At 46.5% G+C, this 576,716-nt stretch overlaps 1 protein-coding gene and 2 long non-coding RNA genes across 9 annotated transcripts; 1 reads left to right on the top strand and 2 right to left on the bottom strand.

Annotated features, from left to right (window-relative positions):
* Window positions 1-27,473: 27,473 nt before the first annotated feature.
* On the bottom strand, window positions 27,474-32,138 carry LOC125082670 (uncharacterized). The gene is made up of 3 exons (XR_007122036.1): window positions 32,027-32,138; window positions 28,604-29,190; window positions 27,474-27,566 (listed from the first exon to the last, which is right to left on the bottom strand). It is a non-coding gene; the product is annotated as an uncharacterized LOC125082670 (long non-coding RNA).
* Window positions 32,139-61,735: 29,597 nt separating this feature from the next.
* Window positions 61,736-400,278, bottom strand: NEDD4L (NEDD4 like E3 ubiquitin protein ligase). 7 transcript variants are annotated; one of them, XM_047698212.1, is made up of 31 exons: window positions 399,898-400,278; window positions 291,349-291,422; window positions 211,139-211,220; window positions 208,434-208,472; window positions 205,893-205,946; window positions 142,420-142,470; window positions 133,720-133,781; window positions 133,455-133,557; window positions 131,642-131,808; window positions 124,320-124,452; window positions 123,015-123,191; window positions 120,403-120,477; window positions 118,723-118,782; window positions 113,534-113,665; window positions 112,919-113,038; window positions 111,632-111,829; window positions 106,279-106,356; window positions 104,767-104,821; window positions 99,620-99,678; window positions 92,593-92,658; window positions 90,197-90,426; window positions 88,536-88,657; window positions 86,038-86,108; window positions 84,292-84,387; window positions 78,001-78,074; window positions 75,543-75,603; window positions 74,205-74,264; window positions 72,665-72,772; window positions 71,085-71,181; window positions 70,435-70,507; window positions 61,736-66,750 (listed from the first exon to the last, which is right to left on the bottom strand). In XM_047698212.1, the coding sequence occupies exons 1-31, from the start codon at window positions 399,943-399,945 to the stop codon at window positions 66,648-66,650; spliced, it is 2,928 nt and encodes a 975-aa protein (XP_047554168.1). In that variant the 5' UTR covers window positions 399,946-400,278; the 3' UTR covers window positions 61,736-66,647. The 7 variants fall into 7 exon arrangements, with proteins under 7 accessions (XP_047554168.1, XP_047554169.1, XP_047554171.1 ...); XM_047698213.1 differs by lacking the exon at window positions 118,723-118,782; XM_047698215.1 differs by lacking the exons at window positions 291,349-291,422; window positions 399,898-400,278 and adding an exon at window positions 237,422-237,711.
* LOC125082501 (uncharacterized) lies at window positions 234,561-235,151 on the top strand. The gene is made up of 2 exons (XR_007121989.1): window positions 234,561-234,776; window positions 234,916-235,151. It is a non-coding gene; the product is annotated as an uncharacterized LOC125082501 (long non-coding RNA).
* Window positions 400,279-576,716: the final 176,438 nt, after the last annotated feature.

Consider the following 576,716-nt stretch of genomic DNA (forward strand, 5'->3'; position numbering starts at 1 on the left):
CCTACCGGCCCCCTATGCTCCCCAATTCATCTTTCCTGTCCCCCCCGCCCCCAACTCCTGGTAGCCACTGGCCTTTGCCTGTCTCTGCAGGTTTGCTTTTTCCAGAATGTTCTATACAGTAGCTGGACTCCCACAGTAGACAGCCTTCTTGGATGGGTTTTGAGGACGATTTTAACCACTCCCTGACCTATCATTAGGTCACTTCTGAGCAGTGTGACCCACTCTTCTCAAACTGGAAGTGCACACGGGCCACCCGGGATACTGTGAAAATGGAGGTTCTCGTTCAACACGTGTAGGGAGGGACCTGAGATTCTGCATTTCTAGCACATTCCAGGGGCTCTCCATGCCGACCAGGGACCACAGGGCCCCAAAATGTTGAGGGGAGTGGCTAGACCTCCTAGAATTCACATAACAGCCCCCCCCAAGAAGCACCAGTGACTTCTCGGTGTGGGTGTGTGAAACCACAGGAGGCCCCCGCTCAAAGCCATGTGTACATCCCGATGGGTCGGTGTGGCCTCCCTGGAGGGGCAGTGTGCCTCCAAAGAAGACGCCTGGCTTCTGCTCTAAAATATTGTTCTCCTTGGGCACCAGCTTTGGATTAAAAAAAGAAGAACATACATGAGATTTTTGTCTTTGAAAAGGGATTTGGAGGAAACCCTTCAGTCAGTCACGTTTCATCTTTTCAGAAAATCTGCCACTTCCAGCCATCCTCCTGAAGTGATTCCCTGGCTGTAGATCACAAGATGCTCATTTTTCTATGAGGCAGCCTGCAGCCTGCTTTCCCCACAGAGATCCTACAAATGTATTTAGCCACAGAGTTCTAGAAAGTTCTGTTGAGCCCTCTCAACAGAGCAGAGTACTTTCTTTAGTTATCATTTATAATTATAAACATAATATCAACACAAGTATTAAAAATAAAAATATAGAAAGGTACAAAGTGAAAAGTCAAGTCACCCTGTAACCATCTTCCCCTCTGGCTGGCTTTGAAGTTTGATTTGGAGAGACGATTGAAGGAAAAGGCTTTTCTACTCCCAGATTTTGCATTTGACAGCGCACAGGGTAGTTCTCTTGGTTGGAGGTGTTTTTACCTCCTTTTATGGATGCTTAGATTTTTTTTTTCCCCCAAAAGTGCCTTTATTGTTTATTGTCATCTGATTTCATTTGTCTGAAAATACTGGGAGGACCAGGGCCACAAGGGGTGTCCATGGTGGGATTTGTCCCAGCCGGGGCTCCTATGGATGGCCTTCATGGGGCTGTGTGGCCATCTGTCCACCACCCACACCCGGACCTTCTATTCTGAGATGATCAGTCGTTTTCCTTGCACGAATAAAGTGAGTGTGCAGTGGGCTCCCTTACACCAAAGATAACGGTTCTGGGGTCTCAGTCGGAAATGCCCACACTGGTTGTCATTGTTTTTAGCTCAGTTTGTAACCCGGTCCGTTTCCACCGATTTTCCTGTTCATCTTCCTAAGTGGGCTGTGTTAGGTCTGTAGACCGAGGCACTGAGCTGGGCCAGGCTTGTGGGTCCAGCTGGGGATTTTGTACCCGAGGCCCCGGGGTAGCCGCGTACATTAAGCATCTGTTTCTTAAAGGGCTCAACCGTGGAGCTCTGTGATAGGCAGATGACAAAAATAAATGAATGTCTCATTAAAATGGGCTTCTGTTTTCAACAGCAGGTTTATCACTAACGACAACGGCAGAGAGCTGATGCCTCCTTGCCAATGGGCATCGGGTCCCGGAGAGGTCTCATTTCGGATGTGCCGATGGCTGGCTTGTGTTCATAGTTCATTTTCTCTGACGGTACTGGCGCCTCCCTGGCCAGGCTCTTGAGAAGCCCCGTATTAGCAAGGGGTTTCAATGGATTCATATTAAAAAGAATGCCAAAGAGGCAACGACTATTTTCTAATCATAAAGCACTCTCCTGTCTGAATATCCAAACTGTTTGGGGGGGGGGGCGCGTTCACCTGGATGCAGGTGGGAGGAGCCGGCCACTCCCCGCCCCATTTCCCCCCCACCCCACTGGCTTGCTCGCGGTGGGGATGATCCATGATCCGCTCCGCTGGACCACGTGTGCCAAAGTGAACAGATTGGCATTTCTCCCCCACTTGGATCTGCAGATGCCACTCGGGCTTAAATAGTTAAAAAAAAAAAAAAAAGAAAATCAAAGCGACAGCAAACCTCCTCTGCCTCCCCGCACAGAGTATGTTTTCCAACGCTTTGCTGTAGCGGCTTTGGAATCCTTTGAGGGCCTGCGGGCACTGAAACCGACTTGTGAAAGCCTTGGGCACGGTGGACGTCGCAGGGACTGCGCGGTCCCCGGAGGGCAGCCTTTGGCTTTGCGATACACTCAACAAATAGTAACAAGTACTCAGCGCAGCACCAGATCAAGAAGTTTTAAAGTTCTGCTTTCCACAGAAGCCCAAATGGTTCCAGAGAGAAATCAGCTCAGAGGTTTTCTCTCCCTCCTTTCTTTCCTTCCTTCCTTCCTTTCCCTCTTGCTCTCTCTTTCTTTCTTTCTTTCTTTCTAGAATTTATTTATTTTAGAGGGAAAGAGAATCTCAAGCCGACTCCATGCTGAGGGCAGCCCGACGCGGGGCTCCATCTCAGGACCCTGAGATCACGACCGGGGCCCAAACCAAGAATTGGATGCTTAACCGACTTTGCCACCCAGATGCCTTTGGAGGATTTGTTCGCCCTCAAAACCACATGTTCTAGATCGGATTTGACCTAGAAAAGCCATCTGTCTGCTTCTATTTTAGGGAAGGAAGTTCCACGTTCATATCAGAAGCAATTCTAATGACCCCTCCATCTTCCTCTTCATTCCATCATTTGTTCTTTCTCTGTCCGTGTCCGGGAGGAATGAGAAGACGGTGCTCTCTCTGGTGTCTGTGTCAGTGTCCTGGGGCTGCCCTAACACAGACCACGGACTGGGTGGCTTAAATAGCAAGAGTTTATTGTCTCCCAGTTCTGTGTCCTGAGTCCTAGATCACGGTGTTGGCAGGGCCACCATCCCAACTGGTGCCCAGGAAGGCTCTACCCCAGGCCTCTCTCCTGGCTTCGCCTGCGGCCGCGGGACCCTGGCCATCATGTGGCTCTCTCCCCACGTGCACATCTGTGTCTGAATTTCTCCCTTTTATAAGCTCACCAGTCATACTGGAGGAAGGCCTGCCCTGATGACCACATTGTAACTTGGTTCAGACCCTATCTCCAAATAAGGTCACGTTCTGAGGTCTTGTGGGTTAGGACTTCAGTGTATGAGTTTTGGGGGAGACAATTCAATCCATTCAGCGCCCCTGCCTTTCATACCCACGTTGCGGGCAGTTTGTTCAGGCTTGGAGGCCAGGCCAGAGAAAATCACCATGGTGCCTGCTGTGCCCCCCAGGGCCTCCCCTGACATCAGCCCACAGGAAGCGTCCCTGCTCACTGGGAGACCACCCGCACCTCCAGCCCTCGTCATTCCCAGAGGAAGATCTTCATTTGGGTTCCTCCGTTTCCTCTCCTAGAGTCTTAGAGAAATCTCCCCCCTTCTCAAAAGCTGGAGAAGTAGCCACAGCTGCCACTGAATCCCAGGGCCCAGGGCCTCCTCCTTGCCCCACCCTCCCATGGTGGGACGTGACTGAGCAAACCATCCTCGGTGCCCCCGGGCTGCTCACTCATTTCAAAGCACTGCCCCCCTTGCGGTTTTCATTCCCATCCCTTCTAGATGCCCCTGTGCCCACACACCAGCTTCTGAGACACTCCATGGTTGACTCATTCATTTTGTTCAGTGTTTATCTCACCCATTGCAGTGTAAGCTCTATGAGGATAGAGATCTTCATCTCCTTTGTTTACTGCTGGATCCCTAACACCCCAGAGTGCCTGGAACATAGCAGAGGCTCAATAAATACTTGGTGAAGCAATCGTCCCGTTCCTTTAATGCCTAGGTGTTTGCAGTGGCTACTGTCTCCAGACTGTGGTTTGGATTATGGCTGTTCTCTGGTTTCTCTCTGCATATCGGATATTCTTCCAAACACTTCGTTCTTTTTGTTCATTTCAGCAGATCGGAGGTTGAGGCCTAATGAAAGCCCTCGTCTCCCCTCTCCCATTTAAGAGTGTAGTAACACCTCTGCCCGCCCTCCACTGCCCTGCAGCGCCCTGAACCCCCTCCCCTCTCGGGTCTGCTCACAGCCTCTTCCAGCTCTCGTTCTCCCACTGCCCTTTTTTGGTGGGTCTGTAAGTAACCCGCAAAACCCCGCTCTTAATCCCATTTCCCTGTTTACCCGTGGATTCCAGAACTTCTAGGGAGTTGGGGCAGGAAGAGCTGGAATTAATGTGGGTGGTGGTGGGGGGTCTCTGTGCACAAGCCCAGGGGCTGCTACTCGCCCAGGAGAATCAGGAACATGACCCCTTGCACTGTGCCACAGGCTGGCTGTGAACCTCAGAGTGGTCACACGCAAGCAGACTCTATACTTTCTAGTCCAAAATTCCAGTCCAGAATTCCGGGCCCAGCTCTCCAATAGCCTATTCAACATCTCCACCTGCATTTCCAGCTGAAGTCTCAAACCTGGTCTCAAACTCTCAGACCTCCAGCCCTGAACACTTAGCTTGCTCCCGCATCTGCTGCTCCCAGTCTCCATCAGCTGGAACAATGGCAGCTCCATGCCTCCTGCTGCCAGACCCTGGGCCTGGCAGTAATTCCTGTCTCCTCTCCCCCTCGTGCACCATACCTCGTCCACTACCAAATGCCCCTCCTTTCCCTTTAATTGTATCCAATACTGCCTCGATCCCTATCTCCCCGGCCCAAGGCCTCATCATTGCCCATTTGGCTTTCAGCAGTGGCCTCCTAACCTGTGTCCTTGATCCTGTCCTTGTGCCCATTTCAGGCTGCCCCCCTGGAGAGCAGGCAGAGTGATCCCATTAAAACCAATATCCTAAGATGCTGTCTTAGGACCCTCTGCCACTCCTGCGGCTTCCCATCTCCTTCAGAAGAAAGGTCCAGGTTGTTACAGAGGCCAACAAGACCCCACAGGATCCCCCAGATCCTGTCTCACTTCCTCTCACCACTTGTTCATGCAAGTCCAGCAATCCTCCGGTCCTTTGCACTTATTGTCCCCTGTCTGGAATGTTCCTCTCCAGATATCCACCACCTTCTGCAGGTCTTTGCTCAAAAGTCAGCTTCTCGGGGAGTCCTTCCCTGACCACCTGAGTTTAAGTTGCTCCCCATCCCTGATTCCCTTATCCCCCTCCAGGGCTTTATTTCTACAGCCTTTATTACCATGTGACATAATATATGTTGTACTTGTTTTAAACTTGTCAATCTCCCTCGCACCAGAATACAAATTTCCAGATGGCAGCTTTTTTTTTTTTTTTCTGGTTTATTCATTGCTGCATCCCAGTACCTAGAGGAGAGCCGGCTCACAGAAGACCCTGTAATAAACATTTGTTCACAGCATGAATATCTCTGACCCATCCTCGCTGGTGTTCTACTCTGACACAGGCTGGGAATCCTTATTTATCTCAATTTGATATGACCCCAAACTCTAGCTTCCTTTGTTACCTTGGCATGAGGTCATCAGAGCTGAAACCCTTCCAAAGCAAGAAGGTCACATGATGGGCCATAAAGCATCTGGTCTCTGAATCAAATAGACCGGGGTCTAGTCGGAGTTCCAACGCTTAGCAGCTGTGGGAGTTTGGAGAATGACTTCATCTCGCTGAACCCCAACTTCCTCATCTGATAAATGACTATAAGGATACCTACCCTTTGGGGATGTGAAAATTAATTTATGTATAAAGATAACTGGCCTAGAATGGCATTCAGTAACTATGAATCATTATTATAACTACTAAGCTTTTATATCCATTTTAGCTTAGAACTATTAATCCATAGATATCTCTTAGTCACAAGAGAAAAATGAATTTTATAAATCATTTTGCTATTTGCTAGGGGAAAAAGGTATAACAAAAGATCACCTAAAATGACTTGCAACTGGAAAGGAAGTAAACTTTTCTCTATTATTGACATGAAGAGGAAAAACAAGAAATCTTGCCATAGGATGAATTTATGTCCTAGATTTTTTTCAGTGTTCAGTCTTCAAATGTCATTTCACACTGTTTTGTCAGTCCTGTGCTATGTGCCCCCTCCATTAACCTTAGCCACCCATCTCTCCAGGGGGGCTGGGCAGTCGAAGTTCTAATACCTTGGCCGCACATCTCTTTAGAACTCACTCTGATGCGTCGGGGAGCCCTGGCTCCCTGGAAACGGGCCAGGAGTCACCGACAAGCCCGTCTGTGTGACCCTCATGCTCCTTTTAGATGAGGAGCTTTGATTCACAGCTGCACCAGCTCCTACTTTCCCTTTCATCTTTCATCTTTTGGAAAGAGGGGAATTTTGAGCAGGGCATGAAAGGAGGTGGTGGGTGAGCAGAGAGGAGAAAGGAAGGTGGCCCCACGGGGACATTCTCAAGAGCCGAGGTTCAGAAGCAAGGACAATGCCGTCCGTGGGCGGTGACGAGCAGACCTGCCTGGAAAGGCAGGAGGAGTTGCACTGAGTAAGGAGAAAGCGGGAGCAGGCTGGGGCATGAATGGAGGCCAGGTCTTCGCAGACGGCTCAGGAATCTGGGCTGGTGTTTGCGGCTTCACAAAGTGCTGGAGGCTTAGCCAGGGGCACAGCCTGACCACCGGGGACTTGGAGCCTGTAGAGCTTGCCCAGGAAGGAGGCAGGAGAGGAGCAGGGAGGAGGACACCCTGGGACATCGGAAAGACACAGTGTCCAGAAGGGCTCAGAAGTAAGAGCGAGGCAGAAACCAGAGTAGGGTTATTAAGTTCCAGCATCTGGAAACTTCCTTCTCCAGGCGGCTTCCCCAGCCCTGCACATGGGTCCCCTGAGCCCTGAAGGAGAGCGGGAAGGGTAGCAAGTGGCAGAGGTGGGGACGCCTGGCAGTCTCTGCTGGGCAGACGAATTTCCGCAGCGGGGGCCACCGTTCGCAGGCAGTCCCAGCTACTTCTCGGAATCAACAGGCCCCAGGAAAGTTCAGCCCTGATAACTGATGCCCTGCGCGACGCTCTGGCTCCCAGGAGGCTGTCCTGTTTTGTCACGCTTTATTCTGTCCTTACATGTCTTGCGAACAGTGCCTCATGATCCGGTTCTGAAGGTCGGTACAGACTTCACTATTGTCTCCACATCTGCGTTGTGGAAAACCAACAACTCAAACCAGCCCCTCACTGCCCCAGACTGGGGGTTCCGATCAGACAAGGTTCGGTGCCTCTGAATCATCTCCCTGCCCACCGTCCTGCGACAGGCTTGATGTGGAAGGAAAACTACCCACCCTGGAGAAGGAAGGAGAGGACCCCGAGGGCCCCTGCTCTCCGGCCCTCTCCCCTCACCGTTTCTCCTCCTGGGGTGCCAGGTCCCAGACACCTACTGTATGTAGCAGGGGGAGTCCTGAAAACCTCATTCTAGCAAAATTATTTTCCATTGAGTCCCCTATTTTAATGATCCTGGGGGAAGTGGAGGACTCTGTCCTTATAAAAACTCTCCTGGGGCTCCTGGGTGGCTCGGTAGGTTGAGAGTCAGACTCTTGGTTTTAGCTCAGGTTGGGATCTCAGGGTTGTGGGATCGAGCCCCACATTGGGCTCCATGCTCAGCAGGGAGTCTGTTGGAGGTTCTCCCCCTCTCCGTCCGCCTCTCCCCCGATGCTCTCTCTCTCTAAGTAAATAAATAAACAAAATCTAAAATACACAAAAACAAACAAAAAAAACCCTCTCCTAGTTGGTTTGAATTTTGAGTCTCTGGCTGCCCTCAAAGTTACCTACAGAATAATCATTTTTTAAAAGGCAAACAAGTCATTTTTCTCTGAATTACTGGAATAATGCCTTCCATGTTTGCCTTTCATTGGATATTTTCCCCCAAACTTCTCTTGGCTCTCTCCTTATGTTTTAGATCTCTACTGAAAAGGCATTTTCTCAGGGGACCCTCCTTAACCCGCTCACCATGGTTCTCAGTCCCGGCTGGGCACTGCCACAGCAGGAAGGTTCATGGGTTCCGTGCCCCCCCCCCCCCCCCGAGCTGCTGATCGAACTGGTCTGGGGTGTAGCCTGCACAGTGGGATTTAGGGACTCACTTTTCATCACTTTGGGGGGTAGGATTGGATGCAAGCCTACACAGGAGATTGGCCCACATGCTTGCATTCAAGGTTCCAACAGGTTCTTCCAGTACCACCAAGCAATTCTGCAACCCCAGCTCTGTGCCCTACAATTTCACTACATGCTGACACTATCTCCATGGAGATAGCATCAGATCCCACAGGTTTGGGGCTCAGTCCCACAAGTCCGCCCCCGCCGCCCACTTCAGATGCCAATCACAAGTCCAGGTTATCACCTGTGCTTCTGACCCATGAACAGGCTATAGATCAGAGATTTCAAAGATCTCAGTCCCCTTAGGGTTCCATTAACTTGCTAGAGCAGCTCCCTGAACTCAGAGAAACATTTTACTTGCCGGATCATCGGCTGATTATGAAAGGATATAGCTCAGGAGCAGCCAGATGGAGGAGCTGCATATAGCCAGGTGGGGGGATATCGGCGTGCACCTCCCACGACCCCTCCAGGATGCCATTCTCCCACCACCTCCATAGGTTCGCTAACCTGGAAGTTCTCTGAACCCCATCATTTTGGTTTCTCTGAAGGATTTGTCCTATAGGCACAACTGATTACATCACTGACCCCTGGTGACTGATTTAACTTCCAGCCCCTTTTCCCTTCTGGAGGTTGAGGGGTGGAACCAAAAACCCCAAACCTTTAGTCACTTGGCTGGTCTCCCTGCAACCACACCTTCCTTAGATTAGGGAGGGGCTATCCATCATGTCATTAACATAACAAAAGACACCTCTATTACTCCCGTCACTTCACAGATTCCAGGGGTTTTAGGAGAGCTCTAAGCCAGAAAGGGCGACAAAGACCAGATCTATATTTCTTGTTATAAATCAAAGTGTCACACACACAAAATAAATAAAATAAAAAATAAAATAAAGACATAAAAAATAAAAATAAATCACAGCATCACAAAGTTACATATAGCTATGGACAAAGCTTAACAGTACTGTCCCCATTCCTGCGACTTTCCCTGAGATGGGGGGCATCAGTGACCAGTATGGCACACAAGAGGACACCTTTGAGTACTTATCTCCAGCCAAGTCATCGAGGAGGCACTCCTCCTCCATAAAAGGAAGGCAGTCACTTAGATGGAGAACTTTTTAGGAAGGAGCCTACACTCAAGCTTATTTTTCTGAAATTTCCAGTTCCACCAAATTACAAGTGGTACCAAGAAATTTAAGCACCATGTTCAGAAATCGAGAAAGCAGCCCATTCCATGCTTTTGAGCCCTACTGACTCCTGCTCAGTAAGTCGCTGCCTGTGTGACTGGAGATCAGGGGACCAAGTGCTCCCCTGTCACAAAATACTTTCTTCATCCTTTAGGCTCACACCCAGAAAGACAACCTTTTGGGTGAAAATATTGCGTCTCAAGAAATGATGCACATAGGCCATGTGAGAGGATCACTCTGGTCATCTCCTTCCGTGGGTTACCAGAAAGCTCAGCCCCACGGCTGGTGGTCGCAGAGACGTGGAGGAAAGATGGCAGCCTGGTAATGAAGCGGGATAATGCCAAGCTCCATTCTTATACAGCTGTCGGTTCTTGAAAACGTGGACGATGCCAGAAGCTTGATGACAGCTCAGGAGGATTAGTTAGGCATCTGAATGCCCCCTTTCTCAAGAGGGTAGCTGAGTGTGGAGTGTGCCTTCGAGGTAGGTGTTTTTGGTGATGTAGCCTAAAGCCCTAGCTTACCTTAGGCCTAAGAACCTCCAGGAGGAATATCAAAGCAAGGGGTAAAGCAGGTGTTTTGGGTGATGACCCCCAAGATAAGCCTGAAGCCCTAGTTTATCTTAGCCCTAGGAACTTCCAGGAAGAATATCAAAGCAAGGGCTGGGGGGGATTGGTTTGCAAAAAAGACCCGCCCCTCCCCCTGCCCCCAGACCATCTTAGTTGACCTCTCTGTTTTACTGGGGTTTCCCTGTCCCTACCTCGCCTTTGACATCACTGGCCTTACGGCTTTGGACATATTTATTCTCTTCATACTGAGGCGAGACAGAGAGACCTCCCTGTGTGGGTTACCCCATCTGTCAACATTACATTTTCCAGGCTGCTTATGAGATGTTTCACCAAATAACCTTCGTGTTCTATTTTTATCCTTTCATCTTTATTGCATAACAGCTCAAGAGAATTGCCACAGTTCATATAAATATATGTATATATTTATACCAACTAGAGACACACACAATGCGCAGTCGGTCCTAAATGCATGGTATGTGAGTGGGCGATTCAAAGGTCACTCTGCTTTCTTCCCACGATGGTGAGTCATCACTTCCCTCCTTTTGTATAAAGCTGCATGCTGGCTCTGACTACCCAACAGTCCTCATACTTAGCCTGTGTTGGGGTCTAGGTTGCGGCGGGGAGCTTTGCCTTTCATATCCTACCTCCAGCTCTGAGGGTCCACCCCCACCTATAGTTCTGACCAAGGAGATCTAATCAGAAGTCTCTAGGTGGGGCTTCCAGGAATGTTCTTTAAAGGGCATTGAACTAGACTTCTGGGGAAGATGGAGTAGGAGGACCCTAAGCTGTCCTAGATAACACCCGTACCAGTATAAGTCACCCAGAAAATGACCCAAGGCCTGGCAGAACAAACTCTCCCCAGATAAGTGTAGAGAAGAGGCCACATCAAAGAGGGTGGGAAGGGCAGAGAGTTATCTGCAGGAGGGAGGGATGTGGTGGGCACAGAGAGGGGAGAGGAGCAAACTCCCATGCTAGGCACCCCAGGAACCCACAAGGGGAAAGCAAATCCCCATAACATTTGGCTTTGGGAAAACCAGAGGGGCCTGATAAGCAGTGGGGCTCAATACCCAGAATTTTAAGAATCAGCAGCTCCAGGAGAGCTGGGGGGTGACAGGAAATAATCCTAGCCCTTAAAGAGACAGCACAACAGCCCCATGGAGATGGAGCATAGAAGCTGCAGTTTGAAAAACTGGGTATACAGGAGGAGACTGGCTTACTAAGGAGATTTATTTACTAATTTCTGAGCATGTGCTGGAGATGCAGGGACACTTCGGGAGACTTCTCCAAGAACAAAAGAGCTGGTGGTGCCATTGCCCTCCCCTGCCCCCCAGCCCAGACACACAGACACACAGAGGAACCAGATCAGCAGGAACATACTCCAACTCACTTGCTAACAGTGTGTGCCCTGTCTCTGAGTTCTCCTGCAGACCTGCTGCCTCCATTCCTGCCTGGGCAGGAGTTTTTCCAGGTGGCTGCAGGCCCCCTTCCACAGCAGACCAGTGCAGACCTTATGACCTGTCCCCCACCCCCAAGTTCTCCTGTGGACTCATCCCCTCCAATACACCCTTGGCCAGAGCCCATCCAAAGCAGTGTCACAAGCCTTGCAATGTGCAAGCAGCCCAGACAGGGGCCAGCTCCACTCTGAGATGACTCTTTCCCCAGGGAGAGGGGAAGATGACCACACATACCAGTCCAACTGAGGCCACAGCAGAGAGCTGGGGGCAGACATTGGGTCAGACAGCAGCCCCTGCCCACCAGTGCAAGCTTCTTAGGGGACAGCACAGGAACAGCACTTTGGTTCTACTGCATCTTGGGCAAACACCTGATCTGACTCAACTCAAACTGAAGGCAGCTCCAGACTGGCCCTCTAACAAGACAGGGACTAAACACTCCCCACAACAGGCAAAGAGAGCCATTGCCAATGACCGGAATGAAGGACATGGGGCTCAATCACAACAGGAGGGCACATACAACACATATAGGAGACACTCCTGAAGCGCCAGGTTCTGGGAACAGGGGATATTGTACTGCAGGGCACTACAGGACTTCTTCCTCACAAGGCCACTACTCTCAAGAGCAGGAGACATAGCTGACTTTCCTAATACATAGAAAGAGAAAGTCACAGAAAAAATGAGACAGAGGAATATGTCCTAAATGAAAGAACAAGACAAAATCATAGAAGTGACCTAAATGAAATAGAAACAAGTAATATTCCTGATAGAGAATATAAAGTAATGGTCATAAAAATACTTACTGGACTTCAGAAAATAGTGGAGAACCTCAGTAAGACCCTCAACAAAGAGACAGACAACATAAAAAAAAAAAAAAAAAAACCCAATCAGAGATGAAGAACTCAATAACTGAAATTAAATATATACTAGAGGGAATAAATAGTAGACCAGAGGAAGCAGAATGGATCAGCAACCTGGAGGACAGAGTAATGGAAAGCAATCAAGCTGAACAGGAAGGAGAGAAAAAAGAATAATTATTGAAAATAGACTGAAGGAACTCAGTGACACCGTCAAGTGTAATAACATTCACATTATAGGCATCTCAGAAGGAGAAGAGAGAAAAAAGGGTCAGAAAGAAGAAATAATAGCTGAAAACTTCCCAAATCTGGAGAAGGAATAGAAATCCAGATCCAAGGGGAAGAAAAGACCTCCAATAAAATCAACCCAAGGAGTTCCACACCAAGACACATAGTAATTAAAATGGCAAAAAGTAGTGAAGAGAGTTTCAAAAGCAGCAAGAGGAAAGGAAACACTCACATACAAAGGAAACCCCATAAGGCATTCAGCTGACTTTTCAGCAGAAACTTTGCAGGCCAGAAGAGAGTGGCATGTTATAGTCAAAGTGCTGAAAGAAAACAACCTGCAGTCAAGAATACTCTATCCAGCAAGGCTATCATTCAGAATAGAAGGAGAGGTAAAGAGTTTCCCAGACAAACAAAAGTTAAAGGAATTCATGACCATTAAATCAGCCCTACAAGAAATGTTAAAGGGGACTGTTTGAGTGGAAAGGAAAGACCATAAGCAGAAGTAAGAAAAGTAGGAAGCATAAAAGCAGTAAAATGAAGTTTTTCTATAAAAATCAGTCTAGGGATTCACAAAATAAAAAGATGTAAAGTAGGACACCATATACCTAAAAAGTGGGGTGAGAGGAGTAAAAAATGGGTTCAAGCTTAAGCAACCATCAACTTAATATAGACTGTTACATGCAGAAGATATTATATGTAAACCTAATGGCAGCTGCAAGTCAAAAACGAGTAACAGATATGCAAAAAATAAAAAGAAAGAAATCCAAGTATATCACTAAAGAAAGCCAGCAAACCATGAGAGGAGAGAGCAAGAGGAGAAAGGAACAGAGAAGAACTACAAAAACCAACCACAAAACAAGTAACAAAATGGCAATAAGTACATACCTATTAATAATTACTTTGAATGTAAATGGACTACGTGCTCCAGTCAAAAGACTAGGGTAACAGAATGGATAAAAAGCCAAGATCCATCTATATGCTGCCTATAGGAGACTCATTTTGGACCTAAAGACACATGCAGATTGAAAGTGAAGGAATGAGGGGCTCCTGGGTGGCTCAGCGGGTTAAACCTCTGTCTTCAGCTCAGGTCATGATCTCAGGATCCTGGGATGGAGCCCCGCATCGGGCTCTCTGCTCAGCAGGGAGCCTGCTTCCCCCTCTCTCTCTGCCTGCCTCTCTGCCTTCTTGTGATCTCTCTCTCTCTGTCAAATAAATAAATAAAATCTTTTTTTAAAAAAGAGAAAAAAAAAGAAAGTGAAGGAATGGAAAAGCATTTATCGTGCAAATGGAAGTGAAAAGAGAGCTGGGGTAGCAATACTTACATTGGACAAAGACTGTAACAAGAGATAAAGAAAGACACAAATGATAAAGGGAACAATCCAACAAGAAGATATAACAACTGTAAATATTTATGCACCAAACATGGGAGCACTGAAATACATAAAGCACCTAATAACAAACATAAAGAACCAATCAATAATAATAATACAATAATAGTAGGGGCTTTAACACACCCACTTACCACAATGGACAGATCATCCAAAGAGAAAATCAACAAGGTAACAGTGGCTTTGAATGACACATTGGCTCAGATGGACTGAATAGATATATTCAGAACATTCCATCCTAAAACAGCAGAATAAACATTCTTTTCAAGTGCACATGGGACATTCTCCAGAATAGAACACATATTAGGTCACAAAACAAGTCTCAACAAATTCAAAAAGATCGAAGGCATAACATCTATTTTTTTCTGATCTCCATACTACAAAACTAGAAATCAACCACAATGGCACCTGGATGGCTCAGTCATTAAACTGAGGTCATGGACCCCAGGGTCCTGGGACCAAGCCCTACATTAGGCTCCCTGCTTGGTGGGAAAACTGCTTCTCCCTCTCCTGCTTCCCCTGCTTGTATTCCCTTTCTCTCACTCTCTCTCTAAATAAATACAATATTAAAAAAAAAAAAAGAAAAAAGAAAAATCAACCACAAGAAAAAAAACGCAGAAAGACCACAAATACATGGAGGTTAAATAACCTGCTACTAAACAATGAAAGGGTCAACCAGGAAATCAGAGGAAATCAAAAAACACATGGAGACAAATGAAATTGAAAGTACAACAATTCAAAATCTTTGGGATGCAGCAAAAGCTGTCCTAAGAGGAAAGATTATAACAATACAGGCCTGCCCCAAGAAGCAAGAAAAATCTCAAATCTAACCTTACAACTAAAGGAGCTAGAGAGAGAAGAACAAGCAAAGCCTGAAACCAGTAGAAGGAAGGAAATAATAAAGATTAGAGGAGAAATAAACAAAAGAGAAACGAAAAAACCCCAATATAATAGATTAATGAAACCAAGAGCTGGATCTTTGAAAAGATCAATAAAATTGATAAACCTTTCATCAGACTCATCAGAGAGAGGGGGAGAGAGAGAAGACTCAAAATCAGAAATGAAAGAGTAGAAATAACAACTGACACCACAGACATACAGAGGATTGTAAGAGAATATTATGAAAACTTGTAATGTCAACAAATTGAATAACTAAAAGAAATGGATAAATTCCTAGAAACATACAACCTCCCAAAACTAAGCCAAGAAGAATTAGAAAATTTGAACAGGCTTAGTATCAGCAATGAAACTGAACCAGTAATCAAAAAACTCCCAACAGGGCGCCTGGGTGGCTCAGTGGGTTAAGCCGCTGCCTTCGGCTCAGGTCATGATCCCAGAGTCCTGGGATCGAGTCCCGCATCGGGCTCGCTGCTCAGCAGGAAGCCTGCTTCCCTTCCTCTTTCTCTGCCTGCCTCTCCAACCTGCTTGTGATCTCTCTGTCAAATAAATAAATAAAATCTTTAAAAAAAAAAAAAAAAACTCCCAACAAACAAAAATCTAGGACCAGATGGCTTCACAGGTGAATTCTACCAAACATTTAAAGAAGAATTATATACCTATTCTTTTCAAACCATTCCAAAAAATAAAAGAGTAAGGAAAGCTTCCAAATTTTATTCCACGATGCCAGCATTACCTTGATGACAAAACCAGATAAAAACCCTACCAAAAAAAGACAACTACAAACTAATATCTCTAATGAACATAGATGCAAAAATCTTCAACAATACTTAAAAAAAATCATTTACTATGATCAAGTGTGATTTATTCCTGAGATGAAAGTGTGGTTCAGTATTTGCAAAACAATCAACATGAGACATCCCATCAACAAGGGAAAGGATAAAATCCATAGAATCATTTCAATGCTGAAAAAGCATTTGAGGAAATATACAACAGTCAATCGTGATAAAAACCCTCAACAAAGGAGGTGTAGAGAGAAAACACTTCACACCTTTCAAAATGGCTACAACAAAAAAATACAAGAAACAACAAATATTGGTGAGGATGTAGAGGAAAAAAGAACCCTTGTGCACCATTGGCAGGAAGGCAAACTCATCCAGCCACTGTGGAAGACAGTATGGAGATTCCTCAAAAAGTTCAAAATAGAGCTATCCTATGATCCAGTAATTCCACTACTGGATATTTACCCAAAGAATATGAAACACTAATTTGAACAGACACACGCACCCCTCTGTTTATTGTAGCATTATCTACAATAGCCAAATCATGGAAGCAGCTCAAATGTCCAGTGGTAGATGAACGGCTAAAGAAGATATGGTATACATACACAATGGAAGATTACTGCATAAAAAAAAGAATGAAATCTTGTCATTTGCAACCACATGGATGGAGCTAGAGTATACTGCTAAGTGAAATAAGTCAGAGAACGATGAATACCATGTGATTTTACTTATATGTGGAATTTTTTTTTAGAATTTTATTTATTTATTTATTTGAGAGAGAGAGAATGTGAGAAAGAGCTCCAACAGGGGGTGGGGTAGAGGGAGCAGGAGAAGCAGACTCCCTGTTGAGCAGGGAGCCCAGCACAGGACTCAATCGCAGGACCCTGGGATCATGACCTGAGCCCAAGCCAGATGCTTAACTGACTCAGCCACCCAGGCACCATATATGTGGAATTTAAGAAAGAAAGCAAAGAAAAAAGGAGACAAGCCAAGAAATAGACTCTTGACTCTAGAGAACATACTGATGGGTACTGGAGGGGAAGTCGGTGGGAGGATGGATGAAGTAGGTAAAGAGGATTAAGAGTACACTTATGATGAGCACTGAGTAATATATAGAGTTATTGAATTCTATATCTATATATATATTGCTCACCTGAAACTAATATAACGCGGTCTGTTAACTATACTGGAATTAAAATTAAAAATAAAATAAATAGGGATTGATCTAGCAAGCAACTACCCTTTTTGCCCTTCAGCCTTTAAGTTTCCCTTCCTGGAGGATGAAGTTGATAGCTGGTGCTCTCGCAATCACACCGTGACCATGAGGACAGGACAGAGTGGCCATCTAGGACAGAGAACCCAAATTGCTGAGACATTGTAGAGCCACTGTCCCAGTCCTAGGCTCTTTGCTTCCTGACTTTTTTTTTTTTAATTAAAGGAGAGAAAAATAAAGTTCCAGTTTGTCTAAATCACTTGTTATTTGATACATACTGTTATATAAGTTGTTCCTGTTTAAAGAGAAATTCTCAAGTCATTCGAAGTAGAGGATCTTGTTGATACCTTCTCTTACAACAATGATGCTCACTTTGGGTAGCACATTTGAGTCCCTTAGTGTGATTTAAAAATGTCCATGGCTGGGTCCCCCTTAGAGACTCCCGAGTAATTGTTCTGGGGCATGGCCTGAGCAAGGGAGTTTTTAAAACCCTCAGGATGATTCTGATGTGCAGCTCCGGTTAAGAACATCTCTGTTCTCTTTTTCAAGGCAAGAGTAATTGGTTGATTGATTCTCTCCATTGCTCTCTCATTAAACACTAATAAGCACCACTGCGGGCTGCCCAGAGCTCAGGGACTCATTCCAGTGCGGGGGGGCGGGGGGGGGCGGATTTGTTAAATCACAGGCAGTTGGTCCTGCCTGCAGAGTTTCTGCTTTAAGGGGTCTGGAGCAGCCCAGAGAATTTGCATTTCTAGCAAACTCCCAGGTGAGGCCGATGCCACAGGTCAGGGGTCACAGGTGAGGTGTAGTTTCTTTCGTCCCTAAAGCCTCTTCCTTTTGTGACCTTTTCTGGTTCTGCCACCCCACCAGGCCCCAAGGGCTCTCTGGTTTGCTTTACTCTTCCTGCTCTATTGAAAGCAGAACAAAACCCTTTTCTCTTTTCCTTTTTTTTTTTTTTTTAATTTTACTTATTTATTTGACAGAGAACACAAGTAGGCAGAGACGCAGGCAGAGAGAGAGGGGGAAGCAGGTTCCCTGCTGAGCAGAGCCCCCCCCCCCATGCAGGACTTGATCCCAGGACCCTGGGATCATGACCTGAGCCGAGGGCAAAGGCTTTAACCCACTGAGCCACCCAGGCACCCCGCTTGTTCTCTTTTAAAAGGTGAACATTTTTTTAGGTGGTTACAGCGCTCTAGAAGCTTACGCCAATACTCTTCCCTCCCCTCATTTGTCTGAAAAAGTTCTACTTATCTTCCACGTTTCCATTTAGATGTCACTTCCTCCAGGAAGTCTTCCTTTGAGCCCCCAAGTCTATGCCCTCAGAGCCCCGGGCACTTCTATCTCCTTGTACTTGGGTGCAGTTGCTTCATTAACTCCCTGTTCTCCTGAAGATGGAAATGTGTTTTATTTCCATATACTCTCCTGTCATTCCTACCTCTTTCTTGTTCTGAGGTTCCCAGCCAAGGGGTAGCTGCTTCCTTTTGTGCCCTTTCATCCCCGTGGGATATTCGTCAACGTCTGGAGCTGTCTTGGGTTGTCACAACAGGGAGGATCCTCGTAGCATCTGGCAGGTAGAGGCGAGGGTTGTCGATGAAGGATTACAGGGCTGGGGACAGCTGCCTACAACAAAGAATTCTCCAGCCCCAAGGTCAGGAGCATTGGGTTTAAGAGAACACGAGGGCACACTTCCCTTCCAAGGCCTCGCTGACAGTGCAGGGGCCCCTGCTGTTTGCCCAACACGGATGGGTTAGCCAGCTCATGTCCGATGGCCTTAGGCAGTCTGAAACTGGGTTGGGCCCAGGAAGTCTGAGAACTCCCCACATGCTGCTGGTGGTGAGAGTCGCAAATGGCCACCCGAGTGCAGGCCAGAGGGACATGAGGAGAGCTGAGCCGAGCGGGGGCCTCCCTCCTTGCCTCAGAAAGAGACAGACAACAGCTGCTTTCGCAGGAGAGCTTCTTGGAAAGTTCCTCCTCCTCCTGGAAAGGGAAAGCCTCTGGAAGCTGGGGAAAGGGCAGAGACCGAGTGTCCTCCCTCCAGCTGCTCTCAGAAAGGACTGTGCTTTCCTGTCGTGCCTCCCATCAGGAACCCTGCGGCTGGGCTCCTGATTCCTCGGGGAAATGAGCAGGGAGCCTTGGAAGGAAACGTTCCCACAGCACAGAGACTTGACAGAAGACGTGAACGAGGCCCCAGAGGCCCCACACTCCAAGAAGCGCATCTTAAGCCAACCTGGCAGGGGCCCTTCCTGGGAGACTTTTGCTGTTTGAGGCCACTCAGGAGGCCTGGTCCAGCACTTTCTGTGGCCCTGAAGAAAACAGCTGCTGCAGATCAGTCCCTTGGGGGGACTTGGAGCTGCACAGAAGCCTGGTAATGTGTTCACCATGTTTCAGAATGTGGCAGAAGGGAGGAACCTTCCAGAGGCAGACAGCATCCCAGCGGAAGCAGCTTGAGCGCCAAGAACACGGGATACCGGAGGGTGGAGGGCACCCCATGGGAGGGCCAGTAACACACTAGAGAGCTTGGCACACGTTTAAGCAAATGGACTGCTGTTTCTTAAAATCATAGCTCTTCGCCTTTCTTCCTGACGATTGGATAACAGCTCTGGACCCTCATCCTGGAAAAGTGCATCTATGCATAAAATGCCATTGTCAGCTTCAGGTGTTGAAGAATCACCCCGATTCCACCCCTAGGTCCTAGGATTACTGGATCCATCCTTAGGACAAGAGAAATGGCAGCCTCCTGGGTTCGCATCTGGCACGAGATATCCACAGAGCAGATGTTCAGATGATTAAATACAAGGTGTTTGGCAGGAAAAGAGGCCAGTGGATGCCAGAGACAGGCAGCTACATAATTGTAACAGGACCAATATTAGCTAAAAGAAAATATTGATTAGTAGTAATATGTCCCAGTGAGTGGGTACATGACCCTGGAGACAAGCATAAGATTCTTAACTCCACCAACCACTTAGTTATCCAACAAATATTCATCACACACCCACCATGTGATCAGCACTGTTCTGGGAGCAAGGATACCGCAAGGTCCCTGTCGCCCCATGCCTGACCTTCTAGTACAGACACAGAACATAAATAAATAAGTCATGTCAGGAGGTGATGAGGGCTGTGCTGGAGGGAAAGGCTTCACTGAAAAGGTAACTTTGAATCGAAACAAGAATGAGGCGAAGGAGTGAAGTGTGCATAGATCTGGGAGACAGGGTCTTGAGAGACAGCAGGAAGTACAAAGGTCCTGAGGCAGGATTATATTTGGCATGTTTGAGGAACAGCAAGGGGTGGGAATGGTGTGGAGTGAGCAAGAGGAAGAAAAGGAAAAAGATGAGGTCTGTCTGAGACGGACGTAAGGGATCCTTGGATCTTATTGCCAGTGGGATGGGAAGCCATTGAAGGATCTTGAGCAGGAGAGTGGCATGCTCTAATTTAGGTTTTAAAAAGGAATCAAGCTTCTGATGGAGAAAATAAATAGGCATAGTTAACACTCTCATTAAGGTAACAATTGGTATTATTTCCTTATCAGAGAAGTTATTACTTTTCATTGGTCTTGGTCAGAGGTCAGCAAGCTTTTTCTATAAATGGCCAGATTCTAAAGCTTTTGGAGCCGTATGTCCTCTGCACTGACTACTCAACTTTGTCATGCGAGTGTGAAACAGCCATAGACAATATGCAAATGAAGTGAGCCTGGCTGCGTTCCAGGTGACAACCATCCCAACTTGCCTGGAACAGAGGGGGTTTCAGGGATCAAAGATGTTCAGGGCCAAACTGGGTTAGTCTGGGTGAAGGGGAATGATTGTAGGTTCCAATAAAACTTTATTTACGGACACTGAAACTTGACTTGCATATAAATTACACATATCATGAATTAGTATTTTTCTTTTGACTTTTTTCCCCCAGTAATTTAAAAATATAAAAGCCAAGCTTAGTTCCTATAAAAACATGCAGTCCGGGGCACCTGGGTGGCTCAGCCAGTTAGGGGTCTGACTTAGGCTGAGGTCATGACCACGCCCTGCGTCTGGCTCCACGCTCAGTGGGGAGTCTGCTTCATTCTCTTTCTCCCTCTCCTTCTGCCCCTCCTCCCTGCTCATGCTTTCTCTCTCTGTGAAATAAATAAATATAATCTTAAAGAAAAAAAAAGCAGGCAGTCATCTGAATTTGGCCCACAGGCTATAGGCTATCAACCCCTGGTCTTGATGACCCATCAGCAAAATTCATGACCACAAAATAATGGTGGCCATCATGCCTGCCCTCCTCATAGGTCCCTCTTCCATCCTGCGGCCGCGGAGGCCAACCCCCCCGCCCCCGCCCCTCCAGCCTCATCTTTTGCTTGCTCATCACGCTCCTACCACACCAGTCAGCTTAAAGTTTTTTGACTCTTCCAAACTCTGTCTTGCTTGGGCTTAAACTCATGCCAACTCTCTTCCCTGAGAATACATCCCCTGCCTTTTCATCTGGGGAATGGACAGCTCCTGCTCAGAGTAAAGCCTACATGCTAATTCCTGCACTCGACTTTCTCATCCATACCCCCGTTGTCCTTTCCTGCCACAACGGTCAACCAGCAGCCTGTGTCATGGCTTGGAGGGAAAGCTCTGCCCCAGCGGGAACTCACGGCTTCACTGAGACAATCAGTTCTGTGGCTCCGGGATCCAAACTGGAGAGACAGGGAAGGAGAAGTTACGCGGTAGCATGCGGAGAAACTGAAAAGACACCCAAAGGTGGCAAGCAGGGGAGGCCAGTAAGTAGCGGGGGCCACTGAGACCCCAGAATTAGCAGAAGACATGAGAAAACAGTTATAGGGAAGCAGAAACTGTGAGTATGGACACAGATAGGATAGCAGCAAGAGCAGAAAAAGGGAACAAAATGCATCACCATAATGACAGCAGCTTAATTTATGTCTGTAGCCTTGGGGTGACCAGATAGCCCAGTCTCTGGAGCACTCATGCCTCAGTCCAGACAATTTGCCACTTTCCACAGAGTCTTCCCTAGTGATTGGGAGCTTCAGTGTGATTCCTGTCCCTTCACTGCCATGTGGCCCCTTCCAAACACCTTTCCTCAGCTCACTGCCTTAGACATAGCAGATGCTAAAGAAAACATCGCTGTAGGATGAATTACTTGAGATAATCTAAGAAAAATTGCTTCTTGCATTCAGAATTTCCTAATACACCACCTACATTTTAGGGTGGTTATCTGTGGCTACCTGCTTTGGTTCACACAGAGTGACCCTGGTCGTGTTTTACCCAAGTCAGCATATCGCATTCTCTATTTGCTGAGCCACCGATCCTACTGGGATCACCCAAGCTCATGCAGAGATAAAGGAGAAACCGGGAAAATCTCTGGCATAGGGTGTTAGTGCTCATCGAGAGAGACTATAAACACAGCATCTGTCCTGTCCAAATAGTGGGCGATTCTCTGACTTCTTTGTATCCAGAGCCATTTGGAAGTCAAGTGGAAAAGCAAGACAAGGCATGCCGCACAGAAGACAGGAAGTCTTAAGAAATGGGGAGGCCTTTAATTAGCTCTTGTCTGGGTTAAGTGTGCCAGAAAAGTGAAAAGGAAGGGACTTGGACTTATTCTCTAGGTAGAACAAGATTAGTTCTTGTCTGATGTATTTAACAGGTCAACAGACAATAGAACAATGAGTTCCACTGCTCTCTCCCACCCCTTCAAGCCTTTGAAAACGTGCTTTATCAAAATTAAAGCTGAACGGTGCCACCAGGGAAGCTCTTGAACTCAATGGGTTTGGAATACTGAGCGAGCAAACGCGAAAGCCTGGTCAAGGACGTGCAGGGTGCATCCGACCACGAGGGGACAGTATCCCCAGTAGAGTGTGGCCCCGGGGCTCAGAGGGCGGGCAAACAGGGGGATGTCCACCTCAGCCCAAGTTTGAGATCAGAGCCCTGGCTTCTCCCTGATTTAACAAAATAAAATAAAGTAAAATTCCAGTTGAATGAGACTTTAAAGCCATTTTACGGGCTCCTTTGAGAAACTGAAATTCTTCACAAACATGTGTCCAACAAACATACCTACGAACACATGCACGTGCCCCAGTCCCCTGCCCAATAGTACAATGTGCTTCTTTTATTTAAAAGGTGATTGTTAGGGCACCTGGGTGGCTCAGTGGGTTAAGCCTCTGCCCTCCGCTCAGGTCATGATCTCAGGGTCCTGGTTTCGAGTCCCACATTGGGCTCTCTGCTCAGCAGGGAACCTGCTTCCCCCTCTCTCTCTGCCTGCCTCTCTGCCTACTTGCGATCTCTCTCAATCTGTCAAATAAATAAATAAATAAATCTTAAAAAAGAAAAGAAAAGAAAAGGGTGATTGTTTTCTGTGGATGTTTGGCTGCCTTTCTGAGAGGGGAAAATCCCCACCAAATGACTTCCAGGTTCATAGTTCAAATGCTGTCTGGAGGAGCTTCCTTGGGAATGATCTAGAAACCTGCGGGTAGCTCAAGGTGGAAACTTGACATGGTGAGCCCTCCTATCCTTCACTTCCCAAGGTCACAAATTTCTCTGTAACTGGACAGCTGTTCTGGAGCACCAGAGTGCTTCTGCCCTGGAGAGCGTGTCTCCTTCTCGCACCTACCTATCTCACCTGCCACCGATGGCACTTCCTTCTTAAAGGTCCCCATGACACCCCATATCTACTTCAGAGGCTCTGAGGCTCCGCACTGCCGTGACTCATTTGCCTGTCTGAACCCTCACTAGGTGGCCAACACTAGATGTTGGAGGAAGCATCTTACTGTTAAATCCGAGGTTAAATTCTAGCTTAACACTTGACCCATAGTAGGAACACACGGCTGAATGCTGGTTGAATGAATGACTGAGTCATCTTTGTATCCCGTGCAGTGTTTAAGTATTCTAAGTACACTATAATTTTGCGTCACACCAATCTTTTCATCAGGAGACAGAGGGTGACCGGGCTGTCTAAAGCAGGCTATCTTATGACCAAACCCTTGGGAATCTGCAGAGGCCATCTACTTTTTTTGGTAAACCTGGATGTTTTGGAACCTTTCCTTTTCCTTCCAAAGCTTGGACGGGAACTTGGATTTCAAATAGAAGAAATGGTGCATGTTGGGTGCATGGGTTCGTACCCAGCAGCTTCCTGGAGCCTGTCCCAAGGGAGGGGCAGCTAAGAGGCACTGAGGCATTCCACAGTCACCTGGGATGAGGCTTCCTGTGACAGGGAAGGGGGGAGCAGGGGAGGAATGGGCCTAGTGGCCCACTGGTGTGAGCACAAACGCAGACTGCAGAATGCATTGTGGCATTGTGATGCCAGCTCGCCTCTTCCCCAAGTCCTCCGAGAAATTGCAAATTCTTCACACACACACACACACACACACACGACGGAAAAGTGCTCTAGTCCATCCCCCAGCCCCTGCTGAGGCGCCTCGGTACATCGTGCGCTGCCCATTATGCTGCCAGATGGCAAAGGAAACGCAGCTAGATCTTCACAGACAGAATTGCTACCCAGTGCAACAAAATGTCCTTGACCTCGAGCCCGTGGGCAGTCGGACCATCAAAATAAAGACAAGCGATTATTTTCCCATAGTAACAAAAAAGATGATAATGTCAAAGATTCAGTGTTTCTTCATCTGAAAAGACAGGAAGGCCATAATGAAAGCCTTTGAATACCTTGTCCATGGCTCTGTGGGGCATCTAGGACCCTGAGGCTTAAGTGTCTTTGTTTAGACCTCTGTCCAAGTCCTGGACTGAGAGCAGCTCAGAGAAGGGACCCAGCCTCCTTCTCCTTTGTGTCCCCAGAGCTCAGTACAATACGAGGCACAAAGTAACCAGACCACCATGTCTTTCCAGTGAATGCCGCCTGATGCAAGGAACAGGGAGCCCCCACATGGACCCATCCACCAAATTCTAGAATACCGCCTTCGGGAGCATTCCTTTAAACCTGAACAAGACAGTTCTCAGAGGAATAAAAGGAAAGGGGACTCTGACAAGGCATCCAGTCCCTCATTCAGCAAGAGCTATTTGACCTCTGTGCCTACTCTTGGCAAGCAGTAACCTCAGAACACGGGGAAGAAGGAGCAAAACCTGAGTCCGGCTCGGCCCACAGGCCAGTTGAATGGCCTTGGGCATGTCCCTTAGCTTTTCTGGGCTTCAGTTTCTGTGCTGGAATAAAGCCTACACTGGCATACAATTTTAACATTCTAGTAGCTTCAGATTAAAAACACACACACACACCCAGTGGAAAATACAGATTTAAGAAAAGTTCAGGAAAAAAACGTGTGGAAGAGCCATCTGCATCTGGTCAGCTGCTATGCTATGTCACAAAACCTCCTCTGGGGATGGCTGGGACGCTGGACAGGCCCTAAGTGGCAGCTGTCACATTCGAGGTACACATTGTACTGAGATGAAAGGGTGCTGAGGGCCTCGCAGTCACGGCTCACAAAGCAGTGTAAGGCCTGTATCCTGGGGAGGAAAACCTCTCAAGGCGGCCACCTGGGTGCTCTGCTGCCTCCCAGCTCGAGTGTGATTTTTTTTTTTTAAGATTTTATTTATTCATTTGACAGACAGAGATCACAAGTAGGCAGAGAGGCAGGCAGAGAGGGAGAGAGGAGGAAGCAGGCTACCTGCTGAGCAGAGAGCCCAATGGGGGCTCAATCCCAGGACCCTGAGATCATGACCCGAGCCAAAGGCAGAGGCTTTAACCCACTGAGCCACCCAGGTGCCCTTGAGTGTGATCTTGACTGCACTTCCAAGTGGACCTATCCATCCTATAGCCTGTATTTGGAGTCTGCAGGGCTCCCCAGGAAGGCTTTATTAGAGAACGTGGGCAGGAATCATGCCAGGGGCAGCAGGAGAGATGGAAGCAAAACTTCCTTTGGCTTCTTGTCTGATTCTGTCTGAACAAAATCTCGGGGCAAGTGGGAATGAGGAAGAGGAATGCCTGAGGCCATCCTGGGATTGTCCCTGAGCCTGGGAACAGTTTGCAGCCTGAGGCTCTGAGTCCAAGAGCGCCACCGTAGGGGCTGGGTCACTGCAGACAGTCTGGCCATCCCCTTCCTAACCCGAACATGACCGTTGAGATGTCCCTTCCCTTCTACTTCATGGCAATGGTGTTTCAGTGTTTGACTTTCTCAGCATTGTGGGCACTCACAAGGAAAGATCGTCATAAGGAAGGAAAGAGGCCCTCCCTCAGAGTCCCTTGACAAAGGAGACGAGGACCAACTTGCCTCTAGCCACAGCTGTGAAGTAGGAGGTTCTGAGGAATAACCAAGCCAAGGAAGGTCACAGGCAGAGGACAGACCTTCAGCTTTAGGGGACCGCGGTGAGCTGTGCTTGCATTTCTAGACAACTCCAGGACCATACCCAGTCTCCCTTTGTCATCCGCGGAAGGACCCCCAAACCTGTCATCTTTGCCCTGTGTTGCATTGGTCGTACGCAATAGCATGCATGGGGGTCACTTGCACTACACGGAGTCCTCTGTCACTGCTCCTTCAGTTGGCGCTCTCTCTCCAGAAAACCACACAGAAGGACATCAGTGGGTTAATTATTTTGGTGGGGGGACTGGTTCTCCTCTTGACAGTGAACAATGCAAGGAGGGAAGAAGTGGGAGATGGAAGGAGACGCAGAGCAGGCAGGGATGGAGCTCCTCTTTGGACAGAAGCTTCTTGGGACCTCGGAGCCTTTACAGTGCATCATAGGTACGGGGACTGCCCTCACAGGGTGCTTTTCAGCCAGGGACTTGGAGTTACTTTGCGAAGTTCTGCTCCTTGAGCTTCCTAGTAAATATAACTGGAGCAATCATAATGGTACCAGACAGCACGTGAGCCCGGGAATGCCCTTTACCGGAAGTGACGTCAGACGCATTTAATTTAAAAGCCTCCCCGGTGCCTAGGGCTGAGCCCAACGCATGACAGCCTCTCCATATAGATTTGTTTGGCAAATGAATGGCTGAATGCTTGAATGAACTTTTTTCTGATGGTTGCTCCAAACCCTTCAATTTGATCAAACAGATCCCAGTTCACGTAGCCAAGTCACGGGAAAGAAGTTTCAGCCCCGCACAAACAGAAGCTACTCCTTACTTTAAACGCCTCTCAGAGGAAAAGATGTATTTCAAACGAGAACACCCGGGCTAGTCCAATTGTCCTGGAAACTGCTTGGGTTTAAAATGTTCAGATTTGCTATGGCAACTCACACATAGTTCGTATAACATTTCCTGATGATAATTCATTGAAATAGAAGGAAAAGGACTTACCACACAAATTCAGAAATCAGCCTCATAACCGGTTAACATCAGTAGAAATCAAATATATTCAAGACTTTCTGAAAGGTCGGTTAAGCCATGTGTAAGTTTACTAGAAGGTTGTTTTCCTACGATGGGAAGTGAGGACCCACACATCTTACTTAATTCTGTTCCTGTAAGCCTCTGGTTTGTACAACCTAGACTCAACCCACTTTTTGTTTTCCAGATCTGACCCTTGCCTAACTACTCATTTCAACTCAACAAGCCTGGGTTGAACAATTGTGCTGGGCGCTCCGGGGGACACGGAAATATTTTTTATTGACTCGGGAAAGCAAGAAAGTTCATCACTAGCTAAAGTATTTAAAAACAGCATGTGAGAGGCCCAGTTCAGATGACAGGTTGGTTATGAGCACCAGTGGGCCTGCATTTACTCAGTAATCACACAGGACCGGGAACTCTGCTGTAAGAGGAACCTTCTTGCCCAAACCACACAGATACCAAGGCATTTATTGAGCGGAAGGATTGCCTAACAGTAGCTATTTAGTGTGATAATGGCGTTTGATAGTTTGGACACAAACACCATTGTCACACTCCACAGCTCTGCTAAGGAAAATCTGTAACTTCACCTCCACACTCCGCCATGGCCACTGGTCACCATCAGGGAACCTTGCCAGCTCCACAGAGTGACCTGAGCAGAGAAAAGAGGGATCACGAGTGGGGGGAGCATCGTGAGCCACAGAAAGAGAGAAAAATATCAGGCTTCTGTGTCTGGAACAGTTGAGCTAACGAAGCAACCCATTGCCTTGTGTCTGCTGTTACCACCCCGCAGAAGGCCTCCCACTGATAGGAATGAAAGTTCCTATGGAAATGGATGGAAAATCTGTTTGCATCAATTATCTAAGAGCGTTAAGTGAGAAGGAATCCCTAAAGGGAATTGATTTTCGGAATCAAAGACCCAGGGAAAAGCTGCATTATAAACTGTAGTAGTATCACCAGATCCATGGGTCTGCCTCAGCTCCTACCTTCCCATCTATCCCAATCCACTGTGGGTAAATATGGTAAATCCTGCAGTCTAAGAAAATTAAAGTGATTTTGCATGGGGATAGCATTTTGATGTGCTGTAATTTACTCTCAGCAACATCTACTGTATACCAAAGTATCCGAGGGTGCTCAGATTTTAACTCTTACCCGCCTTGGTCATTTTCCACCAATGTAGAGGGTGGGAGATGAGGGGACATAAAGAAAAGAGAGAAAGGGAGAGAGGGGAACGGTTCAATTTTTTGCTTACAATACTCATTTTCTAGCAAAAGGGAGTCTCCTATGAGTAAATCCCTTCTGTTTTCCTGGCTTTCCTGTTAAAAATGGTTTCTAACTGATACACGAACTCCTGCCCACCATGGAGAATGGGAGGAAATAAATCATCTTACCTAATCCCTGACTTTCCCCCAAATGCTAGAAAAGGCAAAGGTTGGGGGCCAGTTTGTTTTTTCCCAGGATAACGGAGTTATTAACCTTTGACCAGAGCCTTGCTTTGGTCATAGAAATGACTCATTCTTATCAGCTGAATATGCACCCTCTGCATTTTTCAGTAAAAATAGCTTCTTATTCACATGCAGACCATGAAATCACCCTCTTCGACCTAGAATGTGCAGTTCTTAGCACATCACGAAAGTCTCTCAGTCTCCATGGGATGGGATGTTGAACCCTGCCTCTTTTCCCCCTTACCTTCTTGACTGGGTTCACTTGCTTATCCTCCTATGAGGCGCCTGACTTCCTTTGGCTCCAGTCTGTGACCCTCACTTGCCCTGACAGGCTGTGGTCATTTGCAAGGCAACAGGAATGGGCCACCTGGCCCACAGGTAGACCAGCTGTCTTCAGGGGGAGCTCTTCACCTGGGCAGTTTTGGTATGACTCACACCAAGTACAAATTCTAGAATTCCAGCTGGCCGCAGTCTGGCCAGCCCTCAGCATCTGGGCACAGCCATGGTGGGCACACTCTTGTGCTTCTCCCCAGAGCTAGGCTCATCTGCTTTGTCTTTGCCTGACGGACTTAGAAACCCCCACTTCGGGGTCACTCAGGGGATGTTGCTGACCCATGACAAGAGGCTCCAGAAATCTCTTGGCCTCAGTCGGGAAGAATCACTGGGTGGAGAATAATTCACTGGTTAGAAGGATCCCAGTAGGACATACTTGGAGAGCCGTCCATCGGGCAAGAGCTTGGGCCCATTCCACCTCTCAGGACGTTAGAGCAGGGTCTGAGCACGCCTGCACTTCTCCCGGTGGGCTCTGTATGCTGGGGGTGTCTTAATAATCTGCAAAAGACAGGAAAAGGAAGAAAGAGTGAAGAGCGAAGAAGAGAAGAGAAAGTTAAGGTGTTTCAGATAAGGCTTACAAAACTTCTGTTTCTATTTATTAAAACCTCTATTTCTTTGGTCCAAGAACTTTATCACAAGCCCTTGAATGTTAGAAAAGATTTTCTTTTCTACCAATCTGTATGCAGATTTACCTGTAAGGTTGTCCACGGAGCCCCTGTTCATAATAGCAAAAATTGCAAACTACCCATATGATAGGAAAAGGGTAATATATTTATAATATAACCTAGTCATTTGAGGTGACTTTGTAGAAAAATGATTGTTGACTTGGAAAGAGATTGAAGGTATGTGACTGAAGTCATTTACAGAACAGTATACACAGCATGAGCTCTTTTCTGTGACAAAGCGTATATGCCTGGGGCGAAAACATTAAATGTTAACCTCGTTATCTTTGAGTAGTGGAATTACAGTTTTGTTTTTTCTTCCTTTTGTTTCTCTGAATTTATTAATGTCTGCAATTAATGTAGTACTTTTGTAATGAGAAAAATAATTAGAATTCAAACAATTTTTAAAAACAGTGTCTTTCCTTCTTTCTTTGGTGGATCCTGTAATAAAAATTCCTTCCTGCAAAATGCTCTTCTGAAATTCAGAGGTTAGAGCTTACACGGCTTGCAAAGTGAGGGCTGTGCAGAGAGAGGAGCCTCAGGCTAACTTCCTAGCAAATTATTAGTGAAATACTTTATTATGCAGAACAACAATTTTATGGTCTTATTGCATCTGTCAATAAACCTATTGATTGAGTGCCTAGTATGCTCTCAGCCTTGTGAACAATTTTTTAAACGTGGTTATATCGGCCCTCGTCTCTCATTGCTTGTTTGTTTCTGTAGGAGTGGGTAAACTGTCGATTGGCAAAGCAGTTTACACGAGCAAGTAGAACGTTTTTGGTTTCTTCAAATACCAACCGATAATACGCCACTAATTAAAAAAAAAAAAATAGAAGTGGTTAATGCCAGGATCTCCTTGGAGAGATATATATATATTTAATTTCACAGTCATTTCTCATTCTGCAGCTTTACAAAAACATTTTGTTCTAGTATTTTCCAATTTAACAAGTGCACTTAAATAGTACCCATTAACAAAGAACAGAATGTTTATAAGCTGGTTGGGGATTAATTATACCTGTTACTTCCTGTGAGAAAAGTAATGCATCAGGCGAAGATGTCGGATGTTATTCAGGGTAATGGAGCAGAGGCCAGCTCCGTTTCCCACGGCTTAGAAAAGACAAGGATCCTCTGTAAGGACCTTCTGTCTTACTTCCTAAAAGAGGTCACCTGCTATGCATTTCTAAACGTCTAACTATCAAAACTCTGTTTCTGTAGAGTGTCCCCATCTCCCTTCCCTCAGCCTCGACTGAATCTCTAGACATTTCCAGTTGCCGTGGTCCATTCTGAATACTGTTTTCCCACTGAGCCTGTGGGTATGAAAAACGGGCTAACCTGGGTTTGCTCCCTTTTTTTATGACATGGGTTTCTTTCCCTAAGTGGGGAGGGAGATTTCATGAAGGAGGAAGCCTTTGCAAGCCTAACCTTCTAGCAAATTCTTCAGCCTGTAAGTATTGTGTGTGCCTCACAGCTCCTTGCAAGTTGTTGTAGATTGCAAAGTACAAGAAATATCACAAGACTCCCTATTCTTTCTCTTGTCAGATCTAAGCATGAGCAGCTTGTCTTTGCTTTCAGATTTTGTTTTCCCAGGGGCTGAGAATGTTCTAGGGCCAGCCCTGAGGACCGAGTGCTTCCACGGTCTGTGAAGTGTCACCTTTCTGCAAACCTAACCCATTAGCATTAAAAAAATTTCTTAAAAAGCAAAAGATAAATGGAAATGCTTTTCTTAATTCCAAATCCACATTTACTGTCATTTCAAACAGATGTGTTAGAGCATCAATTTGACTCTTTTAAGGTGTCACAGTCTAGATGAAGGCAAAGGAAGTCAGTATCATATGCCTGAGTCTTGTCATTTTGAAAGTACATGGAAATTTTAAAATAGAATGTTCTTGTCAACAGGGAGCAAAGGCACATTTCTTTTTTCCATTGAAATCCATCTACAAGGGGAAATCTGGAAAGCTCCTTAGGCCTGCAGTTACTAGCCACGCTATCACCAGCCAGGGGTGGGGGGCAGATGGGGAAAATTCTCAGGCAGGTTGGGGTCTCAACAGACTCTTCTCACAGAGTCGCTGAGGCTTGGGGATTCCTGGGAACCAGTTTTATTCCCGCGCAGGTGTCTGACTGTTTGCAGGGCTGCGAAGGGAACAAGGCTCCAGAGGAACAACGCCGGGGCTGGCTTTTCAGAAGCATCAGAGGGGAACACAGGGAGCCCTGCGGGGTGCTTGCCCCAACGCGTGGGGAAGCCCAGGGATTCCTGGCCAAACGACCCCCCTAATTCCAATTATCCTGCTGATGGGATCTTGTCTGAAGGCCTCGGGGTTACTGTTAAGTCAGACCATCCCTGGACAGGAAGTGGCTCCAGGGCACTCCGAGGGCACCGGTAAAAGTCGGGGCATCTCTGGGCCCTTAGGTCCTCCCTAGCTCCTCTCCTCGGTTGGGCTGAGAGGAACCTCCATGGAGGTCCCCGGGTTCCTCAGGCTCCCAGAAGAAAGTCATCGCGGCAGGCAAGTTCACACAGGCTGTGGCTAACACTCCTCATCGCGCAGGCGCTGGGCGGGCTTTCTGGAATCACCTGCGCGAAGGGCGCCCCTGCTTCTCTGAGTCGGCGGCCACCCCCAAGCACGGCCTGATTCAGCCCGGGGAGCCGGAGGGGACGCGGGGAGCGGGGTGCTTACCTTCCAGTCCGCGCTGGGCCCCGCCGGGCCTGGGCCCTCCTCGGACCCCGCCGGGCTGCGGGTCTGTGCGGGCTGCGCGGCGCGGCCGCGAGCCCTGAGCGGCTGTGGGGTGTAGGCCCTTCCCCTCTCCCTTTATGGGATCCAGCGTTTTAAAGTAAACAGTTCTTTCTGTCTCTGATAAGTCACATTAAATTATCGATTCGGAGGCTGGGAGGGCATGACCTTAGCCTGCTAAGCCATCGTCACCTTTGGTCAAGCACACTAAGCCGGGCGGGGAAGCCCAGCGCCCCCCCTCGGCCGGGTGGCGGCCTGCAGGCAGAAGGGGGGCGGCGGGGAAGGCAGGCCGCTGCACCTGCCCCACGGCCCTTCCCCCACCACCCCTCCTTGGAAACCTGCGTGGCTTTTACTCTTTCCTTACAGAAAGACTGCAGTTTGTGACATCGTCACCTCCTCCGACTTCAAGACCCGGAGAAGTCACTGGGTCATAGGAAGCTATGATATAAATTAAATATATCCTTGACTCATCCTACTTGGAGCTCGAAGAATATTTGGAAGCTGGTCTCATTCTTCTCTTGAGCTGATCATTTCTGACGTAGTTACCATCTATTTGTTCACACCAGTAATTATTTATTAAGCTCCTCCTTATCTGCTGAGCTCTCGTAATGCAAAGGTGAGCAAGACTGACGGAGTTTACAGACTGGTAGGAAGACAGATCCGTACAGAAGCAGGGAGCTCAACAACCATTGGGGGCTGCCGGCGCTCCTAAATGGGGTCTGTGAGCTGCCATTATTATTTTTTTTTTTTAAAAACTTGGGTTTTTTTTTTTTATTCCAGTAGAATTAACATACAGTGTTGTATTAGTTTCAGGTGTACGATCTAGTGATTTCAACAGTTCTTTACGTAACTGCTATTTTTAATGTATCTGATCATTTCTTTTCCTCCTCAGGCTGCTCTGTCATTTTGCTTTCTTAGAAAGGAAGCTACTTGTCCCCCTCCCTAGTGATAAATGCGATGTGAAATGAGGTCTGGTTATCCAGGCCTCAGTGCGTGGTGATGGGAGGCACTGGGCGGCCTTACCTAGCAGGTGCTGTCATTTTGCCCTACCCTTACTTGTAGTGATTCTGTTTCTTTTCAGATGCAAGTGGAAAGCAAAGTTTGCGGTGTTTTTTTCTGCCCCTCCTAGCCCCTGACCCCAAGAACTAATCTCAAGAAATGAGCCCAGGAGCTCCTGGGTGGCTCAGCGGGTTAAGCATCTGCTTTCAGCTGGGGTCATGATCCCACGGTCCTGGGATCGAGCCCCACATGGTGCTCCCTGCTCAGCGGGGAGTCTGCTTCTCTCTCTCCCTCTGCCTGCCGCTCCCCCTGCTTGTGCTCTCTCCTTCTCTCACTGACAAATAAGTAATAAAATCTTTAGGAGAAAAAGAAATGAGCCCAAATTGTTGCTCGCTATTTGACCCTGCTACTGCTCCCTCAGTGCCTGTAGGGAGCCCCCTTCCTGGGTTGCCTCAGAGCACCTGGGGTCCCCCTGTAAACTCACCCCTAGAAAAGACCAGAGTCTTAACCCAAGAGGCCTGAGGGATTGGCTGTGACCTTCCAAAAGCCCACACACACATTCCTATGGTACAAGCCCAAATATTCATCCCGACAGGGGAACATTCCAGAGCCCTGTGGAAGTCACCAGGGCCCCGTACGCCCCAGCTTTGTTCCACGGATGTGGTGGCAGCAGGATTTTTTTAAGTTTGTGTTACTGGCACTGCCTGTGGGTCACTTGCTTTGTAGTTTTCCAGATTGTTCTCCTGGTTACAACCACCTCAGTTCTTTTCAGAATCACTGTTGGTTTCTCTCCGTTGAAGCGAAATGGATTCCCCAGAGCCTCCCGAGTAGACATTCATTCAAAGGGCAGGGCAAATCCCTTACTGCCCAGCTTCAGGGTGTAAACATCCGGGTCATTTTCACCAGCTTCCCTGGGCTATGAATGCTGAATTTTTGCTGAGACAGTTTTCCCTTTGTTTGGAAAACCAAAATGAAGACAAACGTTCAGCTTTTAGATGATTTCCTTTAAATTCCCAGACATGGGATTCGCAAGGATTCTGGATTGCAAAGAAATGATAAATCATGGCCTACCTGTAATAGTTCCCAAACTTCTTCCAGCAAATCCCACAACCCCTACTTCAGCTGCCTTTAAAATTGAATTTTTTTTTTTTTTTTAAGATAAAAGGGGATGTATTCTTTTAAGATAAGATAGATTTGAATCCTGCCAGGCTGGAGTTCAGCTTGGAATGCCTGCATCTTTAGTGTTTGTACTCAGACTCGGCTACAAAACTGGGCTTCAGGAACAGGGAAGATCAAAATCAGGTAAGTCACTGGAGGCGGCTGGAAGCCGCACCGGCCTGGTGGGTGACTCTGTTTTCTCCTCTTTCTGCCCAGAGCCTCAGGCTCTTTGAAATGGAAAAAAGCCTTCTGTTCCGGTGAAGAATGTCGAATTTTGCCAGGAAGGAGGTGGAAGTTTGGGTATTGGGACTCCTGGGTCTCCTTTGAAATTCTTTGCCATTTGGATTTTTGCCTTTGGACAAGACACTATATTTCTGAGACTTCAGTTTCCTCTCTGGGTAGCAAAGCTGAGAATACTTGCTTGCCATTTGCTCTAAAACATTAGTTGAAACAGGAGATGACTGAGTTTTTATTAATGCGTAGAGAAAAACAAGGATGGACAGAGAGCGATGACAAGGGGCAGAAGCGGTATGGACTAATCGGTGGTGTACTGGACGAGGACAGAAAAAGGTGGAAGGAGTCAGACTCAGCACGTATGGGAGAGGGCCAAGCACAGAGGGACTGGAAGGACTCTGAACTGTCACAGCCTCAGATTTGCTCCCAAGAGAATCAAAGTCACCTTCAAACCAGTGTCACAATCCAGGGCCTCAGGGAAAACGCAGAAGGCTGGCACGCTGTACTGGTTTCATCACGGTAGTCCCACTAAAGGTCACGCTCTCGTGGTGGGAACAGGCTCAGAACACCAGTAGACATGAGGGGCAGGAGCCTGCCTGCCGTGGGGGCGGGGGATGCTAAATGAACAGTAATCCCCTAATAGCATCTCATTTTCAAATTTCCCAATTACCTCTGAAATCTTTTTTAGCGCTTTTCTTCTTTCTTTAAAAAAAAAAAAAAACAAAACTATATTACAGTCAAGATCCATGCCTCGCATTTGGCTTTTCTTTCCTCATTGGTTTTTTAAAAAAATTTTTTTAGAAGATTTTTTATTTTTAAGTAATCTGTACACCCAATATGAGGCTTGAGCTGACAACCCCAGACCAAGAGTCCCGCGCTTTCGACAGAGCCCCCATAGGGGCCCCACCCTCACTGTTTAAATGACAAAAGTAATTTAGATGCTCTCTAGCCACTGTCAAAATGTTATGTTTCCATCACAGGTTTTCCAGAGATTGGCCACTCCTCTGGGACTTCTAATGGGAAAGGCCCAGATGCAGGCCCTTTAAACCTTTATATCTTTAAACTTGTCTTTTCCCTCCCCCTCCTGAAAATGAGCAACACTTTCCTAAGTAAATCTTCCTTAAACATCAAACAAGAATCTCCAATGAGATCTCATTCATTCATTCATGGATGAAATATTTGTTGAAGGCCACAGTGTTTCCAGCACTATTCTAGATACTGGGTAGACAGTAGCAAAAAACAACCAACCAACCAATCAACCACCCACCCATCAACCTATCCTGTATGGCTTTCCCTTTTGGAGTTTACATCCAGGAAGCAAGCAATAAACAAGATAATTAAAGAAAGGCAGAGTAAGGTGTAGCAAGTTTGGGGGAAGGGCTCAGGTTAAAATAGCATGATATCTGAGGTGCAGTTTGAGCAGAGAGCTGGAAGTTAAAAGGTGAACCTTGAGGGTTCCCTGGGAGAAGAGCATTTCTAGGTAGAGGGGTCTGCATGCTTGGGTGTGTCTCAAACAGGAAGAAGTCCGGTACGGTCAGTGCGGTAGCGTGAGGGGAGAGTTCCACATCCCTCTGTCTCTGGATAGAGACTGTTAGGACTGAACTGTAGGACATCTGCCTGGTGTCTGAGGATTGCTTGATGGTGAGGAACTCCCCAGCCCCGCAGCACACACTCACACACATTGCAAATATATGGCCAGGATCTTAACCACATACTTTGGACAATCTCAAATGCACCCCAGGTTCTGAGTGTCTGCTATAATTTTCTGGAAGATCAAGGCCAGTTCACAAAGCAAATATATAGATATCTATATCTATATCTATATATCTATATCTATATCTATATATTTGCACGGTTTCCTTGAAATTGAAACTTGGCAGGAGATTCTGAGCCATTTGGTTACTCTATAACATTCCCTCTGTCTCCCTCTAGGTCCATGGTCCGACTGAGAAGGTTTTGTTTGTTTGTTTGTTTGTTTGGGGGGCGAGGGGGCAGTTGGAGAGGGAGAGAGAGAATCTTAAGCAGGCTCCATGCCCAGTGTGGTGCCTGACTTGGGGCAGGATCTCACAACCCTGAGATTATGACCTGAGCTGAAATCAAGAGTCTGATGTTCAGCTGACTGAGGCTGAGCAGTTTGGGTAAAAATCCTGAGTATGTATTCATGTTATGTCTAGTTTGTCTAGACCCCACTTTGATGGAGAGTTCTTTAAAGACCACCCCCCTCCACGCACACACACACACATATACATACAATTTTTGTGTAGGTGACGTTCTCCCTCTTCTCTCCTTGCTCCTCAGCCCCAGGGCCTTCCCCCTCTTGCTTGCACAGGGCAGCCTTCGTGAGCTTTGTTTGAGCTTTGACCTCCAACCCTGGGGGTTGGGCCTCCCCTGAGGTCTGTCCGCCAGCACCCCCCAACAAAACCTTCTCTACTCTCCTTATTTCCCCTTTAGCCCATCCCCGCCGTCCCCCACACCAGCACACACTTAGATTTTGATAGAATCAATCCAAGAATTACTCCGAATGAAAACAGATTAAAAAAAAACTAACAATTTTTTTTGGAAAAATTAAGCTGATTTATTTGCTTCTATCCTGGCTGCAGCTGTTTTCTGTGGCACCTTCACTTCAGAGTCGAGCGGAGAATCAGCGCGTAGTTTGAACCACAGAGCAGCAGATGCCAGAATTCGGAGCCAGGTGCCACACTAGTTCTCTGACCAACGGTCTCAATGTCACACCTGGACTCCTGAGAGAATGTCATTCTGTGCCCTTCATTCCTCTCCTGCTTTCCCCTGTCACTTCCTAAGGTATAAATGTCAGGCCAGGGGGCTCTGATGGTTACAATACAAGGTCAGTCCAGGAGTGTTTATGCAGAGCGCCCATCCTGGGCCTGGAGTGGACTTTCCAGCCAAGTAGATAGACCGCCGCTGACTGCTCACGTCAGAACGGGGGCCAGGCCTCGAGGAGCCCACAGGTGAATTGAAGAGACCGGGTTTTAGAACTGCTAAATAACTCTGTGTTGGAGGTAACATGCACACAAACCCGTCAGTGAATGGTAGAGAGGGGACGCAGGGGTCAGAGCGGTGGTCTCAGACCGAGGTGCAGCCAGCCCACCCTCGGGGAGGGCAATCATAAAGCCTGGTTCTGGGCTTAGGCCAGGCCCTGTGATCCACAAGCACAGGTCCAAGCGTTGCTCAGAGGTCAGGCTGAGGAGAAGGGCTTCATCCAGCCAGCCATGGTGACCTGCTGGACCCAATGTAGTACTTAGGAGACATTATCTGCTAATGGTGGGCACAGAGGATGATGGGAGGCACAAGGGATTGTGGGTGACACAGCGCCGAGATCCTGGCGGGGGAGGCACAGGGGATTATGGGAAGCACAGGGGACTGTGGGAGTTGCACAGGGGATTGTGGGAAGCACAGGGGACTGTGGGAGTTGCACAGGGGATTGTGGGAAGCACAGGGGACTGTGGGAGTTGCACAGGGGATTGTGGGAAGCACAGGGGACTGTGGGAGTTGCACAGGGGATTGTGGGAAGCACAGGGGACTGTGGGAGGCACAGGGCACGGTGGGAGTTGCACAGGGCTGAGCATTTGCTGTGGGCACAGGGCCCCATGCGAGGAATGAATGTAAGGCAGTTCTTTCATGATCTGCTTTGCATGTGGGCGGGAAGGGGAGAGGGGGCAGACCCAAGAAGCAGAGTGAGATGGAAGCGGTGGAATTGGAAAGGATCGACAGGGATCTTTGTTCTGAGAAGTGCAGTACAAGTACTGTTTCAGAGGGGGATTTGCAGCCAGAGAATCACAAGTTTGAATCCCGTTTCTGCCCTTTCTTTGCTGAGTGAACTGGAGCCTAAATTTCCTAATCTACCTACCTTCCCAGGCCGTGGTGAGGATTAAATGAGCTGATGTGCACAAAATACTTAGTACGGGAGCTGGCACGTAGTCAGCAGCTGATAAATATTATTACCAGTATTAAGCAGGTGATACAGAAGAAGACCTAAGAGGAGAGACACTCAGTTGGCTTTTGTGGGAGGGAGGCATGGAATGCTTTATCATCATGGGAGACGAGAGGTCCGTTCCTTAATGGCTTCTGCCTTCTCTGCAGCTGGGCCCCTAGACTCCAGCTGCTGCAAATTGCCTTCCTCACTTTGCTAAGGAAGAAGGACCCTTGGGTCTGAGGTTTGGAGCCAGCCTAGTGGGTAAATCTAGACATTGGCCTGAGACCCAAGGATTCCCCTCAGCCTGAATCTCCTGGGTGACCAGATGAAAGGCTAATCCAATGGGGGCACCTTACCTGTCTATTTATACCTTTTAACTACAACCATTCCTTCTCCTGTCCCTCACATAGCTCCTTTGGTCCTTGAGAGGGATGCGAGGGAGGCCCAGGCACCATGTGGAGTCTTCTCAGTCTCTCCCTGCCTTTTACTTTAGCGGCCTGGATCTCAGCCGGGACTGGATCAGAGCTCGACAGGACAGCCATGGCAGCCGCACTCCCCAGAGCCAGGCCTGGACTCTCCTCCCTAGCTCTGCCCCAGCCTCCCCTGTCCCTGGTTAACAGGTCCAGAAGCAAATTAATTGTCTTCAGTTGCTTTACTTGGCCTGTGATAGGCAATCTTTTCACACTTTTCTCAGTAACAAAATACAACACCCCTTCCTCTACTTGGGAGTGTCTTCATTTCTTGGGTTCAATAAAGCACTTGGTTATTTGCTGCTTTGCAGGAAAATATGTAACTGTGATGGTTTCTCCATGACAAAAAAAATGTTTTTTTAAGATTTTATTTATTTGAGAGAAACAGAGAGACAGAGACAGAGCATGAGCAATGGAGAGGAGGCAGAGGGACAGGAAGAAGTAGACTCCCCGCTGATCAGGGACCCCCCCCACCCCCGATGTGGGGCTCAATCCCAGGACCCTGAGATCATGACCTGAGCCGAAGGCAGACACTTAACCGACTGAGCCACCCAGGCGCTCCCAAAAAGAAATTTTTTATCACTAAAATCATATCGAGTCCCTTCTGCTTTGTTTTCATGCTTCTGCATAGAAATTAACTTTTCAATGCTGAATCATAGCGTAATCTTAGAAGACGTTTTAAATAGCAAACTCAAAATATTCTGTACCGACAGTGCAGATTACTCCACTGAGGTGATGCTGTGACCAGCAATGACTGAGGGCTCACATCCACATAGATGACAATTACATCATGTCTGCCGCCTGCCCAACGGCGATGATGACACCATTAATCCTAAAGGTATCCTAATTTTAGAGATGTTAAAACGTGAGTGGAAGAATTATGCCTTATTAGGCAAAACACAGTTGTTTTGAAAAAATGTGATAGCAACCTGTATTTCTCATTCACTGTTCTACCCTCAAAATACTTCATGTCAAGGATTATCTATATCACCATTCTTAAAAATAACCTTGGATTCCATTTTATTTCATTGTGTTTCATTGACTGAATTTATCATTCACTAAAACCCTACAGATGCTTCCTTTTTTTCCCAGAATTATTAACAATGATCCAAAGACCATCTTTCCATCTTTACAGATAAATAATTGCACACAGCTTTTGTAATTTTTAAAGGACTTTGACACATATTGCATCATTAATTTTTAGTTTGGTACCAAGAAAAATGGACAGAGATACTCTTCTCTAAGGTGACCTTGCTCATTTCTGTGGTGGGAATCCCAAATGTTATTATATCTATTGACCTACAATTTCGCCTCAATTAGAATTGCCAGATTTAGCTTAAAAAAAAAAAAAAGAACAAGACATGCATTTTAGAATTTAAAATTAAATTTTAATTTCAAATAAACAAATGTTTGGTATATGTATGTCCCATGCAGTATTTGGGGCATATGCTAAAAATTATCCATTGTTTATCTGAAATGCAAATTGAACTAGAAATGCTGTATTTTACATGGCAACCCTCTTTGGATGTACCCTGGGAGTCTGCGGGATCCTGTGCTGACTTGGCTCAGCTCCTTCTGGAAATTGAGGGCCAGCTTTCTTAGAGTTACTTTGTTCCTTGAGCACATGATTATTTTAATGAAAGTGTGCATTTAACCCTCGCTCTTCCATTCCATGAAAGTCACTATCAACCAGGCAGACCGGGAGACCTGGGGAAGGACCAGGAGACTCAGAATCCGAAGGCAGGGATTAGCAACCCAGCTCAGCCCTTCCTAACTGTGTTACCTTCATCTCCTGGAGCCCCTGTTTTCCTACATAAAAAATAGGGAACAACATCACAACTCTCGTTAGTATTGCTACATTAAAAAACAGCAGTGAGCTGATTTACATGAAAGTGTTTTTTGCTTTGTTTTGTTTTTTTTAATAAACTGCAAGGCTACAAACATGAGAATCTAAAAACTCATGGGGAAAAATCCCATGATGCCAGAGCTGTAGACATCCCGAATTTTCCCACGTATGTGCTGCTGTGATTTCCTCCGATAGTCACCCCTATTCATCCCTTTCCCTCCATGTAGAAAGCTACTCCGCAGGCTGTCAGAAAAACGCCCCCCACTCTTCGGAATGGTTCGGCCAAAGGGGCTGCCCGCAGAAGGCCAAAGACAGCTAGGGAAGTCATTTCCTCCAAAAGCTTTAGGACCAACATTCAAATAGGATTTTAATTAGACCTGTGTTTATAGGATGTCTCCTTCAATCCAGGTTGCATAAAGGGTAGCAGAAAGTAGAGTTTGGAAACAGGAAAAAAATCGATTGAATTAACCTCAAGTGTATTGGCTACTTAGGCAGAATTTGTGAGTGGGGGGGAAATCCCAGCTAGGGCTGTGAAAGGGAAGAGGAGCTGTCAGCATTGTGTTAAAGCTGTGATGTCCCAACAGGGGCCCAGGAGCGCTAGACACGAGGCTTGAATCTTTATAACAGCCTGCAGCAAGTGTCTGGCTCTCAAAAATTTCTAAGAATCCAATAATTTGGGGCCAGGGAATGCATTCTCAGCAGCACACAAAGCCTAAACTCAAGAATTTCGAACAGTACATGATTAAAATAATAAAGTCAGAAGGCAAAAAACAATATTAGCGATACAGAACACAGTCCCGTTTCTTTTGTTTCCAGAGCATTCCTCTCAATCAAGATTGAATAATTCAACATGAAAATCAGGAAAGGGTATGAACACGGAGTTTACAGAAAAATAAACACACAAACCCATGGTTGAGTTCACTCATAATTGTAGAACATAAATGAGATATCAATTCTCAGTGAGCAGACAAGTAAAAATGAAAAGGCTGGTCGATATCCAGTATTGGTCAGGCTGCGGGACACCGGCCACACTCAGACACTTGTTGCCAGAAGTGTTATATGGTCTACTTTTTAAAGGATGATTTTGACAGTATCTGCTAAAATTGGAAGTACATCCCTCCAGGTCTGATAATTCTGTGAGTGCAAACTTACTGTATAGACATATTCATAATAGGATACTAAGCCACGTATATAAAAATACTCATTGCAGCACTCTAAGAACAAAAAGTGAAGCAAATGAAATCTCTCTGGTCGAGTGGGTGGTAAATAACAGAGCTCTGTCACAGCGCGTTGACCCTATAGCTCCATCCTGCGTAGCGTGCAGACATTTAAACAGAAACAGAAGAAGCCTGGGACCTGGGGTAGGGATGATGACTAACGCCATGCTTCCCAAGTCCAAAATAGATCAGAATACATTTGGTATAAATAAAAATGATCTGAGGGGAGCCTGGGTGGCTCAGTGAGTTAAGCCACTGCCTTTGGCTCGGGTCATGATCCCGGAGTCCTTGGGGTCCTGCATCGGGCTCCCAGCTCCGCAGGGAGTCTGCTTCTCCCTCTGACCTTCTCCCCTCTCATGCTCTCTCTCACTCTCAATCTCTCTCTCTCAAATAAATAAATAAATAAATAAATAAATAAATAAATAAATCTTTTTAAAAATCCTTAAAAAAATAAAAAAGGATCTGAATAAATACTTATGTGTGTTTGTTACATGCATTTATTTGGTGGTAATAGTTAATTTTTTCTTTTTGTTCTTGAGAGACGCAAAGGACATAGTGGACAGTGGGCCTGGAGGGGAGTGGACTAGGGGTTGGGAGGTGGGGTAGGGGGCTTTTGCATTTTGGGCTTTACCTGGCTGTTTTTTAATTGCTTGGAAGATCAGAAGCAGAGTTCTGAGGCTTCTGAACCTGGCAACGGGTGAGGGGAGACATGGTCTCTTCTTCCAAAAGCTGAGAACAGACACAGCGTGACATCAAAGGACTAGAGCTTCTGTACAGAGGAAGGCCTGCGCCTCACAAATAGAGGTCACGGTCGGCTGCCTGCACTGTTTACAGAGATGCCTCCAATGGGCTGCAGAGGGCCTTGACGCTGAGCAGTCACGGGGCCAGTCAGGGTGGGAGTTAGGAGAGCTTTAACTCAATCCAAAAGGGAGGCAGATAGCCCCGAGTGTTTGCTAGTGGCAGGGGTGTCGGTGGGGAGATCCCGGGGGCCTGACCTAGGAGTGGGGTCATGAAACGCCTCCGCTAGGAAGCCATGTTTGGCCTGAGCACTGAAGGAGGCATAGGAATTGTCTAGGCACCAGAGGGGGCTGGAAAGATAGCAGGTACAGGGAACAGCATGTGCGAAAGCCTGAGGCCGAGGTCGGAAGGTGAGCCCACGTGGTTGGAGCAAATCCAACCAGTAGGAAATGGTGCACGGGGAGGACCCAAGGTAGGCAGGCAGGGTGCTCTCCTGTGGGGTTTCATCTTTATCCCAAGAGCACTGGGCTGCTCTCGTTCTGTTGTTTTGCTTCTATTTTTTCATTTTAAGCACTGGAAAGCTCTTGAAGGGTGTTGATTTTATCTAGACAGGATCACTTGGTGGGCAGGGAGGAATGTGGGGAAGGAAAAGAGAGGAAGTTTGGAGGCTCTGGGAAAGCCCATCTGAGGGATGAGATGCCCACAGTGGGGCCAGCAGAGCTGGTGCCGGAGTTGGAGAGAAGTTTCTGGGTATCTCTTGTGATCTCTGCCCCGCCAGCCAGCACACCTTCCGCTCCAAGCTGCCTTAGTGTGCTTGTGGGGGTGGGCACCAAAAGTGCAGAGAGATGGCAAAGCTGCACGATCTGAGGACCAGCCATGGGAGCCTGCAGACTCTCTGAGGCACCGATCTGCAGCCCACATTCCCATCTGTGCCCCCGGCCTCCCTCTGCTCCCAGCAGTCGGGGTACACAGAGACGCTGACTATTTCCATAGCGGCATTCGGCTTTCATGGTGACCAGCCATTAGAATTAGAACTGTTGTGCTCTGGGGCATGACCACCTTTTCAGCCTCTTTCTTGCTTTTCATCTAGGGACAAGACCTTCTGGCAAAACTATGAGTTAGGAGAACCCGAGGCCCTGGCTTTGGAAGGTTCTCTCCTGCCTTCAGGACCTCCTCCCTTCTAGGCTGCAGACATGAGAGGTAACGAAGCGGGTAAGCAGTATGGATGGAGATTAGGTGTTCTAGGCGTGCATGGTGCCTGCCACGCCTTCCTCAGGGATATGTGTGCTGAGAGAGGAGCCTTGAAGCGGGTGAACATTAATACAAAGGACCAATTTCTGCTGGTGGGATGTCAGGAAGTATTCTGGAGGACAGAAGGAAGCCATCTAAATAGCTTGATAGGAACATAATTATAACCTTTGCTAAAATCATAAGATAATTATTCAGCGTATATATGTTAATAACCAATATGATCAACATATTAACCATTTAGGGTCTGACATTGATTTATAGGCTGTGCCTGTGTGATGGACTCTGTTTTCCTATATTTAAAGACATATGTCTGATAATTGCCTCTGTAATGCTGTTAGAGTGTCAAAGTAATTCTTATGGGGTCTGGAACGGCGCTACTGTTCAGTGGCTATTAGCCAATTGTTGGAATTTGAGCCTGATCTGCACAGCAGGGAAAGCCCAGTGATAAAAGTACCAATAATAGAAATAGAAGACAAAACATTTTTTTAAATGAAAAAGAATTTGGGACCTAGCTGGCTGGTGAGAGACACCATGGGGATGTGAATTATCACACAGAGCTGGTGAGTAATACCTGGGATGAGTTTTCTTACTTAGACTATCAATGCCCTTTAAAAAAAAATTGAAATCATCCGGAAGGGTATTCTTCTTAATTAATACGACTTAAGTGTATTTTGGTGTTAGTGATTATTAGGTTGGAAGTTACTCACGAAGTCCCACTGGGACCTGTCTGCTCAGGGAACAGTCAAGGGGGGCTCATCCGAGTGTCCCCCTAGCTTGGCTTAACTGGTAAAAAGAAATGCATCCAGATCTTCCGGAAACCTTCGGTGCCTGTTTTCATCCGCTTGGGTTGGTGTCATGGCAAACTTCCAGGTGAAGGAGAATGTTTCAACCACTCAGCACTATGAGGCAGAAAGATCAATGTCTGTGAAACTTACAAACCTCCCTGTGAGGCATCGTAAATCAGATGGAGGCCAGCTCTGGACGGTGCGAACTTTGGTTTGGGATGAGTTGCCCCACCTGCCTAGCCTCCGTTTTCTCGGGCGGGGGGAGCACTCACTCAGAGACTGGGTGACAGAATCCCCTTGAAGCTCTGATATTGGGGCTTTCTGATTCAGTTATTCTGTGACAAATATATTCAGTTTCCTATCGTCTGCTCCTTACTTCCTTTGTTTCCCTTTTCCGCCCATGAATGTCTGTCGCATGGATGGCGTATATGCCTAGCCAGGCTGGGCAGGGAGGATTAGTCACAGAGAAGATCAAGATGCGTCAGGATCCCTTAGCTGTTTACAGATAAGGGTCTGTCGTTAGGTCATTTCCCGCTGGGGAGACAGGGCATGTCTCCACCTGTTCCTCAAGAGAGACAAGCAGCATCATGCCAGTAAAGGGGTCCGTTTAAGCCCTTGACATTTCACACTGGTATCTAAGTCCCAAAGAAGTAGAGTGAACATGGCCAGAAAATTGCCTGACACTGAACGAGGGTAGCAGCCAGCCTTGTCTTTAGAAAGCTGAAGAGAAGCCTGTCTTTGTTGAACAGAAAACCAGAAGATGGGGGTCAGAGGCCATCACTGCAGGCTCCAATTCCTCAAACCACCTTTCCAGAGTGTAGTGAGGGGAGGGGTAGGCAAAGATGGAGCCCTCCTCTCTCAGACCTCATGATCTTTTTGGAGAAACTAGAACCCTGCTGGTAGAGAGAGAACTCATTACTTCAGGTCACTCCTGCTCTGTATGTGACACAGTGAAGGAGCTAAGTGCCCGAAGATCTGCAAACCCGGGCAATCGCCTTCGAGCATTTGCCATTTCTTCACGTGCTTGGATTTTACTTCCCCTCAGCACGATGCAAACATGTGTCTTGACATCAGCCTCAGCGTGCTTGTGGACCATGGAACCCTTCTGTTGTCTTCACCCTGGCAGGACGGAGAGGTGGGTAGAGCTGGTCTCAGAGCTTCTAATGTCTTTTGTGGTGCCAGATTTCTTATCCTGGGCAACCCCCAGAACCTTTAAGCTTCTTTTCAAACACCAGAAGCTGCCACAGGACACCACACAGAACCTAACCATTCCACTCTGGCCACTGTCTTGCCTCTTGTCCCCTGTAGAAGTCTTCCAGCTCTCCATGGTGTTGGCAAAGGTGTGGGGAATGGGCACCTTCATCCACTGCTGGTGAGACTGCAAAGAAAATGATCAGAATTACAAATGACTACATCTTTTGACATACAATTCCATTTTTAGGAATTTCTCTTACAGATACGTGCAAAATTGCAGTATTGTTCATATAGCAAAGGATTAAAAACATAGCATATATCCATTAGAAAGGCATGGTCAAATAACATAAGGTGTATTCATAGAGAGAAATATTCTGGAGCCATTAAAATAATGAAAAGAAATAATAATAATAAAATAATAATAAAAGAAATGTTTTTTTTTTTTTTAACAAATCTGTGAATCAATCTCAAAGATCTATTGCTCTTTGGAAACTCTTAGAACACGGAGCACCTGGGTGACTTGATAGGTTAAGCATCTGAACTCTTGATCTTTTTTTTTTTTAATAATTTTTTTTATTTTTTATAAACATATATTTTTATCCCCAGGGGTACGGGTCTGCGAATCGCGAGGTTTACACACTTCACAGCACTCACCATAGCACATACCCTCCCCAATATCCATAACCCCACCCCCCTCTCCCAACCCCTTCCCCCCATCAACCCTTAGTTTGTTTTGTGAGATTAAGAGTCACTTATGGTTTGTCTCCCTCCCAATCCCATCTTGTTTCTGAACTCTTGATCTTGAATCAGGTCTTGATCCTGTGTTTGGGTCCCGGGTTGGGCGCCACAGTGGGTGTGGAGCTTATTTAAAAACAAACAAACAAAAAAACCCAAACTCTTAGAACACTCTCAAAGTTTTAGTAAGTAAGCTGTGTGTGTAACCTATTTCCATGCCAGTGAAAACAGGGAAAAGAGTAAGCTATGTCTTTGTCTGGCAGGACACCTGAGATGCTGCTCACAGAGGTGGCCATAAGAGGGACAAGGGGTGCCTGGGGTTTGGGGAGTGGGTAGAGACATCTCAGCTCAGTCTTCATCTCCAAAGGCCCCTGGTTAAGTTCCAGTATGTTGGCTGAGAGTACGACCCATTCATCCATTAACCCTTCAAAAATGGACTAATTGATCATAGTTCCAGCAATAAAACATATTGGAAAAGGATTGGAGAGCAAATCTGGTAAGATTTCTGATGTTTCTTGGTGTCAGTATTATATGAACATGGCTCAAAATTGGAATTCTAGGGGCGCCTGGGTGGCTCAGTGGGTTAAAGCCTCTGCCTTCGGCTCAGATCATGATCCCAGGGTCCTGGGATCGAGCCCCGCATCAGGCTCTCTGCTCGGCGGGGAGCCTGCTTCTCCCTCTCTCTCTGCACGCCTCTCTGCCTACGTGTGATCTCTCTTGGTCAAATAAATTAAAAAAATCTTTAAAAAAATTGGAATTCTAAAAGGCAGCATGCAGCTGCTGGTGGGAAGACAGATGGAAGAGAGGGCACGTGGTGGGGGTTACTGTGTATTTACGTGGCGTCCAGAGGCTCACCATTCCCTGCAGGGCACGTGACTTCCACAAAAGTGTGCGGAAGATAGAATCACACTCAGAATTAGAAAAAAAAAAAAAAACACAACTGAGTACAGTCCCCCACTCTGCCACGGACTGGCTGTGTGACATGACAATGGCAGCTCCCTGCCCCAAGTGTCCTCCTCTACAAAGTGGCTGTGATGTTTTAACAAGGCAGCATATACAGCCAATGCTTCATACGTGAGCCTCAGAGTGAAATCTGTACCCGCAGCTCCAGATACAAACATTTCTCTGCTTTCCCCTCTTCCAATAGCTCTCATTTCTTTTCCTCTGGTTTTAAGGATATGAACTCACTAGCACCTTTCATGGCAACCTGTCCTCTACAAGCAGGTGCCACACGGCCAGCAACAGTTTTTGAACCGAGTAACATGGTTTTCCTTGGCTGGCACCCGTGCCCCGTTTCTCTGCTATACACCAAGCCGGTGATGTCCACCCCCTTGCTCTTCTGTTCCTTGATTACTTTTGCTAAGTGCATGGAGAGGCCCATTTAGTTTGGCTTCCTGTCTCCTTTCCCAGCTTAGGGGAGGTGCTTACCTCTAACTGGGTGCCTGCTTTGAACCCTTCATTGAGGCCTTCAGTGAAAGTGGGACCCCACACCCCATCCCCAAGACAACCATTGTTAGTCCTTTCTTGTAGAGACTATGACCACAGACCCCTGTGTGTATATATAGCTCCCTTTTATTAAATTAAAAAAAAATTTTTTTTAAAGATTTTATTTATTTATTTGACAGAGATCACAAGTAGGCAGAGAGAGAGAGAGAAAGCAGGCTCCCCGCCGAGCAGAGAGCCCGATGCGGGGCTTGATCCAGGACTCTGGGATCATGATCCGAGCCGAAGGCAGAGGCCTAACCCACTGAGCCACCCAGGCGCCCCTATAGCTCCCTTTTAAATCCAGACTAGGGCTGTCCTACCCACTGTTCTGAACCTTGCTTTTTCATTTCACAATGTATCTTTGAGATCACTTTGTATCAGTGCACAGAGAAACTCTTTGGCTGAGTCATAGAATACTGTGAATTATTAAAGGAGTTGGAGTTTTACAGAGGACCGGACATATTTCAATAACAGAAATTTGCAAAAGCTGTCCAAGTTGGCCTTAGGGGAAAGTAAAGGGAGATGATATATAGACCAGCTGCAAGCAGTGATTCTCGGGGGACAGCATGCTTACACCCCGTGAGACTGCTCTGTGGGCGCTTCTGGCCACCATGCATTCCATTGTAAGGGAGGACCGTAATTTGTTTAACTGCGTCCCTGGATCCGTGAGTTCACCTGTTGCAAGTTCAGGTGACACCACCACGCAACTCCTTGCCCCAATCTGGAGCTGCGCATCTAGTTTAGTCAATCTGCAAGCAAATTCTCCAGAGAGCATCTCCGGCATTTTCTTAATCCAAATACAGGCCCTGCCTCTTAAAGGCCATTGTCTTGACAGAACTCAAACTCTTTTGGCAGCTATGAGCCCAGAGCTAGACTGCTCCCCCTTGCTGGTCACCTGAACTTGGCCATCTCGGTGGGGAATGTGGGCGGCAGGCTCTGCTCTGTCTAGGAGGGCTGGGAACAGTGGAGTCCTAGGTCCTCCTGATGGGCCATTTCTTCCAACTCCCTCGCTCTCATCCTTTTAGGGACTTCCTCCTCCCTCTGCATCTTTGGGGGCAGAAATCTAACTCTTGGTTCCCCTCAAGGTTGAACTCTGGCTCTCTGGCCCCGTGTTGCTCAGCAGCTCTTAGGACAGAGGGGGAGGGTCCGCGACGGCCTGGCCTTTGCTTGTGCAACAGACCAGAGTCAGACACATGACAGGGTTGATTTACAGAATGAGGGGCTCTGAGTTCCCTCATCTGTCCTGGGTGACGCCATCTGAGAAGCCACAGCCAAACCTGGCTCACCGTAAGCACCAAGGAGGAAACCTGACGCCTATCTAAGGAGGCACAAAGCAAAACCAGCTGCTGTCCAGAGCTCGGAATCCAGCTGCTCCGCTCCTGGCTCAGACAGCCGACACCTGGTCAGCTGGCACTCACCCCCACCCCGGGTCAGGCGAAGGGCAATGCCAGGCACTCTTCCAACTTTAGTAAAAATACTTGAATCTTACAGATGCTTCTAATACACCAACGAAGGACTTGGCTTGGTGCTGAGGCCCACTAAGCCCGTCGGAGCCTCTCCCACGCTGGGGTTCACTTTGAAGCCACAAATACCAAGCCGCAGACGCAGATCATTCCCAGTAACCTTCAGAAAACCCAGTCTCCAACGGTGTGCGACAGAACGACTATTTAATAGATGCAAATGTCATGCTTGAATATTTTTAGTCTATCTTGTCAGAGCGTGAGTCATTTGGAGTGACAGATTGCATTCTGGGGGAGAGCAAGGCTCTAACCAGAACCCCATTGCTTCGCTGATTTATTTCATGCTTTTGACTCTCGTGAACCCTCTCAGTGATTTTACAGGAAGCTGCCTGGTGCTTTCTGAACCACATCACGCACTTACCAGATCAGTCCAACACAACCGTGCCTCCATTCCCTTGAAGGAAAAACCGAGTCCCAAGAATGGGCCCCATTGTCTCCTCTGCACGTTTCAAACTCCAGCTACTTTTCCAGCTCACTTGTTTCTTTTCCTTTAGAGATGCGTATGGTCCAAAGTCTTTTACTTATTCATTTTATTTTATTATTTATTTAGTGGCCTCAGACCCCAGAGACTTGTTGGGAGGCTGCCTTGGCCTCCTTTTTGCACAGGTAACAGATGTGAAAATGCTGGCTCACTCTCACTCTTGCCCTCTGCAGTAGGAGAGAGGGTCCAAGGAGACAAATCAAGTAGAACTGGGCTCCGTGACTTCCTCAAAGCTGGACCTTCGAGCTTGATTGACCCAGGGAGAAGTTTAAGCTACCAATGCCTGGAGCCCAACCCCAGAGATTCTGTTTCTACTTAATAGAGGACACATGGCATCCAGCGCCATTTCTGAAGGGAAGGGGGGCGGAAGGAAGGAGAGAGCATGAAGGGTTCTCAAGGGAGCCCCTTGAAGGAAGGGGCGAATCTTGTTATGGGTTCATCCCCAGGTTCCAGTCCATCGTTTGGCACACCGAAAATATTTATTCCAGAAACAATAAAAGGCTGAATGGATGGTTGAGAATGTGAATTGGAAAGCTTTGAGGCCAATAAGAGGCTGAAGAGTGTGGGAGAAAATTCCAACCAGCTGGGGTTTGGGTGAGTGGGCTCTGATTTATTGCCACCATTTGTTAACTGGGTGCTTGGGGCAAGCAGCCCCCCACACCAACCCCACCCTCGACCCTTCATTTCTTCACCTGCAAAGCAAGGGGTTTGGAGCAAATAATTTCTAATGTTGCTTCTCTATTTTAAAAAATTCTCCAAGTAGATGGTTGCTATGCCTACCCATGGCATTTGGCCACTTTCATTACTACACGTGTGATTCCAGTCGGCTCTGAATTGGCTTAAGCTAGAGAGCAGTTGTCCTTGAACAAGAACTCTGGGGCCATCAAAAAGAGGTTGCTTGGTGATGGTTTGTGCAGCGATGGCAGCCACCCAGTGTAAGGGGAGAAGGCAGAGTGTTCCAGAACATTCTCTAATGCCCATGGTAATTCCACGGTGGGTGGATGGGGATGGGGAGGGAACACAGAAGCCTGGAGCATTTCTTTTTTGACGCGAGCCGTAGGTGTGCTGGTACAAACAAGGAAACCAAAGCCAGCTTCAGAGACTTAAAAGTCAAAGTTGACGTTTCTCCTGACCCAGCTCCCTTCGGCATTGCCCAACTCTCTCCAAACACTGGTGAACTGCTGTTTATGTGCAGATGAAGAAAAGCTCTCTGTTGACTTGATTTCCAAACGCTGCCTTTTGGAATTGACACAAGAGGAGGGCAAACTGCTCACCGGGCTTGACCGTCCAGTCAGCTGGCTCCGACCCCTCTCCCAGCTTCCTGGCTCGCATCTCCTCAAACAAACTCTGGAAACAGATTATCAATAACATAGATAAAAAGCAGGGCAACATGGGCTTTGAACCCGAAGGCAAAAGGTTGATTGCAAACTGGTCAGCTTCTTTCCGGGGTTGCAAGCCCCCAGGGGTGAAAGACCAGAGCCTGCATGGTCCGTTCCCCACGGGCAGGGGGACCAGGACGTGATCTGCAGTCCCCAGGATGCTTCCTCAGGACTCCAGGTGGCCGAAGTCTCAGGGTTCCAGCGGCAGCAGGTGGCGGGCGGCTCTAGCTTGGGACGGATGTCTGTATCCCATTCCGGTTAAAAGCACAAACTCTGGAGCCAGACGTCTTGGTCTGTCTCTCACAAGCTCTGTGACCTTGGACGAGATTTTCTTTACCCTCTGCTCACCTTCCTTTTCCCATCTGAAAAATGGGAATAATAACGCAGCTACCTAGATCGGCCGTTTGGAGGATTATCTGTGTTCTTATTTCTTTTTTTTTTTTTTTTAAAGATTTTATTTATTTATTTGACAGACAGAGATCACAAGTAGACAGAGAGGCAGGCAGAGAGAGAGAGGAGGAAGCAGGCTCCCTGCTGAGCAGAGAGCCCAATGCGGGTACTCGATCCCAGGACCCTGAGATCATGACCTGAGCCGAAGGCAGCGGCTTAACCCACTGAGCCACCCAGGCGCCCAGTGTGTTCTTATTTCTAAAGCAGCTTAGAATACGGCCTAGTCAATGGGGGATTTCAAATAAACTAGTGGTTCTTGAGCTAGGACACAAATCAGAATCCCCTGGGGGAGAGCGTGTGTAGTGGAGTATGCTGGGCTCCATTTCTGGGTGGCTCTGGGTGAGGGGTTCTTGGCTTTGGTCAGCACCACCCGGTCCCCGTTGTACCAGCAGGACCCGGCTTCCCCTATGGCTGCCCCGGGCTGCCCTGTGGCCTGCCTAAGACTTTGTAGATGACTGGCGGGTGTGCGTTGCCAAGTTCTTCCTCTCCACCAGCTGATGTTTTCAATTTCCGCTTAAGCAGTACTTGCCCCAAGAAAAATTCCTTAACCTGACTTTTTGACAGATCTCTGAGCAGGGGCACGATCCCTTCCATGTCATTCCAAAATTCAGCTTTTATAAATGTGAAAAGCAATCTTGGGGCGCCTGGCTAGCTCAGTCGGAAGAGTGTGCAACTCTTCCACTCGGGGTCGTGAGTTCGAGCTGCATGCTGGGTGTAGAGAGGACATAAATAAATAAATAAGCTTTAAAAGAAGAAGAAGAAGAAGAAGCAGAAGAAGCAGAAGAAGAAGAAATCAGTCTCACTGGGGGCCTTTGATGACAAAAACCTGACCTGAACTGACATAAGGCTATTTATAGTTTTTATTCACTTGGTGTAGGTATTGGAGCGCTTGGCTGTAGCAATATTAATGGGTGTGAGGAAAGCAGGCTGCCCCAGACTCTACCAGCACCTTACACGGGGCATAGAACACCATGCTTTTCTAAAATACAAAATAAATAAAAAATAAAAAAAATTTTAAACATCTGCCTTCCAAAGTACAGCTGGCCCCGAGAGTTTTGGGTTGTGGATCGATAGCATGTTTTGCTCCGATTATTGGCTTTCTCTTCTGCCTTGCCACTAAATGAAAATCTTAAGGGCAAATATTTGGTGTGAATAATGATCAGTTAGTATTACCCGAATGAATGAATGGATGGATGGATGGATGGATGAATGCTTCTTGTAGGGAACCTGTACATGTCTTTCTCAGTGTCTGTGACATTCCCCACCACGCCGTGACATCTTGGAAGGGTTTGTCAAACTAACTTCACGTGGCTCTTTGTTTGTTCCTCCTTGGGGCCGGGGCTGTAGCGTAGGCTGTCTCTGGATTTGGGATGGGCAGGGCCTGGGAAGATGGTGTTTTGAACAGCGAGGCTCTTCCACACTCCATTTCTTTGAGTGGGGTTTTGAAAAAAAAGAGGGAGCATTTCCGGGGCATTGGCATGTCTTTTAATAAAAGAACTTTCCGGGGCGCCTGGGTGGCTCAGTGGGTTAAAGCCTCTGCTTTCGGCTCGGGTCATGATCCCAGGGTCCTGGGATCGAGCCCCGCATCGGGCTCTCTGCTCGGCGGGGAGCCTGCTTCCTCCTCTCTCTCTCTGCCTGCCTCTCTGCCTACTTGTGATCTCTGTCTGTCAAATGAAATGAATAAAATATTAAAAAAAAAATAAAAAAAAAAATAAAAGAACTTTCCAAGACTGGGGGTGGGGAGGAGTTGAAGTCTTCACTCCTGAGATTTTCCTTTCCTTCTCCTTCCCCAAGATAAAGTTCTACCCGTAAGATATCACAGGAGGGGCTGCCCCACCTGACCCAGGCCTCCAGGCCCGACAGAGGCCAGAACTTCAGCACAGGACAGTGGGAAAGACACGTTGGCAGCCCCAAGCAAGCTCTTAGGAGAAGAGACGATGTGGAGGCCTGGAGACACTTAGGAGCGATCTGCTTCCCAGTGTACATGAGGTAAAACCCTTACGGGGGTTATATTGTGACAAGGTAGGAGAAGAGTCACATTCTAAGTAAAGAAAAATGGATAATTATTAGATAATTCAAGCCCAAATCTCACGTTGGTCCAAATCACCTATGGCTGCGAGCAGGGCTTGGTCAGCCCCCAGAGGACACCGCTGAGTGGCCACCAGAAGTCACTTGCCAGGTGCTTCTACACAGACAGCTGCGTGTGGCCGAGATGTGTGCAGGTCTCCAAGGAGACCGCTGTCCCTTGACGACTGAAATGTGGCTTATGCTCTGGGGTTTGAAGGTCACATCTGAAAGGAGCAAAAAGGCGACCCTGGCATTGCTGAGTGGCTATTGTCTGAGGCAACAAGGAATGTTGACAGCATCAAAACCCTCATGCCGAGGCCGCGTGACTGTCTTACTTAGCAGATCATTTTCGGGTTTCAATGTCTTTTCCTGACTCCTTGTTTTCTCTCTTGTTCTCTTGCCAGGGACCCCAAATGCCTTTTTTTACAGACAACTGGGTCCCTCTTCAGGGTCATGAGGTGAAGAGCTCAGCAGCCTGGCCAATGTTTGATTATTATTCGGGAGTGGACAGAGGCAGGAAACAGTGAGGATTCTCAAAACTGAAATCCACAGACAACCTCCAAGCTCACTGTGACCAGCAGCTGCACGCCATGCACGCCTGTCTGGTTCTGTTTAGACCAGCCTTCTCGAGCATCTGGGGGAGGGCGGGCACTGACGAAGCCCTGTGCCATCAGGTGTCTTGCGGTGATGGCAGGAAGGGGACCAGTACACAGATATCCCAACAAGGAAGGGGGAAGACCTTCAGGGACTGGGGGCACCAGGAGAGGCTTCGTTGGGTGAGGTGACATCTGGGAGGGACTCTGAATTTTGAGTAGAGTCGATGTGTGGGAAGGTCACTCCTAGTAGAGAGAACAGGGTGAACAAAGGCAAGAAGGCAGGAAAACAAGGTGTGTGTGGGGAGATGTCTATGGGAAGATGAAGATACAGGCAGGAAGGGGAAGTGAGTCTGAAGCCTGCCCGGGGCTTAGAGAGCTTGGCTGAGGAGTTCAGATTGTCACTGGTGGCCAGTGGCAGCCATTGAAGGCTTTCTGCAGGCGACAGTGCAGAAAGTAGAGCTGGGCTGTGTGTGCACTGGATTGGGAATGGGGCGAGGAGGAACGGGGTGTACAGTCAGGAGGTTACTGTCATAAGTTGGACAGATGTTTCTGAGGCCAGTCAGGGGGAGGGGAAGGTGCAGATCCTGAGCTGGTCAGGGTACTCCTGCTGTCCTCTGCCCCTCCTGCTTCTCCCTGAAGGGCCCACCCCATCTCTACAGAGATCACCAGTGTCGCCCTCCCGGCCAGTTCCAGTGGTCATGCCTCAGCCCTCATCTTATGGACCAACCACTGCACAGATCTGTCTCTGCTCACGATGGGGTTTCGTCCTGATAAACCCAGCAGGAGCTGAGGGTATCATTAAGTTGAAAATGCATTTACTACACTAACCTAACACTCAAACTGCTAAGTATGGTTTCTACTGAATGCGTATCACTTTGGCACCACCATAAGGTTGAAAAATCATTAAGTTAAACAGTTGGGACTGTCTGTAACTGACACACACACGGTCTCTCGCCTTCATAAATAAGCTCTCCTCTCCCTGTTTCTTGGGCCCCACTGGCTCTCGGCTTCCCGCCAGATTTCTGGGCCACTCCAATCCCAATGGTCTCATCTTCCAATCCTGGGACCCTCCTTTCCAATCTCAAAGCTTTAAATTCCATCGACATGCTGATGGTACTTACGTTGCTATCTCCAGCCTTGACCTCTCCCTGAACTTCTATGTTTAACTTTGTTTGACCTCTTCACTTGGATGTCTAACAGGTGTCTCACGTTAGCATATTCAAAAGGGCCTTGACCTTATTCCTCAATCCGGCTTAGAGCCTTTGTGTTTCTGTTCCCCCATCCCCAAGTGTGCTTTCCCAAGTAGCCACAGAGCTCATTCTCTTAGGCCCATGAGGTCTTCACCTTGAACCACTCCATCTAGATGTGGACCCTCCCATGCTACCTTAATCATTCCTCTGCTTGCTTTCCCTTTGTGACTTCATCAACATTTAATGTAACATACATCTTAGTTATGTATATGTTTCCTATTTGTTTGCCTCCACTAGAAAAGATATTTCCTTATGGAATGGTTTTTGGCTTTGTTTCGTTTGTAATTGCTGTATTCTTAACCACTACAAGTATGTGGTACATGGTAGCTGCTCAGAGCACGTTTGCTGAATGAATGGAAAACTGAACTTTGCCCTCTTTGGACTTGGGGAGCAAAGCCAAACAGAAAGGCAAAGATGAAGTTCGTGGACATCCTGTAGATGCCTGGAAGAAGGGAGAAGTTTGAGAGTAGTGAGTTTAGACTGGGATGTGCTGAGATTTTGAATAGGAGGGTGGCGGGCTCTAGGAAGGGTAAGAGGTAGATCTGGTGATTGGCTGCACAGACGTGACGACTTCAAGCCACAGGAAGAGGAGAAGAAAGAGAACAAGGAGGTGGACGGGGTGGTGGAGGGAGAGAAGGAGAGAGAACCAAGAGCAAATTCTGGGGGAACATCACTGAGGGGAGGAGAAAAACTAGCAGGACAAGTTGGGGAGGGAGAGAACCATCAGGAAGGTGAAATGTCCCGGAAACCAAAGGGCATTTCAAGAAAGAAGCAAGGGCTGTAGCACCGAACCCCTCACAATGAGGGGAGGATGAAGACTAGGAAAGGGCCAGAAGGGGCCATGCAGAGACCTGCTGTCCTACTGCCCGAACACCCCACGTGGCCTGAGCGCCCGGCAGGAGGACGATGGGAGCACGTGGAAGTTCTGCACATAGCAGAGTGAGACGCTCAGAGCTTTGCTGGAGGCAGCCTGACAAGAGTGCTGGTTGGCTGGGAAGAGGTGACCAAGGAGCCACACCCTTTGGGAGGGTTCTGCAGGCATCCTGAGTAAAGGGAGTTCTGGAAGCTAACGTAAGGGCTGGTGGCTTCAGTGTTCAACTCGTAGAGCAAGAAGATGACTGGCCCAAGGTCCCTGAGGCCCTTGGGCTTCCCAGACTCTCAAGAGGGGTATGGACACAGCTCTTTCCATGTCACCGGCAATGGGAATTTCCCAACGCCGTGGCTCTCTGGTCCCCACAGCTAATATTTGTCCCTTATTGATCCAGTCGCCAGCCTGTTACTTTTTAACTGGAGTCCAGGGTTCAAAGGCCTGACTTTGGTTTAAACACTCATTACATCGGGGAGGGCACGTCCCCCTGATAATCTCAACTGATGAACAAGCAAGGATCTTCTAAGTCAACACAGAGAGCGAAGAAGGCAAGAAAGGGTGGGGAGGGCGGGAGAGGAGGTGGAGGGTCGGGGGAGGGAGTGGCAAGACCCTACTGGTAGAGGAGCCCTTGAAATTTTCAAGAGAGCTGAGTAACTAGTACTGGAAAGACCAATCCCAAACCCAAACTTGCCGCCACAAGCAATATTAAATATGTTACACGTTAATACCGAAAATCCTTTATCAAACAGAATTTTTTTTTTTAAGATTTTATCTATTTGATAGAGAAAGAGACAGCAAGAGAGGGAACACAAGCAGGGGGAGTGGGAGAGGGAGAAGCAGGCTTCCTGCCAAGCAGGGAGCCCGATGCGGGGCTCGATCCCAGGATCCTGGGACCATGACCTGAGCCAAAGGCAGACACTTAACAACTGAGCCACCCAGGCGTCCCATTACCAAACAGAAACTCTTAAAAACACAGAGCAACATCCTGGTGCTCATTGGAATACTTCTTGGGGGCAGAGACACCAGCCCTGTCTCTGGTCCTTTCTGGCCCTTCGGCTGTGTTGCCCAAAGAGCCCTGGAAGGTCATCTGGAAAACATGCCCTTGCTTTCGAGGTGGAGACAGCTTAGTCCTGTGGTCAGGGGAGAGGTGGTGTGGCTTCCTTCGAGGGCCTGGGGAGGGGGCTGTTCCTGAGAGCAGGCTCATTTCTCAGAGGGGGTGTCTCTTAGACACAGTGAGTTCTATGTCCTGAAGCAGGGCCCCTGCCCTCAACACCCTCCGCCACTCAGTTTGTGGAAGCCCGAATGCCATCATTTTCGTCTTTATTCCTTTGGGTTTAAGCCGCCATCTTTGGAACTGGTTAAAATGAAAATCCTTCTGGAAGGGGCCATGCCTCTCTCTGGTCTGAGCAGTTACTTACATCTGAGCGTAACCCAGGGTATGGGCTCGTCCCTCAGAGAGGAGGTTGGTGGCGGGATGGTGGTGGGGCAGCAGTGCACAGGGGTTGCGTGGTGGCCTGTGGCTGGGCTTAGCTCACCACTCTGCAAGCCTCTGGGCCTCCCAGTCTGTCTGCCTCACGTGCCGCTTGCCTCCCAAGGCTGATGCAGAGATTTACGGTAAGTACCAGTAGTAGGATCCTAAGAGAGTGAACCGAGGACTCCAGGAGTTTGGCAAATGGCAGACGGCCACCAGCCCCTGGGGACATTCCCTCTGTAAAGGGATGCTGGAGGCTGGAGAGACCCTAGGGTCCAGAGTGAATGCTTGTGCCCAGACTCCTTCCCCTTGCATCTGGGCACCACCAGATTATCTCCCATGCTTCTCTGTGGTCAGAAAAGGCCATGTGGGGGCGCCTGGGTGGCTCAGTGGGTTAAGCCTCTGCCTTCGGCTCAGGTCATGATCCCAGGATCCTGGGATCGAGCCCCGCATCAGGCTCTCTGCTCGGCAGGGAACCTGCTTCCCCCCTCTCTCTTTCTGCCTCTCTGCCTACTTGTGATCTCTGTCTGTCAAAAAATAAATAAAATATTAAAAAAAAAAAAAAGAAAAGGCCATGTGAAGGACGTGTGGCCCGGGCGAGGTGGGCAGTGGGGCTATGCCCCCTCTGGACCTGGGCGTCCCGCCATTCTCCACAGGCTGCCTTCAGCCTCTGTCTGTGGGCCGCGGAGGACCCTGCCCCAGGGCGTGGTGCACCGGTGAGGGAGGGTGGCCGAGTTCCTGAGGGACTGCTGGAGCAGGGCGCCGCCTCTAACCTACACAGGCCCGTGAGGAATAAACCTTTCTCGTATTAAGCCACCGCTCGGGCTTCCTTGTGACACCATTAAGTTGCCCTGACAAACTCTTGCCTTCTTCCGTCCTCATGAAGAAGGGGGCCCGGGAGCTGGGGAGCGATCCAGGCCACACTCTCCGTCTTGAGGCACCGGTGATTGCCTACAGCAAAACGTGCCAGGATTTCAACCTGTTAAGTCCAAGATGATCGCTGTATATAAACAACAGGCTTCAACATCCTACACGGTGATTGTATTTGGGAAGTGGAGGTTTTTATGTTATATACGAAATGGGGGATACTACTCGGGCATCAAACTCTCCTCATTAGTGATGACCGGCGGCTTCCTACCCACTGACTTAATGGGTTTCCACGGGGTTCATGGCTCTACCAGTGCATACAGCAGCTACAATTTAAAAAGTCACTGTAACAAACCTCATGGTCCCATTTCTGTGAAATCTGAGAACAGGCAAAACTAATCTAGGGTGCGGGGGAAAAAAAAATTCAGAACAGCAGTGGCTGGGGCAGGGGTCGGGGGGCACTGGAATGAAGATGGGCCAGGAGAAGACACAAAGGAACTTTCTGGGCCAACGGGAATTTGGGTTACACAAATGCATGCATCTGTCAAAACTCTGGGAATGTACACTGAAGATTTACTTTTTTGTGAATTTTACGCCCATTTAAAAAGGGACAGTGAGTCCAAAATGGAATCACTCGTGCTAAGCAAAACGGAAATTAATACCTAACTGCGGTCTCTCTCCTCTCCCCACTGCCAGGAATGTGATCTTTAACCAGCTAACCTGAAACTTACTGTTCAGCTCTAGGGAGGTTAATTCACGGACAGACCCCTTCCCTTCCCTGTAGGAGGGTGACTTGCTTGACACAACACATTCTGTGCTAATAACGTCTTTCTCCCCACTCCCTCCCTGCCTTTAAAAACCTTCTATTTTTTGTTGCTCCTTAGAGCTCCTTTCTCTTGGCTAGACTGGATGCTGTCTGATTCATGAATCGTCTGGTAAAGTCAATTACATCTCCAAATTTACCCGGTTCAAATTTTATTTAATACCTCAAAAGAAAAAAAATCTAAATGATAAAATCTAGTTAGGGTTAGGCATGCTGTAGTATTTGGGGGAAGAGGAGGGTAACACAAGCAGAGTAAATCGTAACAGCAGAACTAGGGGTGGGTGTCCTAGTGTTCACCCCACTTTTCTTTCAGCTCTTCTGAATGTTTTCGTAACAAAATGTTGTGGGGAGCGGTGGGGGGCAGGAAGGTGTTCTTTGGGACTCAAAGTTGACCGTTTCGAGTACCAAGGGAAATGGCATTACCAGGTTCTCCCGAGAGGTGGTAAACAGAGAGAAACTTTTAAAAAAATTTTATTTGAGAGAGCAAGAGCGAGCACAAGTTGGGTGAGGGGCAGAGGGAGAAGCAAGCTTCTTGCTGGGCAGGGAGCCTGACGTGGGACTCGATCCTGCGACTCCAGGATCATGACCTGAACTGAAGGCAGACGCCCAAGCAACTGAGCCACCCAGGCGCCCCAGTAAAGAGAAGCTTTAAGAATGGACAAAAATCTCTCAAGAGCGAAGTCTAGAGGACTCGTAGCTTCTACCCTCAGCCTGTGTCATTATTTGTCTGGGCCAAGCCAAGTGGGCCTTCCTAGTCCTGGGAACTGTACCGCGCCCGCAGCAGGGGCTGCTTAAACGTTGCCCCAAAGCAGACTCTGCCTTTAGTCCCTCTCACCCGGCGCTCATCCTCGGGGCTCCGCGTGTCGGTCTTGGCCGTGCTCGCCGCACACGGCGCCCCATGCCCCTCCCAGGTCAGCTGTTCTCTCAGGGAGGAAGAAAAGGCTTTCCCCGAGCACGGGGGTGTGGTGAGGCAGAGAGCTTTGGGAGAAAACCAGTGCCCTCCCTCCTCACCATGCTGGCCCCAAGCCCTCGTCTCTGCCACCTGGGGCCCTGTTCCAACAGGGAGCGATGCGCCCGGGCCACAGAGCTGCTGGTGACAGGTGCCTCATGCATGCGTGGGGACAGCGTGTACGGAACAGCCAGTTTGCTGGGCACCTGGCTGAAGGGGGTTCAGTTCGAGGAGCCAGCTCAAGCTTCTCGAGTCTACTCGGTGGACACCGTGTCCTGTGCAGCTCTGCAGGGGTGATGGGCAGGAGGGGACAGGCTGGGGACAGGGAGGGTTCATCTTTTGCCTGAGCTCGGCCCCGTGGAGGAAACCTTCCTTCTCACTCAGTCCCCACCCGTGCCCCCTCTCCCCTGGTCGTGACAGGGTCCTGCGGTCTACTAATGAAGGAGTCTGTACCAGGTCTTAAGTCACCATCAATTTGTTTTCCTGTCCAATTCAAGTCCCATAAAGACTTTCTCCGGGAACCTACCGTGCTTTTCAAGAAGTGTTCCCTCTTCGGTGAGGGGGTCTGCCAGTGGCTTTTGTGTTCTCCCACACAGGGGCCATCTGGCCATGGCTCCTCAGACGCGAGCCATGGGATTGAGACTTGGATTCCCACGCAGGGGTGCCGCTGGCTTGACTGGGGGCTTTGAACTGACCGAGGTGAGGAGCTGGGATCACTCGGGGACTCTGGGGTCTGGGCAAACTTCGGTGATGTCCTAAAGGTGTGGGGCTCTGAGGGATACTAAGGAAAGGAGCGCTCTTCCATCAGTAGGCATTTAACCCCCCGCAACAATTAAGACAACGCATTAATGGAGAAGCTTGAAATCAAACAACCCATAATACTCGATGTAGAAAATGTTCCAGCTTCCATAATTCTTTATTAAATATTTGACAAGTTGTATCACTTCTTTACAATGACTTCATTTTGTCACATTACTCTTTTGCTGTCAGGAAAACAATCTACAATTTCTCTTTAGATCTCTCAAGAAAAATGAAGAGCAAAAAAAGGTTTGTTCTTAAACAAAACTTCCTGTGTGTATCAAATTCAACCGTATTTTAAAGCCATTCTGATTGTGAAAAGGAGCGTTATCCAGAAGTTGTCTTTAAAAAAATTTCAAAGTAGTTTGGTTTGTAATCACTGTATCAAATAGTACTTGGCTTTGTATTATTAGGAAGTGGGGTTTATAATAAAAAGTTATGAAACACTGAGAATTCATTTGGAATGCTTGAAACTCTTTTCACCTTAAGTCACTTTTTTTTTGTTTTTGTTTTTGTTTTTGTTTTTAATGTTTCATTTGGTAAAAGATCCCGAATTACGGAATGACAGCATGTTAGCATCATTTTCCTGGGGTCCCTCTCAGGCTCCGATGGTCAGACATCTCAGGACATAGCTTGGAGGAAACTGTAGAAGGACAAAGCTCTCTCACTCCCTTTCGAAACCAGATCACTCGAGAAAGGTGTAAAAATGCTATACAAATATATACATATATATTTGGACAGCATACATACGTATGTATGTATATACATCTCACGTAAGTAGTAGTAAAGGAAAAACAAAGTCACGCAAAGTTAACATGAAGGAAACCGTGACAATTTTGATGCAATCAGTCTGAATGAAAGGGCGAACTGGCTTATACAGGAACACAGGTGTCTGCGGACACAGGGTCATGGTCATTAGAAAGGCTTTCGATGCTCTGACATGAGGCTGAGATGCAGGACACAGAGGTCTGCAGCCAACGCTGTTAAGACTCCTACTGATGCTCCTTAGAAACACCAGCCCAACGAACAAGGAGACATGCATTTTAAACATGTGTTGCTATGTGCACAACACCTTTCACCAAGGACAGACGCCTAATGAGAAGTTTTCTTGGTAAATTTCATATAGACAGAAAGCTATCGTTTTCTGAAACAAAACACGACACCAGCTCACGTCCTGATGCTACAGCATTGTTTCTGACACTGAACACACACTGGGGCGGGCGTGTGCGTATGCGAGTGTACATACGCTGTTCATTAAGGCTTAGATAAATTAGAAAGTGGTCCAAAGTGTATCCCATTGTCTTCCCAGTTTTAAAATCTAAAGTACAAAGTGGAGTCTGTAAGGATTTTTAAAAACGCATCTCAGACCTGAAATTGGCAGTTTTGACGGGACTTCTCAGGATGTACCCCAAAGCCCAAAGGAGACAAGAGGTAGTGCCTGGGGGCCAGGAAGGGAGCAGACCAGGCAGTCACCCTGCGCCGCAGCACCCCCTACCGGACAAGGCAGGAAATGATACCAGACCTAAGTGCCCTCCTCTCTGTCAATAAGAGGGGTGCAGAGGAAAGAGGAAAAGAAGATGGCTAGCACAGCGGGGAGGGGGCTTGAGAACAGATTAACCCACGCTCTCCACAGACATTCAAGTTCAGAGGTGAGATACGAGACTTCGGAAAATGCTAGAGTCAAGTGTTGAACAATGAGTTAACTGTTAGAACAATTAGTAATTTGCTGCGTATGAACTTGGCTTTCAAGAGAGCCAGTCTGAACCTGGCAGGATCAAACAGCCATGGTACTTGTTGTCTATTTAACGTTGTGAGATGTGGAATGTGGTTCAAACATTTTGCCAACCACTTCTCAGAATCTTTCACTGCACCCTTACGTGGGAGAAAGAACCCACTTCGGCTGCTGGAGAGCATCTGCCATCTGACCAGAGGAGAAACCCGATGGTCGACCAGAGGGCCTTGTAAACAAAAATCAAAGGAGCATCTTACATTCTTGTGATTTGGTACAGGACTGGCTACAGAGAAGTACAGAACAGGAACGGCTTCAGAGCTGAATCCAACTTTAAAACAGATAAATGCCTCCTGATTTCCTGTTGCAGAGACGGCCAGCACAAAAGCAGCAGCGCGCCTTCTGAGGCTAATCCAGACATTCCAAATCCGACTGCAGGCCAACAAGGGACAGGGACAGAAACGCCCAGGACCTACAGGCGGGCGTGACAGCTCATGTCCACGATGCAGCTGTTAATTCTGGAACTAGCTGCTTAACCTCGGGGCAAAATGACCCATAAAAACTGCACCTTCTTCAGGCAACTAAAAAATAGCCAGATCCAGCCAGATCCGGGTTAATTTCTAAGGGAACAGAAGGTGCAGAGCCCCTGGACTCAGAAGTGCCAGAGAGGAGGGTAACCAGGATCAGCAGTCCATCCTGGACCCCGTCCCCGGGGGCGCCTGCTGACGGGACCACCGGCATTCTGCTGTCAACCACCACCAGGACTCTGTTGTGAAGACATCGGCGAGTGGTTGTCAGCACTTAGAGAAAACAAGATCTAGGACTATTTTAGACAAAGACTGAAACACTGAGAATTGCTGAGATGAGGGGATCTGACGTGGACCAAAAGCCAAACAAACGAACCTCGAACCCATTTGCTATTTGACCGTCACCGAATCCCGCATTTAGCGGCAGATAAACTGAACGTTCGGTCATCACAATCACGGTCTTTCGAGTACTCACAGGGGTGTATAGTTCGACAATTCCTATCTGCTCCTGGCACGGAAATGATCTTAGGATGGATTTTTCGTTCATATTTTTTAACACTGCCTAATTCGCATTTACATGGAATACTCTGATTTTTTGAATATTCAGTTTGCAAAATGACAGAACCCCCGTTCTTCAGCTAGAACCGCAGGCTTTCTCTGTGATGACACACCCACTCTCAGAATCCATCCGAGCATGGGCTTTGGTGCGAGTTCTAGAAAGAAAGCCCTCTGGACCAGGAGGGGCTACATGAAGTGGGTTTTTGCCAAGAGACATGTTATATATTGACTACAGGGAAAAAAAATCCCACAGATAGGAAAAAAAAAGTGTTATATTTTTTTCCAATCATTTAACATCTAAGTTCTCTGATCACTACTGGAGATTTTTAAGTCAATAGAAAAGGGAACTAATCCTCAGCTCCGTAGAAATCCACCTTCTCTCAGACTCCCCCAACGTCTGCACCTCTGAAGACAGCTCACTTACAACCATGAACGTTCACGGTTTTTGTTCACCAGCCACCGAGAGCTGGGTAACAATGAATTTCTTACACCAAAAGGTCCGTACATAACAAACAGGGAGGCCCCGAAACGCCAATTTTGTCTTATTGATGACTGGCAAGAAATCACATCTCTAGGGCCCCCTGTCACAACAGGGTTTAGGACAACACAGGTTAAAAGGGCAGCAGGGCTGCTGAACCCCTATGCAGCCCCGCAGGCATTCTCTCGAGACACCACGGAATTCTGCGATGAACACTCAAAGCGGCAAAGAATCCAAATGTGTTGGAACCCTCTGTCCCCGCCACCCGATCGGCCGACCGACCGTGGGGCTCACATCCAAGTTCCCGCTCACTTTTTAGTCCAGCACAGAACGGACACCACTCAGGCGGTACACAGTGTCGAAGCATGCAACACGTCCCAGGGGACAAAACCCGGTCGGATGAAGTGTGCATTCAATGAATCTTGGTAGTTGCAGAGAAATCGCGGAACAGCGGGTGAGGACGGGTCTGTAGGCTCAGCTTTCCAGCTAGGTTTTATATACCAGCAGCAAGAGTCACAATGGATACACACCGCACCGGAAAGATGTGTGCAGGGAGAAGAGAGCATCGTCACAATGACCGTCTCTGGTAAAAAAGAAAACATCAACAAAACCAGATAGGACCTCCATGTGGTCCATAAAGTGCCTTCAGAATTGGTGCAGTTAGAACAAAAATTGGTTATTTAGCGACCATTAGCCAACACATACAAGTAAGACATGAAACACATCTCTGGTTTCCGCAGTTTCAAATCAAGCGGTGCCAAGGTTCATTCAAATGTCTCTACTACAAACAGCAAAGAAGAAAAGGCGAGAAGGGAAGGACTGTACAGCATCAGAGAGGGTAGCTAAGGTCTCTTCCGAGAAAGGACAGTCCAACCCTGTCCCCAGATGTGTTCTGGCACACGTAATTACTTCTAAGGAATAATGGTATGATTCCTTCAAGTCAACACCGAGTTTGCCATGCTATGTTATAATTCTCTCAGCCTGCAGCTAGTATGCTAAATTTGTACCAAAAAAATGTAATATCCAGTTTGTTTGCATTCTGAGTATGGAGCAAATTATCAATATCATTATGCCTAATGTTGTAGTTTAAATGCTCTCAAAGTACTTGTCTGTAGAAGATTTTTGGAAAAAATCAGTCTTCCAATTCTAATAAAGCAGGGAGTGGGGAGGGTACTTAAACTTCAAAAATAAAAAATGTCACTGACATTAAACCTGGTATGAAATTCAAATACAAAAAAAATATGCTCACTTTTCCAAGTACACGAGACATCTTTAATTGTAATGAAATAAAATCTGAAAATCGGTCTAAATCATTTTAAAAAGTAAACATGAGTTGTAATACTATACCTGTAGAGTGATTAATTCCATTCATTGTCATTATAAAGTATGTAAAATATTTATTAAGGGCTTTGCCTACAGAGGCACAACATAAATAGAATTAAGTCCTCCTGAAATGTAATTAGTGTACACATCAACCAGTTGATAATTCGTGGTGGAAAATGAAGGAACGCGACCTGGGACCAGGCTCCCATGTCCGAACCTGGGCAAGTCATAGGCAAAGGCTCGCAAAGGCTCGGCTCCAGGAGCCATGCCTGCGGCTGCTCTTTCTGCCTGGTCTCTGCAAAGTCTGTTGTTAGGCAAATGCAAAAGTGCAAGCAGGACTTGCTGGACCAATAGCCACCCCGAGACCGGGGAGCGAGTGGGGGGCGCTTAATCCACCCCCTCAAATCCTTGAGCGTTTTCCACAGCCATGAGAAGCTTCTCTCGTAAATCTTCAAAGGTTTCATATGGAGGTAAGTCAAGGCGATTAAAGCTGCAGAAGTAACAGAAAAGTGTAAGTCAAAGGCCATCCTTATTACCCTGTGGTCACGACAGCGTTTCCTAGGCGGGCCGGAGGAGGCACGCGGTATTTGGGCAAGAGAATGTACAAGTCTTTGGCAACAGTCCTGAGTCATTAAAAATAAATGGGGCAATGAAACCGTCCACGCCGACGAGGTTATATAACCTCCAGAGCAGAGGCGAGAATTTTCTGAGAGGCCACGAAACCTCTCTACCACAGCTAGATGTGGGGCTGGGAAAGGCCCAGCTGGGGTGGAGGGAGCTCGAGAGGGGAGCGGTCCCTGACGTGTGGGCCGAGCTCCAGACCCTCGCCCACCAAGCACTTAAACACGATAGGAATGAACCAAGGTCGAGTCTATTTGGAATGCCTTCATGTCCTCTACACTAGATCCCACGCCAAGTGCTTTTCTGTGTAGTAACTTCCGGATGGTCACCTGGGATTCCACGTATGAACAGAGCAAGTCCCCACATTCCAAAAACTCAGTGCTGTCACCAGCAGGACGAAACAGATGCACGTCCTCCGGTGGGCCCTGCAGAAACCCTGTGCCTGGTTCACGAGACACACTGAGCACTGGGAGTGTTAAGTCACCAAGCACTAGGAGTTACAGTGGAGGAGTGCACAGTGCTTCTCAAACTGGAGTTCTCGGGAACCTGGGAATCCTGAAGGAGATGTCTGAAAGGGTTTTCAGTTTGATAATGCTCTCAAACACGCCCTTACCAGTTGTAAAGACAGAACCCCACTTCTGCAGGCTGAACTTAACAGGAGCCTGTCACAGAAGGTGGCTTTTCTGTCAACCGCAACAGGTCCTTTGGAGTCCAGGGCCGGGGATCCCTGGGGGCCTGCACTGTCCCCAGGACCTGTGACCACCTTCCTCTTGTGTGGGACCCTCTGCTCAGAATTATCGAGATGACCAAAGGAGCTAAAGTGTAGAGTGCTTCAGACCCTGTGAGGGACACAGGAAGTGCTTGCCAAGTGTACTCAGCTGGGGGCAGGGTCTGGCTCTGGCCTGGCACAGCTGAGTGGCCTCGGGAGGTCATTTTTCCTCCACTCCAATGAGCAGGTGGGTCTGTGATTCTTTGTAAAGTGTAATTTTAAATATCCAAGGACTGATCTTTGATAGATCTTTGAAGCCCTTTCCATCACATTAATAATCACATCTGCAAGGTTTATAAAAAGTATGTAGCACTCACTCTCCTGCTGAATCAGGTTTGGATTCTGAAGCTTAACTGTCCATTTTATCTTTTCATAAAACTCGGAAGAAATCAGGTTTATCTCCAGCTAAAGCTGGTGGAGGCCCTGTTGCTGTAAGCAGCCAGCAAAGCTCCCTTCCCTGGGGCTGGGCCGGGAGAGACTGGCTAGGCAGAGAGACATGCACGCATGCCCCCTCGAGGCCGCATCCCCGCCCCACCCGCAACCCTGCGCCCTTGCTCGGTGGACGGCAGTCACCTGTGGGGGGCATCAGCAGTCCAATGCTGTGACCCACAGGGAAGCCAAGAGGCTCCGGTAAGAGACCCCCAGGCTGGTTTCCTCCCGTGGGCAGAGCTTCGTCCCAGGGAAGGACAGGAATCTTTAACTCCAGCTGTCTGCCAGAGCCACCGGGACAGTTTGGAAAACCCGACAGCTCAGGCTACACACCAAGCCCACGAACTCCAAGTCTCTGGGGGCAGGACCCTGGCATCCATATTTAAAAAAGAAAAAAAAAAAAAAAAAACCAACAAAAAAATCTTACTAGGTGGTTTCAATGTGCAGCTGACGTTGGGAACCACTGAATTCAGAGGCCTTATCTGGGCACCACCATGTTTTAGCTGTGACCCAAGCATGTGGACTTGGAAACAGAGGGGGAAGTTCAACAGGAAGACATCTGTCCACAGGGGCACAGAGGGACAGCCCGTGCTGGACACTACATTACTTGGTTCTCTTCAATGAGCCTCCAAGGAAAGGGAACTGTAGCAGCAGAGGCAGCGGATCTTAGTGCAGCGGCCAGTGTGCAGACTCTGACTCGGGCAGAGCGGAGTTCCAATCCTGGGCTCTGGGACTCTGAGCTGTGTGATCACAGGGGAAGCTTCCCCACCACTTAAGGGAATGCCAGCACGCCAGAAGCCGTGGGAGAGATCCCACAGCGCCCAGTCCACAGAAGACGGCTGGGCCCAGGAATACAGCACTTACTCCTCCCATCATGAAGAGACCATGAGTTTGGGAGTTGTGCGTCAATCCCAGCAGTCCTGGGGCTTGGCCCCATGCTGCCTGCCTTCCAAACGAAGGCTATCATAACCCAGAAAATAACACGACTCAGATAGCGTTTGGAGTAAGAGCTCCAAAATACCACCACCTTCTCCCCCTGGAAGAAAATGAATGGCAGCAATCAGCGCTCTGGAGACACGCCAGTTTTAGCTGGAGTCCGCTTGCTTGCAAGGATCGGACGGGCAAGGACCATATTCATGCCATTCAGCGTCCCGTGAATGGTATAAATGGGGAACACTTTCTCTCTGGCAAGGCAAGGGAATCAAAAAGACCTCCCACAGCCAATTTTCCACAGTACACTCTCATGAGACTTCTTCCCTCGCTGGTACTTGGGAGGGCGGGGAGGCGTTTCCCGCAATGAGCACTGGGTGGCGCTGTGTAGCCCAGAGTGGGCTCTGGAGGGCTTCACTGCTGGTGACGAGAGGAGGGCTGGGGACTCGCCATCTTCCAGATGGCCCACCTCCACCTACTTCTAAGAGCAAGAAATAAAAGCCTGTGGGGGAAACCAGCCCAAGAACACATGTGCTCGGATCAGTGAGAGCTCCCCCAGGAGCTGCTGGGTTCAGGGGACCCTTCAGAGACATGGGAGGCCCCTCCTCCTGCCCTGGATCCTGGAGGCCTGAGGGCTGCCTTGCTCCACACCTGTCTCCCCTGCACCCCCTGACTCCAACCCCTGGGGACCAGGCCTGTCACACTTCTCATGCTCCTCTAGCCAGTCGAACTGTTGCTAAATTCAAGAGTCCTATGGGTTATTGGTGGCCGTGAGAAGCCTTTTATGTTTTTAAAAAATTTTTATGTATTTACTCATTTGAGAGAGAGAAAAAGTGAGAGAAGGGGAGTGGAGGAACAGAGAGATGGACAAGCAGACTCCCCTCTGAGTATGCAGCCCGATGCGGGGCTCGATCCCACGACCCTGGTATCATGACCAGAGCCTTTGAAATCAAGAGTCTGATGCTTAATGGACTGAGCCTCCCAGGGTCCCCCCATGAGAGACCTTTTAAAACAAGGTTTTTCCAGGGAATTTTATCCCAAGTTCTGGGGATAAGAACCAACTCATGGTTGGAGTAAAAATCCCATCTGTCTTACAGCGTTTGAGAACAGTCATTTCCATGTCGAGTGCATACACACTGCAGTATTGCTTCCAGGAATAAGGAGGGAAGGATGGGGTCAGGAGGAGGAACATCCCCCAGGACTGGGGGTGGTGGCGGCGGTTAACCCTTTCTGAGCTGAACACATCGGGTCCTTTCAGACCCTGGTTTGAGTTTTATCAGCATCACAACTTTCACTTCGTCACCATCACTGACACCTCGTACTGTGCTATTCGGGGGCAGGCAACACAGCCTCCTGTGACAGCAGCAGCCCCAGCTGAGTATTTAAAGCCCAATCTGCGGACAACTGTGTGTTTCTGTCACTCACCATGTGTGAGCTCTGGGCAGTTTTTCAGGACTCCCCCATTGCTCTATTGTAAACAGCTGAGGACCATTGGAACCTAGACAAAAACAGAGAAATAAATAAATGCCAGCGTCGGGGAAGCAGGCGGAGAACAAAGCTAAGTGTGGTGGGGCCTCAACGGGAAGCAGGTGGGCCGGCGTGCCTAGTGGGAGCTGGAGACACCCTCCCGGATCCAGGCGGTACCAAGGATCTGCTGTGGGGAGAAGCAAGAGGCCCGCACAGCCTCGGGACACGGACCCCACATCACTTGGGACTGGAGGGGCGCAGCGCTGCAGGGCACGCAGAGGTGCGGACAGGGGCAACCTCTCTGCCGAGCCCCGCAGGCTTACACCACAAGCTCCTTCGGGGGAGGGATGAAACGCGTCCTTTACTGTGCAGAGCAGCGTTGACTTTCTAACATCTCTGCAGTAAGCACGGGGTGATTCTGTCTCCCGAGGTCCTTCGAGACACACCACAAGACAAGACAAACAGAAAAGACCAACCTGTCTCTGGCTGGACACACCCCAAAGCACCCCCTGACCCCGATTCCCTGCACGGGACCTGCAGGGGACACACATGTCTGGGGGCCTGGCCACAGCGCCCCCTGGCCCTGCAGGAGCAGCAGTGAGTCTCACCATAAAGTTCAGCGAAGCCGTTCATAGGCACTCGGGACGTCCCCGTGACGAACTGCAGTAACCGGATCCGCTTCTCGGCGTCCATGAGCAGCACAGCCTGGGGATGGGGACAGACGGCGGTCACAGCACTGTGGGATGCCCAGCACACGACACACTAGCGCAGACATGCAAGACTCCACCGCCAAGGCCGTGGTGGCAGATCGGGACAGGGGACTGAGAATGGGGTTTTTTTTTTTTTAAACGGGCACCAGAATGCCACCTGCGTAATCTCAGAGAGCAAGAGATCCCAAGGTCTCTTCCTTACAAAGCAAACACTCTGCCGGCACCCAGCTCAGGGTCTCTGGGGGAGGCGTGCAGGACCCCCGGGGCCAATTACACACACCCAGAGTTGGAGAAGCGCCAACACCACGGGAACCCAGGCTAGGACACGAGATGTGAGACTCCAGACTGTAGACAAATTCTCTAAAGAGAACGTTTTATAGAAAGAAAACCAGATGCCAGGGTAGGCCTCTACAGTAGTGTGTGCCACACACCTGAATTAGGACAAAAATTGAGCAGACACGTGGACTGAGCTTTGAAGAGTCTGCTTGTAACGTCTTCTCTCTCTACACTACTGCTAGCACTTAAAATAGTATTAATAGGGGCGCCTGGGTGGCTCAGTGGGTTAAAGCCTCTGCCTTCAGCTCAGGTCATGATCTCACGGTCCTGGGATGGAGCCCACATCAGGCTCTCTGCTCAGTGGGGAGACTGCCCCCCCCCACTTGTGAGCTCTGTCAAATAAAGTCTTTAAAAAAATAGTATTAATAATACATACTTAGAAATGAAAACAAGTGGTAGTATTATTATGTTATACTATATAAAATAGTAATAATAATAGATATTTAGAAATTAAAACAAGTTACAGGAGTTATTACTTAAGTCATCAACCTTTTCTCCCCCCTGAATTTTTTTTTTTTAAGATTTTATTTATTTCAGAGAGAGAGAGAATGAGCACAGAGAGACAGGGAGAAGCAGGTTCCCCGCTCAGCAGGGAGCCCAAAGTAGTGCTCGATCTCAGGACCCCGAGATCATGACCTGAGCCGAAGGCAGATGCTTGGCAGTTTATAGTCTCTACCTTGGACTCAACTCACCATTTTGCTTCTCTCCTAAGCTCAAGAGAAAATAAACATTGGCCCTAAGACAGTAAATCAAATTTCATTTGCATCTCTGACTGAAGGATATAAAGATCAAAATATTTGTTGGAACTAACCAATAAAATGGGAAAAATGATTTTGTAAGCAAATATGGCATCTTGGAAAACTCAGCCCCAAGCACATTTCGCCCTGAGAAGCTTCCCATTCTTAGTCACACTTCGGCGGGCCCGTTCTAACTCCCGAACCCAAGGACCTACTTCATTCTACTCGTGGGCTCCGCCAATAGAGCTGCTGTAGCCGGGCTGCTAAGGAAGGACAAAGTGCTCTGATAAGGATCGAGCTGAGGCAGGGGCAGCTGTCCACCAAAAGCCATGGAAAAAGCTGGGTTTCCGCCCCCAGGGGTTTAATGCCGACTGGGGAGGAGCACGGGGGAGGCCATGGCCTTACCTTCCAGAACCACTGAATGACAGGGTGGTTTGGGCAGTAGCCGTTCTTGTAAATAGAATGTTGTCTCCAGTCGTTGACGTCCACGTCACCAAGGCCGCACATCAGCAGCTAGCGGGGAGAAGGAGCAGGTGTGAGCGGGCCCGTGTGAACGCCGCACAGACCCCCACGGAGGAATGGCCTTTTCTCAACACCAGCATTTTGTCCCGTGCAGAGCAGGTAAGCTGGTGGCTCTTAACGTGTGACGGGGACATCATTTTCCTGTCCCTTCACAACGCAGGGAAGGATGGGGACCCAGATCCAACACGTGCTCAGGCCACAGCCTCCCATGGTGGCAGTGCCACTCCATGTCTGTCTCTTGTCCGCCCCTCCCATCTGAGCCCGGGGCTCAGCCTTTCTTGTGCTCCGTTTACAGCTGCTTGTCACTCTAGCTGTTTCCCCTTCCAAAACCTTATGTGTCTCAGGACCTGAAATGTGTCTCAACTCCCAGGAGAATGTGTGCTCTGAGGTAGCCAGAGCTCCTCCCCGCCAGCCTGCCGACTGGACGTGCGCCGATGCCGACCCAAGCTCCTGCAGTGACCGGGTCTGTGATGGAGTCCAAGGGCTCCTCCTACTACCTAACCCCCCGAGCAGGGAAGGTGTCCTTGGGAAAAGCCAGCCTGCTATTCCCACAAAGGCACCAAAGAAAAATGGAAGGACAACCACGCCAGAAGCCTGAGACTAGATCCCAGGCCTGACTTGCTGGGTAAACCTGGGAGCAGTTTCCCTACTTATAAAACAAAGGACTCATACTACAGGATTTTGACATCATCTGTCTTGAAGTTTCTACTTCCAGAAGAACAGAAGGCTAGCGTGTGAGACACGCTTCATGGGAAACGTGGCCTGGACAAATAGGGTGACAGCTTCCCCAGACACAGCCTTCTTCCTCCTATTTCAACACAACACAGGGTGTGAGATCCCTGTGCTTTTTCGGCTGCTAAGTTTTCCTCTAGGTCCACAGAGAAACCGGAGCAATCTCATTCAAACTGCCTCCTGCCACGACGTCATAGTCTTCTGAGCTTCTTCCTTAATAAAACCAGGTCAAGTTCACAAAGACTTCTCTGTTCCACAGCCCCTAGTGCTCATTTCCCCACCAAGGTCGCAGTCAGCTACCACCATGTGGGGAGGGGAGCAGGATCTCAGCCAGCCCAGCCTCGTGAGCAGCACGCTGCCACCCCAACTGGTTGTCCCAACCGTGACTCTATCTAAAGCAACTTTCCTTACCCGGTGCACCTGGCCATGAAGCCAACCCAGCTCGGTAGGCCTCCGCTTGTCCGGTGTGTTCTGGAACTACCCTCTCCTGGGTGAGCTATCTACAGCTGGCTACTCCCTACTCCCTACTCCCTCCCTACACTATTCCCTACTGAAAAGACCGACACAGGCACCCCATGAGAGACACAGGATAAAATCCGTCTCAACTTACTTCCTAGAACATCATGGGCCAGAGAAGAGTAAAATGCCATTTAAAAATAGCTACTTTACAGAATATATTCAGAATACAAACCTCCAGCTCATTTTCATCAAAAATTTTAATCAAATCAATAGGAAGCAGTTCTGTGAATCCCTGAAAGAGAAAAAAAAAAAAAATCACCTCAACACCTTTTTCCTCGAAAGAGACAAATTTTACAGAGAAAATAAACAGCCAGGAAAAAACAACATTCTTTGCTGATGTATAGATTGGTGACAGTATCCTGTAACTGTAGTTCTAATAAAAACAGCACAGTCACGATGTAAAAATTCAGATAAGTAGGAGAATCTAGAAGGTTCGGGTGTCTGAGCAATTTCAGAAGCCCTTTGAAAATATGGGTTACTGTAGGCAGGCGAATTCCAAAAGCCATTTATGACATCGCTATGAGTCAGTGTGTCCTAGAACGCACGAGCCATGGATGTGCAAGAGAACATGTTTAAAAATAAGGTACTGAAAGTACAGAGATGAGCTGCATAGGAGGAGGCGTGATCCAGGAGAGCAGAGGGAGGAGCGCAGGGACCGTGCTCTAGCTCCCGGGTGAACACTGACCACCGGGGCGGTCCGGTGAGATGCTCCGCACAGCTGGGCCGTGCAGGTGTCCCGTTTCTGAATGTGGGATTGCCTGGGGCGGGGCCAGGACCGTGCCTCCTGGGTTTCTTAAGTAAATAAAGTATGAAACCCTCTGGTCTCTTGTGGGTCTAACACATTTTATGCCCTTAAGTCCCTGAATTTCTTGTGTTCTGCCAGGGTCAGGGTAAGTGCAAGTGGCAATTTGTAATAAGCACTTGGGGCTTATTCCTACGTTCTCCTTATAGAACTCTGTTGTCAGGACTTTAAAAGGAATTCTACTTTTGGTCAGAGTGAACCATTTTTCAAAGAAGATTTTATTCACTTATTTGAGAGACAGAATGAGCAGGGGCAGTGGGAGAGGGAGCCCAACAAGGGGCTCGATCCCAGGACCCTGGAATCATGACATGAGCCAAAGACAGATGCTTGATCGACTGAGCCACCCAGGTGCCCCCAAAATGAACCCTTTTTCAAAAACGATGAATCCCACCACCCTCTGCTAGGGGCCTGGGAGCATCAATGACATTAAATATTTGGATCTGAGAAGCAGCGGCTTCGCCCTCTAACAGGAGGAAGGTTGGCACAAAACGGCTCGGCGAGAGATTAAAAACCCAGCCAGAGACCGTGTGTTTTCCTCGTACCGGTGTGGAACTGAGTCTGCGCAGAGTAGGAGGACACTGAACGGAAAGGGTGGCCAGCTAAGTGCTCCAAGGCCGGGCCATGGTGTGCGTGGTGCAGGCCTGGCCTTCCTGCCCCAAGGACCAGAGCCCTCATCTCTCCACCCAGGACCGAGGGCGCATGACTTACCTCCAGGAAGGCGTTCATCTGCTTCTGGACCCTGTTCACAAACCTCCACTGGATGACCAAGCTGCGGGAGAGACGGAGGAGCAGTGAGCCCCCTTGTCACCACGAGCCCCACGCATTTCCTCACACACTCTCCCCGGGGGGAAGGAGGGGGGATGCCCCCCACCCCTGCCGCGGCGGGCCACAGGGAGGGTCTAGAGCCACGGCACTGCTGACTCAGTACCACTCTCAGAGTAGCTGGGAAACCTCAACTCTGAGTGTTTCTAACGTAACTTGTTCCCCCCGATCAAGCCTTAGTTTACCAAAGCTGCCTACAGACAGGACCACACGGACAGAGATAGAAAGGGCGGTGGATAGACAGGCGCGTCACGCATGTGTTCACACGCACACTCACATACACACACCCACCTGTGCATAAACATGTAGAGATTTTTCTTTTTTCCTTTTTTTTTTTAACCTAAAGATTTCATTTACTTATTTGAGAGAGAGAACAAGCAGAGGGGAGAGGCAGAGGGAGAAGCTTGTTCTCCATTTTGTCATTTTTAAAAAAAGATACTATTTATTTATCTGACAGAGACACAGTGAGAGAGGGAACACAAGCAGGGGGAGTGGGAGAGGGGGAAGCAGGCTTCCCGCCCAGCAGGAAGCCCGATTCGGAGCTCGATCCCAGGACCCTGGGATCATGACTTGAGCCAAAGGCAGATGCCCAACCGACTGAGCCACCGAGGCGCCCCTAAACATGCACATATGTCTTTAAAAGGAGTATCTGGTACATTTTGTGGTACACTGCACTTGTGTCCAGTGTACTGTTTTCAACAATGACACAAAACTTATCAGCAAAATGATTTAAGCTAAGCCTTTAACATCAAAATTTGGAGGACTGACGATAAGGCCTCTTAACAGAAAACATTTTCTCTGTGATGATGTTTAGCGCACAGGAGAGCTTAATGCCAGGAAAGTCCACGCTGGACGCCAGCTAAGGCATCTGGTCAGGAAGGAGCAGGCAGGGCGCTCCCCAGCGAGGTGGCCCCCAAGGCCCAGCCCCGCTGCACAGGCCCTGCTCAGCCACACGAGGCTTTGCCACACCGCTGCACCCGTTGGCCCGAGCGCCTTCTTGCACCCCAGGGGCACCCGGGAACCGGAGGGCGGGCGGAGATTTTCGCCCTCCTTTCTCTTCCAGGGAAGCCAGCTGCAATTCTGTCCACGCCCACCACCCACCAAATTTGAAACCCACAGCAAGTAACTGCAAAGGCCGCTGTACCACCTGTATCACCAGATCCAAACCCTCAGACTTTGGACCCCGAACACCCTCAGGGACGGTGCTTTCAAAATCCACACAACACCTGTGCTTTCAAATGGAGACCGTGGGATCTGCAAGGTGGCGTCCTGCCTGCTCTCAATTCAGAACCCAAGTGCCAATTAATGTGAACAGGTTAAGAACTGTGTTAGCTTATTCATAGATGTTGATGTTGTTGTTTTTTAAAGCACAGCAAGCTTTTACCTTGTGAGGATGGGGGAAAGAAGGGGAAGCCTGTGCTTTGTCAGGGTCTCTAAGTAGAGGGTCCAACACTCTCCATTTCTCCCTTATCAGGAAGGAGGTCTTTTTCTTTGTAGAGGACACTAAGATACCAAGATTCTTGGCCACTTCTCCAAATTCAAGTCCTCTGACCAGTTATGTTGAGGGGAGAGGAGGGAACCAGCTTGTTGAAACGAAAGGGCTGAAAGCAGACGCCGGTGCTCAGACCACTGCGGCAACCAGTGAGGGGCAGACACTGTGACGTGGCTGTGCCAACATCATCCCTGCACCAGGGCTAGCCAGGGAGCTCCCGCACCTGTGTGCTGGAAGCATATGTACATACCAAAGAGGAAAGTGTCATGTGCCCAACAGACAAAGGCCTTCTGGCTAACAGAAGTGCCCCGAGATGGCTTAACTGCTGGGTTCCCAAAGGACTAAACATTTTGTTCCACCAGCTGAGGCTGAGATTGGGTTAATCATTAAATATCAGAAATAATTCACTGTGTTTCGCGTATGTGGATTTTCCTACCCATTTTAATGATTTTCTTCTATTTTCATTATGGACAAGAAGTCAGGAGAGAGAGGAAATATTTTATTTCTGGTTGTTTCTAATTTTACCCCACTGGTTGTTGACACTATGTTCCAACACTGCAAATCTCAATTTTAGACTACATGTCACAGCCTCCAAAAGCAAGTTTGCTGTATTACTCAATACTGTACACTTTTTTTCTCCTTTCATGACTCCTTCATAAGGTGGCTCACTGAAGTCATGATACAAGTCAAACTTTCCATCTTGTAATTCACCTTCTATTAGCCCAAGCCAGAAAGGAACTCCTATTACTGAAGTACGCCCACAACTGGCAGGAGCTACGTTAGCAAGAGAGATCAACCAAACGGACTGTTAAATTTAATAAAAGAAAAGGTGGTGAATCTGTGTATACGTACTCAATATATTCCCTCTTGTTTTCATTTGTCACCATTATTTCTGACCCATTGGGCTTCAGATCCACTTGGTAGGTCTGTAATTGGAAAGATAACAACAATCACCATCATGCAGTTGCCGTGCACGTTACTGAGTAATAATGTCTTACTAAGCAAGATAAGCAGCATTCATTCAAGAAGAATTCCCAGGAGATGGGCTCAGAGTAAAAGAGAATATCTAACGAGCCTTTTAAACTGTTGAGATGTTACACACTGAAAGATGTTATCAAAGGTGAATTATTTTGTGGTTATTTATGAGTTTTAATTATTCTTCATACATTACCAACAATGAAGAGGAACAACATTTTGTAATCTCATTTATCGAGGAATTAATTAATTATGTATAACAGCAGAGACAGGGTACGCTCATCAAGACTACAGAGATCCAAATTCTAATGCACTCTGTTTCTGAAAATTAGATTTTACAGTCACACACACAAAAAGATGCATGGAATTTCTCTCAAGGCAAAACATGGGGACTTAAAAAAAAAAAAAGGCAGCTTACGAAGCCCGGCTGAGGAATGGGTTTACCTGCAGTTCTGAGAACCCCGGCTTTCTATGGGCATCTGCACACCTCCTCGCTCGCTGCCCAGACAAGCTCCTCCCACAGGGCCCCCCAAGACTGTTAAGAGCAAATTGGCCAAGAGGAAGCACGGCCTTCTGTGCTTCCCGCAAATATCATGCCACAGAAAGCAGAAACTAGCAGGAAGCAAGGGAGGAGGGACTTTTTAAATTTTTTAAATAAAGTTTTAATTTTTTAAAAAAATTAAGTTTACTCCTGTAGACATTTTAAATTTTAAATACCACCCCCATGTCTCCTAATCAAAGAGAGCCGTATCCATGATCCGTCAGGACCCCTTTCCCTCTTTTTTTTCTAAGCAGAACTGGCTACTTCAGAGAGTGAGCCAAGCCCGTGGAGAGGGTTTTCCCGGTAAGTTTGCGGGTCACCTGCCTCATGAGGGAGAAGATTTGGAGCACCGATGAAATCTGCTTGGGCATGGGGTCTACCAAGACCTGGAGACGCAGCCCCTGCTCGCCTCCCAGTGGTCTCCAGATTAGTCACGGGATCACTGCTCAGTTTCCATCTCCTGCCTTCTTCTCTTCCTCTTACTCGGGGAGAGATCTGGTGTTTCCACCCCATGGCCGAACTCCACTCTATGATGTCACTTCAGCTCTTTATCCGACCGCGAGGTGGATTTCAATTGTTTTCTTCAAGCCCCTCCTTCCAGCCCGCTTTCCTCTTCTCTGTGGCTGTCGTCCTTGCCTGGCTCTCCCTGTGACTGCCCGCCCAGTCTCGGGGGGCCCGGGCAATCCTCAAGGATGGTGGATACTTACACGCTTAGGGTGAGGTGGGGACGTTTCTTGGACTATAACCTCTTTGGAGGTTTGTGGACCATATTCATTTATACCACTGCATTTTTAAATAGCTCCTGATGCTTTTTCAAAATTTTTCAAAATTTTAATCGCAAATTTTCTCTAGGTGGTAAAGAGCGATGGATTGCAGTAGCTTTACATATATTACTTAAATTATTAGTATTTTGTAATCAGATAAACGAATACAATTGTTTTTGAAAGGAAAAAAAGGGGGGAATCATACTGTGTTATATAAGGAGGGCAAGCAAGCAGTCCAGTCCGTGGGCAGCCGTCCGGTTCTGTGGCTGACTCTGGCTGCGGGTCTCTCTGGCAGGCGGTGCTGGGAGGCAGGGAGGGCAGGGAGGGAAGGCTGGTTTCTAGGTCTTGCTCCCCGAGCCAGGCCAGCAGTGTCTCTCAGTTCAAGCTTTCTGTGGTCAGTCTCCCTTCTGCTCAGGCTCCTCACCGACAACACCTGAGTGGGCCATCCTGGCTGCGCTTCCAATTCCACACTTTAGACCGGCTGCGTAGGGCCAGACACAGGCCGCTTCCCGTGCTCTGGGTGCAGTGCTCATCACAGAAGTCACAGACCAGCCCCCACGAGGCAGGTGCCATTGCTGCCATTTTCTCATGGAGAGGGGAGACTCAGGAAGTGGAGAGTGGCCTCCTGCCACCCCACCATCTCCCCACCTCTCGTGAACACCTATTCTGGGCCAGGGTCAGCACTGTCGTGTCTGAACTCAAGGACCCGATATAAAGGACACTAGCCCAGTGCCTGCCCACAGGAGGTGCTCAGTATGTGCTTCTGAAAAAATCCCTATTTTTAAAAAAGTCTACTGGCCTGAGTACAAAGTCACCTCTCTTCTTCAGAAAGACTATAAATTAGATCAGAGATGGGACTCTCACAAATCTGGACCCTCTTCCTTGGCAGGTTAAAGCTCTGGATTCATCATACACATCCCCCAGATTTTCCCAAGGTGTCATATGTCGAATGTGCGGGGGATCTGCTGAGAAACTGCTTGGATCATTTCAAGTTAAGTGGGACTCGGGCAGAGAAAGGTGTACCTGCCTCTGGCCCCATCCTGGGCGCTGCTCACTGCTGGGCAAACACCCACCTGCTGACAGGACATGTGTCCCCCGTACCCTGCAGGATGAGCCTCAGGGGACCAAGCCACCTCACCCTCCCCAGCCTCTCTCCAAGCAGATATGAAAGCCAGCCATGAGGCATCCGAGTCAACCTCCTCTTCTACCCTCACATTTCCTACAGGTGTCATAGGTCTAGCTCCTTGACCTGGGCCTTTGAGGAGCCAGAGCCTCTACCCTTCCCAGTTTCAGCCAGGACCTTGCCCTGTCTGCTGCACACCCTTCCTCCTATATCCAGTGTCTGCCTTTCACTTGTTTCCTTCCCCTATGCAGAGTTTCTCGGCCTTTCTTTTTCATTCTGGCCCCTGAAGAGCCCTTTTAGAAGCCCTCCCCTCTCCCCACCCCTTTCTTCCCATTCAATCTTCATAAACGGATCCCTTTAATCCTGAAGTACATACTGTGGCCTTCTGGAGCACCACCAACCATGGAACAGCAGGGACTTTTTTGTTCTCCAAGGACAAGTTTTTGGCCCTGTGGGAGTGGGATCACCCCAGCTGAGGATGGATGCCTTCACCTAACTCATGTCTGGTCCTGAAGACTTCTGCTGCAGAATGCTGCCCCCTCTCTACCCCTCCTGCCCACGGGCTCCTGCGAGTCCACACTTCCCGCCTTCGAAACAAGCCGATCAGATGCTAACCCCTGCAGTGGCACTGAGCAGCTCCCTCCATTAGAGCCCCGAGGCGCGCCTCCTCCCCTGGGCGCAGGTGCACGTGTGCACGGGCGCAGATGTCCGCTTCCTGCTGGGCAGTAGGCCACAGTCCCGATGTTGAGATCTGTTCACCTGAGACTTCACAGGAGGTCCCAGAAGCCGGAGGTTCCCAGTTCTCACCAGCCAGGGAGCTGCTCGGAAATGACCACAGTGGGAGTTCCCTTCCGTGACATGGCCCAACGTGACGGCCTGACCCTCCCGGCAGCAATAACCCGCCAGAGCCCCGAGGGGGGCCGGCTGCAGGTGCACACCACGTGTGCGGTAACTGGACGCCACTGAAGAAACGACCACATTCTGGCCCCAGGGAGGCATGTGCTCCCTCTCGGGTTCAAGCAAAAGGCAACACACACTCAACAGTTTTGCAGAGGGCTGGCAGAGGGCAGAGGCTGGCCCACGCTGGTTCCACCGCTCTGCCGGGAGGGTCCCCCCAGTCCCAGGTGCTGTGCGGGTGAGTGCACTGTGGCCAGCAAGATGTGCACGCAGTGCGGCCACCGCCCGTCTGTGCTTAATGCCCAACACCTACTCTTAGAAATACATGCCCCGTCATCACGCTGAATGCCATGGGGAGACATGGACACACTCTCAAGTATTACGGCCTGGGGTCAGGCTCAGTTTCCTTGAGGAAATATGTCTGAACTATAGGTTGGAGGCAGTATGTTGCCAAGAGATGGGATGGCAGGATCAAGGGTCCTGCGGCAAGGTGGAGCTGGATGCATTCCAGAAGTCCAGTGAGACCAGGCCCAGAGAGCATGAGGGGCAAGGCCATGCGGGACCACCTGGGGCCAATCAATGATCTGGATCTTTATCAATGTTTCTGGCAGAGAGAAGACGACTTTTATGTCCTGAAAGGACCAGTCTGCCATTACAGGAGGACGAGGCAGATATAAAAGCCCAGCTGGGAGTCTGTGAGACAAGACGGTACCTCAGACCGGGTGTTGTTGGAGTGAGAAGGGAAGAGACGGATCTGAGATGTATCTGCAGGTTAAAATGAAAGGGCTTGGGGAGGGAGTGGAAATGCGAGAGGTGAGCTGTATGTGGCTACTTAATTCTCTCTCAGTTTCTTCCCAGGATGCAAAAGGGATAACACTAGTTCCCTGTTAATCAGTTTAGCTCTCTAAAAAGGGAAGGCAGCAGCTGAACAAACAGGGCAACTTATTGGTCTCTGACTTCGGTGAGTCCACTCTGATGACTGCCTTACTCCGCCCGATTTAGTCCGAAAGTCAGAAGAACCTACAGCATTAAGTGAGGCGGCCTGAGAACCGTTTCTAATGAATAATTGACATGAACTGTCATCAGAATCTTTACTAGACGTGTACTTAAGAGTCCACACATCATGTGTTTGGCTGTCCTTTATCAGATGGAAACAGTCCCATTTAACTGTGACTAAGGAAGCTTTCCCAGCGCATCTGCTTCTGGCTCTGGCATTGCTAATGTCTTCTGAACGGCGCTGAGTTAATCCTATGGTTTTTTAGAAATGGATATAAAGGGGTTTTTTTTGTTTGTTTCTGTAGTCGACACACAAAATCGATTTTGAGTCTTCCTCGGTTCTTTACTTCTACTCCTTCCTCTATGTGTTAAAAATGAAAGGAAGACAGAGTTCCAGGATGATTATCCGTGTGTTACCCTTTGAAAATTGGCAGTGAAGGCCCTTCCATGGATCCAGCTTACAAAACGAAGTCATAGCAATTTAAATTATTTCGTTTTCCCACACTTGGAGCTTGTTACTTACTACATGATTAACAGTTAAAATAAACCCAACTAGGTTACCACCATCATTCATTTGCTCAGTAAGCAGGTCTCAGGGGCCACCAAGCGCTGGAGACACCAAGGCGATTGAGGTCGGCTCACAGGAGACAGTGGGTTAGCAATGCTTAGGGGACAGCCTGAGCAGAGTTTTGAGAGAGGGGAGGACACGGTGCAGGAATGCAAAGGGTGCTGCACCGACAGGGAGCTGGCTCAGAAGTGTCTCTGGGGACAAGGTCATAGGCACACTATGGTTGTCAAGGTGAGCAAATGGAGGGGTCAAAAGACAAGGCTAAAGGTGAACAGTGTCAGGTCATAAGCTATGCTTTAAAAAAAAAAAAAGGTTTCAATTTACCCTGAAGGTCACAGAAGGGTCAACAAAGAATTTAAGTAGACAAACTGCATGGTTGTGTTTGCTCTCGAAGACAGGGGACCCGAGAGGGCAGGCACCTATTTCCTGGCTTCACCTACACCGCTGAGCACTGCAATGTATGAAAAGGGACAGGCAGTGTTTGACAGCAGAGTCCACTTTCAACCCCTGAAGCAGTAAGGAAGACTCGTTTCATTTCCCGTACGGCAACCCTTCAAACGGGTTCCTTGGACTCATTCATTTCAAGGTCATGTAGATCTGCTCCGGGAGATGGGAACGGTGTCTGGGCTTCCGAGAAAGGATAGGGACCAGGATCGGGTAAGACCTCCCAAGAAGCACTGTCATCACCAGGGACAAATGAATCGAAGGTTCTAGGTTTAAGACAAACTCATCCTATGGAACTTTATGATGGTAACGAGAATTCTCAGTAGGCAACTTTATCTTTTTGACATGGACATTTATGATGAATTTAGTCTAATGACACCGTGCATGCCAAAAAAGAAGGGAACGCTACAAAACTCCGTGCCTGCTGAGCCCCACAAGACAACTCCCATCATGACCACAGAACCATTAAAGGCCCCCGAAAAATCACCTCTCCTGGTCATGTACTTAAACCACGATATATACATACTATTTTTTGAAGTACTTAAACTCTAAAACCAAGGCCCAAACAGTCATATTCCGATTTGTGAGAAGGAGACGGACCTCACGCCCCAGAGGCCTCAGAATCTCTAACTTCCCGGGAAGGAGAGGTAGAGAGAAGGGGCTGTGATCGGAATTTAGTTTCTGGGCGGGACAGGAGATACCAACACAACGAGGTGCTAATTAACACCTGAAGTTCTCGGAGGTGACATGACTGCCCAGCGGAGGCCTAGCCCTTTTGTGAAGCAGCAAAGATTCTGAAAGTCAAAGAGGGAGTCCAGGGGAGGCCCACACGTACCTGTCCGAAGTTTTCTTCATCAATACAGAACATGAGGTCCAGTTCAGTAGGATCATTTTCCAAGATCCATTTCAAAGAGTTGTAGTATTCACTATCCTATAGGAAATGACATAGAAATTAAGTCTTCTTTCCCCAAAACTCACTTGACTTCTTCAAGCCATTAAGTCCTTGTTACGTAATCCCATTCAGAATGCTCAAGGCTTACTAGTCACTAACAGGTGTCTTGCTCTGCTCCAAACCTTCTCTTCTCCGGTAATTTAAAATATAAACCAAACCAAACCAAACCAATGTTTTGGTGGTAACAGGGGACTGGACTCGAATCCTGTCCTCCATGAAGCATAGAGAAAGCAACTTGCTCTGGCCCAGCAGAAGGAACATTACCAAGCTGACCATGGAGAGATCAATTTACTCCCCATCTTTTAACGATGAAAATATCAGAGGAAAACAAGACAGAGAATGTTCTACTTAAATACCAATGATTTTATACCACCTTCCTGTGCTTTTACTGTGCTCTGCAAGTCCTGTAAGCAAACAGGAAGGCTACTCTAGTGTCACAACTGGAACATAATGTCCAAGGGCCTGGGACTGGGGACACACCGGCCAGGCTCCAGGAAGGCAGAAAGGAATGTGTGCACCAACTGTCAGGAGATGGTATACAATTCAGACGTGAAGAGAAATTTCTACATTCCCAGCTATAAAAGCGCAAGTTAAAGGTGGAAGCTGAGAAGCCATCTCAGGCTGGTGCTCGGGCTCTGGGGAGCAACTCGCTCTTGGGAAGACCAGCTGAGTGGGTTCCGGTGCCCTGCGGGCGTCACCCGCTCCCTTCACATGGAGATGGTGAGCGGAGCCCCGACGGATGCTGGTGAGCGAGGAGAGCACGGCTCCCACGCCCAACCATCTAACAGACGCCATCAACACCACAGCAAGGTCAAGGGGATGCAGGTGCTTTCTCGTCAAGTAACAGGATATGAAAGCAGCGATGCAAATGTCCTAAGGGGACAGAGAACTTCCTGATGGCCCAGTAAGTGCGCTGGCACTTGGGCAAATACCCCTACGCTCAGCCAGAGCTGGATGGTGGGGGGATGTGTAAATTAAAAGAAAAAGAGAAGCAGGAAGTACATTATGAGAAGAGCGTCATTTTTGTTTTTATAGAAAAATCCTACGGCCCTACAATGGGGAGCCTAAACAAAATGGGTAAGTTGACTGCAATGTGAAAACTCAAATCCCGTTTCAGAAGGTCTCTCAGCATCCTCTTCTAACTGGGTTCATCCCATCCCTGGCACTGTACCGGTCACTGTCACATCTGGGGTGAGGGTACATGCTCGTCCCTTTATCTATGTTTTGGCCTCTGCTCCTGCTATGTGTTGAGATCAGAAAACGAAGGGATGGTCAACGAAATCTCTAAACGCTGGCATCAGCAGTCCTCGATGGAAAGCAAGAGCTGTAGCGGGACAGCCAGTGACCCCGTGGATTTAATCTGGTCCAACCAGTTCTGGGTAAGTGAGGGGGCTGAGACCGGAGTCTATACCCACCTCAAACACCACAATTCTAGGAAATGTGAACAACGATTTACTTACTAGAAAAATTAGGGAGCTCAATTAACTTCTTGAATAAGTCAACGTTCCCTGTTGGTTCAAACTGAACGACGACACCCACAAAAATCACTGCGACTACAACGTGGCCTCAACTACCCCTCTGTAAGGCACAGGGGCCCACGACTCGCGGGCGTGCTCTGTATTTACTCACCACAGACTCCATGTCATTCAGTGTTATCTGCTTGCCCAACATCATTTTGTAAAATGGTCTAATGAAGAAACCTAGGATGGGTGGAAAGATACGGTTGGTTTCAGAGCTTTGACAGTGCTGTGCATCAGAGCATGAAACAGAAGTGAGGCTGCCCTCAGGCTGAATGAGGGGCCAGGCCTGGCCTAGGGGAAGGCGGGGCTCAGGAAGGACACTATAGCAGGGAGGGGTCAAAAGGCTTCTGGGAGGAGGAAAAAGAGCTTCTTCAGGGCCACGCAGGAGTCTGCAGCTCAAACAAGGCACATGAACGGGAGGGCAAAGAGCAGTGGAAGCAGAGGGGACCAGAAGGAGACTTGCCAAGGTGGGCCACTGTGGAAGCACAGCGCCTCCTAGGAGGACAGGCCAGAGATGGGGCTGGAGAGTCAGGCCGCCGCCTGCAGGCATCAGCCATCAAGGAAAAGCCAGCTGAAAATTCTGCCTGCACTTGGGGACCACTGTTTGGGCAGTAATGGGGAGAAAACCAGGAAGGTGGCACGTGGCAAATGAGGGAGACCACTTAGAAGGCTGTGCAATCTTCCAGGGCGGGGGATGAAGGCCTCTGGCGATGGATCCCACCACCACAGGTGGCCCGCAGGGACCCCGACGTAAGCCGGCATCCCTGGACGCCGCCACCTCCCTCCCTCTAACCACCCGCCCCCCCAGCCCATCTGATCTATCACAGAGCTCTGCTACATATTCCCAATCCTGCTGGCTCAATTACCTTCGGGGTCTAGGGAGGTAAAAGGTGGTGAAAGGAGTAAACCAGCAGAAGGGAGGGGTGGGCTGACCTGCAGAGAACAGAGGCTGTGCCCACGGGGGCACTCACATTCTGACCACTCTGGCTCTTAACTCTGCAATTCCCGAGGGCAGTCTCCTCCACTCCTTGACACGTTCGTGCCCGTCCCTGCTACTTCCTCCAAAATCCCTGTCCTTAAGCCATACTAGCTTCTACCTGTGCAAATCCTACCCACCTCACCCCACCGAGGTCAAACACAGCATGGTCAAACGCTCCTGGCCAAGACACCCTCTCCTGGTGCTGTGATTCTTCTGCTCCCCCCAACCAAGAGAACAGAAGTTCACTGAGGTCAGGATCCTATCTTCTACTTTCTAGATTTTTCCAGAGCAACTAAGAATGCCTTCTCACTTGGCAGAAGGTTAGTAAACGGACCTCTAAGGCTGAAATGAATCTGCATAGGCTGAAGTAATCTATGGCATGACTCCAAAGTTGCAAAGTAAAATAGACTCTCTCACACACACTATATACGTATGTATTTTATATGTACATAAATACCGAGGGCAGTTTCCTTCTAACTGAGAAAAAAAATGTTTACTTTCTCAACCAAAAATATGAAATGAGAGGATCAAAAACCAGCTAGCAAGTACCAGCAAAAACAAATTAAAGAGGAAAAGGACAGAGGGGACATCAATTATTTATTGGAATATCTAAGGTTCCATAAACATAATTAATTCCCCATGAAACCTCATTTTCTATGGTAATTATAATTTGACCCCAAATTTTACTTTTGGCCTATCCTCAACTGTCTCAAGTCCAAACGTTTCAAAAATAGGTATTTCTGAAGCGTTTATTTATTTATGAGTGAGCGAGCGAGCTGGTGGGCTGGAGGGGTAGAGTGAAGACAAGCGAACTCCTTGCTGAGCGCAGAGCCCTTTGTGGGGCTTATCTCATGACCTGAGCTGAAATCCAGAGTCGGACGCTCAACCCGAGCCACCCAGGCTCCCCCTTCAAAGATATTTCTGACTCTATCTCCTCACGGATGATTTCTGCGAGGCCCTCTTATGGGCGCTGCTTCTGAAGTGTCAGAACCCAGCACAGGTCTCGTCTCTAACTAAGCCTATGCATCCAGCCAGGGAGGGAGTCTGACTTCTAACTGTGAGTGCGCCTTGAAATTCTTCCATGACTTATATGCTCTGAATAATAACGAGATTCTTCTGTGCCGTCTGTCTTAGCGGTGATCCCAGGGTCGAGGTCTTCATTGGTTATAGCATGGCTTTGAAATTATTTATAATCTCTTTGCATTCAAAAGTAATGATTCAGGGACAAATGGAACAATAGCAGGATATTGGATGGATTAGATCATTTAAATTAAACTTTTCAATTAGCTTTTCCATCTGTCACCAAATCTACCTCTTGCTTAAAAAAAAAAAGTTATTCTGGAAAACACAGAAAATGTGCAAATACAGAATGTTCTGTGCTTCACGCTGTAAGGTTAAAAAAATTTTTTTTTTTAAAAAATGTGCAGACACTGTTTTTGGTGCTCAAATTAGGATGACACCAGGGAAAAGCACCTCTTTCACGGCAAACCATAAAATGAATTTATCCAACTCCAGAGAATCAGTGAAACTTCTGCTTAAAATCGCAACGTGAAAGATACGACCCCTAGTAAGGAACCACAGACAGCCCCATCGTATCTCGGTTACGTCATGACATCTCAGTAACTTACCATCTAGAAGTTTCCCATGGAATACCGCCAGACCAGCAACTCTTCCGATAAAAGTGAAGTAGGACAAATGGTCTTCGTTACAGAGGCCAGAGTTGGGATTGATCTGAAGCGTGTAGTTGTCCCTTTGGGGAGGGAGAGAGAGGTAAAGCACAATCATACTTTTAAATAAGAAACTCAACAGTCTGAATTCTCCTTTGCCACCCGTCCTTAGACGTGCACAGCGCACCTGCGAACACTGTACCCAACGGGAAAGCTAGAGAACATGACTTACTGTCTAGTTAGCCCCTCTGTGACCGACTGAGGTCTAACAGAGCAGGCGCACATGCCCTATGTAAGTTACACTGCAAAAACTGTTGATATCTGACTACTTCTGCTCTACAAAAAATGTCAATTTCATACGGTTCAATCAAGTATCTTGGGAGGATGAGGAACACCATATCAGAGGGGCCATGTGTTGATTCCCAGTGACCTGAGTACTACGGGTTTTCTCTGTGAGGATGAGGGTTGATTCCTTTGAGAGACATTTGATTTGGAGATTCAAGTTTTTCTGATGGACCCAACCCTTGTCTGACCACCACTCTGCCCGGAAAGGCTCCAAGAACACTGGGAGCAGCACACGGCTGTCTCAACAACGCCAACCTCAAAATGTTCACACGTAGCTACTCATCTGTCTTTGGTCTCAAGATCTGGAGGATCAGTGGTTTTCAAACGGGGCTCCACAGAATCCCTGGGTGGCAGGGAAGGGGGGTGTCTCTCTGGGAATGTGGGAGAGAGATAAGGGTCTTGCCTCCCTACCCTGCCCTCCACTTCAATGGTTTTTATCAATTTCACATAGCAGGCTTTCTCATGGGACTTGGGAACAACAACAAACAAACAAACAAAAACCAAAATGAGAATTCCTGGCTAGAGCAACCGAGGAGGGCGCTGAGGCTGGCTTCCAAAAGAGCTCTCAGGTAGATGATGCAGGAGAACCCAGGTCCCCTTACAGCACAGGCTGCCCTTCAGCAAGGTCAAGGACTGTTCTACTGTGGCCTCAAGCCTAAACCTAGCCTAAGTCTCTGGAGACTCCACAGCCTGGAAGGAGCGCCTGGCTTTGTAAGTCATGGGTGTTTGATTCCTGAGAAAGCAACTAAGTCTGTCTCAGTTTCGTGTTTGGCTAAGATGAAATCCTAATACGAGGGAGAATCTGTTTCTTCCCTTACAGGACGGAGATGGTGCTCTGGATCCTGAAGAATGGGTCCTCGAAGTTCGCATCATTTGCCTTTGAATAGCAGAACTTCAGAAACTATCTTTGTTCCTGACGTGATGATGAGTTTCGGAATTCTGACACTGACAAATCCTCCCAATTTAGCACAGCATTACTAATGAAAATTGCCTCTTGTTCCTCACCAGAAGTACCCAGCACATTTTCCATTTCAATTACATGAACCCGAATGACAAGGGAAAAATCATTCTTAGGTGTTCACAGAGTGCATTACTTCACCATGTGGAGTGGGAACCCGTTCAAGACTTATGGGGGGTGGGGGGGGTTTCTGAAATCAGCAGTGTTAGTTCGTCCTGAATGACTGAGCCACTCATTCTCCCATTAAGTTTAAATCATTATAAATAAAACCCTTTTTGGTGGGGAGGGAGCACATCCTGAGTGCCCTCCGCATACTTACGTGGCAGAGTACTCAAAAAGCCCATAGTAGGGGTTGAACATCTCTTTGGACAGTAGGAAGAACCACTCTCGGGCCACACCCCCATAGTCAAGACCTTTCTCCGATTCAAATTCGATCCACAGTCTAGCTTTCAGAACATCTGGTCTTTTCACGGACATAATTCTCCGATAGGACTCTTCGAAGATGTTATTTCTGTGAAGTTTCATTTCAAACCTATTTGGAATATCAGCCTACACGAAAGAAGAAAACAAGCACGTAATCACACAGCAAATACGCATCCAACTTTTGAACAGAGAAAAACAACAAAGAGTAGAAATGACAGCGGTCTTCAAATAAGCAGAGACGAAGGGCTCCAATAGAGAGTCCCTCCTTCGTGGACTTTCCTCACACACGCAGCACGCCCCACTGTGTGCGGCCAAGATACACAGAGTGTGTCCTAGCAGCCATCAGACAGAGGCACAAGAAACTATACGGAGCAGAATCTGGACAGTCATCCTCTCCCCCTTTCATAAATAACTGTGAGGCACCCACCCACCCGCTGGCCACTGAAATATGGTCAACGCTCCATACTGCTTCTGCCGAAGAAAGGGACGGTAGTCCAGGTCCTCGTAACCCACAAAACCATCCCCATCCGGCCCAGCTGAGACCCTTCTCAACTCTGGCTGGGCCTCCAGCCGGTCGGTGTGACCCATGATGCCTACAGGCTAATTCTGCTGCCACCAGAGGTGGGCCCTCGAGGATCACGCCAGGTTGTGGGAAAGCATCACAAAGGTCACAGTTACAGAACGTGACCATGAACAGGCCCTCAGGGGAAGTGGTGAATCACTGCCTCCTGGGAAAAGGAGGACCAGGACCGGGGTGAGCCTTGCCCCGACAGAGGACACCCTGGTGGGAATGCCAGAGCAGGACACGCTCTTGTCCACAGAGTCATCCCCGGCCACTGGGGGACATGCAGGTAACTCACGAAGTAACACTGACGAATTTCCTGTGTGTGTTCCAGAGCCACTGCAAAAGCGGCTCTCCGAGGGCTACCTGCATCAGCACAATGGAGGGGAGAAGACCCAAAGCGGGAGCTCCCGACACAGAGACTGTGTCCCATGCACCCATGTGTCCCCAGTGCCTTGGCCATCATGGAGACCCAGAAGAGAGGCATCGACCGAGGCCATGGAGCAGGAGAGACCAAGACGACACCTGGGCAGACTGGGGTGAGGGGAGTTGTGCCTAATACTGCCTCTTACTGAGGGGAGGAAGCCAAGAAACAATGGCCGGTGCAGAAACCATGAGCGCACACACTGAGGGGAAACTGACGGAATCTGTACCAGAGAGGTGACATCAAACAGTAAGACAGAAGACACAGTGCTGAAGACCCAGGGCGGGGGGTGGGGGTGGGAACAATAGGAAGGGATGGACGACAGGATGGTGTCAGTAGAAGTATAATACTGTGATTTAAAATGTGGCCTGTAAACACCTCATAGGGTTTCCCACTGAGAATTTCAATCTGAAAATTATATTCGCTCCTAACATGCCAAATATTATAATTTAATATGGTAAACTGTATTTGTGTTGGGGTGCCTGGGTGGCTCAGTCGTTAAGTGTCTGCCTTTGGCTCAGGTCACAATCCCAGGGTCCGGGGATCAAGACCCACATCTGGCTCCCTGCTCAGCGGGGAGCTTGCTTCAGCCCTTTCCACTCCCCCTGCTTGTGTTCCCTCTCTCGCTGTCTCTGTCAAATAAATAAAATTTAAAAAAATTTTATTTATGTTATACATATAATTAAAACTATACTTTTGGGGCGCCTGGGTGGCTCAGTGGGTTAAGCCACTGCCTTCGGCTCAGGTCATGATCTCAGGGTCCTGGGATGGAGGCCCGCGTCGGGCTCTCTGCTCAGCAGGGAGCCTGCTTCCCTCTCTCTCTCTCTCTGCCTGCCTCTCCGTCTACTTGTGATCTCTCTCTGTCAAATAAATTAAAAAAAAAACAAAAAAAAAAAACAAAAAAAACAAAAAAAAAACCTATACTTTTGAATTGGGAGGGAAGGATGGGAACATTTTTCTGAGTAGGGTCAGGTTTAAAGACGATCACTGTAGGCTTCTCCGCATATTCCGAGTAGGTCCCAAATTATTTTATATCCCATTAAAATCATTTTTACCTTGCTATGTATTATGTAAGACATTACCCTTCAGGTTGATTTGATATGTAATAATAAGTCAGTCTTCACTTACCAGGTATCTTAAAAAGGAAATTCAGACTGAAGATCCAGGTGGATCCAAGTACAATGGGAAAAGGAAGGTCATTGTTTTTAGTGTACACATAACGGTAACACACAAGTTGTTCTCACTGAAGTCACTTTGGTCACTTACAAATGGCTAAAACAGCATTTTTGGAAGACATGTTACTCACAGGTTTCTTTAATTTCTTCCTAAAGTAGTCATATTTCTGCTTAAATTCTCTGGAGTAAGGAACAGCCTGGAAGATAAATTTATAAATATAGATAATGTAAACAAATACACTTGAAATTTTATGTATACTGAGCCAACATTCACAGAATTTCACAAATCATAAACCTTAAAGTTCTCACTCTCCATATTATCACTGAAATTTATATAATGTCTACATGGGAAAGTTCTAGAAACGATTGAGGCTAATCAGCACTGTATTGGGGGAGGCTTTCACCCCTGAAAACAACTGTACTGGTATTTAAGAAATCATTTTTGGGGATTTGTCACATAAAGCAAAGCACTGTCCATGTGACTTTGGTCTAAATGGGAGTCAGGGTGTAACCTTTTCGTTGTTGTAAGTTTAGGCAGAAGTTACTGGTTATGATTCTTTAACACAAAACCCAAAATGACCTATGTGATCATTTTGAAAAGACTAACCATGCTTTTAAAAACCACGGGGAGGAAATAAAATGACAAGGCCAGTGACTGGATACTCTTGTCCAGGGTTATAAAACCAGGTAGACAGCATTCCGGAAACATCTTCGGTTTAGGAATCAGAAATTTTGCCTCTTACTAGTTAGTGGTCTCGGGCAGGGATTTCTTTAAATCTGGAATAGCTTATCTAGGAAGCAGAGTGATGGTACCAAAGTTGGGGGGTTCAGTAACTAAGCGATCATTACTCAAAAGTTCTAGAATCTCTCCTGGCGAAGTAATAACATTTTAATGTAGTCATTTATATTCTTTACTTGCGATGTTGTAAAGTAGCTTACAGTATCTGAGAGCCAGAGCCCTTGACTTCAGGCTCCTGAAAAGGCTTCTAATTTTTTTTATGAAGCAGAAAAGATTGGCTTTTGCACACACATGGACATAACTGGGACAAGCTTCGTACTCAGAAAAACTCATTGCTTTTCCACAAATAGTATGAATTTGGGCAAGAACAGTTTTGCCAATATAATTTTGGGCTAAGTTAATAAAATATACTGATTCTTAGTAAGTGTCTCCAGACTCCAAGCCTAACACCACCTTACACTTTCAGAAAGAGGAAAAGTGAGGAACCAAAGCTTCCCTCCTTCATACTATTTTAAGACACAATCACACAAACAAGAAGCCAAAACAAAAATAACCACTCTTATAGAAAACAATAATCATGTCAGTGTTTTGCTTTGTAGTTCAAGACCAATAAAGACAATGTGTTTATGTATCCTAAGGACAGTCTAAGGACAACTTAGGGTACCTGGGGTCTGTTCTGAAGTTTTTAAGCCATTCTTCATTTGATTTTCCATTGAGCTCTAGATCTGACCACATTATCATATTTATTTTGGGCCCTGTTTAGTCTGATGATACCACATATGAATATCCTGATTCTGGAAATGGCAGAAATTTTCCCAGTATCTGGACAACCACCAACATAAGGGAAAGGACCCAATGTTCTGACATAAGCCAATGAAGACATTTTCATGTTTTTGGCTTTACAAACACTAAAGCCCATTATAAACTAAGATTTCCTGTATATTCACTATTTGGTGGTTCCTTTACTGAGTCACTCAACAGACATTTCTTGAGCACCTACTACGTGCTGGGCATTTGAGGTGCTTGGGAAGTAATGCTATCTCAACTAATGATTTCTTTCCCTGTTCCCTCCCCAGGCTTGCAAGCTACTATGTGCAACAGGCAGTAGGAAATACATGAAGAGTGGTGAATGTACTGAGGAAAAACAGAGAGAGAGCGCCCAGTAGGCTACTTGGTATAAGTGGTCAGGGAAGGCAGCTCTGAGGAAGGGACATCTGAGCAGAGTTACAGGAGGGACAAAAGCAGTGTGTGTAGTCTCGAGAAGGAAAGTGTTCAGTCGATGCTCTTAGCTACACTTAACAGTGACAGAGGGAAAGTAAAGCTGAACAAAGCCAGGCCCTTCCACTGCCTCAGGCCGGCTTTAGCGGACCTGACTTGTCAGGCAGAGCCCCATGCCAGCTCTCCGTGTGACAAACCCTCTTGACTACAGAATTTCTTCACAGTTAAAAAGAAATGGACCAGATGCACTTCAAGGCTCTTCCATTTCCAAAAATCTGTGATCCCCAGCTCTTACTTTTTGGTTTTGTGTGCTCCCTGAAAATGTTGAAGAAAGGCTTAAAATTCAAGTTCAAGAGTTTTAAATGACAGGGAGGGGGAGGAGATGTATTTTAAAATGTTGCCCCCAGCCTGAGCTCTCTCCTCTTCTGTCTGCCTTGTAACTGGGAGGTGCTGATTACACGTGGGAGGAAATAAAATGCTGAGGTATTTCTAGTCTTTCTTTCTGGGGAATGAGACATGAAAATTAAAAAATCATTATCTTCCTCCAATACTTCTCTCTTCTCTCTAGAGAGAGTTCTTATGAATAAAAAGAAGTAGAATAAGGAGGTTTTTATATTCTCAACAGATGCCAACAGCAGAGCAGGACAAAGACATCCATATTGTGGAGCCTCTGAAGACAATGACAAGGGTAGGTTGGCTATGTCTTGTACTGGACAGGCCAGACCGTTTACTCCTGCTCTTGAAAATGTGGCATCTTATTTTCTTATGTACAATCTAGCTTATAAAATAAAGCCTGCTTCAGAACTTAACGTGCCTGTTGATTCAAGCTCTTTGCTCTTTACTAAATAGGTTTCCTATTCTGAGCAAAGGCGACGTGCTGCCTTGTCGCAGAAGTTGGGCTTGAATATTTTCTGTCCATCCTAGCCCAGTTGGTGCCAAAGCCCCTTCAGGAGGAGGGCTCGTGTCCAACACGGAGATGGGGGAGAGGTCAGCACACCTGTCACTTGACTTCCACTTTTGGCATTTGCTGGAACTAAGGGCGACACAATTAATTTTCTGAGCTGCTGACAAACTGGGAACAGCATCGTCTTCCCTATCTTCCGGAGGGGACCTGCTCTGAATTGTCAAAGCAGCTGATTATAAAGTTCTCAGCAAAGTACAAAGCGTGACACAAACATGAGAGTATTCATAAGAGCAGCAAGCACGGACAGCACTTAACACTCGCACTGGTGATGCCTGGAACACGGAGAGCGTACTGACTTACAGTAATGCTGCGCTGGCTGCCACAGGAAGGCACCCCGCCCCCCGAAACTGGGTATTTTTTTTTTAAACTTGGGGGAAAAGAGAAACTTGAGGTTCCAGATAAGCAGAAAGACTTAAAATTAAAGAAGTGGGCATTGGACCTAGACTTGGTGCTTGGGCTGGGATTTTAATCCTCACGGGGTCGGGGGTGGGTGGGCACAGAAGTTGGCCTATAGTCTGCACGACCTAGGGAGTAAGAATAGAGTTCCCTGCTTAAAACCTCCATCTGACATGGGGACAAGAAAACTACCCGCCAGCCCAGGAAAGTTGTAAGGAAGCTTACCTTCTGTCCAGGACCACAAACGAGAGAAAAACAAAAAGAAACAGACCTGTAATACAGTCATACTCTAAGCCTACACCAAAGTGGGTATGAAGTCCACAGTTCTAGTAACTGGGTCTGCATGACCCCAAGCTAAGAAGTTCACGGTAAACACAGGCCAGGTCTTATAAGTGCCTCATGGGGGGCGGGAAAAAAAGGAAAAGAAAAAAAGAAAAAAAAAAAAAAAAAGATGAGCGCACACACACAAATTATAAACTGAAACTGGTTAGAAACCGAACTAAACTGTACTACCATGGAGGAGAGTCTACATACACGACATGTGGGAGGATTTCAGAGATAACAGAATAATCCGAAAGAGAATACGAAATAAGCATTTTTAGGAATGATTGGAGAGCTATGGATGAATTAAAAAAGAAAATAAAAAATGAAAGAGCATGACAGAACCGTAACTGAAAAGACCAAGCAAATTTAAGAAGACCCAATAGAATGATGAGTAATTAAACACAGTTAATGAAGAAATAGACACAATGAACTGGTAAAGGGTAGGTTATAAAAAGCTTAATAAGAAAGAATCAGCTGAGAACTGAGCCCACAATACAGCAATGAGATAGATACTAGGGGTGGAGGGGGAGAGGGAAAGAAGGAGAGAGAGAAAGGGAGAGAGATGGAAAACAGGAAAGCTAAGAGATTAGGAAGACAGAAGGTAAAGGTGAATCACATACCCAGGAGGAGTACTGGTGCAGATCACCAGGAAGAATGGCAAAGATACAGTATGTGAGAAATAACTGCTGAGAATCTTCTAGAATGGAGGGAAGACAGGGTCCTCATATTGAAGAATTACAGTGAGTCCAAAGCAGAATCAATATAAAGAAATCCACACACAGGTTCATGAGAGCAAAGCGATACAGTGCCAAAGTTGCAGAGAAAATTCAAAATTGCCAGAGAAAAGAGATTTACCCACCAAAAAAATGACAATCAACAAGCTTCTCAACAGTCGTGGAGGTCGGAAAACAAGAAAGAAAGTCTCCAAAGTTTTAGGAAAACAACTGTTAGCCAAGGCCTCTAGAGCTCAACTGCCGTTTAACAGAGAGGTCAGATAAGCCCTCCCTTCAGACGAAGAGCTTCCCACGCTCAGACAGTGCTGCCTCAGCGGCAAGGCCAATCGTGGGAGCGGGTGTTCACACACAGACCTCGCTGACTTTCAGCAGGCCTGTGCCGGGACACCCTTATTTGCACGGCTAAGAAGCTTCCAGATGATTCTGATGCTGCTGATCTGTAGACAACACTCTGAGAACCAGGAACCATATTCATTTGGAGGATAACCTGGTGTTTGAACAGCAGGTCTAAGAACCAATGTGGGCAAAGAAATCTGTCTACACACACCGGAAGGAAATAAGCACTTGTCTGTTGTGGAAATGGGTTATATATCAATGGCTCTTTGGAAAGTTTTAAAATGTTGCCGAACAATGGAGAGTGAGTGGGAAGAATGGCGTGAGAGTTCCCTCAAGTCCCACCTTGCTCAGCAGGCGAGTACAGAGCTATTACTTTTGACATGAAGTACGATGACTGAAAACTTTAATGTAAGCACCAGAAGCAGAGAAATAGGAAATATAACTTCGAAGCAAGTATAGAAAACGAAAGGAAATAAAGGGTACTTCATCAACCTAACAGAAGGTAAGGAAAGGGGAAAAATACAGGTAACTGAGTGGGAGAAAAGACATACCAAGGAAATATTAAGAGAAAGTGAATGTAATTGACTGATAAAAGCCATGCTTGCCATCAGAGAGTCCGACACTACTGTCTTGGTTAGACAGAACGCCCAGGAAAAAAAAACAGCAGTGATGGAAATGGATAATTTGAACACCGTATGCTTGATTTAATGGACATGTAAAGAACTCTATACCCAACAAAGACAGAATACACATTCTTTTCAAACACAAAAGGAACATTTAGAAAAAATGGCCAAGCTGCCAAGGAAGTTTCAAATATCTGGTAATCAATATTCCATAGATAATATTCTCTGACCACAATGCAGTAAAATTGGAAAATTAGTAAGAAATGGATAGGCCAAAAACCCTTCCATACTCTTAGAAATGAAAAGCACATTCTGAATAGCTTGTAAGTCAAGGAGAGAAAGAAATCATGGAAATTACCAAATATTCAGAACTGAATGACAACAAAAGCCAGCTGTCTGTATTAAGTTGATAATTACCTAAATATACATGCTCTTCCTGAAAGAAGTATCCCTATTACTAATAAAAGAGTAAAACAAGGCTCTTTTGTTAGTTTAAAAAAAAAAAAAAAAGGATCTTTCTCTGGGTCAAATTTACTTGGATATATGATGCTAAATAATTTTCAACACCAGTAAGAACTAACAGTGTTTGAGTAAAGGTAGATGACCAGTTAAGTGATAGAGATGTTTCCAAAGGCTTCAGAATTATGTCAGAAGTCCTCTGTCACTTGAAAACCACACTGATTCCTGAATACCTTGTTTGTCAGGATGTAGAAGAGAAAACAGGACTCTAACACCTTATCGTGACTGTGAATGTATCAAAAGGAAGCCATGGTAGTAAGCCAGGTGTTGAAGTCACATAAAAAGCAACTATTTTAACTGAGGTATGATTGGGCACTTGGCGTTACACAGTAGCAAAGGAGCTGAACAAAGCCAATAAACAAATCCAACAATTTAAACTAAGGGGATGTTAAATATCAAAGGTACGTTTGCATGGCATTACCTTTCACGTTTTCAAACGGACTTACCTTTGTTAACTGAGAACCTAATTTGAATGGAATCAGATTAAAGCCACAAAAGCAGTATTTTAAAAATACCTAACGGCCTCTTAGCACTCAATATGCTTTTTTCCTTTTGCTCCTCCTCCAGTTTTTAGCAGATTCCCAGGTCTGCAATGCTTTGCTGAGGCCACACGTTTCCTGTAATTCCAAATTAGCTCCCCGCACTCATATAAACACTGGCCAGAGATGCTGGTCCATTCCCTGCCGGTGACCGTGACCCACGTGGTGTTCGGTACCAAGTCCTTACAAACACAGCGTGTGACAGGACTTTAAGAGGGCGCTCTACCTAGCTTCCTTCTGCGCCCGGCGTCTACGTGGGGGCTGCGAGGAACTGAGTGGGTCAGCAGAGACAGGAATTCTTAACTCTGCCAGCTCCAGAGGTTGGCTACAACCTCACCCAAACTTTTCCAGATGTCCCACGCTGGAAGAGAGTCAGAATACAGCTTAAATTTGTTAGCACGCATTTACCACCCTTGGCCAAAAGAAAGGACAGAACGCTACAGATACAGGGCTTGGCTTTGTATAAAAAGAGAGAACATTTTAATTGTTGGACCTTTAATCCACCTTTTTACAAATGTGAAAAGAAAACGTTTAGTTTTGTTACCATTAGCCAAGCGCTTTCTTTTCTGTTCTAGTGAAAGCCCTTCGAAAAGGCAAATGCAGTTGGATCCCACCCGGGAATTCAAGTGAGGAGGAGATGAGGGCGATTCTGAACTAGCCAAACACACCAGGCCCCTGGCACTGGGTAAGTGGTAATATTCCAGAAATACGTGTTTAGATGCAACCCAAATCTTACACTGAAGAGTAAAAACTTGAGAATACTGACCGGACCAGTAATCGCTGGATTCTGCAGTCTTGGGTCTTCCCACTGAGTAATTTTGCTATCTGAAAATTAATGTTAAAAAAAAAAAAAAAATCAGCATTTCCAATCTATTCTGTGTCAAAAATGTTTTAAAAAGAATTATTTCTGGGTTTTTCAAAAGTTGTCCCCAAAATGAGTAACTCAGCATTTCAGGGTTAGAAGAGCACCTAGTCTATATGGCAGCCCCTCCCCCAATACTGTTTAGTTAACAACACTCCATCAAAAATGCACAACTAAAGCCAAACCATCTATTCACACTGTTTTTGGCAAGAAAACCTGCCAAAATTTCAATTATAAACCCCTGTTCTTTCAAGGGTTTATAACTTGATCTTGACCTCCCTTTAACTGAAAAAAGGCACAACAAATCTTAGTCCCTAAAAAGTTAACACACACAGACACACACACACGATTTTTCTCATTTCAAGTATTTTTTTCTTTGCTTACAGTGTTGGCAAACTGCTTTCAACTAAGAATCCTACATTGGACAAACGAGTAATCCATTACTCATGTCACTCATATGCACACAAAAATCAGAGCAGCTGAGGAGTCCAAAACCGTGAGCATCAGAGAGAGCCAGTGAAGAGGAGGAACGTTTCCCTTTTGGTCACGTTGGCAAGAAGTGGGTTTCTTTCTTATAAATGAGTCAGTGTCAGCAAGACTGTTCAACGGCACCTATGCAATTATTCCAGGGGTGCAGGTGACATGGTGCCCTGGGTGCCCCGAATCACGTGGGTTTTCTGACTATGCCATGGGATTGCGGTGTGTGTGGGAGGCAGGGACGGATTCGCATGAAATATACAGGGAGGGAAGACTGGGGGACAATGGGTTCTCTCTGGGACTTCAGGGAATCTAAGTTGGTTTAAAAAAAAAAAGGAAATTAAAAATATTGATTCTGCTCATTTCCTACATATCCTGTAAACAAATAAGAATAAGCAAAAAATTTGGTTTTAATGACCGTAGCAGGAATTTCTCCAAATCTGGTATTCTAATTATTTTAACGAAAGTAGAGGTCAAGTTTTAAAATCCACTGCTGAAGCACAGGATTCTAGATTGATGTTGGCAGGAAATGTACGTGAGACATTTCAATGGTTTTAGAGAACTTTGATGGAAGCAAAAGGCATTTTGAGTCCCTTACCTCATGCATAAGAAATCTGGAAAGTAAAAGTTGCCACTGTGATAGAGAACGAAAGAAAACAAAATAAAGAGACTACAGCTGAGTGACAGCTGCCTGGACCATAATCTTATCACCAAGCTACCCAGGTCAAAGCTGAAGTTAACTAATGACGACCTACACATGGCGCCTCCCACAGTCTATCCAGATCTACTCTTGACATATGTGCCCGCATTTCCCATGGCAACCTCAAATCCAACTTGACCAAAACCAAACTCATAATCCTCCAGAAACAAAACCCATTCCTCCCGTACTCCCAAATGCCAGCACCAGAGCACACTCACTGTTCAAACCCGTCACTGGCCCCATCCCTATCCTCCCTTGCCATTCTCCTCTAATGCTTGCCAAGCTGTGTCCTCCGTCTCACTGAGAAAGCTGCTTTCTGGAGGGCAGATCGCTTCCACGGACTCTGTCCTATGTTTCCCTGGCCTCGGGCTCACTCAGCCCAGTTCGAGCCTTCCTCTGTAGTTCTGCCATGAGGATCTTTCTAAAGAACAAATCTGACCGTTGTCAGGCCCCTCCAGAAAAACCCTTGGGGCCTCCCTCCTGCCAGTAGAAGGGACCCATGTTCCCACCACTGGTGGACACCCTTGGACTGGAGCCACGTGCCTCCACGGAGCCCCGGCCATTTGCTGCCCCACCACAGTGCTTGGACTGTGGCCCAGTCCACACACCTTCGTACACCTGCATTTTTCTCCCTCCGGGGCTCGCTCTCCACCGGGCTTTCCTGGATAAATCTGACTCATCACTTAGGATCCATCCGAAAACTCATCTGTTCCTAAGGCCCTCCTGCAGCCAGCCCCCAGCCCTGGCGCCGGGCCACGTGGCAAGTTAGTGTGGTCTTTACTTGTTCTGCTTTTTCAAAGCTGGTTCACTCCTCTACCCAACACTGCAAATGCTTCCTGGGGCTCCCAAGTTTCTATGTGGTGACCATGCAGATCGATTTACAGCTAAGTATTGTCAATATAGAACAGGAATGTGAAGTGGCCGTTTATCCATTTTCCAGAACTTCTGAATGTAAACTTGCTTTTTGCCGTCATTGTATTTGAAATAAAGGGACAAGAATGAAGAAGAATGATAAACTCAGTTCATTTAGCTACTGTTAACAGATCTGCTAAGACTGCTGGCAAGAAATATGAAAGTAAGATTTTACAGCCTTACTGGAATTCTCTTTTCTCTTCTAGTTTTGTGTCTCAGACACCTGTGGCCACGGACTGAGACCAAGGGCAGACGAAGGGCATCCCTGGTCTTTAAGATGAACCACATGACCCCTAAAGAGAGGCAGTGATTCGGTTCAAGATCTTCCCTTAACCTTTTACCCCAGGCTCGAGACAGGAGCTATCTGATAAACGGCAATACTTCAGCTCTTCTGAAATGACGTCTTTAAGATGGTTATTTCTAATCCTGAAAATGTCGGACTTCTCAAGAGTTTATGAAGCAAAAACAGACAGCCTCATTGTTTAAAGGACAAGGGTACTGATGTCTTTGTCCTTCGTGTGCAGTCCTGTGTGCTGGTGATGATGGAGACGGGACGACTCTGCATCTGTCCTGAGACAACAGGCCGCACAGGAAAATGCCACGCGCAGGGATGGCGTGGCTTCTGCCTTGCACGCGGCAGGACAGCAAAGGGAGATGCGGAATTTTTCAAGAAATCCGATGTGGGGAAACTGCTTGGATGGAAGGAGAGCTCATCTGGAAGGTAAAGGCATTCTTAAAACATCACCTACCAGGCGAGGAAAGGCATTCTGGAGAGCACCTGTCAGCCCCATAGAGCTTTTTAAAAAGACACGTATTCTGTGCTATTCACAGGCTGGGTTTTGGTGAAACAGCACACGAAGTTAACTGTTTCACTGACATGTACCCCTTTATGGGTTTCCATTGAGTAAACCTTAACAAAGGGGAGAAATGGCAGAAACGCTGCCTCAACAGCAAACGAGGTGATCCTAAACCGATCTTTCCTCTTTCGCAGTTTTTGCTAATTTCCACTATTCTCTGGTTCAGAGACCCTTTTAGAAGGGTGGAAAGCAAAGGCAAACTTTAATCTCCATGTAAAGGACTGAAAATACCACCTTTTGTAGCTCAGATCAACCAGGCACTGTATGTGGTTTATACCATCCCCGGGAGCAAAGAGGAGCCTCAGACAGGCGGTCTGTTCTGGCAAGGGGAGTGGGAAGGGAGCGCGCTGAGTGCTGGGAGGGACTGCTGGACTGATCAGGAAGAAGGAACAGCCCAGACACTTAGCAGAACTACCCTCTCCTGCCTCCTAATGAACAGAAGCAGGGGTAGCCTGGCTGCTGCTTCCCTGAGGTGAGTTCTCTCCACTTTCCGACCAAGGACTTCACCTGCCTCACGCCTTCACCACGGACCCTCCGTGAATTAGCTTCAAGTCACTGTTTATTAAGCATCTACTCTGCATTATACTAGTCTACGCATAGCACTAGGAAATAGTCTATGATCTTTATTATTTCTCATGTACACTAGGATGGACTTTTGCAATAGACTTTTTCTTGTTTGGGGGCCGTGGCATTAAGAACATTCATAAAATTCTTTTCAGGTTGACCTGAATGTCGGATCACCAGCCAGAACATGGCCATGATGCTATGAGAAATATTCTGTGTGTAGCAGACCAAGCAAGGTTAGGATACTGTTTAAGATTTTAAGAAAAAGATCATTATCATTCGTACCTACCTTTGAAAGCCGAAACTGCAAAGCATTATAACTAAAAGAGGATTTGTTTTTTGTTCTTTGTGGAAAAAAGAGTGTGTCCCTTCCCTTCTTTTAACAAATTATGTTAGGAGTAGAATTATAACAAACAGCATAATAGAGAAAAAAGTGGCAGTACACATGTTTTATAGCATTTATGGTAGCAATTTTAGGTTCACTGTAAAACTCTGGAAAGCAGGCAAACCCTTAGTACTTTTACTGGTCAAAGACAAAACTAAGCCTATGTACCTTGAATTACTGAATTTTAACCCAAGATAGCCCATTCTCTCAAGAGCCCTAGGAATTCTACTTCTGGTTTAATTCTCAACTGCTGGGCTCCTTAATTTATAAAAAGTCTGTCAAGCTCATGAGGACACCCGTGGTCCGACTCTGCAGCCACCGGCTCCCGGGGGGCGGGGGGGACTTTTGATGAGTTAAGAGAATGGGAGGCTGGAGAAACCTGGGGCCGACTCGCTAATCTTTAGGAACCAAATGAAAACAAAGGACAAAATCCGACCAGCTGCACATGCCTCTCAACAGAACTGAAGACTTCTCTTACATACACATTTTCTAGAAGTTCTGGGGGATATACAAGTATGTTACCATGGAGGACATGCTGCCTTAAAAACAAAAACAAAAAACAACACTGGCTAAAAGTGAAACCTTTATTATTTTAGCTTTTAGTTGAAATGAGAAACCGCACATTTATTCATAGGTGCTGGAGCAACTATAATTTCAAGATACGAACTACATATAGATTAGTGTGCTGGGTGCAAAGGAACATGCTATGAATAGAAAATAAGTCAGAATGGGCTTCTTGGCGTAAGACCTCTGATGGTAGTGTTGAGGACACATGCTGCTTTCAGCATGGCTCACACACAGATTTTTGACTCCATTGTTACTTCTAACCTTATTTTCTATTACTAGATTGTATTTATTAAAAGCGCAGAGATCAAGGGGTTATTGACCCAAAATTTTTTTTAATGGGACAAAAAAAAAAGTTAATAGGTCACAAGATCAAATCGGGTAAAAGCTTGATGGGCTCCTTTCAGGCAAACTTGGGAGGAATGCACAGTACCGTAAGAGGGCACTGACTCTCTGGGTTCATTCTCACCACAAAACACCTGGCTGCCTGGACAAAGAGTAAAATGACAAGCCTTTCACTATAATCTGAATGATTCCGTCTCCCCCGCCCTCCACCTGCCATGCCTGTGTACCCATGAAAGAGCCTACTTACTGTGGTCGATATAAAATGTTCGGCCATCCAAGTGAATTCTTTCTTCCCAACCAGGCTGGTAGTAGAGAAAAAAAGAGAGAGAGAAAGAAAATATACAACCATAAGCTAACAGTTCCAATAAATAAATAAGCACACAAATAAATACATATGTAAATCAATCAATCGATCTCAATGGCTAAATTTAAACACTCCAAGGACACTCTCTGGCTCTCCTCTTCCAGGGTTCTTGTCAGGTTAAGAACAAACCACAAACATCTCACGTTAACCCGACAACATCTATCAACACACTATATATCATGTGTCCACCAGCCTCTGGCGCCCTTACTCGCTGTGTGATGACCAGGAAGCAGGGCCTGCTCTGTCAAAAGCTTCCAAGAGCAACTCCGGGGTTCCACGGAACAGCTGAGTTTAGGACGGAGTAGCTCATACCAAGTACTGAAGGGAGAAGGGAGGTTGACTTAAACATGCCAGAGTCGGAGGCTTTAGTCCTGTCACCGCGTGGCCAAGGGACCTACCGCTGAGATTCTCTCTCTCTCTCTGGACTCAGGAAATAGATTTGGGTATTTTTTCCGATGGAAGGCCGGAATGCCCTCATTATCTGAACGGTGCCTACTTGCTATTGCAACTCAGGGATCCAACAAGGGACGACAACCCGCGATCTTTCGTATCTGATCTCGGTCTCTGGCTCTCTTCAGGCTCTTTCCGTCTCAACCCAGGAGCCAGACAGTTCTGGAGAGGGAGGGATCTTTGTGTAAAGCCTGAAGAACGAAGACTGACCTCTAACCTTTCTAGATTCAAGTTGTGCCACCACAGACCACAGACCAGGCAACGGAGAGGTTCTTCCGCTGTGAAAATCCCCTCGAGAACTCCCAGCACCCCCTGTTCTACAGGAGCCTCAAGTCTCCCCACCTTCTTGCCCTCGTACGGCTTTTTGACTGTGGATGGGGGGAGGCTGAGAAAGTAGTGAGTGAAGTTTCAATCCAGCCCAACATGGAGTAAACAGAGCTCAACGCCCACTTGGGCCCCCCAGAGACAAGAAACCATCAAAGAAATTAAATTTTAGACAGTCCTCAACAGGAGAGAAAAACTTAAAATACATCTGCAGGCTAATGATTTACAGAAACCGTCGGTGATTACTTCCTTTGTCTCCCACTGTTTTCAATATTTCTGTTCCAGTGACTGCATTAGCAGGACGGATGGAACCTAACGGTTGCAACGTTAGAAAATAAATGCAAGCGGCCTGTTACATGTAGAGACCGCCTCTTACATTCTAGTTACAGGGTCTACTTTCTCTGAGCCGCTAACATTCAGAAACCTCTTTTACAAGTACAGGGCATCGACTGAATGTGCTTTTGCAATCCAGCCATGCACCCAATTCTATGAAGCGGTTACTGACCAATGGAACTAAAAATGCCTGGAGAAAGAGAAGGCCCACGGGGTCTCTCCATCAACATGGTGCAGATAAATGGATAAATAATTTGAGACTAGTCCGCGTGTCTCCAGCGTACTCACAGGAAGAGGGCCGAGGTCATTGGGGTTTAAAGATGCCTTTGACCGCATGTGTACTGGAAATTTCAGGCGTGGATCTTCCTGCAAGAAAAAACGTCAAAGGCAGAGGACATTACGAGGGATTCTGTGTGTGATGTCACTGGCTCCTTCCCTTCTGGAGCAGGGCAGTCCAAGGGCATGGAGCTGCTCGCCTGCCTGCCCTGGGGAAGAGAGGTCTTCTCTTTGTATAGGAAGGCTGGTGGACCAGCTCTCAAGAACGATTTTATTCTTCTCCTTGTCCTTGGTGAAAGCAGAACAGTGAGGGTATTTCAATTAATGATGAAGTGTTTTCCCCCAGAGAGACTTCTAGCAGGTGAAGAGGAAGAGAGTCCCAGCAGGGGGGTTACTATGGAAACCAGAACAGAAGTGGCCGGTGCAGATGAGGCACTCTTGGACAGAGAGGGTGGGGATGGTGGTGTATACATCTCTCTTTGCTATGGAGCTGCGGAGCTGCGGATGAGGGCAGCCAGCCTTCCAATCGGTCCTGAGCTTCCTACTGTTCCCTTCTACTCCCTGATCTGTGACTCTGATCTGAGGATCAAGTCGTGTCCTGGCCAGAGTTCGGTGGCCTCATTACATAATACCTCCTACCCCTAACTAGAGAACTTTACTGAGATTCCTGATGCAGTCCTATAAATGAGATTCTCATTTATGTCTCAATACTTAAAAGTTTGCCAAAGATTTCTCTTGGGGGATATGGCTCATAAGATACTACAAAGAACCAACGAAAGAGAAAAAAAACAACAACACAACAAAGGAGAAATCTGTGCTCTGGCATCTTGGGTCATGTTTTATAACTGACAAAGAACAGGCAGGTGTCAATCAGGAGGCTGTGCACACATGATCTCTGCTCCTTTAGATGAGGACACCGAGCTGCTGAGATCAGGAGAACTTGCCCAAAAGCCCTCACCCAGAGTCTGGGAGGGCTCTGAACACAGCCCCAATGAAGTGCAATGAATTTCAGAGAATTCATGCTTTAAACTCAAAAGATTAGGAAACAAATGATAAAATTCAGAATAGCACACTGTCAATCAAATAAGCCTGAGATTAAAAAACAACAAAAGGAAACCTAAAAAAACTCCCTTTATTTCAATTACATGAAAGCCTTTGTTACTGGCAAATCACTAAAAGTTTTCTGCCTCACCACTTTCCCAAGGCAACAAGAAAATGAAATAACTGGTATAAACCTCGGAAAAAAATAAAAATCACTTTGTGACAGCTGATGGGTATGAAAATGCCCTCAAACTGATTATAGTGAGGGTCGCACATATTTAATGGTCTAAAAACCATTCACTTGCATATTTTAAACAGGTGAACTGTAGGGCACATAAGTTATACTCTGAGAGAGCTGTTAAAAAAATTTCCCAATTCAACAGTCTAAGCTGTTAGCATCACTGGATTATAACAAAGTGACAGATTTTTGGAACTGGCAAAGTTTATTAAAAAAACAAAAAACAAACCTCAAAAAAGCCAACCCTGACTTTCTATTCACTAGAGCAAACTACTAACTGAAGAAGTAAATTGTGTCAGGAGTTTACAATGGCTACTGACCCTGAACCTCACTGATGGCCTTTTTTTTTTTTTTTTAAGATTTTATTTATTTATTTGACAGACAGACATCACAAGTAGGCAGAGAGGCAGGCAGAGATCCTGATGTGGGGCTTGATCCCAGGACTCTGGGATCATGACCTGGGCTGAAGGTAGAGGCTTTAACCCACTGAGCCACCCAGGCGCCCCTCACTGACACCGCTTGTAAGGGTAATGAGAGGCATGAAATCGGTCCTGTATTCTGCTGTATACTGGAACACAAGCAGTACAATAAACAGACACAGTAAGGTTCTGGATTTGTAAGGTCCAAGAAGCTGGAAATTGGGCAAACGTTTTTGACAGGTTGACTGTGGAAGGAGGAAAAACTTGGGAGCACCCACTGAGAGCCAGCTCTGAGCTGGGGCCGGGGATGCCCACCACAAGGTCCCCTGGGCGCCCCCCTCCCAGCTGCTGAGCACGCTAGCTCCTGGATGCCGCACGCAACCCCAGCCATGCCGCTGGGCCACACACACAGGCTACTGTGAGAGACAGTCAGTAAAAAGCTGGTGATTTCAAGGACACTCAAACAGAAAGCAGCAGGTAAAGTTACAGAAAAGTGTGGGGGTGTGAGGATGAGGAGCATGAAGCAGAAAACTCATTATTATAGGTCTGCTAAAATGGCCTGGCATGGAAACCCGGAACTCGTAGACAGAGGGCTGGAGGCCCTTGGGGTTCTATTATTTTATTATACCACCGGAAGTCAGAACAATGGCAGCACCCGCCTTCCACCACGCTCTACAGGCTCAACCTAAAGGGCGCTCCTGAGCCCACCCCCACGGTGAATCCGTGAACCACTGGCCCCCAAGCTGGTGGAGCAGGTAAAGGCAGCCAAGGCCCCACAGGGCTGGCTGGGTCAAATCAACACTTGTGATTTTTCCTTCCTGGGAGAAGTCAACAACCATGCCTAGGCCAAACCATGAGGTTTATGAGGCTGGACCTGGGCAAAAAACAAACCTGCCACTTACTGAAGGTACATTCTCTCTTGCCACAAAAACCAGTCAACGCTTTATCCCCAGAAGACATAAATGCACTCTTACATACGCACACCTCCAGCTGCTTCCTTAGCAGGACGGGCAACCTGAGGGCCTTGTGTCATCTGCCTTCAGACACTTGGTGGCCTCCAGCACGCATTCGTGGCCCTGAGGACCCAGGCAGGGACAGAGTGATGCTCCCTGGATGTGGTCTAACCCTATCCCGGAGAGACTGCTGGCACCCGGCCTGGGTTACCCGGTGTGTGAAAGGCTGTGTTTTATAAATAGACTTCAAAAGGAATCTGCCCCTATCAGCGTATACAAGGGGACACTCGGCCTGTACCTTTTCATGCTGCTGGCTACATGCAGGAAGAAAGACATACAAGCAGGTCCCTGAGGCAGGACCAGTGCTCTCCTAATTCCCAACCTGTCCTACCAGCTTCTCTTCCTGTTTCCATTATAAAGCTCACCTTCCAAGAATAGCTATGCTGTTCTCTTAAAACACACACACACACACACTCTCTCTCTCTCTCTCTCTCTCTCTCCAAACAGATTCTAAGCTAAAAACCGTCTTTTACCCTTCCCTCCGTCTTTCATCGAAACAGAGAGGCAGGTGAGAAGGTGCCTTCCACGGAGGGCACTCTGTACCGGCCTTTTCTAGAATGGGTGACGTCGCTGGCCCAGCACCTCCAGGCTGAGTGGGGAAGGGGAGTCACTGGAGGACTTCCCAGTTGTCACCCTGAGGATTTTCAACAGCAGCAGCAACAAAACACTGGTTTAACACACTGAAATGTGAAATGAGTACATGAGTCAACAGCAAGGATCTGGGTGGAAAGGGGCAACAGGGAATTCAACCGGGGGTTCGTTCAGCAGCGATGCAGGCTACAGACAAAGCTGGTGTGGAGGTTACCAGAAACCCATGCCAGCTGTAATGCCACGGCACTTGTGGTGTGGACAATGGCGAGAAGGTTCGGAGACCCGACTGCTAAGCTCATTCGAATGCCTCCCCCTGCAGCTTGGGGGTGGGGGTGAGGGGCACAGCGGTCTGTACATTAGCTCATCCATCTCCTCCGACGACACCCACCCTGTGTCTGGAGCTCCCGTTTCTGGCTCTGGGCTGGAAAGCACAGCGTGACAGCCGCAGGTTCCATATCCACCAGGGAAAGAAAGGCCTAAAAACCTCTATGACTGTCTTTTCCAAAGAGCGGCCTATCTTTCATTCCCAACTTGCCCACAATCCTGTCATATCATCTCTGGGCGAAAAGGCACGTAGGACAGAGTGACACGCTAGCATGGGCCTTGGGAACAGTTGTGAATTTGTTAAATGAAATGTCACCAGATCTCCATGATGAATTCCCCTCACCTCCGAAGAGGAAGAACTCTGAGTGGGTCTCAGAACTGTTTAGAACATGTGGTGGCATTTTTGGTTGTCCCTGTGGCGGGGGGCGGGGGAGGAACGGTGGCTATTAGCCTTTAGCGGCAGGAGCCAAGCACACTGGATGCCCCGCCATGAAAGGCACAGTCCTGCCCCAAAGGCAGAGAACGTCTTTGTGGAGACATGCTGCGTCACGAGCCACCGGATGTTAGAGTGTGAACCCTTTAGGGACTTAGTGAATGGGACACCATGGGCCAAGTGGGAGTGACTGGTCTCTGTGGTCCAGGTCTCTTTCCTAACACAAGACTACTGTTCTATCAACTGTACACAACACCTGGTGCCTTCACTGGAAGTGGGAATTTACATGTGATCTCTGGAAGCGTAAGACCACGTGGCTGGGGCCAGCAACCATCACCCAAACTCAAGCAGTACAGATGACAGACAGGACAGACTTAAGCTCTGTACCCGGAGAGTTAGGCAGGGATACAAGGGACAGGAAGAAAAGCAACACTTCCTGTGGCATCAGAAATAGAAACAAGAAAACCAAGTGCAGTTTAATCATAGGTCTAGAGACCAACAGAGCAGAAACACACCACTGACTTCTAAAAAGGACCTACATGCTACGTTAAATAAGACACCACGAATTCAGCTCAGGAATGAAAGACGGACCAAGGCATACAGAGATATACATGGGCACTTCTGATTCATCTGATCGTGTTCGTTAATCCAACAGATTGTCTCTCCTGCAGGATTCAGGGGCACATGGGAGAGCAACAGCATCAGAAGAAATCAGTTTTGACAAAACGTTCACCAGAAAGATCTATCAAATTTACAACCGAAGTCCTCAGTACATCTCTTAACGCCCAATTAAAGGAATGAGACGGAGCACAGGAGTATAAAACATGAATGTGATGTGAACAGTGAAGACTAAAAGGACACATCAAATAAAGGTGATCGTGTCAACAGAAATGCAGAAAAAAACTGATGAGGAGAAATGATTAAAAAAAGATTAGAACGCCTAATAAAATTAGAGGATCATGGGAAATGAAGCCATGACATCAAATTCCTGGCCCTGGGGAGCACGACACCTTTCTCCCCACTATGGTAAATTGTCAGGACTAGAACCTTCCAGGAGTCCTATGAAGGACTGGCGCCAATCCCAGAGGCAGCCACAAACCTGTGCCCAGAGGCCCCCTCCTCACCGCCCCCCACCCCCACCGGCCCTGCCAAACCACGTCCAGATGTAGGCTGAGGAGGTCCCCTTGGGGCCATGTTTCAGGGTCAGGGAACCTTCCCTCCAAGAAACAGGGCTCCTGAGTAAGGAAATCGGACTCCATGGCAGACCTCGCGACGAAAACGGAACCAAACAAAAGCAGCGCCTTACCCACGTTGTAGTCTTTGTGTTGTGGTCAATGAAGAAGGGCCGGCCGCTGGGCGCTATCCTCATTTCCCAGCCGGGCGGCAGGAAGCTCTGCGTGACTTTGTGTTGTGGTTTGGGGGAGTTGTAAGGTGATGGCTGTGGGGACTGTGGGTTGGAAAGGGTATCTTTCACAGCCCGGCGTATGGGCGAGTCCTTGGCGCCCTAAGGAATAATAAGGAGCATTAGAACGCTTACCAGGGCTCTTCCGGAGGTCTCAAAACGGACCCGGGTACACAAGGAACGCTCCTCTTTGGAGGCACGACAGAGAAGCTCCTGAAACCTGTTTCTGTCATCCATTTACTTTTCAACCTATCTAACTTTCCAAGTTTCTCGGCTGGTTAAGCACACGACAATATTAAGTACTTACAACCAAGGTCATTGGACAGCTTCCTCAGTACACACCCAAAACATGGTTCTGTAGTGAACACGATGGAAATCTTACAGAGGGCGGAGGAATGGGTGCCCCTGCTCGTAACGAGCTCACAGTCTAATGAGGAAGGGGGAGGCAGTTACGAGAGCAGAGAGAGAAGACCCTGCACCCACGGAGACAGCCGTCAGACTAGCACAGGGGCCACCCACAGCACTTATACCCCAGCTGGGAAGCGATCACATCCACTCCCAGTCGTCAGCACCAGGAGCCCCGGGATGGGGTCCACGGCTAGCTCTAAGACACAGTCAAGGTCAGAACTTCACACATTCACTCTCTGGCTTCTCTAACTCGGACACTTGTGATGTGAAGGGAAGGCACCAGCACCAACACAAACAGGAGAGCACAAGCAGATGCCCAGCCGTGGCTTTGAGATGCGAGTGTGCATCAGAAACACGGATGCCTGTACGGCGACAGGCCCTACAGTTGAAAGGAAAAAAAGAGAAATGATCAAAGCAACAGCTGTGTTTGAAAACGCGATGGAGGCATCGGTCTCAGGGAGAGTTATTCACGCGGTCAAGAGCAAAACACAAGGAGAATGGAGCAAGTATGGAAGAGAGGCGTCCCCTTCCAGCACGAAGACCCGTGGCGGCCGCCGAATGAGAATGGGACTCAGGTGGCGGCCACGGGTGCGAGCCGGGCGGCACAGAGAAGCATGAAGGATGGACGAGGGAAGCCTGCACGAGGGCGTCCCGCACCACGGACACCACGACTGACCAGAGAGAGCACCGGGGCTGCAGAACTCAAACCCAGTGAGATGAGCAAGGAGCACAAGCAGTGCCGGGACAGAGTGACCCGGTGAGAGCACGAGGCAGCCTTCTCACCTCCAGCGGCGCGGATAAGGTTACGGTCGGCGAGCTGAGGCTACGGGGCCGGCGGATCTGAGGCTCGATTAGGTGGGTGTTACTGTTTGTGGCGGATCCGGACGCACCGTCTTCGGCGAGCTATTTCGGAGGCAAAAACAAGTTAGGTTCACGGGAGCGAGGGAGGCTCCTCCCCCCGGGCGAGGGATCGGGAGCGTGGACCCAAACAACCTGGCAGCCGGCACTAATAAGAGGTCTGGCCGATTTCCAGCGTGGAGGAAATGATTACACCTGATGATGGGGGCACGGATGGAGGAACACACTCAAAGGAAACAAATGAATCACCAGCCCAGCGTAAGAACCAGCCTGGGGAATACAGCGGGGCTGGGAGAGAAGCTACACACTGTGACAGGCTCTCACGCCCCACTTTAAAACCGGCTCTAGGGATGGACTGACTGATCTGCGGACCGAATTCTCCCTCAGGCAAGTATCAGGCTTAGAGTCACACATTTTCTTTGTGAGAACATCTTCCTAAACGTGGGTCCTTTAGAACAACACATTCACCATGGGAATAGTGAGCTTGTGGACATTTCGGCTTCTATGACCTGTGACTGCAGTTGTAGACGGTCTGCGTACCTGCACGATAGGTCGAGTCCAAGTTGTGGTTCGATTGTTATGATTGACATAGTATGTGCGTCCCTTAGCATCTTTTCTTTCTTCCCAGCCTGAAGGCAGGCCCGGTGTGGTGTGCGCATAGGCCACTGATGGCTGTTTGTGTAAGAAATCATCATTATTTAATATCCTGCATTTGCTTTCTCATCAGTTTAATAAAGTAACGTACACCCAGAGAATTACTTTTTCTAGACTAGGCAATTTAATTTCACTTGTACCAAAAACATTAGTGTCCAGAAAGAAGGCAACTGATTTCCGACAGCTTCCCATCTACTGTGAGATGAACCCCCACGTGGCCACAAGGCCCAAAGTCTTACTGAAGTCCACTGTAAAGGCCTGAACCCTTAAAGGACTGTTGCTCATATCGTAAGAGAAACTTACGATCTGTTTCCGTTACTAGATTTTACTATCAAACCACACAGAGCTTAAAAGTTATTTCAAACTGTCAAAGGTTACCAAGAGAAGGATGCTCAGAACACTTTTTCCCCTCAATATAGTTGCCACACAATGCTCTCCTAATTCCTAAAGTCTTCATCAGCTTAGAACTTGCCATGATAGCTTTCAGGGACAAAAATACAGTCTCCCCTCTAGCCACGCACACCAGGGCACGCAGTCATGAAGCCTCACCAGGACAGCTCAGCTGCCCCCGTCAGGAAGTCGGCAGGGCCAGCTGAGGCTAGAATTCCAGAGGATCCTGAGAACGGAGGCTCTACCCGTCCCTGTCCTCCCACACCGAGCTTGTCTGTCTTTAAAAGGGTGAAAGCAGCACACATAGTTTCTGGGTTCAGAGACTTGTCCGGTACAGAGTAATTGCACCAGCATCATCCAAATGAGACTGATTCCTGAGAATCAGGAGACACTTCTGCTTGCAGGAAGCAGTCTGAGAAATGCGGTCTGGGCAGAGGAACATGGGAATAGCAAGGATGTTTCAGATTCATGGAAAAGGACATGGACCCTGGAGGTCCGTGCTGTCCCGGGAAGTGCGGGGTGCATGGATGTGGGACAGAAGTTCTGGAAATGAGCGAGGGATGCTACCCCAAGGGTGGGGACTCAGAAACAAGCCAACCGCAGCCACCAAGGCTGCTGGGAGAACATCGAAGCCGCAGGAGGCCATACATCAAGAATCATCTGTCCCCGAGGTGAAAGAAACCGCTTCCTTTGGGAACCGTCTTCCCTCACCGGGATCTTGGAACCTCTGGGTGTTTTACCAGGTCGGGGTCAGGGTGAGAAGGTGAGTCTCTGAGCCCAACTCCGTGTGCGCATCCTGTCTTTCCAGTTCACTACCAACGCTGTGCCTTGACGAGGCGGGTCCCCGTCAGAGGGCCTGTGGGCCACTGCACAATCGTGAACTGGAAAGTGCACTCAACTTCACTGCCATGTACTTTGGGGAGTACAGTTCCTGAGCCTCAATTATTCTACTCTCTGAGCCTGACCGCACATCCCAGAGAAAAACTGAGCCACGAAACAGCTGCCTCAATGGTTATTTCTAAAACAAGTTTCCCATGTGACGCAAGATTATCTGTAAGAGGACTTTGGGCTCAAACTACAGTAACTATTTTCCTGACCTCTTCCCAGATGAAGTCCTGAAGGCCCCAAATGGTACTTTCTAGACCGTAAGACCGTATGGGTTGTGATCCAGGTGTGGGGCCGCAAGAGAGGAAGTGATGTCAACATGCAGACTCGAGCCTTCTGTGAAGACTGAAGACAGATGAATTCGTCTACAGCCTCAAGCTCTTATCTCCCCCTTTCCTTGCTGGGGCACCCATCCAAAAGAGCTATTTCTAGGCTACTTTTTCTCCAGGAACTACAAAAATCAGACTCTGCTGAACTGAGTCAGAACCCACGCTGTAACCTAAGTGGTCAATTCTTATTTTTGGCAAAGTATCCGCCATCCATCCCTGACCTACTGTTGCTTATATGATGGCCCAACGCGCTTGGGCTAAATGGAATCCTGCATGGAATGTGCAGATTTTCCTCCCCACTGAGTTAAGTTTGGGGAGAGGAAATCAGATCTGCACTCCGAAAGCTCTGTTCTGGAAACCATCAAGATAGTATTGAAGTGACAGAATCCCTGGAAGAGTTCTTATGGGGAGACACCATAAACTATATGAACTTGGACGTGCCATGGTTAATCTCAGAATCAAATTCGAAAGCGGTAAGACCTCCTGTACCGGGTTCCTCTCACAGATCCAGTTAATGGGACTAATCAGTTTCTGGGAACTAAGAGTGCAGGAGAGAACAGTGATTTTGATGAACAGGCTCATTTTACCTTGTACTGAGAATTGAATGGGCAACCTATAATCTAGCTCCATTTACATGAGATGGTGTTATTAAAATCCGTCTTTATGGGTTTCTTTCTACACGGCCATGGAGAACAATGTATTTGTGAGAACAACAACAGCATTTGTGACCCGTAACACTGCTCTCCCTGCACGCAACCGGGGACGAGCCAGGACTCAGCTTCTCTAGGCAGATTGTACGACAGACCCAGCTCTGGAGCCAAAATCCAGTTTCTGCTGCTGCTGAGTGTGTGTGTTCACATGTGCGTTCCAGAGGTCTTCAAGAAGGAAGTTAATTAATCAAGAGACAAGTTATAACGTGCTAGTGAGCAATTAAACAATTTCCAGCTTTTCATCTGAACAGACAATTGTGTCTGCACGGCCAACCAGCCTATCCTAGTGGCTCCGTTTATTTCATTAAGACGGAGAAATCTATTATGTGTAAACTGCAAAAGTTTCAATCTGCTTTTAAAGACAATCAACAGTTGATCACAGATTCAATCTGCTTTTAGAGACGATCAACAGTCTGGTATTATCACAGATTCCCCAAGATTTGCTCACACCCTACCATGCTGTTAACTCAGTGTATTTTTAGGTATATACAGCAAAGTCCAGAAGGACTGTACCATCCCTCTCCCTTTTATCTTAGAGCAGGCCAGCTTGCATGGCCCGCCGGAAAGCAACCCCAGTGTGTACTATATGTGCGTATACACCAGTGTGTGTTCGCAAAACAAAGGGCTGTGGGTCCGCAGATGGGAATCGGGCTGTTCATTAAGGCTGCAAGAGTCAAAGCACTTCCATGGGAAGAAATGTTCCCCAGGAGGGTTAACGCAACCCTACCCCAGGAGGATAGGGGTAAGTGAATGCTCCCCGGTGGGGGAAAATTCCATAAACTGAGGGACATTCACATCACTGAATAGTAGGTATTCAGTCCCAGAGGAAGGTCCCAGAGGAAGCACCACAAGTGAAAACTATCGAGGTGCTAAGTGACGTGTACATGACATCCCAGTTGCATGTGTGCACATGTGCCACGCGTGTTTGCGGGAGCACAGGGGGATGGAGGGAGAGGGTATGTTCCAGGGTAGCTCTGGCAGGAGACAGAACACGTGGGGCTGGCAAGCAGGGGCAGGAGAGGGTGTACAAGAGGGGAGATGGAATTGAAAAACATACTTTCATCAAACCTCAGTTTCTAATGCAGCCATCGGGTACGCTGGCGTAGGGCAACCGAAAGGTCACCAGATACATGGGAAACATGAGAGCAGAAAAGCATTTGGGAAGGCCTACTACCCAGTCTTTAAAAATAAACAAAACCAAACATCTATTTTTTTTAATTCAGGGCTGGGGGAGGGCACAGACCGGTAGTGGCAGGGGCCACAGGACCTCATTCAGATGGGTCACTCTGTCCCGCCAAGTACCTCTCACCATGGAGCCCAGGGCTCTTAAAATTCGATTTATCCTGTCGCTTAATATCCTTAGCTATCACAACACTCCAGTGCTAACAGCAGATTCCAAGGCTCCTATAAAATGCAAAAATGGGTGATAAAGAATGCCCAAGAGCCCTGAATTCTATTAGAATTCTTTAGTGACATGATCTTGTCCACCTAGAAATTTCTGCTTCTGGTAGAAGTTACTCGTGCACAGTAGGAAATACGCTAGTTCATTTAGAATTTCTTCAGTTCTACTGGAGGCTGAGCCTGGGCCCCCAACAGATGACGTGCACAGAAATCACTACAGTTCAATACCTCACACTGGGCTCGTTTCTGTTGCATGCCAATCTGATTTTCCTGTGTGCAATGCTGAGCATTAAAGTCTAACAATGTAACTGAATTATTCCTTTAGGTCCACGTCCGGCCAAAAATCAGCAACCGCAAGTGTATTTAAAGTATTCTCAAGTAATAGGCGTTATACCAAACCTAACAATGGTGACACAGTAAGGAAAATTATTCCAAGAGCTACAGGGGATCAAAGCTCAACTCCAGGCTGAGCCTGTCTGTAGGACTCAAGCAAAAACCAGGCAATTGAGGTCCACAGTCCTAGCCAAGCCACCCAAAACATGAATGCTAAAAATTACTTACAGTAGTAAGAGTAACGTATACTTGGCTCAGAGAAGCTGTTTTTTTTCTCTAGACCTTTCAAACTTTTTAAACATATTCCTTCGTCTCTGCCCCCAAATTATGTAACACTTGTTCATTCCTGTGAGTAGAGACCCTTGTGGCAGAGCAGGGTCACCAGTTCATGCTCAAGATACAGTAAATCTAGCACAGCATGGAAAATCTGGTACGGGAAATGGGCAAGAGAAGCGGGACGTGTACAAGACCATAATCCACAGCATAACTGCGTATGGTTCTTGTGGCTTCTCTATTCTCCTCCAAACCTATTATTTTACCCAAGTAGTCTAACAAACAAGAAAAACTGACCAGGAGGACAAATATTAAAGGGAGCAATATATTCTAGTAGATGTGCTGTCAAAGCAAGTGTGGCAGAAGTATTTTCTTTTCTATTCTTTTGTAAGTAGGCTTCACGCCCAGTGTAGAGCCCAATGCAGAGCTTAAAGTCAGGACACTGAGATCAAGACCTGAGCAGGGATCAAGAGTTGGATGCTTAACTGACTGAGCCACCCAGGTGTCCCAGAAATACATTTTAAATAGCATTAAATGCTCTTTATCGAAGTCTGACAACAGTATTCCTAATAAAACTATATGAGATGAAAAATCATAGTTTTACCCACTACCTTTGAACAATGTGAGAGGTTTACAGTATGTATAGCTCTGTAGCATGAAGAAGCTGAGCTTATCCAAAAAAGGTACAATCACCATTACGCAAAATGTTAAAACCCCCAGTTTTGCTATCATGTCTGATCAAGGGCATCATTACCGTTGGCTCCTCACCACCTGTGACAGTTGACGACCGCGCTCTCCTAGTTGGGGCACTGGGCTGTTGAATGACAATTCACATCAGTGAAATGCACTTATTAGGAAGACCACCCATTGCTTACTGAATCAGGAATCACTGCTGAGGCGTAAGGCAGGTGACATGAATCAGAATCCCTGAAATCCACTCTGTCCAAAGAAAGCTGGGCAACCAACTCACTGATGACCCGGAGAAAAACAGGGACACGATCACCCTCCCACCCAGAGAAGGCTCAGGCTGAAGCCATGATTTGGGGAAAAATGGACTGCAACCTCAGGAATGTGAGAGGTCTTACTCGAAACAACCACTCCGGTTTTGCCCCTATTGTTAAAAAATTAGGCAGATTCTTAAAATCCACCAAACTCATAATTTGAGTAAGAGGCCACCAGTGATCAGTGAGTTGACAGCTTTACAGAGTACAGGGAAAGAGGGAGGAATCAACAGTTTTCCAGGAGAGTGAGCTCTTTGATAGATAAAATTAACATTAATTTTTGAAAAGGAGGGAAAGTGCCATTAATTCATCCAGGAAAATCACAGAATCATCAGATTGAGCAGGATCCCCTCCCCAGGCTATCACAGCTGATTACTCTGGTCTTTGGGGAGGTCTGTACTAAACCATCCCAGAAAGGATGCTCTTGTCAAGCTTCTGACGATCCAGTCCATTCTATGTGCGCCACAACGGAATGTACTGTAATGACTACTCAGCTAACCAGCACACTCGTGAATTCATTCCGTCACCATAAAAAACACGGGCAACAACGTGCTTTGAAATAAAAATGTACGCAACAGGAAAGATACCATGATTGCAAAAACTTGTAAGTACTATCTTTTTTTCCTTTATCTTCATACACGATAAAGTATTAGTCCCCCCCAAATGAGCAAGGATTTGTACTAATAAAAAACAAAAACTGGTCAAGGTTAAACGAGCTGAACATGCTGAAACCACAAAATAGTTTCTCCTCCAAAAGAAACAAATTTACAAAAATCTTTCTACTGTGTACGCCAAACCTCTCCCAAGGCAGTCCTGGTCTGCCTTCCAATTTGAATATTCACTCTTATTTTTGTCCTATATTGTCAAACATTCCTCACTCTCCCATATTTACTGGTAGTTCTGGACATGGTGGGAGGGTGGGAAGAAATTACAGCCAATTCTCTAGTCAGTAGAGCTGCCTTTCCAGAGAAGGTACAGGTGCTTTGTGGGTTAAGAGTTTAGGCCATTAGTGATGGGAAAGAACCACTCCCTGCAAACCCAGAAGAGTTCTTCCTGTTCAAAGGGATTCAGAACGGTCTCGAGATACAGCTCACTGGAGCACAGTGTTAGTGACTAAATGAAGTTTAAAAAAAGAAAAGAATTATTAAAGCATGCTTTTGTTAAGTAGTTTAAGTCAGGTAAGCACATCAGAATCTGGTATTCATTTGGGTGGAAAAGCAAAGCAATGAAAAGTTTTTAGCATTTCAGAGCCTTTGTGGCAATAACTCTGAGTTATTAGAAATCCACTCTCCTTAGGCAATTTGCTAGGAAAGCCTAAAGTCTCATTCCGACAGAGAATGGATCTGCACAGGAAAAACTCTTCCTCCGTAGCCCAGATGATTTCAAATACAAGCCGTGTCAGCCAACCAGGGACCGGCGGGGGGTGTGGTTACCGGTGGTAGATGAGCCTGCTCGGCGACCGCGTCTGTGACACTGCAGGACCGCAACCTTGAGGACGGCTCTCTCTGCTGAAGGGAGGGAAGGACACGGAGCATTATGAAAACACAGGCACAGGAACAAGGTTCACTGGCTTAAGAAAAAGGTCCCTCAAGCCTCCCGAGTGCTCTTCGGTATCAGAAGGTAATTAAACAAAACACCAGCTTTCCTGAGCCACACAGTAAGTAATCCAGCAGTCGAGCAATCTTGCATTATCAAGCGCTTTGGGCAGACTGGGATTCTCACTGGTCCTTGGGAAGGAGGCACAGCAAAAATAGGAGGAAGAGGCCAAAACAAGAAAGGGGACTCAAGAGGCCAGTGTAAGGCTCCCGTACTGCTCTACAAATGGAAACGGGAAGCCGGCAGTCCTTGCTTTGCTTTGGGATGCGCCCGTGGGGTAAGCTCCCCTGAGCCGTGAACAGACGACCAAATACTGACACGCGGTCATCAGACATTTCTTGCACGTTTCTACAGACAGGGTCAGCTGGAGTCCAAGTCCAGAGAACTCAGACCCGTTCCTGTGCTACTTTTTTTTTTTTTTTTTAAAGATTATTTATTTATTTGACAGAGAGAGAGATCACAAGCAGGCAGAGAGGCAGGCAGAGAGAGAGAGAGGGAAGCAGGCTCCCTGCTGAGCAGAGAGCCCGATGCGGGACTCGATCCCAGGACCCTGAGATCATGACCTGAGCCGAAAGCAGCAGCTTAACCCACTGAGCCACCCAGGTGCCCTCCTGTGCTACTTTTAAGGCTCACACATTTATCATTTTGGATTCTAAATGGAGCTGAAGTCGTACAGAACAGGAGGAAGGGAAAATAGGGACGTTAAGCTAAAACATCGAGTGTGCGATGTATAATGTTCCTCCACTCGTTTGTATTAATCTGTATTCTGAGGGAAAAAGCCTCACAGATCCAATCAGGGAACAGCAGTAGGCCACACACACACACAGGCCACGTGTCTAATCAGCAACTGGTTCACCCATGGGAGAAGTACGTGCGTAGCACTCCCTGATTCATGGTATTCTGCAATGGTAAGTGAAGTGGGGTCAAGTCAGACAGACTCTGCCTCAGTGATGGGGCCCTATTCGTGTCCTTCCACAATGGTTAGCATGAAGGATTCCTTTGCTAGTAAAAGGGCATGCTACTGTCTTTGAATATGGAGTGACCCTGAGAAGCAAAATCCAGGAGTCCCGTATTCTTTTTTTTCCAAGACATTCTTAATCGCTGAATCAGACTCAAAACAATCTTAAAATAATACTGACTCTAGCACTTGGATCTTTGTTTGCACTTGGATGTTGAAAGTATTTTATGCACCTGGAATAATTAAATGCAGGCAGGTACCCATAAAAATAAGTGGAGATACTAACTTAATACTAATGCTGAAGAAAATGCTGATTATTTTACTTGGTAGACTAGAGGTGGACACCTGCTGTGGTTCTTGCATTACTTACTACCTTTTAAAGGTTTTAAATATGGCTTCGTTGCTTAGGTCGTTTCCATAGCAACAGTTTCACTAATGCAAATATCCCACACATAATTTCTTCCCCTGTCCTTTTAGCATTAAATTTTTTTAATCTCAGTGCTGTTTCTCTCTCTAAAAAACATTTATAGAATTTTAATATAAAGCCCCATTAGGTGAGTAATCACATCGACTCATACAATATAGGCCAATGGTGTCTTTAAATGAAAACACCGTAACTGAAGGAGTAACGACTCTGAACACTCACGTGCTTTTACAACTGACAAGGTCCTCCCATCCACTACCGTCTGCTATGGCTGTAATAACGACTATTTTTCTAGGATGCCATTTTCAGTGGAGTGACTACTATCATTTACTATAACACATCTTTACGTTCAATTTCTTGAGAAACATTCAGACTGCATTTGTTCTCAACTTTACATACAAGCAGGTGTTTTTCCTATGGACTTTTCTGCACGGTTTTGTGTTGGCAAACAGGGAGGACTTCATGCTGCTTCTTACTGGGGCTCAGCCCCATCCGAAGTTTCTAGAAAGAGGCTCCCCAATGGTGGAGAACCCAAGTTCAAATGTTACCCTGAGGTCCGTGCCGCAACTTCATAATCTTTCTTAAGGATTTGTTCTCTCGGACTCAGGGGTGGTCTTCTGTCTCCCATTCTAACTTTGTCTTGGATGGGTCCCTTCAACATCATGCCTCATCTGTGACATGAGAATGATGAAGGGTGCAGCAGAGTACACATTAGAGAACTCATTAAGAGGCCCAATGACTCTTAGGTCCCAGTGTGAACTACCACCTTTGTGATGAAGGTACTATTTATGAGCCTTTGGCTGGGAAAAGACATTCAGGGTCACAGCTGGTAAAAAAAAAGTCATGGACTCTTATTTACTTGAGTTCTTACAAATCAAAAAAGAGTCTCACCTGCTTGGACTAATTTTGGTATCATCCTCTTAGGAAAGGCAGAGCTTTGGAAAATGTAAGAGTTCTCTGGGAGCTGGCAGAATCTTGATCATAATTTGCACACAAGACTCTCTTAAGGCAGTAAGAAATGGTAAAACATTTGCTCAACTTCTCATTCAAACAGGACCATCACTTACAATCAAAGAACCAAACTGTTCCCCATTGGAGTCTGGAGTGATCTGAAGCCTTCTGCTCAGTTCCTCAGATAGCTCCTGAGGGCTGGTCCGAGACCCTGGAGAGGACGGCGGTGGGGGCAGTGACAGACTGAGGGAGTCTCCAGTGATGTTCACTTCTTCGGAAATGGTCTCCCAAGGCTATCAAGGAATGAGAGACGCAGGCGTAAATGGCAGGAACAAGGGATCCTCTCGTCACCTTGCCAACAACAATAACCATTATATTAGCTATAATTAACATTTACCCGGCACTAAGAAGACACACAACCTCCTCTATAACCACAAGGAAGATGTGACTACTACCCTAACTGACAGATGAGGAAACCGAGGCACAGAGTGTAACATGCCAAAGAGGACAGAGCGAGGAAGTGGCAGGGCCAGGCATGGATCCAAGGAAGCCTGGCTCGAGGGGCCGCATTCTTAACCACTGTGTACCACCACCCCTCCGAGCAGTGAATCACTTCTAGCAGGAGGGACTACATGCGTGGGTTAAAATGTTCTCAGGAATGTATTCACGATTTTCAGGGATTTTCTTTTACCGCCGAGGAGTCAAAATGAAAACAGCAGAGATGCTATAAGCTATAATTAAAAGTGCTGTTAAGTAACTTTTAGTGAATCAATCATCATTAATTTTGCTTTTCCAAATTTGAGCGCTGGAACATTTTGTGAATGATCCTCTTCCTAACACACGGGCTGGAAAGAATGGATTTTTAGTAAGGAAACCGAGTTGGTTAAGGCTGCATGAGGTTACAGCAATTGCTCATTTGTTGTTCAATTCCTAATTTTTCCTCTAGCGATTTACCATAAACATTTAAGAGGAAAAATAATAAACCTTCCTAAATTCACCCAAATTTCTATCTTCTTGGTAATAAATCTCTTTCATGATGTTGTCAACACCGCTCAGTGAAAGCTCGTGGCACCCACACAAGTTACAGAGCTCATTCAACCGCAGAAACAGGACAACCACGTTGTTATTCAGTAAGATCCGGTCAGACTCTGGGGAAAAGTAAATTATTCAGTGAAAGTATCAAGATTTCCACTACTAGAAACAATGTCACTCCCTTCTGTAATGCACAGACACATGTATTCATCAAACACAACTCCTGTAAGCACTTCCTAAATGAAGGAACACCCCAATGGTCGTCAGTGGGCCGGGAGACCCCGATCGCCCATTTTTAGACCTCATTTACCCAGAGCAAAACCAAGGACTCGGAAGCAACCTGGGGCACACGAAGATAAGCTGTGTGGAGGCCGCAGGGTCCAGCTTACCTCTGGGCCGTCTCCACCCTCGCCGGGCTCAGGCTCCAGGTCCTCGCTGATGTGCCTGCGGGAGCGGAAGCGCCGGTGTGCGGCCTCCTGGTTGATCTGCCTGATGTTGCTGTCCGACTCGGAGGACACGTCCCTGGGGATGTGGGGCAAGGGTAAGTGAGCCGGGAGAGCCCGCACTGGTCCCTGGCACCTGGGCCACAGTCCGGCGCTCTCCAGGGGCCTTCCCCTCACAGACATGTCAGGGTCATCCTGTGTGACACTGACAACCAGATGGCCGGTAAGTGGGAGAATTCTCCCCACAAAGCCAGGCTAAGTATAGTTGCAGGTTCATTTCAATCCAACAGATACAGTGTTGAAATGCATCAGGGGTGATGGCTCTGAGTATTTTTCAGGCATAAACTGCAAAAGGTACTTTAGTATTTAAGAATCACAACCCTGGGGCACCTGGGTGGCTCAGTCGGTTAAACATCTTGTCTTCAGCTCAGATCATGACCCCAGAGTCCTGGGATCAAGCCCCATGGGGCTTCCTTCTCGGCAAGGAGTCTGCTTCTCTCTCTCTCTCTCCCTCTGCCCTTCCCCACCGCTCATTCTCTAATAAATAAAATCTTAAAAAGAAAAAAAAAAAAAAAAAACAAGAGAAATCACAGCCCTTCATCCGTTTACTCTAGTGATAAGGCAGGTTTCTCAAAGGACAGATGACTGGTCTCAGACTTGGGGTCAGTCCGTCATGACCCTACGAAGAGACTTACCAATGCCAAGGCAGCAACTTTTGGTCTTTAACAACTGGCCAAAGAATAGAAATACGACAAACTCAAAGCTGAGATCTGGAGAGAAGTGCTCCTGGTCCAACATGAATTTCTTTGGTTGCCGTGGGTTACATTTTTTTTTTTTTTTAAGATTTTATTAATTTATTTGACAGACAGAGATCACAAGTAGGCAGAGAGGTAGGCGGCGGGGGGGGGGGGGGCGGGGAGGGGGCAGGCTCCCTGCTGAGCGGAGAGCCTGATGCGGGGTTCGATCCCAGGACCCTGAGATCATGACCCGAGCCAAAGGCAGAGGCTTAGCCCACTGAGCCACCCAAGCCCCCCCGTGGGTTACATTCTGACAGAATCTCTGAATCAGGACACTGTATTTTTCCCTCTTAAACCACTTTAAAAAATTTACACAAACATCAGGTGGTAACTTCCCAAATGAAGGGGAATTTGAACACTGTAACTTCATGTGCTGTTTTTTTTTTTTTTTTTTTCTTCTTTTTTTGGGTCATATATCTTAGTTCAGGCTCTGAAGGCATCAATTCAATCTTGAAAATTTTTGCAGTAAATTACAGGCAATCACCGTTTGGGAGAAATACTACTTGCTGGGCTTTTAGAGAAGTTTAAAGATCCAAATGTTTTTTGGAGAAAACTCAAAACTCTCTGAATAAGACACCCTATTCAGTTAAAAAAAAAATGATTAGGGCGCCTGGGTGGCTCAGTGGGTTGGAGCCTCTGCCTTCGGCTCGGGTCATGGTCTTAGGGTCCTGGGATCGAGCCTGGGATCGAGCCCCGCATCGGGCTCTCTGCTCGGCCGGGAGCCTGCTTCCCTCTCTCTCTCTGCCTGCCTCTCTGCCTACTTGTGATCTCTCTCTCTCTCTCTGTCAAATAAATAAAAAAAATCTTTAAAAAAAAATGATTATTGCAAGTTAACCTTTCAAAATATTTGAAAACATTATCTCAGACTAATTGGAAGAGAGTATTAATCAAGAACCCTCTTGATAGATTCGTCCTATGACACAGGTTTTAAAATATTCAAATATACTCTTTAACTTTTACTATATCCCAATAAAAACCCTGTTGGATCCCTGGAATAGTGAATACCACTGCCTACAAATAAATAGGTAACTCCTGGGGCGCCTGGGTGGCTCAGTGGGTTAAGCGTCTGCCTTCAGCTCAGGTCATGATCCCAGGGTCCTGGGATCGAGCCCCACGTTGGGCTTCCTGCTCTACGGGGAGCCTGCTTCTCCTTCTCCCCCACTTATGCTGACTCTCTCTCTCAAATAAATAAAACCTTATGAATGAGTAAACAAATAACCCTTCAAAGCCCATTTCAGAAATAGTGTATTTCCAACAAACATCTTTACATTAACTTCTGGTAAACATGGTAATATGGTCAGCTTCCATCTAATCAGCATTAGAATGACAATTCATTACTAAAATCTGAATCAGTTAAGTTCTCCTGTACCTGCATACACAATACATAAACTTTGGAACTCTAACAGAAATAAAAATCTCGCATATTTTCTAGTTATATTGAACTATAACTAGCCTAAAATAGAAAACTGAAACCTCTTTGGCTATAGAGAAAATAGTTAAAATCAAGGGACACAGAAGGATACAAATGTATTTCTGAAACTACCAAAACAAAATGATTATTAAAAAAAAGACACTTTGTTGGACAGGTTAGAAAAGGTAATATCTACATTTGTGATTTTATGTTGTCACAGTCCTTTTAACACAACATTCAATTCTTAAAACAAACAATGATTATAAAGAGTAGTAAGTTATTACAGAACAGAAAAATACTTAGAAAGGGAAATGACCAGAATGAAATTCTTTCCAAAATATGTAAAAAAATTTTAGTAGCAGGTAAGATGGCAAAGGAAACTTAACATTATCCTTTCCCTTTTTAATAAGCATGGAAGCAATTTCACTTTCTATGACTGGCCTTTTTTTTTTTAAAGATTTATTTGAGGGGCACCTGGGTGGCTCAGTGGGTTAGGCCGCTGCCTTCGGCTCAGGTCATGATCCCAGGTCCTGGGTTCGAGCCCCACATCGGGCTTTCTGCTCAGCAGGAAGCCTGCTTCCTCCTCTCCCTTTCTGCCTGCCTCTCTGCCTACTTGTGATTTCTCTCTGTCAAATAAATAAATAAAATCTTTAAAAAAAAATAAAAAAAAAAAGATTTATTTGAGAGAGAAGGGGGCGGTGGGTGGATGGACACAAGTTGGGGGGAAGGGCAGAGAGAGACAGAGAGCCAAGAATCTCAAGCAGACTCCCTCGTGACCTGAGCCGAAGGGTCTCACCAGCTTAACTGACTGAGCTACCCAAGTACCCTATGACTGGCCTATTTTAAAATATTCTATGTATATAAGAGTTTCATCAAAATTTTAAATCTTCACTTGCAAGGCCAATCAACACTTATTCAGTCAACAATGAGTGACTAAGGTGCATGTGCTTTGTGCCAGGTCCTAATGCATACTTGTAAGGCTACAGGGATTTCTGAGAAGTTGAGAAGAAATGAGCTTTTAATACCACGATGCCTGCATTTTCTGTCTCTCAGAAGTATATAAAATTCCATTGCTTTGGAAAGACTTACTTTTAAAAGGGGTGCACCTAAAATCAATTATGCAAATCTTTCTTATCCCACTGGCTCATACAATAGTAATCGGCGTGAACCAGAAACAATTAAATAGCACAGAGAAGATACCTCTGATTTTGAAATTCCAAACCTGGGTTTTTACCATCTTTAGTGATAAAGTGGAAATGTTCATACAAAGAAGGCCTTCGGTGTATCATTAAGCAACTGAATGTGAGGATTGTTGAAAGTGGAAATTTAGAGTCACTAATGGGAAGATGAACGTTTAAAACTATTTCTGAGCTGAAAGATTAAAACAAAAACGACTTTACTGGGGGCAAGCCAATATTTTATCAAACTTATTTCAATATTCTTCAGTCACTGACTTCATATACATATTCTTCATTTGACGTTCATGGGAAATATACAAGTGGATAAAGGCAAGATAAACCATCAGCTTATCAAGTTCAGTGCCAAGGAAGATCCGCGTGAGATCACTCCCGTACAGGAGTTACTGCGCGAGGATAACATTGTTGCTATGACAGAAGATGTACAAAGTATATCAGAAAGAGAGGAAATGGAATTGTTTCCGTCTCAAGTTCATCTTCATTTATAACCTTAATTTCATTCCTTCAGCATGTTTTTAAAATTGTATTTGTTAAAGATCCTGAGAGGAGAAAGAGAGAGAAAACACGAGTGGGAGGGGTAGAGAGCAAGAGAACCTCAAGCCCGTGAGGAGCCTGCTGTGGGGCTCAGTCCCAGGGACCCCGCGATCATGACCCAAACTGAAACCAGGAGTCTGGTGCTCAGATGGACTGTACCACCCAGGTGCCCCTAAAATTGTGGGTTTTTTTTTTTGTTTTTTTGTTTTGTTTTGTTTTTTTACAGTAAAGAGCTTACAGCTAACATTTTAAATAGGGTCAAGGAGAATTCTAACATTAGGGGTGTTTTAAAAGACACCCTCAGTCTGGAGAGAGCTGGGAGCATTCCGCCGTCAGCCTTCCATCCTGGAATTCTACATGCAGACCTAGACGGTTCACTAAACCGCATGCCTGGGATCACTTTCCGAAATGAGTCATCTGCGCTCATTCATTCAGTTACGAGGCACTTTGCTGAGCTCCTCCTTGGGGCCAGGCGCTTAAGGGGCGGATCTGTGAGAAGAAAACACCGCCCCAGCTCCAACTTGGCAAGGGGGAGCACTGTGTGCTCCATGCTATGCCGGGGGAAGCTGACCTCTAAGGCAGCCGGAAGAACAGGGGCCTTCCAGCTCTGTTCCGGTCTGGGGTGGGGGTGGGGGGCGCATTACCACGTCCACAGGGCGGAGAAGAAAGGGATCAGACGGCAGCTGTGTAAGGTCCAGCCACTCGACACACTGTGGGTTTATGGCTGTGGGTGGGGGATCTGGCAAGAGACAGGGTGCAGGAGCATCAAGAACAGCCGGAGGGCAACGAGCTGTCACCGCAGATTTTTCAGGCGGTTCAAGTTCGGAGTACAGGCCTCATGAACTGGGGAAGACCAGAGTCACTGAGATGGCCTTAACTCTGTGCTTTAGCATAGGGTTTTCAGGGTCTCACTTCCTCAGACAGAGCGAGCTTTTTAATGAAGACACTTGTAGGGGTGCCTAGGCGGCTCAGTCAGTGGAGCATGTGCCTTCGGCTCAGGTCATGACCCCAGGCTCCTGGGATCGAGCCCCCTGTTGGGCTCCCTGCTCAGCGGGGAGCCTGCTTCTCCCTCTGTCCCCATTCCAACCCCCCCACCTGCTCATGCTCTCAAATAAATAAAAATCTTAAAAAAAAAAATAAAATTAAAAAATAAAAACAAAGACACTTCTTAATATCAATTTTCTCCCCAAGAGTGTGGCAGTATTCTGTAAACACTGAATTATGAAAGTAGTTATTTTTAAATCAGAACAGTACTTTAAAATAATTCTGGAAGGCTTGAGGGTTTCTGGCCAAACCAAGTCAAGTTAAGGAGAAAGCACCTCAAATTCCTGAAACCGTTCAGACAGGATGAAGAGGTTACTGTGGAAACTAACTCTTCTCTTGTTTTCTAGAAGCAACGCCCACTGGAGAGGACACACGCCCTGGGCCCCACCTGGGCTCTGCTGATATCCTTCCTGGTTCACCCTCTTTGGCAGAGCTGCCGCAGGGATGGGGACAGTCACGCCACTGACCACTCCCTAAACTACATGTGAACCTGACCTTGGATGAGGAGCTGCATTTTTCCCATGTCCCTCTGGACAATGGATGAGCCCGCCCAGCAGAAATGATCTCTTCTGCTTTGGTTTAGTTCTCTGGGACATTGCCACCACAGTGGTATGCTTACAGAAACATCCGAAGTCTTTTCTCAGGAACTTCCTCATCAGAGTCTCAAAACTCTGGGAGGCAGAAAAAGCAAAGATTTCCACTTACCCCAAAATAACAGACTTCATTCAGTCTGCATGATTATAATGGTGAGTATTTTTTACACGTATGTATGGCCATTAGTTATTTCTTTGTGAGCTGCTAGTGGTCACTTTTCTACAGAGGTTATAGGACACTGTGGTCCACAGAATGGGATGTGTCCAGTGATGTTCAGCAAAGGAAGATAACGGCGCCTTCCTTAGGGTACGGCTACTGAGATTGATTCAAGATTCCCGATCACGACATGCAACCAAGCTGATGTGGGGGAGGGGTGTCCAATAGTCAAATGGCTTAAAACGGTTTCACAATAGCAACGGTGATTAAGCCAAGGGAAAACAGTAAAAAATAAAAAGGAAAGAATTAACTAAACCATTTCCACTTGTATTTCTATGGGAAAAAAAAATCACAACAGAAGAAGAGCTCATCATTTGGATTTCGGATGCTGACACTATCCTGTGAATGATGAGCTGGGTCTAGGGCTGACCAAAGACAGCTGATATGCACAGGAACCCACCCGGGGGCTCAGGAAGGACTGGATTCATCTACAACTTAAATAAAACCTGGACCAGACTTCTTGGCTACCTTCCCAACCCATGGTCATAAGCAGAATCTCTCTGGAACACCTAAAGATAAGAGGCTTACTGACACCACCACCCATCACACATTGCTAATAGATTTGTTTAAAAACCATCACTAGCAAATTTATTTCAGAGTCTGGGTTAAAGAGAGAATGATGTCACTTAATATACTTATTTTTATTATATATTGAAAATTATATAACTCATTGATAATTACCCTCCCTGTCTTGGCTGCTAGGGAGCTCAAATCTTCAAAGTTTTTACTTTTCCTTCTTTTAATATTTTGCTTTGCTTTTTATTGTATAGTAACAGTTTTGGTCTTGCTGTATACCATGATTTAAAAGGAAGCTGCTTCAAATCCTTTTTTAGTGCAGCTAAGGTTTAACTAGTGTTTATTTTCTACCTTCAAATACGAAATTGCTGTGTGAACAAAACAGTAATCAATTCACTATCCCAGAGGCTAGTGAGGGAACAGAATAAACAGTAATGACTAACTCTGAGCTAGCAACCCTCCCGAGAGTGTCTAGTGAGATCAAGGGGGTGATTTACAAATTTCCCAAAAAGGAAAAAAATAAGTTGTGTTCCCAAATCAAATAATTAAAGGGAGTAAAAATCCAAAAACTTCAGAGAAAATTGCACAGCCTATCTGCCTGCTGTTTTCCATTGTGGGTTAGTCAGGAGAGGAAGAGGAGTACGAGGGAAGTGACAGCACCACCACCTTTAAGATACACTTAGGAAAAATAACCTCTATTTCATGAGCCTACATAAAAAGACATACAAAATGAATTAGTTCATACTCAGAACAGGTGAACACGGAACAAAGGCAAGAGGTGCTTCTCTAGCACAAGTGAATTCTGATGGGCTCCTGTGCTCTTTAACTAAATGAAGAAGAAGGTGGTCTCCCCGTAAGACCACACACTTTCTCTGATCCAGGACTGACCACTCTATTTGCCCCCAGGAGCTACCCCGCTCCACCCTCTGACCCGGTTCCCGTCCATGGGACGGTACTCACATCAGGCTTGGTCGGTGCCACTGAGTGGTCCGGTTGTTGTGGTTGACGTAGTAGGTCCGACCGAGATTGTCCACCTTCTCTTCCCAGCCGGGGGGCAGTGGCGGGGGAGGGAGCTCCTCCTGGTGCTGAGAGGCCGAGTCATTGGAGTCCACGACCTCCCAGCCATGCTGTGGAATAAAAGCAAATTAAGATTATTGAGGTGGGCCCTGTGGACGTGAGGAGAAACAATCATGGGGTGCTCTGGGTCCTTCCTTGCTCCTTGGCACTCTGGCTCGTTCAGTGGCTTCATGAGCCACGTGTGAAGACCTTCCCAAAAGGGGGGGGTCAATTCTAGAAGAGTCTCAAAAAAAAATTCTGAGCAATGACCAATTAATTGTGCTGCCTTTGAATGTGACTGCACTGTACAGAGCAACACAGCTTTGAATACGTACACAGTGTGTTGATTCCCATATGTTCTTTCCGCAGATGGGTTTACTCTGACCTGAAGGCCTCCACAGGGCTGTGCAGAACCGTGCCAGAGACATGGGTCACGTTACCACTGCTGTCTTTTTGACGCCCCCAAAAGGTAAGAGGGAGCCGGGCTGATGAGCCGTACCACGTGTGTGCTCCACCAGAGATCACAGCACAAGGTGCCAGGCTCTATCACTCCCCAGGCAGGATGGCACCGTGGCCAACTCCAGAAGCCTGGAAGGCTCCCACTCTGCATCGAGTATGAGCATGAGAGCAGAAACCCAGGAGCGGCTTTCCACTGAGGCCTCCCCACTTGCTGCTTGCCCCATTGACAGGCTTCATGGTACCAGAGTCATGAGTTACATTTTTGCAACACATATTTTCGGCATTAAGTATTCCCTCCTAACATCCCCTAGTAAAGTCACTGGAAAATTAAACTCATTCATGGGTTAGTGCAGTTGGAAAGCTACAAGAGTGTAAAAAATTCCCCGGATTTGAGATAAAAATCGGCCGATGTGCTCATGAAATCTTAACGTTCATACATACATGCCTACCACCCGCTTCACTCCTCCCCATAGAGAGAATGTGCACAAGTCAAACATGGCCCGGAAATGTGACCACTTGGCCTGGAGAGGGTTCCGATAACAAGCCCATAACACATAATTCACGTATCATGTATATGTCACAGCTGCAAACAGATGTGCAAGTAAGCCCCAGAGAGGCCCCGTTTAATGCAGATTTTCAGAACAGGAAAATCTGTCTAATGCAACAGCACGGCCTGAAGCATGACGGGGAAGGTGGGCCCCGCGATCAAGGCATGGGACTAGGGAGTTACGAAAGGCAGCTAGCCACACCAGGAGGGAAGAAAAATTCCTCTGGACAGCCACTTCCAAAATGGCTTTTCTAGAGGAGAGCTTTCCTAATGCATCACCTGTGGGCCAAGTGCGTAAGAAACTTGGAAGAGCTTTTCTAAATCATTTCATCCGCTTTGAAGCAATTCCAAGCACTCTGAGGAAATTTACAACGAGCTCAGGTCCAAAGAAATAAGAGCATGAAATAGGGTGAGCCGAGTTTCACACAGGCAAGGGGCTGGCCACAAAATGCGGGTACAGCATTTTGTCAAGAGAAGCCTCCTCAATTATGAGTGCTGTAACATAAAATGAGAAGTTTATTTTTTTAATTTATTTATTTTTAAGCGAAGCCAATGACATCAGTAGAGGAACACAGATTCAAAGACCCAGGTACGTTTCTCTATAGTTAAGTTTTATCCACCTTTATTTCCTTAAATTATAAAGTCTTACATGAAATATTACACGATCTTGGGCAAAGAAAACAGACGAAGGCCTGCAGCTCTGCAACTTACCTCCATGTCATCCCTCTGCTCACTGTTTTCCTCATCCTGACCTCCGTTTTTCGGCATATAGGCCATTTTCAATCGCAAAAATCCCTTAACTCGAGATTTATGACTGCGTAATGGAAGAAAATTGGTTATAAAGGACATGACTTGGTTACATCTTTCATATTTATGATGACTTTTAAAAAAAGACACAAAAGGAAAAGAATGCAAAATCTTCCTCAGAGAAAACCAATGACAAAGCACGAAGGACACCTGTACCCCGAAGCCTCACCTTCTTGGTCTAAGGAGAAAATCCTTAAAGGTATAAGGTCGCTCCATGGTCGGATCTTCTGTCTATAGGAAGAAAGAGTAAGTTTCAAAACTCTTGATACTGTTGTATTTTAGATACACCAAACTGGGTCACAGAGAACACACGCCGGTGTTTTAGAACATGGGGAGGTAAAAACGGGGTTGGTTCTTCCTCACCCCGTAGTTGACAGTGAATTATTTTATAGGTCACAAAACCTTACCCAGGATCCACTAGATGTCACTATCAACACCCATTTTTAGGAGCCAACCCCAGCCTTAGACAAATGACAAAATTACAGTCATCACTGCCAAGTCTAATTTCTAACCACAGGGTGCAGGCCTCAATCTCAATGCTCGTTAATTCTGGAGAACCAGTGATCACTGGTGCCTTCCTGTCCCTGTGATCCAAGAAACCTAAAAATGGAGTTAACAGGAAAATATGCCTGTGAAGGAGATTTTGCTTTACAGTTAACATTGGAGTATCATATCATTAGCCCAAGATAATTGATTAAGACTATCCACTCCATGGAGACCATTCGAGATAGCACCATTGATCAGCCTCTTGCTGGTGCGTATTTCATGAAGCTAGGAAAGGTAACTCTGATATTTTTTAAAGAAATCAGTACTCATTGTGCCGAATTCACTGGTCAGAGTAAGAAGGAAGTTGGAAAAATAAATGTTATTATTTCATTAATTTTTATTTTTTTTAAAGATTTTATTTATTTATTTGACAGAGAGATCACAAGCAGGCAGAGAGGCAGGCAGAGAGAGAGGAGGAAGCAGGCTCCCTGATGAGCAGAGAGCCCGATGCAGGGCTCGATCCCAGGACTCTGAGATCATGACCTGAGCCGAAGGCAGGGCTTAACCCACTGAGCCACCCAGGCGCCCCTATTTCATTAATTTTTAAATACTGTAGGTAGCAAAGCCTCAAATGCCTAGGCTCTTTAAAATAAGGTAAAATATTTACTTTCGTAGTGAAAGAGACAAACGATGGTATCATGATGTACTGACTTGTATCAGAGGGATGCATGTATATATTTATACCTGAAATACCTCATGTCATTCCCTACATTGAACTCCAATCGCTTCCCACTCTGCTTACAATAAACTGAACATTCTCTCCTGTATGTCCTACGAGATTAAACATAACCTAGCTCTTAACTACTTGTAACGTCACTGTGAACCAGCCTTTCCATTCGGCCCTTGCTCCAAGGATCCTGGCCTCATCTCTCCTGGTGCACATCACGTCTGATCCTGCCTTAGCCGGTCCTTCTGCTGGACAGCTCTGCCTCCAAATGACCTCAGCGAGCTCCACTCTGGAACCCAGGTGTGAGATCCCAGGTCATATGCGCAGACACTGCATCCTAACTGCCACCACCTGCTTCCCCTTACCACCCTCTATCAGAGCATCCCGGTTATCCTCCCCTGCCTTATGCCATCTGAAATTATCTTATTCACTTATTTACTAATTTGTCATCTATCACTCTCAGAATTAAGCTCATGAGATCGGAGACCTGCATTTGCTCACCAGTAAATGCCTGGTGGCAGAAACACTGCCTGGCACGAAGCAGGCACTTGTACGAGCAGCTGATGGATTCATCTGATCAAGGTCATGAAAATTCACTGTTGCTGAAGGAAGTCAATTATACTCTCTGGGCGGTCCACTTTAAGGCAGTCCTGCTAGACATTCTGGAAACATTTTCTGAAGAAAAAGGTTTCCAAATATATACCACTTCTTATGGAAAACGTATTAATCAAGAATACTACTGCATTTCTTCCTTTTCTCATTTATTTAACCACAACTAGTTTTTAGAACAATACCCACGGGAAAGATGCGTGGCTACAACATGGTACCTTCCCTGAGAGTAACAAGGATGTGTAACAGGGACCGTGGTAGCAACGAGTAACTTTAACTTAAGGTGGAACAGATTCACCAATGTAGAGAGATCACATTCCGTGGGACCTGGGGTGGAGGGCAGAGGCTGATTCTCAACCTGGGGATCAAAATGGTCTGGGGATGTGTGGTCCACGGGAGATGAATGGGCAAGTCTGGACAGGTGGACTACTGGCAGGAAGGATAGTTCAAGCTGGGAAAATTGGCTACAAGATCCTGCATGAACCAAACTACAGGATCCTTAGCAGGCATGATGGGGGTCTGGGGTCAGCAGAGAGCACAAGAGCCAGTGAGCAGAGGAAACCACAGAGCTTGCACAGACTCCCCTGAAAGTGAACTTGTCCACACAACTCCAGTTCAAATGCCCAACACCACACAGATGAAGAGGCAGACTTCCCGGTCTGTGTCCTGGCCTCATTACTGGCACAGCCATGCGGCCAAGGACAAGTCCCTTACCTCTCTGTGCTTCAGTGACCTCATCTAAAAACTGGGGCCATAACAGGATCTCACAGAGTTGTTGTGAACCAATCAACTGAGTCGGTTTGATGAAGTCCTTGCAAGGGCGCCCAGCACACTTCACACACGCTGGCCATTTGTCCCCAGCAGCTAATTCTCATTCTCATGTCACTTGTGAATACTGCCACCTCTATGTTCTCCAATAAAAGGCAGGGCATTAGATAATGAAAATTCAGGGCGCCTGGGTGGCTCAGTGGGCTAAGCCGCTGCCTTGGGCTCAGGTCATGATACCGGAGTCCAGGGATCGAGCCCCGCACTGGGCTCCCAGCTCCGTGGGGAGTCTGCTTCTCCCTCTGACCTTCTCCCCTCTCATGCTCTCTTTCTCTCTACAATAAATAAATAAGATCTTTAAAAAAAAAATAATGAGAATTCACCTCCATGTAAATTCTTGCACGCGAACAAGATGGTGACCGCCTTAAGAGTGACAGGACTCTTTGTGGCATTACTCAGGGTCCTACCAGATCCTACTGGCTGGAAAAAAGCCCCGTGGAGATTCCCAGGATAGCACTGGTTAAAAACCATCTCCAACACACAGCTGCCTCCTGTTCCGGGGCACCACACGTTCCCAAGAAAACCTTGTGGACAGACAGCACTTCCACCTTGAAGAACCGCAGTCACTGTGAGAAGAACAGCTCTGTGGGCAAATGCAAGCGAGCAGACTTCCCAGGACCCTAGACGCCAAACCTGGATGCAACCAGCAACAGCACGCAAGCCTTACACAAGACCCCCGCTTCGCCCACCCCCAGAACCCTGACTACCTCACAGATCAAGGCTGGAGACGGGGGATGTGGCCGAGCACTGCCGCCAACCTACGATCACTGGGCGAGTCACCTCCCTGTCTGGGTGCAGGTAACCTCATCTGTCAAATGCAGGGCGTAGACAAATGGTGTCAGGCCCCTCTACGCTCTGGGACACTGAATTCTACACACATGAGAGGGAACCATTACCCTGCAACCAGCCGTAAAAAGAAAAGAGGTGCTCATCATCTGGCTTAGCTTCAAGTACGGCCAAGGCACCCGGAACAACGCCACCACTGTGACCATGCTTCGTTCCGGAGAACTGAAATCCAAACACTACCCTCAGTGCCCCGAGCAGCACCTGACGACAACAGGAGAAACTGATGTTCTTAGAAGAGCTCTATTCACCCCAGCGTGTTTCCCAGGGACACAGAGATTTCGTAGCTGAATGGGGTGGGGTGGTGGTGGGGGGCTGGGGGCTCCAAGGACGGGGTGACACTACGGAAGGAGGAGTCCAGGAAAATCGCAGAAGTGAAAGAGGGAAGCGCCTGCCAGAAGATGTCCATCTGCTGTTAGTACCAGCCTCGGAGTTATTTTGCCTCTAAGTAACAAGTAAAGGCAAGTCATAAAACATGAACATGAAAGTCATGAACTTTTTCAACACCATGATACCTGCGTTTCAGGAACAGATGGAAAAACGGTAGCTGAAGCACAGTCAGGCCTTGCAGCTGGGTTACAGCTGAGCTGACCCAAGCGCAAACCCCCCACCCCGTTCGGGAACAGAAAAGACGAGCAGGTCTGTCTTGGCTGCCATACAGGTGTGAGGCTGGGAGGGGAACCTTCCTAAATTACTGAGTCTCCCCTCCTCTGCACACCTCCAGCGAGCCCTGGGGCCTGAGTCTCCCAGGTGACACTCATGTTATCTTGGTGATCTGTGCCTCTGCTCACTGAGCCATGGGGCAGTGACGATGCGGCCCCCCAGAGCAGGATGGACACCCGGGGTCCTCTCTGCACCGCCCTCCTTTTACAGGTGACAACACAGAGGCCCAGAAAGGATTACTAGCTTATTAAGGTCACCAAGGCGACTTGCCCATCTCCCGGGTCTGGCCCAACAATTCTGGAGAGATCTTTTAAAACCTGACCTTCGGAGACTCCCGTGAACATGAACTGATGTTTTCTGAATGCTCAGATCTGCATCAAAGGTCGGACCACCAACCTTATCTACCCTCTCCTCTTCCTCACTCCTGTCCTCAGAAGAAGTAAAACGGACAAGAAGTATGGAAGATGAATGGCTCATCTAGAATGGGAGCAAAGGACATAGACGTCCCTCCAGTCCCGAGCTCGTGTCCTGTTTCCTTCCCATGTTTTCTTCCAGGAATAAAGCTGGACTCTGAGGGCCAAGGAAGGATGAAAAGTAAATCCCAGGTCCAAAAGGACTTGCTTCCCCCTCCAGAAGCATCTGAGGGGTATAAAGCACAGAGGGTTCCACCATCAGAAGAACGGGAAACAAGGTTACTTCCTTTCAGACGAACCACCCTTCCCCTTTCCTGGTTAGGGGACAAGGACAGAGCTGACACGGGCCTCCTCTGGCCACTGTGGTGGTGAACTGAGGTGGTGACACTGGCCCGCGGGGTGCACCTTGCCACCCTGCCTCTCCCAAGTGCCTCTGTCACTTGTCACCCTGGCAGAATGCCAACTCAGCCCCTCGCACCAGCCCACAGGGTCCAGCGAGGCCGCAGTCCAGGGACCCGATGCCGGGCAGGGGACCAGGGAGGACCCTCGTGCACCAGGTCCAAGATGCCGAGGCGTTTGTGACTTCCCACGGGCGCCAGTGGAAGGGTCGCTCTGTCCCTCCAGACTTCCGGCGAGGGCGGGGAGGGTCAGTCAAATGAGAGCTGCCTAGTATAGACAGCTTAGGCAAGCCACTGCTAAGATCCTAAAAGGTTTTACATGGCAACACCAATATCCCCTCGCCAGCGGAGCCAACACGCCTCTAGAATTTCAGCAAGGAACGAAAGTTCTTCAGCAGACTCACATCAATTGCTGGGCCTAAAATAAGTTATTTTTCAAACATACACGAAACACAAAATAGGATTTAAATTATCAAAAATAATGTAATAATCACAAGAGATTACACTGAGCTTAGTTCTGCTGTCCTGGATCTTCTCCATGAAGCTCCTGACTTAGAAAAGGGCTTCACTGAAATTAAGGCAATCTCTTAGACCACAATCAAGACAGAGAGGATTTTTTTTTTAAAAGAAATAAAAGTTCGTGGTATCTTGTGGCAATAAGATAATGCCTCATTCTTGGTTTAAAAGGTCATAAAATAAAATAAAATGCCTTAAAATAAGTGTGTCTGTCCGCACACATGCACATGAATGCAAATGCAATGAGGTATTTTGTTAATATGGATTTCAAAAAATAACAAAAAAATTTAATTTCTATAATTTCAAACATCTGGGCTTTTTATTATGACCTAAATTAAATTTTCTTAGTATATCTGACGTGTAGAATTAAAAAAAAAAAAGCCTCAGGTAGGGGGTAAAAAAACAAATGATAAATCACTATGTAAAACCGGTGGGGGTTTGGGAACCCCTCTAACAGCTGGAATTATTATCTGAGGAAAGGGGAATCCAGAATCATACTTTTTTTTACCCAAGCCAGGACACTCGGTCTCACCCTCCCATGTGCCATTCAATATGGTGCCATTTGCCACATGTGGCAAAGTTTTTAAATTTAAATTTTAATTAACCTGAAATAATGATAAATAAATGATAAACTGAAATAAATATGATAAACTCAGCTCCTTAGCCATATCGGCCTCATTTCAAAGGCTCAGCCAGCGCACATGGCTGCTGTTCACGAGTGACAATGCCGGGCTGCGGGAGGGGGGAAGCTGCTTGCCTGGACTCCTCCGCGGACCCTGGATCACGTCCGAGGGCAACATGATGGGCACATGCTCCATCAGCTAACAGGGCTGCATGAGGTTAATAATCAAAGCCCAGACACCTCCAACCTCGAAAAGGCTCGCCTGGCTCGGGAATGGCAAATTTACCACCACAGTACTACATTACTGCTCTCCCTGTCTTTTCTCACTGCTAAGGAGACAATTTTCCTAATCTCTTTAACCTAAACTTTGATGATGTTGACAAATACTGCCTCTCTGGGCCATATATAATCTGCCTCGACGATGGTCATGTAGCTATCAAGAGCGACCACCCCTGACTCCACAAAACACAATCAAATGCTGACATCCATTTCTCCCAGCCACACCTGTGTTCCCCAAAATATAAGGACACTGTGTGATTTTCCCATGAGCTCCCCTCACGTATGATCAACCTTCCACATGGCAGCCCCTCAAATCCCCAGCCCAAAAAGCTGCGTCCACTCAGAATACGCTCGCTGCGTCTCACCACCACGTGGAAGGTGAAGGATGCACCCTCGGTCCACTCCTGCTTCCTCTGTGGTCCACTTCCCGGATTTCGGTGGCTCAGAAAGCCAGCCCATCGTCAGTCGGGGGACTGCTGCACTCCACGCGAGGTCACCAGGTCACCGTTGCGCAGATGTGAAGCAGGGCGCTCCCTCGCGCCCCTGGCTCAGGTCACTGAGAAGTTCTCAGTTCCCTCCAGGCACTCGCCCGCTACTTCCTTTCACTGGCCACTTTCTACTCCAGCTTCCAGCCCCGTCACCGCTTCCTCCGCTGAAGGCTCACTCTTGCCTCCACCCAAACCCGAAGCTGCACTGTTCCCTCTACGGCCTCCGTCCCTGGAGAGCAACACTGCTCTGTCCTCTGTGAGTCCTGCCCAACCTTTCTTTTTTTTTAAAAAAGATTTTATTTATTTATTTATTTGACAGATAGATCACAAGCAGGCAGAGAGAGGAAGGGAAGCAGAGCTGAGCAGAGCCTGATGCGCGGCTCAATCCCAGGACCCTGAAAACATGACCTGAGCCTAAGGTAGAGGCTTTAAATCACTGAGCCACCCAGGCGCCCCTTCCACCCAACCTTTCAAAACCAACGTGCACTCACTCGCTCAAACCCGGGACTGTCGGAGCAGGCTGCCTGACAGATCCCACTCGCGCCTCTCAGAGACTATTAGTACATCATCTGCCTTGGCCAAGAGTCGGTTTTTATGTCAGGGAAAAGGGTGGCTGGTTAGGGATACCCACAAAAGAACTGGCCAACCCTCACTGCCTCAAAATGTGAGATGACAGCTTCGAACTGAAGAGCAGAAACAGAAGACCCCCAGACACGGAGGTGTGTGTCGCCAACACTGGGACTTCCATATCCGCTCAATGGGGCTCTAGAAGGATAACAAGGTTTCTGACGGCTCATGGAGCCGGTGTCACACACACACAGTCACCCTCCATGAGTGCCTTGGAGCTTCACCTTTTTAGACAGAAACAAAAATATTTTAATGGTATCAGTTTTGCTTCCGATTTTTTGGAAGGGAATGTGCTTGAAACCTTTCTTCCTTAACAGCTCCCCTGAGTAAGTAAGAATCCGCTGCTCGCTATCTCATGCCTTCATAACACATCTTCTGAGCTTCCTGGGAAAGACACAGTCTTTCTTGGTACTTAACATACGGCAAGAGCCATGATTTCAACACAGCGGCAGACTTCCCCTAGGTGGTTTAACTCATTTTAGTTTATAGACTACTTAAGCTATTCGCTCACATGAAGCATTAAAAAAATTAATAAAATGCCCTTGAAAGGCAGAAACGTTGGACTTACCCTCCCCTAGGTGATGCTACTTGAGTCACTTTGTGATGCCCAGAGGAAGAAGGGCCAGGATGGGGGATGGGACAAAGTAAAAACCCCGAGCTGATCCGCCTTCCACCAAGGCCTCTGGGTCCTGTCTCCCCTCCTCCCTATATTGCCTCTGGGGCACGCGGAAGACACCTTTCACCTCAGTTATAGGTCAAAAGCCCCCCAAACTCTGCTACTCATCTGAGCAGGTAGGAACAGTAGCAACACCTTGTCCGCTAACTCAGTGTAATTTCTCAAGTTGAATGGGTGCTTGCAGCTGACAAGTTCACTCAGGACAGTGAGTGAACTTGTCACTTGTGGCTCCATGCTGCCCTAGCAAAGCCACACACCCGAATCTGGGAAGCACTCGCTTGTACGGCTGTAACCCGAGAAACACACTTGTAATTCTAGACAATGGGAATGAATGTCTGATCAGACCCAAGGGATGAATCTGAAAGTAAAGACATTCCGTGACAAGGAGGAGGGTGTGACAGAGAAAGGGAGCTGCTCCATGATGTGACAAAAGGAAGGCCAGAAGAGGCGGTGGCTGGTGATGGAGACAGGGATACGTGGATGATTTAGAGACGCCTGATTTTCACAATTAAGCTCTCTCCTGTCCCCCCCGAAAGGACCACTTTCTAGAAAGGGACAGGGGCCTGAGCACACGCTCTTCGTTTCAGCCTGCTCTGAAGTTGCCTTGAGGAAATACTGCTCTGAAATACACCCAACTGGAAACAATCAGAAAGCACTGCTCCCAGCATGCCCCACGCAACAGGTTGACTGTCCTTACCGGGAGATGACTGAGAGGTATGTCCACCTGTCCCAGGAAGTCGTCCCGCGTCTGTGGAGAAGAAAGCGAAGAGTTAGTGTCCCCATCTCTCCACTGAGTATCAACAATCTTAAAAATGTTTAGTGTTTCTTTAATATGACGTTTCTGCGGTAAGTCGTGGATGAAAGACGCCAACTAAGTCCCTCGCGGGTATTGTCACAGTGTTGTGTGGTGACAGTCAGCAGCCCTGTAGGGCGGCTGCTACCCAACTGAATGGAAACAAATCAAGTCTTGGAACTGGGGAGCATGCCTTCAGTAAGCGAAGGGATACTCAGGACCACACAGGGTTTGGGGTCACAGGTGGCCCAGTTTATAGAGAAGACAGTAATGGAATGTTGGCAACACCCTAGTATTTATTAAGTGCTGTAAAGAGCTTCCTGAGAGCTGAGAGTCCAGGGAAAGTGAAGTAATCTAGTGATTAATAAATCATAGAAATTACTTCTCACCAAAAAAAAGTGGGGGGGGGGGCCTCAAGCTTTCAATCTTGTAAGTACGCTACTTTGGAATCCAAGTTCATGGATTAGTTTGCTGGTTAATTTCTGGGCGTAACATACTTCTTCCTACCTCTGTGCTACCACACAGCATAGATCTTTCTGACTTGAGACTTGGATGACATTCACTTGGAGGAGCTCACAAGCCCCCTTCCAGACTCTGGGAGTCCCGTGGGAAGTCATAACTCAGGTTTCTGGGGTCACCGGCCTGGACCACAGGGCATCCGACAGGTCTTGCTGCCTCTACGCCCTGCTGCAGGGTGCCTGCGTCAGAGCTTCTAACCTCCGGTGACCCCAGGGTGTAAGTCTGTTACCCTTATAAACACACGTAGTTGCTTCTACCACATTCAAATGCCTAAAAGCTCAGGAAGTTCTGTGATCCGACCTGTCCCACAGCCAGCCTGAAAGCCCAAGAGAGAATCCAGACCTCCTAACCCCAAATCCTGGCCTCTTATTTTCACTCTTCCCTGGTTTACTGAGGAATTCTCTAATTTACACAAACTACTTTTTAAATGTATTTGAAAAACCTCTCTTCTCGCATTTATAAAGCAGCATCTGGGAAATACGAATGAGATTCACTGGAATGATCTGCTGCAAGCTCAGGACTGCCTTTTAGGTAGTTAAAAAAATCCTATTAGCTAGAAAGCTACCTGCCTCCTCTCAGTGATGCACGGAGGACAGTGAAAAATCAGCTACCAATGGCCGGGTGTACAGGAAGCATGAGACTAGCCGCAATCCTCCCGACGGGATTCTCCTTCCTTTTATTTTCCTGGCCGCACCTGCTACAAGCCACCGTGGAGGTACCACATCTAACACGACGCTACAGGTGCCAATTAATGCTGTAGACCTGAAACAGCAGCCATCAGCGGAAGGTCCAGAAAAGGCAGACATCTTCACCAGCCAAAGTAATGGGGGCATTCCCACTCTCCATTTGACTGATTTAATGTAGCTAGTGGGGATGGTAGTTAACTCCATGATCAAAAACCAGAGGTGTGCTGACTACAAACAGTAAGTTGGACGTCTACGTAAGTAGTGGTACTGCCACCTGCCCCCGTCCCCTGCTGCCACCAATGAAGGAAAAGCATATCAGAAGAAGATGGGCTTATTACCTAAAGGAGTTCCATACCCTCCCATCTCTGAAATGCTACTCCTCAGTTATTAACCTCAATGCATCTTAATAAAAACTTACAAAACACCCACTACCCAAGTTCTGCTGCTGGGGAGAGGTTGTCAGAGTTCTAACCCGGGCAAGGGCCCACAGCTTGGCCCAGGCACCAGCCACTAAAGGGCTACAGGAGTGAAGCAGGTGCCGTGCTCGGGCCACTCTGAGTCTCACTTCAACTGTAGGAGGTGGGTGTTATGATGATGCTCATTTCATAGAACCTAGAGACCAGAGAGGTGTGGGACCTCTCCAAGGTAGCCCTGCTTGGGCGGGCTGGTTCTAGAGTCTGGGCTACAAATGAGTACTCCATCCTATGGCTCAGTAACCAGCCTGTGCACAGGCTCTGGGCTTCTCCCTGGGACACTGGCTCAGTACGACATGGATGGGAAGGGACTGTGATGAGAGCAGTGTGACAGGACTGGGGGGAAGTCCTATGAAAATGCCCGTGTGGGGCATTCTCTGTGACAGTGTCTCCTGTTCGGACTCTGCTTTCCTCAGATGGGCAGGAAACTGAACCCCTGGCACTCCTGAGGCCAGGTTCAGCAGCTGCACTTGGACATGAACAGGTCTTTGCACTCAACGGAACACACCGTTTCTCAAACAGCCGAAGATGAAGCAACCTCGCCCACAGAGCAGACCGAAGGGTCTCTCTGGTTTGCACCAAGGGTGACCGTAGAAAGTCCAGATTTTAAAGAAAACAGGCAGAACATAAAACAAAAGTACGGAACAGCACCAGGTTAAAAGAAACTGGCTTACACGAAGGTTTCACCAAACAGAATGTGTGGTGAGATCTACGTTTTCAAACCAGCCCACTGCTGTTAGAACCACAGAAACTTCAGGAAACGTAAAGCCTTTAGGTTAATGACAACACACCAATTTTATAACACATCTTCAGTTCCACAGAAGATAGCTAGGAAGGGGTTCAGAGAGCCTACTCGTGGTCTTTATGGCAAGATTTAGAAGCAGGGGCATGTCAAGGACACCCGGGTGGGGCTGCTGTGGCAGGACCCCCACCCATGGGCCCCCGCACAGACAACGTTAAGGCCAGCACAGCTTCCTGACGTCCCTGCTGCCACAGGATGACATCTTACACCAATGTTATGAAAATAATTAATCAATTTTCCTAATTTCTACACCGCAGGTATCTCCTGCAAGCAGCAAGTCACCTACGAGAGCCTACAAAGCCAAACCGGTTTCAGCGCGTACAGCGAACACGGGCATTCCTTGCGCTTACTGTTAAGTGTTGAGTCACTGCTGTCCATCCCAGCCTTAATTACCTGTCATGCTATTCTAGAGGCTGAAAATGTGCCGGTTACTAACACGGTTACAAATGTTCCCTTCTGACAAGCCACCAAATTATTTTCCAATGTAATGACAAGGCCAAATGGAGCCCCTGAAACATGTCCGATAAGGCGCAGCAAAGATCTATATTCCATTACTGGAAATGTGAAGTCACTACACCAGACGCTGTCCTGGAGCCTGCCCACTAGGCGACGATTAACTATCTTACACACTGTCCTCCCCCCCACCCTTAAAATAACTCTCCCCATTTAAATAAAAAGGAAAGGGACTAGTGTGTGCCATCGCCACGGAGAGGGAAGCTGCCACCCATGTGAATGCCACTGGAACCTGAAGCCTGGGGACCAGGACAACAGCTCTGGTGAAGCTCTAGGACGGCCCTCGGACGTCTCCCAAGCTTGCCCGCGCACACTGGCCTGGGCTGCTGGCCGTCAAGTGGACACCAGGCTATGTGGCCCTCACTAAAGAAATGAGACTCAACTTCTCAAAGAACACAAACAACAGAGACTTTCAGTCTTTAGGTTAGAAGCTAAAGGTCACATCGAAGGACGTGACATCAGGAGTACCACAGAGGTTGCAGTGAGAACAGGGCTGGGACTCTGCGTGTCACATGCAAGCGGAAGGGAGAGAAGATACTGTGTGGGGAGAAAAGCACCAGAAGAAAGAGAAGGGTGCACGCAGGTACCGCTGGGCAGTGATTTTTTTTTTTTTTTTTTTTAAGATTTACTTATTCACCAGAGAGAAAGCAAGAGCGACAATGAGAGAGAATCTCAAGCAGACTCCCTGCTGGGTGCAGAGTCCAACATGGAGCTCGAACTCATGACCTTGAGATCATGACCTGAGCCGACACCAGGAATCTGACGCTTAACTGACTGGGCCCGGGGCACAGGAGCTGCAACCCCACTGGCAGCCCAGGAGAAGCATTTTTTAGAAGTTCAGGAGAATGAGACAGAAAATAGGAGTGCCTCACATGAACACAGTGATTCAAGAAAACCGTTTCTGTTACATACATCTGAGAATGTGTACTAAGTTATGATCTAAATTTCCTTTTTCGGCCTCAGGATCAAAAAGTTTAAAAGCCTCTCAAACTACATTAAGCAGAAACCATTCGGTACTACACCAATTGCCTGGGGTTTTATCCTAGAAATTATTAAGCAGTGACTTCCAGGAAGATGATATTTAGAATTTCTCAGGACAAATGGAAGAGACATACAGAGGAATCGGAACACAAACTACAGAAAAAGAATTTGGGAGGAAAGATAGAGCATGACTAGATTTTTGCCTATTATGAGCTAAGGTACACATCACAGCTCTAACACCAAGCCAGAAAAAGAATCCTTGGCTTTAAAAAAAAAAAAAAGATTTATTTACTTGACAGAGAGAAAGAGGAAGAGAGAGAGAGCACAAGCAGGGCGAGTGGCAGGCAGAGAGCGGGAGAAGCAGGCTTCCCGCTGAGCAGGGAGCCCAGGGTGGAACTGGATCCCAGGACCCTGGGATCATGACCTGAGCCGAAGGCAGTCGCTTCACTGACTGAGCCACCCAGGAGCCCAACCCTCTGCTTTCCCACCGAACCATTACATACGACATCCCCATCTGCCCCTTCCTTCCAAAGCACATGGCCCGCACTCCGGCACCGGAACTCAGTCGATGGGGGAAACGGGTTCTATTTTTAGAGTGACTTGGGAAGTATGTGGTCTGAATGATCTAAATAATGAATGGCTTCAGAACCTTTTACAGACACTCTTAGACAAAATGTTATAAATATCTGAACTGGACAGCGTCGTGTCTGGAGAGTCACCTGAGTGCCGATCCGCACTGAGTGGCGGGTGCGGTCTACTCCTCCCCGAAGCATGAAGCCGGCTGTGCCACCGCACACAAGAGGAAGGGCAGACGGGCTTGCTTCTCCCTCTACTTGCCCCACACATCGGCCTTGGCCACGCAGACAGAATGGCTGTGGCTTCCGCAGAGGGCGTGAGTCCAGCCTCCACCTGCCCCACACACTGCAAAATCCATGTTTCAGCCCCAGGTGCCTCTGGCTGTCAAGGTAAATGGCTTCAAAAATAGGTCCCAGAAGTTCCTTCATCAAACGGTCGAGTGGCATCCCACTAAAAAGCCAAATGTGCCATCACGGGATGCTCCTTGAATGTACATGCTCTTGCCAGAACTCACCAGGCAGGCCCCAGAACACAAAAGCAAATCAAGTTCAGGTATTTTTTCAAAGAAACACATTCGACTTTCACATTGCCCGCCCCTCCGCCATTCAGTTTTCTGAGTTGAGGGACGAGACTGCCTTCACTGGGACAGCAACATGTGTCCTAGAGACACCGGCTCGAATTTACAACAGCAAACAAGACTTCTGTGTCAGGAAGAAGTCGGGGCAAACCCACGGGACCAGGACCGTTAGAGGCTCCTGTGACACCGCACTGGGACAGCAGGCAGAATTTAATCATGCTGGAGGAAAGCGTGATGGGGAAGATTACCCCCCCACTTTTTAAAGATTTTATTTATTTATCTGACAGACAAGTATGCAGAGAGGCAGGCAGAGAGAGAGGGGGAAACAGGCTCCCTGCTGAGCAGAGATCCTGACCAGGGGCTCGATCCCAGGACCCTGGGATCACGACCTGAGCCGAAGGCAGCGGCTTCACCCACTGAGCCACCCGGGCGCCCCGAGATTATCCCTTCTCAAGGACACTTTGGTCAACATTCAGAACATGAAATCGAAGGAGCGACGGCACAGCAGCACGGCACTGGCCGAGACTGAAGCCGGAGAGGCAGGGCCTTCATCGAGGCGCAGCCCTACCCCGTCCCAACGGCTGTGAGACGGCACTTGTGTGTGGACCCAAAGGGACTCCCAGCAGCTGCAGGTAGCTGCTGAGAAGGGGCTGAGAGGTGCACAGTGTCCTCTCCTTCCTCCGTGGGCGGCGGCAGCTCAACAACGTCCAGTCCTCTCCCTGCTCCACACGTAAGCAGACTTCAGGTCCTGGAAATCCCAGCTCCCTGCACGAGGAGCACTCGGCGATCTGAATTTCTGGTCTGATCAACTCTAGACATGGAAACTCTGGGGAAGAATTCTGGGGACTAGACACCCAGAATGGGACTCCTAAAGGTTCCAGAGACAAGGTGCCCCTGTTCCCTACACGGAGAAACTAACTAGCCCTGGGCAACAGAAACAGAATGGGAGCCACACGGAGAACTTGAAAAATTCTAATGGTCAGAGTTAAAAGTAAAAAATAGGAACAATTCTAATACTGTATCGTAGTTGTTCCAACACACCCAAAATATCATTCCGACGTGTAACTGAAGCATTTTTACATTCTTTTCACCATGTCTCTGAAACTGGTGCGCCTCTCTGGCTCGGGGCAAGCCTTGATGGGGACCGCATGGCCCACCTGCTGCTGCGTGCTGCAGGCACAGACGGACGGACGGACGGACGCCGCAGGAACACCACTCGGGGAGGGACGCGTCTGCCATGGGTCATCTCAGGCAGGGTCCCGAAGAAGAGTTCGCAGGGGGGCAGTAGGGGAGGGGTGTGTAGGCAGAGGCGCTGGGCTGAGGCTCATGGGAGAGTGTGGCAGGGGGAGGAAGAGAAGGTACAGGCTGGGGTGGGGTGTGACCGGTAGGGGCTGCATTTTAGAAAGGTCCCCTGAGTGCTGGAAGGGGAAGTGACTGGAGGAGAAGATGCCAGGGAAGGAGAGGGCTGACGGGGGTAAGCTGTCCGGATGAGGCAGCCCGAGGGGCTGGACCGTGCAGGTGCGTGGAAGGCTCAGCACTTGCTCGAAAGCATTCTGCCCCTGGACTCTCTGGGCCACTGTGCAATGAGGGATGAGTCACGGACACCATGTCCTTACCATAGTGTCCACCAGGATACTCAGGACCCAGTGTCACGGCAAACAAAGCAGCACCAGGGACAGTGACGACCTTGATTTCAGTGACAGAAGGCGAATGCACAAGATGGTGCAGGTGGCAGCCACACAAGGGGGAAGGTGTGGCCAGGCTACTGTCCCATCAAGGGCAGTGGGCTGCCTGGAGGGTGCAGTGTGTCATCACCCATACCGTGCGACACCCGGACACACAAGTCTCCTCCACACTCCTGTTTGCAGAGAGGTCTTCCCTTTCATACAGGACAAGCTTAGGGACACAGACTAAGGAGAACAGATAGGCCCCTACAATTGTTTCCATCTTCAGGAGAAGGAAGAGGCCAGAGGCCGTCACCTCCCATGGAACTGGGGCAGAGCCTGGCATTGCAGTGACCCGACACCTGCCACAAAGCTGCCCAGCCACACCACGGACACGGATGGTCTCTTAAAATGTTGTGTCATCCTGCAGCTGTCTGAATTTCTCAAGATTTTGGAATAATTTTTTCAAGATAAGTATCTCATTTCTCTGGAGAAGTTTTAAAATCAAAATTTTTTGCAAGCAATTTAAGAAACAGAGTATATGCATAAATGAAAAAAAAAAAAGTGAGGATACACTTGGATTCTCTCCCAACTCAGCTACTGAAGAACAGACCTCCATACCCTGAAGAAATTCACAACATACACCTTTAGCAGCCAGAACAGGGTCAGGGAATGATTGGGATACTGGGGAGAAGGGAAGCTAAGTACCCAGAAGCCCAATGTTTGATTTCATTAGCATGTGTCCTGCTGAGAGCTCTTCCTCCCACATCTCGGGGCATCTGAAGCTAGCAGTCCGTCTTCCTGCCTGGCTAGCCAATGGGACACTGTGCTCAAGCAAGCATCAAGACACTCCGTCAAACCCAATGTGGTGTCACTCTTGGAATTTCAATGAGTGGCGAGTCCGAACTAGAGGTTCTACAGGTTTACACCAGGACACCAACTAGCTTTTCATAAAGGTTCCATGAAAACGGCCCTGGCATGAGCTCTGGCACCCCAGGTAGATCCTGGTTGGTCTCCTTTCCTCACTGGCCATCCTCTGGCCGCCATCACATCTCTGGCCTGTAGACTCCAAGTCTGCTAGGGGAAGAGCTCCAGCCATAGTCTGGGAACGAACTTCAAGACTTGCAAAGACTAATAAGCTAATGTGTGGCTCACCTATCACGTGCCAGAAACCATCGGCTGCCACTTAAGAAACTTGCCCAAGGTCACGGAGCTGGTAAGCAGTGGCCACACAGTCTGGCTCTGGAGTCCCTGCTCTTTACCACCACAATATAGAGCCCCCAACTTCATACACCGGGTCTTATGGAAAACCCTGAACAGGCTCCCCTCCTTCTGATATGGAAATCTTTGTTAGCTCGGCTGTGTCCACTCCCACCTCTCCTAGGGGTTTCACCTGCCAGATTCAGTGCTTGCAACCTGCCAATTTCTAACATAATCTGGGCTTTGTCGTGTGTACACTCCTGTGTGTGTTTCTCTCTCATCTATATTCTAATAAATAAGTGAAATGAGCAAAGTGACAGGACATGAAATGACAGGGAGCGGAGTGATTTTTCTTCTTTCTACCCACCCTCTCACCCCCACCCCCGTTATCTTCCACAGTGGAGCTCCGTACACTGAAGAACACACACCTCTGGGACTATACGAAGACTTTCCGGAAACCTTGGCACAGGTGGCTTTAAGGAAATAATTTTCTACATCCTTCCTTCCACATGTTCCCTTCCCCAAACCTGATCTGAGAACAGTGTCTGTCTTCTGCTGCCTTTCCTTTCCTACCTGCTCTTACCTAAATCACAACCTGCCCCCTCCTGCTTTCCAAAGAAAGATGTGCTTCTCACCCATCCTGAGGCTCGCCAGCATGCACCTGGCTGGGTATAAAAGCACAGAGTGAAGGGAAGGCTTTGAAAAATGCACAGCCCCAGGGGGAGAAAAGAGAGTGGCGAGAACATGAGACAGATTATTTCACTACTGCCTGGGTGACAGGCTCATGGAGTGGAAAGTCTTGCTTATCTACCATTCATCCACCCAATTTTCTTATTTAATTTTTTAAAATAAAGTCAGATTTTTAGTGACAGGGAATAAGGTTCATATAGCTGTTTTAAAGAATAAGGAATGATTCTGTTAATTTTGTGGCAGGTATTTTCCATAAAATGAGCATGTCTGCAATTACAAAATGAAATTTCCAAATTTTTCAAGTACTCGCTACACGAGAAATTACATCTCTTGCAATTACTGGACTAATAACTTACTGAGCTGCTGACAAATTACAGGTGTCAAAAAATATATAAGAAAAAAATTTCTTATAAAATGTGTGACACACGGCTTTTTCAAATTTTTCACAAGGTTTGCTAAGCAAAAATGTTTGGAGACTACAGTTTCAAGTGTATCATCTATCAGGATGTCAAGCCATTAATTAGGTTTTTTTTTATTAAAAAGTTTCCCTCAAAGCTCATTAAATACTTAGAGCTTCCTCCTCTGGGGTACAGGATTTGTAGACAGCAATGAAAATGGAAACAAAAAGGAAAACTGGAAATGAAAATCACCTCCTTTCTATAAACAATGTTGGTGAGAGACATAGTCTGGAGAGGGAAACTTCCAAGCTTTGTGAAAAATTACCCAAATGATTACGTAACATGTAGCTTAAGAGTAAGCCATTTAAAATTAGAAATCTGAAGGAGGAGGAGAAATTTATGTCAATGTAAGGTTCTGGCAGAGGGGAATTTAAGACCGGACTGTGGCCCCTCTTCCATTCCCCACAAGCTACTGAGGCCACCCTGGGACACAGAACACAGAACCCAGCCCCCCGCCCCCACCCCTTCTAGTCTCCAGAGACAGAATGAGGTCAACAGGTTCCTGAGTCGGGTTTTCCTGAGCAAGACGGGCAGGACTGAAGCATGGAGTTAACCAAGGGTTCTCTAGGCCTGGCTGGACATTATAAACTCCTGAGAAGTCCAAAAAAAAAAAAAAAAAAGAGCCCAGGTACCCAGCCCTCTCCTAGACAACAAAATTTCTGGTAGAGAGGCTCCGACACAGGTGTCCTTCAAAAACACTCTAGCTGCGGGCTGCCTGGGGGGTGCAGTTGGTTAAGCATCAGACTCTTGCTTTCAGGCCAGGTCAAGATCTCAGGGTTGTGAGAATGAGCCCCATGTCACGATCCATGCTGGGGGTGGGGGGTAGCTGCTGCTTAAGATTCTCCCTTGGCCCCACCCACCCCCTAAAAAAAGCTCTCCAGCTCATTCTTACCTGTGGCCAGGGTTGACAGCTACTGATTGGACCTCTCTGGTCTCCTTTTCCAAGAGAAACTGATTACCTGTGAATTTCTACCTGAGAAACTAGCAGAATTTCGCTGATCAGCAAGCTGACATTAAGCTGCAATCTCTAAAAGTATGTGACAGCTTCCCCTGCCTCTCTCTGTCCCTTCTGTCCTCCTCTGTGCCTCTACGGACCTCCCAAAGGAAAATGAGCTGGACCCATTTACCCACGTTGGTTAAAGAACTGCCTGGGTCTAGAATGTGGCTGAGATGGGGGAGGGGGGTGCATTCTGGCTGCCCTCACTGGAACCCTAGCCCTTGGGCTGATAGTGCTGGGACAGGAACAGGGATAAGACTCACAGGTGCAGACAAGGCAGAGGGATTTCACTGGTTGTGGCCAAGGACTATGTGCCTGCCACTCTAATTCTGGGGCCAAGACGACAAACCGCCTTTCAGAAAAGAATCCGAGAATGAGATTCTCAGAAGACACCTCCAAAGTGCAAATCGGAGACCAGCATCTCTACCCGACGTCCCTCTCAAGCAGGTGCTCACCCTGCCTGGCTGTGACCATCCCTTGACAGAGCAGAGCGCTCACTGCGGGGGCCAGCAGAAAGGGCACAGGCTTTGGACGCATACGTGTCAACTCCAAAATGCCATGTCTGTCTAGAAGTAGCTGAATAACCAAAGGCAAATTTCTTAATCTCCACCAAAGGCCAATCTTCTCATCTGTAAAATGGGGATGAAAACAACTTCATCTTGCATAGTCACTGGATATTAAGTGGGACAATTAGAGTCAATAAATACTACTCCTAACTCAATCTCAGCACCACTGGCATCTGGTGCTAGATAATTCTTTGTTGGGGGCTATTTTATGTTTTGTAAAGTTTTTAGAAACACCCTCTGGCTTTTACCCACAACATATAGCAGCAATCCCTGTCCCCCAGCTGTGGTAACCAGATGATGTCTGTGAACACTGTCAGGCACAGAGGGTTGTGGTGGGGGAGGTGCTGAGGGGGGTTGGGGGGTGGGTGGGTCAGCTGAGAACCACTGTCCAATTCTGCTTCCTTACCCTATTCTTTGTAAGGTGTTCATGCCACCTTTGGGCAATTCTTTAAAGAATGTTCTAGTGATCTGTTGTTGATTTTTCAACTCCCACTTCCTTAAGTGCCAGGGAGCCTCTGTGTAACTAGAACTTTCTATAATGAGAAAGTGGCAAAGCAGAGATTTGAACCAAAGCCTCTTTGACTCCAACACTTAACATCTGTTTCCACAATATTGTGTCATTTCTTCGGGACTAATCACTCTACACGGTGAATGGGACAGCTCAGTCACTTACCTGAAGAAATTTATCTGGTTCTTATCCTTATCCTGGTTTCCCTTCTACCTCTGGGGTGTGTGTGTGTGTGTGTGTGTGTGTGTGTGTGTGTGATCGATCAATCGATTGACATATTTATTGATTTAAAGAGAGGTCTGCAAGCCAAGCGACATGCACCAGACTATTTCCTACCTAACGGAAGAGCACCAAGTGTGACAGTTCACTACATGGCTGCCAGGAAAATCCCGAGAAGCGGAGACAAGGCTGAGCTCCCGCCTGCCTGAGTTGTGTCTCAAAACAAGAGCAAAAGTTACGCAGTTCTCCATCAGGAAGGAACTGAAGCTCTGGCCAAAAACATTCCCAGGACAAGGAGCCGTGCTGCAGAGCCGGAACACGGAGTGTGCGGGGGCTGGTGTTGAAGCCAGGAGGACTAGGGACTCGGGAGAGAGAGTGTGTGAACGAACTTCAGAAAAAAATCACAGAGGAGAGGAGCGCCTGGGGGGCTCAGTCAATTGCCCGGCTGCCTTCGGCTCAGGTCGTGATCTTGGCGTCCCAGGACCGGAGCCCCGCATCGCGGTCCCTGCTCAGCAGAGTCTCCTTCTCTCTCTCCTCCTGCTTTCCGTCCTCACTCTCGCCGACCCATGCTCGCTCAATCTCTCTTGCTCACTCAAATAAATAAAAAATCATTAAAAAAAATTTCCAGGAGAAAAATCCCCCAGTACCCCTTTCAATATCACACCAGATCTTGAACAATCAAGCCACTGAACAAGCACTGTAGGTACCAAAGTTTAAGTCTTTACTGATGCCTCAACACACGTGGTAAACTTAGCAGAGGGAAGTTGTGACTTTCTCTTAGAATTACAGGGACTAGCATTCATTCAAGTGCCCGCACACAGTGCGAATGTCAGAGGCCTATCCACGTCGCCTGTAAAACCCATGGGCCTAGGATGCCCCCAGCAAGGCCGTCGGGGGGCAGGGCTGCCTAAGGCTGATGTACTACCAACCTGAATTCGGAGCCCGCAGTCCTCCCTGGCCCCGCCTTGGTCCTGACCTTGACACCCACCTGTGTGGCACTGTCTGCCCTGCACCCACAGCTCTAAGAACAGGGAGGCACGGTCTCTGAGAAGTCCAGCTTCCGCACTGCAGGTGTGGCTCTGATGCACCCGGGAGAGAACCCTCAGGGGTCGGGGGGACAGCCTGCTAGGGCTGAACTGGGGCAGGGACCAACTCGCTGGGTAACTTCAGGCTCTAAGCCTTTCCCAGACCAGGTTCCTCATCTGGAACGTGGGGCTCTGACCACCTGCACCTCCAAGTTCATAAACGGTTACACACCTCAAAGGTCAGCATACGTGGAAATCTCAGGCGAGTCACAACTGAACATTATGAAGCTTCTATTATTAGGGAGTATTTTAAATGCAGAGTTGAGGAATGGGAGGATGTGGGGTCCCTGCCAATCCCAGCCAACTGGAAAGCCAACAGCTATTTTCAGAAACTCGGTGGTTCCATTAGTCCGCTGTCCAGTCAAAACCCTTTTCTTGTATTGCCAAGAGTTTAGCGTGTACAGTTTGAGAATACCTTTGTTCTATCCTGTGAAGGCAAAACAGATGAAAGAACTCTAAAAACAGAATCGACGATTATAAAATTAATTATCCCTTAAAAAAAAAAACACATGGAAATGAAACGTCGTGTTAGGGACCAAGATGGAAGACCAAGGAAGACTACAAAACTTGTCTAAGCTTAGAAATGCCCCCGCCTTTTTTGTTGTTGTTGTTGTTGTTGTTGTTTTTTAAGTTGATCTGAGGGGTGCCTGGGTGGCTCTGTCGGTTAAGTGTCTGATTCTTGGTTTCGGCTCAGTCCGGTCACACAGTCATGAGATGGAGCCCCATGTCAGGCTCCAGAGCTCAGTGTGGAATCTGTTTCAGGTTTTCTCCCTCCCTTCACCCCTGCCCCACTGGCACAAACTTGCTCGCTCTCTGAAGTAAATGAATAAATAAAAAATCTTTTTAAAAAAGCTGATCTGTTGTGAGGTTATTCAACTTACAACTAAGTTATACCTGAGTGTCCATTTACGTATACACTGGGTGTGGGGAATATCAACCCTATAATCCTGAAGAAAACTGTCCCACAGGCAGGGATCCCAGGGCCGGATGGCAAGAGCCAACCACATCTATGCAGTGACCTGGCATGAAGCAGCACTGATCCCAGGTCGCCAGCCTCACCTGCCCAACGCACTGAGCTCTTTAGCTAATACTCCCCCTAAGCTATGACATCATCATACTGCCCGCCCCCACCCCAGGTGCACAATGGTGGGCTTCGAAGGTCAGGGAACAGCAGGGCATGGGGACAGTGACTGACCGCACAGGTGAATCACCTCCAGACCTGGGTTTGGGGTCAGGGCAAAATTGGGGGCATCCTGAATGTTCCCAAGAATTCTGCATTCAACTGCATGACACTTCCAAGGTTTAAGACAAGAGTGATGACTTTCCCATAAAAACCTCTAGGTAGAACTATGCAGTAAAATCTTCTATATAAGCTGGGGTGGTCCACCTCCTAAATGTTTGCATGACACAATTCATTTTTAGCCATAAATCAACAATGACAATTAGCATATTTGGGACACTAATTCCCTGTCCACATTCTAAGTGTTTCACAGAACTTGTCTCCCTTAGTCCTTCTAAAGATTTTTATTTTATTTATTTGACAGACAGAGATCACAAGTAGGCAGAGAGGCAGTCAGGAGAGAGGTGGGAAAGCAGGCTCCCTGCTGAGCAGAAAGCCCGATTCGGGGCTCGGTCCCAGGACCCTGGGACCATGACCTAAGCCAAAGGCAGAGGCTTTAACCCACTGAGCCACCCAGGCACCCCTCCCTTAGTCCTTCTATCATGCATGTTGCAGAGGAGTGAACTAAAGCAAAGAAAGGCTCAGGAATTTGTCCAACGTCAGAGAGGTGGGGTAAGAAGCAGAGCCAAGGTTTGAACTCCTACCCAACCTGTATGGATAGTCTAAAACTCCCATAGGCTTGGCTGCCTACATTCCCTAATTCTTAGATCTTTTGGGGGTGGGGGGGCTGGATAAAAATCTCACCCAGATACTAACATAATTTGTCTGTCCCTTCAGGAACAAGTATATAAGACATGGCAACAGATCATAAATGGACCAACTACATTTGGAGAATTACAAACTTAAGCCTCACTTGGGATACCATCTTGAAGAAGACTGGGAAGCGTTAACGATTGTGAGTCTTAGAGTTATAAACATCAGCATTTTTCCCAAACTCCCCGCTACTCTAATCCTGACCGACTCTCCCGTAGAAACCTCTAGGTAAAACTATGCTTTCATGGTACTAGCCCTGTTTTTTAACCTTGTGATTTGCAGTCATCAGCCAGTACAGGGGAGGAGACTGCTTATCTACTAATTCATGAAATACAACCCACTTACATCCGTTTCAGGACCCTAGCTGGAAAGCTGCCATGGGTGGTAAAGTGGGTCTACCCACCCACAGAAAATAATTTAGGGCATTTCAAAGCCACAGTGATGAAGACTAGCTTCAGAGTTAAGTTTTCAAAAGAAACTTAAAATACACTCAATTTATACAAAGGTCCTGAAAAAATTTCTTTTTGATTCATTAGCACATATTACATTTTTCTTTTTAGGCATCCATCAGAGTAAATGTGTGTATACGTAATATAGATCTTCACATAGATATCCACATACAGAATGCATCAACATATATGTATATATGTAACATATAATAAATGTATATATGCATACACACACACACACACACACACACACACACACACACACACACACACACACATATCTTAGTGTCTACCTAGCCAGGAAATCTACCAGTTATCATTTCAGTCAAACTTGGTCTCTGCCCCTCACCCAGCAAAGGGGCCATTACACACAAGATGGCAGCTGGACAAGGGAACTGGGGTGACACCTGCCCTAATCGCTTCTTCCTATGTGAGTGGCTGAGTGTGGAAGGAATCTTCTTTTTTCTTGAAATTCAAGTAATAATTTTAATGAGATAGAATCATGAACTCTAGAATAATTATTGTTCAAATTAGACCAAACGGAATTCAACCACATGCTTCCTTCAGCCCTCTCACATACAGAGATGTGTGTGCGCATGTGCGTGCCCGCACCCACACAACACAGATGAGAAACAAACGCAAATGCAAACATTCGAGAGCTCTGATTCAAGGAAGTATTTTGAAGGCAACTGTCACCATTAAATGTAACCGTCGTGTAATCCTCAGCCTTGGTACAAATCATTATTAGCTACAGTCGGCAACTTAACCATTTATTTATTTAATTTCACGTTCTACTGGAAGAAACATGCTATGCTGCAATTCAAGAAGCCCTGGAGATGAAAATTATGGGGACACATAGTCATATAAAATGTAATTTAGAAGACTGGCTTATATCCAAGTCGAAATGGTATCCTGAGAAATGCTGAATTTGTCATCATGTGCTTGTTGGGGGGGCCAGACAGGACAGTGTTTGATTACTTGGGACAGTGTGCTCAACAGAGCCAGTAAACTGACTCCCCCGGCCTTTTTTTTTTTTTTTTTTTTTTTTTAAAGAAACAAGGGGAGAGAGAAGGAAAAAGACAAACTTCAGTCAACACTGTATATGCATTAGCTCATTTTCATCCCAAAAAGCTTGAGAGAGGTACCATTAGCCCTATTTTGAGGATGAGAAGAGTATGGCTTAGGAAGGTTAAGCAGCCTGCTCCAGGCACCCACAAGCAGGGTGACCCCCAGGTAGCACAGACCCAGCATTCAGACTTGGGCTGGGCTCATGTTCCAAGCTGTCACTGCTCATTTAGATGACCAGGGTCCCTGAGATTCACCGCACACCAGGCATCCTTGAATTCTTATCAACATCATGCCATCGGTAACAAAGAGAAATTCGGGGGACCTCAAAATACATTCAGAAAATAACTGTTTTTCTTTTTACTGGGCTACTTCCACAACTTTCACTAAGGTAGAGAACATTTATGTAGATGGGCTGAGCTAGGATAAAGTCAATGAGCCCAAACAATAAAACAGGACACTGTAATAAGACTGATTCCAGGGCGCCTGGGTGGCTCAGTGGGTTAAGCCGCTGCCTTCGGCTCGGGTCATGATCTCAGGGTCCTGGGATCGAGTCCCGCATCGAGCTCTCTGCTCGGCAGGGAGCCTGCTTCCCTCCTTCTCTCTGCCTGCCTCTCTGTCTACTTGTGATCTCTCTCTGTCAAATAAATAAATAAAATCTTTAAAAAAAAAAAAAAAAGAGTGATTCCACCATAAATTTAAATTTCTTAGTCCCTAACATGGATTCACAGAGGTGATTCTACTCGTGCCTGTTCGTACAGAAGCATTATCTCTGAATTGCTGCTTCAAGAATCTGAAGTCCCACTGTTCTATCAGAGAAGAGAAACCAAACAAGAGACAATGCACCATCCAACCCAACAGGAAAGATGAGGACACACATGAAGGCAGGCTTGCTGGAGGCAGCTCTCGGGAAAGAACCCAGAGGCTAGAAAAACAATGGGGTGGGAAACATCAGGGCTGGGCTGGAGCCGATTATCTACTAAATTTCCCAGGGTCAGGTGTTCCCACATCTGTGCAGGCCAAGGGTGCAGCTCAGGGATTCCCAACAGTCGCTGTGGGTACCACGTTCTGGTTCTTAGGATCTGATGCGACCCTGTTCTTAGGACTTGCTGTACACGTCCATCGCTTGCATTAAAATCACAAACAACCTGGAGGGCAGGCCCCACTTTGTGTGTCTCCGTATCTTAGCAACAGCACCAACACATAGTATGTTCTCAATAATCACTCAGTTTAGTTTCAGAGTAAAATGACCCTTGGAGGATATAATCACAAATCTCCAGTTCTCTCTGCAAGCTGTCCCAGTTGGCAAAAATGGGGCATAGCAAGCTGAACATAACGGCCTGCGAACCTATCAGGTCCCCATCCCTGGAACCTGTATGGGTCACCTGCAGGTTTTTACAGGTGTGACTAAATGAAGGATCTTGGGGTGGAGAGAGGACCGCAGACTATCCAGGTAGGCCTAAATGGAATCACCAGCATCCTTACAGGAGAAATGCAGAGGGACATCTGACAAAGCAGAGAATACTGTCAACATGACCTCGGAGGGCAGAGACCAGAGCGACCCAGCCCACCCAGCCGCAAGGGAGTGGATGTTGGCAACCCGGGAGGCGGGAGGCAGCAAGGGAAGGATTCTCTCACAGAGCCTCCAGAGGGAGTACAGTCCTGCTGACAGCCTCCTGACAGCCCAGTAACACTGACTTTGAACTTCTGGCCTCCAGAATGGAGACAGAGTAAGTGCCTGTGTTTTGTTTTGTTTTTAGTTTTTAAGATTTTATTTATTTGACGGATAGAGATCACAAGTAGGCAGAGAGGCAGGCAGGCAGAGAGAGAGAGGAGGAAGCAGGCTCCCCGCTGAGCAGAGAGTCCAACGTGGGGCTCGATCCCAGGACCCTGAGATCATGACCTGAGCCGAAGGCAGCGGCTTTAACCCACTGAGCCACCCAGGCGCCCCAGCTCCTGCATTTTTGAGCCAGGTCTGTAGTAACTAGTTAGAGAGCAGCCACAGGAAATGCATACACAGGCAGACCACCAAACATGTCCGAAAACATGTTTAGGAGGAAAAGAACGGAAGCTCCAGGAGATGCCTCGCCCATCGATCACCTGAGCAGAACACTCCTGATGTGCATCCAGAAGACTGAAACCGCCAGGACATCCCGTTCTTACCCAGAGGGCTTCCTGACTAGTGGTGCTGCGAGGTTCAATGCAAAAAACTTTTATTCTGGGCAGGCCCCCAACATGAAAATGCTATCCACGGACCAAACTCAGATTCTGCAAGAGAGATCAGGAGACCGTCTGGAGGTCTGCCCCGACCTCACTTTCCGAGGCGCTCAGTAACAACGGTGGAGATGTGCCAATACATTTCCCATCCTGCCCAAAGCTTTTCCTCTGTGTTCACAGACCAGGAAGATGTTTCTTCCTGGAAATGCAAATAAGACATAAGCAAAAATGAAATCCCTTTTTCTACTCCAACCCCCTTCAAAAGTCTGTTTAAAACAACTATTTCCCCCTGCGCTCCCCCTGCATAAAACTCACAGGATTCTGAAGAGAACCCCTATTATGTGCCAGCTACATCCCTTCTCAACAACCAAAATTCTCCCCCTTTCTGTGTGCCTGCCCTCGGAGCCCAGGAACAGCCATCTGGTTGTACATCTACTTCCACACAAGTCTCTTACAACTGTCCTCCTTCACAGTGTTAGTGTTAGCACACGAGCCTGAAGCAAATGTTGTTAACACCCATCATGCTTTTGGGCTCCTCACACTGTTGCTCCTGAGGCCACGTGGCTACCTGCGAGTGTGGGGAGGGATTTAAATTTTATTTGAACCACAGTTTCTTTTAAAACCAAGCCCCACAGGCTGTTCAAAGACTTGAGGGCTTTGTTGTGGGAGCTGTTTAGGACTATTTAATAATGATGATCATTAGAACCAGAAGACACAATGTACAGTGTGAAATCACTCCAGTGCTTTCACTGGGAGCTCAAACATGGTATGTGTGTGTGGGGGGGGGTGGATCACCTACTCCAGCGGTTTCATCAAATATAGGACAGTGAGAATGTCGAAGAAAAACTAATACTTGCGGTGCAGAAATCAAGTCACATGCTGACGGCTGCTGGTTCTTGATAAAGCAACTATTGCGTTCATTTCAGAACTGCCGTATTTTTACTCAGCCCTTCCTAAGAAATCTGTAGGAACAGCTGCTGGGTTGAAAAATAAGACACTGAATTTGGAGCCATGCAGTCAAAGTGCTTCCCCTCAACCCCAGATGCAATTTATTCTAAAAAAAGGGAATCCCAAAATGAATCCAAGTCAGACCAAATTCAACAGACTCGGTAAGACACCCCACCACGGATCATGAAAGCCTTCTCATTATCTTGGTTATCTAAATTAAGTGAGAAAATATTACCAGAAGGTGGCAGGAAGGGGGATCCTTTAGTTTATTTTGAGAAAAAGCAGCAAGCCAAAAATGTGATGTGCATTTCCACAGCAGTGACTCATTACCAGATTTCTCCTGTGCTCACATGAGAAGTCAGTGTAAGGTTATGAAGGTCAGTAAAAATGGACCTTCAGGGGCGCCTGGTTGGCTCAGTCAGTGGAGTGTGTGGGTTCTCAGCTTGATCTCGGGGTTGTGACTTCAAGCCCCCCACACTGGGTGTGGAGATTACTTTTAAAAAGGGGGGGTGGGGCGCCTGGGTGGCTCAGTGGGTTAAGCCACTGCCTTTGGCTCAGGTCATGATCTCAGGGTCCTGGGATCGAGTCCCACATCGGGCTCTCTGCTCAGCGGGAGGCCTGCTTCCCTCTCTCTCTCTCTCTCTGCCTGCCTCTCCGTCTACTTGTGATCTCTCTGTCAAATAAATAAATAAAATCTTTAAAAAAAAAAGGGGGGGGGTCTTTCACATCACTAAAGACAACTGGTATATGCAAAATTTCCTAGGGGCCCCGGGTGGCTCAGTCAATAAATGTGTGACTCTTGATTTCGGCTCAGGTCATGATCTTAGGGTTGTGAGACTGAGTCCCCATTTCCGGCTCCGTGCTCAGTGAGGAGCTGCTTCTCTCCTTTATTTCTATTCTCCCTCTCCTCCCTCTACCTCCCCCTACATACACTGTCTCTCTCTCTCTCAAATAAATAAATAAATCTTTAAAAAGAAGAATGTTTCTTCTTTTTAAAAAAGAAGATTGTTTCTTCTTTTTAAAAAAGAAGATATTCCGAATATCAAGATTCCCTTACTTGGAGTAAACAGGAGATCTAAAACAAATCACAAGAATCCATTATTACACAGCAGAGGATATAAGAGTCAAAAGCAGTAAGATGTTTTGCAAAGACTAGGCTATGTTAATGCAAACTTTAAATAAATCAGAGCATAAATGAGAAGTTTATTATTACATGATCATAGCACATGGCTGATGTATTCTTAAGACGAGCTTTATTGCACACAACCTGGGTTATTAAAATTACTGTGCTTTTTAATGACATGATAATTATCCCATGTGCAAGAGTGGACATCTTCCTGCTATTCCAAAGTGGGATTTATTACTAGTTTAGAGGTAATTTGTTCTTTAAATTAAAACCCAGCTAGCCCGGCGGATTGACTACACCAGCACTGATTTTGCCAGGAACAGAACAAGCCGGTCTCAGCTTCATAAAGTAATTCTATTAAGAAACATGATCCAAGGGGCGCCTGGGTGGCTCAGTGGGTTAAGCCACTGCCTTCGGCTCAGGTCATGATCTCAGGGTCCTGGGATCGAGCCCCACGTCGGGCTCTCTGCTCAGCGGGGAGCCTGCTTTCCCCTCTCTCTCTGCCTGCCTCTCTGCCTCCTTGTGATCTCTCTCTGTCACATAAAAAAATAAAATTAAAAAAAAAAAAAAAAAAAAAAAAAAAAGAAACATGATCCAAGAGTTAATGAAGAATCCAAGGATGCAATTATCCCACAACCAAAAAACAAATCTGAGTACCAGGTAAACACCAATCCATTTTGCTCTGGTCAAGTACAAATGTCCCTGTCTTGTTTGACCGGTTTTTCCCTGAACCCCTAACTTACACTCCTGGACATCACCCAGCTGGAAAGGATAAAACAGCAAAAACGATTCAGGGGAATCGTATTACCTTAGACATATCCTAGCCCAAAGACAGGTCCTTTTATTTTTGGCTATCATAAGCTAAACTCATCCAAAAGAATAAAAAATTACATAGGTGGCAATTCATGTGTTTTTAAGATGAATATTCTATGGGTGAAACGATTTCACTTTCCAGACTGAATTCTATTTTGCAGACGTTCATTTTTTAAGTACACTGTAATCTAACCATCCAAAAAACGTTAAATACTGAGGAGCTAACATTCCCTATACTCACTCACGCTAGAAGAGTAATATGTAACAAACTTATTCATGTAACAGTTAACTGAGCATTTAGTCGCATTATAAAACATGACAACATGGAGTATGAGAAAATGCCTACAACTCTGAACCTTCCAGGAGCTTAGAGAAAAGGATGTAAGGGGGGATTTACACAGAAATACTGGTAACTACAGGGCAGAGTGTAACACCAGCCACGAGCAAGGCCAAAGTCAAGTACTATAGGCAGCAGAGAGGGGCAGAGAGGCGTGGGTGAGGGTGCCCACGGAGGGGCCAAGGGAGTGCTGCCAATGGAAGCAGGAGTGGGATGGGGCGGCAGGCTGAGGAGGAAGCAGAAAGGAGACCCCCTCCCAGGCAGGGCCAGGCAAGAGCTCCTCGGAAATGGAACACCCAGGAGAGCGGGAGGGAAAAGGCCTACCCACAACCTGGGAAACCTGGGCAAGGAAGGCCCAGAGCCCCGTGAGGCATCTGGATTCCCGCTGGAGGCCCCGGGAAGTCAGAGAGGCAGCAGCAGGGATGGAGGTGTAGAAACTTGCTCAAGGTCAGCTCGTCCTTGAGTCCCCACAGCCACGTGGCAATGGGAGGGAACGTACTGTTTAATTTCTTGGCATGCTTCCGCACCTGAGGCCGGCGGTACCCATGGGTTCCTCCTGTGTGCACTGGAAGGCCCGTAGCACCTGGGAGTCCAAGTTCTCACTGAGCCTCCTGTGAACCCCCAAGCCTGGGTTCGTTCATGCTGCTTCTCCCACTGGAGGCTTCCAGGTAACGGATGGCTGGATGGCCGCACAACTTGGGGGAGGGAGGGAGGGAGGGAGGGAGTGTGTGTGTGTGTCTGTGTGTGTGTACGTGAGTGCGTGCATGCACCACGTGCTGCGGTTTGGATAGGAGAAGCGAGAAAGGGAAAATCACCCCTAGTTGCTCTTTACTGTTATCCATGGGGGGAAATCCTTGGAAATTCCTGTTTATCAACAATTATCAATGGCACATTTTCTGTCCTGACTTACTTGTACCCAGCCACACTTTAGCTTTAAAAATGGATATATCAGATCAGTGTCTTGGAAAATACCAGACATGAAAACAAGTGCTGTCTTTCTCAGGCCAACAGTACACCAGAGGCAAAAACCCATTTGCTGTGTGCCAGTGAGCTGGTACAGTGGGAAATTAGCCATCATAGTTATTCTCAGGGCTCAGAAAGTAGCCAACGGACATGGAATTGGCTTCATTAAATCAGTCCGATTAAAACTGACCCTCTGGTGAAGGACATATCATACCACAATCTGATTCTAATATAAATAATACTGCTCATGAATTATAATCATTGCTTAGCACTTTTCAGTTCTCTCTTCTTCCTAGATGCAGAGAGGACAGTGTTTCCCAGCCCTCTGGCAGTCAGGCAGGGGCCGTATTTCTAGTGTGGGGCAATGTATTCAGAGGAGGGGGTGACAAGTGTCAGGCCAGAGTGGAAGCTGGGAAAAGCTCCTGTGCGAGCTTCCGTGGGTCTGGGTGACCACGTGGACTGGAATGCCCACTGACCTGGGCTGGCAGGTAGCAGGAAAAGAAATAAACCTCTGGCGTGTTCAGCTAAGATTCTGGCGGGGGAGGGGACAGGAGAGGCGGTGTGCTAACATACCTCTCTATTTTAATGACCACCACCAGCCAGCTTCCCACCGGACACCCAGCAGAAAAACAGGGTGGCTACTTTGTGGCCAAAGGACAAGTCTCTACAAGACAGACTGTTACATGTCAGCAGGAATCATCAGTTTCTTTTCATCAAAGGGAAACTGGCTACAGTTTCAGCCCCCATTCCAGCAGCACTAATCCTGTGCTTGAAAGTCATGCTAACATGTTTTCTCACTCCAAACTGTAGAAGACACTGCAGACATTCTTTTCTCACACGTCATTTCTAATCATGTTGCTTCATATAAACACTGTTTTCATATGCAACAAGATAAGGGATTACATATCTATTTTTAGATGCTCTACCAGCTCTGGGCCTGGCCCGTGTTGTTTATATACATTTGGAGTGACCTTCAAGGTTTTGTGCCCTCTACTGTTCCGCCTTTGCCAGGAGAGCGAGATTGCCTCAGCAAGGAGCAGGGCGTTGTGCGGGCGACAGGAAGTATGATCTATTTTGTCCTGCCATTAGGAAAGCCAAACAATTGGTTCGGATCTATTTTAGATCATCCAAACAATGAACGTGGACCTATTTTTATAATATTTTGCACTATTAAGATTAGCAGAAGAAATCTGGTCACTGCACATTCCTGCCGAACTTCCTGATGACTGAACTGCATCATCAACGGTTGGCCCATTAGTCATTTTCGGCTTATTCAGTCATGCAACGAAGTTTTATTGCACCCACTTTATGCTAAGCATGTTAACAGGCTCCAAGCATCCGCAGTCAAATGCCAATCTATGGGTTTGCAAATCAATTTATTAAAATATTGGTCTGACTGCTAGAGAGCTGGCAGTTATGAGTATTATGTTCTAATAACGAAAACAGATGGATATTGAATATCTCACTTCGCACTGTTACGGGGGTGCCTGAAAATTAAGGGATGAGGCTCCCCAAAGTCAACTCTATTAATTCTACCAAGGAAATCATGAGTATCAGTGGTATACGATGCTGGAGTAGGACTTCAGACTGATGAGAGCAGTTAAAGTAGAATTGAATTTAAGGCAGAATGTGAAGGGCGCCTGGCTGCCTCAATCGGTAGAGGACGCGAGTCCTGACCTTGTGGTCATGAGCTTGACCCCTACCCCGGGTGCAGAGAGGACATACACACACACATACATGATTTAAGGTATAATCAGAAACCTTGTAGAGAGCTGCAGAGATATTCCTACTCAGCACATACACATTTCATGGGGTTTTAGAACTCTGATAGCCCTAAAACATGTAAAACCCACAGACGACCTTCTCCTGCCTTGGACGCTAAAGATGCTTTATAAACACTTGGTGGTGAGGAGGTGTCAAGTGGACGCTTCCTTCCCTCATTCCTGAAGACTCCTCCCACTTCAGCTGCTCGCACCCCCAGCAGCTACTGTGCCTGGAGGAAAGGCCTGCGAGAGCGTGTGGATGACTCGTCTTACACCCTGAGAGGCGTGCTCTCCGCAGGCCGTGTGCAAAACACACTTCTGTTTGGAACCTTCCTTTAAAAGCTCTGTATAAAAGCAGATTCTAGTAATCAAAACATGAAGAATTCAGGAAGTGGGATGCTTCTGCTTGCTGGTTCTCAAACTTTCCTCCCACCCATACAGGACATTCATACTGGCCATGCACCCCAAGGCTGCCACCCGAGGGCACCCAGGGTCACCTGCAATCTCCTGTGAGAAACCTGCTGCCCCTCCACCCCTTCACTCAGCACCTTCCGAGACGCACCCAAGAGTGAAGCTATCAGAAAACAACCTTGACTGTGAGCCACTTTCTGCAAAGTGATCTTCAGTAGACATTAGCAATCTGTTGTCAAATTTACTTGGGGAAGCATTCACCCATGATCTAGCTCTCTTGTCAATGCAGCGATCTAGGTCATTTTTACAGCTAACTGAGATAAATGAATATGCAAATGAGCTTAATGGTACAGCAGAAATGTTTCAATTCTCAGAATAAAAGAGCAAAGACTTTACATTTTAACTATACTTAGGCCCAGAGATGGTACCTAATTATGGTAGGTCTTTTTCTCTGGTCCGTACACTTATTTTTATAGTTCTGGATGTGTGGCATAAGGAACCAAGCCGAATCCATACTGAGAACACGACATATCTGCTGCTACTTCTATCTTCTCACCGGAGAAAGAACACACCCTTCACCATCTGAGCCTTCCAGGGTTTTGGTAGCAAGTTAGCAGGATTTATCTAGACTACAGAAAAAGTTACATGACGAATGTTCAAGGTTTAAGGCACTTTCATTAGGACCTCAGTAAAATAAAATTTTAAAACCCTACCATGGTCTACTGGTACATATCTAGCCATCATCCACCAGAGTTCTAGAAATAAAGTCAACATTGAGTTGAAATTTCCTTTATTTTGCAAATAGCAAGCCAAAGGTCTCAGTGGACAACACAATGAACCTACAGAGAACAGTTAAGTCACTCTGACGACAGAACAAAATTCTATCATAAAACTATTACTAAATCATGTTAAAAGCCCACCTCACAGCTTTACACAGGCTGTCTGACGTTTATCTCTACAGTTTACTGCTTTTATATAATTTTATTTTACAATATGAAAATTTATGGTCCGTTTTCTTAAAAAAATCCTACGGTTAAAAATAAGAAAGACGACAGAACCCAGCCTTCAGCAGATGCTTTCTTTCCCTTCACAGTTTGCCAGACAGATTTGTGTTCTTTTTGTTTATGATACCTTAAGGTATAGCATTATATTTTTCACAATGAACCTTGAAAGAAAAAGGAACATGAGCCTTCCCCAGAAGCCTGTTATTACATTTTTCTCAAAGTCAGTAGAACAACACCAAGATTTCAGTAAGAACTACTTACTGGGTGGGCAAATTAGTCAGGCATGAATTGGCAAAGTTCTACTGTAATTTGATTTTTAAAGCTTATTTCCTTGTAATATTCAAGATCATGCTCAGCTGTAAATGAATCTAGAGGATGAACAGGCCACATGACTATCATTATTGCCTCATTTTTTTCTTTTTTGAAACAGTTCTAAGAAAATTCTTCCCACCATCTGTGTTAGAGCAGAAGAGCTCTGGCCATGGCTTACTCATTGTTCTTCCCAGCAAAACAAAGACGTGTGTGCACACATGACTTATGAAAGGCCACTCACCAGAATTAAAACCCTAGTACACTGACTTAACTGTCCATCAAGTTTGAGGTTTTCTATGTGACAAAATTTATGATGCAGAAGGAAGCAAGTGGAAATATGTACTACAAAACTCATGTAGACCTCAGTCTCAAAAATATTTACAGTGTTTTTAAGTAGGCTCCATGCCCAATGTGGGGCTCAACTCACAACCCTGAGACCGAGAGTCCCACGCTCCTCCACCCACTGGGCCAGCCAGGCACCCCTCAAAAATATTTATGTATCAAAATTCTACGAATAGCCTGGGAGCATGAAAAGCATTGTGAATTGGGAGTTTAGATTCTGCTATATAAAGTGGGAATCTAATTACTTTAATTTGTTCAGAAATGTCCTGTTATACAGGTGTGAACTCCTAATCAGGGGGACAAATGTCACCTACAGATTGAAGGCATCCTCTGAGATGCCTCCCACAATTCGACTCTATGGACTCCCCGGGCAGGAAGCCCATTCCAGAAGAGTAATAGTACGTTTTGCTCTCTTTTCTCTTGTGCATTTATTTTCCATAAACTGACCTCAGCTCCATCTTTTAGACTGAGTTACTGACCAAAGCTTGCCCTTTATGTGTCTGTAAGACAAGCATGCAGTTGTCTGTATTCTTTGGCAGTGGACAAACAGAAATAAATGAGAATGGAATTTCATGCTGGGTCATGAGCTGCCTTTGTGATCATATAGACCTTTATTAAGCCCCGTAGCATTTGTACAGGATAAAGTTAAATGAGGACAAAGGTAAATCTGAACAATGTCAAACTGTAAGGGTTCAGTGAAAAAACTTCAGGAAGCATTTTCAAATAGCTCTCCGAGCTCTTCAATTAAGCATCAGCACTAATTCCTTTGGTGTCGGTTTTAGGGTGCAGGAGCTCATTCTGCCCCAGTGAAAAGTTACTTGGTTATCGTCAAGGAACACTGAACGGTTCCCAGAGATCCCTGGCCTTCCGGGGAAGTCTCTCCACTGGTCCCCATATGTGAAAATCCCCAAATGCAAGTAACACATGAGGAAGAGCTCATGTATTCTTCACTGCGGCCCCAATGCCTGGCACAGCGGTGTTTACCACATGAAGGCTTATTCAAAAGGGACCCATCTCACTTCTCACTACTGTGTCCTGTGGATCAGCCATCAGTTTACATCCAGATCCACTGGGGTTACTGTGAAACTTCATGAGACCCTGGGTGTGCTGTGTTTCACTCTTCCCCCTACTGGAACACTTTGTTTTCTGCTGCTAGAGGCCATGGTATCAACAGGGTATTTTATTATTTTCACAAAATGCCTTTAAGAAACCACCACTGACACAGGCTTCTGACTAAACTGACAAGTTGGGGGGGGGGGAATGGAAAGAACGTGGTATTTTATATAAAATATTTAAGAACTACCTTAGGTAAAATTCTTTTTTCAGAGAAGGACGGCAAAGTTTCACAGATGTCAAGCAAATGTCTGGAAGATGGCACCTTTACAGGAGTGCTGGCAGCTCACCTCGAGTCTGAGGACGAGAGTGGGGTCCCCTCCGTTCTACAGAACTCAGTACCTCTGTAGGGACAAACTCAGAAAACGTATCTAGAGCTCATTTGATAATACTTAAATGAGCAAAAATAATTTAGGGTTGGCTATGTAAAGGTTTCCATGACCAAAATGTGTGTTCTTTACCACCTTAGACTTAAATACACTGACCCTGCAGAGATATGAAAGCATACCTATATGCAAAACGCTCCAGTATTTCCGAATGTATGCAAAAATATTTAAGAACTTAAAGATATGGAAATTGTACACTGCTACGGAGAAGTTAGGTTTTTTTTCAGAAGTGAGAAGACTATACTTAATAAATGTTCTACTTAGTGTGTCATCAAGATAACAGCTCATTAAACATACTGGTTGAATGAGATTTGTAAGGTAAAGTATTGAAAAAAAAAAAAAATAAGGGAACAACCCCCGAGAAATACAGCTCACCTAGTATTTACATTAATTTCCACATTCAGCTTTCATAAAATAGCCTGATGAAAAGTGTTTGCTTTTTGGAAAAGAATCATTTGAAAAAAAGAGGAGAGGTTTTAACATCTGTGATCTAGAGTGGTAAAGTCGGTTGTACAAACTGGACTAATCTAGAATTTCTCTCGGACAGGAGTTAGGAATACGCATCCAGTATGAATGAATGAGAGTTGACTATTTATTATACAGATTTCATAGGTGATCTCTATTATTGACTTCTTTTTTTGTTTGTTTAACTCACAACCCTGAGTTCAAGATCTGAGCTGAGATCAAGGGTCAGATGCTTAATGGAATGAGCCACCTGGGCTCCCCTCTTCAACTTCTTTGTTTTATTTTTTAGAGAGAGAAGAGCATATGAGTGGGGGATGGGGAGAAGAGGGGCAGAGAGGGAAAGAGAGAATCCCAAGCAGGCTCCACACCCAGTACAGAGCATGACGCAGGTCTGAACTCGTAACTGTGAGATCATGACCCGAGTGAGCCAAAATCAAGAGTTGGACGCTTGACAGACAGAGCAACCCCCACGCCACCCTTCGATTTCTATCTTAACTGAGTGGGACCAGAGCCTGGCTCAGGAGAAGACTGAAGGCGTGGGAAGTAACCCAAGGCTAGAAAATTCTGTAAGGTAAAAGATGTCCATTTGCCTGGTGGATTTCTGTGTATTTTCCAACAACACTCACAGACCACCTAGCATGGCAAACACCATTTACCTAAGCAGGTACCCCCAACCCCGACCCTCCTTATAACCAAATCAAAGTAACAACTCACAGTAACTCCTAAAACACTGGCAAAGTTTAGGCATTCGGGCCGAAAAACGTGATATAAAAGTCCATGTTCCCAGAAACTGACAAATAATAAAAGCTACATTTTCCAGGTAAAGGCTCCAGGCATATTTAATTCACGAGTTCAGGCCACCGGTACTTCCTGCGTCACCTTTGACACACAGCACTCGGTGGCAAGTGAGGTAGCGCTGAGCAAGTGAGTGGAAGGAGATGAAAGACAAGAAGGAACCAGCACGTAACCCAGCAGGTTCCGGGCATCTTCACCGACGTTCTTCCCATTTACAGATTTACTTCCTTCATGATGTGGGTCCGAATAATGAAAGCAGAAATAGGTCTATGGCTCCAACCAGGAGAAAGTTATCTAGAGTTCACCAGAATGATTGCAGCAGATCTTAGCACAATCATGTGAGCACACAGATGGGACTTTTTTTTTTTTTTTTTAAAGAATTATTTATTTGACAAAGAGAGAGAGATGGCGCAATCAGGCAGAATAGCAGGGAGACACAGAAGCGGTCTCCCTGCTAAGCAGGGAGCCTGACGAGGAGCTCGATCCCAGGACCTGAGCCTGGGACAGGATCATACTCTTAACAACTGAGCCACCCAGTCACGGCCCTAAAAAGACTTTATTTATTTGAGAGAGAGGGAGAGAGAGAACCAACAGGGGATAGGAGCAGAGAGACAAGGAGACTCTGCACTAAGAGCTGAGCCCAGCGTAGGGCTCAATCTCACCAGCCCAAGATCACGACCTTAGCCAAAGTCAGATGCTTAACTGACAGAGGTACCCAGGGGCCCCTGCACAGCTGGATTAGAAAGATTTAGAGGGGCACAGAATCAGAAGGAAAAAACAAACAGCACTATTAAGAATCATCATAAAATTAAGACAAATCTAAAGAAATTTTATGTACTTTAACCCTCAGTTATCTAGGGCAGTGAGGGAATAAGAACTGAAGTTGGTAAGAAATTCAGCTCACTGAAAATGACTTCTAGGAACCCCCCAAAACCACCCTCTTCTGACTTCCCTTAAACATCTTCTTAAGACCAAAAATGAATACTACTACTACAGGTGGGGATTTAATACATCAAGACTCACCATACAAGGGTATCACATCCTGAAGATAAATGCTATTATGATCAGATTGTAAGGAAATGTTCATATGCTCGCTGGAAAACAACACTAGATCAGTATAAACTCAAAACATCAAAACTTACAGCTGACAGGGTAACTGTATAAAGCTTTGGTCATTTATTGTAGTACGAACTAGGTTTTTCTTTTTCCACATTTAAGTAAACAAGAGGGTTGAGACTGGATTTAAGGGCAATAGTTACTCCCATAAGGCAAAACGCTTACAACAGGATAGGTCTTAACATACAGTCTTCCGACATGAATGTATAGTATACACACAGCCAGCCTTAATTTTGGCAGAATTCCATAAGCAAATACCTATTATCTAATGTTTGAGATGCTAGTCTTAGCTTCCTAGATAGCACGTCCACTTCTTGAGTGCAGGGACCACTCCTTCAATTCTGCAATAATGCTAGTGAGAAGTCATGGAGGAAGAGGAAGGTGATGACCACGGGTTCGGTACGCCTGCAAACGCCCCACCTGTGAGTACGTTCAGTGCTACTTGGGAGAGCTGCTTAGTAACAGGGAGACACAGCTCTACTGGCTGGTTACATAATGGGAACAAACAAAAAATAGAAACCCAAGGCAACAATAAAGCCAGGCAATATCTAGCTAAGGGAGAGGAAGATTCCACAACCCTTGGTACATAATAATCCTCTAGAGGTATATGAGGCAGAAGCCCAGCCTCTGTGGAGAAGAACACAAGGAGCAAAGTCCAAGGCTCCCCCCAACAAAGGGGAGGACTTCGTGCCCAGCGGCAGTCATTACATTGTACAGAAAGACATATGTGAGACTCTGGAAATAGAATTCCTAACGGCGCTGTAATATCCCAAGGAAATGCTGCAACAGTGTCAGAACAATCTGTTGTTTCTCAAAGAGATTTCAGCATCCCTGAATTAAATTCGCTCTTCCGCTTTCCCTGCCCTAAGTGACTCTGTTACAATTCCCCGGCTAACACAGTTCAGGAATGAGAAAGGGCCCATCAGAGCGCTCGCCAAGCCTCCGTGTTGAAAACCACCCAGTCACAGACCAAAGTGGGGATCGATCTTCGTTTTCGCCATCAAGTGACACTATATTTTTTTTTTTTAAGATTTTATTTATTTATCTGACAGAGAGAGATCACAAGCAGGCAGAGAGGCAGGCAGAGAGAGGAGGAAGCAGGCTCCCTGCTGAGCAGAGAGCCCGATGCGGGGCTCGATCCCAGGACTCCGAGATCAGGACCGGAGCCGAAGGCAGCGGCTTAACCCACTGAGCCACCGAGGCGCCCCTCAAGTGACACTATAAAAGATGATCTCTAACTACCAAGAAACGGCCCCTTGCTTCTTTCTGCCATTGTGTAGCCATGTAAAACCTCAAATGGAATCTTTAAGTCTGTTTCTACAACATGACAGCCAAGAGATGCTTTGAATTAAGTGTGAAAAGCAGGAAGGTTATGTTTGCCTGTAACGCTCTCTCCCCAGTGAGTCCAATCGGTTATTACCACTCCTTTAACACAAGAGGAACCAAGCTCTAGCATCCATTTCACCCCTGGGTAAGAAATTTTTCAGAAAATATATTCCTCTTTGGAGGCTATAAAGAAAGTCTAACATATTTAATGAGAACCAACAGAGTATTTCCCCAACAGTTTGGGCATATATTTCAGGATAGCGCATGTACCCACAAAACAGACCAGAATTCACTAACTTTAAGTTACTAACTCTAGAACAGTTAAAGAACCAACCAACAGAACAACATTTACTAACTTCAAAAAGCACTTATCACGATAATTATGCCAACATAATCAGATAGGATTGTCTTTAAAAACAAAACAAAACAAAATCAATAGTAAAGAAATACATACAAATCTTCACAAAAAAGCCACGCACCATCACAACACGTCTGGACTTGAGTAAGAACTCTACCAATCTGAAATGTTAAATTTCACACACATCCAATCAGTGGCTAAGAGAGCATCAAGAACACGGGTACGCGTGACTCTGTGTGCTTTGAAACACACCTGCACACACCGTTTCACTGCGGAGTTGGCTTCTCAGAGACCATCAGAATGGCCCACTTCCTAGAAACATGACCACCAGTCAGTACGGCTCAGCACTGGAAGCATCAGGTAAGGAGATGCACAAAATCTAGGGTTCACAAGTCATCAGAAGGGGAGAACTTTATTTGAAGAAAAAGGATAGCTCTGTCATCACCAAGCACCTCTTTCTCTAGCACTGATAGGTTAGCAAAGGGTTAACGTATCTACTCAGAATGTTTTATTATGTAGATCCTGAAAGATATAAGCCTGTATTCCAAGGACAGAGTGTGTGCATAGGTGATGTATGCAGAGAGTGGTGATAACACACACACACGTGAGCGCACGCACACACATGAGAGAGCACAGGTGACCAGCACCTGGAGTTCACAGCCTGGTACCCGGTCACACAGCAATCTGGTCACATATAACCTGCAGGGCCAACCACGGAACACTGGACAGCATCCCCAGCATCCCTCACTACAGCAGACGTAAAGAAATAGCTTTACAGGGTGCCTGGGTGGCGTTAAGTGGGTTAAGCCTCTGTCTTCGGCTCAGGTCATGATCCCAGGGTCCTGGGATCGAGTCCCGCATCGGGCTCTCTGCTCAACAGGGAGCCTGCTTCCTCCTCTCTCTCTCTGCCTGCCTCTCTGCCTACTTGTGATCTCTCTGTCAAATAAACAAACAAAATCTTTAAAAAGAAAGAAAAAAAAGAAAGAAATAGCTTTACAATTAAAATATCCAGACACACAGTTTAGCAAAGTAGTTTAATTTGTACACATCAATTACATAAAAGCTTCTCAAAGCAGTAGAATTTTTTTTTTTTAAAGATTTTATTTATTTGTCAGAGAGAGAGGGAGAGAGAGCAAGCACAGGCAGACAGAATGGCAGGCAGAGGCAGAGGGAGAAGCAGGCTCCTGCTGAGCAAGGAGCCCGATGCGGGACTCGATCCCAGGACGCTGGAATCATGACCTGAGCCGAAGGCAGCTGCTAAACCAACTGAGCCACCCAGGCGTCCCTCAAAGCAGTAGAATTAAGTATTTGACAAGGTTATCTTTACTGAGAGTCACAGGTGATGCAGAGTCAGCCTGCCCCAAAGACCGGACGCCGCCACAGCACGGAAGAGCATCAGGATGGCGGCCGCCAGCACGTGCACCTGTGTAAACGGCTCCCTTCCCCCACCACAGATAAAACCAACTCCTGCCCCCAAGGCTTTTTATCCCACAGAAACATTCTCTTTCTGGATAACCCCCACAAGAGCATAATAAAATAGCCTGTTCATGCGGCTACACTTCCCCTGAATTCCTCTTCTTGCTAATGCTGAGCACCCACTAACACATTTCACTTTTCATTTCCAGGGCTGTCATGTGAGATACACTTGCTAAAAGCTACTTCCGGGGGGAGGGGGTTGGAATCACGGAGATTTTTCCAACAGAGTTTCTCTGCGAGCAGCTTGAGACCTCACGGTGCCGAGGACTCACACTTCCCCGAGCTGGCTCCTGTTCCCATTTCCCCTGTAGCTGTCCCTGCCAGGACCGGCAAAAGTGATACGAAGTACACTGATGGGCGGATGAGTTTGCTAAGGCTCAAGTATCCCCCTTCAATCACAGAAGTAAGGGTCTCAGAGTCCTGGAGGCTGACGTCTGAGATCAAGTTGTCAGCAGGGCTGGGGCTCGCTGAGGGCTGTGAAGGAGAATGGGTTCCATGTCTGTCCCCTGGCGGCTGGAGGTTTGCCAGCAGTCTTGCCTGCAGTCTTAGGCAATCAGCTTCTGTTTCATCACCCTGATCTCTGCCCCTCACCATAACATGGTGTTCTCCCTACGTGCGTGCGTGTGTGTGTGTCCCGATTTCCCTATTTTTATAAAGACACCAGACATACTGAATTGAGGCCCACTCAGATGGCCTCACCTTCCCTTGCCTATGTCTGCAAAGGCCCTGTTCCCAAATAAGGTCACATTTTTATGCTTTTGGGGTTAGGACTTCAACCTATCTTCGACCCACAACAATTATTAATGATGAAGGGGCGAGGCAAGCTACTTTCTCAAGAGGGAAGTCTTGTGAATCCAGAGCATGGTGGGGGGAGGCGACACTGCCTGCCAGAACTCTGTAAGGGGAGGGACTTGTTACTGCCCCAGAGCCTCAGCACCATTACCCAGATGAATAGGGTGTGGTGTGGTCATCAAGAATGTTCTCAGGTATCCCATTTTTCTTCCTTCTGGGCAGTGACAGGGATTTGTTTCCCCAGTCTGGAGTTAGGCAGAAGCCTTCTAGAACAACGTGCAACATGTCATGTTTCTTTCCCCCATGCCAGTGATGGTGGAAGCACGCATCAGGGGGGACTCTTGGGAGCCACAAAGAGCACTGATCCCCAGCTGACAGACGCTGGACGTGTATCATGAACAAGGAAATACATCTTCGTCGTCTAATCCATGGAGATTTTGCTTCTGAGGCGCAACACAACCCCAAAGAGACGGGAATTCCCTCCGTTGTGTTCTAGCGCTCCGCATTCCCTCGGGCTTCTCTTCCTTCCGAAATCAGGAAAGGGAAGGCCATCACACGAGTTCTCAGACACTAACAGGCCTAACTGCAGAATGCTACAGCGGTCTGACCCACTCTGCCTTGCCCACCCAGCACATTCCCACTCTGTCAGGCTCCAGACCCGTGAGACAGCTCAACGCCTCAAGCCCAGGTAGGTCAGCTCACAGACAACAGCCATACAAACCAAAATGCATTTGTTCATTCAATCAACCATTCCATGGGTGTACATTTCTTATTTAAATCCATTAATCTTATCCAGAAGGTACTGAGTTACCTTACATTTTAGTCACTGTAAATAATTATTTCGCAAACCTTTTTTTTTCCCCCACCATTAAGGACATTCATTTAAATTTCTTGGGAGTGTTAAATTTTAGTGGCATTTAAAATCAAACAGATGGGGAAAAAAATGGCTCACTTAAGATCATGAGAAAGAGTTTTTAGAAAGAGCTGCTGGCCCTGCTCTGAGGTGGTAGAACCGGATTTACCAGCTGAAGGACAGCATTTTAACCAGCCTAGAAAACCTTCCTTGTTGCCCAGACGCAATGGATGCATGGAAAAATAAACGAGCAGAAACGAAGTACTGCTCACGTCGACATTTTGTTGGAATTGTAAAATAAAGACTTCGAACCACTTTACCTCTTACCCAAAAATTAGGTTTCTTAACTTTAAAATTGCTCCAACAGGTCCCTATAAAGTACCAAGGGGGAGACAGGCATTTTTTTTTTCTCCAACACAATTTTCCAAAGGCGAGGGGAAATTCTTGTGGACCTGTTCAGGAAACACCACTTATCTTAGCACCGTCTGTGAGCCTAGAGGGCCGGGAGGTGCAGGAGAGCGTGCTTGATGCCTGAAAGAAATCTGAAGGAGGAGGGAGGTATGAGGGCAAAGGGGAAGAGAAAACCATGATGAAAAGAAGGCAGAGAGTCACGGAACAGGAAACAAGTCACCTCCATGGATTTTAACATTCTGCACAGTGATGCCAACGGAGGCATTCTGCTGAAGTCTTGCCATTTCCTTGGGACTGACTAGTCCTTCCAGACTAAAGAAGAGGAGGGGGGAACAGAACTGAAAGGACAGCAGAGTTTAGGAAGTGTGACAGAAGTGGAAAGTAGTTAATGATGAAGTAAGTCATTCTGTGATTAATATTTCACTAAATTCCATCTTTTCAGTGCCTCTCTAATCGGCAGCCGAGAGGGGACACTGATTCTCTCTGGGCGACAGGAGCATGAGCCATGCTGGTTTTCCTCCTTTTGAATTTTTCTACGATGAGCATATATAAAGTGCGTATGGAGGCAGAAAAAAGAGAGTACTTAATTTAAAAGGACTATTTCTCAGATGCTGCCCTCATTTCCAATTCCCTCTGCTCCCTCCCTGCTGCCGTAATTTCCTACTGAAAACACAGGGGCAGCTTTCTGGAAAGGCTCCATGAGCCCGCATGTCCAAGTGGTACCACTATACAGCTCACCAGCACCCACAGACTGCATTTATGCCTACCCCCCACTGCCCAACCAGCCTCTGGAGTGCCCACCAGCTTTCCTTTATTTACTCAAAACAAACTAGGAACCCTGGTGCCAAGCTCATACCTTCCACTTTTCTCTGTGTTGCACCTGTTTGCGGTCCCGCCAAGCAAGCATACGTGACCAGGCCAGTAATCCCCCGCCCTCTCTTTGCTACATGTGACAACACGCAGACAACTGCAGAGTCAACAGATAGGCGGGCCCACCTCGAAGGCCACTGGGAGGCCTCTCCCAACTTAAACAAAACGACACCCACAGTGGCTCCTAGTACGCTGCAGATTCTAACTTGGACGGGAGTCCTGATGGCAGACTACGCTCCAGGTTGGAGGGGACGGAGTCCTGCCAAGAACACTTCGCCCAGCTTAGAGCAGCGAGACCAAGAAATTCAGAGGGGCTGCCTCTCCACTCACGGTCTGCGTATCTCACAACGAACAATGTATAACGTGGTCTGTTCTCAAAAGACTCTAAATGGAGGTCTGACAATATTTACTCTCCGGCCCTTTACAGAAAACATCTGGTAACTGCTGCTTTAGAATACAGAGCAAATTCTTGTCAAATCAAGTACAGTCGACCATGTCATGTATCCCCGACAACGATGCAAAACCCCAGCCCTCAAGGGGCCCAGTGCTTTCCCCTCGCACCAGCAAAAGATGCTGATGTACTAGCCAACAGCATCTCACACGCACCTGCTTCCACCTCAGTCTGAAGCCCTGCTTCCTCTCCCCCACACCTCATTTCCAACACTGGCCCACGCAGGTAAGAGTTCCTTGTCCCCAAGCCTCTTGCTAGAATGCACTCTCCAGGGCTCTAAACCCCATGTGTTCAAGACCCATTCGCACTGGTCTTTCTTTGCAGCCTTTTGGCTTCCCTTAGCTGTGAGAACCCACAGCTTCTCGTCCCGTCTTCCCCTGGGTTTGAACGCTCGCTACTGTTCTGAGTGCACACCGTCCTTCATCTTTCCTGTACCTACCTCTCCCCCTCAACTGTAAGCCCTTGGGGGTTGGGGGGGGAGGGGGATATCCCCTTGGACTCCCTCACCATTAGTTAGATGTTAACTAATAAACATCTAAGTAAAAGAAGCCAAACATATAGTCACTATGTGAATAATTTTTTTATTCTGAAACCTCCAAGTTCCTGTATTAAAAATTTTCAACCTCGTCTGAGAGAAGGCAGATCTGCGAACATACACGGGCTGGAAGGAGCTAGGAACAGAGCGCCCTGAGGGAACCAAAGTCTCGTGAGTGAGGGACCAAGTGAAAGAGGGGGAGGGCAGCTCGATCGAGCAGGGAGGCCGTGGGGACACACGCGGAGAGAAGGGCACTCTGTCAGAGAACGTTTGCGGGGACGGGTAGGAGCACAAGGCGGGAATCTCAAGCCGATCTATGGCATTGGTAGGAGACTGCCACTCTGGGGTTTGGGCAGAATGGAAGCAGGCATCTGTTGTCGAGAAGATGACACTCCTGGGCTACACTGTGCAAGACAGATGAAAGGAGTCAGTCTGGAGGTGGTGAGGATTCTCACCGGTTAGGGAACTACTGTCCTAGATAGCAAGCTGACCACGGCAGTGGTGGGGGGCCAAGGAGGAAGGGACCACCGCAAGGGGCAGAATGGGCAGGGCCTGGCCACCGGGTGGACGTGGAAAAAGAGTTAAGGTACCTCCAAAGTTTCTGTCTTCATATGGCTTTGGCTACCCTTACCCCAATCTCCAGAACTGGCTTCATTATAAGCTGTTCGTTGTGAAATTTCCAATGCAGAGAAAGCCTCCCTTAACTTTTTAGCTTTACCTGAGGTTCAGCGCTATCAAAGAACTATTCGGGATTACAGACACACTTCAACATTCAACATTAATGTTTTATTGGGTCATTTAAAAAAATAAAAAGCTTCTTTGTATTTCTGCAGCTGAAATAAAATCAAGGGAGAAAATTGGGCACCTGGGTGGCTCAGTGGGTCCTGGGATGGAGCCCCACATCGGGCTCTCTGCTCAGCAGGGAGCCTGCTTCCTCCCACCCCCACCCCCGCCTGCCTCTCTACTTGTGATCTCCCTGTCAAATAAATAAATAAAAATCTTAAAAAAAAAAAAAATCAAGGGAAAAAGTATTTCTGAGGCTAACAGTTTTTATGAGGCATCATTCAACATTTCTTAGGCCAAGGTTTCTCAAAGCAGACCATGGACCACCTCCAGTGCTTATAAAAATTGGAAGTTTTTTTTTTTTTTAAAGATTTTATTTATTTATTTGACACAGAGAGATCACAAGTAGGCAGAGAGGCAGGCAGAGAGAGAGAGAGGGAAGCAGGCTCCCCGCTGAGCAGAGAGCCCGATGCGGGCCTCGATCCCAGGACCCTGAGATCATGACCTGAGCCGAAGGCAGCGGCTCAACCCACTGAGCCACCCAGGCGCCCAAAATTGGAAGTTTTGAACCATAACCTGCCCAAGCTAATCTAACCAGGTAATGTTAAAATATTACAGTGATCCAGAGAGAGTTGAAAATAAGCTAGAAGAAAATACCAATGAATTTCTAACAGCATATGCAGAATCTTAAAATACAGAAAATACTCACAGGACATTTTATCATTACACACTTTATGTTTAAACATGTAATATCCATCTTCATCGTTGGTAAAGGTCAGAAATAATAAAAATGAAATTCAGGTGAATTTCTGCAAAATCTCAGAGCAGCCATGGGACCAAAATCTGAAAACCACAGGTCTTAATCACCCCATTCATGTGCACTCAAGAGCAGGCCACAAATGCGAATGTAACCAGTGACCTGGTCAGCAATTAACATCTAGCAACTACCTACTGGAAAAGGGCTAGCGGTCACAATGATAAGTCAAGATCTATCACATTGACAAGCTGCCTGGTCAACAGCCTTTCTTTTCACTGCTCCAGCCTTCTTCCAGCCAACCTGACACAGTCCCATCTGGGAGTACACCCCTCCACCCGCACGCCCCTTCCCACCTCCACCCCCAGCAAGCTAAAGCCTGCCTTTCTCTGCCACCTCGGGGATTCTTCTAGAATTACCACTCTCTATTTTATCTGTTGCTTCTATTTTCAAAGCTATTTCTTTCTTTGCTTTCCACTGGGAGGGACCCACTGGATCAGAGTGTTTGGATCAAAGCCCCCACGGGCAGAGTGGGCCCAGAGAAGCCAAGGCCAACATACTTCCCCTTTCAAGAGCCAAGTACCCTTTCTTCTCAACAAGTGTTCTCCTGAGACCTGCCGTGAAGTCCCCCTTCTGGCCCGGCTGCTTGACTGGCAAGTGGAAGCCTCGAGGAGCACAGCCAGCCCGGAGCCTGACACTGAGAAATAAACACTCCCCAGGGAAAAAACAGAGTCCTTCTACACAGAAATGTCTGAGCAACAGCAGGACAGGGTCTATGGGATCAAAAGGCCTCAGCACGACCGTATCCAAGTATCCGTATCCAAAAAACAAAGAAACCCTCGACATTTTCTAGCTTTTCTAGAAAGAAAAAAGAAAACAAAAAACCAACCTTGACATATCTAAGCTATTATTGATAATATAACCAACCACATCTGTAAAACAAAAGAACACGTATGTAACACTTACTTCTCAGAGACTCTTATGCAAGTGTGTCATTTCACACACACAGAAATGAACTCCGAAAACTGGTCATGACCAGGGGTCTCAGCAGTGGCAGAAAAAGGACCTTAAATCTAGTGCTTTATAAAGTCAGGCTATTTTTTACACTGCAAGCCGAACCCACATGTAAAGCCAATATTAATTTTTCTTCCTACTGACTTGACAAAGGCTCTTTAACAAAACATTAGTAGACGAAGTGGGAGATGAGACCAAAGACTTAAAATGACAAGATGCTGCTTCTGGCTCTGGTCCATAAAGCGCCAGAAAGAGGAGGGATGAGCTGGGACTTGGGTCACCACTGACATCAGCTGCCCACCGGTGAGCCTACTTAATGGCCAGGGCTGCAAGTCCCAGAGGTTCCAAGTCTTCCTGCTCTCATCTGTCTCATCCCTCTCCAGATCAGAGACCTGTGACCCACAAGTCTGGGCCAATTAAGAGGTGAGGGCTGGGGCTTACTGAGCCTGTAGGGACCGGCTGGCCAGCAGCAGCAGCCTCACTACATGCAGGTGAGTCAGGCCTTGCTGGGACCGGGCGGGGAGCTCACACAGCTGCCAGACCCTGACTCCCCAGGAATGAAGACTGAGCATCCAACTGGCCAAGGACCTTACAGACCTATTCATGCTCAGGATGGAGGACATGAGCTGTGTATCTTTTCAGATTACTCAAGAAACAGGAAATCCTTCACTTGTGCTCTGAAACTATGTAATTGTGTGTGTGTGGGGGGGGGTTAATCACATAACATGGAGAACATGTGTTCAAGTATGGAGGCATGGTCTGAAACTGATACTGTCTGCTGTGATTTTAAATGCAAGAGCAGATTTTGCTTTGCAGCAAATTTAATTAAATCATGTGTAATATGAATCTAATTATATAAAAACCAAACTGACCTCACTCACTGAGCACCAACTATGTACACAGCGTTTTACTAACCGCTATAGCTACAGAGGCCTACAGGATACAGTACCTCACAGTTGACTCAACACTGAAGTCCACTCACATCTGAGAAGGAAGCAAATCACCCCACAGGAGACGCTCACCCCACAGGAAGCCATTCTTTATTATTTGGAAGAAGCCCTTCATTACCCACCTACTAAACCAGATTTTAACAAGGAACTGGGTCTTGGTGCAGGCCTAGGTGAAGAACGTTTCTCCTCCTGCAGCTCCTAGGGATACGATGCATTTCTTTAAACTGTCTTTTCCCTTCAAGCTAAATAATTCCATTCCTGAGAGCGAAACACCCACCCTTCCCCGTCTGTGGGGCCCCTGCAGCTGTTTCTCAGCTGTGCACACCAAGTGTATCCCTGAACCGTCTGGTGTGCCCGCTGCGCACGCCGCTCCCCCGCTCCAGCCCCCGGGGAGACAGCTGTGCGAGCACTGGGCCACCCTACGCTCCCCCAAGCTCACCTACAGGAGGTGGGTCTGCTGAACCCACCTCGCTTCAATTCCCCAGGGCTGGATGTGAAGGACACTGTCCTTTTTGAGTTATCTGTTGCTAACAATCCACTCCAAAACTCTGGGGTTAAAACCCACAACAGCCATTCATGACTTCTACCGAGTCTGTGGACTGACCAGGCAGCCTGTGGTCAGGTATGACTGGGGCTGGAACGGCCTAGGTCTCGCTCCATCGGTCTGGCATTTTGGCGGGGAAGGTCAGAAAGCTGGAACTTCTCCGCAGCCAACTTGACAGCTCTGCATGGTAGCTGGATCCCAAAAGCACACATTCCCCAAAGACAGAGCCAAAGTGGCCTGCCCTGCACAGGCTAAGCGTAGACCAGCCCAGCTGCAGGGCCACTGCATTCACGGGGGAGGGGAAACACACCCTCCCCGTCCCCCCCCGCCGTGGAGGGCTGAAGCAGCTCTCCGCCACACCGTCTTCCATGCTCACTCTAAGAAGGGCAAATGGATATAAACTCGAACCATGGTCTGAGAGCAGGACCTACAATCTGACGGAAGGTCACACGGCCCACCACTCTGGTCCGAAGTAAAGCAGCTCACAGGTTCTCCCAGAGCTCACGGAGTGCCCAACGCTTACACCTGCTCATCACCTCGCCACGCAGTCACCAAGCCGGGTCTATAACACCGGACCGCCAGCCGGCACACGGTGTCTGCACGTGGGACACAACGAGCAGGGTCCAGAAAATGAACAGCAACCCAACAGAGACAACTTCAACTTCTCTCCCAAATGTTCCCAAAGGGAAGGTGGAGTCTCAGGACGTGGAAAGGATCTTCACAGCCTCGCACACGTTCCTGACTGCCCAGTCTTTACGGCAGCTCAGTAAAGGCAAAATACACAGCGCAGAATTTTGAAAAGGAAACAAAGAAGTGGCTTCCGATCATTTGTGGGAGGAACAATGGCAGGAAGCAACCCTCTGTAAATCTCAGAGATGACATCGGATATGGATTCTTCCTTCCCTCTGGAAACTCGAGGGCTTCTCCTTTAACAGCTCCTTTACTGTCCCAGGCTCCAGAGCTGCAGAGGTAATGCGAGTTATTTTTACCCATCCAGGTGCCTCTATGTCATTTACACTCAGACAAGAGGACAGTCTGTGACGTAAAGACCTACAGCTCTGCACTGTTCCCTGGACTCACCTTGGACCACTCTCTCCCTGTCCCTCCTTGGACACACTCGTGGCCCTATGATCCCTTCTGTCCCTCCGACGAGCAGGACCCCCAAGTGTGCTCAGTATTTCCGCTCGCGAGGCCTCCGCGTGCGATCAACTCAAGAGGGGTTTGTCCCAAGCACCTCTCTTCAAGGAGGCCTCCCTATGATTTTTCTCTGCCTCAGCTTCCTGTTTACTTCCTCCAGCATCCTTAGGAAAAGTATGTAAGTTACTTCACTTATTGGTAGCTTTTTACTGTTCGTAGTAACTACAAAGCCAGCCTAAGCCTCGCACAAGCAGTGGCCACGTCCCTCATCTCTAGAACGCTCCCTGGAATGTGAAAGGAATTCAGAGGCTCACTTCTAACTTCCAGTGTTTGTGAAGGCAGCAACAGTAGACGAACCACACAACCTCCCCAGACTTTGTTTATTCTTTTTTAAGTGGGGGAAGCTGAACTAAAGAATATTAATTTTCTGCCAGTTTTACCACTGAACTGTACCCCATCTCACAGCTATTACCTACTGACTCCGGTGGAGGAATAAATGTTATTTAGAGTTACTGTCTAGCCAGTAGAGAGTTAACAAACAGGTTTAATACTGTAACATCTTAACATTAAGTCTGGACAGAAAAGCTATCTATCATCTTATAGAACACTTAAGCGTCTTTAAAGTATACAACGGAGATCTCAATAGAAGGAAAAAAAATCAGAAGTAATGAACCCTTCATATTCTTCGTAAGTTTGGAATTTATCTTCCATACCAGCAGTGATGTCCAGTCCTTAACAAACTGCAGTCCTACATTTGAAGTTGTGATTTGCTGACAATCTCATTTCAAGCACATCCAAAATTAGCAACTAATTCTTTACACACACTTTATTAATAGACTCCTGAAATTCAGATGAGAGAATGGCACATTCAGTGTGAAGAGGGGAAGATGCACGACAAAGATTAATTTTAATGTAATTCTTACCAAACGGTCCATGATGACCTATCCGGGAAAATACGGGTGCCTGCATTTTCATCTCAAAAGCAAACTACGCCATCAACAGGTGCAATTACACGAGTGTTGATGAGGTTACTGACCCCAACCACCTGCACATCTCCAGTTACGATTTGGTTTTTAAAAGTTTATAGAGATCTAAAGGGTAACTTAAATGATGACAACTCTGCGGGGGTTTAATGAAAATCAGACAGTACTTTTTTGGAAAACATATATATCCAGGGGAAAGGTAGCCATTACCAAAAAGCGATCTTGGTTTTGGCCTTTAAAAAAGAGAATAAACCACCAAAGCCTTTAAAGTCCTTTTACACCTTAAGTCATGAAAATGAAAGTTGCTGACACCTGTTAGTCTAATGAATCATAAAAATCTTTTTGAAGAATACTTTATTTTTTTTCATGGTTCTTACATTCAGCACAGTAGAAAATGTATCAACCCTAAAAGAGAAGGGCAACACCCAGATAGCCACTAAAAAAACGATGATAAACTAAAAATGTGTTCGCCAACACAAATTCAGCGGATGAGCAGTGAACCTACACAATCCCTAGACATCTGTGAAGAATTTACATCTTGTCCTTCAGAGGGAACAACGAAGACAGCAAAGATTTATTAAGTACTAATGTGTGCCAGGAACTACGCCACACAGCTGGCCCAGATTATCCCACTGAACGTTTAAACCGAAATCTCTCAATAACCTATCTGATTCCGGACGTGCTCCGAGGGGCAAAGAGAAGTGTAACAGGCAGAGAGATGTGGGGGAGAAGACAAAAGACAGATCACAGGTCCTCAATTCAAAAAGAGTAACTCAAACCCCCATCCACAGCCCATTTTTTCTTACTTTCTAAGCAATCCTACCAAGCACACCCGAACACCTTCTCCGGCCTTAGCAGGGGAGAAGCAGCCAATCAGGAGAAGGAGGAGGGCTAGTGGCAGTGACAGCCCCAAGAAGGGGTAAGGGATGAGCAAGGGAAATGAGAAATGAACAAACAGCAAGCTTCTTTCCTAGATCACGGGGGGTCATGAGAACTTTAATGACGAAGGAAAGCAGACTGTATACCTTATCAGACCCTAATGGCATCATTAAAAAATATTTATTTACACAAAGATGAGATTATATAATCTATGGCTCTGAGGGTAACAGTGAGTCAAAAAAAAAAAAAAAGTTCACTGACGTCTGTTCCAAGTGTTCCCCTTAAGGCAGCTTGAAAGAGGGCCCTAGAACAGGGTGCACGGTCTTCGGGCAGTTCATTATGAAAGGACTCCTGATGGCCAAGATTCAGCTGTAGTTAACAGTCTCCTGTGCTGGGGGGAGCAGGAAGAACAGCGGTTTGGGCGTCAGGCCACCCAATACCCAAGCTCGGCTCCACCTTCCTGTGTGCCCTTGGACAAGACACCACACCTTCCTGCTTTAAAAAATGAGACACTGGCCCACATGACCTTTACGGTCCTTCGCTTTTTTAATACTCGGCTTTAAATACCATAAAAGGGAGACAACCTATGACCCCTTCTCTGAAATTCATGAACACGGGACAGCTGGTCAACGCTTTCGAGAAGGGCAGTTGGCAAAGGGCACAAGAATGCATGCGGTGACTTTACTCCGGTCACCTGGAGGAAAGTGGTATTTGCGAGGGGACAGAACAGGATCGACCAGTCTTGCCGGTCTCGAATTAGAATCCCACTTTCACTTACTTCTTGCTACTGGAAAGGGAGGAGAAAATTATCCCTTTCATTCTAAGCTATTTTGGGAGATAAGCTTTTTTCCATATACATTTGCAAATATTCAGCCAGAACATTCTGTCACTCTTAATGCACAGGTGGTATCATAGAGCCTCATCTGAGTGGACACTTCCTCTGTGGCCTGGGGATGGAGGCCCATGAGAAGACGAGGGTGCACCATCGGCTCTGACACCAAGGCTTAGTACAGAAATCAACTAGCTCACTCGCTTTAACTAACTAGCTCACTAGCATTAACCCCTTAGACTAGCTGTTCTCACCCCCGACAGCATGGTGGCATCACCGGGGTACACTGTCCTTCCCAAACGGCGCCCCCCATCAGTAAACCCACACATGGCCCCAGGATCCTTTAATGAGCTAGATAATGAGAATCAGTGAAATTCTTTTTACCCAGTCTGCACCACCTGGGGCAGACTATATTCCATTAAGGGTGAACCTATTAACAGGCAGAAGGAGCAATAAATTAAAATAAAATTAAAAACCTGATGGCCAGTGACTTGCACTAGGGAGAAAGTCAGTAATTCTTTCTGCTGTACTAAATCTTTAAACACCACTGTGAATGCCGGGTGGGCCAGGAAAAAGAGGCATTCAAGGGGCTTAGAAATACTTGCATGAACCCAAAAAGATTTTCTGAAATGCAGAAAGCAATGCCCTCCCTTTCACAGATAAATATGGTTTAATCCCACTCCCGTCCCCAGCACGACCTGCCTCCCACTTCCTCCCCCACTCGGCTTCCACTTCTTCCCCCACTTCAGGCAAATCTTCCTGCATCTGTTTTGCTTGGCAGCACACACGAGCGTTCCAACAGATGCCACCTGGCCACCGAGCCCCGACTGCAACGTATTAGGCCAAACAAGAAACCTGCTCAAAAGGAAAAGCAATCGGCAGTGAGGTTTCTGGGAGCAAAGATCACTGGAATCGCAGGGCTCCACCCAGTAAGGGAGGTGGTCTGGAACCCCACTGTGCCCTACACCCTCTGTCCATGACCCTTTCGTGGCCGTGAGACAGCGAGAATGTCCCCAACGGTGTTCTCACTAGTGGAACTTCCTGCTCTCCGAGGACTCTATCGGCCCCTCCAAACCCAGAGCCTCTGCCTAGGCCTCACTCGGTCAGTTCAGAGCGAGGACGACAGACTGGCTGCGCCTACGGAGCTTCGGGACAGAGCATGATGCCTGCTATTTCCCCTTTGTCTCAACCCACGTTATATGGGAAATCTTCAGGAGCGGAGACCAACACGCATCTCTTTCCTTAACAGCAGCTTAAAAGTTGTCTCCCAATCTCACGTCCTCTCCATGAACTGAGACCATCTGGGCCCATTTCAAGTCCTCAGCCCCTCAGGGAAACACACAATGAAACAGAGGACGAAAATGGGATTTCAGAAAACAGAGGAACGGACGGAAAAACCCCTGCTCCCGGACACCACTTTGGAAGGGGCTGCCTCTCTCTCCGGGGGTGAGCTTACAGGATAAATGAGCTATTTTAAAAGCCGTGGAGCTGCCTTGCAGCCCACACAGTATTCATCAATGGACAATATGCCTTATAATAAACGCAGTCTGCAAAGCTGAACCCGCCCCCATCCTGGCATGACACAGGCAGCAGGAAGCATCTTGAAATAACACTCGCTTAGGAGAATAAAAGCTTCCCATTTTCTCGGCAATGCAGCACGAAAATGACAGTCTAGGTATGAAGGTTTGACAGGCTAAGTACGAAGCTTAGACTAACTCCTGAGAAAATGGATGACTGCCCCCAGGATCTGGAAGAACAAACATACGGCACGGGGACAGCAGCAGGGGCCAGAGCCCGCACCCTGCCACCTCCAAAGTGACGGGCACACGGCAACGGCCTCCGTGCTCCTGCCTCACCGTCTCAGGATAGGAGCCTGTGGGGTCACATCATTCTACTGCTTCAACCCCTCCTTGTGGCCTTCCTCAGGGCCCCACCGTGGCCCTCCACGATCTGCCCATCTCCCCGACCAGTCTGTCTTCCAAATCTTGGCCTCTCATCCCTGGGTGCCCCTTCTGGCCATGATGGTCTCTGTTGCTCCTGCTCTCCAGGAACCCCTGGACCTCAGGGTCACGGTGCTGCCCCCCCCCCCGAATCTGGGATGGCCCCTCCCAGCTGTCTGCATGGCTCATCACTGTCATTATCTCAGGGAGGCCTTCCTTGGCTCCTCGGTGCCCACGTGAAGACACCCACCTTCCCTGCTCGTCTCCAGGGCGCTGATCCTCATTCAGTATCTGTGTTTCTCCCCTATTTTGCTCATCTGTCCCCATTCTATCAGAATGTGAGCTGCATGAGGGCTAAGAGCTTTTGGTTTTGTTCACGGCTATACACCTAGAACCCAGATGGTGTGTGGCATGCACCAAGTACCCAAGAAATTCACTGCACACGCATTTATCGCCTCATCTACTAATAACCTCACAAATGACTTCTAGCAGTTTCCAGGCAGCCTGACTGGGTAGTTCCACCCATTCGTTCTCACAGCAAAAAAAGCTTCATCTTAGAGAAACAGGGAGGCTTAGAAAGTATAAATAAATATTATGATCCCATGAGTCAGAAACACACAACCGTCTCCTTCACCCCAACATCAGTTCTAAACAAAGACACTGAAATGGAGATCATCATCTAGAACCCCGCAGATCTATTACCAGGATACGGGCGGTGCATTCACCTGACTGCCCAGGCTCTTCAAGTCAGGGCTCGTCTTCAATACAAAGGTCACACCGACTGGGAGAATGGGTGTGCCAACAGATTTTTCTATCATCTGCTTGAAAGAAACCACAGAAAACCTTCCCCCCACCAAATTCCTAATTAGTACTAAATTAAAAGGAGATGGGGTGGGGGTGGAGAGAAGATCCTAAATGTTTTTTCCTTCTGGATTAAGGCATAGACCCAGGAACCTTGATCTCTACGATGAATGTTTTTGCTTCCTTCCAGATCCCTTTCCACAAGCTATCCTGTCCATCAAGCACATCTCCCTTTGGCTCCAGAGAGTCACAGAATGGCCTTTCCAGGATTTCTGCTGTGTCACGGTCCCCAGATCAATATACATATTCAATCCCTGCATATGGCCCCTTTCCAGGTTTCCCTGGATGAGGCCAATACTGTTGCTGCCGCCTGATTTTTCCCCAGTGCTCCTGTGTTAAGTCAAAAGCTGAGGGGGGTAAACGGATAATGGAAATGGGTCGCCCTCATGGGACCCCCATCATGGTCTTTGATTTGTGTGATTCCCCTTTCTCATCAAAAGGATCAGTTCTTTGGGACAGAGACAGATCCTATATCCCCCAAACTCAAGGAACCCTTCACACCTTTAAAAGGTGTGCAAAGAAAAGGCTCTCTCTGCCAAGACACAGTCCATAGCCCCTGCTCAGCGAGCACAAGTCTCAGGTCCTGGGGAAGTGTCTCTGGTCTAGTAACTGACACCAGCAACACGTTGTGGGGCAACAAGTCTTCATCTGAAATGCAATGGGATTTTAGGTTCCTTGATTTTCAAACACGAAATACAGACCACTTTCTCCATCAACTGCCAACTAAGCACCCCATTAAGTGGCAATCTAAACTATTAATCCAACTCGAATGGGACCATTTTAGAGTGCATCAGCATGTTAACCTCAGGAAGCCCATTCTTGTGACATTAAGTTTCCATGAGCAAAAAATGATGACACATACAGCTCAACTCAGCTATTTACTTTAGTACTGGCTGAAAAGAAAATAAGAAAATTTCAAATTTTAAAATTCTGGTGACAAATATACTCAAGGAGGGATTAAAGGAGTCTTCATTTACCGAAAAGTCTAATGGCTGAGACCTAACTATAAATGCACGATGACCAAATTATTTTCATAGTAGCCCTTCTTTTCATCCATCTGCTCTTTGTAAAGGGTACAGGAAAGCAAACTACTTAAAAACCAGAAAATAGAAACATCTCTTTATAAAGGCTTCTGTTTAGTTCATAACTTCCTCTGGATTAACTCCAATATTTCAACACACAAGACTTTCAGTACGTGTAACTTGTGTCATCATTTTTAAATGCTTAAATGCACAACAATCATTTTAAAGTCACCTGTGCAAATACTACCGCCAGCAATTTGAATGTACTATTTGCAAACACAGTGTCTCCCAATTCTACATAGAAAGTTCACCATTTTTGTAATGTGAGAGGTACAAAGTGATGCAACTTGGGGGGATGGGCTCTTAGGTCTCTACTGTTCATCCCTCCATGTGATCCACCGGCACGTGCTTACTTTCCAGGGCAGAGGTGGGGGAATCAGGAGAAGGGGAACCTCCATATTTTTCTGGTATTTACTAGAGCTTTTACAACACAAACATTAATCTCTTAGCAAAATTATGTAAGCAGCATCACAGACACTGAGAAGATATACCGTGCAAGAAAGTCATATTAAACGCTAAGAAAAACATCTGTTGTTTTCCTGACTTAATATTTCTCATGGTTCAGAAATTTGATACTTTAATATAGCTGGGTCCTTTTTTTTTTTTTTTTTTTTTTTTTTTTTTTTTTTTGGTGATTCCCCTTTCTGCTTCCAAGGTTAGGAGTGATCCTTCACAGATACGGGATTTCTGTTTGTTTGTTTTGAAGATTTATTCATGGGGCGCCTGGGTGGCTCACTGGGTTAAGTGTCTGCCTTCAGCTCAGGTCATGATCTCAGGGCCCTGGGACTGAGCCCCATACTGGGCTTTCTGCTCAGTGGGGAACCTGCTTCTCCCTCTCTTTCTGCCCCTTCCCCTGGTCATACAATCTCTCTCCCTCTCTCTCTCACATAAATAAAATCTTAAAAAAGGGGGGGGGGGTCTATTCATTCATTCACTTATTGGAGAGAGAAACAGAAGGTGGGGCTGGGGAGACTCTCAAGTGGAACCCCCACTGAGTGCAGAGCCCAACTTGGGGCTCCATCTCATGACCCTGAGATCATGACCTAAGTTGAAATCAAGAGTCGGGACGCTTAATTGACTGAGCCGCCCAGGCGCCCTCTGATCTTTTTTAATTGCTCTTTATTCTATGATGTGGTACATTTTGTATAAAATTAGTTAAATCTAGATTCAGATAAATCTTGAGCTTATTTTAGTTCCTGGTTTAGGTTTTAGACCCAATCAATATGATTAATTTTACGTAACGACCGTATCCACATGAAAGTGAATATGGTTAACTTGAATAGTGGAAATGGGTTATTTTCTGGATTTGTGTTGTTAACTCAAAATGCATACAGTATTTAAGTCTATGTACTATATATAATTAACGTAACAGTTCCCTTATCACAATGTAGAATAAGGACTAGCATTTTCTTATGTTAAAATGTCATTCTGAACAGGAAGAAAGGCCAATAAGGCTGAGAATATTCATTCCTTTAGCCCTTCTTCAGGATAAATCTCCAGCACATACATAAACAATTAACAGAGGCAAGCCTTATAAACCAAGCGTACTCATTTCTATTTGGGTTATGGCCCTACAACAGATTACACTGAAGGTTACAGGCACCAATTTAATTCCTGTTGCTACTATTCCGGGGCAGGAACTGTCTTGGTATCTCTTTGTCCTTGGCCTGGGGCTAGGCCAAGCAGGTGCTTACAGAACAGCTCTGTGGAAGACAGGCAGACAGGCAGGGAAGGACTTCATTCAACTCAACGTCTGATGGGAAAGAGAAGCATTATTCATTCTGATAACTATACTGCAAAATTCTTCCAACAACGTTTCACATCGAAAACCAGTCTGTTAAAGGCTGCTGATCGTGATCAAGGAAATTCCTAGGCAAACACAGCAAGCACATCGCTGGCGGTCACTGCCACCTTCCATCTTCCGAACAAAGTCCCTTCCACCCATCCACTGAGACAAATCCTGGTCATCTTTCTAGAACTGGTTCTGATCTTCCCCTCTGTGACATCGTTCTTGTCCACCATGACACACAGTGTCCCATCCCGTAAGTCAACAGCCTGTTACCCATCGCCTACGCCAACTATCAGCACAAATGTGGTGCATGCACAAGGCTTCTGCTGGCATCCCTCAGGTCCACTGTCCCGTGTGTCACCTGGAAAGCTCCAAGGCAACAGGCTTCCCAACCTTTCACGTTTCTAACATCAAAAAGTACAGTGCCCATACCAGAGGTACACATGCAGTCTTATGAAACAATAATCATTTCACACCTGTAAGGCAGAACAGATGTTCTCTGTCAATGCAAAAATAATGCTCAGTTTCCCTATTTTAAACTTGAAAGGAACTGGCCGGCAGTTCTCAGTCTGTAAGTTTATGCATACAGAATTTTAAAAAGACTCCTATGGGGTGCCTAGGTGGTTCAGCTGGTTAAGCATCTGCCTTTGGCTAGGATATGATCCCAGAGTCCTGGAATCAAGCCCCACATCGGGCTTCCTGCTCAGCTGGGAGCCTGCTTCTCCCTCTCCCTCTGCCACTCCCCCGCCTGTGATCTCTCTAATAAATAAATAAAATCTTTAAAAAAAATAAGTAAAAATAAAAAGGACTCCTGCATACATTAGCTAGAGAACAATGCCATATTACAAAATTCAGGAATATCTCTTGCTAATAGAATTTGAATGGAGGATGGAGGCAGGCCCTCAGGCACACTGTGTTTATATAAAAATGTTTTTACTGCTTTGTCCTTTACTGTAGAATATCAACTAGGCACCTTAATAATGCATATTAATTTGAATTAGCAGAATGTAGAGTATTATACCAGGATTTTTTTTTTTTAAAAAAACATGGTTTCTATTACGGTAAGATCCACTTAAATACTAAAACTGCATCAAAAGTTTGGAGTTTTATTACGACTTAGTATCTTTTTCAGGTATAAAACACAGTAAGTACGTAAATACTGAACTGATCCTAAGATGAAGGCATTTCTGCTTGCAAGCAGAATACAGAAGAACTGCGGAGCTGTGCTGTTGGTGCGAAGTGGTCAACCCGGCCGGACTCCTCGGGAGAGTTAGAGAGAGGTGTGTGTCGAGCAATAAACTCTTAGCCAGAAGCTCCCCGCTTGGAGAAGTGCTGGGCTTCTCGGCTGAAGCTCGACATACACATTTCAGTATTTCTGCTCCAACTCAACTTTTCTGTTCAACCCAAAAAACCTGGACAAAGCAGTTCTTTTTTTCTCCCTCAAGAGTCAAATATCTAATTGTGTATTTTAAGAGAGTATGAAAAAAAATGGTCAAGAAATACAATTGATTGTGAAGCTTTAAAAAGTCAAGGAAATGAGTTATGACATGTGGGCCATTAAATATATTTTAAAGGTCTATCAGTTCTAAACTGACCTCAAGAGAGTAAGAAAGAGAAACCATGAGTCTATCAAACTATCTGAATCACCAAATACGTAATACGCCTCGTACCATCCCTATCCTGTCCTAGCCACACACTCCCCACCGCTCGGCCCCAAGAGGTGAGCCATGGGAAGAAAGACCACAGGTTGCAAGCAGGCTCCTCCGAGTTACTATATGCAGGATGTAAAAGCCCCGTGATTTACTCCCCACTCCCGTCTATAAAAATTAAGTCATGAGAGAAGGCTGTGTAAATTCCAGGGGCAGATCTGCTAGGGGAAACGCTGGTCTCTTCTCCCTGGGGTCATTCCCTCTCTTTCTGCTTAATGGTTAAGCAAAATTTAGCACAATACTTAACACTAAAATAAACACAGAATGGTTTCAAAAAACCGGGAGTTAAGGCAGGCACTTAAAGGAGCAGATACAAAGTATCTGAACAAGGTATAGAGATCACAGCCCATCTAAAGCAGAGAGGGCCCCTTCCAACTCAATTTCTGACACTTTCATTTCAGTTCAGGACCACTCCCTTCACATTAGGCACTCTGTTCCCAAGTAGGAGAACAGACCATGGTTCTAAAACGATCGGGGTATAAAAAGCAGGCTTCTTGAAATTCAATCTCTCCATCCTCCATGCTGAAAGCTCAACTTCCTGTTACAACGTGGTGATGCCTAGAGACCACCGAAGTGTCAACTCGGGACAACACAGAACTGGCCAGGACATCAACCACTTCCTTTCAGGCCACCTGTTTCGCTTATTCTTTTATAGTCCTCTGTATTCCAATTCACCCAAATAAGCTGGGAGCAGAATAAACAAGGTTCAAAAAGGAACATCCATTGAGAAGTTATTCACCCACGATGCCTAAGGAGTCAAGATAAAAATCGATGACCTCCATTGGGGAGGGGGGGACAACAAAACCAAAAACAAACAAAAAAACCCACAGACTTCCCGAGATTTTATAACTAATGTTTTCAACACTCTATCCTTTTAATCTTTGAGCTGGGGCTGGGTGTATGCAGCAGGCAGATGGTCTTGGTGGTCTCTCTTGGGCAGGACATGAATTCTATTCTACTACGCTGCCTGGTATGAATCAAGAAGTGAACGACCCGAGACAGGATACTAAACTTCTCAATAACCACTAGATGGGACTAGGCTTCCCTAACTTCTTTTGGCAATTACAGTGGAAACTTAAGATACTCTGGTATTTGTGCATCTGATCAATAGTTTCAACCCTGTGAATTCCCTGCTTTTTCCTCATTACTGCAATGTCCTGGTACTATCATTAAGAGCCGGGGGGGGGGGGGGGGTCAAAATACTTAAGGGCAGTAATCTAGCTCAGCAATAATATGTGCTTATTTTTATTAAAAATATGCCTCATTATCTCAAGTTGTACAATACGTTAACATTTAGATTGGACTCAATTAGTTCTAAACCATCAATTATACAAACAAAAACCTTTGCTTCAGACTGGCTGTGGTCCCTACACCTAGTGTTCAGATACTTTGTATCTGCTCCTTTAAGTGCCTGCCTTAACTCCCTGTTCTTTTAATCTATTCTGTTTATTTAAGTCTTGAATCAACTATATAGACACCCAGCATTTACTAAAGTTTAAGAGAATTCAATTTCTTCTGGTATTGTGAATTATTATGTAGCGATAACAACTTTCTTCTTAACATGTGTCACAAAATTATGGATTAATTTCAATTCCTAGGAACTCTGGCTCCAGACTTAGCCAAGAACGGCAGCTGCAGCATTTATGAAAACCCTCCAAAAGGCAGAATCTGATAAGGCCTGAACACTACCCTCATTTGCAAATCATACAACGTGGAGATGTTGTACAGATAACAACAGATTGCTGCTCGAGAGCCTCAACCTGTAAGAAAGAAAATGTAACCAATGGAAATGTTACAGCAAAATGATATGGCAAAAATATGAAGTGTGAAACAGATGTTTCAAAGTTTGAAAATTCACTACAGCGGATACAATTAAAGATCCCTTTCTGCAGTCCATAGCTCACCAATGAACTGGAGTCTTTTTAGGGACCCATCACCACAGGTGGTGGTAGGTATCTATGCTGATTATCCAACAGCCAGACTTAGGACAGACGACATGTCACAAGAGTATCAAAGCTATTTATTAAGTATTTCCAGGTATGCCTTAAGTCCGTGCTATGCCTAATGCTGACCCAAACCTGACTGTTCAGAGTTAACCTGATTACCTTCCTGGAAGAAAGATTTGTATACTATGACTATTTGGTTAAGAAGGAAAATCAACCAGGTACTTCCACATATCCTCCCTCATTTAAACCTCACCAGAGACCTGGGAGCTGGACATTTTTATCCTCATTTTTCACAGAAGAGTAATCACAGAGAAGGCTTCTAACTCCCCTGAGACAGGTCAGTAAATTGTCAAGCTGCCCCTGGGCGTCTCCAAAGCTGCCCCCTTCTCTCTGTTACACTGCAAAGCACCAACTGGAGGTACCAACTCCAAAAATTTCAGCAAAAATGCCACATCACTGGAAGCATTTAACTACTTTTTGGCGACACAGACTTTTAAATTGTTCAAGGATATTTTTAAAATTCCCATTACGCACATACCAAGTGACAGAATATGCTAGTTCCCACATCCAATGACAATTTCATCGGAAATAGAAAAACAGCAGTATTTTGCAGGATAGCAAGGAAGGCTGAGTGAGGCAATGCCTTCCTACCAGATGTTAGTTACAAGGACTAAGTGAAACAGACGAAGGTATCCTTCAAGTGCTGAAGTACTAGAGAGACTCTGTAAAAACTCCTGTCATTGTCAACCCTGAGGGACGCCAAATCAAGAATCCATGAGAATAGCTCAAATTTTGTTGCGTAGCATTGGAATATTCTCCTAAGACCCCAATAAGAGGTTACTATATTCAAGGGAAAAAATGTTTATAGAATCCAGCCCAGTGAATGAAAGAAACAGTTTTTTTCTTACTCATCACACTGCTGCTGGTGTGGATTTTTTAAACAAAGGGGTGGTTTATACATATATTCAGAGAGTTGTTTTTTAGGGTAAAAAAGTGACACCAGTTAGTACTGGTGTCAAAGTTTTTCCGTACAGTAAAATCATCGTCTCTAAAAGAGATTCAAATTAAAATGCCCTCCAGATATCAACAGTTTGGGTATTCTTTTGTCTGATAAGATGAATTTTTAATCCCAAGAGATGATTCCTCTACTTCTGCAAAACTGATGTCCACTGAGAGGGCGCAGAGAAAACGCGGAAGACCCAGGGTGCAAGAAAAGGAGAAATACTCCCTTCCCCACTGCTGTATGTAGTGGGTGGGAGACTACCTGTTTTTGCCTGCACCCACCTTCCTCCCCCCGTTTACATTACAAACCCTGTTAGCAAGCAGCTGAAGACAGTGCCAGAAAACCATCCAACTACCTAGTGTAATGTTATATACACAGTGGACCTGAAACACTTAGTAACATGAACGGGATACAAACACTCAGCTTGTACAGTACAGAACTTAGCAGTGGTTATGCCTGGGACTGTTTTCAAGGGGGCACCGATGCTGGGAAAGAGGGATCTGACTTTGAGAGAAAAACTCAAATACAGCGAAGCAGTCCATAGCCAAACCAGATACCTCAAAAACTCAGAAAATAAGTCATTCACTAAATGGCTGGCCCTAACACCACAAATGGAACTGCTCATTTCTAAAGTCCTCTGAAATATCCCGGTGGATGACCACAAGAACCAATTCTACTTTCCTAATGGGAGGCCAGACCAGATGGAAAAGCATCACCAAAGGGGGTTTTCCACGTCCTCCCCGGCCCAGGAATCTAGCTGGTTGACTTTTTTTTTCTGAAGTCACATTGCATCTGAGATTTATTCATGGCAGGATGTCTGGGAGACAGAAACACAGAAAACTACTCTAAAGGGTAACCCTGTAATAAGGTCCGAGGCAGAAGATAGATGTGAAACAGGCGCACATTTGTAAAAGGGAGTGGTTTGCCCAATCAAGAAAGATTTCTGATGGCATTTAAAAACCAGGCCACAACAGATTTTAGTTGATTTTTCATGTACCCTTCTGACCAAAGCAGCAGACATGTGAACCATCAAAAAAGCCTGGTGGCAGCCAGACTGGAGACGCCCCAGTGAATGTTTTCCCTCAAGATAAATAAGGCCAGGGCAGCTGCCTCCTAGACTTGACACCCCTGCCCGTATGAAACACGTACAAAGTGTTGAATGGAGCAGACGGTTTTGTGATGTGACGAGTTTCAGTTCTGCCTCTTAAAGAAAAAAAGTTACTGCTTTAAAAAAAAAAAAAACACCAGCTGTTTACCAACGAATTTATGTCCATGAACAAAAATACACAGGTGTATAAAAATTCACATGTTGAGAACTACACCTATGAAATTTGCACCAGAGATCCTATTTTCAAGAAAGGCTCTTTATTCTAGACATTAAATTTCCAAACTGGGAAGAAATGGTTTCTGCTCTCACAGTCCTTTCAAGGACTCAAGTGAGAATAGCCCTTGTATCTAAGTACACATCAGTTTTAGTATATCCTATTTGTTTCTTAATTGCATTAGAAATCTCAAGCCAAATGAGACTTCAATTTTATATGCCCATCTGTCTCTGACACCGAACTGCAAAATGACTTCAGTTTTTGGTAATATCACTGAGTAGTTACCAAACCTTTAGGAAGGCATTTTGTTTATGAAACTTCCACTGGCAGGTGGTCCAAGTTCCACAAAAAATTGTCTTGCCCAGTGAAGCCTACAACTGTTGTGATTTACTGTCTTGGGGTGAAGGTCAGAACTATTATGGTATCAAAATGCTATTGAAATTTGTACTATTATGTAAAAATGATACTGGTTCAGAATCAAGACAAAGCACTCAGACATTTCCTAACAAAAGGGTTAGAGATAATAAAAGGATGGATGGAAATGAAAGCAGAAGAAACATTTACAGAACACCAAGAAAAACCGTATTTGCACAGAGCATCTGAATGGTGCAAACCAATGATGGAGCGGTGTGGTAAGATTCACCAGACAGCCAAAAACATTTCTCAACTCACGGCAATAAAAGACGTTCCAATTCCATAGTAATACTCAGTCATCCACTTTGAAAAGTCACAGCGTACAACCAAAACCCAAACAGAAAGTTGCCTCGATGTTTCACAATCTTATCATCAAACAGGTCACCAAATAAATCCAGGGCGGGCGGGCGGGGGAGGGGGGAATCCAGTTCAAAATATAAGGAGGCCGCTGTTTAGACAGCACTCGGTGACTAGTAATTACTAGGTAAAAGAAAGTTAACTGGTAAAACTTTTTATCCCACTGTAAACCATGAAAGCTGCAGAGTCATCATTTGCTTGGTGAAGTTAGCAGCTGTCTTTCTGTACTCCCTTTCACCAAAGGGAGAGAGCAAGAACGCAGGAGGAATGAAAGACCAAATCTGTCTTTAGGGTGCCTGATTCCACAGCTGGAGACAGGACACTTACTATTCTATATACAACTTCCAGGTTAGACATTCAAGTGGCCCGTGTTAAGGTTGCATGACCTCCGAAATCTCACCATGAACAAGTCCCCACAAGCATGACTACTCTTGTTCAGCATTACTTAATGGGGCAAAAGCCCAAAGACAATAAATTATATAACAAGGGCCAACCCTCCAAAGCAAAAAAGGCCATTAGGAAGAACTGATCAAACTTTCCGCGCACTTAATTGTTCAGAGACTAGACTCAAGTTTTTGTGACACTGTCTCACCTTTAGGGGAACTGGTTATTTTAAAATGAAACAGTATCACAGGCTACACATGCAAACCGTTTTAAAATGAATTTCGAAGGGCAAGAAGTTGGGGCACCCGCAGATTCATTAAAAGTAGTAAGTTTTAAAAATTTCTTTTATTCAGAAAGGGGCAAGGAGGGGGCAGGGATCACGTCGCTCTTCAAAACACTTATTTGACTTTTAGGATTTAAACACACAGTGTAGTCTTAAAGACTAACAGTTTTATGGGCTTCTACAAAGGACCGAGCTACACAAATCATGGTCCCACAACTCAGCCAGACCTTGTTACAATGGCCCGAAGCAGGGAAATTCCCAGAGAGGAGGAGGATGAAGTTTGTTTTAATTAGCCTGCAGAAGCAGCTTTCTGGGCTTGACTGAGTCCCCTCGGAGCCGGCGCTCACACGCGAACGCAGCCAACTTACCGGGGCGCCAGCCGCCGCGGACCCAGGGCTGCTGGCGTTACTCTCCTCGGGATTCTGGGGGCCTTCGTCCGGCTCGCGGGTCACGAGAATTCTGAAGTGCTGCTGCCCGGCATTTTGATCTTGCCTGATCTTAAATGTGCAGCCCTGCCCCTGTGGCGTCCTTTCCACCGAGTTCGTCCTGTGGATTTCGGGAGCCCCCCTGCGGCCCCGAGGTGGCGTCTCCGGGTGGCCCCGCTCTTCCGTGGGGCTCCCGCGCTCGGCGCGGGGCTGCGTGGGGTACGAGGTGCTCCTCTCCAGCCGGATGCGGGGGTACCTCACCAGCCTGTCCCCCTTGGTGCCGGTGAAACCGAAGTTGAAATCCCCGCCCGGCCCTGGAGCGCCCGGTTGCGGCTGCTGCAACTGGAAGACGAAGCAGCGCTTCCCGGAGCTTCCAGAAGCATCCGGAACGTGCTGCAGGGACCAGCGCCTGGGTTCCGGCGCCGAAGGGCTGTTCTGGCCATCGGCCCCGAAGGGCGTCAGCCTCACCTGGCGCACGTCGGCGCTGGAGGCGCGGTGCTGGATCCGCAGCCCCCCGCCCCCCTCGGGGCCCCGGGGTGCCCTGGGCTCGGTCTCCTCGCGGCCATCGCAGGCGGCGGAGCCGGGCGCTCGGCGGCCGCACGTGCCGTTGAGCTGCGGGCCCGGAGCCCGGGCCGCCCTTGGGGGCGAGCTCTCGGGGGTCTCGGGTTTCGGGGGCTCCGGGCCACCGGCGCGAGACACCGAGCCCGCATCGCCGTCCGGGCCCTCGGGCGGCAAGCCCGGGTCGGGGGCTCCGTCGGCCGCCTTGCGCTGCAGGGAGATCTGCACGGACGAGCTGCGGGTGGGCCGCGCGTCGAGCGGGCCCAGGAGCTGCGGGATGAACATGGACGTGCTGCGCTTGAGCGCGCCCACCGCCTCCCGCAGGCCCCCGCCGGCCTCCGCGCCGTGCTGGGCACAGGGGTGCGGGCTGCTCCTCCGCGGCAGCGTGTGGAATGCCATGAAAAAGTCGTCTTCCCTCTCCTGGTCTAGGATCTCGGACTCGGGGGCCGTGTTGCTGCGCCCCGAGCCAAAATGAAACCGAAGCCGATGGGCCATGGTGCCCAGGGGGGCAGGGAGGGAGAGGGCGAGCGGCAACAACACACCCGGCGCTGCCAGAAGTCAAAAACCGAAGACACAAACTCCAAGAAAAAGTGTCCCATCTGCCAAACCGTTAGCACTGCGGCACCAAGAGCGACAGATAGCAGAAATAACCCAAGTGGCAAGCGGCATTCCAGGCATGATTGGATAAGAGCAAAAAGCTCTCATCCGCACTGTGACAGAGGGTAGGATGGCCAGAACCACATGACCACGGTCTCCCCCTCCAATGCCAGCTTGTGGACTTACTGGAGTTTTCCCCCCTCTCTCGCTCTCATTTTTTTTTTTTTTTTTTTTTTTTTAAAACAGCAAGAGCCTGAAACAGCACCTTCCCAGCTGCTGCTTTTCCATCAGACAGGAGTGGCCCCAGCAGGGAGCTCTCACAGCTGACTAAGGCAGCAAACACAGTCCAAGCCATGCCGCTATAAATCTAGATGGCATCAAATTCACGGGACCGTTCTTTCCGAAGAGGCAGGGCGCTCGGACTCCCTAACCAATGCCGGACACTGGGCACTGAACACATGAGCACACACCGTATTTCCCCCACCTCCCCTAGCAAACCGAAGGACGACAAGGAAAAATGCTCTGGCTGTAAGAAAATCCTTTCACAAGCATCGGATATTGTTTCTCTGTTATTTATGATATCACCACACCACCACGACGGAATGCAAACTAATAAAAGGCACTATAAATACGATTACACACCCCACAGAATGAGTGCCCCTTTAATGCTAAATAATTAGACCATGATCTACAAGGAACAAAATAGCTAAGTGGAGGGAGGCACAACTTACAACACCATCAGTTAGCTGTCTGCCTCCTACTACTGTATTTTTCATTTAATAGGGTGTGTGTGTGGCGATCTCACTCATAATAGGACTGTCAGACATGTAAGTCCCAGAGAAAAGGAGCCCAGCTGGGGAAAACATTGTCTCCTATATGCCAGACAGGAGAACCCTCCCCCCAAGTCCCCACCAAAAAAAGGAAGGAAAATTGAGGAAGGGTGTGAATGTGGTTTTCATAGTGAGTTAACTTAAATACCATACAGGAAGAAGGCTGCCCAGAGCTGACTGTTTTCCAGAGAGCGTCAGCAATATTATCACAAGCATGGAATCTTACCATTTTTGTGAAGGGCCAAAAAGGACCCAAGTAATAAAGGTCCACATTCAAAGACCTGTCATCAGATCTGTAGTCAAGTTGGATATATTCTGTGGGCTTCAAGCTTACTATTTTCCACAATCCAGAAACATCAGTGATTTAACAAAGAAGTGTATTTAGGAGGGAGTTAAAAAAAAAAAAAAAAAAAAGGGAGGGGAAATACCAAAAGCTGCAGAGAGTGACAAAAAGTTTATTTTAAAATCCACAAAGCATGACTTTGTCAACAGCTCTAGAATTGAGGGTGTGGAGGATTAACCCCGAGTTTACATTCGTGCAAACCTGTTTTCCAAAGGCCTGTGGGTTAAATGCCAAAACTGATCTCCACGAGAGAAATGGAAGCTAGATCGTTGACATGCTCGAAAGGCAAAGGACCACTCCAGTAGAGTACCATCTAGCTGGATGATGACCCAATCCAGCAACAAACACGGCGGGTGTGGGGGGGGGGGGGTGGGCACACCAACTCTGCAAGTAGCCTGGGGCAAAGCTACCTATTAGTATCATAAAACACAATGTTTCAGATGAAGTGTGTATTCACACATGATTTCTTAGCTCTACAGTCAAAGCCCTTTTGGGTTTGGAATTCTAGTTTGGGTTCCACAGTGAGGTCATCTCAACAGTAGCCACTGTTTCAGTAATGAAAATGGAAACAATTTTTTTTTTTAACAGCAAATTTCTCTTAGTAAAAAGAAAATTAAATAATGAATTACAACACATCTGACAAGAGGCATTTTCCCCTTAAATCTGAACCTCTCTTCACCTTGGAAACCTGTTGTTATAGTCAATAAACGAGAGAATCAGGATTAGTCTGAAGGTGTACCTGATAGGTTTTCAGGGACTGACTTCTATTGCAGTCAAGACTGCCAGGTTCAGTATTTGCTGGAGAAGAGATGGGAGTGCTAAGAACTACACCCCCATCAGACTCTCATTCAATTTAACAAGAAAATAACTTCATACAAACAGCAGAAGTGATTTAGTTATTTGGTAATACTCATCACCCAAGGTACAAAATGCTGAGTTTAATGTAAAGCCACCAAGGCCCCGAATATTTTAACAGAAAAGGCATTGGTACAGTAGGCAAGAATCTGTTGGCTTTCCATTCTGGAGAGTAATACCAAGCCCAGGAGATTAACTACACTCCCGAGTTCCATAATAAGCATTAAAGGCCTGGTTAATCAGTACCCTGGCCTGAGGACTTAGGAGAAGAGCAGATTCCACTGTGCTGTTACCACTGGCTGCTGTGTTTAAATTATGTAAAGGCTCTAGACCCCACCTGTCTCATGGGCAAGGACAGGAAGTTAAATGAGATGTACCATAAGGTTCCTTCAAAAATATTATATTAAATTTAAGCTACTCAAAAGACGGGAGTTTCAGCTGAAATCAGCAGCGAGAAGGGTTTGTAAGGACACTCCTTTATGTTTTTTTTTTTAAATTTTATTTTATTAAATTATTTATTTAAATTAAAATTATTTAATTAAATTTTATTTAAATTCTAGTAAGTTAACAGGCAGGATAATATTACTGTCAGGTGTAGAATTCAGGGATCCATCACTTACATGTAACACTCATCAAGCGCCCTCCTTAATCCCCAGCCCCCATCGAGCCCCTCCCCTGCCCCCTCCCCTCCAGCAACCCTGTTTGTTCTCTATAATAAGAGTCTATTTTATGTTTTGTCTATTTCTTTTTTCTTTTTTCATAAGAATACTCCTTTTAACCAAGAAATATACACAAGTTTCATGAAAAGTAAATCTGGATGCAACTAATAACAGACAACTTGGAGTTGTAACACCACGTCTGAGAGTTCCTTAAAGGCTTACACAGGACAGAGTAACGCTCATATTCACAGCCGGAACACTTGGGTTTGTGGGTACCTGACGAATACATTCAAGTTAGTGGATTCTGCCAAAATGCTTTAAAGCCACATGTGATGCTGCAATTCCATTTTTAAAATGAAATCTTAGTTATATGTATTATAGAGACAGATGTAACGTGTCCACTTTTTACCTATCAATGTGTGTGTGGGTGTGTGTGTATTTCTGTGACTTTTATACCTCAGGCATATCTTTGGTTCTTGAAAGGTACTTTCCACATACTTCCCTTGAGAAAGTACCATTTTTAAAAAGCAGCTTAATTTTGCCTGCTAAATATAGATTCCCTTTTTGCTATATACTGTTAATTACATTTCTGTTTTTCTTTCTCCCAAAGAGAATCACCATAGATTCACGACTGAATGGGTGAAAGGGCTGTAGTCTGGCTTATATTTAAGGTTTGTTTACATTAGTGATGGCCTCTTTAAAGGTCTGTCTACCGCTACATGCCAGACGTAAGAGCAGAGGCGAAGGGTTTGACTATTACTAGTGTGATTTTCACCAATACCGACTATGATGAAAACATACACATGTACAAATAAATTTTCTGTCCTAGCCATACAAATGTATCTGTTAGAATTATGAAATAGGTAGGACAAAGAGAGTCTCAGGGCGCTGGGGAGGCTATGTATGGCAGGAGTATAACACAGGTAACAGAGTTCTCAAAAATGCCGCTTTAAAATCCAGTTTTTAAAAAATAAGCAAAAATCAAGAACTGGGACCCACTTACCAATCTGTTTTCATCAAATACTTCAAACAGGAGTCTGTGATTAGATGGGTTTACCTATAAAGGGGACAAAAATAGTATTTTCAAAAACGGGCAGAAATAACTCAAAGGATAAAATAAGAGACACAGAATGAAATGCTTTATAATGTACTAAGATCATTCGTGTCATCTAAATCATTAACCTGCTACTCTTCTAGTAATCCTGTGTCTACCAAATCACATTTTCTGCTATACTTCTAGATTATTCTATGCCTAATATTTAGGCATATTAGAAGAATAAGATGCTTTCAGCTGCAAAGGAAATTTCAAATAGTTTTGGAGAGTTTCTAAATCTTCCCTATGACAGGGATGGAGACCAAGGTGACATCTTCACAAAGGTCTGTGCCTGAGGAAATCTCTCAGGCCCATCATTAATTGATGAGATCACCTGGGATACAAATGAAGAGAACAGTAAAAGGAGCTATTTACTATTGTACGCTCCTTTGGGAGGCACTATCTCCTTATTAAGTATCAAAAACACATGACCTCATCTAATCCTGACAGCGACCTATGGTGTATGATTGTCATCCCAGCTTTGCAAATGGGAAGCTAGGACTGAGGGTGAAGGAACCACCCAGAAGCCCATGAGCAGCATGAGGGTCAACTGGGACCCCCTTCCCCCAACCAGGTCTGACCTACTTGTCCCCAGAGTCCATGCTCTGAAATTAAGAGAGAACGAAGAAATCAAAGATGTTCCCACGTCCATGAACTGTCATGGGGTCAGAGTTCCAGGGGCTTTCAGTGTCTTTTTGCTTCCTCCTAGCTCTTTACCAAACCTCACCAAAATGGCAGGAATCACTCAGTTATCATTTACTAAGTCCCAACCACATGCAACACATGGCAGTAAGCTTTCTGAATGACAACGTCGCGTGGAAACAACCCTATCCAGTGAGGACTTGTCTCTCCTTCATGAGAGAAAAGGAACCCACAGCAGATGTCTGTCTTCAGGCAGAGCTCCAAGATCACAAAGGCAGGAAGGGGCAGAGCCAGAGATGGGACTCAGGTCTACTGTGATGGGAGTATGGACTGTTCCACCGCGGAAAGTGAAACAAATAAAGTTGGACAGTTGAGCACGGAGAGCGTCATGGGCTTCTGGTACCAGGCTGCCCTCCCTTTAGTGACAGACCACGCAGAGGGGAGAGGGGACGGGGCTAGCTCGTATCTGTCCGAAGTTCAGGAAGGTTGTGCTGATTAAGGCACCCACACACACCCACTGGAGCTGCACACGGTGGGCACTCAATTCAGATTTGTGCAATGAATAAAACAAAGTCCCCCCCTTTTTCAAAACCCAAGAAAAACAGAGTTTACAAACTGCTAAAGCCAAGGTAAATTGACAAAATCTTGGATGTACTAAAATTTACATAAATGTGGCCCAGGTGTTAAACTGAAAGGAGTCTAAGGCCTTTAGAGTTTTACAAGTGGAAAGCTGTGTCTGAGACTTAACTAAGGGCCAATAACATCCATCTGCCCCCATGAGCCCATTAGCTTTTCAGGGCTTCACAGAGTAATTTAAAATGCATCTGGTAGGTAGGGGCTATACATAAGATCCACCAAGTATTAAAATATCAATATCGTATCTCAGCTCTGAACATTAAGAGAAAAAAACACATGTTGTAGATAGTGACCCGAGGTTGGAATACATAAAATACTATTGCAACTGAATGGAAGAAATCGGGACCAATTGTAATGGGTCTAATGGTAGTGTTGATCTTTGGGAATCGACACCAATGTGAAGATTTCATCTGGGGAACTTCTGGAGGTGAAAAAGTGATTAGTATCACAGCTATGCAAGCAAAGTAATTCATTCTCAAGGGGGGGGGGGGGGATCTTTTCTCTCCATTCAACAGATGAGCACTATAGTATTTCTCAAATTTTAGTACCCAAAAATACAGCAACCACCACAAGAACTCCTTGAACAGTAATCTCCATTAATTCACACAACTGTCATTTTTACATATAGCTCTTCTAGGTGTTAAACTCACGAGGTTGATGAAATTTTACTTATTTCAGTGACATTTAAAGTCCAGAAACAGTTTTATATGACACTTGTACACACACATCACAGGTTTGAATTACAAAACTCTCCCTTCCTAACTAGAACATGACTGGTAACTTTTGGGCTTCTTTTTAATCACGCTGCCTCTGTTGCCTTATTTTACCTTTAAAATCATTCATAACCCGTGTCTCAGAGAAATAAGCTATTGTTTTAATTATATTTTACCTTATTTTTAAAGAAAAATTTGAGTAGAAAAGCTAAAATATGGTACATAGGTAATTTTTTTTTAAATACTTCTCTGAAACACCCCCAAATGAAACAAGTCCAGATTTCGCTACTACTAGGCAGTCTCTGAAAAATTTAGGCCACAGGATGTGGCTACGCAGCCATTTCTCAAAAGAATTTCACATAAAAATTTAACAGCTTCTACTCAGTATGAATCTATTGTGGTACCACCCTAGTTATCAGTAACAATTATTACCCCCCCCCCAAAAAAATGAAAAACTTACTCTAAAATAAAATTCTTCATTCCACTTTGGGTTCAGCGTCTGAAAGAGAAATGATCTTGTAATATCTTTTCCAGTCTTTGAAACACGAACAGTTACTAGGACAATGCAATCCACGTATTTGCTTGAACGTTTTTTCGTATGATTAGAAATAAAGCTAAGAGATATTTAAAATGGCCATAAGAAGCATTTAGTCAATTATTTGAGACTACTCTATAAACCAAACTAGACAGGAAGGGATGTATTTATGAAAAAGATAATTCATGGATAATACAAAAAATACACTGCATGCTATCAACCAGAAGGAATAATGTCAGGGATCTACCTAGAGCATCACCATGAAAAATACAAAGTAATTCTTTAAGAAATTTACGTTCATATGATTATTTCATCAAGAAGGAAATGAATTCATTTCTCTTGACCTACCACAAATCTGTTTTGGAGAGTAAGGAAGCAGGTGGCAGAAAGGCAAAAGTATTCACTATTTACATAAATGCTGAAATCTGAAGAATATTTTGTAAGGAACAATACTGATGATCAGATTATAGTTCATGGAAAAAAAAAACCTGCCAGTTATAACGCAGAAGTGGATTTTTCCCCAAAATAACCGGTGTTTAAAATCTTTACCTCCCTGTCCTTCAATCCTTCTATCCATTCCTCTGTCCGTCCACCCACTCATCTCCATACCAATCTATCTAAATATCTATCTCAAAGACACGAAACAGGTACTCCTCAGGATGAAGAAAAGATGGGCTGCCAAGCATCCTTTGAAACTAAAATGAAACAGATACTGTTGAAGAATACATATTCGTGTTTATGCATTTGGACATGCATAATACTCTTAAATAAATACATCTCTCAAACATCCCATGTACAGACAGACTGAAAAATCACCACTTCACCGAAGGCTACAGATATTTTTTTCATCTGAACCATATTTGCTTTTATCAATTGAATTCCTTTAACATCCGAGTCCACGGAGCAGCAAAGATGTAACACAAATATACCCTAGAAACAACACACACACACACACACACACACACACACAATTCACGCTACAGGGAACTGGCATTTAAAAAAAAAAAAAAAAAAAAAACCAGCACTTTGCCCACCCACAACTCAAGAGGGAATCCAGTCTGAAAAGGACGGGGCTTCATACTTGTACTGTGAATGGACCCGGGGATACAAGGAATGAGGAGGAGACGGGGAGAGAGGAGAGAAGGGAGAGGTGCCAGGCAGGCAGCGGGAGATGCAGGGCAGGACTGGGGGCCTGCGGGGGCGGAGGCAGCCCGGCGCGAGGGCCGCCCAGAAATGCACCGGGCAAGAGGCAAAAGACAGGTGAGGGTAGAGCGCACCGACGTGAGCCCGCTGCGCGCACGAAGGACCAGGCGGCCGGCCACCGGGCAGGAGGAGGACAGCCGTTCCGAAAGCAAACGGAGCGCGCAGCGCGGAAATACTAACCGGGAGGCTGCGAGCGAGGGGGAGCAGCCCAGCTCGGCGGGAGAGGAGGGAGGCGGCGGCCCGCCCCGAGCAGCAAAAGCCATGTCGGGATCCCCAGTCCCGACTCCAGTCCAGGCTCCGGGGCTGTGGTTCTCGGCTCCCCCCTGCGTCCGGGCGCCCAGGTCCCCGCCCGCGCCCCCCTTCCACTTGGCCTGCGCTGCTGGGCGCCGGCCCCACCAGGCGGGGCCCCCAGCTCGCTGCCGGCTGAAGCAGGGACAGCGCCTGACACTGGGAACAATGGCCTCTGTGCTTCGCCCGAGCCCTCCCCACTAATCAAAACACGGCTCTTGTTTGCAAACCAGATTTTTAATGCCACTCACAATGCCAGGAGGAGGACGAGCAACAATGGCTGTTCCTTACACAGAATGACCCGCTCAAGGAGCTCAGGTGCCTGCACAATGGCAGGAGAGTTAGCATCTTTTACAGCCATCCTGTTCTCCAGGAAATGCTTATCACACAAAGTATTAGACTATCTACCTCCCCCTGCAAAGGGGACGGGAAAATAGTAATTGATAGAGAATAGTGAAGCACAGATAAAAACAGTACTTTGGATAAAAAACACACATCTTCAATAAATGCCCCAAATATGGAGTAAACACTTAGATTTATACACACACACACACACACACACACACACACACACACACACACACGGAAACATGCTGATAGATGAATTATAATTATGGAAAAATCTTTAATGAACTTATGTAATGAAGATTTCGAAAACAGATACACATAAATATAGAGTTTGATTACTATTTTCATTTGTTCTCATGTAACTAGGCAAAATATTTTGCTTCCTTTGGTAAAATTTGCTTCAAGTTAAACCATTTCTTTTGTGTCCACCAATTACACAAGCCACTCCATTTCATTAACTGTATTTTAAATTACTTTAAATGATTTCATGAAAAACAACGAGCCAAAAGAACAATTCCTTGTCTTACTGTATTCTTTGCAGGGAAAAAAAATTGTTAATTATAATAGTATTTAAGAATATTGCTTTTACAGTCATTTAACTAAAAGCCAGAATGGGTACCTTGGGTTATTACTGAAAAGCTTGCTCTATGTTAAATTTATAGATTTAATATTGGGAAATGCTTACAATAAATGTATTGCCAAACTTAAAATATAAACTTCTACAGAGCCAGAGTACTTAATTCAATTGGATTAAATTATGACTTACATCAAGTTTAAAGATGGACACCTACCTTTTTAATGGTTTTTGTCTGTACCAAAGCGAGTTCTCTATTCTCATCCGCTACGTACAATGAAAGTTTCACATATGGATCACTGTAAGAAAGTATTTCAGATTTAATGAGGTTATACTTTTCATTTAAAAAAAAAAATACAAAAAGAAAAACAAAAACCTAAATGCAAATGCAAATATCAGTTAATGACCCAGTTTATATAAACTCCACAAACTAAGCAGTAATATTTTCAACATGCCTAGTAAGGAAATATACAAGAGAAGTTTCTACCAACCAATCAATGATACTTATTTAAAAACAAAAATCTCGGGGCGCCTGGGTGGCTCAGTGGGTTAAAGCCTCTGCCTTCAGTTTAGGTCATGATCCCAGGGTCCTGGGATGGAGCCCCGAGTCGGGCCCACTTCCCTTCCTCTTTCACTCTGCCTGCCTCCCTGCCTCCTTGTGATCTCTATCTGTCAAATAAATAAATAAATAAAATCTTTAAAAATCTCTCTCAAATAAAGGGCAGGGGGGCACCTGGGTGGCTCAGTCAGTTAAGCATCCAACTCTTCATTTTGGCTGAGCTCCTGCTCTTGGGGTCCTGGGATCAAGCTCCATCAGGCTCCCTTCTCTGTGGGGAGTCTGCTTGTCTTCCTCTTCCTCTGCCCCTTCCCCTGCTCGCATACGCTCCCTCTCACTCAAATAAATAAATCTTTAAAAAAATAAAAAGCAAAAAATATTATGAAACATACACTAACTCTGTTTTGGGGGTTGGGGGGCAGAGGGAGAAAGAGAATTTCAAGCAGGTTCCATGCCCAGTACAGAGCCCAACACCGGGCTCTATCTCATAACCTTGAGATCATGACCCTTATAAGCCGAAATCAAGAGTTGGACACTTAACTGAGCTACCCGGGAGCCCCTACACTAACGTTAAAGATAATTAATTCAAAAGAACTAATCTGCCATATTTCTTTTCCTAAACACAGATTCTGAAAAGATTACAAAAAAGATTATTAAAAGGCATATAGAATTTTTATCAGAGTAGTAAAATCTAGCCAAAAAAATTTAGTTTGTATCTTATTTATATTCTGATTTCCATTATACAGGTAAAAATGATTGTTCCTTTAATGAAGGTAAAACAAGCACTGTTCATCTAAACCAACACCTATCATTTTACAGATTAAAACAAAAACTCAAACCCAAAGAACTGAAGTGCAGGAAAGCAACAGAGATTTGTCCAGTGTTACAGATTTTGGTAAAGGCTAGATAACTGAACACTTACAGCAAGAAGTATATTAAAAGGACTACTCACTATAGAGTTTCTACTAGGAGTCTAAGTCCACTCACATGTTCTAGTCTTACTAAGCCTGGGACACCTCAAATCTAGTCAAACTGTCACTCTTTAAGGGTTTAAAATCCAGGTTCTTCTGTTTCACACTGGAAATCCTGAAAATCATAGATAGGGCTCTCATGTATTCAACTCCCAAATTTTCACTCATCTAATTAATTACCTGTAACTAATGACTGATTTCTATCCCATTTGAAAATTACCCTTTAGTGGCTATGCCATGACTATTAACCTTTCTTTTTTTTGCAACTTCTAGAATATTTCCAAAGATTACAGTGCATCATAAAATGCTTTAGGATGATTTTTATTCAGTACCTCAATAAATATGCCATGAAATCCTTTTAAGAAAGAGAAAGTTTTGCTAAAGTTCAAAGTTCGGTAATAATCCAATATCCAAAACAGAAATCCAAAGTCAGTGAAGAATATCGTTGGTATATATAGTATTTACTACTCATAAACTGCATCTTAATGGAAGCTACAACACATCTTCAAAAAATAAAAAAATTGAAAAACCAGCAACAAAATAATATTCTATTATCAGTAAATATTTTTAATATTCTGATTTAAAAAAGGAATTAGCCGATTCTTTCCCTCTGATCCATAAACTATCAATATTATTTGATTAAAGAATATCAAACCCAATGTACCTACTTCTTATCTGGATACTCAGACTCTGAATAAAGATGATTCCAGAGCTAGAACTCAGAACCTCAAGACCCCAAGAACACCTTCCTAATTAGAACCACAGTCTACGTGATGAATCAGAAGTCAGTTTTAAGGTCATAGGCTCTCGGACTTTGGCATATCAGTACTCGGGCGAGGGGGTAGCTGACACTGCTGGGCCCCAAACTCAAAGACCACCCCCCCGCAACGGCAAAGATCCAGTAAAATCTGGGGTGGGACCCTAGAATTTGTAAAAATTTTTTAAAGATTTATTTATTTATTTGATACAGCAAGAGAGGGAACACAAGCAGGGGAGTGGGAGAAGCAGGCTTCCCGCAGAGCAAGGAGCCCAAAGCGGGACTCGATCCCAAGACCCTGGGATCACGACGTGAGCCGAAGGCAGACACTTAACGACTGAGCCACCCAGACGCCCCTAGAATAGTATTTGTGATGAAGTCCTGATGATGCTGCTGCTCTTGATCCTGGGACCACACGCTCAGAACCACTGTTCCAGGTAGTGTTTGAAAAGAGTATTTTTTAGCTATAGAAACTAATTTTCTATTTCCAGCCACCGAGCTATTGCTAAAAAAAGCTCAAGGTCTGGTATCTCTGTTATCTCAGAAACAGGCTCTAAGCATGCCACAGGGATGTGCATGCATGCGCGCGCGCACACACAGACACACTCTCTCTCTCCAGTACTACAGAAAACACCATAAACTCTGCCGACTGCCACCTCGTTCTCATGGCCCTCGGCCATCACAGAGCTGCCTATTACATCACGGCAATAGAGACAAGCGTTTGTCTGAGCGGTATATGCACATCCTTCTTACTAATCATTTATTCGCTCCGCTCTGAATCCCCTGAATAGTTCACGGCGAGTGACACATGCAGCTGGGAGTTGAGAGTGGGGTCTCTGAGTGGGACGAGTTGTCTCAGCCATGAGAGAAGGCATGTCTAAGTGTGTCATGAGCGCTCGTCCACGTCAAGAAGTACTAGGCGTCCGCATGAAACATCAACAAGGCAACTGGAAGAGAGAGCAGCATGGAGAGATCCAGAAGTGTGCGAACGAGCTGAGGAAAGGATGGTGAGATGTAAGGACACGGGGAGGGGGCGCAGGGCACAGGATGAGTTCGCTGGTGACAAGGCAGTAAGTTCAAGGGTGGTCGGTGGTGGGGGAGGGAGGGAGGGGGACAGACCAGAGACTGGTTCCCCGTTCTTTCTCCCTCTCTGCTGTACCATTCACATAGAACAGTATTTACTGAGCACCAACTACATTCCAAGGACACTGCTCTAAGCCGACAAGAGTCAGTGAGCTGGGGAAAAGAGTGAACAACAACAAAAATGATTAAAACAACAAAGATCATTAATGGGCATTTGGGAATCATCCCACTGATTTCAGCTGAGTGAGGAGGATGGCACGATTCCATTTCAGCAAGGTGAACGCTAGGGCACAATGCCGAGACAAGGGACGAGGCACTGAGCACCAGAAAGGGAGCAGGAAGATGCTAGAGCAGCCCAGACAAGAATCCTTACTACCCCGACTGTGGGCTCAAGTGGCAGCGGCACGACCACCACAGGCCCAGCAGCCAGTCCGTGCCTGCACCGGTGAGATACACGCAATAGCTCACTGGGTCCTCAGTACAAGTTTGGGAAGTCGGCACCTTTTTTCAGATGAGAAAATGAGAGAAATCACTTGCCCAAGGTGGAATCGTAAGCCGTGCCTGCTCCAGAATCCAGCGCTCGCTGGCCAGCCTTGCTGTCACCCGCTACCGGCTAGCCACCAAGGGAGCTGGCTGGAAGGAACATCTAGGGGCAGGAGCTCCTAACATTATGCCAAGTCGGAAAACATTCTGTACTGTGACTGCTATTATGACCTAAATTTTTATCTTTGCTGCTGTCGTATCTGGAGGAAGAGTAAGTCGCCTGTCTCCCTCTGGGGAAGGCCACACCTCGAGATCTTAACTTCTCAACACCCCCCAAATAACTAGCTGTATATCTCGGACGAGTCACTTTAACACGCAGAACCTCAATTTTCGTTCTCTCTGAAATAAAGGGGTTAGACTCAATCAGTGGTTTTTGAACTACAGACACACAGAGCCTTTCTTCTGCATTAACTGTCCCAGGGAACTACAGGCTACCATTCCCCCCTTTGGCTGTTTGACAGATTGGGGCTTCCATGTTAGAATCTAGGTGGGGGCAGGGTTCTGTAATTGGGGGGAATAAAGTTTTAGGGGCACCTGGATGGCTCATTTGGTTAAGTGTCTGACTCTTGGTTTTCGGCTCAGGTCACGACGTCAGGGTCGAGGGAAAGAGCCCCAAGTCGGGCTCCACACTCAACATGGAGTCTGCTTGAGATTTTCCCTCCCTCTACCCCTCCCCCCCCACCAGCTCGCATGCTGTCTAAACTAAATTTTAAAATCTTTAACAATAATTGGACTACACGATCCCTTTTAGTTAGAACATTCTGAATCTCAGAACAATTCAGACTCACTTCTCATCACTCACGGTAACGTTACAGCCTAGTCCAGGCTAAGGAAACACAGCTTAACTACCCAAGATGCAGGAGGAATCAGGAATAAAGCCCTGATCTCTACTAAGAGGCTTTTTCTCTGTCAGAGGATAAAGGGTAAAAAAGCCCACAGTTCTGAGTATGTGAAACCACTCTTGGTCACCACCGGGCTGAAATTTTCCTGTACACATTGCCAGCTTCTAACCAACCCACCTGCTAGGAAAAACACACGACCTAAACAACAAGCCCAACAAAAGGGACCCTTGTACCATGTATGTTTGTGCCCTTGAGTCTAGGGCAGGGAAATGAAGGCTCCTGGGGTTACATCACCCCCCACGCACTGGGGAGAAGCTGTCCCTTTAGGGCCTTCATTTCTGAACACGATGTTCTGCAGGAGTGGAGAAAGGGAGAACTCAGCTTCCAGAGTCTTTTTCACACCTGACCCCACAGATGCCCTCCCATAAAAACGGCAACTGTGGGGGACCCTTCTGCCCTCCGAAGTTCTACCTCCCAGATCCTCGACGCACTCTGTACCTTTGCTAGGCTGACTCAGTCCTGAGGTTAATGCTTAGTTCAGACGCGCCTCCCCACTCCAAGGTGGGGGAAGCACCACCAGGTTCCACAAGGAACCTTTTCCTGACACAGAAGCAGCTCCTTAGAAGGTCCCAGTATGGGGAGCAGATACAGGGTGTGGGAGCAGGTGCAGAGAGTTCTGGCTTTCATGTTCCTCCTTATACACGGCTGGCAGATTGTGTTGCTGGTAACCATGAATACGTAATACTTTTATAATAACAAAACAAAACAGAATAGGTAGGGCACAGAGGGAAACAGGCAAGACAACCATCCCTCCCTCCCTCACCATGCTTCTCCATTTGACACCCTTGACCGCTTCCACTGGGTCTCTAATCTCTGGTTCACCAGCACTGAGTGACCTTCAGACCATTCTCGAACAAAATGGGAAGTTTTTAACTCAGAGGGTTACAGTGATGATCAGATAAAACTGTATTAGGGGCACCAGGGTGGCTCAGGCGGTTAAGCATCTCCCTTCGGCTCAGGTCATGATCCCAGGGTCCTGGGATCGGGCCCCACGTCAGGGTCCCTGCTCAGCAGGGAGCCTGCTTCTCCCTCTGCTTGCCGCTCTGCCTACCTGTGCTATCTGTCAAATAAATAAAATCTTTAAAAAAATAAAATTGTGTATTGATATCAATACCCAGGCAGCACCAGACACACGGTACAAGTGCCTCATAAATGACAGCTATTATGATCATAGATTCTGTTCTTTCCTCTTGTGAGACTTTTAAGGCTCTCTGTTGTTCCTTCTGACCCCCACTTCTGCTGTGACTGCTGATCTGATTGGCCCCTGATGACCTCCTCGTGATACTGGGGGCGGGCCAACCACAGCACACGGACCTCCAGGCTTCCTCATTCACACTACGGGATCTGGGGTGGAGACAAACGGCTCATGGTGTTCACAGCTGAGCTCAGAATCCACTCCTCGCAAGTAGTTCAGGTCCTAATGGCTGGTGTGCAGGACAACTCAGGGCCAGCATGAACATTTCCCTTACTCAGCTCAGTTCTTTATGGATTAGAAGAGAAATTCTGTTTCATAGCCTTCTGCCTTCTCTGCACAGTCACGTGCTTTAGGCACCACTTTCTAAGCCTCTGAAGGAGACAACAAATTGATAATAGGATTCAAGCGCCCTATTTACTGACTGCCTACTGTATTCCAGGCAAGGAGACAAACAGTGGAAATAAGACACTGTCCCTACCCCATCCGAACCAGGCACAGAGAAGCAAAGCAATGATTCAGACAGGGTGTGCCGAGTACCCAGGAATACAGCACTCCACAGCCGTGGCTCCTGACCTCACACTCACCTCAATTACCCGTCCCCACCCCAGGCCTGCCAGAGCAGAACCTCCAGGGCTGGGACCCGGGATTCTGCATCTGTCAAATGTCCCACGTGATTTCCATGCACTGGGCAATCTTGGCACCCCCTCCAGAGGCCAAGAAGGGAGGACCAAGAACAAAGTGAGATTTCTCTGAAGGGGAGAACATAAGCAAAGGTCCAGTGGCAGGCTGGAGCCAGGATGTTTGCCACAGCTGCAGACCAGAGGGCTTGGGAGGAAGAGGAAGCTCCAGTTCAAACCACAGGGAGCCTTCTATGCAACTAAGAGCTGGGCATCGCCATGGAGGGTTTGGGGGGCTTCCAAACCTGGCCCCCTTATTTGTAGCTGTATGTGGAAATCTCCTATGTCCTCTTTGTCCCTCAGTAATGGGGAGACAAGCAGTACTTCCTTTTGTAAGGAGGCTGTTAGGAGGACTGAGATAACCATAGTGCTGGACAGACAGTAAGCACTCAATAAATTTTAGCTGCCTCTGCCACGACATCACTGTTATCATGGGCTGTGGAAAGGGAAGATTTTTTTTAAGATTTTATTTATTCATTTGACAGAGCACAAGCAGGGGGAGAAGAAGAAGGAGAAGCAGACTCCCCACAAAGCAGGGGAAGCCCAATATGGGACTCAATCCCAGGACTCCAGGATCATGACCTGAGCTGAAGACAGTGGCTTGACCAACTGAGCCACCCAGGCGTCCCAGGGGAAGATTCTCTGACCAAAGTCATTACAAGAAAACAGCAGGTGAAGGGACCATGCTGGAAGGCTTCTGCACTGAGGACTGAGAAAGGTCTAAACACAGAAGTAGTAAGGACCCAAAGCAGAGGGCTGGGAGCAGCCCGAAGGTGTACTGGAAACACCTGGGTGGCTCACGGAACGCGGTGAGGCGGTCAGGGGAGGGGAGAGGCGAGGCATGCACGCCAATTCCAACCTTTGGGCCTGGGTGACGGCGTGCAGGCTCACGCCATAGAACGGGACTAGGGCTTCAATCCCTTGCTGGGCCAGCGACATCAGCCACGGAGGAGTGGGATGTGCCCACTGGCAAGGCTGCTCTACCCTCTGGGGCAAGGCCCATGAACCCCAAAGCACCACCTTTACGCAGTTCTCGAAGTCTCAGGCCATCACACGAGAGGCGCTGGCATATTCTGTGTCCTGCCCATGAAGATGCATTTGTATCCAAGTCTGCAAGGACGCATCCAAGGCCACCATCTGTCCTCAAAGAATCCTAATGACTGAGTGTTATTTACACAAGAAGTTGTTAAGTTAGACTTGGCCTCCAAATCTTTATGTCTCAATTGGACAAGCCAGCATCTTAAAGGCGCCTGGGTTCCTCCGCACTTTTCACTGCGTATGTACAGTTCAGAAGAGAAAACGACCTCGGAGACATGGGCTGTTCACTCACAAACAAGACCCTGCAGCTGCACACACAGATGATGATTTTCTGAGGGAAGAAACAAAGTGTCATCATCGAAGCCCCAGATGCCACAGGCAATCAGTGGCTAGAAGACAGACTCTGCTCATTGGAAGGAAATCTCAATAGTCTAACAAGCGCCAAGATGCCCAACAAAAAAATTCCACAAGGACCTGCTCTGTCATGAAATGTCACCAAGGAACCTCAGTCACAAGGCCACCCTGACCTTGCAAAACTGCTGAGCAAAGACCATCGAAATTGCCGTCCGTCCGTCCTCAGCGCAGGGCCCAGCGCTGAAAAACTGCGTTTCCCTCTCTCTGGGCCTCTGTTCCGGTTTCCTTAAAGAGACAAGAATTCAGAGATGGGTCTGGTTCCACCTTCGTCACCAGGAAGCACAGACATCGCAGACGTGGCCGCTTCTCAGAGAGCAACGGACGTAAGACCTGCTGGGCCTGCCCACTGCTCCATCCCCCGACGAGCGCGGGCGAGGGCCAGCAGTCCGAGGCAACATGACTGGAGTGAGGCTCGACCCTCTCCATCTGACGGGCTCAAACCGTCCATGACGAACAAGGATGTATAAAGGCGAATTCTTCCGCGCAGATCATTTACTGAATTTGGTCAGACTGAACAGTCTTTGCTGAGATCCCTATACCTTAGAGGAGGCCGGAGGGCTGCCTCCGCCGGGCAGAGCATTCGAGATGGGTTGCGATGGGCTGCAGCCGGATCGGAATGACACTGCCTTGTCCCCCGTCCCCTCCCTCCCTGCTATCAAGTGTCCCTCCAAGGTATCTGGCTATCAGAGGAACAACGAGAAAGGTCTTCATTTTTTAACCATTTTTCTCCTCTAAGGGAAACACCACAAACACAGCCTGAAGGGAGCAATAATTCTTTCCTGTAACATGAGGTTACTCAGTATGTCACTGGGACAACCTGTAAAAGGGCTGTGTCTTCTTTCCCTCTTAGCCAAGACCAGGGGGCTAGTGTAGTATATTACGTTGTGCCGTAGATCAAGTTTGTTTTGACTACCTGATGTATCTATGCAGAGAGACTTAGCCAACCCAGAGAAAGTCTCATTGGAAAATCTATCTGTTGAAGGTTTTTCCTCATTCTTTTCTACGGCTATTACAGCAGTGTTGCATGAAGTATTGACATCTGTAATAATAGCATAAAATAAGGAAAAATATTACCTAGAAAGCATGAGACTAAAACACAAATTTAGCCATATTGTTGAAACTGAAGTTTTTAGTCTAAGAAATTGTCAAAGATGTAAAAGAGGTAACAATCCTGGAAGAGGCAGTCGTCTGAGTACTACCAGAAAGAAATTATTCCAAGCTTTCTGGACAGCAACATCACAGCAGGTATCCCATATAAAGAGTTGATGCCTTTAACTCGACAAATCTGTTTCTGAGGATTAATCCCAAAGAAATCATCAGACATGCAAGCAAATATTTACCTAGAAAAGATACTCATTACAGCATCGCACATAAAAAGAAATTAGAAACAACTTTTCAGTCCAATAGAGAAATGACTGAGTAAATTATGGTATCATCACGTGCTAGAATATTAAAACCATGAAAATTATGTTTTCAAATAATATTTGTAAGTGGGAGGAAATAATCATGGTATAACATTAAGGAATAAGCAGGATCTAAAAATTCTACATACATATGAAAATAGTTGAGAAAAATGAAGCTGAAGTTAACAGTTGCTCTCTCTAGATACGCTTAGGAATTATGTTTATTTTCTTAATTTTTTTCTAAATTTTCTACTGTGAGGCAATACTATTTTTTTTAAGATTTCATTTATTTTTGAGAGAGAGAGAATGAGAGAGAGAGAGAGAGAGAAAGTGTGTGTGTGTGTGTGTGTGTGTGTGTGTGTGTGCGCGCGCGCACAAACATGGGCAGGGGAGGGGAGGGGCAGGAGAGGGAGAAGCAGATTCCTGACTGAGCGGGGAGCCCAACTTGGGGCTCCATCCCAGGACCCTAAACTGAAAGTCAGCCGCTTAACTGACTGAGCCACCCAGGCACCCCAGGAAGTACAATTTTTTTTTAACTGCAAAAAGTCATGAAAAAACCAATAGTAGTTACACACATGTTTCAACCATAATAAGCTCTTTGACATGGCACTGAAACCTGTAATTTCATGGCTAGTCTACACTATGGTAACAAACCCATAAGGGCTTCAAAAAATTTGTTTCTACCCAGAAAAGTGCCTTAAATGGATGAGTACTAAAGATTTTTGAAAGAATACGCATAAACATTCCAGCCCTTGAGACTTAATGAAAGGCATGAAATATATCATTCGCCACCAACAGTGGCAGTGAGTTACTCTATACAATCTTTCAACAAACATGGGACAGCCATGGTTCAGTTGACAAATGAATTCTCATGTTGGTTCGAGGCAGGTTAAGGGAGGCATTAAAACTTTACAGCTTAGGTGTATTCTGTGAAAATGCTAAAAGAAAAAAATCCACTTTCTGATACTTCCGTTATGATTTTGCCACTGGGAGCAACTAGTGGCTTACCCCATCCTAAAAACTTCCCTGTCACCTAAGCCTTTAATTGCTAGTCAAGACTGACTCTCTCCTGGTTCCCTGCCATCTACAACCAGTCCCCAAGGGGAGGTCCCAAACTTGGGCCATAGAGAACCCTGGGAGCCCGGAGGGGGAGGGGTGTTACTACAGGCCCACCTGTCTGTCTCGAACACACAAATAGTTTTCTTTATAGCTAGGAAGACATGCAACCGCCCCTGAAAATATTTAAGCTACAGTTTGTTTAAAAACAAAACAAAACAAAACCAAAAAAAAACCCCTTACCTAAAACCAATGTTTTCTTATGCTGTAAGAGTATAATCATCGTTGATTTCATGTTGTCCCTAGAAAATTGTTTCAGCTATAAATTACTGAAACGTAATACAGTTGCCAAAGAAACTGACAGTTACAACCTGCCCTTACCTCCCGCCCATCGTCTCTTCCCCCATATACATCCAACTACCAAAGGTTAAGAAAAACGCTTCTTTCCAGGAATGACTTAACAGAGCAGAGAACAGCTGACAAAGCCCCAGGAGAGGGGAAAACAAAACCTGCTCCCTTGCAAGGGATTATGGCGGGTACTCCTGGGGGAGGCCAAGTAAGTGGGAGGCAGGGGACAGATGAGGAGGGGCCCTTAAAGAGGCGGTCTTCCCTTCCCCTCCAGAAACAAAGTCAGATGAATGTATGTAATACAGGTGTGTTGCCTTTATGGAGTTGGTTGTGTGTATTAAGAACTCAAAGAAGGTCATCGATTTTTATGATTATTCCAAGACGATCTGAAATACAGGGAATATCTTCTATGAACTGAAGTAGTAACTTCCAGTAACACTGACCAAGCAGTGCCTGGGTGAAGAGCATGGTCTTGGAGCCTTATGCATATACCATCTCTAATCACTCAAACAGCCCTGGGAAAGAGAATGTTAGTATCCCCATTTCATGAATAAGGAAAAGATGCCCTCATATGTATGTGTACACATGAAATGCTATGTAGCCATTAAAATGGTACTAATGGTGCTCCCTTCAGCAGCACATATACTAAAATGGTATTAATGAACTTGATCTAGTTGCCTTTAGAGGAAGTTTTTAAAAAATCACGTATTACAACTAAAAATGCAAATAAAACTATTGCATTATAAATACACCAAACTATAAAATAGTGTTTATTACTGCATTAATGAGACCATGCGTGATTTTTTTCCTCCTCTCATTTCTCCATATATTCCAAACAAAAAGAGATGTGTTACTGTTCAGCTGGGATGCTGAAACGGGAAGGAGACAGAGCTGGTGGGCTTGGGCTTCCCCCGCTCCACAAATGGTCCCACATGGCAGCAACTAGAAAATCCAGGTTAAAAATACCATACGTGTACCTATTAACTAGATGGGAGAAAAGGCATTTTAACTTTAACATGAATCTCTCATTTAACAGCCAGAAAGTACGTAAGAGGGTAAAGAGGTCCCGAAGAACCTTGAAAGAAAGTCATACAACACAGGAAGTGGAGTGCAAGGGAGGATGTTAATTTCCGTTCAATGTCCTGTTGGCGAGCTAGGCTTCATCATCATTTTAACAGCATGCATCTCCCTGTGGGGCCTGTGGCAATGAGGTAATGTTTAATCACCAGGCCATAGCACCTCCCTTCGTATCCCTTTAGGAGGTTCTAAGAAACCATTCTGCCAAAGGCCTCGAGGGTTGTCCTCCACACATATTCAAGGGAGGGAGCAATTCAAATCCCTGTGCTTGTGACAGAAAGCACCCATGTTCCAAACTGCTGAAACAAGACTTTGCACAAGAGTCTCTCCTCCTAAAACGTCATTCAGGAATGGGGGGGCGGGCAGCACATGCACACTCACCAACCACATACACATACAGGAAGGATGCCACAGCTTCAGAGTGTTTGGAAAGTTTAGGGGGGTTACTGCCTTAATATAAGGGAATACCCCCAAATAATCCATTGATCAAAAGACATGAACTTCCCAGACTAGAAATGGAACAAAAAAGCTAAAGTGAGTTCGACTGCCCTCAAATAGTATGGTGGTATTGTCTCTCAACATGCAGAACATTAGGGAAATCTCTGGCCACAAAAATCATTACAGCAAACACAGCTGCATATATCACTAATTCCAAATTGTCATGATAGTTCAGAGGTACTTCTAATCCTTTCCTTCGACCACTACTGACTAGTCATGTTTGTTACAGCCCCAGGACCAGCCCCACAGTAGACAATAACCCAAATCCACAAGGGCCCTAATCCCAATACAGCACATACTCAAGCCCGAAACACGTATCTCAGGTTCGCTTCATATAAACCTCAAGTACTCCTTAGACGCTCTGGCTGAACACAGATCTGTGACTAGAATCATCTCCCCAGTCATTACCTCCCACCACAGACCCAGACATGGTTCATGGTTCCATGAACAAAAATTCTACCCGGAAAACACATTTTTTAATGTGCACACATTTGTTTTTTTAAAAAGTGCACATGCCTGCACACACGTGTGTACACACACACACACACACACACACACACACACAGCCTTACTACCGCTGAGAGCACACTTGGTCTTTGTCAATAAATCATGGGTGCATTTGATTCCTTAAAAAAAGGTCCCAGAAGAATGTCCATGGTTAGTAAATCTGTATGACAATATAGCCCCAGTATAAAAAAAGCATACTTTCAAATTTACCACACCATTAAACTCCATGTCGTCAGTCTTCACTGATCTTAAATATTTAACTAGCTATCCTATGTATTTAACTGAGTAATTAGCATAACCCAGAAGTCATACGTTTTCTAAGACAAATTTACTGCTAATATGCTTGTACATTCACTCGTACATTCTGCAGAACTCATTCCTGCCTGTAAACGTGTTATCCACCCTAAATGTTTCTGTACACTGGTTTGCACGAAGAGTTATAAGCTTCTAGAACTCCAAAGAAGTGAAACAGACAGGAATTCCAAGAAGTAGCTCAGGCAGAAACTCTCTGGGAAGGGCAAGCATGTTAAACAGATGCACACACGGCTATCAGGAAATCTCTGCAAATACCAACAGCTCTCCCACTTAACGTCGGAGAGGAGAGCTGTTGTTCTCCTTCCAGAAATTTCATTCAGTCTCCCCCTCTCCCGCTAACAGAATCCTGAGCTGGCTGAACACAAGTTTCAATCTTACAAGTCCTAGAGATCCTAAATGATCATGAAACATAAATGCTAAATCATCCCCAAAGAAGTTCTTTTGAAAACCATACAGCTCAACTCTACTATTTAAGCAGTATTTTATACTCCAGCAGAAACCGAAATCTACGTAACTAACTCTCTAGGCCAGAGAAGGCAGCGCATATGGGGCACAAAGTCTGCGCGTAGGAAGTCCTGTGTCACAGAGGATCGTGCTCCTGTGAAAAATTAGGAACTTGGGGGACGCCTGGGTGGCTCAGTTGGTTGGACGACTGCCTTTGGCTCAGGTCATGATCCCGGAGTCCAGGGATCGAGTCCCACATCGGGCTCCCGGCTCCATGGGGAGTCTGCTTCTCCCTCTGACCTTCTCCTCACTCATGCTCTCTCTCACTGTCTCTCTCTCAAATAAATAAATAAAATCTTTAAAAAAAAAAAATTAGGAACTTGGTGAGACTTATCAAGAAAACTTTCTAATATTCCCCATCTGCACCCCACATCCTGTCACAAGATGGCTCATCCTGCCAAGTCTCCTCCTCACCTTTCTCCAGGTACCCATTAAGGGCTTCGATCTTGCTTTCGCTTGGCAGTGCCTAGCCCCTGATGGTGACTGCCCACAGGAAAGATGAGCTAGAACAAGTGAGAATACGCACACATGCCCTGTCTGTTGTACGAGCACTAAGAAGAGGGCTCAAGCGCAAACAGGTCCGTTCTCTAGCACACCGCCTCACCACAATGGCTGTGACCTAGGGATTAGGAATTCCTAGAGGTTCTCAAACTGAGGCGGCATCAGATCACTTGGGAGGCTGACAAAAACACAGGTTGCTGAGTCCCAATCCCTGAGTTTCCAATTCTGGTCTGAGGTAGAACAGGGCAGTCTCCATTTCTAGCAACTCGCTCATGTGTCCCCCACCCCCTTACTCTGGGAAGCAATGAGACTCTACTTCTCCCTCTTTGTTTCTCCAGGAGCCAGCACAATGGGTTCATTCAGGTCAGTATTTCTGCCCCCACTATCCCGTCAGCCCTGAGAGCACGAGGAGGGTACAGCCTCACCTATACTGGGCGCCAAGGTCTTTAACGCTTGACATTGCCCTTGTTTACTGGGGTTGTAAAGGGCAACCTACAAGGCCTACCTGTCATTTTAATTAACCAGTCAGCACTGCTTTGTGTTTATCTCAACGGGGGTGAGGAGGGAGAGCGGAGCAAAGGCAAGTCAGTTCTTTGCCTATTTAAAAAAACACCATTGTGGTTACAAGTACCCTGCGATAACACAAACCCATCAGGAATTCAGTTCTCAAGAAAATACGGGGGGAAAATCTGAGATTCGATCCTTCAGCCGGGCTCGATGCTCTTACATGAGGCCGGGGGGATACCGGCACCCGCTCACCTTCTCTTGTGGCTCAATCGAGAGTCAATCCAACTTGAGCGTCAAAGACAAATTCAAAGACATGTTCTTGTTTTTTTATGAATTAGTTCCCTTTACCCCCAATTTATCAAGTTGGTAGCCAGAAAACAACAGGTGCACACACGCAGACTGGGACCGACATCAGCCAGTGTGGGACCAAACCTCCAGTCCACTTCAGTCACTCACCAGTCACACCGAAGCCACGTCCTTGGCTAATCCCACCTAATCGAAAAGGAAGAGCGCTGGTCAAACAGGGCAACTGTGAGCTGAGGACAAAGTGCAATCAACACTGAGCTGTGCCTACCTGGAAACGATGGCCAAGACCAAAGCAGACAAGGATTCAGGGAGCTCGGCCTCTATTAACTAAACTGAGGAAAAGACACTTTCAATGAACTCTGAAGAGCACTGGATCCCCCAGCAGAGGCGGGCTAGTATACTCCGGGGCTCTGGGGCTGAGCGGGGCACAGGGAGGTAGGTGGCCAGCACCCCTCTGGCCATCACAGAGATGGACACAGCCGAGACGCCCGTGTGCCTGGTGCTCGGGAGCAACGGTCGAGCAGAGGGAGTCCTCCCCCCCAAAATGGGGAACATCAGCTCTGCTCAGAGAGCGCCTCAGACGGACAGGGCAGTGCAGGGAGTGGAGGGGACCCAAGGTCAGTGTGTACTCCGCTCCATATATCATAGGCACATCAACGCCCACCTCTGCCCCCCAAGTGCTGACTCCGTGCCAAGCACTGCCCTACAACTTTCTGTATAATCTTTCCTTAAACCTACTCAGAAAGCTTCTAGACTTCTCAGGGGTGGGACACAGTCAGGAGCTAACAACCGTAAGACCGGTGCAGTTTTCGCTACAAGAACCTTTCTTCTCACAGACAAAATCCTCTGAGGAAAAGGGATTCCTCCCTCACTTGAAGTCAGAATGAAATGTGTCAGCTTCTGAAGCCTGGGCGGGCAGTCCCATGAGTGGCTCCCATTCAGTGAAGCAGTGGGTGGAGTGGGGCGAGGGGGTGGAGGGGGCACCAGGGAAGCCCTGAGCTGAAGGTCTCAAGCTTGGCACACACCTAAACACAGAAAGAACAGAGAAGCTCATCTTGAACCATTCCCTAGGTCATGGGCTAAATCATGCCCCCGTCCCAAAAGACAGCTAAGTTGAAATCCTAAAACCAGCACATCGAAGTGTGACCTTATTAAGAAACAGGGCCTTGGGACACCCAGGTGGCTCAGTCTGTTAAGCGCCTGCCTTCCGCTCAGGTCATGACCCCAGGGTCCTGGGAACGAGTTCCACATAGGGCCCTTTATAGAGGTAATCCAGTCAACATGAGGTCATTAGGGTGGGCCCTAGTCCAATAGGATGTTGTCCCTACAAGGATCAACATGCACCAAGGGAAGATAATGGGAAGACCCATGGGGACAAGATGGCCCCGTGGCTGGAAGGATGCATCTGCAAGACCAAGGGAGGCTAAAGATTGCCAGCAAACACCAGAAGGGGTAAGAGGCAAGGGAGGAGGTCCCCCCAGAGCTCCCAGAGGGTGCACAGCCCTGCCTATACCTGGATTTCAGACGTGCAGCCCCCACAACTGAGAGACGATACATTGCTCAGTTTTAAGCCACCAGGATGTGGTAGTTTGTTACAGCCAACCTGGGAAACTCAAGAGGCCGTGCTAAAGCCAGTCCTTCTGAGAAACCCTTGGGCCCAAATGTGTCCTCGACCTCTCACTCCTTTCTTGTTTTAGAAGGAGGACCCTGACCACCTGGACGCTCACACAGTGTCCCCAGGAGGGGCTGGAGCAAGACCCACAGTCCAACGGTCCATCTCTGCATGATGCATCGTAAGAATCTCACTGGAAGTGAGATTCCTCAAGTCTGTTCAGGTCAGGTTTTGCCATCAGATGAGTTTCCTACAAACCTGCAGAAACATTCCCAGCTTCCAGGGCTCTCTGGATTCTGGAACTGATAAAGGAAGGATCTGGAACAGATAAGGGACTACGGGCCTGTTCCATGTTGTAGAACAACCCTTAAAACACACGTCCTCCCTCACGCCACCTGCCCATCCCCGTTCAGACTGTGCTCGGAAACACAGCTGCAGGGGAATCCCGCAATCCCCCATGCGAACAAAAGCATGCCCGCAACTCTTAAAAACGTAATTTGCAAAATAATTTTTTGAGAGTTTTATATGCAAGGCTGTTACACATGCAAACAAACCACGAGACCCTCGACCTTTCCATTATGCGGAGTTTTGTACTATGTCACCACAAGGCTTTTTAATATGAAATTTTAAAAGAGAGGCAAAACAATTATGCTTCACTACCACCACCGGAAAAACAACAAGTATGATCAATAGCAAGTAGGCCGGGGCGCCTGGGTGGCTCAGTGGGTTAAAGCCTCTGCCTTTGGCTCAGATGATCCCAGGGTCCTGGGGTCGAGCCCCGCATCAGGCTCTATGCTCAGCAGGGAGCCTGCTTCCCTCTCTCTCTCTGCCTGCCTCTCATCTCTGTCTGTCAAATAAATAATAAAATCTAAAAAAAAAAAAAAAAGTTAAAAAAAAATAGCAAGTAGGCCAGATGATGAAAATGTCCCACCTTAATGCCAGCAACAGAGAACTGTCACAGGGCACAAGTCCCCATATACCCCCACCCCCAGCCGATGCAATAAATGTACAGAACATACTCACATTTGGACTTCCTGGCCTGGATGTTGTCAAGAAGAAAGGCAGTTTATAGAAGAAATAAAGGCTTCATCAGCATGAAATATTTCAGTTGACTTGCTAGCTCTTCCCTGGTGTGACCACCCCCAGACCCCTTTACCATGTCTCCAAAGCTAGACGCACATGGAAGATTTCCCCCTTTTGTTCAGACATCGTAAAATTCTCCTGTAAGTTACTGTGCTAGATGAGACTGGCTATTGAAGGACTTCTAAAGAGAGCCCCGGGTAGGTTCTAACATTGTTAGTGGTTATCGGTCCCACCCACACCACCCCCACGTCTCATAGAGGGTGTCTGAGCATGAAGGTTTAGTCACTAGGTGACTCTGTGTGTAGGTGCAGGTGTTTCTCCTTGTCCCTGTGTCCCTGAAGTGGTATTAAGATAATCATGGGGTGAGAGCACACAGAACAGATTAAGAGAATCTACCCACAACAAAACACACCTTTCCCCTAACAACTATGGTGGTCAGACCTCTGTAACATAGAAAGAGGACATGGGATCTTTGTCTTCCTTGTACCTGATGCTTAAGAATTTCTGCTAGGCTGTAAGTGCTGAACCTAACTAAACCATTTATCGCCAACGTCCACACCTGATTCCCCAAATATGCCAATCGCCCATCTTCTAAGTCTTCAGCCCACCTGCCCGGGTGCATGCTTGCTCACAGGTGACCAGGTTTTCTCCCCTCATTCCAGGGGAATCCAGGTAGCCGGCACCACCCACCCCCCTTCTTCCCAGAGCACAGCACCCTACACTAACCAGCCTCCCCATGCTCTACCCTCCTACAGCTGTGACTGTTGAGACCATTCCTCGCCACCAAATCACCTGGCCTTTCTGTATTATTTGTCCTTTCTTAAGTGTGTAAATCTTAATGCTCTTAAACTGTATGCAGGACACTTAAGGCCGCCATCCGTGAGGATAGTCTGTGTTTTCCACCGAACCTCTCACAATAAATACTTTCTGGTTGCCTGACTTCCTACCCATTATTACGACAGGGTAACTTCTTCCGAAGGTCACACACTTACAAACACAGTCTTGCCCAGTTGTCAAAACATGCATTTCTCAAGTTTATTAACCTCAAATTCTTATGTGGCTGGTGTGGATTGAGATACCCTGAAACAGTGATCACAAGTAAATAAAATATACCATATACCACACTTGTGGGTGTAGCCGGTGTCACCACGAAAGCAGACGCAATCTCTCCCTTCCTTGGGTCACTAGGGGATAAGGCAGGTTACAATACCCCTAGCAAGGTCAACATGCACATGCACTTGCCCGTTCTGCAGGAGTAGTATTCAGTAACCACAATGAACAAGCAGTTTGAGGCCTTGGCAATTAACGTACAGGTAACGGCATGACTCCTTATAAGCGAGCACAAAACCCTGCCCAGACCCGTGCAATCTAAATTTGAGAAATGGTATGCGTGGGGATAACCATGTATTCTAGCCAAATACCAATTATTACCTAATTAGATTTATACTCCATGTTCTGTAGTCTATAATTTTGAGGACCCAAGTCTTGAGCATTAGGCAAACAAATGAAGGACGTTTCTGGCCATCCAACCTCAGTGATTCAACACCTCGAGGATGAAATTCACTGCAGGCCCCAACCTCCTCCACTCCACAGATCTTGCTGATGCACAGCCAAACATTAACCCAACGGCCCAAGCCCAGCCGGAAGGAATCACCCACTGTGAATTACTTTGTAACCCGCAAGACCAAGTCGGGAGAATATGCAGTCTGCCTGGCTCTGGCCCTGTCTGTTAATGACTTTGTAACCTACAAGACCAAGTCTGGAGAATAGGCCGTCTGCTCGGCTCTGGCCCTGGCCTGGGCCTGCAATGTCATCACCCAGGTGCCTTATACATGTAGCCAAGGGGGAGGATTTTTCGTTCTCCAAACACACCAAAGTTTTCCCTCTGCTGCTAACGCCCTGTGCCCACCCCGCCCGCACATGACCCTCACTGGACCTTAAAGACCAGCTCAGCTGTCTCTAAGAACACTGCCTAGTCCCAAACCCCCAAACCTCACTCCTGCTGTAGAAGCCTATCAGGACAGTGATCATTTACATATGTGTTTTTGCTACTGGTCTGGAAAATCCTTCCAAACAAGCCATCCACCTCTTGGTCACTTGTGTATACAACATTCCAGTCCCACAACAGATCTGCAGCAGGTCACTGCTTTACAGGCTACCGTGCCCGCCCCCGAGCATGTCAGGCACACGGGGCCCTGGAGACAAGGTGGGCAGGCTCAATCTCGGGGCCTCTCTGGTAAGCAGATCCTGGAATAGCATGACCATATCGTGGACCATGTGAGGTTTATTTTAAAATAAAACACCGCTAACAAAGGAGTAAACTGAATGGAAACAAAACAGCCTCATTTGCGATTTCTTGGTTATTTTTCTCAAGTCATGACCGAAAACAAAGAAACCCAACAGTCGTGGAGCAGAAGCCGAACGCGAAGGCTAATCTGTTCTTAGGGAGTTTGAACAAGAGGCAATTAATAAAAGATTAAGGCGAAGTAAAACCACAGTGGAGTGTGTAACTGCAGTGTGCGGAGTGCGGAAAACCAGAGCAGCAATTAGACAGGAAAAACCCACAACGGGTAGAACATTTGCTACGTCAATGACAAGCTGCAAGGAGCCCCGGGGAGCTACCCGCCTGCGCAGAGACCTCACTGTGCACACATGCCAGGAGGCTACACTCTCACCCTTAGAAAACGCACGTAAGAAAGTCTCCATCGGACTTTCATCTTGAAGCGCTGAGAGCCGTCCAGCCAACCCCATTATCCCAATGCATAAAGGCAGGGTGAGGTGACCTATTGACAACTCGCCTCAAAACACTGACAACTCAGAAGAAACCACAGCTTCCATGAGACCCAAGTCAGGACCAGGAAAGCCCAGAGGAGGCTCCTTTCACCGACCCTCCCCATTCTTTCCTTCAAGAAATCTTCACTAAGCACCCACACTGTGTCTCTGGCACTGGTCTAGGCACCCGAGACATGCCAGGGAAAGACACTTCAAGGTCCCTCGCTCTGTGGAGTTTACACTCCAGCAAGTGGAGATCATGGTAAACACAGAAGAAATTCGTGAAGAACAGTGTGTTAGAAGCTCACACTGGAGACAAAGGGCTGATGCTGGGGGCCTTTCTGAAAGGGTGATTTCTGAACAGCAACTTGAAGGAAATGAGAACTCAACTCATTCACTGGAGGTGGGAGGGAGACCCTCACAGAACTGGGACAGCTGTGCATTTGACAAAGGTAGATGATGTTCTCTCATGGCTGCCTTGGTTTACTAAGGGTAACACAGCCATGCAATTAAGGACGTGAGCCCGGTTAGGAGTAAGACACACCCGGGGTTGCTTTCCAGTTCTGCTACTTCCAACTGGAAATCATTGAGATGCCCTGATCTCGATCAGCGAATCTCACCCAACGGTGGCCAGGCTTCCATACCCCTTCCCTTAGCACTTCGTGGGCTGCTCTTGTCCTTAGCAGGCAGGAGACCACAGTAGGTCCCAAGGGACCCTGCTCACAAGCACAGGAACTCACAGCCTGGGAATCTGAACCCCTCAAAATGTCACATTCTCATCGATGCTGGGTTAGGAAGGTCCTACCGCCAGCAAGTACTGCTCTGCCTGTTTTCCCATTCCCCTTTCCTCTCAACAATCAGCCTTGAGTTTTAAAACAGTTTATGAGGTTTGGTTCCATAGGCTGCTGTAATATATCCTGACTTGAGAAAAAAGACAATTATTGGAGGTCACATAATCTAACAACTCCATCTGACAAAGGACAAACCTTGTGTCATGTCCATGGTGCAGCTCCAAGTTCAACCTTCTGCCTGTGTATCTGGGCCGCCACACCTATCAGAGAAATCACTCGCTTTTATGCTACTCCACTGATGTCAATGGATGTCCCTCATTTCCAATCAGACTAAATGACACTTAAAAATGTTTGTTGGGTGGAATTTTTTTTCCCAGGACATCTCTAATTTTGCCCTAAGATCCAATGACCACTTAACCCTTTTAGGCACAATTATGAAGCACTTTCTACACAAAGGCTGTTTTACAGGATTTTTAAAAGTAACCATTTACCCTAGTGTAGGCCGCAGTTTCCATACTAACTGAAACCAACCATACTGGAAGTGTCAGGAGCTCCCATGCAGAAGGAAGAAAGCTCACCTACCTGTACAGTGTTAGACCCTACTCCTGACTTCACGTCTCTGGAGACCCTCACACCGCCTTCCATTACAGTATCTGTTCACTTGGTTACTGGTCTCCCTCCAACAGGCTGCAGCTCCCTGAGGGGGTGAAGGGGCAGGTGGCCGCAGGAGGCTATGCAGCCCGCCTAGCACCTAGACCCTCAGGGGCCCAAGGTGGCTCAGGCTATCTTTGTGGAGTAACCAAGTAAGTTTCACCTCAAGGCTCGGAGGCCAGGCAGGCTCTAACTGGCACGTGCTCAGGTAGGAGCTCACAGATTGCTTTTCATTTTTTTCTCTGCCCACACATCTCCCCTCCCTTAAAAAGAAAAAATCCAGCAGAGCCAAATATAGGATGTGCCCAAGCACAACAAAAGGGTGAGCTAATTATGACACAGGTTAACACCTAGGATTAGGCCAGGACCTGCTGCTCGGGGCAGAGGAGGGGGCTGGCGACTCCTGCTCAGAGAGAGGCAAGGGGCTACAGCGCTGGCAAGTGCCGGGAGCGACCCCTCTGCTGGGTCTGTGGCTCTTACCCCTCAACGGGTCATTGCTAAACCAAGATGCCATCTCCGTCACCAAGCCTCCCGCCTTGTGTCATGCTAAAAGCTGAATACAAACAGCAGGATCCCTTCAGCATCAGCTCAGGGAGTTGCAGTTCCACAAAGGTGACTGAGCCTCTTCCAGGTCCCCCCGCCCACCTCCCTGCTGTAAGTAAACTTTCCAGTCATCAAGCTGTGTCCGTGTGTTGGGTCCCCCCACCACCACCACTGCCAGAAACAGAGTTCCACTGGCACAAACGGGGAAGAAAACTACTATCTTTGGTATGTGGCTTCCCATCTGTGAACAAAGAAGTGAAAAGAAAATTTTTTTAAAACCAGCTATTTAAAATAATTAGGGAATATGTTTTTCTGGTCTCATTAATCTTACAAGTCAATTAAGTCTTAATTGTCTTTGACTGCCATCTTCCCTCAGCCCAATTCTTCACGGCTGTGAAAGTTTGTTGTGGTTTTTTTTTTTTAATCAGGCGAAAAATCAAGGGGGGGATAATCAACCTTGAAAGAATTTTAGTTCAGCAAAAACTGCCACCTGTAGGGAAAAAAGAGGTACCCCTCAGCACCTGGCACAAAGATGCTTAATATTTGGTAGCTGACGGACTGGAACATAAGAGGAATCACTGTAAAGTAACGGACAAGTCATGACACCTGGCTTAAATAGCCTGGTCAAGGGGTTAAAACAGTCATAAAAACAGAACACCAGATGGACAGCGTCCTAAGAGAGCACCGCTCTTCCAGATGACGTTGCTCGCTGATGGACACAGGTACAGACCTCAACACAAAGGCACAATGAGGGAGGAGGAGGACTCTATTAAGGCACCCTGAAGCCACCACACATTCCCTTTAATGGAGCCAGAGATCGCACTGAGTCTCAAGCTCCTCTATTTAGCCCAGCAGATCTTGGCCAAAGTAAACTCCTCGACCTCGGTAACTGAACTGAAGGTTCAAATCCCTGCAACTGGTGAATGCTCCTAAAGATCACTGCCCCAGGACACCGCACGGCCTCTGCTCCAGAACCTCTGCCCAAACGCCCTCATCATGTGACCAGGTTTCCAGGCACTGACCTGAGTCAGAGCTGGTTTATAATCACATGTGATCCCTTGCCTGCGGCAAGCCCGATGAGTAACAGTGAGATGAGCAGGACCGCCCAAGTCATTGCCAGTGGTGCTTTCCTGGGTCCTTCTGCAAAGATCTGTCTGCCCAACTTGCATCTGTCATCTGTGTTTCTACTTGTGAGGTGACACTGTTAACGGCTTCTGCGGTGTGATGCTATATCACATGTCTCAGGTGCTATTCCAAAAATTCCACTGAGTCTTCCATGCTCGAGAAGAAAAATCAATCCTTTGTTTTCAGGGATGATGTCAATCAGGGGTTGGAATTTATTTCAACTTTTTAAATGTGAGTATCATTAAGTGTTTTATATTAGTTTCAGGTGTCTGATACAATGATTCAACAATTCTATACAATACTCAACTCTCACCACAGTAAGTTCCTCTTAGGAGATGGAATTTTGACTTTTTTCCCCGTAACTGCCTCTACGATGAATAAACAGCTCACCCGTCTCAGCTGAGAGAGTACAGCTTCATGGGTGCCGAAAAAGATCTCATGATTATTTGGGCTGATCTAGTTTTGGCAACAGCAGCCAAGCAGGAGGAATTTTCTCAAACCCCCCCCCCCCAAAAAAAAAACAAAAAAAAAACCTAGAACCTTGGGCCTTTAAAGGAGTCAGCCAGATAAACAAAGTCCTCTTTGATTTCAAGAGGGCCGTCTCCACTGGAGGCTGACCCACAAGTCCCGGCCAGTGGGCAGGAGCACACGGGGGCCTGTTTACCTGTGCTCCGACTTACCTGTGCTCCTACTTACGTGTGCTCCCAAGAAAAGCAGGCCAAGCGCCCAAGAAGCACAAATATTTATGGCAGTTGAAGCTGTGCCAAGTGATTCTCTCTGGAATTCTGAGCCACTGAGAACACAGCTGAGGGCGATTCTGAAAACACTTGAGAACACGTGCTGCAGCCTTCACCCTGCAGGTGAATGACCTCAGGAGCCTCTGGATCCAAGGAGAGAGAGGAGCTGGCTTGCTCTGGGCTGCCCTGCAGAGTGGGACATCCTTTACATGGCTAGCTCAGTCAGTCGTCACTGCTAGCTAACCCAAAACGTACAAGCAGGAAAATCACAGGGAGGGACAAGACTTCTGCCAAGGTGAAAGACATGGCATGTAAATGCCTTCACCTGAAAACGATCTGGAAAGGCCCTATTCCGTACAGATGCCAGAATGAACACTGCCTGGAATTCAACTCAGAAAGAAAAAAAAGCCTGAACAAACCCTGCTAATCCAACACCACTATCATGATTACAAAAGCCTCTAGTTATCAATTACCTCTAAGAGGCTGCAGGCATACAGGGCTCCCCGCTATCACCACACCCACCCAAACAAACCACTTTAGGATGAAATGTTTATATTCTCTCAAGAGCACATTCCTATCATTCCACTCCTGCCTTCATTTTATATCTTATTCTATTCCAAGCTGACAAAAAGAGTATCCTAAACATGTTGTTTTAAATCAACATTCAATTGGCAATACAGGACTCCAAAACCCCTTGATTTAAAAAAAAAAAATAAATAACATCTATGAGACTCATTCCCCTTTCTTTTCTCCTAAATAGAAAGGATTTCCCCCTCACTTCTTGATTTCACCAGCTTACTCCAATTCCTATGCGAACTAAAGTTCACCTAGTCCTCAAACATTTCAAGGAAGGGGAGTAATAGCACACAGGTTCCTTAAATTCCCCTTTCTCTTCTAGCCTGGTTGCTTGTTTTCATTTGTCTGACTGGCCCCATCTAACTCAAACACCTGAGGACAACATGGTTCTCCAGGGGAAATAAAGGTATTTTAAAAAGAAGTGACTCAGACTTGACCATGGGCTTTGCCATCTCACATGGTTGATACTTTTTTTATTTATCGTCTTAAAATTCCATCCATATTAACATGTAACATTAAGAATACTTGTCTGAAAGTAACCTGGCTCATTAATATCAGGGTGTGGCCCGCACTCCAATTTATTTCAAGCTTCGGCAACACTCACCGACACACACTAACTAGTTAACTAACAGTTTATGAATCACCATCTAATGAGACAGTAAAGAAACAGGAAAATCACATGTTCATCATAAAGTCTATCCGTACATATGACTAGTGAGGGTGGGAAAAATGACAGCAGAACTTCAAGGAAAAACTCAGCTGAATATGGGCTTTAATTTTTGTGCTCTCAAACCAATCGTAGTAACAATGACAATACTAAAGGCATTTAGAACAAGTTATGAAAGCCAATACAAAGGAGAAGAAAGATTTCCCACTACCAACTAACGATTCAGATATAAAACATAAATCATTCTCCAAGCCAACCATTTCCAACCTAAGATGTTATTTTCATTTGAGGCCAAGCAGAGCTGGTGTCTCTCCTCCAGTGAGATTTCTAAGGCAGAAGTACTCAGAGGATGAAGAGAAACAATTGTTTCTTCCTAAACCACTGACTTCTAAGAGAGAACAACATCCACAGAACCCAAGTGGTCTCCGTTTTCCATTATTTTCACAAAGAAAGCAAAGTGCTTTCATGTTGAGAATATGAAGTGTACATTTTTTCTAGTCGAGAGAGAGGCGAGAAAGCAGGAGGGTAGTGATCAGGAGAATGCAGATCACAACTTCACAAGTCTCATTCTTTGCCTACCATCCCATCTACACAACGCAAGGGAAAAAGCCATCAGCCACAGCTATCCCTGAACACTTTTGAAAAGTAAATTATCATGGCAAATCCTGGTATGTGCTAGAAAAAATGCCGCTGATATACAAACAGCCCTACACCAGAATCAAACTCTGTGCCGACAGATGTTACGCCTTCATATAACAAACATACAGTGGCGTCTTTGTTCTTACCTCTAATTGTCCTCAAGGCTCAGGAAAAACAAGCCATCTCTCCTGCCAGGAAGCGTCTGGCGGGCTAGCTGTGCCTTCTCGCTGAGTGCGATCTACCTGGGCGACCCCGGGGGCTCCTGGCCTCCTCCCTCCTCGTCTCTCTTCCCGGCGTGGAAGTACTGTCCGAGCACACCTCTGCCCGCACTAGTGGACCACCAGGAAGTCCCCGCACAAGTGAGGACAAACGCGGGGAGCTCGCTCTTTAGACGGATGATTCACTTCAATGACAGCTGGAGAGAAGTGCTCGTTGGTGGAGAAGGAGGTGAGTCAGGCTCCACCCCTACCTTAAGGATTAGGGAACTCCACCCAGCGCAGCAATCAGCTTCCCCGCCGCCAGGTGCGCCCGGTGCGCTAGCGTTAGGTTACCTGCACACAGCATCTCCGGGCGGGAGGCGGAGCTCCCGGTTTACCGAACAAGGCGACTAGAGGAGAGCACACCGCGCTGGCACTAAATCTAACTCGGGCTGCGAGGTTTTGTTTATTTAAAGCAGCGTCCCAGTTTTCTGGGAAGACGGGCAGTAGAGGTCTCTCCTCCTCCTTCCCAAGGAACTCAGCCTCTCTCCGGTTCCCGTGAGAGAGGCCCCCACACACCGGACAGGCTGGAGAACGTCTGCTGAACCTCAAAAAGCTGAAAGCTGTCCTTTTTTTTTTTTTTTAAGATTTTTTAAAATTTATGTTTAACTAATCTCCATACTCAGGGTGGGGCTTGAACTCACGACCCTGCTGAGAGTCGTGAAGGGGCAAAAGGCCAGAGCGAAGATAGTAACTATGATGCCAACCACAATACCTTACAGAACTGACGGGGCGGGGTAAGGGGTGGGTTTGGTGTCACTGGAGAGCGCACCACCCCATAAACCAACCTACCATCTCCGGTGTGCAGACCCATTTTTGGATTAACGAGCTGGGTGTCCTTAGGTCTAGACCAAGGGCACTGAGTGAGGGCTGGCAGATCTCCCCTTGGTACTTCTTCAGCACTGTGTCCCACTGGAGGGGTACAGTTTACACACCTGCCCACCCTTTCCTGGGCTCCTGGGGATGAAAACAGGTGCTCTGTCTTTGCCTTGTGACTGGCACGGAGCTCCACTCTATTCATGCCCAAAGCCAAGTGGAAACCCACATCTACAACCCCAGAGGGCGTGGCTGAGACAGGAAGCGTCCCCACTTGCAGCAAAAATCTAACTTTCTACATTAACTCAAATCTGGTGGCATGCTCACTCATGAACTACTCCAGGCACGTCAGCAGAGAACCTCTGAACTAGACTTTTATGTGCCCATCGGGCTCAAAGGCAGGGATTCCCTGAGCTGCTGGGACAAGGCAGATCACCAGGAGAGTCAGGGACCTCTCGTGGTGGGGAGGACCACTGAGGGCTTACCGGAAGGACATGAGCCCCCGGGGTACTTCTAGAAACCCTGCCCCCAAACACACCTGCACTGACAGGCTGACCATTGCAACCATTTTTAGTAGAAATCTTCAAACAACAATATTCAGCAGGTGAGGACATACAAGTGCCAAACACCACATTTAAGAATAACAACTCTGTCTCTGACTCTCTCTAAAGTTACAAAATTAAGCTGGTTCACATTTACACACTGGCTGGACGCTTAAAAAAACAAGAACCACAATAGACTATAAGAAAATATACCTATATAAGCCGAGTAAGTTATTTAGCATTTTGCCTATTTCAAGATGTAAGGCACTGGGGTGTCTGGCTAGCTCAGCTGGAGGAATGTGCCGCTCTTGATCCTGGGGTGGTGGGTTCGAGGCCCACGTGGGGCATGGAAATTACTAAAAACAAAGAAATAAACATGGTGGGGCTGGGGGGGGGGGTGTTGGAGAGGCACCCAAGCCTTCCCATCAACTGTTACCCAACTGTTATGGGCTGAGAATCGTGTCCCCACCTCCAACCCCAAACGTTTATGTTGAAGTTCCAATCCTGAGTTCCTCAGAACGTGACTGTGTTTGGAGACATGGTCTTCAAAGAAGTAACTGAGCCACAGTAAACCTTCAGGGTGAGCTTCTAGTCCAATCTGACTGGTGTTCTCACAGGAGAAAACACGGACACAGAGAGGAGCAGCGGGAAGAGACAAGGACAGGACAGGCCATCTGCAAGCCAAGGAGAGGGACTTCCAAAGAAACCAATCCCACTGACACCTTGCCCTCACCATCTTAGCTCCCAGACTGTGAAAAAATAACTGTGTTGTTTAAGCCACCCAACCTGTGGTACTTTGTTATGGCAGCTTTAGCAAGCCAGTACACTAATGACAAAATCACTTAATTCTAACTATGAATTTAAAAATGAAGGCAGGTCTCGCATTTTTGATGAACAGAGACTCTCCCATGGCCGAGCCCTTCATTTTAGTATTTTTACTCCCTCCCTGTCTACTAAGGCTCTGCCTTGACTAATGCATAGGAAACCTTACTCTGGCCGAAGGACAAAATAAGGTCTATAAATGGCCTCTCCAACTCTAACTGGGCCACTTCCATTTACAATCAACCTCTAACCACGTTGTTCTCCTCAACCCACAAAAATCAACTTCGGCTCAACCCCCATGAAAATGGAACTCAATCTGCTGACAACCATCTTGGCACTGAATTAAGAAATATTAACAACAGAGGAAACGTCAAGATTCTTAGTTCGAGTCCCTCTGTCTAAAAGAGGCAGCTGGGACCCAACCAGAGCAGCACCACAATATGGGGATAAATGCTGAATTTTGAGCCAAACGTTCACCTCATTCATCTTGGGGCAGGGAAGGGCAGTGTATAGTATTTCTCCCTCTGAGGGCTCCTTTTTTGTGACTCATTGCTTTGTTTTTCCAAAACAGCAGCAGACCAGGTGATGGGCTGAGAGTGAGGGAATTACAGATTCAAGAGAGTCAAGAATACCAAAGTCTGGAACAGCTAGACAGCAGACAGGATCAGAGCGGGGCCGTGTCAAGCACATCCAGCAGCTCTGAAGTCGGATGGAAGACAGTCCCATAAACTCAGAGCGGCCCCAGCATGAGTGACTCTACAGGCTCCCCCCGCCCTCCACGCCCGTGGGAGGATGCAGGCAGAAGGTATGGAAGCTGGCTGGCTGAACGCAACTGGGGACCCTCCAGGGGTGTGCACACAGGGTGCCACCGATACGATGCACTTTTCGAGGCCACTACAGTTCACGGGGGGGGGGGGGGGGGGGGGGGGCAGAGCAACCCAGGGGCACCGGAAACCGGAAACAAGGAAGGAGCCGCAGCAGAATAAAGATGAGGCACGCCTAAGACAGGGGCACAGCTGAAAAGGAAATCGAGATCCTGCAGACAATCTAGAAGGCTAATGATATCCTCCCCCTTTGACTTAGTAGTAATTCCAATCCAAGGAATCTTTCCTCAGGAAATTATCAGGGATCTAGTTAAGTGATACAGACCAGTAAATTCATTATGAAAAAACTGTACACCACCTTAAATGACCAACAGTAGAGAAGATAAATTACAGAAATCTGCATGTTCATGTCCTCAGAGAATATTCTACAACATGGGGAAAATAGACCGTTAAGAAATATAAGCTATAAAACTCGATATAACATGGTCCAGTTTTTTAAATTGTACATATATGCGTATACACGTGTTTCTAGCTTCTGAGTTTTAATTGCCATTGAAGCAAGAGCAGACACAAGATTTTCTAGGTAAAAAATAAATAAATCGTAAGGAAATAATTAGCCTCTTGGAGAAGCCCTAACAAAAGGAGTGGCTGGAGAGGAAAGGAGGAGAGCCGGGAGCTGAGATCATCAAGGGCTACAAAAAACGTTGAAGAGGAACGTGTTGCGCAAATGTGGGACTCTGGACGTGATGAACAGGGAGCCGCTGCTGTCTTAGGACGGATACTCCAGTTCCACAGTGCAGAAAGTATGCAGTTACCAAAGGGAGCGGAAAGATTCTTTCCTGGAATTCCCCACAGAAGGGAAGCCCGTGAATCAGCGGGGGAGGGGAAGAAGGGGGTGTCATCCTCCCAGAAGTGTGCCAATAGGGAAGGATGCTTCTGTTCTCATCCTATTCTCACTCACATCCCTCGGGGACCTATTTTCCAAATTTAAATTTCAAAATAATGTTTCAAATTCAGGGCAATTCTTTAATTCTGCATTGCTTACAATGAAACGGATATTTTTAACAGCTTCCAGCAATTCTGATATAGTACTAAAAAAGTTACTTAGTATCGTTTACTACACTTGGGAGATTGGGATGATCTGTAAGTTGGGATCTCATGAAATACCACAAAAAATCACAATAGATCCGTATGTTCTGATGGAAGGCAGAGGAAATATACGAAAAGGTGAATTTTAAGTTAATATAACCAAAAGGAGTAAGAAAGCTATGAAGGCTGATTTTATTCATAACAAGATCCTATTAATAACATAAAATTTGAACTTCAGAGTAAGATTCCGAAGACTTTACAGTGTTTGAAGGTTGGGGGTGTGTGGGGGGGGGGGGGTTGATCTCAGCAGAATTTGCCAATTATTGAGATCATCTTGAGGTTTTTTTTCCTTAAAAGCCATCGTGAATCCACCCATGTTCTGCAGCCTTCAAAAATCATCTTTCCAAAAATAATATTACAAGTTATCATAAAATGATCACCATAAAATCCTGGTTTAAAACCATCATTCCAAACAACATTATAGCACTATTCAAAGTAAACAAACTACTTCCATATACATATATAAATAAAGCCAAAGAACTGAAAGAAAATAAAATGGCAACCAATGATCTCTCTCTGGCTATTCAATTACAGGTAGATCACTGTTTGTTTAAGATTTTATTTATTTGACAGAGATCACAAGTAGGCAGAGAGGCAGGCAGAGAGAGAGAGGAGAAAGCAGGCTCCCTGCTGAGCAGAGAGCCCGATGTGGGACTCGATCCCAGGACCCTGAGATCACGACCTGAGTCGAAGCAGAAGCTTAACCCACTGAGCCACCCAGGTGCTCAGGATCACTGTTTTATAATGAATCTTTCCCAATGTCTAATTCTTTTATAACCAGAAAAAAAAATTTTAACTGCTAAAAATGTATTATCATTTATCCTAAAACAATGAGCAACCAAATGAAGAATCCAAATACTAGAGGGGAAAAAACCCATGTTTCCCCGTTTTGTTCAAAATCAGCTTGGTGGGGGGGCGGTGGGGTACTGGGACACTTGGAGGGGGAGGAATACACTGAACAAAACAAGGATGACATGACACAGGGAATCTTTACATAATGCAGGCAAGGTGTGGGAATTACCACATTAAGTCTTCAATTTCCTCACAAGGTCTTAAATCCTAACTTGGATTAGCTTTTTCTTCCAAAGCTACAAAAGAGGGCAATGTGTAATTTACACGCTTCACGGGTTAATACAATCAAGTCACTAGTGACTTTATCAAAACATCTGAAAAGAAAAGGGTCTCACTGAGAAGGGGGAAGGAGTTTTCACCCTGTAAACATCAAACTGTGAACCTCTACTCTGCTCAAGGCACTAGCCAACCCCCTGGTGGGTATCCTCAAGCACCTGTAACCTGACAGCCTACAGAAAGTTCCCTAATTGATAAAATGGCTTGTTACTCAGGATCCTGGACCCATTTTCACATAGCAGAAATGTTTAACCTTCATGCTCCTGTCCCTTCCCTTTGGCTGTAGGGACCATCTAAATGCCAATGACACCCACAGTCCTACACATCTGGGACCTGGCCCTCAAGTTCCATTCTCTCTTACCATTATCTTCGCATCTTCTGAAGGTCAAGTAAAAGGAAAACACCGAAATAATAAGAGTGTTCTTTCTCGGGGCGCCTGGGTGGCTCAGTGGGTTAAAGCCTCTGCCTTCGGCTCAGGTCATGATCTCAGGCCACAACAGGCCAGTGCTGCTCCAAGCCCTTGAGGGCTCCGCTTACTTTGCTCTCCACGCTACCCCGGGAGATAATAAGCACTGTTATTTACTATCCCTGCTCTACAGATGAGAGGGTACCAGAAGTTTATATTCAAATGCCCCGAGCGCACAGTTCTACCACTCTCCTTTCATACAGACGAAGTATCACAGCCCTGAGTCCTAGGGAAGGAGCAGAAATGGGACGGGTCGGATGGGGAGAAAAACAAAACTGGAGCCTCCCAGTACCTCCCAGTACGCAGAGGAGAGCCAGCTACATGGGGAGAAGTGTTCTCTTCGTGCCAGAAAGTCAAGAGTCCAGGGACAGAATGGCCTGGAGAGACCCCGGGAGCAACAACCATGATGATTCATCAGGAAACCTCCCTCCCTCTAGCTCCTCCCGCTGCCACCTCTCTCCTGCCCAGAAGGCAGCAGGCAGTGCGGTGCTGCACCCAGAAATCCAGGTAGAAGATGGCCAGGAGAAATATACAGCAGCCACATCTACAAGGCCAACAAAGTCCCACATGTGGCCTCAACCTGACAAATCCCAGCGACAGGCTGCTCTGGTGAGAGCGGCACACAAGAGGAGTCACAGATGTAGCAGCCGGGAGACAACCAAGACTCACAAGCGGGGAAACACCAGGGCTATGACAGAGGGGCAGAGGCAGGCAGAAGGACCACCCAGTGTCGGAAATGGAAGAGTAATTTTAAATATATCCAGTAATATTCTCATAAAATCCGGGAGGGCACCAGGGCATCAGAACAAGCACAGGCTGGCATGAGAAAGAAAAAGAGAAAGATCTAAAAAAGGCAAACGGGATTTTTCACTAAAAGCAGAGTGCTCTGCAGGCTCCGGCGCAGAAAAAATGCAGAATGTGGTGGACACTTAACCATGACGGAGGCTCAGTGACAGCTTGGAAATCCCTTCTCTCCCCGCCCCTCCCACCATCTATAGTGACCTCCACTCCCCTCCCTTCACTCCAAGAACCAGAGTTTTCATCTGCTTCTCTAGGCTCCCCCATTTACCCATGGGGGCAAATAGGAGAGCTGGTCTTTGCTTCAGAACTGGGTATTAAACGCTTTCCTGAACCCTGCTTCCCATGCCCCAATTTCCCACAGGAAACCCCTCCCTCCCCTCCCAAAGCCAACAGTAATATGGCTGTGAGTCTCTCTCTTTAATGGCTGCATAGGAGCCATGGTACAAACACCCCGTAAGTCAGCCACATTTCAAATGACGAGCATTTGTTAATTTCAGTATCTTCCCCACTACGATGCTATAATAAACATCCTCATACTTATGACTCTGTGCACACTTACTTCTAGAAGACAGATATCCAGGAGAAAGGCTGCTTAGAAAGGTGTATTAATTTTCATTTTAATATGCACTGCCTGTCTGCTTTCCAAAGAAAGCATGGTAATTCACATCCTCTCTCTAGCAAGTGCTACTCCTCTCTATTTTTACCAGTCTGATGAGTTTAAAGTAATGGCTCATTGTTGTTTTAATCTGCATTTCCTTAACAAGTGCGAATTCTTTTTCATAGGTTTGCATTTGCTTTCTATGAATTGCATCTTCTGGGTCCATTTTCTTGCGTTTGGTTTTTCTTGCCAATTTGTAAGTTATTAAAATGATAGACAGTAACCTCCTTACTGTCATACATATGATAAATAACCCCCCTCCCCAATGTGTCCAGCTTGGGAGCATCAAATCTTGCATTAGAAGTTCTCCTTTCCACGCCCCCCACCATGATAATACAAGCGGTTTCTTACGTTTTCTATAAAATTTACCTTCTTGTAAATTTCTGAAGATTCTGGGATTTCTGATTATAATGTAAGATATAGATCCATCGACCCTCCTGCCTTAAAGAGTTGGTTATGACAATATCCCCCATTAAATAATTCTTTTCAACAGTATTGAACTCTTCATCTTATTACATATTACATTCTCCTACTTAATGAAATGCAGTCTTGGGTTCTCTATTCTGTTCCACTGAACTGCTTATGTTCTCCTGTGTCAATACCGCATTCATCTGATCACAAAGACGTTCCCAGCACATTGTGATCACCCGTAAGCCAGGTCTGCCCTCACTGGTTCTTTCTACATTCATCGAGTTCTTCTCAAGTACTATGCATTCATTCTTCTACATAAACTTCCCAATTATCTTATTCAAAAAGAAAAAGAAAAACACCCACTGCTTTGGAAATTCTAAGTGGCACTGCCATAAATGCATGAATTTTATGTGTTATATGTTTTTATTTCAGAATCTTCACCAAAAAGGATACGAGTCCCATACCTGGTTCCCATGTTTTCCTAGGTCACCTGCTAGTGATGGGAAGACACATACTTGATTTCCATTTCTGGGTGCTCATTTTCAAAACAGAAATGACCACTTCTAGACTTATTTTTTATCCAGCTCCCTTGATAATTTTCCTTTTATATATATGTGTTTTTTAAAGAATTTTATTTATTTATTTACTTGACAGAGCAATGGCACCCAAGTAGGAAGAGTGGCCGGCAGAGGGAGAGGGAAAAGCAGGCTCTCTGCTGAGCAAGGTCGATCCCAGGACCCAGGACCCTGGGATCATGACCTGAGTTAAAGGTAGAGGCTTAACTGACTGAACCACTCAAGCGCCTCAATTTCTCCTTTTGATTTTTATACATGTATTTTTAAACTAGAGATTCTTCGATTTTCTAGGCATCCATTTCGTTGTCTTATTAAATTCAGTAGAACCTCTAAGACAGTGATAAATAATTGTAAAAGCAGACAATGTCTGAAAACTCTTAATTACAACAGAAATAGCTTTAGTGTTTTGCCTTTTTAGGAAACATTTGTTATTGAGGTATTTTTGTTAATCTTGTAATATCTAGCCTTTTTATGTTTAGGTAATTTGTTTTTACTCCTATTTTGCTTTTTTAGATTGTGTAAAATAGGAATGCCTTCTTAACTTGGATCAAATATGGCTTTGAGCCTCTCTTGAGCTGGTCTAAAACTTTTCTCCTTTATTGTGTTGAGGTATAATAATGGATGATGGTGATACAGTTCCTAATAATCACCCTATTTGACTATTGGAATAAACTATTTTATTTCTTTAAATTCAACTAACCGATAGTGTATTATTAGTTTCAGAGGTAGAGGTCAGTGATTCATCCGTCTTATACAACACCCAGTGCTCATTACATCCCGTGCCCTCCTTAATGTCCATCACCCAGTTACCCTATCCCCGCACCCACCTCCCCTCCAGCAACTCTGTTTGTTTCCTATGGTTAAGAGTCTCTTATGGTTTGTCTCCTTCTCTGATTTTGTCTTGTTTTATTTTTCCATCCCTTCCCTTATGCTCCTCTGTTTTGGTTCTTAAATTCCACACAGAAGTGAAATCTTATGGTTAATTGTCTCTGCGGGACTTCTATCACTCGGTGTAATACCCTCCAGTTCCATCCACGTCATCTCCACATCATCTCAAATGGCAAGTGGTCATGTATTTTTGAAGGCTGAGTAATATTCCATTTTATACATGCACACGTGCACACATATATTCTTTATCCATTCATCTGTCAACGGACATCAGGGTTCTTTTCATAGTTTGGCTATGGTAGACACTACTGCGATAAACACTGGGGTGCATGTGATGCTGTCAACAGCATTTGACGAAGTACAGCATTGTTTCTTGATTAAAACTCTTCACAGTGTAGGGATAGAGCAAACAACCCTCAATATCATAAAATCCATACATGAAAAGCCCACAGAAAGTATCATTCTCAATGGGGAAAAACTGAGAACTTCTCGCCTAGGGTCAGGACCATGACAGGGATCTCAACTACGACCACTGCAGTTCCACAGAGTACTAGACGTCCCAGCCTCAGCAATCAGACAGTGAAACAAAATGAGAGGCATGTGAATTGGCAAAGAAGAAGTCGAAGTCTCACTCTTCACAAAAGACATGATACTGTATGTGGAAAACCCAAGAGACTCCATCCCAAAATTGCTAGAACTCTTACAGGAATTCAGCAAAGTGGTAAGATATCAAATCAATGCACAGAACTCAGTTCCATTTCTATACAGCACCAACAAGATAGGAGAAATCAAGGAGTAGATCCCAATTACAACTACACCCAAAACCGTAAGATACCTAGGAATAAACTTAACCAAAGAGGCAAAGAATCTGTACTAATAAACTATGGAATACTCATGAAATTGGAAATTGGAAAATTGGTCCATGCTCATGGACTGGAAGAATATTGGGGAAATGTCTATGCTACCTAGAGCAATCTATACATTTAATGAAATCTCTATCAAATTACCATCAACTTTCTTCAAAGAAATGGAACAAATAATCCTAAAATTTGTATGGAACCAGAAAAGACCCTGAATAGCCAGAGGAATGATGAAAAAGAAAACAGATCTTGTGGCATCACAATTCTGGACTTCAAGCTCTATTACAAAGCTGTCATCATCAAGACAGCATGGTACTGGCACAAAAACAGACACATAGATCAATGGAACAGAATAGAGAGCCCAGAAATGGACCCTCAACTCTACGGTCAACTAATCTTCGACAAAGCAGGAAAGAATGTCCAACGGAAAAAAGACAGCCTCTTCAACAAATAGTGTTGGGAAAATTGGACAGCCACATGCAGAAGAATGAAACTGGACCCTTTTCTTACATCACACACGAAAATAGACTAAAAATAGATAAAGATCTAAATGTGAGACCGGAATCCATCAAAATCCTTGAGGAGAACACAGGCAGCAACCTCTTCGACCTCAGCCACAGCAACTTCTTCCTAGAAACATCACCAAAGGCAAGGGAATCAAGGGCAAAAATGAACTACTGCAACTTCATCAAAAAAATCAAAAGCTTTTGCACAGCAAAGGAAACAGTCAACAAAACCAAAAGACAACTGACAAAATGGGAGAAGGTATTTACAATGGTCTTATCAGTATCCAAAATCTATAAAGAACATATCTAATTCAGGGGCGCCTGGGTGGCTCAGTGGGTTGAGCTGCTGCCTTCGGCTCAGGTCATGATCCCAGGTCCTGGGTTCGAGCCCCACATTGGGCTTGAGCCCCACATTGGGCTTACTGCTCAGCAGGGAGCCTGCTTCCTCCTCTCTCTCTGCCTGTCTCTCTGCTTACTTGTGATTTCTCTCTGTCAAATAAATAAATAAAATCTTAAAAAAAAAAAAAAGAACATATCTAATTCAACATCCAAATAACAAATAATCCAATCAAGAAATAGGCAGAGGGGGCACCTGAGTGGCTCAGTGGGTTAAAGCCTCTGCCTTTGGCTCAGGTCATGATCCTGGGGTCCTGGGATCGAGCCCCGCATCGGGCTTTCTGCTCAGCCGGGAGCCTGCTTCCCTTCCTCTCTCTCTCTCTGCCTGCCTCTGCCTACTTGTGATCTCTGTCTGTCAAATAAATAAATAAAACCTTAAAAAAAAAAAAAGAAAAAAGAAATAGGCAGAGGACATGAACAGACATTTCTCCAAAGAAGACATCCAGATAGCCAACAGACACATGAAAAAATGCTCCACATCACTCGGCATCAGGGAAATACAAATCAAAACCACAATGAGATATCACCTCGCACCAGTTGAACAGCTAAAATTAACAAGTCAGTAAACAATAGATGCTGGTGAGGATATAGACAAAGGGGAACCCTCTTACACTGTTGGTGGAAATGCAAGCTGGTGCAGCCACTCTGGAGACTCCTCAAAAATTTAAAAAACAGAGCTACCGTCTGCATTTGCATTACTGGTGGTATTAACCCCAAAGGAAAAACTTTTTTTAAAAAGATTTTATTTATTTATTGACAGAGAGAGAAATCACAAGGAGGCAGAGAGGCAGGCAGAGAGAGGGGGGAGTGGGCTCCCTGCTGAGCAGAGAGCCTGATGCAGGGCTCGATCCCAGGACCCTGAGATCATGACCTGAGCCAAAGGCAGAGGCTTAACCCACTGAGTCACCCAGGAGCCCCAGGAATAACTATTTTACTTAAACTGATTATTTACTGGAATCAACTACTGATTATAATGCATTAGCTTCTGATGCCCTCAAGAGTCTGTTAATGAATTAATTTGAATTTTTCCATTTACTTTCATAAATAATACTGGTCTACACTTTTCTTCTTTAAAAATGTATCAGGTGGGGTGCCTGGGTGGCTCAGTGGGTTAAAGCCTCTGCCTTCGGCTCAGGTCATGATCTCAGAGTCCTGGGATCAAGCCCCACATCGAGCTCTCTGCTCAGCAGGGAGCCTGCTTCCTCCTCTCTCTCTGCCTACCTGTAATCTCTGTCAAATAAATAAATAAAATCTTTAAAAAAAAAACGTATCAGGTATCAAAACTATGCTGGTTTTATAAAATGAACCACAAACCTTTTCATATTTGCTAAATCCCCAAAAAGTATAAATAACACATTTCCTGTTTTTTAAAGGTTAAATAAAACTCAGTTGGCAACCGACAGAGGCCTGGTGGCTTTTCCAATCACATTTCATGTCTTCTATACTAGTTCTAGTATTTTTTTCAAGTTTTCCATGCTTCTTGGATCAATTTCAGTTAATTTTTATCTTACTAAGAAATCATCTGTGTGTTTTTCTTCTCGAACGTGTTGCCGGGGGGGCGACCTGTAGCATCATCTTATAGAGCCAGTTAATCCCCGCTGTCTCTCTCCTCATTCCCATTACCTATGTTTGCTCTCCCTTTTCTGCAGGGTGGTGAGAGTTTATTTTATTGGCCCCTTCAAATAACCAGCTACTAGATTTATTTATCCTGTAAGGTCTTCTGCTTTATTAATTTTAACTTTTGCCTTCGGTATCTCTTCATTCCTCCTTCCCAGCTTTTTAAGTTGTTCTTTTTCTACTTTCTTAGGCTGAAAACTCAAATCCCTTTGTTTTCTATCTCCTTTTATAATGAAGATAGCTTTCCTGTTCCAAGGGATAGCCTCTTTCTAGGTGATCTACAATATTTAGACTTTTCCTTTTTATAAAGCACAAGAAAGGAAACACCTCAAATGACATTTTAAGAGCTACAACACAATTAAGCAATGCAACTAGTCCCCTAGTTGGCACGCTAAGAGCAGGAGACTAATAAACCAGGAGGCACAAGAGGTAGACTTGCCCCCATTTCCTTAGCACAGGCCAAGTCTCAAGAAATTTCTATCTTACAGCCCTGTCGGGTTTCCATTCTGCATGTCACACTTGGAAAAGTGGCTGGATTCATATATAGGTTAAAAAATCACTACTGGAATAAAGAGTGCCATCAGTAAACACTCAGCCTCCTTATTAAAGCTTCCATCTATCATCAGAACAGGGATCCAAATCTAGGGCAGCACAGATCCTGCACCAGCAAATATGGGCTCTCAGGTCACGAAGGCGAACTTACCAATGGAAGAATGTGGCCCAACGCCTCTGAGGTACATCTTCAGGACAGGTCCATGTGACTCTGCCCAGGTGATCAGAACTCATCCCCCCAAACCCTCGCTGTTTCCACCTTCAACCATGTACCGTGTAAGAGGCAACCTCGTCCGTGTGATTGCTTCCGACAGCAGCTCTTAAAAAATCAATGCCGAAGGGATAGAAAGAGGGTCTGGTCTGTGCGTCCCAGGGTGAGTGGCTGTGACCTAATTAGAAAAGTGTCTGAGGCCCGAAGCAAAGCTGCTACTATTTCCTTAATCCTCACTACAGGGAACTTGAGAAGACTTCCAACATCCCAACCCTGCCTGGGGAAATGGAGGATGACACTCAGATAAAATCACATTCATTTATGCTCTACTAATTCAGAATTATTTTTACGATCTGGAAAGGTCTGGACTCAGGTTTCCATTTTTAGACCCTATGACAACAGGCAGAGAAGGAGGCTCAACCTACTTATGGGAACAAATTTTAGAAGCTCTGACTCATCTGTAAACAACCAACGTGCTAATAGCTTAATCTGCTGGTTAAAGCATATACTTCTGGTTAGGCTGCTACCCTAAGTCCTTTTTGAAACCAACAAGAAATTAAAGTCTTCTACAACTTTTTACTTTGTTCCTGAGTATTTCCCCAAAGTGAATTGCAGTAAATAAAGAGGCCATTATTAAGCCCCCATCAGAACAGGGATCGTTTGGTGGTAGGGTCTCTAAACCAGCGAGGAAATGCATCCCTTCTCTTTAGGCCACTTGCACTGCTTTCGGGCAAGGACCACAATCCCACCGTAGACCAACACCCTGTTTAAGTAACCTGCATATCCTAATCAACACCCACATGTAACACAGCAGTGCGTGCGTCAGTGCAGAAAGTCATGTGTGCAACTGCTCCCCGAGAACATTACCGGGAGACGGGCACGGGAACAGCTGCTGCTACTTCACGCAGATGTCAGAAAGGTGGATTAAGGTTCAGGAACCCTAAGCTCTCAGGACTCTTACAATCTCCTGGCTGGTTCTGTACTAGACTGGCAACCCAAACACCCAAGTTCCTCTTTCCCCAGAAAGAACAGTCCCGGAGACAATGCCCCCTATCCCTAGCATATGTGTACATCAGCCTAACTGCTGAACCCCATTCTTCGGCGGGGAGCTACTCTACTCTGGCCGTTGGAGTCACAGTTCAATTCAAGGACTAGCACTGACTACAAACAAACTTTCCAATTCCCCAGAAAAATTTTTTACTGTGGGGTTATTTCATTGGCTGTTCCTGTTTGTTTTTCCCTGTTGGCACTCCACTTTCCATCGGCCAAAATTAAAAGGGATAATTTGCTTCCAAGGTTCAGCGGCAAGCAGCTACTAGTGGTTAAGAAATAATTGGGGGGGGGGGGGTTGCGCCTGGGTGGCTCAGTGGGTTAAGCATTTGCCGTTGTCTCAGGTAATGATCTCAGGCAGCCCCCCAACCAACAACTGGTTCCCTGCTCAGCGGGGAGTGGGCTTCTCCCTCTGTCCCTCGCCCTGCTCATTCTCTCTCTCTCTCTCAAATAAAAATCTAAAAATCAATCAATCAATCAATCAATCTGGTTGGGCCAGAGATGCTCATTATCATTTCAAGTACTTAAATTTCACTTTCAGGTGGTACTATTTCTTTTCTTAAAGAATACTTTGACAGAGACAGCACAAGCAGGGGGAGCAGCAGAGGGAGAGGGAGGAGCAGGCTCCCCACTGAGCAGGGAGCCCAAAGCCGGGCTCCGTCCCAGGACCCCAGGATCATGACCTGAGCAGAAGGCAGACGCCTCATGACTGAACCCCCTAGGTGCCCCTCTGGTGGAAATACTCCTGACCCCTTTCACACTTAGCCGACAACTACATGCTGGCTTAGCTCCAAGAGGAAGGAGGCATGTTTCACCGCGCAAAGTCCAGGAGGGAGGCAGGCCCCGATCTGCACGTCTCCTTGCTTCCCATCACGACACCATGCCCAGGTAGCGCTGCCATGGCATCCTGCTGCACGCACGTTGTGGGGTCACGGCCATGTGGACCACCTGGCCTCCATGTGCACACAGTACCCCTCTCGCCTGTGACTCCACTGTTGCTCCAGTGCCAGAGTCTGTCCCCTTGCCTCCCACCCGTTCTTTCTCCCCACTTTGTGGTTTCCCCCCACCAAAATTTTAGCCAGGACGCCAGATCTCACGCCGGAGCTCCCGCGACAGGCGAAGGTGGATTCGCCACGCGCTGGCAGCCCACATCCTCCAAGGTCTGAGGACAGGAGGCGGCCTCCCCGCCCCAACACAGTGCAGGCGCCTGGTGGTGTCCGAGTGGAAAGGCTGGCGTGACAGTCATGACGTCATGACACTGACGTCACCAAGCTCAGCTAAGGGGCGCCCAGGCTGACGTTTTGGAGGATCCTGCACTCCGCGCACCCGGAGCAACCTCAGCTCCTCAGAGGACCAACTTAGCGCAGTTACGGAACGAAGGCAGCCCTTGTAGCGGGCTGCTATAGGGCGGGGCCTCCCCAGGGAGGAGGGCACTCAGGCGCATGCGCTCCTTCCCTCTCCTTCGCACACTCGCACACCCCGGCCCAGGGGTACAGCATGAAGATCCCGGGAGAGGGGTGGCGGGGGGGAAATCAGGCACACAGGGACTCGGGCAGTTCAGCTTGGAGGCAGCAAAGCAGGTGGAAAAGGAAGTGAAGGGGACTCGGGCTGAAGCAGAACCACCCTCCCTACCTGTACACCACGAAAACGGTACGGGGCCCCTATTTCAGTCTTTTTCTTTCCTTTTCTAACTACTGGTGGTTTCCACCATGTCTCCGTAAGTCTTCAGCTAATGACTAATGAAAAGCCCTGAAATTTCACGATTCTACTTCCTACGGGTTTTTCTATTCTTATTCTACACCAATTAGCTTAATCATCTCGTTTCCCGCTCCCAATTGACAAATACAGTCCCTATTAGCTGCTTCTCCTGCTTCTCCCCCTCCTTCCCTCTCTCTCTCTCTCACACACACCCCTCCCTCCCTTCAGTGGAAACAACCCAAGCTACTTATGATTATAAAACAAACTTTCAAATATTTTTACCAAAAACATTTCTCCTAAATATAACTTCCATAATTTTGAGAAAGGCCAAATATTTTTGCCAGGTGACTCTATTTATCTTTCTTTCATCTCTGTTAGGCCTTTGGTCATTTGTGAACACAACACGTTATGAGGTCTATTAGCTCAGTGCTCTACTGCGCACATTCCTACTGCCCCATGATGTTTAAGAACCAGCTAGAAGCTGGTGACCATAAAACCACATCAGTTCGCTAGCAGTTCGTTAAGAGGACTAATAATCTCAATAAAATGGCTCGGTGGGTTAAAGCCTCTGCCTTCGGCTGGGGTCGTGGTCCTGGGGTCCTAGGATCGAATCCTGCGTAGGGCCCTCTGCTCGGTGGGGAGCCTGTTTCCCTCTCTCTCTCTGCCTCCCTCTCTGCCTACTTGTGATCTCTGTCAAATAAATAAATAAAATCTTTAAAAAAAAAAAAAAAGGAAACACAAGTAGGTCACAATAAGAGAGGGCACCTGTAACTGACTCTCCGTTACTTACGAGGGAGACCAGCTTAGAATATCTTATCATGACCCATCAAGTGATGTTCAGTTAGTTTAACTCTTAACCCAAACCTCCTACACTGAGGTGCCCACAGCCGACTGGATATATGCACCCAATACATATTCTACTTGATACCATGCTGAGTTAGTTCCTCTCTTTCCCCTGTAATGTTTTCTTTTCTTTCTTCCTTGTATTCTTTCAAGATTCTCAAGTTGGCCTGTTTCATCTCACAAACCATCCGATCCCTTTCTCCCAGTGTTTTAGCACTTTCTTCCTCTTACACTGTTACAGGCGACTCTCAGAAAGTTGTGCGATACTTATGAGACCTTTTGTGTAATGGATGTGTTATGCTGCACATGTTATGGAAATTCTACATTTTCAAAGACTAATTAAAACTCAGAAACAGATGCAGTACCCATGTATCATGACCTGTCAGCAATCAACATAATGTCAAATACCTGTAAAGGTCCACGGGTAATTTTCATCTATCCAGACGCCTACCCACCCATTCTCTTGGCTGGAATGGCCCCCATGGAACCCCGCCTATTGGAAATGTTCAGGTTTCTATTAGACTGTGAGCATCCTAAAGTTAAGGGACTTAAACCTCTGTATTCCACATAACCAATGTCACAAAGACACCAGAAGCAAAAGAAATGCTTATTGTGAAGAATGAAATCATCCTTAAGTATTTTGTAAATGTAGGAGAGCCTAAAAAGTCAAATACACGACAGATTTGGCAATGAGGGCAATTCAGCCTTCCAATTTAAAAAAGGCTGAATTTTTATTAAGAGTCCTTCTGGTTATTTTCTGTGGCTCGAAACAATGGCTTTTTCACAACAACTGATCTGAACTGGATTCCCTTAAGCCATGCTAAGATTTCTTAGTACAAAATTTAAAGTAACGGGAAAAATTCTTTAATCAATCACGCCCTTATAAATGGCAGTACACAGTTGTTATTTCTTCAAATGCAACAAGTTTCTAGGGTCTGATTCACAATGTGTCTTCTCAGACAGTCTGGCAAGACTTAATTTATCTGAGAGATCAACTCCCAAATGGAGAATTTCATGTAATTACATAAAAAGTAAAAAGAATTTGAAAAATGTTTTTACCAGTCATAGTTATTTTAACATATACTAATTTGGGTACAGCTAACACAGTTTAGAAAAAAAAGATCATCTGTTTCCTAGTATAAAAAGCTGCCTTCAAAAGAGAACTTCTTACTCTTCTACATTTACCAGCTCTCCATATTATACCAAAGTCTTTCCTCCAATGTATTAAACCTCAGCACTGAATGTAGATAATCATTTCCACTTTCCAAAAACTGACCTTCCAAAACTGAAATGTGAGAGAGACTGGAAACGCTGAATCCAATGGTAAGGGCCTTTTTTTTTTTTATTATTCTAATCATTTCAAAATATAGTCACTTTAGCTGCCAACTCAGTTTGGGGATAATTTAAGGAATAATTTCCAATTAGGTTTTTATTTAAGTATGCACTGAAGCCTAATATTATCAGTTACACACACACGCAGCAGCAGCAGCAGAAAAACCAATAATAATGGAAATAATGATGATGATAATGACGAGGGAGCCTCTTAGGTGATGGTATATACCACTAGCAAGCTTTTTAAGGCCCTTAACATTGGTAAGAGAATGCACAATAAACTTAAATAAATAAATAAATAAATAAAAACAAATTAGCATGGACAGAGTCATGAAATAAAAGCAAAGGTACTTGCCCAACATGTGACACATGCTATAGAAGATAAATCCAGAAGGATGAGACTGTGTATAAAGCGGAAGGGAGGGGCGCCTGGGTGGCTCAGTGGGTTAAGCCTCTGCCTTCTGCTCGGGTCATGATCTCAGGGTCCTGGGATCAAGCCCCACATCAGGCTCTCTGCTCAGCGGGGAGCCTGCTTCCCCCCTCTCTCTCTGCCTGCCTCTCTGCCTACTTGTGATCTCTGTCTGTCAAATAAATAAAATAAAATCTCAAAAAAAATTTTGGAAAAAAATAAAATAAAATAAAGGGGTAGGGAGGACAGCACCAACCAGGAAAGACCTTGCCCCCGAAGAGATTAATTCTCAACCCTCTACAGAGAGAGGTTGGTGTGGGGCAGGAGAGAGGTGCCTCAGGAGGAGGGAGTAGAATCTATTCTATTGTCCTCTGTTGAGAAACCCTACCCTGTCCTTGTAGATAAAACACAGCTGGGTCCTCTCCTGAAGAAGGCCACCAGCCCTGCTCTCCCAAACTGGACTGGGCATGAAGTTACCCGGGATCCGGGGGAAAAGCAGACTGCCTCGGTACATCTGGGCACAGGGTCCAAGATTCTACATGTCTAACAAGGAGCTGAAGCTGCTGGTCCACAGACCATACTTTGAGCAGGACCACTGCCCTAGAGGACAACCTGGCCAATGGTGGGCAGAGGAGAAGAGGTGAACAGAAAGGACATCCACTGGGGGGCAGGGCACAGGAAGAGGGGGGCTCAGACTTCCCCCTCACTTCCTGGGTCTCCAGTCCTTCATATGTTAACACTTAGAAGGACAAGCCCATCTCTAAGGCGTTTTTCTAACTTTAAAACCTTGGGGCAGGAAGGGAGGCTTATAACCTGAAGAGCTACACCTCCTAGATCAGGTGTGAAAGAGGAGACCAGAGCTTGAGGGAATGGGAGGTCACCGAACAGCTGGACCTCTACCAGACAAGACTGGAAGAATTTACTTGCCTCTTTAATCTTATCCCTTTATCCCTACTGGAATGCCTAGACAAAAATACAAAATGATGTGTGCACAAGGCTATTTATTGAGAAACAATGGACAAGTCTGGGAATAACACCGATGTCCATCAGTAGGGGATTAACTGAATAAATGCTAATACATTCATACAAGGGTGTACTGCACAGATGCAAAAATACGTGAGAGGTTCTCTGTCTACCAAGAGTGAGAAAACTAGGGGAAAACCAAATGAACAAAACTAACACTATATCAAAATTATAATTTTGTAATTATATAGAGAAACATTATTTCACTTGACACTAAAATGTATTTTTATTGTACATCCCTAATGGGGTACCCTAAGGTAGAAAGAATTGTGAAGTGATACTGAACTGCATCCAATAGCAGTAAACGGCAAGATGTCAGTGACCGGGGCACCTTGGTGGCTCAGTGGGTTAAAGCCTCTTCCTTCGGCTCAGGTCATGATCCCAGGGTCCTGGGATCGAGCCCCGCATCGGGCTCTCTGCTTAGCGGGAAGCCTGCTTCCTCCTCCCTCTCTGCCTGCTTGTGATCTCTGTCTGTCAAATGAATAAACAAAATCTTTAAAAAAAAAAAAAAAAAGATGTCAGTGACCGTTGAAGTTGGGTGACAGGATTTCACTTTGCTGTCTGCCATCCTGCAATTTTCTCTATTTTTATATACACCTGAATAATATACTCTCCAAGTAACCTTTAATATTAACACACATGCAAGCAAGAATGCGAGACGGGGCAGATGGGCAACAAAGCTGACCTTAGCCCAAAGTGAAAATCAAGGTTCCTACTATAAAATGTATTGTACAAGTCGGCAATGGCAGGAAGAGGGGAGGTTGGCTGACACCTACCACCACATGTCCCGCATCTGTGCAGATCGTACTGTATTCAGATACATTTTGTATGATCTTATTCTGTTTTCACAACGAAATTTCTGATGACTAGCCCACTTACAGCTCTGGTAATGGACTCAAAACTGGTTCAAACCCAAGCTCGCCTATCTCCAAGCTTTCACGCACTCCTCCCCCGTCCCCACACCAACAGAGGAATGCAGTGAGGGCCAGCAGCCTGAGGGCACTGCCAACAACTGAAGACCAACTTTTAAAAAATTCATGCTGGGGCACCTGGGTGGCTCAGTCAGTTAAGTGCCTGCCTTTAGCTCAGGTCATAATCCCAGGGTCTTGGGATCGAGCCCCACTGCAGGCTCCCAACTCACCCGGGGAGCCTGCTTCTCCCTCTCCCACTGCTGCTCCCCCTGCTTGTGCTCTCCGTCAAATAAGAAATAAAATCTTTTAAAAATAAGAAAAAATAAAGAATAAGTAAATAACTCACGCTGATTTTCATTTCCGCCTGAATATATGCATGTTTAACACTTTCAGTGATTTACCAAATAGACTCACATGTGTATTTCATATCTGTACGAACCCAGGAACCGCAATTCCTTATTCCAGTTTCAGAGGCATTGAATTACACCAGGCTGCACTGGGACGGTGACATCTGTCACCCAGATGCCTTTGGAGGCCCACCAAAAAAAGGGACACGTCCCATTGTCCAACTAGCACATTGTTGGGAGCATTCCCAGCCGATAATATTTCAATTGGCAACTACAAATACACTTTCTGTTGATGTAACTCTTTAACCTGAAAATTCTGTCTAGCCTTTTTAAATATACCACCTAAAAATGAGTCAGTGCAATGGCAGGCAATTAACACATCACATAACCTGGTCTGAAACTGCTCAAACCGATCTGGGTGCATTTTGGAAAGAGGCACTTTGCGGCTATCTTGAGCAGAAAGCTGAGAGGTGAACAAGGAATTCAACTTTGCAGCAGCCTACTCAAGGAAAAAAGTCACTAACATTTACTATTATGTCCTTTAATAAAATGGTAGGTTTTTTTTAAAAATTAGACCTGTTTCTAAAGAACAGTTTAGACTTACAGAATTATTCCAAAGACAGTACACAGAGTTCCCATATAGCATATCCTCTGGCTTCCCCCATCATTACATTTTACATTAGTAGCGTACATTTATTACAATTAACGAACCAAGGTTGATCCATCATCGTTAACTGAAATGCAGGCTTTAGTTCCCTAATGTCCTTTTCCTGTTCCAGGATGCGATTTTCATTTTCTTACCATTTAAATTTCACCACAGGAAGGCTATTTGAGCAAATATGACATACAAGCAAAACGAACTAAAACGATGCTTCTCAAGGCCAGAAAAATGCGAATATTGGATGAAACACCCTCAAGAGTCAGCTACTCAACCGGCCCCCCTTGATCTATACAGCCCCCAACTGCCGCCTCAGAGAACCTGCCAACGGGCCAAGAGCTGCCACGTTTGCAAAGTGACTTACGGCACAAAGAACATGAATGTGGAGGCAGGTTCAGGGAGGCCGGATCGGTCATGCTAAGCTTCGGTGTCCCTGAAATCAGGGCAACAAAGAGCTCCCGGCGTCAGGACCGTGCAGAATGCTTCTGTGGGCACTGCCGGGCCCCAAAGGCGCACGAGCCACTGCCCCATCCCCAAGGGTAGTTCGATCAAATGAAGGAGTTGAGGAGTGAAAGCATCAACAGGGGACCAGAAAGATTTCAAAGAGAGCAAGCAGGATGACAGAAAACGTGGAGGCGGTGAGCACAGGAAGAACTGGAAATGAATTCATTAAATGCTTAGGTAGAAACTGCCTGAAGAACTGGAGAGAGAAACCGGGTCGGCGCGATTAGGAAAGGAAAGCCCGGGCACCTGGGTGGCTCAGTGGGTTAAGCGTCTGCCTTTGGCTCAGGTCATGGTCTCAGGGTCCTGGGATCCTGCTTCCCCCCGCCCCTCTGACTGCCTCTCTGCCTACTTGTGATCTCTCTCTCTCTCTCTCTGTCAAATAAATAAAAATCTTAAAAAAAAAAAAGAAAAGAAAAGAAAAGGAAAGCCCACCTTTCTGGGCTCAAGTTCATCTCAAAAGAGAAGGCATGAGACTCAACAGATTCCTTCTGCGTCAAATATGCCACAGTGGCTTCTCATTTCAGTCGCCAACAGCCCCAGGAGGTTAGCGGCGGGGACACCTGACCCTGCCATCAGCCACAGAGGGCCTCTGAGACATGACCACAAGCAGGTCTCCCCGCCAGCTGCCACAGAGCGATCCCACAAATGGAGAGCTGCCCCAGCCTGGGGGGGACCAGGATCCTCCTGTCGGGCCAACGGTACAAGCAAGCAATCTAGTCGCTACCACAGAAATTACGTTAAACTAAGACCCTCTGCCAGTAATTTGAACTTCAAGACATTTTACTATCTTGAAGCTCTGTTATATAAACCACACGCTCCATTAATTTGTTAATTCAGCCAGGCCCAAATTCAGCACTTGGGCAAAACAACACAAACAAACAAACTCGGTTTAACTCCTTCGTGGAGAGACCACGCAGAGAGTTCAGATTTTCTATGGCCTCTTCAACTCTGCTCGTCCCTTATTTACAGCAAGGTTTTTCTACCCGGCACCATTAACACATTGGTTAGACACTTCTCTGTGGTGGAGGGATGTCCTGTGCACGCGGCATTCCTGGCCTGTCCCCACTAAAGGACAGTCAAAAATGTCTCCAGACACTGCCCAAGTCCCCTGGGAGGTGGCAAAACTGTCCCAGGCTGAGAAACTCGGCCTTAAAGTAATTCATGATACACAGGAATACAACAGGATTTCAATCGTAATGTAAGATTTCAACGTGGATTAAACAACGTTTTTAAAAAACAACAACAACAACAACAACAAAAAAACAAAACCTTTTAACTGGTCCATACATACCAGTAATTTGTCTCAGAAAACATAATCACCGTGAACGACCAAAGAAGCAAAATTATGGTTTTTCCCTTCACTCCTGAGTTAGTACTTTTTACAACAGTAACTAAATGCAATTTATTGACCTGATAATGCCCCAGAAACAAGGAATTTGGGTTAGAGATCATTCTTAATCCTTTCCATCCCAGGATTCAGAAGTAAACATCAGATTCTAACACGCAGCAGCCGAACCAATCAAGCACAAGGCAGAACTTGATCTGGGAAAGAAGCCAAACCCTACGACGCATGACCACTGGGTGCCACCCACCCTACCCACTTTCCACCTCAGAGGATGGAGGGCACACTGCCCAAGGGTCATTTTGCCACCAATGACTAACAAAGACCCCATTCCCTAAAAGAAGATTCAGGCCAAGCAAAGAAGAGCAAGCTAATTTGCGTGTGTGCCTCAAACACTTCAGGCTAATGCCCGGAGCTCTGCAACATGTCACTCAGCTTAACTTGGGGGTGGAGAGGAGAGAAATACTTTAAGATTTTATTTGAGAGAGAAAGAGAGAGAGAAAGAGAGAAAGAGATCACAAGTGGGGGGGAGGGGGTAAGAGGGAGATGCAGGCTCCCCACTGAGCAGGGAGCCTGATGCGGGGCTCGATCCCAGGACCCTGGGATCATGACCTGAGCCGAAGGCAAATGCTTAACCACTGAGCCACCCAGGCGCCCCAAGAGAAATCCTTCTATCATCCACAGTGAAACAGGACAAGGAAGTTCTTCACAGAAGCCTGAGAGACTACAGGTTGGGAGTCACTGGCTTTTTAAATACCTGGTTGGAAAAGCAGTTTCTTAAAAATCATTAAAAAAAAAAAAGACAATCCTCATTTTTGTGGTTAGAAGCTATTTCTTATCTTCTCCTAGGTGTTCAGTGTGAGCGTGTACAACTCACCATCACCATCAATTTAGGTCAGAAGAAACAGCTAATTCTATCCAACCTATAGCGCCAAGGCCATCCTAACGCCTCTTTCCTTCGAGAACGGAAACCACCAGAGGTCCCCTTGGAAAGAAAGGGAGGAGCACAGATGGCTGCCAGGGTGGCTCAGGGACCCAGGCACTCAAGTGCCTGGGCTGGGAGACGTGGCTCCCCCCATGCCACCAGCCCAAGTGAAACTGTGAGCAGCGCTCTCGAGAAGAAGCTCCGCACGAAGGCTCTGGATGGGTCTCTGACCTCTGGACCCCCCAGTGCACGGCACTCCCTTCCATGCAGTGTCTTTGGTTCCACCTCATCTGGCTCTCACCAAACTCGCTCTCCATGCCCCAAGCCCGGCCACCCCCAGGGAAAGAGCACACATAAAGCGAGAACTGGCCGTGCCTAGTTTCTACAGGTGGGCAGATGGCTGGCAGAGAATAAATCACAGGGGAGGACCAGGGAGTTCAGCCTGTGTGGTACTAACCAAGCTAAATGTTAATCGTGGCATAGGATCATTTACATTAAAGATCATTAACCAGGCGCTTGGGCCTCTTGGCAAAGAATGAGAATTCACAAGCTGAAAAAAATGCATTTAGATAAAGTCCCAGGCTCTTGTTGCCAAACACAGCGTCTGGGTCATTTCAGGAGAAGGGCACCTCAATGGCACAGAAGGAGCAGAACCAAACAGGGGCATCTGGTGCGGGGCGGGGGCGTACTTCTTTCCTTCTAGAATGTTCTCCACCCAAAGCTGCAGTCAATTCTCTGTGGTTTATTTTCTGTTCTTCCTTATCCCTTATGAGGTGTAACTGTCACCTCACATGCAAGGAGTTTACACAGGTAAGGAATTCTAAACAGGTACGGTGTGCAGACTTTGTGTCTCCAATTTTCCATTTCTTGGTGGAAACCTTACCTTTTAAGGTGACGGTTTAGACTCCACAGTTTAAAGCCACACAAAAAAAGGATGGTGTGACCCTCTTCATTAAGCGGCTCTGCCTTTTCTCCCACACCCAGGGACCCAATACCACTCAATTCTCACGCAAAACCAGAAGTCACATTCAAGAAAACAGGGTCAGAAGTTCAATTTCACACATCACAGACAGCCACGGTTTTGAAGACTTCTGACAAGTGTTCTTTCTGACATGCTTCAGGCTTCCTCCCGCGCACACCCTCCTCCACAGCCCAGAGATCAGCACCAACCCCACTGCCATCCTCTGAGGCAGCCTGACAGTTTCTTCTTGTTATGGACTCACCCAAAGAGAGCACGCACCACCCTGCTTCTCCATTCCAGTATTACATAAGTCAATTTCCCTCCAATTACGTATTTACCATAAAGCATTATTTGTGACTGATGTAGAAAGAGAGAGAGAGAGAGAGAAAATAGAACTACACTAATTCTTGCTAGCGAGATTAACCTGAAATGGACAGACAACGGACTCCCGGGGATTAATTTCTATACGTATTTTTAATGACGCTGAACAGGAGCACTCTTCTAACTTAGAGTCCAGAAAATCTCAGTGCTGGTTTTATTTTCTGTATAAGGGAATACAGGCTTGTATATCTAGGCAATGGAAAATGTGGGGAAGAGATGATCAGGCACCTGATTTATAATTCTGAAAAGTTCAGAGCAAAATGATTTAATCTGCATGAACACAAGCAAAAACTACAGTTAGGAGAGTCATGTGACTCATGGTCAAGCATTTCCTGTAAGGGTTATAAAACAAATGAGAGAGGTGTTTGCAGCCCAGGAGGCAACTCTTAGACAACAGAGAGGTTCGCCTGTCCCTCCCTGACCCGGCCAACTGCCTGTGCGACGTTCACACTGCACTTCACAATGAAGTCTAAAAAGAAAACGTTTTAAGTGGAAGGTCTATCCTCATTTCACCTGGAGTTTGGTACCAAATTTCCTAACTCTGCATGACAGATCCCTCAACTGTGTCTATTTTTGACATTTCAGGAACACAGTGATGACAAATGCAGTAATTTATGCATAAAAGGGTATGGGGGGGAGGGCAGAAGAACAGTATCTATAATGGTTTTCCAGAGCACTGAAAGAAAAACAGGTCGCAAACCAGACGACATAGGTTAAACACGTAATTAAAATGTTTCACTGTATATACTTTGATTTCTGCAGCATGCAAATCATGTTTAACTGACACAAAACAGATCAAATAATTCCCCCAATTCTGACACAATTTAGATTAAAGCTAACAAATCCACTGTAAGAGAACATTCTCCTGATGTTAAGCAAGGAATACAGAACCCTTCGGGGTGCTTACCAGACCCTGGGCAGGAAGACCTCCTTTTAAAGAGGAGAGACAGAGAGAGGCTGGTCTAGATGCAGACGGTTGTCTGTTTCCCCTAACAACAGCAGCGGCGAGGAGAAATCCTGGTCTCTGCCGGTTCCCCCTGTCGACAGGTGATCAGCAGCCTGGAGCGGAGGCACCGCGCTCCGCGGGAGGTGTTTCCCGGGGAGGGTTCTGCAGCAGCTACCGCCCAGGTAGGGCCCCACGGAAAGCCACCCACCCAGGAGAGCCACCCACCCAGGACGCCCTCGAGACGAACCGGTTGGTGCTGTGCTGGAGCCTGTCTGGGCTGGAAGCTGCTGCTGATGCCCGTGCCTGGATCAAATCTGAGGCAGCAGAATCAAATCCGCTCATCTGAGGCAGCAGAACCAAATCTGCTCATCTGAGGCAGCAGAACCAATGGCTACAGGAGGAACTTTGTGGATTCAAGAGACACAAAACACGAGACAGGGTCCCACAATACGGCCCCCGCAACAGAACATGGGGAAAGGGAGCAGCTGACTTCCATGAAGAAGTGCGCACAGCAGGCTGAGCCGAGCCGAGGCGACCCTGGGACTTCAGGAACCCTAAGGCACCAGAATGTCCCTTTTTGAAAATTAATGGCATTTTCCCCTACATGTTCATGCCAATTCCGAAAGGAAGGACATTCAAGGAAATGAGGAAATCCTGGATACTAGTGTTTAAATAATTGCTCAGTTAGCCTCCTCTGTGAGGAAGGAGATCCTGGGGGGCAGAAACCAGCAGTTCAGGTCCACGGGCCTGAGCCCCATCCGCATTCACGTACCCGCCCCAAAAGCTTGTGGCTCTAACAATCCTGTCCTAGATCAACCACAGCGACCCCTTTGACATCCCCTCAATTTAAAAACCGATCCAACACATACCCAACAGCAAAACATGTTTCTCCTACTCTCTATTTTAACCCATGTCTCCAACAGGTTAGGGAGGCCGATGTAAAAATCATTCTAGCATCCGAAGGTCTGAGCTAGATCACTGTGGCCCCTCAGCCCAAACTGCGACCAGTATACGAACTTGCAGCTCGAGTCAGAGGAGGTTTCTGACCCAAATTCCTTGTGATGTCCCACTTCAGGGCCAAGAACATGCACACGCCCACTTTTAAGAGTCATAAATGTTGAGGGGAAAAAAAATAGGCACTTAACTCAGCCAGAAGTCTTTTTCTTTAATGCTTCCTTTAAAAAAAAAAAAAGGCAATGATTTCTTAAAATGGAATTCAGAGGCTGCTTAGGATACTGCTCTCTGATAGGACCCACAATGGCACGAGCCCCCCGCCCCCCGCCCCCCCATCAGTGCTATGCTCCGAGAGACCTTCGATGGGAGGGGGAGTCCCAGCGCCCCGCTGGGGCCAAGAAGCTGCCGTCACCATCTGGTGGTGGCTCTGGCACAGTGCAGTCACGAGCCCCACACCATCTTCCACGCATCCTTCCAGAGGCGGCGCAGGCGGGCATTGCTGCTTTGCTGACTTTCTGAAAACGTGTCTGGCTGCTCGGGGACAACCCGGGTTCTTTCTCCCCAGCACACCACCCTCCCAACCTTCCTCCGTCCCCACAGACTTCTGAACAGGCTATTCATTACAAGGGGGCGGTTAAAAGTTCTGTTCTTCCCTCTCACTTGCGTCTCCCATCCCACTTCCGCCTGGTGATTTGGTTACAAAGAATAAAGTCCCCCAAGACAGAGAAAAGAGAAGCAAAGAGACAGTATGTTCCACATAACAGCCAAGGGCCGCCTGGAAAAGAGGAGGCAGGCGACTCTACCACGGGACAGAGTGAAAAAGAAGCAGGCTTTGAGCTGGGCCCTGGCCAGTGAGCAAAACTCAGGTGGGTTCAGGGAAGTCGTTCTGTGTGGCCGGAGGGCAGAATGGGCTGGAAAACTCCTGTCACAAACAGTGGCCAATCAAGTAACACCTGAAAAAATGCTCCTAACCCCTTCACTCCTCCAAAGACTTCATCAGTCTCTGGGGGAATATATTTAGGTCCAGGAGGCTCGCCAAAGCAGGTGACCACCTCAGGAAAAATGTGCCAGAGGAAGTGAGGGCCATGGAGAAGACACTGCAAAACTCACCTTTAAAAAGGCATCACTGGGATATGTCCTAAAAGGGTATTAGGGATTCCTAAGCAAGTGCCCGGGAAGACAGTACATACAGGTTTCACGGGCAGCTGAGAAAGGCCTGGGTGACCAGATGTGTCACAGCTGGCGCAGCCTCCTTCTATAGTAGCAGCAGCTGCTTGGGGGAGAAAAGAAGATGCCTCCTTTCCTTATTCCTGCAGAAAGGAACTTTCAGGACTTTATCCTACGTCAAATGTCCTTCCTGTTTTACCCACATCATCTCGACAGGTTATCTGCAGCAATCACAAAGTTAACTACCTAGCCAGAATGTAGCTTTATCTTCTACAGGCGCACCTCAGAGACATTCCAGGTTCATTCCAGACTGCCACAGTAAGGCAAGTGTCGAAATAAAGGGAGTCAAATGAATGTTTTGGTTTCTCAGTGCATATACAAGTTCTGTTTACACTACACCATAGTCCATTAGGTATGTACAATTAAAAAAAAATATGCACATACCTTAAGTTAAAAATACTTTATTGAAGGGCACCTGGGTGGCTCAGTCCATTAAGCGTCTGCCTTCAGCTCAGGTCATGATCCCGGGGTCCTGGGATCGAGTCCCGAGCCGGGCTCCCTGCTCAGCGGGGAGTCTGCTTCTCCCTCTGCCTCTGCCCCCGGCTCATGATCTCTCTTGCTTACTAATAATTAAATTCCTCAAAAAGTTTTTTAAAAAATATTTTACTGCTAGGAAGTGCTAACCATCATCTAAGCTTTCAGGGAGTCATAACCATGGCTCACAGATCACCATAACAAATGTAGTAATGAATGAGTCTCAAGTATTGGGAGAATGACCAAGACATTGACACAGAGACACACAGTGACCAGACGCTGTTGGGAAAACAGCAGCAACGGCCCGGCTTGAGATAAGGGTCACTAAGAACCTTCACTTTGTGTCAAGCAGCAGTGTCTGTAAAGCACAACAAAGCAAGCTATGCCTGTACTAGACTAATTCAGGAGGTCGATTTCAGTATTTCTTCCAATCAAATGTACACTCTCATACATAAAGTAAATCACCAGTATTACAATTAGCTCTTTCCTAAACGTTTCCATTTATAATAACTGGCAGAAAGATAAAATGAGATAAAACGCTTTTATCAAGAAATACAGTCCACATGGGGCGCCTGGGTGGTTCAGGGGTTAAGCCTCTGCCTTCAGCTCAGGTCATGATCTCAGGGTCCTAGAATCGAGCCCAGTGTCAGGCTCTCTGCTCCACAGGGAGACTGCTTCCCCTTCTCTCTGCCCGCCTCTCTGCCTGCTTGTGATTTCTCTGTCAAATAAATAGAGTCAAGAAAGAAAGTCAGTCCACATATACCCCCCCCAACCCATGACACTGCCCTTGCTCTCCTGTCAGCCGCTTTAGTTTAGAAACCTCGCTAACCATCCCAGGCACGCCCCCCATTGTGTTTGAACAGGACAGTATCCAACTTAAATACTGATTCGTTAAAACAGAGATGAAGCACGCGGCGCGGGCAGGGAGACAAATCCGTGCATTAGCGCATCCGCCCTTTCTAAATATCTGGAAGTCGATGCCCCATGTTCAAGGGCCACGCTGAGCTCAATTTAGCAGCTGATGACAAATTCCTGGAGGCCCCAGACCCTGTGTTCTCTGGCTCCCGGCACGCCACCTTGGACACAAGGAGACAGCTACGAAGTTCCACTGAAAGGCTGATGCAAGCCCCTGGGAGCTGCATCCCCACAAACGAACCCAACGAAGAGCCCAGAGCTTTGCGTTCGGCCAGGCAGGTAACGAACAACCCCGAGCGCGTCAGGGCAGCCCAGGGAAAACCATTCCGGCGAGCGGTCCAGTGTCAAAGGGCTGACATGAATCACTTACGCTGGATCGGCCGGAGTCCGTGCCCGCCCCGTTCCCCTCCTGCTGTTCCGTCAACGGGCACCTGACTCGCTGTCCACAGGGCTGAGGACTGGGAATCACCTGGGATCCTGAGCACGAATTTAATCTCTCCATCCCAGGATACTCGTACATAAGGCACAGTCCCTTGTCCTGCGGTCTCACGATCCAGGCTCACATGTTTAGGAACCCGGGCTTAAAAACCCAGCTCAAATGCTGTCTCATCAGCAAGCCGCTTCCATGTATCAAGCACCCCATGCTGGGGCTTCTGGGATGAAGGGGTCGACCTCCCCCTGCCTATCCAGGTCTTCCTTTCTTGAAGCCTTCGACACTTGTCATCCATGCACACAATTCAGCACTTAGCTTGTATACCAAGTTCCAGATTCACCTAATTGGTTTTTTTTTTTTTTAAAGAATTTATTTATTTATTTGACAGAGAGGAAGAGATCACAAGTAGGCAGAGAGGCAAGCAGAGCGGGAGGGGGAAGCAGGCTCCCTGCCTAGCAGAGAGCCCGATTCAGGACTCGATCCCAGGACCCTGAGATCATGACCTGAGCCGAAGGCAGAGGCTTAACCCACTGAGCCACCCAGGCGCCCCCTAATTGGGTTTTTTTTTAAGACTATATTTATTTATTAAAAAGAGCGAGCAGGAGAGAGAACACAGTTGGGGGAGAGGGAGAAGCAGGCTCTCCGCTGAGCAGAGAGCCCAATGCAGGGCTCGATCCCAGGACCCCAGGATCATGACCAGAGCCTAAGGCAGACGCTTAACCAACAGAGCCACTCAGGCGCTCCTAATGTAATTGATTTCTAATGAGCCCATCTCACCAATGAACCTTTAAGTTAGAGAGTTAAGGCCATTGTCTTCCTTAGTCATTTACCAATTATCCTGGAGCCAGTCTTCTGACCGCCTCAGCCCAGGGCTGCCAAACCTAACAAGCAGAAGCAGAGTCTGAACTCAAAAAAGCAGCCACCATCGCAGGGCCTTTGGGCTCAAAGTCTCACTTCCTTTAACACCATCCTGAACAAGCTTCATTATTTAGCTTCCATTGCAAAGATCAAGCTTCTCACCTTCCATAAAGTGCAGTGAACTACACTGTGGCTTCTGCTAGAAAAATCCAAACATACAAGGAAAAGAGAAAAGTACTCACTGATACAAATGGCAATTAAAAACCTCAGCCGTGGTAATTATCAGTAGTCCACTCAGCAACTGGGTTTCTCAGATTAGCTCTTTTTATCATTGCTTTAATTCTCCTGAAGGGCCAAGAAGATGCATTTAAACCACAGGGTAAAAGGTCTCTGGTGAGGTTCAAATCACAGGTTCTCACACTAAAGAGGCAATTCTATTTATCTATTTATTTTAAAGATTTTACTTATTTATTTGACAGACAGAGATCACAAGTAGGCAGATAGGCAGAGAGAGAGGGGGAAGCAGGCTCCCTGCTCAGCAGAGAGCCCGATGCGGGACTCGATCCCAGGACCCTGAGACCATGACCTGAGCTGAAGGCAGAGGCTTAACCCACTGAGCCACCCAGGCGCCCAAGACGCAATTTTACTTGCTAAAACTGAAGCTTTCCCAATGTTTACAAAAGCAATGTAGATTCTTTACAGGAAAATTACACACACACACACACACACACACACACACGAAGGAAATGAACACCCAGGACTCCCCTTCTCTAACACTATTAACACGTCAGCATGTTCCTACCCTTTCAGATCACCCATATTTCTGTTTATGTGCAGGTTTCTTACAAAAAGATGGGAACAAATTATGCAAGTCAGTCTGAAACTTACTTTTTCATTGGATAGGTTTCCATTGTCCTCACGTACCTTCGTCATTTCTAATTAAGGTTTCGTACTGTTCCATCTCAGGTATCTACTACAAATGGACTATGTCTGGTTGTTTGAATTCTATGTTTGAACATTATGATAAACACTGCTTTGCAGGGGCCAAGGGAAGGCTGTGCCCAAATATACTGCTTTGACATGAAGATCATTTTGAGTTACAAAGCAATCAAGGGGGTCTAGAGGGGCTCAGTCAGCGAAGCGTCTGCCTTGGGCTCAGGTCATGGTCCCAGGGTCCTGGCATTGAGCTCTGCGTTTGGGGGGGGGGGGGGGGGTCCCTGCTCAGTGGGGAGCCTGCTTCTGCCTCTCCCTCTGCTGCTCCCTGCCCCCTTGTGTGTGCTCTCTCTCAAATAAATAAAATCTTCAAAAATAAAAATAAATAAAAAGCAATAAAAACCCTCTAGATTCAGAAAAGCTCTTTACCTCCCCCTACAACTACCTAAAAAGAATTTAGGTAGAGGACCTGCTCCAGGAAGAATGCGGTCATCATACACAACCACATTACTCTGTGACCTAGGCTGGTTTGGTGGACAGGGAGCAACCTAACAAGGCCTGTTTGATCAAATCCTCCGTGTCCCATGGTTTCTGAGAGGTCCAGCAAACATGTGTTTACCAAACATTTATTGTTCTTCCTCTCCCTGTGAACGGCAGTCCCTCCCTTTGAAGTCCCAGAACACCACCACCCCCAGCCCCTTCTCCTTAGTTCAGAAGGACACATACACCTCATTGTGCCCGTCTTTGGAATTTCCATGTCTGTGTGAATTCCCCTTACTTACCCTACTAAATTTAATTTTCTCCTGTTAATATGTCTTATGTCAATTTGATTTTTAGTCTGGCTAGCAGGACCCTGAAGGCAACAAGACGTTCTCACTCCCCAACAGCTTCGTCTATAACTTAATTCTTTGGATATATATGTAAAATACAAATATTTTATAGTACATATACTGCACATATATATCCTTAGGACATACATATAAGGATATAATACACACCTAACTCTTTTCTTAGAAGGAGCTCCTTCTGAAGTATGTTAGCTACGTCATCAGGCACACACGTTTTTCTTTCAATATATTATTAACAATAATATACTTACTACAGAAAATTTAGAAAATGTAAAAAACCACCACCACAACAAAAAAACTGGTAATCCTACCACCCTGATATGATGTTAACGTTTTACTGTGAGCCCATTTCAAGCATTTCTATGTGTGTATGTCCTCCTTTTTCCCCAATTTTAGAAAAATTTTGCCTAAAGCAACACTTTGTTGGTTTTATTGCAAGTTTTAATTTTAAGAGAGTTCCATATGAAAATATTCAATTTACCTATTTAAATTTAATAGCATGAATCAAAACTTTTATTCAGGAAGTCCTCTTGTGGACCAAAAGAACGCCAACGTCAAAGCAGGTTAGTAGAACACCTTATCTGTCGTCTTCCCGAGGGTCGTGGCCCAGGAGACAGTATTTTAAGCTGCCCTGAGGACCCATGGGCTAGAGGAGATTCTATATGCAAAGGGGGAAAAGAGGTCTACGTGCTTGCAAGCAGTTCTTCAAATATTTGCATGCCCCAAGGTACCATCTAGTTTTAAAATTACGGTTTCCTGATTTCCACACAGACACGTGAAAGATCCTTAGGTCATCTTAATACACTTCTATCATTATCTGATTGTTCCAAAATATTGCCCGCATGCCTGCTGAACTGGCTTTCTGGTTCTTCTTGTTTCTGAGATCCTCTGAGGTCACCTGAGAGGGTCACAGAAGGCGGACAGTCACCTCCTGAAGCTTGAGTGCACACTATGAAATTAAGGACACTTCCGTTCTCCCGTGTGGCCCATATGGAGACACAAGGAGGAAGCAAGGAAGGACAAAGGTGGGAAAAACAAAATAAAAACAAACAAAACAAACAAACAAACAAACAAACCAGGAAAAGGCCAAGAGGAGAGAAGATCTCAACTGCCCCTCCCACTGCCCCAGGAGGGGGGCTTTACCCTTTAAGATTACTGCCTTCAAGGTCACACAGTTGCTACTAGTTACAACCTATGGGCTCACGGAAAGAAAAGAGCCAAAACCCAGGGCTACAGAGATGACCCCAAGGCTAACCAGAATGTGGTCAAGGCCCACATAACCCCATTTTACACAGTTTGTGCCAGGAACTCGATAGCTGCTAGTAATGGTCAGGTGTACCTGTGCTGAACTCGGCCAGCCAGCAGCAGGGTCCAAAACTCAAACCAGTCCAGCGGACAGGATAAAAGTGCCTGGGGGCAGATCTAGAGTTCCAAGACCTACCAATTCATACTCACTTTCATCCAAGGTTCACTGCTTAGAAGTCGCACCCCCACACCCCCACCCCACACCCCCCGGGGCTGTATAATTTCAAGGATTCCTGTGTGAAGGTCAAACCTGTCGTTTGGGTTTGGGTCAGAATGGAGAGATGTACCCCCCAGGGCATTCCAGGACTTGGGGGTGGGGGGCAGTTCAGGTGAGGAACAAACCAGAGGGTGCTGAACTTTCAAAGACAAAGGACCCTGGCGCCTTTCAAACAGCAGGCCAGGCAGATAGAGAGAAAGGCTTTATAAAGTCTAAAAATAGGTACTTGCAGCAGAATGGTTTCTTTTGAGAACAATTTTAAAGATTCCCAGGAGGTGTCAGGTGTTGAGTAAATATCAGAGGAGGATAAAGGCTCTCTGAGCTGAGCTGCTGGGGAATTGCAAAGCCTGAGAGCGGGATTCCTTTGCTTTTGCCTGGCACCCCCGACAGGTGAAATAGAAGTCTTTTGTTCCCCTCCCTGCTGTATGACAAAGGGGCCTGGAAGAGAAGGTCAAGGCTTGGCTTCAGATGCAGAACAGCGCAGAAAAAATAACTCAGGGCTTCTATCTGGGGGCAGGAAGAACCCTGCAACTGCTTCTATTAGGAAGACAATGAATGAATGAAGGCCCTGAAATACCAACAATAAATAGAGATCTGCAGTAAGTCCAGAGGAGTTATCCATCCTACAGACCTAAGTATGCATTAACTCAACTTCCATTCAAAACTAGGTGCCGGAGACCAGGGGGCTTATCCCTGCCCAGAACTGTGATGTTGCTGGGAAGGTGAAGAGAAGCCTGGGGGACCTGACCACCACCGCTGTGCTGGTGAGGGTTCTGGGGCTGGAGGCAGGGAGTTCCCCAGGTCGCTGGAGCACACACCAGGGCACATGCAGGAGGCAGAAGCCCTAACGCAGCCTCTGTCTGCAGCTCGGAGGCCCAACATGATCCTCATGTACAGCCTGGCTTGAGAACACTGGTTCCAGGGGCTCTGAGCACGGACGTCCTGTATGTAAACTTTGACTTCTATCTCTTTTCCCCCCCGCAGGTTAGTGATGAGAGGGAGAGAGACCATGCGCCCCACGGGGTGGCCCACACGCGGGACGTGGGGCACAACTGTGGCTGGACCACACACCCACAGCGAACGCCTCTTTGCCCCACTCCAGTCTGAACACCAACCAGCTCACTGCTAAGGGCCCGTCTTCGCCTCAGAAGACCTCTTAAAATCCCTACTACACTGCTTTCTCTGGCTTAAATGGGAGCAGCAGAGCTGCAGCCCAGAGAGAAAGCAGACCCCACACGCAACCCCGATTCTCTGGAAGGCAGCAACGTGGCTGCGGGGGCAGAGCAGCCCCTTCCTGGTCTCTCTGCCATGAGCTCAGACCACATCCCACCGTGAGGGGCAGGGAGTAAGGGTTTTCTGCCTGGTTAACGTGGCTTCCAGAACAGAAGTTCTGTCTGCTTTTTCATGAGGAAACAGCATTTAATCATCCCTGAGTATCACCAACACTGATTTCTATCTCAAGTGTCTGGCAATTTGATTTTTATAGTTAATCTTACAAAGTACAGAAGAGAACACAAAAATCTCAGGACGTGTGGGAAGGAAAGCCAAAGGGGGTCCTACTTTCCACGCCATTCGTCTACTATGAAAAACATTAAGTAAAATGCTCATACGTAACGAAGTGTACTGAACTCAAATCTTTATCCCATCATTTTTAGATTTTAAATTTCTTTGTAACTCTTTAAATTTACAAGAACCCTAACAAAAGACAAAAAGATGGGTTTCTCCTAACTCCCCTTCTGCGGCTCCCACTGTTGGTGCATCTCTACCTGCTGATTCTGCCCAGAAGCTTCTCTCCCACCCCTCCCCCACCTCCCCAATCTGGTGGAGCAACTTTCCAGGGGAACGAGTGCAGAAAGCCAACGCTCCAAGATGAGCACAAACCCAAACCAGTCATCCCAAGTTCCCCCGGGTTCCCGCAGGTCCCTCTGGAGTCCCCTCAAGAGAAGCCAGCACCCGCTGACCATGGAGACCCCAGCCAGAGGCGGGGAATGGAGTGCTTTCTAGAGCCCTCACGGCATGTGCCCGTCCTTCTACGTGGGGGTCCTGGCCACTGTCTGCTGTGGCCGTTCCTTCCAAGCCTGTGTCAGCCATCAGCCTCTCACACGGAGGCCGGCCTGGCGGCGGGCAGACCTCTCAGCCTGGAAGTGAAGCACCAGGAATCAGAACCTTTCACGATGCCAACATCCCCAGGGACCTGCTTCATTTTCTGGTGGTGCAAGCTGCTCCTTCCAGTCGTGGGGGGTCGGGGGGGCTGTCAACACTGCAGCCCAGCCGAACCTCACTGCCAAGAGCTTCACTTCCGGGCAGGGGCGCAGGGTCTCTGCCGACAACCCTGGGTCCGACTCCAGCTCTGCCACCTCAGACGAAGCGCTGAACCTTTCTGACCCACGGTGCTCCTCGCCTGGAAAATGCAAATCATGCCTACCTCCAAGGATGGCCGTGAGGACTCCAACGCGATTACCACAGACAAAACCGCAGGAGGTCTTGGACTCTGCGGCTTCCTTGGCTTCCTTTGTAAAATGCCCGTAGCCAGGACAAAGATCTGCTGGGGAACCCAACTGCAGAAAGGCAGGCGGGAGGGGCTGTGAGTCACAGAGCCCAGGCCTGTTCAATCATATAAATGAGAGGGCTACTCCACCATCGGTCAACATATGGAACATTCCATCCCCCTGCTTCCAGGTCAGGGATGACCCAATGAAAGGCAAGCCCCAAACTTTGTGGGAGCCGCCCTTTCTCTGCTGGGAATGAAAACGCGGCTAGAATAAAACCAGCAGAAAGAGCAACCGAGGGGAGAGGGAAGGTGGGGGAGCAGAACCAATGCTGCTGTCCCAACACAGGATCCCGTGGGCATGATGAGCACTTCTGTTCAGTCCTCACCTTTTCTGACTGCCTCAAGAGGGGATGCATGGGGGGCTCCTGGGTGGCTCTGTTGTTATGCGTCTGCCTTTGGCTCGGGTCATGATCCCAGGGTCCTGGGATCGAGCCCCATATGGGGCCCCCTGCTCAGCAGGGAGTCTGCTTCTCCCTTCCAGCTCCCCCTGCTTACGTTCCCTCTCTCACTCTCTCGCATAAATAAAATCTTAAAAAAAAGAAAGAAAAAAAGAAAAAAAAAAGAAAGAGGGATACACGGACAGAGTTGAGAATGCTGGTCTCAGTGTAACAGTCACTGGTCATTTTTTTTTTAAAGATTTATTTATTTACTTATTTGACAGACAAAGTTCAGAAGTAGGCAGAGAGAGAGAGAGGGAAGCAAGCTTCTTGCTGAGCAGAGAGCCCCATGTGGGGCTCGATCCCAAGACCCTGAGATCATGACCTGAGCTGAAGGCAGAGGCTTAACCCGCTGAGCCACCCAGGGACCCCATGGCCCTGGTCATTCTGAGAAGTGCCCCCATACTGGGAATACTTCCCCAGCTAGAGGCTCCACCGCTTACATAACCTCCAACAGGGACAGCTCGCCACTTCCCCACTCTCCTGCCAACATACTCTACGATCAAATCTTCCTGCCACTGCAGCAGAGCTGACCCACGGTGTTCTGTCAGTTCCCGGTGCCTCATGCAGTGATTCAGTATCTCCACCCGGGCTCGGGGCCCACCAGGATCTATGTGCTTCTGTCTACCACCACCCATGTTGGTCCAGGATCACTAATGGACTACATACGCTGTTCAAGTTTGACTTTTTCGCAACAGGGTATTTGACAATGGTACTCCGTCAGGTTAACTGCGATTTCTTTTCCTACCGGTGAGATGAGCTGCCACTCTATGTGTGACTGTCACGGACACTCCCTTCTCTGACCTGCCTGTACCCTCTGATCGTTTTTCAATTAGGTTACTAGTCTTTTTAGTGATTTGTAGATCATTACGTATTAAGCAAATTAGCTCTTTCTCTGTGACAGAAACTGGCCTTATTTCCCCCAGTTTGCCTCCCTTTTAACTTCATGGCTTTTTTTTTTTTTTTTGCCATGCATACATTTTTTTTTTAAAGACAAATTCATCAATCTGGTGATTTATAATTTATCTCATTTTTTGTTGAGATAAGACTGTAAATTCAAAAAAAAAAATTCTTGAGGTTTGTGGACATTGTTAGCTTTTAAATATTTTTTTAAGTTTTCCTCCCTCCCTCCCTCCCTCCCTCCCTTTCTTTCTTTCTTTTTCCCAGTAATCTCTACACCCAGTGGGGAGCTCGAACTCATGACCCCTAGGATCAACAGTCACACGCTCCTCTGACTAAGCCATCCAGGAGCCTGGACACTGTTCGCTGTCGTGTGTTTATTGTGGGAAAGGTACTGTTCCTTTTGAAACCTGGCTGCAGGGACCCTGCTCACTCCCAGCTCAGGAGCAGAAGACCCCAGGGAAGCGAGTCTCACCCTGGCCACTGATGCGTGTCATCTCGCCCCTGGGTCTTAGCACAGTCAAGGCCTCCCTGCCGTTCCAGTGGCATCTAGCAAAACTGTGCTCCTTGCTGAACTGCACCCCCACAATGACCTGTACTACAGGTGCCTTGAGATCCAGGGCCATCATCAGGGACGATCACTGATCGGAATTACTGGTGCCACATAAACCACAAGCAAACACAGCACACAACCCTCTCTCCCTGGAGGGGTGCCATGCTGCTTTGGGAGAAAGGTGAGCAGGGCTTAGCAAAACAACACCTCCTGGGACGCCTGGGTGGCTCAGTTGGTTGGACGACTGCCTTCGGCTCAGGTCATGATCCTGGAGTCCCAGGATCGAGTCCCACGTCGGGCTCCCGGCTCCGCGGGGAGTCCACTTCTCTCTCTGGCCTTCTCCTCGCTCATGCTCTCTCTCACTGTTTCTCTCTCAAATAAATAAATAAAATCTTTAAAAAAAAAAAAAAAAAAAAAAAAAAAACACCTCCTCGTATCCAAAACAAACAAACAAACAAGACTCCATGAAAAGCATTTCTGGAATACACTACATTACTCCATCAGAGAAACTCTGAAAACTGACTCGGCCCTTCTTGGAAACTTCTTGGGCCGTCACCCCACGACCCAACAAGCCCCCGAGAAGATGCTGGCAACGCTTCCAGCAAGGCCTCAGCCCCACATTCACCACCATCCTGGAAGGGAGAGACCACCATGAAACCTCGGGCCCACCTTCTTGCGAGAGTAACTCCCCAGTATGGCAGCTCATGAGGCCCCGTGAGCCACCAAGCCTCCATTTGGAAACCTCTCCTACCAATACAGCCAATCCCGGAGGCCACAAGGCACATGCCCACCTCCTTCAGGTAGTTGTTGCTGCTTTTATTTATAACTGATTTCTTTCTGTAAATGAACTTGAACCTCTTTCGGCATCAGAAGGTGACATGAATAAAAAGGGAGTGAGGTTAGAAGTACAATCAAAAAACATATACATCTAGGTTAAAAAATGTTTCTGCCAGGGCACCTGGGTGGCTCCGTGGGTTAAAGCCTCTGCCTTCGGTTCAGGTCATGATCCCAGGGTCCTGGGTTCGAGCCCCGCATCGGGCTCTCTGCTCAGCGGGGAGCCTGCTTCCTCCTCTCTCTCTCTGCCTGCCTCTCTGCCTACTTGTGATTTCTCTCTGTCAAATAAATAAATAAAAATTTAAAAATGTTTCTGCCAACTTAAGTGAGCCTGAGGAAAACAGAGGTCATTCGAAACTGAGGGAGCGATGGAAACAATGCCCGCAAGTGCCAGCAACCGCCGGCTGTAGGTGACAGGCGCGGGGTGCCGTACAGAGATTCCCAGGGACCGCTCAGTCAGCTGAGGAAGGTGACAGAGGAAGAGCTCTCGGCAGGGAGGGGGTCCTGCAGGTGAGAAGCAGTGGCTTGGGGGCACAGGTGACCATAGCCACCCACCTGGAGCGCGTGCTACACACGGACGCCACTGAGACGGTCTCAGTCCCAACGTCAGCACACCTGTCCAGGACAATGTTCCAACCAAGATGGCTAGCACGGGACAGGCGACCTCCACGTGAAGCATGACTTATAACCAGCAGCGGCCCAGCTCCCGGAATCATGGGGTGGCAGTGGGGCCGGGGGAGGTGGGGGGCTTCCTCTGCACTCGGCCAAAGACTCCGAAGATGAAGGCGGTGCAGAACTGAAGCCCTGAGCCGGCACCGACCCTACACTCTCTCCACATGCACACAACTTTAAGGAGCTCAAAAAACACCTGGGGAAAAAAAAAAATCAAGGTACAGAGCCGCATTAGTTCAGCTGCACCAATAAAGGCCACCGGTCACCTGCACCAGATGAACCAGGAGGTCATGTTCCAAGCCAGGTCCTGTCTGCTCGCAGCCTGCCAGGGGGGATCAGCCCTTCATCGCAGCAGCTTTTCCGCATTCTCAGACTCTCTGTGGCCGCAGAGAAGATGAAGACAGAGATACACAGGACGACCGCGAATGGTTTCTACAGGGTACTGTGGAGCTTAATGTTAATAAAATCGTACAGTGTGATTCCTGTGTGTTTCCCATCCTCCTGCCCCCAACACACACACACACACACACACACACACACACACACACACAAGATCCTGGGGGGGCTGTCATCAAAGTGTCTGTCACAGCAGGCCCAGGGGTTGAAGGCCAAGCAAGACAGGCTTTTCCTCCCTGCTTCCGACAGGTCTGCTGAGATTTCCTCCACAAGCATCTGTCGTTTTCCAGATCACGGCAACATGGAAATTTATAAGTAAAAACACTCACATGGGCCTTTCTCATTATTATACTGGCAAAATCTATGATGGGCTGCCCGTGAGCACCGCCGGGTTTCTTTTTTGGGGAAAAGAAGGAACGCGATTCATCTCTCTCCAACGGACACTCACACTGTTTTCTTCAATATTTATGTTAATACTGCAACCCGGTTTTAGGCCCTGACAATATTTATGACCTCATCAGGCCCAGCAACATTTCCTTACCATTCCTCATGGTTATTAGGGACACATGCTATGGAGTCTACTCTGCAAATCAAGCTTCAGATTTTCCACAAAGGCCCCAAAGGATACAACGTAGCAAGAGAAAGGCTTGGGGGAAAGCTGCCTGAGGGCTGGAGCCCAGGCTATGATGATGTCCTCTGTGATGACCCTGCAGTGAACACCTTCCCCACTGGCTGACCATCAGGCTCTCCGCCCATAGCATTTTCTTCTCAGCTGAGATGGTCTTAGGATTCTTTGTTTATTCACCTGTCTGCTTTGGAGGCTGGCGGTTTGTTTTTTTTTTTTCCTCCCCAGGGGAAGGTGCCTAGACAAAACAATAGGACCTTGTATTATCAGGGGCCATCACATGAAAACATTATCTCAAGAAAACAGTCCTAAGAGCTCTGACAAAGAATCTTGAGGTCTTCAACTGAAAAGAACATGAACTATTTTAGTATCTGTTCCCACCAACAATTTTCTCCCTAATATTTCTCCCCGGTGGAGAGATCTCATTTCTTCTGTCCCACCGAAAGCATTCATGGCTTTCTTCTGGTTTTTGCTTTTTGGCAGTATTTGCAGACATTAAGAAATGGCAAAGGGGGAGAATAACATTATTGCAAAATAAGTAGGTAAATGATCTATGCCATTTTTCTCTGTGGGTGTTTGAATCACCCTGACTCTGTCTAAGTAAGTCCTTTACTGTAACACACCCACTTAGGCAGACCGCCCAGGCCAACTTAATGACTCCTTCCCTGCACCCGACAGAATCTTCTCCAAACAAAAACCCCCAAGCATACCTGAGAGAAAATCAGCCAATCTTGCATGTTTAAAAAAAAAAAAAGAAAGAAAGAAAGAAAGAAAGAAAGAAAGAAAGAAAGAAAAATTTTAAGTGCTGCCACTGTTCTTTGGGGGATATCAATCTGAAAAATAATTTTACCTACCTGCATCATTACCAGTGTAGCTACAGGGAAGAGAAAACAAGAGGAAAAAACATTTTCTAAACCTCTCAACTTTTCTGAATCTAGTTTTTCATGTCATCAATTGCTCCATTAACTTCTCTGTAGTGGTAAAAACTTAAGTTTTTTTTTTTTAAATTCCAAAGTCAAATATAAGTATTTCAGATGATCTATACCTGTTTCCCATAATTAGCATGGGAATTGGTACTGTTTATTGTAATTACTTTTCCATATTAACAATGTCAGCCTGGAAATTCCCTTCTTAAAGAAAAGAGAGTGCTTAAGTTCTGATCCATCAAAGTGTGAGGCTAAAAACGCATTACGATTCATTCTGTCTGTGAATACTGTCTATTCCATACTGAATACAGTACCCCTCATTTGAAGAATTTCATTCCTTCCCAATATCAGTTATTTATTCTTTTGCAGTCTGTGGCATTTTGGTGATGGTACAAGTTTAGGAAAAGTACTGGGCAGAGAAAGGAAAAGAGAAAGGGAGGAATAAAGTTAGTGCCACCTATTGTTTACTTTAAAACCAACTATGTAAATAAAAAGTAGGAACTGCTTAAAGTAAAATCATTCTTTCTCCTGTGCGTGTCACTATTTGAGAATGACTTAAATACCTGCTAAAGCAAAGATCTGAGTTAATTTTAAAAATCAGAAAATTAAATTTAAAAAGAACTCCAAAAGATTATTACATCTGAAAATCATTCTTACAGTCTAGAATGAAAATGCACATGATATGGCCACCAGAGGGAGCTATAACTCCCCAATACACCGCAGCCATGCAGCAAGATTCATGAAACCTTCCTTTGGCGTGGTCAGGGAGGCTCACGATTCCTCTCCTCCAGTGTGAGCTTCACACGAACAGAGGAGTTAATGGTGAGGTATTCCTTAATGTTTTTGCATGTGTAGCAATTCCAAAGTAGGAAGGAGCTGGAAATAATGCATGTGCTAGTCGAGAATTTGCATATTATTAAAAATTGATAACCTTCATAAGAATGAGGGTCTTAAAGATACAGACAGAATAAAGTAAGTGAGACATGATTAAATGAGACGGTAAGGAAAGAGCATGTATAAATCACTGGGAGGGCACCAAAGCAGGAGAAACTCAGCCTAGTGGCAGGAAGGGGGCCCAGTGACTGAGAGGAATGTGCAAGTTTGCCCCGTGCATGGGTGGGGGTGGGGTGGGGGGTGATGGCAGTTAAGGATTGATGCTGGGCGAGTGACCACAGCAGGGTGCAGAGGAAAAGTCCCAATGCCATACCTCAGTGTGCCCACAGGCAGCTGCAAGGGGTGAGCAAAGGGCCACCAGACCTGAGCCAAGTGGGCAGAGAGAGAAATCTGCCTAGGGGTGAGCTCATGGAGGTGTCAGCATGAAGGACAAGAACAAGGCAGCTGTGCAAAATAGGAAAACAGTGGTCATTCTGGACACCAGCAAAGGCACAAGAGGTGGAGTGTGGCCTCTGAAGGGGACCACAGCACTAAGTGTGGCTGCCTTGGGAGGTCATGGCCAAGAGAGGCCCTGGAGTGTGCACAGGGCGCGCTTTTGTCAAGATTAAGGAGCTGGGACCTTAATCCGCAGCATGGACTGATGGGATCCTTAAGGGTTCTGCCAGGAGCCGAAACTGGTCTATGTAGAGAGAGAGAATTCTGATTCTGTGAGGACGCGCCAGGAAAGAAGGCAGATGTGAACTGCATCCAGGAAGTCCTCTACACAAACATGGGGAGGAGGGACAAGCGCCAAGGACAACTCGCAGGTCTTCAGCTCAAATGCCTGGATAGTCACTGGAGCCACCAGTGAAGACAGATCATTCCAGAAAAAGAATAGTTTCAAATATTTTGACATTCCATGCCAAGAAGCAGTGTAAGGGCAAACCAAAGTTCCTGAGTTGTATGGTCTCACTCTTCATTTAAATCCCAAGCTGGTCTATGTATTTAATAACAGAGAAAACGAAATCACACTATGGGGAACCCGTAACTCATTCCAGAAGAAAGGAATTTGCAAATTTCCTTTTTATTCTCCAGACTGTCTAGAACATTTAAAATCACTTCAACAACATTAAAGCCACTGTTCACAATGAACTCCCAAGAGTTTACAAGTCAGAGGCGGAGAATATATAACCAACAGTATCATTTTCTCACTAGCAGAAACAAAAAGAAAAAAGAAACCAGGATCAAGTTTTTAAGATTCACTCATTTCTGATTTCCCAACCAGTTGCCCCCAAACGTGAAATGTAGCATTTCTTTCAAATCTTCTGTTTTCCTACCATGAATGCTTAATTTCAAGCATCTAAAAATAACAGACTTGAAATAGTCATCAGTTCTTCAAAAGGGGAAGTATAATACTGCACCTTGAACAAGGAAGGAAAGAAAGGCAAACAATCCTTCAGGCACTTTAGTACCCATTGTTCCTGGCATGCCAGGAGGAGAGCTAGGACACGCTCATTAAGAGGCAAGGCGTATTTTGTATCTCTTGTGTTGATATTATACAGAAGAAATGCCAGTTCTTTTAATAATTTACTGAGGAGGTACACACTGCAGACTCCTTATTAAACATTACGTGCACAAAGGTCCTAAGTCTAAGAAATACTCTGTGAAGAAAACGGGCCATAGTTTAATTGCAATACACTAATTTAAATTATGTGACTGCCCATCTGCTTATACATGTAGAAATACTTTATTATTCACGTATTTATTTATATTTATTCACGTATTTATTTATTTATAGACAAAGCAGTGAGAATCACTTTCTCTAGGCCAGAAACGTTTTGACAGTTGCATTCATTTGTAGACTTCGAAATCCACAGTGCCTATCTAAAAAGTTCCACAAGGGAGGCACCTGGGTGGGTCAGTCAGTTAAGTGACTGCCTTCGGCTCAGGTCATGATCTCAGGGTCCTGGGATCAAGCCCCAGCTTCTCCCTCTCCTCTGCCCCTCCCCCCTGCTTGTGCATGCTCTCTCAAATAAATAAGTAAAAGCTTTAAAAAAACTTTTTTTAATTAAAAATAAAAACAAAAACAAAAAAAAAAAACCAGGAAGTTCAATAAGATATACCGTAAGCATGCTGCCCTTGAAGAGGGGAAAAGAACAAAAGGCTCCTGAGAGATCTAGAAACCCCATTCCTCCACGCCCAAAAAGTCAATACTGGCTCAATTCCTGTCTGTCATCGACTGACCAGCAGCTCTCTGTAACAGTTTCTTCTGAAAATCATGACCGAATAACACTGGCACGCCCAGTTCTAAATATATATGTTATAAAGAATCAACAGCTTCTATTCGCAGGGGCTGGCAACCGAGGGCCCGTGGGCTGCTGGCACACAGCTGGCCCCACGGACCCTGCCGGGCTGCTTCCGAGTGTCTCCCAGAGTCCTGCCGAGCCCAAGCTCTCTGCTACCTGACCTTGGAAGCAGCGTGCTGGCCCCCAGTTCGGATAACCACTTCCAGCTCTCAGAGGAGGCTGTGTTTCCCAGGTAAGACCCCGCCCGCTCACTCACACTTGTGAGCCATCTTACAAATTTTATCTTCCAGATCCCTCCCCCAAACATAAACCCGAAGTAGAAATTTCATGAAACTTGCTGAAGGTGAAGTATGATAACATAGGAGATTTGCATCTGAGAAAGCGAGTGGCATGGGAGTCCAGAGAGCTGTACCCGTTTTTAAAAGGGTCTCTTTCAGGTTCAATACCAGGGCACTTTCACCTTCAGTAACAGCATTTTTGTCAACGTTGATGCATCGCCGGCCCGGACAGCCGTATTCCCAAGGCCTCTCGGAGGCCTGACCACTGAGGATGGGCCGGCCGGCCACCTCCACTGCCTAAAACACTGGCGGAGAAACCTCTCCTTCCTCCTCGGGTGAGAAAACGGCAGCGGAGGCCCTCTGCGGTCCCCACGCCGGACCTCCCTGCACACACGGTGCCTTCCGGCTGTGTTTCTGCAGGCTTGGTTGTGAAGTTCAATTTTTGTAAGATAAATATTGTCTTCATTGTCTTACACGTTTAGAAATGCTTTCGTTTCTGACTCATCTCCAGTTGGCACACAGCCTTGCCTACACTTAGCTTCTTACCCACTTTCTCAAACTCCCCCCAAAAAGGAAGACAGTGAGACAAATGGAGAGAGCGCCCTGGGATAACGCAAGACTGAAGGGACTGGGGTGCCGGCTGGGGTGGAGGGGGCATCCAGGCGGAGACCCGCAGCTGAGAAGGGAGGGGGAGGAAGGAGTGAGGAGGGGGTGGAAGCCGGGAAGGGGGAGGAGCGAGGAAGGGGCAGCCCACCCCGCCCACGTCCACACGTCCACTCGCCACCAATCCCCAGAGCTGCCCTCTGCAATTACATGAGGTGATTCAAGTAGTGCTCATGAGTACCTTTGATTTTTCAACATTCTCGGGCTCCACTCTGACCTGAAGACCGAAATTTACTGCCCATCTACTATGTGCTGGTGCCCGTCATCTTCCTGAACCATCCGAATCTCTGCCGTACAGACCCAGTGACCAGGGAACACTGCTCTCCACTCTGGTGACAATGAGTGCAGGACGTCCTCCAATGATTCCCTCTGCTCCCTGTCAGGCCACACGGCAGAGCAGAGGCTCCTGTAACGAGGGCCACACGTTCAAGCATCAAGAGTGAAGGCCAAGCAGAAGATTCCGAGTGCAGGGTTCTCCTAAACACAACGTCGGAGATTGGTCTTTAAGTGCGGCCTGCTTGGTTTGCTCCTTCCTTACCAGACCTGTCATGACACAAAGGCCAGTCTACCAGAGAGTTCTACAAGTCACAGATGGATCCCGCACGGCACAGCTCTCCCAGTGATTCAAGAGCAACCTGAACCGTCTGAGGACACGAGCTGTACAGCAAGCCCGGGGGGCTGGTGCAGAATAGAAACGCGCTGGCCCTCCACCCGGACTGACCCATTTGCCACTTCTGATCGTTCCCCTCTGGGAAACCGCATGGGCTGAGCAGGTGCAAAGCCACTACCGACATACTTTCTAAGGACATGGCACAGCCTCGTGCATTCAAAGACCAGGAAGTATACACGAACGCAGAAAGAGTGGTGTGTGCTTTGTACAGAACATGAAGAGGTTTCGATCTGAGAGGGGAGGAGGGCAAGATCCTCCCAAGTCCTCTCGGGGTGGATGCGCGGCTAGAATAAACGGTCTGACAGTGAGGGGGTCTGGGGCACGCACAGGAGTAACCGTATGAGCTCTTAGGTGCAGGGATTTCTAAGACAAATACTTGATGTTGTGATTCGCAGCAATGCCCTGGAGGGTTAAGGCCTCCAGAGAGGAGGCCGATTTGCAAGTGCCTGCACATCACAAACACTGTCTCAACTGAGTGTAAGGAGCCCTGCACCCACCTAAGCACATCCCTGTGCTGGGGGGAGCAGGAAGGGGGAGTCTGCTCTCTAAGCTAAAGACCGCCAGTGCAGGGGTCAAAACCAAACACAGGCCTGTCCCTCCAGGGACCTCAGGGCTGCGTCAGCGGGGAAGGTCGGGAGACAAGGGGGCCTTGGCAGCCAAGAGGTCATGGCCCCATCTCACGAGTTCACCCAGGAGATACTTCCAGCTGCATGACCGTGGGTGTCTAGACTGCCAAGATTTTTCCAGAAGCCGGGACATAATGGATTTCTGATACGAAATCTCCCAAATGTTGGCTCAGGATTTTTATGTCTTAGCGCTCCATGGGCCAAACACACACACCTGTGAGTTCAGTCTAGCCCACAGGGATCAAGAGTCTGCAAACTCCAGCCTAATGACGTCCTAAAAGGGCTTAGAGTTTATCAAGGGGACCCTCAACGTACACATCAGCCTCAAGGTTTCCCAACTGGGTGAGAAGAAACTTGTGCTATACAAGGTTTTCAAAAAATGGCGAAAATGAAACGAAACCGATTTGGAAAGAAAGTGAATAATGAAAATTAACATATGTACAGAGTGTAGCCAAAATGTTACCCCACCCATTTCTTGCTGGTCACCTGGGGGAAAAGTCCTGACGGTGGATGGACCGGACCGGTCCCCCATTAAACCTGGGATCCATCTTGTCTTAGCACAATCGAACACTTAGGACAATCGAACACTGGTCCTCCCGAGCAGACAGCAACCCCATTTCTGTACCCTGTTTTGAAACTGAATTTAATCAAGCCTTTTTTTTTTTTTTAAAGATTTATTTATTTTACAGAGGAGAGAGAGAGCAAGCACAGGAACAGGAGGGGCGGAGGAGAGGGAGAGAATCTCAAGCAGACTCAGTGCTGAGCGCAGAACCCAACACGGGCTCCATCGCAGGACCTGGAGATCCTGACCTGAGCCTAAATCAAGGGTCGGATGCTTAACTGACTGAGCCATCCAGATGCTCCAATCAAGCCTTTAGACCCAACCTCTACCCTACAGAAAACCCAGGAGGAGAAGGAGTACGTTAAATGATACCACAGGAAACAAGTGAATGCGGGGAGACAACCTACTGACCATTCCAGGTCACTTAAAAGGGGAATTCTAGATTAACAAGAGTTTAAGTGACCTACCAAAACTAAAACCAACATGTGATTCTCCATTGAATTCTGCTCTGAACGGCCCGCTGTGAAAAGCATCATGGGCACGGCTGGTGGGGGAATTCAGGTCATGGACTAGGTAAGAGAGTCCATTTGGCAATTACTATTAATTTTGTGAAAATTGTGTTGTAGTTATAAAGAAATATGCCCTTTTTTCGAGGTACAGGCTGAAGTACTTAGGGACTGGATGTCATGATGTAATTCACTGTGGAATATTCTAGTTTAAAAAAAAACAAAAAACAAAAAACAGGTGAAACCAATGCAGAAGAATGTTAACTTCAATCTAGAAGATGGGACAGAGGTGAGAGGCGGGGCCACAGAGCCATCTGGCCGGGGCAGTAACTCCCCGTCACTGGCCAACACCAGGATTTGTGGCCACATCCCTCCAGCGCTGAGTTCGTCTGTGTTCTACATTTCAAATCACCACTTGTCCAAAGAAAAAAAAGGACAGCAACGCAGAGAGGTGCAACTTCATGCTAACAGTTCAACAGGCAAAATACACAGACCCAAGTGTGAAATGAGAGTCTTGAAATCTTCAGTATGAAAGCATGAAATTCTAGTTGTCTCAGCCACTGTTGCTCAATTTGAAGGAACGCTTTATGGTCTCAGATGATTCTAAGTAACCTCAAATGACCAATCACAGCTCAGGAGGAAAAGGGGGAAAGTAGTGCTAAAACTTGTGTTAAAAGGACCCTATTCAGTTAGTACTTAAGCCCATGACAACAAGTTAGAAGTCCTGAGATACAAGCTTACCTGAAGACTACAGTTTGAAACTTAAAGGTATTCTAAAATTTACCAAAAAAAAAAAAAAAAAAAAAAAAAAAACCCGAAAACAAAAACAGAAAACCACCACAAACTAAGATCTTACTCGGTGAAGTCTATTTGAAATCTATTTACTTTATGATATTCACTTACAATTCTAAGAACTTGGGCCAGCTCAAATATAATGGGGAGTTCCTCAAATCGGCTTTTAAGAAGTATGTAGTCGTTACATTTCAGGTTTTAGAGAGAGCCTGGCAGTCATCTAGTCCAATGGCCCTTCCAGTGACTCAATGTTTGTCACTCAGGTAGAATATTAACCTACCGTTTAGAAAGAGCAGTCCAATCTGATCAGCATGGGCAGACAGGGGTGGCACTGGAGTGGGGGGCAAACCAGACCGGAGAGGCTGGCAGAACCTGGTACCAAAGGACTCGAATCCTACACCTTAATAGGAGACTGGGGCTGTGAAGAGGGGGCAAGAGGACTTCTAGGGTAAAGGTGCCTCCTTGATTCCCCAATACCACACTTTACCTCACAAAGACAATGGACCCATTTCCAAAATGGCAGCAGGTACTCCATGTATGCCATGTTTTAGAACAACATGGGTTTACTTCCTTTTGGATATCGTACTGGCATCTACAGGTGGTATGCTTTTAAGAGTTAAGATTTTCTTTTCCTCAGCTTTGGGGTGGGGAAGGGAACCACACAGCATTCCCCGCCCCCCCCCCAAAGTCCGGGTCATCAAGTTTGGAGGTCTTTTACCTGGGGTGACCAGTCTCCATATACATCCTACACCCTGATCTTCCACATTCAATGTAGCATTTCTTTCAGACAAAAGTGTCCCTGTTTAGCTGACAGATTATATGGTTGCCCTTCTTTGACCCAAAGGTGTGCCCCAAAAGAAAACCTTTCTCTGCTAGTGCCATTTCCACACAGAACAAATGCTCAGACATTCAAGGAGAGCAACAGCTCGATTACCGAATCTTCTTTAAACAAAGGCTCTTTTAATGAAGTTAGTCTTTGCTGGAAGGAAGCGGGAAAATGATCTTGTATTCTCAGTGCAGGATTGGGACAAAGAATGCGGAAAAGAAGGGCATTTCAGGTACAGGCCTAGAGGGTGAATTGGCCGCCCTGGCAGACAGGCAGGTCCGATACCGGGGGCCCACAAACCCCAGTCCTCTGAAGTGGAGCCTTAGGCAGCCTCTCACTTGGGAGAGATGGAGTGCTTGTCACACCTCGGACCAACACATCCCGCTCCTCCCCCACCAGCCACTGTGCCCCAACCACCAGCCCAGGCCACCCCCGCAACCCTGGCCAAGCAGCCTCCCTTGGAGACAAAGCAGAGAACCCCAGAGAAGTAAATCCTGTCTTGGGGCTCTTGGGTGGCTTAGTTAAGCATCAGACTTTGATTTTGGCTCAAGTCAGCTTGGGATTCTCTCTCCTTCCTTCTCTTTAAAAAAAAAACAAAAACAAAAACAAAACAGAAAAAAACTATTTAAAAAAGGAGTAAGTCCTATCTTTTCAAAATACCCAAGTCTATATGGTTTCTACCACTTAGGAGTTTCTGATGATGCCGCTCGCCAACACTCACCTTCTTTCTCCATCTCCTTTCCACAACAGGGTTCCCATTCCTGTCCACTCCCTCCCTGGGAAGGGAGAATGGGAACACAGATGGGGGAGGTTTAGTGACAGGCTGTAGGTGATGGGGGGGTGCTTACCAGCCTGGGGTTCAGGAGGACACAGATAGTAGGCCTTCACCCCAGCAGAGAGCAGGGGACACACACCACAGACCCACACTTGTGACTTCTGCCTCCAATGACAGGAGAGCTGCCAGGTAAGCGGAGCGGCCCCGGGGCTCTCCCCAGACCCCTGCACACCAGTTACAGGCAACAGTGATCCCTGTTCTGTACAAGCTACCAGGTCACACGGAGCTTGAGAGGATTTGCTCAAAACAATGTGGAGGAGAATGAAGGTCATGGGGCAGAATAAGGTGGTGATAACGGGGCCATTCTAGAGAGAAATGCCAACACAGCAGGAACTGCGCGCTGCCACTGAACCCTTCCGCTTTAGCTCACTCGCTGGCGAATGGGTCCTAAAAGAACCATGTGCTTCAGAGAAAGCAGACCCTGAGGGAGGCACGGAGAGCAGAAGAGGAAGGAAGGAAGGAGGATGGTGGGCTCTGTATTTATTAAACCAAGACAACGAAGCACAAGGGCACCGGGGTGGCTCAGTCTGTTAAGCATCTGCCGTTAGCTCAGGTCATGATCCTGGGGTTCTGGGATCGAGCCCCACATCAGGTATGTAAATGTTTCAATTAAACATTTCAATTAACAAAGAATCTGCCCAGTCCTGGTCACGGTGCTCTGTACGGTAAGCAACACAAGTGAGAAGTCGCAGTCTCCTGTAAATGTCTCATGTGGTAGGAGCCAGACCAGTAAAGTACTCGAGCACTCACTCGGGCAGGAGAGGAGAAGGAACGTGCAGGTGAGACGTGCTCGTGACCTGAGCCAACATCAGTAGTCGGACACACGACCAACTGCGCCACACGGGTGCCCCAAGTATGGGGAAATTAACAAGATATCTCACGGATATTATCTTGCATCAACTTTATCTACTTTTAATAATTTCTCCAGGTGCTACTAAAGTAACTTATCAGGATGAGAAAAGCTGAATATGTCCGTGAAGATACAGGACAGAAAATCAAGAGGTCTGCCTACCCAGGACAGAAAAGGGCTTCTGCCAGGTGAGCAGGAAGGTGAGGCCCCATTACAGAATGTCCAGCATCACCACGAGGCCCTGAAGCCAGAAGGTGACTGCCGGCAACAGCAGGGGCCCCACAGGATGAAATCGATGTTCCAGTGAGCGGACTCCAGCAACAGCTAACGGTCCCCAGCAGCCACCGCGGCCCTCACGGCTCAACCCCACAGCATTCCCAACTCGCAAGGAGAGCGGGGCCAGGGGCCTGCTCCTGCACCGCTGACATGCAAGCCCCCTGGGCAAGCAGTAACCTTCCTGGAGAAAGTCCTATCAGTCATGGCAAGTAGGACCAAACACCTATAATGTCTCCTCCATGTCTAAAGTTCAAAAAGGTCTTTGTTCTCCAAGATGTGGTCCAAATCCAAGTTCTCAGTGGCTCTAACCTCACTGAGCTACTGGTCCGATGACTTACTGCAACCTCCAGCAGAGGCAACAGGAACAAAAGGACTGATTTCAAGATAAAGGATTATCAGGCACAGTATGCAAAATAAAAAAAAGCTAAGGACGCAGAGAGATCAGCTGCCGGTGCTTGCAGAAAAGGCCCAGAAATCACCAAATTCACTCACTCATTACCACATCTCTCCAATCAGATCATGTAGGCCAGAGAATACCCAGTTCTGCTAGGAACAAAGTAACGCTTTCATGTCTCAAAACTAGGGATTTTTTTTTTTAAAGGAATATATTAAAATGAATAAACAGGGGCGCCTGGGTAGCTCAGTGGGTTGAGCCTCTGCCTTCAGCTCAGGTCATGATCCCGGACTCCTGGGATCAAGCCCTGCATCGGGCTCTCTGCTCCGCAGGGAGCCTGCTTCCCCCTCTCTCTGCCTGCCTCTCGGCCTCCTTGTGATCTCTGTCTGTCAAATAAATAAAATCTTAAAAAAATAAAATAAATAAAAAATAAATAAATAAAATGAATAAACATTCCCAAACCGTAATTTTCTACAGAGAAACACAGAAACATTGGAATCCAGTCTCCTCATGAAATCAAGCCAGATGGAAGGCAAGACTCCTGCACAAAACGCGGTCCCTGGCCCGGTGGCCTCAGCACTCCTCTGCCATCACTCCCCCAGAATCTCCGGAGGGGCGGGCCCTGGCGATCTTTGTCTTAAGAAGGCCTCCAGGAGTCAACTGATGCTTGCTTCGGTTTGTAAAGTGCTTGCCTAACTCATCCGAAGCCTACAAAAACGAAAACGAAAACGAAAACAAAGCGAACATACCTGGCTCCAAAGATGTCCTTTTTGGCGAGATCAATTCCAGAAACCACCTTCACTCTGAGAATACGTGACTCTCCCTGTTGGAGAAGAAAATAAAAAGTTTAAGAAGTGGACCTTCAATAGGTCACTGCCTTATCCAATATGCAAAGGTAATGGTTTCTGTTCAGACCAGTCCTGGGGACACAAAACCAATCAACTGAGCAGAGGCGACTCTTCCTTACACTGAAGTTCAAAAGGTAACATTCCAGCTCTAAAATCCCACAGCCCCAGACATTTAGAACATCCTGGGACGCCTGGGTAGCTCAGTCAGTTGAGCATCCAAACTTTTGAGTTCAGCTCAGGTCATGATCTCAGGGTCCTGGGATCAAGCCCCAAGTCGGGCTCCACGCTCGAGTGGAGAATCCGCTTGTCCCTCTGCCCTCCCCTCTCCCATGCTCTCGCCCTCATTCAAATAATTAACTAAATCTCTTTTTTTTTTTAATTTAGAGTACCCAGGTTAATTAAGCACAAGTTTAATTCAAACTACATCATGCAGATCAATGATCTGGCCCAGTGAAAGATTTCTCAATTCTCCAGCAAGAACACAAGCATACATTTGAAACCACGCAGCTCTTTTAACTTTAATGAAGAAGTTATTTAATAAATAGTTCCTTGATTTTTCACTTTAGTAATTCCTCCATGGAAATTTGTACATTTGTGCACACTGCCTGAGACAGAAAAAAATTTCATGTGGTATACAGATTTCCTCAAAATGACAGTTCCATCATGTTGGTCCTAAACAAGCAAAAATAATTCCTCAGTAGCAGTGAGAAGGAAAAAAAAATAAAGAGCTTCATCTTAAATGGAAATCATCTCAAATCGTCTCAGAAATCACCCATTCATTCATTCATTCATCCCCAACATTCTCTAAACAGCTCCTACTCCAATTGGACTTTGGCGAGGTCTAAAATATAGATATGAACAGGCTCACAGTCTCCTATGAGGGGTGGGCAGACCCACAGGGCAGGATCCCTTGATGGTCTGACACTGAAAGACACGGATTAGAGTGATGATAGCTAAGGGCTAAGACATCCAGGCTAGAGGAGGTGGCTTGCTCTCAAGTTTCAGTTTTGGGTCACTAAGTGTTAACATGAACTGAAAAGACAAGAGTAAGTTGAATCCAAGGCATCTATGAAACCACCAGGTTGGGGAGGAAGAAAAAAAAAAAAGACTAGATACATGGGAGGGACATCTGGTACGGGTCAGACAGGGAAGTGATCAGTACAGAGCGGTGGCTGGTGGTTACAAACATGGGTGCAGGAGAACAAACCCAGGAAGGGTGAGGAGGGGAAAGGGCCGGGGTACAGCCCTTGGGGACAGGAGCTCTGAAGGACAAGAGAGGAGGACTGTGAAAGCCATCTATCCATGTGTTCGGTCAGGACCCGGCTGAAGGAAAGAAGATCCAAACGATTACACAGGCTATGCTGAAAGAGGCAGGGTGAAATTGAACATGGAGACAGGCGGCCACGGAGACCTGGTCAGTGAGCTGTGCACAGGCTGAGCAACCGGAACCGTGCTGGAGATGGTTACTTTCCAGGGTTCTTCCATCCATCCCTCCCTCCCTCCCTCCCTCTCTCCCTCCGACCACCTACCCCTGTCACAAGGCTGCCCACATGCACACACAGCAGAGACGCAAATAGGTTTCCCAACTCCTGTGTGCTTAGGATCCCTTTCCAAACAAGGTCTGCACTCCAGCTAGGATTGCATGCACTTGGCGGGCTTCATGAAAGGCTTAAGACAAGGGAGGGATCACTAAAACATGGCTTTGCTACAGCCTAGCAGTGTCTCCAAGAGCTTCCCAAGGCTTCCGGGCTAAGTGACCTTCCCTTGGTTCTTTTAAGCAGGCACTGAAGCCCTGACCTCTCTCCCTTCCACTCACCTCCACCGCCGGTCATCAAGGATTCCAGGTTAGCACAGCTACTACCCGGGCTACGGTTCTTCTGAGCTTCCCAGCACACTGCACCCCACTGCCCATCATTAGACCTTATTATTTTTCCCATTAGACCTCTCTGATGACCTACTCAACTCAAGGAATGCCGCAGTGGATGCAATTTCTTTTTACACGTGGGTAAAAATCTGGCACCACCTTGTAGAGTTTCTAGCACTGGGAAGAGTCTAAGGCCCAATGATGTGTACGAACTGAGGATCACGGGTGAACACGAGATCCTCGTCTGCCAGACGAAGGGGTTAAGACTTGACCTGAGAGGGAATGTTCCAGGAACCATTCAGAAGAAATGAGGACAGGAAACAGCTGGAGAGGAGCGTACTTTTCTGTCTCCCCGCCTCCCCGTATCCCAGCTCTCTGGGCCTCCCCCACTTCATGACAAAGACTTCCAACCAGCAAGTCTCCCCCAAACACCCCTGTGCAGAGAGGGGACAACTCGGCCGGTACCCACAGAAGGTGGACGGTGTTAAAGGAACTGCGAAGTCTCCGGGCCAGTCCTGGGCGCTGGCGGAAGGAGATGGTGGATCTAGCCATCCAGACAGTGACCTTCCACGCCCAGCTGGGGCAGGGTGGCTGTCTTTCCACCTCAGGCCGGCACTGGTCACCGTGTTGGGGGGAATGAATAAGGGGCTATCTGGGATGGAAATCCACACGCAGTCACAGAACAGAAGATAAGAATTCTGTAAGACACAGTCTCTTTATCTCCTAGCCCTTGGGAGTCTCAAAAAATCCCAGGCAGTGGTCCTGGACTTGCCACCAACTTGAGAGGGGGCTCAAGTACCTCGGGTATCCATTCTGAGCGCTAAGATAAGCCCAGCTCACAGCGCTTCCCCGAGGTTTGTATTAACACTGGGGGAATGTTCTTGGTTCTTACACTGGGCAGAACTTTCCAAAAAGCACACATTTTGAAGTCAGGGAACATTTATATGAATAAATGAGTAAAAATAAACTTCACTGAAGGAACAAGGAGAATTTTTTAATGGAAGCTGATTTATTCATCTGGTAAGCATGAGCACCTGTTCTAAGATCTAGGGTACAGCAGTACAGACAGACAAAATGCCTCACCTCCACCCTGCCCTGCCGAGCTTCTGGCGCTCCTGAAAGCAAGCTGTATGTATACCAGGGCTCTCAACTACACAGGGGACACAAACTGAGGGTCTGGAGGGCAAAGGGTAATATATTACAGAGACTTTAAAATTTTGTACACATAGCTTTCCACTAAATAAATTCTCATTTAGGAATCAAACCTAAGAAAATAAGCACAGATATGTGCACAAACAAACCAAAGAACAGCTGAAAGGACAGTCACCAAAGCATTTCTTAATCGGGGAAAAAAAAAAGCACAAGTCCCTCAAATGTAGACAGTTAAACATTCACAGCAAAATTCTGTGCAACGAGCTACAACACTGTCATTACAAATGTCTGAGATTCTGGGCCACCTGGGAGGCTCCGTAGGTTAATCGTCTGCCTTCAACTTGGGCCTTGATCCCAGGGTCTTGGGATGGAGCTCTGTGATGGGCCCCCTGTGCCGGACTCCCTGCCTAGTGGGGAGTCTGTTTCCCTCTCTGCCTGTCACCCTGCTCATGCTCGTGGCACACATTCGCTCTCAAATAAATAAAATCTCTTTAAAAAATTGTGTGAGATTCTCTAATGACCTGCATTCATCCCACAAGTGTTTGTTAAGTACCGACCATGTGTCAGACACACTATCTAAGGATACAGATATGAACAAGACAGAGTTCCTGCCTCAAGGAATACAATCTAGAAGACAGACAGAATATAAATACATATTGTGAACAGGAATTTCCACTGGTGGTAAGTGCTTTAATGACGGGTCAATAAAAGCAACTAAGCAGGTGGGAGAGAGAGGAGAGACTGGTGGTCGAGAAAGGCCTCTTTGGAGAGGAGACACCTGAGCTGAAACCAAAGGAGACAGAGGGTGATGCTGGGGGTGGGGATTTTCATACAAAGGCGACAGCAAGTTCCAAGGCAGGTCTGGCCTTGCAAGGAGAGGCGAGGACAGAGAGGTACGGTGGGGCCAGAGCCCCAGCAGGTTACCCTCCTTAGAAAGTGGGCATTACGGCAACCATCTCTGGCAAGTTCTCAGCAGGGGACCGGTAACACCTGACGTGAGTTTTTAGAAGACCACCTTGGTTGCTGTGTGAGACCAGACTATGGGGAACAAGAACAGAAACACACCAATTAGAAAGAGATCTGGCAAGATATGGTGGGGGCTTCACATAGGATTGAGATGGAGAGATGACCATGTTTGAAATAAAAAACTTGATTTAAAAAAAAAAAAGTTTCAGAAATGGTTTATACAAGTGAGTTAGAGATAAGCAAGGCAGTTGACAGCTGTTCTACTTGGACTACATTCCCCAGCATTCCTTGCAGTTTAGGTGGTCATGTGACTAACTTCTGGCCAGTGGAAGGAGCACAGAAATGATGTATGTATCTTCCTGACCTGGCCCATAAGACCTTCCCCCTCTGATCATCCTCCCTCCACTCTCTTCTCCCAGCTCAAGAGAGAAAATCCTGAAGGCCAGGAAGGGGAAAACTCTGAAAAAGGAGCATAGCAGGAGAGACTCCCTCCACTTCACCTTCCCCCTCTACCATCACCTACCCACCTTGCTAGGACAGCGAGCTGGAAATAGATTTGTACTGTTTCTTCCCACTGAAAATTGAAGGTCACTATATGAGTTGGCCTTTACTGATACACAATATAGTCTCAATTTTTAATAAAGATCCATTATGTATAAGCACAGAAAAAAATGTCGAAAGGATACAGCAGCAGCAACTACCTCTGGATAATGGGTAACTTTCTGATCATCTACATTTTTTCTTTTTGAAACATTAAATATTCTTCTTTGGAAATTAAATTTTTGGAGAAACTCCAGAAAAATACATAAGGAAAAGAAGAAAAACTTAAAAATCACGAGCTTAGGAATCTAGACTTCTGTATTTCTAAAGTGATTAACCTTTGTCGTAATAAAAACCTACAGATTATATTTTAGCTAACTCACAAAGGTACAGAGCTGTCCATCCGGGCAATGTCAAAAGGCCACTCTTCTGTAACACCCCGGCAACAGCTGGGAGGTGAAAGGAGGAAAGAGCCTTTATTGAGCACTTACTATTTACAAGCAGCTGTGACAGGAAATTTCACCTCCCTCCGAAGTTATGGGGCAGGGGAGCAGGAAAGAGAATGTTACTCTATAAAAATTGCTTTGACACATGGGTTTCAGACATACAACAAAACCTTATCTGGGTTTCCTATCAACACTCAGTGTGTATACAGATAAGCAGCCATCATCACCCTGTAAAGAAACACATGATCAGGTGGGTGACTACTTTTATTAAATGCAATGGGCCACAAGTCCAGCAACTAGATTTTCTGGGGCATTTTATTACTTTCATAAAGTCTACGCATGACACTGCGGGCCCTGGTGACGGCTCCAGCAGAATTCAGTATTTAACGAAGGAGGCTCACGACAATGAAGATATTCTCCGGAGTCAGACTGTGCGGGGCAGGGGAAGCGCAGGCAGAGAAGCGGGGAGGCTGAAAACTGCGGGTCTGCTCATGACCCTCAGGGTCTCTCCCGGCTAATACTCATCTGCTTTCGCACGGTCATTGCACAACACGGATGATTCTATGCACTTGACGTGTGTTTTTCTTTTCCACTTCATTTTCTAACTCTTCCTGAAGGCCTAAAACGAGGTAAGGTACGTAAGCCACCACTGAGGGCACAGCGCCAAGTCCCAGCTTTAAAAAGGGGGATTCCAAAGTCTCGTTTGTAAGACCGCTACTTCTAGCTCGGAAGCCTGCTCGTATCAACTATGGATAGGGGGTTACCAAATTCCCATGCCCCCCCCCCCAACAAAGCCTATGACAATATATCTATCAAAATTACTCCTATCATAAAATAAACCTCAACTTCCAACTCAAAGAGATACTAGAACTTACATTTTCTCCTAGGAATCCACCTTGAGAAGGTCACTTTTTTGTAAGATTTTTATTTATTCATTTGAGTGAGGGAGAGAGAGAGTGAACCCACACAGCTGGCGGGGGGGCGGTGGTTTGGAGCAGAGGGAGAGGGAGAGAGAGTCCTGGCAGACTCTATACTAAGCACAGAGCCTGATGCAGGGATCAATCCCAGGTCCCCAAAACAAGAGTCGGACGCTTAACCAACTGTGCCACCCACATGCCCCAAGAAGGCAACTTCTGGTAATCTAGCCCTTATCCCTCACAATGGCAGCTGATTTCACTACCCCACCCCACCCCTGCCACAAAGGGTGATACCTGGGTTAGGAAACACTGTTCCTTCTCCACAGGATTCTCCAGGGACCCCAGCCATCCTTGCAGACAAGGAAGACCTACATCAGGGACCAGCACGTCTTAATCCTTCGTCCCTAAATTAATTTACACATTTATCTTCCATATTCTACAGTGTATTTATCATTCTCACTATTACCCACGACACCTGCAGGCTCACAATGAACACCTACTGGTTCAAAGGGATGATCAGTAGCTCTACACCCTGAAATATACATCCAAGTTCTATGTATGTCCACTAACTTCAGCTGCTTTAAAAATTAAATCAGCCAACATACAGAAAGTGCCCATACTGTGCCTACTACACAGTAATACCACAACTCTTCCCGCTCCCACCTGCTCTTGCTCCGGCTTTGGGCCAAGATCCTGTTCCAACCATCTCTCTAAATTTTCTACAGCCCCGGCCGTCCACAACCACATCCCTTATTCCTGCCCTATTCAGCTCTGCCTTTTCCTGCTCTGTATTCCTACCCCAATTCCTGCTCTCTAAACCTTTTCCCCTCTTCACTCCCTTGATGGGTCCCTGGCCTCACACTGCTGCTACCTCTCCCACCTTCTTCCTCTGTCCCAGTTCTCCACTCTGACCTTCTCACTGCTCATTCAAAACAACATACTGAGTGACATTTATGTACAATGCACTGTGCTAGAAAGAACACAAAATTAAGCAAGACGCCTTCTTCTGTGGCCAGGAGGGGCTCACCATCAACCGCGGAGGTCAGACACACATACACCTGTAAGACCTGTAAGATAAGAGGGAAGAGAAACCCAAGATACGTGGGCTGAGGACAAAGACACAGGGGGTCACAGCCAAGGAGCCCAATACTGAACCTCATGTCCAGCCGAGCTCAGATAACCCTCATGACAGCAAACAGCCCCAACTCGCAGGCTCTCCCACGGTCAGCCCAACACGGAAATTCTCAACAACCCAAGTCCCAGGGATAATAGTTCCAGAGAAAAATGCAGAACCCCAGGACTGTCCACAACCTCCATTTCTCAACCTCTGCTAGATGAGGGCCATTATTATGCCCAACAGAGCAAATGGGGAGAGCTAAAAGGATGGCCCTCCAGAGCAGAATCCGGATTTTAATGCTCAAGGTGACTAACTTTCAGAAATCATTCTCTGTGGTTTTTTTGTTTGTTTGTTTTTTTGAGCGAGCACAAGACTGGGAGAAGGAGAAGGAGAGAGACTTCCAGGAGACTCCTCACTGAGCATAGGGCCTGACAAGGGGCTTTGGAGCGGAAATCAAATCGGACGCCTAACCGACTGACCCAGCCAGGGGTCCCTATGTGCCGCGGTTTTAAGATATGTCCACAACTTCCTAAAATTCTGCTCTTCAAGAGGCAGGGCTTAATTGGACGCTGGACATAGTGACTTCTTTCTAATAAACAGAATATGGAAAAAGTTGAAGATTAGGTCATTAAAGGCACCGTAGCTCCCTCCTCAGATCACTCACTGGGGAAAGCCGGCTGCTGCCATGTTGTGAGGACACTCAAGAAGCCCGATGAGGAATCCCGGTAGTGACGACAGAAGTCTCCCGCTCACGGCCACATGAATGAACTATCTCGAATTGGGTCCTCCAGACCCAGGCAAACTTTCCGATGACTGCGCTCCTCACTGACATCATCCTGGCAGGGAGCTTTGTCTCAGGGCAGACCCTGGTCCGCTGTATGCCAGTAACCCCGCAGGACACGTGTGGTGATCCAACACCAACCACCGTCACCTCATCATCGCTCCTTCTTCCGAAAGCTCTTATGCATCTATTATGTCCCTACCCTGAGTAGGTGCTACTGACGTGTGGCAGCTTCTCTCCATCCTAATTCACCTGCCACCTCATTAGTCCAACCTTTCTAGAATGTCCTTTCTCCCTTACAACAGTGGGTCTACCTCATGGATAAATGGGTCTAATTAAAACCCCTCAGCCCAGCAGTGAAGGCTCACAACAACCAGCTTTATCCCTACTACCTACGTTCTTCACAGGGACCCAATTCCCTTCCTCACAGCATAGGCCTACACAGCACCCACCTTTCCACTATGGTCTGCTCCCGTCCATGTCATCAGGAAACCCAAGGTGCTTACTCTGAAAACAGTGCCAGAAGGAATCAGTAAGACAGAATTCAAGCCTATGGGACTTCGCTTTCTATGTCCCAGGAGAACAACATACACACAATTACAAGACAACACAATAAACTTAATCACAGCAACGAATGGTATCTTCTATAGGAACTCAGAGGATGAAGAAATGATGTTACGTGTAAGGGGCGGGGAGAAGGAAATTGACCAGAAAGTTGGGGCAAGCCTCAGAGGAGCAGACATGGGAGCCAGGCCCTAAAGATGGAAAAAAAGGGAAGAATAATCTTTTGAAAAGGGAGGACAAAAGCAGCATGAGGGCACCTCGAAATGGAGAGCAAATCAACGTGCAGAGAGACAGGAGAGCTGCCCAGGCCAGACATCATCCTCTGTGTGATACAGGGCAGACATGTCCAGCAGACAAGGGACAGGCTCACTGGATGACAGGAGCAGAGACAGTCCAGAGAGGAGAGGACAGGACACAAATTACATGGTCCACTCCACTGCTCTGGTGGAGAGCACGGTGTGGCTCTGGGAATGGAGGACATGGGACTGGGTCCAAAGCTCTTCCGGGGTAGGGGTGGGGGAGACACACAGCATAGCCGGGTGACAGGCTGGTTTTGCAAGGCGAAGAAGGCACCCCTGCAAGCTCCCAGTCTGGGTGTAACAGGGGCTGCTGCTACCTGATGGCAGGAAATAAAGGAAGGAAAATGAGGCTGAGGCGAAGGGAAATAGGAGAACATGGATGTCTTGATCTGAGGTTCCCTTGCCAGCGTGCAGGCAGAGATGTCCAGGCGGCAGTCAGCACTCGGAAACCAGAGCTGGGTACAGAGTCGGACACAGACACTGAGAGCAGGGGACCCTGCCCCTTCCTCTGAGCCCCGCTTCAGAATGATCATGTAAACCACTGTAGCCTTTCTTCCCTGTACAGGAGTCTTATTTTCTCAGCTCCGTGGCTGCACTGTCCAATATGGTAACCGCCAGCTACGTAGGGCTATTTAAATTGAAGCAAATCAATTAAAATTAAAAGTCAGTTCCGGGGCACCTGGGTGGCTCAGTGGGTTAAGCCTCTGTCTTCGGCTCAGGTCATGATCTCAGGGTCCTGGGATCGAGCCCCGCGTCAGGCTCTCTGCTCAGCAGGGAGCCTGCTCCCCCCCTCCCCTCTCTGCCTGCCTCTCTGCCTACTTGCGATCTCTCTCCCTGTCAAATAAATAAATAAAATCTTAAAAAAAAAAAAAAAAGTTAGTTCCTTAGTAACTTGAGCCACATTTCAGGTTCCCCACAGGCCCATATGCCTAGGGGCTGGCTACCATGACCGACAGGCAGACCCAGAGTATGGGACACGTCCACGCTCACAGGAAGTTCCGCCGGCTGGGCTGCTCTGAGGGGCACTGCAGCTCAAGGCAAGGACGAAGCAGGGTTTGAACAACATCCTGTGAAAGGTGGAAAAGCAGAAAGAAGGCAGGGGGAGAGGGAGGAAGGGACCCCTCTTAGCCGACTGTAACGCAATCCAGCTGTGGAATCCAGCTCTCTGGAAATGAAGCGGGAGCTCCTGTGATCCCTCGTTCGAAGGGCAAGACTCCCTCGGGAACACGGGAGGCCGGCATGCCAGTTCACAGCTGGGAAGCCATGTGAAGTCAGTGTGACACAGTACAGTACCGTCCCTGCCTCTTGACTTCTATATCATCACACAATAGCGGGACAGCAGGGACCGTGGCCTAATCAAGCAGGCGACGGAGACTGGGGAGCCTAGCTGATGAGGCCAGGCTCATCGTAACCAGGCTGCCCTGTCCTGCACAGTGGTCACAGCGAAAGGCAGGTGGGAGGCGAAAAGAGGGGTAAAATCCCAACAGGACCCTGTCCTTGGTCCCTCAAAGAGAAGACATCATGGATAATACTCAGAGGGAAAGGGTGCGTAGGAAAAAGGCAGGGAGACCAGAGGAGGGTGAAGGGGGGATAGCCCACCACCAAAGCCCACTTGGAAGGAGGCCAGAGGACCCAGGGCCCGCAGCGAGGAAATGTGTGACAAGGGAGGAAGCCACACCCACCTGCCGCACAGAGGCCAGGCTGTCGGTGGAGCAGGACCTGGAAGCTTCTGCCAAGCCTCAGGCCGACTCCCCCTCCCCCGTGCTCGCAATGAATTCTCCTCCCACAACTAAGATGCCTTCCAAGCGTTAGCTGTACATCTGTTTCTTTTGTTTCTAACTTCTGAATAGAGTTGAGCCATGGTGTTCAGGGTTCCTTATAGATCTCACCACTCTGCCACCATTTCCCCTGGAAAACCAGTCCCTAAATTAGAGGAGATGGGGGAGCAGGCAGGGTGGGGTCCGGGATTCGCCATGTACTGGGCGGTGCTCACATGCCCACGGGCCTCCCCACTAAAAGGACTCAGACGTACACCTCAGCAAGAATGTGAAGCCTTCCATGTGTGGACAGTAGATCTCAACGAGAAATGTTCAGTTCTCGAACGCCAAGAATCCCCCGTTATTCAGCGGTCTCGCAGACGGGAAAGGAGGATGCCACTGAACAGCGCCGCGAAATGAATGAGCTGGCAGGAGCTCCAGCACAAAGCACAGAGTCGCTCTCTTTCACTAATTAAAAATTCTCTTTTTTACCAGAAGAGTTGGTCGAACTCCATGTAAAAAGTCTTCAAAGAGGGGCGCCTGGGTGGCTCAGTGGGTTAAAGCCTCTGCCTTCCGCTCAGGTCATGATCTCAGAGTCCTGGGATCAAGCCCCGCATCGGGCTCTCTGCTCAGCGGGGAGCCTGCTTCCTCCTCTCTCTCTGCCTGCCTCTCTGCCTACTTGTAATCTCTGTCTGTCAAATAAATAAATAAAATCTTTAAAAAAAAAAAAAAAGTCTTCAAAGAATCCATTTATCAATGGCGTTTTTGTTCCTAACATCTAATCACAAGACAGGAAACATGTTTAAGTTCCCCCAAGATCACTAACACAAGAATTATCTTCTGTTTATAGTTCTAAAAATGATCATAATAAACAACTGCACTTTGTTTAAAGCCAAAAATCATAGCTCAAAATCTAAAATTCTGTATTTTTCATGGCAGTCGTAACTCTGACCTCTCCTCTTCAGTAAAGTGAAGTCTGGGTTTCTGGAATGTGTAGTTGGACCAGAAGGATGTGGGAGGCTGGGTTTCAGGCGGCCCCTAAGAACACAAGCCACGGAGTGAGTTCCGTGGTCCCGTGTCTGAATCTCCCCACGCAGGATCAGAAGCGTGTCTCGTGTCCCTGTGCCGAGGGTTCCTAGCATCCTGAAAAGGACACACCTGAACAAAGCTGGTAAGAAACACATTTAGTGTTTTTGATTTTACAGCAAGGAAATGGCCTGCCGCATGCATCTGAAGCCTCGGGCCTGGCACGGTCCTCGGCGGGCCAGCGAACCAGGTGCAACCGTGGGTGTTCCCAGAATCTGCAGCCCTGTAGTTCCAGATCATTCCGCGGCGGGCTCCCACCCCAAGAGATTCCTGGAGGGAGAGGAAGATCCCCTGAGGTAATTACCCACGCTCATGCTCCAGCCTGAAGCCTTTCTATCCTCACTTGAGGCCGGGGCAGGAGCAAGCTGGGGGCACCAGGGCCCCAGAGCCCCAGACTGGGATGATGCCCAGGACTACTAGCTCTACTACTCATCCCGAGGAGTCACCTCCCACAGTGGCTAAGGGAATCTGTCATGATCCCAAAGGAATCAGACACAAGAGATGGGCAAATGTCCCAACTTCAAGAGAAAAGCAGCTATGAGTCGTACTATAAATGACACACTTGGGCTAGGGTAGCTTTCCCCGCTGCCAGATGACCAACTTGCTCTTTGGTTCCTCTCTCTCTCCGCTAACGGAACACGTTCTCTGAAAAACGTCTTCCCAGGGCTCCCCGGCTCGTGAGGGCCTCCCACGGTGCCCCAGATGGCTTCTCTCACCCTTCACTGTTGCTGCTTTTAAAAATTAGCCATCATGGAGCACCTGGCTGGCTCGGTAGAACGTGCAACCCTTGATCTTGGGGGTGGTGGGTTCAAGCCCCACAGTGTGTGTAGAGGTTATTTTAAAAAATAAAAATCTTAAAATTAGCTATTGTGCCAAAGACAGAGGTTTGAGAAGGCAGCCACCAGGCAGATCACTGGGAGCAGCAAGAGTCATGGTCTGCGCAGAGCTTGGTCAAGGCGGGGTGGGGGGGGGGGGCACAGAGCTTGCTTAGCGCTCTAACAAAGACCTTGGCACCCAAATGTTCCCAGGGGAGTAAACGGCTGGGTGAATAAATGACATCAATCCAAAACAAAGTTCTTGGGTGAATTACTCAACAGCCCGTCCTCAGCGAGAAAAAGAAAACAATCTACACAAGTAAGGTTCGCCAAGAATAAGACCTGCAAACTTACTTCCTCTTCTGATAAGATTTACAGCTCCCACGCTGCATACCTAGTGTACAGACACTTTGGCCAAACCACGATCATGTTCCTCTAGACGTGGAGACGACAGGAGGGTGAACTGATATTAAGTTGGGTGGGGCTGAGTCGTACCTCGTGGTCAGTGCCCATCCCAAGTGTAACCATCAGACAACTCCAGGGAGGTGGGGTTGCAGAGGTGTGTCAGGTCTCGGGCTCTATTATTAACTCAGAAACACTGTGAGCCTGGAAAATGTGGGTGAGGATGGATGGCAGGCTAATGCAACTGACAGCCGACACACAAGTGGAGAAAATGTCAGAAAATTGGATCAGAAACCAACAAGCTTACATCAGATGAGGGACAGGTCCAACCTTGAGAGTGCAGTTTTACAGGGATGTGTTGTGCTTGGCTGCCTGGTGCTGTGCAGGGGGCAGGACGGAAGAGCATCAAAAATGGGGGGATCTTCACAGTTTTGGGGTGCCTGGCTGGCTCAGTGAGCAGAGAATGCGACTCTTGGTCTCAGGATCGTGAGCGCTGGCCTCACGTTGGGCATAGCGCTTCCTTTAAAAGAAAATCTTGGGGATTTTATTTTCTCTCAAGCTCTATTATGACTCAACACAATGACAGTAGTAAACCACTTGCATTACTCAAGGTCCAGAGCCAGGAATGTCGTCCCACTGCACCCTGGGCCAGCCTTGTGTTCGAGTCCAGGGTGCAGGAATTAGGAGGAAGATGGTTGTTTTGCTTTGTTTGAGGACAAAATCTGTACCACAGAACATGAAGCAACCATAAGAATGAGGGTGTGCTCTACGGGGCAGCTTTGCACAAACCCCAGCCACGCATGACAAGGCTGGGGGGTGGTGGGGAGAGAAGGCTTTGCAGGGTGTGACATCTTCCATGAGGACAAAGAAGGCGATGTGTGTATGCGTCGACACACTCATGTATCTACTGGCATGTGTGTAAGAAAAGTCTGTAAGGACACAAGAAAATGGTACCACTGATGGACTGAGGACAGAAATGAGTTGGCTGGGGACCGAGGCGCATGAGACAGACACACAGAGACGCCTCACTGCATGAAAGCCTTCTCAAAGCTTGAATTTAAAACTGCTTAAATGTATTAACAACTCAAGAAAAAAAAATTTTTTTTTAAGTATCCAGGATAGTTAAACATCACACGAATGTTTAACCTGGTTTAACAACCACCATCAGATTCTTTCTGTGGGAAGTGGGAGTGGGGTGTCAGAATCCAAGATATTTTCTGTTCTGAGGCTGCTGAGGGCAAACCTCCAACCAGGGACTGAGGGCGTAGATGTGCCTTACAGAGGGAATTGTTAAGATTCTGGATTGTTAAGCCTAGTCAAAAACAGAACAGGTGGCCTCCTGAGGCCCAGAGCTGACCGGCTAGCACCAGAGCGAGAGCAAAGGCCTGCCACCTGCCCTCTGCCACAACTATCACCAGGTAGCAGGGATGGGGTGGGGGAAGAGGAAACAGATGATCCTTGATGTCCCCTTCCCAACCGTGGGGTGTGATCTGAGAAGGCCTGCCCATGAGAAGCCCGAAACTCAGACCAAGAGGATTCATGCGAGATCACACAATGCTTTCTATATATATGCACGCACATGTAATTTTTCTAAAACAAATAGTAATGACAGTCTCACCTCTCTCACAGTAAAACACAAAAGGTGATTCATAAATCAGAAGGCTTCTTGGGGTGCCTGGGTGGTTCAGTGGGTTAAAGCCTCTGCTTTCAGCTTGGGTAGTGATCCTGGGGTCCTGGGATCGAGTCCTGCATCCGCATCCAGCTCTCTGCTCAGCAGGGAGCCTGCTTCCCCCTCTTTCTCTGCCTGCCTCTCTGACTACTTGTGATCTCTGTCTGTCAAATAAATAAATAAAATGTTTTAAAAAAAAAAAAAAGGAAGAAGAAGAAGAAGAAGAAGGCTTCTTTACTTGCGACCAGTTTCAAAATATCATGAATGAAATAACCCACAGAAATAAGAGCACATGCAATCAATACATTTTTTGGTTCTGTTGCGGTTCCTATTCCACACCTTATTTCAAAAAGGATTAACTCTGGCTAGTTGGCTCTATTCGAGACGTTTAAAATTCATTTCATAAAGAACAGCAAAACTTCTTCCGTGGGCAGATGGCTGGAGTAGTTCTCAGAGATAACGCCGTGTAAGAGGGCAAGAGATGAGGGGTCGCTGGTGCAAGGGGCAGCTGAGGTTAGCTTGGGCCTCTAGAGAAAGCCCAACTGAGCAACACCCACACAGCACTACCACCAGCTCCAACCAAGCACGGCGAGATAAACCACAGCTAGGGAAAAGCTGCAAATGGAATTGAGCTGTCCCGTTAGAAACTTCAAGAAGCCACGGCACCCAGTGCCACAAGCCTTGGAAAGCTGTAGGCATCACCACAGGAGAGCAGGTGCTGGGTGACAAGGCTAATAGGATTTGTAACCATTTTGGCCTGTGGCCCAGGAAGCAGCCCCTCTGAATCCATCCTAACTCCTCACCCCTCTTCTGTCACCTCTGTAACTGAAAGCCAGCCACACACCATGTCCGTCTCATACCAGTACACCCAAGACAAAACCTTCATAGTCACTGACTTCATTTAAAAGGAGACAAGGGGGGCGCCTGGGTGGCTCAGTGGGTTAAAGCCTCTGCCTTCGGCTCAGGTCATGATCTCAGAGTCCTGGGATCGAGCCCCACATCGGGCTCTCTGCTCAGCGGGGAGCCTGCTTCCTCCTCTCTCTCTGCCTGCCTCTCTGCCTACTTGTAATCTCTGTCTGTCAAATAAATAAACAAAATCTTAAAAAATAAATAAATAAAAATAAAAGGAGACAAGGGGGCTCCTGGGTGGCTCAGTGGATTAAGCCTCTGACTCTTGGTTTTGGCTCAGGCCATGCTCTCAGGTCCCTGGGACCAGCTGGCGGCTGGTCAGGCTCTGAGCTCAGCAGGGCATCTGCCTCCCCTCTCGCCCTCCCCACCCCTTGTCCCTCTCTTTCTCAAATAAGTATTTTTTAAAATTTTAAAAAGGAAACAAATACGCAAGATTATTGATCTTCTTGGGCAGAATCTCTGCTTCTTATAAGGCAGAATTTACAGCCTTACGATGTGCTCGTGTGTGATATCAGATTTCACATTCCAGCTGAGTCTCCCATCAGGAGACGCCCTGTTATCACAAATACCTAACGTCAGTCATTCATTAAGAAAGTGACAGAAACATTCTTTTTCCTAGCTTACTGGAATTTTACCTTATGTTCTGAATCATAAATTTTTTAAAAATATTCCTAAAAACAGAAAGCTTATATTTTTCAGTTTCATTAAAAAAAGAAGACAAAACAATTTCACCTCAGTACTCAATTTGATTTTTTTTACTAAAACTATCAAAGCTGAGGCAACCACGTTAAACGTCTGCCTTCGGCTCAGGTTACGATCCCAGGGTCCTGGGACTGGGCCTGGCATCTGGCTCCCTGCTCAGCGGGGAGCCTGCTTCTCCCTCTCCCACTCCCCCTGCTTTGTTCCCTCTCTGGCTGTGTGTGTTTGTCTCTCTCTGTCAAATAAATAAATATTTTAAAAAAATGAAAACTATCAAAATCAAGGGGTGCCTGGGTAGCTCAGTCAGTTAAGCATCTGCCTTTGGCTCAGGTCCTGATCCCAGGGTCTTAGGATGGAGCCACAGGAGCCCCATCTGACATGTGTGTCACAGGTGTCCTGTCAGGCTCCCTGCTCCGTGGGGAGTCTGCTTCTCCCTCTGCCCCTCCCCCTGCTCATGCATTTGCGCTCTCATAGAAATAAAATCTTAGGAAAAAAACAAACAAAAAAAAACCTTCCGTTCCAGATGGTGGCTGAGGAAGCTGTGACTGTCCCCTCATTCTGAACCCTGTGGTTACCGCACAAAGCCCTGCATCTCCCCTCTCATGCCATGGTGTGCTAGCTCTGAGAGAGTTCTACCCACGAGAACAGCACAGGTTCCATGGGGCCCAGGAAACACTGAGGCAGTTCTGCTCAGCAGGTGCCCAAGTTCATGTGTCACACAATTGTGCGAAGCAAGGGCCGCCAGTGCTCAGTTTTCACTGCAGGGAACTTCCCTTGGAAAGTGGCCTTTTTTTAAGGCCCATGTCACATGTCCATTTTTATTTTATAGTAAAGATTTTTATTTATTTATTGGGGGGGGAGCAGTGGGGAGGAAGAGCAGAGGGAGAGGATGCAGCAGACTTCCTACTGAGCAGGGAACCCAACTCAGGGCTCGATCCCAGGACCCCGGGATCATGACCTAAGCTGAAGGCAGACACTTAACCAACTGAGTCACCCTGGAGTCCCCATTTTTATTAAGGATTTTCTATGGCACTTGTTTTTTAAGATTTTTTTAAATTTATTTATTCGACAGAGAGAGAGACAGAGATCACAAGTAGGCAGAGAGAGAAGGGGAAGCAGGCTCCCTGCTGAGCAAGAGAGCTGGATGTGGATGCAGGACTCGATTCCAGGACCCCAGGATCATGACCTGAGCCGAAGGCAGTGGCTTTAACCCACTGAGCCACCCAGGCGCCCTCTATGGCACATTTTTATTCCATTCTTTAGTCTATCAACCTCAGTTCAATGCTGGGCTTTTTTCTGTTATTGGAAGTTAATATTTAATTTTGAGACCAAGCACTGTGTACTTGGTTCAGACCACTGATGCTTGATATTGTTTACTTGCTTTTCCTTCGAATCTTCCAACATGTACCTCAGGAGACACAAATGTCAACCTCTTCCCAGTTCTAATTTAAATCTTTACAGCTTCGGGCCCCGGGACACATTCTGAACCTTCTGCAAAGCCTCTGCTATTCCTTCAGGTCCGTCTATGAAGAGCCTGTTACATCCGTGAGGGTGATTATTTAATTCTCAAATGTGAGACTGTAGGAAGACAGATACTGATTTATCCACAGGATGAGAAAGCTGCTGACAGAAGCCATCCCACCCTCGGGGGCAGTGCAGCCTGGCCCCCCTCCATAGCCTGGGCGAGCTCACTTCGCCTCCTGTCCCCTGAAGCCCTAGCACACGGGGAAGACACGAGCCTCCCTCCAAGTGCTGTTCACAGAAAAGGCGAGCACCTGCCATACAGCCTGTGCATTCCACATGACGGGCAGGGGGCTCACTCCCTGCACGGTTCTATGCAGGATGTTGTACTGGGAAGCTACCAGACCTGCGGGGAACATTGTCTTGGGGCACCGATTTTTCTGGAAGTCTCAATGAGTGCGACAGTGATTCTCAAAGTGTGGACCCCTGCCGACCAGCACCTCCACCCACTGGCAACTGGTGGACATGCTCAGGCCCCACCCAGACCTCCACAATCAGAATCCGAATCTCTAGGCTGAAGTCCAGCCATCTATGTTTACAGGCTCCTGGGTGATTCGGAAGCACAGTAAACTCCGAGAAACGGAACGAGGTCATATTAAAACAAACAAGGAAGTACCACGGAGTAAAACGGGCATTTTGCAACATCTCTGAAGATCTCCCATTTCCAAGTGGTGGCTCTGGACTCATCTGCAGGGACGATGAGCTCAGTCCCCTCTCCCAAGGAAAACTCGGAGGGAAATATGCGCAGAGAGCCAACGAAACTTCTAAATGCCGAGGGCTCCCAGACCTGCGTCTCCAACCCTAACACCCCTTCCTCTGACAGCCCAGCCCTGAATCTCAATCTCTCTCTCTCTCTCAGACAGCAATGCTGGCAAGGGCAATTGGGGTCGTACAACAAAAGCTGAACAGATTCTGTGTTCCCTGTTCCTCTGCTCCTACGCCTGGCAGCACCCCAGTAAGGTTTTGGGGTTTTTTTTGTTTTTTGTTTTTTTTTTAAAGAGATGGGGGGAGGGGCAGGGGGAAGGAGAAAGAGCATCTCAAGCAGACTCCGCACTGAGCGTGGGGTCGGAAACAGGGCTCATCCCACCACCCTGGTATCACCTGAGCGGAAACCAAGAATCACGTGTTCAACCAACTGCGCCCCCCAGGTGGCCCCCCACCAGTAACTCTTACAAGAGTCCCTCTGGGAAGACACACCCACCACACATTACCAAAAGTTCTTTATGGGGCGAGAGCACGGGAGGCTTCCCTACTTTGGGTATAATTTTTTTTTAAGATTTTATTTATTTATGACAGAGATCACAAGTAGGCAGAGAGGCAGGCGGAGGGTGGGGGCAGCAGGCTCCCTGCTGAGGAGAGAGCCCATGCAGGGCTCGATCCCAGGACCCTGATACCATGACCTGAGCCGAAGGCAGAGGCTTAACCCACTGAGCCACCCAGGCGCCCCTGGGTATAATTTTCGATCATGTCTGAGCTGTTGTTTCACTTATCTTTATTCTTCCAAAGAGCATCTATTATACTTTCAAAGAAAGAAATCAGATTGTCTGTCTGAGGAAGCAGAATCACTTTAAGACCCAACAGCTACTTTCTGTGTCACCCAGTATTTACTGAACCTCGCTGATCCCACCCTCCTATCCCACAGAACACATCACTCGATTTCATCAAACGTGAGTGAACAATTACGCATGTGCACCCTCCTCCCATGCGGGCATCAGTGACCTCATTCTCCCCCTGGGCCCAGCCAGGAACACTTGGGGCATCCCGGTCACCCCAGTCCAGGGCTCTGGCTTGCGCACAGTCCGCCCTCCGCTCAGCCACACAGCCTCCTCTTGATGCTCTGTACCAGTCTGTTCAGTCACTAGTGACACCTGACCCGACGTGTCCAGTACCACTTACACCACCAGTGAGCCCTGTCCTGGCCGCCCTCTCCATACGTGCACCCACGCACAGTCCCAGCGGGGCCAGTCCCAGCCTCCAGGCTCGCCCTTCACAGCTGTCCTGTGTGTGAACTACTGGGCTGGGAGGAGTTCCATATTCTCACACTGGCTCTGGGCCTTCTTCCTTTTTAGCAACCAGCACTGAGAACCTGCTATGCACCAGAAGTTTAAATCCTGAATTACTGCAACTCATCCCTGACCTGAAGCAAACCATGACACAGGGAACATCCCAACGGTATGAGTAATGGAGCTGGGACAGACCACAGAGGACAAAGACACAGGAGGAGAAAAGGTGAACGACTGAGAGACACAGGGAGAGGGGTCGGCAAACAGGCTGTTCCCTGGCAGGGTTCACCCAAGCGGGAAGCAGCCCCCACTCCGGGCCGGTCGTCTGTATGCAGAAGGGGCATCGGTTACATGATCATTTTAGGTGAGCATGTATGCCAAGGAAGAACTCCAAAAGTTAAGTTTAGGCAGTGGAAAATGACACCCGAGGAGGTTGTGAAACCTGCCTGTAAGGGTTTTTTTAAGATTTTTATTTTATTATTTGACAGAGAGAGAGAGATCACAAGTAGGCAGAGCAGCAGGCAGAGAGAGGGGGTGGGGCTCGATCCCAGGACCCTGAGATCATGACCTGGGCCGAAGGCAGAGGCTTAACACACTGAGCCACCCAGGCACCCCCCCCATATAAGGGTTTTTTAAAAGTGGATTTTTTTTTTTAAATCATTTAATTCCCTTCTTTGTTTATTCTTTTTTTAAGTTTGTTTATTTATTTTTAAAAAACATATAATGTATTTTTATCCCCAAGGGTACAGGTCTGTGAATCACCAGGTTTGCACATTTCACAGCACTCATTAAAAGTGGATTTTGATTCTAATCTAAATCTGGCTGAGGTGTGGCCAGAATTCCCCAAGAGTCAAAGCTAAAAGTCCTCCTGCAGCTGGAGGACTCTGGGATTTCCACTAACTTACCTAAGGCAGGAGAGGGGCGTGAGGAGTAGCCAGGACGTCACTCCGGCCCACCACCCTCCATGAACTTAGCCCCACCCCCAGCATGGAAAATAGTGCCCGGCCGTGGTGCCCACCAACCCCCACAGCCATGAACCGGCCACCAGGCAGAACCAGCCGGCTCACAGAGGGACCAGTCACCTGAAGGAATACAGGTGTCCCTCTCAGAGGGGGAAAAAAAAGTGGTCCTCTAGTCTCTTCCTCCTCCTAAGCAAATACTCAAAGCAATCTAGCTATTTCAGATCTAAAATGTGCTTTGTCACGCCAAATAATTGGTGCTTTTAATTCTCACCCTTTAAAAAGCACCAGAAACAGGTTTCAAACCAGTAGTTAGAATTTATCAACACAAAGGACTATCGCCCAGGCCAGCAGGGTGAAGAGCAGGTAAGGTCTGTCAATTCCAGAATGAAAATGTGCCACCCCTTCACACAGAATGTTATTCAGCCATTTACATTTAATTTTTAATTAAAATCTTTTAACAACTAAGGAAACATAGAAAACCTAAAAGAAAACCCACCTTTCTTCCCAATTAAAAAAAAAAAATCTAACCGTTCTATTCAATATTCAACACTGGGAAAAGCCTTACTCAGACAAAATGCACAGAAATCTATTCCCTTCCCCAGAAAAGCTTCAATTCTCACTCAAAAATTTAAGAGAAATTCACGGATGTTCATTTCGTCTTCCTTCAAGAAAGATCCTCAACTTCTGTAGTGTTCGTACATTTTTAAATCCACCCATTTTCTTACGTTTCCTCCCCCAAAGCAACATCTCCATTTAAGAAAACCAATCACGCCCATTTGGACTCGTTCCTAAAAAAGTTCCCAATCCTGGGTCTAAACAAGAATCCTTCCACAAAGAAGTAAACTAGGTCCACTGTGTTGGAGCTGAACGACCAGCTCAGGAGTCTCGAGGTAACCCAGCGCTACTTGGGGCTGTGGAAGAATTTCAGTTTTCAAGTGTCCCAGGAAGGCAAAGCCTCCTCCAGCACCATGAAGTCTTACCAGGTAGCATCAATTCATTCCTTCAACGCGAGACATCTCACTGAGGAGATCACAAATGTGCTAGACGTTACAAGTGCAGTGATTCTGGAAAACCCAAGGGCCTGAGCAGTTCTCAAGAATATGCGGAAGTCCGGGCGGCCACCGAGGGAAACTTTTTCCACTGCCAGGTGACAGGTGTAGGGACACCGCCTTTGCCTCGCCTCCCAGGAACATGTGCCTCTGGTCTGCTCCTCTCCAGAAACATGTGCTCTTATCCCATCTCCCGTCACACTGCAGGTGCCCCAGGGGCCTGCCCCCTGGCCACACGGGATCCCCAGACCCCACAGGGCTCAGTCTTCGGGAACCAGAAGGACAGACCTAGCACTCGGCGCAGGTAAGTAACATCAGCGATCGGTGCGCCTCCGCTTTCAGTAAAAGGGGACAGGTACACTGTGTCTTAAAGGAACACTTTCAATGGTCAGCTCTTCCCTCTGCAAAGGCTTCCTCTCTGCCCACTTCCAGGTTTCACAATCACACAACTGGCTGGAGGATTCTCAGAAAGAAACTACATTGTCCCACCCAAGGCAAATACATTAGGTTCCTTGTATGTGGGAGAAACAATCCCACTGGCCCCTTGATCGTGAACTTCTAAAAATAAATTTCTGCTTTTTGAGCGTCTCACCCCGCAGTATTTTTGCTGTGGCAGCCTAAGCAGACTAACTGAGCTGGAAAGAGAAAACAGCACTCGAGCGTCCGATTGGTTAAGCAAGACAGTAAGACGCATTATCATCAGTCCAAGAATCTTTGGACAGGTGATTCCAAGGGGACAAGGAGAAGAGCTCCTTAGGTCGTGTTTCCTTCCCCGGGGGCACATACCTTGACAGGTGAGGCCCCCCATCAGCCTGGCCTTCTGTGGGGCGTCACAGAGGTCGCCAGGCGAGGTGGGCCGGGCACGTGGAGAAGACTGCTGGCAGAGAAGACAAGGGTAACAGAGAGAGGCCACACGCACCAAGAGGACATGTAAAACCCCAACTGAGAAATAAACAAAAGAAAACTGGGCAATGGGCAGGAGGAATCAAGCCCTCACCATGTAATCAGCAAATGCACAGTGGAAATACTCGCCAATCTCCCTCATCATTTTATTCACGTTACAGTGACTTAAAACTTCTTAATTTAGGAAAAATTAACATTTTAGCAATCCCGCTTATGCCAAAAATGAGCATTCAGAGCAGTGGCATTAATAACCACCAGATAATTCACAGACGGGAGCACAGAAGCTTAGGGAAAAAGATGTCACTGGTCCAAGATCATGTGGCATGAGAGGCAGAGGTTGCGCAGAAACTCGGGTCTTTCTACAACAGTGCTTCTCACCTGGGGCCGACTCTGCCATAAAAGGGGCCCTGGACAATGTGTAGAGACCTTTCTGACTGCGGTGAGGAGGTCCTATATATCTGCCATATTAGCCACAGACCACCTGGCCCATCACCTACCCCTTCTTCAAAGGTCACACTGGAGCCTGGGTCACCATCTTCCTCTCTGGTCCAAACCCTGCATTACACTAAATGACGTTAGGGCCCACACCCATAGGACACTCTCAGTTCCTAAATGGCCTCTGATCCCCAGGCATCTATGCCCACATCCACCTCAACCACCCACAGACTCGCTGGCCTTCGACACCACTTAGAACGGTTCCACCTCTGCAACTGTCATCCCGGAGTCCCCACACACCCCAATTTCAAGTGTCCCAAGTTCCCTTTCCTGAGGGTCAACAGACCAACCCACATACAAGGACCCAAAGTTAACTCAGAGGTTCGTGAAAGGTTAACAACTCCAAAAGCCCAGCACGGAGTCACCCCTTCTCCACAGGGTCTCTCGTAGTCCTCACCAGGGCTGGAAGATGGGCGCTATCCTACCGTCCCCACCTCCCAGGGAGACACTGTGAGGAAACCTCTCTTGGTCACTGAGCCGGCGAGGCCGCCAGGCCCCAAGAGCTTGGACACAAAGCACAGCTGCTCCCGAGTCTATGAAAAATGCTTTCAAAAGCACTAATATCCAAGGGTTGCCAGTAAAAAACAAGAGTATAGGTCTTCGGCCCAGCAAATTGACGAAGAGCAGGAAGAAGCGACAATAGCCAGGCTGGTGAAAGGCGGGGGGCGCGGGGGGGGGGCACAGGGACAGGTACTCTTTTAGAAGGAAGACTGAAAACTGGTACAGTATTTCTAGAAGGCAATTTGGCAAAACATAAGAAAGGCGTAAGTAGCAGAGAGCTTGGTGCAAACAGCTATAAAAATCCACCAGACAGAAGCACCCACACAAGAGGGCAAAGATGCATTTACAAGAATATTCATGGCGGGGGGGGGGGGGGGGGCAAACAATTCACCAGATATCACCTCATGAATGGGGCTGGTTAAAGCCATCAGACTAGGGGCGCCTGGGTGGCTCAGTGGGTTAAGCCTCTGCCTTCAGCTCGGGTCATGATCCCAGGGTCCTGGGATCGAGCCCCACATCGGGCTCTCTGCTCAGCAGGGAGCCTGCCTCCCCCTCCCTCTCTGCCTGCCTCTGCCTACTTGTGATCTCTGTCTGTCAAAAAAAAAAAAAAAAAAAAGCCATCAGACTAGTAATTATTTCCCATCGTTAGCATTGTTATGTCAGCCAGGACAAGCTGCTAATGCTCTGACATAAATTTATTTAATCCTCGCAACTGGGTGCACTTTACAGACAAGGAAAAAGTTGCCTAAGTCGTAACAGAAACCAGTCGGTCGTGCCCTTAATGAGCAGGCCAGCTGGAACCCGACTCCAGAGTCGGCACGACACAGAGCGGGGAGGGGGGGGGCTCTATCTGTTGATACAGGAAAATGCCCTTGATACAGAATCCACAGCAAAAACAGAAGCAACATCAGAGCAGAGCCAAGGATGATTCCAGATGCAGTTCTTTAAAACGGCACACAGCGCTGGCCACTTAGGGTCCTCTCCACTCCAAAGCCACCCTCCCCTTCCCTGCTCTGCGACACCTGGCTGAGGACCCCACAAACGGCCCTCCCCAATTCTCTTTCCAGCTGGCTCCCTGGGGGGGCGGGGGGGTGTCCAGAGGAGGCTGCGTTCTCAGGTCTTCCCACTGTCAGTGTCACCAGCCTTCAGGCCTTCAGCAGCGACTCCAGCTCCACCCAGCATGGTCCTTGAGTCCCCACCCCCACTGCCACTGCCACAGGCTCCACCACAGCTGCAGGGCCCCCCAACCCCCCCCACCACACCCCTGCCCAGGGACTCAGCAATCTCCCCGCTAGGCCTCCTCACACCACTGTGGTTCAGGTCGCCCCCGTTCTTACCTCGTTCCCACAGCCCTGGAGGGAGGGGAGGAGGGCACCTGTTTCCTGCAGGGACCATCTCTGGGTTTTCTCAGATTAACCAGAGTGATCCCCTTTGCTTTCAGCCTCCACTCCCATGCGAGCAGGTCTCGAGGCCGGGACCCTTCTGCCGGAGACGGACACCAGGCACACTCAGCAGGCTCAGTGGGGGTGACTCCCCAGCTCTCACCTCATATCAGGGGCTCCTCCAGGGGCCTGGGGGACAGACCAGGCCAGGCCAGGCAGGCCCCACTCAGCTCTTGGGGCGTGCATCTCACAAACAGGTCTGCCTGCCTACAGAGAATGGGGTTCACATATGCTGAAAGGGTAGTGGTACCTGCTCCCACTTCAGCTGACTGAGAGGATGGGTCGTTGTTCTTTTTTATTTTTTTTTTTAAGATTTTATTTACTTATTTGAGAGAGAGAGAGAGAGAGAGAGAGAGAAAGGGAACACAAGCAGGGGGAGTGGAAGAGGGAGAAGTAGGCTCCCCACAGAGCAGGGAACCTGATACGGGGCTCCATCCCAGGACCCGGGGATTAGAACCTGAGCCAAGGCAGAGGCCTAACGACTGAGCCACCCAGGCGCCCCTCTCTCTTCTTTTTCTTTGGATTTTTTCCCTCCCAGTATTTACTTTTGTAATTAGTAAGTTCAATAAATAATTTAAAAATAAAATAGAAAAACTGTCTTCCTTTGTGAACTCCGTAATGTTCTAAGGAGATCGGTAAAATGGCCTTAAGATTGTCCTGGAAGATAAGAGGGACCACGCTCACTGTATGTAAGCATGGTCCTGAAACCATTATTTTGGGAGAGTATTTTCTGTTCTGGCCAGAGAGAGCAGAACCAAGAGCAATCCCAGAAGCCATCACCACCGCCACAAACACTAAGTGAAGCGCCCGCTATTTCTAAGTGGCAAGCTAAGACTTCACACCTAAAGCAGTAGTTTAGATGCTCCAGGCCATACCACGGAGGAAAGACCTACCCACCTTATCTGTTCATTAACTCTCTTCCTTCCTGGGTGTGAGACAACAGAGCCTCCTGGTGCCCTAGCCCTAACCCTAACCAGCAAGCATCCTGGAGCTGGCCCCCCTCCTCCCTCCTTCCCTCCCTCCTCCCTTCCTTGCGGGCTATGGAAATCCAGGCCTGCAGGCAAAGAGCCAACCCTGTGACTGCTTTCTAAGGACCAGCCCCCAGCAGGAAGGCTCAACTACTTCCCATTGCCCGCGCTCACCATCCTGCACCTCCCTCGCCTCCCTCACCGCAAACCTGGGAGCGGAAACCAGGCCAGGCACGGCACCCTGGGGCTCCTGACATTAATCTCCCGCGTGCGCTCCCCTGCTGGCTAACTTCTGACCCTGGAACAGCGAGGTGGCAGGACTGGCATTGGGTCCGGAAGATCTATGACCTCTTGCAGAGCCTGCCTGTCATCACTGCAGATAAGGAGGAAGCATGGAAGTGAACGAACTGCCTTTCTGAGAAGACTTACAAGAATTACCGAAATGTGCAGGTCTGGAATTACCATCAGTGACGTACCCCAAACCCTTCTGCAAGATCAAGCCGCTGCGATCCATCAAACGAGGCTGAGTCCGGTGTTACATGCCAAGTCAGCCCGGCCGAGGTGTTCTTCAGCCTCAGTTTCCCTATCAGCAAACAGGGACATAATCCTCTACCTGGAAGCTTTGAGAAGACACTTTTTTTTTAAGATTTTATTCATTTATTTGACAGAGAGAGAGAGAGATCACAAGCAGGCGGAGAGGCAGGCAGAGAGAAAGGGAAGCAGAATCCCCTGCTGAGCAGAGAGCCCGACGTGGGGCTTGATCCCAGGACCCTGAGATCATGACCTGAGCGGAAGACAGAGGCTTAACCCACTGAGCCACCCAGGTACCCCTGAGAGGACACTTCTAAAGCAAGCTAAGACCGTCAGCAACTGCCGCAGCTATGGCATGAGAGGACAGTGACACGAGTCACTTCCAACTCAGAACTGGGAGCCAGGCCTCCTGACCTCTAACCAGGAACATGGCCACGTGCATGTCTTGCCTCTTGTCCATCAACTGGGTGGTTTTCAACTCTGATCCAACCATGTAGTCTGGTCTCCCCTCTCCCAATCTCTGTTTCTACAGACTCTCCCTGCATCCAAATATCAGTGGCTTGACAATCAGACACCCAAGATAAAGATTCCTCTGAAATAGTTAAGAACTGTTAGAAAAAATTATGAAAGGCGAGGTTTGTCATTTTCAAGCTCCTTCTGTTGTTGCATAAAGATGTAAAATTCAATTCTCATTTCAAGACTCTTCATTATAAATATCTGGCATTAAAATGCTAAGTGGAGGGGCACCTGGGTGGCTCAGTGGGTTAAGCCTCTGCCTTTGGCTCAGGTCATGATTTCAGGGTCCTGGAATGGAGCCCCATATTGGGCTCTCTGCTCAGCGGGGAGCCAGCTTCTCCCCTGTCTGCCTGCCTATCTGCCTACAGGTGATCTCTGTCAAATTAATAAACAAAATCTTTAAAAAAAATCGCTAAGTGGAAAGATCCTTTCTTGAACACAGAGACCTGGGTAAGCCCGTAAGGAGAAATACACATCAGATGCAAGTGTTTCTACAAAACAGAGTGCAATTCAACTGAAGATTCCCAGAACTCCTTTTATATAGCTGGGGTTCCAAATTCTGCCGCTCAGAAGCCATGGAGGTTTACAGCATGCGTGAGCCCCGCTGCCCGGCTACAGCAGGTCCGAGGACTCTGTCAGCACCAGCTCCCATATGCCCCAGTGTAAGACACGACGGGGTATTCCTTCTGAGAACTAAAGGAAATTGCAGGCAAGAGGTGAGAATCAGAATTTTAGAGCGGGTGATTCAAATTCAATTAGAAATTTTGCAGGACTGGGACACCTGGGTGGCTCAGTCGGTTAAGCATCTGACTTTATTTAGCACAGGGCAGGATCCCAGGGTCCTGGGATCGAGTCCCGCATTGGGCTCCTCCCTCAGCCGGGAGCCTGCTTCTCCCTCTCCCTGCTGCTCCCTGTGCTTGTGCTGACAAATCAATCACATAACTACTTTTTTTTTTTTTTTTAAACTGCAGGGGGCAAGAGAGTCAAGCTGGGCCTGCCTGCACAGATCTGGAATTTGCCGTGACCAGAACCCCATGCTCGCCTTCACAGAGTGGCGCAGGTGCAGCAGACGGGGGTGGGAATGCAAGCCAGGTTCCCGAACCACAGGCACCAGCTCCAGGATTCGATTTAGAAATTCAGGAAAATGTTCAAACACCCCTCTTAGGGACATTCCATCTAAAAAATATATATATATGCACCAATGCACACATACGTATTCATAACACCAGTCACGACACACATTAGTCTAGCCTAGAGGGAAAAGCAGAACTTCCTATGAATTACGATTATCTGTATAGGAAGTCAGACCTGCTTTCACACCCGGAGTAGGAATGACAAACCGAGTAAACACCATCACCAGACCAAGCGACTGCAGCACTTCAGTGCTCAAAATAAGGACAGTTTACAGTTGGACGTTCAAAGAAAGGAGCAATCTTTTGTCTCATTTCCAACCCCACCCTGATGGTGAGAGGAATTTTATTTGAGGCTGTGACTCAAATTATTTATTTCATCACAGCCCCAACCAACCCTCCTTGCCTCTCTGTGATAATACTGGGGAAGGGCTCATATTTTCTCCCACCTGAATAATTTATACTGTTTTCTCCCACAGCCTCATGGTTGGGAGACAATCAAAGCCACTTTTTAAATTCACCAGCAGGGGGGGTCTGTCCGGTGAGGACCCGGATCACCAGCAGGACAGCGAGAACAACCCTACCACCCTCCCCCCACCCCCTGATCTGCTGATGGGCACTAACCTAGGCACCAGCCACCTGTGCCAAAACCATCATCCCCAGCAGCCTATCAGCAGTGTTCGTGTCCCCCTCCCACCCAGAAGGAAATGAGGACCCCGAGGAACTCATGGTGGGGGAGCTGGGCCTCAAACTCAGGTCTGTCCGCCCCCAAAACCCACACTCCTTCCCACGACACTGTCATCAGAATCAGTGATCACCAACATGATCGCTGGTAACAGCAACACAGGGTCTTGAATGCTTCCTCGGAGGCCTTTGACAGTCTCCGAAAAATAAGCAGTGACTCAGAGCAAAGACAATTTCACCTGTTTTATTGCTGGCGGAGACGTGCAGGGGGCAGAGGGGAGCACAATGGATTCATTCAAGAGCAGAGTTTTGCTGCAAAGGGGGGCTGGATGAATGATACGAAGAAGGCAGGCCTCCTCCAGAACACTGAAAACACACCCCTACAAAGGGAGAGGAGTCCTTTGCTCAGAAGTGGTCAAAAGAATCCACTGATGACTACACAAAGGAGGCAGTCTGATGGGAATTTTTACAGCATGCAGCACCAATCTGCATTTTTTGTAATACGACCAGGGGACAGGCTGCCTATTTCTCAGTGCTGGCAGCCTTTTGCAGGGCAAACAGGGAGCTTTTTATGAGCCTTGGGAATTAAGATTTGCATCAGGTAAAATAAAAAAAATCCACAGTCTGAAATTTGAGCAGTCCTTGATCTCTGCAACTGAATCTCCCTGTTACACACTTGCCAGGAAGCCCTCTGGGGCCACATGCAGAGACCCTATGGCTGAGTCCACCTTCTGGATGCTCCCATCTGTCCCTCACCTGGATGACCTGCCTAGCTCCTAGCCTGTGTCCCTGCCTCTGCTCCTGCCCTTCCCCAGGACGAGGAAGAAGGTACCAAGGGCAGGGAAACCAAAATATAAATCGGAAATCAACACCTCAGGGAAAACTCCAACTCCAGCGACCCTAACAGGTCTACAAAGCCTGAGCTCACCTAAGTCACCAGCCTCACTCATTCCTTCCACCCCACGCTCTGCGTTTGGGCCATAAGCGTTCCCCCTTCCGGAGTTTGCAAGGAAGATGTGTGACTACAGCTGTTCTGAAACAGATCCTTACACACAGCTGTCCCTACTCAGCCAGACCCATGCAGCTCTGCCAGAATGTAGAATGACTTGTTAATAACAAGTAACTTAGACAACAGACATCTTTACCTGTCCCAAACTACCACAGATTTAGGGGTTTTCACATGTTTGGGGGGTGGGGGGTGTGTTTATTTGAGGTTTTTCTAACAAATATGCATTACTTTAAATATATTTTATTATAAAATAATAGAATGTATTAAAATGATAAAATGGATTATCCTCTAAGTACATCAGTCCCATTCTCTCCATGTCATCAAAACGAAGTTTCAGTTCATTAAGGATGATATCCCTTGAAATGAAACTGAGGGTGCTGACAACTGTAATTGAGGGCCCCCAGTTCAGTGTGGGAGAGGCAATAAGGAATCCTATTATCTGCTCCAAATTACCCTCTCCTCCCAGCTTGCCCCTAGGAAATGGGCTGCTCCTGCCTTTCAAGGGGAGTAACAGGAGTTTAATTCGCATTGTCAAATGACCCATGTACTTAGTGAAAGTCAGGAAGTATGAGCATTTCAGCTTGAAAGGCTACACCGGCAATCTGAAGGCAGAGTACGAGGACACAGGAGAAATGTCCAGATGACAAGCAGACCCCAGCTGCAGGGACGGGTGGCTCCTGTGACACAGTCCTCAGAGGATTCTGGCCTCCTGCTGCGTCAGCCACATGGTACCCAATCCCATCCCTCAGCCAAGGAGTGAGAAGGCAGGGGTTGGAGATGCTTAGTTCCCACATTCAGTAATTTATTTTAAAAAGTAAACGGACTTATTTCTCAGGCGAGGTTAAGTACCCAAACCTCAGCCAAACCCTGGGCCGGGAGCCCATTTCCCCACACCAACCCCAGCAGAGCCCAGCACCCTGCGCCCTAGGTCAACACAGTAATGGTAATGCTGCTTGTGGTAACCCCATCATTTATTTCCTCTGTCATTCCTAACTCTGCCACTTGTCCTCTCCAAAGAGCTTCAGGGAGAGGGGAGAGGTGGGGGAAAGGAAATGTGGAATAGGGGGAGGAAGTGGGGGCAGGTGAAAGGGGAGGTGAGGGGGAGGGGAAAGGGGGACTCACAGCAGCAATGCTACCTACAGCATCACCATAAGTGGTCATCTAGCTCTGGTCATCCAGCTTGGTGTTTTTCAACACATAACCTATGGTTATGACATCAAATTAGTCTATCCTCTTTAATGAAACAAAAAGAACAGAATAAACGAGTAGCACTAAAAAGTGTCAAAAAACAGAGAGAAAGGAGCCATCCCCCAGAGGCCCCAAGGTCAGAGAGAAGCCACAGAGATGCCGGCATGGGCTCCAGATCAGACCAGGGCAGCAGATCTGGCAGAGATGTCACCAGCACAGACACCTACAGGGGCTGAGATCTGGAGGAAGAGCTGGGGATCCCGAAGACAAGACAGGCAAAAGACTGCTGTGCAGAGACAGCATCGCAATCCACTCCTCGGGTCACAGTCCAGACGAAGTCTCCACAAGGTAAACCCAGAAAACCCATCTGAGGGACATGGCAACAAACCAGTGTGGACGGAGGGAGGGCAAAGCCCTAACTTCCAAACCAGCAATCCAATTTGAAAATTCAAGTAGAAGCGACCAAATCATGTTGAGATTCGGAGACACAAGCTAACAGAAGAGAGAACAGGGGCTGCCTCTCAGGACCGGGGAATGGATACACACTGGGGGCCTTGCCCTCGTTTCCTCCATATTCTTACCCCTGTCAACTGTGAGCCTCTCTTCCTGGCTCTCAGGGCCTTCCCCAGAGAAAGGACCACCTCCCCGCCAGCCCACCCTCCCCTTCCTCCTCCACTCAGGCTTCCCAGAGTCCCAGAAACTTTCCGTTCTCACAAGGGCTTCCCCACTGAATGACAAACACAACTCCTGTCGCTGGTCTCTGAGGTGGGTCAAGCTTTTTGAGAGAGTCTGGTTATCCAGTTTCCTGTGTTAACAAGTGAAGTCACCTGAGCCCATGGCCCATAAATGATGGGGGGGGGGGTGTCTGTCCCCAGGACAGCCCCAGGGCACAACCGGCACCCTTGAGGGAACCTTGCACCCATAAGGTTTAACTTCCAAAAGAGTCGAGGTGGTCTCTGCTTTTCTGAAAGCCACTCAGTACTGCTCACTCACACTTCCGGTAACTGTTTTACCAGATCAGACACCTGATGACCCTTGAAGTCAAGGTCAATATGCAGAAAGTCCCTGACTTAAAATGGCTCGACTGAGATTTTTGACCTCGAGGGAGCCAAAGCCACTCACATTCAGTAGAAACCCTACTTGGCAGTTTGAAAATGTGCATCCTGCCCAGGGCCGGTGACACACAGTGGGACCCTGTCTCGTGATACAGGTGAGGTGAGGGGGCCGCAACCAAGCTCCCTGTCAGCCAGCGGGCATGAGGGTCAACAAAACCCCCTGCCAACCGTCTATGCCCACACAGCACTGCTCCCCCACCCGCCCCCCCGTGTGGCAGTCGGGAACATCGGCCCTTGGCTGTCAACCAGGCCCTGTACGCAAGCAAGGGTTTTGCCCAAGTGTGGGCTCAGGTCAGTGTTCAGAGCCCAGGTAAGGGAGGCAGGGCCAAGTTCTGATGCTCCAAAGGTTCGTGTAGTAAATGCACTTTCAACATGGTATCTTCAACTTGGGATGGAAAGGTCAGGATGTAACCCCACTTTAAGTGGAGGGAAGACCATAGTTATAACAGCAAGGTTACCAAATGTTTAAGGACACAGGAGAAAGTCTTTAGAATTTTTAAATCTAATCCATTTCTTAGTTTTATTTTCCTGTGAATTAAGAAAATCAGTCAGGAGCCTGAATGGCACAGTCGGCTGGACCTCTGATTCTTGGTTTCGGCTCAGGTCATGATCTCAGGGTGGTGAGATCTAGTCCCCTGTGGGGCTCTGTGCTCAGCAGGAAGTCCGCTTAAGACACTCAAGTAAGTAAGCAAGGGCCAGAAGGGAGGGAAGGGGAGGAAGGGGAGGAAATAAAGAAAGAAAATCAGGTTAAGATTCCATTTTAGTGGCAAAACCTGTCAGCCAGTGCACACAGCATTAGGGGATAACAGATTCAGTTTTGAAGGACTCAAGGAAAACAAAAATGTGTCCAAAGGAAACTACTAGAACAGAGCGGAGTCTGGGACAGCCTCTCCTCACCCCCCCAACATCTCAATGGCTGATGCCTCAGCCTCTCTGGTTCCTTGTGAATGCCTGTGCTCCTCAATTTAGAGGTCCCTTAAACCTGACAAGTTTCTCCTTAAGTCCCTCTCATTCCGTAACCACTTCCCTTCCTACTTGAGACCCTCCTCAAATCCCCCTTTGTAAGTGTCATCCACCGTGAGCACAGGTGCTCCCAGGCCCCCACGCATTCATTCTTCTCCTGTTTCCTGCTGGCGAACAAAAATCGCTTCAAGACAGAGAACCTGGGATGCCTGGGGGGCTCAGTCCGTGGAGCGTCTGCCTTCGGCTCAGGCCATGATCCCAGGGTCCTGGGATGGAGCCCCGCATTGGGCTCTCTGCTCCGTGGGGAGTCTGCTTGTCCCTCTGCCCCGGGATCCCTCTCCTTCTGCTCACTCACTCATTCTCTGTCTATGACAAATAAAGTCTTAAAAAAAAAAAAAAAAAAGAAAGACAAGACAGAGAAGCGGACGTGAACCAGAGTTCTTCCAGCTTCAATTCTGGGCAGAGAGGCCACTGAGCTGAGACACACGCGCCCGCGCCCGTCCTGGAACAAGCACCCTGCCAGCAGCTTCCACAGGCAGACTCAACTCGGGGCGGGGAGGGGGGGTGTGCAGGACTCCGAGGAAAGTTCTTCCTTGAAACCCCACTTTCTCTGTTCACGAGAACAATCACCCCTTTCTCTGCCAAGTGATTAAATGTAGGAAACTGCTTCCCACAGAGAGCAAAATTGGTGTGACCCTCCACAATAAAAACCCAGGAGACACCCGCAGCATGTGAGCGGTCTCCCCTCTATTTACTTGCTTTACCTCTGGGGCACAAAAAGCTTCAAACCGGGTCTGCATTTGTAATCTCCCTTTGATTCCCGGGTGGCTGCGGGAGTACTGGGTCTGCCAGTCCAACCTCCTTGTGCTCAGCCACAGTGGGGGAGGCAGAGGGACGCAGGGCAAGCATTTAGCTCCCAGCCAGCCTCCTTGGGGCTACTGACATCAACGAGCACAACGAAAATCCAGTGTCTTCCTCAGGAAGTGGGTGAGGGTTGTCTGAATAAGCTGGGATTGCTACATAAGACCTGCCTCCGCTCTACCCCTTACTCTGTCTGGCTCCTCTCTCATTGTGAGACCCAAAGACAAAACCACCCCACAAATCAAGGGGGAGAAGGAACACTCAAGCCCACGCACCAGGAATACCAATGAAGAAAACTTTCTAAATGTGTTAACTCCAAAGAAAAGCCAAGAACCAGTGGGGAATTTACTAGAAAGAGGTTGGCCGGAGCCAACTATGCCAAAGGTTAGTTTTTGCAGAATGCCTCAGATCACAACTTGGAATTTCACACTCTGCACTAACAGAACTTCTAGAAAGAAAGAAAAAGTGATTTTTATCTCTCAGTTCAAGGTCAGATGGCCTCCACCTCAAGGTCAATAGATAATTATAAGGGCAAACCAAGAAAGGCGGCACCACAAACACAACCCATCCCTGCCTCTCAGAGGCGGCACAAACACTCATGTTCGCAACAAACTGCAGCGTAGAAAGCACTTTCCCCGAGTGTGAGACAGAGTCATGAAGCTACAGCAGGAGGCCAAAATCACAGATCTCAAGACCCTGGTACAGACTGCCACAGCATCAGCCCTTCCCCCCTCATCTGGAAGGCGCAACATTCACTTCTCCTTCCTTCACTCATATTCATCACAGGGTGCTGTTGGAGGGCTCACTCTGGGCAGGCACCACAGCAAGGGCTCACGGCCTTTGGGGAGCCAGAAATACATAAGCAGGCAGTTCCAGTAACATGGGAAACCCTTGATGCCAGGATATAAAGGGCACAGTCCCATCACAGCAACCCCAGTTCAGAATGGCAAGAAAACATAATTCTGAAATTCCACTTAGGACACAGAATTTCTTTGGTGGATCCGGGTGACGCAGGACAGAAAAAATTAAGAATATGAAGGTTCATTCTCTACACCTCACAATCTCATCCTCCAAAAGGGGATAAAATTAATCCCGAGACTTGTCAGGAGGACGACAGGCCCTCACAATCTACTTGTGAAGCACTCCGAACACAGGACAGCAGAGTGAGCGCTTCCTATGCTAACATTCTCATCAGCATGGGACGTACGTCAGGTCATCTACGTGCATAGAAGGGAGAAGATGTCTGCTTCCCTAGAAGATTGGGGGAAAAAAAATCAACTTGCAGTTTTGTTCACCTGATTTAAATACATGGACTTTTTTTTTCCATGTACACACACACACACACACACACACACACACACACACACACACAGATTAATGCTAAGAGCATACGATCTGCAGTTAGAAAGATTTGAATTCAAGTCCTAACCCAGCTAGCTACTTCTTCCAGCACATCAGCTGTAAACAAGCTTCTTTCTAATCCTCTGGGCTCCAACTTTATCTATAAATGGGAAGTGACATCTACCTCCCAAGGGTGAGATTCAATGGGGACTTGAGAAAAACCCTCTGGAATTCCTAGAGCTGTGCAAACATTAGAGAAGTAAAACTAACCATCACAGAAACTTCAGGAGCTCATTCTCCTAATTATCCTTTTCCTCAAAGCTTTAACATGTTACATCAATAAGCATATAAACCCGTAGGAATTCCATTAGGGTCAACACCATGGATCTCCCAAATGAATTAGAAAAGGAATCCAACTCTCAACTGTTGCTCATGTTTCACTCACTCATTCACTCATTCATTCATTCATTCATTCAACAACTGTTTACTGACTACCACATACCAGACACTGAAAGGAGGAAGCCCCATAGCACCATGAGTAACTAAAGTCCCAGAAGCCCCTCCATCCGGTTTGGGAACGCACACAATGGTTTATAAGCCAGTGTTAACCTCCTAAATAGGAGTTAACTAGCCATTTGTTACTTGAGTTTAATGACTTCCTAATACACATCTTTAATTTATAAAGGTTCACAAACCTCTAGCTGCCACGTCTGCTAAAATCACTTTTCACAGATTGCCTTTTGACATTTTTCACAGAAGTTTAGTTTTAATGAATTCAAATCACAGACACTCTCATCAACTTCAAGAAACAAATCAAATCAAAACAAAACAAAAAACCAGAATAATACCGACTGCTCCGTTCCAAGTCCTCAATGGCTCAGAAAGGCACCTGAGATCAGCTGAGCACCTGCCATCTGCTGAGCTCCATGTACTTACAAACTCCTAAATCCCACGATGCCACATCGTATCATCATGCCATTTTACGGAGGAGAAAACCAGAGACTGTGAGAGATCACTCACTAGAGCACTCTGCAACAGAGTAAGCTTGCCACTGGAGAGAGTAGTAGAGAGTTCAAAGGTAATGACCCCAAATTACTGATGTACCCTTTGTTATGCTGCAACCTAAAAGGATTTGGGGTTTATCATCACTCGATCACAACATTAAACAGTAAATTCGTATCTGCAAATCATCACTTAAATACACTGTCCCTGGGGCACCTGGGTGGCTCAGTAGGTTAAAGCCTCTCCCTTTTGCTCCAGTCATGATCTCAGGGTCCTGGGATGGAGCCCCGCATCAGGCTCTCTGCTCAGCGTGGAGCCTGATTCCCCCTCTCTCTCTGCCTACTTGTGATCTCTGTCAAATAAACAATCTTTTTTTTTTTTTAATAAACAAATATACTGTCCCTTCTACCAATCCTATGAGACTACCCCACATTTAATTCATCCTATGGAAGTCCCACAGGTTTTCCTTTCCTAATCCCCTTTCCAGTGAGTGGCAAAACAAAACCAAAACAAAAGACCCACAGAAACAAGACCCTCTTAAAGTCCGAGCCTACAGGCCAGGAGAAGGCTGAAAGGCTTTTAGAATGCCTAGTAGGGGAGAACTTAGGGACAAGGTCCATCAGGCAGGGATCTTGTTTCTCACCTGGTGCTTTTAGAGTCACTTAGTCTTAATCCTCTGCTCCAGCAAATGGGGGGGGGGGGCATGGGGCCAGTGGAGGGTTCTGCTGGCAGAGAAGGAGGAAGACCTGTCTTAGAACAGAAAGTGCATGTTTTCTCCCATCTTTTCAGAATAAATTTACATAGAAATATGGTCAAAATTCTACATTGTTCCTCCCACAACTTTCCAAGTATACATCAACAGAGAGTCCAGGAAGTCTCTGTTCATTAAAAAAACAAAACACAAAACAAAAATTCAAAGAGCATGGCTTGGTGAAAAGCACCGGGCCATGGGCAAGGAAACCACAGCGAAGTCACAGATGCACAAAATGAATCCGGGACTGTGGGGTTACAAGGTCTGGCTCTGTCTGCGACCCATCATCCAAGAGTTCCATTAGTGCGTGTGTGTGTGCGCACACACACACACACACACACTCTAACATAATCACTTGTCGATCTTCTCTCTTATCAGGAACATTACTTTAAAACTGTAACACTTAATGGGCCAAAATGAAAAGCAGAAACTAACATGGGTGCGTCACTGAAGTGGAGAAGCTTCCAGAATGGAGATGACCAAGCAAAACGACGAGCCAGATGAACTATGAGTTTCCATTCCTTCTCTGATCCCAGGATGTGATGCTCATAACTGCGCCCGAATTTCAGGCTGGTACATATACTGAACCCGAAAGCAGATGACTTCTGCTGCTCATCCTGAATCAAGGGTTCGGCTTCCCTCCGAGTGTTGGTAACTGAGAACAAGGCAAGGCTGGTCATGGCCTCCTCTGTTAGGGGAAGGAAACAAAAGCATCTGGCCAGACAAGTTTCTGAGGACCTTCTCTATCAACAATCTGGGCTGAACCAACCGCACAGACACATGTTCGATAAAGAATTAAGCACACGGCTTGGCTATTTTTTTTTTAAGCTCTCCCATGTGTGATGTGTAGTTTGTACTACTGCGAAAACAAATGCTAGAAAATCTAACCCCCCTGCGAAACCTCCTCTCTTGATAAGAGAAATCTTATACATGCATGACAGGCACTTCATAGCTCGGAACTAACCGCCCCACGGTGGTATGTATGCACAGCAGACTGGGTTACTGTAGGTGGGAAATCATTAACTGAGTACAGTGAGCTCACTCTCTGCACTCCAAAGGCCAAAATCAACCAGGAAAAACAAAAGCATCACTGCCCTCAACATCCGAGAGATGCATTTCACGCTCCAGGCATTACAATGTGCTGTTCAGCCACAGGGCATTCATCAGGAAAGGTGTTTAATCCTCCGCATCCCAGCATCATGTAATGGTAACAGCAAATCCTAGCTAGCCAGACCTGCTTCCAAACCTAGAAGGCCAAGGCAAAGCTGGGTCTCCTGCCCTGGTCATGGGTCAGAGTAAGAGTCTCAGAGAACAAAATAAGGGGACCCAGTGGAAAAAGGAAAGAGAAAACGCTTTAGGTTGCATTTTGTTGTTTCGATTATGGAATTTACTGAGAGGCAGCTAGACAGGAATATTCCCACCTGTTCAAATCGTTTCAGAGATTGGGTTCTTTTACCTATTGAGTTTCCCAGAATAACCACAACCAGGGATGCTGAGATGACTAAATGAATCCTGATGGGAAATGAAGCTTCATGCAGCCAAATTACTGTATTTTTAAAACTGAAACAGCACCACCCAGAACTTTCTATGACATGTGCAACGCCCCACACGAAAGCTGCTGATGGCAAGTCATTACTGAGCGCTTGAAAAGTGGCCAATGCCACAAAGGACCTGAATTTTTACCTTTATTTAGTTTTAACTCATCTCACCCAGCTAAGCTTCCTGACTGGCAGACATAGCTCTAACTCCCAGAAGTGCCGTAGAATGCCATCCTGAACAGTGCCATTAGAAAAGCACAGAAGCATTAGCAGGTGAACAGAGAAGACACAGCCAAGACCCAGCTGTCCAGGTCTTACCCAGCCAGAAAGGAAGGAGACATGAATGCAGAGAGAAATGCAGATGCGTTCTTGTCAGTCAATAAGGAGGCAGGACAGGGTCAGACAGGCAACACCCAAAGATGCCAGGGGAGAGGTGAGCAAAAGATGGCAGGAGTGCTCTGTGGGCTGATGTTTCCCGGTGGGGGGGTCGGGGAGGGGGGGAGCCCCACGAGGAAATAAGCCTCCTGCAGGGGCTGGGGAAGGGCTGCGCGGGAAGACTCCAGGCTTCACACTGAGGTCTGGTGTCCCACCCAGGTGACGGAGGGAGGCAGACACGAGAGAACTGGAGAGAGATAGGACAGAGTGAAATTATTCAAGAAGCGTAAGGAAGCCACTGGACAGATGCCCGTCTGAGGCAGGCGGTCCCAAGGTGTGACAGGGAGTCCTGCCCCCACCATTCTGCAACATTGGGAAAATGAGCCGAACCATGGTGGAGGCTCTACCCCGAGCTGGTGGGGGTCTCCTCGGGAAGCGCAACGCCGTCAGAGGATCAAAGTGGCTTGGGTGATCACAGGAGGGAACCATGAAGTTCAGGCCGTGGACAGAAACCACGTAAAGGTGGGTGGCATGTGGTGGGGTCCCCAGTTCTGCAGAATGCTCAGGGGTGAAGTCACAGACAGACACAGAAACTCAGGAGTGTAAGACCAAGGAGTGAGGCGCTTTGCATCACGATTCTGATCCTGATCGGGACGAGATCTAAAGAGGGTCACTAAAATGAGGTGGGGACAGGCCACAGGAGCCGAGGAGGTCAGGAACAGAGGCCAGGTTGCTGGGGTGGGGGGGCGGGGGTGGGATCATCAAGGTACACACTTAAGTTTCCCACGCGGGGACAGGGGCTAAGGCAGGCAAGTCATCTGTGAGTGAGGACCGCTGCCCAGGAGGCAAGGACAGAACCAGGGGGGCAAAGGAGGCCACAGCTGGTGGCACAAGCTCCAATAGGGCCCAGATTAAGAGAGTTTGGAAAGACAGGTTAGCTGGAAAGAGCAAGAGGGAAAAATTACTTTTTGAGGAGCATGGAAAGGAAACACCGTCCTCTGGGCACCACCAGCCGGGTTTTGCCCCAGCGCAGAGGTCAGCGTTGCAAACACGGTACCAGGTGGCGCCACCGTCCAGCTCCTCTGCTGGGGGACAGGGCACACCAGTCCGGCAGAGCCTCCTAACTCCCAGTTTCCTAAGCAGGCATCCTTTGGGAAGCCACCACAAGCTTACAGCTCTTACGAAGGGCAAGCTCGGAATACAAAGGTGACAGCATCTCCAGAGCCCACTAAAGTGCGTCAGCGACTGCGAAGGGCCAACCAGTCCTCAGCTTGTAGCCCTGGAACCATCCCTTCCCCGCCCCAGCCCCCGCAGCACGCTGGCCGCTTTACACCAGAGTCAGCCACCACCAGAGGGCGACACAGCCCTGAAACCACAGCAACTCCCAGGCACGAATTTTAATTAACCAAGCTCTAGAATTTCTCTCAAGTTCAAACTTCCCTTAGTTCAGTTTTGAGCGTGGAATACTGTAATGACACGGAAAGGACCGCATGTCTGGATAGGTCCAGAAAAAGGTCTCAAAGGCTTTTACACCAAACTGGTTAACGCGGGCTCCCCTCTGACAAAAAGAAAGGAGGGGGGAGGGGGAGATGCACAAAAAGGCTCACTTTCACTTTCTCGTCTATATGCTATCTTGATTATTTTTCAAGAGTGCATTCACATGTTATCTGTATCAATCACTTAAAAATACATTGAAAATTAGGGGCGCCTGGGTGGCTCAATTGGTTGAGCCTCTGACTCTTGGTTCTTGGCTCAGGTCATGATCCCAGGGTCATGAAATCAAGCCCTGTGCTGGGCTTCCTGCTCAGTTCAGAGTCTGCTGGAGATTCTCCCTGTCTTCCCCCCACAACCCCGCCAAATAAAATCTTTAAAAGAAATTTGAAATAAAAAAACGTTATAAGGTAACTGAAACCCATTAAAACAACAGTTTAATGAGAAAAAAATTAGAAGGTAAAAATTATAGATAGAAAACCTATTACAGGAAGCAAACTTTATAGGAAGAGTCAAAATAACAGTGGACGCTATTCACTACAGAGAGGCTGGAATAGCCAAACTCGGGATCTAAAATCCACCTCATCTAATTCTGTATTTTGTCCTGGAAGAACACAGTGCCTCAAGGCATTAAGTAATTTGCTCAAATAACAGGGGCAAAATTAAATAACACCCAAGTTTCATCCAGGATCCTAACATGTGGGAATCCTGTTTCATCCTCTATGAAAACACTGTGCAATGTTCAGTCACCAATTCTCTGTTTCTTCAATGTCATTCCCATGTCTCTCCCCTCCAAAAGCGGGGAGAGGGGGGTACTTAGAGATCATGTGCCTGAAGTAGTGTAAGTCTTCCTTCAGTTAAATTTAACAAATACTGGTTGACACTTTCAACTCTTGGTGGAAAACATACATGATCACTTGACTAGAGTAATAAACACCAGAAACCTAGCTAGACCTCGGGCACCCGGGTTGTGTGCCCTGGTTGTAACTCCTGGTTTCGGCTCAGGTTGTGAGCTCAGGGTCATGAGATCAAGCCGCCGCCCCCCCCCCCCCCCCCCCCCGTCGGGCTCCACACTCAGCAGAGTCTGCTTGAGGTTCTCACTGCCTCTCCCTCTGCTCCTCCCTTCCCTGTAACCCCCTCCCTTCATGCTCTCTCTCAAATAAATAAATCTTCAAAAAATATTTTTATGTGGTCATCTTCGAATCACCACAGTTTATTAAAACAGCACAAGAGAAATATGGTAATGACCATTCAAGTATAAAGGGACTGACCAGGGTGAAATATTACATTGCACGAAGGAGTATTTTCCTGAATTTGATAGCAGGAAGGACATGTTTCAAGGAGATCTGAGCACTGGCTGTGGGCTCGGCATGTGCTAAGAGCAGTTTATGCTGTTACTGAGTTCTGTCCTCAAAAATCCAGTGCAGTAACTATGATGAACTTCCTTCAAGAGGGAGGGAGACCACAGGTAACCAATGAGTAACAGTCGGATTCAAACCCAGGTCTGCCTAACCCACCCCATCTCTAGTCCTAGCCCCTGGCGAGCAGACTTCCTCACCGATCCCTCTGTGCCCTTGCTTTCACAAGACTGACATTTTTATCTGGGTTGTCCAATGTGCCCGATGTCAGTGCAGGCAGCAAAAGGGCTCATGGGCTCAGATCCTAAAGACACAGGCCAGTGAGGGGCCCGGGGGGGTGTGGAGCAAGGGTCAGATGTGGACAGGAAGAATCTAAGATCAGCAGAGATCTTAAAAGACCAGCAATCCTCTTAACGGAGGATGAGACAGGAATAGACCTTGGCTCTTAGCTCTGGCTTCTCAGAATCACCGGCGCAGCTTCTGAACACAACCTGCCTGCCCCTGGCCAGTGACATCCGGACCTCTGGTGAGCCCCACAGCCATCGGTAAAGTTTTAAACCTCCCTGAGGTGACTCTACTGTGCAGCTGGAATTAAGAACCACGGGGCCAAACCCAACAGCTAAGAGGACTGAAATCAAGCTGTTAACAAACGGCAGGTGTGAGCAGGATTATGGTGTCAGAACTTGTCTGGCCGAAGTTAGCAGCATGCACTTGTGATAAAGGCACGTAACTTATCAGCGACATTCACCAGCCGTTTTCTGCAGCTAGGAGCAGAAAGAACACAGCCAGGTAACCCAGGACACCAGGTCAGTGGGTCAAGATTAAAGGGTATGAGGGGAACACAAAGGCACTGTGGCAGCAGCCGAGGAAGGAGTCCAGGCTGAAGAATAAGTGAGGCCCGACTACAACCGACCGAAACCGGGGGGGTTCAGGCTGGGGGCAGGCAGGCGACGTCAGCATGGCCTGGGCACCCTTCCAACATATGGCCACCCATATGAGGGCCACACCTTCCCTCTACATCCCCCATTATTCTGGTGTTTGGGGATGTCTCCCAGGTGTGTCTGGTACCCCTGTCCCACAGAGACCATGGAGATAGAAGGACAAGAGAAGCGTGGAGCACAGAGGTAAGGCCAGGGAGGGAAGATGGCAGAGCTGAAACACCTCCAAAAGCAACAGGGGCCTAGCTTCAGGAAAAGCGCCTCTGGACTTTCTTCAGTGAGGAACTCCAAGGCCAGGGGACCAGAAAGCCCATCCACAGGGATAGGAAAGGTGCTGACAAGGACTTGGGTAGGGTGGGGGGGTCGGGATGCAAAGTGAGGAAGGGACAGGGACACGGAGCTGTGGCCCTGGAGAGGCACAGCGGGTGGTGTGAGGTGAGGATCTCCAAGAGAATCCCTGGCTCAGGGCGGGGCCAAAGGTGACCTGGAATCTGCACCGGAAGAGGAAAAAGAAGGAAGAGGAAAAAGAAAAACATGTCGGCAGGAAGAGAAGCCTTCATGAGGGAGGGAGGAAGGGAGTGACCACTGTTATTTCAGGTGGAAAGAGCAGTAGCTTCCCTCAGCTATAGAACTGGGAAATCAGGCTTCCCCTCAGCCCTAGTCTGCTACGGCTCCCGAAGTATTTCAGGAAATTCTGAAAGATTTGGTGAGGAGATATTATGACCAACACAACAACAAGCCACAATTGAGAAAGGAATACAAGTTCACTGAGTACAGAACAGGCTTCAAAAAGGACAGAGCAGTTGAGGACATTTTTTTCATCCAAGGGAGGGAAAATTTTAAATTACTTTGTTGTAAGAAAAACATGTTCTGACTATACACAAACTGTCGTTTCAGCGCATGGATGAGGCAGACCTTCCAGAGAAACCGGGAAAGGAGATGAGAAGCCTGAGACAGTCCACCCTCGGCCAAGAGCCACATCGCACACGCATCAGGGAAGCCCCGACAGACACACTTAATGGCATTAGTGCGTAGTGCAGCATACACACGTGTTTGTCCCACTTGGTAACAACACGGTCCATGAACACAGCTGTGTTCACTGACAGAACAGACGAGAACTTTGAAGGCATATCAAGTTTTAGGTTTCCCGCAATGCTTCTGAAATTCATGTTGTGCTTTGGGGAGTGATTCGTGAATGAGGAATGCTAGTTAACGCTGTGGCGGGACACCAAGGGCTGTGGGGTTTTGCGGCCTCAAGTATCGGGGTGTGTCCTTTCTACGGAGGGCGTCAGTCACAGGAAGTTTGGAGCCGCTGAGAGCGAGAAAGAAAATGATGAAAACCACCTGCTTGTAGGAGAGGCAGCCGTTACCCAGAGGTGGAGGGAGAAAAGGTTTCTAGGTAGAGCATTCAGGAAGAAGGGAGGGAGGCAACATTCCGTGTGTGTCACAGGCCAGGGTGTTGGGGTAACCAGAACCAGAGCCACATCCTCGCCCACAATCGGAGGGAAACATTCAACGGTAACTGTTGACAGTGACTTCACTTACAGACCTTCTCATGGGCGTAGAAGTTTACCCTTTCCACTATGATAGGAAGAGCCAAAAATGGCTGACAGCTTCCCTGTAAATAAAGATTAAAGCAGAGGAGCAAACTCTGCCCACACCCAAACTCCAACACGTACTGATATCAAATCTGGAAACGATAAAAAAATAAACTGACTGCACTATCATCTTCAACATCAACTATTCTAGTTGGCAATAAGGATGGGCTGTTTTTCCTGCTCAAAGGCCACCAGGGCCTACATGAATTCCTACCTCTTCTGTAACACATGTGCTGATTTCAATTAGCACCTGGAACCTGGACCTTAAATGCATCTGGACAAAGTTCTCAGATGGAAGTAGTTCTACAAATGCTCTGAACTAGGAAAATCTAAGTTTGTTTTTTTTTTTTAAAGACTTTATTTATTTATTTATTTGACAGAGAGAGAGAGAGAGAGAGACCGTAAGAGAGGGAACACAAGCAGGGGGAGTGGGAGAAGGAGGAGCAGGCTTCCTGCAAAGCAGGGAGCCCAATGAGGGGCTCGAGCCCAGGACCCTGGGATCATGACCTGAGCCGAAAGCAGACGCTTAATGACTGAGCCACCTAGGCGCTCAGTCTTAAACTTAAAAATCTAAGTTTTTAAATTCTTAGTTCATCTCTCAAATATCAACTAAGCACTTGGGTTTTTTTCTTTCCTGAGGCCAGGCAATGCTTCCTTCCCACCCTGAAACTCCCTTCTAGAGGAAGGGAGCACCAACCAGCATACTCCTACTTTTACCTTCGCTCGCTCCACCCAGAGGCAAGAACACCTTGACTGTGGATGAGGAGCCAGGCCGAACCCCTTCCTCTGATTCTGTCTTACCCTCGGTATAGACATCCTCCCTCTGCTTGGTAAGGCAGCCGAAGTCCATGACGGTTCGGACCAGAGTGGCCATGAGGGGGTATTAAGTCTGCCTAGTTCTGCATTACCAAGGCCACTGGCCTGGCCACGTGCTCACATTCTCCTGTGTCAAGCTTAGCCCTAGTGAAGCTGAACTATTAACTCTTCTGTTAGTGTCAGAGGATGGGGTGTATTTGCTGGACCCTCTTGGACCCTGGGAAGGTACCGATATACAGGGCCAAGGAGTTCAGAGTCCAGAGGGTGGGTCCAACTTTTGAGTGCAAAGGCCTATCTGGAGAGGCTGGGAGTTTTGTTTTTTTTTTAAGATTTTATTTATTTGACAGACAGAGATCACAAGGAGGCAGAGAGGCAGGCAGAGAGAGAGAGGAGGAAGCAGGCTCCCCGCTGAGCAGAGAGCCCCATGTGGGGCTCGATCCCAGGACCCTGAGATCATGACCTGAGCCGAAGGCAGAGGCTTTAACCCACTGAGCCACCCAGGCACCCCGAGAGGCTGTTTTTTAAAAAATTTCCTAAAGATTTTATTTATTTGAGAGCGAGAGAGAGCGAAGCATAAGTGGGGGCAGGAGGCAGAGGGAGAAGCAGGGTCCCCGCTGAGCAGGGAGCCCAAGATGGGCATCTCCAATCCAGGACCCTGAGATCCTGACCTGAGCCACAGGCAGGTACTTAACCGACTGAGCCATCTGGGCGCCCCTGGAAAAGCTATTCTAAAATGCGAATTCCCAAGACCTAGGCCCTTAAATTTGAGATGAAGCCACCAGGAGAGCTGAGGCTTCCGCACCTCCCACAGTCACAGCTAAACCAAAAACCACACTTGGAGAAAAGCAGGGGTGTTCATGGCTCTTCACCTCTGGACTTTTAAAAAAGCACAATAGGTGGGCACCTGGGTGGCTCGGTGGGTTAAAGCCTCTGCCTTAGGATCAGGTCATGATCCCAGGGTCCTGGGAATCGAGTCCCGAATTGGGCTCCCTGATCAGGGGGGAGTCTGCTTCACCCTCTTGGACCCTCCCCTTCTGGTGCTCTTTCTCTTGCTCTCTCATTCTCTCTCTCAAATAAATACATATTTAAAAAAAAAATAAACAAATAAAGGCACCATAGGTTAGCAATAAATCTGAGCTTCCATTTCCGTAAGATGAAATTATTTTTACAGTCGATTGGGTGACCCACAGAAAACGCTCCCAGGACAGGAAGACGGCAGGTGAGAAATGAAAGCCCAAGCATGCTTAAGTATCCCGACACCCCAGTCTGTCAACCAGTTCAGTCAGACACCAGCGGAGTCACCCACAGCCCAAGGAGCCATGTTGGGGAGGGGGCCGGATCCCCACATGAGCACCACTGAGGGGGACACGGCAGCTCTGGAGAAAATTTGGCAGCACCGGCTACAACCACGTTCCCTAAAAATCACTGGGTCTTAACATTTCTCCTCCAACCACCCCCAATCTCCAACCCACATGTGCAGTTAACAAATGCACTGTCCTCTAGGGCCCGCCAAACACACACACTGCACTGATTTTTCTAACCTCCTAGAGCAGAGAAAGAATCCTCTCCGAGACTCATAATGTCAAGACGGTACAAAAGGTCAAGTTAAAACTCACAAACTTTGTATTAGTATCATTCACGGATGTGCTCCCATTTATCAACATTTGGCTTAGGTCCCGACCTTCCAACTGGATTCTTAGACATAACATCCAGGATATACCTCCTTTCCATTTAAGGAGCGATTAAAACAGAACTAATAATGAAAGTGTAAGTCGTTCTTTCAAAGGTCCTAAAATCCTAATTCCTTTCTCAATTAGGGAGGTATCACCGCCCCCTTCACCAACGCAAGCACCAGAAATTAGAATCTGATTACTTCTCAGAAACTTCTACAGTTAGGATAAACCTTTAAACTAATCTTGGGAGTTTAAAGGTCCCCCTGGACCTCCCCTGTAGTATTTTAACAGGCTGCATAAATGAGAAAAACCCAAGGTAACCCACTGTTTCCTAAACAAACTAGTCTTCACGAAAACGTTCAACCTAATCAGTTCATGAAAGCTATTTCCCCCAAGACTGCTTTGAAAAGCCGCTATCATTTTAACAACAAACGAATTCCAGTAGAGAATAAGCATTCCCAGAAGGTAATTCCACGACATGATTTTAAAGCACCTACTGTGTGTTCAGGAGGGAAAATAAATCCAAGGTCAATACCAGAAGGAATCAATGAGCCAATTTCCTAATATCAGAAAGTGTAAGATTAAGTCCACCGCTGTGGGAGGCAGAAAAATGGCCCCAAACATTGGCCATGTCCTAATCCCTAGAACCCATGACTATCTTAAAGGGAAAAGGGGGATTAAGGCTGGTAACCACCTGATCTTCAAACAGGGACACTACTGTGGATTATTCAGATGGGCACAATGTAATCATGAGGGCTCTTACCAGTGGGAGACAGGAGGAGAAACAGACATGCCTATAAAGGAATGGTCAGAGAGGCTCTGCTGGGGGCTTGGAGAGTGGAGGAAGGAAGGAGGGTGTCGGTTCCCCTAGAAAGAAGCTGGAGAGGGCAAGGAATCCGGCTCCTGGAGCCTCCAGGGTTAACGCAGCCCTGCAGACACCTTGATTTTGGCCCAGTGAGCCTCGTGTCAGACTTGGAACCTACAAGACTGTAAGACAGTAGTTTGGGGTGCATTAAGCCACCAAGGTTGTCATGATCTACACCAGCCACAGGAAACGCACCTCTGACTCGACAGATAGGCCATTCCTCCTTCCTCTGAGTGCCAGAATGACTTCTTATCTCCGTTAAGTGCTTACAAAAAGAAATACTGTTTTTTTTTTTATTAAAAACCAAAAGAGAAAAAGATAAAGGCATTTAAAAAAAAACAAAAAACCCTTTACCCAACAACTACTGCCCAGCAGCAGAACTGTCACTAGCAGTTTTGCAGGGAGCACTTCAGCTCCCCACAAAAATAACAAATTTGCCCAAATGTCAGAAGCTTGCGAAAACACATTTTCTAATTTGGCTGAGGAATTTTAATTATGGAAGGGTCACTCAAATATTTGTTTAAGAGAAAGCATGGCCCTGGGAGCTCAGAGAGGACGTCTGCAGAGCCTTCGCTAGTAGGCTTGCAACAGGAACAAACACGAAGGAGACCGCTCCCTGCGACAGAGACAAGCAGCTTGGACCTGCCTCGAGCAGGAGTGTGTGCACCTCACAGAGCGAGAAATAAAAAACAAGGGTGCTGGAACCCCAACTTACAGTCCCAGCTCCCATGCCTCCAGTGGGGTTTCTGGGCAGGTGGATCTCTGACCCTCTGTCTCCCTGCACCCATTCTGGCCACCACTCCCACCCCCAAATTGCAATGCATTTGACACACAGCAACCAAAGTGAATTTTTTACTTATCTTTTTTTTTTAAAGTTTTTGTTTATTTAACTGCCTGAGGGGAAAAGAGAGAGCACAAGCAGGGGGGAAAGCAGGCAGGGGAGAAGCAGGCAGAGGGAGAACGGCTCCCTGCTGAGCGAGTAGCCAGAAGCCATACTTGATCCCAGAACCCCAGAATCAAGACCTGAGCCAAAGGCAGCTGCTTCAACAAATGGGCCATCCAGTGGTCCCCAAAGTGGACTTTTTTAACTGGATGATGCCATTCCCGATTTAAAAAAACCCTTCAGTGAGACACCTCACTGCATCTTGAATACTGACCAAATTATTAGCACATCCACAAAAAGTCCTGCCCAATCTGGCTTGCTCTCAGGAGTCCCCTCTTCCCCTTTCCCAGCCTCCACCACCCTGATGTCACCGTACTTCCTCTGAACTGGAAGAGCTTCCCTGCCTTCCACGGTCACAGCTCCCCTCCCCTTTCCCTAGGTCTCAGATGGAAATGTCACTTGCTCTGAGAGGTCTTTCCTGACACATCCCCCACCATAAAGAAAGTAAAACTCAACCTGGGAGTCCCTGTCATTCTCCTACAGAGGACCCCTTGCTTTCACAGCCTTTTTACGATTTCTAAGGCCTTTATTCCTGAAAGGTCTGTCCCCAGCTAGCCCTGACCCTCCAGGAAGGCAAGTTCCCTGCTCGACACCAATGGCAGACCAGTTGCTCAAAAGGTCCGTTCAGCTGGCACATGAACCCCAGGGGATCCCCGTTTTTAGAATCACGGCCATTTTTAGAAACCATGTGATTTTACAACATGGTTATTCAAATATATACTGAAAATGCATTAGACTTTGCCCACCATACACTGAAGCAGGCTCAAGAATGAAGAGAAAACAGAAAACGCCACCAAAGCTCCTCATGTAAGTGACAGGCGGCCACACAGGACTAATCTTCAGTTAAGTTTAAGCTTGAACATTTCCCAACCAGAAGCCATCCGGCTGGCCAGTGGATCAAGCCAAAGAACCCAACCCTGGACAAAGTATCACATTTTTTGCCTAAGATTTTATTTTATTTTAATTTTATTTTAATTTTATTTATTTATTTGTTTGTTTGTTTGTTTGACAGAGAGAGACGAAACACAGCAGAGGGAGTGGGAGAGGAGCAGCAGACTCCCCGCAGAGCAGGGAGCCCAATGTAAGGGCTCCATCCCAACACTTTCGGATCATAACCTGAGCCGAAGGCAAGCACTTAACGACTGAGTCACCCAGGTGCCCCCAAAGTATCATATTTTAAAACTGAGACTGTAGGTCTGTTGATGGAAGGTAAGCATGTCCCCACAAAACATACACGCGCCACCACCACTAATATGGGAACACAAAGTCACAAAAGCATGAGGTGCCAGTAAAGATGGTGTGTATGAAGACAGGAAGGCAGAACTATGGCATCTAAGTTTCATGTTAATAATATAATCTTGGAACATGTGACACCTACCAGGATGGCTCTAATCACAGACAGACAATAACAAGTGCTGGTGAGAATGTGCAGAATCAGAACACTTGTCCACTGCTAGTGGGAATGTAATGGTATAAAACGGCTGAGCAGCTCTTCACAGTTAAATGTAGCCAGCATAAGACCCAGCAATTCCGCTCCTAGTATAAACCCAAGAGAAATAAACACATGTTCACAGAGTAACGTGTAAGAGACAATGCAAGAAGACACATGGATGTACACAGCAGCACTATTCATGACCGTCGAAGTGTAAACAACCCCAATGTCCATCAGCTGATGAAAGGATACCCACAGAGCTAGAAGGGCCAGCACTGCCTCCATCTTTAGAAACCATACGGTTTTACAAGACACAGTATTCCATACCATGCAATACTCTTCACAGCAAAAGGGAAATACTGGTCCAAGCTACAACACAGATGAGCCCTGAAAACATTCTGCCAAGTGAAAGATGGCAGTGACAAAGGACCATACAATGCAGGACTCAATGTATGTGTAAGGTCCAGAAGAGGAAACCTGTACCAAGTAGATTAGAGGTTGCCTGTGGCTGGGGAGGGAGGGTATGAGAGGACTGGGGAGTGGGGTTTCTTCTGGAAGTAATGGAAATGTTGTAGAATTATGGCGACATGAATTCACCAATCTGTGGATCTACTTAAAGCCACAGAACTGTACACTTTCCATGGGTGAAATTGTACGGCATGTGAATGATGTCTGCATAAAATGTGAGTTTCTGACCATTCATTCATTTAAAAATACCGGTCAAAGTATAATGGTGACAAAGAAATGCTTTCGCTTGCAGCTGAACTGATCCACCCATGTGTGCATTCACACACACGCACGCACAGGCATTGAGTTTTAGTCTAGAAAAGGAGAATCCATAAGGTTCAGCCTCTTGTAAAACAACTTGAGTCAGGAGGGGCTGGGTGACGGTAGAAAACCACCATGATGTCTCACATCTTAGAAGCCTAGGAGCAAAGGTTTCTTCCTGTATCGACCTGAGTCTGGTCTGTGTGGGCACTGACCTCGCTCGAGGACCCCGGCCCCCCACACAGCTGCGGTGCCCTGTGGCACATACCCAAGAGCGCACCAGTGAGTCTCGCCTTGGCTCAAAAGCAATAGGAGTCTCAAGTGCTCACTTTCTAATTCATCTCTAGGTGGTCGCATCACCATGTCTGAGCTCCCTGGGGCAGGGAGACATAATTCCACCATCTATCCTGAAGAAGGTTCCACCTTTGGGAGCCACAGACACCAGACCTCAAGCTCTACTCCGCAGGGCCAAGTGTCTGAAGAGAGAGGCAGTCACATTCACTGTCCTTTCTTCTACAGATGGTTCCAGACCCAGAGGAGGAAAAGGAAAACAAGTGCTGTTCCCTGACAGCTCCGACTCAACCAATCTAAGATCCCAGTATCGGCTCACCTCCCACACACACCCAGCGCGTGTATGAATGACACCATCACCCAGACACCCAACTAGAAACCCAGAGGTCCCCCCCCACCCCACCCCAGCCACATCCATTCCGACAGCAGCCACTCCGACAATTCTGGAATCTGTCCTCTCCTCCAGGCTCCTGCACCTTCAGCCCAAGTTCAAGATCTCAGCTCATCTGGATCGCTGAGAACCTTTCTAAAACTCTTCTGGGGTCTCCATCTTGCCTCTTCTCCAAATCCTCCTGCACACCACCATCAGGTGAGTTTTCCTTAACTGCAAATACCGTCACGTCTCTTCCCACCTGAAAATTCCTCGGCAATTCCCCGCTGCCTGGGGAAGTCTGTCCCCCCTTCATGTCCACTCACGTACTGCTGTTCCCTAACCATGCTGTGTACCCTGCAGACTCCCGCAGGTGTCACTATCTTGCTCTGAAATACATTTTCCACTCCTCTGGGTGACGAATCCCTCCCAGAATTCAAAGTTCAATGCTACTGCCTGCTCCCTTGTAAAAGATCCTGCAAAAATCCTCTCTCTTAAAAAGTAACCCTTTTCAACACCTCATGTCCGGTAAGCACGCCAAGCAACCCTCCGCATACCCTCCTGGGCTTGCCCCCGGGGGCCGGGACGCCCGCAGAGAGCAGGAGCCTTGCCTCTTTCTAATCCCTAGCACTCAACCACTGGCTGGAGCTCAAACCTTTTGTTGTAGTCGAATGAGTGAATTAATCCAAAATCCACTGCTATTTATTTTCCTCCACTTAAACGTCTTTCATCCTCCTTCAAGTATCATTATGATGAGTTCTCACCATGGGAAAGACACAGTGCTAGAACCTTCACATACATTACTGTATGCACGCTCTCCATCAACTCAATGAGATACGTGTAATTATCCACTTTCCACAGCTGAGAAAATTGAACCTCTGCCAATTTATGTCATATGGCAAATCTGACAAAGCTGGTACCAGTGACAAAGCCAGGATGAAAACTCAGTCAGTCTCAGCTCTAAATTTAATCTCAACTACTCCACAATTTGCTGATTAAAGTAACATTTGTTAATAAAATTAAGGCATACTTAAGAAATTTAATTTTAGAGGATTTACATAATCTGTTTCTCTACAACCACAGACCAGAACAATTTTGGAGTCGGAAGCTACCGAGGGAATCTCCCAGGAGACCCCAGTTCTGTCCCCCCACCGACAAGAAGCACACTGTGACGCTAGACAGATGTCAGGCCCTCTAAGTACTTTGCTCAGTAAGATCTCCAATGCCCAGCAAAACAAAATACCCGTTTCTTAGGCTTCCACTTCCCACCCAGCCATCCACCCAGTACCTGCTCCCACTCACCCAGCTCTATCCAAAGCAGGGTGCCCGCACACCCAACAGCGCTGCTCATTCCAGACCACGATGCCCTGGGGCAGCACTCTTCAGTCTGTTCCTCTCTGTCCTTGAAAAACCATGTCTGGAATCAAAACTCAAAAATCACTCACAACAACCATCTGCTCTGTCCATTCCAAAGCTCCTAACTCTGCCTTCACTCCAATTCCTGATTACAGATCTTCCATTCCTCTGGTTTTACTTCTAGTCACTACCTGCTATGGGCTCAAATATGGTTCCCGAAAATTTGCATATTGAAGCCCTAAGCCCCTGCATCTCAGAACGTGACTGCACTGGGACACGGGCTCTTTAATGAAGAGGTGACTGGGTAAAAATGAGGTCATCGGGGTGGGTCGTAATCCAACATGACCCATTCTCTTAGCAAAGGAGGACATCTGGACACAGGTATGCAGGAAGATCACGTGAGCACCCAGGGAAAAGACAGCATCTACAAGCCAAGGAAACAGGCCCAAGAAGAATCAAACTGCTCACACCTTCATTTTCAACTCTGAACCTCAGAACTGTGACAAGTAAATGTCACTTGTTTAAGCCCCCAGGCTGGGATCCTTTCCCACGCAGCCCCCCCCCCGCCCCCCAGAAGTGGACTAACCCATTTCCCAATCTTCTCCTGTCACGTCCGTCAAAAAAGCCAAGAGTGAAGGGTCTGGGGACAACCTCAGACCTGGCCTCGGCCCCTTTCCAACAGTGGAACTTCTGCGACACTGCGGGGACACTTGACGCAGAGTAACTGGGACACCATCCACTCCCCTTGACCGTTTTTTGAGGAGTAAATGGGATCAGGAATTGTCATGCCCTTTAGTTTTAGGACAATAATTTTGTTTTAAAAACAACAACAAAAAAAAAACTTACCACCTGGGGCGTCTGGGGGGCTAGGTCTTGATTTTGGCTCAGGTCATGATCTCAGGGTCCAGCTCTGTGCTCAGCAGGTAGTCTGGCTTGAGATTCCCTCCCTCCCTCTCCCTCTGACCCTCCCCTGACTCTCCGTCAGTCCCTGCCTTCCCCTAAAAATAAATAATCTTAAAAAAAAAAAAAAATTGCCACCTGCCAGCACCGCTCTCAGCACTACAACATCGAATATTTAATCCTCACAACCCTGTAACGAGGGTCCTTAGGTCGCCCATTTTACAGATGATTTGCCTCAAGTCACAGCTCATTTGAGAAGCAGAACAGGCCCTACTGCCGGCAGCGCCGACCAGCCCAGCCCTGGGGGTCCCTGTGCCGGACTCCGCCCCCCACAACGCAGGTCTACCTCTTGCGCTTCCTTCAACACACAAGTGCCTGGCAGTCAAGAGACTAAAAACAGTGGGGGGCTGTGACCTCCCCAAGAACAGCAGTCTTTAGGGGTTTTTTGTTTTTAATCTTTCCACACAGTGATAGATGCAAAATTATCTTAAATACCTACAGATAAATTAGGCTTATAGTAGGATTTTAAAAACCTGACCTGGAGTTAGAGGCAAGACTGAGCCCTGGGTACGCAAAGGAATGCCTACGACCCCAGAATAACTTCCACGCGCTGTTCTGCGCACAGACTCCCAGCGTGAAAGCTGACCAGGACGGTATCCCGTGGGCCTCAGGCCACCTCTGCAGCAAGAACGGCCCAACACAGGAGCTGCACCTGAGGGCCACCTGGTACCTGGGGTCAGGCCTCTGGGGAAAGCCAAGCCTGTCCTTTGTGCTGGACACACATCAAACAGCCAAACTTAGAGCGCTTTTCCCTCTACAGGGCATAATGGAAACTTCACTCCATGGCCAGCTGCTGTAGTCACTATTCGCTGGGTGTTCCCAAGTTGCCTTTTCCAAGACAGTTCCTGAAATCTAAACCTTCTGGAAGGCTGGCCCTGGAAAAGGCAGAGTGTGCTTTGTAAGCCCTTCCTAGGACCCCTCTCAGATGATTTCTTGTGGGTTGGTTTTCCTATTCTTTCCTTCCACAGAGCACTGTGTCAGAATACGCGGACTGCAGGAGACACATCTAAGACACTCACCCGCAGAGGGAAGGGTTTGTGCGGCAACCACACGCTGCAATGGACAAAAATCACACGGACCCACGTACATGGTGAAATACAGGCACAGGCAGTCCCCAGTTCTTCAGGGCAGCATGGGGCGAGAGAAATGTCCACAGAAGCGGAAACTGTTCCACAGGAAAAGCTGCAATTGTCCCATGACCCTTAAATGTTTGTCAAAACGTTGAAAACTGTCACTTATAAATGTACAGGGAGAAGAAAAAGAGTCAAGCTAATATTAAAGCACAATGCCATTTAGGACTCCAGAAACTGAAGCGATTGATTTGTTTAAAAAAAAAAACAAAAAAAAACAAAAAAAACCTGGGGCACCTGGGAGGCTCAGTCCATTGGGCGTCTGCCTTCGGGTCGAGTTATGATCACAGAGTTCTGGGATCGAGCCCCACAATGGGCTCCCTGCTCGATGGAGAGCCAGCTTCTTCGTGTGCCCCTCACCCCGCTCATGCGCGCACTCGCTCTCTCTCTCGCTCTCTCTCTCTCTCTCTCGCAATAAAATTACAAAACCTATCAACACTTTAAAAGTACTTGCCTTCTTCTTGAAGCGTTACTTTACTTACAACACTAAGAAAACATCTACCTCGGCAAATTGTGATACTATTTTTAACTGACCGTGAAATTCAGGTAATAAAAAAACTAAAATGTTTACTTTTATGTTTTTTATTTTAATTCCAGTGTAGTTAACATACAGTGTAGTATTAGCTGCTCATCACAAGTACATTCCTTCACACCCTTCACCCATCTCACCCTCCTGCCTCTCCTCTGGTGACCATCAGTTTGTTCTCTGCAGTTAAGTCTGTTTCTTGGTTTGTCTTTTCGGATTTGTTTCTTAAATTCCACAGAGTAAAAAATCACATGGTATTTGTCTTTCTCTGACTTACTTCAGTTAGCATTATACGCTCTAGCTCCATCCATGTTGTTGCAAGTGGCAAGATTTCATTCTTTTTCGGGGCTGAATAATATTCCACAGTAAGTATACACCACTCTTCCTCATCTACTGATGAACACTTGGGCTGCCTGCATAATCTGGCCATTATAAACAGTGCTGCTATGAACACAGTGTCGCATGTATCCCTTTGAATTAGTGTTTCTGCACTTTCGGGAGTAAATACCCAGAAGTGCAACTGCTAACCATAACCTAGTTGAGGAAACTCCACAGTCCACAATGACTGCACCGATTTGCACGCCCACCAACAGTGCAAGAGGGTTCCTTTTTCTCCACATCTTCACCAACACTCTTGTTTCTTGTGTTTCTAATCTAAGCCATTCTAACAGGTGTGAGGGGGTGGCTCACTGTGGTTCTGATTTGCAGTTCCCTGATAATGAGTAATGCTGAACACCTTTTCATGTGGCTGTTGGCCATCTGTATGTCTTCTCTGGAGAAATGTCTGTCCCTGCCTTCTGCCCATTTTTTCACTGGATTGTTTGCCTTTGGGGTGTTGAGTTGTAGAAGTTCTTTATACACTTTGGATACTAACCCTTTATCAGACATGTCCTCTGCAAAGATGTTCTCCCATTCAGATTACCTTTTAGTTTTGTTGATTAATTCCTTTGCTGTGCAGAAGCCTTTTATTCTGATATGGTCCCAATGGTTTATTTTTTGTTCTTCCCTTGCCTCAGGAGACCAGAAAAATGCGGCTATGGCCAATGTCAGAAATTACTACCTGTGCTCTCTTCTAGGATTTGTATGGTTTTAGGTACAAGTGAACAATTTAAACTTAAAGTGAAGGACTCAGAGGCATTTAGCCATTCACCATGTTGTGTCACCACTACCTCTGTCTAGCTTAGGTATTTTTAGGCCCTGAAAGGAAACCCTGAACCCATTAAGCAGTTAGTCCACCTTCCCCAGGCCCTGACCACCACCAATCTGGGTTCTATCTCTACGGATTTACCTCTTCTTCTCTAGATACGTCATATAAATGGAATCATACATTCACGATCTTTCATACCTGGCTTCAACGTAGCATCACGTTTCCCAGGTTCACTACCACTGTACCACGTGCCAATACTTCGTTCCTTTCTATGACCAAGTTAATACTCCAGTTGTGGGTAAGGTACCACGATTTGTTTATGCCACCTTCTCAGACGGACACCTGGGTTCTCATCACATTTCTGCTATCCTGTGAACACTGCTGCACCACAGGCCACAGTCCTTCCTAAAATGGAATACGTATGTATTTTACCTTTTGCACTTTCTATGTTGGGAAATAATCTGAGAGTTCCTTGAACATTAAGTGTTTTGTTTTGGTGTTTCGCCAGCTTCGCGCTCTCTGGGGTATCCTTCTCTCCTTCGCAACCATGTTCCTCATTTCCAGGGGTAGCTCGCCTTCCTCCCTTCTCCCAGGCTGCACTCCTAGTCCCTCCGAAGGCTGGAACAGCAACATTCCCAGGCAAGAAACACAAACTACTCCTTCTGCAACTCCACAGAGGTTGTGAATGACACTTCCAGCATTTTGAACTTCCTTAATGCACTTTCACCTTTACTGGCCAATTCCTCCTCAGTTTTTGCTATTTTTGTAAAATGTCATATTGGTTTACACCTGAAAGACAACAAGGCAATCTAGCCACCCACTTTGCTGCCTGCACAGGAAGAGAGTGAAAGGTGCAGCAGCCAATCACCACCAGACTTTGAAAGAAAGCGGGTGTGACTGGTTCCCGATCACGACGCACGTCAGTGATACATGCAGTGATTCACCGACTGACGCCCTGGCAGGTAACACTGGTTAACTACCAGTTAACACTGGTAACATAATGGGGTAACTGAAATGTGAACTGTATTGCTGGGGGACTGGTATTTTTTAAAGGGTGATCACTGAAATTCATGCATATCAGAACTTTGCCAGGTAAGGACCTCCTACATATGTGGGCACGGAGTAACAGACATACATACGCACAACACACAGATTACTAACTACAGTACGTAGCTTGAAAATAAGTAGCATTACAGCCAACAGCGACGCCATTGCTCCATGGAGAAACTAACATGCAGGACACAGTGCCTCCCTCCATCTATCCAGCTTGTTCTGGATACCAACTCGCTGAGCACCCACTGCGATGACAAGTCAGGACAATCCTCCCCTCAAGCAGCAGCCTCTTCAACTTCTCTCACTCACTGTGCTCTCGGACACCAAATAAGGAGCCGGCTTTGAGCGCAGGAACAGACTGAGCAGCTTGGAGACAGGAACTGCCATAGCCTCAAACCTTCAGTATTTTTCATTGACTTTTTATTTTACATTTCATATTCTAAGAAGGAACAAAATGATGTCAAAATTGGTCCTAAGGGAGGGCCCAGAGAGAGACTTCTGTGAAACAGAAGTGCAGGATGTTTACCCTACAGAATTCTGTCCTACTTTCAAAGGCCAATTCTGTTCACTTTTGGGTTCTGATTGGGTTACAAAGTTAGTTTCAGGTGGGTGAGCTGTTAACATTAGTTGGATTTTCTTCTAAGTCAGATTTCCTAGGACCTAGCCCTCTGTAAATCCATGGGCCACAGTTCTCCAAGTGCTCAGCCCTCCCCTGGTGGGAAGACTGCCTCTCCCACAACAGGAATGCCATCAGGATGGCCACCACGATGAAAAGGCAAGGAAGGGGAGAAAGGGAACTATATGCCTGACCCTATTCTAAAACGAATTACCAGAACTGAAAAAAATGTTTAGGTAAAGAAAAGCAAAGAAGGATCAAATTAGGCTTGGTGGTAGTTAGGTAGATACATTTAAAGAAAAAAAAAAAGTTAAAGAAAAAAAAAAACAACCAAGGACCACGTCTCATAGGTTCTGACACCTCCTGATCGACACCAGAGGCTTCATAAATGGGTTAACCCCTTTGCGACTACACCAATTTAAAAGAATAGCCTCATTCATTTCATCATGAATAATTCACCGACTTTCCAAGAAGCGCCCAACATGATCCCATGCAACAGAAAGAAAAAGTCTCCCACCCTGGCCCTCCCTTTCTCTTGGTTTACCACTGACCCTTGAGATGAAGTAATTGACAAGGGGAGAAACAAGCATCTGAAGGGGCTTAAAAAGACATCTGTCCTGGAATGAAAATGCAAGTCATAAGGAGAGAATTTCCATTTGTGAATACAGTTTCCTCTTCCATGATATCATTCAGCAATCTACGATGTGCGGGTATGCAAAAATCTAATTTGTAAATGGAAACTCGCAGGACCTCAGAGCGATGAGCAACACAGTTGCTTGTTACTCAAATAACACTTGACACTGGGTAAACCGAGAAACACTGATTTGAAACCTCAGCCCTCATTACCCAAAACAAAGCACTGGCTCTTTCCATGACCAGGCACTCCAGACACCAAATGCAAATTAAACCAACAGAACAAAAACCGTATTCACAAAGCACAGATTGCAAAAGCCTTGTTCTAAGTTCAGCCATTCACAGACCCTGAGGAGGACAACGCTGAGAGCGAAACACAGCTGATGGGTCGCCAGGAACCTGCCCAGAAGCCAGGCTCCTTCCTCAACCAGAGACGTTTGACGGCAAGGCTCCTTAATATACGCCGCCCTCTCCGTTGGCTCTATCCCGTTGAAAACTGAAATTCCAGCTGAAAGACTAAGGTGTGCATTGTGGCTGGCATTCTTTGAAGCTATAAACTTCCTAGATCTTAAGTCAATTGTTTCTTTTTTGCACCCTGGTAACAGCTTCCTCCTCCAACATCCACTTCTATCAACTTCCCTCTATCAGCAAGGTGGGAGGGAAGTAGTCCCCTTCGGGGTTCCACAGCAAGCCAGAAAACGTGCTGTTCTAGGCCTTGTCCTTTTCCCCCCATCAGGGAGAGTCTGATTTATAAAAGAGTCAAACCCCAGAAGAGAGATCTGGATTATTTCCGCCAAGCTGCAACGGGCCTGGACAGAGTGCTAGTCAGGACTGGAGGTCCAGGCAACGTTCTCAGTGTGGGAAGAGCTCCCAAGTGTGCTTTAGTCCCCCCATAAAACCTGAGTTTAGGATCATGGACGGGCTGCCGTGGAAAGGTCCTTTGGAGTCTGTTCAACAGAATCACCTTAGCAAAGTCCCTTGACCAACCATCTCTCGCAAGCAAGGTCAGATAACTGACCTTATACTCAACTCGTCACTCTAGCCTACAGCAGGAGAACGAGCTCTGGAAAGCTACAGTCCAACAAAAGAATCCTCAGCTTTCCAAAAGGTCTTTCAGAATCAACCAGGATGCTAAGAGGCCTTAGGGACGCTGCCACGGGCCAAACAATGTGCCCCACCCCCAACCCCAGGTGCAGGCTGGTGAAAGGCTCCGGCATCTATTCCTCAGCAGCCTGAAAGAGGGGGGGCCCTTCCCTCCTTCCTCCCTTTCCCCCCTTCCTCCCACTAGCTTGAGAATCACCCCAGCCAGCTGTTCTGTCCTAGATGCCAAAAGACCCCTAGCCCCCTCAATTCATTTTATATCCCTTCCCTCCTAATTCCATCAATCATTCTCATTTTATTAGGCCGAAACCTTCATTCTGCGCTATCTCGGATTATTTTCTATGGCAGACAGAATATCAAGCAAGGGAGGCGGAGTACTACCTCTTACACAACTATAATCCAAGCTGGAAAGCAAAGTCATCAGGACAGCTCATCTAATGAGAGAGACCCGGTACTTACGGAGAACACCTGCTCGCACTGTGGTTTGGCGTTTACTGACAGACACAGGCCGGCAGGGTATCCCCAGCTCTCTTCCACGTGGGGGGACAGAGAGGCTCAGTAATGAGAGGAAGCTGACATGTTTTTGAGTCTAGTAGGTACAGCATGATGGCTGTGAACCCTATCTCCTGACCCGATGACCCTCTGTGCCCCCACAGGGAATGCCACACACCCAACATCTGCTCCTCCCTGACATTCACGTGTATTTCTCATTCCCAGTGCCTCTGGGAGGCCATGAGACCGTGAGCCTGGAGCCGTCATGAATCAGATTATGCCTTTACAGAAGTGATCCCAGAGAGCCTGCTTGTCCCATGTGAGGACCCAGTGAGAAGGCAGTGGCCTATGGACCACAATGCAAGTCCTCACCAGATACCAAATCTGCCAGCACCTTGATCTTGGGTCCCCAGCTCCAACTGTGAGAAATAAACTTCTGTTGTTTATAAGCACCCCCGTCTGTGGTATTTCTGGTACAGCAGCCTGAATGGATTGGAGAAGGAATCTAGAATAAAGGGCATTTGTTACCTTTGGTGGGGTTCCAGAAATGATTCAGGGAAGGGTGTGGGTTTGTGTGAAAAGACAGGATATGAATACAGCAACGGCCAACATCTGAACAGCCCTAGCTCCCAGAAAGACACACAGCCAGGAAGGGGCAGAGACAGGACAACCGGGGAACCCTGCCCCTAGCCGCTCAGGACAGGGCTCCTGTGCCTATACTCCACATACCCCATGATGAAAGGGCCAGAGATGGCGCAGATTTGGGAAATGAAGGAAAAACAACATGAAGCAGGAATCAGAGGTGGGGGCATGGCTCCAGAAGCATCTCCAGCTCTTATAGGCCCAGGAGTCTGCCGCATCAGGCAACAGAGGTCTGAAGGGAGATCCCGGAGTGACATCTGGCATCCTGGAAGCAACATGTGTGTGGCCACTGTGTCCGCCCTTCCCACACCTGCAGGAGGCAGCCACACTGTCTAACCCTGACTCCTGTCCCCGGCTGCCGGCGCTCGCCACAAAGCACTGGGCCCATGAGCCTGCCCCTCTTCACTCCACACCCAGCCCTCCTCCCCTGGACTGCGACCCACCGCTCCCCCTTTCTCACAGCCCTGCACCCCGCCTCTGCCACTCCTTCCCACAATTCTAGGACCACTTCTGGGTAAAACTAAGGCATTGGTCCGGGGGGGTGGGGCCTGGGTGGCTCAGTGTGTTAATAAGCCTCTGCCTTCAGCTCAGGTCATGATCTCAGGGTCCTGGGATCGAGCCCCACATGGGGCTCTCTGCTAGGCAGGGAGCCTGCTTCCTCCTCTTCTCTCTCTCTCTCTCTCTCTGCCTGCCTCTCTACCTACTTGTGATCTCTCTCTGTCAAATAAATAAAATCTTTAAAAAAAAAAAACAAAAAACCACTAAGGCATGGGGGGATGCATGCAGGGAGCCACTCCCCAGGACAGCTGTTGTTTCCTGCTTCTAAATGCTCCCTATAAACCCCTCCAGCTTGCAGCTCCCTCTCTTGCTCTCACCAGGTGCACATCTCACTTCAGCGTTCTGTCCCTCCTTTCAGAAGCTAAGGTCCTCCGTGTCACCTAAGACTTTAGATAACGCGTCAGAGTCCAGATAAAGATAAAGACTGGAGAATTCCTGCCCTGGGGCTGCAAACAGGGCCAGATAAAGCGTGAAGCTCTGAGCTTTTGCTTCTTGATGACCTTCACCCATTAAAAGCTGAGCCCCTGGTCTGGTACAGTATTAACTCCACTATACCCTGGCCTGCTCTGGGTTCGCTGTTCACCCATCACGGGACTGGAATGCTTCTCCCACTTGGAATGGTCCCTGCGTAAACCACCTGCCTGCCAACCGCAAACTGGCCGGGAGAGGATCCGGCAGCTTCTCCAAGTTCTAAATAGCACTTAACGTGGAGCTGGCACTAAAATATCTTCCTGACAGCAACTTACAATGGCCGTGTTTCTTCCCCATCAGAATGAAAGCCACAGAGCCTGTCATAAGTCTTGGAAACAGAACAGTCCTCATGCATTCGCCTTTTTTTTTTTCCTTTAGTATCTTAAGGAAGAATTCTAAATGGTTTGCCTCTAGAGATGCCATGCTTGATTTGAAATTTTACGAAGCGCAGACCTGAACGGTCTGCAGATTAGAACCTTAAATGGCTATTATAACCCTAGAGCAGAGAAAAATCTCCAACTTCTGCCACCTGCTTTGCCTCCACATGTCACTGTACAACACTGATAATGACTTGACAAGGCTAAGAAGAATGTGCATCCCGACACATCGCACTCCATGATGTACAGGCCTTCGGGACCGATCAATTGTATTTTCCCACTGTAAAGGAAAAAACCCATTAGAGCAACTGGGAGCATGGACCTGGTTTCTGAATCTGCGGGCGCTCCTGGTTTTAAACAAAAACCACAACATGCAATCTAGATTCACCGGAGGCAGGGCTCCATCTGGCTGGTTCAGCACCACGAGGGAATGAATAACTGATCATCCAACCATCCCGGTGCAGGATTCACAAATCATTCTCCCAACATAAGCTGTTGGCTCGAAAGTACCCTTGCAGATGAACACAATGACCAACGTTAGAGTCTACCAAGAAGCCCCCACCGGGAAGAAGCAAGCTCATCCCAATCAGCGCGGCTCCAAAATCCAAAACCAAAATGTTAATTCCCAAAACCTAAAGCTTGAAACTCTAGATCATGGAAGTCAAAGCTTTCTGGCAGAATTTTTCTTTTTGAGAGAGAGAGAGTATGCACGCGATGTTGGGGTGGGGAGGGGGAGTTGCAAAGGGAGAGAGAGAATCTTAAGCAGGCTCCACGCTGTTTAAGTGTGGAGTCTGGTGCGGGGCTCGATCCCAGGACCCTGAGATCATGACCTGAGCCAAAATCAAGATTCGGATGCTTAACTGACTGGGCCATCCAGGCGCCCCTGGCTGGCGGAATTTAAAGTACAAGGCATTATATGTTAATAAAAAAATAAAAAATTAAAATAAATTTTTTAAAAAGTACAAGGCACACCTTGTTTTAGCTTCAATGTGAACAAATGCTCCTAAGAAACAGAACAAACTATGGACACAATTACAGGGACCGTGCAGAAAGGTCACACCCTGAGGATGACAAGCCCTGTGGTCTCAAAGCCCAGGAAGGTAAGGATTCTGGGTAATTCTGGGAGGCGGGCACTGGCTGACCTCGTACCACAGAGTCTCTCCCTAGGCCTGTCCCATCCATGTTCAGGCCAGAGCGAGCACTGCAGAGCCTCTGCCAGCCAGTCCCAGCCAACTGCCCAGACCTGCTCTCAGCCAACTGTCCTGTCACCGGCTCCCTACAGGGACCCTGTCACTCCCCGGCCTTCAGAGCCGTGCCTGTGCTTAGCTACTCACAAAGGACAAGGAGCCCAAAGGATGGGTCCATCCTTTCACTTTTCAAAGTCCTGCCCACCCCACAATGTCAGCTGAGACCTCACCGGCCCACAGCACAGCCTGGCCTTAAGGGACAGATCCTCCCTCCCAGGCAGCAGGGCCCCAGCCTGCCGCGGCCTCTGTGGGAACACGGGTGTGCAAGATGGGGAGTGAAGCCATGTGTGAGACGGGGAATGAGCAGGATGTGAGCAGGCAGGCCGGCCCACCACCCACGGCCTGCAGACCCTCCCCAGCAGGCCCTCGGAAGTCAGGCTGCTAAGTCAGACCCAGCTGAGTGCAGTGGGCCTCAAGCCCTGCTCCACAGCTCGGGGGGGACCAGCACGGCTTGGGACTCCATTGATCCCCATGGACAACCGGCCCCTCGGGGGCAGAGAACGGAGATCAGCAGCGCCGCGCTGGGAACAAGGAAGAGGAGGAATCATGATCACCTCATAACACCCCCCCAACTCGTAGAACATCTAGAAAAGTGTGGGAACCTGAAATCCTAACAACGACACACGTAGCCCCTTCTCACCTGTCAACACAGCAGTCAGGGAAGCCCAAAGACATGCGGAGAAAAAGGTAGCACCAAGCCCTTGTTTTGGGGCCAGGAGCAAGGAAAGCCCTTATCCGTGTTCCTCCTGGGGGCGCTTCTTCTAGCTGGTCCCGGAGGGACAAGCAGGAAGGCTGGACAGGCCCACACGCTTCTCCCACAGACGCCGCCATCTTCAAAGGTGAAGAAGGGCGTCTGCAAAGCTGCACCTCGTTTCCGGGGCCCCCAAGATCCCACTCCATCCAGTCTGGCCTTCCACCATGTGACCCCTGCCGTGGGCACACGGCGCACCACAAGGAAAGTCCACTCTGCAGAGGCAGAGTCCACGGAGAAGAGGAGAGCGAAGATGGACCCTGAAGGGGGAGCAAGGATGAGCAGAAGCCCCTCAGGCAAGTGAGGGCAGAGCGGGGGTGTCCCAGGCAGAGGGCAGGGCTGGGGGGGGGGGTCACAGGACCCCCAGGCCACATGGGAGTTGTTCAGTGAGGCCAGGGCAGCTGGAGGAAAGAGGGCAGGGCTCCGAGGGGGGCGTGCCGGGAGGGGGACCTTGGAAGCTGGACCAGGGAAGGAGGCCCTCACTCTACAGGAAGCGCAGAGAGGCGGCTCAGGCTCCTCGTGTGCCAGAGACGTCCCCACCTGTCGCTGTGTGCAGGGAAGGATGAGAGGAGGGAGTCAGGCTTCAGGAAACCAGGCCCCGATCCCGCCTCAACAGCTCTGGAAGCCCCCTGGGTTGGGGCTGTGGGGTCCTCCTCAGTCATGAGGCCGGGGGCGGGGGGCAGCATGCAGCAGCTTTGAAAGAATGGCTCTCATTTGTAACAATGTATTATTACCATTGGATTTCTCTGATTATAACCTAGTTTATGTATCTTATACACCCCTCATCGACAAGATTTAATTTCCAAAGTGTTAGAATGTTTACGCGTTGTGAGAGCAGACAGAATTCCCCTCCAGCGTGAGTTACACAGGCTTGACCTCTGTGTCGTGGGACAACATGAAGGCACAGTCCCAAGGAGGGTAGGGCCACCGCTTCACAGGACAACATTTCAGGTGAACTACCCAACCTGAGAAACGAGTAAGCACACAGCACAGTGGCTTGAGCAAAGCCACTTTATGGGTAGGGTGGTAGGGGTCCCCCCACCCCAGCCTGGGGGTAACTACTTGGTATTCGTACTCTTCAAGAAAAACTGGCTAAGCTACAATACTTGTCAGTTAGGACGTTCTCACTAACCAACTCCAGTAACAGATGGGAAAAGCAGAGGAAGAATAAGTGTTCAACATCTTAGACATTTCTCCCGGAACATCTTGCTATTTCTCAAGACCTTCATGAATAAATACTTGTTGACAAACTCCTACATGAAAACACCATGCTAGACACTATCAAAAAATTAAATCACTATATTCAGCAAAACCTATGTTCCCAAAAGCTTGCAACCTATAAAGGAAATTAATCCCATCTCCACTGCACAGAAACCCTTTGCCTAAGTGACAATGGTAGTATGACTCCCACACACACACCTTGTACCTTAAAACCAAGTCTGAATGGGGGACCCTGGGTGGCTCGGTCAGCTAAGCATTGGACTCCTGATCTCAGCTCAGGTCACCTCAGTGTCCTGGGATTGAGCCCCACGTAGGGCTCCACACTCGGTGCAGAATCTCCTGGAGATTCTCTCCCTCCCCGTCTGTCCCTCCTGCTCGGATTCTCTCTCTCTGAAATAAATCTTTAAAAAACCCCCCAAAAAATCTGAACATGTTCCTGAAACACCATTCAAAAGAGGAAACAGATCTGTTTTTTTGTTTTTTTTTTTTAATCTGAACTCTTAAATTCCACATAAATCGAAATTCTGGCAAACTGTACTACACGTATCTGAAGCGCTATTGCTTTTAGAGGTACCTGGGGGGCTCAGTCGGTTTTGGCTCAGGTCGTGAATCTGTCCTGCGTTAGGCTCTGTGGTCAGCGTGGCATCTGCTTCAGTCTTGACCTGACAGTCCAGCACTGTTGTGCCCTTTGGGGCCTAGGCTTATGGGGGCCCATGAGACCCAGCTCTGCCTCCCAACCCCGAACAGGAGATGTTCGATGTGACCCATCTGGGAGAGGGAGTCCTGTCGTCCATCAGACTGCAAAACCTCCCCTTGGTGCACCCACATTTTGCTCTCCTATGTTGCCAACACCCTCCAGCTAATCTCCAGATTAAGATCTCACCTGGAAAGAGGATGCTGGTGGCAAGTCACAGAGCCTGCCCAGACCCCTGTCCCATGCCATCACTCCCCTTTACCTACATCTCTAACTTGGAGCAGACACAGAGCAATAGAAAACACCTAACACACAGAAGGACACAATCAAGTTCCAGGGAGGACACTTAACTGAAAAATGCAACGACCCATAGAGCCAACACACAGGGGTACAACACAGGGGTAGGGGGGCAGTGGGGGAGCAACGCAGGTCCTGGGGCACATGGGGGCCTGAGTCTCCCCAGAGTGCAGTAAGTCCACAGTCCTACGTGGTTGCCAAAGGCGCTTCTGTGGTCTTCAGCAACACGCGTGACGATATCCGTGCTTATTTACATGAAGACAAAGTCTCATGTCGCCGTCTATTCACAGAACACAGCATGGCTGTTAGGGAAGCAGATCCTGGGGGCCTCCAGTCAGACGGAATCCCGGCTCCTCCTTATATTAGCTGCGTAACCGTGGACAAGCGACATAATCTGAGACTCGGACGCCTCATTTATAAGACGGGGCTAGTCCACCAGCGTTAACTCCCACCACAGTGAAGATTAAAGAGTAAATCCCTGTCAAGCCCTGAGCAACAGGACCTGTTACAGAGTAAGCCAATGAGCAGAACAGCTGCTCACTGTTTGTCCGTCTCTACTGGGCACTGACCGCACACCAGGTCCCCATCAGGATGGACGGACGGACAGGGACACACACACACACACTCTCTCTCATTTCACTTCATCTTCAATTTATGAATGAGCAAATGGAGAGCAAAGAAGGGTAAATGAGTTGCAAAATCTGAAAAACTCCAAGGTCTAAGCTCCATCTACCCTGCTGCACAGAGAGGCTCTAGAACCTTCCCACTACCCTGCTGCACTGAAAGGCTCTAGAACCTTCCCTTGCTATGCCAAGTACTGACCACCACACTTGAAGATCCACACAAACTGGTAGCCCGTCGGTGGAGAGCGGTGAGGATGGCAAAGGGCCTGAGTTCCAGTGGGGAGAACTGAATGGGGAGCAGGAAGCCCTGAGAAGGCTCAACCTGGGTCTCTTTTGGCTCAAAGGATGATTAAAGGTTAATGTATAAAGTTTTCAGAGAACCGATCTGTCCCAGTATCAGTCTCCTAGGGCTACCATAACAAAAAACCACAGACTGGGTGACCCAAACCACAGGAACTTATTTCTCATTGCTCTAGAGGCTAGAAATCCAAGAGGTGTGTGCAGATGTGATTTCCTCTGAGACGGTTCTCTTGGGCCTGCACAAAGTCACCTTCTTGACTATCCTCTCGGGGACCATTCCTCTGTGAATCTTCTTACTGTCTCTTCCTTTAAGGATACCAGTCCGATTGGATTAGGACCCACCCTAATGGCCTCCTTTTAACTTAATCACCCCTTATCTCCAAATATAGTGGCATTCAGAGGAACTGAGAACTAGGGCTTCAGTGGGAGGAGGGGACTCATTCAGCTCAGAAAGTCTCCTGCTGCCCTCCAAGGACAGAATAAGGCGCTTGAGAGGCCGCAAGTTCCCAGTCAGCAGGGAAAGGCAAGGCTCAGCCTCATCGCCAAGATAATCACTGGCGGGTGAGGCCACCTGCCCAGATCTGGGGCAGCAAGATCTTTAGGCTTTCATCTGAGCTGTGAGAGTCTAGGGATCAATGCCCTTTAGGTGGTTGGTTTTTGCTTTTTTTAAAGCAACATACCTCTATAGAAAAGATTCTGCAGAAACAATAAGAAACAAAGTTGGAAATTGTGAACGCAGTGAGTCATGGGTGCTATTTGGATAGTATCACCATAATGGGAAAGGTTTGTTCCTGCATGAAAATGGAAGGAACCAACCGAAGTTCACAGGCGTTCATGTGACAAAGAAAAGGAAGAGGTGGCACCAGCTGTACTCAACAGCCTTCATGACCCAGTGACCAAGACTTCTGGGTCCCGCACGCCCGCTGTCACGTATACTTAAAGCAGTACTTCTGCTGGGCCCCTCAACTAGTCAGTCACATAGTTCCAACCAAGCTGTCTTCAGAGCCGTGGCAGATGACCACCAAGGATAACAGAGTCCTGGAGGACTCCTACTGGCCCGTGAGCCAGACAACAGTGGGGCCTCATCTGCTTGCACAGCGTGTATCCACAAGCCCCAGGAACACGGTCCAGCAAGTGCGTGGAGTTCAAGAAATATGCACTGCATTTAAGAATATCTGGTTTTTATCCCCACAAACCAAACATCAAGTTTTTTATCCCCACAAACAAGTAATAATAGAAATATGCAAGTCAGGAGGATCAAGATCATTGCCATGTCTGAACAAATACCATTTCTAATGTCCTCACGGCCGGACAACAACGGAAACCAAGCTTTTGAGTACACCAGTTTCTGGAGGACCACTGCTCTAAGAAATCCTGCATCGCATACCAAGTCATGTAATGAGCAAGATGCCCCTGCACCTGTTAAAAATGCAATACTGAAGCTCACAGGATTCTCACAGGCATCCGTTCACAAAAGCTGCGGGCTTGACGTAACAGCACAGAAACCAGATGACCTATGTATAAAGCAAGACATTCTCACAATCAATTGACATAAATCACTGGATTTCACAGAAATGGTGTCAGTCTCCAGGCTAACATCATCACCTCGAGGCCTCCCTGAGCGGGAGGTGAACTCACACCCGCGTGTGGTCACCTTCCACAGTAAGTACTGCTGGTCCATAACGAACAGGAAGGACATCATGGGAAGACGAACTGTGGCTTCTGGGATTAGCCCATCACATACACACAGCTGTCACCTCTCCGGGTCTCGCCTTCTGAGGAAAGCTGGCTGCCACACCACTGAGGCATTCAAGCAGTCCAGAGAGGGGTCCACGTGGCAAGAACCCGAGCGCTAACTTGCCAGGCAGGGGTGGAAGCAGGAACGCCAGCCCCACTCAAGCCTCCAGATGACTCCGGCCATGGTCACCCCTGAGCCACGGCCCCCAGAGAGACCCTGAGCCGGCATGCCCCCGACCTGAGCGCTCTCGCGACCCCTGAGCTGCACCGCCTACGAACGGATGATGTCCACGGTTGAAAGCCACTGAGTTTCAGACTAACATCCCGCAACAATAAATAAGTAATACAGACTCTGGCCACAGCAACTGAATTGCTGCTGTTCTAACCTAACGCGTGACAGTAGCTTTGGAACATGGCAGTGGCAGGAGGCTGGAGGAACAACAGTGTTACAAAAGCCGGAAGCGCGGCCCTCAGGGTTTTTCAGGAACCTGTGAGGGATGGTGTCAAGAGAAGCAAAGGTCAAAAGCTGATAAAAGGAATCCTAGTTACTAAGTGACAGAAAATTTAGCAACGCTGTAGCCTATGGTCATGCAAAAAGTCGAAAATGTATCTAATGAAACAGGAGGTATCCATGCAGAGTGTTGAATGTGCCATCCATAGTCTTTTTCAGTACTCAAAAACAAAACAAAAAACAAACCCCCACACATCCCTGAGAGCACCATCAAGAGAGGGAAGGGAGTTGTCCCCTAACACTCAACAGTAACCCAATGTAGACAACAGGTTCTCTCTCCAGCAGATCTGTGAGTGTGGCTTTGGTCTAATAAAGTGAACTCCAGTAAGATTCATAGGGCATCCACAACATTTTTAAAGGAATTATACTTGCAGAAACATCCACTTGAAGTGAAAGGCACAGAGAAGGTACAGAGTAAAAATCCAATGAAGAAGCTTAGAAATCTACTCAGCTATGAACAGAGGCTTTTTAGAAAAGGAAGAATGTTATGGGACATAATGGTTTCCTGATGCTAAATTTTTAAGTTCTTAGTATTATGTATTAATATACTTTTTCCCTAAATACACAGAATGAAGGTTATTCCTCTAATTCCCCTGGACTCAAAAGTGACTTTTTGATTAGAAGTGAGTAAACTCAGGGCACATGGGTAGCTCAGATGGTTAAACAACTGCCTTCAGCTCACATCCTGATCCCAAGGTCCTGGATCAAGCCCTACATCTGGCTTCCAGCTCAGTGGGGAGTCCGCTTCTCTCTCTCCCTCTCCTGCTCCCTCTGCTTGTGCTATCTTGGTCTGTCAAATTAAGCAAAATCTTTAAAAAAAGAGAGAGAGAGATATGAGTAAACTCACTAAGCTAATTTGTAAATAGTCTGCTTATACTTAAAACATCAGGTGGGTGACCTTGTCCTGTATATGTCCAAAACAAACAATACTCTGAAAACTAAAAACCAAGGACTCGAGTTTTTCCGTAACATTTCTAGGTAATGAAATTGTTTTCTTAAATTATTCATATAGTTCACAAAATATATATTAGATGATACACTGTAAAAACATCCCTCTCGGGGCGCCTGGATGGCTCAGTGGGTAGCCTCTGCCTTTGACTCGGGTCATGGTCTCAGGGTCCTGGGATCGAGCCCCACATCGGGCTCTGCTCGGCGGGGAGCCTGCTCCCCCTTCTCTCTCTGCCTGCCTTTGCCTACTTGTGATCTCTCTCTATGTCAAATAAGTAAGTAAAATCTTTAAAAACAAAACAAAACAAAACAAAAAAACAAAAAAACATCCCTCTCACCCTGACCTCCACCCCATCAGCCCCCACCCATCCCGCCCACACACAAAACACCACAGGAAACCACTATTGCCAGGTTTCTTGGGAATGCTTCCAAAGTTTCCTTCTGCAAATTGAAATATGAAAATCTTATCTCATATTCTCCCTTCTGACAAAACAAGCAGGATCTATTACACACTGTTCTACAGCTCAGGAACTCTAAATTAGTTGGAGAGCCGTCCATTCAAGGCTCTGTACTCTGACAAGCATTTGGAAGATAAATGTTCTACAGTGCTCAATGCACTTTAAGGGTTTTAAAGGATTAAAAGTCAAAATGAAATATGTATGAAATTCAACAGCTGGAATTCCACAATTACCTATAAGCAAAATTTACCCAAACCCAGGAGTATATACCCCCATGCTCTGATGGTTATAAACAAGGTAAGATAAAAAACAGTGCGAATCCTAAACATCCCTTGTTAACCAGCTTATAAAATCTGCTAAACTGAACTACATTAACCAATGCAAGTGATTCAACAAATACAGTGGACTCCATCCATCCCACTCCTAGGGTTAGGCTTCTGGAAAATTCTTAGGAGAATCTGAGGTTGGTGTAAAATAAGACTTGTTTCAACAGAAAAAAGAAAAAACTTATTGCAAAGGTTTAGCTTGGAAGAAAGCTATGTACGCTGTATGAGTAAATAACACTTTACTTACTTATCAGTGATGGGACCTGTATTTTCATTTGCCCACATCTCCCTAATTCACATTACTCTGTAAATGTCCAGTTTCAAAACCCTGAAGTCAACTCAGACTTCTCGGTTCTGAATCTTGCCTTTTTACAAGGGCTTCAATTCTTGTGCCTTTCCTATGTTTGCCTCGTGGTCTTGTACTATGTATCTCCCTCCTTCCAGCCTCTTCTCTCTGCAGCAGAGCAACAGTGATTTTTCTCTAGTATGTTTTTACTATGTCATTCTCAGTTTATCCTCCCCCTGCTGGCCCCCACTGCCTGAAGACCCAAGCCCACACTGCTCACTGTAGCACCCAACCCCCCAAACTGGCCCAACTCTACAGGTCTATGTGCCCCTGCCACTGCTGTCAATCCTTTGGCCCTAGGAAGATCTCCCAGGTCACTGGCCCATTCCCCTTTTCCCTGCATCTACACTCACATAGGTTTCTCATCCCAACCTGGTAACCACTGTAATGGGCTGAACCGTGTCCCCCCAAAGTACATATGCTGGAATTCTGATGCCCAGTACCTCAGAACGTACCTGTATTTGGAGGGAGAGCCTTTAAAAAGGTGATTAAATGAGGGGTGCCTGGGTGGCTCGGTGGGTTAAAGCCTCTGCCTTCGGCTCAGGTCGGGATCCTGGGATACTGGGATGGAACCCGGGATCCTGGGATCGAGCCCCGCATCGGGCTCTCTGCTCAGCAGGGAGCCTGCTTCCCTTCCTCTCTCTCTGCCTGCCTCTGTGCCTACCTGTGATCTCTGTCTGTCAAATAAATAAATAAAAATCTTTTTTTTTTAAAGGTGATTAAATGAAAATGGGGCCATCGGGGTGGCCCGAAAGGCATTCTTAGGTAAAAAGGAAATTCGGCCACACAATGAGACACTAGGGATGCACACACACAAAACAAAGGCCATATGAGATCTTTTGCGAGCCAAACAGAAAACAAACCTGCCAGCGCCTTGACCTTGGACTTCTAGCGTATGGAGATGTGAGACAATAATTTCTGTTGTTGAAGCCAACCAGTCCATGATATTTTGTTACGGGAGCCCTAGCAAACTAGAAACTACCCTCACCTTCCCTTTTTTTTTTTTTTTTTTTTAAGATTTTGTCAGAAGAGAGAGAGTGAGCACACACACAAGCAGGGGGAGCAGCAGGCAGAAAGAAAAGCAGGTTCCCCTTCAAGCAAAGAGGCCGATGCAGGACACCTGAGCTGAAGGCAGTTGCTTAACCAACTGAGCCATCCCACCCAGGCATCCCACCCCCACCATTCTTCTATAATGCTAAAGCTCACCTAATTTTTTTTTTTTAATTTAAAAATATGTCATAATTGGGGCACCTGGGTGGCTCAGTGGGTTAGGCCTCTGCCTTTGGCTCGGGTCATGATCTCAGGGTCCTGGGATCGAGCCCCGCATCGGGCTCTCTGCTCAGCGGAGAACCTGCTTCCTCCTCTCTGCCTACCTCTCTGCCTACTTGTGACCTCTGTCTGTCAAATAAATAAAAAATCTTAAAAAAAAAAATGCCATAATTTAAACATACCACACATACCATACAATTCACCCACTTAAAGTTTTACAATGCAATGGTTTTCAGTGTATTTGGAGTTACTTAACCACAATAACTAATTTTAGACCATTTCCTCCTCTGAAATAAAAACTGCACCCATTTTCCTCTTCCCCTACCCCTAAACAGCCACTAATCTCTGTTCTGTCTCTATGGATTCACCTATACCAGACACTGCATAGAATAAAATCATACAACATGTGGCCTTTCATGACTGAGTTTCTTTCAGTTAGCACAATGGTTTCAAGGTCTATCCATGCTGTAACAACTGTCAGAACTTCATTCCTTTTTGTTGCTAAATCATATTTTATTGAATGGATATACCACGTTTTGTTCATCTAAGTCAACAGCTGATGGACATTTGGGTTGTTTCCATTATTTAAGCCCACCTAATTTTCTTAAGTCTTGCTTCCTCCCCAGAATGTGAACATTAGAAATAGACTCCCTTAACTCCCTGACCCCAGAAAACAACATATAAATTACTTACCCAATATCCAGTGTCAAACTGTTACATAAGAAGCATTAGCCAGTATCCTACTATCACCAGCAGCACTTCCTGTATATACAACCATTCCATCACCTTCTTTATGATCGCTGTCTCAAGTTCACTCCGTCAATAAACATTTGCTAAGCATCTACTATATTAAGGCACCATGCCAGAACTACATATTCAGTTAATAAAACAGATGCCTTAGCGACCCTTATAAATCTTCATCTACTGAGTGTGTGGTCTTTTTTAAGATTTATTTGAGAAAAAGAGAATGAGCACGTGGCGGGGAGGAGCAGAGAGAGAGAGAGAGAAACTCAAGCAGACTCATGTTGAGAGCAGAGCCCAAGGCTGGGCTTGATCTCACAACCCATTAGATCACCACCTGAGCTGAAACCAAGAGTCAGATGCTCACCCAACTGCGCCACCCAGGTGCCTGCCCCACGTGCTACCTACACTCTACACTCAACCACTGGACACTGGTTTGAACTACATGCATCCACTTATACGGGGATTTTTTTTCAATACAGTGATATAAATTTATTTTCTTTTTTCCCTAGCTTCATTTTACCAATACAGTATTGAATACATGTAACGTACTCATCACCTATGTTATCAGGAAGGCTTCTGGTCAATTGTGAACTATCAGCAGTTAAGTTTTGGGGCAGTCAGAAGTTCTATGTAGCTTTTCAACTAGGGAGGAGGGTGAGTCAGGATGATGAAGGAACAGAAGCCAAGCTGAGGACAAAGCAGAAGCTGACACGCCACAAACCCCCCTCCCCCACCCTGGGACAAGTGTGACAGTCTTCCAAGAATCTCCCAACTATCTTAAAGTTAATGCCTTGCTAGAGCAGAAAAAGGACCTTAACTTGACAATGGCAAGGCCACGCGTTTCTCGTAGGTCTTCTTGAGCATATGAAAGTTCTTTTGAAACCTCCCTTCCTTACCTCCCCCAACCCCACAGTATGTAACCACCACCATTCCCAACCCCTGGGGGCGGCTCCTTCTGCCCAAGGGGCCTGTCCCCATGCTTTCATAAGCAACCATTCTGCACCAAAGACAGGTTAAGAATTCTTTCTTGGTACGATGGCTCGGGAATCCACCCACCCAACCTCACCTATATTCCAAACCCCCGGAATTGTTGTTAAAGGGCCAAGCTTCAAATTTAAGTTCCTCCTAAAAATGAATATGCCCTTTGGCTCATTAAGAGAAACAAGTCATGGACATCTGAAAAGAAAGAACACGATAAATAAAAATGCTTCCCACAGCCTGTTTGGTAACATAAGAAATACCAGAAACAATCCAAGTCCCAGAATCTGTCACAGACAAGAGAACATCCATGCGATGTGACGGTCACTTACAATAATGTTTCCTGAAGTTTTCAAGGAAACGCTGATTTGATAAAAAGGTAAAGAAAAATGCATCAACAGAGGTATTTCAGTCTGTAAACTACTAGAAGCACTGAAAAACTGTAACATCCATTGGCTCTGGGTTGGGTTTTTTTTTTTTTCTCCTCTCACATTTTTCCAGCTATGAGAACATACTCCTTAAAAACATCAGACTGCTTAGAACTGGAGTTTCTATCTCAATCTGGGCACTCAGGGGTCAAGGGGTCAAGGGGATGGGACTGCGCCTTCAGAAGGCGCGGCTGTGGACACATGGGGTCACCGTGGTACATCCGAGCTGGGAATTCTTATTTTATATACTTCTCCATCTATTATAATAATCACAGTAAAAAGGTCCAAAGACACTTAAGGTACGCTCCTTAAAGGCAGAATTGTCACAACTTAAGTCACTGTATTTTCCACATCTTTTGCACACCCTACTACTAGTTACACACGCCAAACAGACACTGTGTGTTTAGTAAATGCATGAACTGACTGACCAATTCTAAAACTTGAACAACTAGCCCACTTACCTCCCCGGGACACATAATTTATTGTTTCTGCCGAGATGGTAAAAGCTCTTCCGGGTCACAAACAGGGCCCCTCCACAAAACCACCACTGCAGGTTTTATATGGTGTCTCGAGTCTCTTGTCTCTTCAAAGATCAATCAGCACCACCAACTCCTGAAAAAGTCATGTCTCCAGAATGACAGGTCACCGAGTAACACAGCAAACAGGACAAAATGTAAGAAAAGCAGAATGTACAGGAGCAAGAGGAAATAATGGAATGTACCAAGATAAGGAAAGAAACCAATGAATTATGGACACAGTCCATTTCCTCATACAAAAGCTGAAACCATTTTTCAAAGTTCAGGTAAACAAACAGCTGAGATTTCGAGCTGCATTTTTTAGTCCTGGGTCTCAATCATTTTCTGGGCCATTCCCTTCTAACATGAAAGACATGCATTACTTCACTCTTAAAATATAAACGGCCTGCCAAGCACAAGGAGAGATTATTAGATTAGACAGTTACCGCCAACTCTAAGGGAGGTGTCACTGGGGAAACCGGCAAACTGAATTCTATGCGAAACACATTTGTTAGGGAGAATGGCCTGGAAAAAGCAGTAAGTAAAGCAGACTCAGCCAACTTAATTGTTCCTCTATTAACTGAGGTAAATACTCTGAGGCAGGTACAAGCGTTAAACCTGTACACACAGTTCGGAAGGAGGAAGGGGAAAAATGAAGATAAACAAAAGCTTGAAGCCCACATCAGGCCAGGGGAAGACGGGATGGCTTATTTCTGGATTTTATTTTGCTGCGACGGTTCATTCCAGCCTTCAGACCTTCCACATGTGTTCGAAAGTCCTTTTATACAAATAATAATAAATCCCCTGCTTAAGAACACTCGCCATGTTCCAAAATTTCGTTTGTGAGCTTTCAGTTATCTGAAACTCGGAATCCATTTCCCCGAACACAAATGAGTTTCCAAAGCTGGTCCCCAACTGTCTTTTTAACTCGCCGCGTGACTGAAACCACCACCCACTTTTATTGTCTGAAAACAGCGAAAAACAACGTCATGGTAATAGGAACATACAGCAGCTGTACAAGCCCAGACACTGTTATTCCTGGAGTTAGGATGCCTGGGAGTCTGGGTGCTCACATTCCCCTGACACCTGACTGGGTCTTCCCCCACTCACCCACCCTAACCCCCTCCTCTCCCCACCTACAGCGGAGTTTTCCGGTTTGGGGGTTTGTTTGGTTTCTTCCCTCTTAAAAGCTTGACCTACTGCTCTCTCTCTGCTGAGAGAGCAGAGAGAGTGCTCTCTCCTCCTGGAAGATGGTGGCCAGCCACCAGAACTTACCAGAACTTTCTGTCTCACCTCACAAAAGGTGGCTGGCCAGGGGCCACCCCCAAGCTCCAATACTCACTCTAACAGATACTAAAGGGCTGTTTTCTTCTTGCTTGCTTATACTTGATGGCTAAAAACAAAACCAAAAAATCCTCTCTATTTAGAGCAAACGTGGCCCCTCCTATCAACATGTGGGTCCGCTTTCCAAAGGAGCAACAGGTATAGGAATGAAGGCCATCCCGCCGCCTCCCTTCATCTGGCTCCGCTCGCTGGAGTGACACAAGCCTTCCCCACAACGGTTTCTCTTCCACAAACTCTCCATGAGGCGGCTCAAGCTAATGAATATATAGCTTCTCACACCTTTCTAGACCAGAAATGTCTCTAGCAGAACTGAGATATCTCACAGAAAGAATGCTACTTTACTCTCCAGGTCAAAAACCACAAGCTTCAGCTAAACCCAACACTGCAAGAACCAAAACCCTCAAAGGTTGTATGTCAAACCTAAAGCTTTTACCAGAACTCAGAAACCCCAGTGAACCACTGCTCATCTGAAACAACCGTGTACGTGCTGGAGCCAGGTGTCCAGGTGGGCCCCTCCCCCATTTAAAGGGAGCACTAAACCCCAGGCCCTCCCAGCCCCCAGGGACCACCTCACAGCCCTATTCCCCAACCCCTTCTCCACTGACACGTTCGCTCAGTGCTTACACACTCACACCTCAACCAGCTTAAAACAAAGTAACTTCTATCACCCCAGACACAGCAAAAGGCTTCTCAAATTCTGCACACACACACACACACACACCCCACCAACCCTCATCCCCGAAGCGCACAAGGCCCCCAACTCCGCGGCCTTCTCCAGGACCTCAGGTAGAGGAGGCTGCCAAGGGTAAAGATCCCAGAAGCAGACCGGGTACCTCACCCGGATCCACCCCCGTCCTAGGGATGACCAGGCACAAGTCACAAGCTTCTGAGCCTTGGTTTCCTCATCGATGTAATGGTGGTAACAGTAATACCTACATTACAGGGTATTAAAAAGGATTACTTTTAAAGCCCTGCGGGAAGGGCCTGGAACATAGGAAGTGCTGCGTTAAGTGGGAGAAAGCCCGGCCATTTATTATCACTTATTACCGCCATTCCATTCCCAGAAGCGTATCCTTCCAGAAAGCTCCACACCACAGCAAGCCAGAGACAAATGATCTTTAGGATTATCCAAGCACCTCCATTTCAGAGATGAGAACATGAAGAAAATTAAGAAGAGAGATTTACCTGCCCAAGGACCCCCTCTAATTAAACCCCAGAGGGGCACCTGGGTGGCTCAGGTCAAGGATCAAGCCCTCTCCCTCTGCTCTCTCGCTCTTTCTCTCAAATAAAATCTTTTTTTTTTTTTTAAGATTTTATTTATTTATTTGGCAGACAGAGATCACACATAAGCAGAGAGGAAGGCAGAGAGAGAGAGAGGAAGCAGGCTCCCGCTGAGCAGAGAGCCCCATGCAGGGCTTGATCCCAGGACTCTGGGATTGTGACCTGAGCTGAAGGCAGAGGCTTTAACCCACTGAGCCACCCAGGCGCCCCTCAAATAAAATCTTTAAAAAATGAAAGTAAAAAGTAATTAAACTCCAGAGCTGAGCCAAGACTCCCAAGGAGTTAAGTTCATGAGCACTCCCTACAACACACCCAGGAGAGTATCACTGGTCCGCAGTGACCCGGGCACACCTTATACACACCTTACAGGTAGGTACAGGAGGGTTCGTGCCCGGGTCGCACACAGCCCCAGCGGCTTCCTCCACCAGACCCCAGCGCGCCTTCTAGCACTGGGGACTGCTGGACGCACTTTACCAACTTGCGCATTAGAAGCTCGTTTAATCTTCCAACAGCCACAGTGTTCTTTTTCGTCAAAGTGGATGTTGACTGGTGAAAGGAACTGACCCATCCAGAGACAAAGCCAGGTTTGACCCAATCCAATCCAGCCAGCTTTCTGCTCCTGCCACATCATCTCTGGCCCAGAAACTGAGCAAGAAGGAACATCGTCGGACGCCATCTTGCTTGTTCACCCTCAGCTTCCTGCTCTTCCCTGGGGCCAGAGCAAGCCCCTCTCCCACCCGACCGCCTCAAGAAAACATCTCTCCCACACTTTAGTTTTTTTTTTTAAGATTTTATTTATTTATTTGACAGACAGAGATGACAAGTAGGCAGAGAGGCAGGCAGAGAGAGTGAGAGGGGAAGCAGGCTCCCCGCCAAGCAGAGAGCCCGACATGGGGCTCGATCCCAGGACCCTGAGATCATGACCTGAGCCGAAGGCAGAGGCTTTAACCACTGAACCACCCAGGAGCACCTCTCCCACACTTTTTTAACCTCTCTTTTTTATTTTACATTTTGTTTTCCTGGAAGGCTAGGAGCATACAGCTAAGAAGCCAGAGCAATTCTAGAAATGCATCTTTATCAAGAGACATTGTGGAGTCAAACTGGACTTTGTGAGGAACAGCCCCACCAACTTCTCAAGCCCCTAACTAACTACTCAGACGCCCCCCACCCCGTCTTCCTTCACCCACCTTCATCACTTCCCTGCCCGCCTGCATGACAGGTCCTATTCGGTTTGATGCTGATCACTGCAACCCCAAAACACTTTTCCCTGCTTATAATAGTTTCAGATTAAAGGAAACTTAAAGGCCACAGAACACATTACTTTTCCAGGCAAATTCACTCAAAGTTTGAGATAACTGACTTTTAACCAGCTTTGGGAAATCAGATTTTAAATGAGGAACTTTCTGGAGCAGAAATCTGTATTCTGTGGACAACAGGTAGAACCTGATTACAATACCATCTGTAATGGTCCCACCCAACTCTTAAATCCATCTCGTGGTTTAGTTACTCTTACGCCAAAAGAAAAAAAAAAGTTTCTCAATCTCAGCACTGCTAACACTTCAGTCCATGTTAAGTCCTCACTGCAGGGGCTGCTGTGTGGAGCAGAGAACATCCTGCCGCAACCCCGGCCTCTGCCCACTAGATGCCAGCGGCCCCTTCCCCCCACCAGGTAGGACAACCAGAACATTCCCAGTTTGACAACCAGTGGGATTTTTTAACACTCTCTTTACTTATTTATTTATGAGAGAGAGAGAAAGAATGAGGAGGGGAGGGGCAGAGGGAGAAGCAGGCTTCCCAGTGAGCAGAGAGCCAACGCAAGGCTCCACCCCAGGACCCTGACCATCATGACCTGAGCCGAAGGCAGACACTTCACAGACTGAGCCACCCAGGCACCCCAAGAACCTGTGTTTCAAGCAGAAGATCCCAAGGAAGCCAAAAATAGAGCTCCATGGCTAAGAAAAGGGCAATAATCCAGAATTGCATGTTCAGTGAAGGCGAAGGTTGGAAGTAACCAGGAGGTGCTTCCCGGAGCAGAAGACCCCAAGCCTGGCTCCCTATCAGAGGCACCTGGGAGCTTTCCCAAGTACAGACGCCTGGCTTGCCCCCACCCTTCTAAATCAGAAGCTCTGATGACACCGGGGAACTTAATCTTGAAAAAAAATTCCTGAAGAGACCCATAAGCTAGCACTGTCCTACACTTACTGGTATGCGCATTCAGTTTGTGGGGCTGATGTGTACCGACATGGGTCATGCACACTTAGCACAGACCCGTAAGGAAGACGGACATAAAGGTGCGGACATAAAGGAAGAGGGCATAAACAGGGACTAAAGCTGGCCGAGTAGAACACTCATCATAGAATCCGGAAAGTGGGTATATGGGTGTACATTCCTCCAGCTTCTCTGCAGAGTTGTGATTTTTCATAATAAAATGTTGGCGGGGGAGAGTGTAGTGTGCAGAAGCACTTCTATCAGCAGGATCTGAAAAACCACAGCTAGAAAAGCGTGTCCAACTCCTCTCCGGTGAAGGAGACAGGCCCCATCTAACCTCGCACTCCGCTCATTCCGCAGTAAGCCAAGATAACTAAAGAAATCGACAAAAACGGACCCAAACCTCAAACGGGAGTTTTAAAAGTCTGCTGGCCCTTCTCCCTCTCGCCCTGCAACCTTCTATTCTAATGGAATATTCTAATAGGAAGCAAAGCAAAACTGACCACCCTTCCTAATTCTGTTCCGTTTTTCTGGGTAATAGCCCCAGGCCTGAGGCGGAGCTCATCCCAGACTGCTGGTGCTTTAATCCTGCACTGTGCTCAGTTTTAGAAAGAAGGGTTTGCTTCTCGAAGGACACGAGCCACTAACTCCGCCTCCCCCACTCCAGTTTATACAACTCAGATTACTAACACCATGCCAGTCTGGCCTCGTCCCAAAACACACCATCTTCAGTTCACGTACTCGCCGGCTTCTCAACTTACCAGAAAGTCCTGACCGCAAGAAATGGACAGGTAACGTTCCCACCGAACCACAATGCGAGCAATCAAGGGAAACACTCTGGCAATCCGGGCACAACAGCATTGGATGGCATCATCATTTCTCTTGGTAACAGCACTGGTTCTTTTCCACAGCACTCTGTGCCCACCTCATGATTACTCTGTGCAGTAACCAAGTCCACAATCTGCTATCGGAGGAAAAAAGTTCCTAAAACCACTTCCTGGAGTCTCAATCCTTTTTATCTCCTTTTCACTATCTACTAGAGGAAATCCCTGCTACTAGGATGTTCCAGGGTCCTGAGACTGTTAGATCAACGGGACCTGTGCAAACAAAGCAGTCACCCTCCCAAGACAGCGATGGAGAAGAGGATTCCATAAAAGAAAGTATTTCAGACAAGAAAAGTCATTATGTAATGACCAAGAAGTCAAGCCAACCAGAGATGTGCGTATGCGCCCAACACAGGAGCATCTAAGTATAGAAAGCAAATGCTAACACACGTAAAGAGAGAAACAGTAATACTGGGAGACTATGACACCCTGCTTACATCAAATACATAGATCATCCAGAAAGAAAATCGTTAAGGAAACTGATCAGCTTTAAATGACATGTTGGATCAGATGCAGGCCGAACGCACTGTCCATAGCAGAATATCTTCTTCTCAACAGCATGGAGAACATGTGGGAAAGACATGCAGGTTTTTTCTCATGTCCTAACAACTATCTGTCCATCCAACTCTTCACCAACAGAGACATCTTCCTTCCCCACCTCTCCCACTTTCCTATTTCCCAGCATCCTCTCTGAGCCCACCATGTGCCAGGTACTGAAATGTTTCCAGTCAACCGCTGGGGGTCTTTGCATACTCTCTTCTAGGTCCCTGTCATTTGGGCTTCATCCCAATGAAGAGCTCGCTCTCTCTGTCCCTCCCCCTTCTCATGGCTCGGTCTCAAATAAAATTTCAAATTAAATTATCCTTGCTTCCTTTGCAAACGTTTGCTCAGCACTGGGGTCCCACGGCATCCACCAGACAGAAGCTTTTTGATAGCCTCAAGTTACCTAAGATCATGTCTACAGCTTTCTTCCTCACTGTGCTGATTTTTTACTTCACAGGATTCAGGGAGGGTAAGAGCAGAAAGACAAGGTGTGCGGAGAACGGGGAGGAACAGGGCTCTATGGCCAACACTGAAGGAAGCTCAGCCTCATGTATCAGGTCCAGGTGGCCCAGTCAGTGGACCCTGGCCCCTAAGTCGCTCAACTGAGGAACAAAAGCCCACCCCCATGCTGCCCACCCCTTGATCCAGGGACACGGAAGCAGGCCCTGCCAGTGGCAGCAGGGAGGATGGGGAAAACAAAATGCAATTTAAAGAATTCTGCACAAGGAACAAAATGCCTAAAGGGTGCACAAGCCAGGGAGGAAAGCCTAACAGTTTTCCTAACACCTCAGTTGCACGAGGTTCTTAAATAACCTTGTTCTTAAATAACCTTGAGATTTAACTCAACGTTCACCCCTTAAAAGATACAAATCGCTGATTTTTAAGTTAGTCACAAAGCCGGGCGCCTAGCACCTTTAGATAATCCCAAAACATTCACATCATCCCCAGAGAAACTTTATACCCTTTACAGAAACACCCAATTCCCTTCTGCCACCAGACTCCCATAGACACTAAGCACCTGCTGTCCACATGGACCTGCCCATCCTGATCAGTTCAGATCAGTGTGTGGACGCATCTGGGTGGCTCGGTCGGTTAAGCGTCTGACTCCTGATTTCAGCTCAGGTCTTCATGCTCTCAGGGTCCTAGGACTGAGCCCTGCATCAGGCTCTGCACTGAGCACACAGCCTGCTTAGGATTCTCCCTCCCCCTCTCAAAAAAGAAAAAGAAAAACAACTCAAATAAATGTGTGGCCTTTTATGCCTGGCTTCTTCCACCTCGTATAGTATTTTCAGCGTCCACCCATGTTGTACCATTTACCAGACCTTGACTCCTTGAATAAGAGTAACATTCTGTTGCATAGAGAGAACACATTTTGCTTATTCTTGCTTGTCATCTCTCTTTGTGGAAAGCAACAGAGCATAAACCTAAGGATTTATTTCTAGACTTTCAACTATTCCACTGATCAATGTGGCTTAAGACTGTAGCTTTTGTAGTAAGTTCTTTAAACTGAGAACTTGATTCCAACTGCGTTCTTTTTCAAGTCTGTGTTGGCTCTTCTGAGACCCTCCCATTTCCATGTGAATTTTAGAAACAAGCTTGTCAGTTTCTACAAAAAAGCCAGATGGGGTTTTATAGGGACTTCACTGAATCTGTACATCAAGTCGGGGAGTACTGCCGGGTTAACAACGTAAGTCTTCCAGTCCACGAACACAGGTATACTTATCAATGCCCAACACATCTGTATCTATGGTTCTGTTCATGTTTCTGTTCTTTTCTTCTTGTTCTCCATACTGGAAAATCTCAACTAACCTGCCTTCAAATTCACAGATTCATTCCTGGGCCAGCTCACATCTACGACTGAGTCCCTCTAGAGAATTTTTCTTTTCAGTTACTGTACTTTTCAACTCCAGAATTTTTTTTTAATTTATTTTCTTTTTCTGTTGTTGTTTAATAATCCATACCTTTCCTTACATTCACTACTTGGTGACAAATCGCTCCATTTTTTCCTCTAATGCTTCAGACATGGTTTCCTATAGTCCTTTAAACATATCCATCCTAGCTGATTTAAATTTTGTGTAGATGATCCAACACCCAGGCTTCCTCCTTTCTCCTTGTAAGGGCTGGCCATATTTTCCTTTCCTCTCTGGATAGCTCATAATTTTCTGTTGAAAACTGAACACTTTTATCTTTCTTTTTTTTTTTTAAGATTTTATTTATTTATTTGACAGAGATCACAAGTAGGCAGAAAGGCAGGCGGGGTAGGGGTGGGAAGAGGCTCCCCGCTGAGCAGAGAGCCTGACGCAGGGCTCGATCCCAGGACCCTGAGATCACGACCTGAGCTGAAGGCAGAGGCTTAACCCACTGAGCCACCCAGGCGCCCCAAAAACTGAACACTTTTTTTTTTTTTTAAGATTTTATTTATTTGACAGAGAGAGATCACAAGTAGGCAGAGAGGCAGGCAGAGAGAGAGAGAGAGAGGAGGACGCAGGCTCTCCACAGAGCAGAGAGCCCGATGCGGGACTCGATCCCAGGACCCTGAGATCATGACCTGAGCCGAAGGCAGAGGCTTAACCCACTGAGCCACCCAGGCGCCCCAAAAACTGAACACTTTAAAGACTACAGTGTTTCAGCTCTGGAAATCAGCTCCCAGCATTATTATGGATCCCCAAGTTTGTTAGTGTTCTTGTTTACATAAACAGTCCAGGAAAATCACTAACTCTCTATTTTTGTCATACACAGCCCCTGAAGTCTCTGCTTAGTTTACTTAGTGGTTTGCCAATGACAGCACGACTCTGAACCAATAACTTTCCAGCCTTTACCAAGGGCTTCTGTGTATATGCTGGGGTGTGCCTTCAGTGCTCTGTCAGAAGTGTAAACTTGGCCTCAGTCTTCCCTTCTGCTTGCACAGGACATCAAGGTCAGCCAGAGGTGAGAACTTAAGAGTCTTCTTAGGTCCTTCCTGCACATGTGCAAAGCCTTGTAAATTCCCAGAAATGGGCTGGACTTTTCCCAAAGCCCTTGATGGACGTTTCATTCTCAGGTTTTCTTTTAGGATATTTTGTCAGTTACTGGTTGGCCCTAACTAGCAAGACCATCCTCAGGGCACTGTGATTAAACAGTTGCATCTGATTGTTTCCAACAAATGCTCAGTGAGTACAGCCCTTTACACAAAGTGAACTGAGTCAGGTCAAACAAAGAGAAGCCAGAAAAATGGAGCTTTTTAAGCAAGCTGCCAGGCAAGTCAGAAACTGACATTTCCTGCAGGAACTGGCATTCTAGGGAGCTCCAAAATTCTGTGCTGCCCCATCTAGAGGCTCCCAGACTGTTGGTCTTCACAACTACCATATCTGCAAATCTGTCAGCTTTCACGGTCACAGTGCAGCTGGGGGTAGGGATTAACACAAGTTAAAACACCCCTGTTCCCACTGAGGTTCACTATTCCTATTAAGAGACCTCGTTGTTTTTCCTGAACAAGTTTTCCTCAAATTGTTGCAAGTCTTTAGCGAAGTTCTGGAAAAGCAGGTATCTCTAGCTTTTGCCATTGCTCTCAACGCATTTGTGGCATACATGCCCAGAGGTTCTTACTCTGCCCATTCGGGAGTTCTAAAGCCCTTCTCTATTCTTGCATGAAATTTCAGTGGGGTAGATACCATCATTTAAAACTCAGTATTACAATGGGGCACCTGGGTAGATCAGTGGGTTAAGGCCTCTGCCTTTAGCTCAGGTCGTGATCCCAGGGTCCTGGGATAGAGCCCCGCGTCACGCTCTCTGCTCAGCAGGGAGCCTGCTTTCCCTTCCTCTCTCTCTGCCTGCCTCTGCCTGTCAAATAAAATAAATAAAATCTTTTAAAAATAAAACTCAGTATTACGGTGTAGCCCAGGATTCCAACATTAACACTTCCTCCTCGAGTTCGCAGAGATGGCTACTTTAGAAGTATGGATTAAAAAAGATGTGAACAGTTTATAAGCACTGCCCTCTGATCCAGGCAAACTTTCTTCCTGGGGAATCCCTAGCATCAACCACTACCTTACACTCAGCTTAGGAAAGAGAAAAATGATTAGAGTCTAGAGTGCTTTTAATAATAATTTTCCCACACTGCTAAATTTATGTCGGTTTCAACTTCTGAGAGTTGGTTCCTGGCAAGACAGCCCCTCGTACAGCTCCAACATTGCCAGAGCTCAGCGACTGTTGAAAAGTTGTAGAAATGAAGCCTTCACGGTGTTCATCAGGCTGTTAACACTGGCTGCACAAGACCTTAATAAGATCGTCCTAATACCTGATAAACCATTTGAGAGAAGGGTAGGTAACAAGGAGCTACAGAGGAACACATCCTTTTCAAAAGGGGTCCTCAGAGGCCCCACTCTGTCTCCTACCAGCCAGGCCCTCCCATCACTTCAGGGCCAAACCTGGTCCACAGCCATCCACCTCACTGACCTCTCTTAAGTGTCTACCTTTCTTGGATGAGTAATGGGGAAAAAAGAGAAAGTATAAGTGGGGAGCAGACATCTTCCCTTGTAGGCAGGTTTCTTTTCGGTCTCCCATGCAGCAATGCTAAGGCACGGCCCATCCCCAACACAAGACAGTAAGAGAGCTTGTTCTTGTTCATCTCCTTTGTCACTTACCAGATTCCTATTTAATCATTTCCTCATCTAGCTCCTCCATTGCGCAAGTGACAATCCTCTTTCTCTCTACTGAGCCTACAAACAAATCAGGATGAAGAAGAGCGAGGGGGGATGCTTCTATTCTTTGTGTGTGACACTGCAGCCCTGAGGCTGAACAGTGCGATCCCACCTCGCCCTTCAAGAAGTTCCACACACATCCCTGGGGGTCCAATGCCCCACCTTGACCACCTGCACGCCCCCTGCTGCTGCCACCACCTGTCCTCTAGAATCCTGGCGCTCCCAGCCTGGCTGAGAAGTGCCAGCTTCCCGGGGCGCCTCCCTTCACCTCCCATCTGCAGCACACCTGTTTCTGTTTCTCTCTCCAGCTTCCACTCCAGAGCTCCACTGGGATGCAAATGACACATCAGAAAGGACGGTCTCTGCAGTCAGTCACAAGAGCCCTGAAGAAAGTACTGCCAAGTCCTCACAAAGCTACTCCTCTTCTAGCTTAAGCTCAATTTCTTCACTAAAAGGCTCCATCAGAGCTGCGCGGTGATCCCAGGATTTCCTATAACTTCCTTTTATGGTCACTCATCATGGCCCGAGGTCACCATGGCACCAGATGCACACCGACACCCTCAAAATCAGAGCCGAACACGTGCAAGCATGACTGGTGAATCTGGACTTTCATCCAGACCTGTTTTACGAGAGCTGCTTCAAACCCTAAGCCAGCACCGCGAGCGTCCGCATCAACGGGCCTCCACCGAGCTCCGCCTGGTGCTGCCCAATCCTGCCTCGTTCCGTTGCTGCTCTTTCTCGGGGGAAACCGCAAACGTGTTTAAGTTCACTTTAAAAGAAAGGCCCCTAAAATGCTTACGTTGTGAGCGTATCAAGGATCACTGAAAGATGACAAATTCTGAATCCACTGTGGGCATGCAGGAAAGATCTAAGTTTAGAAACTCACAGAAATCAACCCAATCCCCAAACAAGCGGGTAGCATTGGAGAAAGTGCTTGCTCAGCCAGTGACCGAATCTCCTAGTGCCCAGAAATCAACGCCCCAAGTAAAGCCCCAAACCAACTCGCTTCTATGAAAACAGAGGCTTCACAACAGGAGTTACAAAAGCCTCCCAAAATACCATGAGAAGTAACAGGAAACACACAACTTAAGTGACTGGGCAGGGCGGGCAGGGGGGCAGAAGGGGGATGGGTCTCTATTTCTACCGTAAGAGAGTTCAATAGTTTCCGCTTTTACTTTTGTTAAATATTTATATGAAGTTTATTTTTTTTAAGATTTTATTGATTTTTTTGACAAAGAGAAACACATTCGAGAGGGAACACAAGCAGGGGGAGTGGGGAGAGAGAGAAGAAGGCTTCCCGCTGGGCAGGGAGCCCAATGAGGGGCTGATGAGGGGCTCGATCCCAATCACGACCTGAGCCGAAGGCAGATGTTTAATGACAACCACTCAGGTGCCCCTAAAGTTTATTTCCTGATACTAACTCTACAAGATACGTATCTTGAAGAATATGGCCAATTCTTTGTGACTCCAGCGCGAGTGAATTCTGGCATGCCATTCTAGCCACCTTGGGACTCTAAACACTTACTTCAACAGAAAGTCCTCATTCGACACCTTCTCAGAACTTCTCGACTGGAGGAGTGGCCATCAGAGCCCATATCCCGTTACATCCAACACCCTGAGCGGTGGGCAAGTATGCTTTCCCGGGGGACAAATTTAATTTCCAGAAACGGCTTCAAAGCCAGCCATAGTGACTAAGATGAGTGTCCACTCCAGTTAAGAGCATTTTAATGAGGTGTTACTGTAAGGCAATGAGGCTAATGTGGACAGCAACCTGGCTGAAAAGGCAGTTCTGCAGAATAAGGATTACCGAGAAATTCACTGACCTACAGTTACCCTCCCACAAACCCACCTTGAATGGCAATGCTCATCTAGATGGGCGGCAACCAGTCGATCTGTTAAGAAAATGTTCCTTATGTTATGATCATCCCTGGTTAAAAGCAAAGGGAGTCAGGAATTCTTTTAAGGCAAGAATACCAAAGCTATTCAGGAACCGTGGTGTGCGAGTCTGCATAGCCGACACCTCAGCTACATGCTGTGCAGAGCACAGAGACCCAAGGTCTGCCATGCTGGGAACTCCAGAGCCAATAACTGATTTCTGGTTGCCATGAAAAAGAAAAATCCAACAAAAGCATTTACTACCTGCAAAATCGGCAAGGTCATTTATGGTGATGGGGGAAAAGGGAAAGGGCTAAGGAATGGAAAGATGAGACTAAATGAACTGTGTTACTTTTATTATTATTTACTCATGATGGGGGAGTACATAGATAGAGGGAGAAGCAGACTCCCCGCAGAGCAGGGAGACTGACACGGAACTCAATCCCAGGACCCCAGGATCACAACCTGAGCTAAGGGCAGATGTTCAACCAACTGAGCCACCCAGGTGCCCCTGAACTGTGTTATTTTACCAGGGAAATTTTCAGCACCAAACCGTCTTTAACAATAAAGGCTGGGGCGCCGGGGTGGCTCAGTCATTAAGCATCTGCCTTCAGCTCAGGTCATGATCCCCGGGTCCTGGGATAGAGCCCCGCATCGGGCTCCCTAGTCAGTAGGAAGCCTGCCTCTCCCTCTACCACTCCCTCTGCTTGTGTTCCCTCTCTCACTGTCTGTCTCTCTGTCAAATAAATAAATAAAAATCTTAAAAAAAAAAAAAACAATAAAGGCAGATCTGTAAAAGATCTAACAGCAGCTTAAGATGTATTAGAGCTAACTGACAATACATTGCTGGGGCCGGGTGAGAGTCCTCCCGCTTCTGACCCATCACAGCTGTATAACGCCAGAGCCAACAGACAGAATAATACATCAGCTTCCCAAAGAGGCTCTCCCGCCCACCATCAGAATCCCCTCCCTGCTGGATCCCACTGGAGAGCAGGGACCACACCTTGCACAGGGAGCCTCCAGCGATGACTGTCCTCATACACTAATATAGGCACAGTCTAGATCACCTAGAAGACCATCTCATGGAGCTGACTACTCCCACTGATTTCTGGAGCTTCCACTGGCACTTGTGTTCATGGTCAAGATGGAAGCAGAACTTCTGCTGGGTCTCCAGCTAACAAGACTTGAAGTCAAAGAGGCCTTCATGCTTAGCACATGATACAGTAAAAGTCTGAATAACAGAAGGAAAACAAAATTAAATAATGACCTAGCTGCCAGTACACTTCCTGAGCACAGATACAACAGCTGTGGTTTTAGTAAAACAGCATCACATGTCACATTAAAATCATGGTTCAACTAAATGAGGCTGGGAATTAGATTTGTAATGAATCTGCACATTGGTCTTGGTAATCATTATGGGGATAGGTGCACTATAAACATGTTTATTCCTTTTATGTTTAGACATACTTTAAGACACATAATAAAAAATAATTTAAAGCAACACATGGAGTCCTCACTCATGTTCTCCTTCTAAAGGAGGTCTACTTCATGATGCCTATGATCTGTCCCCGCCCCCAAAAGAAAATGCAATTAATTGTTCTTCCCAAAACAAGCAATACAGAATAAGGTCTTCCTCACTGGGAAATCTTGGGGCAGAAAACAGCTCAGCCCCATCAGTTAAGCCCTGAGTTATAGGAACATTAGCATAGTGAATAAACGTTATGTTGTTATTTTGATGGTTATGCCTCAATACTGACACATATATATAAGAGGTCTTTTTACTGATCATGCTTTCAGCTTATCAAAACTTCCTATTACTACTTTTGGGTTATGCTTGTGAACCTAAACAAGGGATCTGAAAATAGCAGAAACGACACAGGTTCAATGCTCATGTGGTATAGAATAGGCTAGCAGCCACTATCACCAAGACGGCAGCAAACAGTGAAGTTTTAGGTCCTCCTTGTCTCATTTTCACACTGACTTTGTATGCATCCATGCCAGGATGAAAACATGAACTCTCCCATCATAAAGCTTGCAGCTCTGCTGCTGGTTTGCCGAACTCCGTGAGGGGATAGCCCTCCAGTTTTCCCTAAGCACCAACTCTCGCAGAAGAGGCCACAGATTAGCAGGTGCAGCAAAGAGGATTCCCCCAAAACATGGGCTGGACTGAAGAGCCCCATCTGTTTCAGCACAACAGATCCAACGGGGTAAGGACAAACTTCACCCTCACCAAATGGCCCCAGCAGCCCAAGCACCAGGACACCATGTGGCCAGCAAAAAAATGAGACTATACAACACAAAGGCTGTTTCAAACAGACAAATCCTGCCCGTAAGTTCCCACCCCAATGTCAGTGCGGCAGCCTCCCTCACATCACCATCCAAGACCAGATCTTAAAATATATAACCCTGAAAATATCAATAATAGGTATTCATGGAGAGTTCAAATATGAAACCTTGATCTCAAAGCACTAATGTTCAGAGCTATCAAGGAAGGCTGCTAACACATCCAAAATCCGCCCAGGAGCTGGATGAGAATTAGAAGCCCCATTCGAGCATTAGTAACTGCAGCCTGAACTGCCGAAAGCCGAAGGGTCATTCTAGACCACACTAAAGCAAGTGGATTCTCAAAAGGGCTCCTTACTTCTGGCCAATCAATGTATTTTTACATTTAGCTCTAAATCCCAAGCAGTCCTATAGGATCTTCCAAATTTCCCTCTCCGTGTTATCCTTTCCCAAAGGGATTCTTAGTAATTAAATTACTAAGAGGGGACCTGCAACACTTCATATGCACAAGGAATAAACAGGGCTTGGAAATTAAAATTTCTGCATTTTTATCTTACCATAAATTAACAGCAGTATTTTTAAAGGAAGATAGTATGTGCTCCCATACTTAGACCTGCAGGGGGAAGCCAACGTCTAAATGATCATATTTCTGTGAAATCCTCACTGTAAGACCTTCAGGATCAGAAGACGCAGAGCTCTTCGATCCTATGCAGAACTGAGTATAAATAACAATCTTCCTTCCTGCCTCCTCCAGTCTGGAGCCAACACTACAGAAAAAGAACCCCTGGGTCCCACGAGCCTCTTCCTCTGCAGCCACGTGAGGACTCAGAGCAGCAGGGAGAACTGAGAAGGCATGTCTGGATTCTGACATGGGTTCAAATTCCTACTCTGGCACTTGCTAGCTCCCTGGCTTTGGCCCTGCTCCCCTCCAATTTCTCACTGGAAAAATGTAAAAGACTGGATTTATAATGTCTCACGATTGGTTCACGGGGTAAGCTAGCGAGCTATGCGAAACTGGCATACACTGGAGTAGGACTGCTCAACCTTGGCCCTCCTGGCATTCGGGGCCAGGTGTTTCTTCCTTGGGCACATGCCCTGTGCCTTGTAGGATGTTTAACAGTATCCCCTCCCTCTAACCCACCAGAGGCGAGCAGCACCTCTCAAGTTGTGACAACCAAAAATATCTCCAGGTACTGCCAAATGCTGGAAGGGGCGTGCCCCCTGTTTAGAACCCTTGTATTTAGGTATTTAATAGATGCAACTTTCAAGGCACGTGGGGGGCTCAGTCAGTTCAGCAGCCACCTCTTGATTTCTTCTGCTCAGGTCATGATCTCGGGATCCTGGGATCGAGCCCCACGTCGGGCTCTACATGGGGAGTATGCTCAAGGATTTTCCCTCTCTCTGTCCCTCCCTCCACTCACGCCCACATTCTCTCTAAATAAATCTTTAAGAAATAATGGTAATTTAAAAAAAATAAATGTAGGTTTCTCCCTTCCTACCATCATGTGGCCCAAGGAAACAGGAAACGTGGGTGATTAGAGTCCTTCCTTTCTCTCAGCTAATCAACCAGTCATCAATCCAACGCTACCTGAGTCCTAAACCCCTCCTGCCTTTATCCCCCTTGCTGGTTCCCACGGTCATCTCCACCCTCTCTACCAGGCCGGCCGCATGACCGCCTGCCATCACTCACCTCACATCCACTCTCCCCTTGCTGCACGGTGAGCACCAGAAAAGCCCAAACTGACACCAGTTTCCCAAAGTGTCTCAGCGGATGGGGACCCAGTTCCTCAACCAGGTCCACAGTCTGTCCACACACAGCCACCCCCTCTTTGCCTTTCGATCCTGCCACCAGGGACCTCCACCCCCTCCGTGAAAAACCGAGGGAGACCCCAGGGCGTGGTGGTTCCATCCACGGTCCTGAGGGCCAGGCTGCCCGGATTCAAGTCCTGGTTCTGCCAGTTACTAGCTCTGTGATGCTCTGAGCAAGTCCATTAACATCTCTGTGCCTCAGTTTCTGGTCCCAACCCCGGAGGAGGGAGCTAGGAGGACCTGCCTCAAAGAGCTGATGGGATGATTAGGGGAGGTCGTTTTTGTAAAATCTTAGCATCAGCATGGAGCATGTGGAAAGTGCTCAAATTTTAGCTGTTCGCTTATTTGCATCTAAAACTCAGCTCAGGGGCGCCTGTGGGGCTCAGTCATTAAGCATCTGCCTTCGGCTCAGGTTATGGTCCCGAGGTCCTGGGATCGAGGCCCACTTCGGGCTCCCTGCTCCGTGGGGGAACATGCTTCTCCCTCTCCCACTCCCCCCGCTTGTGTTCCCTCTCTCGTTGTGTCTCTGTCAAATTAAAAAAAAAAAAAAGTCTTAAAACTCAGCTCAGAAGCTCAGTGTGTGAAGCTGGACACCCCAGCTGGCTTTTCCACCCATCTTCACGCCCCAGACAGAAAAGCAACGTCCTGTCAAGTTGTTTCTGCTCCTTCACAGCCCACTAGCAATCGCTGTGTAGGCAGGTCTTAAGATCAGACACCTGCAGGGAGCCAGAGCCGCAGGCCCCTGGCTACCTGCCCCCACCTACAGGCCCAGGAGGTGTTCACTCCAGTCAAACACTCACAGATCAGACCATCTCATCAGATCAGCTGGCACCCTCCCCCCAAAAATTCATTTTTAAGGTCTTTTTTGAATCCTAAGTTGTTCATACCATAGAGATTATCCCTTTTTCCTAGTCTATGCCATTACCTAGGACTGGGGCGGGGGGGGGGGGGGATAGGTAAGAGCAAAATTCTAACTGAAAAGACAGACCCTCTTGCCTCTCCAAGCCCCCAAGAAAAGCAAATACATTCAACAGAAGGGCAAGACTCGACTAGCCTTTGATCCTCTGACATACCTTGGGTTTCATTTTCCACAGATTCTTAAAAGGGCAAAGAAACAGTTGGAACTGTCATTGTCCACACCAGAGCACCTGCTTGAAATGCCATTTTGCAAACTCCAGAATTCAGGCTGCCTGGCAGAGAAGGGCACAGTCCTTGTTGCCTGGGAGTTAAAATCACAATAATAAAACCGATCAGTTGCTCCTTCAACAGGGACATTACGGAATTTGGACTTGCCAACTCATCTCATTCTAGCCATGAGTGCGCATTCCTGTCCCTTCCTGCAATTATTAACCTTTTCGGGTATTAAGACCAGCCTAACAAGACTGAAGTTGCTTTAAAGATATAAAATATAAGCCTATAAAAGCATTTCAAAGAATCAGGGCAATGGGAGAGAGAAGGGAGAGAGAGGACACTAGGAACCCCACAGTGGCTACCCACCATGAATGAGAATGGTAATTCCCAAGCCTGACATTCCATTTGAAAGGTGAAAAAACTCAATTCTCCTCTGTACAGACTTTAAATTCTGGGTTGTGATCTCACTCATGAGGCATGAAGTAGGTGTGCGTCCCATAGCGCTGACTGCCACCGGGCTGGTTCCCAGAGCCCAGCACGGCCAGGCCAGCTCCGCCATGTCTGGTGCTGACTCCGAGCTCTGCGGCCTAATTCATACTCATGACCCCCTTCCGCCATCACCTGCCTTCCACGGGCAGGAGAAGGACAGCACCGAAGCATCAGTGCTTCTACCTCCTTGGCCTGAGGCAGCTGAAGGGTCAGCTATATCAACACAACCAGAGATGGTTCTGAATGCAGGCCCAGGAACCAAACACCAATGATTACACCAAGCTCTCTGCGTAGGCAGATCTCCTTACTGCACCAACTTCTCCCCCTCCACACACACACACACACACACACACACTCTGGGGTCTCCTAACTTCAGAAAACATCCTCCAGGATCCATTCCTTTCTCTCTGGCAGCCACAGGTCTCCACCTGTGTTCAGAGCAAAATTCCTCCAAAGGGCTGCCTCTAGTCCTCACGTGTCTGCTCTCCACCCCAGGGCATCCATTCCCACCCATCCCAACGCAGCGCCCCCAGGCTTCCCGGCCCCAGGGGCCTCAGAGGACCAGGAATGCTGGCCAATCCCATCCCAGCAGCCACCCTCCTCGCCCAGGGCCTGCCCAGCTCCTCTACCCGAGTCCTCACCTTCCAGAGTCCCAGGTCTCAAGTGTCAACTAGCCACCAAAGGCCCCAACATCCCATTCCCGCCTGGAGAGCTCCACTGGGCTCTAGACACTCATATCCACCTACCCGCTGGGATCTTGCCGATGCTTCGCAGGTGTATTACTTTTACCTTCCACACAGACCTTTTGATCTCCAGATTCCCCCCCCAATCTTGTTCTTTCCAGTCTTCCTCCCAGGAATGGACATTCCACCTAACTCCTCACACCAAAATCCTAGGTCCTGTCTCTGGAACTGTTAAGTTCCAGACAATTCCTCCCCAACCTATGCCCAGTCCCTCCATTCTACCTCCCCCTGCTGAGCCCCACCCGAATCCCAGCTTGCCACACCTCCTCACCGACCAGTACCCCACTTCCCCTGACTGGCCTCCCTGCTTTCATCCCTATCCTGCCCTCAACAACCCCTTCTCCAGAGCCCCTTCAAGTCACAAGTCAGATCCTGCTACTCCCCTGCCAAAACCTTTCAATGGATTCCCCCTACACAGAGGAAACCCCAGCCCTCCACAGCGGCTGTCAAGGCCATTCCCGATCTGTCACCGGTGCCCCTCTTTGACCCCACTGTCTGCTAGCCCTTGCCCCAAGCTCCAGTCACTCGGTTTTCCTTCTGTTCCTCCAGCTCATTTTCATCTTGGGGCCTTCATGGTTGCTCTTCGCCCGTCTGGAATATTCGGTCTCCAAACCTCAATAGCTGGTAACACCTCATTTGGGCTCAGCTCAACCCCTATCATATCCCCGTACTATACTGTAAGTCCCTGGAGAGTGTCTGCACCCCTACAGCACTGGGGCAGGGGGGTGACATGAAAGACTCAGCCCCCATTAGACAGAAAAACATGTCACAGCCTCTCCCTGATGCAGGGACGTCCACGGCTCAGCACACACCGCATCACCTCACTACTGCAAGCCCCTTTAACATTTATAATGGGCCAGGTGCATGCTTAGCAGGGTCTTCTTTTGGGGAGGGGGATGCAGCGCTGGCCAGCACCTAAAAAATAATTCCTATGTCTAGGGATCCCACACAGGGCGACTTCCACTGGGAGGCCAGGACCACCTCCCAGGACGGACACGGAGAATTTCAGAAGGGAGGAGCAGAGCCCTCGCACCGCGACAGAGGCTGGCCAACGCCTCCAAGAGGCAGGCCGCAGGACAGAAGCCGCGCGGCAGCCCGAGACGGCTCTCCTTACAAAGGCCTGCTTTCAAGACTGCCCTCGGCTGGGGTCTGGGAACTCGAATGGGCAACGGTTCCCTCCACAGATAAAAAATGTTCCCTAAATGAGCAGCGTGCCCCGCTGCGCCGGGACTGTGCCAAGCACGTGGTCCACGCGGAACACCGACTCTCCTTCCCAGAGGCGGGAACGGTAGAGTGTACTTACAGGGGAGCCCCCCACCCCAATAAAATCCCTGGCCTGGAGTCTGTGGAGATTCTCCAGTGCACAACACCGCGCACACGCTATCACAACCGCCGCCGCCAGCGGAGTTCTGCGCATCCGGCGTGTGCCGTCGGGAGAGGCCTCCGGGGAGCTCAGCACCCAGCTTCCTCCGGACCCCAGTGCACGCAGCTTTCCCTGTGGATTTTGCTCCGTATCCTAACTGTAAGAAACCGTAACTGTGCGTAGAACCAGTTCTGGGTCTTGTGAGTCCTCCTCTTGCATCGCTGAGCCTGAGTGGTTGTGAGGCCCCGACACAGGTAAGCAAGGGGAGAGCTGGCGCAGCCCAGCAGGAGGCAGGCCACCACACAGCATCCGGAGACAGGAGGAACGGGGTCACAGGCGGCATTCAGCGGCAGGGAGCCAGGGTTCTCTGGCCGTGATGGGGGGTGCAAAGCCTTCCTTGCCTCAGGACTGTTCCTAGTCAAGCCTGGGTCTCCAGCTTGACAGGTACTTCTGCGCTATCCAAAATGCCTTCAATAAATCCCTTTCTGCTTAACTTCATCGGGACCGGTCACTGTCACTTGCAGTCAGGAGCCCTAACCAGAACAGATTTTGTCTACAAAGGGCTATACATCAAACTGAAACAGCCAAGTCAGGCGGCAGGCAGAGGGGTCCTGTGGGTCCCACAGTCCCAGTCCGGGGAAGCTGGTCTTTCCGAAGAGGCAGAGCAGAGGCAGAATGGGTTCAAGTGCCCGGCTGGCCGCCGCACCACAACTGTGCATCTCTTCATTCCAGGCTCCTCTCAAATTGCCTTGAGGCAGAAGCCCTGGGAAGAACAGGGAATGAACAGGACACAGAGACCAGACACTAAGACACAGAAATTCCCAGAACCACGGACCTCATCTAGATAAGGTCACTAGCTGTTCTTAAAAGCCCAAGGACTTGACTAGAAGAAAACAAACCCAACTCGAAGTTCTCCCAGGAGCAACACTCAGGTCAGATGACACTAGCCCGTGGCTGTTCAACCCCCAGACACACAACCCTAAAGCCCCCCACGCACACCGAGCAGGTGCCCGCCCCAGCCAGGTGCAGCTGCAGAGGACACGGACCACGGGAGGGTCTCACACTGGGCGTAACCCAGCAGGGCCCAAAGCTGCCAGACCACCTGACCAAACCAAGGACTCCGGGCCAGTCCTGATCTGCCGGCCACCACGCTCAGTTTTCTCGTTTTTCCCCCCTCCCAAGGGGGAGGTTTACTGCAGTATCCTACTCTTTCTTCACCGTTGTGGGTGGATGTTTAGGGGACCAAACCTACTCAGCCTTAAGTCACTAGACCATTAAGAAGAAAAGAAAACTCCTTTCAACTATTAAGGGACAGATAGGGTATCACCCAGAGATCCGTGCAATACTTAAATGAACATTGGGGTTGCCTCCCTAGAGAAAGGGAGCATGTGCTCTCACAGCACCATGGGCATTTCTAAAGGTGGGTCAATTACACAGCTGTAAGGTCATCATGGACTTCTCAGCTCAAGGGGTAGAACCTTAGAAGATTTAAAGGTAATTCCATTCCCTCCTCGCCATTAGCTAGTTGAGAGATAAGCAGATGGAAGCTTCCGTGGCCAGTGGGACACAAGAGATTGCCTGGGTGTCTCTGGGAATGAAATTTCTTTACTCTCAAAAGAAAGACACAGGAAGCCATTCCCTTTGCTCTACAAGTTGGGAAAAAGAACACAGCTCTGGTTGGCACTGGCAGCCCCCCTAGGACCCACAGGGCTCTGAAAAGGACTAGACTTTGGACAGCGGAGTGAAGAATGGAACTTGATTCCTCAGTGACATCACTGAACTGGCACATGTCCTTACCGTCCAGGTGGGCACTTAACAGACACAAAATGGAGGGAGAGATAACGTTCATCTCCATGACAACTATCAATAATCTACAATAACACACAGGCTGCCGAAATATACAAATTAAGATTGGCCAACTCAGGCACCACAGTTATGTAGGCTGTAACTCTGGGGACAGGAAGAAGGGAGTGTGGTATGAGAAACCCACCATCACATTAAACACATAGATCAGCTGTAAGATGCATCCTTATGTCGGAAATATTAAAAGCAGCGGGCAGGTGGGGGGGGGACAGAGAGACAAGTGTCAGATGACACATAAGGTGACACAGGTCAACTGCACCCTTTTGCTTGGGAAGGGACCACCACGAAACGTACTCAGGCCTATGGATACTGGATGGACATTCCAAGCCTGCTCCCAGCAGCTTCCAGATACCGAGATATTTGCACAGATGACATAGCTGGTGCACTAGTACCATTCTGACATTGAGAACCATTCAGTGCTATACCACCAAGACACTCAGGCAAAACCTAAATACACAAGAAGAGAAACAGATTTCAGTTTGGTTTTTATACTGCACACCAAAAATTTCAAGGAACACAAAAGATTTAAATCACTGAAGATTTAAATTACTTCTATGCACCTGTAGTGCACAGAAGGATGAAAATACAAATTCCAGTATGAAAATACAAATGTCCATGGTGGAGAAAAACAAACCTGTTCTACAAGCTACAAATGAAAAGAAGTTTCATTTCCTGGTCACTTTGTTTGAAAAATGTCCCACCCTTTACCTCCCCCTGGGCTTCCCACCTTGGCAGGGAGCTCCTCAAAAGCCAGAGCAGCAATGCGCAACCTTGACCTTAACATCCTTAAATACAGAGCACACAGCAGGCCCTCGATGAACATATGTTCAACTGAACACAAACCATCAGTATTTGTTCTGAGCAATTGCTCTCATTTTTACCCAGAGCCTGAAGTGCTTCAAGCATTTGGGAGGTTTCTTTCTATCTCACTTTGAAACTTATTTTTGTATTAAGGAAAACTTCCCTGTAGAAAAATCTAAGAAAAAATATAGAAAGGCCATGAAAATCAGCTGAAATCCCTTTGCCCAAAAGACAGCCACCATCGACATCCTGGGATACATCCCCAGTCATTTTTCCCTATGCATATGTCCTTTTTAAAATTTTTATTTCTTTATTTGACAGAGAGCACAAGTAGGCAAAGAGTGGTAGGCAGAGGGAAAGGGAGAAGCAGGCTCTCAGCTGAGCAGGGAATCCAATGTGGGGCTGAATCCCAGGACCCTGGGATCATGACCTAAGCCAAAGGCAGACACTTAACTAACTGAGCCACCCAGGTGTCCCATATGCATAAATACTTTTAACCACAACGAGACTGTACTGCACCCACTATTTTGTAACCTACTTTTCCAGTTAGATGAGTGACCTCTCCACGTTATTAAATACTTTCCAATACCTCCCCTGTGGCCCGGCCAGCCACTCCCATGACGGCAGGATGCTCTTCTCTACCTCACTTCTCAGAGAAGAAAGGAAAAGCTCTCAGCCCAAGCTCAAAGTGTTTTCTTTCACTAGTAACAGCCAGTGAAATGAAGACATCGCTTCCAAAGGCAGACGGCATGGCACATACCAGTTTCTCAATTGTCAGCATCAACATACTCTGGAACTCCAGTATCAACACGGGGTTCAGCTCCCTCCAGAGCTTAAGCCAAGGGCCACATGCATTTATCCTCTAGAGTTACTAATGAATGGGGAGGACGTATAGCCGGTTCAAAGTTTAGAAGCAACCTGCCTGCCGTTCTGCTTCCATCCAATTACCACAGCCCAGCCACGAAGCACAAAGGGAACTGGAGGAGGATAAAAGGAAGCAAACGGATTCTCAGTTTTGCTTTTTCTTTAAACCTCACACTCCTTCCCCTTTCCAACCCAAACTGCCAAAGATGAAGTTGGCACTAGACTAACACCCAAAGATGAATCACTTATTAACTGAGAGAGAAGGAAAAAAAAAAAAGAGAGAGAGACTGGGGTGGGGGGAGCACGAGTTTTCAACAGACTCAGGTTCTAAAAGTAGTCGGCAGATTTGAGTGTAAGTATGTGGAGCTTTTAGTTCTGTGAGATACAAACGGAGAACTTACTAAGCCAATTCTCTAAACAGCTCAGGCTTTTGTTTTGGGGGTGGGGGTGTAAGGCGGAGGAGGAAGGACAACAGACCAAAATAACTTTCAGTATTTAAGAAAACAAGACATACATATAAGTAAAGTTTTACATATAAGAAAAACTAACACATTCAACAAACATCTTCGTTTAAAAAGGAAAAAAATCAAGAGATGATCTTCATCTTCTCCATCACCTCTGACCCAAGCCTGTCTCCACCAGAGTCCTCGCGCCCGGGATTTCTGACACAGTTGCCAAAACGTCCGTGGAACGTTTGAAATCCTGTAGATCACTGAACTAAGTCTGCATTCTGAGACACTAATTCATAACAGATGTTCCAGAAGCAGTTCAGTGGGACTTCCCACCAGATACCAAGGTGCTGGCCACATTCCCCAACGGCAATGCTCTCCCGCCACGAGGGCTTCACCCGCAGCAAAGTCGGGCCTCCCAGCGGGCACTGGAAGGCGCACTGCAGAGCACGATCCACGGCGGCCCCCGTGGAGAACGAGCAGAGCCAGGCCTCGAATGCAGCGCGAAAGTGCAAACCAGGCTAACAGGCCAGACCAAGACTCACGGGCACAACTCTGCCCTTGTCGCAGCACCCTAGGATCCCCGGGAAGTCGCCAGTCCTTCGCAGAGGTAGAAAGAGCACACGGCCCCCGTCCAGCAGACAGGAGGTGGACATGTGCCTGAGCCACTCACCCAATCCATCCAAACTTCACCCCGTGTGCCGGAAAGCCTCCGTCCACGGGAGCGCGAACACACCGCAGGTGATGGGACGTGACCCTCACCCGCACTGCCAGGCCATCCCCTTTATCCGACCACGATCCCTACAAGCCCTCCCAAGTTCCATCTTGGATTTCACATCGCAGCATGTTACGCTAAGAGTCACTTTTCAGGCATCTGGATGGCTCAGTAGGTTAAGCATCTGACACCTGGTTTCAGCTCAGGTCATGATCTCAGGGTCCTAGGATCGAGGCCCCCGTCGAGTCTACATAGGGCTCCCTGCTCAGCGGGGAGCCTTGCCCCCCCCAATTGTGCTGTCTCGCTCTTTCAAATAAATAAAATCTTTTTTTAAAAAATTTCTTTAAAAAACAAAGTCACTTTTCAATGGTCCCTTTTTCTTGGTGAATAGGAGGTATAAAAATACAAAATCTCTCAGTGGATGCCTGCCTGCCAAGAAGTCACCCAACACTGAATTCGATGACAGTGGGGGAATCGGATAGTCTCACCATTAAACTTGGCAAGTTCTGAATCAATACAGGTGGAGTCAGGGACAAAAAGTCGACTAGAGGGTCAAATTTTAGCTAGTTACCCCAGATGCACTAATGGAACACAGCTTTCTTCACCTAAAGGTATTACAGTAATAGCCGCATTCAGGCCACTCAGGTTCAGAACAAATCATTACAACTCTAACGAGCTCCTATGTATTCATGAAATGTGTGTCCCAGATCTTTACACTGCTGGTTTTCTCTCTGCTTGAACCCGAGCCACAGTCTTACCTCAGGAATCAAGAAGTTCTCCAGCAATCAAATACTCGGGAGTGGTGATAATTATTAGTTCCTCCTCAAAGTCAATGCCAACAATTCCAGAACAGTCCGTACAGAACTAGCATTTTTTTTTTTAGAAGACCCTATGCACCCAAGAACAAAGGACATGACCGAGGTTCTCAAAGGGACTTTTCTCTGTGCATGCTTCGCGGGGGGGGGGGGGGGGGGGGGGTGCCCCCAGATCCAAATGCCCATTCCTCTTCCAGATTTAGTATGGCCTGGATAAAGGATGTTTCTTAATACTGCTCACATTGACAATCACCTTAAGTGTTTTTACCTAAACAATTTTTTTTTTAGTTTGTAGGAAAATATTGGTTTCTAAATCTAGTTTCTTTATCTGCATCTCTCAATTCGGCTCTCATTTCTATATTCCACCAAGAGACAACTCCCAACCAGGAGCGGCATCATGAAACAGTACAAACATTGCCACCTATAGTCGGAAAGGGAGATGTATCTGTTTATATGCTGACCTGAAAGAGAAACGGAACAAAAACAGAAAGTAACATCTGGCCTCCCTTCTCACAGCCTTCCCCGATCCTACTGTTCTAATACTCACTTTCGAAATTACTCACATATTATTTTGATCCTCTTTCATACGGATTTGTCAAAAGTATAGTTTGCTGAACTGCCAATTAAATAGATCACTAGTCCAAAATCACTCCACAGACCTACAACACCAAAACACCTGAAAACTCTTAAGGTAAACTCTCATTTTACTGCTAATCATCTAGGACCCAGAATTCAAGAACACCAATAACCTCTGCTCAAATAGACCTTCTAACTCAAAAATTTGAAGATGATCTCAATCTGTCAAAGACAAACTGATTTTTTTCACGGGTCACACACTACCGCGCTTCTATGCTGTTTAAGTAACTGCACGACACAGGCGACAAGTAAACGAGCAAAGAGCACAACGTTTCTTCCCTCACAGTGAGCGGAAGCAATTTCACAGGAACTCCATAGCGCTGGCGCCATGATGTGTGACACCATCCTCTAACGTCAGGGCTGTCTTCCTGGAAAGGTCTTCCAAATAAACAACAAACATACTCATGATTCAATATCATGAAACCTTTACAAGGAAGTTTCCTGAGATGCGGGTTCTCGCTGCACTGAGGAGATGCCCAGGTACCATTCAACCACTTCTCTTTCAACTGAGTTCTGCTACAGGAAAGAAACCATGGCCTGGTGATTCCCATTTTGCCACAGTCCTTGGAACAAAACTATTTTTGTTCCTTAAGTTAGGGAAACTGCTTTTCAGGAACGAGATAATTTAAAGCCTTCTGACTTAAATGGAATATAAATTAAAATGTCAGTTTCTACAAAGGCCGCACAATCCTTTAAGAAAATAAAAACCTAATGAGAGTAGACCTTTAAGACAATACATTATATTCGCCGGTTTATAAAGTTGCTTTTAAATGTCACAACTAAACCTAGGTCCTTTTAGGATTTTTCTTACGTGTCAGCAATCACGACGCAGGCTGTAACTCGAATACGCTCGTGTCCCAGGCAGAAAGCACACCGGCCGGCATGGCTGGGCTTGACTCACGCGTCCGGACTTGGGACAAATGGGAAAGTCTTCTCTCTCCCTCTGCAGAACTGCAGTTCAGCCTCCACCTTTAGTCCAGACAATATCCTAACTAATTTCCAAAAGCAATCTTTGTGTTCGTCTGCCCCAGCTGCAAAGATGGCATGGCATGCAGGGTTTCAAGGAATCTCTTGAAAACACAGACCACTTTTTTAAAAAATGAACGACCACTCTGAATTACTTACAGATGGCTATTCAGGCGGCCTAGCTTGTAGGCTTCCTGTTTCTTCTCTGCCAATGCCCAGAAGAGCATTTCCCTGATGCGACCCCTTTTCTCAGAAACAGAAAGGCAGAAATCTGACCAGCAACTGACCTGAAAGCATTGAATGAGGAACCTACTGAAACTGACCACCCAGGGTCACCCCAGGTTTGGTTTTGTTTTTTAAAAATTTATTTATTTATTTGAGAGAGAGAGAGAGAGAGATCACAAGTACAGGCGGGGAGGGGGGGAAGTGGGGGGAGCAGGCTTCCTGCTGAGCACAGAGCCCCATGTGGGGCTCAATCCCAGAACCCTGAGATCGTGACTTGTGACCTGAACCTAAGGCAGAGGCTTAACCCACTGAAGCACCCAGGTGCCCCATTATCCCGGGTTTCTAATGAGAGTCAGGAATTCTAAAACATCCTGAAATAAGGATACTTCATAAAATTAATGGTGTATCACGGTATGACACCAATTTTTTTTGTCTCAGCAGTACATAAAATAATGGTGCATCTTAAAAGTTGACAGCATCTTAAAGAAAAAAAATGTACCTATGCCAATGGTTAAAGCACCCGTAGGAACAAAAGGAATCCTAAAACAATAAGGAGTAGTGGGGATACTAGCCCCAATGAGGTTAGATTTTTGCCATTTTCTGCAAAATTTCCCAAGCTTTAAAACACAGTGGAGACCACACTAAGCAAGCCTCCTGGTCAATTCGGACCTAGGAGTCTTCTATTTACAACTTCTGACGTTTATTTCCACTACAAATCAACCTCAACAACCTAGCAATGAAAATCTTTCAAGATGGGGGCGCCTGGGTGGCTCAGTGGGTTAAGCCGCTGCCTTCGGCTCAGGTCATGATCCCGGGTCCTGGGTTCAAGCCCCGCGTCGGGCTTTCTGCTCGGCGGGGAGCCTGCTTCCTCCTCTCTCTCTGCCTGCCTCTCTGCCTACTTGTGATTTCTCTCTGTCAAATAAATGAATAAAATCTTTAAAAAAAAAAAAAGAAAAAAAAGAAAATCTTTCAAGAACTTGGAAGAGAGGAAGAATGCTTAAAAACTAGGGCTGTGCTATCAAAAGAATGGAGTTCAAATCCTAACTCTCTAATTTCCTGTGTGTCCTTATGCAGGTCACGAACATCTCTGAGCCTCCAGTGCTCATCTGTAAATCTCAGCACCACTTAAGGGGTGGGGGGTGGGAGGGGCTCCTGAGGATAAATGAGACCACAAGTACTTAAAGCCTTAACACAATGCTAGGTGCAGAGTAGGCAATATGAAACATTACCCAAGTATTCGTGTTTGTAGAAATCACAGAGGGAGGGTGTCAAAGTACCATCCCACATCAGCCTGGCCTTCATTCCTGTGCCATCTGCCTCACTGTAACCACCCCAAAAATGCCACATCTAATAAGAAAGCTGTCGTTCAGACGTCAGTTTTTATTTTACCCAGAATCTTTTCAATAAAGGATACCTTTCTAAGACCTTGTCATCAAAGACTTCAAGAGGTTAACAGTAACATTCCCAAGTAAACTGCCAAAATGTGCCGCAGACTGCCAAAAAAATAAAATAAATAAAAAACAAAAAGCAAAACAAAAAACTGCCAAGGAACCAAGCCAGATGCAGCAACTAATCCCACTGTGCTGATTCCAAACCGAATCTGATGCTGGGCCCTGCATCCCAAGTTTTGCTAATTTGTTAATCTCTCTAACACCAAAGTCCTTCATCGGATGGCAATTTCAAATTTGGTTTCCCTAAGGTGACCTGATTTACATCAGTAAATATGAACTCTACCTCCTCGAGGAACCTCAGCCGGAAAGACACAAAAAATAACAGCCCACGCATTCACACAAGCAAAGCCCATAATTAACCCCTTTCATTCTACAAGCCGGGGAGACCTGGCAGCAAGGTCCTGTCTCAGCATCCCACTGCAATGCTTCGTCACCAGTAGTATTCAGAGCAAAAGAAATCTTTCTGAGATGGGATAGGAACCTAAGCGCACTCCAAACACACAATGCTTTCCATCAACTTCCAATGAAAATACAGACTAACTTAATGCGCTCGGTATGGATGCCTATTTTGCTAAGAGATGTATAACTCTAATGTAGCCATCAAAATATCTTCAGGTGTGATATTCCACGGAACACGAAGTGTGTGAACTGAAGTGCACTCATATTTTTAAACACCTTGGCAAGTCGAGGGGGTGGGGGAAACACGCCTTGGAAAACCAACCCTGGCCATCGGTCTCATCAGCTGGGCTGCCTAAAAGTCTGTTAAGATCTTTCATTTGTTTTCTTACGCTGACTAATTCAGGGGGACAAAACAAGCTGTGCAAATTCAACAATGTGTTAATATTCTACGAAGGCATTCTCTGATTTTCCAAAGGCTGAACTGACGGTGCGAAACCTCCCATAAAAAGCAAATACCAGAGAAATGTGAAGTCATCAAAACAGCCCTGCCTTATTTTTTTCACTGGGAGGAGAAGCTGAAAAAAGACAACAGATGCGACTTGTCTTTTGTGTTACAACGTGCTGGGGAACCCCACAGTACCAGCAACATAGCCATCCCCCAGTCAAGAAAATGTCTTCATCACCTCGTGCTGTTCCCCACAGAGCCCCAACATCCCTGTAGTAACATACAGGAGTGAACTCATTCATTCACACACACCCCAATTCTGTGTATATTCTATCCTTCACTTCCACACGGGACACCAGTTAAGACGACCCGAGTTAACTCATCTAGAGAGGCCAGATGTATGCTAGATAGATGGGGACACTGGATATGTAAACAAAGAACCAACAACAGGGACATGCATTGGACTCCTTTCTCCAGTTGAATTTCCCAAAACACTCTTAATAAATTGTTCTTCATTGCACTGTTAAAAATCAAGTAATTCAGAACAAGAGAGACCAGAGCTGAAGTACCGCTATCTTCCCCCCACAATACCTCAAAAGCCCTTTGTTTAGGAATGTCTGTATCTCAGCACCTTTCTAAAAGCTCACTGCCAGCCATCTACGGTTGCTAATTAAATGGAGAAGTACAGAATGAAAGGGAAAGCTCCTCAAAAGGTAGAGGAGCTGGAGAGAGAAGCCTGGGAGAGGAGAACCCCACCCCGTGAAAGAAACAATGATCCTTTTCACCCATCCCCAGGTAACTGCACCAAAAAGGGAATTTCACACGAGCACAGCAAGGCAAAATAATCGAAAACGTAAATCACACATAATTTGCATTGTGATCATTCTCTGATAAACTACATACCACAGCAAGCCTTACCTAGCCCTATGAAGAAAAAAAAGGTCATACCCCCCAAACACTCTCCCCACCCCAGGATAACTATTCCATTACACACTTACAAAGCACGCGCACGCACGCACACACACCCCATACCAGAGCAGGCAAGCTGGTGAGAGAGAGAAGCCATAACGTGGGCAGGTCTAGATTATAGCCTCTCCACTAACCCCACCCCCAACACCAGGGAAAGAGAGAACCTCGGAAAAAAAGGAGAGGAAGAAAAGGAGAAAGCCAGAAATCCTTGAATTTCCGGGCATCAACTTTTCATGAAATGCACAACCAGTATAGGAAATACCTCCCTGCTCAGTAATGCTTCATGGGTTGTAAATTCACCTCTCCAAAGGGGAGCCAGACCTGAGCGCGCACCCGCCAGATGGCAAACCCCTCCTACCTGCTCCATCCACCCTGCCGGTCACGCCGCGCCGGCGACAGGCCTCCCACCCCCCTTTTGGCAGAGCAACACACCAGTAAGAGCCGAGCGTGGCTGGTCGAGAGAGAGCTAAGCAGCGATGTAGCAGGATCGTTTCCAAATTGGAGGGGGGGGGGCGCGAGGAGAGAGTGAGGGTAGAAACAAAGCTCCTTCCACTCAAACCGACAGCCTTGGGGGCGTGGCTTATTTGATTTGCTTTATTAATAAAGGGGATCGATGGAGCTTTTGTCCCTCCACCTACCCCGGAGGTGCCGGGCTTTGAATCGTTGGGAGGGGGAAAAAAATGGCAGGGCTGCAAGCTTCCTCGAAGTTTCCGGTAGCACCTGCCACCATGCTGGCCGCCCCCCCCAAAAAAGACCCCAAGGTCCACACTCCTGGTTTCGACTCTGCAAGCCAGAGGGACAGACACACCCAGTTCGAGCGTCTTGCCCACTCCCACCAGGAGAAGCAGGCACTCGTCGGCGCACTTGCGGACACTATCACCGGAAAGTTCCGGGGAGAGGAGGCTGAGAACAATTCAGGTTCCTCCGCGGCCCCGGGCTCCCCAGCGCGGCGCGGGCCCCCAGCCGAGACCCAAACGTGACACACATCATGGACTCTCAAGCTGCAGGGGCGAGAGGCGGAAAGTTGCCCAACAGCCCGGGAGACGCGGCTGGGAGAGGAGGGGGAACAGGGGGGCAGAGGCGCACGCGCCTTCCTCCCACCCCCCAAAGGTGGGGGAAGCGGCCGAGCGAACCCCGGCTCGAAGGGCGCCGCGCCGCTTTATTTACAAACAATGCACACCGCTGGGGACGGGGGAGCGAGCGCCGGGAGGATGGGCTCGAGCACCCCCCGCCCCCAGCCGGGTCCCCGCCGCCTGGCGCACCCGCGTTTGGGGTTCCGCCGCAGGCTCAGGGGACGCGCACCCCGGGGGTCGGCCCAGTCCCCATCCCCCCGACCAGCGCGGGACAGGAACTCCCCGGGGAGTCCCAGGAGGGAAGGGGACGCCGCTCACCTCGTCTTCCGAAAGTCCGTAGACCGGCTCCCCGAGCCCGGTCGCCATGGAGCCGGCGCCCCGCGCGGGTTCCGAGGCGCTCCGGGGCGGCTGGGCTGCGGCGCGAGCGGCCGGTCTTCTCTCCTCCTCCGCGCCCGGCCTGCGCGCGTCCCGCCGGGGAGCCGCCGGACGCCGGCAGGTGAGGGAGCCCGCGCCCCGGCCGCTGCCTGCGCCGCTTCCTCCCGGAAGGCTGCGGGGCCGTGCGGGCTGGCGGTCCCGAGAGCGCGCCGTGCAGCGGGCAGCGGCGCCGAGCCCGCCGGGCTTCCCCTCCCCGCTCGCCCGGCCGCCGCTCTCCGCCCCTCTCCGAGCCTGCTCTCGGATCTCCGGAACCCGGCTCGCCCGCCCCCTCGCTCGCTCCCTGCGGCCCCCGCTCTCTCCGCCCCGTCCTCCGCCTCCTCCCACCAGGCGCCCAGAGGGGACCCTCCCCGCCTCGCCGGGGCGGGCACACGCGCCCCCCAAGCCAATCACAGGCCGGCCTGGGGGGCGGACCGCGGGGTGGCGGGGCTCTGCCCCCACACCCACCCCACCCCCGGCCAGCCGAGCGGCGCTTAGGGGATCGCCAGGCCCCGAGGCGGGTCTGCCCGAGCTGGAGGCGGGTGCGGGGGGAGGCGGGTGCGGGGGGAGGCGGGGCGGGTGCGGGCTTGGCCTTCCCAGCTGACCCACCTTCCCCTTCCAGCTTTCCCTGTTTTGGGGAAGGGGCGGCCTGGGCATTTGGGCGCGTGGGGAGAGGGGGAGCTTAAGGCATTTTCCCGAGGTGGGGGGAACCCGCTCAGTTCATTCCTCTTCCCGGTGGTCTTTTTACCCAGAGCCCTGAGCTCGCCGTAATTGTTAAGGGGGGAAACATGGATGTTTCTAGACCCCTTTAAATTCTTGGCAAGCCCAGCCAGCCGGACTTGGCAACGGTGTCAGCTCCCGGGGCCGATCCGCCCGACCCGGCCGCCTGCAGGGAAGAGGCTGCCCCGGTGTGGCCGCGAGTCGCCACTGCCTGTGTCAACCTTAACAGGGCACAAAACCAACACGGCGCCCGCTCTGGGTACACACCCACCCACTCGAAAACGGACAGCGTAGAAAAGGCAGCTCATTTGTGAGCCGCAACGTGAAATACCAAACTCCAGTTTAAGGTTATCCTCTGCATATGCAAACCCTTCAGACGTCTGTATTAGCCACCGTAGGATTCTTCCCACACCCCAGCTACTGTTTCTTCCATAGCAAGCAGTTCATTTTCATCCTTCAGATTTATAGGAACGCCAGAGACTACTTTAAATAAGTGAAAAATTCATCCCTCAACTTTTTCCAGGAAGCCTTTCCTTAAATTTAGATGTAAATGCAGTTGCGAGTTGTTTTTTTGGTTGTTTTTCATTTTTTTGGTTTTTGGGTTTTGTTTTGTTTTTTTTTTAAGCAGAACATGCCATTTTCTTTTGAGAGGAAACCTCGGGACGCCTACTTAGGATTAAAAGGGTGCTTTCAGAATTCTTCAAGTAAGAAGGGAGAACTCGTGATCCATAAGTATCCTTATGCCTGTTGCCAGCTACTTTACTAAAATATCTGCCGTAGGCCCAGCTAAATCGTTTTCAAAAGAAAATGGGCGTACCCAACCTAACTTAAATTCTCCTCTGCCTCCCCCAAGACATTACAATGGCTTAAAACAATCTTCCCTGCGGATGATGGGTTTCAAGACTCGACCGCAGGGAGTCAGCACTATACTCAGAAGCCTTCTGGTCGACCAAAGATCTGCCATTAAATCAACAGTACTTAGATGCCAGAAAAGCCCACTGCGGGGAAGAAAAAAAAAATTAACCTTTAGCACAGAAGACAGGTCTCCCCGTTCATTCTTTCCAGGCCAAAGTTTTTCCACATTTCGGACCTAAATTATTTTTCTTTTGATAAACAAGGTTCTCTGGCAGACACACCTGTGCACACACCTCAATGGTAACGTGCTCTTCGAGGTGCCTGTGACTCCTGCATGATTTACTACTTCTTTACCCTCACCAGCCGGCCTTTGTCAAGCTTTGTGTCCTTTAAGGGGGGGGGGGGGAGTAATTGATTTTAAAGTTTTCTAATCGAGAATTATAATTTCTAATTACATAGTACACCCTTCCTACATCCTGGAGGTACACAGTCCCAGCCTTTATCTCTGGGGAGGCCGAAATTACGCAGAAACTGTAGAGGTGTGTCATACTTCCTCTCATCCTGTCTTCATGGGTCTGCTCCCACCCTAACAGCCAGCATCGCTGGCACTCTTGGGTCATATCCTTGGCCTTCCCTCAGGGACGGCAATTAGAAACGACATGAGACTCTCCATGTGTCATTTACTGTAGGGGTGTTTATAAAACTGTGGTCCATAACATCCTTCAATGGCCCCTGTAAGAAGACTCAAGACATTTCAGACCTCTGAAGAAAAGCTTTCTTTCTTCCAAGGAACTGGTAAACTTTCACATACGGAAGACAAGAATTATTTCAAATGATTGTTTTTCTATTTACTTTGGCCACCAGGCACCTCAGGACCAACTTTATGGCCTTAAGCCATAAAAGAACCTATTTAAAATGAAATCAGTTCCCTTTGTAATTACGTACCAGCTTTCCCCCAGTGCAGTGGTTCTCTATGCTGAATGCACATTGTTACCATCCGGGGAGCTTTAAAATTACCCAGCGCCCAGTACCAAGTGCTCAGTTGCACACATAGGAGCTAGGATAACACTAGTTCAGGAAAGAGAACAGGCCTCAGTGCTTCCAATGGTTTCCCAGGTGATGCTCATGTATATTTTCTCTGCCAATGGTTCCCAAACTTTACTGCACAGAGGAACACCTGGGGAGCTTTAAAACTATTATTCTCTGCCCTCCTCCCCCATACACTGAACTAATTGATTTGGGGTGCCATGTGGGCATCAGGATTTTGAGAGGCTCTCCAGGTGATTCTAAGGCACAGCAAAATTTAGGGATCTCTAGCCTAGACAGATGTTCCCACTCTTTACATAGTTTCTATGATCCTGATTTTTTAATTTAGACAAAATTGCATATTATAAACATACTCAAATCCTTTGTGGAAGGAAATAGGATGTAAACAAATGTACTTAACGTGACTCGTATTGCTGACCAGTTCCACCTGACCCCAGCACTCAGAAGTCTCAGCAGAGCAATCCTGTGTGTTGGGAGGATGGGGATAGTGTGGGGAGGACAACCCTTAAGAAAAAAATATTTGGCATTCTCATCCAAACTGTTTTGCATCCTCTAGTCGGGTTCCCATCTACCCAACAATTACCCAGAACCTGACTTGTAGGTCGTTCTTTAGAATGTGTTCCGTTTTGTTCGCTTTGGGGGCTGCCTTGAACCATCTAAAGATCTGATGCTGTGGGTGTTTGGTAAATGCTCTTCACTGGGTCATCGGAAATGAAAAATCGGCAAGAACGATTTTAAAGTACAACGGAGGATCACAAATAGGGAACATTTTAATGTTAAGCCTCTTTACAAACTGAGTTGGCTTGGCTAACTGTGTGTAACTTGATCCAGCCTGGGAAGTACCCTCTGCTGAATATGGAGTGTCACATATTTGCATAAATTTCATATAAATAACACTACATTTTTCTCTTCAATTTTTTTGGTGACTTGGATTCTTTAAAAAAGAAAGCCCATGAAACAGGCCTTTTGAAGATGGCCACGTACCTGTAAAAACTGGTGTTATCTCGGAACTTAGCTGCATTCATTGACCTATAAAGCCCGCAGATTTAAGGTGTTTATGATTACGCATGGAAATAAACCATGCTTCCAACTGTTAAGAGTATAGAGGTGGGTAGAGAAGAGAGGCTTGTAAATAACTAATATTACTGTAAAAAAAAAAAAATAGCTAAGCTTTTTAAGAACCACACCTTGAACACCTGTGTGCTGTTCAGTCTAGAGCTCCAAAAATATCTGAGACGTAGATACCGGATTCCTATTTTTTTTTCTTCTTTGTGATAAAACACTTGCCTCTTAACTGGCCATCTTAGCTGTTTTCTTTCTAAATAATATTTCTAAAATACCTAGATTTGTTTCCACATTTTCACTGTTTTTCCCTTTTAAATGAATCTTTTTATTGAATTGTGCTGTTGTTTCTTATTTGTTTCCTTCTCCCAGCTGGCATGTTCATTGTGGCATTTCTATTCTTTTACTGTCTACTTTTAACATTTTATATGCATGCCTAACTTAACAAATCCAAAGTTAGTCTTACTCCCCCATCTAGACAATAAGAAGAAGCTTAAAATACTATTTTTTATTTGCTCCTTCCATGGTATTACTACCCAGTTTCATCCCGTCCTTTTTTAAACTACCAAATTAGTTGTTTTCATACCTTTTTTCTTTTTCTTCTATTTTTAGCAATGTGTTTTGTGGTTTCATTTCTCAGGATTCCTTGTTGCTTCTTAGACATTTATCTGAGATCATTTTCCTTCTTCCTGAGGAACAGACTTTTAAATTTTTTTTAGTAAAGGCTGACTGGTGATAAACTCTGTTTCTATTTATCTGAAAATGTCTCCATACATGGAAGATGATGAAAATTATATATTAGAAGCAGACTCAGAGTGGTTATGAAATGTAGAAAGATGGAAATAAATCTTCTTAATGTGGCTAGTGTCACCCATTTACCCGGCCCCTCCCCTCTAAAGTCATAAGTTCGTGAATACTTTGGGGAGCAACTGGAGAACACAACAACCCTTCAAAACTCAGTGGTCTTATCCAAGGTAAAAGGGTGGTCTCATTCTCTGCACTTGGAAGATGCTATTCGTCTGATTTCTGGCTTCCATTGCTAGTGATGAATGGGCAGCTCTTAGTCTAATTATTGTTCCTGTGTAGGTCATTTGCTTTATCTTTAGCTGCTTTTCATTCTTAGTGTTCTGAGCTTTCTATAATTTGCTTATATGTGGCTCTCCTCTTATTTATCCTGCCTAATCTACTTTGAGCCTTATCTGTGGATTTAAGTTTCTTATTATTTCTGGAAAAAATAGCTTTCATCAGTCCAAATACTGCTTTCTCCATTCTCCAGATTTGTCCCTCTGGTATTCCAACTGATCACATGTAGACTTTCTCATTTTTTTTTTTTTTTAATTGTCAGAGAGAGAGAGAGAGAGAGAGCACATGCAGACAGAGTGGCAGGCAGAGATAGAAGCAGGCTCCCTGCTGAGCAAGGAGCCCAATGCGGGACTCGATCCCAAGACACTGGGATCATGTCCTGAGCCAAAGGCAGCTGCTTAGCCAACTGAGCCACCCAGGCGTCCCAGCTTTCTCATTCTATTGTCAGTGTCTCGTACCCTCTTTAACGTACCCCACCTCCTTGTCCATCCGTGCTGCGTTCTGAGGGGGTTATGCAGATCTCTCTTCTGCTTTGCTAAGTCACTACTTAGTAGAGTCTAGTTTTTTTGTTTGTTTGTTTAGTCCATTGAGGCTTTTATTCAACAGATATGTTTTTCATATCTAAAAGCTCTATTTTTCTACTCGGCTTCATCATTCCTCATGGTTTCTTATTGTGTTTCCAAACTTACTTCACTAAACAAGTCATAACCAATTTTTATGCTTTGCTACTTCTAATATCTAAAAGTTCAGAATGTGTCTCTTCTGGCTTCTGCTGACGCTCACCCATAGTGACTTCATTCCATGTGTGTTTATCATTAATGAATGTGGTTGTGAATTTATTCGGTTAATCTTAGTCAATGGCAATCCAAAGTGGATTCCTGTTTGCTAAGAACCAGGGCCATTACCACCCTGAGACCACTTTATCGGCATTTCAGAGCCTTGATTTCAGACAGAAGTATCAGGTTCAGCCACTGCTGCAAAGCCAACACTGTATTTCCTGCAACATTCTTTGATTTCAGCTAACTTTTTCAGGATGGAAGAGTAGAGCCCATTCATGACTGTTTCAGCAAATATTCACTTCCTCACCTTCAGGCAGAGTAAGTGTTCCTGCCCCAGTGATATCACACCTGACCACATAATTTACTCTGCTCCGTGGCTTATGAGCAGAAGACGCAGGTGGCCAATTCAAAATAGAGATAAGAGGCTTTGCAAGTTTTGCCACTTCCTTTGTGCTCTCGCCCTCCATGGCTAGGAACATGACAACCCAGCTGAAAGTTGCTCCTAAGTCCTCATGATGACACATAAGAAACAGACCTGAAACCTAGAGCAGGTCACAAACTTAGCTGCCAATATACAGTATGAATCAGAAATAAACATCTATCATTGTAGAGGTTTTGAGATTTTTGCTCCCCATCTTTATTGCAGCCTAAGCTCATGCATGGAATGTTTGGGAATTAGTTTATGTTGTAACTGCAAACCTAACAATACATTTAAAAAGTCAAGATAAGGGGCGCCTGGGTGGCTCAATGGGTTAAGCATTTGACTCTTGATTTTGGCTCCGGTCATGGTCTTAGGATCTTGAGATTCAGCCCCATGTCCAGCTCTGCACTGGGCATGGAACCTACTTAAGCTTCTGTCTCTCCCTCTGCCGCTCCCCACACTTTTTTCTCAAAAAATTAAAGATAAAAACATAATAGCCAAGGTAGTGTATAGTAGCAAAAACCTTCTGGCAGCCGGACAACCATCATGCCAGGTGAGGTATGACCTTATTTGCAAATGGAGCACTTGAAATTTAACATAATTATGGGTTTCTGCCTCAAAGAGGCAAATTTGGTTTATTTTTTTTAAGATTTCATTTATATATTTGATGAGGGGGGGAGCATAAGCAGGGGGAGCAGCAGAGGGAGAGGGAGAAGCAGGTTACCCCGCTAAGCAGGGAGCCTGATGCGGGACTCGATTCTACGACCCTGGGATCATGACATGAGCCGAAAGCAGAGGCTTAACCATCTGAGCCACCCAGGCACCCGGCAAATTTGTTCTTTTAAATAATGCCTTTACAGTCTCATTCATGCCTGGTAATTGTTTTAGTCAATTTCAAAATCAGAGACCAAGTTCTTATTTCCTAGAAACCGGAAAGTGTATCAGTTGCCTATGGCCCCTGTCACAAAGGACTATACACTTGGTGTTTTAAAACAACAGAAATCTGTTCTCTTACAGTTCTGAAGACCAGAAGGCTGAAATCAGTAACACTGCACGCAAAACAAGGTTCCAGAGGCTCGAGGGAGAATCTTCTGTCTTCCTCTGCTTACAGTTTCCTCCCCACCATCTTCAAAACTGTCTCTCTCTCCTCACGGAAACCACCATTACATCTTTCTATTCCTCTGCCAGTAGTCAAGGTTCCCCCTCAGAAGGCGGGTTGTGATTACATTAGGGCCCACCCAGACAACCCGGGAAAATCCCCTCCCCTGAAAAGCCTTAATTTAATCGCACCTGCACAGTCTCTTGCCAAATAAGGTCACATTTACAAATTCCAGAGATTAGGATCTAGATATTTTTGGAGGCAGTGCTTCAGCCAACCACAAAAAGTGTGGTGGAAGTTTCAGTCTAAGCTTTTCCAGATGGCACAAATGCTCAATTATTTGATCTGATTTTTTGGTGGAAAGAGGAATAAATTTTTTCCCTCTTTACATTTTCATTTGCCAGAAGCAAAATAAATTACGTCCTTCAACTCAATGGTAGGAGGTCTAAAACAGCTGCTTTCATTAACAATTTTAACAAGTTCATTGATTGTTTAAAAAAAAAAAAAAAACGAAAACCCAAGTGACCTGAAAACTCCCTACTTGATTTAAAAGGTGAAATGTGTCTTTTCATTTTAGAACTCTTTTTTTTTAAGATTTTATTTATTTATTTGACAGAGAGAGATCTTAAGTAGGCAGAGAGGCAGGCAGAGGGAGAGAGAGAGAGGGAAGCAGGCTCCCTGCTGAGCAGAGAGCCCAATGAGGGACTCATCGGGACCCAGGTGCCCCTCATTTTAGAACTCTTTTACCCCACTAGTAAAATTTTAAAAGTATGCTTCTAAATGATATCCTTGGCATTTATTATTTTATTAGAAACAAGGAAATTGGGGTGCCTGGGTGGTTCAATGGGTTAAAGCCTCTGCCTTCAGCTCAGGTCATGATCCCAGGGTCCTGGGATCAAGCCCCACATCAGGCTTTCTGCTCAGCAGGGAGCCTGCTTTCCCCCATCTCCCTGCGTGCCTCTCTGCCTACTTGTGATCTCTGTCTGTCAAATAAATAAATAAATAAAAATCTTAAAAAAAAAAAAAAAAGAAAAAGAAACAGGAAATTGAGGCAAACGCATTGAACTCAACAAACAGGGCCCAAGATTTCCCTAACAATGTTGAAACAGCTTTCTGCTGTGTGCCAGAGGAAGGGTGAAGGGGAGGAGGGGTGTTGGGATTATTTCCCAAAAGATCTAGTTCCCAAAAGACTGGAAAAGAGAAAGACAATTTCATATACTAAAAATCTTCTTGAATTACCAGTGGTTTTACACTTGTGGAGATAAACCAAAGCAACTCCCACAGCTATTAGCTGGTACAAAACATCTTACATTGTTCTCTACAATTTTTGTCCTCTCTCACCTCCAAATGTACCCCAAGGTGCTCGCTGCCACCACTTTCCCCGACCTCTACTCCATCTCTTTCCAGTGTCCTGGGCTATTCCTCAGTATCATCAGTATCACCCCTAAACATAGATGAGTTCTCCACCCTCTCTCGGCTTGGTTTGCCAGCACCTCTAGAACATAACCTCCATGAATATTCTTACGGTCTTATCAAGTGGATGCCATTGGTGTTGGTGAGAAGCTGCATGGCCTTTCCAAGAAGGGCAGGACTTGAGAGAACAGGATTAAAATGCTGGAGAGAAAAAAAAAAAAAAGGTTGGATGACATACTCTGTTGGCCAGATGGTGGAGACACACAATTCCCACCCCCCCTTCCTAGTGAGTGTGCAGAACAATCCCTGTGGAGAAGAATTGGTCCGTGTCTTGCAAAAATTACACTGATAGGATAATCCAGTAATCCCACCTCTAAGACGAACAGCCAAGGGAAAATATGAAGCTTTGTGCACTTGAAATATTGCAAGATTGGAAATAACCCCAGATGGCCATCAGTAGAGAAGTGGTTGAATAAGTGACTGATGCATCCTCACGTTGAAGAACTGGGTCGTTGTGAGGATAATGGGGGTGCCCTCCTTAAACTGATCCGGAGTAATCTCAAGGATATGTTGTTTAACTAAAAGAAAAAGGAGAAAAGCAAAGCACAGAACCCTGTTTACCCTGCGTTACCATTCATATGCAAATGGAGAAACCTGCCCCAGTCCAGAAGTACAGATAATGTCATCAGGGCTCTGATGCTTGGCTCCCCTTGGCTCTGCTTGGCTTCACTCCACAGTCTGGTTCTTTCCAAATGAGAAGATTGCTTGCAGCCGCGGCTCCTCAATCAATGAGGGAAGGCCCCGCCTGGGTCACAGTACCGCCCCCGTGTAGGGGAGAAAAGAGGACAGAGTGGTGACAGCCCTGCCAGGACCAGATGGCAGGACAGCAGGGAAGGTCCCCAAATGAAATGGGGCCACTGAACATACAAGGGCAAGAGAAGCCCACGACAGGATCAGACCTCTAAGAACAAGACAACGGGAAGGGACCATTTCAAAGTTTGTGCACATTTCCAGTTCTGAGCCTCCTTCCCTTGGCGGAATCAGATAGAAGCAGCTGCAAACATTTCTTCAAACTTCATAGTCAAGAACTCACAGCAATCCGCTGAGTTCATGTGTGGTTGGCATCATAGTTGGCTTCCGGTTTCCCCACCTCACCTACCAGATTTTTCTGGGAATCCGAAGCTGATTGCCTGGAAACAGAGCAGGAATTGAGAAAGTGAACTCTGAACTGTGGAACTAGAATCAAAGCAGCAAGACTCGCGCCTGTACAAGGACGAAATAGCTTTTGGTGTTACATTTCATACCCAAAGAGCTCTCCCTTTGCTTTCCTGGTGTGGATGCCTCTGGAATTCTCTGGGGCCAGCTGTAATGGAGAGCTGTAGGGAAGGGTTAGGTGTTGCTTAGTGGAAGAAGGCTAATGACCTCAGCAGCACTTGGGACAAGCTAAGAGCCTCCAGCAAGCCTTGTAATGGGCTGCCGGCCCAGTCTTAGCATTTCCAGAGACTAGCAGAGCATCCCTGTGAAAGCAGAATTTCTGGGCACCCAAAGGTTGTGATGGCTAAGCAGTCAGGTTATCCGGAGTCATCCCACCTGTTTCAGTAGGAAGAACATTCTTGCAAACTACGTTTATGGAATTGTACAAAAGCAGTTTCTCTTCCTTTCTTTCCCTGTCTCCTAAAACCAGAGGTCTTTGAACGGTAGATTGAGAAATCTTCTGCTTCCCATGCTTGAAATGGCGTCTGGGGAAATGGCCTTTTTACCTTTTGATAGATGATTCCAGTAAGCCCTGCTAGCGGATGGTCACTCACTCTCCATGGTCCCAGGGTCCCACAGTGGAGCCTCAACTTCAATTACTATGAAACAAACAAAACTCCTATGCCTTTACAACAGAAATGTCTCATAATCACATCACCTCAAGTTCTTTTTTCTTTTTTTAAGATTTTTATTTATTTATTTGACAGAGAGAGACACAGCGAGAGAAGGAACACAAGCAGGGGGAGCAGCAGAGAGAGAGGGAGAAGCAGGTCTCCTGCCAAGCAGGCAGCTGGATGCAGGGCTCGATCCCAGGACCCTGGGCTCATGACCTTGGCTGAAGGCAGACGCTTAACGACTGAGCCACCCAGGCACCCCTCAAGTTCTTTTCTTAAAAAAATCAGAAATATGTGATTTTTAAATCTGTGATACCCTATGTTAAAACTGCAGCACATTAGATGGCATGATACTTCATGTGGAAAACCCAAAAGACGCCACCCCAAAACTGCTAGAACTCATACAGGAATTCAGTAAAGTGTCAGGATATAAAAGCAATGCACAGAAATCGGTTGCATTTCTATAGACCAACAACCAGACAGAAGAAAGAGAAATTAAGGAGCTGATCCCATTTACGATGGCACCCAAAACTGTAAGATACCTAGGAATAAACCTAACCGAAGAGGCAAAGAATCTTTATTCAGAAAACTATAAAATACTCATGTAAGAAATTAAGAAAGACACGAAGAAATGGAAAAACATTCCATGCTCATGGATTGGAAGAACAAATATTGTGAAAATGTCTATGCTACCCAGAGAAATCTATACATTTAATGCAATCCCTATCAAAATACCATCAACTTTTTTCAAAGAAATGGAATGAATAATCCTAAAATTTGTATGGAGCCAGAAAAGACCCTGAATAGCCAGAGGAATGTTGAAAAAGAAAACCAAAGCTGTGGCATCACAACTCCAGACTTCAAGCTCTATTACAAAGCTGTCATCCTCAAGACAGTATGATGCTGGTACAAAAACAGACACATAGATCAGTGGAACAGAATAGAGAGCCCAGGAATGGACCCTCAACTCTATGGTCAACTAATCTTTGACAAAATAGGAAAAAGTCTCTTCAACAAATTGCGTTGGTGGGGCACCTGTGTGGTTCAGTCATTAAGCGTCTGCCTTCGGCTCAGTCATGATCCCAGTGTCCTGGGATCGAGCACCCCACACTGGGCTCCCTGCTCAGTGGGAGGCCTGCTTCTCCCTCTCAAAATTCCCCTGCTTGTGTTCCCTCTCTTGTTGTGTGTGTCTCTCTCTGTCAAATAAATAAATAAAATCTTTTTAAAAATTGGTGTTGGGAAAATTGGACAGCCACATGCAAAAGAATGAAACTGGACCATTTCCTTACACCACACACAAAAATAGACTCAAAATGGATAAAAGACCTAAATGTGAGATAGGAATCCATCAAAATCCTTGAGGAGAACAGAGGCAACAGCCTCTTTGACCTCAGCGGCAGCAAGTTCTTCCTAGAAACATCACCAAATGCAAGGGAAGCAAGGGCAAAATTGAACTATTGGGACTTCATCAAGATAAAAAGCTTCTGCACAGCAAAGGTCAACAAAACCAAAAGACAACTGACAGAATGGGAGAAGATATCCCCAAATGACATACAGATAAAGGACTAGTATCCAAAATCTATAAAGAACTTATCAAACTCAACACCCAAAGAAGAAATAATCCAATCAAGACATGGCAGAGGACATGAACAGACATTTCTACAAAGAAGACATCCAAATGGCCAACAGACACATGAAAAAGTGCTCCACATCACTCGGCATCAGGGAAATACAAATCAGAATCTCAATGAGAAACCACCTTACACCAGTCAGAACGGCTAAAATTAACAAGTCAGGAAACAGCAGGTGTTGTGAGGATGCAGAGAAAGGGGAGCCCTCCTCACTGTTGGTGGGAATGCAAGCTGGTGTAGCCACTCTGGAAAACAGCATGAAGGTTTCTCAAACAGTTGAAAACAGAGCTACCCTACGAACCAGCAATTGCACTACTGGGTATTTACCCTAAAGATACAAATGTAGTGATCTGAAGGGGCACGTGCAAATGTAGTGATCCAAAGGGGCAATGTTTATAGCAGCAATGTCCACAATAGCCAAACTTTGGAAAGAACCTAGATGTCCATCAGCAGATGAATGGATAAAGAAGATGTGGTGTGTATATACAATAGAATATTATGTAGCCATCAACCCCCCCCCCCCCACAAATCTTGCCATTTGCAACGTGGATGGAACTAGATGTTATTATGCTGAGCGGAATAAGTCAATCAAAGAAAGACAATTATCATATGATCTCTCTGATAGGAGGAATTTGAGAAACAAGACAGAAAATCATAGAGGAAGGGAGACAAAAATGAAACAAAACCAAACTGGAGGGGGACACAAACCATAAAACACTCTTAATCTCAGGAAAGAAACTGAGGGTTGCTGGAGTGGAGGGGGGTGGAGGGATGGGGTGGCTGGATGATGGACATTGGGAGAGGGTGTGCTATAGTGAGTGTTGTGAATTGTGTAAGACTGATGAATCACAGACCTGTCACCCCTGAAAAAAATAAGACATTGCATGTTAATTTAAAAAAAACTACAGCACATTAAAAATACATCCCATTACACATTTACCATTGAAGTTTAATATTAATCACTTCTTTGAGGCCTGGGTCCCTGTGCCTCTCTTTGCTCTTGTTGTTCTGGTGCTTGGATCTCTCAGTCCATGCTCCTGTACTGAATGAAAACTTTGGCGCCTGGTTCCCCATTATTTTGGCCACCTCAATGCTGGGCTATAATCCACCTGGAATATAACAAATGGGTGTGGAGCTCCCCATCCAGCTTCCCGGCTTCTCAGGTCCTTGACTCCCCAACCCCCCAACCCCCGTTTCGAATGGCCCCCTCCTCTTCTCTACATCCTACATATTGTCAGCCCTCCAAACTGCTCTACCTCAAAAATCAGTGACTTAAACACCCATTCTATTGTCTCAGACTCCTCTCACCCCAATTTAGGGTCTCCCATGTCCCTTGCATCGTCAAGACCATTACCCCTCCATAGCAGCAGCGAGCTCTGAGACCTCTCTGGCTTCATTCACCACCTTCCTGGTCTGGCTGAAATTCTAATTCCTTCTGTCTGTCCCTTTCTCTCGTAGTTGTGCCCAAATTGCGTCTGCCTCCGTCCCCTGCTCTTTCTGCTTTATCCCAGCCTAAACTTGGGTAGCTGAGAATCGTTGAAGACATGAAGCCAGGAGTTTCCCCCCACCCCGCACCGTGAATTCCCATTTGCCAACCTCAACTGTGCTCCCTTGTTCCTGACGTCTGTACTACCCCGTCCCTCTCAGTGGATGGCTCTGCTTCTTGTTTTAGAAAGGGCTCTAGGGGCACCTGGGTGGCTCAGTCAGTTAAGCAGCTGCCTTCAGCTCAGGTCATGATCCCAGCGTTCTGGAACTGAGTCCTGCATTGAGCTCCCTGTTTCCCAGGGAATCTGCATGTCCCTCTCCTTCTGCCTGCCATTCCTCCTGCTTATGCACTCTCTCTCCCTCTCTGTCAAATAAATAATAATAAAAAAAAAAATCTAAAAAGAGAGGGGGTGCTCTAGGAGAAAGCAGAAACCATCCAACAGGCCCCTCACCGTCACGCTGCAAACATCTCACCCACAGCGCAGTCCCACTGCCACTTCCTTGTCCATTCTCCTCTTCTGGGTCAGTCATCCCAAGGAGGCCTGAAGCCCGTTACTCCCAGTTATCACCTCTTTTGCCCACTGGATCCTTTTAATCAGCATTTAAATTTTCTTCCAACCTCAAAAAACAAACAAACAAAAACAAACCGTAAAGACAGTTTTCTCTGGACTTCTCATCCGCTTCCTGACCAGCTTATCTCAATTCTTCTCTTCACAATCAAATGTCTACACCTGCTGTCTACACCTCCTCACAACCGTTGATTTCCTGACCCTCCAGTCCGGTTCTCATTAATTTCTACAATGCCAGCAGGTACTCTTTCATCTTTTTTATTTGTTCTCTCAGTAGCCTCCTCCACAGAGTCCTCTTCTTTCCTCTGGAAACTTTCCTTCCTGGGCTCATTGACAGACAAGCACACTCACGTGGTTTCCCATCCACCTTCCTAGCTTCTCCTGGTCCCTTTCGATCACGGGCTCTTTCTCCTCCAGCCTGGGAGCTCCCAAGGGACTCATTGCTGGGCCCTCTTCTCTTCGTACCCTTTATGATGTCCCCTGCGATCTTGTCCCCTGCGATCTTGTTTTCTCTTCTGCTCTCAATTACACTATTTTCACCAAAGACTCTGAAATATACATCTCTGTCCCAGGTCTTCTTTCTTATTTCCAAACCTGGGTGTCTGCTTAACATTTTATTTTTTTTTAACCTACAAATGCAAGGCTTAGTCAGAAGAGTGTGCAAGTCTTGATCTCCCTTCCAGATGAGAGTGGTGATGAAAATCTCAACGCGGAATTCATTTCTTGTTTAACCTACTTTTGCGAAAAGATGAGCACCAAATAGAGCTCAGGAGCTGGGAGCGACAATATATCAGAGTGAAGTAAAACGATGCGTAGAGATCATGGATCCAGGCATGAATTAAGACGGCACTTCAATCTCCCCCTTCTTATTCATTCAGATTCGGAAACATTCCTGCTCAGAGTTGAACTTTACGATTCCTCCCACACCCATTGGATTTCAACAAATTCATGGAAATTAACGCATAGCTCCTATCCCAGGGCAAGAGGGGGAACATTTTTGCGGTGGCTATAAGATCACACAGTGGTCAGGTCCCCTAGGAATGAAACGAAAGACTGTTATCAGTTAACAAAATGATTTGATGAAAATGCAAGCAATGGCCTGGACTGCCTTGAAAAATATCACCAATTCCCAATGTTTGGGGGCAACAGTCTCTAAGAGATACCATGGCATTTCTAGTATACAGAAGTTCATATTTATTAGCTGATCAAAATAAAATAAGACTTCTGCATGGGAAACAGTCATGGGTTTAGTGGGTTTGATTTGGAAGGAGGCAGAGATCTATGCCAGTTAGCAGAAGAAACCACCATTAAGGAACACAGCCTCATGAAACGTCCCATTATTCTGAAGAAATGCACTTGGGAAGGCTTTGTGACACAGTCTATGACCAACCTTACTTCTGTCATAAAAGACTTCACCTTGGACCTCCATTAATCTTGCTTGTTTATGACCTGTTCAGATGCAGGCAACTGAAGGACTTGCGAAACCGAAATATTTCCATGGCAACAATTTTTATGAAGAGAAGAAAATGCCAGAATTCTTTTTGATGACCAGACTGTTCTGAAATACATGGGGGAAAAAAGTTATTCAAGAGTTGTGGTGTGTTTTGTTTTTTTTTAACCCAAGTAATGTTTCAATGATTAGTTAAAATTGAAAACTAATATCCAAACTAATTCTGGCCCCTAAGTAGATACATCATTTAATTCCTCTATCTCCCATCCTCCCAGCAGGAAATACAGACGCTGATAGTGATGTCATGTACTGGTAGTTTTAAGGTTTATTAGCTCATGGTTGTTTAGTGTGTTTTGAGGTAGTAAGGTGAAAAAATACTACAAAATTTTATAATGTCATTATCACAGTTTTGTAAAAAATCAAAATCAAAATCTAATGTACTTTGCCCCCATTGGTCTGTAATTTATTGACTTTGGCTCTTATTTCCAACATTTTTTTTTAAAGATTTTATTTATTTATTTGACAGAGAGATCACAAGCAGGCAGAGAGGCAGGCAGAGAGAGAGGAGGAAGCAGGCTCCCCGCTGAGCAGAGAGCCCGATGCGGAGCTCGATCCCAGGACTCTGAGATCATGACCTGAGCTGAAGGCAGCGGCTTAACCCACTGAGCCACCCAGGCGCCCCTCCAACACTTTTTAATTTCAGTAGCTACAAGGGCATTTTGAAGTGATTTCATTACCATCTCCTGAATCCTAGTTTAAGAAACACACGCACATACATACCACCCATCGGCTACAAAGACACAACATGCAAATTTCCTGAGCCTTCCAGAAAGATAACCAGAATCCCTGCTCTGATTCCATTCCTTGCTTCTACTCCCATTTTTCACTGATTTAGAGAAGGGAACCATATTTGTAATTCTGAATTCTTTAACATAGTTCCTCAATTTGACTCTCGGTTTACTTAAATATTCCAATAAACAGGAAGATATCATATAACATACTTAAATTATTTATTTCCTAACAATAAAAATTCAGTATAAATACAACAATTCATAAGCTATACTAAATACAACATTGTCATTTATGTTGACAATTCAGAAGTTACTCTCAGAGGCCATAATTGATATTAATTGTGTTTACAGTCTATTATGGACTGCGAGATAATAAGATGTATAGTCAAAGAAAGTTCCCTTTAAGTTTTGTTTTTTGGTGTTTTGTTTTGTTTTGCAAATCTCTTTTTGTCTCAGTACAAATACAGAAATCTATACAGAGGGAATTTAATGAGTGCTTTTTGTGTAAATTATCATAACAATGGATGAAAGTAGTCAAAAGGTACAATATTCCAGTTATAAAATAAGTCAGGGGACTTATAAACTAAACTAATAATACTGTATTGTATCTTTAAAAGTCAGTAAGAGAGTAGATCTTAAAATTTGTCAACACAAGGAAAAAAATGGTAACTGTGGTGATCATTTCACAATATACACAAGTAGCAAATCATATGTCACATATAAAACTAATATAATGTTATATTCTATCTCAATTATATTTTGAAATAATAGTAGCAACAATCATCTTCTACAGTAGATAGTATTTTATAGAAAAGAAAACTGGGAGCAAGAGAAGTTAAGGAGTGACCTTGAAGTCACACGGCCAGGATTAGACCCTGATGAGTCCGACTCAATAGCTCCTTGACATGCCTTGAGGTGTCTATCTCCGTGTCTGCCTTGGAGTGACCAAAGCAATTCTCTGAGCTTCTATCCCAGCAGCGAGGCAGTGCCTGCCCGCAAGAAGTCTGTGTTGGAGGAACAGCCTCTCAACGTTGAGAGATCTCCAGCTCTCCAAGACTGGGTTTGTCTTGTAGGATGTAATGAGGATGTAACTCATTTTCCCTTTATGTTCCTAGACAGACTGGTTCTCCTCTAATTGATGGTGATGTTGTCATCTAGACCTATGGCCTCCCCCCTTGCCCCCCACCTGAGGTTCTTCCCTGAGCGCCCACACAGTGGAAATTTCCAGTCCTTCTTTCCATTCCCAAGCCCCATGCAGCCCCTCACAGTATCAACCTCGACACAGCCCTACTCTTGCCAGGTACCAGAGACCCCCAGTTTGTCACAGCCACAAATCCCAGGCTCAGACTCATACACCCCGGCCTCAAGCTCGGCTCTCCTCAGAGACATGCCAAAAAAGCAGTCGAGGAGGTGGAATAGTGCCCAAGACTATCTTAGAGCTCCAGAGAGAGCACTGCCCACAAACAGGGCAAGGATAAATGAATGAAATGTGGAACGTTGAGGGGAAGCATCATGGAAAACAGGAAGCTGACAGTGCCTGAGGAAAAAGCCCATGGTTTAGATGAAACACAGAGTTTCATCTAAATACCGTGTCACACACATTTCAAGCCTCCAAATGAGGGAGCAGGTTTAGTGCAACCATTGACCAGAGGCCAGGTGTAGGGGCCGTGGGACCTTGGTCACGTCATTCCACTTAACAAATGTTTGTCTAGGGCATGGTTGGAGGGAGCACAGGAGACAAAGATGGCGGAGATCAGCTTCTGCTCTTCTCGGATGCCTTCTTTGTTCACCCACTTCAAATGAGGTCCTTCTCTAGTCTAAAAATCTGTGATTCAAGTGTCCTTTACCGAGAACCAAGGAAAAGTCAAAGAGGGGGTGTTCTCAAAGGTATAGATCACATTCTGATACTGAGCAGTGATGAACCTAAACCTTGAATAAACCGGTAAATAATTTTGATCTTGGTTTTCCCATCTGTAAACTGGGAATCATCTCTCATACCAACAGCTGGGGGAATACTTGTCAAGCCTAAGGGATATTAGGATTTTCTCCACAATAACAAGAGACTAGGGCAGCAGTTTTCAGCCTTGGCAGTGCATTACAATAACCTGGGAAGATTTAAAAATATCAGTATTGGGGGCCCTAGCTCCGTAATCCGAATTTAAGCCAGTCAGGAGTGGGGCCCGTCATCAGAACTCCTGAAAATCCTCTAGGTGATTCTAATGTGCAGTTAAGGTGAGAAGGGCTGCTCTCCGTTCATCTTAAAGAGGCTTTTTCTTTTTTTTAAGATTTTATTTATTTGACAGAGATCACAAGTAGGCAGAGAAGCAGGCAGAGAGAGGAGGGGAAGCAGGCTCCCCGCTGAGCAGAGAGCCTGATGCGGGGCTCAATCCCAGGACCCTGGAATCATGACCTGAGCTGAAGGCAGAGGCTTTAACCCACTGAGCCACCCAGGCGCCCGTCTCAGTTCATTTTAAAGACAGCTAGTCCACATTTGGTTCGAATATGATGATTCCTCAACTGAAATCAGCATTTTTTGAAAAGTTATGCAAATCACCACAAGAGCGCTATTTCTTCCCTTCAGCTGTGATTGGCAGGTGCTGGCTGCGGGGTCGCTGCCCCAAGCTGGCCGACAGGGGCATTCCTCCAGCAGGAACGGAACACGTCTTCCTTCCTTTGTTTGGGGTTTTTTGGGGGGTTGGTTTGTTTGGCTTTGTTGCGGCTTTTTTCAACTCAAGTAACCACCACATTGTTGCCTTGATACAGGAGAATATTACTGTTTTAACTCTATCTCCATTTTCCTTTTGACCTTGAGGTCAGAAAAGCTGGCCTGAGACACACCTGAGAACCGAACTCACTTCCGTAACATCCCGATCCAGGTAAAGATGATACAGAACCCGGTGTGGGAGGTGGAAGTATGGGGACATTTGAAATGCTGGTGAATAAGGTTCGCACAAAGGATGATCAGCTAAAACCTGGAGTTCTAAGTTTATACACCCTGTCTGAGGGCTGATGCACAGAAAAACCACAGTATTTTTCAGCTTGCATTTAACGTGACTAGGACTTTATTCCCCACGGGCTGGGGAGGCACGTATTCCCAGCCTAAGAAATGGATTCCCTTCGTTCTGGTCCTCGGGACTCTCCATTATTTGGCTCTGGTGACTTTTATAAAAGTTTATAATCCATTTCCCTAAATATAGATCAAATGGTGAAACCCAATGGCGTATGAGGAGCCCCAAGCTCTTTCTATTACATGCGAGTACGTTTCTTTCTCGTTAAGAGCTCAAGTTTATGCCCCGGAGAATGAAAAGAGTAACAGCACAGGCGCACGAGAAACACTTTTCTGCTTTTCATCTAAACACGGTGTCACACATTTTCGGAAACAAGAAAAGCTAAAACATCGACACACCCCACCTTTCCGGATGATTACTGGTCCTTATTTCCTTTAGCCTGAGCTTTTGTAAGTTGGACTGTCTTCTAGAGTAACCAAAAAAGAGAAAGGCTAGGGGGTGCCTGGGTGGCTCAGTCAGTTAAGCGACTGTCTTCGGCTCAGGTCATGATCACAGGGACCTGGGATTGAGCCCCCCATCAGCCTCCGTGCTCAGCAGGGGAGTCTGCTTCTCCCCCATCTCCCCACTCTCTCTCTCTTTCAAATAAATAAATCTTTTTTAAAAAAGATTTTATTTATTTATTTGACACACAGAGATCACAAGTAGGCAGAGAGAGAGAGAAGGAAACAGGCTTCCCGCTGAGCAGAAAGCCCGACACAGGGCTCCATCCCAGGACCCTGGGATCATGACCTGAGCCGAAGGCAGAAGCTTTAACCCATTGAGCCACCCAGGTGCCCCTCAAATAAATAAATCTTAAAAAAAAAAAAAAAGATAGTGGACCTAATTGCAGCTAGCATTTGTCATGTTCTTACAGGCTGGGCTCGGTATTGAGTGCTTACTTAACCAACAACATAGGTACTGTTGTTGTCCCCATTTCACAGATTGGGAAACTGAGATACAGAAGGTTAGTATCTTCACACCTGGCCCCATTGCAGAGCTCTGTGCTTCACCAGAGTTAGGAAGTCTCCATTAAAGCCTTCTATACTTAGAGACCGCCCACATTCTGCATGTGGCCCCTGGGAAAATGTGGAAATATGCATCTGTTCATTCAACAGAGGTTTGGTGAGTGCCTACCACAGGTCATGTCCTATACTAGAAACTATAGATAGACACTTCAGACAGACACGACCCCTCCTTCCTCGAGACGAGTCCAACTGGGGAGACAGATGTTACCCAAGAGCTATAGCACCCGTTCTGTTCAACTGTGACAAAAAGCCAAGGAGGGATATTGAGTGAGAAATAAGAACAGCTGATGGTGGCGGCGGAGCTTATGGGAGGCTGGGAAGGCAGGAGACAACCCACGGAGCATTAGCTGTGTGCCAGGCATCGTTGTAAGCACTGTGTGTTTGTCATTTTATGTAGGTGTTACAACAGTTCTTTGAACAAGCGCTACTATAGTCCCCATTTTACAGAGAGGCAGACCGAGCACAGAGAGGTTAAGTAACCTGCCCAAGGTCACACACCGTGCTCAGACTTTCATGGCAAGTACCAAGGCTGACCGGAAGTCCTGACTGGCTGTCCAGCAGGAAACAACTAAAAATAGCCTGGGTAAAACATATATGTAAAAAATATTCTTAGGACACCTGCATGGCTCAGTCATTTAAGCCTCTGCCTTCAGCTCAGGTCATGATGCCACAATCCTGGGATCAAGTCCTACATCAGGCTCCTTGGGCTTCTCCCTCTTCCTCTCTTGTTCCCCCTGCTTGTGCTCTCTCTGTCTCTGACAAATAAATCAAATCTTTAAAAAAAACAAACAGACAAAAGCAAAAAAAAAAAATTCTTGAAAGCCTTTAACCTCAAGGTATGACTTCATTTTAAGTCCCAGACTCTTAGTTATCCTCACGAATCTGGCAGAAGAGAATGTACATCTCAGAGAACCACACGTTCATCCCTAGCCTAAGCAATTCCTTCAAATAATTTCTTAAGGAAAATGCATAGCTCACGGTAATAAACGAGTGCACGCTCACACGTTCAAGGAAACCGTGAATGCAAACCAATAGAAAAAAAAAAAAAACAGGGCAGAACAGACCTATAAAGTTTCAAGTGTTGAAATTATCCAAAAGAAATTATTTGTTTTAAAAAGAAATTATTTTTAAACATATTCTGCCTGTTTGATGAGAAACACAGACGAGCTTGAAAGAGAAAACACTAGCAAAACAATGACAGACTTTTTTTTTTTAATTTGACACAGAGGGAGAGAGAGAGATCAAAAGTAGGCAGAGAGGCAGGCAGAGAGAGAGGGGGAAGCAGGCTCTCTGCCCAGCAGAGAGCCCAATGCAGGACTCGATCCCAGGACCCTGGGATCATGACCTGAGCCAAAGGCAGAGGCTTAACCCACTGAGCCACCCAGGCACCCAACAGATTTTTTTTTTAATGAGTTAGAATTGATATGTAACACTATGTACCTTTCAAGTGGATCGCATATTCATCTGACACATTTATTTTACAATATGGTTGCCATCGTTGGTTCGCTAACACTATTGTGTCACCATAAGTGTAATTTCTAGTGGTAGGAGCAACTAACACAGCAGATTTAAAAATTAGAATGTATAGAAATAAAATCAATGATGGAAATTAAAGACTCAGTGGACATAGCAAGCATTCCATTAGGCATGGCTGAAGAAAGAATTAATGGGCTGGAAGATCGATCTGAAGTCATTATGCAGAGTGTAGCAGAGAGAGGTGGAAAATATAGATGGGAAATTAAAAGATACAGAAGGCAGAGTAAAAGGTCTCACGCTTTTCTAATCAGAGTTTGAGGAGAGGAGAGCAAGTTTGGGACTATAATATGGAACCTGAATTTTATCTTGAGAGCAATAACCATTGAAAGATTCTAAGGAGAGGGGCACCTGGGTGGCTCAGTCGGTTAACCATCTGCCTTTGGCTATGGTCATGATCCCAGGGTCCTGGGATCGAGCCCCACATCAGGCTCCCTGCTCTAAGGAGAGCCTGCTTCTTCCTCTGCCTACTGCTCCCCCTGCTTATGCTGTCTCTCTCTTTTTTTTTAAAGAAAGATTTTCGGGGGCGCCTGGGTGACTCAGTTGGTTAAGCAGCTGCCTTTGGCCAGGTCATGATTCTAGGATCCTGGGATGGAGTCCCACATCGGGCTCCCTGCTCAGTGGAGAGCCTGCTTCTCCCTCTCCCTCTGCCTGCCACTCTGTCTACTTGTATTCTTTCTGTCAAATAAATAAATAAAATCTTAAAAAAAAAAAGACCTTTAAAGAAAGATTTTAAGTAGAGCATTGAGTAGGATTGTTATAAAAGATGATGTTTATTCACTGCTCAAAGGTGTCTGGCTGAGGGGCAAAGGGGCTGAAACGTGGACTCTGTTCTGTTTACCAGGACGCAATGAAGGGTTGCATCTGCCTGGAGATAGGTGAGCATTCTTCTAATTCCCGCAGAGATACTGTATGGCTACTCACAGTGCTGGACCTGCATGATAGATTTCAAGTTTCTCTCTTTGGATGTAGTATAGAAAAATGGGTTTTCCCAAAGGAAAGCGCTATCAGATCTGTTTTTCCATCATTTCTGCAAAGGTCAGATATCCAGACTTTTCTTCCCTATGTGCAGCCAAAAAGTCCCACTAAGAAATGATACATGACCATGTCTATTAGTTTCACGGGGAATTGTTTAAAGCCATCTTCGTTCTTGATCTGGGCTCTGCCTTATGCTGAGTTCTGCTAGTGTCCACCTCCATGGCTGCGTTCTCTCTCATGCCTCCTAAATACATTTGGGTGGAAAAGAGAATTTATCTTCTTTTCCATGTTATCTTCTTGCCCATCTTTGTGGGGTATGTAGTGCAATATTGAGCTCGCTTTGCATTCTAGAGCACGTAAGCTAGTTTCTGTAGTGATCATGTTTGTGTCCCTGTGCCTTACCTGAAGTCTCTGTCAAAAGAGCAATTTGACATTTCATCAGCTGATCATAGCACCTGTGTTTTAGGGAATGATGGATGGTGATTAATGGCTCAACTTCGAAAACTATGAAAGAGGAACTATTAGGGTTGAGATAGTTTACAACCCTCAGAATGGGAATTAGTGGTAGAAAATAAAAACATGAATGTGGTGTTAATTATATGGAAGGAGAGTAAAGCGGGTCGTTGGCGTTCACTGTGGTGCTGACTGTAAGGACAGAGAAGCTGGGATCTGGGTAAGGAGTGGGTCCCTCTGTAGTCAGCAGGAACAGGGTTATATCTGCTCAGTCTTAGGTCTTGGGGAAGGGAATTGACAAATGTCTCCTGAACTAGGCTTACTAGAGGAAATCAAAGTTACCCCAAACACTGGGTCTCTCTCTCTCATACAAGCTCTCAAACAAGCTCCAGGGAAAGCAGGGTACAATCAGAAAGGCAGCAAATGCTTGCTTGTCAGGAAACCAAAGCATCTTGTTTGCCGCAAATCAGGACAAATGTACAGCATTTCATGAAAGCTTCAGGGAAGGGAAATGTTTCCACTGAAGAAGGGATGATAATTTGAATTAATTACATACACACCCATTAGCCCTAATTAAAGATGCATAATGCGTTGTTGGTATTTTCTTATTGAGGATGCTCTCGGCTGCCTATTTTCTCTCTGTGAACACAGAAAATATTAATAAAGGCTTTCACAGAATCACTCAAACTTTGGGATCCCATTCTCTGTTACCATAAAACTGAAAATGTTTAACCTCCTAATTTTCCTTTTTATGGGGAAATCCTGAATCTTACTCTTTCAGTTGAGGTCTTACTGTATTTATATTTATGAAGAACAGGTTGTTAAATCCATCACTAAGACATTTGCAGGCACGGTTATCCGGCTCTCACCTACCATCCCACTCCCCCAGTTACAACCCAAGGGATGAGCAGAACCTACAATCATTGTGTTCAGTGCAACGAGAAATAATGATGAATAAGACACAGACTCTTTCAGAGCACTGAAAGGAAAATAGGCATATAAACACATAATATAGCTCAACATGAAAGTGTTTAAGTAGATAATTGTATAGAGTTCGAGCATGGTAGGAAGCATAATTTATCATTTTAAAAATATTTATTTACTTTTTAAAAGATTTTATTTATTTGTTTGACAGACAGAGATTACAAGTAGGCAGAGAAGCAGGCAGAGAGACAGGAGGAAGCAGGATCCCTGCTGAGCAGAGAGCCCAACACGGGGCTTTAAAATATTTTAAAATTTTTTTTTAATATTTTAAAATTTTTAATATATTTTTATTTAAAAAAATAGGCACCCCTCATTTTATTTTATTTTTTTCCCTCATTTTATTTTAAAGATTTTATTTATTTATTTGACAGACAGAGATCACAAGTAGGCAGAGAGGAAGGCAGAGAGAGAGGAGGAAGCAGGCTCCCCGCCAAGCAGAAAGCCTGATGCAGGGCTCGATTCCAGGACCCTGGGATCATGACCTGAGCCGAAGGCAGAGGTTTTAACCCACTGAGCCACCCAGGCGCCCCTCACCCGTCATTTTAAAAATATTTATTTGCACACAGATGTTTATAGCAACTTTATTCATGTTTACTAAACTTACAAGCAACCAAGATGTCCTTCAGCAGGTGAATGGATGCCATGAAAAGACATGAAGGAAACTGAAATCCGTATCACTTAGTGAAAGAAGCCAATCTGAAAAATGTATATACTGTATGATTCCAACTATATGACATTCTGGAAAAGACAAGACTATGGAGACAGTGTAATCAGGGTTGCTGGTGGGGAGGGGAGGAAAGCATAAGCGGAGAACAGAGGATTCTTAAGGGCAGTGAAACTATTCTGAATGATACTATGATGATGGATACATGTCATTATACATTTGTCTAAACCCATAAAATGTACAACATCAAGAGTGAACCTAATGGAAACTATGGTCCTTGAGAGATAATGGCATGCCACTGAGGTTCATAGACTTTGACAAATGTACCACTCTGGGGGGGGACATTGGTAATGGCAGCGGCCATGCATTTATGTGTGTGTTCCCGGGGAGAGGGGGCAGGGGGTAGGAGGTGGACTTTTGGAAAAATCTTGGCATCTTCCTCTCAATTTTGCCATGAACCTAAAAATGCTTTAAAAAAATAATTGTTTAAAGTATTAAGTACCTACTATGTACAAAACACTATGCTAGACATTGAGGGAGATGAAGGACTAACACAAATTCTTGTACCCTTTTTTTATGTGAAGGTAGGAGAAAGCTTGAGAAGAAAAAAAGATTTTTTTTAAAGATTTTATTTACTTTAGAGAGTGAGTGTGAGCTGGGGTGGGAGGAGGGACAGAGAGAGAGGGAGAGAATTTCAAGCAGACTTCACACAGAGCAGAGCCCAATGTGGGGCTCGATCCCAGGACCCTGAGATCATGACCTGAGCCAAAATCAAGAGCCAGACCCTTAACTGACTGAGCCACCCATATGCCTCAAGGAAAAAAATTGTTTTAATCTCCTAACAGATCCTACTACCTCGGGCCCCATGGTAGAGAAGAGAAACTGAGGAAAGAATTCTCTCTGCTGGCACTTATGGCCCAGAGGAATCTCTTACTCCAGGAGCTGGGATGTGCTGGGTCAGCCAGTTAATTTGTCCTGATGTTCCAGAGCACTGCAAGGACACATGGCCAAATTAGGCTCATTTTTATTGGAGATCACTAGCAGGGCTTTTGGCAAATGTTTAACCACAAGGTTTGCATTTTACCAGGAAAATAGTTGCCATAACCTCTCCTCACTGTCAGGTTTGCTGATCAGAGGTCAATAGTAGCTTTGAGAATAGTTATTGATTTATAAAAATATTCTTTGGTCCTTGCCAAACGTAGATTCCATTCCTCGCCCGGATGAACTGGTAAGGTGTACTTAACTACCCGGAGGAATGAATTCCTCTAACCTCCACTGTATACTAGAACTGCTGACATCTGATTTCATTCAACGCCTAGGTTAGTTGCCTTTCAAAGAACATGTTGACTTTGCCGCCACCTTAGTCGGTGTTTACTTTGGGATCAATAACTCAAGTCAAAAGTGGAGTTGAAAGCCTGCAGATTAAAGAAACTCTGGGCAGGGAGCAGTGTAATGAGGAAACTGACAAACGACATGTTGACTTTCAATGGCAACCATTTACCTTTGGAAACCAAGTCAGGATTCCTGGTAAAGCCAAGACTGGTCCGGCTCTCGGGACTTTTTTTCAGAAAGAAAAGTAGACAACAGCTGCCCAAATTCAACGAATTGTGCAACATGTACAGCTTCTTTCCTGAGATGGGAAGTAAATGGGAGTAAAATCGGTGGTGAACTTGCGGAGCATACCAAATGTGTGTTGTATGTGTCAGTCAACCTTCGGTCTTACACAATTTCGACTGAAAAAACTTCGTCAACTCATTACAACACCTTGTTAACCAAAGCCTCCAATTATACTCGAGGAAGCTGATCCTCAGAAAGGTTAGGTGAGGGGCACCCGGGTGGCTCAGTCGGTTGGGCGTCCAACTCTTGACTACAGCTCAGGTCATGGTCTTGGGGTCCTGAGATCAAGCCCATGTCAGGCTCCCTGCTCAGCGGGGAGTCTGCTTGTCCTCCTCTCCCTCTGCCCCTCCCCCTGTTCTCTCTCTCTCACATAAATCAATAAATCTTAAAAAAAAGAAGAAAGGGGCTCCTGGGTGCTCAGTCAGTGAAGTGTCTTCCTTCAGCTCAGTCATGATTCCAGAGTCCTGGGATCGAGCCCCACGACGGGCTCCCTGCTCAATGGAGAACCTGCTTCTCCCTCTCCCTCTGCTGCTCCCTCTGCTAGTGTTCTCTCTCTGTGTCACAGAAATAAAATCTTAAAAAGAAAAGAAAAGAAAAGAAAGTTTATATTACCTTTGTAGGGCTCGGATCTGCCCTACCTTCCATCTACTCTGCAACCCTTCATGCTGCCCACCGCTCTGTCATTAATGGGAAAATACTGTAGAACGTGCTTCTCAAACTTGACCTGCACAAGAGTTCCCTCAGAAACTTGGGTCAATGAGCATTTGATTCAGCAGGTGTGATGGACCTGAGGTTTCAAGTGGCTGTCGAGCTCCCGGTGGTGCCAACGTTGTTGGTCTGCGACCCTATGGAGCCTACAGGGCTTCGATGCCCCGCGCCCCGCAGCACTCTGGCCGGCTTGTTATTGCCGTCGCCTGTGGCGCCCCTTTCCACCTCACTGTGTGTGGATTTTGAACTTGTGATGCTATGCCAAGTATTAAATCTGTCGCAGGCTCTTCTGTTCTGAAATGATGCGTAAGAGATTCATTTATACCTGTTAGGGAGATTTTTAAAGTATCCTTAGGCCATTTTTCCTTTAATGTCTTTCCTGCTTACAGTGGAGACATGGCACCATGTCCCGGGACTGACATAGAAAATCCTACAGCTCAAGGCTCAACACTGTCCTGATATAAATACACAAAGTTTAGGGGGAAAAAAAGGTGACAAAGTCTTTTGAATGTATTTTGAGTCAGTGCTGAGATTTATTTTTCAGAGCCGCAGCAGAGAGGATGGGTCATGAACTTGCACTCATGATTTCCTGGATTCCAGTGTCCCTCTGCCCCTCCCACCTAGCTGGGTAAGCCTGCGCCCCAGCCCTCTGGGCTTTGTGTTCTAGATCTGGAAAGGGAGTGGCTGGCAGAGATAATCTGGATGGGCTCATGGTTGGTAATGATTACCACTTTTAACCCTACATTGCCTACCAAAAAAAAAAAAAAAAAAAAAAAGTAATGGGAATATTTACCAAAGGAAGATTTTGTCTGATCAAAGGTGTTTCAGCTGAAGTGGCTGGGACAACACAGTAGCACCAAAATAGAGGAATACAAATGATAAGACTACATTATCCTCTGCTCATTTCTTTGTATTTTCTCTTTTTTGATTAAATATTTTTATTGAGGTGCAATAAATATAATGTAAAGTTTTAAAAAAATGTTTACCAAAGAAAGAGACAGCCATTTTTCCACTTGGATAACCAAATCCAAATGTTGGATAACATTTGTTGGATAACAAATCTTTGTTGGATAACAAAGATTTTTTTCTTTATTTTTTTTGGAGAGAGAGAGAGAGCAAGAGAGCAAGTGAGCATGGGTACCGGGGAGGGCTGGGGGTTCAAGGGAGAGGGAGAGAGAGACTCTGAAGCAGGCTCCACGCCCAGCATTAAGCCCGACACGGGGCTTGATCTCGCGACCCCGAGGTAGCGACCAGAGTAGGAATCACAAGTCTGACACTTAACCGACTGAACCACACAGACACCCTATGGATAACCAGGAAGATTTTGATGACAAAGACTGGTATGTACAAGCCAAGTTCTGGCTTCTCTCGGCTTACCTGTTGCTATAGCAGGAAGAGTCCCAGGTTAGGAGAAAATACACGGACTGTGTGACGTTGGGCAAGTCATTTCACCTGTCGAACTCTGAATCCTCACCTGCAGAACGGAGGGCATCGCCATTCACCTCCATTTTGGTCACCTGATACAACACATGGAAACAGTCACAAAATTCTTGAATCTAGTTTTCCTTTCTCCTTAGTCATCCATTTTTAGCAAGATGCAGGGACTGGGTCCCCAACCACACCCTCTAGCCTTAGGGATGGAGCAAGTATTTTGTTTTCCATCCTTCCCTTCACCATCCTTTGAAGAATTGGTGCAATGAGTAAATGAGTGAGCTCTTCCTACCACAGGACAATACGGAATAAGGAGGCACACCAAGTCAATGGTGCCCACCAGATTGACGTCCCCAGGGGACGGCAGACAACCTACTGCCCGGAGGGCAGGGAAAGGTGTCTTCAGCACCTGAGGTTTGATGTTTGGGTTCCCCTCATTGCCAGGTGAGTCAGTGAAGGGGGTATTGGCAAAGCTACAGCAATGCTAAGGACCCCGAGAGGAAAGAAAAAAGAGCAAATCGGGGATCCTCTTTAGTGTTTATTTCAATCCCTGGTGCTATATTTTAATTTGAATTGGGAATTGGGTTTCATCAGGAGTGTTTTCACAGGGAAAAGGACCTGGGAAATTAGAACGCATATGTGGCTGCTAAGCTCGGTTTCAAGAGAAAAATCCGATCTTGCAGGGTGGGTCTGAGCATTTGGGAATTGTGGGCAGGTGTAATTAATAGATCATAGATGCGAGAGCAGGAAAATTCCTCATAAATTAGTCCTACCCTTTGTTGACTGCTTTTCTCAAAGGCAAACTTGGAATGTGGAGAAAGGAAAAGAAAATTCCCTACAGGACCATGAGAAGCTGCTGCTGGGCGCCTTCATACATAGCCTTTCACTTAGGGGCCTCGGGTAGGGCCAGGGATCTGCACTTTTACCAACTAGGAGATTCTCAGACACTGTCCCGTTTGAGAACACAGCTGTGAGCGACTACCAGTCACTCGGACATGCATGTGAACAGATTTCGGTGTCTTTCCTTCCTGCCAATTGTATTTATTAAAGAGGATGAAGGAGAAGAACCTATGGTTGAAGAAAGAGGGAATTTTGGCATGGCGCTGGAGGGAGTTAAATTTGGAAAAACACGTTGCAAATGGGAAGGCAAAACGCATTGGGAAAAACCTTTGTATCAAAGCTTGGCTCAGAGTCAGCTTTGACTTACAAATATTTGAAAACACAGCTCAGAAACATCCCTGTAAAGATGTTTCCAAATAGCGAGGACATGGAAGGGCTCTTTGATCCACCTCACCAGTTCAACTCTCGAAACTTCTTCCGCTGGGGGTGAGACGGGAGGAGGGAGGCCCTTGAAGACATTTTCGATGACCGAGCCTTCCACAGAGCTATCCACTCATCCGTGAGCACAGCCAAGTGCCTCCGCCTGTGTCTCCTGACTTTTTCCTCCCACTCCTCGTGAAGACAGGTTTCTGAAAGGAAGAGATTTCATTAAACATCCAGCCGTCTTCTCAAAATCATCCTGTGTGTCTTGACATAAGAAGGATGCCATCACAGCAGGATTGAGAGACACCTTTGCAGGATAGTCTTTTCCAAGAACTGGTGATAATTTTTACACAGAGGCCTTAGGAATTCAGGTATTTGGAAGGAAGGAATGAAGTCCCTCCCTGGGGACTAACAATGCTCAAGGAACACAAAAAACATGACTCTCTCTTCTCTAAAAGTTAATGGTCTGGTCAGGGAGATGTAACAGACATACCCAAAGCAGAAAGCTGTACCAGACCCTACAGGCTCAGTGCCAAAGGGAATGTCATTTCACGAGCTCCTATAGACCACTAACCAATTCCCACTTCAAAATTCAGCTCAGATGAAAAACCCCCTGTTTGAAAGGTTTTCTCCCCGATTATGTTCCTAATGCGTTTCCCACTTGGCTCTTCACACGGAGCAGTACTCTGTCTTGCCATCTCTTGGTAAAGCCAATGAAAGCCTGGGACAGAGGAATGAAGTATATTTTGCATGGGGGTGGCCCATGGACTATTGTGGCCAGCAGGTAGGCAGTGGCACAGTGTACTTCCTCAAGACAGCCATGCCGACAGATACCCATTCTCACGTGCTTTTCCCATAAGGGCACAGCTACTGCTTCCACTGAGATGTGGAGTCTAGACTCCTTCCCTCTGAATCTGGGGAGGAGCTGAAGACAGCCTCCAGCTGACAACCAGCCAGAAGACAGGACTTGGAGTCAGCTAGCACAAGGAAATAAGTTCTGCCCGATACCCGGGTGAACTTATGCACATACTTCTCCCAGTTGAGTCTCCAGGCGTGAGCACAGCCAGGCCAACATCCTAATCGCAGCCCTGTGAGACCCTAAGTGGAGGACCCCGTTAAGCCATGCAGACTCCCAGGAACTGTGTGGTAGATGTGCTTGTCGAAGGTACTAAGTTGGAGATAATTTGCTGTGTGGCCTCAGGAAGCCAGTACAGCTGGCCATGCTGCAGTTGCCATGGTGGAGACACCACATGGAAAGACCACATGGAAACAGACAGACAGACCGAGGACCCCCAGCTGCTTCAGCTCCCAGACCACCAGACTTGTACCTGAGCCTTCAGATGATTCCAGTTCCCAGAGTTTGACCCCCTCAAGGTGCTGAGGACAGTTGAGATAATCTATCCCCATTGAGCCGTGTCCAAATTGTAGATTCATGGGATGCCTGGATGGCTCAGTCGATTGAATGTCCAACTCTTTGTTTTGGCTTGGGTGGTGATCTCTGGATCATGGGATCCAGTCCCACCATGGGCTCTCTGCTCAGTGCAGTCTGCTGGGGATTCTCTTTCTCCTTCTCTTCTTGCCTCTACAACTGCTTGAGCTCTCTCTCTCTCTCAGAAACGAATAAATAAAATCTACAAAAAATTGTAGATTCATGAGCAAAATTAAAATTGCTTTTGTCCAAAGCCACTAAATTTGGGGGTCATTTGCCATGCAGCCATAATAACCGGAACAAATGTAGGTGATTTTCCAGAACAGCTCCCCACTTAACTTCACCTGCTGGTGCATTCCCTCCACTTTCTACGTCTTTTGACAATGGCTTCTTGCCTCTTGATATTGAATTCCTATCAGATCTTGCTTTCTGGCTTCTTGGACCTTGGCTACCAGCCTGGCAGGCTTCTCTGTGTGTCCCATACCTTGTATGCTAATCCCACTTTGATCCAACAGAGCCATTCTTAGAGCATAGATAAGATTCAGACAGCCAAAGACACTTAGTCTTACCTTTTCTAGATATTTATCATGATGTATTTACCTGTTTCCATAGCTATTAGCCCCATCAGACCTCCAGGTCAGAGCTTTTATAATTCTGGATCTAACTCAGGATAGAGATGCTCGATCTGCTGAGTGAGCAAATGAATGAAAATATCTACATTGTTTTGCTGTGTGGAAATTCAAGATCTGTACAGCAAGATTTTTGCCCATGAAGGACTTACAGTCCAGTATTAAAATACCAAATTATAAATGCTATGAAAGGAAAGAGAGTAGTGTTGACTCGGAAGGCTTCAGATGAGAAGTTTGAACTTGACATTAGGAGGAGGTTTATTGGATTTGGGTGAGAGGAAAGAAGACAGGAGGGCATATCAAACTGGGAGAATAGCAGGAGAAAATTAAGTAAGGATGGAGAAAAGGAGAAGACTGGGATTTTAAAGATCATAAAGAGATGCTCATGACAGAAACTCTTTCTTGGAGAGAAGTAGTAATCACGGTCTTTTGCTTCTACTGTCTTTTCATGGCTACTGGATTTTGTAAGCACTTATTTATATGCTTGGTTCCAACTCTATAATCTAGACCTACTTCACCCTGAATATCTAGATTTTTTTTTTTAGTGAAAACAATAAATTTTGGAGTGGATTATTCACTAATCTACATTGTTCATGCCATAAATTTTTTAAGTATCAATCCACACTGGGTGAAACTCCAATTCATCACGAAGCAGATTAATCTGACATATGAAATAAGGTCCACAAATCGTAAAACCAGAACACTTGATTTCTTAAGCATTGAGATTTATGAATAAAGTAGAATACCATGACTAAAGCCTGCCCATAACTCTTGGGATTTAAAGTTCATATAATCCGAGGTATTATGATGTTAATAATTCCAACCTCACCAGAGCTGGTTGAGGTATAGTTAGAACAGCAAGTATGTGTGTGTTAGCTTGGAAAATCTGAGTTGCATGGTTGTTATGGCAACAAATACCATACAACTTATGTCAGAGGCTTGTCATGACATAAAATGGGTAACAAGTCCATTGTCATGGAATATCGATGTTTAGCTCAGTGGCACAGCAAAACTCCTAGTATAGGAAGAGTGATCAGGCCTCGTGGGAGGGGCACAGGAAACCATTCACCTGAGGAGGATCCTGGGAACTGGGTAGAAGGGCCCAGTCATGTTACATGAGACAGGGAGGTATGTGCTAACGTTAAGATGGCAGCTCATCAGTCGGGGGAATCTGAGTCATGCTGTGGAACCAACTCCAACTACTAGGGGCTTAAAATTACAAAGAATATTGATTGCTCAGCCTGCTCATCTGTCACGGGTCATCTGAGGAGCTCTTTCTGCTCTATCCTCACAGAAAGATACAGGCTGAGAAAAACTCCATCTTTGTGTTTCCAAGACTTCCAAGATGGCCGAAGTAGAAAAAAAGGAAACGTGGTATTGTGCACTGGCTTTAGAAGTTTTCACCTAGAAGTGACACACCTCACTTCCGGTGACATTATATTAACTGAGCAAGTCAGTGACTAGCGCATCAACATACCCCATACCCTGGCTTCTCATTCCCAGCACTAGTGACATCGGGCCGGATGCTTCTTTACTGTGGGGCTGTTCTGTGCATGGTAGGAGGAGGCCAGAATCCAGACAGCCTGCTGTCCAAGAAATGTCAAGCATGGTCACAGAGGGGAATGTGCGAGAGTCAGGGTTGACTCAAAGGCTAGGAGACTCCCACCCCACCCCGGCAGCAAGGCCAGGTCTTTTTTTTTAAAACTCCCATGACGCTGCAGTGCCCTCAGTAAGCCTCTACTCGGGAATCTATTCATTTGGGTGACCTCGGTCTAATTAGAGGCAAACACAGGCTGACAAAGTAGCTGCTCAGTAAATGTTTGTGTAATTAAAGGCACTGTGGTTTGGAACCAGTTAGATTGGGGTGGGAGGGGAGGATGAAGATGAAAACTAACTCATTTTCCAGTAGGCATATAAAAGGATATGGAATGTATACATCTACTTTTGCTCTCTCTTGAAACCTCATTGAAATGACAGCGGAGGGCGCCTGGGTGGCTCAGTGGGTTAAGCCGCTGCCTTCGGCTCAGGTCATGATCTCAGGGTCCTGGGATCGAGTCCCGCATCGGGCTCTCTGCTCACCAGGGAGCCTGCTTCCCTTCCCCTCTCTCTGCCTGCCTCTCTGTCTACTTGTGATCTCTCTCTCTGTCAAATAAATAAATAAAATCTTTAAAAAAAAAAAAAAAGAAAAAAAGAAATGACAGCGGAGGGATTTTTTTTTTTAAGACATTGACATGCAAGGACAGGGAGCATGGGATTGGAGACAGCAGCAGGTACATTTTGGAAATTGGAGAAATGGTTGGTAAAGGGGCTTCAAAAAGTCAAAAAAAGCTGAATTCTAAGCTGGCAGTGGGGAAAATAAAGACCTAATCTGATTTATGATATAGAATGAATGCTTCAAAGTTTCCAAAATTGACAGCGGCAGGCACCTTTGAAACTGAAGACTAAAAAGAGGTTGCTAAAGGAGGGACACTTGCCTGAAAGTCTATGGAAAAATCGGTCAGCTGCATAGATCTGCCCCACGATTTGCTAGTTCTGGCGGAAGACTCAGGGCTTTGCTCTGAAGATGGGCTCTGGATTAAGGACAGGCGTATTGAACTGAAAATGGTGGGAGGATTAAGTTAACCCAAGCATGCCAAACCCTCCTGCTCTCCTCCTCTGGGGTACCAGAAACCTAGCAGCCAGGCCAGCAAAGACAAGAGTCTGCTGTGAATGAAGAATCTCACCAATGCGAAAGAAACACCAAAGACACAGGTGATAGCAGGTTTTCCAATTAAATAGTCCAACCAGATCATTCCATAGTGAGGTTAATGGGTGGTAAACTCCAAGCCTGTCCCAGAGCTTTCTAAGAATATTTAAGTCCCCGCTCTTACATTTGGATCAACAACCAAGGATATTCACTACCAGGAAAAAGCCTCAAACAAGGAAGAGACCCAAGCAAACAGACAAAAAGCAACTTGGAGGAAATGGGAACTATATAGGTAGGAGAAAATTTATTTTTGAAAATCTATCAGGGTGCCGAGATGGCTCAGTTGGTAAGCACCCAACTCTGGATTTTGGCTCAGGTTATGATCTCAGGGTCATGAGTTTGAGCCCCATGTCAGGCTCCAGGCTCAACAATTAGTCTGTTTGAGATTCTCTCTCCCTCTCCCGTTGCTCCTCCCCCTGCTTGCACATGCACTCTCTTTCTCTCTCTTAAAATAAATGAATAAAATCTTTTAAAAAATCAAATGAAAAATAAAAAGCTATCAATATTCTTAAAAGAGTTAAAGATTTTGTAACCACAAAACAAGAACAGAATGTTATCAAAAGAGAACATTCAGAGAACAAAAATATTTGCCAGAAATTTAAAATATGAGGGCATAAATCTGAAACTCAATAGAAGGGTTAGAAAATTGAGCTGGAAACATTTCTCAGGTAGCAGAGCAAAAAGAAAGAGCTGGGAAGGAGAGGAAAAATATTAGAAAATTAGAGAATTGTTGCAAGATGTCTACCATTTGAATAATAGAACTTTTAGACAAAGAGAACAGGAAAAAAAAAAAGGAAAGATACCCTCAGTGAAATAATTCAAGACAATTTCTCAGCACTGAAGGACATGCATTTCCAGATTGAAAGGGCTCACTCATCAAGGGCCCAGAACAATGTTGCAAATAGAACCACAACTAAGGGGCACTCGGGTGGCTCAGTCAGTTAAGCATCTGCTTTGGCTCAGGTCATGATCCTAGGGTCCTGGGATGGAGCCCTGGATTGGGCTCCCTGCTCAGTGGGGAGTCTGCTTCTCCCTCTCCTGCCCCTCCCCTGCTCCTGTGTATATGCATGCTCTCTCTCTTAAATAAATAAATAAAATCCTTTAAAAAAGAAAGAAAGAAAGGAAGGAAGGAAGAAAGAAAGGGGAACCACAACCAAGGCACTGTATCAAGAAATGCAAAACCACCACTTGGGACAAAGATGGAATCTTGAAACTTTCAGAGGGCAAAAGCAGCTCACAATACAGGCAATGCTGGAAACTAGAAATCTATGGAACAATGTCTTCACAATTTTAAGGTAAAATAATTTTTTAAGACTAGAATTAGGGTTTCCTGGGTGGCTTAGTGGTTAAGTGTCTGCCTTCCGCTCCGGTCATGTTGCCAGGGTCCTGGGATCCAGCCCCACATCGGGCTCCCTGCTCAGTGGGGCGTCTGCTTCTCCCTCTCCCACTCCCCCTGCTTGTGATTCCTCTTGTGCTGTTCCTCTCTCTGTCAAAGAATAAATAAAATCTTAAAAAATAAAATAAAATAACTATAATTATGTTCTCAGACAAACCATAAATGGTGAGGATGCAATAAAGAAATTATTTTTTCTTTATTGTATCCTCACAGTTTTTTGAGACCCAAAAAATTACCTCCCAAGGATACTTTCACTGGAAACGACTAGTGGAATGTTGTCTAATATGGCAGCTGCTTGCCAGATGTGGCTATTTAAATTTGCATTCATTACAATTAAATATAATTTAAAGTTTCATTTCCTAGTTTCACCATTCACATTTTATGCTCCATTACCATTTGTGGCTGCTGACTACTGCACTGGACTGTATAGAAAGAGAATATATACATCCCTGCAGGTTTTCTGTTGGATACTGCCTGGCTAGAGGATGTCCTCCCCCCAGATGAGTGAGTAAACCAAGAGAGAGAAAGTCACAAACGTGTAGGAAAGAGAACAATCCAGCTCAGCAGGGAGTCTGCCTGTCCCTCTCTCTCTGCTCCTCCCTCCCCACTTGGGCACTCTCCCTCTTTCTCTCCCTTCCTCAGATAAATAAATAAAATCTTTCTAAAAAATACATCTTGTTAATTTTGTTAATTGAATGCCTTGAGAGGAGATTTGTGCAATTGGAAAAATGGTTGAAGTTGATTAATGGTAAGTACATAGAAAACAAAACAAGAAAATAAACAGGGCACTACACCCAGCAGGGTTTAATGAAACATCAGAGTCATTCACACTTAAGCCTTTCTGGTTTATTTTTTAAAAAACATTTAATTAATTTATTTGTGAGAAAGGGAGATAGCACACGGGCCAGCGCACAACTTGGGGGAGGAGCAGAGGAAAGGAACAAGCAGACTCCCTACTGAGCGGGGAGCCCACACAGGGCTCCATCCCAGGACCCTGGGATCATGACATGAGCCCAAGACGGATGATTAATGGACTGAGCCACCCAGATGCCCCTAAGACATCCTGCTTTCAACAAGATTTCTTTAGCTGCCTTCTTCCTAGGCTCCTCTTTAAGATGAGTCCTCAAACTCATAGCTAATGGCAGCTTTGGATGATCATGTAGACGGGGTTAGGGAAAGCAATCTGATTGGTTGGGGGGGGGTGTCAGGAGCAAAAGCAGGTTTATGATGCACGGTAGGCTAACTAATGACCTCCCTGAGGATGCACCTGTCCTCATCTCCAGAATTTGTCATTATGGTACCTTATATGACAAGAAGACTTTGCAGGTATGATTAAATTAGAGATCTTAAGATGCGAGAGGTGTTATCCTGGATTATTGGGGTGAGTTCCAAATGCAGTCCCAAGTGTCCTTTTATGAGGGAAGCAGAGGGAGATCTGACGACAGAACAGAGTGTTAGAGGAACGCAGTGCGAGAAAGACGTGACTGATGTTGAATGAGTTAACATTAGATTGAGGTGGCTACTGTGTCTTACTTGACTACTTATGCAAACCAAAACCTCAACCTGAAATCCCTCAAGGTTAAGAAATTAAAACCAGGGCACCCCGGGGGGCTCAACTGGGTAAGCATCTGCCTTTGAGCCCCGCATCAGGCTCCCTGCTCAGCGGAGAGTTGGTGTCTCCCTCTGTCCCTCCACCGGCTCTTGCTCTCTTGCTCTCAAATAAATAAATAAAAATCTTGAAAGAAAGAAATAAAGAAAGAAAGAAAGAAAGAAAGAAAGAAAGAAAGGAAGGAAGAAAGAAAGAGGGGCACCTGGGTGGCTCAGTGGGTTAAAGCCTCTGCCTTCGGCTCAGGTCATGATCCCAGTGTCCTGGGATAGAGCCTCAAATCGGGCTCTCTGCTCAACGGGGAGCCTGCTTCCCCCTCTCTCTGCCTGCCTCTCTGCCTACTTGTGATCTCTGTCTGTCATATACATAAATTAAAATCTTTTAAAAAAAAGAAAGAGAGAGAGAGAAAGGAAGGAAGAAAGAAGGGCCTGAGTGGCTCAGTCAGTTAAGCATTTATTTTCAGCTTGGGTCATGGTTGTAGCATCTTGGGATTGAGCCCTGCATCGGGAGGACTGGGAAGCCCGCTTCTTCTTCTCCCACTCCCCTGGCTTGTGTTCCCTCTCTGGATGTGTCTCTCTCTGCCAAATAAATAAATAAATAAAATCTTTAAAAAAAAAAAAAAAGGGAAGAAAGAAAGATATGAAAACCAACCACCAGCTAGGGTTTCCCAAATAAGGCAACCATTTAAGCTATAGTCAACCAACTAATTTCCTTGCTTTGCTTCCACATCTTCTTTGTAAAAATCTTGCCCCGGCTGCTGTTGGTGGAGCGCTCCTAACTTCTCCCTGTTTGGTACTGCCCAATTTGAATTAGTATTTACTCAAATAAACTCTTAAATTTTTTAATAAGCCTCAGTTTATCTTTTTTTTTTTTTTTTGCCCAATTTTCTTCTGGAAAGGTTGTTCACTCTCTGTCTCTCTCTTTTTTTAAGACTTTATTTATTTGACAGAGATCACAAGTAGGCAGAGAGGTAGGCAGAGAGAGAAAGGGAAAGCAGGCTCCCCGCTGAGCAGAGAGCCCAATGCGGGGTTCGATCCCAGGACCCTGAGATCATGACCTGAGCCAAAGGCAGAGGCTTTAACCCACTGAGCCACCCAGGCACCCTGGCTTCAGTTTATCTTTTAACACCAACCATTTCCGGCTTTGAAGATGGAGTGTCCATGAATTCCAAAATGCAGGAAGCCTCTAGAAGTCGAAAAGGCAAGGTAAGGGAGTCTCCCCAAGTCCACCAGAAGGAAAGCAGCCTGGCCGACACCTTGAGTTTGACCCAGTGGAACTGATTTCAGAACATCTGACCAGAACTGTGAAAACAAATGTGTTTCTTGAAGACACTGAATTTGTGTTGATTTGTTATAGAGGTACTATGGACTTAATTATGTGTGCCCCCGCCCCCTGCCGCCAATTCATATGAAGTCCTAACCCCTAGTATCTTTGAATGTGTTTGGAGATAGGACCTTTAGAGGGGTAATTAAGGTACAATGAGGGGTCATTGGTGGCCCTTATCCAGTATGTCCCTATAAGAAGAGATTACGATTAAGAAGGACATGGCACAGGTGTGGAGAAGAGTCTGTGTGAGCACAAAGGAAGGAGCGGCCATCTACAAGCTGAGGCGAGAGGCCTGAAGGGACACCAGCCCTGCTGACACCTTGATCTTGAACTTCCAGCCTGCAGAACTGTGAGAAAGGAAATCTCCATTGTTTAAGCTACCTAGTGTGTGCTATTCTGTTATGACAGCCCTAGCCAATGAACACAGTTTGCTCTAAGAAAACCAGCTATGTCTCTACGTAGGAGGCTGAATAGAGATAACATTTTACATGAACATGGGTCAATGGTCCAAGGGGCATGGAGTGGCTGACAGAGGTTACAGATGTGCTAAGTCCCTTCCCCTAAGCCACCCCCTGGTCTGCCAATGACAGTCCTCGCTATTTTGTTCTTTCCAATTTCCTATCTTTAGCCCAGAGTCATTGGCCACATTGTCCTCAGCTCAGCTTGCATTTTAACCTACACGATGCTACAATGTTATTCGTCCATGCTTTCTAAACGCAGACGGGAGAGGTGCTATGGCAAAGAGTCAGGGACACTTTCCATGGTTGTGTACCTGGCAGGCGCTCAGCCTGCTTACTAACACCACTCCTTCCTGGGGTTACTGTTCACTTGCCTGGCTTCTCACTGGGTATTTGCTTTTCCAGGTTCTGCTGCCCCACCCCCTCCCAAACAAGCTAGAGCTTTCCTCTTCAAAGTCCTTGAATCCCGAAGAAACGAGATTTTGCGAACTAGTTTTCGAGACACTCTCTCTTTTATCTTCAGCCTCCTATAGGACAAACTCCATGGCCAGGGACTCTCCTGTCCCTTCAAGTGGCTGCTTCAATCCCCACAACTGCCCCACAGGCCAGATGTTGCTCTATAGCCTCTGATTTTAGTCCTGGTACTGCCTGTTGCTCTGTAACTCTCAATGGCCCCACCTTTCCCTGCAGGTGAGGCAAAATTTTACCTTTCCCCTCCGAGGGTCTCCAACGGGGCCTGGGAAGGACAATGATATGAGACACAGTAATAGGTTCTTACGTGGACATGGGGGCCCCCATAGGAAAACAAAGACCCCAAACAGGTAGTCCCAAGAGCTCACATACTATTAAAGAATAGCAGTAATAGAAAAGTAACTAACATATATAAGGAGAGTATAGGAAGATACAAGTTTTCCTTTTGTTTAAAAAAAAAAAAACTATTTTAAGGGGCGCCTGGGTGGCTCAGTGGGTGCCTCTGCCTTCGGCTCAGGTCATGATCCCAGGGTCCTGGAATCGAGCCCCACATCAGGCCCTCTGCTCCTCAGGGAGCCTGCTTTCCCCTTTCTCTCTGCCTGCCTCTCTGCCTACTTGTGATCTCTGTCAAATAAATAAATAAAATCTTAAAAAAAAAAAAAACTACTTTAACAAGGTCTATTTGTACAGATTTATTTTCACCTTGACTCCCATCTCTGGTGATAAGAATTTCTCTCTCCACCTGAGGAAACCTTTCCCCTGGGAGTTTTCTCTCCTGCTTTCAGGGAGACAAGGGGAGGTCAGAATGACCTTCCTGAATCTTCTGTTTTTCAAGTGTCTTTAGGTCAGAATAACCTTTATGCCAAAGTGGCATGTTTCAAGATGGCATGTTTTGCTACCCCTCAACGACGTATTCTCAATTTTGTATTGCACCATCATCCTTCGTTCCTGCCTCTCTCTATCCTTTCTCCCTTACTACCTTCTCCTTCCCTCCCTTCTATAAACAATGGTCTTCTGCTTTGTGTGAGATGGATATTTCTGGTCAGTCACTATTGAACTCACTCATTTACCAGAGTGGTACAACAAAACACTGGTCCTTCTGTTTTCCTCATGAAGTAACTGGGACAAGGGCCATTGTCACAACAGGCCCTTAGCTGTTTACTCTCCTCCATCAGTGCTACTGTGGACTCTTTATCATCTAATCATTTATCACGAGGGTGTTTTCCTGGAAGTTTGGCTATTTTTTTTCCCAGTTTATTTTCCAGGCAGGGACTAGAAGGGTTCTGTACCTTTCAGTGCAACTAAAGGCGAGAAAGTTTGGAAAGGGAAAGAACCAGGGTTGTACCTTCTATGATATATTTGGCTACAGGAAACAGAAAACATTATTAAACATGAGTTAAACAATGACGGCATCTTATTATGTCACCAAATGAGAAATTTGAAGGAATGCAGACCAGAGCTGGGTGAGCGTCTCAGTGATGGCATCAAGAAGCTAGGTTCTTTCCATCTTTCTCTGTCCACCATCTTCCATGTGTTGGTTTTGCATCTTTGTGCTTGAGGCCTCATGACTACAAAATGGTTGCTCCAGCTTCCAAAATTGCAACAGAATTCCAAAACAGGAAGCCGCGGAGGAGGGGCAGCAGCTAACAATAAAAGAACTTGTCCTCAAATGCCTCACCATCAAGAAAAAAGTTTTGCAAAAGATTCTGTCCCAAATCTCCTTGTAGCTCTTTGACCAGACCTGGGTCCCATAACTGCCTCCAGCTGCAAGGATGGTCAGGTAAGTAGCGATCTCACTTTTCAGTTTCTCTAGAGGACGTAGCTCAAGGAAGAAAGAGACTGGGCTGGCTATGTGTTAGCTATATGTATTATAACTGACCAATCGACTGTACGTATTACAGCTCTGACACGCAAAGGCTCTTCTGTCATGAACATTCTGAACTTCACCTCCATTCAAAGTCCTTAAGGGATCAGAAAGTAGAACACATGATAAAATTGGAGGAAAGATGTCTCAGGCATTGTCCAGTTCCTCTCCTTCACACATTTGCCCAAGTCCCACCTCAACATTTTGTGCCCAGAGCTACCTGGATGGGGTGCTTTGTTTAGCAGTGCCAAGGCTGTGCTTATGCTCTGGGGACCCTAGATGGCCGCAATGGGGACCAATGATCTCCCGTGCTTGGGCCTGTATTCATGAGGCTGAAGCCCACTGGGGTCCGTGAATCTATGAGGAAGACCTTGGCCATGTTCTGCAAACCTGCCGTTCCTGAAATCCAGACTCAGTCTCTAGTCCAAGCAGAAGTGTTCTCGAGTGTTCACATAATACACATAATCAATTCAGTATTAGACTAGAGCTCATGAACATTTATTAGAAAAGAGAAATTCCATGTCTTGTAACCATTTTGGCCCTAGATGGTGGTTGGAAGGAAGGCTCTAGAGGCAAAGACTTGTCCTAAAAAATATCCAGTCGACTTTGTTTGTTTGTTTTTAAGATTATTTATTTATTTATTTGACAGAGAGAATGAGAGAGAGAGAGAGCAAGCGGGGGGAGCAGCAGGCAGAGGGAAAAGCAGGCTCCTTGCAGGGCTTGATCCCAGAGACCCCAGCCAACAGCAAATGCCCAACCAGCTGAGCCACCCAGGAGCCCCTCCAGCAGACTTAGAAAAGGAGGAAGAGAGGAGGGCAAACCTGGAGGAGGTGTTATTAGGCATCTCCAGGATGGCAGAAACATCATCCCGACGTCCGGCCGGATAATAGCCTGAGTGACCTCAGACCTTTTAGGTTTCAACTGTACAGGATAAGAGAAATAATTAACAATGTTTATCATTTATCTCTGAAGATAATATCGGTGACTCACATCGATAGGGTGCCTTCTACTTATTTTTCCTGTGAAAGCAGTAGATTTGTGTGAGCTGTTCGCTCTCTCCCTGTCCCTTCCCTGCTATACAGAAGAGATTGTTCTTTGAGAGGAGTGAGCAGGGTTAGGGGCAGACTGTCGGTGCCCAGAGCAGGAAGCAGTCCACCTCCTCTATAATCCCCGTAAGGCCCCACTTCCCTCAGTCATGCCAAGTGCCCTGAAGTTCTTGTGCCTAAAAGCAGACTCTCCTTGTCTAGACCTGGGCTCTGTCCTTCGCACCGTCTCCAAAATGATCCTGCTCTGGTCTGCCCTCAAGCAGTGTTGTGTCTTCCCATGTCCTTCCCAGGCCCGGATGAGCTTTTTGAGGCCATCTTGGTAAAATCAACCATTTGTCAAGTCCTCTCTCAGTTGTCACCTCCCACATAAATCCTTCCGGGACCCATCCAGTAGAGCAAGTTGCCCTATGCTCTTTGTGCCATGGTGTCTTAGATACATGATGTGTGTGCACTTGAACTTTAAGACATCAACAGGTGCTATATTTTTTGTGAATATGCATGTCTCTGTCTGAGACCATAAAACCTCCCAGATCTGGGGTGCCGGGGTGGCTCAGTGGGTTAAAGCCTCTGCCTTCAGCTCAGGTCATGATCCCAGGGTCCTGGGATCAAGCCCCACATGGGGCTCTCTGCTCAGCAGGGAGCCTGTTTCTCCTCTCTCTCTGCCTGCCTCTCTGCCTACTTGTGCTATCTGTCAAATAAATAAATAAATAAAATCTTTAATTAAAAAAAAAATCCCAGATCAGAGACTGAATCTCAATCATGGTGATTTTAGTGCTTTCCCCAGAGAAGGCTTGCCCTGTAGAGACTTGGTGGGTGAAGAAGTAAATGTCTCTGTGCTAGAGAAATTAACCCATGTCAAAACTTGACAACAGTTGATTTGATTTGATCCCAAGTTTTTTTTTTTAAGTTCAAATAGGAGTATCCTGGTATTAATGATCACTTCATCACAAAACGATGATTTTGAAAAGGAAAAACAATGTTAGAGGACTTATACTTCCCAATTTCAAAAGTTATAATTAATTAAGACTGTATAATATTTATGTAAAGATAGAAAAATAAATCAATGGAACAGAAAGGTGCCAAAACATTTCAATGATATTTCTCTTGATAATAACATGAGGACAACTGCATATGTGTATGAAAAAAAAAAGAAAAGAAAGAAAGAGAGAAAAGAAAGAGAAATTTAGGCTCTTACCTCACCATACACAAATACACATGATAGGCAAAAGGTAAAAGTGAGAAGTACAAAACTTATAGAAGAAAACATAAGAGAAAGTTTTTGTGACCTGGATTTAGGCAAAGGGTTCTTAGATACAGCACTAAAATCATGAGCCATTAGTGACAAAAATTTGATATATTGAAGTTTATTAAATTAAAAACATCAATACTTCAGGGGCGCCTGGGTGGCTCAGTGGGTTGAGCCTCTGCCTTCGGCTCAGGTCATGATCTCAGGGTCCTGGGATTGAGCCCTGCATCGGGCTCTCTGCTCAGCAGGGAGCCTGCTTCCTCCTCTCTCTCTGCCTGCCTCTCTGCCTACTTGTGATCTCTGTCTGTCAAGTAAATAAACATAATCTTTAAAACAAAACAAAACAAAACATCAGTACTTCAAAAGATACTATGAAGAAAATGAAGACAAGCCTAGAAGAAAACATTTGCATATCATATACCTGATAATAGACTTGTATCCGCAATATGTAAATAACTCTTGCTATTGAATAACAAGACAAACAAACCAATGAAAAAGTGGGCAAAACACTTGGAAAGCTATTTCACCAAAGAAGACATACAAATGACTGATAAGCACATGAAAAGATGCTCAACACAATTAATCACTATGTACATGGAAATTAGAGCCCCTTGAAGATGCCACCTCATATCCACCACGTTGGCTATCACAAGAGACAATACCAAGTACACAGAGAAAATGGAACCCCCATATACTGCTGGTGAGGATAGAAAATGGGACTGCCATTTTGGAAAATAATTTTGACAGCTTGTAAAAAAGTTAAACATTAACCTACCTCGCAAATTTATTCAAGAAATCTATCCAAGAAAAATGAAAACATACGTCCACACAAAGACTTATGCATGGATGTGCAGAACAACATTATTCATGACATCCCCAAACTGGACATCAGTCCAAAGGTCCATGAGCTGGTGAATGGGTAAACACAGTGGTATATCCATTCAATGAAATACTATTCACCAATCAAAAGAAATACAGTAATGGTACAGGCTACAACATGGATGAACCTCAGAAACATGATGCTAAGTAAAAGAAGTCAGACACAAAATACCAAATAATGGGTGACTGATGACCTTGGATAGAAGTTGATCATTTTTGAAGCTGGGTGGTGAATATGTGGGGTGAACTATTCTCTATAATTTTGTATATGCTTGAAATTTTCCTTTATAAACATTTTTAAAAGCTCCCAGTCACTGTTTTTTCAGTTATGTTTCAGAACTACGAAATCCATTTCAGACTGTATCTAACATCACTCACTACTTTCTTTTTTTTTTAATGTTTAGAACTGATTTTTTAAAAATATTTTATTTATTTATTTTGACAGATTGAGATCACAAGTAGGCAGAGAGGCAGGCAGAGAAAGAGGGAGAAGCAGACTCCCTGCCGAGCAGGGAGCCCAATGTGGGGCTTGATCTCAAGACCCAGGAATCATGACTTGAGCAGAAGGCAGAGGCTTTAACCCACTGAGCCACCCAGGCGCCCCTCACTCACTACTTTCATTGTTATTTCCTTTCTCTCCTCCCTTGACCTGGTCTGTAACACATTCGGAAACACGCCCATGCACAAGCATGCTACACTCCCTCTCTTAGTTCTTCTCGGCTTAGAAGTACTCATTACTCTTCTAGGTCATTCCTCTCTCAACGCCACTTTCCCTCACCTTCTTCTCTTGCTTGTTTTTCCCCGAGGGGGTCCATGCACCTTCCCAGACACCAGCTGCTCGCACTTGGCCCAGATGATGGTTTCTGCTGCTGAGCCTGTATCTGGCTCAGTTGTCCCTTTCTGCATAGTTGGGAGCTCTACAACCTTCAACTGTGTTTTTTTTTGTTTTGTTTTTTTTTTTTTGTTTTTTTAAAGATTTTATTTATTTATTTGACAGAGAGAGATCACAAGTAGATGGAGAGGCAGGCAGAGAGAGAGAGGGAAGCAGGATCTCTGCCGAGCAGAGAACCCGATGCGGGACTCGATCCCAGGACCCTGAGATCATGACCTGAGCTGAAGGCAGCGGCTTAACCCACTGAGCCACCCAGGCGCCCTCAACTGTGTTTTTGAAAACCATTCCAGGGAGCTTCTTCTACACTTTAGAAATGCCGTACTTAAGCTTTCTTCCACTTATATAAGGACATCTATTGGGCCAGGTTTTCTTTTTATATGTGTATCCTTTGGGGGAATGGGTATTTTATGGTATTTTATGAGCATTTGGTTCCCATCATGTTATACATACGCTCCCAAGGATAAGTATTAGACTCTAATTCTATTGAGTAGGTACGACATCTACCCCTGATGACAAAATCAATAACCCTTGCTTGTGATAGGAGTTTTGGATGCAAATTCTCATTTAATTTATGCTTCACAACAACCCTAAGAAATAGAGTTTTTTTATCTCCATCTAATGGATAAGAAAATGGAGGTTTGGGGGTTGAGTAATTTTTTTCTTAAGATGATATAGGGAGTAAGCAGCTGAGACAGGAGGGAACTCAAACTTGTTGGATTCCTAAGTCTATGCTGACAACACAGACTACTCTGCTTTCTTATCAGCCTTGAGTGGGACCCACCCTAATACTGGGAACTGGAGGCAGAAACACTAACGTTAGCACCTTATCTGTCTATTCTACTCTTCCACTCGCTAGGACTGAAGAAATGGCTGGGCAGCATTATGAGGGATGGACAGTCCCAAACACCCAACTAGGGGTAGGAAGACACAGCTGTGCTTCGAACTCAGGTTTCCATGACACTCACGTAGTTCTCCTTCTGCTGTAATATGCTGTCTCTTGAGCAGTTATTTGAAATGTGAATGGGATAGTCAAAGCATGGACTTAGAAGACAACCTTGGCCATTAAGATCTAAAGATTCCTTGTCTGAAGAGGAGGAGAATAAGTTTGCAGGAAGTCAGATTCCTATCTCTAGTGATAATTCAGGATGCTACGCAATAACTTCTGTAAGCAGTCAGCCCCAAATGGCTGGGACAATCGATAACCGCTCTCTTCAATTTTGCGCTCTCTTCAATTTAAGACCAATCAGAGGAAGCCAAACAAACCCCTGACTAATTATTAATGACTACTTACTAATAGGGTGCCTCACATCTAGTTGGCTCGCCTACAGCTTCCCAGGCAAACAGACCCCAAGCAGGGCACTTCTGAAGCCTTCTCTTTTTTCCACTATGAAGCTTTCCTATTCCTTTGCCTGTCTTTGAATCTCTGCCAAAATTCAAGTGATGGTGGCTGGCTCCCTTGCTGTGTCAAAGCTCAGAATAAATAGCCTTTGCTTTTCTCATTTGGTTGGTCTTCACTTACTTCCACAGTTGACTCATAGAAGGATCAAAAGATAAAAATATAATAAAACTTTGGCAAAGGAGGAAAAGGACAATGACAAAGTAAATTCCTCATTTTCATGATGAGAAGTCAAGAGGTGCTATTTAGAGAGAGAAATCAGGAAACGGGTATATCACATTATTTAGTTATGGGGGTACTTCCTCATGATGTATAAGAGACAATGGTCAAAAACAGCTCTCCTGAGGAGGAGGACAGAGAAAGGGGAAAGGGGAGGAGAATGTTTTCTTTTCACTCAAGAGCCGTCGACAACACTTTAACTTTTGTTTTCATGTCAATTCATTATTTTTATAACCAAATACATTTCTGGATTGTTGCCTTTTCTTTCTCTGGATAAGCATTTTACATTTATTTATTTATTTAAAGATTTATTTATTTATTTAAATGATTTATGTGTTTATTTTAGAGAGAGAGAGCATGAGCAGGGAGAGGGATAGAGGGAGAGGAATAATGAGAATCCTTGAGCAGACTCCCCACTAAGTGGGAGACCCATGCAGGGCTTGATCCTAGGACCTGGAGATCATGACCTAAACCAAAATCAAGAGTCAGCTGCTTAACCAACTGAGTTCTATCCCGGCACCTCATATCTTACTTTTAAAATGTAGGAACACCTAAGGAAGTCAAAGTCCTTGGCAATGACCTTGTTAGGGAAGATCTAAGGCAACAGGAAAGACATGAAGTCAGAATGTGGCGCTGACTAGGAAGGAAGGGGTGGGTGTTGCGGGATGGATGCGGTGTTCGGCAACAAGGGTAGGCATGCAGTCGCAGTCACGTGGCGGGGTATCAAAACATTCAAACAGGGGTGCCTGGGTGGCTCAGTTGGTTAAGCCGCTGCCTTCAGCTCAGGTCATGATCCCAAGGTACTGGGATCAAGTCCCACATCGGGCTCCTTGCTTGGCAGGAAACCTGCTTCTCTCGATGCCTCTGCCTGCCTCTCCGCCTGCTTGTGTGTACTTTCTCTATCTCTGGCAAATAAATAAAATCTTAAAAAAAAAACAACAACAACATTCAAACAGGGACGCCTAGGTTGCACAGTTGGCTGAGCATCCAACTCTTGGTTTTGGGTCAGGTCATGATCTTGGGGTCATGGGATCAACCCCCACATTGGGCTCTGCGCTCAGCAGGGTGTCTGCTTGAGATTCTTTCTCCCTCTCCCTCTGCCTGTCCCACTTGTGCTCTCTCTGAAATAAATATTAAAAAAAAAAAAACAACATTCAAACATTTCCAGTCCACAACTTTCCTGGGGGTATTTGTTACCTAGTCCAGTGACAGGCACGCAAGGGCAGACCCACGACAGTGACCGCAGCTGAAGAAGAAAGTGAATCTGCAGAGACAAGGTTAAAACAAGCAAGACAGAATACTAGGCAGTGACACAGTAATTGATCTGAAATGTTCAAATAAATATCTTTTAAGAAAAAAAAACGTTAATCCACTTTCACTTAACGGTCTAAAAGAAAACCATCTGCTCTACTTTATATTTTCTATACTTGTAATTATTTAAGTGTCTTTATTTCCCTTTATATCATTTGTGGGGGTGGGGCTGATGATGAATGCTTGAGCAGCATCTGAAATGTTCCTTGCGGCTCTAACCTAATCATTGAGTTGGTGTCAAGAGCTGACTAAGGAAGAGGAAGTCACAAAAGGCTGCTGGATTGTTGAAGATGCCATTGGGCTTGCTCTGGCTGGTTAACACTGAAGAAAGGACCCCGTGTGGGTAGATTGTATCTTTTCAATACCCGCAAGGGCTGCTTGTCACAGTGCCTCTGAGAGTGGTGTTGAAAATACAATGTAAGTGATCGTGCCCAGGAAAGGCCCTCCACACCGATGCTGCGAACTGGATGCCTCCAAACTAAGACTATATTTTTAGCATTGGGTATAGAGCTGTGAAGGACCAATGGTCTATATGATTCTTAAACTAAGTCTCATATAAATATACATTCATCCTGGCGCCATTGCCCTTTGGGATGCACCAAAGCCCATGCCATGAGCAACTTGCAGCCCTTTCTAGTTCCCGTGGCTCTGTTGATGCTCTGGTATCCATTGCCCCACGCCACTACCCAGGAGCCTGGCAGGATCTCACCAGGCTTGGCCTCTAGGCTCTGGGATGCAGGCTATGGCCATTCTTGACTCCTCCCAAGAAGTTTATTGAAAACATAGCCACTTTAGAAGGTGCATGGTAGAAAGAGAACTGGTTTGGTCACCAGCTCTCTGGGATCTTCACCAAATCACTGAGCTTCCCTTTGCCTTCCTGGTAAAATTCTACCAGGACTTTCTACTCTGTCCTCACTCCCATGCCCACAGCTTTCCCGGTGTACTTTATAATTGACTCATACATCTTGGCTGTTGAAGGTGAAAATCTTCCATTGCAAAGGTGGAAAGAAATATAATCAAATTTATACAAATAAAACTTTGGGCTGAGCGCTACATGGAAGCTTCTATTCCTACCTCTCTGGTGTGATTTTTGGGAATTCAGTGGACATTTGTTGACTTTGTTGCCGGTAATAATCGTTTACTGTTGTTGTTTTGATCATACTGTTGTCCTGGGTTTACTATTTCCCGCTCCCTTTTCAACAGCTAGAATCTGTGACAAATTTAACAGAATTTCTATATGATCTAGATCAAATACAACACAAAGCCTGTTTTCTTTGAAAAGGCAAGTGAGAAAGTCATGGTTAACCAGGTCATTTGGATGGGGATGGATATTGATTCTTAGAGGTTGTTGGCAATTTAAGGGAGCAGTTCTGTTAAGTTCATGCTTTTTTCCCCCCATGACAAATTTCTGTGGATTGTATTACATTTGTATGTAGATCCACCTGACTCAGGGAATTGGTGTCACAATTTAAAAAGTCAAGATCCACCCCAGCAAGATGAATACCTGCCCCTTGCCTTTTGCAAAACATAGCTCAGTCTTCAGAGTCTCACACAAATGCGTGACTGGCAAGACCCAAATTCCTCATGGAAACCTAGCTTCGAATGTCATTTCCTGCTTGCTGGCCTCCACTGTATTGGAAGACACACGGGTTGACAGTATGAAGAGTCTTAACCAAGCAAGGCAGCCCACAGTCCAGCACTTCCTCTCCAGGCTAGAAACTCAGAGATGAAATGAATATGGCGCTCACCTGTCACTGAAGACGCCCACTCCAGCTCAGGTGATTGTCCTGTAAGTATGTAACTATGTTTCTGTGTGAGACGCCGTGAGAACCCACAGGAGGGAATGAGTCACTGCCATGGGGAGCCATAGAAAGTTCTAGAAACCAGGAGGTGATGTCTGTAGTCTGAGTCATGAATGTGAGGGGAAGGTATGGAAGAAATAAGATGAAGATGTGAGACATGGAGGGACTTCGGCAACCACTGCTGCGGGATGACGGGAGCAGCAGGGGACGCACCTGGGTGAACGCTGACTGCGCCCAGGGCCTGAGCAGAGGAAGGCATTGCGACCCACATGGGAACTCTGCTCTTGTGTTACCCAGCCGCAGGGGAGCCAAGCAGAAGCTGTGTGGTGGTGAAGAGCTAAGAGCTCAAAGTCCAGCTCTGCCACTTACTATCTGGGGTCAAGTTACTTAAATTCTTTAAGCTTCAATTTTACCCCCTTCAGCCTCATATACAGGTGGGAACTTCGAGGTTCCATGAGTACCACAGGGAGCTCCCTCCTCCCTCCTTCTACTACACCGTGATGTGTTGCCTGCGTTCACTTTGATGGAGCTATCCCCAGATTGGAAAAAGCAGGCAGCCTACAGCCATCAATGGGAAGCAGGCCAAATGCCCTACTACCTTCCAGCTTTTAACACATTTCTAGATATTTCTAAAGCTGCCTCCAGCTTCTTCCTTGAAGGGGCAGGAACAGAAATTGAGGATCTTAGCATCTGCCTTCCCCTCTACCTTGTCCCCTGACTTCTCCCCGCACTATTCTAGGGTGGAAGGGACAGACTTTCTCCTCTCCCCTATATACCGATGGGAGCCCTCTAACCTAGACCCCTACGGTGCGAGGGGCCAGGCTCTTGGTATTCTCTTGGAGGAGACAAAAGAAAACGTGAATCCTATTTCTCAACAAAGTGTGGTTTGTAATGCTACATATTTGGGCAAAAATCCTATTTCGGATGCCAGAGCCTAAACACGACTTCTCTCTACTCCTGTTGTAACCCCCCCTCCACTGGAGAGAATCCCATCCCCCTCTCTCCCAGAAATGCATGTATAGACAGGTCAATAGGGAGAAGGTCATGAACACAAAGACGTAAATGAGAAAAGCACCATCATGTTTCTTAAAAATGTTAATGTTACGAACTCAGAACTTCCGCTGCGATGGGATTTGATAAAGAGGCACCCTTGAAGTGAGCGTGGAGGACGCAGCATTGCAGGCGAGGAGGAAGAAGCAAAGACTGAGCGTCTCAAAGAGCAGAGAAGGCATCTGGAGCTTCCGAGACGGTCTGACTCAGGGTGAGCCCTGGCAGACGCTGTCTGATCTCTCCTGCCTGCCACAGAGGGGCAAAAATGCAAGTTCAAACACAACCAAGTCGTGGCCCACGCTTGCCCAGCTGACCTGCAGGCTCCCTCAATGCGCGCTTTCCCTTCAGCCACATTGCTGTCTGCATCTTGGCTGTCCCCGTTTCCTGGCCATATGCATTCTGCGAGATTTTTTAAAATACTTTTCAATTTTTTTTAAAGATTTTAATTATTTATTTGAGAGAGAGAGCACAAACCAGGGAGCCGCAGGTAGAGGGAGAAGCCGGCTCCCCACTGAGCAAGGAGCCCAATGCGGGGCTCGATTCCAGGACCCTGGGATCATGACCTGAGCTGAAGGCAGACCCCTAACAACTGAGCCACCCAGGTGCCCCTAAAAGACTTTTTTAAGCATTTCATTGTGGACAATTTCAATAGGTGTTGAAAACAGTATACTGAGCCCTCCATGTACTCATCATCAGATTCAACAACGATCAACTCTTTGCCAATCTTGTTTCATCTGTATCCCCGTATTCCCACTGTCCCTGCCTCCGGGTCACCCCAGATTCCAGGACATCGCAGCATCTCTGAAGGCTTCTTTATATCCCCTGTGGCAATCTGCCACCTCACCTAAAATGCGTGAGTCCTTCACTCAGCACCTGAACAAGACTCACCCACAGCTCTGCGTAGCTCAGACTTTTTCACCCTATTCCATTCCGGTGTCGCATGTCTCTGGGAATTGTGCAGGAATCATTAGTAACGAGAACAGCAATCCCATAATTTATCCGTTTTAACAAGTATGTCAGTGTCTCAATGACTTTAAAAGAAGTAAGTGCTTCTAAAGCACATTAAAGTAATCAAAGGCTGCTTCTCTGTAGTAGTTAAAATTCCTGCCCTCCTCCACCTCCCCCTCCTTCCCCTGTGCTATTTACCTAAATTAGTTTGCTTGATGAAATATACATATTTTTGGTAAGGTTTTCTTGAAGTGGACAGAAAGTATGTATAACTCAAACCAGTTTGCCGGCTCTAATTAACTCAGAAGACTCAGATGGCAAGAGAAATCAAAGGAAGACTGTTTCCTCTTGCAGGTGGACTTGGAGTTGCCCCTGCACAGGGACCAATCTTATTAGATAAAATTACAGTCTCTGCTCTTTCTAAATGCCTTCTCCAACAGAAATCGTAACATGAGAGTCTGTAACGAAAGCCTGGACTCTCATTTCCGATAACGGTAGAAGTGGCTAAAGCTTCACCCCTCCCCCAGGCGTTCGCTTGGTACATGAACTACAGCGGCTGGCCGCCTTCTTGAAGCACTGCGACCTTCCTTCCGTATTCACTTTGCCGTGACTGAGTTCAGACCCCGTGCTACCGCAAAATACGGCGCCTTGGCAAATTAAATATATTAAGCTTCAAGAATGTGAGAAACAGCAGGTGCAGAAAGGACTGTCCGACCTTCCCCTGATGCCGGTCATAGAGCCTGCATGCCTGTGCAGACCGCGCCCCCTGCGCACCTGCTGGGAAGGAACATCCTCCCCTCCCACAACAGGAGACTCCAAGAGGAATCCAAACGAACAGGCTTTGCTAAGTTTCCTCAGTTTCCTCCGTTTAGCTCATGCCTGTTTGTCCTATCCCTCTTTCCCACCACTTCCCACTCCTCATCTAACCGAGTATAAAACACTCAGGATGAACCATTTCTTTGGGTCTTCATTTCTGTAGGAAGGCTCCGAGTACCATGTGAAACTAACTAATAAATGTGTATGCTTTTCTCTTAGTACCCTGTCTTTTGTTAGCGCCCCAGCTGGGAACCTAGATGGGTACAAGGAAAAGAGTTCTTTCCCCTCCCCTACAGTAGTTTGTATCTAAAGTCTGTATATAACCCTTGCTAGCCTAATTGTAAGCTGCCCCTGTATCTTTGCTATTGGCTAATGGCTAGGCAGGTGAGCTGGCCTGTGTTTAGTGTTGAAATACCCCATATTCCCAAACAGGCTTGTAGGTTTAAGTGTTGAGTGTTGCCAATATTTTGGCAGATAATCAACAGTTTTCCAATATATATTTGCAGGCAAATATTTTTCACACTAATATTGCTTGGAATAAAATGTAAGGTGCTCATTCAGAAATTGCGTTATACGATGGGGCACCTGGGTGGTTCAGTTGGTGGGGCAACTGCCTTTGGCTCAGGTTGTGATCCTGGAGTCCTGCATGGGGCTCTGTGCTCAGCGGGGAGTCTGCTTCGCCCTCTGACCCTCCCCCCTCTCATGCTCATTCTTTCTCTCTCAAATAAATAAATAAATAATCTTAAATTTTTTAAAAAATTGCGTTATATGAATTGATGGCTTTATTATTAATAGGTACCATGTTGGAAGGCTATATTTTCTCTCCTTTTATTTTTTTAAAGATTTATTTATTTATTGGTGAGAGAGAGAGAGCGCACAAGCAGGAGGCGCAGAGCGAGAGGGAGAGAGAATCTCAAGCAAACTCCCTGCTGAGTGTAGGCCCCAGGCAGGGCTCCCTCTCACCACCCTGAGATCACAACCTAAGCCGAAATAAGAGCCAGATGCTTAACTGACTGTGCCACCCAGACACCCCCATTTTCTCTCATTTTATAAGGAATTCTCACTTATGTTTTCACCTAAGATTTTTTTTTTTAACTATTACATAAGGGACAATTTCTAAATCTTACCTCCTATTTGCATTTCCTAGTATATGGTTGTTTTAGGGCCAACTACAAATTTGATTCCTGATCATTTTCCTCAGAACTAGGAATTTTTGTAAATGTTTAAGGTAATTGCTAGGAGAGAAAACAAAGGTGATCTAGCAAAGCCCACATCCCTCATGTAATGGATGGGGAAGTGGAAGCTTCCAGAAATTCACACCACCAAGAGAAGGGAAGACCAGCTTTACAGTCTGCGCATTCTTACTGCCATCAATTCTACAAGGCCCCAATGTTCTGCTTTTAAAAAATGATTTCTGGGAATTTGCAGCATGATTTTAGAGCTCGGTTGCCCTTTAGCTAACTTAAACTGGGATTACATGCTAAAATATATTTAGCTTGTCTATGATTTCCTTCCCTTTATGGAAGTAAAATGTGAGAGAGTTGGAGTAATTGGAACAATGGAAACTCCAGGGGGCAGAGCCAAGCTCAAAACTCTCTGTTTCCTGAATATTTGCCTTTCAGGGGAGAAAGGATCTGTCCTGTATTTAACTCTGGTCCTTTGTCAGGGGGCAGAATAATGGCCATCCTCCTTCCCAGCGAAGATGACTGAGTCAGTGCTGAACATTTGGTGAACAGTGATCAGTCGCTGGGTGGTGACGGCAGACAGGAGTGTGTGTCCTGAGTTCCATGACTGCTTATGATCTGGTAATCATAGACTTTGGTAAAGTCAGGACTGGAAATGGCCAAAATGAGCCTCTGGTAGAATGCTCTTATTTTATAGATAAGAAACCCGAGGCTCAGTCAATGATGAGACACGCATTGTGTGGTCCCACCATACAAGCAAGAGTGGAGAAGAATTGCAGAGTGAGTCGTGGAGACACACAAAGCAAGAAGCTGGAGGACAAGACATTTCCTACTACTGGTCAGCTGCTCTCCTTATACAGGGTGTGTGCCTCCTATGCTACAAAGGGTGGTCTTAGTTGATGTGGATAACTTCAATAACACTGAGTCCCATGGTGACAAAGAAAGGTACTCCCTTTCCAATGTTCCAAATCCTTCCAATCAGTTAAGGAGAAATGGCTCTAACATGTGCTTTTCCCTTGGCCTCAAAGCCCAAAGGCAGCAGTGGTTGGCCAGAGTTTAAGGAATAACAGTGCTGCTTTAAAACATGTATTTTTTTTTAAGATTTTATTTATTTATTTATTTGACAGACAGAAATCACAAGTAGGCAGAGAGGCGAGCAGAGAGGGGGAAGCAGGCTCCCCGCTGAGCAGAGAGCCCGATGTGGGGCTCAATCCCAGGACCCTGGGATCATGACCTGAGCCGAACGCAGAGGCTTTAACCCACTGAGCCACCCAGGCGCCCCATAAAAAATGTATTTATTTTTATGTTACCTTCATTTTGTGCCAAACAATACTGGTTTCCTATTTATGGAAAGCTTCCTTTTATTTATTTATTTAGTTAAGTTAGTTAGTTAGGGTTAGGGTTAGGGTTGGGTTTGTTGTTGTCATTTAAGTAGACTCCATTCCCAAAGTGGAACCCAGCGTGGGGCTCCAACTCATGACCCTGAGATGCAGACCTGAACTGAGAAGCACCTGGGGAGCTTAGTCAGTTATGGCTCAGGTCATGATGTTGGGGTCCTGAGATAGAGCCCTAAGTTGGGCTCACTGCTCAGCAGGGAGTCTGCTTGTCCCTCTGTCCCTCCTCCTGCTCATGCACACACACACACACACACACACACTCTCTCTCTCTCTCTCTCTCTCTCAAATGAATAAATAAAATCTTAAAGAAAAAAAAAGGAAAGAAAGGCCTGAGGTCAAGAGTAGGACACTTAACCAAGTGAACCACCCCGGTGCCCCTTAAAGAGTTGATTTTTAAGTAATCTCTATACCAAACGTGGGGCTTGAACTTACAACCCTGAGATCAAGAGTCACATGCTCTGACTGAGCCAACCAGCTTTCCTTATTTTAAAGAAAAGCTTCCTTTTAAAAAAGTTAAGGTTGGGGGAGGTGCCCGGGTGGCTCAGTTGCGTAAGCACCTGCCTTTGGCTCAGGTCATGATCCCCAGACCTGGTGATCCAGCCTGGCTCCCTGCTCAGTGGGGAGTCTACTTCTTTTTCTCTTCTGTCTTTCTCTCTTTCTGCTCATTCTCTCTTTCTCCCTCTTTCCAGTAAATAAATAAAAGCTTTTAAAAAATAAAATAAAATAAGTTACTTTAGATTTGAAAAGTGAGTAATTCGCAGAAAAATGTCTAGTAAAAATAGCACCAGTGGCACGAAGATGAGTCAACATTGCAAAGGTGTCAGGCGACATGACTGGGAAACACTCCATTCAGTAGGTGAAAATGGGTCTGCAGGGCAAAAGTGGAATTTCGCACTGATCACATGACACTTGTCTCTGCAAGAACTGGCTCATGGCTTTAAGGAGTTTAAAATACATTTGAGAAAACAAGGCATTTTATATATATATATATAAATAAAATTAAATAAATACACCCTGACCCCAAATGGTGAGCACTCAGGGAAGGCTATATCTTGCCTCTTCTTTCTATAGAAAGGAAATAATTGCTTTAAGCACATGAAAGAGAGATATTTCTTTTCTTTTCAAGATTTAGTTCTTTATATTAGAGAGAGAGCGAGAGAGAGTATGCAGAGGCAGAGGAGAGAGAGAGAAGCGTTAGCAGACTCCACAGTGACAGTGGAGCCCAATGTGGGACTCGATCTCACAACCCTAGGATCATGACCTGAGCTGAAACCAAGAGTCAGATGCTTAACTGAATGCGCCACCCAGGTGCCCCAGGAAGGGAGATATTTCTTTTGAACTGGGAATAGGGAAGATGTCAGGAAGGAGGGAGGACAAGCCTAAAAATGTACAATTAAAAAAATAAAACAGAACCGGGTGAATATTCCCAGCAAACCTGTTGTTTCCAGCAGGATTTTTAGGATTCCACATAGAAGCCTACATCCAAATTTCATTTTTCACAATGGATTTTTTTCTATTTTTTTGGAAGTGTATCAGCACACATTTGCATATACTCCAATGTGACAGACACAGATTTAAACATAAGGGAGGCTGCCAATGTGTTAACTGTGCCAAAAGGCTGAACCGTTTTGTGCTGACCTCCATCTCTTTCTTACACGCTTACAAAAGTAAATAATGCACCAAGGATGAAAGTGAAACAAAGTTTATCTCTCATATACAAAGACAAAACAAATTTAGTTGTTTTAGAACTTTTAAGGGTCAAGAGAGAGCCCTGAGATCTTTTAGTTTCTTTTTCATGTATATCATTGAACATTTCGTGTTATAAGATATATTTGGAAAGTATTTTTTACGAACAGCAAAAATTGTAAGTGGTTGAGAAAGCTGTTCATTAACACTTTCAAAATTAAACAATCACGCACTAAGGATTAAGAACTGTTCTTAGATACGCTACATGCTTCCATGTTGAAATGGAAATTTCCTATAACTCTGCGCTCAAGCTTTTGGAAGACTTTACTTCTGTGTATCCTGAGATTGCAAGACAAGCTGTTAAATTACTACCATTTGCAAAACTTAACAGAATCGAAATCCTCTTGATACCAAACAATTAAAAAAAAAAAAAACAACCAGAAATAAATAGTACACTAATTCAGTCAAGAGTCGTCGTTTTAAGGAACAAAATCAATACTGACTATATTATGCAAAAAGGCAAAAAAAGAGTGTTTATTGCAAGAAGGCTCAGAAGAGTCCAGAAAATCAACAGGTGGATGATGAACTTTATCTTGGGAAATGGAAGCAAAACAAAACTACAGCAACAACAAAACCAACCAGGGGATTCGGGAGGGATTGACAAGCAGAATCTGAGAAGTTCCACTGCCCCCTCTTGCCACTGGGACCACCTCCAACTGTCTATGTTCCTGTGATACTTGCTCAAGATTTAAACTTACAGGGGAAAGCATCCAAGTGAGAGAGGCTTAGTCATGTGGTTCTCAGAGGGATAAGGAGGAGCTAATGGACCTTTCCGTTAGTGATAAACCAACTATGCCCAACAGAGACACCCCACGTTAGATGGGGTACTAGCAGGAGGGAGAGAGGGACAGATGCTGGACTGTCCCAAATGGCATTATTCCCTACAGGTGGTGAGTCTGATAAAAGACCAGAAAGTGTTAACTCTCACTCCCAAGTTCAAAGTTTTGTGTTTCTCGAGCTCACGGAACTAATACAGAGACCTTGGTCTCTGACAGCCATTTTGTCCAGGTTCCATGGACAAAAGACTGATTCCAGGACTGGACCAGAGCAGGTGCAAGATGGCCAGGACCCCGGCTGCCCCAAGTATATGCACCAGGCCAGTCATTTCTGTGGGCTGTCTCTATAACATTTTGGTTAACAAATGTGTTACAAAATTCACGAGATCACATAAGGTATGGTGATTTATCCATGAAGATTTAGACTGACTGATAGAAGAGAAGTTATTACCTTTGTGCGATTGGTCAAAGTGCACACGAAGATCCTTTCTAGGACCTGGGTGCCATCGCTTTCTGTTTGCTGGAAGCACTCTCCTTGGCTAAACTCCTGGGTCTCACCACACTGTTAACTGCTAGAGCCACAGCTCTTTGGAACCTGCTATTACTGCAACAATGTAGGGGTTTTTTGCCTCTGTATCTCTCTGGTACCATTTGCTAGTGATGCTGCCTCATCGCTTGAGCAAGCCCGCGAACGCTGACTCCAAGTGATTCCGTCCAAGGTGCTTGCTGTGCTCTCTTGCTCATGTCCACACTGTATGAAGCGTGTAGGGAGCTACAACCTATTTCATGTTTTCTGGGCATGTTAAATTTCCCATTCTGAATTTGATAGAATGTAGAATAATGTGTCTTCCTGTTGTGTCGTCTCTTGAACTCCTCAGGCATTCCTGGAATTTGCTCTCTTTCCATGTTGACTATGCCCCTACCTTGCACACACCACCAACAGGATGGGGGGGGGTGGGTAGGATCCCTGAAGGGCTCGCTCACAGGTGAATTGAGAAGAGCCTTGAGCTACCGGGAGGTGATCTCCTGGCTCTGGAATGTCCTGCCTGTTGGGATGTTTGTTTACCTGGGAGCCTTGGCTGTGGGACAATCTAACAAGGGGATCTATGAATGGGGCTTTGGGCCATGCCTTATCAGTTCTGACCTCTAGAGGAACTAGAGACTAAAGTTTTAACCCAGTCTCTGGGAAGAGCTAGAGACTAAAGGTCAGCACGTGGGCAGTGTGTGATTGCACAGGAACACAAACTCCCCACACCAAAGGCTCAGGTGAGCTTCGCCGGTTAGCAATCTCTAGAGGTCCGTTCAGACATCATGGCCAGAGGAAGTCATGTTGCCCATGACCCTGCAGGGAGAAAATGACCAGAGTTCCATGTTTGGACCCCTCCCAGGCTCTCTCCTATGCGTCTCCCCTTCACTGACTTCAGTTTGTATCCTTTCCTTGGAATAAACTGTAACCACGAGGGGCGCCTGGACTGCTTGGTCAGTTAAGGGTCTGCCTTCTGCTCGGGTCATGATCTCAGGGTCCTGCAATGGGTCCCCATGCCTGGCTCTCTGCTCAGTGGGGAGTCTGCTTCTCTCTTCGGTCTCCAATTTCAAGTTTAGGAGGATCTCACAATCACCCTGAGATTTGATAATTTGATGAAGGGCTCAGAATTCACTGAAAATTGTCTAATAAAACCTTAGTCATGTGACCCTGCAGATGTGTATCGGTGGGTCACGTGCTTGAGGGATGATTGCTAACATGTATCTTGGGGCGTGGGGCAGAGATAAAGAAACATTCCAAAGGAATTTTTAGATGTTAAAGGAGACTTGCAGGATCCTGAGGGTCGAGCTAAGATTGCCTTTGACCTTTGGCAAAGTGTCAACATCAAGGAGCTGAGCTCCTAGAGGAAGGTCACTCTCCCTGTTTCAAGGACTTGTCAGTGGGCTGTATGTAGTAAGGAAGTTTAATAACGGTTCTTCTGCCTTTGTTTCCCACATCAATAGTGGTCTGGAACAGTCCTTTATGCCAGAAAGTAAGAAAGTGCCCCATTGTACAATGGTGGGCATAGCATGACGATATAGGAACCACCTTGAGGAGTCTCCCAATCTGAGCACAACAATGATTAAGCACAGTAACAATTTATAAACCATTGGAAAAAAAAATACAAATTCATGCATCTAGGGAAGGAAGGGAGGGAGGGAGGGAGAAGAGCAAGGCTATAGACCAACTGGTGATGGAGGGAGTGCTGGAGTTGACCATGGTCTCCAAAAATCTGCAAGAGCAAGCACCAAGGTAAAGACTGGAAAAGGCCAGACTCCTGAACGGATGCTAAATCTAGGGCGGTGTTTTGATGAGGAGCAGAGAATATATATTGTCATAAAGTAATCTTCCCAGAGAAGCTGTCACGGATACAAGGGAGGAAGCTAGAAGTTATGATTCAGTGGAAACATCAGGCAATGCCTAGACTAAGAGATCAAAATTAACATCACTAAGAAATAGGGGCGCCTTGTACCTCTGAGTGATGAGGGAGCAGAAGGCCAGCTGAGGACACAGCTGATGCTGACACCCTGCAAAGCACCTCCCCCTTCCACCCCCCCCACCCCCGCCTCCCACTTCCCTCCCCTCCCCACCCCCCAACATACACTCCTGGGTGGGATGTGAGTGACATTCCTCCAGGAAACTCCCAACTGTCTGAATGTTAATGATTTGCTAGAGGGAAAAACAACCTTAGCTTGACAATAGCGAGGCCTCCAGGATCCCAAGGGTCTTCTTTAGCATATCAAAGTCCTCGTGGCCCCCTCCCTTTGCCCTTACCTCCCCCAACTCCCAAGTATAGAATCAGCCACTCCCGACCACCTCAGGGCAGCGGCTCTTTCCAACCAAGGGTCGATTCCTTGTGCTTTAATAAAGCCAAACATTTTGCACCAAAGATGTCTCAAGAATTTTCTTGGTTGTCAGCTCTGGACCTCACCATCCTTCCAGAACTGCATCACAAGTGTGGTGCCCTGAGGACACAGCGTCATCTGTGTGGTGTTCTGGACAAGGATCCGTAACCTCAATCTCATTCCCAGGAGACATCAGACAAACCCCAAATGTGGAATGGCCTATCAGAAAAAGCCGGGGCAGGGGATAACTGTGCTCTTTACAAATGGTAATGGTATCTTCAAGAAAGAAAGAGGAATTGCTCCAGACTAGAGGCGCTGAGAGACAGAGACACTAAATATAATAACTGACCCTAGACGGGATCCTACAGTAAGGGGCCTATTAGGGGCATTATTAGGTTAACTGACAAGCTGGAGCCCGGATGGTAGAGTCTTGAGTCAATGAAAATGTATTTATCAAGCTGATAACTGTAGAATGATTACATAATGGAAGACCGCTATCCTCAGGAGATCTTCACTGATGCATTTAGGGGTTAAGGTCACGACATGGAACTTGCCCTCAAACCCTTCAGAAAAAGATTGTGTGTGTGTGTGTGTGTGTGTGTGTGTGTGTGTGTGTGTGTGTGTGTGTGGAGAGAGAGAGAGAGAGCAGAACAAATGAAAAAGCACACAGGGGAGAATGTTTATAACAGTGAATCTCAGCGTAGGATGTACCAGGAAACTCTGAATTTTTAAAGTTATTTCCAAATAAAAAGTTAACGTGCTTGTGTTCGTTGAACCACCTGAGTGTTCCTGTTGACCGCCTTTGTTATCACAAACATTTCTAACTCATAATCGAATTTATCTGTCTTACACAGTGTGTGCAAGATTTTGTTAATGCGCTCTAAAAAGAGGTTTGGGCGGGGGGTTCTGGGGGGCTCAGTCGGTTGAGCATCCAAGTCTTGGTTTGGGCTCAGGTCATGATCTCCAGGTTGTAAGATGGAGCCCCGAGCACCAGGGTTTTCTACTGGGCGTGTGTGACCTGCTTAAGTATCTCCTCTCCTTCTGACCTTCTCCCACCTCTCTCTCTCTCTCTCAAATAAATAAATCTTTAAAAAGAAAAAAAGAGGGCGCGTGGGTGGCTCAGTGGGTTAAGCCGCTGCCTTCAGCTCAGGTCATGATCCTGGTCCTGGTCCTGGAATCGAGTCCCGCATCGGGCTCTCTGCTCAGCGGGGAGCCTGCTTCCCTCTCTCTCTCTCTCTCTCTCTCTGCCTGCCTCTCTGTCTACTTGTGATCTCTCTCTGTCAAATAAACAAATAAAATCTTTTAAAAAAAAAAAAGAAAAAAAGAGAGAGAGAGAGTGATTTGGCTCCAGTGGTGTACAGGCATGATCCCGGGATAAGTATGAGATGCTCTGGTAGGTGGTTGAAAATGCTACGTTAAAAGAGCATTCACACAAGCCCAGACCCACGTGTATACAACAGATAAGTGTAGACGCCTACACACCGAATGTGTTATGGAGAGAAACACAGAGAGCCATAGAAACTGTAGGTGTCAAAGATTTGGAAAAAATCCATGAAATTACTTGGTCAGTTCTCTTCCTCTAATACGAGTATCTTGAACTGAAATACAAGTGCCTATAGAGTAAGACCCAGCCTTCCCTACCATGACACATTCCCACACTTAACAGGTCCAACTGTCAACGCCATTTCCATATCACCATATCCTTCTGTGCTGGACTCAAATCCTTATCTTCCTGCCCTCAAGGAACAGGCAGAAAGCACATCTTCACTTTAACAATCTAAAAGATCTCCTAGAAGGAAAGGCATTTTGTAAATCCCTAACTTAGATACCTGTGTTCTCAGAGTTTTGTTTCTTCCTATCAAAATGGGCAAATAGTGGGGCACCGGGCTGGCTCAGTCAAGAGAGCACATGACTCTTGATCTCAGGGTTGAGTTCAAGCCCCACATTGGCTACGGAGCCTACTTAAAAAAAAAAACAAAAAAACCACAAACAGCATTGACCTGCCCTGCAGGCATGTTATGTAGATTAATAATGGGCTACAGGGAAGAGAAAACACTTCTGGTACAGGGTGGGGTTTGGGGCACCAGTACTGGTTGGGGGGTCGGGGTGGGGTTGCCAGCTGAAATAGATTTGGAGCATGGCTCACTACCTGGCGGCTCACGGGCTCCCTTGGAGACATTTTCATATCCCAGGTGTCCCGGCTACACCCCAGACCAGTTACTTCAGATGCAAACATCTGTTTTTGCGGCTTCCGGGATGATTCCAGTATGCAGCCCGGGCTGAGACCGTGGCCGTGGAGGACTGTCTCCTGGTATCGGTCTCTACTCTGCATGGCTTCCATTGCTCTCCTCCTGCCTCACCCCAAAAGGACTGCCAGCAAGAGGCAGCCCTGGAAGCTTCCAGAGGGTTCTCCCACTCACCGAATGAAGAGAGACCATCTCTAGGCCACCATGTCCATTTAATTATTTGTTGAGTTCGGAGTAGAAGCAAATCGTCACACAACTCCAGGGGGGCACTCTTCACACTGGTTTGTGCGACAAGCTCCCTTGTGAATAAAACTTTTGCAAATGGTGCCGCCTGGAGTTGGCCAACTGGTCAGCCACAGTTCAAGGGCTGGCCCAAATTAGATGAATAATTAATTTCACACTTATCTCGCCCCTGAGAAGAAACAGGCTAGTGATGTTCCTTCCACCTAGGGTACAGCGCGAGGTCGGCCTGTCTCATTTCTCATGAGGCTTCTAGTGGAGATGCTTGTGTTACTCCCGCCGTCATGAGCCTCCACTGGCCTGTATGGGGCAGGCTTAACAGGGAAGCTGGTGAGCAGGAGGCACGGCCGTGTGTGCGGAAGGTGCCAAGAGGTGCTGGAAAAACACCCCGACACCTCCAGTATCTTACCAACGTTGCCCTTGGGCTCCATCTTCCTACCATTGGCTTTTCGATATAATCATTTGTGAGAAATACCTATTTAGTCATTCAGCTGTATTTGATCTTCATCCACAGTTCCTGGAACACGCTTCTAATGGAGAAGTGAGATGGTGCCTCGTTATTATAAAGGTGAATTTTGGACTCCACCCAAGGGCAGGGGCTGGTTGCCAGAAGGGCCAACCATGAACGGAGGGTTCAAGTCTACCCCTAGTCCTCCAGGAAGGGGACACAGGCTGGAAGTTGAATCAGGCAATGCCTACGACTTAATCAATCATGACTATGTAATAAAGCCGCAGAGGAGAGCTTTTTCATTTTCTGAGCTCTTCCTCTCTTAGAGCCCGAAGACTCCCACGTGTCACCGAGCTGGCGCAAAGCCCTATGAGGACAGAAGCTCTTCTATTTGGGACCTTGCTCTATCTCTCTCCACCTGGCCATTGATTCGAATCCTTTATGGAATCCTTTAAGAACAGGTAAACGTGTTTCCCTGACTCCCTGTCATCGGAGTAGCGGATCTGAAGCCAGTTGGTGGGAAGCGCAGGAACAGCCTGGGGCTTGCAACTGGCATTTGGAGTGGTCCCGGGGCATTCTTGTGGGACTGAATCCTTAAGCTGTGGGATCTGATGCTTTCTCTGGTAGACGGTGTCAGATTTGAGTTGAATTCTTGGACACCAGCAGGACGTCTGAGGAAATTGCTTGGTGACTTGCAGGATGGAAACTTCTCCCCCGCCATGTTGGAATTTGGTCTGGGAACCCTAAAAGAGACTTCTTTGGTTAAGCGTTCCCAGATGGCTGTAAAAATGGAGATGTGATCTGGGCAGGAAGCTAAATTAAGGAACTAATTATTTTGGTGCAATTGGTTAATAATATTAACATTTGCAGTGTGTGAGACTCTGGAGGGAATGACAATTTAAGAGATGTTTTTGATAAAGGGCATGGAGAAGGGGAGAAAATTTTATCGCCTGTCACTTTGTATCATAAGAACTTAAGAGGGCCTTGTGGTGTGGTGGGAATACGTGGGTGGGGAGTGATAGGAAAGCGGACCAAGAAAGAGGAATAGAAAAAAAAAAAGCCTTCCATTTCCTTTACCATTCTGTCTAGAGCCATCCTGACTGGATAGTCTCTCATTTATTTACTAAGTAATTTTTGAGCCTCTGTTTAGCAGTGTTTTTAGTACCGAGGATAAAAGTGAAAAAGACACGTCCCTTCTTTTGAGTAATTTGCAGTTTAGTGTCAGAGACACTTAGGATGATTTAAGCTGCAACTGTTAGAAAACCAAATTCAAAACATCTGCAACAATAAGGGAATGTGTTATTCTATGCCTCCCTCCCCTCCACAGATACACAAAATCTGGTTTGGCATTACGAGGGTTGGTTAATCCAACAATTCATCAATGACCAGGTTTCTTCCATTTTTCTCCTGTGTGCAAGTCAGTGTCTTCATTTCAACCTCACTCTATTCACAGTCACAAGGTGGCTGCCATAGCTCCAGGTATCACCGGGAGACCCCAAAATATCCAAGATTCTTACTTCCCTACATATCTTTTCTTTTTAGAGTGAATAATCCTTTCCCACAACTGCACAGCAGATACTGCCTTGTGGCCTTGTTAGCCGTGATGGCCTTAAACCAGGATTTACCTGAGACACAGGGGAGGAAATGGGCATCAGAAGAAAACTGAGGGGCACCTGGGTGGCTCAGTGGGTTGAAGCCTCTGCCTTCGGCTCAGGTCATGATCCCAGGGTCCTGGAATCAAGCCCCGCATCAGGCTCTCTGCTCAGCAGGGAGCCTGCTTCCTCCTCTCTCTTTCTCTGCCTGCTTCTCTGCCTACTTGTGATCTCTGTCTGTCAAATAAATAAATAAAATCTTAAAAAAAAAGAAGAAGAAGAAGAAAATTGAGACTCTCATAAGTATGAAGTGGTAGGGGCGCCTGCGTGGCTCAGTCGGTTAAGCACCTGCCTTTGGCCGAGGTCATGATTCCAGGGTCCTGAGATGGAGCCCTGTGTCCGGCTCCCTGCTCAAAGGGGAGTCTGCTTCTCTCTCTCCCTCTGCCCCTGCTCCTCTTCTCTCTCACTCACACTCTCTCTCTCAAATAAATAAATAAATTCTTTTTTTTAAAAAGTATGAAATGGTAGATTATTGGGATTAACTGCCATTTCCCTGTTGACTAATACGAGGGTAAGCATCATTTTATATGCTATTTACTATTCCCGTCTCCCCCTTCTGGCGCGACCTGCTCGTTCTTTTGTCTTCTTTCCAATGAAACTTAGCTTATTGTTTTGTAAAAGTTATTGAAATACACTGGGTACTAATCCTCTGTCACTTAATGAATTACAAGTGGCTTCCTCCAGAGGGCCTTGTCTTTTCTATGTCTGTATGGTATCCCTAATTGAAAGAAACTTTAAATTGTAAATTTATTACTCAAATTTGAGTAATAATTTATTACTGAGTAATAATTTTTGAGTAATATCAAGTAATAATTGATTATATATATAAAATATAATGATATATAATAATATAATTATTACTCAAGTACCTGTAACTTCTGTTGAGATTTGTGTGTTCTTATATAGGTAAGATATTTCCTACTCATCCATGATTTCACTTTTCAGATTTAGGCTCGTAAGATACCTGGAATTGGTTTCCCTCTGTGATAGGGATCCAATTTGCTTTTTTATGCAGATAACTAATTCTCCCAGGGCTGTTTATCGAATAAGCCATACATTCTCTAGAGGTTTGTGATTTTACCTCCGCCACAAACCAAGTTTCAGATACGAGTGGATGTGTCTAAAAGTAGCTATCATTGATTTATCTTCCAATCTCTGCGGGAGAGGAAATCTTCCAATATGTTGAAACATCAAATACGCTATCATTTGTATTTGTTCTTGGGAAATCCCTTTATCCTCTTGCCTGCTCTGTAGAACTGCTGGAGAGATATTAATCTGGGACTACTCTTTGCTGTAATTTTGGGAATTTCACTTCTCCCCTGTGTTGGATTACCAGTTTGCTGAATCCCTGTCTCGTACTTTTTGTGATTTCTTCCTTCATTTTACTGGAGCAGAAGCTTCTGTGTGCACTCATATCTATTAAGATTGATAATTTGGTTGCATATAAAATTCTGGGCTGGAGATAATTTTCCTTCAAAATTTTGAAGACTTCTCTCCACTGTCTTCTGGCTTCTGGTGTTGCAGATAAGCTGTGGGATGAATTCCCGATGCCCAAGTCTTCATAAGTTCTTTTGTTTCTTCGAAAGATTCTGGGGGGGGGTCTTCTTCACATAAATTCTGCAAGTTCATGATCCTAGATCTTGACATGGATCCTCATTTATTGGTCTAAGCACACAGACTCTCCATTCGATCTGGAAATTCATGTCCTTCAGGTCGGGAAATCCTATTCTTGTTTTCATTTCTGTAGTTAATTTTCCCTTGATATCTTTCTTTATGAAACTCCCATTTTCCAAATTAAAGGTTCTTATCTTTTATATTATGAACCCCTTTTCACAATAACGCTTTGAAATGCGAGATATACGTATGCATTCTGTGCCTTGAATGCATTGAGTTCATGTCCTAAAACTGTAGTGCATTAAAATCAACAACTGAGGGGCGCCTGGCTGGCTCAGTGGGTTAAGTCTCTGCCTTAGGCTCAGGTCATGATCTCAGGATCCTGGGATAAAGCCCCGCTCGCATCAGGCTCTCTGCTGGTCAGGGAGCCCGCCCCCCCCCCCCACCTCCTACCCCCCCCCCCCCCCGCCTCTGCCTGCCTCTCTGCCTACTTGTGATCTCTCTGTCAAATAAACAAATAAAATCTTAAAAAAAAAAAAAAAAATCGGCCACTGTTTTTAGCCTTCCAGGGCCCTCTCAAGTGACTTCAAGGAGAAGCCACACACAAGAACCAGAGAACCAGGGAAACAGAGGCACGCAGGCGATATAATCATTATGATAGAAACATAGTGTATTATGATGACTTAAGGGTATTCTGTGTGTCTGTGTGAAAAGCAATAAACCTTAGTCTTTACAACAAAACAAATGATACCTGGTGACCCATGAGTGTTTGGAGAATTGCTTGCAAGCCCATACACCTCCTTCCCCTTTTTGTATATAGAATCCCCTGGAGCTCACAGGCTTTGGAACAGTTCTTCAGAGTAACCTGAAAGACAGTCTCTGGGACCATAGTACTCAGTAAAGGGACGAGTGAAGCATTCACTAAGCTACTTCACAGTTGGCTCTCCTTCAGTTAACAGATTATAAAAACAGCTCTGCTGAAATATAATTAACAAAACATTAAGAAATAAATTTGTCATATAGTTATATGTGTTATTGTATTTGTTTGAGTTATATGCTTAAATAACAAAATCTAGTAGCAAATTTAATAACTTCCATGACTTTTTAAAATAGTAATGAGCAGGGCTCCTGGCTGGCTCAGTCAGTAGAACATGTGACTTTTTTTTTTTTAATAGATTTTATTTTTGTTTGAGAGAAAGTGAGAGAGGGAGAGAGAGCACAGAGGAAGAGGGAGAAGCAGACTCACCGCTGAGCAGGGAGCCCATTGCAGGGTTCTTAATCCCAGGACCCTGAGATCATGACCTGAGCAGAAGGCAGATGCTTAACAGACTGAGCCACCCAGACACCATAAACATGTGACTCTTGATCTCAGGGTTGTAAATTTGAGCCCCATGTTGGGTGCAGAGATTACTTAAAAATAAAAATCTTACAGGGCACCTGGGTGTCTCAGTCAGTAAAGTGTCTGCCTTCGGCTCAGGTCACGATCTCAGAGTCCTGGGATCGAGCCCTGTGTCAGGCTCCCTGGTCAGTGGGGAGTCTGTGTCTCCCTCTGCCCCTGCCCCCAGCTTGTATGCTCTCTCTCAAATAAAGAAAAATCTGTTTAAAAATAAATAAGTAAATATCTTTTTATAAGTAAATAAATATTTTTTACTATAAGTAAAATCTTTTTAAAAATAAGTAAATCTTGAAAAAAAATAGTAACGCGTGCAGAGTAATTTCAAGAGATCTGTAACAAATGAAAATATCTAGGATTTCCATTGGTGACCCAGTCACAGGACTACTGTGTTTTGTTGCTTATACTAACAACAGAAGGAAATGCTCTATGTCTGTTAGAGGTTAGGGAAAAGAAAGATGTGGATTTTTTTTTTTATATCCAAGTTCCTGGATCTCTAGAATTTTCTCCACAGACCTTCTGAGAGTCTGTCTGGTGAAGAATCAGATGTCTGGTCTCTGAAACAGATCCCGTAGTTTTGTTCTCCGTTCTCCTTATTTTCTCTTGTCCTTTTGTTCTGATTTCCAGACGATGACTCTCATTTTGTTCTCCACTTCTTCAGTGGAATTTTTTCAAATTATGTTTTCGTTCCCAAACATTCTTTTTTGTTTTCAAAATTTTCCTTGTTTTAACATCTCTGATCTTGCTGGATATATGCAACATATCCTTTCTTCTTTTCTGGAGATTTAAAGGTTGTTTTGTCTGTCTTAGTGTCTAGGTTTCTTATACTCCTCACACCCTCTCTCTTTTGTGATGATTCTTAACTATTTATTAGGGAGCATGAGTTCAAAATAATTAATTGAGTGAATTTATTTTTTGATCATTTTGTCGGCGTTCTTAGATTTTTTTTCACGTACTTTGGAATCTGGGCTTACACTTAGTGGGAGGGTTTTCTCTCTCACACATACACACATGTGCACGCAAACATGCACACTCACTCACTCGTATTTCTCCTCCCCCTGGTCTATTTTTCACAACTGCCTTCAGCATTCCACGTGGGGCCCAGCGTCCCACTCAGCTCTCATCCTGACAATGAAAAGGATCAGAGCATGTGACCCCAAAATACGCCACTTTGGCACAAGGATTATTTTGAGCTGAAGGTGACTGAGAAACAGCAGACACAGGAAAATCTCACTGACCCGCATCTTTCTATCAAAAGGCAGGAGGGCATCCGTTTCCCTCTGTCACGTTATCTCTGTAAAGTTATATCCCCATCCTGAACTGGGAAAAGGAGGACAACCAAGACAACCCTCGTCGATGGAAAAGACCCCTCGAGTCTGTTTATCAAACCTCATCACATGACTTTTTTTTTATCTTCCTTTAGTTTTCCCCATGTATTTGTCTCTCCGCAATTAATTTACTGCTCTTAGACGCCCGACCCTTCCTTCTCTGTCTAGTTACTTCTCCGCAATCAATTTATTACCCTTTGTTAAAATGGTTTATAAGGGGAGCCTGGGTGGCTCAGTGGGTTAAGCCTCTGCCTTAGGCTCAGGTCATGATCTCAGGGTCCTGGGATTGAATCCCGCATCGAGCTCTCTGCTTGGCAGGGAGCCCACTTCCTCCCCTCTCTCTCTGCCTGCCTCTCTGCCTACTTGTGCTCTCTCTCTCTGTCAAATAAATAAATAAAATCTTCTTAAAAAATAAAATAAAATGGTTTATAATCCCTGAATTCTGTCTTCCTTCTTCTTTATTTTTTTTTCAAAGATTTTTTTTTATTTATTTATTTGACAGACAGAGATCACAAGTAGGCAGAGAGGCAGGCAGAGAGAGAGGGGAGGAAGTGGGCTCCCTGCCAAGCAGAGAGCTCGATGCGGGATTCAATCCCAGGACCCTGAGATCATGACCTGAGCCTAAGGCAGAGGCTTTAACCCACTGAGCCACCCAGGTGCCCCCTTCTTCTTTATTTTTATTTTTATTTTTTTGCCTTAAAAACACACACATTATCTCACAGTGCTAGAGGTCAGAAGGCTGGCATGGACTTCGCTGGCTACTGTCCGGGTTTTGGCCGAGCCCTGTTCCTGCTGGAGGCTCCCGGGGAGAATCCATTTCCTGCAGTTTCCACTTTGCAAAAGAGGCCTGCACTGTGGCCTCTTCCTCCACCTTCAAAGCTAGCAAGGGCCGCTGAGTCTTTCCCACCTCACCTTGACATGGAGTCTTCCACTTCCTCCACATTTAAAGGAAAGCTAGGGTTACACTGGATACTCCAGACTAACCCTCTCTTCTTTAAGTTTTTCTTTAAATTCCAGTTAATATACAATGTCATATTAGTTTCAGGTGTATAGTACAGTGAGACAACAGTTGCTTTTTTTTTTTTTTAAGATTTTATTTATTTATTTGACAGAGAGATCACAAGCAGGCAGAGAAGCAGGCAGAGAGAGAGGAGGAAGCAGGCTCCCCGCTGAGCAGAGAGCCCGATGTGGGGCTCGATTCCAGGACCCTGGGATCATGACCTGAGCCGAAGGCAGAGGCTTTAACCTACTGAGCCACCCAGGCGCCCTGTGCCAACACTTCCATACGTCATGTGGTGCTCAACACGACAAGTGCACTCTTTGTCCCCATCACCTGTTTCCCCCACTTCTCACCCGCTCCCCTCTTGCTACCATCAGTCTGTTCTCTAGAGTTGAAAGTCTGTTTCTCAGTTTGTCTCTCTCTTTCTCTATTTCCCCTTGGCTCATCTAACTTCCTTCTTGAGTCACATTTCTCTTTTCTTTTCTTTTTTTCTTTTAAGAACTTTTTTTAAAAAAAGATTTCATTTATTTATTTATTTGACAGAGAGAGATCACAAGTAGGCAGAGAGGCAAGCAGAGAGAGAGGGGGAAGCAGGCTCCCCGCCGAGCAGAGAGCCCTGAGATCATGACCTGAGCTGAAGGCAGAGGCTTAACCCACTGAGCCACCCAGTATCCCTTGAGTCATTTCTTTGTGAACTCCCTTATAGGTAAAGAACTAAATCTATTTTTTTTTTTCCTCCTGTTAATCTGTCTTTTTTTTTTCCAGTTTGATTCATGGACTCCATCCACTGAACCAAAGAGAGTAGAGAAAGAATATGTTTCTGCCTTCCCTACAGCAACATGGAAATACTGTTCCATATGATGTTGAGAATATTTAAGATCGGTCACCAGGTCTTTGGTAGCTTGGCTTTGTTCCAGCAGAAAAGTGTTTGTGTTCTTTTTTTGGACTGTGACAAAGAGTTCTTGCTTGACCAAACTTTAGCCAGTGCCCTCAACTTTCTCCCTAACAAGGCCTGTCTGTGCTTCCTTGTGGGATCCAGTCTGAGCAAGAATCCTCAGTTTAGGGGCGCAGGACTGGCTCAGTTGGTAGAGCATGTGATCTTGATCTTGGGGTTATGGGTTTGAGCCTCACACCGGGTGTAGTGGTCACTCAAAAATATTTTGAAAAAAGCATCTCAGTTTAGTAAGAATTCCCTACCCCAAGGTGATATCAGATCACCCTGGGTGGCCTTGAGCAACACTCTATTAGGTGGGTTCAACCATAATTCCTCCAGGTGTGGTGTCTCCTCATAGTCATTGTCCATCACCAATGCCCCCTCCCCAAAATTTGTTCCTTGGTTGTAATTCCTCACAGCTTCTAGCTCTTTCCAGAGTTAAGCCTGATTCTATACTAGAATCTCTTCCCCTATTGCAATAGCTTTATGAATAAAATCTGTTTTCACCGCCTTAAATTCTATCCAGTTCTGACTTTTCTTTGACATCTGTTTTTATATTTTTACATGTGTTTATATCTTATTTATTGTATGTTGCAGCAAAGAGGGGGCACCTTACCTCTTAAAACTACAATGCAATCTTACCTGGAAGCCCTCCATTCTTTTCTAAGTGGGCTCTGTGCCCAATGTAAGGCTTGAACCCCCGAGATCAAGAGTTGTGTGCTCTAGCAACTGAGCCAGCCAGGTGCCCCCCTTCATTCTTTAACCCACAGAAATCTGACTTCTATCCCCATGACACCTGTAAAACTACCTTTTAAAAGAACGTCAGTGGTCCTTATGCTGCTTGACTAAACATCTTTCAGTCCCAATCATGCCTGGCCTCTTGACATGCCTTGACTACACCCTTTCTCTCCAGATGCTCTGTTCTCCTGGCTTCTCCAGCACACTTTAAAAATTCTGCCAAAATGCATGTAGCATAGCATATACTATCTCAACCACTTTTAAACCTATGGTTCCGTGGCATTAAGTACATTCACATTATTGAGCCACCGGTACCACTGTCCATCTCCAAAATTCTTTCCATCTTGCACAACTGGAATTTTATACCCATTAAACACTAGCTCCCCGGTCCTCTTTTCCCCTAGTCCTTGACACCACCGTTCTAATTTCTGCCCCTGCTCCAGGGAATCGAGAATTTGACTGCTCCGGGTACCTCAAACAAGCCGGATCATGCAATGTTTTTCCTGTGGTGACCGGTTCACTTCACTCGTCATAATTGTCCTTAGGGCTCATCCAGGGGACAACACACACTTTATTTCCTTTCTAATCCCTGGTGACTTCTTGTTAGTCTCCTCTTTGTTAATCTGTGCCTTAAATATTAGGGTTCTGGAATGTCTGACTGGCTCAGCCAGTAGAGCCCGTACTCTTGATCTCAGGGTAGTGAATTTGAGCCCCATGTGTGGTGTGGAGTTTACTTAAGGAAAAAATTAAAATCCTATATTAGGTGGGGCTCAGTCAGTTGAGTCTGACTCTTGATTTTGGCTCAGGTCATCTCAGAGTGGTGAGATTGAGCCCTGTGTCGGGCTCCATGCGGGGTGTGGAGCCTTCTTAAGATTCTCTCTCTTTCCCTCTGTCCCTCCCTCCTCGCTCACTCTCTCTCTTAAAAAATTTTTTTTAAATATATTAGGGTTTGTCCTGTACCTAATTTTTTCATCATCCCCAATCCCAGGGTAATTTTTAGTTATCTACACACTGATGGGGATAGACCGATGTTTCTACTTCTTCCCCAAGCTCCTGGCTTTGTATTTGATGTTGTCTGTGGGACATTTTTTCTTGAATGATTTGCCGCACTTCAAAATCAACAAGTCCAAAGTTGAATTCCTCCCCTCTCCTTCTTTGCCCACACCGAACCTGCTTATTATTTCTTACCAGTAATTGGCACCATCATCTACCCCGACCCAATCCAGAAACAAAGAGGTAATCTTTGATTCCTTTCTTACTCCCTTCTGGTGGCCATGGTAACTCACTCACTTCTCATGTCCTAAGTCTCCCACATCTGGCCCATTCTCTCCATCCCCATCGCATTCAATCTAGAGCAGATGAACTCTTTTCTAGCCTGACCTGTGGACTCCAAATCTTATGCCTCCCTTTTTTATTCCTGAAAGCATTACTTTTTGAATGTAAATCTGATCATTACTACTTCTTCTCCTTCTCCTCCTCCTTCTCCCCCTTCCCTTCCCCTCCTCCTCTCTCTTCTTCTTCTTCTCCTCCTCCTCCTCCTCCTTCTTCTTCTTTTTCTCTTTTTTAACTTCAATCCTTTAGTGGTTTGGCATTGTGGTAGGCATAATGTCCAAACTTCCTGGCATGGCTTTCCTTGACCACTGAAGAGCCCACCTCCAGATCACGTCCAAAAATCAAACAACTCCCAACAACAACAACATCCAACCTGGCTTTCCTCAGTCAGGAGAAAAGCTTAGAAGACAAATGCTGGGAGATTATGGCTCCTTCTCTTTAAGGTAGCAGGTAAGACCATAACCGATTAGCATACATGTGCCAGTAAAGTTGACCCCAGGGTGCCATGCATGTGGCGCGTGGTTATTGATTGTGAGTGTGAAATCCAGCAGGAGGAGGAAAAGTCTCGGTGTGATATGAGAAGGATTTCCTCCTTCGGCCACGGAACGTCCTTTCATTTTCCTGTCCCCTAGCATGGTAAACCCAGTGGGACATCTTTATTTGAGCAGAGTCTACATTTCCAGTTTATAAATACGTGAGGAAACGACAACATCTTAATACCCATTCCAGGGGGAAAATAAATTAACCACTTTAAGAATCAGAAAGTTAGAAATAATTTCCTACCTCAATGTATGGGTTTGGAGTATAAATGTGAGCGATCTGGCATGAATGCCAAAAAAAATAAAAAATAAAAATAAATTATAGAAATGTATTTCGGATGAAGGGGGAGCAGCCCGACTGATGTCCTGACTGAAGAGCTAGTTCAAAGGAAAAACATTAAACAAAGGAAAATTATTTCTTTGAAACCTCTTTACAAGGAATAAGGGAAAAAAGTGGTTTTCAGTCTTGTTTCAGGTCACCTATTTCTTTGAGAAGCTATGGAAAGAGCTTTACCTTGGAAAAGCCTAAATGCAGAGCCACATCAATTCAGACTCATTTGAAATGGTCCATGGAATCCTTGAAACAAATCTATGGATTGTTAGTGCTCCGTGAGCTTCAGGTTAGGAACCTCTGACTGGGAGTTAATGAGAACTTGAAGGGTGGGGTTTCTCCCGGCAGGATCATAAACGCTTTTCAAGAGCACAGTTAAGCCAAACCAACCTGAAGGACCTAAGCAAAGATTGCTAAGAGCAAAAGTTGGACCTGAGGGGAAATCCAGTCCCTTGGTGTGCCTAGGAGAAGTTTCAGGAACATCTCCAGATTGGAGGCTATTGAAATTTAAATTGCAAAGCTTTACCCCACTCCCCCACACCCGTGGCCTTTGATCAAGAAAGACCCCTGCCTGGAAAACCAGTTATGGGTTCCAGAGCTAGAGGACCAGGGGCTGGAAAAGGAAACAAGGAGGTTACATTCAGCCTTTTTTTTTTTTTCCCCTCAAGATTTTATTTATTTATTTGACACAAAGAGGCAGACAGCAAGAGAGGGAACACAAGCAGTGGAAGAGGGAGAAGCAGGCTTCCCGCCAAGCAGGGAGCCGGATGCAGGGCTCCATCCCAGGAACCTGGGATCATGACCTGAACCGAAGGCAGACGCTTAACGCCTGAGCCACCCAGGCACCCCAACATTCAGCCATTCTTTAGGAAAATTCCAACACTTCCATCGATTGTGACTTAGAGAAGAGACGACAGCCTGTTTAAGATACATAGCTGATTACATTTGACAGTAGGTCCTAATTGATTGGGAGTTTGATTAAGTAATGGAGTAATTACTACTACTTGGGAACGTGTGCTGGACGGTGACAGAAAGATGACATAGAATTAAAGCACTATAGGAGAAGAAAAGGATTCTGAATAATGTGACCTTCAGCCTTGAGATGTTTTGACATGCCTATTAGCTTAAAAAAAATCGTTTTTCATGAATATTGATAAAATCATCAAGCCTCCTTCGTAGAAACAATTACCGAGATGAGCTTTTATGTGTGCCGTGTGCTCTAGCTGGGGACTCTGGCAAACGTGCAGAGTGTAAGAAAAACCCTTCTCTTTCTTGCACCCCAGCACCTGCATTTGTAGAAGAGAAACATTCATAGCACCTCAAGTCTATAGATGACCTTGAGAAAGTTACCTCATCATTCTTGAGGTAAGTTCCCCGAAGAAGCAGCTCTGACATCCCGTACTGATCATACAATCCCACTGGGATTCTGGAATTGGCGAGATCCACTATTATTGACTTGGGGACTTCTACAAATGTGCCAAGTGCCAAGAAGCTCTGTCCCTGGGCATCCCTCAGATCAGACCACCGCCTCATCTGCCCGAGTGCTTTTTCTCTTTGAGACTTGACAGTCAACTATGTAATTGGCCCTTGAACTTGGCTCCCTTACATCCTAGCACCTCCTTGTGTTATCTGGTGTCTTAACTAGGTCCTGACTCTGGATCTAATCTTTCCCACTGGGGTACCATCTCAGGGCCCACCAGCCCGGCTTCTGGTGGCTAGCAGCTGCCTCTCAGCCCAAGGACTGCTTCTGGCTGGCAGAGCCTACTCTGCTCAAACATATGGATGGGGCGCCTGGGTGGCTCAGTGGGTTAAGCCGCTGCCTTCGGCTCAGGTCATGATCCCAGGTCCTGGGTTCGAGCCCCACATCGGGCTTTCTGCTCAGTGGGGAGCCTGCTTCCTCCTCTCTCTCTGCCTGCCTCTCTGCTTACTTGTGATTTCTCTCTGTCAAATAAATAAATAAAATCTTTAAAAAAAAAAAACATATGGCTAGCCAGATGTGCCAAGGAATTAATAACTCAGGAGCGCACATAAGAGTGGTTGACAAATATGCCAGCATCCTTACCCCTTGGGTGGGACTGCTCTGCAGTGCGCACTCTGCGCTGCTTTCTTCTTCTTTTTTTTTTTTTTTAAGATTTTATTTATTTATTTATTTATTTGACAGAGAGAGATCACAAGTAGGCAGAGAGGCAGGCAGAGAGAGAGAGGAGGAAGCAGGTTCTCTGCTGAGCAGAGAGCCCGATGTGGGACTCTATCCCAGGACCCTGAGATCATGACCTGAGCCGAAGGCAGAGGCTTAACCCACTGAGCCACCCAGGCGCCCCTCTGTGCTGCTTTCTAGAGCTCCCTGGCAATAGTCAGGTCTAGGTGTCTCTACATCAGTGACTTGCTTGGTAAAGTAAACCCTATGGCGTCCTTCTTTCCCTCTCTCCCTTCCCTACCTCCCTATTTGTGTTTCCTTGGACCCTTTCCTGATCCAACTACTGCACTCAAACTCTTATCTCAGAATCTGTTTCTGGGGAACCAAGACTAAGACAGGAATCTCAAACTTACCAGGTCCAGAACAAATCCTAACTCATTTGCCTCTCTATCCTCCACTCATATCTAATTACATCCAAACTATTTCTATCTCCCCTACCTCCCACTTCGGCAGGCTCATATGTGGGAGTCCTCTTTAATTATCTTTCTCCCTCAAACCCTATATCCAACCAGTCAGCAAGATCCACTGGCTCTGCTCCCAAGATAAATCCTGACTTTGACCACTGCTCATCATCTTCCCTGGCAGAACCCTAATCCAAGTCACTATCCTCTCATACCCTACCTACTACAACCCCTTACTGCTTCCCCATTCCCAGTCTTCACCCTACAGCCCACTTACACCTGATAGCCAGCGTGATCTGCAAAAGTCAAAGTCAATCTTGTTACTCTCCCACTTCAACCCTGAAATGGCTCCCATTGCCACCAGAATAGACCCAGAACTCCTGGCTCATAAGCTCCTGCCTGCCTTTCCACTCCCTGTCTTCTAGCACATTCCCTCTAGTATACTTACATTCCTCCTTTCTGTTGCTTACACACACCAAGCAAATGCTTGCCTTAGGTTTTCGCATTTGTTCATGCCTCTACCCAGAATGTTCTTGCTCTGGAGATTTGCACTCACTGTTATGGAGGCTGCTGAGATTCCACTTCAGAACTGAAGGACTTGCTCCCCAGCTGTAGAAAGTGTTGCCAGCAGACAGTCCTCAGCGGTCACTGTCCTCGGGGAGCTCCCCAGCCAGGAGAGCTGCCTCTCCCAAGGTCATGTTTCCTTTCTGGAGCAGTCTATATCTAATGGCTAATTATTGCAGAGGCATAAATTACTGTCCCCCTTGCCCCAACTTGGGGCAACTCCAAAAGGCCGTCTCCACTCCTGAGGCCTCACTGGGATGGTATCTGCCAATGTTGCTTCCTCTCTCCATTCCATGGGGGTTGATCCCTGCCCCCCACACTGTAATCAATGCCTTGTGTGCTCATTTCCACTCAGAGTCTGTTTCTTGAGGAAACTGACCAGCAACACTCACCATGGAGGTATCAGCCCAGGATCATCTCTTCACAGGCCTGACCATGCAGTCTAACGTAGTACCCCACCGCTGAATGAGTGAAGACAAGCCCTCGTGAAATATAATGGGGTGCCATGTGACTGCAGCAAACATTGTGGGGAGCTGCAAAGCAACAGATGCAGTTAGAGAGCATGGAAGGGGGACACTAGGGATGCCAGACGGGTTAGGGAAGCCTCACAGAGGGCTTGGATTTTCCGTGGTCCTGATGAATCCGGGGTTGACATATCAAGATGCTGGACTCTTTCTTTCTCTCCTCTGGTTAGAAATCGGAGGAGCATGATTTCAATCCTGTCCTTCAATGGGGGTGACTGATGGCCACTTGGATGGATGGTCCCCGACTGATCTGTTAATTGGTGACCACATAAAGGGCATCTCGATGGTGACTTCACATCTTTCGCTTGCCTGTTAGGGAAACTGATAAAAAAGAATGGATGAAAGACTTTTTTGCATGTTGGAATCAAAGTGCTATGATAATGGAAGCAAAGCAGGTTTCTGCATGGGCGAAAAAAAACCAGCTGCCTCTGCCTTCCCCCAGCAAATGCTGTTCAAATGCTAATCCTAAACTCAGTTCCTCTCTCATGTAGCGAAGTTCCTGGCCACTTCTCTGTAGCATTAATTAGTGCATACTGAGAAATTCAAGCCCATTTCAGCACGAGCCCAACAAAACAATTAAAGGAAGGGTACGCCAACTGTGAGAACATTTCATGCCATCCCACTCGACCGATGAACTAGTGGGTTATTTCCTTTCTTTCTATTTTTTTTTCAACCACTGATATGTATAATAATCAATGAAATGTATGTTAAATATTTGTGTTTGCAATAGGAAAGTTATAGTATTGTTCTCCGTTACCACGGATGATTAAAGAGACGTTGAGTAATTATAAGTATTTGACAAGTAATCTGATTACTCTACCTAAGTTAGATTACTAAGATCCAGGGCCTGGGTGAATTTATTAAGCAATACTGTAGAGCGCTCATTTTCATACAGAACATGCAAAAAAGCCCAGGGATCCACTCTAGATTTAATGTGCAGCTTCTGGGCCTCACCCAACCTTTCAACCCTGACACCCCGGCACTTTCTAGAGGATACGGGAGCTGGGCTCAATCAGGTCTCATCTGGGCAATGAAAACGGGGATTCTGGGGCACCAGAAATAGCTCACTGGGCATCTGCGAGCATTCCCGTTTTCATTCAGTGGGTCTGGGCTGCAGCGTACGGGGCTGTGTGCTAAAGCCCTATGCTTGCTTTAACCGGACAAAAGGAGAAGCCTCCATCCCAGCTGCCCGGGCAGCTGCAGCAGGAGGGAGGCCCCCACCCCCTGCAGCCGCCCACGTGGTGCTCGGCTCAGAAGTGTTTCCAGATCGCTGCTGGCAGAGCTGACCACCTGGACCACGGGGCCAAGGAACGCATTATCTCCCATATGTGCGAAAGCCAATGAATTACTAATAACGTGGCTGGACTTCGGCTCTCAAAGTGCTTTCTCCAGCACTCCGAGCCCTACTGCAGTGTAAAAGCACTAAGAACTCTATTTTTCCAAATAACGTTTCCTTTCCACAAATTAAAACTACTTAGCATGGGTTCCGGCAGAGTCTGTCCAGTCGGCCGCTAAGGAACAAGTAAGTGTGTATGTGTGCACAAGTAAGTGCAAGTGTGGTCCTGCCCTGAGCTCTCACTTCTCAAACTGGTCAGCCACCAGGCCCAGAACTGAAACCTGGGAGAGACTGAGGTCCAGGGGACGCTAATTTGCATATCTCTGATTGGTAGTGAGGCCGAGCATCTTCTCGAATAGGAGTTGCCATTCCTCTCCTTTTGTGGAGTAAGCCCTAAGGTTTTACCGAAAAACAAAACATACTCTTTTCATTTTTATTTTTTTAAAGATTTTATCTATTTATTTGACAGAGAGAGACACAGCGAGAGAGGGAACACAAGCAGCAGGAGTGGGAGAGGCAGAAGCAGGCTTCTTGCCAAGCTGGGAGCCCCATATGGGGCTCGATCCCAGGACCCTGGAATCATGACCTGAGCAGAAGGCAGACGCCCCAATGACTGAGCCACCCAGGCGCCCCAAGCTCTTGCATTTTTAAAGATGTCTGTTGAGATGGGAAATGGTACAGGGTGTATTTTCTCCACTTTTCTCTCCCCTTTCAAGCAGTAAAGGAAATTGACAAAGGGTTAATGTTCTGCCCTCTGGTGGGCACAAGATTATTGCTGGGACCAAATGGGACAGGACAGAGGCTGCTTCCCAGCACAGCTGGCTCCCCGCCCTTGGATTCTCCCGGAACACAACCAGTAAACACGTGGCTTCCTTGACAGTCCCGGGTAATGGTGATGGGATCGGCTTCTCTTCTCGCCCTAGTTCTTCCACTCCAGCTAGCTGTCCCCCAGATCCAGGCTCATAAGAGGTAGAACAGAGGAACAACCTGAACCTGAGTTCCAGTTGTAGAAGTGTCCTCCAAGGCCCTCCCTGTTATCCACAGACAGGTTTCTCGGGTGTTCTTTGCCTCCTGGCGCCAGCGTCTCCAGAATGCTGCCTCACAGAACTCTTTGCCTGCTTCTCCCTTTCCCTGGAGAGAAACCTCTTTATCTTGAAACGGAAAGCCTCAGACACAAAGCTGGTCACCGAGATGATTTCAGATGCTGGTGCCCAAATTTGGACAAGCACCCTGTCTCCAGTGGGATGGTCTCTGGGCAGCTTTGACCCCTTCTGTATATACTCCATTACCCTGAAACTCAGCAGCTTTGGTTCCCCAGGACCCAGAGGTATGGTAATCTGCAGAACTTTTCACCACCGTGAAGTAAGAAATTCTCTCATTTGAAAGTTACATATAGAATAGGCTTGTCCCCTGATCTTCCAAGAGTTTGTTTAAAAACTGTCCTTTTGGGGCACCTGGGTAGCTCAATGGGTTGGGCCTCCGCCTTCGGCTCAGGTCATGGTCTCGGGGTCCTGGGATCAGGCCCCGAGTAGGGCTCTCTGCTCAGCAGGGAGCCTGCTTCCTCCTCTCTCTGCCTGCCTCTCCGCCTACTTGTGATCTCTCTCTGTCAAATAAATAAAATTTTTGGAAAAAAACAAACAAACAAAAAGCTGTCCTTTTTGGGGATGAGTTTTTCTATTGCTTAAAAAATGTTTATTAATTCCTTTAATCATTTTCTATATTCTTGTTCATCTTCACAATGAAAATAAAAACTGATTCTTTTTAATATCCCCAGTGAGAAGTGTGGGTTCAAATGAATTTTCTTATTACTGATATTGAACCACACAGATACATTATTATAAGAACAATAATTCTGTTATTTGTTTTGATTTCTTACATGCTAAATTTTGTGCATAAATTAGAACTCTTCCATTTCTGCTTGGTGCTGTTAGCTTCTGTTTTATAGCAAATCTCTAAAATATCATTTTGACTATTGGAGTGTTATAAAAAGATCAATTTTCAGATAAAGCTGGTTGTCTCTCACTATTCCTTTTATCAGTATTCCCTTTATCTTCCCAAATGAATTTTGGGCTTATTATATTAAGGTCTGCAAAGCATGCAATTAGAATTTTAATTAGAATAGTGCTAAAACTCTGGTTTAGAATTAAGAGAGAATTGCTGTATTACTGTGTCTCCTCTCTTTTTTAAGGAACATGGTATTTTGCTCCAGTGATATTAGATTCCCAATTATTTTATATTTTTACCTGCCTTTATGAAAATTATACTATTTTAATTGTATTTTCTTTTTACGTATAATACTGAAACTTGAAGATGACTCTCATAGCCAGACATCTTATTGAACTTTTAAATAGTCTTTACTAATGTTTGTGTTTACTTCTTTGGGTTTATTAGGAATACATTTTTGCCAGTTGAAAATAACCTTTTTCTGTGTTTCTCTGGGATTTTAAACTCAGGCCCTTCTTACCAGGTCCTGGTGATATGGGGAACAAAGGCAAAAGAAAAACATTACATTTCCTTACTGCCTACAGCCATTGAAGCAGGCAGGGTGACATTCCTTTAGGAACTCAGCGGCCTAGCTGTTGACACTTTGCTAAGGGCAAAAGGCAATCTTAGCCCCCCACCCCCACCCCCAGGATCCTGTAGCTCTTCTTCAACTTATAAAAATTCCTCTGGAAACTTCCTTTATCTCTACCCCCAAGATATCTGTTAGCAATCATCCTCCAAGCATATGACCCACCGATATTCATCTGAAGGGTCTCATGACTAAGGTTTTATTAGACGGTAATAAATGACCTTTCCTAATGATAGCTAGCCCCCTCAAGTTTCTGGAAACCTTTCTTTCAAAATTCTTAGAGACTGAGGCTATCCTCAACCCCCTCCCAACTTGAAAGTATGCCATGGGCCACTCCTCACAATCCCAGTGCAGCTCTTTTGGCCCAAGGGTCCTGTCCCTGTGCTTTAATAAAATCACCTTTTTGTATGGAAGACATCTCAAGAATTCTTTCTTGACTGGGTGCTCAGAACCCCAACAATTTCCACATCACCAGGACTTTCACCACCTACCGCAAGCAGTGGAAGAGATGAAGCCTTGTGCTAAGAACTGTTTATCTATAGGATCCTGAAGGAGAAAGTGACCCAGAAGTGACCCTTCAAAGGAAGGAAGCAATTCCATATGAGATGTGACTCAAAGAATTCTACTTCTCATAACGTCCTGTAACGAAATAACAAAACACATGGACTAACTTGATATGTGAGAATGTTTGGGGTATTACTTATCAAAGTCAAAATTTGGGAAAAACTTAAATAGGAGCTGCAGTTAGGAAATTGCTAAATAAATGATGGCATCCCATGGAATGGAATAGTTTGTGAGCATTAAAACATAATGCAAGGAGGATCTGACCACTCACAAAAATGGTCATGAGTTATTTATTGAAAAAGCAAGATACGAGCTCTGTATAATGCAAACTACAAATGTAAATATGTATGCACAGAAGAAAGAATGGAAGAATGTGTCACTTGTGCTTATCTCCAGATTGTGGCGTTATGAGTCATTTTCATCCTTCTATTTTCTACAAATGAGCATGTGTCACTTTGTGATTAAAAAGAATACTGCTATGGGCCGGATGCTTGTCCCTCCACCCCCCACCCTAATTCGTATGTTAAAGCCTAACTTCCAAGGTTCTTGGAGCTAGAACTTCTGCCAGAAAATTAAGTCAAGAAGGTGGAGTCCTTCTGGATAGGAGGAGCATCCCGTCCAGGAAAGGATGGGAGAGAGATGATCTTTTTCTCTCTGCCATGTAATGATATGGTGGGAGGCTGCTGTCTACAAGCCAGAAAGCAGACCCTCACCAGACACCAGATCTTGGTCTTCCCAGCTTCCAGAACTGTGAGAAATAAATGTTGCGGAAGCCACTCCTTCTAACTATATTTGTTACAGCAGCCTGAAGGAATGAAGACAAACACCATATTATGTATTATTAATAGGAAAAGTAGAACAACAAAGGAGGAGCAGAACAGTCTGGGCCAAGTAGCAAAGAGAAAATAGACCACAGGATTTGGCCATTAGAGTTAAGTCACCGGCATTTGGGTTAAGTGTTAAGCACACAGAGATGAAAGCCCTGTGCCCTTGATTAGGTATCTGAACTCAGAAGCAGGCCATCCTGCACAGTGGCTGGACACCCACTGCATCTGCTGTAGGGAATTTGGGGAGGGAGGGATGGGGTGGGTGTGGTAGATTAAGGATGGCTGCAAATTCTTTGCTACTCCCACTGAGAGATGGAATTTACTTCATCCCTCCTTGAATCTGGGTTGGCCACAGTGACTTTCTTCATCAGTAGAATGCAGTGAAAGTGATGTTCCGGAAACTTCAAGGCTAAGATCATAAACTTTCCTTTCTACCTGGCCTCTTCAAATACTCTCTGTGGGAGCCCTGAACGCTGAGTAAGATATTCAAGTAACCCGAGACCCCTACACCAGAGAGATCTCCTGTAGGTGCTCTGGTTAACAGTCCCAGCTGAGCCCAGCCATCCTTAGCCGAAGCAACCTACAGGCCGGAGAAGCTATCTTGGACACGCCCCTCCCTTCCCGCCCCAGACCAGCTCATCCAGCAACTAGGGAATGACCTCTACGGATGACTGGGGAAACGGAGGAATCACCAGCCGCACCCTGCCCGAATTCCTGACCCATGTAATTGGGAAATACAATAAAATGGTTGCTGTTTTAAGCCAGTGCATTTTGGGGTAGTTTTCTATGCAACAATAGATAACTGGGATAGTAGGCTATCTATTTTTACAGGAGCTGCTCTTTATGGGAGTACAAAAGTAGCTGGCCTTCCCTTCTCAGTGAGTTTCCCTTTGGTTTCACAGAGCTCCTGGGAGGTACCTGGGCTCCCAGACTGGGAAATTCCAGTAAGGTCAATTCTAATTTTCACTGGCCTCAGCCTCTTCAATCACGCTGAAAAAGTTCTCCCAGGAAAACTTCTCTGCCTTTCTTCCTCTCTGCCTTTCTTGACCACCTGCTAACTGCTTTAATTGAGCTACGATGTTAATCACAGGCCTTTGAACTGGGGGCCGGAAATGCTCTGAAGAGGAAGGGCCAAAGGAAAGTGCAGGAGAGATGCTAGGGCGATGGGTCACCAGCAGGATGGAACCAGTGCTTTCATTGTCCCCACAGAAGAGACGGTCTGTCTCCTTTCAAAGGTATGTCGTGTGGCGGTCCAGGTCCCAGAGCTGTGTGAGCTCCGCTGGTCCCCGGTGATCGTCTAATCCCACCCCCTCACTTTACAAAGGAGGAGACCGGTCTCAGATGCGTGGGGTGTTCTCAATCATGCTGTTTGTGGTAGAGAGGTAGCAGAAGCCCAGACTGCTGACTCCAGGGCCACCTTCATGAGTGTGCGTGTGTGCGTGCCACAGGATCAGCATATGATGGGGAAGAAGAGGAGAGGACGGAAAATCTTGATTTGTGGCATGTAATCAGCAGGCTCATTCACCTGCTGGCTTGTTAACTCTCCACGAACAATAAATGCTGGAGGTTTCTCCCTCGTGAGTGCTGATCACTAGGCAGTGATTTATGGGACAAGTGTCAGGGAGGGCCTGAGTGGAACTCAGTCCCACAGGAAAGGGTGGGAAAGATAACCTCCCTCCACCACCCCCCACCCCAAAAATACCACACTGGCATGGGGAGCATCAGCTCTTGAGCTGGCTGGCCCTGACCCTGATCTCGGCAATGGTTCTGAGCTGTTTGGAACTGCTACCGCGAAGCTGTGTTTGCTGGGAACATGCCGGGTGAAAACTCTTGCTCTGGGTACATGCCTTTTGTCAGCCATATGTTGTTTGCTCTTTTCAGCAACAGAGTATGAATGTGCAGTTCTTTGTGCAAATAACAAAAGGTTACATGAGGAAGGAGTCAATAGGTGATATTTACAACCAGGCTAATTTTCTTAATGAAACTGTTGCAAGGATCCCTTTCCCGACACTATATTCTCCTGGCTGTTTGTCTTTCCAAAGCTTGTCACGTATTTTCAGTTTGGGTTCACCTTATTTCCACCACTCAGGCCAGGCAGAAATTAGCAAACACTTGATTCTTCCAGTCTTTCGAATTCTGACATTTTAGATGGAGGGGAAGGGGTGCTGAGTTTTTATCTACGGCTACCTCCCAGGGCTTTGTCTTTATTCAGGAGGCTCAGTGCGCCCCCAGGTTAAGCTCCAAGATGGTTTATGCACGCTCACGCTGCTCTTAAAAATTAAATGATTTTGGGGATGCCTGGCTGGCTCAGTCCATGAAACGTCTACTTTGCTTAGGTCATGATCCTGGGGTCCTGGGATGGAGCCCCGCCCTGGGCTCCCTGCTCAGCGGGGAATTTGCTTCTCCCTCTCTGCCTGCGGCTCCCCCTGCTTGTGCTCACTCTCTCATTCTGATAAATAAATAAATAAAATCTTTTTAAAAATTTAAACGATTCTGAGCTAATATAATCATTTCAAACAAAAATAACATGCAAATGGTCCAGGAACTAGATGAATTCTGCTCCCACCCGATCCCCCCTCCTCCGCACGCCGTTTACTGGTTAAACAATGGGTTTGTTCTGTTTGTTCAGACCTTGAGTTTGTTTTGTGGCACTGGCATTTTGCTTCATGTTCCAGATGACCTCTATCTTGTACAAAATCTCCGCCAGTTCCTGCATCACCTGGGCAAAGGAGACCCTGCTGAGTGCCCTCAGAGGCCCATAAATTAATTCTGAAAACACCAACACAGCTCTCTGGGGCTTCCCGTGGGGATGCATGGTGCTGGAAATAAGTCCACGTGAAAAGAAAATAAAGAGTTTGGAGTTGTGTAAGGCAATGGTCTTAGCTAAATTTAATGCAAAAGAAGAGGCGGGTGAAATAAAGGCTCCAAGATTATTCCTGCCTTCCTTGCTTCTTAAGAGTCTCTCCAGCGTGCAGAGAAGTTATTTCTTACCAAGCCCTGTGAGACTTCCCTGTTGGAGTAAGTTGATAAAACCACCCTGGCTCGGTGAAAGCAGCGTTCTTGCTCATTATCATTTCATACTAGCATCTAGATGCACCTGTGGGCTGAGGAGACCCTGCCTGATCCTACAAACACTCAAAGCAAATTGATCGCGATCCAGGTAGAAGTCAGCATTGTCAAAACAACAAGTTAAAACATCAAATGTAAAAATTCTCTAAGCTAGAAAATATACAGTTGGCGGCTCCTTCTGGGGGAAAAAATGTGGTATGACATTTGTGTGACTATTTTAAAATGTAGTCAAGGATTTCAGAACCCAACTTTTGGGAGCAATGACTGAGTCTTGGAAATGCTCTCCACAGTGATAGGAGCCTAGCTGGAGACCCAAGGGATGCTGAGGCCCAGGCCAACCCAGAGAAGGGTGCTGTGCAGAGCCAAGATGTGCTCATGGCTCTCTCCCAAGTCTCACAACATTGGCCTTGGACTACTGGTCTAAGGGCAGGTGCCTATAACATTAGGCATGATTGACATTGAGGGGGACTCTGGACAGAACTCGAACCTACTAGAGGGCGTGGTCAGTATAGGCTGGAGGTTGGTGACAGGCAGAGATAGACTGGTAAACATGTCACAACCAGCTCTGTGGAAAAATACATGTGTGTTTGATAAATTTCACTCACATAAGGGATGTGTAGCGCACAGCTCATAAACAATACTAATATATATAATACTCTTTATGACAAATTCCATATAGCCATTTGATGCTTACAGAAAGCATCCTTATTTTTATCAAATTCTCATATCCATAATCTACCTCTGGTTGTAAATCAGCCACTCTGGGTGAGTAGAGTTGCATCGCAAACCACTATTCTTCCGATGGACTCGTCATTAATTCTGATAGGTGATCTACCGTTAAACTCCCCCTCAGCCTTGTAATGCTGCGTTAATGACACCAAAACCTCGTTCAGCTTCGCTACAACATCAACTGTCATTTTGGCCTTTTAAGTATCAGAATCTGAAAAAAGAATCGTGTGTCATACCAGTAAAAGTAACAATAGCACTTGAAGGGTAATATAACATCTTCTGTCAGTGGTGTCCTCATATAATTTTAGAAATAAAATCAGTATTCAGCTCAAACGCCCTCCTTATTTTTCAGTTTATACTTCCACGTCGGAGCAAACTGGGACTTCATTCCTTCATCATGGTGTCAGCGACTTCTCTGCTGCATAAGGTAAGAGTTTCCCATGCGGGAAGAATAGTTCCTCGACATTGCTGTGCTATTCAGGATGTAACAGCTGCAGGTAGGATGCAATTTTCAATGTAATCCTCAGTCTAGACAATGGGCAAGACAAATCAAGTCTGAATCTGTAGCATTGGCCATGGTCCTGAGCAGAAGCCCTTCCTCCACAGCTGATTTCAAGCCACCAGTGTGACATCACTGGGCTTGGATCGACATGAGATGGGCAGTAGCACACCATCATATATTATTTCTACCACACAGACTCAGCAGATGTAGGTAAGAGTAAAATGGTGTAAGATAACCAAGGGGTAAGTTTTGGATATTTACCATCTTTGCTTTTAACCATATTTAGTGGTAAGTTTATATATTTTAATTTTTTTCCTAATAACTCTATTAAACAATTGGCTCTCAGAATTCCTGAGCATGTAGCCACCAGATCTCGCAAACTGGTACACGCCAGCTCTGATGTATTACTGGTGGTGGACTAGACGGTGGAGAAGGGAGGGCAAGGGAAGCAGCAGGAGTCCGTGTATGCCCACCCTTGTCCCTGGGCATTAGGTCCTGAATCTGGTTGGAAATGGAGGTGACCCAACATGCAACGTGGAAATGCCATTTCCGGGCACGTGAGTGCGTCCTAATTCCAATGGATTGGAGGCAATGGGTCCACCTTGTCCTTCTTCCCTGGCTTGAAACAGAAGTGGTTGTTCTAGGGCTGTCAGGAGGTTATACCGAGAGGAACTTTACAGGAGGCCGAGGCAAGAGAAATTAGGCAGAGTCTGGGAAGGAGAGATGTCAAGAAGAAATGCCTATGGGAACTGCCTCTGGTCTGCACCTTTAAGCCGCCCAGCAGGTCCATGCACAAGCAGCTCACCTGTGGTCTCCTGAAAAGTATCTGAAGATACCCAGGGGCATCAGATTCTTGCAGGAATTCTTCTAAACCTTCCTCGTGTGCCCCCCAACTCCCCTGCACAACCTCACTCAGGCCCGCTGAACTTGGCATTCAGCCTCCCAAGCCCTAGCTCTTGGAGCCACCTCAAGGTTCTGGATTGAGAAACACTTTTATAATTGTATTTGTGGGCGGCAAGGCGGCAGTGACATTGGCCTCTTACAAACCGTTGGCAGCAATGAGTATCAGTACAACTTTTCTAGATTCAACTCGGCGATATCTGCTGAGTCTTAAAAATGTCTGTAGTCTCTGACCCTACATTCCCACTCTAGGAATACACATTATAAGAGTATTCAGAATGGTAACTAAGGGAAGTGATGGATATATTAATTCGTTTGATTGTGGTAATAACTTCACAATGTATACATACATCTAAACGTCACATGGTATACCTTAAATATAAATCACTTTTATTTGTTAAAAAAAGAAAAGGGGGATGCCTGGGTGGCTCAGTTGGTTAAGCTTCTGCCTTTGGCTGAGGACACAATCCCGGGGTCCTGGGATGGAGCCCAGTGTCAGGCTCCCTGCTCAGCCGGGGAGTCTGCATCTCCCTCTCCTTTTGCCCCTCCTCTCTGTCTCTCAGTCTCTCTCAAATAAATAAATAAAAATCTTTAATAAATATATAAATAAAAACAAATTTTAAAAATTTACAAATTTTAAATTTTACAAATTACAAAAATTTGTAAAAAAATTACAATATGTAGGAAAAATACCAATATTTATATATATATTTTTTTTTAAAGATTTATTTATTTATTTATTTATTTGACAGAGAGAGAGATCACAAGTAGGCAGAGAGGCAGGCAGAGAGAGAGAGGAAGGGAAGCAGGCTCCCCGCTGAGCAGAGAGCCCGATGCGGGACTCGATCCCAGGACCCCGAGATCATGACCTGAGCCGAAGGCAGCGGCCCAACCCACTGAGCCACCTAGGCGCCCTATTTTTTCCTTTTCATAAGTTTTATAAATTTTTTTTTAAAGATTTTATTTATTTATTTGACAGAGAGAGATCACAAGCAGGCAGAGAGGCAGGCAGAGAGAGAGGAGGAAGCAGGCTCCCTGCTGAGCAGAGAGCCCAATGCGGGGCTCCATCCCAGGACTCTGATATCATGACCTGAGCCGAAGGCAGCGGCTTAACCCACTGAGCCACCCAGGCGCCCCAGTTTTATAACTTTTGATACTATTTTCTTTTTTTTCTTTTTTTTTTTAAGATTTTATTTATTTATTTAACAGAGATCACAAGTAGGCAGAGAGGCAGGCAGAGAGAGAAGGGGAAGCAGGCTCCCTGCTGAGCCCGATGTGGGGCTCCATCCCAGGACCCTGGGGTCATGACCTGAGCCAAAGGCAGAGGCTTAACTCACTGAGCCACCCAAGAGCCCCAGCATTTCAATTCTTGATAACATTTTCTGCCATTACAATTGATACTAATTAATTATTCTAAAAACAAAAATGATGCTCTTCTAAGGGCAGTGAGAAGTAGTCAGGGGAAGTGTTTTAGAAAAGTAAAACCAGGCTTATCACATGGCCTTCATCATTCTTCCCAGTCTTCCTTTTCACTTAGCTGTTCTTTTGCTCTGCTCTTATCCACTCCCATCCTGATTGCGTCCTAGCACACTCTTCTGACTGCCTTTGGCTCTCAGATTTTTCCACACTCTATTCCAACCTTGATTATAATCTGTCTCCTACTATTCTCTTTAGAAAATGTTTTTATCTTAATGGATATGTCAGCTCCTCAAAAGGAGTTGTTCTGCTATTTACTTGTAGCTCCCTAGGTGCTTGAACCAGAATCAAGCAAAGAATTTGCACTAGAAAGATCTTGTGGGCTTGAGTGGATCTGACTCTCCCTTTGAAGGCTGACTAAAGACTATACACTTCTCTGCAGCCTTATGTGATACTGGTAGTGTTCTGGGGCTCGAAGCATCTGTCAAAAGGACAAGACTCATCTATTGTAACTCAATTTTTTTTAAATCAAATTTATACTATTTGCAACTGGAACAAAGACCTCAGAAGCCACATCTCAAGTAATTGATGCTTGGGGTTTATTTTCTCCTATTCAAAAAGCTCCTTCCATCTCCCATAAGAAGTGGAAAGGAGGAAGAGACGGTGATTACGACTCCACTTCCCAGCCCCTCCGTCACCAAGTGCAGCAAGAACACAAAAACATTTCTGAGCAAGATATAGATGATGGTGTTTACCTCCAAGGAAGCAAGAAAGAGGAGGGTCAGGTGGGGGTCTCCCATGTATCTTCAATGTTTAAAATAAATAAGGCTAAATGTGAATATGCATTTAGTCTGGGCCCTGAGTCCAAGGACGGCCTGCCATGTAAATTACTGCCCTTTCAACTAAAAACAAAAGAAAGAGGTGTTAACGCTTACATATCGATTGGTCAGAAAACTAGGGGACCGAGTCCTGCATCTTGCTTGAAAACCATGTCAGCAAGTGGGAATCTATCCGAGCTCAAGGGGACCTTAAATTATATATAGATCTGGGATATATGAAAATCCTGGGCAGGTGTTGCAGTACGCCGGGAAGGCTACGTGCTGAGCCTGGATCTTCCTAGTAGGTGGGGGCAACCGGGAACCAGCAATCTAGACCGAGAACAGGAAAGTACTTGATTCATTCAAGAAGAAATTCATAAGGCAAAGCATTATAAAGGAGTTTAGGAAATTCAGCATAAAAAAAGGGGGCCATAAAAAAATATATCCCCGTGGAGGAAGAAGATAAGCAACTCCAAACTACAAGAAGCTAAAAGAATAGGATAGGGCTCTTTCCCACCATAGGGTTCTGAATGTTCAGAAGAAATGGCACCATTCAGGGGGGCCTGGGTGGCTCAGTGGGTTAAGCCTCTGCCTTCAGCTCAGGTCATGATCTCAGGGTCCTGGGATCAAGCCCCGCATCAGGCTCTCTGCTCAGCGGGGAGCCTGCTTCCCCCTCTCTCTGCCTGCCTCTCTGCATACTTGTGATCTCTCTCTGTCAAATAAATAAATTAAAAATCTTTAGAAATGGCACCATGCAGTGGTCTAAAGAAGGCTGAGCATTCTTGGTCTCCCATAAGCAAAAATATTGCTATTACTATTCCCTGGAATAATGTGAGTGTCCCACTGACAGACATGAATGTGAACTTGGCTGATGAAAGACATGTCTTCTCCCAGCTTGAGTGGAAGTAGTATTAAGAGCCAGCCATGGCCTGAACCACTTGTCACATGGAAATGAATGGTACTTAGGAGCCTTTTGGCAGAAAACCTAAGGGCTTCTTCTAGTTCCCAGCTGCCTCTTTGGATGGGTCTATGGGCAGTGACTGGAGATCTGCATAGATGGTTGAAGGAGGATTGGATCTCTGGGACCTGACATCAATGCCTGAACAAGGGGTCTTGGCCTCTCATGGATTCTAGACAAGATGGTGTTTGCCAATGCAAATGGGCTGGTCAAAAAAATGTTTTTCCTGTGGCAACAGAAGCAAACTTATTGACAAAAACTCACTGTGTCCCAAACATAATAGGAAGCACTACTTACAGCACTTTCAAGGGGTCAGACCCACACAATCTCCGTAGACCTGATTTTACTTGATTCTCACACCAACCCTTTCGGCAGGAACTATTATGACTCTAGATAGCCAAGGATAACCACATTTTGGAGCTTTCTATGATCTTAAGGGCCAAGTTACAGGTCAAAATAGACTTCAGAGCTGAAATCAACAAACAGGAGTCACTGGGAACCCCTGAAAGTGGTGGGTCATGGATGAGAATTGACTCTATTTTCTGTTTGCTTCCAAAATGTTCCTGGACTCTCTTCTAGCACTAAGGCCTTCAATCTAGGCCTTAATAAATAACATTTGTTATTGCTTCTCCATAAGTTTATGTACCAGGAATGCTTTGTGAGGGATGATAATTTGATCCCAGCAATGCAAACCATCACTTTCCAGGCGAATGAAGGACACAGGTGTTTGAAACACAGAACTTCTTCCCAGCTGAGACCACTCTAGTGCCTCATCAAATAGAAAGGGCACCATCCAGGGGCGCCTGGGAGACTCAGTTAAGCATCCCACTCTGGGTTTTGGCTCAGGTCATGACCTCAGGGTAGTGAGATCAAGCCTCGAGTCGGACCCTGCGCTGGGCATGGAGCCTGCTGAAGATTCTCTCCCTCTCCCTCTGCCCCTTCCACCTCTGCCCTTGCCAGCATAGGCACTTGCTTTCTTTCTTCAAAAAACAGGCACCATCTAGAAGATTAGGCCTGGAAAAAGCCACTCCATCCTTCTCCCAACCATTCAGCATTGCTTTGGAGGAGGGCCCTTGGCGAGAGATGAATGGTGTCTCCCAATCAAATTTCTCTTATAAGAATCTAGCCCTCAAAAGAAGAGTAAGACAGGGCACCTGGGTGGCTCAGTGGGTTGGGGCCTCTGCCTTTAGCTCGGGTCGTGATCCCAGGGTCCTGGGATCGAGCCCCACGTCGGGCTTTCTGCTCAGCGGGGAGCCTGCTTCACCCTCTCTCTCTCTCTGCCTGCCTCTCTGCCTACTTGTGATCTCTGTCTGTTGAATAAATAAATAAAATCTTTAAAAAAAAAAAAAAGAAGAAGAAGAAGAAAAGTAAGACATGACCCTGGGGATTAGCAAGGGTGCACTTTTCTTCATCCCCTGCCCTGTTTCCTCTGGTATTTCTGACCTCAACTCCTTCCTGTGGAAACGTTCATGCCCCTGACTTGGAGGCTTAGCTCTGCTCTGGCTTCTGAACCTACTGTGGCCAGAGAGAAACCGTATCACGTGCTTCAGTCACACACGAAAGGGCTAAGTATAAACTGTGTCCTTAAAGCCGGATGCCCTGTTCACACCACCTGGTGCTCTTAAGCAAGGGACCAGGCTGAGCCCACGGCTGTTTACCCTGGTTGCCCTTACAGCTTTCCCCAGCCTCCTTCAGGACTGACTCACGGTGACTCTGGGACCGAGCCTGCCTTTCTCTCTCCTTAGTGCTCCCAGCAGCCCTGCCGAGAGCCCCAAGCCCCCTCTGGACCCGACTGCCTGTCTCCCTTACTGTAGCTTGGAGCTAGATCTTCTCTTGCCAAAGCCTGTTCTGCCTGACTGTCGAGTTGGCCAGCCGCCTGGTTTTCCTGCTCCGCCCACCGCATGGGAGCTTCTGGCAAGGGAACCGGAACCAGGAGCCCCGAGGCCCTGTACTCTCCGCCTGGTTCATCTTGTTGCCTTTGCCCGCACCAACTTCTATACCTTGCAAGGGTCCACCAACGCCAAGTCTCAGGGACAAGGCGTGGGACCCTCTTCCTTTGCCAATAGCCCTGTCGCCGTGATTCTGAGAGGCCCTGTGCCCCAGAGCACTGTGCTTATGGGATCCTGAGGACACATCACTACCTCCTGGGACTGGCTGGAGGGGGTCCCGCGTTGACTAAGCCCTTTTCCCGAGGAACTGCTGATGGCACCTCCCCACTGGTGGGCTAAGCTCCCACCCCCGTAGATGACTCTTCCTTTGATCTCCCCGTAGCATATTATGGTCTCACCCTACTTCACCTCTTTCAGGGATGTCCCAGCCTCACCTGGGGACAATCTGCTACCAGACCCCCAGTCTTGTCAGGAGCCTGAAATACCCCAGACTAACTCTGGCGAGGTCACTCTAGGAGGGAGCACCTGTTCCTGAAAGTTGATTTTTTTTTTTTTCTTACTCTCTTGAATTTCATTCCGCATCTGTCCACGTACAGTGTGCCCGGCCCTGTGCAAGGCCTGGAAATACAGCCCCTCGGAGTTTACAGATTAGGCTATAACAGTGGCTTAGCCTTTGGTTCCTCATCTTCCGCCCCCTGATGGGTATGTGGGCGATTTTCAATGTTTTCATGGTTACAAACTGCCCTGTAATTCATGATCTTACACATATGTCTTTGCACACTTGTGCAAATACTTCTGTATAATAAATCCCTAAAGCAGTATTGCTGGCGCAAAGGGAATGCATTCTTTTTTTTTTTTTTTTTAAAGATTTTATTTATTTATTTGTCAGGGACAGAGGGAGTGAGAGCGAGCAAGCACAGGCAGACAGAGAGGCAGGCAGAGGCAGAGGGAGAAGCAGGCTCCCTGCCCAGCAAGGAGCCCGATGTGGGACTCGATCCCAGGACGCTGGGATCATGACCTGAGCCGAAGGCAGCTGCTTAACCAACTGAGCCACCCAGGCGTCCCGAGGGGAATGCATTCTTGCAGTTCTAAAATCAACTTTGTTGAGCAATTTACATACAATCAGTTGATTAAAATGTTCAATTTAATGAGTTTTAACAAATTATATATATTGTACATACATACACACCTGTGAAAATCTGCATCTGTGAAACCACTAGCATAATCAATACACAGAATAGTTCCTTCACCACAAATTCTCCTTTTCCTATTTGCGGTCTGTGCCTCCATCGGCTCTCTGCCCCAGGCAAACACCGATCTTTCTGTCATTATAGATTGACCTACATTTTCTAGATTTTTTTTTTTTTTTAAGCAGAATTAGGGGCGCTTGGGTGGCTCAGTTGGTTAAGTGTTTGCCTTCTGCTGGGATCATGATTCTGGGGTCCCGGAATCGAGCCCCGCGTCAGACTCCCTGCTCAGTGGGGAGTCTGCTTCTCCTTCTCCCTCTGTCTCTCCCCCCTGCTCGTGCGCACGCGCTCTCTCTCTCTCTCTCTCAACTCTCTCTCAAATACATAAATAAATAAACCTTAAAAAGTGGAATTACACAGTAGGTGCTCTGGTGTTTGGCTTTCTTTGAGATGTACCCACGTTGCTGGACATAATAGTAATTGCTTTTTGTTGCTGAGTAGTGTTCCAGTGGATGGAAAGGATGGGAGAGCATGCCATGATGTGTTTATATATTTATCTATTGATAGATGTTTGGGTTGTTTCCAGGTTTGAGCTGTAATGAGTAAAGCTGCTATGAATATTTTTGTACATGGTATTGTGTGGACACATGTTCTCATGCTTCTTGGGTGCTTGGGAGTGTAGGGTTGGATCGTATGGTTGATGTATGTTTAACTGTGTAAAGAAAGCACCTACTTTCCAAGGAGGTTGTACCATGTTCTCATTCCTACAAGCTGTGTATTGTTGAACTTCTGATAGTTATTACCAAGTTCTTCTCCAAGGTAACTATCCTAACACCCTCTCACAGTAAATAAGAGGGTCTTTTTCCTACACTCTCACCAACATTGTTGTATGAATCTCTTTCATCTTTGCCAATCTGATCATTTTTTTAAATACTTTTTATAAAAAAGATTTTTATTTATTTATTTGACAGAGAGAGACAGAGGGAGAGAGGGAACACAAGCAGGGGGAGTGGGAGGAGGAGAAGCAGGCTTCCTGCAGAGCACGGAGCCTGATGCAGGGCTCTATCCCAGGACCCTGGGACCATGACCTGAGCCAAAGGCAGACGCTTAACGACTGAGCCCCCCAGGAGCCCCTGCCAATCTGATCATCACACATTGTGACTCATTGTTTGAAAATGCATGCACCAATTCCTTGAGAATTTCAGTGTCTCTCCGTCTATGTATTTGCCATTACATTTTGCCCTCTTTGAATTATTTTCATATCTTTTTTCCATTTTTCAAATGTGTGATTCATGCTTTTCTCAGAGATTTTTTTTTCTTTTATGTTGAGACTATTACTAATATTATTTATATTTAGATCTTTGGTCTGGCTGAAAGATGTTCTGAAATGAGGAGTGAGGTAGAGATCTATAGGCAGAGTCATGAGATAAGCCTGAGGTCTGGTCCTGTCAGAGAACAGTCACATCTCTAAAGCCTGGGAAATTGATTTTTCATTTACCTTGTCTTGTGGCAAACAATCAGGAAAGCCCAGGAGCCATTTTGAACAAGTTACTTAGACTTGGAGGACACTAGGCACAGACTCAGAATTTCCAGAACAGTCAGCAGAACCTAGTGGGGCATAAAGACTCCCCAAAAACAAGAGGGTGTGTGCTTCTCTCACCAGGACAGAGGTGTCCTAGGTATCTGTATGGTCTTATGGGAAGCACGTGGGCCCAGAAGGTGTCTACCTGGGACCTGCTGCACTGAATGCCGCATGGTGTGGCCCCGTTGTTTTCAGACACATCTCAGTATCACTGCCATGAAAGAATATATACCCTTGGCTACATCTGTCGGCATCTTTCCATCAAGCACATCGCACTCCCATGTTGGGGGCTGCTGGACGTTTTTCCCAAGTGTCTGGCCAATTGCCCATGTATACGACCTGTTGAATCACACACCCTTCCCCCCAGACACCAGTTATCATTTTGCAAGCTCTGTTCCATTGCTCTGTTTATTACTGGGATACCTTTATTTATTTATTTATTTATTTAACAGTCGTTTGCCTTCTTAGATATTGTAATTGCTGGTAGGACAAGACTCTTCCATTATATTTCTTCCAGAAAATTCTTGAACATACTACTCTTGCAAATGTGTTCTTCCAGATATGTCATATCATAGAACCAATTCTTGGAGAACCTTTTCTGATAGAACATTCCTAAAACATCTGTACTTAGTTGGTAATAAACTCATAAGCCTTTGGCCACAGAGGATTCTTTGGTCATTTTTACCACATCAGGCTCGGGCAAAAGCAAGTCAGTGCTGTCAAGAAGGTCAGGCCTGGCACCTGACTTGAAGGTGGGGAACATTAGGTAGAAAGGGACTAAATTCAGAGAAATCCTCGATGGCTGGAAAGCACAGAATCACGATGGTCAAAGTCACACTGGTCAAAGAGCCAGCAGCAGAATCAGGAAGCTAAGTTTACAGAAGTACACAGGCCCGGGTTTTGGGTACAGGATATGGGTGCAAACATGTCCCAAAGCCCAAGACATAGATTTGGTTTCTCTTTTTTAAAGGCTGAATCTCAGAATGTGGTCTGTATAAAAGACATTTAGTCAGCAGTTGCAGAATGAAATTTTATCCTTTTACTGAAGCCAAAACATCCATTTCACAAATAGGCTGTGTTTGTGTGGGGTTATATGACCTTTACAAGATGCTGTGGGGTCCATCTTACTTCCCCACAAAACAGGTTTTTTGTTTTGTTTTGTTTTTAAAGATTTATTTATTTTTAGGGGTCCCTGGATGGTTTAGTTAAGTGTCTGCCTGCAGTTCAGGTCATGATCCTGGGGTCCTGGGATCGAGCCCCATGATGGGCTCCCTGCTGAGCCTGCTTCTCCCTCTGCTTCTGTAGCTTCTCCTGTTTGTGCTCTCTCTCTCAAATAAATGAATAAAAATCTCTTTTTTTTGAGGTTTTATTTATTTATTTGAGAGAGAGAGAACATGAGCGGGGGAAGGGGCACAGGGAGAGAGGCAAGAAGACTCCCTGCTGAGAGCAGAGGTTCAATCCCACCACCTACGAGATCACAACCTGAGCTCAAACCAGGGGTCAGATACTTAACCAGCTGAGCCCCCCAGATGCCTCTCTCCATAAAACAGTCTTTTTTTTTTTTTTTTTAAAGATTTTATTCATTTATTTGACAGAGATCACAAGTAGGCAGAGAGGCAGACAGAGAGAGAGAGAGAGGAAGAAGCAGGCTCCCTGGTGAGCAGAGAGCCCGATGCGGGGCTCAATCCCAGGACCCTAGGATCATGACCTGAGCCGAAAGCAGAGGCTTTAACCCACTGAGCCACCCGGGCGCCCCTCCATAAAACAGTCTTAATAGGAAATGGAGGGAGTCCTCATCAATGCCTGATGCTAGATTTTAAAAAGAAATGATTGTGAACACCATCATTGGTAAGTGTGACCATCTGAGTTTCTTGGTGACGGCAGACAGAGGTCATCTCTGGCAAATGTAAGCAGGAAATACAGTATATCAGAAGGATAACAGGTAGCCCATGGATCTAATGGAAGCAGATGGGAACAAGGCTCGGGAAACGGGTTGGAACAGAAAGCACCAGCAGCTGGGAACACTGCCAAAATCCTCCGTGAGGGACAGTCTGCTTAGGCCTCTGCTGTCGCCATATGGGCCCCACACGTCTGGACATTCACCATGAGCTGCAGACGCCTTGCTGACCCCGGCCGTGATTATCTTTCACTGTCTCTTTGCTTTACTCCTGGAGGGCCGGGGCCCCATCTCGCAGAACACCATTGGCAGAGCGTGGATTACACACCCATGCTCTTGTCACTGGGGGGCAACTGGAGGGAGTATCTGTCGTTCTCTGGCTCCCAAAACAGGGAGGAGGCGTGTCTGGCCTCACAGTACAGCACAGCGGCCAACCAGGAGGCGTATTTAGATACAACATTAACAAAAAACAAGTGAAGGAACAATGAACATGGCACTACAACTGAAAAAAAGAGATCTGCCTACTACTGTTTAGGACTCCTCTTTCTCAAGTTTTCCGAAGCCAATTAAAGAAGGCGGGACAGTACCCAAACAGTGACACTGTCCTTGGCATCTGCATCTTCAAACTGCACGGAACAAATTGTTTTATGCAGCAGATCAGCCCAGTCATGTTTCCTGCAGGTTTCCTTAGAAGCGACAGGAACCACGAACACCCTGCTTTCTCCGGGCATCAGGCGTAGAGCACGAACTTCAGATGCGGTGGTAAAGTAATCAGGTGGGTTCTTGAAAACACACATATCACACTCCTTGCATTCAGATGTCTGTGGTTTCCTTCTTAGACAGCCATCTGTGGTGCTCTCATTCCAACAATTTGGGCCATGACTCGACACTTCCCGCTTACACAGGTCTTGAAACAACTACCTATGAAATTGACCAAATTGGGACGCCTGGGTGGCTCAGTTGGTTAAGCAGCTGCCTTCGGCTCAGGTCATGATCCCGGCGTCCTGGGATCGAGTCCCACATCGGGCTCCTTGCTCATCAGGGAGCCTGCTTCTCCCTCTGCCTCTGCCTGCCATTCTGTCTGCCTGTGCTTGCTCTCTCTCCCTCTCTCTCTCTGACAAATAAATAAATAAAATCTTTAAAAAAAAAAAAAAGAAATTGACCAAATTAAAAAAAAAAAAGGTGTTTGATGCCAGTGTTGACAAAGCTACAGTGCCTTGCTGGCTCATATCAGACAGCCAAGAACAAGAACGCCCCCCAGCAGCACAGATTGGCATGAATGGGCTGTAAGAGTGTCACGTGGACAAAGTAAGGAAGTTATAAAAGACACTAAAAATGTAATTCCGATCACAAAGAGGACAGAATCACGTACACCCAGATGCTATATAGAGTTGAGTCAGATTTGTATAGGTGGTAAAGTTATGAAGAAACTTAAAGTGGTGGGTGCCTGGGTGGCTCAGTTGGTTAAGTGTCAGCCTTCGGCTCAGGTCATGATCCCAGGGTCCTGGGATCCAGCCCCACATCAGGCTCCCCGCTCAGTTGGAAGCCTGCTTATCCCTCTCCCACTACCCCTGTTTGTATCAAATAAATAAAGAAAATTTTTAAAATAAAATAAATAAACAACCTAAAGGAATTTTCACAAGAATGGTTTCCCTGGGTTGGGATGGGGGATGTGATCAGAGAAAGACCTGAAGAGGGTTTCTTTTTTTTATTATAATTTTTTATTTTTTTTATTAACATATAATGTATTATTAGCCCCAGGGGTACAGGTCTGTGAATCACCAGGTTTACACACTTCACAGCACTCACCATAGCACATACCTTCCCCAATGTCCATCAACCAACCACCTTCTCCCTTCCCCCCGCCCCCCAGCAACCCTCAGTTTGTTTGGTGAGATTAAGAGTCTCTTACGGTTTGTCTCCCTCCCGATCCCATCTTTTTTTTTTTTTTTTTAATTTTATTTATTGATTTGACAGAGAGAGATCACAAGTAGGCAGAGAGGCAAGCAGAGAAAGAAAGAGGAGGAAGCAGGCTCCCTGCCGAGAAGACAGCCTAATGCGGGACCTGATCCCAGGACCCTGAGATCATGACCTGAGCTGAAGGCAGAGGCTTAACCCACTGAGCCACCCAGGCGTGCCTACCATCTTGTTTCATTTACTCCTTTCCTACCCACCAAACCCCCCATGTTGCCTCTCAAATTCCTCATATCAGGGAGATCATATAATTGTCTTTCTCTGATCAACTTAATACCCTCTAGTTCTATCCACGTCGTCGCAAGTGGCAAGATTTCATTTCTTTTGATGGCTGCATAGTATTCCATTGTGTATATATACCACATCTTCTTTATCCATTCATCTGTTGATGGACATCTAGGTTCTTTCCATAGTTTGGCTATTGTGGACGTTGCTGCTATAAACATTCGGGTGCACGTGCCCCTTCAGATCACTACATTTGTATCTTTAGGGTAAATACCCAGTAGTGCCTGAAGAAGGTTTCTAAATGATATAAATGTTACCGTCCTATCACTGATATAAGATTTGATCTGAGAGGTGAGAGTAATGGCATTCATCTTAGTATCATCCTGGAAGCCCACATGTGGGCTTATATACTCTTTGGCACGTAGACTGACACAAAAGATAAATAGATTATTATCCAAAGATACCCCTCCCTCTTCCAAAAAATGAAAGGGAAAGATAAAGTATGAAACTGTCTTATATTGAGATGGGAGTGTAAGAATCCTCATCGCAATATTATTGATAAATTGAAAAAAAAAAGGAAACAAATCTGTTAAATTACTGTCCACATGTCTGATAATAGCTGCTATTCAAAAAAGTCTTCCAAGAATCTTTCATAATGTGGGAAAATAGTAATTTAACATTATTGTTCAATGAAACAAGCTATATATCATGTTTGTTTTGATAAAAGGAGATGTGGAAGACCACACGGTAAATGAAGGCCTAGAAGGAAACAACATAATATTTACGGTGTTGCTATGTAGTGGTGAATTTTTATCCTTTTTACTATGCTCTACAAATATTTTGGAAACGCAAATGAACAAGCAAGTTTTATAATGAGGCACATACCATTTACAGGGAAAATCAGTAATCAGCTCAGCTTTTTTAAAGATATGTTTTTATTTTTTATTTTTTAAAAGATTTTATTTATTTAGAGAGAGAGCACAAGCAGGGGGAAGGGCCTGGGAAGAGGGAGAGAGAAAATCTCGACCACACTCCACGCTGAGCCATACTTGGGGCTTGATCTCACGACCCCAAGATCACGAACTGTGCAGAAATCAAGTCCGATGCTCAACCAGCTGAGCTACACTGAGTATGTTAAAGGTACGTTTTATTGGGGAGCCTGGGTAGCTCAGTCAGTTAAGGATCTGCCTTTGGCTCAGGTCATGATCCCAGGGTCCTGGAATGGAGCCCCCGTTGGGTTCCCTGCTCAGCAGGGAGCCTGCTTCTCCCTCTCCCACTTTCCCTGCTTGTGCTCTCTCTCTTTCTCTCTGCCAAATAAGTAAGATCTTAAATATATGTGTGTGTGTGTGTGTGTGTGTGTGTGTGTATAATTACTTCGTGGCCCCAGGATACTTTCTCTTTCCTCCTTCCTTCCTTCCTTCGTTTTACTGGGTGTAGCTTTACCCCTCTCCTCCTGGTGCGGCTCTCAGAGCAGACCCGGCTGCCAGCCAAGGAAGCAGGTTTGTGACCCGCCAGGCATGGTGTGGCCATGGGACTCAGGCTGAAGCAGCATAGGGCATCCTGGGAGCTTGGTTTGGACAGCTTGGTGCCCCTGGAAGCTTCTCCCTCACTTGTTTGGAGAAGGGAAAGCATCCTTTTGGGAGAGGAAAGACCAGCCCCTCGCCCCTATGGGACCCCGGCATACCCCCACGAACTCCCTGTCATGGGGTCATGGCCTCTCTTCCCCCAGGCCCATGGATCAGGGGCGGCAGAGTCCTGGGGTGGGGGAGGGGATGGTCCCTACTCCACAACATCCTCCTAAGTTCATCTGGAGGAGTGCTGGCTTGCTTCTTCAGAGTGTGAACGCATAATTTTCCTGTGGCTGCTATAACGACTCACCATAAACTCAGTGGCTTAAAAGAACAGAAATTTATCTCCTTACAGAGCAGGGCTGAGTTCTTTTCTAGAGGCTCTGAATCTATTTCCTTGTCTTTTCCAGCTTCATAAGGCCACCCACATTCCTTGACTCGTGCACGCCCATCCCCCCTTGAATGCCAGCAGTCTTGCGTCTCTCTGATGGGTTTCCATAGTCACATGACCTCAACGGGGAAACATTCTCTTAAGGATCCATGTGAGCAAATTGGGCCCAGCTGAGTAATCAAGTAAACTCTCCCCATCTCAAGGTCTTTATCCTTAATTATATCTGCAAAGTCCTTTTTCCATGCTAGGTAAATATTCACAGGTTCTGGGGATCAGGATGTGAACACCTTTGGGGGCCATTGTTCTGCCTACCATAGTGGCTGTACTTGGTACCTTTTTGTGTGTAGGGGTTTCAATCTTAATCATGATTCTAGAACCACAGGACAAGTTCCACTCAGCATCTCATCATACATTCCTCCTGTAGTACAAGTGATTTTCCAGTAAACAGTATCTATTCCCTGGAGCTGTCATGAGGAATACAGGTCATGGTGCATATTGCCTGGCACATAGTAAGGGTTCAGCAAATGGTGCCATCATTGCCAGTTGTCATTCTTACATAGAAAGGGCATCAGGCCCAGCTTCATGGGTGTGCAGCCAGTCACAGGGGCCTGCTCGAGCTCTGTCCTTAGTTCAATGCTCTGCTGTCAGCATCTTGAAATTCCTAGTATTTTTTTAACACGACACCTCCCGTTTTCAGGTCGCGCTGGGCTCCATAAGTTATTAAGCTAGTCCTCAAACCACTCATCCTTGGAAATCCACTTACAAGCTATTTCCTAAATTCACAGCTCTTGCTGAGTTTCTTGTAAAGCTCTTTTCTTGCAAAGCATGGTCTCAGTTTGATTTCCCCAAAAAGAAAAATCCTGAGATCAGGAACTGGGTGCAAAGAGTTTATTTGGGAGAGAATCCCAGAAAGCACCATGAGGGAGTAAAGCAGTGAAAGAGCATAAGAGGGGTGCCTGGGTGGCTCAGTGGATTAAGCTTCTGCCTTCAGCTCAGGTCGTGGTCTCAGGGTCCTGGGATCGAGCCCCGAATTGGGTTCTCTGCTCAGTGGGGAGCCTGCTTCCCCCTCTCTCTCTGCTTGCCTCTCTGCCTACTTAATGATCTCTCTCTCTCTCTGTCAAATAAATAAAGTCTTTTTTTAAAAAGTAAGGGCATAAGAGGAAAGCAGATAAAGGGCACGTTAATGGGAGGGTCACTTAGTGGTCAAATGTTGTTTCTGAGGAATTAATCCCCCAGCTCTTCTGGTCTGACCCAGGCATGGGTCTGAATCCCTTGGACAAAGAAATAGGGCTTGAGCTAGGAGGCCTTTGATGTGTGTGGAAAGTGAACCCCGAAACATGTTCGGCCCTACGTGCAGTCTTTCACTTCAGAATACACCGATTGTTGAAATGTCATGGTCTGTCGGAAGGAACTCTGAACTAAGACGCAGGGTAGCTGGGTCTTAGTTCTGATTCTGCTGCGTGGGCAAGCCACGTCCTCCATTTCCCTAGGCCTCTTGCACCATCTGTGAGAAGTAAGAGTTGGATGGTATCTAAATTCCTTCTATTCTCAATGTCCTATTCTCAGTCTCTGGAACAAAGACTGTTGGGCTTGGGGGAGGAAAAAGTGCCGACCCACCAAACAAGTAACTCATTAAAATAGAAGAGTCTCATTAATTTTTTTTTTTTCTAGAGAACTGAATTCTTAAAAATAGGGAGACATATTGGATAAGAGAGCAGGAGCAGCTGTTCTGATTTTCTCTGAGGATAGAATGGAAGGGACTGGACTCGCATTGTGCCAAAAGGGATTTATTTAAATTAGACATTTAAAAAGTTGTGAGACAATGCCACGTGTTACCCAAGGAGATTTTGGAAGCCGCTATCTAGAGAAATCTTTAAAAGAATGTGTTCTATTTTTATTCTTTAAAGTGTACATATATGTTTCCATCTAGTCTTTTGTATGTACACTATACCTCATCATCAAATGAGAAAGAAAAGCTCAGTCCTTCTAGAGGAAAATGGCAAACAGAAGCACGTATTCCTACATACACCATTCCCCCCCACCCCACCGCTGTGACCATAGCAGACATTACTAATCAAGCATTGCTCTCTTCCTTTCCAAGCCCAAGCAAGGCCTCATAATGTATCTCAACACTGTGATCTGGGAAGTCACTACCAATCAATCACAGTTGGTTAGTGAATAGAAACCTATCTGCCCTCTCAGGTAGGTCTTCTGTGATTCTGGGGTCTCTTGGTAACTATTTCACTTGCCTTCATGGGTGACTCACAGTAGTTTGTGCAACAGCTTATGAAAATGTAGTGTTTCTGAGCCTCAAATGTGCCAGCCCTAATGCTCTCTAGCTGGGAACTTCAACGTTTAAGGATTATTATCTCTTCTTATTAAAATATAAAGTCCAGGACCTGTTCTCAGAAATTTTTATTATTATGGGAAAAGGTCGAGATCCTGCATTTTGCCAAGTGATTGCAATGCAGCTGATCGTTGATTACTCTCTGGGAGGCATTGCCACGGAAGCGGGGAGGCAAGTCATGGGCTCATGGCACTGGTTCAGGAACCCATGTGGGAAATAAATGTGCTATATTGGCACATTCAGTTCTGGGTTGTTCCTGGTGGGTCCCAGCTAGGGTTCTACTTCCAGGCCCGGGCTGGATTCTGCCTTAATCTTTCTTGCACAGAAACAAGCTCTTCCTGGTTGCTCCCCCAGGCTCTGTCTCCAGTTGGGATCCAGATAAATTGAAACTCCAGAAAGCCTCCTATCAGTTGCTTGATATCTGCTCCATGGGTCAAGAACCTTGCTCTTTACCTTCCTGTGGCTTTTCTCTGTCTCTGATATTTCAGACTTGTATCCCTGATCTGTCCCTGGGCTTTTCTCATATATGCTTTGCCTCGACTCATACTTGATTTTCTTACAGGTGAGCATCAGTTTCATACATTTCTGAGCTCACTTGCTGTCAGTCTGAGCCTCCTACAAAGTCATATCTACTGACCACCTCAACAAAGAAGGTTGGAAACATGGGTGATATTCAGAATATTTGATAACGGTCAGAGTTAAGATATAGACCAAATATAGAGAACTGGCAGAAACCCCACCAGTCAGAGGAATCACTAACTCTAATCATCCAGTGCAGCCACCTTGTGTGGTGGGCTGAATAATGGTGACCAGAGATGTCCCTGTCCTAATCCCCAGAACCTGTGACTGTTACCTTACGATGAAATTGGGTTTTTATAGATGTGATTAAGTGAAGGATCTTGAGATAGATTGTCTTGGACTGTCTGGGTGGGCCTTAAATGTAATCCTAAGTGATATTACGAGGGACCTGATATTACAAGGGACCTGGAATATTTGACCACAGAAGAGAGAAGGCAATGTATCCATGGGGCAAAGGACTGTGCTGCTGACTTTGAAGATGGAGGCAGGGATCACGACAGGGGATGTGGGTCACACTAGAAGCAGAAAAGGCAAGAAGACAGATTCTCCCCAGAAAGAATCAACCCTACCAACATTTCTCTCATAGTCCAGTGAAACTAATTTTGGACTTCTGACTTCTAGAACTCTAAGAAAACCAATGTGTATTGTTTTACACCACTGAGTTTGTGGTCATTTGTTACAGCAGCAGTAGGAAATGAATACATCTGGAAATAGGAGTTTGAAGTGACCCAAGATGTGAGAAGAATTAGCCATTACATATTCTGGCAGGCCTGGACTGTAGACTTCAGTGTAACATGGAGTCCGGGAGAGGCTAGAACTTAAAGCCTGAGACCTGTTGAAGAAAGAGGAGGGAGGGCATCAAGAAGGATTTGGTGGCCAAAGTCAAAGCAACACTGCACGCTGGTCCTAGACTTATCCTGTATGGAACTAGAATGCCCCTCTACACTGTATAGGGTGCAACTGATGTACCCAAGTTGGGTGCAAATGCTTGCTTGCCTCCTTTTTTTTGGTAAGAGGAGCACAAAAGAAATCAATCTATTCCCTTCCAAGTTTTCCCACCCCCTTCCCATAACACATCTAGAAATCCTCCTCTGGTATTTGTTAGAGTCTAGAAATGGTGTCATGGAAAGCTGGCTTCATGCTCTCTGAGACTCTCCCTTTTGGATGCTTGGGTGAATTCCCATTGCTAAGCACCCTTCTGCTGCTCTTCTCTTCCTCTTGACTCTGCTTGTTGTGCTCTTCACAGAAGGTACTGGCATAAGGATAGACATTTAGATCCATGGAATAGAATTAAGAGTCTAGAAATAAACCCTTATATTTATTGTTAACTTATTTTTGACAAGGTTACAAAGAGAATTCAATGGAGAAAAAAATAGTCTTCTCAACAAATGGTCCTGGTATAACCAGATAACCACAAGCAAAAGAATGAATTCTGACCCTTATCTCACACCATATACAAACATTAACTAAAAATGGACTATTGCACTAAATGTAAAAGATAAAACCGTTAAACTCTTAGAAGAAAGCATAGTTGCTTTGTGACCTTAGATCAGGCAATGGTTTCTTAGGACACCTAAAGCACAAGCAATCCAAGAGAAAAATTAATAAACTGAAATGCATCAAAATTAAAAACGGGTGCTTCAAAAGATGCTGTCAAGAATATAAGAAGATAACTTGAAAAATGGGAGTAGATATTTGCAAATCCTATATCTGATAGGAGACTTGTATCAAGAATACATAAATAGAAACCTTCCAACTCAACAATAAAAAATAATAACCCAATTTAAAAATGGACAAAGAATTTAAACAGACATTTCTCCAAAAAAGATATACAAATGGGCAATAAGTACATGAAAAGATGCCCAATAGTCCTTAGGGAAATGCAAATAAGATCGACAATTTCACTCTCACTAGGATGGATAAAAGAAAAAAGAAAAGAAAAAGTGTTGGTGAAGAAGTAGAGAAATCAGAACTCTTACACATTGCTGGTGGGAAAGTAAAATGAAGCTGCCACTATGGAAACAGTTTGGCAGTTCCTCTGTTAGATACACAGTTACCATATGATTCTCCAATTTCACTCTTAAGTATATACCCAAGAGAACTGAAATGTACATCCACACTAGAACTTGTGCATAAACATTCATAGAAGCACCATTTGTAATAGCCAAAAAGTGAAAATAACCCAAATGTCCATCAATACATGAATAGATAAACAAATTGTGGTATTTCCATACAACAGAAAATCATTTGGTCGTCAGGTACTAATCCATGTTACCACAAAATGAATCTTGAAAACATCATGCTAACTGAAAGAAGCCAGACACAACACGCCATATACTGTATGATTCCATTTATATGAAATGTCCAGAATAGGTAAATTCATAGAGATGGAAAACAGATTAGTTGTTGTCAAGGGCTATGGGAAGGAGCGATGGGGAGTAACTGTTAATGGGTATGAAATTTGCAGGGGAGATGATTAAAATCATCTGCAATTGGATAGTTTTTGTTTGTTTGTTTGTTTAGGGTATGAGTGGGGGAGGGAGACAGGGAGAAAGAATCTCAAGCAGTCTCCAGGCTGACCATGGGAGCCTGATGCAAGGCTCAATCTCATGACCCTGACATTATAACCTGAGCCAAAATCAAGAGTCCCATGCTTACCTATAGGTGTCCCTATAATTGGATAGTTTTGATGAATACAATCTGAAAATATTCTGAAGACCACCAAATTGTATTCCTTAAGAGAATGAATTTTATAGTCTACAAAGTTCATCTCCATGTAGCTATTTTAGAAAGAGAGATATTGGGTGGTTCAGAGAATTAGGGAAGGGCTGAAGAACCATGTCCAGGGTAAAATAGCTGGGAACATGGCCCTAGAACTTGCTGCAGAATTGGTCCACCAAGCCCAGTCTGTCTTGGTGAGTGCATCCCGAAGGCTGCACGCGGCAGTGCCTTGAGTGCCCTAGAAGTTGCATAATTGTTGAGCAGATGGGCTGTAGCCCGGGAAGTCAAACTTACGGCCAAATCAAGACCCTTTTTGGGTGGAGTGTCTAGTTGGAAGATGCTAGGCCATGTGCTTATGCTCAGCTGCAAAGCTGACTGGAATAGTGAACACCAGTTCTTCCATAGTGAACCAGTTCCAATAGTGAACAACAGTATCTTCCATGTTGGACATTAGACCATCAAATTCATAAGCGATGAACTCCAAATGCAAGAGGATGGGTGAGCTGCTAAGCGGCTAGAAAAGAATAACAAATGAGTCTTGCAGCATCACATTTATTTTTTGGCTTTTCCCAAACTTCTGCAGGCTTAGAACAAAACAACCTCGATCATAGTTTCTCTCCTTTTCTTGATTATGGCTTCCTTGCCCCACAGCTGTCCCCTGATAATTGTCTATACTGAGTCTCCATTGGCAGCCAGCCTGTATTTCAGTTGGAATCACCAAGACATTAGCTCTCAGGGTTTCATACTGTTCCAGAGCATTTAATTTTAATTGGAAACTATTGAGAACGAAAAAGCTTTTATGATGGAGAAGTCTGAAGAGCGTAGTGGAAAAAGAACAGACTTTGAAATAGGTCTTGAATGTGCATTTCAACTCGGCTCTCTAATGAGTTTCTTGCTTCCTGAGTCTCAGTTTCACCATCTGAAATTAGGAATAATGTTACCTTCTAGGGTTGGCAGGAGTACTCATGGGGGTCACTTTTGTAAAGTCTTCAGCACTCTGGCCAGCACCTAGTAGATGCTCAGTAATGAATGGGAGCCATCATTGGAGCCCATCGGTGATACTAAGGTGCTCTGAGAACAGCGACAGGCTTGAATCGCTTGGTCACTGCCGGAAGCAGGCACCTGAGGAATGGTGAGGCCAGGCAACCCTGGCAGAGCTTGGAGAGCAGGAGAGAGGAAAGGACATCGACTGGGATGCTGAGGCCATTTCTGAAGATGGTTATGCTGAGTGTGAAAGCATGTGCATTTCACAATGGTGCAGAGCTAGGAGTTAACAAAATCCATCCCAAGAAATGGAGGGTTTTATATATAATAAAAATAGAGCTATAAAGATGGTCTTTCAGAGAATGAAAACCTACTTCTAAATGCTCTTAAATTATGTGTTAATCCATTCAAATGTGTATATTGAGACCCTGCTGTTGGATGGGGTTGAAGCTACCTTCCCCCTTGCCTCATATTCCCATGTGGGAGATGCTGGGGTTCAGGACACACGACACCAATATGGCGCCTTGGCATATGGAATACCCCAAGATGAAGGAACTTGAGACATGGCAGGAACAGGAACAACTCTCTGACCTTCCTCTGAAGCAGGTCATAAACCTCATGTGAGAGGCAGTCTCCCTGTCTATACCCCAAGGAAAGGAACATCCTTATCTCCCAAGACAGAGGAACACCCTGAAGGAGCTGAGTAGGCCTTGCTAAGTCCCCTCCCCCTTCACTATACTGACCTCATACTCTGTCCTTCCATATTTCACCACAACTGTCCAGTCCTCACCAAATCTAGCCTAAAAACAGTCAGGCTTAGCCATTTCTTTGGGTCTTCATTTCCTTATGAAGGCTACTATGTCACGTAAAATTCATACTAAATAAATTTGTACACCGTTCTCCTGTTAATCTTTCATTGTCATTTAAATTTTCAGACCCAGTCAGGGCTCCAAGAGGATCAGGGAAACCATTTCTCCCCCACAAACAACCACTCTGACTTCTGATATCTTTCTATGCACTTTTCCCCAGAAGAAACACCTGCATACACACACACACACACACACACACAATTTGCACATACACACATAACAGAGAGAGACTTGGGCTGGGGAGGAAAGCTTTCTTCCTTGTACCAGGGGCTTACCTCTCCAGCTGTGGGAGTGAACTTGGTCTGAGGAGGAGAGAAACTATTTTAAAAAAAATTTTTTTTTTTTTAATAATTTTTTTTTAAAGCAGGCTCCATGTCCAACGATCTGGAGCTCATGAACTCATTGCTCTATTGACTTAGCCAGCCAGGCACTCCTGAGGGGAAGAGAAGTTATAATGGAAGACTGAAATGGGGAAAACACAGAAGAATTCCTAATGGCTGCCTCCCCAGGCCTACTTTCTGGCCAGGCCTCACCTTTCCACCCACAGGCCTCTCTGTGTTGGAACTGAATTCTGTTCTTTCTGGAATGACCTAGGATTTCCTCTCAGTAGCAGAGAAACTTCCTGTCTCCCCAGCCATACTTCTGCTCTGAGAGCAGGGTGCCTCTTTGGGCCTTCTCACCGCTGCCATGTCAGCTTTCAGAGTCTGTCACGCCTGTGGAAACTTCTTCTGGCCCATCCGTGGGCTCGAGCATCTCGGAGTCCACCTCCCCACTGAATCACAGCCCCTGCTTCCCACCAATGCCCTGGAGCCTGCTAGCTGACGTCCCTTCCCACTTACTGCTTCCCGAGAGGTTCTGCCTTGGCAGCCCCGGCCCTGGGATCTCACTGTGTCTCCCCATCCCCCTCCCCCCAAAGTCCTGGCAGGCGAGACTAGAACAAAGGGACCAAAGGGACGGGTTAAGAACTCTGGAAGAGGAAAGGAGCCTTTGTTGTCATTCGCCTTCTCCTCTGGGCTCTGGGCCCTTTGAAGAGCTGTACCCAGACACTGTAACGTTAACATTCACCCCCTGATCCGTAGCACATGGCCTTCCCTCCGTCACCATCTGTGCCGCAGCAAAACTGCCTGACCGCTCACACTGCAGCCTGTAAATAAACCAGTCGTCTCAACTTCTGAGGGAAAACCAAAAGCACAGGAATTATGTTAATTCCATTCCTAACCCATTTACATGCATACATTAATATGAATCATGTTACTGCTCCAGCTGTCCCATTGTTACAGATCATCTTCCATGATAAAACCATCAAGTGTAAATAACCAAACATCTCCCCTTCCAGCCACACCCTTCCACAACTACCAAGGCCATCTCTTTCAACCACAGCAGTAAAAAACCCGGTCTAGAGATTGGGAATTTAACACCCGCGCCCACCCCCAACCCCAACCCCTGCCACCATGTCGCAATTGCCCCCAAATGAATATTAACGGTGACGTTCCAGAGAAAATGTCGGAAATGACAGGCTATGGTGTGTGGACGGGGCTGGGGATTATTTTAGAAGAACTTGAATCCCAAGCGTTCAAGTTCCTATGCTCGTTATGATCAATGCACGTCACATTCTAATGAGTGTTGGATTTTGCATAATTGTTGAGCAGATGGGCTGTAGCCATGATTTTGTGCAAATGTAAATTATCTTCTAAATGAAATGTGCTTGGGAAAGATACACCAGGCTCAGATTTCCAAACACAGAGGGGAAAAAAACAGTTCGCCGAAGGCCCATTATTTACTCAGCTGCTTTTGAATGCAGTTCTCCTAGCCAATGTTTTGAAAATCTATCCCACAGTCTCAGGAACAGGGAGAGGTAAAGTATGCTGCCTGGGTTCCTCTCTCTTTCCCAGGCCTCACCAGCAAGCCATCTGCAGAGACAGAGGAAGCTTGCTTTTCCCTGGGCAGAGTCCAGGGATGTTAATATTCTAATTCTTTCCTTTTCTTTAACATATATGAAACTGAAGTATAATTAACATACAATGAAAGGCATGGCCCTCAACTGTTCAGATAGATGAATGAATTTTGACAGTTGTATACGCACATGTAACCAACATCAAAAACAAGTTCTAAAACATTTGCATCACACCAGAAAGTTTCAACCAGACAACCATCGATTTGCTTTTTGTCATTGTAGAATTAGTTTTGTCTCTTCTAGAACGTCATATAAGTAAAATCATAGAGTAATAATCTTTTTTTGTATTTAGCTTCTTTCATTCAGTGTTTTTGTTTTTTGTTTTTTTTTTAAAGATTTTATTTATTTATTTGACAGAGAGATCACAAGCAGGCAGAGAGGCAGGCAGAGAGAGAGGAGGAAGCAGGCTCCCTGCCGAGCAGAAAGCCCGATGCGGGGCTCGATCCCATGACCCCGAGATCAGGACCTGAGCCGAAGGCAGCGGCTTAACCCACTGAGCCACCCAGGCGCCCCTCATTCAGTGTTTTTGAATAACGAATTCGGGTCGTTGCATGTATTGATACTTTGTTATTGTTTATTGCCAAGTCGTATTCCATTGTATGAGTGTATTGGAGTTTATCCATTTATCTGTTGATGGACATTTGGATTGTTTCCAAGGTTGGCATTAATTCAGTGGAGAAAGGAAAATAATTCTGATAATATTGGTAGAACAACTGGACATATATATAGAAAAAAAAATTACCTTGATCCCTATCTCACTCCATATACAAGAGCTAATTCAAAATTGATCATGGGCTTAAATGTAACATCCACAGGCACAAAGCTGCTGGAATGAAGCATTATAACTTAATGGCCTTGAGATGGGCAAAGAGTCCTTGAACAGAACACAAAAAGCACTAACCATTAAAAAAAATAATAAGTTGGACTTCATAAAAATTTAAAATTTCAGCTCAGGAAAAGATACCATTAAAAAAAATGAATAGGGGAGTGCCTGGGTGGCTCAGTGGGTTAAGCCTCTGCCTTTGGCTTAGGTCATGATCCCAGGGTCCTGGGATTGAGCCCCGCATCGGGCTCTCTGCTCAGCGGGGAGCCTGCTTCCTCCTCACTCTCTGCCTGCCTCTCTGCCTACTTGTGATCTCTCTCTGTCAAATAAATAAATAAAATCTTAAAAAAAAAATGAATAGGGGCGCCTGGGTGGCTCAGTTGATAAAGTATCTACCTTCTGCTCAGGTCGTGACTCCAGGGTCCTAGGATCGAGCCCCACATCGGGCTCCCTTCTCAGCAAAGAGCCTGGTTCTCTCCCTCTGCCTGCTGCTCTGCTTACTTGCGCTCTCTTTCTCTCTGTCAAATAAATAAATAAGGGGCGCCTGGGTGGCTCAGTGGGCTAAGCCGCTGCCTTCGGCTCAGGTCATGATCCCAGGGTCCTGGGTTCGAGCCCCACATCGGGCTCTCTGCTCAGCAGGGAGCCTGCTTCCTCCTCTCTCTCTGCCTGCCTCTCTGCCTACTTGTGATTTCTCTCTGTCAAATAAATAAATAAAATCTTTAAAAAAAAAAAATAAATAAATAAATAAATAAAATCTTTAAAAAAAAAATGAATAGACAAACCAGACTGGGAAAAAATACTCCCAACATACATACCTGACAAAGGAATCATGTCTAGAATATCTAAACAGCGCTTACAAATCAACAGCAAAAAGACAGCGCAGTTAAACATGGCCGAAGACTTTGACGGATGCCTCACAAAAGATGCATGAATGCCCATAAAACCCACAAGAAAAATGCTCAAAATATCTAATCATTTAATTTTTAAAATTCTTGCATGAAATTCATCTGGTCAGTCATTCAAGGCTTTTTTTCATTCCCTCTATTACACGGGAAAGACCAGGTATAAAACACCAAATGGAAGCCGATTTTGCAGGTGAAGACTTAGTCCTCCAGCCCCGCCCCAAGCACAACTAGCAACTGCTGAGAAATTCAAAGTTCAAGGTGAAGCTGTCTCAAACATTCAAGAAAACACAGACTCCAACTGTACAAGAGGAGAGTGAAGAGGAAGAGGTTGATGAAACAGGTGTAAAGGTTAAGGACATAGAATTGGTCATGTCACAAGCCAATGTGTCAAGAGCAAAGGCAGTCCAAGCCCCGAAGAGCAACAGTGATGATATTGTAAATGCTGTTATGGAATTAACAATGTAACCATCTGAAAACGAGGAAACGAGGACTTTTTTTTTTTGGTGTTTCAAAAGAATAACTGCAGCTTGGTTTGAAATTTGTACTGTTTCTATCATTAATCAAGTTATGGCTTCTTGTTGGATGCGCTAAAATACTAAACAAAACTAAACAAAAAACCACACGCTTTCTGCTTGCCCATGACACAGCATTTCTAGAACTGCTGAGGTGAACAGGCCGGCAGCTGCCGCCCACTTTGTGTGGTTCAGTGCTGCAGAAGGGAAAAACTGCGAGAGCTCACAGCCTCGGGCCCTGCATGGGAAGAGAAGTGGTTGGCATGAGGGCTGCAGGGAAGAGCAGGTCAGCCCAGAAGGGAGGGAGAGTGGTGTAGAGGTACTGTGTCAACACACGGCTAAGTTCTGCCCTGTGTCAAGTTCAGGTTTGGTGCAGCTTGTAAAAGCAGAATGAAATCGAAATCTCCAAAGATCTAAATTTTCATCTCTAAGCATTTAGAAATGAAAACATTGTATCATCAATGCTTCTTTCCTATGAGTGGACTTTAGCTTTCTGGAAGAATAACAACTTTTGTAATTCATCCCTGCAACGACTTACTGAGCACCTACTATGTGTGGGCCATTGTTACAAGTGTGGTAAAGATCCAGCTCCATGCAGGAAGCTCAAAAGATTCAAAATGGGCTGTTTTCCTCCTCTGAGCCAACCATCCATACCAGAGGGCTAAGGAGAAGGAGTTCCACTGATGAGGAAACTGAGTAGTGACCCAGTCTCTCTGGCCCCAGGGCTGTTGTTAGGTATGCGTTTTGTTGTCATTCCCTGAGCCTGGAAAAAATGCTGGGATAAAGAACGAGCATTTTAAATTGATCTTGATTAGAATCAGAATTAGATTAAATTCAGGTGAAAATAGTCTCTGACTTTTAGCTCCATTTTAAGGAATGCAGCAAAGTGGGAGAGGAAGAGACACGCTAAGCAGGAGGGGAGCTCCTGAGAATGGCATGGAATTGAACACGGGCACAGGGTGAAGAATCATTCGGGGGCAAGGGCTCCTACATAAATAAAATGATTAGATAACTGATTCCTGTCTATTTAAAAGTAAGTTAAAATTTTTAGTAATATATTTCGTTCAGGGCGCCTGGGTGGCTCAGTTGGTTAAGAGTCCGCCTTCAGCTGAGGGCACGATCCCAGCCTGGGATTGAGCCCCACGTCAGGGTCTTTGTCATTTTGTGACTCAAATAGTATACTTTTCTCTGCTTGGTTATCTGGGGTATCTGCTGAGCTGCTTTTTCTGCATTTTATTTATTTGCTTTAGAGGCAGCTTCTATTTTTCCAGTAAGTCAGGGATGCGTATGCCAGACCATTCCATCTCCCTGCCCCTCAGCGTGTTTCCAGAGGCAGACAAAGTGGAACTAATAACCAGGGACAGTTGCCACCTGCGTTTTTCCAACACCTGCTAGATAGAGCCCCCAAAGTGCCTGTTAGAGACACAGATTATCAGTAAAAGCAATTTTTTTTAACATTTCATCATTTTGGTTGAAAAAGATGAAATAATGCTTTGCATAGTATTTTACCATTTATGAAATATATTTGAGATGACCTCTTTTGATCCTTAAAACAACCCTAAAAGGTCTGGAGGGTTGGGATGCCCAGGTGGCTCAGTCGGTTAAGCACCTGCCTTCAGCTCAGGTCATGATCCCAGGGTCCTGGGATTGAGCCCCGCGTTGGGCTCCCTGCTCAGTGGGGAGCCTGCTGCTCCCCCTGCTTATGTTCTCTGTCAAGTAAATAAATAAAATCTTTTTTAAAATTTCTGGAGGATTAACGTTAGATAATCTAGATAACCCTCTTGCCACGTAAGGAAATTGACACTGGGTGGCTCCGGGTGGATTGCCCGACGTCATATAGCTGGTAAGTAGTTGGCTGTATTGTTGAACACAGGTCTGATTCTAAGTGTCTCCCCAATGTTTAAGCCCAATGGTTTATAATTAGAGATCGTTGCCACCACACACTCACATTACATTGGCTTCCGTCCTCTATTGCTGTCAGGAATTAGCACGCTTCAGTGTGGCTTGCACAGAGTTCCGTGAGCATCCTGGCGCTGCACCCCACTTTGCCTATCTTAGATGTCATCCCACTCTACCGGTTACCGCGACCACCATGGAGAGCTCGCTGCTGTTACCCACCCCTGCCCTCTGCTGGTGGCCTCAGATTTCAGCACCACTTGGGCCACTTCCGTGGCTTCCTTTCCTTGTGGGACCCTCCTTCCCTACTCTCCCCAAAGCATTTCAGGAGCCCAGGGAGTCCCTTTCAATCAAACTTCAGTGCAGTGTTGCTCGAGAGACAGAAAAAAGAAAAATACAACCCAAAGAACACCTGATAACTTCAAGTAGATGTGGCTTCTCGCAGAGCTTCCTGCCTGGATCCACTCAAGAGTTGCTAACCACGCTTGGTTCTCAACCTGCTTCCACACGGAAGTGCCTAACCCCGCTTTGCTCTACACGAGGACCAGGAAAACTGATGTGAAACTTCAGAGAAAAAAGCGACTTTTCTTCCTTCCTCTGTCTATAGCTCATCTTTCGGAGTCTCCTTTCCTGACCCAGTTTCCCGTTGGGAGGATTGACAGCGGGAAAAGTCTCTGCCTCCACAGGAGCTTGTATTGTGGCCTCGAGTGGGACAAATGAAATTATCCCAGAAAGTGGTAACCCAGCATCCTTATGTTCTGGGGTATTCGGAATTAAATGACCGCGTGTCCCCCATATGCCCACTTCCTTTCATGTGAGGTCAAGTTCAATTCTTGTAGAGCCCTCCCGTTCCCATGGAAACTTCGATCTAGCTCTCCTGCTTGTTCAAGAACACATGGCTCTGAAAAATAGGCACGTCTTCCAGACAGAGAGCAACGGAACTCCCTACTGAGGAAAATAAAATCTCCTCTAAGAAAATAACAAATCTCTGCTTTAAAAAAAAAGAAAAAGTTTGCAAAACAAAGAAAAAAGCTTAACTTCACAGTCTGAGAGATCTGTTTTTGGACCACGTTGCCCAGTACAGGTTTTCTCCCCAAAGAGATGTGTGGCCCACTCTGCACTCAGCAAGGGGTTTCTCTGAAGAAGGGACAGCCTGCCCCAATGAAAAATTTAATATCCACCTCTTAGGAAGTAGAAACCACTTCTAACTTTAAAGTGATGCTTTATCCAGCTACCAAACCCATCAGGGTTTCCAAAACCAGAACATGGCTCTAGTCAGGGCAGCCTGTTTTCCTGGGGTGTGACTCAAGCCCGGTGGTGTGCCCTGTATTCTTCTGCACCCAAAACAAAGCTGTGCGGTTGTGGGATGACTCAGCCATCGTCATGAATACGAATTACTGTGCTGCTCTAATAGGTCGCCTTCAGGGAAACTGTGGGGGCGGGTCAGTTTGCCCTGCTGTGCAGTGGCCCCAGACAAATGTCCTCAGAGTACTGTCTCCTGCTCTGTGGGGTCTTACAATTCTTCCTTGGCTTATCAACCACACTTTGCCAGCTTGTTACTGTTGGTGAATCTGCTTCTGAGAGCATGATCTTCCCCCGCTCATCCTTCCTGTGGGCTGAGAATCCTGACATCTAACCTTAGTAAAACTACTCTGAAATGAAGAGTGTATGTAGTCCGAGTCAGGATTTCAGGGTCTCCCATCTGAGTAAAGTCATCTTTATATGCTAGGTCCCCTTTATATGTGACGGTCCCCATTCCTGGCTGCACATTAGAGTCCCCGGGAGAGCTTCAAATACTCCCAATGCCGGGTTTCCACTTCCAGAAGATTCTGATGTAACTGGTCCTGGGTCTGGCTTGGGTATGAGGACTTTTAGAAGCTTCCCAGGTCGGGTGCCTGGGTGGCTCAGTCGGCAAATCGTCTGCCTTCGGCTCAGGTCATGATCCCAGGGTCCTGACGTTGAGCCCTGCATTGGGCTCCCTGCTCAGTGGGGAGTCTGCTTCTGCCCCACTCCCCACCTCCCTGCTTGTGCTCTCTGTTCTCTCTCAGACTCTCTCTCTTCATAAATAATTGCCTCATTAAAAAAAAAAAAAAAAAGAAAGAAAGAAAAGGAAAACTTCCCAGGTGATTCTAGCATGCCGCCAGGCTAAAGAACCCACTTAAAGGCTAAGTGACCTCTTCAGAGGTCCTGAGTCTCAGCACCCAGTATGAGCCCATCCTCTTCCTCCCTCTGTGCACCTGACAGCTGTTACCACCTCTAAATTTGAATAATGTATAGAACATATGGTTAGAAAGATTAAATCTTTGGCTCCGAAGAATCTGATATTATTGTGAGCAAAAAATTCTTTAATTGGTCATTGACTTGTAAGCAAATCTCAATATTTAAGAAATCTGAGCTTCCTCCTAGAGCAGAATTTCATTGTGAGCTAGGGAGGACACAGTTGTTCTAAACACTACTTTCTTATTCCTCTTCAGCACAGAGGTCTGATTGAAAAGCCCAGAGACAAGAGTTTTGATTCTAGTGTGACACTGCTCATGGTGTGACCTTGAGTAAGCTGCCAGTCTAGGCAGCCCTCCCCACGACAACTGCTACATACAAGGGAGAAGCACCCAGCAGCGAGCACGACCCTTCCCAAGGTCACCTTGCCAGAACACAGCACTGGATGCAGCTCAGTCTACTGGAAAAACCCTGTGCCAGAGTCTTCCCCTCCACTCCCGCTTACCCCCCAGGCCCCCCCTTCCCCATCTCAGGAGGAGGACATAGCTGGGCTCTTACAGGGCTGGGCCAAAGGACCACTCCAGTTTTAGATGTCCAGGGCTGAAAAAAAAAATCAGGAAGAGCCACATTGCACCTTCCCCACCCCCACCCCATCCCCCGCCAACAGCTGCGGCTTCTTCCACAGGGTGGAGCCTGATTTCCAGGACACAGATTGGGAGCTGGGTGGGGGAGGGTGCGAGATGGCCTCAGGACGGGGTTCCTGAAACCTGCAGGGAGAGAGGAGGTACTGAAGGATCCACACAGGGTGGGGGGGGGACGGGGGCAAGTGGAGAAACGATGGGAGGAACGAAGCGTCCCCATGAGGGGACACCGTGGCAGGCGCAGGTGCACGCTGCCCCAGTCTTCCTGCATCTCCTGACCTGCCCCCGCCCTCACAACTGGACTTCCTCCCTCCCACCAGCCATGCTTGCTGCCAGCCCAGGACTACATCTGGCAGGAGCGCCCTGCCTGTCACACCTGACACTTGGCTCCCCATCTTCCCAGCTGTGACCCCTCCTCCCTGCCCTCTCCCCCTTCCTCTTCTCCTTTCACAGGCTGCAAATCGGAGTCCTGAACGAAAGGCTCTCCCCATCCCCTCCTGCTCCTTGTCTCCTTTGTCATTCACAGACACGTTCCCAAGAAATCTCTCGCATGTCTCCTACCATCTTGGCGTCTGCTCCTGGAAGGACACAACCTGACAAAGACCCAGCGAGCTGTCCAAGCACATGTCATTGGAAGGCTATCGCAGTGTATATCCAAAGGGTCCTCTCCCCTCGGCCCACTCATACTCACCCCTTTCCCACCGCACAAAATAAACAGATAACTCTCACCCACAAGGAATCTTACTATGAACACTGCCCCAGGGTATTAAAAAGGTCCCAGCTGCCAAACAAAGGACAATTTAGAATATTAAGCATTAGCCTCTTTCAAGCAAGACACTCCTGGAGGGGAGACAAATGTTTTCCTTGATTCCCTTAGGGTCCCTGACAGGGTCTGAAAATTAAACTGATTAAGAGAGATTAATAGGAGAAAAGCATACAAATGTATTCAATGTTAAGTTTTATGTGACATGGGAGCTTTCATAAGGAAATGAAACCCAAAGAAATGGGTAAGCCTGAGTTTTTATGTTGGGTTTGAAGAAGAGTAGACTGTCATGGCCAGACAGGACAGGACAGAGTATGAGCCACTGTAAGAAACTGGGGACAGTCAGTGAGGCGTGTTTGTCCCAATTCCTCTGGCCTCTCTCCCTCTTGAAGAGAAGGATGCTTCTCTCTTCCAGGAATATACGGGGCGGGGGGGCACCTCTTACCTGAGGGTCTATGACCTGCTTTGGGGGAAGGTCGGAGAATCTTCCTTCCTCCTGCCATTTCTCAAATTCCTTCAACTTAAAATATTCAATAGGTCAAGGTGCCTTATTTTGGAAAAGTGTGTCCTGAACCTTATCACAACGAACTTGCTTTTGGTCCAGACTGAAGTATGTTGCTGGTAAGGGTCAAACCACAGCATAAGAAATGGGGTGTTCTGGCCTGTGCCATCATGTACTTTTTTCAAAACTATTAAAGAATGGGGCAACAGAAGTAACGACAATTTTCAGATAAATATTTTCAGGAGTGGCCATGAAAGGCCCCTCACAAACCTGCCCCCGCCCCGGGTGGCTCTGTCGGTTAAGGGTTCAGTGAAGTTACTGCTCCAAAAGCCATTGCCCTGCGGCCCGGGGGCTGCACTTGGCCAATGGCTGGGGGTGGCCGGGATACTGAGACAGACCTGGTCGTGGGAGACCCAGCTCTGCCTCCAGAACTCTCCGATGGCCTTTACTGATTCTTTATTAGACTACATGACCTACAACGCTTCTACCGGTTCTCCAAGTGCCCTCAGACCTGCGTTGTGGTCAGAAAGCTCTCTTCGCTTTCTCCAGAGCCACCCTGCCTCGACTATCTCTTATCCTGGTTGCCTCTAATAAAGTCTTCGTGCATTTAAGCCCATCTTGCATCTGCCTCTTAGAGAACCCAGGTGACACACCTCACTTATTCCACCATAACCCACACCCACCCTGTTTGTCAAAGACTGCACTCCTCCTTAGACAGAGGCCCATGATGGCGGCCAAGCCTTACAGTCACCCAGGCACCATGTTCTTGGCAGGCTCCATGCCTCAACTCTCCATCTCTCTCACCTGTAGGGGTCAAAAATGCAAGGTCGCTATCATGGAAGACACAGAGTAGTGGGATGATATGAATTAAAAAACAAAGTTGGATTTTTTTCTAGCAGAAAGTAAGTCTTACTTGGCTAACTGACATGATGGTGAGGACTGGCCTTGTCATTTGGATTACGTGGCAGACATTATCTATACATGGAAAGAGCTAAACCGGCAGCTCCCAGATTTGGGGGAAAAAAATACATACTCCCCATGTTTAAGGGTGCAATGTAAAAATTATATATTTTAAGTACATTGTTAAGCAAGAATTGAAAGTAATGGTATTTCCATTTTTCTCAACCTTTTCTGAGTATGATAGGAATGAAAATATGCTCCCAAAGTAAGAGTGACTGGTATAATTAAGAATAACTTTGTAAATCTTGGAAAAACTTCCTGATGTACTTCCCAGAGAGTGAGAAAAATGAATGACTCTAATGACTGGGTAACAAATCCTTTTGCAAGTCAGATGGTTTCCAATTCAGTGCCTTGAGCAAAATTGAAGGAACATTTAACTGAACTGTCAACTGAGAGATGAAAAATATAACTTTTGGCGTATGCCTTAGAAGGAGCTCAAGGAATTGAGTGTGACCACAATGAGTAAATCCTCTGCTCCTACCTACTTATTTATGTAAGCTAGCCTTTACCAGCACTTGAAGCTGTACCGTGAAGGATAAGAATGCAATTGTTTCTAAACCCTGTGTTCATGAGTTCACGCAAAGAAGACACACACACCCTTTCACCTAGCTCACTGAGATGTGCATTTCAAATGCACTTTTACTTTCCTGGCATCATTCCAATCTCTGTCTCCTTCTTCATATTGTCTTCTCCTTTGTGTATGTGTCTAGTCTCCCTCTGCTTCCCTTTATCCACATAACGGTGGCTGCCTGTAGGGCACAGATCATCCAGGATATTCTTCCCAGCTCAAGATTCTTTTTTTTTTTTTTAAGACTTTATTTATTTGAGAGATAGAGCAAGAGAGAAAGAGAGAGAGCATGAGCAGGAGGAGGTATGGGTCAAAGGGAGAGGGAGAAGCAGACTCCTCACTGAGCAGGGAGCCCAACGTGGGGCTTGATCCCAGGACCCCAGGATCATGACCTGAGCTAAAGGCAGATGCTTAACTGACTGAGCTAACCAGGCACTCAACATTCTTAACATAAGCACATCTGCAAAGACCCCTTTTCCAAATAATGTAACATTTACAGGTTTGGGGGATTAGGACCTCGTATTTTGGGAAGCCATTTTGTAGTCTACCACGCCTGGTGAAGTGACGTTAACCTGGTTGTGATAAGTTATCCATTAGTAACTGAAGCTTATCCACTGTGTGGCTCTGGTCAAGGCATTCCCTTGCGGGTGTGGCCTCTCCATTCCTTAGTGTGTCTGCTACCTCTCACTACCAATAACACTCCACTGGATGGCCCTTCAGACTCCCGCTGTCTGCCTGAGAGAGGAATCCGGAGAAAATGTTCCAGACACTTGCTGTTAGAGGGAGGTGTGGATGGAAATAGGACAATGGGTTCCAGAACTTGGTCTGGGAAGGAATGGTGTAGGTCCACAAGGGGAGAAAGGGGCACTCATTCATCAAACACTGCTCTATGCCAGGTATGGCACTTTCTAAATGACAAGAGATTCTTAGAAGCCCTGGTGTCCTCAGAGGACCAAAAAAAGACAAAAATCTCTATCTCCCACTCTAGTCAGTGATAAATAACACTGAACACACACAAACACATTTCAAATCTCTTTTACTTCCTTTCACTTTTAGCTCTTATAGAAACTGTATGTAAACTATAAAACAAACTGCGTTTACAAATTTTTGAAAAGCTACCAAGCTCATCAAATTAACAACACAACTTCACGTGGCAAATTATATTATTGCACGAAACTTAAATTGATTTCATTGGGTTTAAAGATATCGCCTGAGATCTGGATCTATATTTCATCTTTTCTTGTGTTTCAACCTCAATAATGCAAATGATTAAGTATATCATAAGGAATTACATAAATATGTTCAAGACTTTGCTAATCTAGGATTTAAGATTTCATACTTTCACCAAATTGTCTTGCAAGCAGACTTGAAATGTCAGTTTTAGTCTCAGGTCACCTGATTACTTCTTCTGTGTAGAAGCACGACAATTTTCTAGATCATAGGACAACTTTTAAAGGGGCCCACTTGGGCAGAACCATCTGGGGAGAAAAGAGGGAAGAAGAAAACAGGGAGAAGCAGGGGGGAGCCTGAGCTCCTGCTTGTTTGGGGGATACTATCAGAGAAGAAAGCCAAATAATGGGACAGAGAGGTTGCAAAATCTTGATGGAGAACCTCCACTCCCTGGGGGACAATCTATGTGGTGCTTCTAATGGATGGATAGGAGGTACGGTTCTTCGACACGACGGTGCAAGTATTTATTCAATGTCGTTCAGGACAGCGGCAACAATGGACTATTTTGGGAAGCGTCTCTGGGAGTCCCCTGCGTGTGGCAAGCCCCCATTAAATATTTGTTAATGCATTGGTGTTTCCACTGGGGAGAGAACGGAAAGCATCTTTATCTGGTAGGGGGTCGATTCTAGATTTCATCCCATCCTGGCATCAGCGGCACTAAGAACCCCGGGACTCTAATTCAGGCAGCTTTACATTGTACTTGGATTAGCACTGACCTCTTCTGAACCAGCGCCGATGGTGGATAAAGGGCTCTCTTTATATTCGTGGGGTCTAGTCCATTCTGAGGCAACCCAATAATTCAAATAAATGTGTGCTTTTCTTCCTTACTCATCTTTTTTTATTCTTACTCATTTTTTTACTTATTTATTTTTCTCCACGCTTCGAAACCATTTGGGCTTTTCTTATTATCCATTGCTTCAGCCCCCTATGACCCCCCCCCTCCCACACACAGGGTACACCGTCCCTCATAAATTGGAGCCAGCTGTAATACGACTAATAGGCAATTACATTTTCCCCTTGAGAATCAACGGGATATTAAATATTAAGAGTCCTCTGATTGGGTGCAAGCGTCTGGGTAACATTTTAATCATGGTGGAGCTGGAAAAACAGTGATCTACTGCAGTCCTTCTGGAACAGAACCGAACCTGGGGCTCTCCAGTCACAGGGGGTGCAGAGTCACATTCTGGGCTGGCTCCAGGTCCACATTCACCATGTGACTTCTCTGCCCAGGGGACTGAGCCCCGAGGTTTTCCCTGCCTGGAGCTTGGAGCCTCACCGTCCTACCAGACTGCTCTCACCCTTCTTGTCATTCCTCCCCTGAGTCTAGTGCAGATTCCCCGGGGGCATCCCCCACACCCTTATCCCCCCCCCCAGCCCACTCCTGTAGCCCATTCATTTATCTGGGTGCCTAAGACAGCAAGCAGTGTTCCACCTGCTGGTCACATGGCATGAGAAGAATGCCTGTCCTCATGGAGTGGGGAGGGGATGAAGGGAACAGACACGAGAAAGTTCAGCCATGAAAAGTGTACCAGAGGAAGAGTGGGGCCCAACGAGGAATTCCTAAAGGACATAATGGGCTGACCCCAGACTATGCTTGGGTCCCGCCTGAGGAGGTGGGAGCCCTGGGACCGTTCTGACCCAGGGGCTATGTCTCTGGCTCTGACCCTTTTATTAAACGCTGTGTATGCGGTCCACTGGGTGCCGGCCTGTGATGGGGCTCTTCTCCCAACCCTGAGCCTTGCCCATCCTAGATGTGTCTCGCCTGTGCTGGGCATGGGCTTTGTATTAGGATCAGGCACTTCTGGGAGTTTGGGAGAGATTTCCTGACAAGGTTCAGAAGGCACAGCAAAGTCAGTTCCTGTGAGAAGGCTCTGGTGGGTGATTCAAGCTTCCACTTGGAAGCAAGAACAGAAAGCCAGGTAAAGGGAGGGGCCTCTGGGTGAACATACATTGTGGTGGGTTCTTAATTTCTCTTTCAATGAATACTGGAAAGATGGCGGCCGGGGGCCTGGTCTGTGCTCTTACAGCTCTAGCCCTGACCACAGCTAATAGCACTACAGCGAAGAGACAAAGTAAACACCCCACCAAGCTGGGCTAGAGGAGTCGGTCTTCTGGGCATGGTGGATTGAGCCAGAAGGGGTGCCCATTCCAAGGTGGGCCAATCAGAATGTTTCTCCAGGGTTTTCTGAGTTAGAGCTAAGGAGAGGATCCAGTAGTCAGGTCCCAGCTGTCTGGAGGAAGCCAGTCTGCAGTAGGAGAAAGTAAGAGAAAAGGAAATTGTGAAGAAACAGAATTGGGAGAGAGAGAGTAAGCAATTATTCCTGGTGTTATTGAAATCCAGGTTCTAGGTATTTCTGAGGCCCAGAAGGATCCCCTATTCTTACTATGACTTGTTCAATTCCTTAAAAAAAAAAAAAAAAAAAAAAAAAATTCTTCCTTTTCTCTTAACTGAATTGGGTTGGGTTTTTGTCACTTACTATCCCAAAGAACCCAGACAGGCACGGATTATCTGCAGCAGGGCGAGAGACAAGGCCAAGACCCACGCACAGCTCCAGCAATGACATCAAAGACTCAGCGACAAGTCAGCAGGGTCTCCCCACGTCAGCAATTATTATTTAATAGGATTTTTTAAAAAGATTTATTTATTTATTGGGGTATGCGGGTGGTTCAGTTGTTAAGTGGCTGCCTTCGGTTCAGGTCATGATCCCAGGGTCCTGGGATTGAGCCCTGCATCGGGCTCTCTGCTCAGCGGGAAACCTGCTTCTCCCTCTCCCACACCCGCTGCTTGTGTTCCCTCTCTCACTGTGTCTCTCTCTCTCAAATAAATCAATAAAATCTTTTTTTCAAAAAAGACTATATAATAAATAAAAATCTTTTGAATATAAATAATAAAGATTTATAAAATAAATCAATAAAATTATCAAATCAATTGAATATAAGTAATAAAGATTTATAAAATAAATCGATAAACCTTTTTTTAAAAAGAGATTTATTGATTTATTTGAGAGAGAGAGAGTCGTGGGGAAGGGACAGGGGAGAGGAAGAGGGAGAGAGAAAGAATCTCAAGCAGACTCCCCACTGAGTGTAGAGCCCAATGTGGGGCTCGATCGTAGGATCCTGAGTTCGTGACCTGAGCCGAAATCAAGAGTTGGCTGCTACCCAGGCATCCTGGTAATTATTGTTTCAGAGAAATTGTTTGAAGATACTATTTTGAGCAAACTAATATCTCGCAAATATCCAATGTTGGCCTTCATATTTTTATTATACTGCTAATTCAACACAGTTTAGCAAATATTTCTTTAGCACCTATTAAGCACTTAGAACATAATCCTGTTCTAGGATCCTAAGAGAAGGCAATGACCAAAAAAGACAAAAATCTCTATCTCCCACTCTAGTCAGTGATAAATAACCCTGAACACACACAAATACATTTTGAATCTCTTTTACCTCCTTTTGCTTTTAGCTCTTATGGAAACTGTATGTAAACTATAAAGCAAACTGCATTTACAAATTTTTGAAAAGCTACCAAGCTTGTCAAATTAACAACACAACTTCATGTAGCAAATTATATTATTGCATGAAACTTAAATTGATTTCATTGGGCTTAAAGATATAACCTGAGATCTGGATCTATATTTCATCTTTTCTTGTGTTTCAATCTCAATAATGCAAATGATTAACTGTATCTTAAGGAATTACATAAATATGTTCAAGACTTTGCTAATTTAGGATTTAAGACTTCATACTTTCATCAAATTGTCTTTCGAGTAGACTTGAAATGTCAGCTTTAATCTCAGGTCACCTGATTACTCTGTAAAGCTATCTTAGCCATTCAAAGATAAGGCTAGCCAGCTTGAGTTATTAAACTCAGCATCAAATGGATCACTTCTCCATATATTATTGGTCCGAAGAACACAAAATATTTCCCTCTTTCTAGTTACTACCACGGCTATTCCTAACGAACTGTTTGGACAATTGATATCCATAGAGAGGTATCATGAGCATCTTAGCCTGTGATTATGACCATTATTAATGCTTAGTAAGTACCAGGAGCTGTTCTAAATGAAGTAAACCAATTCAGCCAAGCCTCCAACAACCCTTCCAAACAGGTCCTTCTGCCAGGCTCACTTTACAGATGGAGGGAAAGTGAGACAAAGGAAGGTTAGCTAATTGGCCCAGGATCAGACCTAGAGTAAGGGACAGAGCTGCGATTTGAACCCAGGCAAGTCTGGCTCCAGAGGATCCCATGATACCCCCCATGATACTACCATTGATTGTGGTGCCACTGGTTGCAGGGTAGGGGCTTCTTAATCTGGGATGATGATTACACTTCGTGCCCTGTCATGACTCCATTCCCTCACCAATTTTCTCTGTTGGAACAACTGAGAAACGTCCATTTACCCATCCAAGCTTTCTGCCATTTGGTTTCTTGGGCTAGAATAGATAAAAGATGCCATTGCACATTCTGCACTAAACTCACATAGATCAAGGGTCAACAATAAGCCTTTGTAGTAGTTTGCTGGGGACTGTCATAAAAAAAAAATTAAAGAAAAAAAAAGACTACAGATTGAATGGCTTAAATGACAGCAATGTATTTTTTCACGGTTCTGGAGGCTACAGGTCTGAGAGCAAACCTTCAGCAGTGTTGGTTCTCCTGAGAGTGAGGGAAGAGTCTGTCCCAAGCCAGTCTCCATCATATCGTTTTCCTTCTGTGTGTGTCTCTGTCCAAATTTTCTCTTAAGAGCAGCAGTCATATTGGATTAGAGCCCATCCTAATGATCTCATTTTAATTTAATTACCTCTTAAAGAACCGATCTTCAAATATGGTCACATTCTGAGTTACTGGGGGTTAAGACTTCGACATGTGAAATTTTGAAGGGACACAATTTGAAACCTTCATTGTTTTAAGCTCCTGAGTTTTGGGTGTGTCTGTTACCACAACATAGTCCAGACTATCCTGACACATACAAAAAAATACACAATATACACAATCACTAGACTAGAAATGACAGAGTTGTTTGTCCACATTTATGGCCCTATTAAAAACCACACTAGAGACTTTACTGAAAAGAAAATCACATGTATCGCAGACATGAATAGATTAGCCCACAGAAGTATTCTTAGAGCTGAAATATCATTATTTTTTTCTCCATTTCAGGAAGCTAAAGACTAAAGAAGATAAATTTCTTTTTCTGGCCAATAGGAAAGTCCCAGATCCAGGATGACTCCCAGTCACATGCTCATTCCAGCTGGCTTAGCCGCCTTCCTGCCTCACTGGGATCCAAGATGGCAGCACCAGTCACCCCGGCAGCATTTTTTTCCCCTCAGGCCAGACCTGTCAGTGACTCCACAGGCCTGTCCAGCCTTGACAGTTATGAACTTGGAATGCCTCTTGCTCACCTAGATGTGGTCATCTGACTTGTGACAGATTAATTCCTTAATCATCTGTTTGAGTTTTTCCACTTGATATTAAACCTCTCATCCTATTTCCTCATGGTGGTGAGACGGTCAGAGAGCTAAGAGGTGGTTTACGTCTTACCCAGGGGAGGACCTTCAGACTGAAAGGAGCTCCCGGGGGAGGGGAAATACATTCTGTCATAGTTTCCTGTGGCTGTTGTAACAAATTACCACAGACTTGGTGACTTAACACGAAAGAAATGTATTCTCTCACAGCTCTGGAGGCCACACGTCCGAAATCGAGGCGTCAGCAGAATGGCGTGTCCTCGGAGAGTTCTGGGGGAGAATCCTTCCTTGCCTCCTCCTGCTCTGGGGCCTCTCAGCGTTCCCTGGCTTCCTCGGCTGTGTCCCTCCAGTCTCTGCCTCAGTCTTCACATGGCCTTCCTTCTCCGGAGTTGCAAATCTCCCTCTGTTTCTCCCTTAGAAGGATTCTTGGCACTGGGTTTAGGGTCCACCTGGATAACACAGGAACATCTCATCTCAGGATCCTTGACTTAATTTACATCTGCAAAGACCCTTTTTTCCAAATAAGACAACTTCCAGGAATGAGGAGGGGATCAGCATCCAGTTCAGTCTACTCTCTCTGTGCAGTGTCGTGAAGACTTCCTTCCAGAACACATGTGGAACTTAAATGAAGGTTGCGCTCACCTGTTTGCCCCTTTCTTCCTGGTTTGTCTCCTCTTTGCTGCCTTCTGCTTCTGCCTTCTCTCCACAGCCAAGGACACTCATGCTCGCTGACTAATTTGGTCTAAGGTTTTAGGGGATAGGCGCTTCCTCCCAGATAACAGTGGCTTAAATTTGAATAAGAGAGGGGACAGTTCAGCACCAGCGCAAAATTTTCTCCTTGTAAAATGTTAGATGTTGCTGAGGGATATATTTCTGGATGGGAAGAGGGAAAGGGAGTAGGAGGATTCCTTCCAATGGGTGCATACTTTGCATCAGATCCTATCAGATTGCTACCGTCACATTAATTTCTGGGACAGAGTCAGCACACTGGTCAAATGTGGGTTTCAGTCTAAGTCGGGAGGGTGTGTGTGTGTGTGTGTGTGTGTGTGTGTGTGTATGATAGAATTACTACCCAACCTCATCAAGCTAGATTGCTGAAACCAGAAAAATTAAACCAAACAAAGGTAATACTAATATTGCTAATAAAATACTGAGATTTATTTGGCATTTACAATGGGCTAGGCACTGTAAAGTTTCTTACCCATTTTCCCAGTTTGATTTGCAGAATCAGCTATACATGCTTAAGATGGGGACAACCTGTTTAAAAGTGGTTCATGGGGCTCGTGGGTGGCTCAGTCGGTTTAGCATCTCTCTTTGGCTCAGGTTGTGACCCTGGGCTCCTGGGATCACACCTTGTGTCGGGTTCCCTCCTGGGCAGGGAGCCTGCTTCTCCCTCTGCCTCTGCACATCCCCCTGACTTGTGCTCTCTCTTTCTTTCAAATATATAAATAAAATCTTAAAAAAAAAAAAGTGGTTCTCGTGGGGCACCTGGCTGGCTCGTCAGTAGAATGCGCGTTCTTGATCTCGGTGTTGTGAGTTCAAGCCCTGCATTGGATGTAGAGATTACCTAAACACAAAATTTTTTTTAAGATTTTATTTATTTATTTGACAGAGACCACAAGTAGGCAGAGAGGCAGGCAGAGAAAGAGGGGGAAGCAGGCTCCCCACTGAGCAGAGAACTCAATGCGGGGCTTGATCCTAGGACTCTGAGATCATGACCTGAGCGGAAGGCAGAGGCTTAACCCACTGAGCCACCCAGGTGCCCCACCTAAACATAAAATCTTAAACAAATTTTAAAAAATAAATGAAAGTGGTTCCTATGAAAAAAATATAAAGGTTTCAGTCAACCACAAGCTTAGTCAATGAGTAACATCATCACCATGTGTGGCTGCAAAAGGGGGGGGTCACAAGTTAAGGCTGCATTCATGACACTGTAGTGCCCAGATCGAGGTTAGGAAATAGATCTAGTTTAGCAAGAAGCCCCCTCTTATACTCCATTAACTGAGCTTAGTGTCTTGAGGGACACAAGATAAAGGAAGTATCTTCCAATGTTATGGTCACTCATTTGTGGACAGAATATCTTCTCTATATCCTGGAGGAGGCTTGAACATTCTAGAAGCAAATCTTGAATGTCTCCCTTTAGCTCTCTTTCCCTCCATACAGCACAACCCTGGAAGAGCCACTTCTACCTTGACCCTTAACATCAACTTCCTCCTGGGCACCCCAAAGGCCTCCTCCCACCAATACAGCCCAGCCCTCAGAGTTATCCCCCCACACTCCAGTGCAACAACATCCCTTCTTGCTTGAGTCTGTCTTCACCATGAGCCTCTCCAGGAAGAGGACCAATGGAGATGGGGCAAATGAAGGAAGAAATAAAGCTTGTAGACCAGCATTTGAAGAGAGACAACTGGAATGGGGCTAGGAGCTGGCCCCCAAGCAGGAGTGAACAGCTGAAGGAAATGGAGATATTTAACTTAGAGAGGAGATTGGGGGTCCCATAAGCACGCCATCTGTTGCATGACTGCTGGGTTCCAAACTCTATTCTCCATGCTTTGTCTACCCTCCGCCTCCTTACTCTGACTTCACAGGAACCTTCTGAAAACTCAATGGCCCTCTTTAAAGAGAAGCAAATCAAGGCCATGAGAGTTTCAGTAATTTATGTGAGGGCCATAGCTAAGTTAATGTCAAGGCCAGCCCTCCACCTAGGGAGGTCTAACCCTGCTGTAGCACCATCAAGAGGGAGAAAGCAAAGAGGTGTATTATGTTTCACACCAGAAGATAAATGTAGGGGCGAAGGGCCAACATTCCAGGGAGGCAGATTGTTGGCTCGGTAACAGTTAGAGCTGCCCAGCAACGAGTGGGCGACCCCGCGGCTCCCTGAGGCTCCCACCAAGGATGCTCCAAGCAGAACTTGGGCAACCATCTGCTGAGGATATAATAAGGAATTCTGCCCTGGAAGGAAGGTTGGGCCAGGGGAACTCGATGAGAGGATAGATGTGCACTAATGGATTCTAGGCAATTCTAAAAAAAAAGCCTAACATTCTAGGATTCCCCAAACCTGACCAACTTGCTTGCAATATGAAAACTGTAACAGTCACTGTCTTCCACAGCTTGGCATCCAAACCAGAGAAAAGCGGTTGACCATGTTCATTTCCTGGGCTGCTTCTCCCATGGTCTCTCTCACTTAGGGTTAGTTTTTCACTCACTGTATTTTCTTTTCCTTTACTATACACTGAAGAACAATAGCATACTTCAACCCTCATTAGAGCATTCCTGAGACATGAATTATGCCTGAATTTTCCATTCCCATCATGAATGATTCCATGTGTGCCAAGTATCAGTTCATACGCTCTATTCCGCCGAAAGCTTTCGGGTTTCAGGCTGTGTGTTCTGGAAATCTGGTATAAGAACTCTCTGGCATCCTCTGCTTCATGATGAGTCTCCATATTTCATCATTTTAACAACCTCATTCTGGAAGCCTGAGAGCACTGACGTGGGGAAAAGGCGATCTGAACTCAGTAGTAAAGATACAACAAGCGCTAACCCTTCCCTAATGCCTACTGTGTGCCAGGCTCCGTGTGGAACATTTTCCATATAGTAGTTTATTTCATATTCGTAACTGCCCTATGAAGTCGGTACTATTCTAATTACCCCCATTTTAAAGATGAGGAGGTAGAGGCATGGGGACATTAGGTAATTTGCAAGGAGTGGGGCTAGGATTCAAATCAGGGCGGTTGGGTCCCAAGATCCCAACCCTTCATCCACACTATCCTGCCTCTGGCTATGGACCCACAGATGGCCAAGAGACCCTGGGTGAGTTGTCTGCTTCACCGAGCTGTGGCTTGTCTGTGACACGCAGGACTCTACGGGAACTTGGCAACCTCCAGCCCTGAGGTTCTAGGAAGCAGCATTTCCAGGCTGCTACACAGGGTGCGCGTGAGGCTCTCCATCTCCCTGGGAGCCAGCCAAGAAGCCTCCATTCCCCTGATGGGAGAGACTCGTCAGTCTGCTTTCAGAACTCTCCAGGCATGAAAATACAGACCTTCTTAGACTAAGAGATCTATTTCGGGGTGTGGCTGTACCAGCTACAATCCATTTCCCTCATTCTTAGGTGCCACCCGAGGACCAGGGCTCAGCATGTGTTAAAACACCCTCCACATCCTAAAAGTTGTTCATTAGAATTTCCTAACTTCTATCCAACGAAGTATACCATTAATCACACACTTTAGATTCATTTATTCATGTACCCAGTGCACATTTATTGATTGCGAGGCAAGTGACTGGTCTCTGTGTCTATATATTTAGAGTTCGGTGAAATCTGATACTGGCCGCTGTCTTAGGCTTACGCTAGCTACTCTAACAGATACATCTCCATGTTTTAACACCTTCACAGACCAAGGTTGATTTCTTATTCAGATAGGCTAAGTCGATTCTCACCCACTTCCTTTCCCTCCTGTGGCCCCACCCTCCCTGGGGCAGGAGAGTCATTTCCACTCAGCTCCCTGATAGGAAATGAGCCAGAACGTAGAGGACACTCCTTTCTCCTACTCACCTTTGCCTAGAAGTGACACACGTCTCCTCTGGTTATGCTGGTGAAGATCTAGATGTGAGGTCTGGGTGTGCGGATAGGGGTGGGTGCTCAGAAATGTCCTCCTCGCTTGGCAACCTCTTCCCAGAGGGCAGCCACTCTGGTGGGTGGCAGCCGGCAGGAGCCACATGGGGCCAGTACACGGGGATGTGGCCACCAGGGACCGCTAGGCTCTGCAGTGGAATTTCCCCAGGCAGGTATGCCCTATGGCAGGGATGCGGACACGGCTCAGTACACCTCGGGCAACCCTTCTTTGGAAATCATTTTGAAAGCAATTTGGGAACAAAGGATCTTTGTTCCTTCAATGGTGGCCATGTGCATTCTCTGTGGGCTGATTTAATTCTTGCAAATTAGTCATGAGTCATTCAGAGCCAAGTCTGGAGCATGAAGCAGAGGCTCAGTAATGCCCTTTTGAATCAAAGTCGAAATGTATCAGTACAGTGAGGAGAGGGAGTGCCCTGTGTGCTGGCTGGCTTGACCCTGAAAGTGTTTCCCTGAGAGGAGCTCAGTTCCCGGAGTGTTTTGAACCAAGGCGGGAGGTTGGAAGGCTCTCCTGCATGTCAGAGGGTGTGAATGTCGGGTGTGTAACCCGGGACTGGACTCAGGACTCTCTCTGAGCCTGTGTCCTCATCGGTAAACTGAGGACGCCCCCCGCGGGGGGTGGGGCGGGGGCACAGATCAGGTGCCTCTCACCCTTGAAGCTCTGACATTTGAGATTCTAAGGAGAAAGCTTTCAAATACCACCTTTCATCTGCATAGGTCAGCACCGATGAGGCCGTTTTAAATACTGCCTCATTATTGCTCACAGTCAGCCTGGATTTCTGGGTATTTACCCACTGTATGTTCTAGAATCAGAGAAGCCCAGGCAGGAAGCCCCATCCATCAGGGGGGCCTGTGGGTTACATGTGACACCCGCCGGGCCTCAGAGCCTCCCTCCACTTCCTCCAGTATGAACTGGAAAAATGATAGTACCCTCCCTGTGGGCATAGTGTGAACTTGAAAATAAGGGAACGCAGTATCTTTTTTTTTTTAATTTATTTGTCAGAAAGAGAGAGCATAAGCAGGCAGGGTGGCAGGCAGAAGCAGAGGGAGAAGCAGGCTCCCCGCTGAGCAAGGAGCCCCATGTGGGACTCCATCCCAGGACCCTGGGATCATGACCTGAGCCGAAGACAGTCGCTTAACCAACTGAGCCACCCAGGTGTCCCAGGAACGCAGTATCTTAGCACAATGCCCGACACCAGAAAGTGCCAGTCAGTCCTCCTGCTTGGACGGGATCCCTTTGACTGTAACTGTCACCCATTCCACTTCCAGAACGTCTCCGTGACATCCCTGCCAGTGATCGGGCTCCTTTGGCATGCCCCTCAAAAGAGGACTCATTGCTTCCCTGGGCAGCATCCCTCTTTGGAGAGTGCTATTCTTAAACATTTATTTTAGGGGCACCTGGGTGGTGCCCAGTCGGCTGGGCATCTCCCTTCAGCTTGGGTCTTGATTCCAGAGTCCTGGGATTGAGGTGTCAGGGTCCCTGCTAAATGGAAAGTCCGCTTCTCCCTCTGCCCCCACCCCCATGCATGCGCACGCGCGCACTCTGAAATAAACAGATAAGATCTTTTAAAAAAATAAACATTTATTTCATAAAAAGTAATAATAATAGCTACTACCATACAAAGGCTGCCAGAGAAGACTCTTCCATGAGAAGCGTCTCACAGGCGGAACGCCAGCTCTAAACTCCCTCCTGTCTCTCCACTGTCCTCATGTTTGTACTTTTTCAATTGTTCCTCTTATAAAAATGAATTGTTGTTCTTTCACAGTTCTGACTCCTCCCTGAATAGGAACTGGCTTGTCTTTATTTCCCTTAAGTGGAGCACATGGACGGAACAGGAGGTGTGATTGGGCCTGAGCCCAGCTGAACAGGAACGTCTCAGGGGCTCAGCCGGGCCTGTGCACCAGAATCACCTGGGAGCTTTTAAAAAATCATATCTCAGACCATTTACGTCAACTGCCTCGAGAATTTGACATCAATTTTTTTTAAGCTTCTAGTGATTCTAATGTGCAGCCAAGACTTAGAAGCAGTGTTCTAGATGCTTGCTCCTATTAATGTGGTCTAATATTACCATCAATGTTTGCTAGGCTCATTCATCACAGTGGTGAGTCATATTTAGGCTACTGTTAAGAATGACCACATCTTTTTCTACTAAGTCAAGAATCCCAATTCTTTACTGTGTATATATATTTAAATATATAACATATATAAGATATCTTTTTTTTTTTTTTTAAGATTTATTTATTTGACAGACAGAGATCACAAGTAGGCAGAGAGGCAGGCAGAGAGAGAGGGGCAAGCAGGCTCCCTGCTGAACAGAGAGCCCGATGCGGGGTTCCATCCCAGGACCCTGAGATCATGACCTGAGCTGAAGGCAGAGGCTTAACCCACTGAGCCCCCCAGGCGCCCCTAGATATCTATTTTAAAGATTTATTTAGTTTTTTGAGAGGGAGTATGCAACCAAGGGGAGGGGCAGAGGGAGAGAGAGAGAAACTCAAGCCGGTTCCCTGCCGGGGTGGAGCCCAGAGCAAGGCTTCATCTCATGACCTTGAGATCACGACCTGAGTTGAAACCAAGGGTTGGTCACTTTACCCACTGAGCCACCTAGGAGCACCTGTACCTGGTTTTTTTTTTTTTTTTTAAAGATTTTATTTATTTATTTGACAGACAGAGATCACAAGCAGGTAGAGAGGCAGGCAGAGAGAGAGGAGGAAGCAGGCTCCCTGCTGAGCAGAGAGCCCGATGCGGGGCTAGATCCCAGGACCCTGAGATCATGACCTGAGCCGAAGGCAGCGGCTTAACCCACTGAACCACCCAGGCGCCCCTGTTTTTTTTTTTTGTTTTTTTTTTTTAATGACTCAAATACAAATACTTTATACAGATGAACTCTTTTCCGGCTAAATATGTCTCTTTTGTATAACCCAGAAGTAAGCAAATTTTATGTTATGTTTCACCACAATTTAAAAAAACCCCAAGAGCCAAAGCCTGGCTCTAAAGACCTCCTCCCTCCAGTTATCATCAGTGCCTGAGTCAGGACCCCTCAAAACAAAACAAAACAAAACAAAACAAAACAAAAAAATCAGTCTGCCTCCTAGAGCAGGTGGCAGGAAACTGCGAATAAAAATAAGTAAATGAAGCTGATGTCGGCCTCCCACGGACATCATCATTCCCCTCTGGTAGGCCAGATCCTAATGGATCTCATCAGTGCCTGAACATGCTCACTAATCTGTTAGTGCATCAGTGAATCCACCAGCTTCCCCGCCTTTCAAGGAAGGAACTGAGGTTGGAGAAAACACAGTGGGAGGAAGGCGTGGGGACCAGGCTGCTCGCCCCGCCTGCTCAGGAGCCCCTCCCGGGGCCGGCTGCCGCCTGCAGACCCGGACAGACACCTGCCGGGCCCCTCACGACAGGTGCACACGTGGAGCAAGGCGCTGCTCTTCCGGCCTTTTGCGTATTTCCGCGCACTCAAGGGGAAATGCCCCGGGGGCGCCGACCGCTACGGACCGGCTCGGGCGGGGAAGGCAGCCGGCTCCGCGGTGTGTAGCTCCCCCTAGCGTTCGTGGGCTTCCCTTCGCGGGTCAGAAACGCGGTGGAAACGATTTCGCATTTTGGTAACACCATCGAGTTGGTCGTGCAATCTCCGTCAGCCGTTGTACCCGTCACCCTCTGAGGAAACCCTCCACGTGGTAACATGAAAACATCTAGGGTTCCTTGGACTAATCCTCTACAGACAAAGAAAGAAAACAGAAACTATGGGGCTTTTTTGGTGTTTAGTTCTCAGCAAAATCCTCTAGTGACATCGGATTGATTAGGGGGAAGATCAGTTCCCTTTGCTTCATCAGCGTCCATCTGTCGTTAGCATCCCTCAGAGAGCATCGTATCTTTGACCTGACGGCAAAGCGGGAGGTGCCTTGCCTTCCTGCTCCGAGGCGGGACTTGCTACAGGCCAGACCCTTACCCTGTAAGGTCGGGTTGGAATACTTTCCTCTCCAAAAGAAGTGGCTTACCCTTGATACGTGTATTTTTGGAAGTCACAAACTCTTGAGAAAATAAGGCAAATTCTGGACTCGTCTCCCTTCTCTGCCCCTCAAATGCACACGCCTACAAACACACATGCACGAAGTGTGTACACAACTGCGGGATGTGTTGGGGTTCGGTCTCCCTAAAAGGCATTCATGGACCCTGGATTCCACGTTGAGAACCTGACGGGGGTCCTAGATGCCCCATGGCTTGGAACTGCAGCGCCCACTGAGAACGCAGCTGGCTCCATTCCTGGGGGGGTGGGGGGGTGTCGCAAACTGAGGCGAGCAGGCTCCTGTTAGAGCCGCTTACAGTTTATGGAGCAGCTCACAGGCATCGTCTCCAGTGAGATCGGTAAGGGCAGGACCACTCAAGGCAGGGCGACCGCCACTGAGGGAAGAGATGCAGACAGAACAACATAACCAAATCCTTATAAAATAGTTCTCCCTCTTCTCCACACCCATGGAGCCATCGGCTGGTGACAACAGTGAAGGGACGCAAGGGGAAGGAATTGTCTCATAACGCGTTGGGGAGGCAACAACATGGACATCGTGCTCATTCAGGGAGATGCTGAGTTATCCTGACCCAGGCATTTGTGGGGAACCCTAAGAGAAGCTGGCACTGGACACCAGGCTCGTCACTAAACAAGTAGGGGTGTTTTCAGCCAGTGGGATATCCACTATACCAAAGTGTCATCTTCCCCTCCACCTCGAAGGATGTCCAAGTCAACCGCAGGGTGGCTGTGACTGCTGGGAGGGTGGGTGGTCCCCTGACAGAGCTTCCCATGCTGCCCTGCAATGATCAGTCATGAATCTCATCTCTCACTGGCCACATGTAATCCCAGTCTCCAACTCAACTCAAGAATCATCATCTTCTGTGTTTGTCTAGGTCCTCTGAGAAGCAAATGCCAAGAGGGGGTTAAATACATGAGGATTTTAACAGGGGAAGTGCCTGTGTGAGAAAAAAACTGGGAGTTGGATAAGGCTGGGAGAGCTGTAGGATGTGATACAAGTTTAAAGTGAATGAAGAAGAACAGGAGAGAAGGTCGGTGGGAAGGTTCTTGGACTGTCATGTCATCTGAGGAAGACTCATCAAAGCTGAGATGGGGGGTCCTCCAGCCCAAAGGCAACCTTCTAAGGAGTGTGTGCCCCCTGAATGGTCCAGCCTTAGTATCCTTGCCACACTCATCTGGTGATGGGAATAGCCCATGGTGAGTGTGGTCTTGGGGCCAAGATAGTGCCATTGGTCACTTACACTCCCTATAGTTGGAGGCCTGTGGGTACAGGCTCATGGCCATCACACCCTCTGTCCTACCAGCTCATTTCAGTTCTCCAGCCTCACTGGCTCTGAAGCTTGCTAGCTTCACTTCTCCACCATCCATCATTCCTCTGTGCCCTTATTTCCCTTCTCCGGCAACTTAGATGTCAGGGCCGATCCCTAGAATCGCTCTCCTGCAAACACCCTGAAGTCGGCTGACCGTGGCTTGCTCTGAGATGCTCATCTGGTCTAGCAGACCCTGGTAGATGTCTGTTCCCCACACCCTTCTTCTTAGCAGAACCCTCCCATTGTTCATGGAGTTCGACACACTGTCCTAAGCCAATGGTTGTCAAACTTTGCTGTGGCTCAGAACCACCTGAAAGGCTTGTTAAGGCACAGATCGCTGGGCCTCACGCCTATTCTGATTCAACAGGTCTCCACAGAGGCTCAAGATTTTACTCAATAGGGGCGCCTGGGTGGCTCAGTGGGTTAAGCCGCTGCCTTTGGCTCAGGTCATGATCTCAGAGTCCTGGGATCGAGCCCCGCATCGGGCTTTCTGCTCGGCAGGGAGCCTGCTTCCTCCTCTCTCTCTGCCTGCCTCTCTGCCTACTTGTGATCTCTCTGTCAAATAAATAAAAAATCTTTAAAAAAAAAAAAAGATTTTACTCAGTAATAAGTTCTCAGGTGATGCTCATGTTGTGGGTCCAAAAATCCCACTTTGAGAACCACAGGTCTAAATTCATCCTAGCAAACCCACGGCCCTCTTGCCACGGTAATTGTCAGAATCTGAAGAAAAGGCCATGTGCTCCCTGACTGGTGAAAGATTTTCTCTCCCTCCTGCGCCACAGGAACAAGGAAGCAGGTGGACCTAATTGCCAATAGCAGTCATGTCACAACCGCAAGACACAAGTCATCACGAGGAACCAATATGTGAACAGCAGAGCAGGGAAGAAAGAACCCAGATCCCTGAAGAAACCACTGGGCCACAGAATCACCCATCCCTGGAGCTTGACCTACCTCTAAACTTCCCTTTAAGTTAAATAATTCATTTTCTTATTGTTTAAGCTGGTTTGAGAGAGGTTTTCTGTTACTGGCAAATAAAAACATCCTAGCTGGTACACCTAGGAAAAAACAAACCCTGACCTAACCCAACTGATGTCTGAGCTTGTACCTACACCTAAACAGCTGAATACTTTTTTTTTTAATTGAAGTTTTACTTGTATTTTATTTTATTTTTTTTAAAGATTTTATTTATTTATTTGACAGACAGAGATCACAAGTAGGCAGAGAGGCAGACAGAGAGAGAGAGAGGGGGAAGCAGGCTCCCTGCAGAGCACAGAGCCCGATGTGGGGCTCAATCCCAGGACACTGGGACCATGACCTGAGCCGAAGGCAGAGGCTTTAACCCACTGAGCCACCCAGGTGCCCCTGAATACTTTTTTAAAAAAGGTTTTGTTTATTTATTTGAGGGAGAGAAAGAGCATGAGCAGGGGAATGGGCAGGGGGAGAGGAAGAAGCAGTCTCCCCGCTGAGCGGGAGCCTGACTCTGGGCTTAATCCCAGGAGCCTGAGATCATGACCTGAGCCAAAGTCAGATGCTTAATGGACTGAGCCACCCAGGCACCCCTAAAAATGTATAGTTATCTTGCTATTTTTTAAAAAGATTTTATTTTTATTTATTTATTTGATAGAGATTCCAAGTAGTCAGAGAGGCAAGCAGGGAGAGAAGAGGAAGCAGGCTCCCCGCTGAGCAGGGAGCGGGATGTGGGGGCTCCATCCCAGGACCCTGAGACCATGACCTGAGCCAAAGGCAGAGGCTTTAACCCAGTGAGCCACCCAGGCGCCCCTAGTTATCTTGCTATCAGACCAGCTGTACATCCTGTGTGGTTGTTGAGCAGAACTTCACTTACCTTAGTATATTTGCTTATCTACCTGCCCATTGGGCATAATTCTTTCATATAGCTGGAAGCAAAAAAAAAATCTTCCTTTGGTGTTGGTTTGATGACACGCTGTATGTCTCACTTCTCAACAGCAGCAAGGGGCTACTGCTCAGCTCTGTGGCCAGCTGGCAGCTACTGCCATAGGATAAAATATACATGACCTTTCCTGTTTTAACCATTTTAAGCATTCAGTTCAGTGGCCTCGAGTACATTCACATTTTATATTGACCTGCTCAAGCTGCCCTGACAAAGCAGCACAGACTCAGTGGCTTCAACAACAGAAATTGACGGTTCTGGAGGCTGGAAGTCCAAGGTCAAGATCCAGCAAGCTTCCATTTCTTTTCTTTTGTTTTAAGATTTTTATTTATTTATTTGACAGAGAGGGACACAGCGAGAGAGGGAACACAAGCAAGGGGAGTGGGAAAGGGAGAAGCACGGTTCCCGCTGAGCAGGGAACCTGATGAGGGGATCGATCCCAGAACCCCAGGATCAGGGCCTGAGCCAAAGGCAGACGCTTAACGACTGAGCCACCCAGGCGCCCCAAGCTTCCATTTCTGACGAGGGCTCTCTTCCTGGCTTACAGAGGACTGCCCTCTCTGTATGTTCTCACATGGCCTTTTTTCCTGTGTCTGCACAGACAGGGGTGTTAGTGAGGGAGTCGGGGAGAGAGAGAGACATCCAATGATACAGCACAGGATTTGGACCAGGGCTCTTTCCTATTTCTCCCCCAGGAGTAGATTTGTTCTTCTTTCCTTTCCCCAGAAGTGATGGGTCCTTATCTAGGTTTGGGAGGTAGAGGTTTGATGCCCCTTCCCCAGCAGTTTAAAACTTTTGCTCTGTATGCAAGAGGAGTCCTGGCAGGGAAGTTTGTTTGTTTGTTTTTTCCATTTAATTGCTTTATTTTATTTTATTTTATTATTTATTATTTTTGTTAACATATAATGTATTATCAGCCCCAGTGGTACAGGTCTGTGAATCATTAGGCTTACACACTTCACAGGCCTCACCATAGCATATACCCTCCCCAATGTCCATAACCCAACCACCCTCTCCCTCTCCCCCTCCCCCCAGCAACCCTCAGCTTGTTTTGTGAGATTAAGAGTCTCTTATGGTTTGTCTCCCTCCTGATCCCATCTTGTTTCATTTTTTCCTTCCCTACCCCTCAAACCTCCCAGTTTGCCTCTCAAATTCCTCATATCAGGGAGATCATATGATAATTGTCTTTCTCTGATTGACTTATTTCACTAAGCTTAATACCCTCTAGTTCTATCCACGTCATTGCAAATGGCAAGATTTCATTTCTTTGGATGGCTGCATAGTATTCCATTGTATATATATACTACATCTTCTTTATCCATTCATCTGTTGTTGGACATCTAGGTTCTTTCCATAGTTTGGCTATTGTAGACATTGCTGCTATAAACATTCGGGTGCACGTGCCCCTTCTGATCACTATATTTGTATCTTTAGGGTAAATACCCAATCGTGTGATTGCTGGGTCATAGGGTAGGTCTATTTTCAGCTTTTTGAGGAACCTCCATGCTGTTTTCAGAGTGGCTGCACCAGCTTGCATTCCCACCAACAATGTAGGAGGGTTCCCCTTTCTCCGCATCCTCGCCAGCATCTGTCATTTCCTGACTTGTTAATTTTAGCCATTCTGACGGTGTGAGGTGATATCTCATTGTGGTTTTGATTGTATTTCCTGATGCCAAGTGATGTGGAGCACTTTTTCATGTGTCTGTTGGCCATTTGGATGTCTTCTTTGCAGAAATGTCTGTTCATGTCCTCTGCCCATTTCTTGATTGGATTATTTGTTCTTTGGCTGTTGAGTTTGATAATGACAGGGAAGTTTTATGCCATGAGACAATCATGGCCAAACCCCTCCCACAGGCCCACACTGGTGCTTCTGGTCTCTGCTCTGGTCCACCTGGCCCCCAAGGTTCTTGTGAACTCCCAGTGGAAGCCCCTGGAAAAGAGCTACCCATGAGTGCCAACTTCTCTTGGGTTTGGTCCTACACTTTCTTGCCAGTGTATACTCAACCTTTTACAATTTGTTAAAATTTTAGCTGATTTCCTCTCACCTGCTTATACAGCGGTCAGTGCCTCTTCCTCCCATCCTCCGCCACAGATAGAACAGTCCATGTGTCCATCTTTGTTCAGGGGGTCCTTTGCCTCCTTGCCTCCGAGAACAATGTTCTTCCCAGCTTTCAGTGGCTTCAGTGGGAGAAGAGCCATCACACAGAGATAGGCTGAGGTCCAATGAAGGAATGTACGTGCCGCCACTTGATCGATTCTATCATCCTTGTAAATTATGGTCATGAAACTTACACAAGGGCAGCAGGGCTGCTCCTGATCTCTAACGGCAACCAAGCAGACGATGCAAACAATCCTAATTTTAGGCGACGGCAGAGCAGAAAAACAGCGAGGCAGCCCGTAATGGGATGCCACACAGAGGTGAACACATTACTGCATCAACCACACCAAAAAAATCTAAGCAATACAACAAGCTGAGGAAACCAGACACAATAGAGCATGGACACTGTGATTCCACTTAGAGCAAGTTCAAAAACATGCAAAAAACTACAAAACATAGGTTAACGTGATAAAGCTATAATGAAAAACAAAAGAATGATTAGCGTAAGATTCAGAATAGGGGTTCCCATTTTTTGAAGAAAGAAGTTGGTAAAAAGCCAGTACAATTTAGGATTTCCGTTTCCCCATGACAATTGTTCTCATTGCTTTAAAGGGCTTTAGGGAAGGTCAAATGTAATGAGTGCTGACGTATTGGTCTGATTAAACATTAATTTTCCAGTACCAGACATGGAGCCTGAATTAGGTTCTTTGCTCTGTGGAGGTGAGGACCGCACCCAGGAACACTGACCTGCAGGATATGTGAGGTGCATCATCACCTCTTATCATACCCAGAGCATTAGGTATGGAGCCTCTCCAATAAAGGAGGCCATTAAGGACTCAAGTTTCTCCTGAGTCTAGCACGGTTTGGTACAAGCTGAGTCCAGAAAAGGGGGGTGTGATGTGCTACTACAGCTTAGGTGTCCTCGAAGAAAGCTGGGTCCCATCTTGTCTCACTAGAGAGACCAGCCCCTGGGTCGGAAAGTTCTCTGTGAGTGGAAGAGCAACAGACCTTCTAGGGACCCAATAAAGAAAGCCATGTTTCAAAGCAGCATGTGTTTTGGCAGGGTCCGATCCCCATTCCTCTAAGAGATGCCAGGGACCCCTTATCAAGACATGTGGAAAGGGCTTTGTAAAGCATTTAATAAAGCACTTACCCAGCATTTCCCGAGTACTTGAGGAATCACAGGCACTGTTCTAGGCTCATTATAAATATTAGCCCATTTAATACTCATAACAACTGTAAGAGTGGGTAATGTTATTATCCCCATTTTACAGAGGAGAACACTTGCTCTGGGGAGTACAGAGAGTAAAGAAGGGGCTGGAACATGGGCTTGGTGGTCCAGCCCCTGAGCCCTGCTCTTCACCACCCCCCGGGGCTGCCTCAGGGTCTCCAGCAGCCCTCACAAAGCCTTGTGACTGATCTATGGCTCAGGAGTTCTAAGATCCCCTTTTGGAAGAGGCAGAAGAAGGGTCTTGCTGAACTGGAGATGTGGGCTTGTTTTCATAGAATTTAACTACTGGCCTGGAGTCATCAGCCATATTTGCATAGCCCCTAGACCAGCCCCAGGTAAATGCCACCTGTGGCCCTCAGAGCTAGTAGGATTGTCTCTTCTCCCTCATACAGACTCTGTACAGCAGCCCCGGGAAACAAAATCACAAGGAAGTACAAGAGACAGGGTTAAAATCTGCACTAAAATGATAAATCGGATGAACAATCTAGTAAGTCTGGCAGAAGACCAAAGGTCAACAAGAAACCACTCTCAACCTTGACTGTGGACAACTCTTTCCAGGGCCCCACCTGCAAAATGAAAAACTGGACCAGGAATCTCCAAACACAGTTATGCTTCTGGATCCCCCCAGAGAGCTCTGGAAAAAACAGAGACTTCTCCCAACCCCCAAAATTCTGATTGACCATGGAAAGCTAGGGACAAATCATTCTCGAGTGATTCAGGATTGTTGGGGTTTAGCGTACACCACGCTCCTATGAAACAGAGTCTGCATGACCGCGAGATTTGCATTACTTAGAGTTAAAAAGAATTCCTTACCGAAATGTCCACAACTCCAATATTTAAAGAAGTTGGTTGTGACAGTTGGTTAGGAAGAAAGAGGAGGTTAGATCCCTTTCTTTTATAAAAATATGTAGTTTTAAATTGTGAATGGGCAGGGAAAGGAGTTCTTTTTTAGGTCTCAGTCATGGTCTCAGACAACACGCCGGGCCCACATCCTCTTAACTGGAACTAAGTGAGGAACGTCCTATCATCCCCACTTTGCAGGTGAAAAGTGAGATTAGGGGGAAAAGTGAGTATTTCACCAATAATCACAAAGCTCAGAAAGTCAGCCAGACACTAGATAAATACATACATATGGAGATAAATACATCTCCGTATATAAACACGTCTCTGAAACTTTCTATTTCCATACATTCATCTATGAGTCTTTACGTGCAAACTGCATATCTTCATCCAGTCTGTTTTTCTTACTACCGAGAACATAAAATCATGTCAAGTATCCCCAGGGACAAAGTTTCTTCCTGCTTGATTATTAGCCCATCTCAAATTACCCCATTTTTTTCAAAATTAGGGACCCTGAGCAGAGGGAAAGGATCCAAACCCTCACCAAATGAACTTGGATAAACCCTGGACTCTCTACTAATAAAAAACCAATTCTCTGTTTTAAGAGCATCTATCTTCACCCTATAGTCAATACACATTTTTGGATAAGTTTTAAAGAATATTAATAGGAATATTAATATCAAAAGGAATCTTGAGAAAGGAAACACTGGAATAAGCCAAATTCAGCTTTAAAAAAAAAAAAAAAAGAGGGAGAGAGAGATTTAGAATAGCTATCCATGTTTCAAAAAACTTTTTTCCAAACAGCATTGATGATATTGGGCTCCAGTCATAGTTAATGAGTAACCGAAATGTACACACACAGTCTCCCCCACCCCACCCCCGTACACTGCATATCCAGAAAAACTCCTGGTGTAGCATTGTACATCTAAACCACTATCATTTCAATTTGTTTAAATATTTATTATTAAAACAACTTTTCAAACAAGTGACTTCATTTAAATTATTTTCGCCCACACTTCGATGGCCCAACGCAAACACTTTCCATAGCTTCGTGTACCTTTATTGTTTTGAATGGCAATAACTGTCTTTAGTACGTGTCAAATTTGGTGATACTTTAAATTCCAAATATCTTGGCAAGTACTTTTTCAAAGGTGTGACAGAATAGGGGCACCTGGGTGGCTCAGTGGGTTAAGCCTCTGCCTTGAGCTCAGGTCATGATCTCAGGGTCCTGGGATTGAGCCCCACAACAGGCTCTCTCCTAGGCAGGGAGCCTGCTTCCCCCTCTCTCTCTTCCTGCCTCTCTGCCTACTTGTCATCTCTCTCTTTCTCTCTCTCTCTCTCTCTCTCTCTCTCTGTCAAATAAATAAATAAAATATTAAAAAAAAAAAAAAGATGTGGGCGCCTGGGTGGCTCAGTGGGTTAAGCTGCTGCCTTCGGCTCAGGTCATGATCTCAGGGTCCTGGGATCGAGTCCCGCATCGGGCTCTCTGCTCAGCAGGGAGCCTGCTTCCCTCTCTCTCTCTCTCTCTGCCTGCCTCTCTGTCTACTTGTGATCTCTCTCTGTCAAATAAATAAATAAAATCTTAAAAAAAAAAAAGATGTGACAGAATATACAAGTGTTTCCTTTTGGATAGCTGCACACTTACCAGACGCCATCTTTTGAAAATGAAAACAAGAAAACACTAGTCATGGAGTTTAGCTCTAGAAGTTTCTTTAGAGAGCATTTGGGCCAAAAGTCCTATTGTATGCTTGATAAAACCAAAGTCCAGAACTTGCGCACTCCTTTGCTGGAGGCTTCTTCTCTGTAGGCTGCTTTTGAAGCTCTATGTGAGAACCATGTTCCTCTGACTTCGCAGGCTGGGGACTAAAGCCAGGAGAAGGAGGAGGGGCGCAGTAAGGAATGAAGGACAGTGGTGAGCCATCTGGGCCCCATCCATCCTGCGCCTCTGCAGCATGGACTGGGGTGGGAGCTGGGGAAAGAGGACACACAGGCGTTCATGCACGCATGCTTCCTGCAAGATCCCAGTTCACTTAGACAAGACAAGGGTTTAGACAAAGTGAGTCAGTCACATGCATGGGACAGGATCCAAGCACAGGAGGCATACCTTTGCGCAGCTTTTCCTAGGTTCCCTTCAGCACGTTTGGCAGTTGTTAGATGAAGAGAAAAGTCAGGGACTCTATTCTCTCAGACCTTCAACTCTAGCGATAGACCCGTCATGTCACGTAAATATAATTGGGAGCCTGGTGGGATCATGGCCGGGGAGGTCATGTAGCTCTGTGGTTCCCAAGAACCAGGGTTCCATGTAAGTAGGCAGGTCAGGGGTGGCGCCTCAGAATCTAGTGTCTAACTTTTAAAAGCCCTTTAAACTGTTCTGATGGGCAGACTGGTTCGGGAGACACTGATATGGCCCATCTCCCACCTGGGGTGTGGGACTCACGTCTCATACAGCCAGAAGCTTGACTTGGGGAGCTTGAGGTCAGGGATGGAGGGAATTAATTTTTATCTTCAATGTTGTTCAAGTTGATGTAATAACCTTTGCTTGGATAACAAGACTTACATAATAAAGTGTTGGTGGAATTTTCCATTAGCTCAGTGTGGTCTTCTAGATATACATTGATAAGATATGCCTGGTGGGTATGAGCCAAGCCCTGCCAACAACCAGCTTCCTCCTGAAACTCAGCTTACTCTCCAAACTAGCGGATACACTCACCATTCCTGCTTCCTTCTGGGATGGGGTGCCCTCAACCGCTCCATTTCCTTTCCATAATTCCCGCTCCTCTTTCAAGACTAAGCTCTGGTGCCATTATTTCTGGAAAACTTTCCCTTACCACCATGGCCTGGGTTAGAGGCCCCTCCTTGGCTTCACAACAACCTCTGCTTTTCTCTAATGCTGGACGAGAAATAGGTTTGGGGAAGTAGAATCAAGACCTACGTTTTGTACCTGTTCAAGTTGAGCCTTGGTGCACCCCAACATTTGGAGGTCTGGAAGAAGGGGAAGAGCAGTAAAGGATGTTGGGGAGGAACGACCAGTGAAAAGGAGAAGTTTCACACATAACTGTCTCCATCTTAAACTTTCGTGTCTCACTCATGTCAAGTCCAAATCTACGCTCTTGACTGGCATCAGAGGGGCTCTGCTGCACACAGTGACTCAGGGACCCAGGCGACAGATGCTTTGTCACCTGCAACAGTGGCTTCCAAGGTTATCCTGGGCATCCCCCGACAGCCAGATGGGAAAGAGCAGGGTAAAGGAGATGCTCCTTAGCCTGGGACCAAGCCTCACCACTTCTGCTCATATTCCACTGCAAGAATTACTTTGTGCCCTGACTAGGTGACAGAAGGGTCTGGAAAGGGTAGTCCCCTGCCGAGAGGCTCCATCCCAGAAACAGCTCTGAGTGGAAAAGGAAGCATGAGTCATTGGTGGACATCCATCTGACTGTGCCATACATATCTTGAAATCGAAGAGAAGACAGCAACTCGGGAAGCAGGCAGTGATCAGCTGAGTGAAATGCTCCTTTTCTGTCCCTTTCATGAAGGCTGAGGGTTCCCTGGTGGTTGATGAAACGGTTTTGGGGGAGTGATGGAGTCAAAAGGGTGAATGGAGTCAAGGCATGTACCCCTTCACAGATCAAAGAGCCAAAAAAGTGATTTTTATGTATTTCTCATTGTTAAATGTCTCCAGGAATTTTGGTTACAGTGGTGCCTCTGGTTCTGGTCTCAATAAAACATGAAGTCAAGAGACAAGAACCATCAGAGCCTGCCCCAGCCAACGCGAAGAAGGCTGGACAATTTTCTGATCCTAACTCTTTTCGCAGCTCGGATCTTGCCGCAGACGCAAGGATTTAATTCTCTTAGCTTCCAGCTCTCTCTTTGCGAAAGCCATTCTCTTCTGTCACCTTCTCTGATTCCTTAGTAAGAAAATCCCCACTTGTACAATATTCCGGCCATTAGAAATTTGAAATTTTACCCCTGAGAGTGTGATTTATACAGAAAGGAGCAATTTGTGGCCCATTTATTGTACCCTATGTTATTTTTTAAAATTCAGGTCATTTGCCCTGATCTTTACTGCTGAAAGTGAGTTGGCCATTAGCGGGAGCATGGTGGCTGCTAAGAGGAATCTGCTGTAGACCATTCTCAAGACCATTAGCTTTTCACTGGGGGGCAGATAGTGTTTGTTATTTATTGTGTGTTTCGGTTGCCTGCACCTTTCCCCCAGAGGTTGTAGATAGAACCTTTGAAAGCAATGAGGATAAGCTTTTAGAGTGCCACGAAAATGCACAAGTAAGACAGAGTTGGAGAGTTAGCTAGTAGGTGGAAGGGTGGCTAGCAAGGGCTTTATTTTACTTATGATCGGGCTGATTTAACTGCCTCCTGACTCCATAGGTTTCTCCCCCCTCCCGAGCTTCAGAGTTAATCATAAATAATGTGTATCCATTCATTTCACCCTAAATGCAATTACCAGTCCTGGAACAAATATTTAAATGGTGCCAATCAGAGCCTTTTATGTTCTTCTTATCAAACCCCAAAGTAAACAGAGCTTCAGAAAATACTTTCTTTTCTGCGAATGCTATTCTGAAATCTAGCTTACAGGCTACAGGATTTTAACTCAGCCCCTGGCTCTACCACAGAGAAAACCGAGGCCTAGGGCAGATGTCAGGATGGGCTCAAGGAGTCTTGGTGATAGTGTTGGAAATAAAACCCAGGTCTCTCTGCTGGCCCGGTGCTCCCCTATGCTCTCTAAGTGCACCCCTTCATTTCAGGGGTGGGGGACTTACAGTTAGAGCCCTGTTGACAAGACCCACTCCTGCCCCTCTCCTGGTTCGATGCCCTTGCTGTGGGGAGGGGGCGTTAGAGGAGAACAGGGATCTCCTCTCATTGCCGGAGACTGCAAGATAGCCACCTGTCAGTCCCTGGCGTGGAAGGCAGGCACAAGCCCCTTTTCACAGAATGCTACGAGGAAGGGTGGGGCAGGGAAGAAGAGGAAAATAGGGAGAGGAAGAACCCTTCTTAAAGGAGAATGGATGGGAGTGCTCATTCTCTACCAGAGCCTGAACATATCTACACCCCCACCCCCCACCTCCATCTGTCCCCTTCTCTGCAACACCGCCCGCTCTCCTCCAGACCACCATCACTCTGTACTCTGGCCGGGGCAAGCCTTCCGAGGGGACTCCTGTCCAGGCCCACCTCCTCCCTCCAGCACCAGCACAGCTGCCCCGGTGACCTTTCTTAAAATGCAGATCTGATGACTCTGGGCCAGAAATCTCCGCAGGAGCAGGAGGAAGCCCACCCTTTACAACAGGACTTCCAAGATGGTTGGTGATCTCCCCCTGGTGCTCCTTTAGCCTTATGACTCCTGAATCCTCTCCGTCCTGACTCCTCAACAGAATGTTCCAACAGACACTCTCTCGCCCCAGACCTCTGCCTCGGGAGGTCCTGTAGACTGGAGCATTCTCTCCCCCACCTACTCTTGGTATAGTTGTTTGTTTAATGCTTGTCTCCCCCCCATACCTGGTGAAGTACCATAAGGGCAAGGTCATTGTTGGCTTCCTAGCTCTAGCATAATGCCTCGGATTTCAAAGATCCTTTGTAAATGTATAAAAATTGAATGAACAGATAAGTGACATTCTACATGTCTTGCAAAGCTCATAATGGAAGTTCCCTCTAGGAGGGAGCTTTCCCATCATTCCCAAAGCATAGAAGGTGCCAACCTATGTGCTCCCACCACAACTCAGGCCACCCTGGCTCTTCTCATGCTGGGGTGTCATTGTCCATCTTCTCTGTCTCCTCCCTCTCAGACCAAATGCCGATGCTGGGGGACGAGGTGCACAGGGAACACGTTAGTCTTCCCCCACTTTATTGCCACACTGAGGTCAGGGCCATGGACAGCATTCAAACTCAATACTTGTCCAATGAATGTCCATACGCCAAACTTTTCTGATTTCCAAGTTGGAGCCCCCACCTTTGCTTTCAAGAAGAGTGGAAACCCAGAGTCTCAGGATCACGGTCATCTACATCTACCGTCTACATCTACGTTCCTTTTGTGTTGGGCCCTGTGATAAGCACTTCGCAGACCCCATCAAGGACGTCCAGGCTCCACCAGCTGGTGAATACAACTGAGGACTCTGATCTCATCATTTCCCGAATTATCCTGAGTTTGAACACCCATTTTCCCCAAGTACCAATGTCTGTCTGGCTGTCTTTTTCTTCCTCTGATGGCATGAGTTCCAGCCTTTTTTGGTTTGTGAATCTTCATCTCTCTCTCTCACATGTTTTTTCTGCTTCTTTATGTAAAGCTAACATTCTGGCTTTGGGTAAATGATTCCACTTCTCTCTCTTTTCCTTCCATAACTATAATTTGGAAATAATAATAATACCGCACGGGACTGTGGCGAGAATGAAAGAACCTTATACTATAAAACACGGAGGACGGAGTGTTATGATGCCAGTGCTGCGGATGGTCTTGCTGTGCTACCCTCCAGTCATCCGCGCCCCAGCCCCGCCTCACTCTCGCGCAGGAAGCGATCCGCAGAGAGAGCCAGCATCTGCCTGATTCCTATCCCAGGACACCCCGTGCAGGTCAGGGACTTAACCTGCTACAGCAGGGGGTCTGGGTCGGCTGGTGGTGGAGGGGGGTGATGTGTGGAGATCGAGTGCTGGATTATATGCTATTATGAGCTAAACTGCATCCTCGCCCACCCCCAATTCATAAATTCAAGCCCCAGCCCCTGGTGTGATTGAATCTGGAGAGAGGGGCCTTTAAGGAGGTAACTAAGGGTAAGGGAAGTCATCTGCGTGGAGCTCTAACCCAGTAGGATTGCTGTCCTTCTAAGAAGAGGAAAAGACGCCAGGGATGAGAACCCACGAACAAGATGGCGAGAGGACTCAGGAGGAAGGAGGCAATCTGCAAGCCAAAGAGAGGTGTCGGGAGGAACCAAACCTGTGGACACCTCGATAGCAGACTTCCAGCCTCAAACGGTGCGAAATGAATTTCTGTTATTTAAGTACCCCCCGTGGGCGGTATTTTGCAGGGCAGCTCTAGCAAAGTAAGAGATTGTTTCCATATTTTGACTGTTGTAAATAATATTGCACTGAACATGAAGGTGCATATGTCTTTTTGAATTAGTGTTTTAATTTTATTCAGATAAATATCCAGAAGTAGAGTTGCTGAATCATGTGGGAGTTCTATTTTTAATTTCCTGAGAAGCCTCCATACTGTTTTCCAGGATCACACCGATTTACATTCCCACCAACAGGATACAAAGTTTCCCTTTTAATTCATATCCTCATCAACACTTATTTCTTGTCTTCTGGAGGACATCCATTCTAACAGGTATGAGGTGGTATCTCATTGAAATTTTTTAATTGAAGTATAATTAACACAAAATGTTAGTTTGGGGTATACAACATCGACTGAACAATTTTTTTTGAAGATTTTTTAAAAAGATTTATTTATTCAAAAGAGAGAGAGAGAAAAAACAGGGGGAGAAGCAGAGGGAGAGACAATCCCAACCAGATTCCTCGCTGAGCGTGGAGCCCAACTAGGGGCTTGATCTCACAACCTTGAGATCATGACCTGAGACCGAGAGTCAGATGCTCAACCAGTTGAGCCACCCAGGTGCCCCTTGAGTCAACAATTCTATATATTACTCAGTGTTCACTATGGTCAGTGCAGTCACCATCTGTCACCATACAGCAATTTTACAGTATTACCGACTGCATTCCCTATGCTGAACTTGTCATCTCTGTGCCTTATTTATTTTATAACTGGAAGTTTGCACTTAATCCCCTTCACCTATTTCACCCTTTCCCCACTACCCTCCACTCTGGCAACCATCCGTTTGTTCTCTATATTTAAGAGTCTGTTCATTGTGGTTTTGATTTGCATTTTCCTGATAATCAGTGATGTTGAGCAACTTTACGTGTGACAGCTGTCCACCTGGATGTCTTCTTGGGGAAAATGTCTTTTCAGATCCTCTGCCCAGTTTTTAATCGATTGTTTATTGTTTTGCTGTTGAGTTGTTGAATTCTTCATGTATTTTGGAGATTAGCCCCTTATCAGATATACGATTTGCAACTATTTTCTTCCATTCAGAAGGTTGTCTTTCCATTTTCTTGGTGGTTTCTTTTCCTGTGCAGAAGGTTTTTGTAGTCCCACAGAAGACTTCTTTTCATCTTGAAATGCCATGGGTGAAATTGATGATGATTTGTTTGAATCCAAACAAATGGACAATAATGGAGATGGACAATAATGAAGATAATAAAACAGGAAAAGCATTTAAACATGAAGGCAAGATGGATATCGTGAACAAGGGTGAGAGGGAAAGCCTTAAAGCCAATCGTAATGGAGCAAATAGGAAGGAATAAAATCACTTTCGGTAAATAACTGATAAAAGGGTATCCTGCTGTATATTTATCATATCAGTGTAACAAAATACTTTCTGTATAAACTTCTTTTTTTATTTTTTGAGGCAAAGAAAAGGTCTATTCTATTTCCTTTCAGTGTAACAAAGCACTGTTGGCCTTCTGAGTCACTGTGAATTATGTGGACTTCTGTTTACCTCAGAATCTTGCCATCATTTTTATGTTGTTCTATGAGAAAATTGTGTTTTGCATTCCAAGTGGATTTTGAATCACAACATGTCTATAAATTGGGACAGCTGATTTCCAATTTTAATAAGAGGCCGTCGTTGCTGCCAACACTCAGACTGATGTATCATACCCCATAGTAGGAAAAAGTAAACTATCAGATCACAGCTAAGTTGAAATTCATTTTCTGCCTCATAAATGTGTTCTAAGGAAGAAAGGCTAACTGCATCTCCCTATTAAACTCTGACTCTAAATTCATGTTAGTGAATTTCCTCTTTATTTTTTGTGTATTCCAAAGTGCTTACAAAAAATCTCGATTTCATTTTTGCAATCCGAAAAACAATATAACAAAGGCTTTTTAAAAAGAGAGACTCTTTCATGTGGTTAAAAAAAGTCCCTAAAGTTAAAAAAAAAATTCCGTTTGGCACTGAGAAGATTTCTTTTATTCCTTTCTCTCTGGAGCAATGCCACAAACTTCATTTGTAATGTACCAAGTTTATCTTTGGAGGGAAGATTGCAGAAGAACAGTGAGGAAGGCAGGTGTCCTTTATTTGCCCATAACCTCATAAACTTCAGCTTATTCTGTGCCCTGTTGTCACCAACACCTGCATGACGGGCTGGGGCTAACAAAAGAGGCATTCAGGGGCAGAAAACGATCGTTAACAGAACGCCAAACTCAAAGTTGCGTCTTTGTTGAGTACGCTCAGTTAGCTGTGGATTTCTTTTCTCAATGATAAATAATTCACATAGTTCATGAACTTAAAAATATGAGACGCTTTACAGTGAAAACTTCTGGGTTCTTCTGTGCAGTTTTGATCTCTGAGACTGCACAGGTCACTAATGACTTTGTCAGTTTCAGGTTTATTCTTTCAGAACTTCTTTTTTTTTTTTAAGATTTCTATTTATTTATTTGACAGAGAGAGATCACAAGTAGGCAGAGAGGCAGGCAGAGAGAGAGGAAGGGAAACAGGCTCCCCGCTGAGCAGAGAGCCCGATGCGGGGCTCGATCCCAGGACCCCGGGACCATGACCCGAGCCGAAGGCAGAGGCTTAAACCACTGAGCCACCCAAGTGCCCCTCTTTCAGAACTTCTTTACACAAATACAAGCTTATATGACCTCATGTATATTTTAGGCTGGGGATCATTTAAAGAACACCATACGAAGTGGAAATGATCTTCTTCCAGGATTTTTTTTTTCCTTTCGGGTGTAAGAAAAATTATTATCATAGTGAACCTTTTTATATGGTTTTAGTTTTCTAGCAATAGTAGAGATAGCCCAGCCTACCAACCAGTGCTTGGCTAGGCATCAATAGATGTGCCTTAAGTTTAAAATATGACACTGAACTATAGTTCTTTGACTTCAGTTAAGAGAATATGCATCTGTTACTGTGAAATGGGGACAGATGTGTCAGGGATCCGAGGAGTGTAAGTTCCCAGGCAAAAAGAAGGAATTAATGATTACCTTCATGTGGACTATGATGTCTTCTAATCTTCCTTTGATGATGCATGAACAGCCTTAAATTGTGGCTCAAAACTCTTGAACTAATTTGCAAGGCTAGACACAGCTATCAGATATAATCTCCAATAACGAACTTGACAGTCGACCTTCTTTTATTGCTTGCAAATGCCACTGCCATTAGCCGAAGTTTACTGAATCTTCGGAATACTCTTGCTACCATCCAAAGTGAGATGACTGAGTTGGGGGAGATCTCTGGACATTTAGAATGTCTAAAAAAGCCATTGGTGACTAGCCACAGAAGAGATCTATGGCAATTTGCTAAGAAAGCAATGGCAGTATGCCCTCTGTCTTTCAATATATCTGAAGGCACTCATTTAACTGAATAGGATTTCACAGAATTGTTTGGCATAAAGCAATATTAACACTCAGGTTATATTTTATTTTTTTAAAGATTTTTATTTATTTATTTATTTATTTATCTGTGAGAGAGAAGGAGAGAGAGAGCCCATAATCAGGGGAAGCAGACTCCTTGCTGAGCGGGGAGCCTGATACGGGGCTTGATCCCAGGACCCTGGGATCATGACCTGAGCCAAAGGCAGACGCTTAACTCTCTGAGCCACCCAGCACCCGATTGTTGACTGTTAAATACATTTTGTTTTCTTGGGCAGGAAAAAGCAACTTGATCATTCTGTATATTGACCTTCTGCATATAGCTGGAATCTGTGAATATTTTGTGTAGGATTTTACATCTAATGTTCACAAGGGAGAATAGCCTGGAATTATCCTTTTTCATAATATCTTTGTTAAATGTTAATATCAAGTTTATACCAGGCTCATAAAATGAGGCAGGAAGTGTCCTCTCCCCCAGCATAAATAATTTATTGCGAACATTCTAATGTCACACTAGTGGGCTTGAGAGTTCACTCAGGAGGACTCTGCACGGGGGGCCGGAGGTAGGGAGTGTAATGAAAGTGTAGGGTGGGAAGACAGAATGCTGAGGATCAGACTTCAGGCCGTAGCCTTGCTCAGCTAAGTGATGCCAGGCAGGAAAAAACCAGGCCAGGTCAAGAACCCTCAGGCCTCCCTTAGCCATCCCACTCGAGGTTTCGTGCCCTTCCCCCTGCTTCCTCAATCATGGGCTCTTTGGGAAGAGAGAAGTGTGAGGAGGCAAGAAGCTCTCTATGTGAGCCTGGAGGGCTCAGGCGATTCAGTGTCTGACTCTTGAATTCAGCTCAGGTCATGATCTCAGGGTCGTGGGATCGAGCCCCGCATCGGGCTCCATGCTCAGTGGGGAATCTGCTTCTCCCTCTGGCCCTCCATCTTTCCCTGCTTGTGTGTGTGTGTGTGTGTGTGTGTGTGTGTGTGTGCGCGCGCGCGAGCGCACACGCGTGTGTGCACTTCTAGGTTTTCAATGTTCTCCCCCAGTAGGGACCTCACTGGCTCTGATGGAGATTGCCATTTCCACCCCTTCTGGAGGACCATAAACACTGTTTTGTCTGTCAGGGTTTAGAAATACTCTTCTGTTTTTTGGTTGTTGTTGTTTTTTTTTTTTTAAAGATTTTATTTATTTATTGACAGAGAAAGAGAGAGAGAAAGCAAGAGAGCACAAGCAGGAGGAGAGGCAGAGACAGAAGGAAAAGCAGACTCCCGCCCGAGTGGGGAGCCCGATGGAGGGCTTGATCCCAGGACCTGAATTCATGACCTGAGCCAAAGACTTAACCAACTGAGCCACCCGGGTGGCCAGTACTCTTCTGTCTTTCCCGTGGGGCCATCTTGTCTGCCAGCATCAGGCTGTCTCGGACTGGAAGGGGCCCCCCCCAAATTGTAGGTCACAATGTCCTTCTGTACGCTCTGGTTGGTAGGGCTTGCCCTGAACGGCTGGGCCCTGGAGGTCTCCAGACTGGCTCTGCCACCGAGGTGCTCACTGCAGCATACATGGAGAGGGACTCACAGTAGAAAAAGTTGAGGAACTTCATGGTATATTCTATTCTCATGAGCTGGACTGCCTTGTACCACCACCCAACAGCCTCCTAGCCTTATAGTTCTGCCTCTGGGAGATAGTTCCTTGATCTGCATGTCTGGGAGAGATTATATCAGCCTGGAGGAGGAGGAGGAAAAAAGAGAAAATGCAGAATGCATACACTAGAATTCCGTTTATTAAAATTTCAAAAACAGGCAAAAAATAAGCTCTCCTGTTTAGTAACGCATACAGAGCTGGCAGAGCTGGAAAGAGGAGCGAGAAAATGTGCATCACGAGGATCAGAATGGCAGCTGTGTCTTGAAGGGAGCGAGGATTAACTGTCCAGCATGGGCCAACAGAAACTGCTCCAGTGTTACCTGTGTTGTTGAGCTGGGTGGTGATGGGGCAGAACGTTGCATTAAAATTCCTTAAACCTGGGGTTATAATTCGGTTTTAAGGCATAGTCTTTAAGTGATGATCTCTGGACCAAATCCAGCCCGATGCCTTTTTTACAATAATATTTACTGGAATACAACCATATTAATCATGTGCTTTAGTGCTACAAACATCCTACAGAAGTTCTGACAGAGACCGGATGTCCCACAAAGCCAGAAATATTTACTGTCTGGCCCAGAAGAATTCATGAAACATGTGCATAGTTTCAAGTGGAGGTTGTTTTATTATTTTTAAAAATTTATTTATTTATTTATTTTTTTAAAAGATTTTATTTATTTGACAGAGATCACAAGTAGGCAGAGAGAAAGGCAGAGAGAGAGGAGGAAGCAGGCTCCCCGCTGAGCAGAGAGCCCGATGCGGGACTCGATCCCAGGACACTGGGATCATGACCTGAGCTGAAGGCAGAGGCTTTAACCCGCTGAGCCACCCAGGCGCCCAAAAATTTATTTATTTTTAAAGATTTTATTTATTTATTTGAGAAGGAGAGAGAAGAGAATATGAGCAAGCAGGGGCAGAGGGAGAAACAGCCTCCCCACTGAGCTGGGAGCCCAACTTGGGGCTCGATCCCAGGACCCTGAGATCATGACCCGAGCCAAAGGCAGATGCCTAACCACCTGAGCCACCCACCCACCACAGGCAGACGTTGTTTTAAACCTTATATATAAATTGTTGTTTTTTTTTTTTTAAAGATTTTATTTATTTATCTGACAGAGAGAGATCACAAGCAGGCAGAGAGGCAGGCAGAGAGAGGAGGAAGCAGGCTCCCTGCTGAGCAGAGAGCCCGATGCGATGCGGGGGCTCCATCCCAGGACTCTGAGATCATGACCTGAGCCGAAGGCAGCGGCTTAACCCACTGAGCCACCCAGGCACCCCTAAACCTTATATATAAATTGTATGCACTCCTCTGTATGGAAGGCATATTTCACATTTTTTAGAAGCAGAAAAAGAGATGAAAAATGAATGGGATTAGTTCCTAATATGGTTAATATTTATGCATTAGTTTATATAATCTTTGTTTTGAAGACCCACTCTGAGAATCCAATTCAAGGATCATTGGGTGTCATTAACAAAAACTCATTTATGCGGGTTCAGGTAAAGGAAGCATAGGCATCCAGTTCATGTAAAGTAATGGGCAGATAGGGGTGGCTCCCCTGGCCTGTGGGAATAGAAGCATTTCTAAGGAGGGATTGTGGGTTGGGGACAATGATTTCATACATCTAACAATATAAGAAAGGAACAGGGGTGGGCCTTGTACAATAAACCGTAGGGGTAAGTGATAGATGTTGAAAGTTATTACACGATCCCTTTGAAGTGTGTACAGGGATTAATTTGCACCTGGTATTGAAAGTATTTATAAATATTTTTAAGCCCTTGGACTAGGAGGCTAAATTTGGGGGAAGGATGGAAGAGAATGATGAGATGTTAGTAGAAAACAACAACTACAACAACAATAAAAACAAACACAAAACCCCCCAAACAAAAACAGCTGAGAAGGAAGGGCAGAAGCTAACAATGACCTTGATGGAAAGCCTTTGAATAGGATTGATTACAAATGAGCACAGGGGAGTGTACACACTAAATGATTCTTACATCAAAATAGTAGTCCCAGGCGGTGTGCGTTTATGATTAACATGCTGGAAATCACACGTACTGAACTCTTACTGCAGTACGTGCCCTGGGCTCTTTACGCTCAAAGCAGATGTCACTCTACCTCCCACTTAGAGATGCAAATGAAACTAGCTGGAACTGGAGCCCGCTGGGGAGGGATGGGTGTGGGGCAGTTTTCCCAACCTCCTCTAGTTGAGATGAGCAAGCTGAGGATAATCAGTTCCTTTGACTGGTCTACCAGGACTCCCCAGGGGAGAACGGAAGTAACTTTACAGTAAATTAGGGGATATATTCTGTAGGCAATGGACTAGGTTTCCGTTATGGCAGTGGACATCACTTTGGATAAAACTTTAAAATACAGGATACATACCCCGAAGTGGAATGCCTCCTTGAACTGTTTGCACCTTCCTCAAGGCTTTGGACGGATATATTGCCCAATTGTTTTCCAAAAACCTGTAGCAAGTCAGACTGTCCCTGGCAATGCAGAGGGCTCCTGGCTTCTCAGCATCCTTGCTGGTACAGATGAATTTCTATAAGCCTGCAAGGAGAAAATACTGCCTTGTTGTTTTAATCTGTGCCGAATTACTTTAGATGACAGACCTAGGTAGATAGGTAGATAAAGTTCTAAACTTTAAAAGGTGAAAATTTTCCACAACTGAGAGCAGTCAAAAGAATATGCCTCAGAGTGCCCCCTACCCCCAGAAAAAGGCCGAAAGGAGAGTTTCCGCAGTGCTGTGAGCGATGATAGCAATGCTGGGATAACAATGTTCGTGAACTATTTATTCAGAAAAATAACTTCTCATGTTTATGTTTTAGGAAAGGAAGAAAACATATTTTTAGTTGGATTAATAGGAGTCCTAAATAAGATAATACATGCAAAAAATGTAAAAGTCACATAATTTTATTTATTTTTATTGATTTTTAATTTTTAAGTAATCGCACCCAATGTGGGGCTCGAACTCACAACCCCGAGATCAAGAGTTGCATGCTCCACTGACTGAGCCAGTCAGGCGCCCCCAGAGTCACATATTTTTAAAGACATGCTTCAAGTAGATGGTATATTAGCAAATATGGAAAGTATACTAAAGTCAGGTTTAGGAAATGATGTTTATTAAAAATACTCATGGGGCACCTGGGTGGCTCAGTTGGTTGAGCCTCTGCCTTCAGTTCAGGTCATGATCTCGGGGTCCTGGGATGGAGCCCCATATCGGGCTTCCTGCCCAGCGGGGAGCCTGCTTTCCCCTTCTCTCTGTCTGCCTCTCTTCCTAATTGTAATCCTTCCTGCTGTCAAATAAATAAATATATTAAAAAAATACTCATAACCCTCCAACCCCCCAAAGTCAAGCAAGTTTACTACCATAGACTCTGTATGTGTGCTGATGGGATCGAGCAAGAGATGTTTACATGAGGAACCACATTCATTCAAACAAGTTGACCCACTTGGTGCCCATATATCATTTCTAGACACTGCTAGCAAACATCTAGAAAGTCGTAGAACAGTCCACGACTGTCATACCAAAAATGCTGTTTAACCCTATGTTCAGCAGAACAGGGCACTGAATGGCAAGACAGATTTCTAAGTAGATATACTTAGCGAAGCAAATGGGTATTAGGTGCAAAATAAGAGTTCTATAAATGTATATATCCTGAGGTAATTCCAAATTTAAAAATTGTTTCATCCCCAAGTGCAGTTTTTATTTTATTTTTTATTTTTTAAAGTATTTTATTTATTTGACAGAGAGAGACAGAGGAGCACACGCGTGCACGCACACACATGTGGCATGTATTGGAGGAGGGGCAGAGGGGGCAGGACAAGCAGACTCCCCGCTGAGCATGGAGGACCCCACACAGGGCTGGATCCTAGGACCCTGGGATCATGACCTGAGCCAATGTCAGATGCTTAACTGACTGAGCCACCTACGTGCCCCCCCAAATGTGGTTTTTATTTTTTTTAATTTTTTTTTAAGATTTTATTTATTTATTTGACAGAGAGAGACAGCAAGAGAGGGAACACAAGCAGGGGGAGTGGGAGAGGGAGAAGCCGGCTTCCCCCTGAGCAGGGAGCCGGATGTGGGTCTCCATCCCCGGACCCTGGGATCATGACCTGAGCTGCAGGCAGACACTCAACTCAACACTCACCCTGGCACCCCCCAAATGTGGTTTTTAAAAAACTTTTTATTTTGAAATGATACATTCACAAGATGTTGCAGGAAAAAACCACCCAGGGAAGTTCAGCGAGCTTTGTCTCGCCTCTTCCAGTGGTAACATCTACAGCATCAGAGCAAAACCAGGAAACTGACTGCTCATATGATCCACAGAGCTTATTCACATGTCGCCAGTTTCACAATCACTCCTGTGTGTGTGTGTGTGTGTGTGTGTGTGTCTATGCAATTTCATCGTAAGTGTAGCTTCACATAACCACCAATCTAATTAAGATACAGACCAGTTCCGTCACCGCATGCCTGCCTCCTGTTTCCCTTCCATATCCTCCCAACTCCCACCCTTAACACCTGGCAATCACTAGTCTGTTCTTCTCTGTAGTTTTGTTATTTCTAGAATGTTCTATAAATAAAATCATACAATATATAACCTTTGAACTGTTTTTTTTCCATTCAGACTGATTCCCTAGATCCAAGTTGCGGAGTGTGTCATTAGTTCATTCCTCATTATTGTATAGCAGTGTTCCATGACATGGCTGCATGGCAGTTTGCTCAACCATTCACCCATCGAAGGGTGAATGGGTGAATGGTTGGGCTATTTCCAGTTCGGGGCTATTGTGAATAAAGCTACTACAAACACTTGTGTATAGATTTTGCATGAACTTGAGTTATTTCTTGGGATCAACGCCAACGCCAAAGTGCACGATTGCTCGGACATACGGGAAGTGCATGTTTAGTTCTTTAAGCCCCTGCCAAACTATTTTCCAGAGTGGCTGTACTATTTTACATTCCTATCCAGTGATTCTATATTCTTTTTTTTTTTTTAAAGATTTTATTTATTTATTTGACAGACAGAGATCACAAGCAGGCAGAGAGGCAGGCAGAGAGAGAAGAAGGGAAGCAGGCTCCCTGCCGAGCAGAGAGCCCGACGCGGGGCTCTATCCCAGGACCCCGGGATCATGACCCGAGCCGAAGGCAGCGGCTCCAACCCACTGAGCCACCCAGGCGCCCCTGATTCTATATTCTTGCCAGCATTTTGTGTCATCGGTATTTTTTATTTTAGTGATTCTGATTAGGTTTGTCATGATATCTCACTGTGGTTTTAATTTGCATTTTCATAATAGCTAATAATGTTGAACATCTTAGTATGTGCTTTGTCATTTGTGTGTGCTTTCCAGTGCCATGTCTATTTATGTCCTAGTTGGATTGTTTGGGTTTTTAAAAAAATTCGTCATTTGTATATGCTTTCCGGTAAAATATGTTTGTTTTCTTTTTTTTTTTTTTAAGATTTTATTTATTTATTTGACAGACAGAGATCACAAGCAGGCAGAGAGAGAGGAGGAAGCAGGCTCCCGGCTGAGCAGAGAGCCCGACGCGAGGCTCAATGCGGGGCTCGATCCCAGGACCCTGGGATCATGACCTGAGCTGAAGGCAGAGGCTTTAACCCACTGAGCCACCCAGGCACCCCAATATGTTTGTTTTCAATTGGATTGTTTGGGTTTTTGGAGAACTTCTTATATATTCTAGATATAAGTCCTTTGTTGGATATGTGGTTTATAAGCATTTTTTCCCAATCCATAACTTGCCTTCTTACCCTTGTTCACAAAGCAAACATTCTTAATTCTGATGAGGTCTAATTTATCAGTTTTTCCTTTTATGGATTGTACTTTCAGTGTGAAGTCTAAAAACTCTTCATCTAGTCTTAGAGTCCATAAATTTCCTATTTTTTCCTAATAGCTTTTAGATTTACACTGTATATTTAAGTTCAAACCCTCTAGCACAGTATAGCAAGCCCACCACGGGCCAGCCAGCCACCTCTTCAGCCACACACATCCCTCGCTGATACTGAAACATTGCCATCTGTGAAACAGATGGCGGGGTAGGTGTGCTGAGGGTTGCTGGCTCATGAGGCAGGTAACTGACTATTTGTTTAAGGATCTAAAAGTAACTTGAGACAGATAGCCATGATTTCAAAGTTCTAAACACGAGAGTCTGCCTAGGGTTCTCTGATAGAATTATTGGTTTTGAACTTGCTCCTCTTGTGATAGGAAGCAAGAACACTCATAGTTGGAGATCTTGCAAAATAAGAGAATGGGAGAGGATGGGACACCCACCTCCCCTGTAATCAACCCAAAGAAAGCAAATTTCAACTCCAAGAGGAAAGTATGAGTGCCTTTGCTCATGTGGCTCAGGAACCCCATCTCTTTTGGAAACCCTGGAATTATGAGAGAGCAGCAGGACTGATCTTCTTGCCAAAAGTTGCATCAAAATAAGTACAAAAAATTAGTATGACTTGCGGACAGGCAAAGGGAAAGTTCTTATTTTTGACTAAAATGTTCTTGCGAATGAAAGATCTGGCAGACTCCAGAAGATGGTCTTCTCGTAGTTTAGCAGTTGGAAGAAGACGTCCCCACTTTCCCACCCACCTCAGCACACCACACAGAGTTGGGCCCAGTGACACCGCATAGGAACAGGCTTGAGCGCAAGCGCAACACAGCTGCCCCAGGCTGCCAAGGCTGATGGACCTTCCCCAGAGACAAGGGTCCACATCCACCCTCCTGGGTAGGGGGAGGGTCTTCCATCCACCTGTGGGTTGCCTAGGAGTCAAATGGCAAAAACAGACAAGTGGAGATTTCTAAAAGAATTTCAAGGTATCTTATGGTTTTGGGTGCAATTGTAAATGGGATTGACTCCTTAATTTCTCTTTCTTCCGTCTTGCTGTTGGTATATAGAAATGCAGCTGATTTCTGTGCATTGATTTTATATCCTGACACTTTACTGAATTCCTGTATGAGTTCTAGCAGCTTTGGAGTGGAGGCTTTTGAGTTTTCCACATAAAGTATCATATCATCTGCAAAGAGTGAGAATGTGATTTCTTCTTTGACGATTTGGATGCCTTTTATTTCTTTTTGCTGAGGCTAGGACTTCTAGAACTATGTTGAGTACCAGTGGTGATAGTGGACATCCCTGCCATGTTCCTGACCTTAGGGGAAAAGCTCTCAGTTTTTCCCCATTGAGGATGATATTTGCTGTGGGTTTTTCATAGATGGCTTTTATGATATTGAGGTATGTGCCCTTTATCCCTATAATTTGAAGAGTTTTGATCAAGAAAGGATACTGTACTTTGTCAAATGCTTTTTCAGCATCTATTCAGAGTATCATATGGTTCTTGTTTTTTCTTTTATTAATGTGTTGTATCACATTGATTGATTTGTGGATGTTGAACCAACCTTGCAGCCCTGGAATAAATCCCACTTGGTCGTGGTAAGTAATCCTTTTAATGTACTGTTGGATTCTGTTTGCTAGAATTTTCGCATCCGTGTTCGTCAGGGATATTGGTCTGTAATTCTCCTTTTTATTGGGGTCTTTGTCTGGTTTTGGGATCAAGGTAATGCTGGCCTCATAAAATGAGTTTGGAAGCTTTCCTTCCATTTCTATTTTTTGGAACAGTTTCAGGAGAATATGCATTAATTCTTTTTTTTTAATTTAAAAGATTTTATTATTTATTTGACAGAGAGAGAGATCACAAGTAGGCAGAGAGGCAGGCAGAGAGAGGGGGGGAACAGGCTCCCAGCTGAGCAGAGAGCCCAATGCAGGGCTCGATTCCAGGACCCTGAGATCATGGCCTGACCTGAAGGCAGAGGCTTAAGCACTGAGCCCCCTCAGCGCCCCATCTTCTTTAAATGTTTGGTAGAATTCCCCCTGGAAAGCCATGTGGCCCTGGGCTCTTGTCTATTGGGAGATTTTTGATGACTGCTTCAATCTCCTTACTGGATATGGGTCTGTTCAGGTTTTCTGTTTCTTCGTGGTTCAATTTTTGTAGTTTATATGTCTCTAGGAATGCATCCCTTTCTTCCAGATTGTCAAATTTGCTGGCCTAAATAGTGGCTCATAATATGTTCTTATAATTGTTTGTTATTTCTTTGGTGTTGGTTGTGATCTCTCCTCTTTCATTCATAATTTTATTAATTTGGGTCCTTTCTCTTTTCTTTTTGATAAGTCTGACTAGGGGTTTATCAATCTTATTAATTCTTTCAAAGAACCAACTCCTAGTTTCGTTGATTTGTTCTACCATTCTTTTGGTTTCTATTTCATTGATTTCTGCTCTGATCTTTATTATTTCTCTTCTCCTGCTGGGTTTGGGTTTTCTTTGCTATTCTTTCTCCAGCTCCTTTAGGTTGTATACTTGAAACCTTTCTTGTTTCCTGAGAAAGGCTTGTATTGCTATATACTTTCCTCTCAGGACCACCTTTGCTGAGAGATACATGTAATTTTAAGTTTCTTAGTAGCTGCATTTTTAAAGGTATGAGAAACAGGAGAAACTGATTATAATTATCTATTTTATTTAACCCAATATGTCCAAGAGTTTATTGATATAGAAATTATTTGCCTTTTCCTCTACTAAGTCGTCAATATCTGGCATCTACTTTATTATTTGATAGTCACATCATATCTCAGTTTAGACAAGGCAGGTTTCAAGTGCTCAGTAACCACACATGGCTTGTGGCTACTGTCTGGGACAGTGCAGATCTAGAAAAAACAGTTCCAGGTGCCACAATTGACACTGTGTACAAAGAAACTTATTTTATTTTTAAGGATTTTATTTATTTGTGAGGGAGAGAGCAAGCAAGCGTTAGCACAAGCAGGGGGAGCAGCAGGCGGAGGGAGAAGCAGGCTTCCTGCTGAGCAGGGAGCCTGATGTGGGGCTCAATCCCAGGACTCCAGGACCACAACCTGAGCTGAAGGCAGATGCTTAACATCTGAGCCACCCAGGTGCCCCATGAATAAAATCTTAAAAAATAAAAATGAAAAAATTATAAGACATGTTTATGTGTATATCCACAGGAGAATACATTGTAGTATATACTCACACATATAGTAAATAGCAGTGAAAGTTAATGAGATAGAGTTTCACATATCAAGCTAATGGACCTCTCAATGTTGAATAGAAAGACCCACTGCAGTAGGATATATATCCTGGGGTCACCTGGTTGGTTCAGTCGTTAAGCGGCTGCCTTTAGCTCAGGTCATGATCCCAGGATGGGATCAAGTCCGGTGTCTGGCTCCCTGCTGCTTCTTCCTCTCCTTCTGCTGCTCCCCTGCTTGTGCTCTCTCTCGCTCTCTGTGTCAAATAAATAAATAAAACCTTTAAAAAATGTCTTAACTGTTTCATGGCAAATTTCTTAGGAATGTGGAAAAACATTTATTATTATTATCATTATTATTATTATTAATTTGAGAGAGAGAGCATAAGTGGGGAGGATGGGCAGAAAGAGAGGAGAAGCAGACTCTCAGGTACGCAGGCAGCCCCATGCAGGGCTCAGTCCCAGGACCCTATGATCATGACCTGAGCCAAAGGCAGACATTTAACCCACTGAGCCACCCAGGCACCCCAGAAAACACCATATTTTAATACTACTATTACTATTGTTATTTTGATAATAGCTTATAAAGCTAATTGAACCTAAGGACTCCCCTTCAGGAGGAAAACTGCAAGAAACGAAAGAAGGGTAGAGCTAGGATGCTCACACTATATAAAAAAGTCAAATCTCTTTGTCCCCGAAGCATTGAAGAGCCAGACATGAAGCTGCAGCTCTTTCTCCCCATCAGCTAAGAAGGGACCGACACTTCGTGGAATCCTTCAGTTAGGAGAGCTTCAACTAGAGCAGGTAGGAAAGTCCGATCTGTCATTTCCCTATTCCTGACAGCCATCCCCGAGGAGAAGAGAGGCTACAGACCGTGCTCAGAAAGGCGGGTCTTAAAACCATCTTGTCAAAAACCACATCTGATTACTCAGCCTCCACTGTCGCCGTCCGAGCCACGTGGAATGCAAACTCCAACTAGATAAGCTCTTGGTCATTCACCTTCCACTCAGCCCTGAAGTGAAATCAAGAGATCGCATGTAGGCAAACCTGCTCTAAACACAAGATTATCTGCTTCCTAAGATGACCAACACTCCGGACTTCGGGAGCTCATCCTGAGATGAGAATTCAGTCACTGTAGCCCCTGAGCCAGTGAAAACGCTGGCCATGTGTCTGTCCTTCGGTAGAGATCAAAGGACAAGATTGCCAAAGTCTAACCCAAGAGCAAAGGTCACTGACATGAGTTGGCTATCAAGATGTGGATCTGAATCTTGACCAATTTGCAAGAGAAGAAATGAAAGCAAAGGGATTTGTCACTTGAGGAATTTATTTCTCTCTATGAATTATAGTGAGTTGTCACATTCCTCCGCATATTCGAAATTGTTTTTGAGCCAACCTAGGAAATGAGTACAATTTGACTTTGTTCTTCCATCCCTCATTCCCTTCCCTCCCCTCCCCTCATCTTATTTTTTTTTTCTTTTGATGGTAAAATTAATTAGGATACTAGGCCCACTGCTGTAATAGAGAAGCCTTCAGATAATACTGGCTATCTCACCAGTAAGATAGTTGTTCATTTCTCTGACGTGTAGAGGTCCAAGCTAGCATGGCAATCCCAGCCATGCCAGGAACCTTTTTCTTCCCTAAATTACTCTGTCGTCTACAGCATGTGGTTGTTAATCTTCTCATGATCCAACCCAGTGGCTTCTGACTCCGCTGACTCATCTGTACTCCATTCTGCAGAAAGAAAGAGCAAGGCGCTTTCCCTGAAAGTCATGTCTATCTGTAGATAGAATAAAGCCCCCAAGGATATTCATGTTCCAATCCCCAGAACCTGTAAAATAGCGAAAAGGACTTTACAGATGTGGTTAAGTTAAGGATCTCGGTGTAGGAGTACGATTTCTTAACTTCGGATTTACTGCTGGTGAGTAAGCTCACTGGGCTAGTTTTGTCAAGGAGAGACACACTTTCCCAAAGCAGCAGCAGTTGGAAACCATATGATGAAAATAAGTTATTTCAAAGAAGGGAGGACTGAATTTGTAATAGTAATTTGGCTCAGATATATTGGTTGGTATACTGATTTTGATTTTATAGGCATCATTGATGACAAAATGCAGGAACAATGATACATTATTTGTAGAAATGGATAGTCTGGTGCGCCTGGGTGGTTCAGAGAGTTAAGCCTCTGTGTTCGGCTCAGGTCATGATCTCAGGGTCCTGGGATCGAGCCCCATATCAGGCTCTTTGCTCAGCAGGGAGCGTGCTTCTCCCTCTTTCTGCCTACCTGTGATTTCTGTCAAATAAATAAATAAAATCTTAAAAAAAAAAAGAAATAGATAGTCTGATGAACCAATGGAACCGCCAAAACTTAAGCAGCACTTACATGCAAAATAGGAAGAGTTCTCAGGGTACCCTGAGATCATGACCCAAGCCAAAAACAAGAGTCAAAGGTTTAACCAACTGAGCCACCCAGGCCCCCTTGTGTGGAGCCTACTTTAAAATAAAATAAAATTTCGAGATGCCTGGGTGGCTCAGTTGGCTAAGCGTCTGCCTTTGGCTCAGATCATGGTCCCATAGAGCCCTGAGTCCGGCTCCCTGCTCACTGGGGAGTCTGCTTTTCCCTCTACCCTTTGATCGTTCTCTCAAATAAATAAAATCTTGGGGTGCCTGAGTGGCTCAGTGGGTTGAAGCCTCTGCCTTCGGCTCAGGTCATGATCCCCGGGTCCTGGGGTCGAGCCCCCCGTCAGGCTCTCTGCTCGGCGGGGAGCCTGCTTCCTCCTCTCTCTGCCTGCCTCTCTGCCTACTTGTGAGCTCTGTCTGTCAAATAAATAAAATCTTTAAAAATAAATAAATAAATAAATAAATAAATAAATAAAATCTTTAATAAAATACAATTTCAAAAAATACAATTGCTGAGACGCCAGTAAAAGACTGAATCAAAGAGGTTTGCTTGGAAGTAGGTGAATCTGTGTAAAGAAGATAGCTCAGGAACGTTTGTCTAGGATAGCGTAGCTCGGTGTTTTCAGGAACTGACTAATGCTATAGACCAACCAACTGAACAAGTAAAGCTAGTGTTTTCATTGCAACTTGATAAAGGAACAGAAGTTGCTAATGATAATATTTAAAGTATATTTTGAACACAATGGCATTATAAAGGAAGAATTATTTCTTTCAGCTTCATTGACTACAGACACAATTAGCTCTGAACTGTATAAAACTCTGAGGGGTTATATTGGCAATTAAATGTAGCTTGGAGTTTCAGGTTTATGCAGGGATGAGTTTTGATGGTGTAGGTGTAATGACAGGTAAGCTTCTGGAATAGTTATACAGATTAAGGGTTTTATCCCAAAATGTAAATCAGCATACTGCTTCCTTCATCAAAAAGTCTTTCCACAAATAAACTAAAAAATGCATGCCTAGTGTCATAGTGAAAATTAAGAATTAAATAAGAACTAATGTGTTAAGTTGAGATTATTCTTTTTGTTAATATCGTGAAAGCTGATTGTATACAATTATTATGTCATGCTGTAGTACAGTATTTATTGAGGAAAGGAGTTAGGTCGACAATGTTTGAACTAAGGGATGCCTTTGTGGCTCATTGGGTTAAGGTCTGCCTTTGGCTCAGGTCATGATCCCAGGGTTGTGGGATCAAGTCGCACGTGAGGCTCCCTGCTCAGTGGGGAGCCTCCTCTCCTTCTGCCTGCTGCTTTCCCTGTTTGTGCATGCTCTCTCTCTCTCTGACAAATAAATAAATAAAATCTTTAAAAAATAATAATAAAATAAAAATTTTGAACTAAGAAACTAAATTTATGCTACTGCAAGATGAGAAATTAGGTTAGTCCCAAAGTTTTAAAGAATGAATTAGGGACACCTGGATGGCTCAGTCGGTTAAGCGTCTGACTTCAGCTCAGGGTCCTAGGATCCAGCCTAGGGTCGGGCTCCCCACTCAGTGGGGAGACTGCTTGTCCCTCTGCCCCTCCCCCGACTCGTACTCTCCCTCTCTCTCTCTCTCTCAAGTAAATAAATAAATAAAATCTTTTTAAAAGGGAGAGAAATATTTACATCCAAATGACAAAATCTTCAGAAAAATTCTGTCACAAAAGGTATAAGTTTCGGTTATCTAGAAAACTGAGCAATATAAACATTTTTCATGCCCTACCAGTCAGTTCAATTAGACGAGTGGTCACAAGGAGTCTCTGTCGTATGAATTTAGATTATGAAAAAAACAAGAGGATGAGACTTTTCAGACAGAACTTCAGAGTGTTCCATTCAGAAACCATGTCCCAGTGCCGAGATGAGAAAAATCTGGAAGATGTTAAAATGCCGTCTTCAGTCCAGATGGGTAGATCCCAGCTGTGGCTGCAATTCGAGTTTGGGCAGCAGATTAGAATTCCCCGCTGAGCACTTGCAGATCCTGGGCCCTGGCCATCCTCAACAATGAAATTAGGATCTTGAAGCTTCCCAGGTGAGTCCAATGTGCGCTCACCTGGTCTACTGCAGTGCTTCTCAAAACCCCACAGATCCTGTTAAATGCAAATTCCAGTTCAGTAGGTCTGGGGTGAGCCTGAGCTTCTGGCTGATGGCGAGGTTGCTGGTCCAGGGAACCTTGAGAAACAAGGTGGTAGGGGGCATGCCTCCCCAAGGTGCAACTCATGAACAATTAGGACAAACAGGTGAGACTTGAAAAAAAATTCCCAGACACTTTTTTTGGGGGCGGTAAAATATACAGAACATGACATTTACCATTTTTATCATTTTTTAAAAAAGATTATTTATTTATTTATTTATTTATTAGACAGATCACAAGTAGGCAGAGAGGCAGGCAGAGAGAGAGAAGAGGAAGCAGACTCCCCGCTGGGCAGAGAGCCTGATGCGGGGCTCGATCCCAGCACCCTGGGATCATGACCTGAGCCAAAGGTAGAGGCTTTAACCCACTGAACCCCTACCATTTTTATCATTTTAAGTGCACAGTTCAGCGGCATCACATACACTCACACCACCCACCTCCAGGACTTCCTCATCTTCCTAAACTGAAGATCATTCAACACTGACTTCCCATTTTCTCTCCTCTTGAGCCTCTGGCAACCACGGTTCCACTTTCTCTACCAATTTGACAATTCTGGGAGCCTCTATCAGTGGAATCATGTAATAGTTGTCTTTTTTTTTTTTTTTGTAAATAAAACCCACCCACAACGTAGGGCTTCAACTCACGACCCCAGCATTAAGAGTCGCATGCTCTGCCAACTGAGCCAGCCAGGCGCCCCGATAGTTGTTCTTTTGTGACCAGCTTCATGGAGCACAATATCCTAAAGTTTCATCTATGTCGTAGCCTGTGTCAGAATTTCCTTCCCTTTTAAGACCGAGTAATATTGAAGCGTCTGTATAGACACATTATTTTTTAGCAAATTTGTCTCTGTTGGAAACAGACAGCAATTTTGATTGCCAAAGAACATACCCAGAACATTCCCCAAAGCAAAAGGAATCTGTCCTTTGTAATAGGAAGATGGCCTGATGCCAGGGGCCCCGACTGATCACCCTCTTCCCATTTAACATTAATTGGGGAATCCCTGGTTTGAAAGAATTATTAATGACTTAACTATGTCATCGAGAGGTCAGCCACTCACATTTTGATGACAAAGCTTGTGGCAGGGACCAGGTCCAGGAGGGTGTGGTCGCAGATGAACCTTGGCTCACGTGCTCTGAGGTCACGCCAAAACGATGGAGGACCTTTACATGAAAATGCCTCAGTGATAACTGTGCAAAGGCAGCCGACCTCTGGGGCTGGCTCCGGTAACCAGTTTTTCCTGGTGGAGGTAAATGCCTCCCTAAAAAAAGAAAAAAGAATTCCCCCAAAGGAAATGCACAGTGAATTCTTAGCAGAACTAAAATGAAAAAGGTTGACACCCAAAAATAAAACAATGTAAGAAAATTCCAAAGGAAACGTTCGGTCTCCATTTAGAAATGTGAGAACACATTTCCAGCAAGTCAATTAAGAATGAAACTGACAAACGGGGTTGCGGGGGTAGTTTTGGTGAGTCTCAAGTATCAGGAAGCTTCCCCCTTGACAGGCCCAGCGTATCTTGCTGTGATCTCTGCAACCGTGGTTTTTGCTTGGAGGCTACATTTTGCCCTGCTGCTCTCCTTCCGTGTTTAACTGGCATTTGTGAACAGGGGCTTATTTCATAATTCTCGAATGGGAGGGATCGGTCTTCTTGATTCCAGAAACAACCTGGTATTAGTGGAAAGAGCTTAGAACTGAGAATTCCATGGGCCCAGGAGAGACTCCTCCTGTGTCCCTCACCAGATTTTGGCAGGTTATTTTTACTGTCTCAGCTTCATGGATCTTATTGGTGAAACGAAACTAACAATACCTTCCACAGAGGGTCAGTGTAAGGGTACATGAGATAGCGTTGGTAGAAGTGTCTGGATACAGGGGCACTCTACAAATATTTGTACCTATGTCCTTTCTGTGTTTATGATGTATGCACTGTTAGGTTGCAGGGACTCGAGGTTGAGCAAAACTAGACCCATCCTCAAAGAGCTTAAAAGTCTAGAGGGGAGGCAGGTCTTAAACAATCACAACTGTCTAGTCGAAGCTGGGTTTAAGCTATGTGGCAAAAGAAAGTTGCAGAAGGCTATCGGATGAATTATGAGGGTGTGAGCGTGACTGTAGGGGAGGGTTTCTCTGGGAAGGGACAACTGGCCTGGGATTTGAAGGACAAGCAGGCATCAGGCAGAAGACTGTTCTAGGGAGAGGCCTCCAGATGGACAGTTCCTGGCAAGTAAGAGGGTGAGGGAAGACAGGACAGCGGGAGTGCACAGGGAGAAGTTGCTATGGCAGTGAGGGAGGCCCAGCCTGGGGGTCGGGGTGGTACTTGGTCACACCCAGGAGTTTTGTCTTTGTTCTGAGACCAGGGGAAGCCGTGGAAGGTGAAGAGGTCACTGTTGAAGGCTAACATTTCACTCTGGGGAAGTTCCCTGGTCCAGCAAGCAGATGGTGGTGGACTGGGACGGTGGTGATCAAGATGGTGACATGAATTGGAAACCTTTTGAGGACATAAAAGTCTAGGCATCACACGGGATCTGCTCCATACATGTTTGTAGAACATATCAATGAATCAGTGGCATTTTTTGTGTAGGACTGATGACTGGCCTGATGTCAATCGGAAGCCCATGATACATGTGTATAATTTGGCTATAAAAAAGAGTGAAACACAGATGAACCTTGAAAACATGAGGGGAGGTACAGAAGTCGGTCACAAAAGACCACATATTATATGCTTCCACTTATACGAAATGTTTGAAATATGAAGACGAGCAAAAACTGGGGTACCTGGCTGGCTCAGTCGGCGGAGCACGTGACCCTTGATCTCAGGGTCATGAGTTCAAGCCCCATGTTGGGCGTAGAGATGACTTAAATGAATGAATGGATGAATAATGAATGAATGGATGAATAAATTAATTTAAAAAATGAAAAAGCCTTGGGGACCCACTGGCTGGAACACATTGCCTTTATTTCTAGCCACGATGGCTCTTTTAAAAAAATTTTTAAAAAGGAAGACCAAAAACTATAGAGGTAAAAGAGTTAACGGGTGCCAGGGGCTGAGAGAAATGGGGAGATTGAAGGCTTACAGCTAAAGGTTCAGGGTTTCTTTTTGAGGTGGTGAAATGTTCTAAAATTGTGGAGGGGGTTGAACAACTCTGAGTGTACTAAAACGATGATACCATATACTTTAAGTGAGTAAATAATATGCTTTGTAAATTGTATCTCAATAAAGCTGTTACACACACACACACACACACACACACATCCAAAATATCCATACATGGTAGCTAAAGAGGGGAGAAGAAGGCCCACAGTCGTAAACGCCACTGTGCATTGCCGGAATAGTCCAGTGGGCATGATCTCCGTGGTGCTGAGGTTGGCACTTCCTGATTCAGTGTCCTCAGGGGAGGAAAGCATCCCTGCCCTGGCTTCAGACTCCTTCCAGAGCGAATGAAGTGCTGTCTACAGACCTGGAAGGAAGCAAGAGGGAGGGCGCTTCATTTTTCTAGCCACCGCCTCTCTGCTTTGCTCTGTAGATCTGGAGTGAGGAATGGTCCCATGACAGCAGCTGCCACTGAACAGTGACTCAGGGGAGGACAGAAACTCCTACTCATCCTCTAGATCTCTATTTAGATAGCACCTCCTCCAAGAAGCCTTCTGTGACTTCTGGGAATGAGTCAGGGCCACTCCTGCCTTGCTACCCAGCTTACCTATGGCGTTATGATGGCTTGTTTCCCTTCCCGCATTCCCACTGAGCTGTCACCTCCTTGAGGGCGGGCATGGGGCTTATTGGCTAGTTGTACCCCCCAATCCCTGCCCCACCCCCCGCACCGTGTCCCCCCTGCTGCTCAACTGTAGGGGCTCATGCATGAGTCTTTAGGAAATGAATGAAACAAATGCAGCCCTGAGCCCATTCACAAAGAAGACGAAAACCGGGCTTTCTGAAGATGGTGCACGAAGTCTTAGTGCAGAGATTTTGCAGCCACAGCAGCTGAAAGATACTGGTCTGAGGGAAGTTGCCGGGGAGCCAGGTGCTTGGCAGGTAAGAGGACATGAATCAACGCGTGCAGATGACCTCATGCTTCCCCAGAGCAGCGATCACTTTCGCATTGCTCAAGCTTTGGGAATCTCTCTTCCTTCCAAAACAATTCAGGTCCTGATACAGGTGGCATTTGTACGATCAACTTCTCCTCTTTCAGCCCATGGGGGAGGAACGATAATCCACCAGCGCTGATACAAAGGTGTTTCCTTTACTTATTTATATTTATTTATTTTTTCTTTTTCCTTTTAATAACACACAGACTGGAGTTCTGGGATTCAGGGTTGAAATTCATGGTCTCCTTTCATGGGTCCCCATACTCTAGGAAAATGGTTATATACTAACCTATTTTGGTTTCTTTAAATCTACAAACATGCGAAATGCCCCCCCCTCTTCAACAGAGTGTCATTTGGCTTTATTAATAGCGAAAAAGTATTTTTTTAAGATTTTATTTATTTATTTGACACAGAGAGATCACAAGCAGGCAGAGAGGCAGGCAGAGAGAGAGAAGGGGAGGCAGTTTCCCTGCTGAGCAGGGAGCCCGATGCAGGGCTCCATCCCAGGACCCTGGGATCATGACCTGAGCTGAAGGCAGAGGCCTTGAGCCACCCAGGCACCCCAATAGCTAAAAAGTATTTACATGTAATTGGACCAAGTTGCACCTACCCACTTTGAAAGGGCAAGCGGGCTGTGCTGGGGCCATTAATACTTCATTTATCTGGGCTCTGCCATACCCTGGCCTTGGAGCCTCAGTTTCCAACTGCATAAAATGGCTGGGTGGTTGAGGGTTTTAAGGCTGTTTCTATCTCTCATGGGAATGTAATTTTTAACTGTGGGTGAGGTCCAGAGCCAAGGTCCAAGGCCAAGGAAGAACTCTTGAGACGTTTTGGTGCAAAAGGTGATTTTATTAAAGCATGGGGACGGCACCTGTGGGCAGAAAGAGCTGCATTGGTGTTGTGAGGGGGGACAGATTCTATACTTGGGAGCTGGAGGAGGTAAGGACAAAGGGAGGCATCCAAGAGGATTTTGATATGCTAAAGAAGGCTCTTGGGATCCTGGAGGCTTTGCCGAGGTCAAGCTAAGGTGGTTTTTCCCTCTAGCAAAGCCTTAACATTCAGACCAATTGGGAGTTTCCTAAAGGAATGTCATACTCAAGTATTTGTCCATGGACTTCAGGTTATCAGGAAATTTTATTTTGTTTACATTCCTTTCTACCTCTGTTTCCCACATCGCTATGGAGGGGAGGGTGATGTGAGGGCTCCAGGAATTGAGTTATGGGTCTATCAATAACCTAAGAATGCTTTTCTTCTTGTAAATCACTGAGACATTTGTAAACGGATGCAGACTCCTGTCTTCTAGGACTGTGGTCTCTAATAGTTAACCATTTGTTTTTCCCTTCCCCTAGTGTTAGGGTGGCCAGGAGTGGCTGAGGAAGATCACCCCTGTCAGGGTATGTGACTAGGGAGAAAGCAGGGGAACAAAGGTTCCCTTCAGCGAGTCAAGTGTCCACCACACCACTGCTTAACCCAAACAATTGTGTGAGTGCAAATGACATTCCAAGAGAGATAAGGTTCTCCTTGTACCCATGTTGACAGGACTCTTGTGTCCTTCAACCCCGGGTTGGTCTCTTGCTTCCGGAACAATGGGTGGTGGCCTCTTGTAACTTGAGGGGTTCTCAAAGAATGCCTGCTCCAAGAGCTCAAGGAGGATCT

This window comes from Lutra lutra, chromosome 12 (assembly GCF_902655055.1).
Source record: "Lutra lutra chromosome 12, mLutLut1.2, whole genome shotgun sequence".
Lineage (NCBI taxonomy): Eukaryota > Metazoa > Chordata > Mammalia > Carnivora > Mustelidae > Lutra > Lutra lutra.

Excerpts from the sequence above, each read along its gene's own strand:
- NEDD4L (XM_047698210.1), bottom strand. The coding sequence starts at position 202,100 with ATGGCCCATCGGCTTCGGTTTCATTTTGGCTCGGGGCGCAGCAACACG. Across the intron at positions 92,659-99,619 it reads ATCCAGCGATTACTGGTCCG|GCTGTTCCTTACTCCAGAGA; the intron begins GTCAGTATTCTC and ends TTTATCTTCCAG. Across the intron at positions 70,508-71,084 it reads CGGCTTCGCTGAACTTTATG|GTTCCAATGGTCCTCAGCTG; the intron begins GTGAGACTCACT and ends GTTTTTGTCTAG.